Below are 501,175 nucleotides of genomic sequence, written 5' to 3'. Positions count from 1 at the left end.
GTGGTATACTCCCATGGCCCATCTACTCTGGACACAACAATGAGCTGCCACTCACAGGTTTCCTGTCTTCCTAACAGTATTGTCCCACCTCACTACCTGCTTGCTCTGATCAGCTGGGAATTAGTTAATGATGCTGGCAATTTAAAGAGAGCTATCCAGAGAGCTGAGTAGAAGCAGTTCAGATGTATCCCAAACTTACTGTTGCAGGCTGTCTGCAGACTCAGGCAGACGGCACTACATCAGTTATACTTGGGTCACAGATTGAAAGTTTCCTTCACAACCATGAACTTAATTTTATAATGAAAGTTGAAATTCTGGAGCCTGGGGCTAGACCACTGGAACAAGACTCAGACCTTGGTTCTAATCCTACCTCTGCACTGATCAGCTGGGTGACCTTGGTAAGTCATATTATCTTGGTCCCTCCCTCCCGTGGTGCCCCCCCCCCCAACTTTGTCATCATGTCTCTTTAGACCAGTGGTTCTCAACCTTTTATCATTGTGGGCTGCATATGCAGCTCTCTGTGTTATGTGGGCCATATCCATACATACTACCTATATGGCCGTGAAAGTCACATGGACCGCAGCTGTGTGCTGATTGGGCCATGGGTTGAGAACCAGAGCTTTAGACTGTGAGCTCTGTATGGCAGGGACTACGTCTCACTAAGTGTTTGTGTAGCACCCAGAACAAAGGGGCCTTGAGCATGACTGGGCCTTCTAGGTGCTACTGGAATACAAGTGACATTAATTAGATGGCCTCTGCCAAGGGAGAGGAATGGCTCCCAAGCCTGTCCACTCAGCACTGGTACAGTCTCCATCTCCAAGGTGATTGCCCTATTACTTTCTTAACCACTGGCCAGGCTGAATTTGACACTGATCCCAGGCGTACAGTGCAGGGAAGCTGCGGAGCCAGGGCGGGGGCTGGCACTTGCATCTGAAGTGAGGCTGCCAAGAGTGCAAGAATCCAAAGGAGGTTACTGCACCAGCTCCAGGGGTTGCCGAAAGGAAGCTTGTTCTAGCCGAGGTTGAAGGAGAGAACTGGTGTAAGAGGGAATGTGAGAAGTGAGGTGGTGGAGCGGGTGGTGGAATTTTGCTGGCTAATCAGAGGTGACCCCCTGAACCTGAAAACAACCACCCCTCATGTCTGGGCTGCTGCAAGTACCTGCAATGGAGGCCCCTGCCAGGGGCCTGGACTGCCAGAGTCAGCAGTGAAGGGGGTGACACCACAGCAGCACCAGGGCCCAAATCCCATTCTCAGTGGGGAGTGACAGGGAGAGGAACTTGAAAAATGTGCGCGCAGAGGGAGGGAACTGCTTGGTGCAGCTCCTAGCAAGGAAAGGCCAGTGCCGAGTGCATAAAGAAGGGTAGCTGAGTCAGGTCTTGAAGCTGAGGCTGAGCGCTCGGGTATGTCCCCAGTGAGGAAGTGTCCGTCCTCACCCACATCATGTGTAGCAATGGGGTGGGGAGACAAGGCAGGCCACAGCAGACATGTCACGTGGCTCCCCTGCTGCTGCTGGAGGAATGTGTAAGACTCTCGCTGCTTCGCTCCTCCAGGGGAAGTGATGGATTGCGGCTTGGTATGGAAGCTCCTCAGCTCCAAAATCCTCCTGTGAGGGAGTTCTGCTCATGCACTAGGTGGCTGCTAGAATGGGCAGGGACTCAAGTCATATGTGGCTTGGAGAGGGGAGTGTACCTCAATGCCCGGGGGGGACCCCAGGGGCCTGTACTCCTGGGCTCCTTTCCTCACTCAGCCATGACTTGGCTGTGAGGGGTTTACCAAGCACCAGTCTGTGCCTCAGTTTCCTTATCTCAGTTTTAACAGACTCCTGCCAGACCAGCCCCACATGGGACTGACTTATAAAAGAAGGAGCTCCCACTTGAGGGCCAGGCCCTTTGGAGGTCTTGGCTCCTAGTGCCTCTGTGGCTGGCTTGGAGATCCTCTGTGGGGGGAGTTGGGCAGCAGCGGGTGAACACTCCTTCCCAGGCTCAAGAACTTCATCCTGCTGCCTCCTTATTCAGCAGCCAGTGCCTGCTGCCAATCCCAAAGGGGAAGGAGTTGGGGGTGGGCTTATTGTGTAAAGCAGAGGGAGGGTGAGATGTGGAGCTGGAATGGAAATAGCTGGCAAGTGTCTGTAATGCACAAGGAGCCAATAGTTTAGGTTTTGGGGATTAGACTTTAATCCAGGAGGTTGAGGGTTAAAAAGATGGGGCAAAGTTGTGTGTTAAAATGCTGAAGTAGTTGTATGCAGGGAGGGGGAAGGCTGCGCTGTTCCATTTCTCTCCTCTCTGTGTCATTAGAGTGCAGGTTCTTGTCTGTCTGTCTCAGGGCTTTATATTACTACTCTGCATCACCGTAGTATCTGCGCACCTTCCTCCTAAAATCAATAGCAAAGCTCTTAATGAATTTCTTGGTGTTTCTGGCTCTTCTCCCTTTTGGGGGTCAAAACTCTTAAGTGTAGGGAATGGTTTGATTTTTTTTTTAAAGATTTTTTTTTTTTATTAATTTACTCTGTGTTTAGGCTAGTTTGTTTCAGGGTAACTCCTGCTTGGCTGGAGTTACTGTTGTCATTCTTATGATGGAAAGGCCTTCTCTTTGCAATGTTCCACCAAGGCAGTTAGTCTTAATTCACCTAATCTTCTCTGGAAGACTGCTCCCAAGCTGGATCCCTCGGGCAGAGAATGTTTTGTCCCAGCTCTCATGCTTCATTCTGTGCTGTGAGCTGCATTGTCCCAGAAGAGCACAGCTTTTGTGGTGGTTCGGAGATTGATGTTTGGTCATTAATGTGGCTGGGGCTGGATCCGTTGTTTTGAAGATTAAGCTCAATATCTTAAACTGCCCTAAAGTTCTTCAGCACAAGGCTCTCCCTTGTCTGAGCACTAACTAGCGTGGTTTGCATCCTTCTTTAAAAAACCCAGTTTATCTAGCGTGTGGTGGCATAATGGTGGCTTGTAAGGTGTTAGTAGATCTTCACTATAGTCAGGTAACGTTCTACTGATCACAAGCCACTTACCCAATGAGAGAAATGTCCTGTCTTCTTCCCTCCCTACCCCATGAGGGAGTTTCATGCGGTGGTCATCCATGAACAGTCTCCTACCATCAAGGTCACTTTCTGTATGGAAGAGTTCACCTAAAATTAATCTTCTGGTTCCAAACACACAGGATCAACATTTGAGAGGAAGGACAATCTTTGAGAAAGGCATCACCCATGAGATTAGTAGCTCTGAGTCTATCCAGGAGGGGGCACTGCACTACCTACAATCAAGCAGTTCAGTGCACTTTTATTTCAAAACCAAACCTCCTCCGAAATCACCCAGGGGTGGGAGGTGTACTTGATCTGAGAACCATTGTTCGTTGTAGTCATGTACATGTTCAGTATGAAAATACACACAGTCCACAACTACATGAAAAGAACATTTAAGTTAGAAACTCAGCCTCTTGAGAGGTTAGAAAAGGCCAGATTTGTTAGTGTTCATTCTGCCCTGCTGGGCCTCTAGGGTCCTTTAAAATAAAATTTATTTTATACAACTGTACCCCACCCCTGCTATTGCCTGCAGCATTTGACCCCTTAACCTTCAGCCCAGCCTGCTGTAAGACTAGCTATGTTAGCTGGATGCTGTGTTGCTGTTTGTCCCAGGATAGCGGAGACACAATCTTTTGAACTTACACAGAATGTACTTGAAGGAGAGCTCTGTGTAAGATTGAAAACTTCTGCCCCTCCCCCACCCCCAGAAGCTGGTCCAATAAAAGATATTCCCTCCCCCACCTTGTCTCTCAACAGTAGCTGGAAGCAGAAGTTGGTTGAGATCCCAGCCATGGAAGTGTTGCTGGGTCTGAGGGAATGGCTGTGGGGAGCCTGACTTGACCTTGATCTCCCCCCACCCGGAAGTAGGGGTAGCTCCAGCCCATACCCACCCCATGGTGTCCCTAGAGGTGGGATGGGTTGCTTGGGCCATGTGCTGGATCCAAGGGGGGTGGTAGTGAGGGGTTGGGTCAAGTTTGCTCCCTTGGGGAGGTAGAGTTGCTCCAGCCCTTATGATGATCTTGAGCCAGCCTTGCTCTCGTGGCCTCTTACTCCACTGCTCCAACCCGTACCGCAGCTCTGGCAGCTCCTGGATAGCCCCAGTATTGTGTAGGGGTGGTGGTGTGAGCCCACCTTTGGTGTGGTGGGGTATTTCGCTGCCTGTCCTCTCCTGAGGGGAAAAAAGAGAAGGGAAATGGTGCATCTTAACCTTTTCTATCAGAGCAGCCATAATGGCGTGGGACAGAGACAAAGCTCCTCTCGAGCCATAGTGCTTGCCCCCTGCTGAATATTAAAGGCCCACTTCAAACCTCTCAAAAGGAAAGGTCACAAGCTGTTATAAGGGAAAGGACTGGGCAACCTAAATATCGGTATGGTGATGCTTCCTGGGGGTACCCACCTACTACCTGCCCTTAGCGTGAGGAAGGCCCTGCTCTTGCTGCAGCTTACCAATAGGTACGTGCTACCCCTCAAACTCGGTGAGCAGCTCCCTCGAGGGTCCAGCTCTGGTTCACTGGAAAATTGTAGTATTCACAGATTCGCTGCTTCTAGAGAAACAGCTTGTGAGTTCCACCTCAGCTCCCTACTCTGCCTAATACGAAGCACTGAGATTGGTTTCTAGTGAAATCAAGGATAAGTTTATTTAACAAAGCCCAGAGATTCAAGTAATAGCACGTGAAGGTATTGGAAACAAATGGTTACATTCCAAATAAAATCATAACATGCCTTCTAGGGTCTAGACTTAATTAACAAGATACTCTTGTGCTCCTAAGGGTTTGTCTACACAGCAACTAGATGCCCGCTGCTGACCCATGCCAGCTGACTCAGGCTTGCAGGGCTATTTTATTGCTGTGTAGACTTCTGAGCTTGGGCTGCAGCCTGGGCCCTAGGATGCTGCAGGATAGGAGAGTACCAGAGCTCGGGTGCCAGCACAAGCCTGGAATTCTACACAGCAATGAAACAGCCCCCCACACCCTGTTGCCTGGCCCAGGCCAGCCGTGGGTCTTTCTTTGCTGTGCAGACATAACCTATGAGTCCCTCAATACCAACTGGCAGAGGGCCACTGTTCTGCAAACTCCTGCCACCTCTGACACACTCACTACACCTCACATGTTGCCATCATAGTATTTTCTGTAAAGTGTCAGGTGTAGAGTCAAATGAAAGCTGGTGCCACGCTGCTCATTAATAGCATGGTGTGGGATGCGTACTGATGGCATGTAAAGAGTTGTGTATGTGTGCTGGAAATATGTTCCTAAAATACTTTTTTTGGGGTAGACTTGATAAACACGGTTGTTCTAGACAAAGGAGATTTGTTTTGCCTGTTCACTGGAGTCTATAATGTAAATTGAGCGGAATGCTGGCAGAGACAGTGGGCAGTTTATTTGCATCTGAGGGAAACACCAGTTACCAGAACTTCAAAAGAATAGATCTCAATGGTTCACTGGACTGTAAGAAGAAGGGGAGAGAACTCCTTTGTTACCCAGCACTGAGGGAACAAAACGGGCAGTGCTCTTTGCACTCTATGAACAGTGGATGCCTGGCCATGTGGATTAGGGACGTGAAAAGTAGTTGTAGGTGAGAAAACTGCCTTAGACAAAGCTTGGCACCTGCTACAGTTATCTATATGCTCTAAGAAGTGTGCTATGCCTCTGTCTCATCAATCTGTGACATTCTGACAAGCTGCAAAGCTCTCCAAGTTTGCCCTCGCACCAACCTCCCCAGGCAGGGTTTACACCCAGCTGTGTTCATGAATGCTCTGGCCAGCCACTCATGAGCCAACAATAGAGAGGCTCCAGCCAAAATGCCTCCCAGTTCCTCAGCTTAGGACCCTGGAGTTGTACAGTCCTGTCCTGGTCAAAAACCTGACCATTAAAGATTATTACAATTATCCAGTCCACCCCTCCCTCGATTTGGAGAGGAATATGCACAAAACCTTTATTCACTGAGCTGAGGTTTTCCACACACTTCAAGCAAACCACACTGTTTTAGATTAAAAAATATACAACAGATTTATTAACTACAGAAAGATAGATTTTAAGTGATTATAAGTAATAGCAAACAGACCAAAGATGGTTACCTAAGAAATTAACAAAACTGCAGTCTTAAGTTTTATGCACTAGATAGGATTTGAATCAAGCAGTGTCTCACCCTGTTAGATAGTACAAACAGTCCATCAAGCTTCCATACACAGGCTAGAAATCCCTTTAGCCTGGGACCAGCACTTCCCCCAGTTCAGTCTTTGTTCCCCTGGCGTTTCCAGGTGTTCTCCTATGTGAGGAGTGGGGCCCTAGGGGGCTGTCACTTCTCCCTTTTATAATTTCTTCCATATGGCAGGAAGCCCTTTGTTCCAAGCCAATTTTCCAGCCCAGTTTGTGAAAAAGTACAGGTATCAAAAAGTTTAGTATCATGTGACCCAGTTACATTCCCTTGCATGCTTTGCTGAGTTGTAGCAGCCATTATCCACAGGCTGACTGAAGCATCTCCCGGACAGTTCATCAGGTGAAGATAAGCTTTCCCCATGCCCCACTGTCTTTGTTGATGGGTCATTCAAGTTGAATAGGCCATTCACAGTGTGCTAGCAAACTGTATGTAAAGCTTTGTGTGTGTTACCCAGGTGCAAGCACATTTGAAATACATAGTTAATATTCATAACTCCAGATACAAAAATGATACATTCATACAAATGGGATAATCATATTCAGAAAAACATAAATTTTCCATAGATACCTCACATTACATATCATGTACAAGATGCATAATACTTATATCATAAGCATATTACTATGGTGAATATGGGGTGTGTAATCTGTGATCGTGTAATTAAAGATGTATCATAATGCACACACACAGGCAGATTAGGTTGCAGGGGCAATGGTAACACTGGCCTTTCTTAACTCTAAAATGCTTGACTTTGCAACCTAAATAACATTATTTTAATAGGGTTTTTTTTGTAGGTAGTTTAATATTTACAAGATGGTAGCACCCAGTGGCCTGGACAGTGATTGAGGCCCCTTGGGCTGAGCACTATACAGAGGTAGACATAACCAGTGCCTTAAACCTGAGGGTTTTGAGAGCGACCATCATGCAAAGGTAATGTCTGTTTGGCAAATTGAAGACCTGCTTCCAGAGTTACACCTGCAGCAGGTGTTTGACTCAGCCCCATTCTTATGGGAGGAACTAGGGGGTGCTACCTCCCACAGTGCAGCTGCCCAGACACTCCTGCATGGTGCACTGCCATATTGCAGGGGAGGAAAGAGTGAGCGAGATATGAGTTTAACTGGCTCTGCCTGGGACTAGGGCAGGGGGTGCCTAGGAATGAATGGGGCACCCCCCATACTATCCCCAAGGCAGTGCAGGAGAGGAGCAGGCCAAGGAGAAGCTGAGACCCTGGATCAGTGATACTCAGCAGCCCTGCCAGTGTGCAGCATGGACCACTGCCACGTGGCCAATGGCAACACGTGGAGTCATGCGGTTTGGTGCCTTGCCTGAACCTACAGAAGGGCATGGAAAAGACTGGACCCCATTGCTTCGCTGTGTAAGGAAATGCAGGTGCTCTGCCCTCAGGCCCATCCCAGTGCTCTCAGCCATGAACTGACAGATACACTAGCCACAACCCTGCCCCCACCCTGCCCCCCTCGGTTCTGGGCTCGCAGAGTGTGGGGTCAGGAGGGAGCCAGCAGACTTGGCTAACACACCTTCCCACGAAGGGGGAGGCTCTTTCTGCACCCCATCCCCTCCTGTGGGAATGGTACGGGCCATGAGGCCGCTTCCCTCTCCCCATCTGATATCACCTGTCCTTTCCTGAGCTGAGTGGCAGAACCGTCCGGCCACAGTCGGCATCTCTGATTGGCTGCCCTTGCTGAGCAGGTGGGGAAGGGCAGCCAATCAGGCGGGGCTTTTTTGGCACGACCCCCCCCCCCTCCTTTCTCTGAGGGCAGAGCGCGGGCCGTGCGCCATGACGCCAAGCCCACCAAGCTGAACAGTGCGGAGCGCACGAGCACTGCACGCGACCATTGGGATCACCTAGACACGGCACAGCCCCACCCCTATTCTGGCTCCACCCACTGCAGCCAGCCCTGCCCCTCCTGGCTCTTTCCTCTGTGTATTCTGGTGGGCCGGCCCCCGTTTGGCTCCCCCTATCAAGGGCGTCCCCTGACCCGCCCCGCCCCGCCCCCGGCATGGCTCCTCCCCCTTGTCCGCAGGGCCAGGCCCCGCCCCCGCTCACGGCGCCGCTCTCTCCTCATAAAGCTGTCGTTGGCGTTTTCGCCCTGGTGGGCATCTGGGAGGCGGAAGTGGCCTCAGCGAACGCAGGGACATGGCGTCGGGCGGCGCCTGCAGCTCCAGCCCCTCCGCGGAGCGGTTGCCCCCGCCCTTCCCCGGGGCCGAAGGGGACGCGGACAGCGACACCGAGGGCGAGGACATCTTCACCGGCGCCGTGAGTCCGCCCGGGCCCCTGGGGCTCCCGAGCGTTGCTGCGCCGCTGCCGCCGTGTCGCGCCGGCCGGCCGGGGAGCGCTGGGCGCTGGAAAGCGGCGAGCTCCCGTCTGTCGGAGCCGCTGCCGAGCTCTGCCGTGAGGGGCTGGAGGAGCCCGGGGGGCCCAAGGGAGGCGCTCGGGACACCACTGGGCCCCGGTTCTCAGTGGCGCCGGCGGAAGCCGGGTCGGTCTCGCCTCTCGCGAGCTGGTGCGGGGGCTGGAGCTCCTGGCTGGGAACTGACTGGAGCTCTTGACTAGCCCTTGGTCGCAGGGCTGGGCTTTCGGGTGGCAGGGTCTCCAGTGACAGCCTCTCTTATCAGGAGCAGGCAGGGAGGGACGCTACCTAATTGCTAGAGTACGACTGAGTCACAGGGCTACCACTGACTTCATGTGTGCCCCAGGGCACACTCCTTAGCCTCTCTGTGCTCCTTTACTTGTAAAGTAGGGATAATAATTGCCCTCTTAAAGGGGTGTGAAGATTAGGTTGCAAAGAGATCTGAAAAGTCAAATCCAGTGACTTACTTATAATGTTGGCCTCCGCTGGAATATCTGTGGGTAGATATAAACTAAAATGTTACAAACAAGTCCCTTTGCTGATTTGCTGTCTTGATCTTAATTTACATTAGATCAGCTGCTTAGAAGTCCATTTAATACAAATGTATTACCATAGGAGCCCTAGTCATGGACTAGGAGCAATCTTTACTTTTTTGGTTATAATATCCTACATCACAAATAGCCCTAATTCTTAATACCTGTAGTCAGAGAAATCTAAACATCACTAGGGCTTGGTCTACACTGGGGGCGGGGGGGGAGATCAATTTAAGTTATGCAACTTCAGCTACGTGAATAACCTAGCTGAAGTTGACGTACTTAGATCGACTTAACTGTGGTGTTTTCACCACGGTGTCGACTGCTGCTGCTCCCCTGTCGACTCTGCCTGTGCCTCTCCCAGAGGTGAAGTACAGGAGTTGATGAGAGAGCGTTCAGGGGGTCAATTTCACGTGTCTAGACTAGATGTGATAAATCGACCCCCCCCCCCCGCTGGATCGATCGCTGCCTGCTGATCTGGTGGGTAATGTAGAAATACCCTAGGACACAGGGGAAAACATTGAAGGGAGTCATTCTGTAACTAGCTGCTTAAGAATTTTTGGCAAAACCACATGGCTTGGCATAGCTAACAATAGATAAATTAGTTTTCCAGTCTGGGTATGGTTACACTAAGGAAATGTATGTTGCTGGCATGTTTCATCAGGCTTTGTGATGTGGTGAGAGTTTTGTTGCACTTGTGATGAAAACAGTTCACTGCTGGTACAACTTGGTGGGGAGAGGGTGGCAGAGGGAATTTCCTAAGGAGGCTAGTGCTTGAGTGAAAAATGTCACTCTATTGTAAAGTAGGCTGCTTTTTAAAAAGGAGGAGGAGGGGGGGGAAAAAACCTGTCAGGGCTTTATGAACATTAGCTGCACGTTCACATCAGCACATCATTCTAGGGCTGTGTGAAAAGTGATAGAGGGAAACATGCGATATACCTGTGGATAGTCATCAATCTAATCTGCATTATAACGAGAGCTGACAGTGGCTACTACTCTGGCCCCCTGGGGCCAATTTCAGTTTTTATTTACTGTTCTAGTATGTACCACCCTTTTATCTTCTGGAAATGCTCTACTGGCTCAATATGTAAGGTATTACATTTACAGAAGCAAGGTTTAAATATACTAACTTAAAACTTGATTCCAAACTCTTATCAGGCATACAAGAAAAAAACTGCAGAGAAAACCATTAACTCTTACCAATCTTCTCCTGTGATTCTGTGCATATGCAGTCCCCTCTAGTGAACTGCTGGGGGAAAGCAAAGGAATTCTAGTGTTTCTTTCTCCTACTTGTGGATGCCCTTCCACACCTGGCCACCTCTGCTCTTGGCAGCATACCTTGCCTAGACCAGTGGTTTTCAACCAGGGGTTGGGGAGCTGGGAGCAGGTTTCAGGGAGTCTGCTAAGCAGGGCCAGCATTAGACTCACTGGGGCCCAGGGCAGAAAGCCGAAGCCCAAACAGTGTAGCTTTGCAGGGGCAGGCAGTTGTTCTGCTTGCTATCCCCCAATACCAGCCCTGGCTTTTATATGCAGAAAACCAGTAGTTGTGGCTCAGTTGGGCTGTGAAATCTTTATATCATGTGGGGGGGACTCAAAGAGAGATTGAGAGCCCCTGGCCTAGACTGTCCCAGAGAGTCCTGTCCCACATAAGGATGGGGAGATACTGCCACTTTAATTGCCCATCGAAGTCAGGAATCTCCTGGCCAGACTTAAGATGCCTGCATTTCCAGAATAGGGTGTGGGTGTAGGGTGAAGGGAGAGGGGTCTCTGAGTGCACGAAGGCCTTCTCGCTTTTGTGTGGAAGTGTTACCTTAATTTATTTTGATTCTTTGCGTTAACAGAAAATGTCACCTTTTTGAAGCTGATCGAACATGCAATAGTAGAGGATTTTAGGCTTGTGGTCTCTCTTTTTTTTTTTTGTCCTTTATACACTTAAGAAGCAAAAATTTCTGAAAACATCTTGTACTTGAAAATCTGGTCCCATCTAGCCTGGAACTAGTTTAATAACAGCATAATGGCCAAGAACGAAAGTTGAACAACCAAGAAAAAGGTTTTTAAATCACTATTTCAGCGTTCTTTTGCTAACAGGTCAAAGTTCAATGAACCAACACTTTGGAGAAATGGAGTCTTAAAATTTCTAGACTCCTATGCCCAGTCAAAGTGTGTGAGCTAACAACACATGTTCATGAAGAACCTCAGCAAGTTTTCCATCAGGGAAGGCCAAAGTTGATATTCCTAAGGAAAACCTAGCTTGCCTTTTTCCCCTCAAAGAAGCAAAGGGCACAAGACCAACTTCTAAAATCCTCTAGTTAACTACTCTTTGACTAGGAAAAACAACTATAAAAGCTGTATCTGTACCTGTAGCGAACAAGGGCTGCTAACAGGGAGTTTCGCAAGGGAGTTTGGAAGGGGGCAAGGGCCCCTTGCTGCTTTTTAAAACTATAAACTAAACTACATTCAAAACTTCTTGATTTAAGCGAAACCCTTTCATTAACTAGGAGACCATGCAGGCAGAAGCCCAGCAGCAGAGTGGGGGGCTATCTAGTTTATTGTGCTGAGTGCAACATGTATGATTACTTGCCCTGGCATATGTGTGCATTCGGTGCAAGGAGCTCCTGGCCCTCAGAGACCGCATACAGGCTTTGGAGGCCAGGGTGGCGGAACTGGAGGAGCTAAGGGAGACAGAGAGGTATGTTGATGAGGCTTTCTGGAACACTGTAGAATTGTCCCACCTCCAATCAGACAGCCCCTGCACTGTTGAAGAGGATGAAAGGCCCAGGGAAGCAGAGCAGTCAACGGGAGCAGAGGGAAACCTTCCCATAGTTGGGACCCTCCTTCCAGATGGTGTTAGGGTATCCTCTTGCACTAAGGTTACCTCTCGGGGAGGGAGTTCCAGTCACTAGGAAAAGGCAGGTGTTAGTAATGGGAGATTCGATCATTAGAAACATGGATAGCTGGGTGTGTGATGACCGGGAGAACCATATGGTGACTTGCCTGCCTGGTGCGAAGGTTGTGGATCTCTTGAGGCATCTGGATAGACTTGTGTAGTGCTGGGGAGGAGCTGGTGGTCATGGTACATGTAGGTACCAATGACATAGGGAAGGGTAGGAGAGAGGTCCTGGAGGCCAAATTTAGGCTGCTAGGGAAGAGACTGAAATCTAGGACCTCTATGGTGGTATTCTCAGAAATGCTCCCAGTTCCACATGCAGGGCTAGGTAGGCAGGCAGAGGTTCAGAGTCTCAATGCGTGGATGAGATGATGGTGTAGAGAGGAGGGGTTTAGATTCATTAGGAATTGGGGAAACTTTTGGGATAGGGGGAGCCTATGCAGGAAGGATGGGCTCCACCTAAACCAAAGTGGAACCAGACTGCTGGCACTTAACATTAAAAAGGTTGCAGAGCAGTTTTTAAACTAGGAGATTGGGGGGGCGGGGGAGCCAACTGCTGCAGAGGAGCATGTGGATTGGACAGAGACTTTTCTCTTAGGGGAGAGTCTATTGATAGAGATTCTCTAGGTTGTAGTCAGGAGCAGAGGATGGAAGAGGATAATGTAAGGGCCAGATCAGATGAGAAACATTCACCTAAAGAATCAGACACATCAGAAAAGGGCAGGCAAATAACTAGTGACAAGTTTTTTTTAAAGTGCTTGTACACAAATGCTAGAAGTCTAAATAATAAGATGGGTGAACTAGAGTGCCTCATGATAAAGGAGGATATTGATATAATAGGCATCACAGAAACCTGGTGGACTGAGGACAATCAATGGGACACAATCATTCCGGGGTACAAAATATATCAGAAGAACAGAACAGGTCATGTGTGGGGGAAGAAGGTGGCACTAAATGTGAAACAAAATGTAGAATCAAATGAAGTAAAAATCTTAGGTGAATCACGTGTTCCATAGAATCTCTATGGATAGTAATGTCATGCTCTAATAAGAATATAACATTAGGGATCTATTATTGACCACCTGACCAGGACAGTGATAGTGATGATGAAATGCTAAGGGAAATTAGAGAGGCTATCAAAATTAAGAACTCAATAGTAGTGAGGGATTTCAATTATCCCCATATTGACTGGGAACACGTCACCTCAAGATGAAATGCAGAGACAAAATTTCTTGATACTTTAAATGACTGCTTCTTGGAGCAGTCGGTACAGGAACCCACAAGGGGAGAGGCAACTCTAGATTTAGTCCTGAGTGGAGCGTAGAAGCTGGTCCAAGAGATAACTATAACAGGACCTCTTGGAAATAGTGACCATAATATAACAACATTTAACATCCCTGTGGTGGGAAGAACATCTCAACAGCCCAATGCTGTGGCATTTAATTTAAAAAAAAGGGAACTATGCAAAAATGGGGGGGGGGGTAGTTAAACAGAAATTAAACTATAGTGACTAAAGTGAAGTCCCTACAAGCTGCATGGATGCTTTTTTAAAGACACCATAATAGAGGCCCAACTTAAATGTATACCCCAAATTAAGAGAAACAGTAAAAACTAAAAAAGAGTCACCATGGCTTAACAACCATGTAAGAGAAGCAGTGAGAGATAAAGACTTCCTTTAAAAAGTGGGAGTCAGATCCTAGTGAGGTAAATAGAAAGGAGCATAAACACTGCCAAATGAAGTTTAAAAATGTAATAAGAAAAACCAAAGAGGAGTTTGAAGAATGGCTAGCCAAAAACTCAAAGTAATAACAATGTTTTTTAAATACATCAGAAGCAGGAAGCCTGCTAAACAACGAGTGAGGCCTCTGGATAATCGAGATACCCCTCTGATACGAGATACAAAAGATACAAAAGGAGCACTTAAAGATGATAAAGTCATTGTGGAGAAACTAAGTGGATTCTTTGTTTCAGTATTCCCGGCTGAGGATGTTAGGGAGATTCCCAAATCTGAGCTGGCTTTTATAGGTGACAAATCTGAGGAGCTGTCACAGATTGCAGTGTCACTAGAGGAGGTTTTGGAATTAATTGATAAACTTAACATTTACAAGTCACCAGGACTGGATGGCATTCACTCAAGAGTTCTGAAAGAACTCAAATGTGAAGTTGCGGAACTATTAACTGGGGTTTATAACCTGTCCTTTAAATCGGCCTCTGTACCCAATGACTGGAAGATAGCTAATGTAACGCCAATATTTAAAAAGGGCTCTAGAGATGATCCCAGCAATTACAGACTGGTAAGTCTAATGTCAGTACCGGGCAAATTAGTCGAAACAATAGTAAAGAATAAAATTGTCAGACACATAGAAAAACATATTGTTGGGCAAAAGTCAACATGGTTTCTGTAAAGGGAAATTGTCTTACTAATCTATTAGAGTTCTTTGAAGGGGTCAATAAACATGTGGACAAGGGGATCCAGTGGACATAGTGTACTTAGATTTCCAGAAAGCCTCTGACAAGGTTGCTTACCAAAGGCTCTTACGTAAATTAAGTTGTCATGGGATAAGAGGGAAGGTCCTTTCCTGGATTGAGAACTGGTTAAAAGACAGGGAACAAAGGATAGGAATTAATGGTAAATTCTCAGCATGGAGAGGGGTAACTAGTGGTGTTCCCCAAGGGTCAGTCCTAGGACCAATCCTATTCAACTTACTCATAAATGATCTGGAGAAAGGGGTAAACAGTGAGGTGACAAAGTTTGCAGATGATACTAAACTGCTCAAGATAGTTAAGACCAAAGCAGACTGTGAAGAGCTTCAAAAAGATCTCACAAAACTAAGTGATTGGCCAACAAAATGGCAAATGAAATTTCATGTGGATAAATGCAAAGTAATGCACATTGGAAAAAAATAACTCCAACTATATCCCCCATCATATTGTATGTAATTTAGCTACAACAAATCAGGAAAAATCTTGGAATCATCGTGGATCGTTCTCTGAAGATGTCCATGCAGTGTGCAGAGGTGGTCAAAAAAGCAAACAGGATGTTAAGCATCATGGGATAGAGAATAAGAAGGAGAATATATTATTGCCCTTATATAAATCAATGGTACGCCCACATCTTGAATTCTGTGTACAGATGTGGTCTCCTCACCTCAAAAAAGATATGCTGGCACTAGAAAAGGTTCAGAGAAGGGCAACTAAAATGATTAGGGGTTTGGAGAGGGTCCCATATGAGGAGAGATTAGAGGCTAGTACTTTTCAGCTTGGAAAAGAGGAGACTAAGGGGGGATATGAGAGGTATATAAAATCAGGAGTGATGTGGAGAAAGTGGATAAGGAAAAGTTATTTACTTATTCCCATAATACAAGAACTAGGGGTCACCAAATGAAATTAATAGGCAGCAGGCTTAAAACAAATAAAAGGAAGTTCTTCACACAGTGCACAGTCAACTTGTGGAACTCCTTACCTGAGGAGGTTGTGAAGGCTAAGACTATAACAGCGTTTAAAAGAGAACTGGATAAATTCATGGTGGTTAAGTCCATTAATGGCTATTAGCCAGGATGGGTAAGGAATGGTGTCCCCACCCTCTGTTTGTCAGAGGGTGGAGATGGATGGCAGGAGAGAGATCACTTGTTCATTACCTGTTAGGTTCACTCCCCCTGGGGCACCTGGTATTGGTCAGTAGACAGGATACTGGGCTAGATGGACCTTTGGGACCCAGTACGGCCGTTCTTGTGTATCCCTTAACATGTAACAGAAGGCTTGACATTGTCACCTCTTAGTCAAATATAACACTAATTGGTGACTATAGCAAAACATATCTTGTTACAGACAACATAGCTCTCAAAATCCAGCTTTGCAACCAGAGTAGTAAGTCCTCAGGGAGTAAATGTACAGTGTACATGGTTTTTCTCGGAGAAATTTTTTGAAAAGACACTCAAAGTAAAAAAGCTAACCTGTGAAATCTTAACCCTGGGAATCTCTTCACTATCTCTGTAATAAAAGAACTATTCGTAGCAAAACATCACTGGTGCTGTATTTGAAAATGAACACCTGAAATTAAGGGATGGTGGTGTTTGCTTCATGGGAAAGATTGCAGTTACACAAACCTACTAGTTACACAGGAAGGTTTAAAATAGAAACTGGACTGGGGCCAAGTACAATCTGTAGGTTGCAGGCATAAGAAAATGGCTTGGTCAGACATAGCTGACGTAACCCAGTGGTGAGTGGGAAGCTTTTCCTGGTGTGTATTGGTGCTGATCTGTCAACTTCTGCAGAAACAGGGTCTCTTAAAACCTGGAGATGCCAGCTTTATGGCTGTGAAGATGCTTCCAAATGTGACCGGATATTGCTAGTAGACCAGCGTCAGTGCCATGCTTCTGCTGCTCATAGCTTTGCCAAGCAGCAGTTTTAAAATCAACAAAACTGATCTCATTTGAGCTAATGGGGTAATCTGTGGGTCCCAGTAAGTAACTTCTTGCTTAACATTGTAGTATGTTCCTGAGAAATGTGACTTTAAGTGAAACGATGTTAAGCAAATCCAATTTCTCCATAAGAATTAATGTAAATGGGGGAGGGTATTGGGTTCCAGGGAAACTTTTTTTTTTTTCCCACCAGACAAGACTATTATATATATATATATATATATTTATACACACACACAGTATACGTGTTAAACAATTTAATACTAGTACACAACAATGATTGGTTGAGGTGGTGAAGTCAGAGGGTGGGATATTTCCCAGGGAATGCCTTACTGCTAAATGATGAATTGGCACTCAGCTGAGCCATCAAGGGTTAACCCATTGTTGTTAATGTAGCCTTACACTCTACAAGGCAGCAGGAATGGAGGGAGGGATGACAGCATGGCAGAGTCAGATGCACACTTTGTGTGCGTGAGAGAGATGCACATTACCCCTTTAAGTATGCTAGCTACACTTTAAGTACATTGCCTTTTTAAGTAGATCATCAAGTTGAGACAGCAGCTGCTGCCGGCAAACTCCCTCTGTCCTGAGCCCTGTTGTGTGGTTGCCCCCCTACCCCACTCTATGGAGATGAGGGGTGAGCAGGGGGGAGGAAGACACCCTGACATTAGCCCCACTTTCCCCTGCCCCCCACACAGCAGGCAGGAGGCACCAGGGAGCAGCTCCAAGGCAGAGGGCAGGAGCAGCACATGGCAGTGGGGGGAGGGACAGCTGAACTGCCTGCAATTGATAGCTTGCTGGGTGGCTGCCACACAGGGAACTTAAGGGAATGGGGAGCTGATAGGGGGGCTGCCAGTCCACCCTGGTTCCAAGCCCCCACCAGCTAGCTCCAACGCTTGCTCTTCCTGCAAGCAATGAACAAAGCAGGCAGCTGCCAAACTATGTTATAAGGGAGCATTGCGCAACTTTAAAGGAGCATGTTCTCTAATTGGTCAGCAACATAACAATGTTAACAGGGATGACTTTAAGTGAGGAGTTACTATACGAATGTTCTTATGCTACTACTTGGGGCAGAAGTTCTGAACAGCGGAGGTAGGTACTAGGATACTCTTTTTGGGGTAGAATAGCAGATCCTCTCCACCACAGCAGTAAGGTGGCTCTGGAGAGGGAGAAGAAAAACAGCTGCGTTTTTCCTTCAACAGCTAGAGGGGGTAGGTACATTAGATTTGATGCCAGTTAGCTGAAGACTGATGTGAAAGATGGAGCCATGCGAGGTGTCAGGAGGAGCTTCCCAAAGGCCTTGCACTTGGATCTCTTGTTTCTCGTGAGCAGCTGTAGGGCTGGTCTACACTGAAAATTTATTGGGCATAGCTGCCTATCTCAGGGGTGTGACACCCCTGAGACCACAGCTATGCCACGCTAAGCCTCTGTATAGACAGTGCTAGGTTGGTGAAAGAGTTCTTCTATCAGCCCAGCTACCACCGCTCAGAAGTGGATTAACTACAGCAACAGGAGAGCCCGTCTTGTCACTATAGAAAGCATCTATACTGAAGTGCTACAGCAGTACTGCTGTAGCATTTTAAGTGTCAATGTACCTTTTAGTCTTCACACTTGGGCCTTGTCTATCCTACATTTCCCATTGTTGCTAAACACTGGTCAGCATTAGCAGTGTTGAGCCCCAGCCTGGGGAGAGGATGAGAGAATGACGAACTTGTGACGGAAGTGAGTCATGTCACTGAGGCTAGGTCAACATTACCACTTCTGCAAATAAGCCACTCCCCTGAGCAACATAAGTTACACTGACCTAAGCATCAGTGTGGACAGCACTATGTTGGCAGGAGAGCGTCTCCTACCAACATAGCTACCGCCTCTCAGGGAAGTGGATTTATTTTGCCGACAGTTTTCTTGCCTGTCTGCGTAGAGTGTTTTCACCTGACTCACTACACTGGCACATAGTGCTTATAGTGTAGTATACTTCTGGAAGGTGCTTGTTACTGTGCTGGCAAGGGTGGTATAAGAACCTATTTCAAATAAAATGATGGGTTGCTGGCGTGGCTGCTTCTAGCACTGTATGAACCTGCGTAGAACATGTCTAATCAACTTGGTATCAAAAGCTGGTGGCAACCAGCCTGCATTGTTTCTAGTGTTGGTAATGCAGGCAGAAGCTGAACAAGTGTTGGCAACAGCTAAACATTTTTAGAAAGTAGAACTAGTGTAGACAAAGCCTGGATGTCTTTTGCTTTTTAAAAAAAAAAGTCCAGCTCTGCATTAAGGAAACTTTAGAATGGTAACCCCCAGCTTGCAGCAAAATCAATGTCCTAAATCCTAATTCATTTCTAAAGCTCATTCTCTGCTTGCTTTTTGGAGTTCTAGCTCTTCCTCTGCTAGGCATCATGATGGCTGGAAGGAACTATCTGGAACAAAACTCTCTGGCCCACTCTGCCATATTGAGCAAAGCTTTGAAGATTCATGCAGTGTCTGAAGTTTCTTCACTTGCCTGAAAGATGGCTGTCCTGTCCACATTAGCTAATGGAAACAAATTGGAGTTCTGTGTGTGCTTGGGGCAGCAGTCTCTGCAGATATACTGGGCAAACAAACAACTCAGTGTAGAGATGCTTCCCAAATGCTAGACAGTGGTGCTTCAGTTCCTGCTGTGCAGTTCATTGGGATCATTCTTGAATGACACTGGTCTGCGCTTTTTTTTTAACTAAAAGCTGCAGTATGAAGCTGCAGTATGAAACTGCAGTCTGCACCTCTTTGCTGTTAAATAGATGTGCACTTTAAGCCCTTCAGGTCAAAAATGAGTAGAAACTGCTAGGAGCTAAAAGAGATCCCTTGTTTAATTGATGTAATGACATGGAGAGAGGAGGGACCAGAAATGGCCTGGCCATTCATCAATTTAATCAGTGACTTGGTAATCTGGATAAACATGTTAATAGTCCTGGCTGGACACTGCCTTTCCTTGACCCCTTCTCCACCTTGTGTATCTGAATCCCTAGATAGGTAGAGGAAAGTCCTTGGTTTTTGTTTAACTCATGCCCTCTTCAGCTGATTAGATCTGTATCTGTTGCTCCTGCCCCTTCCTATTAAGTGGTGGGAATTCCAGCAGTGATAAGTAGCTCTTAGACTTGCTGTGTAGGCACATAAGCTGGAGTCCTATAGTAAAGAGACATTGGAATTGCCAGAACAATGATCCATATAGTTGGGTATCCTTTATCAACAGCAGCCATTGCCAGAAGCTTTGGAGGAGAGCTCAGCCAGCCTCCAAAATCTACATATATATATATATATATACAGTATTTTGGTGGTGGGAACTTCCTTTCTGGACTCACCTGAATACCACCTTGTACCTCAAAGTATATATGGGCTGACAAACCCCATGGTTTTCCTGTCTAGTGTAACTGCAGGTGAGATCCCCATTTAGAAAAATGGATGGTCCTCTTGGATCTTACTAAATTCTTGCATTGATATCCTGTGGCAGTTTCACAGGGATAATACTTCCTAGTATTCTAGCCGTTATAGGTCTTTGTCCTCCTGGCTCAGACATACATGTCAACAAGCAATGCTTGGGGAGGATCACAAAGCAGGACTCAAAAAAGCCACTTGCCAATAACAGTAGAAGACTTACCCTAGTGATTTGTGGGAGGGAAGGGTACAGAGGCCAAGCTAGCCAATCCTGGAGAACAATTTCTTAAGTCTGTCATTTGACTCTGAAGAGATTGCTTCACTTGTGATTATGACCAATGCATTGGTGACTTCTGAGCTGTCTGCAGACCAGGAGTTTCTACTGCTGTTGGTAGCTTTTCCCAGCAGCCTACTGAATCTGACAAGACAGACAAGAGCAAGAGGGAGCTAAGATTGTCACTAGGGTCTTGCCTTTTCCTCTTGCTTGTGGTCTGCTTAAATTTTCATATCAGCCTCTGTCTAGTAGGTATCTGGTCTTAAATATGTACCAGTATCTGAGATAAAAGGACAATAGAGAAACTGCTCTTGAGAAAGGAGATGTGAAACTCTGTAGCTGTTACTGACCCATACATCCTCTTCTGCCTTGGTCAAATGCTCCATGTGAGTGCTATTGTATTACTTTTGATTCAGTAAATGGTCCCAGAGAGTCGATATTAATGTGGCACTGTCACCATATAACACTTTAATATGTATGTAAAACACATGTAATTGAAGAAAATTCACTCAATTTTAGTGCTTTGTTGATTCTTTTCCTTGTGTATATCCCAATCACTAAGTTTCCAACCTTTTGGCATGAGTTTTCTCTAATGATTTGTCATGGTACTAAGCAAGCAGAGGCCTCTACTCCAAACACATCACCTTCTTTTAATATTTATTTAAGTCCCTCTTTCAGAGGACATGACCTTATTTTGTCAGTATTCCCTTTTTGTGATGGGGAAGAAAAGATTTGTTCTAGTCATTTGAGTCAAGAACGAGTCGTTTTCTTGCTTTTAACAAAACAGACCAACAGAGCAGAAGATAGGGTGGGGGTGGAGTACAGTTGATACATTTTAGGATACAGGGTGACTAATCAGTTATGGCTAGATGCTTTGGCCTGGCAGATTGGCCACAGCAGCTGTTGCTCTGGATCTGGCTCACCTCTTTCAGGGATGCTATCTGGCTTCTTGGTCAAGTCCCTTCCCTTCATGGGGTCCTTCTCAGGCTGGTCAGAGCTGGATGGGCCATAGCCTCTCATTATGCTGGTGCTGTGTAGTTAATCACAGGATCATATGAAAAGACCAGAGACAGGACAGGAGGAAGATAGTGGGAGATGGAAAGGGACACATGAGGTCAGAAAAGATGGAGCAGGATCTTGCATGGATCAGGCTGAGTGCCACCACTTCACCAGCAAGTACATCAGGCATACCCACTTGTATGCCAAGGTCTGGGTGTTAGGATGAAAGTCCCTTAGCAGCCGCTGCAGTCTCTTTAAGGGCCCCCAAAAGGAGATGATGGATGGGCTATTCCATCCTTACCTTATTTTGTTAATCAATTAGACCTAACTTCCAAAGTACCAGTTTTGGTCCATTGACTTCCAGTCCCATATTCCTCTTGTTTACTGGGCATGCTCTTAACTGAAGGACTGTTGTGTTAGTAGGCCTATTTGGATTAACCCAATCTGTCTCCCTTTCTATCTCTTCCCACCAACACTTAACTGTTGTAGGTGATAGGAACATCTTATAAACTTATCTGCTTCCGACTGTTGAACTCTCAATTTGCATAGATCTGGCAGGCCCCAATTATAGCAGTTAATGTTAAATGCTTGACAGAAATATAATTCCTGTCCTGCTGCTCGAGGCATATGTGAGGCAAATTAACACAGTTGGTACCTTTATGCTGGTTGCAGGCAGGCACTTCTTGCAGAATGAACTGAAATTCTTGCCTGCATGGATAGAACAAAAGACCATCTCCCTATTGTATCTTTCCCATAGTTGTATAATAGTCTCTTCCTTCCAGAAGGGGAAGAATAATTCTGGCTATACAGATCTAGATGGGTGGCCTAAACTTGTGACTGCTAATTCTACAGTGAGAATGGCATGCCTATCTAGGTGACCTTTAGCATCTGGCCTGTAATCTAGATATGTCCCCTTAATGTATTTACTGCCAAATCTGTTATGTAGGCTGCAACTTAGGCCTAGATCCACAGATGTAACTAGGCACCTAAGTCCCATTCTTAGGTGCCACTGCAATCCACAATTTTGTCTGCTGCCTAAAATCACATGATGCCTATATGGGGTATTTTTGTTGGGGTGGTAAGTTCCCTAGGCACCTGTATTTCTGCCATTGAGCATGTGTACTGTTGCCTCACTCTAGCTGTCCAGATATTTATCTCCCACCTAAGCACTGGAGCATTCATAAACCAGGGGAAGATACATGGAGGAGCATCTAGCTCATATGTACATAAGAACGGCCATACTGGGTCAGACCAAAGATCCATCTAGCCCAGTATCCTGTCTTCCAACAGTGGCAAATGCCAAGTGCCCCAGAGGGAATGAACAGAAGAGGTAATCATCAAGTGATCCATCCCCTGTCACCCATTCCGAGCTTCTGGCAAACAGAGGCTAGGGACGCCATCCTGGCTAATAGCCATTGATGGACCTTTCCTCCATGAATTCAAGTTCTTTTTTGAACCCTGTTATAGTCTTGGCCTTCACAATCTCCTCTGGCAAGGAGTTCCACAGGTTGACTGCACGTTGTGCGGGTGGGGGAAAAAAATATTTCCCTTTGTTTGTTAAACCTGCTGCCTATTAATTTCATTTAGTGATCCCTGGTTCTTGTGTTATGAGAAGGAGTAAATAACACTTCCTTATTTACTTTCTCCACACCAGTCATGATTTTATAGACCTCTATCATATCCCCCAACCACCCTTAGTTGGACTTTTCAGCTTGGAAAAAATAAGTTTTATTAATCTCTCCTTATATGGAATCTGTTCCATACTCCAATCATTTTTGTTACCCTTTTCTGAACCTTTTCCAGTTCCAATATATCTTTTTTGAGATTGGGCAACCACATCTGCTTGCAGTATTCTAGATGTGGGCATACCATGGATTTATATAGAGGTAATATTTTCTGTCTTTATTATCTATCCCTTAATGATTCTCAAATTCTGGTCGCTTTTTTGACTGCTGCTGCACACTGAGTGGATGTTTTCAGAGAACTATCCACAGTGACTTCAAGATCTTTCTTGAGTGGTAACAGCTAATTTAGACCAACATCTTATATGCATAGTTGGGATTATGTTTTCCAATATGCATTACTTTGCATTTATCAACACTGAATTTCATCTGCCCTTTTGTTGCCCAATCACCCAGTTTTGAGAGATACTTTTGTAGCTCTTCACGGTCTGCTTGGGACTGAACTATTTTGAGTAGTTTTGTATCATCTGCAAATTTTGCCACCTCACTATTTACCCATTTTTTTTAGATCACTTATGAATATTAAATAGGACTGGTTCCAATACAGACCTGGGGGACACACCACTACTTACTTCTCTCCAGTCTGAAAACTGACTATTATTCCTACCCTTTGTTTCTTATCTTTTTAACCAGTTGCTGATCCATGAGAGGACCTTCCCTCTTATCCCATGACAGCTTATTTTGCTTAAGAGCCTTTGAGGGACCTTGTTAAAGGCTTTCTGAAAACATAAGTACACTATAACCACTGGTTTTCCCCCCGTCCACATGCTTGTTGACCCCCCCCCCCCCCAAGAAATCTAGTAGACTAGTGAGGCATGATTTCCCTTTACAGAAAACATGTTGACTCTTCCCCCAACAAATTATGTTCATCTGTGTATTGTTTCCTCTAAGCTGTGTGGACGTGCAGCAGTTTATCAAGGGTCACACAGGTGCTCAAAGCTGCGGTGGGGAAAGGCATCTCTCCCCTGGCCCAGAGATGCAGCAGACAGGGAGAGGCGGCTGCTGTGGCCAGGGAGAGGGCTGTGGGGAGTTCTCTCCCAACTCCCCCCAGCCCTGGAGCAGCCTGCACACCAAACCCCTCATCCCCAGCCCCACCCTGAAGCCCACACCCCCAGCTGGAGCCATCACTCCTCTGCACTCCAACCCTGTGCCCCAGACATGAGCCCCTTCCTACATTCTAAACTCCTTGGCCCCATCCCCACAACACATCACCTCCATATTGGTGCACATATGCAAAATGAATTTTGTTATGCATGCAAAAAATTAGAGGAAACATTGTCAGTGTCTGACAATTTTGTCCTTTACTCTAGTTTTTAATCAGTTTGCCCAGTACTGAAACCAGGCTTACCTGCTATATCTTCCAGGATCACCTCTGGAGCCTTTTTTAAAAATTTGGCATCACATTAGCTATCCTCCAGTCATTTGGTACAGAAGCTGATTTAAATGATAGGTTACAAACTACAGTTAGTAGTTCTGTAATTTCACAGTTGAGTTCCTTCAGAACTCCTGGCTGAATGCCATCTGGTCCTGGTGACTTATTACTGTTTATCAGTTTGTTCCAAAACCACCTCTCACTCCTCAGTCTGGTGTAGGGCCTGATTAGTAGGTGTGCTCAGAGGCTGCTGACCTCCACACAACAGCTCGGGGTGGGGAAGGAGAGACAACCTCTTGCCCAGTAGCTACAGCGCTCACCTGGGTTGTAGGACACCACCAGTTCAAGTCCCCTCTCTGCCTGATGAGAATGGATTTGAACAGGGATCTGCCACCTCTCAGGTGAATGCCCTAACCTCAGGGCTATTGTCATTCACACTTTTCTGGCCTAATTACATGTTGAAGTTGTTTGTTTAAATTATTGGGACAGTGAATGAGTGACTATAGCCCAGTGTTTCAGGTATTCACCTGAGTGGTGATAACCTGAGTGCATGATAACATCTGGAAGGAGGACCCCAAGTATGGGATTGTGGAGCAAAGGGATTTTGCTCCAGCTTGATTTCCTTAAGACCTTCATCCTCAACAGCACAAAGGCTGTCCAGTGGGGGATGGGACCATGCTGTGTCTCTGGAAGTCTTATCAATGTACCTCTGTCCCTCCTAGCTCCTTCAATTCAGCCACTCTGCTCTAAGAGCTTGTGCTCCATCTGAGTGCCTTGAGCTTCTTGCATGTAGGTGCACATACACTATCTGCCCACAAAGCAGATAACCATATGCGCTGCATTCAGTGCAATAAAGTAGAGAATTCCCCACTCTGCTGTTGGACTTTTGCCTGCCTTCTTTTCACTCTTGCAGGGTTTTGGGGTTGTTTAGAGACCCAGATACACCTACAAACATTCTAAACTCCCTGGTTTGCTGTTTCTGGTAGCTTAGGTGCTAGCTTCCTAAATGCCTGTTCTCCCAAGTTAGCCCCACTCCCTTGTCAAGGGATCCAGCAGGCTAGAACCTCCTTAGTGAGCTCTCAGCCTAGCCAGGCAGGCCACTTGGCTCAGCACACTGACCCCACACCAGATCTCACTATAATCTTTAAGCAAGCAAGCACACAACAAACTGCCAAGCTTGCCCCCAAGGATCCTGTGACTGCCTCCTTCACCTGAACTCTGTTGCAAGTCTCCAGTCTCTTTTCTGCTCCTGTTGTCTAGCTCCTAGCTAAATGTGCTACAGCAGACCTCTGCTAAGCAAAGTATAGGAACCCTGCTATATTGCTGCAGGCCCGCATTGCTGGACTATGGCGTACTATAAAATCTGGTTCTGATCACTGCTAGGTACTTAAACAGGCTGACTCCCGTTGGCCTCAGTTGTCTCAGTCCTGCCTACTAAAACAGTAGTGGCTTTTGTTTTTTTTTAGCCACTCCAGTTTCACTGTTCTACATGAAACAACATGCATTCAGCTAGGACATATGCGCTTGGACTCTTAAAATTCCAGCAGCCAGTTTAATCGGCAAAGGCTCACTTGGCAGTGAGTCGGAACCGAGTGGTTTTCTTTGGACCAAGCATTATAAGCAGAACCAGAGCTGAAACTTGGCTGTTACACTGACATCCATAGTGAAGTACACCCAGGAGAGGACTACCTCCCTTGCAACTATCCATGTTTCTGTTTTTGTTCTGAGCTAAGCTCTCTGCCATGCCCTGTTACTCTTCCATGTTCCAGCAAATAAAACCAATCTCCTTCATGTGAGGAGCTAAACAAAGACTTCATCACAAGGTAGTGCTCACATCAGGGGTCTGGGTAGAGTCTGACTTGCCATACTTACAAATAGCACAAGCCCTTATCTTCCCAAGGGGAGTGTGCTGCTGCTGAGCATGTATTAAATCTAGCATCTCCAGTGAGTCAGCATAGGTTGTCCATCAAGGACTGTGATGGGAGAATAGTGAGACCTAAAGAAGTTTCCGAAGCTACAGCTTAGTCACTACTACAGTGTAGCCATGGACGCTACGAAGGAATAGGAGTTGGAGATTGTTATCAAACAGTACTATTGATTGCACTAACTAGATATAACCAAAATAGCTTGGCATCTTTTAACAGACCCGAGTTGGAACCTGGTTACTTAAAACCCCCACTGTGAGATGTTGAGACATTTAGCGTTCCCCTTCCATTTAAATAAGGGCAGGGCTACACTGGAAACTTCAAAGTGCTGCTGCTGGAACGCTCCCATGACAGCGCTTTGAAGTGTGAGTGTGGTTGTGCACAAGAACTCTCCCAGCACTCCTGGTAATCCACCTCCACAAGGGGATTAGCTCCGAGCACTGGGAGCCTGTCTACACTATGTATGTGCAGCCACCTCTTAGGGCTAGTCTACAGAGCACTGCATTAGAGGTTTGTTGTGCAGAGAAACCTTAGTCTCTTGCTACAATCCTGCCTATATGTCATCTGTGCCCCTTCTTCCCTAGTTCAAAGGTAAGATTATGTTGGGATCAAGGAGACGCGGAGTCAAGAGGTTTGTTAAGCAGGCGTCCCGAGCTCTCTTGAGCTGGGTTTTTATTAGTAATTAGATCAAAGAGCATGAGATCATAGTTACTTGTAACATATTGATTGGTTCCCCCACAGCCATCTCCCCTTGTGCAATATATCATGAATGGTGAAGAGACTACGTGAGCTATTAGAGAGGCTACGTGCGCTATTGCCTAGTCTATGCTTAATCAATAACCTGAGCATTGCTTTACCTTAAGCCAGGAGTAAATGTAATAAACACGTGTGTGGTTTGCCAGCACAGCATGTTTCACTACATCTCCCCCTTTTTGTTTTTAAGCAATTTGCAGGCATACTGAATGCTCTGTTTTGTATTAAGTTGTTGCCAAGGGCAGCCGTGGACAAATAGGCTAATAAGTGAAGGAATACACTGTAATATGCAGCAACAAAGTATTAATCCTGCAGCTATAACAATAACATATGCAAACATTTGCTTGTTCATCATATAAGTGTATGTTGAAGTCAGGGATGGGGTTGCTCAGTCCCTGATGCCACGCCATCCTTGTATGGTCGAACGTATCGTGCAGGTACCCAGAGCGGGCCGCTTGGTGTTGATACAGCTGCGTAACCGCGCCCCCAGGTGATTAGTGGCACAGGTCCGCTCCACTCCGGGCCAGGTAGCTGACGATAGGTTACCTTTGGAGCAGGAAGAACTTCGGTCGTCTGATAATGCCGTTGTGCCCTGGTGAAAAATTGAGAATTGAAAGGTAATAGATTTAAATGATTGAGTGTAAACAGTACTTGAGCCAGCCATTCTTCCTTTTCTGTCAGGCTGCCGGGGACAATTCCCCCTTTTTGTTTTTGCCGCAGGAGAGCAGTTTTTAATGTGCGATTAGCTTGTTCTACAATGGCTTGTCCTTGGGAATTGTATGGGATGCCAAAGGTATGCGTGATTCCCATCGCGTGCAGAACGCTGCCATCGCTGAAGAGCAATAGGCTGGGCCGTTGTCAGTTTTTAAAGCTGATGGCTTTCCCATCACTGCAAAGGAACGAATGAGGTGATTACAGACGTGTTTCGCCTTTTCCCCTTTTTGTAGCGTTGCCCATATATATCCAGAATAAGTGTCTATGACTACATGCAAATAGGACCAGGGAGCTAATGGTGGGAACCGAGTGACGTCCATTTGCCACAATTGGTTTGCACCTAGCCCCCGAGGATTTACCCCGATAGCGGGTCCTGCGAGGTTTCCAGTACACTCAGGGCACTGCTGAATAATCGCTTGTGCATCAGATAGTGGTATGGAAAATTGCTTGGCCAATGCCCTAGCATTTTGCTGATGTAAGGAGTGACTTTCCATAGGAGAGCAGGGGAAAGCCTTTAAGGTGTTATCAGCATAGGCATTGCCTTGCGAGATTTCTCCGGGGAAAGGCTGATGACTTCTAACATGTGCAATAAAAATAGATGTAAATCGGTGCCGTAATATCAGTTGTAGGGAAAGAAATAAACCAAGCAAATTATTATCCAAAGATGCAGTAACACAACTAGAAGCAATATTACTAACAACATGTGCAGCATACAAACTGTCTGTTATGAGGTTAACCGGTTGATCAGAAAATGTGTTAAAGGCAAGAATTAACGCAGCTAGCTCTGCACGCTGAGGAGAGCGTTGCGGTAAGGTAAATTGGGATTTCCACTGGTCATTTTTCTTCCAAGCGACCACCCCTCTGGAGGGGCCACCATCGGTGAAAATGGTAAGAGCTTCTTGTATGGGAACGGGAGATACCAAGTAAAATACTTTCAGTGGAATATGCTGAGCAACTTGGAGACGAGGATCCTTGGGAGTATGGTAAGTTACGGACCCAACATAATTGGCTAGGGCTATTTGCACCTCCTCCGAGTGCATACATGCAACTTCCCAGGTGGCGATGGGGATGGGGATAATAATGTTTACTAAATCCATGGCAAACAAGTTTAGTGCTCGATTGCGTCCTTTAGTGATTGATTGAGCAAACATTCCAGACAATGGGACGAGTGTGTTTTTGTGTGTGTGTGGTAAATACATCCACTCGAGGATAAATTCTCTCTCACTTGTATGTTGAAGTAATGCCCCCATGAATTGCTTAGTGTCCCCAAGAATGATTAAGGACGGGGGCACGTCAGGTACTGCTCTATCTACCCATCTGTCTGCCATGGCTTCGTTGACCTTATGCACTACCTCCTGTTGTTCGTTTGTTAGTGATATTATGTCTCCCGGTTGCTTTCCTAGTTTTAGGGCATTAAACAGTGGAGTTAGCATAGATGTGGGAATCTTGTAATACGGTCTTATCCAATTTATGGATCCCAGAATTTGCTGTAGTACTACATATGTTAATTTTTTTGGCAAGGTAAGTTTTGGAAGTATGGGCATGGAGTATGCTGCAAGCATTTTATGACCTAAATATTGAAAAGGTTCGGCTTCCTGTATTTTTTCCGGGGCTACTACCAGACCCGATTGACATAAGATATCAGTTAACTCACTTTTCCATGTGGTGGGTAGGGGCCTACCGGCTATTAAGATATCATCCATATAATGGTATACAAGTAGCTTTTTGAACTTATTTCTGAAAGGCTGAAGAGCAGTATTTACAAAATACTGACACATGGTAGGGCTATTTAACATGCCCTGGGGTAACACTTTCCAATGATAACGTGTTGTGGGTTGGGCGTTGTTCAGGACTGGCACTGTGAATGCAAAATACTTTCTATCCTTTTCCTGTAACGGTATTGTAAAGAAACAATCCTTTAAATCAATTATTGCTACCTGGTAGTCATAAGGGATTAAATTTGGATTGGGGAGGCCACACTGCAGGGGGCCCATTGGTTCTAGTATTTTATTAATTTCCCTCAAATCGTGAAGGAGCCTCCATTTTCCTGATTTTTTCTTAATTACAAAAACAGGAGTATTGTACGGGCTTGTAGTATGCTCAATGTGTCCATCTTTTAATTGTTGCTCAACTAATTGCTGCAAAGCTTCTAATTTGTCTTTAGGTAATGGCCATTGTTCTACCCAGACTGGTTTATCAGTTTTCCACTGTAACGGAAGAGCCTGAGGCTTACTCATCTTCCAAAACCAGTTTTGCCCCTATCTGTTCTAACAAATCTCTTCCCCAAATGTTAAACTGTAAAGGCAATATGCAGGGTTGAATATATGCTATTATGGGGCCTTGTTCCTGGGATTTTACCGGTAACCATTGAGAGCTCTTTTTAGATGCTTGGCTTCCTCCTACCCCGAATACCGCAGGGGCTATCTCAGAGGGCCATTTAGGTTCCCAATCCTTTTCAGCTATGACAGAAACATCTGCCCCTGTGTCCAACAAACCGGTCAGCCACTTACCTTGGAGGTTATACTTACGTTGAGGTTTGTGCAGGGATATTCGGTGTACCAACGCCGCCACCTGTGGGTGAAAGGAAGAGTCGCTGTCGCCTTCAGTACGGGTGGATCCAAAACCTCCTGTACGTGTTACCTGTGATTTTTCTCCAGGGAGCTCATATGGCAACAGTATCATTTGTGCCCAGGAGTCCCCTCGTCTTAAAGTAAAAGGCAGGTGACTCCAATACTGAACATATATTTTTCCCTGATAATCAGCATCAATCACTCCTGGAACTACCATAATTCCTTGTTTACTTGCTGATGACCGAGGGAGTATAATGCCCACCGTCCCTTCAGGAAGGGGCCCTTTTAGTTGAGTAGGCATTAAAAGAACTTCCCCCGGTAAGAATGAGGATTTTTCTTCTTGATTATACAAGTCTATTCCAGCACTGCCGGTCGTTGCCGGTTGCGCTCTAATCAATTCTTCCGCCCCCGTTGTTTTTCCGGGGCCCGGGGAGGGCCCGTTCACTGGTTTCCCTGCCCTAGTCCTGATCGACATTGATTTGCCCAATGATACCCCTTGTTGCATTTAGGACATTTTTTGGAGGGCCTACCCCCTTCCTGGGGCCTTCCTTTATGTGCTCCCCCTCCGGGTGCCCTACACTGGCTTTTAAAGTGTCACGGTTTTTTGCAATTAAAACAATTTCCTGCTGGTTTATTACTTTGTCTTATAGCCCCCGCCAAAAGAGCCATAGCATGGGTTTGACTACCGACATCCGCGCAAGCCTGAATCATGTCCGCTAAAGTGTACGAGGGGCGATGTATTATAGATTGCAGTACCTTCTTGCAATCAGCATTAGCCTGCTCATAGGCCAGTCGCTGTAAAAGCTCTGTCTGTGCCTCCTCGTTATCGACCTGCCGCTGTACTGCTTCCTTGAGCCTATCTATGAACTGCGGATACGGCTCTGTAGGCTGCTGCCGGGTGGCTGTGAAAGACCTAGTCGGTTTCCCACTTACGGGAACCCTTCTGAAAGCTCTCATAACACTAAGTTTAGTACGAATATATGCATCTGGGTCTAACTCCAACTGTCCCTCTATAGTGCTAAATTGGCCTGCTCCATAAATCTGGTCAGGCGTGGCAGCTGGGGTTGAGTATCCCACAGCAGCTAACCTAAACTCACTGTCCCACACCATATACTGGGCGGGGGTCAGCACCATACGAAATAAGTCTTTCCAATCTTGTGGAGCCATAATGTAGCCATTTCCAATTCCTTCTAAGATGCCTGCCACGAAATTAGACCTGATGCCTGTCTCCGTGATAGCTTTTCTCACCTCCCTCAGTACTGTATACGGTAGCGCCGTCCACTCTCTGGTGGCATTGCCCTGTGCATCGACTCCTGCCGCTATAGGCATTAACATGGGCAACTCCCCCTCCCACTGATGTTCTTCCTCCAAATTCAATTCCCCCGTCTCACGCGCCAACGCAACCGCCGCCCGGACGCAGCCCCCACGATTCCCCCGGAAATAAGGCTGATCCGTTCCTTTATCAACGGGGGGATCCGAGGGCCGCTGCCCCGTATCCGACACCGCAGGCGCTGGTGGTAGCACCCGTGGGTACGGAGGCGGTGTCGTCAGCGCGAGAAGCGGGGCAGCAGTGAGAGACGCCTGTGGCCCCAGTTTTCCCACTGCCTCAGTACAGCGCTGCCACATGAGCAGGTGCTGTACTGCTGCTCTCGGTTTCTCAAAGAGCTGTGTTCCTATCTTTTGCCAATCTTCTTGCTGCAGGGACCCCTCTTCGGGATACCAGGGGCATTGACATTCTATTTCCTTAACAAAATCCTCTACATGCCGCAGCGTAACCGCTGGGCAACCGCTCCCCTCAATGAGCTTAAATAATTCCTTAGCATGAGCCTTTTGTGGCACTGATAAATCGCTCCCCATACTCACGAGTGGCTGTTTCCAGCGGGTGCACCTAGACTATTCCAGTCGGATGAGCAGGGGTCCTCGGGATCCGGTGAATCACGTCGGGGTCACCAGATGTTGGGATCAAGGAGACGCGGAGTCAAGAGGTTTGTTAAGCAGGCGTCCCGAGCTCTCTTGAGCTGGGTTTTTATTAGTAATTAGATCAAAGAGCATGAGATCATAGTTACTTGTAACATATTGATTGGTTCCCCCACAGCCATCTCCCCTTGTGCAATATATCATGAATGGTGAAGAGACTACGTGAGCTATTAGAGAGGCTACGTGCGCTATTGCCTAGTCTATGCTTAATCAATAACCTGAGCATTGCTTTACCTTAAGCCAGGAGTAAATGTAATAAACACGTGTGTGGTTTGCCAGCACAGCATGTTTCACTACAAGATTAACTGCAGAAAAACAAGATCTGAATTGCAGCTGCTTCAACAGAAGTCAGTCGTCACAGCATTCATGAAGCGAGCAGGGCTGGGTTGAAGTGCTATAGGCCAATGCCTAGGGCTCTCCTGCCTGGCAGTACATGAGTGCTGCACATGTGAATCCCAGCTTTCATGTAAATTTCTAGGTCTCATGTTTGTAAAGCAAAGCTCAAATGTGAACAATGTAACAATGCATTGGAGATTGTCAGTCTTCAGACAGCTTGAAATAATAGCTCTGAGGAGACGAACTGCCCCATGCATCTCAATGAGGTGTTAATTCCAAGCCCCAGTGCTCTGGGGAACCTCACCAATGCACAGTATAATAGAGGACCCTGCATATAACCACCTGTGGGTTCTAGTGGGTCACAGATTGAATGAGCCAGCAGTCTGATACTAGCTGTTCGTGCAGCTGCACCATTTATTAACAAGAGGATCAGAAGACACAGGAGGTATGTGTCCTCTCTGCTTAACACTGGAGAGGCCTCAGCTGGAGTACTGTGTCCAGTTCTGGGCACCGTGCTTCAGGAAAGAGGTGGACAAATTAGAGAGTCCAGAGGAGAGCAATACAAATGAGAAGACTTGGAAAACCTGATGTATGAGGAAGGGTTTTTTAAAACAACCACCCCAAAAAACTGCATGGTTAGTCTTGAGAAAAGACTGAGAGTGGACCTGTGAAGTCTTCACCATCCTCTTTACAACAGCCCTTAATATATTTGATCAATTGTTCTGTGTCCTTTGCAGGTAGGACAAATGGTAATTGGCTTAATCTGCAGCAAGGAGATGTGGGTTATGTTAGGAAATCTTTTCCAGCTATAAAATAGTTAAGCACCAGAACAGGCTTCCAATGGAGATTGTGGCATCTCTGTCAGTGGAGGCTTTTAAGAACAGGTTGGTCGAACACACCTGCCAGGGATGCTCTAGGTTTACTTGGTCCTGCCTCAGCGCAGGGGACTGGACTTGATCTCGAGTTCCCTTTCAGCCTGACACTTCTGATTCTGAGTCCGACTGCAGCAGGTCCAGCCCACTCACACTATGGCTGTGGAAGTATCTGCTTGGGCAAGTTACTGGGGTTTCTCCTTGATGCCACCTGTGCATCTTGAGGTGAGAGGGGGACCCCTGCTGCTCTTGAAGGGGAGAAGAGAGTGTCCATGCTGCTTCTCTTGTCTTGTTAGAAGGGCAAGAGGGCCTCCTCCCTCACCTATACGCCAAGTGGGAGTGGCCCCATGATTCAAGGCTCGCCCCACAGGAGGGAGCCCATGTCATGGTGTAGCTAAAGGGCTGGATTGCCTTAATCCAGCCCTGGGATAGATAATCTCAGCAAGGGTGCTGTGTATTCTGTTGCTGTAGCACTTCTTTCCAGCAGGAGGCAGAGTGGAGCACAGAGCTAAAGTGGTCATTGCCACTCCATCTTTGCTTGGGCTGAAACTCTCCTCTCCAGTTTAAAGATCCCTGATTTCTGTTGATAAAACCTCATGTTAAGGTGGTTAGACACGACTGACATTGGTTATTTCCACTTTCAGTTAACTCTCTTTGGACAGCCTGTTCTCTGCTGCAAAATTGTGTGCTGCAGGTATACAGGCAGGTACCAGCAGAAATGCATTATACACAGTGCTGCAACTGCACCTCATGTCTCCAGAGCCTGCTCTTCTAACAAGATTTCCATACCTTCATGTAAATGGTTGGGAACAGCAAAGGAAGAAGTGTATAAATGCTATATGGGCATAACTGTCCAGATACCCCAGAAAACAAGTATCCAGAGGCTCAAGGGTCCTCTAGTTAGGCCAAGCTACACCTCTTTAGTGTCTGACTCCATCTCTGTTACTGGGACCACAGGTCACTGTAATGGCCTCTGACCCAGCCAGGATCTAAAACTAATTATCAGGTGCATTTTTTTCCCCCTTGTGAATCTCTAGAGAATAAAGTCTACGGATTAGAAAAGGAGTTTTGCTTTATCAGTGGGTGATGTACTAGTTTTGTCTCTGCTTGAGGCCTGGATTAAAAACAGATTGTTTCCCCTATGGGAGAAAGCTGGGGAACAGAGTTCAGTTTGCCTTTCTTTTATAGAAACGTAAGGGAACTTTGTGCTGGGAACAAACTAAGCCTGCAAAAATAAAGGGAGGGAGAGCTTGGATGCAGTACCTTAATGTGAGCTGGATAGGTAAGGTCCCCTCTGCCTGCTAGAGAAGAACAGGAGGGCTATAACTAATGCAAATTGCAGCACGCTCCCTAGACAAAGATACCTACCCCAGTGCTACACCTAGCTGACCAGCTAATTGCATTCCAGTCCTCTCCTGGCAACCAGTAAATGCCCTGTTGAGACCGGCCCTTCGTGTGGCAGGGGAGTGGAGAGTTCTCACCTTGCTGGATTGCACCGCTTGTGTTAGACTACTGTTACGCTATCCTCAAACTTCAGCTGTAAATCTTTGCCCTTTCTCTTCCCTTCCAATGCCTTCTCCTCCACCCTAAAACTCTAGAGATGAACCCATAGCTCCTACTGGCCCATAAGCCCATTGGGTTGGATGGAGATTTGTGTAGACAAAAGGTTTCATTATGGTGGAAGTACAGGACTATTTTTAATATGTAACTAGCTACTTGGCATACTGGTTTCCCTGGGCAGACTTTCATCATGTCTTAGACCACTCTGTGGCCATGGCTACACTTGCAGATTTGCAGCGCTGCAGCAGGGTGTGAAAAAACACCCCCTCCAGCGCTGCAAGTTGCGGCGCTGCAAAGCGCCAGTGTGATCAGAGCCCCAGCGCTGGGAGCACGACTCCCAGCGCTGTACGTTAATCCCCACAGGGAGGTGGAGTACAGACAGTGCTGGGAGAGCTCTCTCCCAGCGCTGGCGCTCCAACCACATTCACACTTCAAAGCGCTCCCGCGGGAGCGCTGTGCAGTGCTAAGTGTAGCCATAGCCTGTGTCGCTAAGTCACTATCTCTTGCCTATTGAGCAGCCTGCTCAAATGGCAGTATTCTGTGTGCTGTGGGTGGAGCAGCCGTGCAAACTCATTCTTGTCAGTCACAGGGTTGGATTGGCCCTGTTGACAGCTCAGTACTAACTGACACTGCAAAGTGCAGGTGGGGTTGGGGGGGGGGGGGGGGGAACGGGGACAACTTTCAGAAAGAACTAACTTCCTGGGTTTCAAAAGGAACATTATCCAGAGTGACGTATGTGCCTTGTTAGGGCTTGGTGTCCGCTTCATGGCTGTGCATTGCATGGCTTTGAAGTGAAATCTCTAAGCACTCAGGACAGAAATTCTGGACAGTGCAGCCTTCTCTGCCTTTGTAGAATTCTTCTATGAGAAGACCGGCTGCAACCTTATATAGAAGAAATTACTGGCTCACTGGTACAGATCTGGCTCCAAACCATGCCCTGGTGAGCAAGGCATGCAAATAGATCCACAGACCAACCCTTTTTCTCTTTCTTTGTGTAGCAGTCTGCAGTTGGTGTAATGGATAGAAACCCACTGATCTGAAAACATAATCCTGTTTGCTTCACACCTGGCCTCTCCTGCACTTCAGGAAATGACCCCCTAGCAGTAGTGGTACTTGAGATTGCTAATGTAGACAGTGCTCAAGTCACTGGTATCCTGACCACTAAAGAGGCCTGCTCTGAACATAGCTGACTGTATAGCAGTGAAAATATTAACGCTTCACCATTGCTACCAATGGATCTGCCGGGCATGGAATTATAGGCACTAACTTGCCCAGTGTATGCAGAGTCCAATGCTGAGCAGTGCATGGTGCATTTAAACTCTGATCCTGTCCACACGATCTTTGAAACCATACATAGTCATATTGTCAGGGACTCTAACCCCGACAGCGAAATTCGTTGTCTGTTCACAGAGAAACAGGCAACACCAGCAAGGTCCGATCAAAAGCCCTTTATTGATAAGTGCACGCATCAACAAAGGGCCGCTCGTCTCCAGTGAGAACCAGCAGGCACTTTACAGCTTAGTATTAGCCTATATAGACAGTTTTATTACATCATACATCACTCACTTGAGCAAAACCCACCCCCCTTTGTTTAACAACTTAAAACTAGACACTTTTAATATACACACATGCCTAGACTTTATGTCTACAACTTTAGATTAATTATATCTTAACAACACCCAAAAGTTTAAAATACAGGGGAGTTTTAAACAAACCTATAACTCAACCAAAAAGTTAGAATCTGAACCGTGGGATGCTAGAGTTCCTTATCAGCTCTTCAAACACTGTCCTTAGCACAGCTAATGGCATGCCAGCAATGCAATCCCTGGCTTATCTCACGTTTTCCAGGACTCTGTAAGACAATGCTGCTTTTCAGTACTTTTCCACTCTGGGATTACCCAGAAACCTCTGGTAGCCTGATTTCAATCAGGTTGGTATAACTGTTTTGCCTGCTATATTTTCATTCAGGCCTAACAATATCTATGTGTAAATAGCTGTCTGCACCATCTAGCATGAGCAGTGCCTTCTCGGGAATCTTATCAACGGTGCTACTGTTACAGCAGATGGTGTCTCGTAGTAGGGGGGTGGTCTCTGTACATGCCTATCCTTGCTGGTCATGAAAACCTTCTAGAATCTTACTTGCAGCAACCATTTTCAACACCTAATACCACTGCTGTTCCAGCTATATCGCAGATAGGGTCCAAGAACTCACTTGTGACAGGAATGCAGCAGCTCTGAGCAAATTTAATCTCCCTCTGCAACTCTTTCTAATAGAGCAAGAACAAAATCCAGTGACACAACTTCTAAATCGAATGCTCATAAGATAGAGGTGCAGGAAGTACTTGGAGTTGCTAAGCTTGGCTGTATTGATTGCCTGTGCTGTTCCTTGCACAGATCCTTTCCTCCATTATTTTGAGTTCTTGCTTCCCTTAAACTTTGGAATCCTTGCAGGTTTTAATGCACTTCTGCCATCCCATTTCTAAATTCGATTAGTAGTGACATGACCAAGCATGACTATGTAGCAGGAGCAGCAGAGCAACAGCTGTGTGAAATCAAACCACATCATCTGGACTGAATAGTGTGGTTGGGTTGGGGCTAGCCTTAGGGAAAATGGCACCCTGGGTGAACTTGTATTTTGGCGCTCTGGTCCCCACTGTCTCCCTGGGCTTTCCACCCCCATTGCACTGAGCTCCTTTCTGCAGCCTCACACTCCAGGCCTGCCCCATTCCTTGTCTCTTGACCATGGCACCGCCCCCCCACCACAGTGCCCAGGGCAATCACCCACACATAAGGCCAGCCCTGGTTGGGGGCGGGAGGGGAAGGTTTGGCTGGGAACTGGAACAGTCATCTTATTGGCAGGTATAAGTGATCTGTGCAACTCATGATGTCCATACTGATTGCCACTCTGCTTTCAGAGCAAGCCCCAGTCACCCAAGAGGGAATCTCCTCTCCCAGTGAATAGCAGCTTCAAAGAAAATGGGGTTCGTGTGGAACAAGATGATCAGGACCTATTTGCAGGTAAGTTTCCCTGCACTGTGTGTAAAACAACTCAAACTTTTTCCAGGTAGGGTGAGAGGCAACTGCAGCCACTAGATAAGAGCTAAACGCTTCAGGAGGCTTGTCATTACTTACTTGTGTTTAAGTACCCAGTGGAGGAGGGGATCTGTGGTAAGGGTGGCACCTGCACCTTCCATGCAGCTGCTTATGTTCCTTTGAAAATGGAAGCAGTAACAAGCTCTCCTGGCCTCTGGGAAAGCTGGGTAAACATTTCCTTAGCACTACCTTAAAGGGGCAGCTCTAAATTGCAGTGGAAAAACTACTTGCATGTGGCAACTGCCTGGAGAAGCCTAAACACCAAACTAAAGAATGTCAAGTATCAGAGGGGTAGCCGTGTTAGTCTGGTTCTGTAGAACTAAACTAAAGAATGTAAGCATTGTGATCTGCTGCAGTGGCCTTCTGGAGTGTGCAGGCAGAGCGGGTAGCATCGGGAGCTTAGAGTTCCCAACCAGCTGTGGAGTGAAAGTAATGCATGGATCAGCTTAAACTGTTGCTGTTCAGAATCCTGTGACCGTCAGTGAACTGGTCAGTACAGCTACTTGTAGACTTCCCAAGTAGTCACGATGGCACTAGAGCTGCTCACTGGGGAGGAGAAGCCAAAAGTGACAGAGGTCTTCAGCTCTTCGCAGCAGCCAGGAGGATGAAAAGATTGCATGAAGCACTTCCACTCTCCAGTGGCCAGCATAAGGGTTCCAGGCTTGACAGAAGAGTGCACCAAAGCAGTCTCCATGGAGAGCATCCTGGTAGGGATCTCAGAACTATTGCTCTATGAGTAGCAGGGAATGAACTCCTGCCAAGGAGGGTGCCAGGAGCAGGTGCCATTCAAAAATCTATTACACCATTCCAGCTGCTCTTGCTCTTCCTCTCCATGTACAGCCAAGCAGAGGGGAGTGTGGCGTAGCATAAGGTAAGAACTGGTGCCCTAGCCAGTACGAGCAGAAAAGAGCTGTTCACTGGGACGATGGCTTGGTCACGCTCTCTTAAAAAAAAAGTGTGTGAGGGGATTAAAAACTCCATAAGGTGATAGAACTACTGGAAGCCAAAGTCAAGCACTAGGCATATAGGAGTTCAGGGGAAACTTCCTCCAAGGTGAACACTGTCAAATACCTACATGCAGTGCCGGAAAGAGGGCAAAGTGAGTGAGGCACTTGCCTTGGGCTCGGAAAGCCGAGGGGAGCAGAAAAAGCCTTCCCTGCTGGAAGGAAAGCTGCAGCTCTCCCAGCTGCTGCTGCCTCTGTGGCAACAAGAGACGGTGGCTGGCAGAGGGCGGAGGGGAAGCAGCCGGCTGCTGCTGCACATCAGGAGGGGGAGGACAGACGGAGGCACACACGTGCTTCGCAGCCCTCCCCTCGCCAGCACTCCCCTGGAGGAGACACCAAGGGGGCTTCCGGTGGGAGACAGGATAATCGGCAGTGGGCCTCACTCACCTGAGCAGCTGCTTGGGCTTCTGGTGAGTGTTTGACCCTGTGATTTCCACCCCCCCAGCTACCACTCCTGCAAACTGGGCAAGGGGCAGCCCCATCCCCCACCCCCAGTGAGGTTATGGCAAGGGGCAGCAGGGGAGGAAGGAAGCCACATGTGATGGCAGTCCCCTCCCCCACCAGCATCCACCACCCTGTCTCTGGCCCCCAAACTCTATCCCAGAGCCTGTACCCAGCCCTCCGCACTCCCTCCCAGAGCTGCACCCCACCCCGTGGCGAAACTTCCCCACCTCCCCAAGCATCGCTTATTATAAATTTTCAAAAACGAATACTGTGTAATGTGGCATTGTTCATTAGAATGAATTCATGTTTGGCTTGAAAATTTATTAATTTCATTCTACATATTTAATGAAAATAAATGGTCAGCCAGTCCCACACCTTGTCAGGTTGGCTTCGGGCAGGGGGGTGTGGGGCTAGCTGCTGGCAGGGTAGGGTACAGCAGGGGCTGGCTGGAGACAGGGTGTGGGGCTGGTGGAGGCAGGGCAGGGGGGTGAGGCAGGGGCTGGCTGGAGACGGGGAGCGGGGGGGCTGGAGACAGGGGAGGGAGAAGGTGAAAGGAGGCGAGTGGTGGGTAGGGGACTGACTAGGAGGGACGCAGCAAGCCAGCAGAGGGCTAGGGGGTGAAGAGGGGTGTGATTGGTGGGGAAGGGGCGGGTCCTATTTTACTGCTGTGATCTGGTCACCCTATGCATGCTGTTTCTTCTCTCCCCCTCCCCCCCACCTTCCTTTTTGGCCCATAGCTGTTTTTTGGCGGGGGGTGCGGCACTGGGGAAGGAGGGTTTGTTTCCGTGGAGTGGGCGGTGCTGGGTGTGTGTGGTTTCAGGGGGGCTGGGTGGCATGGGGGGGCAGGGGGAGAGGCACAATTTTATATTCTTGCCTCAGGTGCAAAAATAGCTAGTTACAACTTTGCCTACATGTGTAAATTCTTGAGACTGGGCCGACTAGTACTGCCCAGAATAAGAGCTCTACTAGTATCTCTGGAACCAGGTGACTGTCAGATTAGAAAAGCTGCTGACTCTCCCTTGGTGGTGACCCTTGTGCCTTTGCAGATGCCACGGTGGAGCTGTCTCTGGACAGTACACAAAACAACCAGAAGAAGGAACCAGCCAGAGTGTCCAGCCCTGCCCCGCCTCTAGAAGTAGCAGCAAGTTCTTCCGAACACCAGCCAAAAAGCTATGAGGAGGTGAGAATTGCTACTTCCATATTGGTTGCCTTCTGTCCAGTTCACCTCTGCCAGTCTGGAACTGGCATCAGAAGGTGCAGTGGTCCACACGTGATCGAAGGGTAAAATGTTAGGGGCACCCCCACAAGACTGGTTAACTTCAAGGGGGCTCAGATTCCCTTGAACTTAATTATCCTCTCCCTGTGAGATGGCAACTCCTGCTAGCTGAGAGCAGGACACTGCTAAAAGCTTCTGCCAGGGTGGAATCTGGAGGCCACTTGAGGGACAAAGGTTAGCCCAAGTGAGTGACCAAGCTGTTGCCCATTGCGGACATGCCGTGCTGCTCTGAGATGACCACTTCCAATGCTGCAATACTGGCTGAATACGAAGTTGCTTGTAATGGTGTCACATAAATTTCACTACCCTCCTTTCATGGGGCACCTCCACAGGTGTCAGGCCTTAGGCCTTTACCTTTTCTGGGTGCAATTCTGCAATCTGTGTACTCTGCTAGGGACCTGGGTTACAGCCCCTGGTACCAACTGTGATTGATTCAGTTGGGATAGGACCTGCCTGAGTTCTTCTTTGCAAGCCTGCGTCCGCTTATATTTGCATACAGACCAAAACCACTTCTCAAAACAAAACATGACTTAATTTGCCAAAACGGTTATACAGTGCTTAGAGGTGGCTTTAAAGTAACAGACCTGCATGCATATTCCCAGGGCAGCCAGTATAATAGCTTGTTTCCACTAACTATTTGCCTTCCCATCCAGAAGAGTGAGCTGACTTTTTTTTGTAAAAGTCTCCCTGTAAGCCAGCGTTAACATAGTGTCTTATGTCTAGTGTGTAGGCTGGGCTCTCTGATGCGGTCTCAGCAACGAGGGTATGGTTATAAATAAATAAAGGCCAAATGAAGCAACTCTGCAGTGCTGTGTGGGAGAAGAGACTTGAATTTGGGCAGAGGACCCATCTTCCTCCAGAGGTGTTGCTTTGTGTTCAATGCCTCCTATTTTCCCCTGCACACACCTGGCCGGCCACAGACCTGCACTGATGGGTTCCAGCTGAGGACTGATCTCTCTGGCAGGATATGTGCAGTACCAGGGTCTCTAGTGGGAGAGCCCTTTAGCCAGGGGAAGGGGTTCTCTGAATCTCAAGTGCCATTTCAGTGTTACCCTCTTTACCTAAAGCAGTGCAGTATAGCTGGAGATGCTGCTCACTGAACCAATCAGTGGCCTCCTGTCACATTTTAGACTCAAGCGCACTGAGGACTAGTTTTGCAGCCTTGCTCCATCCAGCCACTTGTGTGCTGCTCCTGTGACATAAAGGTGTTATGGTGGTCTAAGCAGCTGCCTGAAGATTCCTGTGGGACAACCCACAGGTGGCAGAGGTGGTGTAGTCTGCTCTGTTCCATCCTCTGTCCCAGCCTGTGTGGTAGGGGATATGATGGAAGTGCAACTCCAGTCTAGTTATCCCAGGCTACCATACTGGTTCTTGGGGGGGGGGGGGGGAACCATACACAGCCAGGTGCAATGTAATACAGCTTTGAGGCTACTCTGTCATGCTTTCCCACAAGGTCAGAGGAATGAAATGGTGTCAAAACAGCTTTTGGTTCCTGGATCTCATGTTGGCACAATTTGGGTGGATCAGAGGAGTGAGATGAACTGTAATAAACTGCATTTGATGTGGCTTTGCATTTCTGGGAATAGTCTTGAGGTCCAGCACTATGCTTCTGTCTGTGCTGTGAGACACAACAGCTCAGCCCTGCCCTGAGGAGCTTGTAATCTAAACACCAGATAAGCATGTCTGAATATGTAATGATTTGGCATCATTTGAGGCAGGCTGAAACCTTGATCTTGGATTGTACAGACTTGCTGTATGTTCTCTCCTTTCCCTAAACAGCTGGAGGAAGAGGAACAGGAGGACAAGTTCGAGCTGACTGTGGGAGTGAGCGACCCAGAAAAAATTGGTGAGTCTGTGGTACAATGTACAGTGTGCATAGAGGTGAAGTGGAGTCTAGAAGTGGCACTTAGCAGGATGCAGTGTAGCCAGTCCACTATCTTTCCTCGTGAATATACAGCCAAGTCCTGCTCCTATCCATTCCCAAAATGTCAATCTCTTCAGTTTGCTTTCTTGCTGGTGGCTGGTTCTGGAGACTCCTCTGTACCTACCAACTCGAGCTTTTAGTAAATGCATTGCCCTCAATGGCTGATAGCCTGACCTAACACCAGTGTATCTTCTACCTTTATTGTAAAGAGGATGCATGCCTGCCTGCCTACCAAAAGATGGCTACTGAGAGATCTCTCCACTAGAGAGACTGAGAGTTCAGGGCATATAAGGACTAAACACCAAAGGTAGCAGTGGCAGAGTCTGTAGGGCCCATGCTGCACCAAAAGGATGGTTCTGAGAACCAGCATCAAGCCTGACAGCACCCTGATCTTGGCCAGCACAGTGGCCTCCTGCTTTGGTGTTTTGTTTTCTGTTGGAATCAGTTGCTCAGGTATCCCTGACCTAGCCAGTCTAGTGAGTCTGGACACAGATCTTGACCCATTCACCAATCAATGGCATCTCTAAAGCAATTTCTGCTATAAGAAGGAAGGGTATGGAAGCATTTCCCTGCAGCTGAAAAACATGGTAGATGACCCCTTAGTTTGCCTAGAAGAAAGGGAAGTGTCTGCTTTGTTTTAATAATCTGGCTATGATGGAGTCTATGAAAAGGCAATTCACATGTAGCTAAGGGGTAGGTTAGCATCTAGCTTCCTTCTAAATAGGTTGCCTCCTGTTCCGTACAGCCACTGAATTGTTCACCCTTAAACAGATGTGTGGAACTAGCCCAAATGCTGGCAGTGCGACAAATGATTAATTGTAAGTGTGTCCAGCTCACTTCTTTAGGAAGTACAAAGAGGGCTCTGCAGCATCAAGCAGCCAGATCTGTTAACTGGCAGGAATCCAGCAGCTGCTATAATGTGAGCTGAAGCATGCCTTGGGCACATACTGTCAGTGGGCAAACCGAGCCCATGAGCTGTCCAGAAGTTCTAAATGCAGCAAGTTGAAGCACTCCATCCCCTGCTTTAGAAAGGGGCTAGCATATATGCCAAGCATCAGTAGGAAATAAGTTGTAGATTGTCTGGAGAACTAATTTTTTGCTTTCTTGGCTTTTCTGTAGGGGATGGCATGAATGCATACGTAGCCTACAAAGTCTCAACACAGGTACATCTAATAAGGGAAGAAGCCCCTATCCTCCACTGGGATTTCAAACACTTTCTTCACTCTGTAATTGCTGAGATAGTGTAAGGTAGAATCTCGGACTATTTCCCTACAAAATGTGAAGTCTTCAGACAACTTCTGCTTTGCATGTTGTCCCCAAACAGCCATAGCTCCTTCTTTAACCTCTTAGTAGCCTGGCAAAACAATGATGTACTGAAGACCTAAATCCTAACTGGGTCAGTTTCTATGAGCTCTCTAGGGCTGACTCCTTATTCCCTTTTTGCACAATGAAGGATCAGTCTAGCTACTGTTTGTTCTCCTCTATGAAGCTACACAATGTCTCTCCAGTGAAATCTCTCCTGACATAAGATTGTCCAGCACCAGCTCCATGCAGAATAATAAGGGAGCTTTACTGTTACTTGGCAGGAAGCCAGTTCCAAGAGCCTGTTGGGAATGAGTTCTGGCCACAAACTCCGTCTAAATATTCTCTCCTTTAAAGAGGCTCTGAAACCCAAGCTAGGCATATTTAAAACCCCTCTTTTCCCCCAGCCCTGCCAGCAACCTCCATAAGCTAATAGGAGTTGCACCTGGCCTGTAAAGGGATAGGAGCTTTCATTCCTGGCAGCATTCTCTCCCCCCCCATGGTGTTTTGTGGCACAGTAGGTGGCTTTCCCTCAGTCAGCCCTGACCCAATGGCTCAATTTGTTATGAGGGAACCTTACAGGCTGGGGTTGCCACTTCCGGATGCTATACAAAACTCGGGCCCTGCTCACTTGACACTGAAGAGCCACTGCCCTTTCCCTGTTCCTGTAAAGGTGTGAAGACTACCAACAACTCCAGGTTAGTTAACTACACACACTACCAAAAATCTCTGGCTCCAGAACCTTAACTTCTTGGCCTTGCTGAAACAGCTGTGGGGCTGCTGCGTGCTTTGCAGAAATGAATGAGTCCCTGCCCCAAAGTTCACTACCTGATATCACTCATGAGAAGTGACTGTCCTAAACAAGTCCTCGGGGAATAGGGGAGCAGCAATGAATGTATTGGCTTGGACACCTGTCCCTGTTTCCCTTTTGTGGTTTTAAAAACTGGAAGAATGGCTTAAAACGAACAGGCTAGCTATGCACTGGTTGTATCAGTGGCTTCAGACAGGCTATTGCCCAAGCTTGCCATCCCAGCTGAATTGCTGTCACCTCTGTCAATGATTACCTTCTCCACATAGTTATCCTAGCCAAGTCTTAAGGCTTGTGCTATATATGATGACATCTGTGTGGGTTGTGTGTGTTGGGTTTTTTGTGTTTTTTGGAGGAATGGCATAACAGTCTTTCTGCAATTCTGTGGCAGAGATCTGTGACCATGGGCAGACTGCAGTCTCGTTACACTGAAATAACTGTCCCCTTGCTGGCTGACTGGGGGTGGGAGGAGAGATGATGACAACTTCCTGTCCTAAGTGCAGTGCCTCTTCCCAAACCAAACACGCCCACTTCTTGTCTTTATAGCCAAGGCTAGTGAAATACAGCACAAATTGTAGTGACACTGGTGACATTTGCATCATCCCTGTCTGTAAGGGGATTTTATGCTCTGGTAGCACTAGTAACTTGCTATTGCTCAGTTAACTACCTAAAAGCTGTTGTGTGGTACCTTCTCTTTAAAGAGCATGAGAAATAGTCTGGCAAAGTTCATTGAGAGTGAAGATGAGTATGGAGACCGTAATTGGTGAACAGTAATACTTGGTAGTGTCCAGAGATCCCATAATTCTAGATGCTCTACAGAGGTAGAGCCAGTCCCTGCTCCAAGGAGCTTTCAGTTGAAGACAAGCTGCATGTGTGATGGCAGCCATCTTGCATGGCACCAGAAGTCTCATGCTACAAACCTGAATCTCTACAGCTTGAGCTTCAGAGCCAGGCTTTCATACTGAGATGCTCATCTTCTGGATATGGCACAGAGGGGACACATGCATGGATCAGTGCGCACACATTGTGAGAATGAGACCAGAGATGTGTAAAAGCAGAGAGTCCTGTGACACCTTATAGACTACCAGAAGTTTTGGAGCATGAGCTTTCGTGAGTGAATACCCACTTCGTCGGATGCATGAAAGCTCATGCTCCAAAACTTCTGTTAGTCTATAAGGTGCCACAGGACTCTTAGTCTGGAGCTGTAAAAGCAGCAAACACGGCTACCCCTCTGATACTTGACACCATAGATGTGATTACTGTATGTTACTCTAACACCACTTGTGCTGCCTGTCCTGCATGCAGGGCCGTCCCTAGGAAGGTGCAGGGCCCAGGGCAGAAGTGACAGATTCATCTCTTCCGGGTTGACCAGGCCAGCCAATTGCACCGGCCCATGGGGCTCTCCCAAAGTGTGGGGTCTGAAGCAGTCACCCCAAGTCGCCCTACACAGCTCTGCTCACAGGCTTACAATTCCATCTTTCTCAGCTGCTGCTGTTTAACACTGAAATAGTAAAGAAGTTGGCAATCACTCTAACAAGGATTTGCTCAAAGCCATTCACCCTTCCTTGTACGTGACCGATTGAGGGATGACAGTAACATCATTCTCAAGCCCTCCATGTGTGCATCCCAACAGCTTGGTCTTACTGTTTCCATCTCCCTGTGTGTTACTTGTCAAGCTTTGTAAGCTCCCTGAAGAAATACGCAGCAAATAAATGACTCTAAAGGCTAACAGGAGCTCACTGGCAAAACTGTCGTGCCATGAAACTTAATACAGCTACAGAGCTATCCTGTCCTCAGATGGATCATCTAAATAGCAGTGTTAAGTGACTCTTCAGTAAGTTTCTTTTCAGTCTTGCTTGAGTAAAGAGGCTCAAGCTTGCCAAAATGAGCTAATGTAGATTGAGTTTAAGTCTTGGTGGATGGGGAATGGTGAAGGATAGAGGAGGCCACTCTTGGCTCTTGTAGAAGGAAAACTGTCTTTTCCTGGCTAAAATGCTCCAGGAGGGAGGGTGAAATGCTAGCTGAACATCCTGTAAAGGGGTTCTTGGCTAGATCAGCTGCACAGTATCTAGTCTGTTTGACTCTTGTCTTTCTCCTGCAGACCAGTTTGCCAATGTTCAGGAGCAAGCAGTTCTCTGTGAAAAGGAGATTCAGTGACTTCTTGGGTCTGTATGAGAAGCTATCAGAGAAGCACACTCAGAATGGATTTATAGTCCCACCACCTCCAGAAAAAAGCTTAATAGGTGAGGGTGATGTTCAGAAACTCTGCTGCCAGTCAATGCAATTAATTCTAATCCTGAGGTGAGCTGTTAGCTTTCCATGAATATGCGCTAGTGCGTTGGGTTTACTGGCAGGCATGTTCTCTCAAGCTGCAAAACTGAGATTAATATTCTGCAGGATTTGTAGGAAAACAAATCTTGAGTTTATAAGAGCATCTGCCACAGAATCCAGCTTCTGAGTAATGATCATACAACTTAAGGGGCAACCTTAGGGAGGAGGAATAGCTCAGTGGTTTGAGCATTGGCCTGCTAAACCCATGGTTGTGAGTTCAGTCCTTGAGGGGGGCCATTTAGGGATCTGGGGCAAAATCAGTACTTGGTTCTGCTAGTGAAGGCCGGGGACTGGACTCAATGACCTTCAAGGTCCCTTTCAGTTCTATGAGATAGGTATATCTCGATATGTTAATCAGAAAAGTCTCTGGTCAAGTGCTGCACCTGAAATGTAAACTCTTAATAATCTGTCAGTAGCATTGGAGAAGCTATTAATGAATAACTTCTGACAAACCTAAAATTTTTTCTTGGAGCAACTTGTGAACGGTGTAGCAAACACTGGAATAAATCACCTGATTATTCACATAGCTATAGTTTGTGTACACAGAGTTGGTAGTGTGTACCACACTACATACACTTGAACTTAGCACATCATCACTGACATGCTTTTCACTCCAGGATCCAGATCGCTTATTCCCCTCTCAAATCCTGCACAGGCTTTGTTCCAACTTATTCCATGCGTGTGGCTTCTCTCCTTTGTATCTGCTTATCTGGCAGCCCCCCCTTGTCCCTTCCCAGCCTGGCTGCTACTGGTACAGGATCCTCTTGCTGCCTCAGAGGATAGCTGTTTCCAATCAATCTGCCGTATTTGTTACCTTTACCTGATGTTACCAGATTTGCCCATTACTTTGGGGTATGCTCATTTATTCGGGTTACTTTTCTGGGGAGGGGGATTCTGTAATTCTATTAATGTATTGCTTGTGTTACTTGTATGGAGCTCTACTTCTCCCTTCTGCAAGTCCCCTCCCAGTGGAGCTATCCTGCAGGACCTAGGTTCCCCAGGGCTGGGTTTCTCCAGCCCAAAACCGGATGAACACCCACACATACATTAACAGAGCAAGTCGGAGCAGACCGGGTCAATCAGCACTGTCAAGCTGCCCCCTTATATGTCTCTGGACTCACTGGGCTGGATGAAGCAGCACTTTCAAGCTGACTTTCCTTATATGCCCCTGGGCTCCATGGACTGGGTCAAGCAGCACTTCTAAGCTGTCACCCTTATGTGTCCTAGATTCAGCATGTCCCTATCCCCACCTTCACAACACAATTGTACTGGCAGTAACCTACTTGAGGAGCAAACCCCACAGTATTCTGGGCTCTGCAGGGATCTTTAGCTTAGGTAAAAAGCGTTGCTGTAGAGTGAATGGGGGAAGCTAAAAACACAAGAGTAAAGTTCAGCAAGAGAGAGAGAAGCAACCAACTTAACCATATCAGTATTATTCAATAAATAACTTTTAACTACACAAGGAGGGCTAAAGCAGCATTATTAAAGGTTAATACCTAAGGTAGAAAGGAAAACAGATGGCGGGGGGGGGGGTCCTCACCCACTCCATGAGGCTTGAACTGGTCGGGGTTCCCAGGTGATGCTGGTAGCTCAGGGTCCTGAGGGCTGGAGACAGGCAGAGTACCCAGCACAATCAGCCAGGAGAAGATGGAGTTCCAGTGGAACTGATGCCTAGTTTGGATCTAAGCATCAGAACCCCGACTAGAGGGTGAGTAGGGATTTTTTGTAGAGAAAATACAATGGTTCAAATGAGAACAATAGACTTGTTTATAGGTAAGCTGATGACTCAGGGGTTTTCTTTAGACTAGACAATAGGAGCTGATCACTCTTGGCTATGGGTGGTGTGTTCTTCCAGGGAGCTCATAATGCAACTAGGCTGCTTCACTATTTGGATATCAATTAAAGATTCATTACTAGAATTGGTCTGACAATTGCTGAGCTGGGTGTGTGCAGACATAGGTTCATTAGCATCTGGAGCAGAGATTCCCATGATGCAGTGCTTCCCTGCTTTTTCTGGTCCCAGAATTCAGTGTGGTTCTCTGCTCTCCATTCTGTATGTAAATTGAGATGTCTTCCTGTCCTATCTTTCATGCAGATGAGGCTAAGGGAGTTGTCTCTGCTCTCCGTTCTGTATGCTAATGGAGATGTCTTAATCTTGTCACCCTTGTCAGGAGGGGTCTAGGTGTCTCCCATTCACCCTTCACTGCTCTCTGCAAGGGGTGTGTGTGTGGTTGGGTTTTGGTTTAAGCAGAGGTTGGGAGGTGGGCGTCTTTCATGAGTCAGGCTGGATACCGCACCCTGGTTCCCCAAGAACACAGAGGTGTCTGGTATCACTGAAGCCTCTGTCTGAAAGTCCCTAGTGCTATTCAAATGAAGTAGTGTCTCCTGTCTGCCATTCCAGGAATGACCAAAGTGAAAGTTGGGAAAGAAGACTCCTCCTCTGTGGAATTCCTAGAGAAGAGACGGGCTGCTCTAGAAAGGTATGGGCCATTGCGTCTGAGACACTGCCCTTGGGATAGCCTGCCTCTTTTCAGTGTAGCTACCCCAATACAAGCAAAGAGTCAGAGGGGAAGCCTTGAAGGAAGGGTCAGTGAGACATCTCCTGAGTATGGGCACAGGCTTGCAAAGCTCACTGACTTAAATGGGAATCAGCTCAAAGCTCTGCCTGGGTTTTTAAAAACCTTGTGAGATGACTACAGCAAGATATGACCCCCATCACTTCAGCAGACTGTTCACCTCAGTTACAGGAGATCCTGTATAGTACAGACAGGTTCTAGACATCAAAGGGCACTAGTTCCAATGTAGGTTACGAAGTTTGTTTAAAAACAGAAATGGCTCTGCTCTAAAACCAAACCTAAAGTAGTAAATGAATGCCCAGCAGGCTTATAAACCGAGCAGGATTGGGGTAGGGAACAATTCATTATGGAATTGTTCCATCTTCCTTGGTAGATGGCAGTGAACCTGGGGTGTTGGGCCTTGTCTGGATGGAGGGTTAGTGTGCAGATAGCTGGGCTGTAAATGTACAGTGTACTGCATGCTAACTGGCTGCATGACCCTGCTACTGTGCATTTAAAAACTCCCTAGTGCACTTTGAGCTACTCCCATTTGTAATCTTCCTTGAGGAGAGCATCATGTGCAGTAGCAAGGTCCGGGCAGCCAGCTAGTGCTCAGCCTGCTAGGCCACTATAGATGTATAGCTCTGTTTGCCATGCACAAACTCTGTCTAGACAAACCCTTAATCTTGCCAAAGGAGGCTTCTGATCTGTTAGTCACATGCAGACTGACTCCTAGAGTTCAGAACTATGGTGCGGCGCAATCTTCTGAAGCTTGGTAAGATCAGGAACACCTGCCTTCAGAAGGAACATGATGGATTCTTTTGAGTCCTTGAGTCAAGACTGGTCTCTCTAAATGTACTAGAGCTCTTCCACAATTTATGGGCTAGATGCAGGAATTATTTGGTGAAATTCTGTGGGCTGACACATGAGTCAAGACTAGATTGTAATGGTCCCTTCTATATATAATCTGTAAGGAACAGATCTCTGGGTGGGAACAGCTTGTTAGCCTACAGCTGGCTTGTTGGTCCTGTCTTGGTGGCTTAATTGCACTTTACCAGTTCTAACATGTTGTACTGATACTGTGCAGACTTCACTTCCTTGAAGCTTTTTATAACTGCTAGTAATGATAGAGCTAAAGGAGGAAAGTCTGCATAGAACAAATGACTTGCTTGTTAATGCATTTTTCACTCTATAGGTACCTTCAGAGAATAGTCAACCATCCAACCATGCTGCAGGACCCTGATGTAAGGGAGTTCTTGGAAAAAGAAGAGGTTAGTATAGAGTGCACATAAATACAGCTGCAGGTGTTCTGGAAGTGTAGGTAGACAACCTCAATACATGTCTTAAGAGGATTCAAATGAAACTACACACTTCAGGAATTAAAAAAAGTTAAGTAACTTTCAGTGTTAGGGTGTAACATTCTAAATCTTTCACTTGAGTGTCAAAGCTGTCAACACTTTTTTGCCTTTTCACCTACTCTGCACAGATTATAAGAGCTTTTCTCAACACACAGTAATTACACGAATCAAATTCCTGTAACTTCTACCAAAAAAAAATCTAGGATTTGGGAGACCAGACCCTTATGTCTGGCTGCCACTGACTGACCTTGAGCAAGTCATGCAGAGTCTCATTCAGAGGCTGATCTCTGAATGCACTGCAGAGACCTTAGGGTGGCTAGTTCTGAGTTGTTGGAAAAGGGATGCCTTCATAGGATGGTAGGGTAGTCCTTGCTCTTTGAAAACATGCAGGCATGAGAATCCAAACTGTCCAGGTGCTTGAGCTTCAGCTGGCTGCCCAGTGCTGGCCAAACTCAAGTCAACAGGCTCGCTAGTCTCAAATATGAAACGCTCAAGAAATCTGGGGTGGGTGGGTGACCGTGACTCACTCCGCTTTACTGTGTTCTCTTGGATCATAAGTCTTAGAGTTCTTTTCTAGTTAAAGTGATTCAGTGTTACTCTGGGGCTCCACATTTTATTCCTGTTGTGATGGGTTAGATCACAGAAATCCACTTGGGAGCTGCCAACTGATGTGCCAAGACTACTACTGCCCCTGCTTTCCTGCCCCATCAGCTTAGGACGTCAGTGCCCTGCCTGGTTTGAGCCAGACTCACTAGCCTGCTGCAAACCCAGACCCAGGTCTGAATCGTATCCCCTAACAGCTGCAGGTTTACCTGAAAGCAGCTTACAGAAGTGTTCTTGTCTTTAACACTCAGATGCCCAACTCCCAAATGGGGTCTAAAGCCAAATAAATCCATTTTTACCCTGTTTAAAGCTTATACTGAGTAAACTCATAAATTGTTCGCCTTCTGTAACACTGATAGATATGCACAGCTGTTTGCCCACCCAGGTATTAACACATACTGAGTTAATAAGTAAAAAGTGATTTTATTAAATACAGGAAATAGGATTTAAGTGGTTCCAGGTAGTAACAGACAAAACAAAGTAAGTCATCAAGCAAAATAAAATAAAACGCAAATCTGTCTAATCAAACTGAATACAGATAATCTCACCAGTTCCAGAATGCTTCCTTTTACAGACTAATCTCCTTTTAGTCTGGGTCCAGCAATCACTCACACCCTTTGCAGTCACTGCCCTTTGTTCCAGTTTCTTTCAAGTATCTTAGGGGGTGGAAAGGTTCGTTCTTTAGCCAGCTGAAGACACAATGGAAGGGTCTTCCCTGGGCTTAAATAGACTTTCTCTTGTGGGTGGAGACCCCCACCTCTCTCCTATGCAAAGTCCAGCTACAAAATGGAGTATTGGAGTCACCTGGGCAAGTCACACGTCCATGCATGACAGAGTGCCTTACCAGCCAAGCCACATTCCTGAGAAAGTCCAGATGTGGATTGGTGTCTCCAAGTTCATTGTTGGCTTAAGTGTTTCTTGATGGGGCACTTCCTGAGAAGACCATTTTCAGGAAGCTGACCAACTGCTTCACTACAGCCTACTTGGAATCAAACAAGTATGCAGCCAATATTCATAACTTTGAATACAAAAATGATACACGCATACAAACAGGATTAATAGATTCAGTAGATCATGACCTTTACAGAGATGTTACATGGCATATGTAGCATAAAACACATTCTAGTTGTTATATAAGCATATTTCCATAGTCTTATGGGTGGCACCGTCACACCTGTATCATGTGCTCAATTCACAGCTAAACCTCTGCACCATCCCAGCAAACTTGCCCTGGTATTTGAGTCAAGCTGTATTCTCTCCTTGTCACAACAAGTGACACTGCATACAGAAGGGTGCACAAGTGTAACCAACTGATATAGTAAACAATGCCTGAGCAATAAAATCCAGCTCAGTATTGGCTGTTTTGGCTCTGTAGGGACAATGGGAATAAACTTTTTTTTTAAATTAAACAATGATTCCACTCATAGAAGTTAGAACTGTTCATAGTAGAACCACCTTCTAAGCTGTACATGACTACGTGTATAGTCCCATTGGTAAGATGATCTATGCCAGACTTTGAGCTGGTTTCCCAGACCTGAAGGAGCTCTGTGTAGCTGAAAAGCTTCTCTTGCCAACAGAAGTTGGTCCAGTAAAAGATAATACCTCATCCACCTTGTGTCTCTGATATCCTGCAGCCAATACTGCATACAACATATGCCAGACTGAGTCATGAGCTCAGTTCTGAGGGTGGGATTGACAGAGGTAACTTGGCCAACAAGCATGCAGTTAGCTTAAATTTGATCTCCATTAAAATACTAAGTCTGAGTTTCAAATGAGTATGCCAGTCCTAGCAGGGTTTCCTAACGACACTCAGAACATAGGCTAAATCCCCTGGCATGTTGCAAAAATAGCAAAAGCTCTTGCTTCTGGCACTGTGTAGACCAAGGGTGGGCAAACCACGGCCCACGGGCCGGATCCGGCCCCTCAGGGCTTTGGATCCGGCCCGTGGGATTGTCCCCTGTGGTGCTGCAGGCCCCACACTGGTCTCAGAAGCGGCCGGCACCACTTCTCTGCAGCCCCCCAGGGGCGGGGGGGCAGAGGGCTCCATGTGTTGCCCTTGCCGCCAGGCACTGACTCCCGCAGCTCCCATTGGTTGGGAACGGGGAACCATGGCCAATGGGAGCTTTGGAGGAGGTACCTGGAGGCAAGGCAAGGGCAGCGCATGCGGAGCCCTCCACCCCCCTTCCCCCAGGGGCCACAGCGCTTTCCGGAACGGCGCAGCGTGGGGCCAGGGCAGGCGTGCAGGGAGCCTGCCCTGGCCCCGGTTCGCACCGCTGCCACCCCAGAGCCGCTTTAGGTAAGTGGCACAGGCTGGAGCCCGAACCCCTCCTGCACCCTGCTCCCCAACTCCCTGTCCTAAGCCCTCTGCCTGCACCTCCCACCCCGCCTGCACCCCTACCCCCTGCCCTGAGCCCCCTCTCGCACTTGGCACCCCTCCTGTACGCCAACCCCCTTCCGAGCTCCCTCATATGCCCTGCACCCCTCCTCTGCCCCCAATCCCTTGCCCTGAGCCCCTTCCTGCACACCACACCCCCTCCCACATCCCATACTCCCTCTTGCACCCCAACCCCCGCCCCGGCCCTGCATACAATTTCCCCACCCAGATGTGGCCCTCGGCCCAAAAAGTTTGCCCACCCCTGGTGTAGACAGTAAATCTTCAAACATTGCCCTGAGATACCAAGTATGCCTCTTGGTTCTTGGAGAGCCACTCCAGAGCATTTAAACTCTGAGGGTATGGCTACACTTATGGTTTGCAGCGCTGGTCATCCAGCTGTGCAGGGCCAGCGCTGGTGTGTGGCCACACTCACAGCTACCAGCGCTGGTGTGTGGCCACATTTGCAGCACTGTTGGGAGTGATGCATTATGGGCAGCTATCCCAGCATTCAAGTGGCCGCAACGTGCTTTTCAAAAGAGGGGGGTGGAGTGGTGTCTAGTGTGACAGGGAGCGGGGGGAGAGAGAGGGATTTTTGGAGCCAACACTGTGTGTTTAGATTCCTGCCTTTGAAAAATCACAACATGTTTCCGACCCCTTAGTCTTAACTCTCTTAATTGCAAACAGCCTGCAGCCAACACGACTCCCCACTGTTTCATTCGCTCCCTGCCTGCCTCTCATTTGATTGTTTACAGCCAGGTACAGATGATCACAGCAAACAGGAGCTCTGTTTGTTTTTTAGATAAGCAGCAGGGGCAACGGTTCATAACAAAACAGAGAGGCTGCATAACAAAACAAAGAGTAACTTATAAAAGCATTCTGGGATACATCCTTATACCCTGGAGGCCAATCACAGCGCTGGTGTGTGGCCACACTTGATGACCAGTGCTGCAGCACCAGCGCTGGAATCCTTATTCCCCATGCTGAGTGAGGTGTACGGCCAGTGCTGCAGCCAGGGAGTTGCAGCGCTGGAAGTGCCCTGCAGGTGTGGCCACTTACTAATTGCAGTGCTGGTGGAGGCTTTCCAGCGCTGCAACTCGCCAGTGTAGCCATACCCTGAGTGACTTAGGAAGCAGCTTGAACTACAGAGAGCTGTATAACCAGAAAACATAATAGCAAATGCCAATTCATACTTCCTAAACTACAGGCAACACGTGCCATTTAACTAGCCTTGGCCCTTTATCCAGCACTGGCCTCCTGAAAGGGAACTCAGTCAGTGCACATCTATCATCGCAATGATTATCATGGAGCTAGTCAATCTAACAGCACTCTTTTGCAGCATCTCTATTGTCCATGTGGTACTCTGATACACTAAAATCAAACTAACCAAGAATTCAGCCGCTATAGTGAACAACCAAAGGGTTTTTGATCTCTCTACAGCTGCCCCGAGCAGTAGGCACCCAAACACTGAGTGGAGCAGGTATACTAAAGATGTTCAGCAAAGCCACTGATGCTGTCAGCAAAATGACCATCAAGATGAATGAATCAGACATCGTAAGTATTCAGTGACATTTCTCCTTGGGCAGCCTCTGCTGTCCCCTTGACTTTGACACTCAGCCCCCACAGCCCAAGGGATAGCGTCAAAGAGGGAAAACGGGTTGGCTAAGACCCAAATGTAACCTTGCAACCCTTCATTCAGTCCTCATTCATGCCATGAGAATGTGTGAACTCGCCTTAGTTGTGGATTTGTCCATTTCAGTGGTTTGAGGAGAAACTTCAGGAGGTGGAGTGTGAGGAGCAGCGCCTACGGAAGCTACATGCTGCTGTAGAAACACTAGTCAACCACAGGAAAGGTAACTGGTTCTGTCTCTATAGAACTTGCAGCTTGAACTATAGACACTGCCGAGATTTGACCTTGTGTGGGGGTTGAGACCTGCTCACCACTAGCACCTGCTCTGCAGTATGGTGCTTCCCTCCTAGAGTTACCTTTTGCTAATGCCATGTCTGTAGTGGGTAGGAAAAACAGCTGAAAGGGGTGGGGGAATACATCAGGCCTGTAAAATCTCCTGGTCGGGAGGCATGATGTGCAGCAGAGAAGGGGCGGAATCAGTAAGGTTAAATAGTTTCCTGACCTGGATTCAGAGGCTGCTGCAGTAATTGAATAAACTTCAATTCCAGCTTCCCCTCTGACTCCTAAGAAGCTGTTCATTGTGCTGCTTTTCATTGTGAGCTCTCTGAAAGACAACTATATGCAGTGAGGCACAGCAATTTCACTAGCTCTTCACATAGAAATATATAAAACCACATAGTGGCTGCCTGGGATCTGCATCTCTAGTGTGCCTGGCCTCCTACTTTATTTCTCTGCCAATGTATCCACTCTTGCTACTAGCTACAGGCACCTAGCCCTTCCCCCTCAAAGTCCCAAGAGGCAGTTGATCCCTGCTGTGGGATAACTGGCTCTTTTCAGTTGACCACATGGGTGGTCAGAAGGCAGCTGTGTTGGTAACTACATTGGAGCTAAGAAGCAACCTTTAGCCTTCTCTCCCCCACTCCTCCCTATTCTGTGGGCTAATCTTTCTAATTGGGTTGTCACCTTATTGGCCAGGCTTTGCTTTGAGTGCTCTGCAGTCAGCTGTATTTACTCTTCTCATTCCATCCACTAGAGTTAGTACTGAACACAGCACAGTTTGCAAAGAGTTTGGCCATGCTAGGGAGTTCAGAAGACAACACAGCCCTGTCCCGGGCACTCTCCCAGCTGGCTGAGGTGGAAGAGAAGATAGAACAGCTGCACCAGGAACAGGCCAACAATGACTTCTTCCTCCTGGCTGAGCTCCTGAGTGATTACGTTCGCCTTCTCTCGGTTGTAAGGGTAAGCAATCCTCACATCCTGTCCATAGCAGGCAAACCTTTGGCATCTTGCCACAGGAATAGAGCAGGGCTGGTCAGAACATGGCCCTTGGAGTTGGCACAAGCCAGGAAGTGGCCACTTTCATTCTTAATGTGGAGGTGCAGGCCCAGACTAAGGTGCCAACAGCATGTAGGATCAAGATGCAGCACTGCATGCTGGGCCCTAGATGCACTGTCTGAGCCTTGATCTGGCTGCACTTCATACACGGACCTATAGTCTGTGCTGTTCCTCTGTAGTACAGCTGAGGAAACTGTTCTACCTGAGCTAATACAAACCACATGTAGCTCCCATAAAATAGTCACTATGGCCCTTGGCTGGGTAAGATGGGACAGGGCTGCTGTAAGCTTGTGCTGCATGAGCCTGATGCACTGACCTGGTAAATATTCTTCATGGGCCAAGCTTAGCTCTTCTAGAATTCTCCCCTCTGACCCATGCGGCCAGCCTCAGGATGCATTACAAATTGATACAAAGAACGAAGTCCCAGAGTAGCTGGGAGCCCAGGAAAGGGATTGGCTTCGTTAGCCATCAGTACAGAACATGGAGCCCAGGTGGTATCCGGGGCTCGGCTCATTTTAAAGATTTCCTTTTTTTGCTGCTGGTCTAGATTTCTCGCTTCCATTTATGTCATTTGTCCAATCTCTGCAAACTGTTGTAAATTGCTCCTTCCCGTCTCTCTCCTTGATGGTGTCATACACTGCATAGGAGTCCAGAGAGGAAGGCTGGCTTGGTGATTAGGGTGTGCGCCTGGAGCTTGGAAGACCGGGGTCCTAATCTGGGTTCTGTCACAGTATGAAACACCTGACGCAAGACCCTTAATGTGTCTGGGCCGCAGTTCCATCTGTCAAATGGGGCTACAGTGCATCCTTAGGAGGGAATTGTGGGGGATAAATACACACAAACTGAGCCAAGAATTCAGACACTACTGCCTGCATAAGTTCTTAAGATGTAGTCTGGGTTCTAACCGTGTTGTAGGGAAGATGTATTGACTTTCTGCTGGGGGAAATCCCCAGCAGGAGGATCAGGGTTTCTACACCTTTGTTTCCACCTAGGTTGTCTTTGTCCTTCAGTGTCTGAAATGCTCTTGTGCTTTTACCAAAGCCCAAGTAGTTTGTCTCCTGTGTTCTGAAATGGATGCTCACCCCCACTCCTGACCAAAGCTGGGGAGGGTTATCTGTTCCGGCAGCTCTTGCAGATCCCTGATACCAAACATGCTGCTAAAGCAGGGGTCCCCAACATGGTGCCCGCATCTAAATGCGCCTGCGTCCTGGCCAGCAGTCAAGCATCCGCTGAAACGAAAAGGTTGGAGACCACTGCGCTAAAGCCAACACTTTCTAACCCAGGTTACAGATCAGTACCTGAATGGCCAGAGTTTGAAATGCTGATTTTTTTTATTTCCCCCCCCCCCCCATAAATCCTCCTGAAAACAATACAAGCTGCAGGTACTTGGCACCTTTGAAAATTAAGCGTTTAACTCCAAGCACCTGGGTTTGAAAGTGCTGGCTGAGTCCTGGGACAGCTACTCTGAAGCCTGAAAGATACTGGGGCAAGGGGCCTGCAGGGAGGAATAGCCTGTCCCAGTCACTTACATGTGCCCTTGCTGCATGGGATTAGGATCTGCCTCTCATGATTGGCAGTGTCATTTGTGACTGGCAATGCTAATGGAAGAACCACATTCTGAAAGGAGCATGTGCCCCTAGTCTCTAGAGCTGTGCTAGGCACAGGTGCAGCTCCAGGCACCAGCATGCCAAGAGCGTGCCTGGGGTGGCAAGCCGCGGGGGGTGCTCTGCTGGTCGCCGCAAGGGCGGCAGGCAGGTTGCCTTTGGCGGCATGCCTGCGGAGGGTCCGCTGGTCCCACAGCTTCGGCAGACCTCCCACAGGCGTGCCACCGAATACGCGGGACCAGAAACCTCCCGAATGCAAGCCTCCGAAGGCAGCCTGCCAGCCATGCTTGGGGTGGCAAAATACCTAGAGCCGCCCCTGGCTAGGCATTCTGGGAACAAGGGCCACTACAAGGTCTCAAAGTAGAGACTTGCTCAGCACTTCACTTTCTCTGGGTAGCATTCGTAATTGCACAGGGGACATCTGTTGAGCAGGTAGCATCCAGTTACCTTGTTCTCGCAGCCTCCTTTTCCACTATACAAGACTTGTGCTGTGCAGCAGATTCCGGCTTGCTCAGTTTGCAAAGTGATTCTAATTTCCTAACTGGGGGTAATGGGGACTCCTGAAAAGCTTTCTTCATTGCACCACCATCCTGCAGATCCATGACCTGTCCTGGCCCATTCGTGTGTACTGGTCTCTCCCTACCTTAACAGACCAGCTGATGTGGCCTTGGGATTTTCCAATCCCAAAGGGGGCAAGCTTTGGGTTGCCTGGAGCACAAGGAGTCTCTGGCCTTACCACGCTGTATGCTGGCTCCTCCAGTCTGAAACTCCAAGTTACAGAACTCTGAAGGAGCAGGTTCCACTGTTGAAATTCTCCAATGTGTAGCCAGTCTTCAATTCAGAGACTCTTCAAAGGGAAGGTTTCCAGATCTTGTCAAGAGACAAAGGTGCTCTGCTACCTTGAAATGCACCCCAATAACTCCAGAGAGGAGACAATAAATTACCCAGCTGAGATGATTCTCTTGGGATTACTAGCTCAAAAGTAGCTTGGTGGGTGACCGTCACTGGAGCAGGAAGGAAGGCCATGTTATGAGACTCCTGGAAGTCAGTTAGTTACAGATAATGTAAATTGTGTGCATTGGCCCATCCCAGCACCAGGGGGCAGTGTCCTATGAGACACAGAGCAATGAAACACTCCTAGCAGAGGCTGGAGCAGGTCAGTGGAGGGGACTGGCATGATAGCTTGGTTTCACTGTCTAATACAGCCCCCCTTGACTGCATAACAAACGTCTGTGTAATGCTGTGACCGTCCCCTTACGCAGATGCACTGAACGCAGCTGTGAGGGCAAAGTGCTGGTCTAATGTTCTGTCTGCTCCGGCACTGGCAGGGTGCCTTTGACCAGCGCATGAAGACCTGGCAGCGTTGGCAGGATGCCCAGACCATGTTGCAGAAGAAGCGGGAGACTGAGGCCAGGCTGCTGTGGGCCAACAAACCTGACAAGCTACAGCAGGCCAAAGAGGAGATCTCTGAGGTGAGGAACTTTTGAGGGGATGGGAAGACAAGCTGCCTCAAACCAGGGCACCAGCTAAGCAGGCCTTGGTGTAATGTCTCATTGTGCTGTGCAGTTGCCTTGGTTTGCCTGCCAAACCAGTGCAGTGACCCTTCCCTTCTGCACGCCATCCCAACAAGCCTGGTTACCAAGTAGCACTGCTCAGGAACTATAAATAAAAGGTCAGAGCCACTTCTCTAGACCAGGCAATGGCTCTGCTTCCACCCCAGTGGTGAGTTGTGTGTCCTGAGCCTAGGACAGGGGTGGCCAAACTGTGGCTCACAAGCAACACATGGCTTTTACTGTTAAAGTGCATCTTGCAGAGCCCCACTTCCCTGTTTTCCACCTACCAGATGTGGGAGGGGGAGCTTGGGACCTCTCCCTGGCAGTGGGATGGTGGCTTCTGCCCAGCAGGAAGGTGGGGACGGTGTCTGTGTGCCCCAGTTTCGAACGTCTGAAGATTGTCGTATACGGCTCAGAGGGTCAGTAAGTTTGGTCATTCCTGGCCTAGGAGATAGGACTTCCTATTAGTGGAAGGGATGGGTTTCTGGCTAGTGACAAGAATTTTGGCCTGTCAGTGCAAGGCTCTATAGGGGGAGATCTTCTCTCTGTCCTCAGTGGGACCTTTCCAGTGCATGCGACCTAGCTCTGTCTTCCTCCAGCTTGATGGTGTAGCAGTAATCCAAGAGTTGAATGACATGGGGCTGGGGCTGCAGCTGGCTGTATAGTGGTAATGAGGGGACCTGATGGATGTGCAGCCTGGGGAGCTCTACTCTAATAGCCCACCAAGAGCGAGATTGTTCCCCACTGAGGGGAGACGTTGAAGTCAGCAGAGAATCTCCCTTGAGTTTATCTGCAGGGAGTTGTAGGTGGCACTAAGCAGCTCAGTGCAGTGGATGTATTGGAAGAGGAAGTGACTGTGTAATCCAGATGGAATCTGCCCTGCCCTGGGAGTTGAAGAAATAACATGACCTGTCAACTCTTTGCAGTGGGAGTCTCGTGTGACGCAGTATGAAAGGGATTTCGAGCGGATTTCTGCCGTGGTCCGCAAGGAAGTGATACGGTTTGAGGTACAGTGGATCCCAGTCCTTCCTGCAGCATGTGCATAATCAAACCTGGCAACTGGCTCCCATCTTGAATTCCCGTCTGCCTTCAGATGGGCACTACGCTCTGCCCTAGCACTGATACTGAGATGTCTAACGGTGGGGTGGGTAGGAGGGAATTCCCCCAAGCCCTTCCCTGCTCCTCCCAGATAATGTCCTCTGGATTCAGTGAGGACTATCAAACTGGACAATCCAGCCTGATTGGGCAAAAATAAACTTCTACTTCACTCATCTCTCCCTCCCTCACCTGGCTCCTCCAATGGGTAACATCCACAGAGCTCTGGTCTCTGCACTGCTCCAGTGTCCATGGACATAGGACACACAGGACAAATGGTGCACTCTAGTAGCAAGTATCCCAGCAACTTATTGCAGGCAACTTCAGGTAGCTCCTTCAGGCCACTGACAGGAGTGCTGACCTCTTCCCACTGCTTCTAATCCAATTAAAATAACCCACTTCCTTCCCTGACAAACTGAGGGACGCACCCTATCCATGTACTTATTCTCTTCACTAATATCAACTTGGACTCTTAATACATTCCATGGGTGGTGTACCCGAGCCCACTTATCCACTGATGCTTTAAAAACTCCCACACCCCAATCTGGATCTATGCTGGTTATGTGATATGTATGTACCTCATGAACCTTGTAACAGATACTTGCAATCCCCCATAACCCAAGCCTGACCCCAGATGTACAGTACCTTCCCTCTTAACTTGTGTAAACTTGATTTTAAACATTAACTTTAATAAAAATTTTAGATCAGTTTATATAGAATGTGCATGATATGACCACTAGGTGGTCAAATTAAGAATCCTAAATGAAAACTTTAAGCAAAATCCTCTTTGCAGATCTTCTTGAGTCTTGCCTGTTGCATCCTGAGATGAACCACGCTGTAGGTATGAGAGGCTGAATTAATGTCGTTCTCTTTCTTGCAGAAAGAGAAATCAAAGGACTTCAGAAACCATGTGACTAAATACCTTGAGACACTCTTAAACTCGCAGCAGCAGGTGAGAATCCCCAACCAGCATCTCATAAATCCCTCAACTTGCTTATTCCTGACTTCAAGTCCAGTCAAATGTAGGAGGATGTGTATTGGGTTACACCTGGCAAAGTAAAGCCTAGCTGTGAAAACCTACACTAAAGACTCCTGTATAGTACATGCAGAATGCAGCGTTGGCTGCCCTGGTAAGCCAGAGACCTACCCAGCCCCAGAGTGTCTGGAGAAGTGATGATGCTCCTGAGCAGAGATGAGTGGTGTCTGTTTTGAATAACCATGTCCCATCAGAGGCCAAGCTAAACCTGGAAACTTGTATCACATAGCGATGGTACAAGCAGCAGGAAAAGGAGTAGTTAAGCATGGCTACTTAATAACGAGCCAGGCCATCAATATAGCCAGAGGTCTGCCTGGGTCAGTCAAAATGAGCAAGGGTCGGTGTGCTTCCACTAGACCACTATGGTCAAATTCCTCTATAGACAGTATAGTTCCCATGTTGTAGAAAGAACAGGCCTTTTCCTTAAAGCACTAGACTTCAGTTGGAAACTTGTCTTGGCAGATGACTGACTGCTTGTCTCTTGTCTCCTTGTGGTCTCCGCAGCTGGTGAAGTACTGGGAGGCGTTCTTACCTGAAGCGAAGGCCATCTCATAACCAGACCAAGCAAACCAGAACACACCTGAACTTACTCTGCCTTTTTATACACTATACCTCTTGGCCTTTTACAGACAGACCCTAACTGAATGCATCCTGCAGAGCCGTTCGAGATTTAACCCCCAAATGAGCAGCGGCCCAGACAGTAACTCTTCTAATTGTATTTTTGATTTAGCTTCATATATATATTTTCTTAATGGAGAGACTAGTTTCCTGCTTTCAGCCAAGACCTAAAGTACATGGTGTGCGTGGGGAGGGGGTTAATGATATCATGTGTATATAAATAAAATGTATATTTTTCAGGCTGGGCTCTAGGGCCTGGGAATAATGGCTTTCTGTTACTCCTGCAGTGCCATGAAGATTATGTAATAAAATATTTAAAAATCAGGGCAAACCAGCTAATTCTTGTCTCTTCTGAGTAGGTGCCATGTGGCTGGGGGGGGGGTCTTGTCAAACAAAGCTAAAGTTTATCACAGGATGGTTTTTATTTTGAATATATTGTGGGAAGCTGGAAACCCATTTCTCAATTAAAACAAACACTGGAAGATCTGGCGTAGAAATTAGTTAGAATATCACTTCAAACCCTCCCTCCCTGGCCTAGCAACAGGTATTACCCTACTGAGCAGTTAAAAGTTTAACTGACTTTGTCTCGCCTTCTAACCCTCCAGACTCGTGCAGGGGGGAGAGTGGTCTGTGGGATGGGACTTCTAGAGGAAACCCTTAGTCACCACCTTTCTCCTCCCCACCCCACCCCAAATTTAGTGTGCCCTGTGCTGTCCATTGTGCAGTGCGCCTTTGTTCTCCTGTATCTTGCACCTGCAGAGCCTACTATCTGTCTGTCTTGCCATCCCAGAGCATTTAAAAATGAATTGGACCTCAGGACTAAAAACCAAACATGTTTCAACCTGCCTTCTTGCTGGAGCCTGTATGGCTCCCGAGTGCAGAACCAGAGCCTGAACACAGGAATCTCTACTCTCGCTTAGATGTGGAACTCAACTAGTTGTGTGACTTCACATGCTGACACTAAAACACCAAATATCACAGAACACTTGACAAAACCACAGGCTGAGAATGCCGCGCCTCACTCGTGAGCTGTGTTGTGGGGGAAAAAAAGCTTCCTCAAATGAGACTTTGCCTTGAGATCACAGGGAACTGCAGGACCCCCGTCTGTATCCAGGGGTTCTGGTATTACATTTCAACCACCTGCCACTGATAACCACCCTTGTCTTGCATACTAAGTTTTAATCAAAGTAGACTGTTGTGCAGAGAAAAGAACCTTAAATGCAAACAATCACCAGAAGGATCTGAACAGTGCCTGAAAAGGCCTTGGCCACAAGATTGAGTACACGTGTTCCTCCACCAGCTTTCACAGTGCTCCAACCTCAGCAGGGAATTAGGTTAAAACTGTTCCAGTAAACTCCTTTAATGCAGCTTAATTCTGCTAGATGCTGCTGTCATGGGCTTTTGGAATCTGTTACTGTGGCATGTGTACGCTCCTAGCAACAGTCAGTGCAGGAGAAATGGTTCGATCACAGATCCTCTCCCTTAAATAAGGCTGCCATCATGTTGGAGGCCTTAGCCCTATAGGCTAAAAGTTTTCAGCCACAGGCTAGCCCCTGCCCTTAGCTTAACAGGTTTGATTTTTAGCTGTTTTGGTACCCTGAGCAATAAGGGAAAGCACTAGCCAGATATTTACACTCAGCATTGCACCTTGAGGGCCAGTTTACTTAGAGCAGGGGTTGGCAACCTTTCAAAAGTGCTGTGCCGAGTCTTCATTTATTCACTCTAATTTAAGGTTTCACATGCCAGTAATACATTTTAATGTTTTTTAGAAGATCTTTCTATAAGCCTATAATATATAACTAAACTATTGTTGTATGTAAAGTAAATAAGGTTTTTAAAATGTTTAAGAAGCTTCATTTAAAACTAAATTAAAATGCAGAGCCCCCTGGCCTGGTGGCCGGGATGCAGGCAGTGTGAGTGCCACTGAAAATCAGCTCACGTGCCGCCTTTGGCACATCTGCCATAGGTTGCCTACCCTTGACTTAGAATTTGCTCAAATGGTGGTATTTTGGGGTTCTGTCAGACAACGCAGCCCTCTGCAGTCTTACACTTGATACCACTCCTCCCCTGAACAAAGCAGGCATGGAAAGCGAACAGCTGTTTCCTCAGCAGAGAACTAGCCACTCCTTCTGGGGGGGGGGCACGGGGGCAGGGGTAGTGTCCCTAAGAAGGGGTAGGGCCTATAACATGCCAGGCCCTGTCTGACTCTACAGCAGCCTTAGCTGCAGTACTGTATATACCCTTCTGCACTCCTTGGGGCGCCACCCTCACACAAGGCCTAGCACATGTTAGCTGTGCTCTAGGTCTAACTAGTTACGGCTGAGACAAAGGAGAAACCTGGCCTAGGCCATTCCTGATGTCACTGCTGTGACCGAGACAGATTCTCTACAGATTTGAAATGGTAAAGGAGACATGTAAAGCCCTAAATGCCCCCCTAGAGCAGCGGTTTTCAACCTGTGGACCCTGGGGAGGGTGGGGGCTGTATCTCCATTTGACTTTTTATTTATTTAAGGGTTCTGCAAATGTGGAGCGGGGAAGATTGAAAACCACTGAGGTTACCCCTGGCTTGTCTAGAGGGAGAGTGTGCTGTGGAGCACTGCAAGCCCCCTGCCCCTAGGTCTAGAATTGCCATGTTTTATCCCTCAACCCTGCAGAAAAATATGGGTCCCAGGCTCTGTATATTAAAGGGGTGGTGAAGGAACCACAAGGCATTTAAGGATGTCTGCAAATGAGCAGCTAGTCCATAGAATATGGTATCTTACAGCCAGAGAGATGCTAAAGTGATGATCTACTGCCCAGCATGTCACCCTTCCCTGAAAGGCAGCCACCTGTGGCAGGAGAATGAGCCCCATGGGGCTCATCAGGAAGATGTGCTCTAACATCTCTCAAGGCTCAATATCCCTCTCCCTTTGCCCAAGCCCAGCCAAGGTCCTACCTTCCCCCAGAAGCCAAGCACTGCATGATCCTGCCTTGCTGAGGGCTGCGATGAAGGTGTCCAGGTTGAGGATAAAGATGCAACAAATTAAACAGCCCTGTTTCCAGTCCTAGCAGCAAAGGGGAGCCTGGCATGCAACCTCCCCAGTGGTACTTTCCTTGAACCTAGTCATTTGCAAGGATAGTTGCAGAGCATAAATTTCATCCCTTCCTCTAGGCTCGCTGTGAGCTGCCTTTGAGGAAAGGCTTTTGGGGCTGAGCATTGGGATATCTCACGCTTACCTGTGCCCCGGAGGACCTTGACCTGAACAGTGAGTCAAAAGCCCTACCCTGGCCTTTTACAGAGACAAATAAAACATGAGCCTTTCCGCTAGTCTACAGTCTAATCCAGGGCTTCTCAACCTCTGGGTCATGACTGCAAATTACATTGTGAGAATGACAGAGTTGTGGGGGGCGGGGGGGAGGGTTGGGTCCTGCCCCTGGGGGTAGGGGGGATTGCAGAGTCTGCCCCTATACTTGTCCCACCACAGCTCCTGCAGCTGAGAGGCCTCATCTTGTGCCCAGGGTTGCAGTGCTGCTCAGGTTTGACCCAGCCCCCTGATATCATGATAATGGGGACACTGGCTGGGCCAGATGTGTGTAACACTGCAACCCCATGGGCTAGGTCACAACTCCTCTCATGCAAATTTGGCCTGGCAGGGGGGCTAGCCCCAAGCTGAGCAGTGCTGCTACCACAGAGGTTGCAATAAGAGGGGCCAAGCTTAGCCAGTCCTGCAGGCTGGAAGCCGCTGCTATGGTACGCAGTGTACTTGTTTAGTACTTACTGTGTTAATAGGGCTAGTGTATCTCATGGGTATTCAGTAAGCCAGATGTTTTTTGCACTGAAGCTATTTAGTGAGTCATGAGAGGCTCTTGAAGTTCACACCTGGGTCCTGAACCCCAGCAGCTTGAGAACCAGGCTCTAATCCACCCCGCTACTAGTGCGGGTCATAACAAAGGTGGGGAATGGGCGAGGAAGGCCAGGTTCCCAGGAAGATGGGGCAGTTGCTGTCTAAGGCAGGCTTTCTCACTCTGTAGGTTGGGACCCAGAACTGAGTCACCAGAATGTTTCAAAGGGGGGCGTGGCAGCTCCTGGGGCTCCTCTCCCACTGGGCTCGACTCCCTGCTCCAGGCACTGCAACCTTTGGGGTCCCAGCGCTTCATAAGAAAAAGACCCAAAAATCAGGACTGTCCCTATAAAATCGGGACAGCTGGTCACCCTAGTTGAAAGGTATTTACGTGCCAGATACACTAAACATTCATATGCCCCATTCTAGAGGACATGCTTCCATGCTGATGACACTTGCTAAAAAAAATTTAATTAAATTTGTGACTGAACTCCTTGGGGGGAAAGTGTCTGCCTCCTGCCCTGTTTTACCTGCATTCTGCCATATATTTCATGTTATAGCAGTCTCAGATGATGACCTAGCACATGTTGTTCATTTTAAGAACTCTCTCTCTCTGCAGATTTGACAAAACGCAAAGATACCAATGTGAGATTTCTAAAGATAGCTACAGCACTCGACCCAAGGTTTAAGAATCTGAAGTGCCTTCCAAAATCTGAGAGTGATGAGGTGTGGAGCATGTGTTCAGAAGTCTTAAAAGAGCACCACTCTGTTGCGGAAACTACAAAGAACCTGAACCACCAAAAAAGAAAAACAACCTTTTGCTGGTGCAGTCTGACTCAGATGATGAAAATGAACGTGTTGGTCTGCCCTGCTTTGGATCATTATTGAGCAGCACCTGTCAAAAGAATGGACACATGTCCTCTGAAATGGTGGCTGAAGCATGAAGGGACATCTAAATCTTTAGCGCCCCTGGCACGTAAATATCTTGTGACACCAGCTACAACAGTGCCATGTGAACACCTGTTCTCACTTTCAGGTGATGTAAACAAGAAGCAGGCAGCGTTATCTCCCACAAATGTAAACAAGCGGGTTTGTCTGAGCAATTGGCTGAACAAGAAGTAGGACTGAGTTGACTTGCAGGCTCTAAAATTTTACATTGTTTTATTTTTGAATCCAGTTTTTTTGGTACATAATTTTACATTTGTAAGTTCAATTTTCATTGTAAAGAGATTTCCCTACAGTACTTGTATTAGGTGACTTGAAAAATACTATTTTGTTTTTTTACATTGCAAATACTTGTAATCAAAAATAAATATCAAGTGAGCACTGTACACTTTGAATTCTGTGTTGTAATTGAAATCAATATATTTGAAAATGTAGAAAACATCCAAAAATATCTAACAGTGCGATGAATCGCAATTAATTTTTGTAATTGCTTGTCAGCCCTAGTATTTAGTAATTCCTGGTGGTAGGGGACACAGAGGCAATGAGTTTCTTCAGACACAGAACAAAGTTTGAGCGCTAATAGCCATTCAGTGGGGGAGAATCACAGCTCCCACCCAGGTTCCCATAACTGTGTGTAAGTCAAACCTCTCCTAAGACACAGCGGGAGGTGGAATTTATAGCTGGATAGGCTGTATCCCTGCACACTCCAGTGCTTTGTGGCCAGATGTTCCGACCACGGTGACACGTACCAAGCCGCAGACAAGCTCCTGGCTCGCTCATTGGCTAGAGCTCTTTCATGTCCTGAAAGCTGTGTCAGGGACTTGTTTCTGAAACTGCTGCAGGGAGAGGGGGAAGCCACGCAAAGGCCTGGACACAGCAGCAAGGTTTCTGTGCAGCAACTCTGGACACCCCAAAAATTAGCCAAGGAAAATTAACGCCATGCCTTGGGTGCAAAGCTGGTGAACAGCTGGCTAGAGTCAGGCTTGGGGGAGGAGATTCCCTGCCCCGTCCTGTTACAAACAAGTCAGGGTAGCGTGAGCTCTTTGAGGAAGTGCTGTGGGAGATGGGCCGGGGGTGCCACACATGGGGTGCCACCGTAAACAGAGGCTAGCACAGAAGCTGCTTCCCCTGTGGGAGTGCCAGGAACTGCATGGCTGCCCATTGGCTTGCAAGTGGCATTTAAGGTGTTTGGCTCTATAAAGCCCTAACTGGCCTTGGACCTGCCTATTTGTGATGCCTCCACCCAGGCCACAGAGACAGTCAGCAGCGGCACTTGAGCTGCATTCCTCTGGATTTAAAGGCGGGGGACTGCTAGCAGTAGGGTGCTCGCTGCGAGTGGCCTTCAGGTTTGGACCCAACCCCCCCGGGTCTGACGCAGCCCTGGGGTTGTGCTGCAAACCAGGCATTTACTGCGGCTTTTGGTAAGGGGGCTGGGGGTGAGGAGGCAGAGTTTGCTGCTAGTTTTAGAATTTGCGTCTGTAGCCTGTCAAAGGTGCTGGTTTTAATCCATTCTTGCTAGTAGGCTATAAATAATCCCCGGGGGATGCCAGCAGAGCTGCTTTCCCCTGGATTCGTGTCAGTCACCCGGCAGCCTTGGCAGCAGATTAAGGACTATGTGAGCCAATCACTAGATGACCCTCACCTGGGCCAAGGCCTAAAGAAATGGCCACACAAAAATACCGCGGGCAGACGTCACATCAAAGCTCATTCTTGCTCCTCGTGCCAAACGTCTCGTCCTGAGCCAGCCATTCGCTCGGCGCTAAGAGGTTCCTGTAAGGACAGTGCAGGCCCTGACCTGAAGTAAACTGTGCCGGGGAAAGAGTACGGAGCATGTTGGAAACAGCCTTAAAGGGTAAGTCTACCCTGAACTGAGAGGGGTTTCAAAGACAAGGACCCTGGGTTTTAGTGTCACAGCATCAGGTGCTGCTATAGTGCCCATTGCCATGCTGTGGAAGTGCTGGATCACTAGGTCATAAGCTGTTTTCTGTCAGCTTTGGGCTCTAGTGTCTTCTGCCTAGGGCCGGCTTTAGGAAGTGTGGGGCCCGATTCGAATAGTTTCGATGGGGCCCCGGCAGGGATGACTCACCTGGCGGTGCTCTGGGTCTTCCATGGCATTGAAGGACCTGCTGCCGAAGACCTGGAGCAAGTGAAGGACCCGCCGCCGAAGTGCCACCGAAGACCTGGAGCACTGCCAGGTGAGTAAAAATTAAAAAGGCGCCTAAGTTAGGCCCTCTTCTTTAGGGCACGGGGTCCTCTTAGGCATGGGGCCTGAATTGGGGGAATGGGCCTAAAGCCGGCCCTGCTTCCGCCAGCTGGGTTTGAAGGGCAGCCCCAGGAATCAATCCCTCCATTCTGTTATCCCTGCACAGAATCAGTGAGGGCAGCAGCACAGATAGGGAAAAGGGTCCTGGGTTAACTACAACGAACTGGGAAGGAAAAGCCCAAGTCGCTCTTGAGCCTGTCCAAGGCAGGGTCTGCCAGCCACGTGCATTGTGCCAGGGAGGCATGCTGTGGTGGGCGGCAGTGAGAAATCATGAGCAACGTAGCAGCCTTGGTGGGGGTGGGAAGGCAAAAATCTCCTGCTTGTCCTTCCCTGCTTTCCTCTGTCCCATCCTCTGGTGGGCTAGTGAGGAGCTCTTGGCAGTGCTGAGCCCCTGGGGGAGGTGGTGGCATGGGAAGTGCTGCTACTGGTGGGAGATGCTGCAGCCAGTTGAGAGCTCAGCCCAAAGAGACGGGAGGCTCAGCTGCTGAGGCAGGGAGCTTCTGGTTGATGAGAACCTGTAGCCACAAGTCCTCAGTCAGGGCCAGAATCTGCCCAGGTAGCTGAATAGAGACGCAAGTTTGTCTTGATGGGGCCCAGGAGCCACTTCTGTGGGGGGGCTCAGCTCAGGGGGTTCCAGCGGCACGGCCCCAGGCCCGGCTCACTGCCACAGGGGGTGGCTGTAACAAGGATTGGGAAGTCTGCATGGCTCACAGGAGCAGTGCTGGCAGGCACATCCCTTGCGATGGTGCAGCTGATTTCAGCACTGCCCAGGCCAGGCTCTGCCTTGTGTGACACAGAAGTTGCAGCAAAACCCCAGCAGGAAAACATGGCCCAGAAGCTGGGAGTTGAATCCCTTAATGTGGGACCAGTTTCCTCTCCCTTCGGGGTCCCGCTGTCAGCGAGGGCAGACGGGAACGGGCTCCACGCTGCACTTGGTAACAAAGGCTGGGCCAGAGGCTGGTTGGGGCAGGAGAGGTGAGGTGAGGGGCCATACTAGGCGCCAAAGGCAGGGCCTGGGAGGCGGGGGTATGAGGAGGCAGGGCCATACCCATACCTCCCGTCTCTTTGGTCTGAGCTCTCAACTGGGGCAGGAGAAGCAGGGCTGGGGTGGGGAGGTGGGGATGGAGCAGCAGAGGCAGGGACGGGGGGGGAGGAGGGAGGGACAGATGGGGCAGGAGAAACAGGGCTGGGGATGGAGCAGCAGAGGCAGGGCCTGGGGGCGGGGGTATGGGGAGGCAGGGCCAGGTGGGGCAGGAGAAGCAGGGCTGGGGTGGGGATGGAGCGGCAGAGGCAGGGCCTGAGGGGCGGGGGGAGGAAGCAGGGCCAGGTGGGTCAGGAGAAGCAGGGCTGGGGTGGGGGGTGGGAATTGTTAGTCCTGAATAAAAATGTAGCACAAAACTAGTTATGCCAACCTGACCGAAGTCAGGCTAACAAGGACTTCTGGGTAATCCTGAAGTAAAAAATATTAAGAAGCAGCATGTCTCACAAAGCACTGGGAAAAAGTAACATAAGTAAGGGGCTGGACTCCTGGCATAGTACCAGCTGTGCTGTGTTAGGAACAGTTCATTTAAAGAACTGATAAAAAAGCCCAGCCTCCCAGCGTCCTTACTCACTCCCTGGTTTGGTTTTTGGTTTGGTTTTAATTCCCCTACATTCCTAACTTTTGGTGCTTGTTAAAATATTATTAACAATCTAATGTTGTAGACATAAGGAATGAGGCATGCATGTATATTAAAAGTGTCTAGTTTCTAGTTGTTAAAAAAAGGGTGGTGGGTTGCTCAAGTAAATAATCTATAACGTAATAAAACTGTCTATATAGGCTAATACTAAGATGTGAAGAGCCAGTTGGTTCTCTCTGGAGCCGAGCTGCTCTCTATTGATGCGTGCACTTGTCAATAAAGAGCTTTTGATCGGACCTTGCTGGTGTTGCCTGTCTCTCTGCGGTCAGACAACGAACTTTGCTGTCGGGGTTCGAGTCCCTAACATCTTTGGCGACTCCGCCGGGTCTTTGTCTGACTCTCCGGCGGGGGATCAGACTCTGAGGCAATGCAGCGCGCATCCTCCGGTTTAAAGAAGCCTTGCCTGGTGATCTAATCTCCGCGTCGGCAATAAGGCAAGTTCTGTGAACCAGTTGAAGCTCGTAAAAAATCCAGCAACATCCACCTACCCGTTGAGTAGGGTCAAGGTTGCCTGGGTTAGAGTCCCAGTGCAGATTGTCGGGGTTCAAGTCCCTGACAGAATGGAGCGGCAGAGGCAGGGCCAGAGGGCCGTACTAAGCAGGCAGTGAGTGCTGCAGCAAGGGGAGTTTGCAACCTGCTGATCTCAGCTCTTGTTCTGCTGAGTGGCCAGCCAGCTCGAGCTCTTTGACCCAGTGTGATGGGGAAGGAGGGGGAGGAGCTCACTGAGTCCGGGAGCCAGCCCCTGAAGGGGAGCTAATGATGCCAGCCTGTGTCACATGCTGTGGCCAGCTGTGGGGGTGGGGGACAACCACAGCCTTCCTCTTCTGGAGCGGCTCCCAACCCAGCCCAAGGCTCCCATTGTGCCACCGCGAAAAGACCAGCGCTAGCAGCAACCCTGAGCCCAGCCCAGCCTGGGGTGAACGCCCTCTGCCCACTGCACCCAACTAGCAGGGCTGCTCAGACCTGGCTTTGCAGAGGGACAGCCCAGATGGACCCTGCTTGCCCAGCCACCCTCTCCTAAACTGCCGAGAGTGACGCGGGGGACTGATCTGGGAGGGAGGCTAATCCCTCCCTCTCTGCCACAGCCTCACGGGGCAGCGCCCCCCCAGGAAGAGCCAGCGATCTCTGCACAGCCAGCACCAGGCCCCAAGGCATGCCCATGCTCCAGACCAGGAGACTGGCAGGGGAGGCACTGGTGTCCACTCATGCTGCCATTAGTCTGTCGCTTGGCAGCAGTGAGGGGCATTTGTCTTCCCACCAAACTGGAGGCCTGAGCCCAGGAGACATGACACAGGCCTGGCTGAGCCTCCCGTCCCCTCCCAGAGCTCTGTGATAATCCACAGCAACCCAGGAAGCCTTTGGCCAAATGCCTTGTTCTGCAGGGCTGTGTAGAGCGTGCACTGAAGTGCACCCAGGGCATTCAGGGGCCAGCCCAGACTGACCCTGCTGGCATCACGGCCAGGCACCTCCCCCAGCTCAATGCATGCTGTGTTGTCTGGCCTGTCTGCCAGGTTCCAGCCCCCTATTCGCGTTCCAGCCCTTTACCACGTGTGAGCCGCTGGGTGCAGTGTCCGACATATCCCGTCACACGCTGTTTCAATTGCTGCAATTAAAACTCCTGGCCAGCCCCATCACTCACATGACATCCCCCTTGCTGTGCACCACACCTAGGTCAGGTATTGTTCCCACTTGGGAGCTGTTCCATTCTCCCAGGGAGAGACATCAGCCCAGGATCACTTTGCCTGGCCATTTTGAAGACTTAGCTCCACTCCCATCTCCTGGTGCTGACCAGTTCTCAGTGACTTTTGTCAGGGGGCAGCAAGGTCTGTCTTGGGAAAGGTGTCCCCTAATGTGGGGTGCCTACGTGCAACCCCCTGGGGTTCTGCAGCGCTCAGCACTCACAGTGCTGAAATCAACAGGCGCTTCAGAGGTTCAGAGAAGCAAACCGCAGCTGTCTCAAGTTGGACACCCAAACATAGGTCCACGTTCACTAGCCAATGCCCCCAGCCCCGAGGCTGACCGTGACTGAGACACAGTGAGTGATATGGGGCAAGTCACATTTTCCAGCTCACTCCTTATTTGATCTCCTCCTCGCACACGCTCACCTGGCACCTCCTGCTGTTCTGCAGCCAGCTGATAGGTGCTGCGTGCAGTGCCCTGACTGACCAGGAAGGAGTGCTGCTGAGCACGGCTCGTCCCCCACCCCGGAGCTGTGCATGCTGACTCCCTCCCTGCCACAGTGGGACAAGTGCAGTTGCAGAGAAGGAGCAGCCTTTTGTTGCTCTGCATTCTGTGCCTCTGTTCAAAGTTTGCATGGAAAACACCTGTCCTTATAGCCTACCCCGCCCTATGCATCAGCAGGGAAATGCACCACTGCCTGCAGCATGTGCTGCAGGGCACCTGGCCCACAGGGAAGAGACAGTGTATTTGCTTTAGGAGCCGCGTACTCTGAAAGCAGCTAGGTAAGAACAAAGGGTGGCTGAGTGCCAGGGGTGAGAGTCCAAGCACAGACCTTGGGTCAAATTCAGACGTGTAAGAGGGCACAGCTCCCACTGACTTCACTGGGCCTGGGCCTGCTCCTAACAGGGCTGGATGTGGCCCCCATTGGCGCTGAAGTGAAGGATAGGCCAGCACACTGCAAGCCGTGGATCTCAGTCTCATTCTCCCTGAGCCTGTCTGTCCTGTTCCAGCTGAGGGGCCAGGAACCACAGCCAAACTCACTTTCCTGAGCATGCTGGCTGGCTGCTGAAGTGTTGCTAGGCTGCTGCCTTGGCAGGGGCTCACATGCTGATGTCCCCAGCGCTACAGAGCCCTTGTTCTTTGGCTTAGCACCGTGCTGGCTGCCTGCTCCTAGGATGATGGAGTGGGACGTGGCTGCGGCTCTTGCTTGCGCAGGCTCCTGTTTGCCTTGCAGGCTATGCTGATTCCCACCCTGTGTTTTCCCTTTCCCAGGCGAGGCAAGGCCAGAACCCCCCCCCAGGGGGATTATAGCCCCAGCTTAGAGCTCGGCTCGTCACTGCCAAACAAACCCACATCTATAGCAGGCCAGATGAAAAGGAAGAGCCTGTGTCACTGATCCCAGGGAGGAGCACAGCACCAGCTAACCTTAACAGCACCCCTACCCCCCACACACATTAACCTCAGGCCCTGTAAGTGACCTCCAAGCGGACCCCACAAATCCACCCGCAGCCGTGAATATAAGTGATGCCAACCCAGCCTAAAAACAGGCCCAGGAAAAGTCCCTCTCCCTCCCCAACATTGCAGGACAGAGCCTTGTCTCAGGCTCCTAGCCTCAGCAGTGGTATCTCAACCTTCTGGATCCACCAAGTCCTCGTTGCCAAATGAACCTTAATCACCCCAACCCATCCTGGGATTCAGCCTGACGTGCGTCATATGGGGGTCTCTCACTAGCCCTGCTCTACTGGGTCTGGGCCTCCCAGCCCCTTCACTAATGCCCAAATCAGGTGTCAGCACTGGAGGTAAAGCCTGGAGCAATCAGGGATTAGCTAAATAGAGACACCATGGAGAGCCAGCGCAGGCACACCTGCTCCTTTGGCCTGGGGGGATTTAAGGGGAACTCAGCACTAGAATAGCAGGGGTTGCAGGCTGGGTTTGAGGGGCACTGGCAGAGCTGTGGGGGGAGGTGCCCTGGTCTGGAGTAACCGTGGGCTGTGGGAACTGAAGGTCATCAGCAAGTCTAGAGGCAGGGGGAGCTTGGCCAACTCCTGCCTGTGCTGTGGTTGTCTAGCTGGCACTATTAGCTCCCTAGGGTATCTCAAGTGCCGCCGCTCCCTCCTAGCCCCAGTGCCTCTCTCTGGGGCTGTGCGTGCAGGGATCCTTCCTCTTCCCTCTGGGGACTCTGCTGTTCTGCTCATTTCACTGCAGTGGGGGCCTTTAGCAGAAATAAGAAGTGAAAGCGAAATGAGGGGATTCTGCTTCGCCTTTTCCCTGTAGTCTGAGTGAAAACAGCAGCCGGCCGAGGTGTCACTTCCCTCTCCTGTGGGGAAGAGACCTGAGTTGTGGCGCCAGGCTCGGACACTCACACAGGATGAGTTTCCAACTAGCAATAATCACGCCTCGGATTAACCTCATTGGGATGGGAACCCCTTACATGGATGCAGAACAGCAGGGAAATCCATTCTGTTTGTAGGACCTGCAGTTATTCCTGGGGGAGGAGCAGCAACATGCTCCTTTGGCCTGAGCTCCTGATATAGGATTCCAAGTGTTCCACCACCAGCACTGACGGTGGGTGTTTACAGGTGTACCTGGGCTGGGGGGCTGTCCCTGAGCTATCTGTGCACTGGTTGTGGTTCCAGGCAGATGCAGAAGGTTGCAATGAATAGCCACTATCCCCCACCCCTTTCCTGGGGGAGACTTTATATCAGGGGGAAGGCAACCTATGGCACGTGTGCCGAAGGCGGCACTCAAGCTGATTTTCAGTGCACTCACACTGCCCGGGTCCTGGCCACCGGTCTGGGGGGCTCTGCATTTTAACTGAATTTTAAATGAAGCTTCTTAAACATTTTAAAACCTTATTTATTTTACATACAACAATAGTTTAGTTATATATTATAGACATAGAAAGAGACCTTCTAAAAACGTTAAAATGTATCACTGGCACGCGAAACCTTCAATCAGAGTGAATGAATGAAGACTCTGCACTCCGAAAGGTTGCCGACCCCTGCTTTATATTGTTCCTTACCCTGTGGCCCAGACTGGAAACCCTCATCTGCCACTTGTGAATGGGGGAAGTAACAAAGGCCTTTGGCAGGCAGGCACCGGGTACAGTGTAATTGGGGTCCAGGGAGACACACCTCTGCTAGCCCAGGGACCACTAGCAGGGAAGACCCAGACCCAGGGTCCGCACTCAGGCTGCCAGCCCTCGCTGGGGTCTGCGCCCCCAGGACCTCCCTGAGTCCCTTCCAGGGCTACGCTGCTGCCCGTATTAAAGCCGGTGACAGGGCAGAGGTGCCCGGCTCCAGCTGGGTGATGTGGTGTCCGGGTGCCAGGCTAACCGCGGGGCAGGGCGCCTGCTCCCCTATGGTGCAGCTTCTGGGTGCCAGGCCCCAGACTCGCTCAGGGGCTGGGCGCGGGGAGCGGCCGGGAGCGGGGGGGGGCACTCCGGGGGCCAGTCCCCAGCGGGGCTCGCCGCGTGCCCCGGGCAGGCGGGGGGGGGGCCCGGCCGGGAGCGGGGAGGGGCACTCCGGGGGCCAGTCCCCAGCGGGGATCGACGCGTGCTCCGGGCAGGCGGGGGCGGCCGGGAGCGGGGGAGGGCACTCCGGGGCCAGTCCCCAGCGGGGATCGACGCGTGCTCCGGGCAGGCGGGGGGGGGGCACTCCGGGGGCCAGTCCCCAGCGGGGCTCGACGCGTGCTCCGGGCAGGCGGGGGGGGGGCGGCCGGGCGCGGGGGGGGGCCTGCGGGGGCCAGTCCCCAGCGGGGCTCGACGCGTGCTCCGGGCTGGCGCCGGGGGCGGGGCGGGGCGGGGCCCGGGCGGCGATGAATGGAGCCGGCTGCCCAGCCCAGCCGGCGGCGCGATGATCGCGGTGTCTATCCCCGCGGTGGGACCGGGGGCCGAGGCCGAGCCGAGCCCGGAGAAGACGCACACGGTGAGGGGTCCGGTCCGATCCTGGGGGGTCCCCGGGCTGCCGCTGGCTCCTTCCCCCGCTTCCCAGCCGCTGCTCCCAGAGCTGGCCCGGGCTGGCGGAGGTGGCGCTGCATGTCCAGGGGCGCGTCGCTGCGGCCCGTGGTCCCCCCCGCAGGTGCGGAGTCCCGGGGCCGGGGCCTGGCGCAGCCCCGGTCTGCAGCCAGGTCACGTCGCGCCGGGGCCGGGGGAGCCGAGGGTGCCGCGCCGGGGGTGCACAAGGAGCCCGAGGTGGGGCCTGGAGACCCCAGCGCTTCTCCCTTCTAGTGCCCCGGCCCCATTAATGAGTAACAGAAATCCGGGGCCGCGACCAGCCCGCCCGCCCCTGGCCCAGGGCTCCCCTCGCTCCTGCCGCCGGGGGGGCTTGTGGCAACTTCTCCGGGCGCAGGAAATTCCTTATAACCCGCTTCAGGCTCTGCCCTGGGGGCGGAGGGGGAGGGGCCGCGGGCGCACTAGTGTCCCCCCCCCCCCGGAGAACAGGGGGCTGGAGCGGGGCGAGCCAGGTCAGTAGCTAGCGGCGGGGGCGGCTCTATGGGTTTTGCGCCCCAAGCAGGGCAGTCACCCACCGAAGCCTGCCGCCCCCACGGCCCGCGCGAGCTGCGCTGGTGCCTGGGGCCGCCCCTGGTTAGCGGCTCCCAGCCGGCAGCCCAGACCCGTCCGCAGGGAGAGGCTCAGACCAGTGGCTTTTCTCCGCCTCCCCCCGGGGGGCTCCGGGAGCCAGGGTCTGGCCCGCCCCCCGGCTGGCACTCGCAGCAGTCCCCAGGACCCCGCTGTCCCAGCTCCTTGGGCTGAGGCCCCTCCGGCCCAGCGGGGGGAGAGTTGTGTGTTTGCTGCTCTCCCAGGGTCGGGGTCTGGGGGCTCTGCAGGAGCCAGGTGCTGCTGGGACACTAACCCCCAGCGCTGCAGCTGGCGGTGGGCTCAGGAGCTGTGGCTTGTGGGTTGACCCCCCAGCTCAGCAGCGTGTAAAAGCTACAGGGCTTGGGGCTGGCGTGTGCCATAAGCACAAGTCCCTGTCTGGTTATAAACATGCCAGCCCTCTGTAAGGCAGGGAAAGGGTTAAACCCTTCCAGTAACTCCTCCCCAGCTCATCCCTCTGTACGGGAGGGCAATGGAGCAGGGTGAAGCAAGGCCCAGAGGCGGCCCCCCCACGCCCTTTTATGGCATCAGTCAGCAGCCGCCCATCATCTCCTCCCTGCTCCAACCACACTGATAAGGTGGGAGCCGGTAAAACTCCCTGGCCTGCCTGGCTGATTGGCAGCAGCGTGGCCTGGGCTGGGGACTTGAGTTCACTTTCTCTCTGTTCCTTCCTCCTAAGCCCGAGGGGTCTGTGCTGGCCTATGGGCTCCCTGCCTTCCCCAGACGAGCAGGCTGCAGAAGAAGCCCCATGTGGTGCCAGCCAACATACTCAACATTTTCCCAACCTGCTGATTCAACAGCCCCTCCCCAGCTCTGACCCCAGCCAGTGGCTGTCTATCTGCACAGGTGTTAAACATTCTCCCCTTCACTTCCTGCAGCTGGGGAAGGCAAGCGGCTCAAACTTCACTACTGCCTGCACTGTCTGGGCCTGCTTTGCTTTGCAGTCCTGTGTCCCGTCAGCAGGGCCGGTGCAAGGAAGTTTCACGCCCTTCCACCTTGTGGGCCCCCCCCAGCCCTGCAGCAGCTCCCCCCTGAGGCATCCCCCCTGTGGCAGCTCCCCCCTGCCCTGAGGCGCTCCCCCCCATGGCAGCTGCCCCCCCCCCCAGGAGCCGTGCAGCACCTCCCCACCCCAGCTCACCTCTGCTCCAGAAGCCCTGCTATTGTGCCCATCGCCAGGCTTGTGCCACGTGCGCTAAGCAGAGCTGCAGAGCTCTGCCCAGCCACCGGCGCCACCGCTGGCAATGAGAAGAATCGCATGGGATGGAGTGGCCGCTGCGCTGGGAGGGAGCGGGAGTCTGAGCCGCCGGCAGGAAGCCCAGGGGTTCCCCTGGGTCAGCGTGCTGCCGGCAGCCCGAACCCCTGGGCTGCCGGTGGCGCGCTGACCTGGGGAAGCCCTGGGCTGGCTGCCGGGGCGGCGCGCTGACCGAGGGGAACCTCTGGGCTGCCTGCTGGCGGCTCAGACTCCCTCTCCCTCCCAGCGCAGCGGCCGCTGAAATGCTTTAAAAAAAATTGGGGGCGCTGCTTTTTGGTGCCCCCCAAATCTTGGCACCCTAGGCAATTGCCTAGTTGGCCTAAATGGTAGCACCGGCCCTGCCCGTCGGCATCAGGCTGAGAGCAGAGGGCAGATGGATGCAGGATCCAGGAATGGTCTCCCTAGCGCTGTGTGCAGAGGCAACACCACTCCTCACTCCTGCTGTTCCCCTGCTTATAAATCCATGGAGCATGCTGGCTGTCCTAGCTACAGCGTCCTTCCCTGCCTGCCCAGGCCCTGTTATGCTGGGTCAGGCTCCCTTCATGTCCCGCTTCTGCTGGAGAGACTCAGCCCTGATGTGACTGGCAACAGGGTCTGCCTCACTGCGTGTGTGCTTGGCCAGCAGCCCAGCCCTGGGTGTCGACCTGAGGGACTTCCCCTGTCTTGCTCCCAGCATGGATACAAGCAGGTCACCGTGCCCCTGGCATGCACTAGCACATCTCATCTGGGCACCACCAGGAGGCTGGGGGGGGCGGGTCTGTGAGCTGGTCCCAGCTAGTTGTTTGTGAGATTGTTTTGGTTCCCTGATTGGATGAGGAAGGACTGAGGAGCCCCTGGGGCTTAGCCGGGGCGGGGAGAGCTGCGGACCCCTGTGGGAATTCTAGATGTTGAACACCCTCCTTTCTGGCTGCCCAGGCCTGGGTTGAAAGTCACTCGCAGGAGATGAGGCTGCTGTGAGCCATCTAGGCTGGGTGCTGGCTGGAATTTGACTTGTGTTGCTGTGCGGCACTGAGTAATTCTGTACTGTCATAGCTGGGGAGGCCATGGCCAGATCCCGCCTCGTTCATTTAATTGTCCTCTGTGCCAGGGCTCTGGTGAGGGGTTTTGGGGTCCTGTCCAGCTGTGTTGGGCAACTGTCCAGCCAGAGACCCAGTTCCAGCCCCTTGAGTGGGGGGAGCGTGTGCGACCTGCTGCCTGCCGTGTTCGTGTGAGCTGAGTCCAACACTAGGAGGAGCGGAACGAATGCATGAGGGGTGTAAGCATGGTGCAGGCAAACAGTGCTCGGCTCACGAGAACAGCTTTGCTGCATTAGCTTGGCTCTACCCACCACCGTGTGTCAGACAGACGCGTGCACGCACAATGTGCAATTGTGCAGCCGTTGTCAGATTTCATGTGCTAAGCGGGGTTAAACATGGTCAGTCCTCGGATGGGAGACCTCCACGCTGCCATGGTATCGGTGCTCACTTTGCTGCCCTGTGTGGAGCTGTGGGGTGCTGTGCTGCTGGAGAGGCCATATTCCAATGTGAAGCAGTGCTGACAGCTGATGATCGCTGGCACTCTTTGACAGGCGGGTGCCAAGCCTGGTGGTCAGGGCCAATTCCTAGCTATGTCCTGCCCACACCCAGCCTCCTTGCCGTGCCCGTTGGCTGCAATTCTTCATGTGCTACCCTAGCGTGACTCTGATGTAGCTGTGCACTGTTCAGGCAGAGCATGCTGCACCCTACATGTTATGGTGGCAGCATCTCCTCTATCTCTGCTGTGCAGGGTGCGGTAGAATGGGAGATGCGATGGATTCCTGAGCTCAGGGAGCTGAGCTGTGCTGGCCTGTCAGTTGCATGAGGCCTTTCAGCCAGTTTGCAGATGCTAAGGATGGCAGTGCTGTGCCCTGCAAGAGGGGAGTTTCTTTAGCTGCACTGCTCCCCTCCCAGCTACAGCCTGCTCTGAAAGAGCCTTTTGTGACTCTGTTTGCTTCAGCCTGACACTGGATTGTGCTTACACAGCTGCAGTGCATTCTGGGAGAGGGAACAAGACTGCTTTCATTGCTAAGCAAACACTGCAGTTTCTCAGCCCTGTAAGCAGCTGCCCCACCCAAGGGCTACAGGGAAGTAATGTCTCTTCTCCAGTCTGGGCAGCTGGGGAGAGGGGGCTGGGGGTACTGGGAATGAGATGCTCTTATTACGTATTTCTGCACTAAGACTGGGGCCTGTCAGGCCTGTTTCACATCTCTCCTGTGCCGTTGCAGGTGTTTACGGTGGAGGTGCTGTGCAATGGCCGGAAACATACCATTGAGAAGCGCTACAGCGAGTTCCATGCCCTGCATAAAAGGGTGAGTGCTGGCCAGGCAAGCAGCTGGAATGGGGAGTGGGGTTAACTCCACGTTACCATTGCCGCCTGCAGTGCTGCACAGCAAACCCCAGGGAACTGATCTTTCCACTGCCACAGGGCCCAACTGCTGCCTTTGAGGAATTCATCCCTGCAAACGTGCTGTCTGGCAGCATTTCCTCCACACGTGTGTTGCCAGATGTTAGTCTGTCTCCCTGTCCATGTTCTGCTCCTCCGGGGTATGCTAGCGGATTGGGCACGTGCCAATTACAAAGGAAGTTGTGTCCCTGCCCACAGCCGTGTGTGACTGGAACGGGGAGATGGGATAACATGGAGCTCTATGTAGTTCTCTTCCCCATGCTGCACTGTGCCTGGGGCCCATGGCCCTTCAGCCAGCACCAGATTAAGGCCTGGGCAGCATCAGCCTGAGCTGAGGCATTGTTTACTCACCTTCTGTGGTTTTTTTTTTTTTTTTTTTTTTTAAAAGGGCTTGAAAATATGACAGAGTGTAAGTGACATGGCAACACCTGCCTGAGCCTGGGCCTGCCCCTGTGAGAAGGGGACCTGCGTTATCTTACAGGGGTGTTCATGCAAAAACCCCTGGGGGCCTCACCAGCACCACCCTGATAGAGGATCCTGGCAGGAGGGGAGGAATGCTGGGGCCCACCCAAGCAGATGAACTAGTAGCTGGGGTGTAATGTTGGAGAGGTGGGGGCATGCTGCCACCCCTGTTGGTGCTGGGAGAAGAGACCTTTGCAGCTCCTGAGGGGGCTCAGTGCTGCTGTGTCAGAGAGGGGAGGGGCCCTCCTGCCATGGTGTGGTACATGGATCCCCAGAGCAGAGCCTCTAGCCCAGGGCCCCACAGGACCCTGGCGTCCTGTGGCTACAAGCAGCAGGTGAGCTGTGACTCCGTCTGATGGTAACACTACGTTCTGCCCTAGATAAAGAAGATGTGCAAGGTCCCAGATTTCCCCCCCAAGCGAGTCCCCAACTGGATGTCAAAGGTGCAGGAGCAGCGGCGGCAGGGCCTGGAGGTTTACATTCAGGTAGGATGTTTCCCCACAGTCCGCGACTGGGACTCCATCGCTGGGTTTGAGCCTGCTGGAGTGGATTTGGGCTTGCTTCCTTAAAAGGCCCAAGTGCTCTCTGCCGGGGTGTCCCCCCACCATGGGGCGAGGGGCTCCGGCAAGCTCTAACCTGACCACTCTGTGTTTGCTGCAGGGCGTCCTGTACTACAACAAGTCGCTGCCTAAGGAACTGCTGGACTTCCTGAAGCTCAGGCACTTTCAGCAGGATGCCAAGGCCAGCAGCCTGGAGTGAGTATCCTGAGGCCTGGGGCGCCCACTGGTGGAAGCCAAAGTCTCCAATGAATTTGGGACATCAGGGAGCTCAAGTGATTCCTTGGTGCCCTCCCTGGGCATGGGAGGGGCTGGCAGGGTTAGTGTTCATGTGAGGCAGCAATGCCTAGTGGCTGGAGCCACTAGGTTCTGATCCCAGCTCTGCCAGTGACTTGCTAGATGACCCTGGAAAGGTCCCTTCCTCTCTCTTGAATGCCATTTCCCCAGCTGTGAAATGGGGCTAACTGCTCATGCACCCTGGAAGGCAGGCTAAGGCTGCCTGACTAGGAGGGACAATGTGTTACAATGGGGATTTCTTCCTGTTTGCTCAGTCCCTTAGGCTGTGGCCTCTTACCTGTGCAGCAGAGCAGTTCCGTGCATCTCCAGCAGCCCTGCCCTGAGTGCACCAGCACAGGGCATCAGCTGCCGCTCTTAGCAGCTACTGAACTTGTGCTCCCCTCCCCAGGACAGCTTTAAATTGCCAGTGTGCAAACTCAGCCACAGATGAGATGCACCTGGTCCCTGATGTCTCCAAGGTTGTATGTCCCTCTCTCAGCTCTGGACACCTAGGGGAGGGCAGCATTTGTCCCCCCTCCAACCCGCAAGGGCCTGGGCCCATCACTCCCTTGGCTGTTTTCTTGCAGCTCCGTGTGACTTAGTCTGAGGAGAGAGGTGTCGCCCTTCTGCCTCCTCTCAGGCCCTGTGCTCCTCCCAGTGTGACAGTCGGGACCTTGCTCCAGCTGCAGGGGGCTGATGGCAGGGCTCCCAGTTGCTGGCTGACCTCCTCAAGCTCTGGATGGGGGTCCTAGCTCGTGGGCTCGCTGCCAGAGCCCCTACTGCCTGTGCTGGCCTTGTCTCTGCTAGCTGAGCTACCTGCAGGGCAAGGGCACCCCCTGGTGGCTGGCTGCTTCTAGAACAATTCTCCCAGCAGTGGGGGCTCAGCTCCCTTATTCAGTTGGAAGAAACAGCCCCACCTTCCAACACTTTGTCTAGATCCCTGCGGGTAAGGAAATCCCCTGCTGGCTGGGAGAGCTGATATGATGGGGGAAGATGGGCTGCACTAAGGAGCCCCCTTATAGAGCAAAAGGGAACCTGCCCTGGAGCTACAGTGCAGGCACCTGAGAGCCCCACTGGGCACTAGTGAACTGTGCCCCATGCCCACCCCCATCCAGATGGGCCAGGACCTGCCTTGCCAGGACCTAGGCACTGGAGAGGCTTGTGGGGGGAGCCTGTCAGGCTGCTCTCACTAGCCACTCATGTCACTGCCCCAGAACAGCCAGGTCCTCATCAGCCTCTCTTGTTGCAGCCACAGCTTCCTGCTCTCACACCGGCCAGTTATGATCTTCCACAAAGACCCATATGTGCTCCCCTCCTCCACAGGTAAGGCAGGGGCACTGGGGTCCTGGGGCAGGTGATGCAATGGAAATGCTGTGTGCTGGGCTGAGGGCATGGATTCCCCAGCATCTTCTGGGTGTTTGCTGCTCCCAAAGGGATGCTGGCATCCTGCAAGCTGGTTCCCTTTATTAAGGAGGGGTGTACTGTGAGGTGCTGCCCCTCTGCCCATCTTCTCTTCTCTCACATCTGCAGCAAAACTGCCTCTTGGCAGCATATTTGGCTAGTACATGAGGTTTAAACCCTACAACTGCTGCCTGTACAGCGGCCATTTGAGTGTTACCGGGAGCAGAGCAGGACCCACCTGCTTCCCCAAAAGGCACATTTCACAAAACCAAGAGGAACAAAGGTCTCCGTGGGGCCTGACTTCTTTTCCCTCTTGTGCAGTCCAGCCGCTGCAGCCTGGCATCTCGCCCACGCAGGCGTGCTGGGCAGGAACAGTCTTCAGGAGAAAAAATATTTTTCTAACCACCCCCTGCTCCATCCTTCCCTAAAAAGCCGGGAAGAGGGCAAAGGCTCTGGTGAGAAGATGTAAAAACTGCCCACAGCAGCACTGTCCAGAACAATGGCCTGGAGCAGTTGGGGTTTTAAGGGGAAGTTTTTTGCCAAATGTTGCAGTGGGGTCTATTCTGCTGTCTTAATTCCCCCTCCTGTTGTTTCAGAAGCAGACAATACTCTAGTTCCTGCCATGCAGTGCTGTAGGCTGCTGTTAGACATCACACACAAGTAGAGCAAGTGCTGTCCTGGGGTAACATGCAGCCTAGAACCTGGCTCAGCTTGTAAAGGGCTTCTTGGAACCCTTTAGACAAGCTGGGTCAGTGGGGAGCATGGGTGATGGCTGGAATAGGTTAGCTGCAGTTCCATTAATCCAGCTCCCCCTTCTGAGGGGATCTGATGCCCTGCAGCAGCCCTCTCTTGTCAGCAAAGGTGGAAACAGGAACTGGTGGCAGTTGCTGGGCTGTTACCTGGTTCTAAATCTTAATGTAAGAGAGGGTGGGGAGCTGAATCTGGTATCTGGTCCCCCTTTAACTCCTGCAGGCTAGAGTGCTGCAGTGGGACTGGAACCCCACAGGATCTGCTGCTGTAATAGCAGGAATAGGATTAAAAAATCTCCTGCAGGGCTCTGTTCCCAGAGTTTGGTCTAGTTCAGGGGTCTCAAGCTCAAATGACAAGGGCCACATGACGTCTTGTGAACTGGCCCAAGGGCTGCATCACTGACACCCTCACTTCCCTCAGCTCTGCCCCACTCCACCCCTTCCATGAGGCCCCACCCCTGCACCACCTCTTCCACTTTCCACCCCCTTCCCCAAAGTTCCCACCCCAATGCTGCCCCTTCCCTGTCACCACGGTGTGCAGGAGGCTCAGGGCAGGGAGTTGGTGTGTGGGGTGCAGCAGGGGGCTCGGGGCAGGGAGTTGGAGTGCAGGAGGGGTGTGGGGTGTGAACTCCAGCCTGGTGCTACTTACCTAGAGCGACTCCGGGGTGGCAGTGGTGTGCATCGGGGCCAGGGCAGGCTCCTCGCCCCATGCCACTCCGCTCCAGGAAGCAACCAGAACTACAGCCCCTGAGGGAGCGGGGGTGGGCACAGGGCTCCGCTGCTGCTCCTTTAGGTACCACCCACGAAGCTCCAATTCGCCGCGGTTCCCTGTTCCCGGCCAATGGGAGCTGCAGGGGGTGGTACCTTGAAGCAAGCCAACACAGGAGCCCTCTGCCTCCTTCCTCTGGCCTGAAGGGACGTGCTGCCAGCTGCTTAAGGGAGTGGCACGGGGCAATCCCGCAGGGTTGAATTTGGTCATGCAGGCTTGTTTGCCCACTCCTGGCCTGGAGGTAGGTAGCGGGGTGGGGTAGGTGGGTGCAAGGAGCTTGGTGGGCTGCATGTTTGAGACCCTGGTCTAGTTCCAGTCTTCCTGCTGTTGCCAAGAAACAGCTGTACTTTTAACCTCTTTCCTCTCCTGTTTTGCAGAGCTGCTGCCAGACATAGTTCTGAGTGGTGTGTTGCGAGGCTTCTACAGACCAGCAAGCTGCTGCTGGGAGAAGGCAGCCCCAAAGTGCTTGGCAGGGCTCCACATGCTTAGCCAGCAGGGCTCATGAGGGTATCCACGACCCAGCCATTGCTCAGGCTTCACCAGCACCACTACTGAAGTGGGAGCACTGCTCGGTTGTCCTATCTACAGACTGCTCCTGTATCTCAGTGGCTTTGCCTTCCCTTCCCCTGGGACTTGTTCCTGCCTTCCCCAGCATGGGGTGATGGACAAAAGGGGGAGATGCTGCTGAGCCTGGGGGCTGGTGCCTAACACACATGGAGATTGGGCTGGAAGCACTTGTAATGAACAGGGCAGCTGTGAGGCCAGACCCTAACTGCTCCAGCAGTGCCATCTCTGGCCACAGCACATGGAAATGCTGCAAGCTGCACTATGGCTGGGATGGCCAGGCTCCTTGCCAGTGCTTATGGCTACCCATAGCTCTGGCTGCAGCTCCTGCCAGGCTGGATAGAGCCTAGAGGGGGAGGGGGTGGTGTCCTAGACCCCTGCAGAGCCCTGTGGGGAGGGGTTGGTCTCCTGCAGGCTAAAGGGAGCTGTGCAGATGTGTATAGGCAATAAATCACTCAGGTCTGGTTTGGAGATTGCTGCTGCACTGTGTTTATCTGGGACTAGAACCTAGGGCCCATAAACTGTGCATGACATGCCCTGTTTGGCCTCTCAGCCACGGGATGAAAAAAGACAGAAGCCTAATTGCAACCACAGGATGTTCTCATGGACAAGGTACTGGGCAGAGCCCCATCCCTGGGTCCGTTGCCTGTGCCACACCTTAACCAAGGTGGGGGGGGGAGAGAGATGATGTACTCACAAGGGAGAATGAGTGGGTCCTAGGGACTGTGCTAACAGGAGCAGGAAGTGCAGCCCCTGCCAGAGGCACCACCCTGCAATAGAGGGGGAGGTGCAGACACCAGGCTGGCCTTGCCTGAGGTCCAAAGCAGGTCAGGTGCTTCCAAGCTCCCTGTTCAAATACGTTTGGCTTCTTTTATGCCTTACTACTGTGGCTAAGGCTGGTTGTTGCCCTGCTCAGGAAGAAGCTATTTCTGCAGGGGCTGTGAGCTGCGCCTTCTCAGAGGCCAGGGGACATTCAGGCCCTACAGGAAGCCCACTCCAGGCAGTGCTATAAAAAACACACTGATCACATTTATTAGTGCATGTGCTTCTTACAAAAGTGATGGACCCACACCCCCTCTGCTGGCCAGATGGAATGTGTTGGGTCACAGAGAACGGGAGGAGGCCAGGCAGGAGGTTGGTGGTAGGGTACAGCTCCTGCTCACCCAGAGGGTAGCTAGATCCAAGGGGCCCTGTGGAGCATCACAGCCCCCAGCCCTTCACACGCCAGCTCTGCCTGCATGGCCCTGCCCTGGTGCTGGGGCAGGATGGTTTACTCTTTGGCAATGGCAAATGGTTTCTCCACCTCGATAGTGCCACAGTCAGCAATGGTGACATCCTTCAAGGGCTTGTCCCGACTGTCCGTCTTGGTGTTCTCCACCTTCCGCACCACGTCCTAGGGGACACTCACAGTGAGGACGGGATGTGCCTACGCACAGGGTCCCCTGACAGCCAAAGCTGAGAGGGGTGTTTCCACCCTTCTCCAGCTGGCAAGCACCGAGTCTAACTCCCAGCTGTTCCCTTGTCTCACCCTCAGGCCTGCTCCAGAAAACATATATAAGGAGCCTCCTCTCCCAGGACAATACTAGACTCACCTCCTTCAGCCTTTGTTTCCAGGGACACAGCAGCTATGGGCTCTGTCTGGCCCTCTAGCAAAGTCTAACATGCAGCCCAGGCCCCATTCCATCTGGGGCACACAGAGCCACTATGGGTCGGCCATGCCAGGAAGGGTGCTTCCCCCGCCCCACATCCCCCCAGCATCTCCCTCCACAGGGTTGGGGCTTTCTCCTTACCATCCCTTCCAGGATTTTGCCAAACACAACATGCTTGCCATCCAGCCAGGGGGTCTTGACTGTGGTGATGAAGAACTGGGAGCCATTAGTGTCCTTGCCAGCGTTGGCCATGCTAACCCAGCCAGGTCCATAGTGCTTCAGCTTGAAGTTCTCATCAGGGAAGCGGTCACCATAGATACTCTTGCCTGGCAACGAGAGAAGAGGAGCAGCTTACAGTCATGGGTTCCATGCAGGTCAGCTCCCCCTGCTGGCACCAAAGGAGTATATTAGCACATCTAGAGAGGCAGTAACCTGCATCAGGGAGAAGAGACCCCACATCTACCCCCATCATGCAGGGCTCAGTTCCTCGGTGAGGCTGCTAGGAAGTCCTCCCTCCATCTACAGGAACCAATACACCCTCTGGGAGGGAGGGGAAGTGACACAGATATGGTCAGGGAGCCCCATGCTGGCAGGCGATGGGTGCACTGAGCTGTGGCTGAGAGCAGTGCTGTGGTGGACAGGAGCATGGGCACTTTCCAAACACACAAGGATGGGTCCCGTTCTATAGACAACTCCCAAGGCAGGAGCCAGAGGACACCCACCCTCTGCAAGTCACAACATAGATCTGCAGTAATGAGCTAGTATCTGCTTGAACAGCAGTGGCTCAGCTTTAGAAATGAACAAGAGGGAAGGGTCCCAGGCAGAAGCCCTCCTATTTCCTGTGTAAGGATCATTGGGCAGGGCTCCCCCAGGGAGACTGAACTGTTAAGGGCATCTAGTGCCCATCCTTTGCCATGTGCCCACCTGGCTGCTAGTGCAAGGGTCAGAGTAGGGAGCCAAGATACATTGCACCAAAGGGCTGCTGCTAGAACTAGCGAGCGGGAGTGACTAAGTGACCCTTGGTGGAGCTTCTTGTCTGTTCACTGTCTGTGTGCCTGACTGACTGAAGTTCATAGTGTGGTCGGTTTGTCTACAGGGGCTGAGTGCTGAGCCTAGGCACCTGCTAGGCCAGGCTGGGAGCTTCTTAACCAGGTTCTCACCTCCCAGCCTTTCATTCCTAATCCCATGAGTAGTCCTGCCCCTTTGTCAAGGGACCATAAAGGAGAACAGGGGGTTAAAAAGCCAGCTCCTAAGCAACCAGAGCGAACTGCAGAGTTTTGCAAGGGATTTCTGCCAATAAAACCTCCCTCTCCTCCCCCTCCTCCAAAAAAAAAAAGCTGCAAGAGTAAAAACAATGCAGGCAGAAGTCCATAGCAGAGTGAGGGCTACCCAGTTTGTGGTTTGAGCATTGGCCTGCTAAACCCAAGGTTGTGAGTTCAATCCTTGAGGGGGCCACTTTAGGATCTGGGGCAAAAATCAGTACTTGGTCCTGCTAGTGAAGGCAGGGGGCTGGACTCGATGACCTTTCAAGGTCCCTTCCAGTTCTAGGAGATAGGTATATCTCCTATTATTACTATATATATTATTATTACCTGCCTTGTGGGTAGGTGGCACGTGTGCATTTACTGCAAGCAGCTCACGACCCTTAGAGACAGATTATGGGCACTTGAGCCCAAAGTGACTGAACTGGAGGAGCTAAGGGAGACAGAGAGGTACCCAGAGGATACTTTCTGGGACCCAGGAGAGCAGCCCCATCATCCAGTCTGACAGCTTCTGTGCTGCTGAGGAGGATGAAAGTCCTGGGGAAGGAGAACATCAAAGTGGAGCAGAGGGAAACGATCTCATGGTTGGGACCCTCCTTCTAAATAATGTCATGTGCTCTCTTGCACTGAGGATGCCCCTCCAGGGGAGGGGACGCAGTTATTAGGAAGAGAGAGTAATAGTAATGGGGGATTCAATCATTAGAAACACGAACAGGTGGATTTGTGATAACCAGGAGAACCGCATGGTGAAGTGCCTGCTGGGTGCAAAGGTTGTAGATCTCTCAAGATATCTAGCTAGATGAATATGCAGCGCTGGGGAGGAGCTAGTGGTCGTGGTATATGTAGATACCAGTGACAGAGAGAAGGTAGGACAGAGGTTCTGGAGGCCAAATTTAGGCTGATAGGTACCTCCATGGTAGCATCCTCTGAAATGCTTCCAGTTCCATATGCAGGGCCAGTTAGCCAGGCATAATTGCAGTGTGTCAATGCAGGAATGAGACAATGGTGGAGGGAGGAGGGTTTTAAGTTTTATTAGGAACCGGGGAACCTTTTGGGAAAGGAGGCGGCTACACAGGAAGGATAGGCTCCACCTAGTCCAAAATGGAACAAGACTGTTGGCCAGTAAAATTAAAAAGGTTGTAGATGAGTTTAAGTTAAGGACCGGGGGAAAACCAACGGGCACAGAGGAGCACACGGTTCAGGCAAAGATTTCTCTTAGGGGAGGATCTATTAATGGAGATTCTCTATATCCTAAAAAAGAGGAGAGGATAGAAGTTGAGAGAATACAGGTGGGAGCTGAAGAGAAAGTCAAAGGAAAAGGAGTCCCATTCAGTTACATCACATGAAGGCAGACAACTAAATACTGACTTATTTTTAATAAGTGCTTGTACACAAGTGCTAGAAGTCTAAATACTAAGATGGGTGAACTTGAGTGCCTAGCATTAAATGAGGCTTTTGATAGTACAGGCATCACAGAAACTTGGTGGAATGATAATCAATGGGACACAGTAATACCAGGGTACAAAATATATAAAAATGACCAAGTAGGTCATGGTGGAGGAGTGGCACTATATGTAAAAGAAAACAGTCAAATATAGTAATCTTAAATGAATGAAATAGCACCATAGAATCTCTGTGGATAGAAAATCCATGCTTGAAGAACAATAACAATATAGTAGAGGGATATACTATTGACTGCCTGACCAGGATGGTGATAGGGAATGCGAAAGGCTCAGGGAGGTTAGAGGCTACAACAAAAGAAAACTCAACAACAACAGGAGATTTCAACTATCCCCAAGGTACACATCCCCTCAGGACAGGATGCAGAAGATAAAATGCTTCTTGGAGCAGCTAGTCCTGGAAGCCACAAGGGGTGAGGCAATTCTTGATTTAGTCCTAAGTGACACACAGGATCTGGTCCAAGAAGTGAACATAGCTGGACCACTTGATAATAGCAACCATAATGTAATGAAATTTAACATCCTTGCGGGGGGGGGGGGGGGGGGAAAATGAAAGAAGCCCACAAAAGTAGCATTTAACTTCAAAAAGGGAAAATACATAAATACAAGGAAGCTAGTTAAACAGAAATGAAAAGGAACAGTCACAAGAGTAAAATGCTAACAAGCTGCATGGAAACTTTTAAAATCATAATGAAGGCTCAAATTAAATGTATGCCCCAACTAAAAAACCCAAAAATAGTAAGAGGACCAACACACACCACTATGGCAAAGCAGAGTAAAAGAGGTGGTTGAGACAAAAGGGCATCCTTTAAAAACTGCAAGTCAAATCTGACTCTCGAAAATAGGAAGGAACATAAAATCTGGCAAGACAAGTATAATTAGGCAGGCCAAAAAAGAATTTGAAGAGCAACTAGCAAAGGTACAACAGAAGCTGGTAGCCTGGCAAACAATCAGTGGGGCCACTGAATGATCAAAGTGCTAAAGAAGCACTCGTGGAAGACAAGACTGTTTTAGAGAAGCTAAATTAATTCTTTGCATTGGCCTTCCCTGCAGAGGATGTGAGGGAGATTCCCAAGCCTGAGCCACTCTTGCCAGGTGACAAATCTAAGGGACTGTCCCAGAATGAGGTGTCAATAGAGGTGGTTTTGGAACAAACTGATAAACAGTTCTGAAGGAACACAAAATATAAAACTGCAGAACTACTAACTGTGGTATGTAATGTATCGCTTAAATCAGCTTCTGTACCAGATGACTGGAGGATAAATAATGTGACACCAATTTTTAAAAAAGGTTCCAGAGGCGAAGCCGGTAAGCCTAACTTCAGTACCAGGCAAATTGGCTGAAACTACAGTAAAGAGTCCTGTGGCACAGTAAAGAACAGAATTATCCGACACATAGATGAACACAATTTGTTGGGGAAGAGTCAACATGGCTTTTGAAAAGGGAAATCGTGCCTCACCAATCAATTAGAATTCTTTGAGGGGGTCAAATAAACATGTGGACAAGGGTGATCCAGTGGACATAGTGTACTCAGACTTTCAAAAAGCCTTTGACAAGGTCCCTCACCAAAGGCTTCTAAGCAAAGTAAGCTGTCATGGGATAAGGTCCTCTCATGGATCAGTAACTGGCTAAAAGACAGGAAACAAAGGGTAGGAATACATGGTCAGGTTTCACAACGGAGAGAGGTAAACAGTAGGGTCCCACAGAGATTTGTACTGGGACCAGTGCTGTTCAACATCTGGAAAAAGGGGTAAAACAGCGAGGTGGCAAAATTTGCAGACAATACAAAATTACTCAATTGACTGCAAAGAGTTACAAAGGGATCTCACAAAACTGGGTAACTGGGCAACAAAATGGCAGATGAAATTCAGTGTTGATAAATGCAAAGTAATGCACATTGAAAAACATAATCCCTACTAGACATACAAAATGACGGTGTCTAAATTAGCTGTTACCATTCAAGAAAGATCTTGTAGTCATTATGGATGGTTCTCTGAAAACATCTGTTCAATGTGCAGTGACAGTATTAAAAAAAATAAAGTTAGGAACCATTAGGAAAGGGATAGATAATAAAATCGTAAATATCACACTACCACTATATAAATCGATGGTAAACCCACACCTGGAATACTGCATGTAGTTCTGGTCACCCCATCTCAGAAAAGATATATTAGCAATGGAGGTGCAGAGAAGGGCAACAAAAATGATGAGGGGGATGGAACAGTTTCCATATGAGGAGAGAGAAAAAGACTGGGACTGTTCAGTTTGGAAAAGAAATGACTGGGCGGGGGAGGATATTATAGAGGTCAATAAAATCATGACTGGTGTGGAGAAAGTGAGTAAGGAAGTGTTATTTACCCCTTCACATAACACAAGAACCAGGGGTCACCTGATGAAATTAATAGGCAGCAGGTTTAAAACGAACAAAAGGAAGGTATTTCTTCACATAACGCAGAGTCACACTGTGGAACTCAATGCCAGGGGATGTTGTGAAAGGCCAAAAGTATAACTGGGTTCAAAAAGAACTAGGTAAGTTTATGCAGGAAAAGTCCATCAATGGCTATTAGCCAAGATCAAGAATACAGCTCCATGCTTGGGTTTCCCTAAGCCTCAGACTGCCAGATGCTGGGACTGGATGACTGGGGATGGATCTGTCAATAATTACTTTGTTCTGCGAGTGCCCATCCTAAGCTGGAGCTCTGCTCACACCAGCTGATGGGAGATGTTTCAGCTCAGGCCTGGCTGCTCACTGGGACACCCTTCTTCACAGAACAGCCAGGAGCCCCCTACCAAAGGTGATGCCTGGTAGGGCGGTGTCTGAGCAAGAGCCTGAGTGCTGGGGAATGGCAGGACTCAGCAGAACCCTTCCATAGGCGCTGACTTTCCCCTCTGCCCAGTGGGTGCCCAACCCCCATTCCATCCCTTCCCCAAAGTCCCCACTCCATCCTGCTGTTTCCCACCCCTACCCTGCCTCTTCTCCAGCTCCTCCCCTGAGCATGCCATGTCCCTGCCCCACCCCCAAACGTCTGTTAGGCAGTGGGGGGTGGGAAGCGCTGGGAGGGAGGGGGAGGAGCAGGGACACAGTGCATGGAGGGGGAGGAGGCAAGGAGGGGGCAGCTTGGCTGCCGGTGGGTGCAGAGCACCCATGGAGTCAGCACCTATGCCTCTAACTCCAGAGCAGCTCTGCAGAGCCCTGGGCAAGTGCAGCAGATTCACAGCCAGAGGGAGTCCATGAGTAAGGCTCATTGCCTGGAGCACAGGACAGTGGCAGGGTGGCACAAGCCCAGCATTACCTCCGGTGCCATCTCCGCGGGTGAAATCTCCTCCCTGGATCATGAAGTCCTTGATCACACGGTGGAACTTGCTGCCCTTGAACCCAAACCCTTTCTGGAACAGAGGAGAGTGAACGTGAGGCCAGGGGAGGAGCAAGTGCCTGGGCAATAGCTAAGGGATTGCTCCGCCCCCCCCCCAATCACTGCTTCATTGCCTGCCCATCTCCCCAAAGAGGCGCTCCCCCCAGACAGGGCAGGTTGAGCTGGTGGGGGAAGCCAGATCTTCCTCCTGGTTGCAGTCTCAGGCTGCAGTCTAGATTGTTCATTTATGTCCCTGGGCCTCATGGTTGGGAAGAAACCCTTTCAAACGTGACTGATACTGCAGCACTGCATGCCTGAACCTGAAGCCAGGGTTGAGGGGGAGTCCAGGAACAGCTCAATGGGAGCGGGCTGAGCAGTGATTACCAGGAGAGAAGCAAATTCAGTGCTAAGGTAGGCAATTGGGCAAGGACAGGAGCTGGTTGGGTGAAGGGGAAGAGATGGGAACCTGGGGCAATTTCGCATCTTCTCCAATGCATCCCAACTCAGCGTCCCAAGAGCTTTAGCCCCCAGCAAGCCCAGAGGGTAGTGGCACTTGTCTCCAGTCCCAGTGCAAGGCACAGCTGAGAAGAGTTTAGTACTGTTAGGGGCTGTGATTTTTAGAAGGGTCAAAAGGAGTTAGACACCCAACACCCACTGAAAGGCCCCAACCCAGTGCTCACCACGGTGAGTGAGTGAGTGATCGGAGCCAAGGGCTCTGCTGGAGAACACTTCCTGGCCCTCAGCAGCAGGGAGTGAACAAGAATCAGGGCTTCAAGTGCTGGGAGCCAGTGAGGGATCTGTTTTCTCCGCAGTGGGCAGCTGTGCACCGACCCTTCCACCTTACCCATGGAAGAAGGGGTGTAGCAAACAGCCTTCTGCATTGCACTCAGAAATCTCAGTCTTGGGCCCCAGGCTTCAGCCTTTTGATAGCCAGTTACATTTAAAAAAAAAGGGGACATGCCACACTGCCATTCCCTTGGGGTTTGGTTCACAGGCAGCCCAGCAGCAGGAGACTGGGAAGTATCTTGGTGCCTCCCCCAGGCTAGACCATGCTCCCGCACTCACTCCCCCTCCCCCCCCAGCAGAACTAGAAGGGGGTGGGTATCAAAAGTGGGGCTGAAGTGCCAGGATGCTGAACACTGCTGCTAGACCTTTTACAGGTCTTTGAGGCAACACCCCCCTCACATGTATTGAGGATAAACCTGAGCATAATTCTCAGGATCAGCCTGCAAAGGACAACTACCCTCTGAGCCAGCGTCTAGACAGTTGGCACCCCCCATCAAGGAGTAATGGAAGGTCTGCTCAACCAGTGACCATATCCAGCCTGTAATTAATATGGATGCTGACAACAACACACCGCCTGTGCTGCTGGAACAAGCCCCCTACTGCTCCCCAGCCCAGCACCTGACTTTCTCCCTGCTTCTGGAGGTGGTGGGTGAGAGTACACACACCAGAGCCAACACCAACTTATGCACACTGCAACTCCAGGTGATTTGGAAAACTGGAGTGAGGGGCATTGCCCAGGGGTCCATTCACCTCTCCTGTGGCCAAGGCAACAAAGTTCTCCACAGTCTTTGGGACTGTCTTCCCAAAAAGGCCAAACACGATCCGGCCAACATCTTCGTCCCCGATCCGCAGATCAAAATACACCTGTGGTACAAGGGAGGTAGCGTTAGCCAGGGATTCCTGTTTCTCCTGCCACGGCGTGGCACTTGGAATACCAAATGGAGCCAGTCAGATGACACCTCCTCACCTGCCAGGCCCAGGCACTGAGCCTATCTGGCTGGCTGGGTTACAGCAGCTCCTGCACATGGGATCCAGCTGCACGTCAGCCCCTGAGCTGTAAATCATCCCAACTCCGAGAAGCAGCATAAGGGGCAGAGAATTAAGCTCAACATCGGGAGGGGTTAGAAAGCTCAGAGCTCTATAGTGTTCATTTGGCTGCACCGTACAGACCTCTTTAAAAAAGCAGGCTATTAGCCCTTTCCATGTAGAGCACAAGTAACCCCATCAGACCACACTATCTGCCCTTTAGGGCAGGGCCTCTCTCCTTTACTCTAGGGCTATATTCAGAGGTACACACCTTCCTATTAGAGAGACTCATGCACCAGCTGGCTCCTAAGCCAAGCCTGGCAGGGGTTCCTGCCTAGGGAATCTTGGCTATCACGTTCCCCCACCCCAGGTCTGGCACTGAGTTAGTGAGATGGCAGCAGGCTGAATGGGCTCAGAGAGAATTGCCACCAGAGTTTTCGCCATCAGAGCCTTCACTTTTGGGGTTCCCACTCCCAGAACAGCGCTGGCCTCAGCTCACAGGCTGGCCTGCCCCTTCCCCGCAGCCCCACACCTGTCCACGGGGGAGTGCGGTAGATCCCAGACTCCAGCGGTTTAAAGGAACCCTGTCATCCCACCCCCTGCCCTCCGGCAGACCTCCCCGCTGATGCCATCTGTGCCTGGAGCGTGTCACTCCGCCCGGGTTGGGACAGGCGATCCCCTCCGCCGGGATTAACCGAGACACTAACAAAGGCCGGCGGCACCGCCATCTTCAGCTCCCCCACCCTTGGCGCCCGCCGCCCCTGCTGGCTCCCCAGGGGAGCCGCGACCGCGCGATCCCGGCTGGGAAGGACGGACCCCTCGGCTCAGGGGCACCCGTCTGAGCCTTCCCCAGGGAGCCAGCGGCCCTTCCCTGCTCCGACCCACCCCCGCACGGCTAGCCCCGGCCTCGGGACCCACGAACCCCCGGGAGCCGGCAGCGGGCATCGCGCGCCGCTCTAGGGGAGCCGAGTCCAGCCTGCCCCGGCTGGGGTGCGAAGCTCGGGGCCAGGAGGGGTAGGGTCCCGGGGGCGGGGGGGTCGGAGACCCGGGCGAGGAGGAAGATCTGGGCGGGGTAGGGCGGGCCCGGGGCCCTGGTGGGGGGAGAACAGGGTGGGGTAAGGGCGGGACCCGGGGGATGAGGAGATGCGGGCGGGGTAGGGGAGGCCCGGGTGGGGAAGGGATACGGGCAGGATAGGGGGGGGGGGGAGATGAGGAGGTCCGGCAGGGGGGATGAGGAGATCCGTGCGGGGAAGGGGAGGCCCAGGGGAGGGGCGATTCGGGCAGGGTAAGGGGGCGAGGGGATGAGGAGAGCCGGGGGCGGGAGATGAAGAGATCCGGGCGGGGTAGAGGAGACCCGGCGGGAGATACGAGCAGGGTAAGGGGGAGATGAGAAGATCCGGGCGGGGAAGGAGGGGAAGGGATACGGGCAGGATAAGGGGGAGATGAGGAGGTCCGGGCGGGATAGGGAGGCCCGGGGAGGGGCGATTCGGGCAGGGTAAGGGGGAAATGAGATGAGAAGATCCGTGCGGGGAAGGAGGCCTGGGGGAGGGGGCGATTCGGGCAGGGTAAGGGGAGATGAGAAGATCCGTGCGGGAAGGGAGGCCCGGGGGAGGGGGCGATTCGGGCAGGGTAAGGGGAGATGAGGAGAGCCGGGGAGATGAGGAGGTCCGTGCGGGGAAGGGAGGCCCGGGGGAGGGGGCGATTCGGGCAGGGTAAGGGGAGGGATGAGGAGAGCCGGGTGGGGAAGATGAGAAGATCCGCGCGGGAAGAGGAGGCCCGGCGGGGCGGGATAAGGAGAGCCGGGCGGGGAGGGGGAGGCCTGGCCGCGGGGGATGAAAAGATCCGGGCGGGGTAGAGGAGGCCGGCCGGGGGATACGGGTAGAGTAACGGGGGTGGGGGCAGCCCACCTTGGCGGTGACCTTGGGCCCCTTCTTGCGCTCCTCGGCCCGCGAGGCGGCCGGTAGCAGCAGCACCAGCAGCGACCCGCCCAACAGCGCCGCGGCCACCAGCAGCTTCATCCTCCTGCGCTCGCAGCCCGGCCACAGCGCCCGCCGCGCCGCCAGCATCCGGGACCCGCAAGCGCCGCACCACCAGCCCCGCCCTCCCGCAGCCCTGCACCGCCCGGCCCGAGGCGGATACGCCTCCGCTTCCCCGCCCTGGCAGTGGTACGGCCCGAATCGCTGCCCCGCCTATAGGCGCCGGGCGGAAGGAAGCGAGCGATCCCGAAGGGGAGGCGACGCTCCTCCCCCCCAGCGAGCCAGGATCGCGCGTTCCATCCCGGACAGAGGGGGGTCAGGAACCGGCCCCAGAGCCTGCCACGTTTCCAGTTTCTCATTGGGCCACATCTTAGCCAACGGGAAGCGGGCACGGAAGGACGGGGCGCAGCGGCGCGCGCCGATTGGGCCAAGTGTCAGCCACGAGGGATGCGTGGTGCGCTCAGTGCGGGGACTCCAGCTCCCGGGTTAGGCTGCGGGCAGCCGACCAATGACTGTGTGTCCCGTGTGACAGGAACGGCCCCTTCTCTAATCCCAGGCCCGGCCGGCCTCACGCCTTTGGCAGAAGTGGGGGACTTGTCCCATTTGTTCTTGCCAGCTAGGTCGGGGGCCAGGGCAAATGCCCACTTCTGTCAATAGTGCGGGGTGGAGGAACGGACGGGGTCGTGGGGAAGAGACAGGGCCAGTCTCACGCCGGGGGGTGGGGGTGGGAGGTAGGACCCTGGCAAGCAGCCTGGGGTAGAGAGGAGGACTTAGGCTGCTAGCCCCACATGGTGTCTTGTTTTCCCTTTGTGAAATATGGTCACCCTACAAACCAGATCCTGACCTATGGCGAGCAGGGGGCTCGCAGCCATCTGCCGAGGCTCCTCGGCTCTCTGCAAGGAGACAGATGAATATTCCCTCCCCACCCCCCAGTAAAACAGCCACCTTACAATAAAAAGCCCTTTTGAGCTGCTCGGGGCCCTAAACAGAAGGGCTCTACTGGGTCAGACCAAAGGTCCATCTAGCCCAGTATCCTGTCTTCCAACAGTGGCCAATGCCAGGTGCCTAGAGGGAATGAACAGAACAAGTAATCATCAAATGATCTGTCCCCCATTGGCAATTCCCAGCTTCTGGCAAACAGGCTAGGGCCACCATCCCTGCCCATCCTGGCCTATCCTCCATGGAATTATCTAGGTTTTTGTTTGAACCCTGTTAATTAGTTTGCTTATGCCTAGCACTGGCTCTGGCCTTGAGTGTCCAGGGCTGAGTTACTCCTACAGCACACAAGGGGAAGCAGGGGACAGTAACCCAGTGCAGGAACTACAGCTTAGCGGCATGTATTCACTCACCATAGTAGGGATGCATTCAGGACCCAGCTACAGCTAGTTAGAGCAGAGACAACGAGGAGCCTGGTGGCACCTTAAAGAGTAACCAATTTATTCGGGCATAAGCTTTCATGGGTAAAAAAACCCCATTTCTTCAGATGCATGGAGTGAAAATTACAGGTGCAGGCATAAATATACTGACACATGAAGAGAAGGGAGTTTCCTTACAAATGAAGTACCAGAGTTGACAAGGCCAATTCAAGCAGGGTGGATGTGATCCACTCCCAATAATTGAAGAGATGTCAATAACCACGAGAGGGAAAATTGCTTTTGCAGTGAGCTAGCCACTCCCAGTCCCCATTCAAGCCCAAATTAATGGTGTTAAGTTTGCAAATGAATTGTTGCTCCACAGTTTCTCTTTGAAGTCTGTTTTTAAAGTTTTGTTTGAAGGATGACTACTTTTAAATCTGTTATTGGATGTCCAGGGAGATTGACGACTCCTTGTTTTTGTGTATACAGACTAACACAGCTACCGCTCTGATATTTAGAGCAGAGAATCACTCCTGGAGCCCAGCACTCTAAACCCAGCCTTTCCCCTACTTGGGTGTACTACCACGCTCCAGAGGGGACACTGCCAGAGCTGCATAGGTGGGTGGAATCTCAGCTCAGCAGATACTTCCCCATATTCATAAAGGCCTTGTCTAAAGTAGGATTTAAGGTGTGATGGTCTCATATGTTAGCAGAAAAGACCTAAGCATTTTTGGAATCAAGCATCACATACTGTTTAGGCAATGGCTCCAGTCTCTCTATCACCTATAGTAAAACACTAGTACAGTAAGCATGCCTGGGCCTTCAGCTTTTCTTTTGGGTGCCTTCAGCTGTAAGTACAACTGGAATGCAGGAAGACATCACTGGAAGTAGCTTTATATGTATCTAGAGGAGAAAACCCAAAGCAACATGTTTAGTTTTCCCTGACAACATAGAATCCAAAAATGTTAAAAAATATAAAAGCCGGAAAGCACTTGTATACAGAGGTCCCTATGGCCCAGTTAGAAGGGGCTCAGAATAACTTGTGCCTTTGCAATGGAATAACCTCTAAACTACCGTAACCTCAGCAGCAGGAAGCCCAAGATCTGCCTCCGTCTTGAGGCACCAACAACAGACTATAACAGTGTTTAAAAGAGAACTGGATAAATTCATGGTGGTTAAGTCCATTAATGGTTATTAGCCAGGATGGGTAAGGAATGGTGTCCCTAGCCTCTGTTTGTCAGAGGATGGAGATGGATGGCAGGAGAGAGATCACTTGATCATTGCCTGTTAGGTTCACTCCCTCTGGGACACCTGGCACTGGCCATTGTCGGTAGACAGGATACTGGGCTAGATGGACCTTTGGTCTGACCCGGTACGGTGTTCTTATGTTCTTAACAGTTGAACCACTAGGCCAGCTGAGCAGCATGCTCAGATCCTGTCATCAGTCCATCTATCCCAAGTGTCCTGTGAGAGTGTGATGGTCTTTACGGGCCCTACGTAACTCTCATGAAGGAGGCAACAGTGATCAGGGAAAAGGAGAGTTTGCTATTCAGATAGCTTTGAACACGATGATGGGCTGCTAATGGTAATAGGGTGGTCTGCCAACTACTAGATATTTTTGCCTGGACTAAAAAGTTTTCATGCTATTTTGCAAAGCTGTGTATTACATTTAAATTTTTCAGATGAACACCTCCTCTGGAGAGGAGTGAGACTGGTAGGTTTTTGGTCCAATGGTATTTGTCTGTTTGGGGTAAGCATCCTCCCTTGTTGCTACTGCTCAACAGTGCATACAAGCTATGCACTACAGGAGCAGCTGCCTCTATTTGCCTGACATTTCAAATGGGCAGGTTGGCCCATATAAGATCCTGAATGCATAAATCAAACTTTATAAAAGACTAAGAAGTGGGAACAGACAGTAAAGGTAAGACATTTTATTTTACATACAAAAAGGGTGCAAATGCCAGCCCTGCCCCCCAAAAGGGGAAGGGGAGTAATTAAAGATCACATTTGTTGTGTTTCTCCTGATGCCCCAGTAATGGACAAATCAGAAAGAGAAACCAACAGTAAGCAGGACCCATTTTCTTGATGGAAAGGAGCTCCCCCTGGAGGGGTCTTCCCCATAGTATAAGCCCTTATCCTGGTTGAACCATTTCAAACACATTTGAAATTGACATTCATGTTAAAAAATACTACAAGTTCCATGTTCACAGCTGAGCTTTGAGACCAGTGCCTGAAATATGAATAAAACATTGCATTACATATTTAAAACAAAAGATAAAAAACTCAAGGCATTTTAAACAAGAATCAGACATCCACACAATATTTAAAAAATGATTTCCACAGCTGATTTTCATGTATTTTACAGTAAAAAAACGTTGCAATTAACATCCCCTCAAAAGTACAAAGGGCTAAATTAAAGAAATAGACAAAATAAATTATAGCTTGTAAAGTTTCCAGTGGGAATTAATCACTTGACAGTATTTTTTATTTGGGGGTTTGTGGTTTATAATGTATTTGGTATAATCTACATGTTCCCAGAGGATACTCTTCTCTCTGTCTGATAATTACAAATAAGACTTTATCAGTACCAGCTTGCTGTTCTAATTGGGAAGAGAGAACTTGTCACTTGTTTTCTTCCAAGAACACTTGGAAAAATCAAGGTTCTCAGAGTTGCTTGAACTGTGCAGCTAGAGCGATACAAATGGGGAACGAGCATCTACTGTGAAGATCATTTTCCTGAGACACTCCCAAAAGGATTAGACATATTTTTTAAAGCCTTTTCCTGCCTGTATTCCTCCTGGCTTGGCTTGCACCTGTGATTTGGGCAGGGCAAAGACAACACAGAGAACTGTCCCTGTTCTGGGTGGTTTCTCCCTATTCTGGGGGATCAGAACTTGGCCCTTGTTTCAATTGGTATGAATTCAGTGAGGCCCCAAGGCTCTGATCTCTTGCCCTGGAAATACTTGTGATGTACTAAAGAGCATGTTGGGACTGCCCCAGAAAGGTGGGGAGAGGAGTGAGAAAAGAAAAAAAAAATCTTAGAGAGTCTGAAGTTTCTTTAAAATATGAAGTTTGGTCAATCAAACTAGAAACCCACAGAGAAGTGTTCACTATTATTTCAGACTCTGAAGCCCAGCTTTACACACATCTTTACACAAATACTGGAGTGGGGTTCCTTTTGGATGTGGGGAATACATTTTTCATGTTCTCTATTCAGATAGATCTGAATCAGTATCTATCACCTATTATTGTACAACTATTAAGCTTGAGAAACAAATTCTGCTGCAGTCAGTTACCTGGAAATGTAACTGAAAACACCCAACACTTTAAAACCACATAGTCACTCAAGTACAGTAAGAGTCCTAGGGCATGGTACCGCCAAACACTGTGCAAATTGCAAGCACCCTGCAGAGGGGAATGCTCAGCTAGAAGTTGGTAACTGAAACTTCACTTACAAACCAACCCTTGACAAAGAGATGGAGCTGGCAGCTGTCACCCGCATTCAAGGCCTGCAAGCAGGTCAGAAAGACTTCCCCCTGGAACCTCAGTGGTATTGTAGAAAAGCAAAGTTTCCCCATTTATAGTGCCTTTAGCACTCTCTCTCTCACGCACTCATACATGCTGGTTTGCAGGGGAGCACAGGTTGGCAGCTATGGCTGTATGGACACCGTTCTTGGACATTCAGCTCCCCCTGGGGGTTTAAACAGCACTCCCTCCAAAACACAATCTGAAATAACAAGCACTACCAAGGGAGGGCTCAGCTCAGCTCAGCTAAGTCTCCAGCTTGCTCTCTATTTACAGATGCCATGCAACAAGCTCAGGGACCCAGGCATGTTACTCATGTCAGAATCCTGGGTCAAAATGGAATACTATGAAGTTACTGCTTGCTAATTGGTTACTGGAAACAATCAAACCACAAAAGAGGAGATGGCCTCATATAGATGTTTTAAAGGGCCAGGAGAAGGCCATTTTGAGGTTTCTTTTCCTTCTCAAAGAGCACGAGTGTTCCTGGGAGCAGTGGTTCTGGAAACTATCAGATACAGTTCATGCTAAAAGAGTGATTACTTTGAAGACTGTGATCAAGTAGGAGTGAGGTTTCCAGCTAAACAGCCCCTGGCATTAAGCAGTTACTAACGCTGAGAATCATCACGGACAGAATGCTATATGTGCTTTTTCTGTCTAAGTATATTGAAAGCTACTTTTAGAAGATGCTTCTTTTGGCTAATAAGGAGCAGCTGCTTGAATGCATTTTTTCCAACTGTGCTGAGAATAAATAAGCAATTGCTATTTGCATGCTGGAAACCTCTTGATCATGGCAGTTCAGCAGATTAGTTGATTCATTTCAACTACCCAAGCACTGCTTACTAGATATCTGGTTCACAAGCACCTGTCCTCCACTTTACACACAACAGAGCAGCTAAATTATGGACAATGAGGAAGACAATGCTCAACATGAGTGCAAGTCATTTCCACCATCCCTCGTGAGCTGGGGTTTCACAATGTTGCACACAGCCTGCTGATGTTATGTTCTGCTTAGATTCTGATGTGGACTGAGCATAACTCCACAGTTCAGCTAAAGCAAGAGCTGCTGCTGAATTTTCAGTTGATGTAGTGGCACAGCCTTTCTGTAGCGTACTGGCCAGGAGGCAGGAGTAGGTCATGCCCTTGCCATTTGGGGAAGACACATTTGATGTTTTGCCACACTGTAGTTGACATACAAAAGGACTACTGATTATGCTGCACATGGTTAGCACATTTCTGATTAGTTCACATCCATTTGTGTCCCAAAGTCACCAGTGATGGTGCCTGCTTTCTTTTATCAGGGAAATGGGACAGGGGGAAGTGTGCAGAGAAGAGGGTTAGTTCCAGCATTCCTTAACCAAGCTATATAAGGCTGGACTGTTCATGGCTTTAAAGAAAGAAAAAGCATTTCAAAAGCTCCCACACTGTACATGGTCCCCTCAAAGAGGGTTTCAGAGCTTCTTTAATACAGGATGGAAGGGTTACCAAGAGAGCTGAGACTGAAACAAAGAAAACATCCATAAGCAAGTGTTCTCAGGAAGGGGTAAGAATTACATCTATACATGGAGTTCAATACAGCAGTGCAATATTTTATTGAAAACCTCAGGAGACTGCAATGGAACATTGGTGGGTCCCTGCTGCAGGCGAGCCACGTCTGGAAATCCAGCTGCAGTATTAGGCCATGCTAAGGAAACATAGGACAGCCAGATGATGCTCTTGCTCAGCAGCTCTACTGGCCAGCTGTGATCTGAGATTTTCTCCTCTCATTTTCTTGGAAGAATGCAGGTATATACCAACTAATACATTAGCTTCCAGTGGGGAGGAGAGGCAGGGAATTAATGTAGGTGGGTTTAATGCTCTAATCCCTACTGTAAGATGGCCTGCTCGATCTGGTTTGTATCACCAGTCACTTCTTGAACCTCCTGGGTTGAATAGTCTCCTTAGAATAGGATTTACTGTTTACCCGCTTTTTACATCCTTTGCCCTTCTGAAGAGTCCAACGTATGACTATAGTGCAAGAGGGCTTGGTATACGTGAGCATTACCAGCATGCCTTGGGGAGAGACATTCCCTCCCCTACCATATACATTATCATAGGATTAAAAGAACACTAACTCCCCAGAGCAAAGCAGTAGTGGGGGCATGAAATGGCTTTCAAACTGACCCACTTAAAAACAAGGAAAAATTTCTACCAATCAAATACATTCACTTACTTAAAAATATTTAATAACAAAAAAAAATGCAGAAACGCTCCCCTTCCCACACATACTTTGCAAACTACAAGCTACTCCCTGATTGGAAAAAGTTAGGAATGACTGAACAATGTCAGGAAATGCAGAAGGAACTGAGTTTCTCCTCTGAGTTTTGGTGACAGGCACTTAATGGGGTTTAGGAGGGCAGCAATGCATGTGCCTCAGGGCCCAGTACAATCTGGAGAGCTGGGAGCATACAACGGCTTTCTCCCCACAAATTCCTGCGCCTCCCTCCCCCCAAGATGCCGAACCATGGTTTCCTATGGTGAGGGTATAAGGAAATGCTCATTTTAAACAGCCTGACTTCTTAGAAAGTCAACAGCAGTGGAAGAGTTCAGGAAGAGGCAGAGCGGCAAAACTAAGCGATTAAATGTCCCCTGCCCTCCTCTCCTTGGGAGAAAGAAAAGGGGTTAGGGAGTCCAAGCAGCCACACTCATGGGGAATGGAAAGTCCTTTCCTTGTGCACCCCACTTGTTACACTTAACGGAAAACATCTTGCAGAATTAAAACGGTGGGTTTACAAATCTCTTGGTGGGTTAGTGAATGAAGAGCAAGCCAGCCTGCAGCTTAACTTCACCCCAGTGGTGGAGAGAGGAAAGAGCAGCAAAACCCTTGGCTATATCTGCTTTCTTTCCATTTGAATAAGGCATTAAGATCCCAGCAGAAAATGGCTAGCAGCTGAGAAACACCCCAAAGGGATTATCCGAGAGAGCAGAATCCTCACTATAGAAAAAGGGGCTGAGTTTCACACTACAAATCCTAACCACTGAACTGCAGCAGATGGCTCGCCTGCCTTCCTGCTGCTCTGCCTGAAGGGGGAGGGAGCCTCTGCCCACGCTTGAAACATAAACACTCCTTCCCTGCTTCTTCCCAGCACTCCCATTGCTTCCCTTTCAGTGCACGCCACTACACGCACTCAGAGGCAGCTGGAAGAGATGGTATAGTAAAGCCTCTGTAGGGAATTCAAGCACTGGGGTGGGAGAGCCCTAGCTACATGACAACTACCGCCCCTGAAATGAGGGATCTAATCCCACGCTGATATGCAAACAGGCAAAGCATGAGGAACCAATTCCTAGCCTCCACAAAAAAAGCTTCTTTAGCTCTTGTAAACCTTTGCCACACCCACCCCACACAATTTCCCCCAGGAGTAACCGCAGCTGCCTACTCAGAGCTCAGCAATCCCAACACTGGGATATGAGAGTTCATGTGCAAAGTGCCCTAAGTCTTTGCTAAATAATGGTTTGGCTCAAGAATGGTGTGTTAAAAAGACCTTCGCTCCCACTTCAGGGAGAACCGCATGGTGTGTGCTCCAGGCCCCACAGACAGAGCTCTGTGCCTGCACTCAGGCCTAGGCAGCTTGCAGAGCGCACCTGAAGCCTACACAAGGTCTGATTTGAGTAGCCTATCTGGCCACCTGCAGATGCAGTCACTGTAAGACAGTTAAGTGTCCACTCCTTGCTGGGGTAGCTTTGCGCTCTCTAACACTTCCACTGTAGAGCATTCAGTAAATTGAAAGAAAAGGTGCTTACTCCATAATCAACTTCCCAGAAACCATCTGAGAAGTTTAGAAGGCCACCCTGCCATACAAAATATCTACAGTTTGGGAAACATCAGGTTTCCAGTTATGTAATCCATATCTATTTGTCTACCCAGAGAAAACTCCTCCAGCTCAGCAAGGCTGATGCCTCTCCCTGCTCCAACAGAAAACTATGCCTTCCAACTCCAGGCTGGTTATGTCAGGCACCAAGTAGGAAACCATGGTAGGGACATTCACTGGCAGCTACAAAGGGTGATTCAAAATTCAAGTAGGTTTCTCTCAGCGCATGACCAACAATGGGTGATAGGAACCCCAGACTAGCTTTAGGGTTTTCTGGATGTTGCAAGCAAACCCTCTGTTAAGGACATTCTTTGCACCCCTCCACATTCCAAGCTGAATGTCTGTCTGTGCCGGCATCACTTGTCCATGCAAAAATCTACAGACACAATATGCATCTGCAATGCTAAAAAATAATAAAAAGTGCAACAATGTCAGTTTCTTTAAAACAATCCGCATTGCTCTGTTACCAGTTGGAGAAGTGAGTGAACAAGGAAGCCAGAGAACCCAAGGGACTGGAACAGTAGATTGCAAGTCTCACGCTACAGTATAACTGTTCCCAAGGAACCCAGGAGGGAGCCTGTGTCCCACTGCTGTACCTGGCCAGGCTGGCAGTACAAGCTGACGCTGAAAGGGACTGCGGAGAGAAATTGCCTCATACCCGCCAGGCCTTCTCCCACATGTCTTTCCTGCCCAGACAACCACCTATCACCCTCCCCTTAGCCAAAGAAGCCTTCCAGGGGTATTTCCATTGGGGAGGGAGGAGGATGGATGGGCAGAGAGAGTGTGAGGGGGAGTAAAGTGAGCAGGAAACAAAGCATAGTTCTCAGGTTTGTGTGAATGATGCCTTCTGCCGTAAACAATGGGAAGGAGGGTCAGCCAGCCAGTCCACCTGGCAACCTGAGCCAGCTGCAGTCCTGATCCCAAAAAGAGCTTCAGGCTTGGAGCGAATGAGTAGACCACGGAGCAGATCCACCCCAGAGCGGTTTGTTTTGGAACGATTTTCTTTTCTCTTTTTGGTTTAAAATGTCACTTGTTTCTCTTCCTCCTATGTCACCTCCTCCCCCTAGAGAGAAGCTCCTTTCAGTAAGACATGGCAGGAGCTGCAGGTGGAGTTCCCACAAGTCTCCAGGAGGCACCGGTCATTTGTGACGCTGGGCAGTCTTCTTCCTTTTCCTCTTAAAGAAGCAGCAGCACCTGGAGCACAAAGAACACAACAAGTCAGTAGAGTGGACTAGACCCTCCAGCAGCCTCCCTGCCCCCCCGCCCCCCTGACTTCCATGAACTGCACAGGGTGGGCTTCTTCCCTTCCTTCAGAGTACATGCAATGGGATCTCAACATGTCCAGCACTAAGGACAAAACAGACCTACCAATACCTCCTCCAAGAGAAGGAAAGTCCACGAGGCCAGCAGCAGACCAGTCTAGCCCACAATAGAAGGGGCAGCAGTACTGTGCTCAGACAAGGGCCAATGGATCACCATAAAGGCAGGTAGCCAGGTGCTTTCACACACTGGGATTTGTTCTTATGGAAGAGGAAGTTCAACTGATCATTATTATTTATGTTTTGCTGATGCCTGAAGGCCATGCTCAGGATCAGAAACTGGCTGTGCCAGACGCTGTATGAAGCCAAGGTCCCTGCCTCAAGGAACTTAATTGGGAACAATGAAATAAGGCACAATAGCCAATAAGGGAGGCAGATGAAGTCTTGCAGCAGAACAGGGATCTCCAGTTGCTGGGAGTGAAGGAAACAGGTGAGATATATTAACAGGCTGTTTCCCTCTGCCCAAAACTACTAATCAACTGTACCCTAAAAGATGCTGGAATGGTTTGAACCAGGCCTGACTAAATATTTTCAATCACATGATGTGCTGTGTTTCTAAACTGCTCATGGTAAGCTGAAAAGGACTAGTTCTGAAAAGGTCTGATTGGGGGCCAGCTTCCTTTACTGAACCCTTGACTGATGGTAAGTAATCAGAGTTTCAGTTTAAAGACCAGTAGTTTAGTCTACAAATATACAACCCCTGCTTCTTCCCTGATCTGGGGCAGGGAAGGCTATCAGTGCACAGTGAACAGGGAGGCAAAAAGACAGCATAATGGAGATCGAGGTGGTGTGAAATAAACACCCTTCAAAGCTGATCCTTGAAAGATGCAGGTTTCGTTTGTGGGATATACTAAAATGAGTCACCCAGTCTGTCAGCTCCAGCTGGTTCCTCAGGAATTACATGGCATTTAAAGACAACTCTGTATTCAGGTTCTAGTGTCAGGAACATCTGCATGGAAAGATTTTTGTACTTTGCAAGTTCACCTGCTGCCGTGCTGCTTATCCTCTTCCCCATGACATCACAACTATTTCCTCAGTGACCAGTTGTGATATTAGGGTTATGGCCTTTGAGGAGGGAGGAGAAGAATAAGGAACAGGTGGAGAGGTATGTAAAAATCCTGTTTTCATGCAAGTACCTCTAACAAGTACACAGGAGCAAAGACATCGAGAAGCTATGCCACAGAATGGCAGCAGCACCTGCAGGCAGACTCATTTTCTGTTGGGTCAGTGGCGGCTCTAAACAAGCTTTTAATATGGGTATTTATCTGAGAGCTGAAATATACACTACTGCCCCTGAGGAGTGCATGCCCTCTCCTGTCTCAGCCCAATTACAGGTGATTGAAAATGAGGGATAACTGCTTAATTGCCTTAGTAAGCACACTTACTGGTAGTGAGAGGTGCTAGACTGACAGCCCAGGAGAGCGATACCTTCCAATAGCCATGAGCAGATACAGAAATGGCAACAAGAAGGCAAGTGTACATACACCACGCCTGCCTGTGCGTCTCAGCCCTAGCCAGCAGCAATTACCTCTAAGGGTGATGGGCAGTTCAGTCTCCATGGCTTACCCTTAGCTTCCCTTCAGAGATTTCCTACGGGCAGAGCCAGGGTTTTTGCTGCCCCAAGTGGTGGGGGAGTGGGGAGGGAGGAGAAGTGCACAATCGTGATCGGCGGCAGCTCCACCGCGCTGCTTTCTTCTTCGGCAGCAATTCGGTGGCAGGTCCTTCCCTCCGAGAGGGACCCGCCGCCGAAGAACCCGACGTGCCGCGCCTTCCCCTTGGCCACCCCAAGCACCTGTTTGCTGAGCTGGTGCCTGGAGCCGGCCCTGCCTACGGGAGGGTCAGTTATGGAGGTGGGGGTGGTGAACATGTGACATGAATATACTGTCACTAGCAAATGGATCATTTCACATAGGCCCTGGATAACCATCAGATGGTAATGATTTTGGTCACTACTACACTAAGCTGGTTTTGGATGAGAGACCTAGAGGTTCATAACTTGGAAGGCCAGAAGGGACATCTCATCTGATCTCCTGCATAACGCAGGCTAGAGAATTTCCACCAATGTCCTGAGCCACCCATATGCTCTCACTCATTTTAACCACCCAGTAGCACTGTTTTCCTCCCACAGTAACCACCTTCCTTCAGGACTCAGGCCAGTAAAAGGAGAAGGGAACTATCATGGGGAGAAACAGGACAGGAGTACATCTGAGGGATTACCAAACACACATATCTGATCAGGGAAGGAGAACCAGGCCAAGATTCACTCACTGCCCCAGATTTCAAGGTCCTGACTGATTTCTAGCTGCTCTTTTAAGCCATCTCTTTCCCTGGCAATTCCTTTGCTCTCTTTTGGCCCCCATTGTTCAGACAGAAGGCCCCGTTGCTCAGTTTGGAAGGGTTCAGGAAAGGAAGTCCTGAAAGTTGTTAACACAGGCAGAGGCAGAAACGACAAAATAAAAGAGTAAGACAGGCTGACAATTATACAGAATGTGACCTTTGTGCGTGCAGACAATGTCTAAGAACAGCCCCAGAGTACGACACACAGAGAAGCCAAAGAGATGCCAGAGATACTGGAGGCAGTGCCAGTGAAGAGGAGGGCAGAGAAGGACCAGTCTGCCACCATGCAGGGACATTCTTCACCACACATGGGGCCGTGAGGTTTAAACTCCCTACATTCTACTCCTGTCTCTGTAGCTGAACATGGGCTCCCTCAAAACCCACTGTGAGGCAAGATGAACGAGTGGACAGAGTCTGGAACTCCTGGATTTTATCCTTGGCTCTGCCACTGATCTTCAGTATTATCTAAGACAACTCACTTCACTTCTGCGCCTCAATTTCCCCATCTGCAAAACCAGGGGTTCATGTACTCCTCAAAGGGGTGTCCTGAGGATTACAGTTTAGCTAGTGCTTGGAAAGCACTCCATACTATAAAAGTGCTGAGTGTTACTATTTAGGGTCCCCACTGGAACTCAAGGATAATGGTGATAAAGGGGAAGAGCATAACACCAACAGCGGGCTCAGAAAGCAGCTACTCCAGCCTGTGTGCCCTCTTAGATGAAAACCCTGGTCTTTCTCCCCCAGTCCTTGAGCTGCAGAAACTTTCTTGAAGGCAACCACCTACTCCCCACTAACCTGGAGCAAATCAGGGGTTCTCAGCCTGTGGGCCATGATCACTCTGCCCTTCCCAGATTGCCAAATGAGAGGAAGGTCCCAGCTAAGAGGCAGGAGATTGCACTATGGAAGAGGTTGAGGACCATGGCTCTTGACCACCACATCTGGTGATGGGAACCCTGCCCTGCTCACTTTCATATAAGCAAGTCTTCCATGGAAGGAGCCACAAGCACACTGCTCCCAGGAGACTGGCATGGTGTACACAGCTTTCCATGCAGAACCATCTGTTGTGAGGAATTCCCTGAGAGATTTTTCAGCCTGGTCCGGACTCTGCCCAACTCCTTTAGACATTATCTGCTCATACTCTTGCATGTTTGGTGAATACATTAAGCTGAACAGATAAAGGATGAGAAATTTTTTTAGCTTTCAATGGATCAGTCCAAATATTAGTTCAATTGGTTGGCCTACTGCGGCCTCCTCTCACACACACACACGCCCATCCTGCATGTGTTCCCCACCCTTGTATTTGCAATAACTGCACTGGGTTGGATTTCTAACTTGTGCAGCTATTAGACAGTTTTGGTTGGTTTGATTTTGCCAATCCCAGTCTAGTCTGGTCCGCTCCCCCTTGCCCGGGGACTGGAGAGAGGGACTCACCACAAGTTGAGCATTTTCAGGCAGCTACAGAGAGTGTGTAGAGAGAAAAACACAGAAAGGAAGAAAGAGCAATTAGTTCACAGAGGTGGGATGAAAGCATGTCACTGCGAGCCATGCAAACATGCAGTGCAGATTGGCAGACACATATGCCTTGCCCACCCACCCTCTCTATTCCCTATTCCACCTGAGGCCCCACTGCTCATTGCAAGAGATACCCTGACAAGTCACTGCTGAGAAGTAGGATGTGTTTTCACTGTCCTGTGGCCTGGGACAAACATACCAGGACGTCAGAGTGTCAACAAGGAGTATGCCATCAGGGAAGTCTGTGGCTGGCCCACCAGGAAGGGGATCCAAACCACAGACAGTCAGACAACGGCTGTGTGCAGGTGGCTTATGGCATAGATGAGATGCCCTGCTGATCACAGCTGCTGGGGAGGAGGGGCCCCTTCATTCACTTACACCACCAGCACAAGCGGAGTCTGCAGCATTTGCCCTGGCTCTCCCTGCCTGCCCACAGATGCAGGTAGGTGAGACACAGCTCCACTTTTCCCAGTACACTACCTCAAAAACTGGCAGGAAGCCAGGCAATCCAGCTAGCCCTGGCCCTTCCTCTGAGTGGCCCACCTTACTAGAGAGCAGTAGCACCAGGCCAACTGGTTGCCTTGTCCACAAGACCTCCAGCCTCCTGACATACTCAGATAACTGAAGGGAGGACAAGTTTGGACTTGTGTGACAGAGACAACTTGCAAGGAAAGACGAGGGGACATCTCGTTTATTAACAGGAACCCAGTAGTCTACACAGGGTAATCATGACTAGATCAGCCAGTACAAGACAGTCCCCACTGGAATGCCACATGATCACCAAAAGGAGACTCAAACCACAAACCTAGGGACTGGAAAGGGGAAACTGACTCCTAACCATTGTCCCTCCTCACAGTAAAGCAAATAACTGCTGATGCCAAGACAGGCTAATATGATATATTGATTATTTGTACTGTGGTGGCACCGAGGAGCCCCAGTGATGGCCCAGGCCCCCACTGTGCTAGGCGCTGTACAGACACAGAACAAAAAGACAGTCCCTGCCCCAAAGGGACTCTTGCTGATCCTTTCTTACATCTGGCCATAAGATGGGGTGGGGCCCAGTAGCGTAGCTGCGGGGGTGGGGAGCGGCCACTACCCCACTGAGCACAAGTGGCACCTTGTCAATTTCTTGGCGCCTTTTACTCACCCGGGGGAGTGATTAAAAAAAAGGCATCACCTGCTGCAGTGTTTTAATTTTACTCACCCGGCGGCGCTCCAGGTCTTTGGCGGCGGGACCTTCACTCACTCCGGGTCTTTGGCGGCGGGACCTTCAGTGCCACTGAAGACACTCGGAGTGAGCGAAGGACCCGCCGCCGAAAACCCAGAGCGCCGCCGGGCAAGTAAAAGCGCTACAGCGGGTGGCGCCATTTTTTTTTTTATTGCTCCCCCTGTTCCCTCCACCTGGCTATGCCACTGGTGGGGCCCAAACTGTGCACAGCTGAGGGCTGTGTTGGCAAATCATCAGGAGGCTGAAGGCCACATCTATGGAATTTGCATAACTGGACTGCAGCCACTGTGCTCTACTAGAGGTGCAGCCCACAGAGTACACGTCCCAGCAAGCAATGCAGCATAGTCATTCCGATCAAGACAGCTAGGACCTGTAGTCCCTATTGACTGTACTGTCCATACTGGGCAGTGGCCAACACCGCAAGCTGCCCTTTTGTAGCTGCCCAGCTTACAGGAGGCACACAGCCCCTCAGCTCTTGCATCCCCTGGCTGGGAAGGGAACACAAAGATGTTACTAGGGCTCCTCACTACAAGATGATTATTGTAGCTCACTACCCACATGGGTCAATGGTGAGATAGGCACTGTGGAAGTGATTTCCAAGGGGCACAGGAATGGACGATGACAAAGAGCCACTCACTCTCAGGGATAGCAGGGGTGAGACTGGTGCTCACCGTTGAAGCCAGCTTGACAGACACTTTGCACCTCAAGCCTTTCTGACCCAGGGCTGGCAGTTTCTTATCCTCCTTCAATCCATTTCCAGCAAAAGACTCCCACCCTGAAAGGCCAAGAAACACAATGCCTGCCAAGCAATAAGAATTCCACTGAGCCACATTGTGGCCCAGATCAGAGATGACCTGTGCCCGCCAATAGTGGGAGGCAGAGTGAGGGCAGTGTTACTGAGCATTCTCAGTCCATGTAAGCATGCTAAGTACATGCCAAGCAGCAAATCTAGGGGACATTTGACCAGGGGTGAAAGTAACTTAAAGGATTTATAGGTACTCCGGAGTCTTAAGGAGGGGGCGGGGCCTCTACTGGAAGAGGCGGGGCCTTTAAACACCAGGTGCTTTAAATCAGGATTTAAAGGGCCCGGGTCTAGGGCTGTGGTAGCAGCAGCTGGGAGCCCCAGGCCCTTTAAATCACCCCTGAGCTACCAGCTGCAGAGGGGGCTGGGAGCCCCAGGGGTGATTTAAAGGGCCCGGGGCTTCAGCTGCTGCTATTGCAGTGGAGCCCCAGGCCCTTTAAATCACCATCAGAGGGGGCCTCAGCCTCTGGCAGAGCTTTAAAGGGCCCGGTGCTCCGCTGCAGTAGTGGCAGCCGGGAGTCCCTGGCCCTTTAAATCACCGCCAGAGCCCCGCCGCCGCCGCTACCTCAAGGCTCCAGCAGCGGGGCTTGGGTGGCGATTTAAAGGGCTCCGGAAGGTAGCGGCAGCGGTGCTCCGGTGGCTATTTTAAGGGCTGGGGCGGTAGCGGCTGCTGCAGCCCCAGGGCTCCAGGGATGATTTAAAGGGTCTGGGGCAGTAGCTGCGGCAGGCGCCCCGGGCCCTTTAAATCGCCGCCTGAGCCCCGCTGCCGCTGCTCCCGGGGCTCCGGCAGCAGGGCTCTGGCGGCAGTTTAAAGAGCCCAGGGCTTCAGGTGCTGCTGGGAGCCCCAGACCCTTTAAATTGCTGCCAGGGGAAGCCGATCTGTCTCGGTATGGCGCACCGGCTATTGCTGGTACACTGTGCTGGGGCGTACCAGCTTACTTTCACTTCTGCATGTGACCCTGCATGTTCCCCGTCACCTCTGGCCCAGATCATGGAGCAATTCCCGGCACATGAGCCAGTTCAAAGGCAGCCTTTGAGCCATTCAGCCCTATGTGGGGGAAGTCAGTTTTGTCATGCCACGACTGAGCCTTCAACCCCCTGCCAGTGACAGTGGGGTTCAAAGCCCTTCCTGGTTCAGAGGAGGGGGGTGGGAGCTTGGCTGCTGCTCATGTGGACAGCAGGCTCCACGTCCTAGCTCCTGTTTAACAAAGATCATGCGAAGTGCCACCCAGTGGTGCCGGAGGGCAGCACACATGCAAGAGAAGCACAATGGCCAAGTCAGCAATTCCCACCCACCCTGCCCCATTTCCTGAGAAGCTATGGACGAACATCCTGCTACCCCACGCTGGCATCCCGAAGGGAGATTTAGTAGCGTCACAGGCAGAAGGGCTATTTACAGTTTCAGCCTCTTTCAGCACCTACTGGACTGGATTAGGGAAGATTCGCGGCAAAAGCCTTGCAAGGGCTATTTTCAGACCACTCTGCCTACATGGCCCCTAGGTCTCCCAGGTAGGAATATAATGTTGCTAGATTGACAATTCCTTCACTAACCCGGGGCTGAGCTGTTTCTGTGCACACAGCAGGAGCAGAGGAGACACCTCCAGCTCAGGGAAGATGCACCAGGAGTCACACATTCGATTTTCCAATTATTGTTTACCATCATCTCGTTTGCAACACATGCTCTGGCCAAAAGTTACATTCTCCAGGCATCACAGAGAAAAGAGGCAGCAGCAACACAGAGGTACCATGCAAAAAGCAGCGATATTCAAAGAAAAGTTATGGATACAAGCATCAAATATTTAAACAGGTAAAAATCTCACTTCTTTTAAATACAGAGGATTTAAAACCACATCAGTGAAGAGCCTATTTGTAAAGCAAACATACTTAGCTTCCTCCACCACTTCCACCTCGGCCTGTGCTGTGATTGGTGCATTGGAGTGTGCCCCTGTTGGGTCGTCAACATTCAGTTCTCCATTGGTTGAACTGACCACCTGAAACACAAAACAAAAGCAGCTAGGAATGAAGTCTCTTGGCAGGGTTAGTCAGCAGCTCATAATTGAGTGATAGGCCTGTCCTGACAATGGATACTGTAGGAAGAACATGTAAAACCTACAGCATGAGTATAAGGCACTTTCTACTGTTGATGCCTTCCTCCTGGCCACGGTATACCCTCCTAGAAGTCTGTAGAATTCAATGAGACGTCCCACAGCAGTGATTGAGTGCCAAAGTAGGCCTGTTCTCTACAATACGTTCTCCACAGTGCTTGTTTTAATGGATCAAATGATGGGACTTCCACCACTTCCTTTGAGAGGCTGTGCCACAATCTGTCTCTTATATTCAAACTAATTTTTCTTTGTTTCATCCCATGACTCCTACTTCCGCCCTTGTAACATCTGGTTATATGGGACATTTCTGATGAACATTTCCCCCCAACACTTTTATAGCATATTTTTCTAAAGTCACCAACTTCTGAGTCCCAAGTTTTTGACTCCCAGCAGCTGGGAAACAGAGCTCAACACAAAATAGGTCTAAATGTTTTGACACTAGGTAGCAAGATATCTTGAGGAGGCAAAATGGATTTCTTAGCACTTGGATACAAACTGATAGAGGCACCACTTGAATATGGTCCACTAGTAGCCTGAGTGTCAGTAACTCCTCTGCCCTAGTCACTGCCACTGATGGCAGAGGAACTGATCTGGGAACATACTCTACCTCATTTTCCTCAGAGGAGTGAATTATTTTGCTTTAAAAAAATAATTTTCTTGTGGCAAGGTATGCACTTGAACTCTAATTTACATTTCCCTCAATATAATTCACATCATTGGCTGCTCAACCATTGTCACCATTGGTGGTTTTAAAACACCCAGTTCTCCAGCTCCTAAGAGTCCGAGATAGTGTAGCCAGGAGAACAAGGAGGAGGTTTTGAGAAACTCAGTCACCATACTACAGCAGCTGCAACTATGATGACAATGACTATGGAACAGGTTCACTGAAGACCAGACTGTAGCTACTCTGGTTGGCCCTCTACACTCATCTGGAAAGCACCAGGGACTCTTGAGTACTACTGAAAACCTTTACAACTGCAGATTCTTGAAGTGACCGCACATCCTGGCCAAGTGGTGAATGATGTATGGTTGCTCCCACTCCTATTACCCTGTCAGAAGGCAAAGACAAAGTACCATGCATACCACTTGCTATTATCCCACATTTAGGAAGAGTTAGAGATTGAGGTTGTAATGGTGATAACTAAGTCTGGGAAGCAGTATGGCCTACGCTGCTGTCAGATGTCAGGACTCACGGTGTTACCAGGTACCTGAGCTCCAGAGACACTGGAGGGGGGAGAGAGGGAAGCAAAGTTGTAGCAGTTCTTGAAGGTGGCTTGTTATTTATTTTATCCATATAGATACCCATTTCCCTGTAAGTTCTCCATGTTGTGTGTGCCCCAAGTGTCCTTTTTCTCTCTGGGAAACGTTTATAGGGTGGCTGGCCCCACCCAGCCTTTGCTCAAACACTTCCAAATTCAGTACCTTTCCCAAGTGTTGCTTCTCCTCAGATGCTGACCCTAGTGCTGTTTACACCTTCTCTAATGTTGCCTCTTCTGCTGCTACTCTTGAATGAGCTGATTTATGTAGGGCCTCAGCCACCCCCGTGCCCCAGAAGATTTTGCTAAGGTTTAGTAGTTAATTGAAGCCAACAGGGCCATCCCCTAGTTGTAATTTCTAGGGGCATGTCTACATTACAAACTTTTGCTGATGCAAGTGACATTGACATAAAGCCACCACAGTTAGCAAGTTAGCATATTGCTTGTGCAGGTGCATACTTGGCACCTTGCGTTGTCACAACGCGTATTCACCAGGAGTGAATGTGTCAAAGCACAGCGCAGTGTACCATGTAATGCAGCATCCCACTGTGCAACTCATCGCCTTCCAGTGCACTGCCTTTTTGAAGTTTTGGCAATGCATGGTGGGCCAGAAATGAGTTGCGCAGTGGTGACTGGGAGCAAGGGGTCAAGTTCCCATCATGCAACTTTCTCCACCCCAAAATGTCACCTCTATCCCTTAATTTTTGCATCTATTTTGAAAATCCCATGAACCCACGTGTGACTCATCACTGTCTGCCATCTGTGAGAGAAGCATGCAGTTTGCACAGCTCTGTACTCTTGCCATGAGTGCTGCAAGCACAGGACACACTGATCCTTCAGTATTTGCAGGTGCAAGAAGAGCCATGGGAAACATGATGATTTCCTGGAGGTCAGATTGCTATGGGACACAGTGAGAACCAATTCAAGATTGTTGGTGGTGCTCAAGGAGCAGCTGCAAACGGTGGAATACCGCTTCTGGGACCAAGAACTGGGCACTGGCTGGTAGAATCACATGTAATGTAGGCTTGGGATGATGGCTGCAGAACTCTCGGATGTGCAAGGATCTATGTGTCAAACCTGCCCCACCCCTCCAGCGCAGAGACACTGAAATGAGAGCTGCACTGAGAGTGGAGAAGTGAGTGATGATGGCACTGTGGAAACCTGCAATACTGGATTGCTACTGGTCAGTGGGAAATCATTTTGGAGTTGGAAAAGCCACTGTGGGGGCCATTTTCATGCAAATGTGCAAGCCCATTAATCATCTCCTGTTATCATAGAATCGTAGAACTGGAAGGGACATTGAAAGGTCATTGAGTCCAGTCCCCTGCCTTCACAGCAGGACCAAGTACCATCCCTGACAGATTATTTTGCCCCAGATCCCTAAATGGCCCCCTCAAGGATTGAACTCACAAGCCTGGGTTTAACAGGCCAATGCTCAAACCACTGAGCTATCCCTCTCCCCTGTGTCTCTCAGCAATGTGCAGGATATAGTGGATGGTGTTGCAGCAAAGGGGTTCCTGAACTGCAGTAGGGATGTGTATACAACTCTCTGTTTTGGCACCTGACCACCCTCCCACAGAGTACATCAACAGACAGGGCTGTTTTTCTATGGTTATGCAGGCGCTGGTGGATCCCTGGGGACCCTTTACCCTGCTGGCGAGTCAGGGAAAGTCAAGACACTTGCATCTTCAGGAACACAGGGCTGTTCAGAAAGCTACAAGTAGGGGCTTTCTTTTCTGACAAGCAGATTACCATTGGCAATGTTGAAATGCCAGCAGCGATCCTGGCAGGGCCGGCTCTAGGCACCAGCGTTCCAAGCATGTGCTTGGGGCAGCACTTTTCAAGGGGTGGCATTTTGCCTTTTTTTTTTTTTTTTTTTGGCACTTCTGCGGCATAAAACCTGGAGCTGGCCCTGGATCCTGGGGGATCCAACCTACCTCTTACTCCCCTGGCTCATGAAGCTGTACACTGGCCACTTGGACAGCACCAAGGAAAGATTCAACTATTGGCTCAGCAGGTTCCAAATGACAGTTGAATGCACTTTTGGTAGACTGAAAGGAGGATGGCATGGTTTACTCAAAAGACTGGATCTCTGAGAAAAATATCCCAATGGCTATAGCTGCCTGTTTTGTCCTGCACAATATCTGTGAGGCAAAAGGGAAAAGTTGCTGCTGGGGTGGAGGTGGAGCAGCTGTCTGCTGAGTTTGAACAGCCTAATGCAAGGGCTATCATAACAGCTCAGTGTGCAGCTACATGGCTCAGGGAGGCTTTGAAAGAGCACTTTAGCGGCAAGCCACAGTTGTGGTGGACTGTGCACTACCTAGGCCTGAAGTTTGGGGCCTCTTAGGAATTGTGTGGTGCTTGGTGCACACCTATAAACAGAACACTGACAAAGCACTGATTACTGCTGTGATGCTTGCTGTACATTTATGATTATTACACTGACCCTGAGTTGTGTCACAGTGTAAAAGTAAGTGGACACCTTTGATACCACCAGTTATTCTGCAACACATGTTAGGAACTAGTAAAGATGAATTATTTTCCAAACAATAGAGTTTTAGTGAGTAACAAACGCACTTCAAAACTTCTGTGTATGTTAAAACCAAATTAATAAATTTAGTAAGATTTTAATGTAACAGAATTTAACAAAAGGAAAGGAACATTTATGTCCATTTTGGTTACACACACACACACACACACACACACACACACACACACACACACACACACACACACACACACACACACACACACACACACACCCACCATCTGTGGCTCTCACAGGTCAGTGTATGTGAAGCTTCGTCATCTTTACTGTCCCCTGGTGTCCCATAGTAGGGGTAGGGATGCGGTCCCTGATGCCATGTGAAATATTGGGGGGGGGTAAAGGGAGATACTATACTGGAGTTCTCCATGGACTGCGAAGGGAGGCAAGCCTGGGACTGTTGAAACTGTAGATTCACAGGCACCTGGATTATCTTTGTTTGCAGCAGAAGCACCATTATAAACTGGTGCAGCTGCCTCTGACTCCCAGGCCTTTCTCCTGTCAGCTTTTTCCTTCTCCAGGCTGTCTGCAATATTCACCCTCCAGGTCCTCTGCTGACAGCCTGGTGCAGCACTGACTTGCAGAATCTTGCTGAACATGTCATCCGAGTCCTCTTCTTTCTCCTCCTTATCTGACTCAGGCATTCTGAGAGTGTGGAGGGGAGCCCCTGAAGGCTGCAATGGCAGCAGCTACAGATAAAACACAGAGGTTCCAAAAACAATGAGGAGTCCTTGTGGCACCTTAGAGTCTAAAGAATTTATTTGGGCATAAGCTTTCGTGGGCTAAAACCTACTTCATCAGATGCATGGAATGAAAAACACAGAAAGCAGTATAAATATTACAGCACATGAAAAGATGGGAGTTGCCTTACCAAGTGGGGGGTCAATGCTAACGAGGCTAATTCAGTTAAGGTGGAAGTGGTCTATTCTCAACAGTTGACAAGAAGGGGTGACTATCAAGGGAGGGAAAATTACTTTTGTAGTGCTAATGAGGCCAATGCAATCAAGGTGGATGTCACCTATTTCCAACAGTTCCAAAGTCACAACAAAAAGTGAAAGTTAAGATACAGAACTCCCTTCCTGTGCATGCCTGAAGTTTTAAACAAGACGCTTATTGACACCTCTGCTTCGGAGTGCTTGTGCACAGCGCCATGCACAGATTCTGCCATGGTGACTATGGCCTGCCGGGGGTAAGAAAAATGAGGAAGGAATTGCTCGGTTGCATGAAATGATGAGTAACAGGACACTGGCACTGAATACTGGCACCTTTTCCACAGGCAGTGGTGATTTTAGCTGATATCTCACTCCTAAGGGTAACAAAGGCACAGAGAACACAGCTGCTGATGGTGTCCTGAAGCTGCCCCGGCCTGTGTACTGCTAACCTGTGCATTGCAATGGTGTCTGCTGAAGTTATCGTTGACTGGTGTGGGAAACCGTCCTACCGTGGAGGAAGAAATAAGGCTGCCATCCCTAGAAAACTGCTGGAGAGGATTGCAGAGGACTCCATGAAAGTTTCATTGAAATCTCTTAGGAGGATTCAAGAGACATCCCTAGATACATAAACTGCACTGCATGGTCCCCTGCCTAACTGTACAAAGGAATGAAAAGCAGATAACGGTACTTGGCTTAATTGTTCTGTTGCCTCTTCTAATACCAGTAAATTAATGAAAAGTCGATAGCTGTGTCCTGTTAATTTGGGGGTTCCAGCAGAGTAATCGGAAATAAATTTACACACTTTTCCTTTCCCTTCATTGGGCTCGCCCCTGCTTGACTGCCAGGACTGGCTGGACCACAGTGGAGTCTGAAACAGGTCACAGCATAACTAGACGCCTCAGCCGCATGTCCCCCATCCTCCTCCTCCTTGTCCTCGCTGTTCACATCAGGGGCCTGTGACTCGGGCTCCTCAGAAGAATCTATGGTGGCGTGTGGGGTTTCTGTCAAGTATGGCGTTATGTTCTTTGTAAATGTGGCAGGTCTGTGGCTTGGCTCTGGATCAAAGGCTTCCCTGACCTTCTGGTATGCCTGCCGCTGCTCCTTTGCTTTCACATGGCACTGCTGCTGATCCCTGTTATATTCCTTCTCCTGCATTCCTCGTGCAATCTGCTCTGAGACATCCATGTTTCTACAGCTGGTCCCCAGCTGTGTTTGCATAGCCTCTCTCCCTACAGACCCAGGAGATCCAATATCTCCTCTCTACTTCAAGCCAGAGCATGTCTGGAGCACGTAGCCAGCATGGTCAGCTGCACACAACAGTGGAGAGCTGCTAGGTGTGCTCGCCAAGCTGGATAATCAGGAAAAGGCATTTTAAAAATTTGCAGGGCTTTAAAGGGTGGTGTGCGGGGGGGCTTCTGATCTCCGTGACTCCTGGGCAGTGAAGTTCACAATTGTGCCCAGAGCAGTCAGTGCCGGACATTGTGGAACAGCTGCTAGAGGACACTTAGGCTCGACACAGATAATGCAACATCTACATTCAAGCTATGTCAACCTCAATACGTCAACTATGGCTCAACACTGCTTAGAGAGGTGGTGTTACTATGTCGGCATAAAGGGAAGCCTACATTGGTGAGAGACAAATTTAAGTGTCAACTAGGTTGATGCAAGGTGGCTTATGTCAACCTAACTATATAGCACAGACCAGGCCTAGGGCAGTTAAACTTTCTACAGATGCTTTTCCATTAAACCTAACTTCTCAGAGGGCTTGGGTTTTCTCTTCATTTTTTACCCAGTAACAATTTACTATGTCACACATGGCAAATTCCTTCCAGGAAAAACAGCTACTGTTCAAAAACTGATCCCTAGAAGACCCAGATATAGCCAGGCATCAGCTGAGGAACTCTTTAGGTGGCCATGATACAGGAATAAGACTAGCTGCTTCCATAAATGATGCTTATGGGCACAGTGGAGCAGTTCTGATTTTCACTAACAGGTAATGTAGAATCACAGGGTTAGAAGGGATCGCTAGTCTAACTCCCAGAAAGATGCAGGATTTGTTGAGTTGAAATCATCCACGACACTTGGCTATCCAGCCTACCTTTGAAAACCTCCAGCAAAGGAGCTTCCACAATCTCCCAAGGCAGTCTGTTCCACTGTCCTACTGTTCTTACAATTAGGAAGTTTGTCCTGAGATTTAATCGAAATCAAGTAGAGATTTAAGGGTTTGCCACATGATGGAGGAAGTCTCTGCAGAGATTTAGAGGCTGCAGTGACTAAGGGGTTGCCTACACAGGGAAACTTACTGGCATAACTATATTGGTACAATATAGCTATGCTGGTATAATGCCTCCTGTGGACACACTTATTTCAGAATAAAAGTACCTTTTTTCAGTTTAGCTTATATCACTTTCAAACACACAAACTAAACTGGAAAACGGCACTTTTATTCTGAAGTAAGAGTGTCCATCCAGGGTATACCACCAGTATAGCTGTAGTGGTATAATGTGTCTCTAAATTTTCCTTGTTTAGACAAATGCTGAGTCAGTGTAGAACAGAGCCACAGATATCCTGCAGACACTAATTCCTCATCCCAGTTTTCAATGTCTCGGGTGCCCAGAGAATTCTCTAAGTGAAAAGGCCCATTAACATGCTGGACTATAAAAAACAAGAGTCCCTTGAATCTAGCCAAGTATCAGCAGCAAAGATTTATACCTCAGCAAGAACTGATATTAAAGTTGCAAGCAGTCTTTCCACACAGAAGTTCTTGGGAAGCTTGAAAGGGGGCTTGTAAGCATGCCATATAGTGTAAGAGTCACCTCATGGCCAGTCTGGCTAAGACCTGCACATGGAGAATAGTACCATCCCATCCAGGAGGAGACTCCTATAAGCAATGATTAATTTACTGGTGATGTTACTCTCTCAGTAGAGTCTGTAGTGTGCACTTTCAATTGGGATTCTACAGCGTTCTGAGAGCTCTATGAAGTGACTTCACCTCAATCATTCTTCAGCTGGTGAGAGACCTTATGTGCCATTTGGGTGGTGAGAAACAACACCTTTAAAGTACCTCCTGACGGAGGATGCAAAGGATTCCATATGGCATAATCATAACCGTGTGTGTAGAAGAACTGTATTTGGCTTTTGCCAAGTGTTTACTCTGTGGTGCACATAGTACCTACCCAGAAGGAAGGAGGGAGAAAAACAGTATGCAGATCCACAGACCAGCAGATCAATCCTTTATGACTGAATATTCAAATAGCACTTTTGTAAAACACCTCCCTATATCAGAGTGAAAGAACAAACTAGTTCACTGTGCAATGTGTATAATGCTTCTGAAGAATTTTCAAAAAGTAACAGGGCTCAATTCCGCAAAGGCTCAGACCTCTCTCACTCCCTCCAGTTCTGGCACACACCATGGAAGAAATCTCTTCACATTCACTTCTACACACCCAGTTCATATGGCCAAGCCACAGCTTGTGTCACAGAAACCAGAGCTGAGCAAGCCAAGCAGCTGTCACATGGCAAACCACCACGAAGGAATTCAGTTCATCGCTAAAATGAGCATTGATAGTACACAACTCTCCTTATGCTTTAATGGCTTGTGTTCCTTCATTTTAGGTATGGAGCCCAGGAGGAGGCGGCATTAAATGCATTTTGCATTTATTCCTCCCTGTTACTAGTGTAATAAAGCTAGGCTTAGCGAGGCTGGAAGGCAGTAAGAGAAAGCTGATTTATGAAAAAGAAAACTCTTTTCAGCTGATTTGGAAATAAGGAGTTGTGCATAATGTTAACCCTTATAGTGTTTATTACTGTTACTCATTCCACCTTCATTACCACTATTACGTCGCTTGTTACATCCTATCTCTAAAACAGCCAGGGCTCCTGCCCCACAGAGCTTACACTTTGCATTTGTACAACACTTAGCACAACTAGGCCCCAACCCTGACTGAAACCTTAGGCTTCTTCTCAAATACAAACAAACAATTATGAGGTAATACATTGGGGACCTGGAGAAATACAAAGTCAATATAACCTCAATGTAGCATCAATGTGCTTCTCTCATCAATCTGAGGGGAAAAGTAACTGTACATCTTCCTCCTACTAGCAATTCTACAGTGCATCACTACAGTCAACCCAGTGATGCCCCCCTGGATACATCTCGTAAGATGCATTCAACCATCTGCTCACACACAGTCTACATATAAAAACTGAACTAGAAGAGCAGTAACTTTTTCCTAGCACTTTTGTGCTTGTATGCAACAACCCACTTAGGTTTATGTCAATTGTCAGTAACACATCTAATTGTTTTATAGCTTAATTACATCATTTTGGAGGATTGTATAGTCGATACACAATCCTATTCCGTATTCTCTCCGCTAGTTACAAACAGGAATAGTATTTCTTCATATACTAAACTGTGGTTAACAGTTTATCTGACTATCAAGTTTTGGTAGATCGCTCCATATATCTTATTTTAAATAATTCCTGGTAAAAAGCTATTGCAGGGACTGTAGCAGTAAGCTGAGTTGACCAGTCATTGGTCCTCTTGGGTGTCATGAGACTACAGTTTAAGCATTAAGCTACTGCAGGACAGAGCTTGTCTGCTTTGTGAAGAGCACCCAAAAAGCACAGTTGCTTCTGAATACACACAGTTCTCCTGATCACAGGAATACTGTAGCTGAGATTAAATGAGACGTCAGGAATTTTAAACAGATTCTGATGGCAAAGCTGTGCAGGTCTGGAAGAGGTAATACCTGTACTGATCCCCCATGACGGTCTGCAGCCAAGTGAGATGTCAGGTACGAGGTATTTGTCTGCCGGCTTGGTTGGATCTCCCACTCTCCTCGGCGGTCTGATGATGCCGTCTGCTCAGGCATTCAGAAGCATGACAGCAAGAGATGGAAGGAAAGATAAAGGTGAACCAAGGCAAAGCACTGAGAATATAATAGTTAGTGGGGTTAGTTCACTGAAAAAAGCAAGGCATTTAAAAGAACATTTAGGTTGGTTAAAAGTTCATTTTACCAAACACATTGCACGTTTGAGAGCAGTAAGTGCTGGAGAGGATTCATTCAACCCAGCAAATGGAGAAATGCATTTTCAGAAAACATCTGAGCTACTTCAGTATGGGTTCTGTTTAGATATTTTGACAAAGGAATTTACAAACTAGTGAATGGAACTGTAATATATTTTTAACGAGGTCTGTCAAGACACAGATACTAGAGTTTATCTGCAGTGGGGTCAGACACACAAATCCAGCCTCCACTGGACATAGGGCTTTTGAGTCCAGGAGCCCAAACTGCAAGATGTCTGATGAGAACCATGTTTATTATACCAGGAACTGGTTTCAAAACACACCCAGTAATGCAAAAAGAAATGTGCTCAAAAGTTTTCACACCTACTTTGCAAAAGTGTGAGTTTTTCCTGAAAACAAGCCCGAGTAAATCAGAAGTTGTTATAATGTTCTCTTCTTCCAAATGGAGACAAGAGTACTAAACTAGTCAAACTAGTTGCTTTCAGCTACCATTACTTAGCAGGAAAGTTTTGCAGGCTATGGCTACACTATGAGGCTTTTAGCGACACGGTTGTGCCACTACAGTCATGCCGCTAAAAGGCACACAGTGTAGCTCTCCTGCCAACAGAAAACTTCCACCCCCCATGAGGGGCAGCGGGCGGCTTTGTCAGCAGGAGCACTCTCTTGCCGACAAAGTGCTGTTCACGCTGGCGCTTTTCATCTGTAAAATGTTTGTCGTTTGGAGGTGTGTGTTTTTTTAACTCCTCTGAACAACAAAAGTTTTGCCGACGAAGTGCCAGTATAGACAACTGGGAACCTTCCCCGCCCTGGCACATGCTGTTATCACCCCCTTTCTCCTGTGTTTTTCCTGTATATTCCATCCCCTGCCCACCCTCCCCCACCCCAACATGAGCCTGACATCCTTTTCTGTCTGTTCTCCACTCCTTTCCCTCCTCATCTTGTTTCTTGCTTATTCCTTTTCTCTCTGATGTGTATTTTGCTTCATGCTGCTGGTGATGACCTTCTCCATCTCCTCTCGTGGTTGCTCCCCCACCCTAGTTTTTATTTATATTGCAGGCGTGCCAGTTTGGGATAGAGGCTTCATTATCCTAGGCACTGTGCAAACCATGGAAAGACACTTCCTGCTGCAGAGAGCTTAAAATGGAATTACTACTAAGCATCATGCTGACCAGGGTGCAGATGTCTCTGGAAGAGGCAAGTTTGGCAGCTACCTAGTGCTAACAGAAACATGTCTGCAATTGGGACTGATGTGGCCAGTAGCATACTTATTTTTACTCTGAATTGGTTTAGCTTCAACGTCTAGCCACTGAATCACATTATGCCTTTGGCTGCTAGATGTTTTAAGGATAAAATCCATTAATGATTGTAAGGTGCTCCAACATTACACCGGACAGCCACAGAATCACTATGTAGATACTTAGAAATAAGTGTGTGCATTGAAGATGAAAAATGAATAGACCTAAAGGCAGCACACAGAGCAGTAACTCAAGCTGTAATTGCTGCTGCAGCAGGGGTTAAGATCTGATCCTGCTGCGATCAGCTAGAGCCTACATTAAGTTCCATACTCCAGACAAGCTTGGAGTTTTAACCCTCTTGGTGTCTAGTAACGGAAGGCAAAGAAGTCAAACAATGGCTATTGGAAGCTCTGATATTGCCTGGCACAAAATGACAGATATAGCTTAACAGGGTAGGTGGCTTTCTGAAGCTTTCATACTCCAAGGCCACAAGCTGCTCTCTTTAGGACAGATTGAGCGTGATCTGCTCAGTGTGCCTATAATCGTTTAGCTGCATAGGGTCTTGTGCTTCCAGGTGCCTTGGCCAGCCTACCTGCAAGTTTTTACTTTTCTAGGAAGAAAGGCCTGATGTAGAACCATAATCAGAGAGCTCAGCTTAGTTCTACACGACTGACAAAGGTTACAGGTTAGCACATACATTAAATGTTATAGCATTCTGAAATAGCCATATGACTCCCATCAACTCCTTCTGGGTTGGGTACCTGTATCTGAGGGCAGAACTCGCCCCAACAATTCATTTCTGTTTTAAATGGAGAGAAATCATGTTTAGTTGCTTCTGGGAACACAGAATAAATCACTGATACTTGAGAGTATAAATGCATGTTAAGTCAGTCAATTAACCCAAAGTTAAGCAAAGATCTTCACACTAATCTATGACTTGGCTAATAGTGGGCTAAAATGAATTACTCTTTAATTATGCTTTGTCAAAACATGCTCTGCTGCAGAAATACTTTTCCATGGTACAAAATGCTTTTGAGAAGGATAAATATTCTGAGGACCTGATCATTTTGAGGCTGATACAGACATCTTAGAGAACAGATTTCACTTAGGAAAGTACCTAGTAAAGTACAGTGAAGATGAATCCAAAGTCGTTTCTGATTCCACTCCATTCTCTGGTCTTTGTTTTGTATAATTTGTCCTTTTGAAACAGCACACAGGAGCAGCTTGTGTACAGGACTACAGACTCAGGCAGGAAGTCTATTGGCCCAAGCTGTTCTATGGCACTCAGCTAAACTGCAACATACCGTCTGTGACCTGGCCTCTTACAGCTACTAGTGAACATCTCAAATCCAAACAGCATGTAGCCGTCTGCCAAGAACGAAACAGGGAGGGGGTGCCACAAAAAAAGAGCAAAAGAGAATGGGGGAGGAGGAGTGACAAAACAGCAAAAACTCCCCAGAAAACAAGAGAGGGAAAAAGGAAGGAGAAAGAAAATGGACAGAAAACAATGGCTGTAATATTCACAAGGAGATGTGCCTGCAAACCAGTGGGGAACCTATTCCAAAGGTCAGATTTTGACATGGGATTTGTAGTTTAGGTTGACTTTCTAGGTATAGTTAGTTCTTTTAAAAGATGGGAAGGAGCAATGGAAAATGTTTCCAGAAGAAACTGGTTACACCACAGTGGAGAAGTCTGGTGATCAAGTGGACTTTGCACAGCTTGTCCAGTGTCACCATTTCATCATGGAGAATACCCACAAGGCACAAATCTCTCCTAGAACAGAAGGAAATTAACAGCAGTAGCTCACAGGGTTACCCTGGCCATACACATCCTCAATATGGCATAAACCCAGGCACAGAAGTATAGCAGGAGATTACATATTGAGACAACTTTACCAACAGGGGTACAAGAGAAACTTCCCCCCCAATCAAACAATGGAAGTAGAACAAAGTACTCTCTGACAATATAGGGAATGGTTTGAAGATCTGTGCTTTCAGCCAGTATCTTATGCCCCACACAAAAGTCTTGGATCAGGGTCCTTAGTGATGAATGGGCAGAGGCTTCTCATCCCTTCTGGGCAGGGGAGGGAATCTTGTGGTAAGTTCGTATAAGGCCATATGTAAACCTCCAGGAGATGGGATGATTTAGAGAGACTACCGTACCTCCTGCTAATTACTGGCTTTGGAGCCAGTGTTTTTTGTTGGGCTGGGTGGAGGTAGTTGAGGGAAGTGAGTTAGTCACCTGCACATGCATATCAGGTAATGTGGCTTGCATCTCATTCATTTATGGTGGAGGGGAAGGGCAAGGCTCTCATCCTCCTGATGAGCCTAGGATTGGTGCATGAAGTGATAAGATTTCCAGGTAAGAAACCCAGGCTGCAGAATGTGATCTCTGTTCATAGTGCTCCTATTTGATTTCTGCTTTGCTGCACCGCTCCTGGATTTGTTTGCACGTTGTTTGGAATGCATCCTTCCAGCTTTTTCTTTTGTTAATTTCTAATATGCCTCAGTGTTGGGATGTTTAACAACACTGTTTTGCCACCATATTTCTCCCTCATCTAAACCAATAGTTGAGGCCAGGGTGCAGCGTCACAAGTTGTGTAGGAGCACAACACAAACTGCTGCAAAGGGGTTGTAGTTCAGTACTGAGGTGCATCAGAGTACCACTCTGGACACAGATTGGCCAGCGAGGCCTTTTTGGACATTACTGGCATTATGGTAGTACCTAGAGACCCAATCAAGGATTACACTGTTACTTGTTTGTACAGCCCAGGCAAGGCAGGATGAAGTAACAAAATGATCAGAGTTTAACAAAACAGAAGTTTCAGTTCATTCCTTATCTAACCAAGGCCAGACTCATGCCCTTGTAGTCATCATGACAGAGGCAGGTTTGAAAGGATTACAGGGCTGGCACCTTTAGAAATTTTGACAGGGAATGTTTCCGAAACAGAGCAGCATGGGAAAAGGCACAGTGGTGTTTGGGCGAGAAGCGGACAGGCAGACCATAGAGATTGCTATCGCTGAGAGAAAGCAGCAGTTAACAGCTTGACAAGTGGTGATGTCACTAGATCTCTATGGTGCAAGGCTGAAACTCTCACAGTATGTAGATGAAACTGGAAGTCCCTGTGGTTCAGCTTCATCTGCCCATACTCACAGACCTTACTGTGTTAAAAGGATACATCATTTAAAAGCCATATTCTTGCTTTAATTAGCATCCTCTCCCCTTCAGGAACCCGAGGCAGCAATCTGCTGTGGAGTCCTTGCACTGTGAGACAGTCATTTTCCTGGCTCTGCTGCCCTTTGTGACAATAAGACTCCTTTAAGAGTCAGAATTGAAGAGCTATCCAGCAGTCCACACATCACAAGGTCAGTTTTTCACGAGGGCACTTCCCAGTTAGTGAGGCATCAACCAGGGTTTTCCATAGTCCAGGGGCTCTTGACGCCACACCTCATCACTGCCTCTTCCACCAAGGAAAAGAAGTGATTTTCAGATAATGAAAAGAAAGGTCCATAGAGTCCATCTGGAACATTCATCAATATGTCTACCACAAGACAGGCATTGGAACTCACAGAAAAGTTGATTTTAAAAATTACATATTAATGGTTGAAATGGTCTCTAGATTTTAAAAAATAGCTAGTGGAAATGAACCATGCCAGGGTGTGCATTGCTATACTGCTGCACTTCTCAGGGGTTGAAGGCACTTTACCTTCATCTAGATGCCTATTCTATTCTATCCAGGTTCTTACAGCAACCTCACCACCACAGTAACTGAGTGCCATCCAGCAGTTCATTAAATGGCATGACTAACATCTCTCGTTTGCTATCTCCCTCAACCTCTTCCCAGGCGAAGAAGTGTGTGTTTAGTGAAGCATTTTTAATGTACATGCTGCTCTGCATTTATACCAGAAGGCCGGTCTGCACCTTGTGCTTGGAGTGAAAGCTGGCGAGGTCTTTGACAGTCCTTTGTTCCTGTGAGTTCATTCCACATTTGTGACTCAACACATCCATTAATACCCTAGAAATGTGCACCTTGATGTGGCTAATTGCCAAAGTAGTCAATCAATGTGGGCAATAGTGTAAGTGGTCAATTTATCTACTCCAAGACTGAAGTAGCAGGGGGAGCTGCAGGACATGACAGATAGAGCTGTGCTGTTGGTCAGACCCAATACGCATGAGCAGAGCTGTCTCTTTCAAGAACTCTGAAGTTCATAATAGATATGTCACAATTTGCGATTATATTAACCAATTCAAAACTGTAGCAATGGACATCATCTAAATCTAAGCAAATGTGTCAAATTTAAACCAAACATTAATGAAAGCTGGAAACAGAAGAAGAGCATTTTTAGATTTTGATTAAGTTTTCACCCAGTTTGAGAGCAAGTATACTGAACAAAAGAAACTAAAAATGCAAATGTATCAAATTAGCAAGCTTTACTTTTGTGGGAAAATGAAGGACTGTAGGAGTTACTTCAAGTAAGTAGAAGATATGAGCAATGAGATTGAAATAGCTAATCAAAGATTGCAATCAGTTTCCTGCCTCCCCATCCTACTATGCTCCCTTGGAACATTACTCTCCTCAAGATGTGGAAGGCGAGCCCTATCCTGGCTAGAGGAAGAGCACAGCCACACAGGCTGAATGTCCTTGTTCAAACTGGGTGAGAGTCTGAATATTAGGCAGTTACACACAGGAAAAAAGGAGCCAAGTTATCTTTGAGCAAACTTGTCGGCCCTTCAACTAGTAAATCCTGAACCTTGCTGAGAACTAAACAGCAGAGTCTGCAAAAGGAAGCAGAATGGAGAGTTAATCAGGCTTCTCTTTTCAAAGCTACAGCACCTGCCTTTTAAAAACATTCAGCACAATTAGGTCTGTTCTGGCTTGTTTTAACTTCCACCTAGCAATAGTCGCTAACAACGGCACCTTCCTAGTCCAGAGGTTCAGCCTTCTCTCTCGTAGCAGTAGGAGATATATGCTCCTATTAGTTTCTTGATTTAGGATGACAGAGGAAGTGAATCTTATGCCATCATGTGCCAGCAAAGCCCCTCTGCCATGTACATTGGCCAAACTGGAAAGTCTCTACGCAAAAGAATAAGAGGACACAAGTCAGACATCAAGAATTGTAACATTCAAAAACCAGTAGGAGAACACTTCAATCTCCCTGGACACTAAATAACAGACTTAAAAGTGGCAATTCTTCAACAAAAAAACCTTCAAAAACAGACTCCAACGAGAAACTGCAGAACTGGAATTAATTTGCAAACTGGACAGCATCAAATTAGCCCTGAATAAAGACTGGGAGTGGATGGGTCACTACAAAATTACTTTTATAGTGCTAATGAGGCCAATGCAATCAAGGTGGATGTCGCCCATTTCCGACAGTTAACAAGAAGGTGTGAGTATCAGCAGAGGGAAAATTACGTTTTCCCTCCCTTGATGGTCAACTGTTGCAAATAGGCCACTTCCACCTTAACTGAACTGGCCTTGTTAGCAATGACCCCCCCCACTTGGTAAGGCAACTCCCATCTTTTCATGTGTTGTTATATATATTCTGCTTACTGTATATTTCACTCCATGCATCTGATAAAGGGGGTTTTAGCCCATGAAAGCTTACGCCCAAAGTGCCCCAAGGACTCCTCGTTTCTGAATCCTTTAGAACAGGGGTTCGTAACCTTTTTATTTCAGAACCCGCCCCGCCACATGATATAAAAACTCCACAGCCCACCTATGCCACAACTGGTTTTCTGCATATAAAAGCCAGGGCCAGCATTAGAGGGTAGCAAGCAGGGCCCCCACGAAGTTAAGTTGTTCAGGCTTTGGCTTCAGCCCCAGGTGGCAGGGCTCAGGGCCCTGGGCTTCAGACCCATGCAGGGCGGGGCTTCGGCTTTCTGCCATGGGCCCCAGCAAGTCTAACACTGGCCCCACTTGAGGACCCCCCAAAACCTGCTCACAGCCCCTCAGGGACCCCTGGACCCCTGGTTGAGAACCACTGCTTTAGAATACCAGGGCAAAGCACTGAGTGACACACACTGTACCTCCCTCAGATAATACAAAGTCAACAAATCCAGATGTTAAGTCTTATTTCTACCAGGACAGTCTTTTTAGGACCTCCCTTTGATTAAATCCCTTCCCCCAATTTCTCAGATCAGGCTTGACTCTCACTTGGTTCAGGAGTACCATCCCAATACACATGAAACTACTATAAATGCACTTTCCTTTAAATGTATTTCACGGCTATAAATCAAAGAAAAAGTTTGAAACAGTACTGTTAGAATCACGTAGGCCTCTAGATTCAAGAAGTGGATAGAAAATAGACATGCCAGAGAGCTGCTCCTTACAATAGAGTTATGTGGATCTAAACAGGTAGCTGAAATAGTAGCTTACAATGTTAACATTAAGGGAAACACACCCCTGCCTCAGAGCTTAGAATCTTACTTTCAATCTTTAGAAGAGGCCATTAGGACCAGATCACTGGGTTATGGCTATGCAGCACAGTGCACCTTGAACCTGTTTAGGAGTGGCCTTGAGTCTCACAGTGAGGTTGTTACATTGCAGAGATAACATAAGTGATCTCTCTCCTGTCATCCATCTCCACCCTCTGATAAACAGAGGCTGGGGACACCATTCCTTACCCATTCTGGCTAATAGCCATTAACGGACTTAACCTCCATGAATTTATCCAGTTCTCTTTTAAACGCTGTTATAGTCCTGGCCTTCACAACCTCCTCAGGCAAGGAGTTCCACAGGTTGACTGTGCGCTGAGTGAAGAAGAACGTCCTTTTGTTTGTTTTAAACGTGCTGCTCATTAATTTCATTTGGTGACCCCTAGTTCTTGTATTATGGGAATACGTAAATAACTTTTCCTTATCTACTTTCTCCACATCACTCATGATTTTATATACACCTCTATCATATCCCCCCTTAGTCTCCTCTTTTCCAAACTGAAAAGTTCTAGCCTCTTTAATCTCTCCTCATATGAGACCCATTCCAAACCCCTAATCATTTTAGTTGCCTTTCTCTGAACCTTTTCTAGTGCCAGTATATCTTTTTTGAGATGAGGAGACCACATCTGTATGCAGTATTCAAGATGTGGGCGTACCATCGATTTATATAAGGGCAATAATATATTCTGCTTCTTATTCTCTATCCCTTTTTTAATGATTCCTAACATCCTGTTTGCTTTTTTGATCGCCTCTGCACACTGCGTGGACGTCTTCAGAGAACTATCCACGATGACTCCAAGATCTTTTTCCTGATTTGTTGTAGCTAAATTATCCCCCATCATATTGTATGTATAGTTGGGGTTATTTTTTCCAATGTGCATTACTTTGCATTTATCCACATTAAATTTCATTTGCCATTTTGTTGCCCAGTCACTTAGCTTTGTGAGATCTTTTTGAAGTTCTTCACAGTCTGCTTTGGTCTTAATTATCTAGAGCAGTTTAGTATCATCTGCAAACTTTGCACCTCACTGTTTACCTCTTTCTCCAGATCATTTATGAATAAGTTGAATAGGATTGGTCCTAGGACTGACCCTTGGGGAACACCACTAGTTACCCCTCTCCATTCTGAGAATTTGCCATTTATTCCTACCCTTTGTTCCTTGTCTTTTAACCAGTTCTCAATCCATGAAAGGACCTTCCCTTTTATCCCATGACAACTTAATTTACATAAGAGCCTTTGGTGAGGGACCTTGTCAAAGGCTTTCTGGAAATCTAAGTATACTATGTCCACTGGATCCCCCTTGTCCACATGTTTGTTGACCCCTTCAAAGAACTCTAATACAGGGTTTCTCAAACAGGGGTCACCACTTGTGTAGGGAAAGTCCCGGTGGGCCAGTTTGTTTACCTGCCCCATCCACAGGTCTGGCTGATCGCGGCTCCCACTGGCCGCAGATCGCTGCTCCGGGCCAATGGGAGCTGCTGGAAGCGGCGTGGGACAAGGGACTTACTGGCCGCCGCTTCCAGCAGCTCCCATTGGCCCGGAGCAGCGATCCGCGACCGGTGGGAGCCGCGATCAGCCAGACCTGCAGACGGGGCAGATAAACACACCGGCCTGGCCTGCCAGGGGCTTTCCCTACACAAGTGGCAACCTCTGTTTGAGAAACCCTGCTCTAATAGATTAGTAAGACACCATTTCCCTTTACAGAAACCATGTTGACTTTTGCCCAACAATTTATGTTCTTCTATGTGTCTGACAATTTTATTCTTTACTATTGTTTCACCTAATTTGCCAGGTACTGACACTAGACTTACTGGTCTGTAATTGCTGGGATCACCTCTAGCGCCCTTTTTAAATACTGGCGTTACATTAGCTATCTTCCAGTGACTGGGTACAGAAGCCGTTTTAAAGGACAGGTTACGAATCCTAGTTAATAGTTCTGCAACTTCACATTTGAGTTCTTTCAGAACTCTTGGGTGAATGCCATCCGGTCCCGGTGACTTGTTAATGTTAAGTTTATCAATTAACTCCAAAACTTCCTCTAGTGACACTTCAATCAGTGACAGTTCCTCAGATTTGTCACCTACAGAAACCGGCTCAGGTTTGGGAATCTCCCTAACATCCTCAGCCGTGAAGACTGAAGCAAAGAATCCATTTAGTTTCACCACAATGACTTTATCATCTTTAAGTGCTCCTTTTGTATCCTGATCATCCAGAGGCCCCACTTGTTGTTTAGCAGGCTTCCTGCTTCTGATGTACTTAAAAAACATTTTGTTATTACCTTTTGAGTTTTTGACTAGCCGTTCTTCAAACTCTTCTTTGGCTTTTCTTATTACATTTTTACACTTCATTTGGCAGTGTTTATGCTCCTTTCTATTTACCTCACTAGGATTTGACTTCCTTTTTTTAAAAGATGCCTTTTTCTCTCTCACTGCTTCTTTTACATGGTTGTTAAGCCACGGTGGCTCTTTTTTAGTTCATTTACTGTTTCTCTTAATTTGGGGTATACATTTAAGTTGGGCCTCTATTATGGTGTCTTTAAAAAGCGGCCATGCAGCTTGCAGGGATTTCACTTTAGTCATTGTACTTTTTAATTTCTGTTTAACTAACCCCCTCATTTTTGCATAGTTCCCCTTTTTAAAATTAAATGCCACAGCGTCGGGCTGTTGAGATGTTCTTCCCACCACAGGGATGTTAAATGTTATTATATTATGGTCACTATTTCCAAGCAGTCCTGTTAGTTACCTCTTGGACTAGCTTCTGCGCTCCACTCAGGACTAAATCGAGAGTTGCCTCTCCCCTTGTAGGTTCCCGTACCGACTGCTCCAAGAAGCAGTCATTTCAAGTATTGAAAAATTTTGTCTCTGCATTTCATCCTGAGGTGACATGTTCCCAGTCAATATGGGGATAATTGAAATCCCCCACTATTATTGAGTTCTTAATTTTGATATCTCTCTAATTTCCCTTAGCATTTCATCATCACTATTACTGTCCTGGTCAGGTGATCGATAATAGATCCCTAATGTTATATTCTTACTAGAGCATGAAATTACTATCCACAGAAATTCTATGGAACATGTGGATTCACTGAAGATTTTTACTTAATTTGATTCTACATTTTCTTTCACCTATAGTGCCACTTCCACCCTCCCGCACCCTGTTCTGTCCTTCCGATATATTTTGTACCCCGGAATGATTGTGTCCCATTGATCAGCTAAACCCTAAGCATGTGGGCAAGACTCACCAGCCAGACACCCAGGAAAGAATTCTCTGTAGTAACTCACATCCCACCCCATCTAACATCCCATCACAAGCCATTGGCATATTTACCGCTAGTAGTCAAAGACAAATTAATTGCCAAAATTAGGCTATCCCATTATACCATCCCCTCCATAAACTTATCAAGCTTAGTCTTGAAGCCAGATATGTCTTTTGCCCCCATTACTTCCCTTGGAAGGCTGTTCCAGAACTTCACTCCTCTGATGGTTAGAAACCTTCCTCTAATTTCAAGTCTAAACTTCCTGATAGCCAGTTTATAGCCATTTGTTCTTGTGTCCACACTGGTACCGAGCTTAAATAATTCCTCTCCTTCCCTGGTATTTATTCCTCGGATATATTTATAGAGAGCAATCATATCTCCCCTCAGCCTTCTTTTGGCTAGGCTAAACAAACCAAACTCTTTGAGTCTCCTTTCATATGACAAGTTAGGCTCCCCTCATCCCAAAAGTTTCCCCAGTCCCTAATGAATCTAAACCCCTCCTCTCTACACCATCGTCTCATCCACGCATTGAGACTCGGAAGCTCTTCCTGCCTACCTGGCCCTGTGCATGGAACTGGGAGCATTTCTGAGAATGCCACCATAGAGGTCCTGGATTTCAGTCTCTTCCCTAGCAGCCTAAATTTGGCCTCCAGGACGTCTCTCCTACCCTTCTCTATGTCACTAGTACCTACATGTACCACGACCACGGGCTCCTCCCCAGCACTATTCAAGTCTATCCAGATGCCTCGAGAGATCTGCAACCTTTGCATCAGGCAGACAAGTCACCATATGGTTCTCCCGGTCAACACACACCCAGCTATTCATGTTTCTAATGATCGAATCTCCCATAACTAACACCTGCCTTTTCCTAGTGACTGGAGTTCCCTCCCCCGGAGAGGTAACCTCAGCGCAAGAGGATATCCTAACACCATCTGGAAGGAGGTCCCAACTATGGGAAGGTTTCCCTCTGCTCCCATAAACTGTTCTGCTTCCCTGGGCCTTTCATCCTCCTCAATAGTGCAGGGGCTGTCTGACTGGAGGTGCGACAACTCTACAGTGTCCCGGAAAGCTTCATCAACATACCTCTCTGCCTCACTTAGCTCCTCCAGTTCCGCCACCCTGGCCTCCAAAGCCCGTACGCGGTCTCTGAGGGCCAGGAGCTCTTTGCACTGACTGCACACATAACCACCCGCCCACAGGGCAGGTAATCATACATGCTGCACTCAGCGCAATAAACTGGATAGCCCCCCACTCTGCTGCTGGGCTTCTGCTGGCATTGTCTCCTGCAGCTACCTAGTTAATGAAAGGGTTTTGAATGTAGTTTAGTTTACAGGTTTTAAAGAACAGCAAGTGAACCTTGCCCCCTTCCCATTCCCCTTCCAAACTCCCTTGTGAAACTCCCTGTTAGCAGCCCCTGGTCGCAAAGCTCCCTGGTCGCTTGCGCCCTGATGCACATGGAATTGGAGGAAGAGTTCCTAACAACTCTGACCATCCTCTTGCCACCTACCAATTCACACAGTAGCCCAGCTTTGCTGGAGAATAAGTACATTGACTGTAGCTGTCTAAATGGAACAACTGCAGAGAGAATAGGACCTATGACACTGCGTGGTTTTGGTGCCAATGGTTGGTAAAAGACTCACTCACTTGTATGCAGGGGAGTAAAAATAAAACAATCACCCTTGGAGTTCAGAGGGAGGGATAGCTCAGTGGTTTGAGCATTGGCCTGCTAAACCCAGGGTTGTGAGTTCAATCCTTGAGGAGGCCACTTAGGGATCTGGGGCAAAAAAATTGGTCCTGCTAGTGAAGGCAGGGGGCTGGACTTGATGACCTTTCGAGGTCCCTTCCAGTTCTAGGAGATTGGCATATCTCCAATTATTACCTTTAGGAGGGTTCACTCTACCCAAACGCACATGCCTCAACTCCACTGCCCCTAGAAGTTTAAGTGACTTTTTGCAAATAAGTGGTTTGATCAGCATTTAAGAGGATCATCTCCTAAAGGAGGAACTGTTATGTTTGTAAAAAATGAATTCCAAAGCAAGGAGTTACCGCTTAACTATTTTCCAGTCAAATACTCGGATGACACCTCAACATCTTGAGAGATGGGCTGTTCATCCTCAGCATTATGCAGGAATTAGGGACACTGCTGTGCCATATACTAGCAGGGTTTATTTAGGGGGGAAACAAAAAGAACAAGGAATAAGTCATCTTTGAGTGTCATTATTAGGACATGAAAGATGTGCTATGGACTAGAAATAGGTGCACTAATATGCCTGTAAGCTAAGCCAGGAATGCCTTCCAGGCAGTGAAAAGTAAACGGGAGATATTTTGTGTATGCACACAGTGTCAAAGTCTGTTGGCAGGAGCTGGCAGTCAGAAGCTGCCACCCAGATTAACCCAGCATGAAGGGACTACAGTGTATTTATTAACTAACACATTTTAAAGCAGGTTACTATGGAACCTCTGTTACACAGCAATTTGCACTAATAATCATGCATAAAAATAAACCTTCACATGCAACTATTTTAAAAATCCAGCTGCCAAAAAGCAACACTTCTCAGGAGGGAAATACATTCCTGTTTTATGGTTAACCTACAGCTTTAGAAGAATTTCTGGTGTGAATTTGTTATTCTTCCACTCAGAGGATAGCTGCATAAACAAGAAAAGCTGAGCCTAGACAGGTTACTGCAATAAGCATTGTTAAATCCACTCCACCACCAAAACAGTTAACATGAAATAGTTGAGGACATAGTCTATGGGGTAGGGACTTTAACAAAAGAAGCATGCAGGTGGAGAGAAAGGCCAAGCGAGCCGAGAACCACTCACTGTGGGAGGTATGGAGTACCAACAACTCTAACAAGGAACTAGTAGTTCCAGTGGTCTGCTGAACTTCTGATATGTTCTGCATTAACATGGAAAATCCAAACTCTCAACAGCAATGAAATATGAAAAAGACATTAAGGAAAAAAAGGGAGAACGTCACAGACTGACTTTTTATCCTTAAATTTGGGAATAGAGCCCAGCAACCTTCTAGAGTAAAAAAATAATAAATTTTAAATACAAACTAGAAGAAAAATGATCCACTTGAAACTGTAGACCTTTAAATCCATATACCCAGGTCATGCACCTTCTCAATTCTATTGCGATAAACAGCATGTCAGCAATTTTTCCTCACAGAAAATAAAATTCAGTTCAAACTATAATCTTCCTAAATTAAGAGGAAATTTACTTGCTGGAAGTGAGGAAAGAGTCAACATCAATGGTCTCCGGACATCCCATAGGTGGATGGAGGGTGGAATAAAACACTGACCTACTTTTGAGAATGGGAGTGTTTTAAGCCTTCACTTTATGCATATTAAATTTCCTTAAGAAATTAACTTCACCAGAGGTTTTTACTCCTCTTTCCGTCCACACAAACAAGGGCTGGAGGAGGCATTATGGGAATATGCTAAAGCAAAGACAGTGGTAAGTAACGCACCGGATTTCGAAGAGCATGTTGCTGTGACGGTCGATCCCTATGTGCGTGGCTGTCTCTTGTTATTGCAGATGCCCCAGAATCTACAGGAATGGACCCCACTGGAGTAGGCTGCAAAATAAAGCACCCATTATACATTGAAACCAATGCCTTGGTTAGGCTCCATTCCCAGTCTACATGCATGCATAGGCTCTACTACTAGGCTAGCTCATATTCAGAGTGGAAGAACCAGGAAAATATAGGTTTAAAATAATTTGAACAGACAAAGAGAATCACAGCAGATGCTGTAAAATCTCTGTGGGATTCAAAGGCTTGCTGGACATTTACAGCCACTAACATCTCATGGTAAACTGAAACACAATACTGTTATTATATACATTTATAAAGGTACCCAACTTCATGGTATCTGAGCACACTTAGTGTAGGTTAAATTGAGTTAATTACAATTGCAAATAAGGATAGTTTTATGCATATTGTTTTCCTCCTCATCTCATGTCTTCCTACTTTTAGGAACAGGATGTGTTAATTAAGGCTTCATCTGCTCAGTTTCCAACTAAATCATAATCCCATCTTGTAACTTCATGATCTCCATAGCAACCAATGGTGAATTGTTAAAGGACTGATAGGAAACTTGCCTTAAAAAGGGCTTTTTGCCCATTGCCTCTGAAATTAAACATCAGTGAAGAGAAATGAGATTTACAAGGGGAATGACTTCCTTCTAAAAGATAATGTTACTGTTCAAAATAAGCAAACAGGAAATGTATATAATGACTGAGTATTGATGTAAAAACCACAAAAGCAGAGTGGCCCAAAAACATAGTAAGTGACTGGCTATGCACCTTGGACACAAACTGTCCTTTGCATGAGCAACCAGCAGAATGGATTCTACATAAATATGTTTTATGAGAGTTCTCCAAGAGGCATCAGTGGGCCTCTTGGCAAAGATTTTTCCGCATACAGATGGTCCCAAAATTTAAAAGCATGTTCTGTTTGGTGATGACAGACCAGGGCACTAATCTTGTGCTAGAAGCTGATGAACAAGGGAAAAATGACAGTACACTCAGAAAAGGAGAGTGTGGAAGTTAAGGAGTTAGACTCTAGAACGTGAGCGTTCTGCATTTACCCTTTCCCCTATGGCCCTCATCACGATTAGAAGACCAATCTGACAACGCACTGGTATTGGGATTTGCCCTTTTTTAGAATCCCCAGATTATTGTAATGGGAGAGGTTATTTCTCATGACAAAACTAAACTTGATGAAAGTGTCCACATGCAGGAGATTCTGCGTCTAAAAGCCATGACTTCTAATCCTTCTGTAACAGGGGCAGCAGTCTCCAGCCTGTTAAGTGTTGGAACACTACAGAAAGCCGCAGTTTAATTACTGATGACTCCTTCGGGCAGATGTGGCTCATTATGAGTCCACCCTGAACGTAACAGACTTGGGTGCTATGTTCTGAAACAGAAAGGTCCTGAGGGATGGAACCTTAGGAGCATCCAAGCCTGACTGAGAAGGGTAATACTTATTTTAAAAACAAATTTGCCAAACAATCCAGTAATGATTTTTGTGATCTTGTGTATGAAGCGTGAAGAAGTGTCGCTGCAGCAAAATACTCTGTAGCTAATGTTAATATGCACATGAATGTGTTTTAAAATTTGCCAGTGGTTCCACTGGTATGACCTGCAACTGCCATATGGGCCACTCAGGTTGGATTGCCTCATTATAGCACTCTCAGTGAGGGAGAAGGAGAACCTTGTGATCTATGCAGGCATTGCACAGCAGTGTGATGGGCTTTGAAGAGAACCGCCCTTGTTCTGAACCAGAAAGTGAGAGGGGGAGGAGTAAAACCAGAGGCAAATAGGGAAGGGTGTTTAAGGTTCCAACAGGGATGCAGAAGATCCCCTGTGCTAATTTCCATCAGGAGAAAGATAAACACATTCTCCTGATTGACAGGGAGAGTGAACCATTACGATTTCCGAAGGAAAGCCAATCCAGCACTCAGTTTTCCATTCCCCAACTGCAGCACATCATCACTTCAATAGAATATTTGTCCTAGCTGCTTGGGGAGTCACTGCCATTTTACAAAGCCACATCAGTGCAAAGCTGGTGAAGAGACCATCCTACCTAGAGGCTGCAATTGGTTTTCGGGGCTATTAAAGGAAATTCTTATATGTCCACCCAGCTGGAAAAGCAACCACGAGGGACTTGGAGACTTATTTCTGGAAGGAGGGTGCTTGTTTTGCAAACAAAACTTACCAGTGGCCTGCCAACCCAGTCGTAGGCATAATCAAAGGTGTAGCCTTTTTTTTCGAATAGTTCTGTAAAGATAGTTCGTAAGTAATCGTAGTCTGGTCTCTCAAAGAAGTCTAATCGCCTGACATAACGAAGATATGTGGCCATCTCCTCTGTTGGAAAAAGGCAAGGACAAAAGGAAAAAAAAGGAGCATCAACATCTCGGTCCAGACTAAAAGCCTAGAGCAACACACACAGTAAAGTCACCTGCTGCTCATGCCATATCTCTGTACAGATTACAAGTCCCTACAGCATGAGAGGAATACAACTGGTGGGATCTAGTCTTTGTGATAGCCTCCACCTGGCTTCTCAAGGTATTGGGCAAACTTGGCCTTCCAGTCTTTAGCGGTGATGAAAGTGATCTTGTAAGAGGAGGTGCATCTTTAAAAGCAGAGCTGATACTAGGAGGAGTTTGAATAGAAGTGGGTAAAGTATACATATTAAAAAATATGCACAAAAGCATCCTCTGCTGGAACAGGCAGATGAAGTCTCCCCCACACAATACATAAAAGCAGTGCTAGTTTGACAGTATCAAAGGCTATGGAAGCAAGAAAACCACATTTTCCTGGAAATCTTCCTCCTCGTGCCCCAATCCTGAAGCTTGGACAGTGTGTCACTTCCCCCAACTTTACGTGCCACATCACAGTCAGCATGCTTCTGGCTTACAGGGCGCCCTAGAGTCACTTGCCAGCACCGCTTCATTGGCTGGAGACATATGGTAGCTGTTGAATGACAGACCAGTCTTATCCCCCTTCCTCTGTAGGCCAGGCAAAGGAAGGGGGGGGGGCAGATATTCAGATGGTGTAAACCAGTGATTCTCAAACTTTTGTACTAGTGACCCCTTTTACATAGTAAGCCTCTGAGTGCAACTCCCCCTTATGAATTAAAAACGCTTTTTAATATATTTAACACCGTTATAAATGCTGAAGGCAAAGCGGGGTTTGGGGTGGAAGCTGACAGCTCGCGACCCCCCACATCATAACCTTATGACCCCTTGAGAGGTCCCGACGCCAAGTTTGAGAACCCCTGGTGTAAATGGTCACAACTCCACTGACTTCAGTTTGAGCTATGACAGCTCAAATTAAGGATCTGACCCTATGAATCAAACACAGGCCTCTTGCCAGGCAGTACACACTGCCCTCCTGAGCCAGCCCATCTGCCACCATGTTTGATTGCTGTTCATTCCCACACTAGCATCTCCAAGAAAGTCTTTCTCCAAAACCTAGCAATATTTTCCTTTTATTTTGATTCTTTTAATGTTTGAATGAGCTGAGTTTTTTTAATTTTAGAATCATTTGATCCTTTTCACAGCATCATGTGATGAAACAACTGCCTTGACTACCTTGTCCAGCGCTTACCTGCTTTCCTTTAAAAACAAGCTTTAATAAATAATTAATACTTTACATGCATTACAATTTTAAAACACTATTTAAAGGTGAAGTTTTCTGCCTGCTCCAGACACCTGCTGCCCTCCCCTGGATTGTAGATTTTTAATTCAAGTATGTAAGTTCTATTTTGCACATTAATTAATGCAACAATTATTAATAAAAATGTGTGTTTTTGTGATAAATGTAATTTTAAGTTTTAACAGCATAAACACAGTATTTGTTGTGGTAGCATACGGTGACTTCAAGTAGCCAGGTAAGGCATGAGAGCATCACAGGACAGTCACCATATTGCTCTTGTAGAGATGTTTGCACTGTAAGGCTATGTACAGTATGTGCGTGCAGTAACTTGGGGGTGGGTGGGGGGAATTTATTCCCTATTTATATTAGCTGAATTGCAGTAGCACATTGGGGTCCGGTCTGTGACTGGGGCTCCTTTCTGTTAGGTGTTGTACAAATACATAACAAAAAGACTGTCCCTGCCCAGAACTACACAGCTATGTTAATGCACCATGAATGATACGACAAAGGAAGAGTTGGGAAGCACTAAAGCAAAGGCATCAGGAATCCAAATGTCAGCATATTTTTCACTAAATCCATCCAATGTATATTATATGCAGAAAATTCAATTGTTATATTATGGATAAGTTGTTCATACAACAGTCATAATGAGTAACATTAACTTGCTCACCTTACACATACAATATTCTGATTACTAGTCTAGTTAATTGTTGACCTAAAGCTTTTTAGCACTTTATATGTGCTGAGGAGTTAGTTTCTGTGGGATCCATAACTTTTGAATTTACTGCCCTGTTCAAATTCACACTGTTAGTCCCTGCCCTGAGAAGTGCATGGTTTGTCTGTTCAGTGCAGAGCTGAGGCTTGGTCCTCTAGGTGCCACCAGAATACTACTGCTAATGTTGCATCAATATGGTTTTTGCATTTAGTCACTTTACAGACAGAAAAACAGAACTGCCCCTGCTTAGCAATATTAACTCTGAAATGGTGCAGATTGGCTTTGTAGTTCACACTCACTGAGGTGAAAGGACGGGGTGGGGGTGGGTGGGAGAGGGAATTCCCTCTCTTGTTGCTGCTATCAGGCCATATATGCTATGCGCTGATCTGAAGCCTGGAGGACAGCAAAGGTTCCAACCAGCAACGAGAAGCAGCAGCTCCACTTTGTGGAGGATGGAAGAGGGCAGAACAAGGGAGCAGCCACTCACAAAGGCATATCTCACCTTGGGACCCAGTGGATTTCTGACCAAAATTCTGCTGGGAAGTTAGTGCTACTTAAAACAACAACAATTACCTACTGTGCCTGCTATTCCGCTTTTTTTTGGGGTGGGGGTGGGGGTGGGGAAGTGGGAGGGTGGGGATGGAGTGGGGGCAGGAAGAGCCAGGGCGGGGAGGAGGCTTGGGGAAGGAGTGGGGTGGGGCCTGTGGTGGAGCAGGGGTGGGAAGAGGCGGGGAGGGAAGGGGGTTGGTGAGTGGTGGTGGTGGGGAGTTGAGCACCCGTACGGCCCGGAGGAAGCCAGTGCCAGTGGCCTGGTGAGTATCCAGCTGAGGGAACTTGCTCAAGGTTGACACCCAGGGTCTGCTAAATTGACCACCCAGTTCTTTCACTGCTTCAAAAATATCAGAGCTCTGCAGAGAATAAACTCCATATACCTGAGACAGTCACTTGAGAGAGGCAATTAACAAATATGACACACACTTTTTTGGAAGATGGCCAAGGGGAGGCTGCTGTCTGTATTCCTCTTCACAGAAGAAAGAGCAACAGCAGGCACTTGAGGCATTCTCCAACCACCTCAATACAAAGGACTGTGTTGGCAATTAACTGCAAGTAAGGACTGAAGGATTGGAGAAGAGTGAGGGAACAGAGAATACTACTGATTGACAGTGGCAGCTCCAGGTGTTTGCCATAGACAGTAGCAATGTAACAAACAGCATTCAAATATGTTCTGACAGAACAAATATGTTGGTCCTGCTTTGAGCAGGGGTTGGAGTAGATGTCCACCTGAGGTCTCTTCCAACCCTAATCTTCTATGATACAATAGGATGGGTTATGTCCAGTTCCTAATCGACACCTTACACAGACAGTACAATTGGTATAACAATTCCAACTGGGCCTTACCTGGAAAGTTCTCACAGAGAACTTCAACTGGAGTGTTTCTCTTCGTGTCCCCAATCTTCTGATATCTCTCTTTTAAGGTGTCAGCCTGTAAGGTACAAAGAGGAGGAGTAAGTATAGAGACAGAGAATCCAACAGCAGGGTAACTGACCTCACTATGAGGGTGAAAACAAAAGGTATTTTATACAGAATCTTGCACATATCAGGATATAAGAACTTTTTGTCCAAACTGCACTTTATGAGACACAAATATGAAGTAGCTACTGTACAATTCACTTGCTATGAGCAAAGACTACTTAGAGAGTTTCTGAAGGTATCGCTAAGATCTGAAAGGGAGAACATGTTTAAACTTACAGATACTAGCTGAACATCACGCCTTCATGAGAATGAGTTTTTAATATATTAAAAATCAACTCTTAAACAAGGCATTTTGGGCTCTCACCTTAGTGTGTGTAACAGAATGTCTAGCTGCTCAGCAAGTAACTACTCAGTTAACCTGGTGTGGCAAGGCACCTCCTCTGTCTCCACGGACTTAGCACATCCCCCTCTGGCGCTAGCGGGGTATGGGGTAAATCAGCCCCACTCTGGACAGTGTTTGCCTTCCCTCTCCGTATTTTCTTATCAGTATGTTCAAGGTAGGCCTCAGGGCAGGCCCAAGGAACGCTCCTCCATCAAACAAAAAGAAACCAATTTATAAACACAAAACAAAGGGGGAATCCCTTTCCCCACCCCCTCACTGGGGAGGTGTTTTCCTCTTGTTGGCCCCGGGGCGCAAATCCTTCCCCTAAACAGGCATTCAGCTTTGGTCACTCAGGTGTCCCTATTTAACCTGAGTTAACCCCTTATCAGCTTTTAGGAAAAAGGGCAGGGGCAACATTTCAGATTTTGGTGGGGGGAGGGGCAACTTTAACTGTGATTCCAGGGGCTACTTAGGGACCTGAAAACACTAGTTTTTTTGGCAAATAACTTAGCAATTAGCGGACAGGAACATTGTATCCAATTCTTATATAAAAGAAAAAATTAAATAAATATTAGACCCACTCAGGTCTAATACTAACGTGTTCTGACATCTTGTGGCAAATCATTTAAGAGACACTGGTTAGATTTAAAATGTATATTCTTACTTTGTTATTAACTCTGCAGAGAGAGACACCCCGTCAGAACTCCTGGGTTCTATCTCAGCTCTGGGAGAGGAGTGGGGTCTAGTGGGTTACAGCAGGGGGCAGATACATCCATCTAGACCAGTATCCTGTCTTCCAACAATGGCCAATGCCAGGCGCTTCAGAGGGAATGAACAGAACAGGTAATCAAATGATTCATCCCGTTGCGCACTCCCAGCTTCTGGCAAACAGAGGGTAGGGACATGCAGAACATGGTGTTGCATCCCTGCCCATCCTGGCTAATAGCCATTGATGGACCTATCCTCCATGAACGTATCTAGTTCTTATTGGAACCCTGTTATAATTTTGGCCTTCACAACATCCCCTGGCGAAGAGTTCCACAGAAATGCTGTGAAGTACTTTCTTTTGTTTTAAATCTGCTCCCTATTAATTTCATTGTGTGACCCTTAGTTCTTGGGTTATGTGAAGAAGTAAATAATATTTCCTTATTCAGTTTTTCATGATTTTCTAGACCTCTATCATATCCCCCCCTTAGTCATCTCTTTTCCAAGCTGAAAAGTTCTAGTCTCTTTAATATCTCCTAATAATTCTTGTTGCCCTTTTCTGTACCTTTTCCAATTCCAATATATATTTTTTGAGATGGGTGTCCAAATCTGCACGCAGTATTCAAGATGTGGGCATACCATGGATTTATATAGAGGCAATATCATAGAATCATAGAATCTCAGGGTTGGAAGGGACCTCAGGAGGTCATCTAGTCCAACCCCCTGCTCAAAGCAGGACCAAACCCAACTAAATCATCCCAGCCAGGGCTTTGTCAAGCCTGACCTTAAAAACCTCTAAGGAAGGAGATTCCACCACCTCCCTAGGTAACCCATTTCAGTTCTTCACCACTCTACTAGTGAAAAAGTTTTTCCTAATATCCAACCTAAACCTCCCCCTATATGATATTTTCTATCTTATTATCTATCCCTTTCTTAATGATTCCCAATACTGTCCACTTTTTTTGTTTGACACTGCACATTGAGCAGATGTTTTCAGAGAACTATCCACAATGACTTCAAGATCTCTTTCTTGACAGGTAACAGCTAATTTAGAGGTTTCAGAGTGGTAGCCGTGTTAGTCTGTATCAGCAAAAACAACGAAGAGTCCTTGTGGCACCTTAGAGACTAACAAATTTGTTAGTCTCTAAAGTGCCCCAAGGACTCCTCATTGTTTTAGCTAATTTAGACACCATCATTTTGATTGTATAGTTGGGATTATATTTTGCCATGTACATTACTTTGCATTTATCAACATTGAATTTCATCTGCCATTTTGTTGCCCAATCACCCAGCTTTGTGCAATCCCTTTTTAACTCTTTGCAGTCAGCTGTGGACTTAACTATCTTGAGTAATTTTATATCATCTGCAAATTTTGCCAGCTCAATGTTTATCCCCATTTACCTCTCTCTAGTCTGAAAACTAACCATTTATTCCTACCCTTTGTTTCCTATCTTTTAACTGGAGTGCCTGGCAATGCTTTTGGGATCATCTAACAATCCTTAATTAAATTAAATTTAATTTAATGACAAGCCTTTTGTTATCTTAATCACCCTGACTCTGGTTATAAACAAACTCCCTACCCCAAGAGCAGAAGCTGTGTTGCAGTTAAGAGCTTCCTCTGGGGATAGTACATGCGCTGAGAGCAGACCTCTGGTATGAAACTGGGGGGGGGCAGAAGGGGGGGGGGAAAGGGAGCCCGCCAGTCCCCCCCCCCAAATGGCACCCCTGAAAAAGGGCGTTTATCATTCTGGGGCTAATGTATCTGGCTTTCACCACTCTCTTGCAGCTCCCCAGCCTGACTTTGGCACATTGGTTAGCATCAGATTTTTACTTCTGCCAAAACCTGGCTACATTTGATTTATTATGTGATTAACTGTCCCTCACTACACACGTGTCTACTGTCTAGACTACATTAACTATATAGCTGGTTACCAGGAAAGAATATGAAGTAACACACTCAGTTATGATTTTCTGAGTGTGTTCATCCTGAAGCAGTGAACTCCACTTCAATCACTACCACAAGAACAAAGCTGCTCAGTCTGCATTTCAGTACCTCGTTCCAGAGAGTCCAGTTTCCAGTTTCTCAAGAGTTATTTAAAATATTCCTTTTATGAATGAAACATGTTAGAAGTATCAGTGTAAGCACTACAAAGGATTCTCCTCAACGTTTTAGTTTGGAAGGGGGAGAACAAAGCTCTATGGTGGGAGAATTCTGGAAGTGTGAAAATACAATAATCTGTCCGGCATGATTTTAGACCAAGTCAAAGAATGTGTGTGTGGCCTGCAGGTAAGGGAATATATGAGGCAGACCACACCGGGTAGAGACACACTCCTCCCCACTTCCTTGGAGAGATCAACTCTTTAATTTGAGGAAGTCTTTACATTCTCTCAGAGCCTGTCTACAAACTTTGGTAGTGCATTAAGCTAATTCAGGAAAAAGGCACTCATTTAGAAATAAGGGCATCCACACACACGTTTTCTATAATAGCTCTTCCACTTTAAAACCATACCCTATGTTATTCTGAAATAACTCATGTGTACACAAGGGGCAAGGCCATAGCATGTTATAGCAAGTCTCCTCCCAGAGAAGTGATTGGTGTATGTAACAGGGTGGTTTGCCTGTGGGCTGGAGACCCTGGAGCTAAGCCAGTCCTGATTACAAGATGAACCCCACCTGAGAGAAATCAGGTGATTCCAATATAAAAAGGCAGCAGAAAGCTCCAGGGAGGATGTGGCTGAGAGAGTAGCTTAGACTACCAGAGGTAGGAAGGGAAGCCTGACAGAAAGCTGGGGAAGCTCAGGAAACAGAAGACTGTGTGGAACTGGGACTGGTGGAAGGAGCAGCTAAAAGGAGCAAGTGTGGCTCCTGCAGAGCCCTGGCCAGATAAAAACTGTGAGTGAGAGTTAAAGAAGGGAAGATGAGCTGAAAAACTGTGTTTTTGGGACTTTTGAGATCTGCTTTTGACAGACTCTGTTCCTAACCTGAGGAGAACTGGTGATGAGTGAATTAAAGGCTTGAGCTTAAAAGGTCATTGGAGACCGTGAGTTCATGTGGGGAGGGGCGCAAATGAAGGGGAAACAGAGGCAGGATGGCTACAGAGGCAACTCTGGCCATGATGTAGTGCTTGGAAGGCAGTAAGCGGCCACAGTGTAATAGCTTGTAATTGATTAGGCTGGGGTGAAGCTATGTGATGTTTTAAGAACTTGTAACCCAAAACAACGTGCTTCAAGGAGGATACAACATCTGGAGGCAGATGTCAAGGTGACGACTGTGGAAATAATTGCTTCCTCAGCCTAATAAGTCCATCCACTCATCATTGATCTTAAACCACTGAAATGTTCAAATAATGGATCAGATCATAGATCTTTCAAAAAGTGCCATTCTTCAACCATACAGATATTGACTTGTGGCACTGTAGAGTGATCAACATTTTCCAAAACATTTAGATTCCTCACCCAAAGCAGCAGGCATCTATGATCATACATAACATTAAAATTGGCATGTAACTGTCAATTCCTTTCAGTTCAACTGCGACAGCCCAACATGCATTCCCACTCTAAGGGAAGGGCATCTGCAGGATTGGAAGGTGCCTGAGCAATTTACTGTGTCTAAATGATTTTTCCCACATCGATCTGCACTTGGAGACTCAAATACTAAGTGTGTCTGTTAAAACATTTGCATTTAGTAAGTAAGCTGAACATACAACAAACCATGTAATTGGGAGCCTAAGCAAACTAACCTACTTTAAAGTCTGTCTGGTTTTAAACATTCTGAGTGAGGCGGAAAAAAAAGTATCATTATACATAGTGATTTAATGAACACAGAGTCCAATGACAAAAGTTAGATACATCATAAAAGGGAAGGAGGAAGAGAGACTAATATGTGGAAACAAATATACCTATCAGAATTCATGAACAAAACATTGTAAAAGTAATTGCCACAAAGTCGAGGGGCAAGGAACCAAAGGCCAAAGAAACACTTTAAATGACAAGTATAGGAGAAGTGCAAAGAGAAACATTCTTGATATTTTTATTCCTTCATTATGATTTATAGAGTATCTAAAAGGTGTGTGTGTGTGTGTGTGTGTGTGTGTGTGTGTGTGTGTGTGTGTGTGTGTGTGTGTGTGTGTGTTTTAAAAACACATTCACGAATAGGGCTTTACCTCTCTTCATGGAGGTCCTACTGGAAAACCAGAGTGGGACAGGGAGATCACAACAGACTGAAACTTGAGCTACAGACTTTCCAACCCTCCATTAGAAGAGAGAGAACATTTAATCAGAACTATATAATATTTTTATCAAATGTAATCAGGGTTTCTATTTTATCCTAATCAGGTTCTCTCTCATACTGATCCCATCAATTAAAAAACACTATATATAACAAATACAAGAAAGTGGAAGGTGATAGTTACGAATATAAATCAGAAGGTAGGAATGATAGAAAATTGATAAGGGAAGCAAAGGGACCATAGAAGAAATGTATGGCCAGCAGATTTAAGGGCAATGAGAGTTTTAAAAGTATATTAGGAACAAAAAGAATTCTAACCATGGTATTTGTCCATTACTACATAGAAATGGTAGAATTATCAATAATGCAGACAAGGCAGAAGTGTTCAATAAATAGTTCTGTATTAAAAAAAAAAGGATAATGTAGTCATAGCAAATAACTTTTTCTATTATACTAGTCTCTCAGGATGATGTTAAACAGCAACTACTAAAATTAGACATTTTTAAATCAGTGGGGCCAAATAAGTTGCATCCAAGAGTTTTAAAGGACCTGCTGAAATACTGTGTCCATTTCTGTTGTCTACAGTTCAAGAAGGATATTGATAAATGGGAGAGGATGCAGAGGAGAGGATTACAGGATTACAAAACATGCTTTAGAATGATAGACTCATGGAGCTCAATCTAGTTATCTTAACTAAGAGAAGGTTATGGGGTGATTTAATTACAGTCTGTAAGTACCTCTATGGGGAACAGATATTTAATAATAGGCTATTCAATCTAGAAGAGATGGGTATATCCATGAGCCAATAGCTGGAAGCTGAGGCTAGACAAATTCAGAATGAAATAAGGCATATAATCTTTTTTTTAACAGTGAAAGTAATAAGCCATTGGAACAACTTATCAAGGGTCATTGTGAATTTTCCATCACTGACAATGTTTAAATCAAGACTAGATGTTTTTTGAAAAGATCTGCTCTAGGAATTATTTTGGGGAGTTCTATGGCCTGTTATACAGGAAGTCACACTAGATGATTATAGTGGACCCCCTTCTAGCCTTAGAATCTATGACTATGAAAAATACCTTAGCTGAGTACCTGAGTTTGTGTTACAGGTTTTAACAAATTTTAACCCAAAGAGTTTAACTAAGCATCCCCAAATGGCTGGGAAAGCAGTAGCTCAAGTTTAATCTCAGTAGTCTTTCCCACAAACCTCTATTCCGTCTTCCATTGAGTCCCCAGCAGAAGTAGGGAAGTTGAGAAGTGATATTCCTGATATTTCTCAGACAAGAAAACATTTGAGGCTCTTTAAATTACATCCTAAAAGAGCACTAAATTTTTCCCTTTTAATTTAAGAATTAAAATGTAAAAATTCTAACAAAATATTATTGATTCATGATTAAGACCACAGAAAGTCTGGCAATTAAAAACTTCATTTTCTGATAGCCTCATAAGTACTTATTGGTATTCTTGCTCAAATGAGTCACTTAAGATAGTGTGCTCTCTTGGTCCAATATTGGCAGTTAGCCAATATTCAGAGTCTTGCCAGGTTGTTTCAGTTAGGAAGAGACATTGATTATATGAATCAGCTATTTCTCTGAGGAAATCATGTTTACGAAGAATGTAACCAAAGTCCTGTTTTTCTGAACGAAGTAGGAACAAACAGAATTTCCTTGTCCATAATCCCCAAGCCTGCACTTTCAGCTAGTCCTGTTACCCAAGGAGCTCTGTTTCTGTTCCCTCTCAGGGCCATGCTCATGGTTTCTCCTGGTGTTTACTAGTTTTCTGTGTCCGACACACACTGTTGCAACAAATCAATCCCAAAGCCCCTGTATTTGCAAACAGTCCCCAGGGACACCCTATAGGCAACATGGCTTAGCTTCTGCTCTTGTCCTGACATGCTGGCCAGTGCCTTGGGTGGTAGCTTCATTTGTTTCAGCTATCACTACACAAAGAGGCATTTAGTTGCTTCTTCTTTTAGACTGATTGAAGGGTTCTTATTATACCCATTGACTTTAGTCAGGTCCATGATTGATGGCAGCCATTAACCCCTTCCAACATAACATTATTACTTTTTATTACATATTTAAGGAAAAGAAGAACACAATAGTATACAACAGGGATCGGCAACCTTTCAGAAGTGGTGTGGCGAGTCTTCATTTATTCACTCTAATTTAAGGTTTCACATGCCAGTAATACATTTTAACTTTTTTAGAAGGTCTTTCTATAAGTCTATAATATATAACTAAACTATTGTTGTATGTAAAGTAAATAAGGTTTTTAAAATGTTTAAGAAGCTTCATTTAAAATGAAATTAAAATGCAGAGCCCCCTGACTGGTGGCCAGGACCAGGGCAGTGTGAGTGCCACTGAAAATCAGTTCGCGTGCCGCCTTCGGCACGGGTGCCATAGGTTGCCTACCCCGGTATAGAAGTATGATGCAGCTGAGTTAACTTTGCTATTGTAGCAGTTCTCAACCTGAGTCCTGTCATCCCAGGGGGCTTAAGTCTCAGCTGCCCTGGAACTACACGGCCCCACAGGGGCTGAAGCCCCAGCTGCCCCAGAACCCTGCCACCCCACATAGGCTGAAGTCAAAGCCTGAGCAACTTAGTTTTGCAGGGCCCCCTGTGGCACAAAGCCTCAGGCAACTGCCCTGCTTGCTACCCCCTAATGTTGGCCCTGGCTTTTATATGCAGAAAAACAGTTGTTGTGGCACAGGTGACCTGCGGAGTTTAACATGTGGGGGGTTCAGAAAGAAAAATGTGGAGAACATCTGTGCTACTAGACATGTGCTGTAGAAATTCCATTGTGTGTTCCATTTTTGTGTCTCAGTGGATTTGCTACACAAATAGTCATCAAATTCTCAGTTTACAAGAGAATTTCCTAATTGCTAGCACTGCAAATTCAAACTAGAACCTAAGTGCAAAGAAAAAACGGTTACTCACCTTTCGTAACTGTTGTTCTTCGAGATGTGTTGTTCATGTCCATTCCAATCAGGTGTGTGCACGTGCACGTTGGCCGGAAGTTTTTTCCCTTTGCAGCATCCGTGTGGTTGGCATGGGAGCCTCCTGGAGTCGCGCCCTCAGGGCGCCTGCCACCCCTTCAGTTCCTTCTTGTCAACTACTCTGACAGAGGGGTAGGAGGGTGAGTATTGGAATGGACATGAACAACACATCTTGAACCACAGTTAAGAAAGGTGAGTAACCGTTTTTTCTTCGAGTGCTTGTTCATGTCAATTCCAATTGGGTGACTCCCAAGCCAAATCTAGGAGGTGGGGTTGGAGCTGTCCACTGATTGGAGTACTGCTCTACCAAAGGACACATTGTCTCTAGCCTGCCTAGTAATCGCATAGTGTGCAGCCAAAGTGTGTATTGATGACCACGTTGCTGCTCTGCAGATTTCCTGGGTGGGGACTTGAGCCAGGAACGCTGTTGATGAAGCTTGCACCCTTGTAGAGTGCGCCATTAATCGGGGGCGCTGGAATCCCTGCTAGATTGTAGCACTCAGTAATGTAGGCCACAATCCATGATGAAATGCGCTGGGTTGAAATCGGCTGTCTCTTCATCCTGTCCGCTACTGCGACAAAGAGCTGTACCAAACTTCCTGAACAATTTCATCCTCTCAATGTTAAAGGCCAATGTTCTGAGGATGTCTAGATTATGAGCCTCTTCTCCCTGCTACTCGAATGAGGTTTAGGGTAGAAAACTGGGAGGAAAATGTCCTGGTTGATGTGGAACTGCGACACAACCTTCAGGAGGAAGGCCAGATGGGGTCTGAGCTGAACTTTGTCCTTAAAAATACGGTGTACGGCAGCTTCGATGTTAGAGCCCTGAGCTCAGACACCCTCCGGGCTGAAGTTATCGCCACCAGGAACGCGACCTTGTAAGAAAGGTAGAGCAGGGAACATGTTGCTAAAGGCTCAAAGGGATGCCCCATGAGCCTAGAGAGGACCAAGTTGAGATCCCAAGCAGGAACCGGTTGGCAGACGTGTGGGTACAACCTGTCGAGGTCCTTCAGGAAGTGGCTGACCAGAGGGTTAGCAAAAATTGAAGGACCCTGTACCCCAAGATGGAAAGCCAAGATGGCAGCCAGGCGCACTCTTATAGAAGACAAGGAGAGACCCTCCTGCTTCAAGTGGCGAAGATAATCCAAAATGTGGGGCACTGAGGCTAGCATGGGGGGCAAGTTGCGCTGTGCTGACCAGACTGAAAATCTCTTCCACTTGGCCAGTTACATGGCCCTAGTAGAGGGTTTCCTACTGCTGAGAAAGACCTGTCTGACTTGTTCTGAACAAGAAAGCTCAAACTGATTCAGCCATGGAGCCTCCATGCTGTGAGATGGAACGATTGCAGGTTTGGGCATTGGAGACACCCGTGATCCTGAGTGAGAAGGTCCAGGAAGAGCGGCAGGGTAATCGGGGCTCCCACGGACATGTCTAGGAGAGACGTGTACCAATGCTGTCAGGGTCAGGCTGGTGCTATGAGAATGACCCGAGCCTGGTCTCTGCGGATCTTGAGCAGGACCTTGTGTACGAGTGGTATGGGAAGAAGGCATCTAGAAAAGCTCCTCTGCAATGGAGGAGGAACGAGTCCACTGTGGAACCCAGACTGTGATTCCAGAAGGAGCAGAACTGCTGACACTTCCTGTTGTGTCACGAAGAGGTTGATCAGGGGACAGCCCCACCTCTAGAAGACCGAACATGCGACATCCGGGTGAAGTGACCACTTGTGGCTGTGGAACGACCTGCTGAGGTGGTCTGCCAGCTTGTTCTGGATCCCGGGAAGGTACAACGCCTTTAGATTGACTGAGTGTTCTACACAAAAGTCCCATAGCCCGAGGGCTCCCTGGCACAGGGGAGAGGAGTGTGCACCCCCCTGTTTGTTGATATAGAACATCACAGTCGTATTGTCAGTCACAACCGATACACATCAACCTGTTAGATAAGGGCAGAATGACTGACACGCTAGGTGCACCACTCTGAGCTCCCTGACATTGATATGATGACGAAGATCTGTCTGCGACCAGAGGCCCTAAGTCCTGCAGTCCCCAAGATGAGCTCCCCGTCCCAAATCTGATGCGTCCATCACCAGCACTAAGGATAGCTGTGGGGCAGCGAAGGGAACTCCTGAGCACACCTGCTGAACGTCCGTCCACCACCAGAGCGAGTCAAGGATAGGGCGAGGCAGAGTCATGATCTTGTCCAAGCTGTCCCTGGCAGGTCTGTACACTGACGCAAGCCACAACTGAAGTGGCTGAAGCCTGAGTCTGGCGTGTCATACCACGTATGTACAGGCTGCCATGTGCCCGAGAAACTTCAGGCAGTTTCTCACGGTGGTGGTGGGGAACTGCATGAGTCCCTGGATAATGGTGTTGAGGGCCTGAAATCTTGCCTGCGGGAGGAATGCTATGGCTTGAGTTGAGTCCAGTATTCCCCTTATGAACTCTATCCTCTGGACTGGGGACAGAGTTGATTTGGCTTTGTTCAGTAGCAGGCCCAGATTCTCGAAGGTGGCTCTGATAAATGACACCTGAGCTTCCACCTGAGCCCTGATGCGGCCTTTGATCAGCCAGTCATTGAGGTACAGAAATACCTGTACCTGATGTTTCCACAGAAAGGCAGCGACGACTGCCATACTCTTGGTGAATACTCGAATTGCTGCTGACAGGCTGAATGGGAGACAGTAAATTGGTAATGGAACCATTTACCACAAACCTGAGGAACTTTCTGTGCTTGTGCGTGATTGTTATGTTAAAATATGCATCCTTCAAGTCGAGGGCGGCATACCAGTCTGCTGGATCCAGTGAAGGGATGATGGAGGCCAGGGAGACCATGCGGCACCTGAGTTTCCTCATGAACTTGTTGAGGTAGCGCAGGTCCAGGATAGGCCTGAGGCCGCCTTTGGCCTCTGGTATTAGGAAATAGAAACCCTTGCCCCTGTGTTCCAGTGGAACCTCCTCCATCGCCCCTAGTGCTAGGAGCAACTGCATCTCCTGAATGAGAAGTTGCTTGTGAGAAGGGTCCCTGAAGAGGGACGGGGAAGGCAGGAGGGCACAGAACTGGATGGAGTATCCCCTCTCTACTGTGCGGAGCACCCAGCGCTCCAATGTGATATGGGATCATGCACGGTAGAAAGGGGATAGTCGGGAGGAAAAGGTAAGGCAGGGTAGATCCAGTCTCTGGTCTGGAACACGGTCCTCGATAGCACCTTCAAAAGGCCAGCTTAGGGTCAGAGGGTGGTTTGGGCTACCCAAAGCCCTGATTAGCGGAAGGGTGTTGCCTCCTCCTGCCACTTTGGTTCCTCCTCTGAGAACTGTCCTGGCGGTTCTGCTGCTGGAACCTTTGAGGAGGTTGCGGGTGGAAGTGTCTCTGCTGTGTGGCAGGGGTATGCAAGCCCAAGGATCTGAGGGTGGCTCGGGAGTCTTTTAGGCTGTGGAGTTGTTTGTCTGCTTCTCTGAAAACAGAGTCTCACCCTCAAACGGGAGGTAGTGAATGGTTTGCTGGACCTCGTAGGGTAACCCTGAGACTTGCAGCCAGGCCCCCTGCCACATAGCCACCCCCGTTGCCATCACTCTAGTGGCAGCATCTGTAGTGTCTAAAGTTTCCTGCAAGGCGGCCCGGGAGACTAGTTTCCCTTCTTCCACCAAGGTGGTGAACTGCGACCGAGAATCCAAAGGGACGAACTCCACGAACTTTGCCATTGCTGCACAGGTGTTATAAGAGTATCCATTGTGAGGGAAGGACCTTGGAAACCTTGTCTCTTCCACTGGTTAGCTGCATCTACCACCAGTGAATCTGGAAGCGGGTGTGAGTACAGATACTCAAAGCCTCTGGAGGGCACGAAATACTGCTGCTCATTGCATTTGGCAGTGGGTGGCAAGGATGCCGGCATCTGCCACAGGGTTTTAGTGGTGTCCACAACCGTCTTTATGAGAGGCAAGGCTACCTGTGAAGGTCCCAAGGGTGCTAGGATGTCCACCATGGCACACGCCTCCTCTACCACCTCTTCAGCCTTGATGCCCAGACCCTGGGCAGCCCTGCAGAGCAACTGCTGCGGGACTCTGTTGTCCTCTAACACAGGAGCTATGGCCATCCCTGCCAACGCTTCGTCCGGCAACAAGGAGGAGGAAGCATGTGTCGGTAGTGGAAGCTCCCTACCATTTGCACCGGAGGGGGTCACATGACTCCCGGGGCAGTGTTGGAGGAAGTGGTGCTGATGACGGTGCTGGGGCCATGTAACAGGTAATGTAGGCAATGTAACAGGTGTCGGCATCAGTCTCACCAGAAGGAGCTGTGTTGGCATGCTCACAGGAGGTGCCGGAGTCGGGGGGGCCCGGTGCCAACATCGGTACCAGGGCCATAGGTGCATGCATTGAGGTAGACATCAACAATGGTGCAGGCGTGGGAGACAGGTGCATTGACGCCATGAAGGCCGGTGCCAAAGTTGGAGCCGAGCAGTGCCGGAAGCAAAGGCGTTGGGACCGTAGGTGCCGAGGGCAGACGGGCAGCGGAAGGCAGTATGAAAGTGGTGGAGGCCACTGAAGATGTTGCTGAACATGGGCCCTGGGTTCCTCCCTGGCCCTGGTGAAAAGCCCAGGGGGTCCAGAAGGGCCACTGAGGCGGGTTCTACCACTGCAGAGGCCACGCCTGATGCTCTTTTCTGTCTCTACCCGACCTTGCTCTATGACTTCTGCTCCTAGCCAAACGATAGGAGTCGGACTGACTCCGAGGTCTCAGACATTGAAGACCACGGAAGAGCCGATCCTCTATGCCTCGACCGTCGAGAGCTCAGGGAGCTGGTAGGCTCTCTGTAGGAACGTGTAGGCGCCCATGGACAAGGCAAAGGCATCTTGACATCATAGCTGGCTTCCCTTTAGAGTGTACCAGAGGACATGGCTCTGTCAGCACTGAGGGTTCCTCCCTGGCAGGTGAGAACGGTGCCGTCAGGTGGAGGAGGTCCTGAGCAGCCTGGTACGCTTCTGGTGTGGACGGGAGCTGCAGCTGCTGCGTAGGTGCTGGTGATCAAGATGGGGCCAGAGTCAACTGGCCCCAAAAGGAGATGCTGAGGAGTGGCCTGCCTGGGGTCAACATATCTCGTGGCTTAGCCAGAGGAGAATGGTCATCCGGGTTTTTCTTCTTTTGAGGCACCGGGGAGTGGGAGCGGTGCCTACTGTCAGATGGGCCCTGTGAGGAGCTGTGACAGTGCTGAGTGCCCTGGAAGAGTCCTTCCTCGGCACTGAACTTGCCGACAGGGCGCTCTGTGTAGAGGATGCCGCAGCTGGGGTTGGGTCTCTCGAGCCTGGGTTGCAGTGGGGGCGTAGGGCTGCCTCCATGAGGATCACCTTGAGCCGCTGTTCCCTTTCTTTAAGTGTTCTCACACGGAACTCGTGGCAGATCTTACAATCTTTCTGATGGGTCTCCCACAGGCACCATAGACACAACAAGTACGGGCCACTTTTCGGCATGTGCTTGGTGCAGGCCACGCAGTTTCTTGAAGCCCGGGGACTATGGCATACCATGGTGCCCGAGCCAGAGTGTATGTGGGGAACCCTCAACAAATACTATACTAAACTATTAACTCAAACACCACTAAGAACTAACTGTATACAATGAAATTGAGAAGAAACTTTCTGAGCAAGAGCCAATGGAAGTTCCAGCCACCATCACTGGTGGTAAGAAGGAATTGAAGGGGTGGCGGGTCGGTAGGGCTATATATTAGGCGCCGTGAGGGCCCCACTCCAGGGGGTGCCAAGGCTGACCCAACAGATGCTGCTAAGGGAAAAATCTTCTGGCCAACGTGAACATGCGCACACAAACACCTGATTGGAATCAACATGAACAAGCACTCAAAGAAGAATTCTTTCTGGCTCACACATCTCCACTCAAAAGCTTCTACAGTATGGCCCTCATTTACCATAAGTAACCCTGTCTGCAGCAGGATTTCAAAGGTGTAAATGAGAATAGATTTTTGCCCCTGTAATTGCAATTTAATTAACAATTGTGCTGTTCAGTACAGAATCCAGCTCACTCTCCCAAAGTAATATTGGCTCTGCAGTGCTAACAAGATAAAAAATAGTGTATTTCTTTTTATTACTTAAATCAGAATATACAAGGGTCGGAGTAAGATATTTTATGCAGCGACTTTTTGGAATAGGACTGTGTTTTAAAAGTAATCAGTAAATTTGAAATCTAATCTCTTTTTAAAAAAAGCTTTAAAAGTAGATTCAGATACCACACCTGCCTTTGAGTCCCCCTGTCAATTTTTGGTCATGTTTTCCTACCTTTAAAGTGTCTCTCTCTCTCCTGTTGCTCTCTGAAGACCTCTCAAACAATTGGAGAAAGTGACTGTATGCAAAATGCTGTTAAATTAACAAAGTAAACAAACTGAAAACAGAGGAAGAGAAGTCACTTGACAGTAACTGTGGTTCTTTGAGGGTGTCCTATGCACATTCACACTGTGCCCACCTTCCTCTTTTCCTTCATAAATGTGTCAAACTGAAGAGGCGTTTCTCAAGAACAGGAATAAACAGAAACATGCAGAGGGCACCCTGAAGAAACATTTCCCCCTCGAGTCTTTCAGTTGTAGTAGCCTTTTTTGTTTATAAAAGAAAAATAAGTTTGCAGCACTTAAAGGCTATGTCAACAATATTAATAAGGTCCTTGCTTAGGAACTAGTGTACTGGTGCAGCTTACGAGTGCTGATCATTTTAACAGTAGAGTCTGAGGCAAATCTACATTACAAACCTGTATCAGTGTAACTATGTTGCTCGGGGTATGAAAAATCAATCCCTGAGCAATGTACCTATATCGAACTAACCCCCCACATAGACAACGCTATGTTGACGGGAAAGCTTCTCCTGTCAATATAGTTATTGCCTCTCGGGGTGGTGGATTAATTATGTCGAAGGCAAAAGCTCTCCTATTGGTGTAGTAGGTTTTCACTAAAGCATTACAGTAGCGCAGCTGTGCCGGTACTGCTGCAGCACATGAAGACAAGCCCTAAGTTCCTTGAAGCAACTATTGCATACTTAGGACCAAACTCTGCATCGAGAAAGAACTTCAACTGAAGTCAATGGGAGTTTGTCTGAGAAAGTAGCGCAGGATGTGGCCCTTAACCATGTAAGTGTAGGCTTAATTTTTAGTGCCCATGTTCCATGAGCAGCTTTCAAACAAAGAGTCACATCTGTCAAATCATATTCCAAAGGTTTTACGCACGCACACAGAGCAGAAACACTAGTTCATAATGAGGTAATTACAGCTTTGCAAAGCTTCAATCTTTGGTCATTTTTACTATGCCCATGTGTGGTTAGGTTTTTTTTTTGGTTTTTTTTTAAATTTTAAAACACACACACACACAGCCGGAAGAGTCTTCCCATCCACTTCCTGGATCTCAAAGAAAATGAAGAGATTTTGCTCAAGTTTTCCTAAAAGATTCACCTTCTGGCAGAGAAGAAGAATGAAAAATGCGAGGCCAAGAAAGTAGATTTTGCTGTCTAAAATTCACCAAGTGATACATTTTAACATATACCTTGAGCCCTTGCCAGGGCAGACTGCCTCGAAGAAAATACATGAACATGTGGCCAAGGGCTTCCAAGTCATCTCGCCGACTTTGCTCTGAAAGGTACAAGAGACCACATGTTATTGCTTCAGCTACTGAAGTAAAACTAACTGGTTCAGCAACCAGATTTATTTCTGAAATAATGTATTACATGAAAAGTTTATTTACTTTTCTTTCCATATGCACAAAAATTATTATAGCTCAGACCATCCTCTTGTATAAGAATACCTAAAACTGGCCAAAGCAAATAAATGCCCCCCCCAAAATCAGCTAGTGGTAATTGGCCTACACAAATTGGCCATACTGTACAATAGAGAATGTTAAAATTCTTGTGTCACTCAGATCAAAATGGAGGATTAAAGTAGCAATAGTACAAGAGTAAAGCAGTCCCCAAGCTGTGGTCTCAAGAATGATGGTTGTCTGAAGCATTTGATGACCATCTTGTAGCGACTGGATAGGTCACATGTTGCTGGCTCTTTTCCAACTGTTTTTGTAGCTCATTACATCACAGCAATTAAAAATAAATATTTCCCTGTTTCTTTTCCTTACAAGTGTTTGCAGTGGTTGCCACAAAGATGTTATGTGATTGTGAATGGGAAAGAAGATGGTCCATATGATCACAGGTGGGAGGGGAGGTGTCCATAAGTGAATCCACTAAAATGCGGGCCTACATTATGAAAAAGTTTGAGAACCGATGCAATAGAGGACACCAATCCTAAGCATTTCATTTATTAGTTCAGATACAAATGGGGCTTTTTCCTTGTATAGTTCAACATGAGCTAAAATTCTTGATTTCAAGTTTTCAAAGCCATTCTTTGTGAACAGGCTGCTGTCCAGCAGAGTCAAGCTTCAGGCCAGCGAATGAGGATAAACACTATGTAGGTATTTTTAAAAACTAACTAAAGCTAGGAGACCCCAGCTTCAATGTTTGATTTCTAGTTTATTATGTTTTAGAAAAACTTCTAAACTCTGATCCATAAACTGCATCTTAAACAATCTGCTTTCCCCAGGAATTAAAAGACTGAAGTTAAGCTAGGTTACAGACCAGCCTGCCATTACTTCCACCTGCAGGCAGCTCACACATTCAGAGCCAGGAATGTGGAGCAAATCCAGTCATCCAACCCACATGTAGAAACACAATATGCTTAAAGAGCTGTCCCTGTGCCGTGTAATTTGCATGAAGAGGAGCAAGCAGTTCTTTGCACAGCATGACTTGTCTTGGAAACTACATAGCAAATATAGCTCTCAAAATAGTATGTAAAGAGGAGAGGCTAAAAAGGCAACTACTGCATGTCACTGATATAGCTGTAAATAGGAAGGATACAACTCTTAATTCAATGGGGAAAATAATTACAATATGGATAGTTATCAGCAAGAAAGTCAGGATCTTTGACACTGGAAAAGGACTGGAAAAACGCCATAGTCAGTTTGATTAGAATAACAATGCTCAGCATTAAATCATTACCCAGAAATTAGCAACACTGATCTAGAGAGGACTTTGATTATACACTCTCCCCACCTTTATGCAGGAGGAAACTTCATCTGGGTCAAATTCACTAGCACTCATACTGTGGCTTCCTGCAATGCCTCCAGCCTATTACAAGAGTCTCAATTGTTGTTACATCTTCCTGTAACAAGAAGCTCCTCTTAAGTAGTTATGATGATATATGCACTGTACGATGTTTTAACGTGTTGTCTACACTAGGTGGCATAACTCTCCACGTAAGACAATAAGAGCCCAACACCACCGTCCCAAAATTAAAAACATCTTAGAAACAACTATACTTTTCAGAAGCAAGGCCTTTAAAGTAAGCTACAAAAGCTCCAATGAAAATAAATCCATGAGATAATTAATAACTTAAACATAAAAACAAGTACTATTCTCCTTTTGGGACTTGAGTGACTTGGTGCAAAAATAGTTTTGAAGGCAAGAGTGAATCAACCAAACTTTTAAAAACATTTCCTTTCACATCCTGTATACTTACAAGTCTGTGTTCATCAACAATAAAAATCAAGGTTATTCACCAGTTAGTGGAGTTTGAGAACAACCTCTGCACATTCCCAACTGTAGGATCAAGGAATCTGTACCATCAGCTTTCTAACTTTTCTAATGAGCAGCATCCATTGGGACTATTCACACTCCCTATACCGCCTTGTGTACATTTCTGAGGCTATAAAATAGGAGAGTGAGGAGGGATTGGCCCAAACAGACACCACTCTCCAGAAGCTTCCAGAAGGAGTGTATTTGCCTTGATCTCATAAATGGGGACGTACAGAGGCCGCTAGCAAACTATTCCATTATCCTAGACATTTAAGTGAACATAAATATTTAGTAAAATGGAGTTGATTTGGAACTTCAAAAGCAATTATTTTCAAGTTTAGAACAGCAACATTTTAGTCACTAGGGCAAGGTAAGTTTCTTTTTCCTAAGATATTAAAATCAGGCAAAGCCAAGTGATGCTTTGTTAAATGTAGTGGAAACCAGAGCGAGGCGTTCTCCTACTTTAGCTGCTATTTGGAGGAGGCATGCGATGGGCCAGATAATCTAACAGTACCAACAAGCTGCCAGCTGCTCCAACTTTCTCTGAGACTGGCAAGTGTTTAGAGCAAGATTCTTACTTGTTTCTGAAAAAAAAACAGGAGTACTTGTGGCACCTTAAAGACTAAAGTACTCCTGTTTTTTTTGCGGATACAGACTAACACGGCTGCTACTCTGTTACTTGTTTCTGTGGCTGAAGGGACAACCCTCCTTTATTATGGAAGGCTGAAGCAGGGGGCGGAGAGAACGAGACACTGTAAAATGAGGTCGAGGAAATGTAAAATATTTAGGAAAATTAACAGGAGTACTTGTGGCACCTGAGAGACTAACAAATTTATTGGAGCATAAGCTTTCATGGGCTACAGCCCACTTCATCAGATGCATAGAATGGACCATATAGTAAGAAGATGCATCTGATGAAGTGGGCTGTAGCTCACGAAAGCTTAAGCTCCAATAAATTTGTTAGTCTCTCAGGTGCCACAAGTACTTCTGTTCTTTTTGCGGATACAGACTAACATGGCTGCTACTCTGAAACCTAGGAAAATTAAGAAAACTCAGTTGTTCCCTTCTATCAACAGTACACAAAGTGACAGACTGATTCAGCAACCACTGAAAATGGAAGGCTCTGGGCAACTGAATACACAGAACTGTGCAGCAGAAGAGAACTGCTGCTCTAAATGTTTATATAAAATAATTACTCAAACCTCCCCTTCCACCAATGCAGAACTGTTCCCTTCTGTATATTATCCTGCATTTTTCATTGCCTAGTTTTAAAAGAAGACACCATCATGATAAATGCATATAATATTTCATAGTTTAGAGATGGCTTGACTGATACTGGAACACCACGGGCCAATCTATAGTTGGAGCTCTAAAGGAGAATGGAATGCTCTTACTAAAGAGAGTACAAAGCATAGTAAGTTAGCATAAAGTGAACAGACCTTTGCCAAGATGTGTATTGATGGACATATATCTCGCTGTTCCAGTTAGGCTCTTGTGTTCCCTGTAAGGTATGTGTTTTTTGGTTTCAGGATCAATGTACTCCTTGGCCAATCCAAAGTCGATGATGTGAATGATGTGTTCTCTCTTATTGCCTTGCCGGCCAATAAGGAAATTCTCTGGCTTGACATCTCGGTAAATGAGGTTCTTTGAATGCACATATTCCATTCGAGATATCTGCAAAAGTATGAGAAAAACGTTATTCATATCCAGTACACTAATCACACTTTGCTGCTAATGGCCTATTAATACTTTGTATTAACAGAGCCATTCACATCCAGTGATCTCAAAGTGTTTTGCAAACATTAAAACTCATAATACACCATAAGAAATGGAATTTTATAAATAGGGAAACCGAAGCAGAGATTACATGACTTGCCCTAGGTCAGAGAGTCATATACAGAGCTGAGAACAGTACCCAGAATTCTTGACTCCCAGACCCCTGCTCTAAACACAACATTATACTCCATCTATTTTATATGAAGGAATGAAATATGTAAAAATCAGAGAGGATTTTTTTAAATGCACATAATCAACAGAGCATGACTCTTGGAATGATTCCATGCAGGACTAAAACAAATAGCCAGACATTTTTGTACTGATTTTTAAAAAACACTTCTAAATCCAGATTATTGAGAACTCTCTCTCTTTACTGCTTCTGCTCTCACCAATCTCCTCCCTCATCCCATATGCTGCCTCAGACCATGCCAAGTTCTTAAGGGGGAAAAAATCTCCCCTATGTAACAACACTAAGAATAATAGGTTTCAGAACTTGAATTAATATGCAAATTAGATACAATTAACTTAGGTTTGAAGAGAGACTGGGAATGGTTGGGCCATTACACTAATTGAATCTATTTTCCCATGTTAAGTATCCTCACACCTTCTATGGGTCATCTTGATTATCATTTCAAAAGTTTGTTTTTTTTCCTCCTGCTGATGATAGCTCATCTCATTTGATTGGCCTCTTACAGTTGGTATGGCTACTTCCATCTTTTCATGTTCTCTGTATGTATAAATATCTTCTTGCTGTATGTTCCAGTCTATGCATCCAATGAAGTGGGCTGTAGCCCACGAAAGCTTATGCTCAAATAAATTTGTTAGTCTCTAAGGTGCCACAAGTACTCCTGTTCTTTTTACTAAGAATAATAATGACTTAGTCATGTCAGCTGTCAATAATTAGAAATAGCAAGAAAACTTTCAGACAATCAATCAGTTAAAAGGTTATTACTGCCCAACCCTACTCTTGTGCTGGCACTACGCCTGAAAAAGGTTTAACACCCTTTACACTTCCACATTCCATATATGGCCCAACATTTCCAATGCTGCCATAAGCAACTGTTTTTCCTGAGGGCTTGTCTTCACTGCAGAGTTAGCTTGAGGCATAAAACTCTGATGTTGCCCACAACCCAACTCCCATCCACATACAAGTCTCAAGCTTGAGTAAATGTGTTTAAAACTCAAGCGAGCTAGCCCATTAGAGGAGTGTGGGTTTGAGCCTGAGTGCTGCTGATGCTTGAGCTAGTGATGCAGTGGGGATGCAGGTACTCTGTGCAGCTTGAGCATTTTGCAGTGCAACTGCTCTCAGCATGGTCTACACTACAAACGTAGGTTGACCTAAGTTGCCTTGTGTTGACCTGTTTCAGCATGTGTCTCCAGTCGACATAAGTGCCCTGATACAGCAATACAGTAAAACTACCTCCCTAAGTGGCGTGGAGGCATGGTCAGTCTATTGAGGTCAACACAGTCTGAGTGTTGATGTGTGAGCCACCACCTTTTAAAGCCCCATGAACATATTTTTGAAAGGCCTTTTCCTGATGCCCAGCGTGGCAAGCACACCTAGCAGATCTTCCTTGTGGTGTGCAACTTCAGAACTGACCAGGCCAGCTCCACACACTATACACTGCCTGGTGTAGACAGGAGGTATTTGATCTCCTGGGCCTGTGGGAGAAGAGGCTGTGCAAGCACAGCTACAGACCAGCCAAAGAAACATGGACATCCAGGAACAGATTGCACAGGGGATATAGGCAAAGGGTAGGCCAGGGATCAGCCACGCTGCTGCATGAAAACAAAGGAACTGCACCAGGCACATCACAAGGCCATGGAAGCCAACAACCTGTCTGGTGCCAAGCTGCAGACCCGCCGCTTTTACAAACTATATGCCATACTTGGCACAGACTGCACCAGCATCCTGCAAGCCACCGTGCATATCTCAGCCTAAATTCGTTCATGGCCAGTTGTAAAGAACTTTAATAGTGCTACATCCTCCCTGATCTTTACCCCCAATATATTTTTAGAGAGCAATCTTATCCTCTCAGCCTTTGTTTTGCAAGACTAAACAAGTCAAGCTCTTTAAGTCTCCTAGTCACTCCATTCCCCTGATCATCCCAGTAGCTCTTCTCTGCACCTCTTCCACTAGAAATTCATCTCTTTTGAACATGGATGACCAGAATTGTACACAGTATGCCAGAGGAGGTCTTACCAGTGCCTTGTAAAATTGCATTAATACTTAGGAACATAAAACCATAAGAACGGCCATACTGAATCAGACCAATGGTCCATATAGGCCAATACACTGTCCTCCAACAGTGGCCAATGCCAGGTGCTTCAGAGGGAATGAACTGAACAGGGCAATTATTGACTGATCCATCCCCAGTTGTTCAGTCCCCGCATCTGGCAGTCAGAGGCTTAGGAACACCCAAAGCATGGAGTTGCATCCCTGATCATGTTGGCTAATAGTCACTGATGGACTTATCCTGCATAAAAACATTTTTTTAACCTAATTATACTTCCTGAATCTGATGTACTTAAATTTTTGCTGTTAGTTTGAGAGTCTTTTGCTAGTTACTTTCCAAAAAATAAATAAATAAATAAATAAATAAATAAAAATTTTGGCCTGCCTAATTGATAGCATTCACAGGACCAGCCTATGGCGCATTCTGCAGGCATATGGAATTCCTTTCCATATAATCAATGTCATCAAAAGCTTCTATTTCAATTTTACAGGCAGTGTTGATCACAGTGAGCTCAGTTTTGAAGTCAAAACAGTACGTCGGGGTGTATAATGTCTACAATCCTCTTCAACATTGCCATCGACTGGGTAATTTGGCATATAACAGAAGACATGCCAAGAGGCATTAAATGGACACTCTTCTCATCTCTTGAAAACCTGGACTTCGCAGATGATGTCACTCTCCTATCCCATATACAACACCATATACAAGAAAAAACAACTCAACTCAATGCATTCAGCCAGCAAACTAGCCTGAAAATCAACTGCAATAAGACAGATATCATGACCTTTAATATTGCCTCACCATTACCAGTACGGATAGAGGATCATGTTCTCACCAACGTAGGAACATTCACATACTTGGGTAGCACCATCAGCCAGGACATCCGGAACAAAATCAATAAAGACAGGAACACCTTCAGGAGCTTAAATACACAGTCTGGAAATCATCAAAATGCAACACCAAAACCAAACAAGATTTATCAAAGCTGCATACTTTCAATACTACTTTATAGTGCAGAATGCTGGGGAATGAGAAAGTGTCCAAACTGTCTTCATTCTATACAACCTGCCTCAGAATAATCCTCCATATCTTTTGGCCCAGAACAATCTCAAACCAAGATCTATTGACACAGTGCAGCCAAGAGAATCTGAGCACCATCATTGTCAGGAGGAGTTGGAGACTGATTGGTCATGTGCTTCGGATGGAAACTGATTCAATCACCAGAGTAGCAATAAGAGAACACCTGAAGGCAAGCGAAAATGAGACTGCCCAAAAACAACAAGGCGAAGAGCTGCAGAAGCCAATCTGAAAAACCTTGGGCACAGTTGGGGAACCATTGAAAGAGTTGCCAGAAACAGACAGGAGTGGAGGAGCTTCATCACTGCCCTAAAATGCCAAAGGTGTAGTAGGAACATGATGATGATGAATTATTGTTTTACAATTGATTTGCCAGCACTTATGCTCCTTTTTACTTTCCTCAGTAGGCTCTGACTTCCAATTTTTACAGAATACCTTTTTGCCTCTGCTTCTTTTACCTTGTTGTTTAGCCATGGTGACACTTTTTTTGTCCTCTATGTTTTTTAATTTGGGGTATACATTTTATTTGAACCTCTATTATGGTATTTTTAAAAAGTTTCCATGCAGCTTCCAAGCATGCCACTTTTGTGACTGTACCTTTTGATTTACGTTAAACTAGCTTCCTCATTTTTGTGTGGTTCCCCTTTCTATAATTAAATGCTACTCTGGCAGTGTTCTTTGGTATCTCCCCCCCACAAGATGATGTTAAATTTTATTACATTATAGTCACTGTTACTGAGTGGTTCAGCTATATTCACCTCTTGGATCAGATCCTGTGCTCCACTTATGACTAAATCAAGAATTGCCTCTCCCCTTGTGGGTACCAGGACCAGCTACTCCAAGAAGCAGTAATTTATGGTGTCTAGAAACTTCTCTCCACCCTGTCCTGAGGTGACATATCCAGTCAATATGGAAATAGTTGAAATATTTCTTTATCTTTACTGGAAATGTCTCACCTGATACATCCTAGGATCGCATTTGCCTTTTTCGTAGCTCAGTCATCTTGTGATTAACCAACATACCTCAGCCTCTCACCTCCTGTGTTGCTTCCAACTGATGATACCCCAGTATATGGCACAAATTCTTATTAGACCTTCAGTGCATGACCTTGCATTTTAAATTCCATCCCATTTCTGTTACTCCAGTCTTCAAGGTCATCCAGTTCTTCCTATATAATATTCTGATGTTTCTCTGTATTGACAATGTCTCCCAACTTTGTAACATGAATAAGTTTCATTAACATACTCCTACTTTTGGTGCCAAGATTAGTAATAGAAATATTAAATAAGATCTGTCCCTAGACTGATCCTTGAGGAACTTCACTAGTAACCTCCCTTCAGTCTCACTGCTCACCTTTCAGAGCAACTGATTGCTTTTTCCTCTTTAACCAAATCCTTACCCACCTTACAATTCTTGACTAATCCCCATTTTCTCTAATTTTATAGTGTCAAATGCTTAACTGAAGTCCTAGTATATTACATCTGCTGCATTTCCCTTGCCTAAAAAAATATCACTTATCTTCTTAAAGAAGAAGATCATGTTAGTCTGGCATGATCTACCTTTGGTGAACGCATATGGATTACATCTGCTTTTCCAATTACCTCTGAATTTAATCTGTCCTTCAAAATTTGTTATAAAAGCCTGTAATGTGTGAAATTTCCCCTTCCAGTGTTGTGAGGATCTCCAGAATGGATCTGCTTGCTCATACTACTATGGTGTACACAAAATCAATAAGGAAAGCAGTTCACAAAGATCATGATGTTGGAACTGCAGTACTGGACTTTATCGACCTGAGTAGATCCAGGACTTATGGGGTGTAGAACCACTAGATTAGTGACAGTTGATCCTCACGCTGGCTGGATCCCAGCCAATGTGATCCCTTCTTGGCAACTGTGGTTAGCAGTTCTTCCTGTATGGCTGCCAAATTTGGATCCAAATGCTAACACTGGATCCATGTTTGACCGCTAGATCCAGCTGTAAGCTTGGTTTCTGCCTCTGAATCCAGATCCAAATGTGTCAACTATGGATCCAACTTAGCTAGGTTATCTGGATCTTGTGACCCTGACATCCATGCTCTGCTGCAGGATCTATATCCAGGTCCTGCAGCCTCAGGTCAACACTTGGCTGAAGGATCTGAGTTCTGAAGATCCAGATCCAATGTCCAGAGAGATGGTTTAGGCACATAACTAAGTCTCCTAGGTCACTTTGAACAGACCAGGGGACCTTGACTGTGACCAGATTCCTACACCAATCTCTATTTACAGACTGCCAGACTTAGCTGACCAGGCCCAGGGAGTCTCCTCCATCAGTAAGGGGGGCCTGAGGCAGCTCTCTCACTCCTAAGTGCAGACAAAGCCCGTACCTATCGGGCATCTCCTCTTCTTTACTTTTAAAAGAAAAATGTGACTGAAAAAATTAATAAGCTATAAACAAAATTTTCCCCAAAAGAGAAGAAATAGAAATAAGAAAAACTAATGAGGAAAGCACTGAGGACAGTGTGTGCAATCTAAACTCACTGAACCTTCAGAAGTTAGAAAGAACTGAAGGGTGGTTGGGCCGCTCCTCGTTTTATACTCTCGGAGCCATCCAGGATAAAAGGGGGAAGAATAGGCAAGTCGACCCAAAAGACACTGTTTTCCAGACGATTCTAGGAGCTCCCAGCATGAGTGCCTTGATCTCATAAATGGCAATATACAAACACCATGCAAAGAACTCATTTCTACATGCTGAAACTTTTTTCAGTTTTCTTTCAAAAAGTAATTTAATACACACAGAAAAAAATCTTTTAAATCAGGTTTTATAGTTAACAACCATTATAAAATAATTATGGCATGATGCATAACAACAGATGTTCCACATTTCAGCCATTTGTCACACATCTCAATTTTTTGTTTCACACACTGGTAGGTTTGAAGATCAAAAGGTATGTTTGTAATAAATTCAATCTGGAAAAGTGTCCCTTTAAAAGAGGCTGGAGGGCTGGCTAACACTCCATACAAAGTAAGATTTAAAATGCAGTATGAGTACTTTGCTTGATTTTGTCTTTACTATCAGGATAGGTCATTTATTGGGATGGTCAACTTAAAAAAAAAAAAGGATGCTCAAATGAAAACCAGCACTACCTTGTTTAATTTATTTTTTAAAAAGTACTTTCACAGCAAGATGAGTAGGTGGGGACAAAGTGGGAGTTTGGAAAGATCAAACATTTTTTAGATTATGTAGTCACTGAATTAATGCACTCTAGGAGCGTTGTAAAACACTGATCTGGCTTCTTTACATCCAGAGCCCATGAAATGCCAGGGAGGGAAGATATAAAAGAAATTCTACTGCTTTTTCTATTTCCAATTCTTTAGTTCTATAAACTGAAAGGCTCCATGTTCAGGTATCATCCACTCTCCACTTCTACACCATGCCAGGAGACAGTTACTGCAACAAAATTATCTAGTCCACATAAGCCAATGCAGATTTTCCAAATCACAGGTTTTTAATTAACACAGTAGTTGTCCTTTGTAGGATGTCCAGCATTCCACTACCACCTCACTAATAGTTGTGTAACCCTCCAGTCGAGAGTGTGTTGTCTCCCCCTGTACAGGCTGGTCCATACAGAGAAAACAGCATGTTTCCCCACACCTGTTACTTCTATATGTTCCAGGATACCGGACTATATGGACCTTGGGTCTAATCCAGTATGGCTATACCCACATATTTATAGCTGAAGCAGAAGAGACCTGTGAAGATATGAAGGTTCTGAATTCAATGTGCTGATGACTTCTGGACGCAAAAAACAAAAACAAAAGTAGTAGTATGTATGTGTAAGCATTAGTGCTAGCACCCAGGAGTAATTGTTGGAATCATTTTATATCACAAAGCATTATATTTAGAAGTGAATTTGGAAGTTGTGTTAAATCTGTTTTATTGTATGTTTAGCATTTGTATTTTGGTTAATAGGAACTGTCCCTTTAAGAACTGGATGGGGCTCTTTACTCTAGTGAGAGTGACAGCAACATGTGGGAGATTTTGCTCGTGTCCAGAGAATGTAAGACCGTGCCTGTGTAAGCGCCAAAAGATCACAGTTTGATTTAGTAAGCTTTACCTTCTAGAAAGTAATCCCCATTCTCAAAGGTGTATAATTAGTGTTTATGGGGGATGATATGCCTCAGGGCATTGCTAATGAAGTATAGAGTCTGATTTGTAGTTCACCTGTTTGAATCCAGATCAGCTCAACAGTTATTAAAAGCCGTTCCTATGTGTTGGATGATTGGTGACCCCTATATGAAATGGGTTCAGTGGCTACAGGTCATGTTTCCGCATCACAATCTCACCACTATGATTTGCATTAGATTGTAATCTCTGAGGCAGGGACTGTCTCCTCTTTGTCCAGTATGCTACACAATGGGGACCTGATCATGGTTGGCTTCTCTAGCAAGAATGTTTACAACAAAGACTAAAATCACAATTACTCATGATTAATTTGATAATTTGACAATGCTGTAGTCACATACCTTGGGGGAAGGCAGGGGAGTTAAAAATTCAGAATACAGACAAAAAGCATGATCTGATCATTTTAAATAATCGCAGTCTGTTGGGGTCTGACTCATGGTTTGTGAATTTTGAGACTGGCAATACTTAAGAAGCCATTTTAAACTTTAAAACTTTGCTTCACTTCAGGAATGTTGTTTCCTTGAAGTAAATTATCTTGGGATTCTGTTGCAGCTGTGCCCAGGAGAATGTTATGTCAGCTTGATATTAAGGGGACAATATAAAGCATTAAAGATGAATGAGTTATTCAGGATTAATATACCCATAAAATTCTCAATGGGGAAGAAAGAGAGAAAACTACTTCGACACACACATTTATTACACTACCTTTAATGTATGTGAAATACGGGTGTATTATAGTAAGAAAAAAAGCCCTTAAGATTCCATCTAATTGTATTTGAGTATAAATTGGAGATGGCAAAGACATTAAGACCCACCTAGTTCATCTTCCTGCCAAGGCAGGATTATTTCCTATCATGTAGTCTAATTTTAAATGTTCTAAACAAGAGGGTTTCATCTCTTCCCTAGAGATACTATACCACAATTTAATAGGTCTCATTGCCGGGAAGATTTTCCTGATATAGAGCTTAACACTTACTTTGTAATTTCTCCCACTACTCCTAATTACATTCCTTGAATAACTGATTCCTCTCCCTTTTGGTTGTTTACTCCCTTCACATAACTATAAATCTAAGGCCCCCCATTCTAGCCCCTAGCTGTTTCTTAGCCATGCATTTAGCTCTTCATATTTATTCATAGAACACATTTATTTTTAAATATGTGACAGGAAGTATGAAGTTGACCCCTTGGCATGAAAAACAAGATGCTGCAGCTTTCTGCCAGTTTGTAACTTGCAGCACATGCACTGAAGAGCCTGAGATGTGTTGGTCACAGTGATTAGTCCTGCTGATCTAGATGAGAGTGCAGGGTAAGGGGGGGCCATTACAGGAACCATCTGGGCTGATCTTGGACTCTCAGGCCAACCCTGCAGATCAAACTGCTGAGAACAGCAGGTGAAATTGGAAAAGGAAACATAGCTCAGGAGAAAAGGGACCAGACTCTCCTAAAGAAAATGGTGCTATCATTTGTAATGTAGATGGTGCTACGGCCAAACTGCTAGGTTCTCTTTCACAGCTGTAACCTATTTGTGCAATACAAACAAGAATGGATCTGATAAGTTCAGCCATGATTATAGTTACTATGGTAGTGCACTGGGCCCAAGTGATCTTTCATTCCTCCACTCCCTCTGATAGCTAATTTAAAGATCTGAACTGACAGTGCACTTCTCAGACACAATATATAGAACAGCTACATTATTATTTTTACTTATTGTTATTACAGTAGCATCAAGAGGGTCCAATTGAGATCTGGGCCCCATTGTGTGAGGCACTGTACAAACACATAGAAGGAAACAGTCCCCCCTGCCCTGAAGAGCTTACAATCTACATAGACAAGACACGGGGTGGGAAGGAAAACAGTCACAAACCGGCAAAGTGATGTTCCCATACAGCAAGTCAATGGCTGGGTCAGGATAAGAATTAAAATAGTGTTCTAATTTCAGATTCACTGTAAAGCATAATATAAGCAAGGAAATCAAAATTAGAACCTGTCACTGAACCTGTCTCACTTTGTCATGCCCAAGTATTGAAGTACACTGATCACCAGGGAGGTGGTGTGGTTGTTAGTTACCAACTGCCTGGATTCTGAACCCCACTATTTACATCACTTAGTGAGGACTAGTGTTACTTTAATACAGTGTATGTTTCCGTGCACTTGTTTCATGTCATCCTATAATGTTTCAAGGCACCATAGTTACAGTTAAATGCATGGAGTAATTCAGTGTTAATATGAACTTACTCCACAGCTAACAAGTGGTTTAATAGGATAGTTACAGCTTCTTGCTAAAGGAATCGTTCCTTCAAGTACATCCTGGAACCTTACAGAATTCCCCATTCTGATTTACTCTTGATGCTTGGGACAGCAACGACACACTCTGCTCAGCAGAGGGACTAGGCATTCAATGACCCTCTGACCAATTGTACTTAAGGAGTGGCAATATCCGTTCATATTCATGATCCAGAAAGTAATTAAAAACTAATCAGAGCTTAATACAGAGTGCGGAGAGCAGAGAACTAACCATCCCTCCCTCCTAAATAAGAATTTTATTCAAATTTGGAGGAAGTAGTAGTTTTCTCCCATATCTAGAGAGTCTGTACCCCATTCAGACTGTTATGTCTGAGTAATAAATCCTTCAAGAGAGTATTACAGCAAGGGCTGACAGGCCAATGGCTATTAATTTTACCCATCAATAGTTAAGATATTGTTGGCTATAACACAAATTGCGATAGTTCAAAAAAGGTGGCAGAGGCCCTGCCAGCAATGTCACTACTCACCAGCTGGATGGCTATCATTAATACCGTCTTCAAAGTGAAAGTTCTATCACAGAGGTCAAACAAATCTTCCAAGCTAGGACCAAGTAGTTCTAGTACCATGGCATTGTACTTTCCACATGGCCCAAAGTAATACACCTGGGGGAGGCCTTCAGCTGTAAGAACAGGGGGAAAAATTAAACAAGTGAGCAGGCGTGCACTAGTATTACTCCTATCAAGTCAGACCCTCTGTTGTCCCCAAGCTTTATTTTTATTGCTTAACTCATAGTCCCCATTACAGATCTTGCACAGCAAGCAGAAAAAAGTTTCCAAGTGTATTTATTGATATGGATGGAAAGAAGTGCAAACCAGTATATGTTCTTCTCAAAGTAAGCCTTTGTAAAGCATATGGATTTTAGGGCAACAAATACTATAAGCATACGAAATATCTAATTCTAGCATTGCAAAAGTTTGGGTCATAGAAGATATCATTTGTAAGAAGTTCCCTGCTTTACACTAAACATTTGGGGGCCACGAACCCCAAACAAGTCTAGGTTGTGACTAGTTCAAGCAGCTGGAAAGAGGTAAAACCTTTTTACTTTGTCAAGAAAGGGCTCCTTTGTAAACCAATGTATGTTTTCAGCATAGCTTTACATAATCTGTTTTATGTTAATATACATGCATTTTAATAAGACAGTTATAATTACACACAAAAGCACTATATAAGTAATCTCTCCTTTAAAAATGCAAAGATTTTTAATCTTTATATCTTATTTAACTGAGTGAAATAAGCTTAACTGATGTGATAAATTTCTTATCTGTAAAATTATTTTGCTAAATCATACACAAAACCCTTGGTAAGTGGTTGCTAACTGTAGTCAGTTCTCTCCGCCGACACTCCTACAAAAAAAGGCACAGGAATACATTTTTAACATGCCAATAAAACAAGATGTATATTCAACTCTGGATGATAAATGCAAATCCTTTTCCAAAGGGCACCAGAAAGTGGGAAACAATGGCTCAGTCAACACAAGGCTGATCTTGCAGATTCCTGTTGCACTGGTTTGTTTTGAACACTCACTGAACAAACCCAAAGCAGAGTTTCAGAGTGGTAGCAGTCATTACAAAACCTAATTTTACTATACTAATTTCCCCCTACTGTTACTCACACCTTCTTGTTAACTGTTTGAAATGGGCCACCTTCATTACCACTACAAAAGTTATTTTTTCCTCCCTTGGTAATCTACTGTTAAATGAATTGTCTCATTAGACTGACCCCCACACTTGGTAAGGCAACTCCCATCTTTTCATGTACTATGTATATATACACACCTGCTACGGTATTTTCCACTCCATGCATCTGATGAAGTGGGTTCTAGCCCATGAAAGCTTATGCCCAAATAAATTTGTTAGTCTCCAAGGTGCCACAAGGACTCCTCATTGTCACAGCAGAGTTGCACTTTTTGAATTTGCTGCCCTGTGAAAGAATTCCAATTGATCAGTATATAGAGTTGATTCAATGCTATGTGATTTTGGCCAACAGCTAGCACTCCAAGGTTTCTTCTAGTACAGGAACTCAGCCTCCTTACATCAGTCTGAGACAATGCAGAGGAAGCATTGTATTTTATTGTAGAATATGCTTTCAGCTTTTGCTTCATAAACAGTTTCAAAAGGTAACAGGGAGTGGGGATACTTATTTTGAAACACAACCTCAAAGAGTTGAGCCCAATGCCAAATTGACTTGTCCATTTTTAACATATGTGATGGGGCAAGGCCAGATGGCTACAGCAAAGTAGTGAGGAACAGGTATGTTAGCCCCAGGCTAAACAAATCCCTGGTACCATGGTAACCAAATGGCAGTTGCTCCAGGTTAATCAAGACACCTGGGGCCAATTAAGATCTTTCTAGAAGGCAGTGGAGATAGCTACATTGATTGGGACACCTGAAGCCAATCAAGGGCTGGCTGGAACTAGTTAAAAGCCTCCAAGTTAGTCAGTGAGGTGCGCGTGTGAGGAGCTGGGAGCAAGAGGTGCAAGGAGCTGAGAGGGAGAGCTGCTGGAGGACTGAGGAGTACAAGCATTATCAGACACCAGGAGGAAGGTCCTGTGGTGAGGATAAAGAAGGAGTTTGGAGGAGGCCATGGGGAAGTAGCCCAGGGAATTGCAGCTGTCATGCAGCTGTTATAAGAGGCACTATAGACAGCTACAATCCACAGGGCCCTGGGCTGGAACCCGAAGTAGAGGGTGGGCCCGGGTTCCCCCCAAACCTCCCAACTCCTGATCAGACACAGGAGGAGTTGACCAAGATTGTGGGTTCCACCAGAGGGTAAGATCACTGAGGTGAGCAAATCTGCCAATAAGTGCAGGACCCACCAAGGTAGAGGAGGAACTTTGTCACACATACAAAAGATAGATTACTGGCTGCTCAGATAACATTAATTACGCACATAGACAAGAATTAGATGTTTGTTTAAACAATTTGTTCTCAGACATTAGTGAAGCCAAAGAGTCCCAGAACAGTATATTACATGATGTTTAAGGGATCAAATATGTATATAGAACATATTCTGTTCCAGGCAAAAAGACTATATTGGAAGTTAAGTTGCAAGAATCATTTATTCAAAATGTAGGAAGTGCCACAATTAAGGTAGCCCATACATCTTAATTTTGCACACTTGTATGTTAGGGGGATTATTCCTTCACCCTCTCACTTCCCTGGTCCTTCTCGCATGAACAGAGAGCAACAATACCCGAAGTCCGAAGGTGCAAACAATTTGATGTTTATTGGGGTGAACTTCCAGCAAGCATGATTCCAGTTTCCTTCCTCAGTGGTCCCTTCCCAGCTCTGACACCACAGAGCCTTGCCTGTGTCCCTGTTCCCATTTCCCCACTCTTAGCGAAAGATGATTCCAATTCCCCCATCCTCATTCCCTGTTCCCATTCCCCCCCTTACTTCCTGATTGACTGCAAACTATATAGCAGGGATCGGTTACCTTTCAGAAGTGGTGTACCAAGTCTTCATTTATTCACTCTGATTTAAGGTTTTGCGTGCCAGTAATACATTTTAACGTTTTTAGAATGTCTCTTTCTATAAGTCTATAATATATAACTAAACTGTTGTTGTATGTAAAGTAAATAACATTTTTAAAATGTTTAAGAAGCTTCATTTTAAAATTAAATTGAAATGCAGAGCCCCCTGCACTGGTGGCCAGGACCTGGGCAGCGTGAGTGCCACTGAAAATCAGCTCACGTGCCGCCTTCAGCACGTGTGCCATAGGTTGCCTACTCCTGCTACATAGTAAAACTTGAGTTCTGCTTAGCTATACCGTAACCAATCATTTTACGGAAATTTAACTAACTAATCCTAACATATTGTAACACAGTTATTTAACCAATTATATCCCACCACCTTAACTGGTTTACTCCCAACAAAATTAATTATACAGCAGACAAACAATCAGAACCAGAGATTATACAGACAAACAATAGGGAAGTGGAGACTACAGTGTTAGAACAATACAGAAATGAGATTTCACATCCCAGCTATTGATAAGTGAGTTCTTGCCAGACAGGATGCTATCAAACTAAGTTTCCTTTTACATCTTCTAGGCTCCACCCTTTCTCTGGAGGTGATAGGAATATCAGCCCAGGATTGTATTCCTAACAGCCCAATAGCACCTTATTTCAGTGTGCCTAGTTTGGAATGTAAGGATGTGACCATACACTTCCCAGTTTATGGCTACCCCTGCTACTTAGCCGAAGGCCTTAGCCTAAGAACAGGACTCAGATTGTCACAGTAAGAGAAGGCCCTTACACAGACAGTGATTTTGATTCTTATACCTCTATAACTAGCTAAGTTATAAGAATACACCTAAATTCTTAAAAGTATAGGCCTTTGCAGACAGGCCTGAATATCTATATCCTAACATTGTACATTATACCATTTTTAGTTATTTGATCACAAACTATTTTCTTCCACACAAGGAAAGGTGGTGTGAAGGAGGACATGTAAAATTAGAGCAAACTCACAACTACAGTAACTTTTGCCTCTACTGTACCTTTGGAAAATCCAGCTAATCCACACAATGTATAATTCACAACATAAACAGCACTTCCCAGTTCTTAAAAATGCAATGAATGTTGTACAGAGGTTTCTTATTACTAAAACTTAATCCTAATGAACTGTTACTAGCATACTATGAAGTGTATCTAAAGCTTGTCCAGTATAACTAAAGCTTTGTTCACACAGGGTACTGTTTGTCAAAGATTATTCTCTATTTTTTAAAATTGTGTTGTTCACTTATGTCAATTCATTAATTTTTGGGATTTATACTGTAGTCTGCCAGTCACCAGAACAAATTAGTGAGGTACTTAAAGTACTTGCAGAAACTGCATGTCTAGCCCCCAGAATTTTTATGTTCTATGTTCAACAGCTACACAAACATTTACAGGATGACCTTTGTGGACTGAAACACTTAATGGATTTTTGGATTAGATCCAAACAATTGAGGCAAGACAATAAAAAGAATGGACCGTCTCTTTTAGTAAAGAGAAGTCCAGCTCAAGAGTATTCGCTTTCTTTGCTACAGAACCAATTCAAAGAGCAGACCATGAGTAGTACTAGCCCAAGTCAGCTCCGGCAGGGTTTTAAATATCCCATCTCAGAGACTTGCAACACCTCATTAGTAAGGATTGGGTCATCTCAATGTACACAGCTGGAATTAGCTGGTACGCTTTACCGGCACTGTTTATTGTCAGATCATATTGGCACTCATTCTTTCTAACTTCCCAGCAGGTGCCCCTAATCTCATACTGGGTTCCAATAACATAGAAGCATGTCACCAACGATGCTGGAGGGACAAAGAGGAGGCAGATTGGAGGCTCTGAGAATGGGCTATTGGGAAACCCATCCACCAGCATGGGCAACAAAAAGAAACCAAGCGACTGAAGAGGAGCAGCAGGAGGAAACTGAAGCAACAGTAGGAAGAGCTTGAAGAATGGCAAAGGATATTGGAAGCGGGGTTGGTAGACTCATGGTAACAAAAAAGGCAGAAGATAGATTCACAGATTCCAAGGGCAGAAGGAACCATCTAGTCTGACCTCCTGTATAACACAGGCCAGAAAAGGGTGGGGCGGGGGGAGAGCAGAACTAGGAAAAATGTGCGTTCCCAGATGAAGAAGAGGTCAAAGATAAGGATACAAGAGGAAATTGTTAAGCCCAAAGGATTAGAAAAAGAGAAAGTAAGGTAGCTTTAACAACTCCCCTGTGCTAAACATGAGGGCTCAGTGTGTATCCTCCTAAATACCACCATCCCTAACTCCCCAAATCTCCTTCTCTGTGTGGAGCTCTTTACAAGATCCATCTCCACTTGCAAATACAATGATCCTGAATATCAGTGACGGCAACAGTTAGGCAACCACAGCGTGACCCTGCATCTCCATTGTTGAGGTTCTCTCTCCCTTGATGCTTTGGGGAATGGGAGGGAAAAGGATCATGGATCCAATCCTAAAGCAGTCACCCTCTGCTTCTATCCTGTTCTGCCAACAGGGGTCCCTTGAGGGGGATGGATGTAATACATGTCACCTGAAGTGTTGGCATGTTAATGAAACAACTATGTGGTATAAACAATGAACATGCTTAGGCCTACCTGCTGAATCTTTGACTCTAGGATTTTGTTTCACTAAAACCAAGTGGACTTCCCCACACAGAAACCATTTTTTTATTCCCCATGCTGCCTTATTTCCTTCACGAAAATGGATAGAGCTTGCTTCCTGGCTGCAATCATGTAACGGGCAGTTGGTGAAACCAAAGGGTTTTTAAAAGAGAGATAGTATGTGTATGTATTTTTACAAGGCCAAAATTCATTTCATATTGCCCTTGTGATACTTTACACACCACAAGAGAACTTGTACACTCACTATTTTATAATATTTTTCTGAAAACCATGGGTGCAATGGTAAGAGGTGCAGACAACAGTTGGCAGAAGCATGGTCAGGTTGATTGACAACTGGAAAGATGGCAATGCTGGGAAGAAGGAGGGCACACAAAGATGCTCTTCCCCTTCTTGGTCAGGTGAACCCCCAACTCTTCCCAGCAGATGATCTTCCTGGAACAGCATTCCATGGTCAAGGAAGCCAAAGCCCTCCTGTTGACACCATATGCAAAGCCAGGAATTCTTCTCCAGGATGCACATGTCCCTGCTTGGGTCCTTATCCTCCACTGCTCTGCTACAAACTGCTCCAACAGAACCTGCTCCCCTGACCCTTTCACCCTGATTCCCAGAGCTCTGATCTGTTCAGGGTCAGACATGGCAGCATCATGAGTGCCTATATGGATGAGCAGCCTGGGGTAGTTATCAGGGGGCAAATGAGCCTCAGCAACCTTTCCATAATGTCTTGGACATGGCCTCTAAGGTGACAGCTCATTTCCTGGGATATCATGTCAGGTTGGCAGATGGATGCCTCCATTCCCCTTAGAAGGATGTTCCCAACCACAAGCACGCTGTCGTCTTCTCTCGGGTGCAGTAGCTGCAAACCTCCCAGCTTTGGGAACAAATGGTTTCTCCTCCTCAGTCATTGAGTTCTGCTCCTCACCACGTGTTGACAGTACAGTATACCGGTTCTTCAACTAGATGGACAGGGGCTTGGGAGGGGTGTGGGAAGCAGCACAGTCTATTGCCTGAGGTGGCCAACAGCTAGTCTCTTCTTTGCAATGCAGCCAGTTTCTCCTTCCTCCTCTTGTGCTGCTGTAGTCATCTGTAGTTGGCTAGCATCCTCCATCCCAGATGTCTCCATGTGCATCCTCTCAAAGTCCTCATGTTCCTGGATGCTATGCAGATGAGCCACCTTGTTCTGCAGCTGTCTTACCTGCTTCCTGAGGGACTTCACCAACAGACACCTCTCACACCTGGTGGTTTCCCCTGCCTGGCTTTTGGCAGCCAATGCTGGTTAAGGGAGTGATTTTTGGTGACATTTCTATACCAGCAAAAGCCCTAGTGTAGGAACAGCTGTACTGGTATACGAGTGCTTTTGCCAGTATAGCTTATTTCACTCACCAAACTAGTATAAACTATACCTGCAAGAGCACTTTTTTGCCAGTATAACCTATGTCTGCATTTGGAAGGTTTGGCAGTCCAGCTACACCAGGAAACCTTTTCCACGGGAGAGCCGATCCAGGATTCAAATTGGTGGGAAGACCAAAAAGCCACAAGTTTGTGATGTCAGACTCACACATACTCAGTTCAACATGTTAGATGGAAGATCACTTATATTTCTAAAGTTTGTCTGATCTTAGTTTTATCTTTGGAGGACTTTGTGTGGTGAAAATGCTATTTATTATTATGTCAGATGTTTCCAAAAAAGATCAATGGAAAGTTTCTTTGGTCTAATTCTCTCTAAATAGTTGAGAGGCAAGACTCAGGGCCAAACACATGCTTCACAACCTGCAAACACTTCCAGTTGTTAGCAAAGTGATACACTGGATGTGCTGGTATTCATCATGAATGCCTTTTAAAAATGGCCATTTGCCCTATGGTTTGCCTTTTCTTTTTTCTTTTTTTTTAAACTTGTGGTCTGTCCTGTACTTACCAAAATGGGGTTTTATCCAAAACATTTAAATGGTAATATTGGTAAATGCCAAGTTTTTAAGGGTTCCCACTGTTTTTAAGGGTTCCTGAAATCCTTTACTCACTTTACCAAGCCTAATTTACTTATGCTATAGGTAAATTGGCAGTCACCATTGCCTGACATTTGACACTATGCAGCATATGGATTCTCTTAATATCTTTCTATTCTCTGCTTGTTTAGCAGCTGTCCTGCCAAGCAAATTAGTTAATCCCACCAGACTTATTGCCTCAGTTTCAAAGTGCATTTTGCATTTTAGACATGCAAACAGGCTGCAAAGATGCACAACTGAAATCATTCTTCTCTAAGAATTTTACAAAACAGAAATACTTGTCAGTGCATGAATGTAAGCTTCCATGGTTAGTCTCCATTTCTCCCCACCCTCAAGCATTTCTACTATTAAAGTTAATAACTATACAATCTTCCATCAAAGGCTGCAGATGCTGGCTGGAGAGATTGCCATTGAGCATCTTGAGGCATTCCTCATGTAGACATTAACCTTGTCACCTCTATCGCATTTCCAATCCCTGTGCCCTGGACAGGAAGCTGAGTTCTTGTTTATCAAGATAACAGAGCACCACCACTAAAGCAGCTCAAAGTACCATGATTTAAATGAATAATTATTCAAATTCACTCTTTATTAAGTAATGTGCAAAGGGAGATATGACAATTGTATCCAATTAATACTCTGAGTGCATCCCATTTGCTACTTCAAAAAAAAAAAAAGCCCCCTCCCCCCCAAGTGCTCTCATCCCTGGAATTTCTCCCCCCACTTCTCCTAACTCCAGTGAGAATTTGGGAAAATCAAGATTTAGAATCTATTTAAGATTGCTCCTCAACCAGCTTTCCTTAGAGCAAAGAAGAGGCCAACTGTTCACCTGAATATGACTTTGACTGACGACGCTACTTAGTTGTATTGATTCTCTTGTACTATTATATTGTACAAAGGATATGATTTAGTTGAAGCAGAAAACATAAGCTGCCATACAAATCTTGATCATTAAGCCTTTCTTTTTATACAGTGCATTAAAAGCAGAGTCTAGCCCAGTGGGAGAGCAGCATGTATTGTATACTGATAGTATGCAAATCTGGTTTCATTGCTGAGACACGGAACCGGTCAAAAGCCAGAGGAACCTGAGGAAGAGCTATGTGTAGCTAGAAAGCTGGCCTCTCTCAAAAACAGAAGTTGGTCCAATAAATTATATTATCTCACCCATGTTGTCACAGGGAATTAACAGGTCATTCAAAGATGTCCCAAAATAACTGAACATAAATAACTCAGAAAATAAAGAACTGTATGAAGACATCCTGAAGAGACCCAGCAAGTGTATGCCTATACTATAACCAGTACTGTGACTTATTCCAGAACCATTCAAACAGGAATAAAACTGGCATAAGTGAGGCTCCTTGCATTGCATCTGGGTTCATGCTACTCAGTGAAGCTACTGTACCTGGTCTGGTTTGTGTGTTTTCAGGGACAGATGTAGCTAAGTTTCCAGGAGTCAGTCATGTACCTCAGATTGAAATATTTATTTTCAAAAATGTTCATTATCTAAAGCAGGTAACAGTAATTTGAGGGGGCAAACATTATTCTGGATGGTCAGTGGCATGGACTGACAGAGAGGGCTTTTACAACCTGGCTAGGCGACTCTGATTTGGAAGCCAAATATGATAGTTTCATTCTTTGACTGCCAGCTCTGGGTGAGAAGGTAAAACAACACTGCCTTATGCTGAGAATCTGGCAGAACAAGGACAGGGACTAGTCGCTGGAGTGTAAAAATGCATTTCATTTAATCAGATAAATTAAACCAGCAAAAATTTAATTCAAAATTGTATGAACACAGAATACTCAGAGGATGAAAGAAAGGCACAAGAATTCACCATCTCTTTCAAAACAGCCAAAAAGTTGAATCCTTTAAGAAATAAGATATCTTCAAAAAGGACAAAAATTGCAGTTGAAAGATCACCACCTCAGGTACTCAGAATTGACCATTATCACTTCTCTCCTCCCAGGATGTGGTTAAAGTAACAAAAAACTGATATATCATTATTTATTAAGTATTGCTGCTTTCAGAATTACCTCCACTTGGAGCTTATCATAAGCATGATGCTACGCATGCTTCTTTCTTATTGAACAAATTCCTTTATGGGATATTGTAGAATGTCTCAATATGGCAGATTGGGAGCAGTAAGTGTTGAGGACGGATCAGTTGTACAGACTGAACTGAATCACTTGGGTAGGTGGACTCATTTGAACGCAACCAAATGCAAAATCAACTAGGATGAAAAAGTGTATGTCACACTTACAAAATGGGGAACCATATCCTGAGAAGCAATGACAATGAAAAAGGATTTAGGGGTCATGACAGATTACCAGTTAAACATGAGCTCCTAGTGTGGTGCTGTAGTTAAGGGGTTTAATGTGGATTCTTGGATGTACAAGCTGGGGAATATCAAGTAAAGAGGTAAAATGACCTCTGTGTACACTGGAATAATTTACCTATGGACATGGAGTTATGTCCCTAGGTAAATTATTCCAGTGTACACAGAGGATACTCCATCCCTTAAAGTTTTTAAATAGAGACTGGATATATTTAAAAAAATATGTACTATAGCTCAAACAGAAGTTATAGGTTTAACCCAGAAATTGCTAGGTAAGGTTCACTGGCCTGTGCTATGCAATTGGTCCGATTAGTTGACCCTTTTGGCCTTACGATTTAGTTCTTCCCTACAAGCTGAACCAATGTAAGTAAAGAGTGGCTCTCAATGGAAAAATTTATATGGAACTCATGATTTAGTGACAGATACAAGAGCATTTCCATATCATTCAGGATTTTATATGTGGCGTTCAATTACTCTGCCAAACAAATTCTATGATGTAAATGCTACCTGCTTCCAACAGTTTATTCACACAGTACATGTCTCCAAGTTCAGAGATTCTTTTGTTGTGGTAATAAACGGTAATGTCGTGCTAAGTTGCTGTTTAAACACTGTGGGCTTGGCTACACTGGAGAGTTGCAGTGCTGGTGGTGGCTTTACAGCCCTGCAACTCAGTCACCGTCCACACTTGCAAGGCACATACAGCGCTGTATCTCCCTGGCTACAGCGCTGGCTGTACTCCACGTCTGCCGGGGGAATAACGACTGCAGCGCTGCTGCTGCAGCACTGGAATGCCAGTGTAAACAGTGATTAATCTTACTACGCTGTAACTGACCTCTGGAATTTTCCCATAATGCTTTTAACTAAATAACTCTCTTTGTTTTGTTATGATGCCTCTCTTTGTTTTGTTGTGAACTCGGGGCTCCCTGAGCTGCTTATCTAAAAAACAAACACAGCTACTATTTGCTGTGAATGAGGCAGGCAGGGGGATGAATATCCACAGCCTAGTGTTTGCTTGAGGAGAGAAACAGCACGGCAGGGGGGAGGGGGGAAGGGACTCTGTCAGAGCAGCTGCTTATCTGGTCTGCAGGCTATTTGCATAGTGAATGAGGGGTCGGGGAATTGGTCAGAATTTGCAAGGCAGGGAGCATGAACGAGGAGGTGAGAGGAGCCCAGGGTTGCACTGATATCGCCTTGGGCAAACTTAAAAGAAAGGAAGGGATCGGAACTTGCAAGGCAGGGAGCTGACACACAGTGTCAACTCCAAAAATCCACTCTCTCTCTCCCCCACGCTCCCTGTCACACTCCACCCCACCCCCCTCTTTTGAAAAGCACGTTGCAGCCACTTGAACGCTGGGATAGCTGCCCATAATGCACCACTCCCAACACCGCTGCAAATGCTGCAAATGTGGCCACACTGCAGCGCTGGTAGCTGTCAGTGTGGCCATACTCCAGAGCTTTCCCTATACAGCTGTACGAAGACAGCTGTAACTCTCAGCGCTGCACACCTGCAAGTGTAGTCAAACCCTCAGGATGAAACACCACACAGACAGTAAGTAAAGGGACTATGTGAGCTAAAGTACCCTTTGCCTGGGCAGTCAAAACTTTCCTGAGGTTCCTTTGTACTTCAAAGCAGCTGCACAAAATGAATACCCCGGTTCATCTTTTCAGGCCATGTGGTCCTACTTGGCTAACTTTTAGTTAAGGGTTTCCCAGGTGAAAAGCTCAGGTTCTGAGGGAGGGACATGTGGTGTCACCTACATGAAGATTTAAAGGGGTGATTTTAGCATATTAGCTAATACAACTTGACTAGTTTAACATGTGTTAAATGCAATGTGCCTTGTTAAGGCTAGATTTTTTAATACACATGGTAACTAATATGTGCTAATACCATACCTTAAAATCAGTGGTCACCAATTGGTTGATCGTGATGAACTGGTCAATCCTGGAGATTCTCCCAGTCGATTGCGATCTCCAGCAGTGCAGCAGGGCTGCTGCTAAGGCAGGCACCCTTCCTGCCCCAACCCCACACCACTCCCGGAAGCGGCGTGTGCGTGTGCGTGTCCGTCCACACACTGCTCCTGCTTGCAGAGGCGGTGCTTGCAGCTCCCATTGGCTGGGAACAGGGAACTGCAAAGAGGGGCAGCCTGCAGAGCCACATGCCTCCCCCAGGGGTTTCAGGGGCGTATCGGCCCCTTCTGGGACCGGCGTGAGGCTGGGGCAGGCAGGGAGCCTGCCTTAGCCTCACTGCGTCACCAGCCGGGAACCGCCTGAGGTAAGTGCCGTCCGGCAGGAGCCTGCATCCCAACCCCCTCCTGGAGCCAGCACCCCATACCCCCTCCTCCACCCCAAGCCCCTGCCCCAGCCCTGAGCCCCCTTCTGCACTCAAATTCCCTCCCAGAGCCCGCACCCCCCACCCCCTCCTGCACTCAAACCCCCTGACCCAGGCTCAGCCCGGAGCTCCCCTCCCACATGGAAAACCCCAGCCCAGAGCTTCACCCCCTCCTGAACCCCAACCTCCTGCCCAGTGAAAGTGAGTGAGGGTGGGGAAGAGCAAGTTTTGGAGACAAGGGGAGATGTAGTGAGTGGGGCAGGGCCTTGGGGAAGGGGCGGGGTAGATCCTGGCTTGCCCTTAAATTCAAAGTGATCTTGGGCATAAAAAGGCTGTCAGTGGGTGCTAAGCACCCTGAGGAACTAGGGGGAGAGGGAGGTGTTGAGAGAGGGGGGCTGCCGGTGGGTGCTCAGCACCCATCATTTTTTATGCTGCGTGCAGACCTAGTCACCCCATCTCAAGAAAGATTGGAATTGGAAAAGGTAAAGAAAACAAAAAAGAATAGGGATATGGAACAGTTTTCATATATAGACCGATTCATAAGACGGGGACTTTTCAGTTTGGAAAAGAGACGACTAAGGGGGGATACAATAGCAGTCTATAAAATCATGACTGGTGTGGAGAAATAGATAAGGAAGTGTTATTTACTCCTCCTCATAATACAAGAACTAGGAGGGGTCACCAAATGAAATTAAAAGGCAGCAGGTTTAAATCAAACAAGAAAGTATTTCTTCACACAACACACAGTTAACCTGTGGAACTCTTTGCCAGGAGATGTTGTGAAGGCCAAGACTAACTGGGTTCCAAAAAGAATTAGAGAAGTTGCTGGAGGATAGGTCCATCAATGGCTATTACAGGATGGGCAGGAATAGTGTAACTAGCCTCTATTTGCCAGAAGCTGGGAATGGGAGACATGGGATGGATCACTTGATGATTACCTGTTCTGTTTCTTCCTTCTGAAGCATCTGGCATTGGCCACAGTCAGAAGACAGGTTACTGGGCTAGATGGACCTTTGGTCTGACCCAGTATGGCCGTTCTTAATTTTTCCCACATAAAGGATAAGAACATATCTGACTCTAAATAAAATCATTTGATGCAAGGATATATCGTACCAGATTAGTCAGTGGAAATCTTGCAAAAAGCTTTCTACCTTAACTCATATGGAATATGCTACAGGCACTAATAAGCAGCGTAAGTATTATACAAACAAAATAAAACCTATTGTGAGATCTCAAACCAAAAGCAGTGAACATGACTTTTGACTTTGCAACCTGAAGTTCTCATTTAGAGCAAAAAGTTTATTTTTCAAGGAAGAGAACTCAAAATTATAGGATCTACAGAAACACAAGATGACAAATAGCAATTATGTAAAGTAGCCCTACATTGGGTCATAGTTCAAGCTGACAAACTTCAAATGGTAAATAGATTTTTTTTTTAAGTGAGCATATTAAGCCATGGGAACAGATTACACTATATGGAGAAGGATGTCTTAATTATAGTCTTTAAATCAGGGTGAAATCTGCCTCCACTGAAGTCAATAAGAGTTTGCGATTAATTGCAGTGTAAACATACCCACAGAGGTCAGACACTATGGCTGGCCCATGCCAGCTGACTGGGGTTCCTGAGGCTCAGACTAAGGAGCTGTTTAATTGATGTGCAGACATGGAGCTCTGGGACCCCAGTACTTCTCAGGGTCCTAAAGGCCAGGCTCCTACCCAAGCATCTACACTGCAATTAAATAGCCCCTTAGTTCAAGCCCATGAGCCCAAGTCATTTGGTATGGGCCAGCTAGAGGTGTCTAATTGCAGTATGGACATGCACTGGCCAGGATTTTACCCTCTACATAGTCTTTCTAAAAGATAAGCTCCAATTCAACCACAAGTTGAATTTCTGCATTTAAACCAACAATGGGTGAAATCTACTGCCTGTGTTATGCAGGTGGTCCTATTTAGATGGTCAGCATGTTCCCTTCTGACCTTACAATCCATGAATCTATGAAGCACTGACTATAAAAACAGGACAGCAAAAGCTTTATGAAAAATCAAGTTTTGTTAAAAGGAATACATTTTAAACAACTTTCTTAAGTGCTGCTTCCTTTAAACTTGATTTAACAGGCTATGAAATTTATTTTTTACATCTCAAAGTATGACTGAAAAACCCTTTATCACAGTTAACTCTCAGACTGCTTCAAAACTGAAGACATCATAAGGAAAGCCTTAGGCAAGCAGTAAAAAGAAGTGTGTGTCACCAGTTCTCTCCAATATATTGCATATTGTACATAGCGGAAGCAGTTTCTGGCAACAGCTGGATCAAATGAAGCAGAAGAAATGAGTAATGTCAGCTTTGTGTCACCATCCCAACAGTTAAGAGGCTCCTTATGCCATGACTACCTCCTAACCCTCCTGCCAAAATATGTATTACCTAAAATGTTTCTTCCTTTTTAGAGCACACAATTCTTTACAGAACAACTGCACGTAACCATTGTCATTCATTTTTCACCAAATTCAAATGGTAAAAACTGGGGTTTAAGAAATTGTATAGCCTATGACCAAATAAATTTGTTAGCCTCTAAGGTGCCACAACTACTCCTCGTTCTTTTATAATGACTGGGAGTGGATGGTCATTACACAAAGTAAAAACTATTTCCCCATGCTAATTTTTCCCCTACTGTTACGCACACCTTCTTGTCAACTGTTTGAAATGGGCCATCCTGATCATCACTACAAAAGTTCTATCCTGCTGATAATAGCCCACCTTAATTGATTAGTCTCGTGAGGGTCAGTATGGCAACACTAGTTTTTTCGTGTGTGTGCGCGTGTATTTTATATATTACACACATACACACACACACACACACACTCTCTCTTCCTACTGTATTTTCCACTGCATGCATCTGACGAAGTGGGTTTTAGCCCATGAAAGCTTATGCCCAAATAAATTTATTAGTCTCTAAGGTGTCACAAGTACTCCTCGTTCTTTTTGCTGATACAGACTAACATGGCTACCACTCTGAAACCTGTACAGCCTTTTAATACTAACTTTCACATTCAAGTTCCCACTACAGAGTCCCCTTTTAATAACCACTAGCAAAACATCTTCAGCTGTATAGTAAAAACATGAAGTAAATATTTTAAACATCTAAAACGTAAAGTAAGGCTTTTATTTTAATAATATTCCTCGTTGCTTTTGTTTGCCTTACCAGCAACAGGCTCACAGCAGTGTTGCGAAGGTGGAGTAGTTCTGGCCAGATAGGCCAAACTCTTATTAGACCAAAGACAAAGGGGAGAGAGAGGAGAAATAAGGCAAGGAAGGAAAATGACACATAAGGGGGGGACTACATCATGAATCCAAGACTCATGTCCCAATTTTAATTTGACCGCTTCTGGAGGGGGACATTAAACAAGCACAAATGAAAGGTTTGCTTCCCTTCCCTCCTTCCCCCATTTCTCCAGAAGCCTCTGGAGGGGATGCCCAGCAGCAAGGATGCAGCAGCCCCCCCTGGCAGCGGCTCCCCCTGGCAGCGGCACTCTGTGTCCCTGCACCCCAGGGAAGGAGGAAGCAGCAGGGCAGCTGGCTGCCCGTTGAGCACCTCCTTCCCCTGTCCTTACAGCTGCTGCTTTTCCTTCCCTGCTGGTGAAGCCCCAGTGCTGCTGCCTGCTTTGCGGAACCCCTGCTGAGGTGAGTCAGGTGGTGAATGCTGAGGCAACAGGTGGGATTCCAACAGTAGGGAAGGATATGAAGCAAGCTGCAGCTGTAGGGAGGAGAAGCTTAGCCAGCCGCTTTGCTGCTTCCTCCCTCCCCAGGCTGCAGGGACACACAGATTGGGGAGGGGGGGTGTGTACCCCTACTTGCCCCCCCCTTGTGCACACTGCTGGATGAAGCCAATGAAGGTAGCACTGTCATCTGGTTTCCTCTTTCAGCTCCAGTCAGGATGTCATTTTGATTCTGAAAGGCAAAGGCCCAATGGTATCAGGAGAGGGTAGGAGTAGCAGCCGCCATGATGGTAAAGCTTACTTCTTCCAGTCCATGTGTCCCCTTCTCCCCATTTAGTGACCATCAGATAGGATAATGTCCAAGAAGGGATGGCAACCACATTCCATTTGAATTAACCAATCAAAACATCTGATTTCTACCATAAACATCCTTCTCTCGTATCCAGAACTTTTCAGCTCATTGCCATGCCAACCTGTCACTAGCAGGAGACTAGAAGACCCCTTATCACCGTTCTTTTTATTTAAGCAATCCAGTTTGTATCTGTCAATTTGACTCCAACTTTTGCTGATAACAAACCATATATCAGCCTGTTATGTTGTTTATCTTGGACAACTTAGGTACAGGCCTCTGCACAACAAGCTTCTGGGATTAGCACAATATAAATATTATATCCATCATCCACCTCAAAAATTCAATGAGAAGTTCTCAAAAATTCAGGCCACTACCATAATAGCAAAAATGTTGCATAGATAAAAAGGGAATCTGCAGATAAAATTCCCTCTTCTACATACAACTTCTTTCTTCGGCGTACAGTAAATAATGACACTATGTGCACAAAATTTCAAAGCTATACTAATTGGATTATGTAGCCTTCTCTTTAGTTCTTTTTTCTTTCCAATATTAATATAACAGGCAGTAATAGTCCATATTGACTTTTCTAGAGAGAAAAGACAAAAGTGTCCCCAACTCTTCTGGTTATGTTCACAGAGTTGGATTCTATTCCTGTCTTTTGGAGTCCATGCCAAGCTTTAAACTGTGTACAAATGATTTCTCCTGAACTCCTGTTAGTGACTCATCTTTTTAGTGATTTCAGGTAGTTTAGACTTAAACTTCCTGTTTGGTAGGTGTTTTGAAAAACACCTAATAAATTAAGTGACTATATATATATATATATTTTAAAGACTGCAGGGACTTGTTTACATCTCAGAACTGCAGCATTATGCTAGTACATTATAAGCAGAAAGTTAAACTGACTTGTCCATGTGAAACAGTATAAATGGGAAATGTAAATTGGAAGTATTAAATTATATTTAAACAAACATTGGCAAAAAATATTTTAATATATAATTAACCTGAAGTACCTTTCTCTTTGCCCTTCTGGTTTATGAGCCTTTTATCCTCAGACTACTGTGGTATCCATGTGAGTGTACCCCTCACTCTAATTTCTCTAACCTCTCTTCTGAGACACTATCATTCTTATTACCTTATTGTCCCCATTCTTGCATATTGTCTCCGTAAATGGTGCTTGAAATTGCTCATCATATTCCAGATGGGGTCTCAAGCAATCCTTTTTACATTGCCATAATGATCTCTTCTGATTCATGCTCTCCCCTCTCCATCTCAGTGCTCCACTTGCTTTCTGAACTGAGCTCTCTTGTTGTTTGCCAACCCTCATTACAACATCTTCCTTCTCCTCTGATGAAGTATTGAATCATCTCCTTTGTAACAAATGCTAATGCTATAGCGTTACTGCACAGTCCGATTAGCTCCAGTAGCACACTCCACTTGGGTACAGCATGGAGCCTTCAGTAGGTGAGAATGGCTCTTGTGCTCTGGCTTTGAGTCCTGCAGAGCCAAGGCAGTGTGCTTCTAGCAGCAATTAACATACTTTTGGTGCCTATGACAACAACACTACCACTTTCTTGGCTCTGGTGGGTGCCTGCACCCCCTTGCCCCTTTCCCCACCCCGACTCCATCCCATCCCCACCCCCATTCCAATCCCATCCCCAAAGTCCCCGCCCTAACTCCGACCCTCCCTACCCCCTATTGAATCCCTTCCCCAAATACCTGCCCCTACCCCACCTCTTCCCCCAGCGCGCCGCGTTCTCCCTCGTCCCCCTCTCCCTCCCTGCCCCGCAAATCAGCTGGGGAGGGAGGGGGGAAAAGCAAGATGCAGCGGCATGCTCCTGGAGGAGCTGTTCCATTGCAGCCATGGTTACCGTCAGAAATGAAATATCAGCTACAATCACCACCACCTGTTGAAAACAGTTCTAGTATTCAGTACAATAGCACTCTGCGCTTGTACTGATAATCCAATGCTACCCCCACTTGTTATCCCATCTCGCCCCTTCCCCCCACCCAAGCCATGCTCACCGGCTGGGGCTGCCACCATGCTCTAAGACTACCAAGGGAAAGTGAGAAAGTTGTGCTTGTAACTTCTTTGGATCAAGGGGTGTAAGTGCACTGACACTGTTTCTTTACAAGTTGCAGATGTGGCCTTGAAGGTCTCTTCATGCACACCAGTGGAGTGGCTTGGCCAGATAAGGAGGAGAAAGAAGAGGACTGAAGAAGACATGTTTCAGGAGGTCCTGTAAGCCTCTGGTACTTCAGATTATGAGCAGAGAGCTTGGAGGGTAACAATCAATGAGAAAATGCAGAGAGATAGTGAGGACAGGAAAAATGGGCAGCAGGAGGTAACACTGCTCAGGGAGCAAACAAACATGCGGCAGTCTCTGATTGACCAGGATGAACACATCCATGCTAGTCTCCCACTAAAGCCCACAGAGAACTGCATTCCAGGCCTCCCTTTGCTCCCCCTCCTCCACTTTCCATATATCTTCCGGGGCCACAGCAGTACCCAAGTCACTCCACCCCACAGGAGATGAAACACATTAACAGCTGCACACACACCAGTGAGGCTTCACAGCTGGGTGTATGTGCTTGTGAATTCTCTGTTTCTTCCTCATAAAGGTACTTTTCCCTGTATGCATAAAGTTTACCTCAGCATTACATGGGTAATGTTTGCATGGGTGTGGAATAAAAATCTACTTATGGAAACTGAATCTACTATTCTCCAAAATATGGTGACTGATGCTAACAGACAATAGCAATAGGTGCCTTTGCATTGTTACAGTAGCAAACACTGTTATTACAAGGTTTGGCGGCAGCAGAGATCCTTCGGGATTTTTGTGTGTGACCAGGACAAGGCAATTTTCCTCAAAAGTGAGAGTTCCTTCTCTGACAAGTCTTCACCAACATGGTGCCAGAAAACAATGTCACACTGTTACATTACATCAAACACATTACTGTGGCTCATTGTTAAAATGCTCCTTCAAAGCCTTCCTGATCCAAATAGTTGCCCTCTGAGCCCCTCTTATAGCACTGGTATCTGGCTGACAGCCAATCCACCTCCATGTCCCACCCCTGAGGAAACTTCTCTCCCTTTGCTTCACATATATTATGAAGCACACAGCAGACAGCTATGATCATGGAGATATTGTCCTGAATGATGTCTAATCTCCTGGGGAGACAGAGTCAATGACCCTTTAAGAAACTAAAGGCAAATTTAACTATCATTCTGAACCTTCCGAGCCAGTTGTTGCAGGGCTCCTTGCTGCTGTCAAGGTATATGCCGGTGTATGGCTTCATGAGCCATGGGAGCAAGGGGTAGGCTGGGTGGCCCAGGAGCACTACTGGCATTTCCGCATCCCCAATGGTAATCCTCTGGTCTGGAAAGAAAGTCCCTGCTTGCAGCTTTCTGTAAAACTGATGAATCTCAACATTTGTTATCAATTCATTCCATTTACTACCTAGTATTTGTCTAAGGCACCAGCTTTAAAAGGCATTTAGACGTCTGTATCTTTGGTGGATTTCCAGCTTTCACATCCATATATCAAGATAGAACATTTCAGTTGAAAGTTCATTATTTGGTCTTTAAGTTGTAGATTTTCAATGACCAAATCTTGTTTACACAGCTGCAGCCTTGCCAATTTGTGACATTTCCTTCTGGACATCCCCATGGCTTGCATGTTACTGCCAAGATATGTGAATTGACTCACTTCTTGTATTCCTCTGCCTTCTTAAGAATTGCTTGAGTTGGTAGTTGCTGGGGTTTTCATTAAAATTGATTTTTCTTAACTATTAACCCCATTTTTGAGGGGGGGGGGTTGTGATGCTGGACAGTCTTTCAGTCTTTACTTGCATGTTGGCTGAGCTGTCACTTAGAGCAACATCATCTATAAGATGTAAATATTCTAATATGTTTAACCATTCGCTCAAGCCTGCATTTTCTTTACTGTGCATGTTGCACCTTGCTATAAACCCTTGATTATTATTGCTGGCATACCAATAACACTTCAGAATGTTCTAGAATGAATCACAATGGAGGCTATCAAATGTTTGTTTGAATTATGAAGTTTCTGATGAGTAGTTCTTGCTATTCAATGCTCTCTTTTATGATTATTCTTAGGATAAAAATCTGATTGACAAATGATCTTCTGCTCTTCCCTAACCTTTGTCTCAACCACTTCCTTTATTCTGCTTATGAGGATACTGCAGAAGACTTTACCTATCACTAAAAGGAGATGTTGCTATTGCTTAGGTCACTTTTATTTGGTATTTTGATTATAATGCCCTTCCCACTGTCAGGAGGCTTTTCCTGGTCCCATATTTGTTGAAAAGTTCAGCAATTTTATCAATAGGCTCCCAGCAAGCTTTCAGTGTTTCCCCCGTGACTTGGTCTTCACCTGCAGCTTTCCCAAGTTTTAATTTCATTGCCTCTTGCACTTTACAAAAATTGCTCTCACACGTCTGTGTTTATCTGATATTTCCACTGCAGCCCAAACGACATAAAGAAAAGTTAATTTAGAAGAATTAGGATCTATTTGAGACAACTAGGATGTCTCCTGTCAGGGCCGGCGCAACCCATTAGGCGACATTTGGGGGGCGGCGACCGCGGTGGCCGGACCTTCCGCCGCCTCTGTTGGGGGTGGCATTTCAGGGGCGGGACCTTCTGCCACCTAGGGCAGCAAAAAGGCTGGCGGCGCTCCTGTCTACTGTATGTTAGCAGGAAGTAACTGGTATACTGAATCCAGTATACTGAACAATGTGGGGAGCAGTTTGGGATTACATGTTGAAGATGTAGAGGAAAAGGAACAGAAAACAGGTGGGGAAGGGGATAGAAGGAAGAGCACTTTTGTTTTTGCCACTAGCAAAAACCCAAATGATCTAGATTTCCCGTCAAGCGGAGAGAAGAACCTAATCACCTAGTAATTTTGAAAATAATAAGTAGCAGTGGCATTTCTTATTTTCTTTGACTATTTGCACATGCTAATCTTCTGCCATTATAACTAGGCTCTGCTAAGTAATGCAGTTCACATTTTGCAAGTGAAAGCAGTTTGTTTTCATTATGAGAAATTACTGGGAAATGTTCACATTTTTATTCATAAAAATGAATTATGATTCTAGCCAAACACATTAAATGTTCTTTTCACATAGTAAATGACAATCCAAAGATGAGCAAAATGCTGCAAGTGCTTGTCTTTCAAAATGTATTAAGAAAGCAGAGAAAAGCTAATCTGTTAGAGGACCTAACTAAAGCTAAATGTTCTTGACAGCCCCTCGAGCTGATATGGCAGATACAATTTACACCGGGCTTTCTTTATTAGTTCTGCGTATGCTATTTCTCTGAGGTCTATTATAACCGTAGATGATCACACAGTAGGCTGGGGCACTTCATATAGTCAAAAGTGAGCATTGTTTAAGAATGTCAACATACAGGGAAATTCGGTAGCTCAAGGGACTGAGTGAGTTATGGAGAGACTCATTCCTATGTCACCTGTTTGAAATCCACCAAGGCTGGAACGGATTCAACACAGTTTCCAAAATCATAGCTACGTGATCAGTGGCCTACAGACTCAAGCAAGTCTGAGATATTATTTCAATTCAGTGAGAGGACAGAATGATCCCAAGAACACGATCACAATCAACACCCTTTTTGCACATTTCAGCAAATAAGACAAGGACTGACTAGATCCAGATACTGAACTATATAGGGCCAATTATTTCAATGGGCACTCCATAAAACGCAGTTGGGGTTTTCATGTTAAAATGTATTTAATCTGTCATTTTCTCATTTCTGGCAGACGACAGCTTGCATATAAAGCAACTGCTTAGAGGAAAGCCCAAAATATCAATACAATTTGAGGGTACTTACTGTTTGTGAGATCATATCACTGAGGAGTTTTAGCATAAGTTGATTACTGAGTTAATTATTCATCCTTTCCTTCATAGCTAGGAACAAGTACATGATTGGAAGGAAGGAAGGAATCAAATCAAATAATTAAATTTTGTATATAAATTCCATTACAACTTAGAATTTGAACAGACTTGCTTGCTTTGTTTTTTGGGCTTTCCCTCTTGTAGAACTTTCCTGCTTTAGCTAGAGGAAGTGAAAAGCTGAGGTGGTGTCCTTGTTGCTGGCAAAAAGTGTGAAAACTGAGTAGAGAAGTAGGATTACAGTAGCCTACCACATACAGCAGGATTTTCATGCTCACACACAGCTATATTGTGATTAACGATCAGCGATCATTCCAAAACACCAACAGCTAACTGGAGCATAATTATTTGAGGAAACTGGGAATGACTTCTTCCTCACTAATTGTATAGCTTCCCTGTACTTGGAATGGAAAGACCATGCCATTGCAATATAATAGCCAATAATTTAGATTTGATGCAGAGGTGACTGCCTCATTAGGGCAGCTGGATTTTTCTCAAAGTCAGAATCTCGTCTGGATGATTCTTTTGCTAAACTTCCTTGAGTCCTGAAGCAAATTTTAAACAGCTAAGGTATAAGCTCCTGCATAATAGTGCTTATAATGAATACAGCAACTCAACCAGAACTAAATGGTGTCATGAATGCAACGCAATTGCACATACAATTATAGTGTACTCCTAAAAATATGAAACATGTGCCTCTAGAATAATGGTCTCCAACCTTCTTATACACAAGATCACTTTTTGAATTTAAGTGCAACCCAGGATCTACCCCACCCATTCCCCAAGGCCCTGCCCCTTTCCCAAAGCCCCACCCTGATCACTCCATCCCCCTGCCATCCTCCCTCCGTCACTCACTCTCCCCCACCTTCACTCACTTTCACCAGGCTGGGGCAGGAGGTTGGGGCTGGGTCCAGGCTCCGGGCTGGGGCCGAGGGGTTCGGCGTGTGGGAGGGAGCTCTGGTCTGAGCCTGGAGAAGGGGGTTGGGGTGCAGGAGGGAGGGAGGGAGGGGTGCAAGCTCTTGGAGGGAGTTTAGGTGCAGGAGGGGGCTCCAGGCTTGGGCAGAGTGTTGGAGTGCAGGAGGGGGTGCGGGCTCTGGGCTAGGGCAGGGGTTCAGGGTGCAGGAGGGGGTTCAGGCTCCAGTAAGGGGCTCAAAGCTGGGGTGTGAGCTCCCACCGGGCGGCATTTATCTCGGGTGGCTCCCAGTCTGCAGCACAGCAGGACTAAGGCAGGCTCCCTGCCTGCCCGGCCCCATGCTGCTCCCAGAAGTGGCCAACAAACCCCTGTGGCCCCTGGGGCATGCTGGTCACTTCCAGGAGCAGCATGGGGCCAGGGCAGGCAGGGAACCTGCCTTAGCCCTGCTGTGCAACTGAACTTTTAGCAGCCGGAGATCACAATCGACTGGCAGAGGCTCCAGGATTGACCAGCCGACAGCGATCTACAGGTTGGTAACCACTGCTCTAGAACAAGTCATGGCCCTTTTGCACTATCAAAAAGCTCTATCAATTGCAGCACACACTTATGAACTTTTCCAGAGAAATATTTCTCCCTGTATTGGTTGTGAATATTAAAGCAAAATACACTTACCCCATTTAAATGCTCCTGATTTTCTTAAAACATTCAAGAACAATTTAAATTTGGGCTACAAGCAAGTATGTGAAATTTCACCTCAAACTAGTATAGAGAAGATTACAGAAAATGTGACTTTTGAATGAAATGGTTCTTTCATCCTTAGCTAGACGGTTACTACACAACACAATTTGGCAAATAGTATGTCACATGACACAATTTTACTGGATATTGTGATCCAATCCTTTAAAAACAAAACCTGCTGAAGTAGGACCACCTTATCTCCAAATTTAAAATCTAGTCCTTAACACTGAATTAATGTACAGTAACTCCTCACTTAACGTTGCAGTTATGTTCCTAAAAAATGCAACTTTAAGCAAAACGATGCTAAGCGAATGCAATTTCCCCATAAGATTTAATATAAATGAGGGGGTTAGGTTCCAGGGAAATTTTTTTCACCAGACAAAAGATCACACACACTGTGTGTACATACAAACAAATAAGTTTTAAACAATTTAATACTGGTACACAGTGATGATGATTGTGAAGCTTGGTTGAGGTGGAGGAGTCAGATGGTGGGATATTTTCCAGGGAATGCCTTACTGCTAAATGATGAACTAGCATTTGGCTGAGCCCTCAAGTGTTAACTTGTTAACGTAGCCTCCCTCTACAAAGCAGCAGGCACAGAGGGAGGGGAGAGTGCATAGCAGACAGAGAGACACACCATGTGTGTGAGAAAGATATGCACATTTCCCCTTTAAGTAGCTGACCCCTGTCTTAAGTACACTGCCTTGTTAATTAGATCATCTTGCTGAGACCACAGCTGCTGCCTGCAAGCTCCCTCCGTCCTGAATCCCCTCCCCCCTGCTATATGGAAATGGGGTAAGTGGGGTGCAGGAGCAGGGGGAGGGGGAGACCCTGACAGCCCCCTCACTCCCCCCCTCCTCCCGTACAGCAAGCAGGAGTCTCTGGGAGCAGCTCCAGGGCAAAGGGCAGGAGCAGCACATGGCAGTTGGGGGGAGGGACAGCTGAATGCCGGCAACTGCTAGCCTGCTGGGCAGCTGCAGCACAGGGAACTTAGGGGAGTGGGGAGCTTACAGGGGGGCTGCCAGTCTACCCTGATTCCAAGCCCCCACCAGCTAGCTCCAACGGGCTGCTCTTCCTGCAAGCAGTGGACAAAGCAGGGGCTGCCAAACGACTTTAGAAGGGAGCATTGCACAACTTTAAACGAGCATGTTCCCTAATTGATCAGCAATGTAACAACGAAACAACGTTAACCGGGATGACTTTAAGTGAGGAGTTACTGTATCTGCCATGATTTAAGGAGGAAACTTGAAGAGGGGTGTGTGTGTGTGTGTGGGGGGGGCTTTTCAGCTTCATGGAAGGCTGAACTTACTTGGCTGAGATCAGCTTTACACTAAGCCAGAGATCAACAAGCTTTCAGAAGTGCTGTGCCAAGTCTTCATTTATTCACTCTAATTTAAAGTTTCACGTGCCGGTAATACATTTTAATGTTTTTTAGGTTTCTCTCTATAAGTCTCTCTATATAATATAACATAACTAAACTACTGTTGTAGGTAAAGTAAACAAGGTTTTCAAAATGTTTAAGAAGCTTCATTTAAAATTAAATTAAAATGCTGATCTTAAGCCGCCAGCCTGCTCAGCTCGCTCCCAGCCTGGGATTCCGTTCACCTAGGCCGGCAGCGGGCTGAGCGGGGCCTGCAGCCGGAACCCCAGGTTGGCAGCGGGCTGAGCAGGGCTGGCAGCTGGGACCCCAGCTGGCAAAGTGCTGGCAGCCAGAACCTCAGACTGGCGGCAGACTGAGCGGGGCCGGCAGCCAGAACCCCAGACTGGCGGCAGGCTGAGCGGGGCCAGCACCCCAGACCAACAGTGGGCTGAGCTGCTCAGCCCGCTGCCGGTCTGGGGTTCTGTCCGCTAGCTCCTGCAAGCCAGGGTCCCGGCTGCCAGCCCCACTCAGCCCACTGCCAGTCTGGGGTTCTGGCTCACAGCCCCTTGCCAGTTTCGGTCCCAGCCGCCGGCCCCGCTCAGCCCACTGCCAGCCTGGGGTCCCGGCCCTGTCCACATAGAGTGGGTACCTACCTTCTCCCTGGTTCTGGCCCATTCTCTTCCTCTCTCTCTGCACTGAGCTGAGGGTGGGGGTGAAAGAGCAGGCTGGGGGTTGGGGTGCAGGGTCTGGCCAGGAGCTAGAATGAGGGAGGGGGCTCAGGGTTGGGGCAGGAGGTTTGGGTGTGGGACGCTAACCTGGGCAGCTCCCATTTGGTGCAAGGGGTGCATGTGGGAATGGGTGCAGGAGCTCCCATTTGGTGCTCAGGGTGGGGATGTGGGGGGTGCAAGAGTCAGGGCATGGGGCAGTTGGGTATGTGTGGGGAGTGCAGGAGTCAGGGATGGGGTCGTGAGGGGGATGCAGGGAGCTGGGGTGCAAGGAGGTGCAGGGGTCAGGGCAGAGGGCTGGGGGTGTGTGAGGAGGAGCACGAGACAGGGCATGTGGTATGATGGGGCTGGGTATGTGTGGACGGTGCAGGAATCAGGGATGGGGTCGTGGTGGGGATGCAGGGGGCTGGTGTGCAAGGTGGGTGCAGGGGTCAGGACAGAGGGCTGGGGGGATGGGCTGGGATCAGGGGGGTACTCCCAGCCCCCTGCCCTGAGCAGCTCACGGCAGGGGGCTGGAGGGATACGCCCCGCTCCAACCCCCCTTCCCCAAGGCCCCGCTCCTGCCTCCCTTCCCCGCCTCCTTACTGGTCTGAGCAGCGAGGGCGCTGGGGTTGCTCTTCTCCCCTCCCTTGCAAGGGCCATCGGTGGCAGGGAGGGAGAGGAGGTGGGGCTCGACGCAGCACACTGGGGGAAGAGGCGGGGGAAGGGGAAGCTTGGCTGCCGGCGGAGCCTGCCGTACAGCAGCAGCCGGCAGGACCAAGCTTGCTTCTGCCCCCTGCCCCCACCAGAGAGAGCGGTAGGCAGGGGGCAGTCAAGAGCAGGTTGGGTCGGGCAGCATTTTTAATGGCATGCTGCTGCTTGCCAGGGTTCGGCAGCGGGGTGATGGGGACCCCGACAGGCAGCAGCGTGCCATTAAAAATCGCTCGCATGCCGTCTTTGGCACGTGAGCCATAGGTTGCCGACCCCTGCACTAAGCCAATCTCTGAATTGCATAATGTGGAAGAAAAGCCACAGTTTACTGCAACAGCTCCCAAATCACAACCCAACTAATCACAAAAAGGTATGACATCCACAAGAACCACTTAAAATATGAAATCATGACACCATCAAATCAGAATGAAAAGAAACTGCCTTAACCACACCAAGCATTCAAATCCTAATGGCCTTGGTTTTAAATTGTTGTGCAGCCATTTGAGAATAACTTCCTTTGGTTAAATTGGGTTTTGTTAAAGCTTTTGATGTTAAGAAAATGCTGAACTGTGTATGCTCAGTAAGTCCTTTTGAACAATGGAACTGTCACATTAAAAGCTATATATTTTTAAGTAGGTAAAACATTAGTCCTTAGAGACTAACAACAGGCCAGCTTCAGGGTATTAAAACAAAGCTGGTTTTCAACTGAATACAAACAATGCCTCATTGTGTTTTGTTCTTGTAATTCAAATACACTTGAGCCAAGTTTCAAACTCTCCTCAAGCTTTGATTTGCTCAGTCCACCCCAATTTAACTTTTACAACATGAGCAAATAGGAAAAGCCTTGAAGTTCCTTAATGTCACTCTCCCCTAAAGAACATAAGTCAAGAAGACTGAAGAAACTGTTTTAATCAGGGGAAGCCAAATTATGTATTGCACTTCCAAAGAACTAGAGCATCAGCTATTGAAAATATTGTCATAGAATCATAGCAATGTAAGGCTGGAAGGGACCTCGAAGGGTCATCTAGTTCAGCCCCCGGTGCTAAAGCAGGACCAAGTATACCTAGACCATCTCTGAAAGATGTTTGCCCAAACTGTTCTTCAAAACCTTCAATGACAGGGATTCTACAGCCTCCCTTGGGAGCTTAACTATCCTTATATTGAGAAAGATTTCTCTAATATCTACCCGTAGATACACTGGCAAGTTTTTGCGCAGTAAAGCAGCTTTCTGCGCTGTAACTCCCAAGGCGCACACACTGCCAAGCCACTTAGTGTGCAGAAAATGTGCAGGGATAGCGCTCTAAAAACACCACCCCAACGAGAGGTGTAGAGCTTTCTGCTCTGGAGCTACAGCGCCGCGGTGTCAGTGTAGACACTGTGGTGATTACAGAGCTGTGATTGGCTCCTGGAGGTGTCCCACAATGCCTGTTCTCACCTCCCTGGTCATCAGTTTAAACTCTACTGCCATGCCCGCTGGTGACCAACCGTCAGCCCCACCCTGTACATTACTTTGCAGATTTGAAAGTCCCCTTCCTGTTTGCTCAGTGATGTGTGCAGTGGTCTCAGCGCATCTTTCCAGGTGGCCATGCACCAGGAGATCTTCCACTTGGAGCAATGCCGAGCTACTGGACCTGATCGGCATTTGGAGAGAGGAGGCTGTCCAGTCTCAGCTGTGCTCCAGCCGAAGGAATTAGGATACCTACGGACAGATTTCACAATGCATGATAGAAAGGGGCCATGACCGGGACACATTGCAATGTAGGGTAAAAGTGAAGGAGCTGCAGAATGCCTACAAGGCGCAGGAAGCAAACCACCGCTCCAGTGCTGCGCCCACAAGCTGCCTCTTCTCCAAAGAACTGGACATGATACTCAGTGGCGACCCCACCTCCACTGTGAAGGCCCCTGTGGATACTTCGTTGGCTTGCGTGCCAGTCGAGGGTGGACCGAGCCAGGAGGAGGAAATCTTGGACAAAGAGGGGGAGAGGGACCCAGAGGCAGAGGATGGCTCAAAGGCCAGAGAGACATGCAGTCAGGAGTTCTTTTCTATCCTGGAGGAGCCTAGCCAGTCACAGCCGTCGGATCTTGGCAAAGCACACACAGGACGAGGAGGCCCCTGGTAAGTGGATCTGATTTTGGGAATTGCTGAAGCGATTTGTTGGGGGCAGGAGGGTTCCAGAAAGCAGGCTTGTCTCCCACCACATGCCTAGTCTGAGTAGTGGAACAGGTTGTTGATAGACTCCCTATTTCATGAGAATCTCCCTCAGAGATCTCCAGGAAGCTCACATGGAGACACCGGGCAATCCGCTGCTGCAGGTTCCTAGGCAGAGTTGCTTTGTTTCTTGCCCCATTAACGGTATCTTTCTCGTGCCATTTTGCTGTCATGGAGGTGTGGGGGGACCATTGCTGCACACAGGCTCCAGGGTGGAAGCCACAGGCTTGGAGAAGACCCTCCCTTGATTCCCTGCTCACCCTCAGCAGCGAGATATCTTCCATAATGATCACATCCTGTGGAAAGTGTGGGGACAGGAATGATTATCCGGTCCCCGCCTACAGTGCTGGCTCTCCCCAAGAGCCACATGCCCAGTGTATAGCAGGGTCTATGAAAAGTGATTTACTCTGCCCCTACAGCTACTCACCATTTTGGGGGTCTTGTGGCTCATGTGTGCTTGCCTGGGGTCAGCCAGTTAGTGACAGGAGTGAGAGTACTGGCTGTGTTTTAAAGCACTGAATCAGTGTTCTCTGTGTTGCAAACACTCTCACAGATCTTGGGAGACAGACCTGTTCTCGCTTACAGACAACCCCCCAACCTGAAGCAAATACTCACCAGCAACTACACACCACTGAACAAAAACATTGACCCAGGAACCTATCCTTGCAACAAAGCCCGATGCCAACTCTGTCCACATAACTATTCAAGTGACATCATCATAGGACCTAATCACATCAGCCATGCCATCAGGAGTTCATTCACCTGCACATCTACCAATGTGATATGTGCCAGCAATGCCCCTCTGCCATATACATTGGCCAAACCAGACAGTCTCTATGCAAAAGAATAAATGGACACAAATCTGACATCAGGAATCATAACATTAAAAAACCAGCAGGAGAACACTTCAGTCTCCCTGGTCACTCAATAACAGACCTGAGGGTGAAAATTTTGCAACAGAAAAGCTTCAAATAGACTCCAACGAGAAACTGCTGAACCCAAATTGATATGCAAATTAGATACAATCAACTTAGGCTTGAATAGAGACTGGGAATGGCTGATCCATTACAAACATTGAATGTAAGTATTCTCACACTTCTTATCAAACTGCCTGTACTGGGCTATCTTGATTATCACTTCAAAAGTTTTCTCTCTTACTTAATTGGCCTCTCAGAGTTGGTAAGACAACTCCCACCTTTTCATGCTCTCTCTCTGTGTATATAGATCTCCTCAATATATGTTCCATTCCATGCATCAGAAGAAGTGGGCTGTAGCCCACGAATGCTTATGCTCAAATAAATTTGTTAGTCTCTAAGGTGCCACAAGTACTCCTGTTCTTTTTGCGAACAATACTGTTTCTGTAAAATTTTGCATTTAAACTTCACAGAGATGACCTTGGGAGCGCAGCCTCCTGCTTTGTCATCGGGGGCAGAACGGCTGTGCAGAATTAGAAAGCGGCCACGAAGAACTAAGGAGGGCTTTCTGCGTGAGGTTATTATGCACTCCACCACCGAGAAACAGGAATTGAAGGAGTGGCAGGACAGCGAGAGGAGGGACTGAAAGGCGAATGAGGCACACCAGAAAGAAGCCACGGAGCAGCTCTTTAACTTTATGGAGTGCCAAGTGGACACGCTCCAGGTGATACTAGCTCTTCAAACCGAGCAGCTCCATGCCCGCCCTCCCCTGCAGCTGCTGTTACAAAACAGTTTCCCATGCTCCCCCCAGACACCACCACTCCATCATCAACCTCCTGGCTCCACTCTACCCGCAGCATTCCACTCATCCCTCCTCACAGTCCAGCACTGTGGACTCCCACTATCCACTGCACTCAACACCCATTCCTCTGCAGTTTGGCCCTGCTGAAGTACAGCACCTGCTGCATTGTACTCCAAAGGAGAAGGCTGGGTATGATCCCTGGATATACACAAATCTGTAGCTGTCCTGGGATCCCTCCTCCTTTGGAGACCTTCCCTTCCCCCATCCCACTTCTCCCTCCCTGCTGATGTATTTTTTCGTTTGACTCTCTCCTCCGGTTGTTGTTAATAAAAGAATTGTGTTGGTTTGAAAGCAATTTTTATTCTATTAAGTGAAAGCAGAAAGAGCACTGTAAAGCAACATACAATTATGTTAAGCCCCCTTCTTGCATCATGTGCACCAATCACCTCCTAGCATTACAAGCACTGCAATCCCAAGCATAGCAACAAATATTAGTGGTTTTCAGCTTCAAATTGCTGCCCCAAGTCATCCCTGATCCGTGCAGTGCCCCTCTAACAGCCCTGGTTTCTGTCTGTTCAAACTCAGCCTCCAGGTGCTGAGCCTCTGCAGTCCAGCCCTGAGTGAAGCTTTCTCCCTTCCCTTCACAAACATTATCGAGAGTACAGCACGCGACTATAAGCATAGGAATATTGTCATTGGCCAGGTCCAGCTTCCCATACAGGCATCGCCAGTGGGCTTTAAAATGGCGAAATGCACACTCAGTCATCTGCACTTGCTCAGCCTGTTGCTGAATTACTCCTTGCTGCTGTCAAGTTGCGCTATGTATGGCTTCATAAGCCACGGCATTAAGGGGTAGACGGGATCTCCCAGGATCACAATGGCCATTTCGACTTCCCCTAGGGTGATCTGGTCTGGGAAGAAAGTCCCTGCTTGCAGCTTCTTCAACAGGCCAGTGTTCTGAAAGATGCATGCATCATGCACCTTTCCGGACCAGCCTGTGTTAACGTCTGTGAAATGCCCACAGTGGTTGACAAGCGCCTGGAGAACCATTGAGAAATACCCCTTGCAATTAATGTATTCTGTGGCTAGGTTGTCTCATGTCAGAATTGGAATGTGCGTGCCATCTATCACCCCTCCGCAGTTAGGGAAGCCCATCTGTGTAAAGCCATCCACGTCACGCACGTTGCCCAGAGTCATGGTCTGTGATTAATGGCCCTGCACACTTCCATCAACACGAGTCCAAACTGGTTAGTGACCAATCGGTAGCAGTCTGGAGTAGCCAGCTTCCACTGTGCAATTGCAACACACTTCTCCAATGGCAGGGCAGCTCTCATTCTTGTGTCCCTGCACCACAGGGCTGGGGCAAGCTCATCACACAGTCCCATGAATATGGCTTTCCTCATCTGAAAGTTCTGCAGCCACTGCTCATCATCCCAAATGTGGATGACAATGTGATCCCACCACTCAGTGCTTATTTCCCGAGCCTAAAAGCAGCATTCCACTGTGGTCAGCACCTCTGTGAGTGCCAGAAGCAATCTTGTGTTGTAGCAACTTCGTGTGGTGAGATCAAGGTTGCATTCCTCTTGCCTTGCAGTTTAAGGAATAACTCCACTGCCATTCGTGATGTGTTAGTCAGAGCGAGCAGCATACTGGTCAGCAGTTCGGGATCCATTCCTGCAGTCTGGAAAGAGGCGCGCAGTACACAAACCATTGAAAGATGGCGCCAAATGCAGACGGAAGCACAGGGACTGCTGGGATGTGAAGCAATGCATCACAGCGCATTGGGACTGGACCCAGGCTGCCCCGCGAACCCCTCTGCATTTCCACAAGTCTTAGAGCACCTCTCCCTTTTGCCACTATGGGATAGCTGCCCAGAGTGCACCGCTCCAAATAGTGCTGAAAGTGCCACAAGTGTGAACATGCTATTGCGCAGGCAGCTGTCAGTGTGAACACACAACAGTAGTTTTCCTTCTGTGCTCTCTGAGCAGCGCTGTAACTGCCAGGGCTGTAACTTTGCCAGTGTAGACGTGCCCTAAATCTCCATTGCTACAGATTAATCCCATGACTTCTTGTCCTTCCTTCAGTGGACATGGAGAACAACTAATCACCGTCCTCTTTATAACAGCCCTTAACACATCTGAAGACTTATCAGGTTCCCCTTCAGTCTTTTCACAAAACTAAACATGCCAAGTTTTTTTTTTTTTTTTTTTTTAATTAAACTTTTCTTCATAGGTCAGATTTTCTATCACTTACCTATGGACAGCAGGTATAATAGGCCAGGGGAGGCTCTGCCTCCCACAGCACTGTCGCAGCTGCCGGACCCCCAGTTGCGGGGTTTGACAGCTAAGTTTTGCTTTTATTATGCCCCATGCAGGTTCCAGGGTGGCTGAGAAGGTACATACCACCTCCTCAACCTCCCTGGAACCCACATGGGGCATACCAAAAGTGTCTTCTACAGATGCTTTTCCCCGGGGCGGTGGGTGGGTTGGGTCAGGGGTGGGGAGGAGGCATGGCATGGCTGTGGCCAGCCCCAGGCTCCTCCGGGGGGCTTCGGCCAGCCTGGCTGGGCTCCTCCACTTGGGGCTTTGGCCAACCCGGCCAGGGCTCCTCCGGGCGGCAGCGGCGGGTGCGTGCTCTGGGCTGCTGCTGGGCAGGCCCGGGGCTCCTCTGGGCAGGTGTGGGGAGTCCTCAGGGCTTCAGCCAGCCCGGGTGGGGACTTGTGGCTCTGTCTGGGGGCGGGGGAGGCAAGAGGTCTTGGGGCTCCAGCCGTGGAGAGGGTGTGGGCACAATGGGCAGAGCTCGGGGCTAGCCTCCCCAGAAGGGGGCTCCACCCATGAACTTACCATTTTTGTGGCTCTCCTCTGGACTTTCCAATTTGTCCATATATTTCTTAATGTATAGTACCCAGAACTGGACAATGGACTGGTCTGAGGCCTCACTAGCACTGAGTAGAGTGGGACAATTACCCCCAAAGTCTTATATACAACACTTATGTTAAAACCCCCCAGAATTATATAAACCCTTTTTGCAACTGCATCACACTGTTGACTCACATTTATTTGTGATCCACTATATCACCCAGATAGTTTTCAGCAGACTACCACTCGGCTAGTTATTTCCCATTTTGTAGCAGTCCATTTGATTTTTAATTCCTTAGTACTTTGCACTTGTCTTTATTGAATTTCAACTTGAATTCAGACCAATTCTCCAATTTGTCAAGGTCATTTTGAATTCTAATCCTGTCGTCCAAAGTGCTAGCAATCACTCACCACTTGAGGTCATCTGCAAACGTTATAAGCATACTCTCCACTCCATTATCCAAGTCATTTATGAAAATATAGAATAGTACTGGACCAGGATAGATCAATACAGAATCTCACTAGATATGTCCTCCTTGCCTTTCTGATATTGTGCAGTTCTTTTGTAGTCAGTCATCCTTAGCAATTTGCCCATGATTCCACCTTTTGTTGGATTCCTTTTTGATTTTCAGATTAAAGAGCGCCTGATGGAGCCATATTGGCTTCTTACTATTCTTCCTATTTTTCCTTTGCATTGGGATTAGATTTTCTTCCCACGGAACTGTATCTACTAATTTAGAAAAAAAAAATTTACTAGACCAAGTCCATTGTCATTCTGCTGCCCTCACTGCTTCCTTTCCTTAGGATATAAAATCTGTTTGATGATCACTTTCACCCAGATTGCCTTCAACCTTCAGATTTGCACCAATCCCTCCATTAGTCAGAATCAAGTCTAAAATGGCTGATCCCTTGGTTACTTCCTCCACCTTCTGAAACAAAAATTTGTCCTAATACTTTCTAAGAATTTAATGGACATTTTGCCTTTCACCGTATTATTTTCCAATAGATGTCTGGGTAGTTGAAGTCCCTCATTATTACCAGGTCATGTGTTTTGGATATTTGTGTTATTTGTTTTGGCAGTGCCTCATCCACCTCCTCCTGCTGAGGTGATCTATAGCAGACTCACCACCGCTGGCGCCTCCTGCTGGTTGCTCCAGGAATTAGCTCAGTCCAGCTCCAGAGCGCGGGTGGCGTCTTGCCCACTATCTGCTCTACTCCACTGTTTTGGACCTGCGTTGCTCTCCCAATTGGCGGTGTCCTCTTCAGGACACTGCCCTCCGGCAGTGCCCACTACTTCTTTCACCTTCCTTCTGGGGGTCACGGCAGTCCTTTGGCTTGCACCCGCTGCAGGGGCCAACCATAACCCAAAGTCTAGCCCCTCACTTCAGGGGCAAGTTGCAGTCTGTACTGGCAATGCTCCTCCACAGACAGATACAGTGCAAGGGGAAAGGGGGGGACTCAGGCCTGCCCACTACTCTGGATCCCAACCCAGGGACCCTCTAGCGGCAGCCTCTCTGCCCTCCTTCTCTTCCCTTGTCTGCCTATTATCCCTGGGCCACTTCCCCTTGGCCCTTGCACCTTCTTAGCCCTTTCTGGCAGGGGCCTGCAGCCTAGCAGGTAACAGGCCAGAGCTCACCCTCTGCTCCCTTGAGCATGCCCAGCACTGTTCTATCTCAGGTGCTCTCCCTGGGAGCCAGTCCTCCTCCCTTGCTTGTCAGGGAGAGACTCCCCTCTGCTCTGCTGGGCAGCTCCTTATATCCGGACTGCCCCAGCAGCTGCCTCCTGTCTGGCTCTTAACAAGCCTCGCCCTAATTAGCTGCGGGTTTCCACAGCCTCCCTGGCTGCTTCTGCCCTACCCCCTGCTGGAGTGGGCCACCTGCACCACTACAACCCCCTACCATAACATCACCCCTGTTTTTTTGTTTTTCCCTATTTTTATATTCACCCCGAGGCTGTCTGCCTTCCACCTCCTTCTGGACCTCAGGAAAAAAGTACATATTCATGATTTATAATGCAACACCTCCTCCCTTTTCCCCCTGCTTGTCCATTATCTATATATTTCCATTCTAAAGGCAGAAGTAGAAAAGTTTTGAGAATTATAAAAGTAATTCTAGCAACTTAAAATATTTTTTCAGATCTAATGCCTAGATGTTGGGGGTGGCAATATTTAAATGTGACTGGGAGATGTCCTTTTGGAGCAGCGGTGCTTTTCAATATCTAAGTGAAAGTTAGTTTTGAATTGCCTGACTTCTAGTTGGATTACTACAAGCATGTTCAGTAAATTGTTGAACAACATTTTAAAGGAAAGGTGCTGTATTGAATGTGGAATTTTGGAACATACTAAGATATTTGATGATCCCTTCCTCATATTGATATGGAGACGGTATTCTGCAGGAACCCTTGCCTTACCAACTTTACATCTTGTGCAGGACAGATTATTCTAGTGCTAACCAACAGAAAAAGATTACATTATTTGAATTTTTTTTTTAAATGAAAACCCATGAAATTCCAATGAGAGATTCCTCAGAGAGAGAGACTAAAGAAGCTCAGTCTTGTTAGTTCCTACAATAGAAGGCTATTAGTATTAGGTAACGTGATCAGTCTTCAAATACCTACACATGGGACAGATTTCTGCTAGTTGAGGAGCCTTTAATCTAGCAGATAAAGGCATAACAAGACCCAATGGCTAGAAACTGGACAAATTCAGACTAGAAAAAGGTGAAAACAATTTAATGAGGGTAATTAGCTATTGGAACAAATTACGTAGGGATGTGGAGGGTTTTCTATCACTTGAAAGTCTTCAAATTAAGACTAGTGCCTTTCTACAAAAAATAATATGCTCTAGCTCAGCCAAACTTATGGAGTTGATGCTGGAATTATTAGGTGAAGCTTTATGGCCTGTGTTATGCAGGAAGTCTGATTAGATGATAATGGTCCTTTCTGTCTTAAAATTTAAATTATGTCTTTAATTATATGATCAAATTTTTGAATACTGCAGAACATTTGCAACATTTGGTGCACTGCTGAATGGTGTTCAGAGAATGAGGGAAGGGTCCTGCAGACCAGTTCCTCACTCTGCATTTACATAATGTGATAGACCCAGGCCAGTTGGGAACAGCAGAGTAGTCGAAGGGAGATAAACTGGCCACTGGATAAGCAGTTTTCTGTTCCCTGAGTGACCAGAGCAGGGACTGCTCCAGGCTAATGAGAATACCTGACTCCAATTAACCTGCTAAGAGTCAGGTGAGGCTGTTAAGCACCTGACTCTAATTAAGGCCCCTCTAATGCTATAAAAGGGCTCACTCCCATCAGGCCAAAGAGAGCCAGGGAGCCAGAGGAGAGGAAGTGTGTGTGAGGAACTGGAAGCAAGAGGCATGCAAGAAGCTGAGAGTGAGCAGGCATAGTGCTGGAGGAACTGAGAAGTACAAGTGTTATCAGACATCAGGAGGAAGGTCCGGTGGTGAGGACAAAGAAGGTGTTGGGAGGAGGCCATGGGGAAGTAGCCCAGGGAGTTGTAGCTGTCATGCAACTGTACCAGGAGGCACTCTAGACAGCTGCAGTCCACAGGGCCCTGGGCTGGAACCCGGAGTAGAGGGTGGGCCCGGGTTCCCCCAAACCTCCCAACTCCTGATCAAACACAGGAGGAATTGACCTGGACTGTGGCTTCTACCAGAGGGGAAGGTCTCTGGGCTGTTTCCCAACCCACAGGGTAAATCTGTGAGGTGAGCAAATCCTCTAGTAAGCACAGGACCCACCAAGTTTGTCACAATAGTTGTACTTACAAGTCAATTTGTGCCAGAGTAAATCCAAAAAAGTCAACGGTGAGCAAATTAAGAGTCTGATGCACAAGGTGAACAGAATATTGTAAATAAGGCACTTGCTGAATGAAAATAAAATTTACAAAAAATATATGCATTCTGAAGATGCTTATTTAGTATACACTATAGACTAGCATACATCTACAAATATATTGGAAAATACACAGACCTACTAAATGACTTGCATGAACAGGATGACTGTTCTCTACATTATCCTATATTGTTCTCTTGGGTATCATTTCTGACAAAGATTCTGCTTCTCAAACAGCAAGTTGAGATTTTTTCCTCATTCAATATCATCACACAAAGAAAATCAGAAAGGGTCCCAACAGTAATGGAAAGACTTCAAATATTTCATTACAGAAAAAACTGGTATACAGACTGAAAATAAAACTTTAAAAACAGTGGAATCCTTAGATATACTGTATAAAATATAGAGACTATCCTGCACTCAATATACTGCTTTTTGTTTCTGAACAAAGTATAATTATTGTGGGCTCGTGTAGGTTGGGAAGAGGTATGGTTGAGAGCGCAACAAAGGGGGGAAAGGAAAGAGATGGAAGAGTAGAAGGGGGATAAGTACGGGGAAGCAAAGGAAGAAAAGGCTAGGATCCATTGGGCCAGAAGATGTGGAAGAGTGGCAGAAGGACAACAGGATGTGTCAACTTATGTAAAAAGAAATGAAGGCAGAATAATCTTGACTCAATTTTGCTGATGTCAGAAGGCTGCTGAGGCTGGGGAGACACTGGATGCAGCTGCAGAGCTGAAGGGTGGTGTGACTACCCAGTGGACTTGTTATCCTGGGATAACAGATTTGATCTTAGGGAAGGGAAGCAAGTAGGCCTAACCCTTTCCTCTGGTCCCTGGCTGCTGTTGACATATGCTATATGGCTGGTCAGGAACACTGTGATTAGCACTCAGCCATGGAGGCCTCATGGGATGTTGCTGCACTAAAGACAGATGAGGTTCTGACAGATTGAGAAATCCAGCAAACAGGGATAATAAATAATAATAATATATGGAGATATACCTATCTCATAGAACTGGAAGGGACCCCGAAAGGTCATCGAGTTCATCCCCCTGCCTTCACTAGCAGGACCAAGTACTGATTTTGCCCCAGATCCTTAAGTGGCCCCCTCAAGGATTGAATTCACAATCCTGGGTTTAGCAGGCCAATGCTCAAACCACTGAGCTATCCCTCCCCTTGGTATCAACATTCTCCCCAGTTGTCTGCAGGAACAATTTCAAACTTGGCAAGGTGGGGGTAGGAAGTAATAGCACTTGGTAGTCATGATATTTTATCTGTCCAGGCAAAATATGGCTCACAGAATGAGTGGCAGCACAGAAACTCCAGGTTTAAGCTAAATTAAGCTATTTTACTAAACAATGCAAGTATGCTGACACTAAACTCCTGGGAACCAAGTCTTTGCCAAGGCCCAATTTCTTTGAGTAAGTCAGATGTCAAGCAGATTAGTATAAAAATAGGTCTCTATTGAACAGAAATAAACTTGTTTTCACTGCACATGCATCAAGCAGAAACAGTCTGGCACTAGGTATATGTTTAAACACTATCTCAATGCATCAAACTGAAGCCTTTAAATGGCTGGCAATATATCTTACTGTTCAAGTTACATAAGTTTAGGTCAAAATGTTGAATAAGGGTTTAAGAATTAGAGACTGGGAAGAAGCCCAGGGTATTCTTGAACGTCTAATGGTTCCATTAGCTATTTTGCTGTAAGAAAATATTGAGATTGTTCCAACGGAGCAGAATTTGCACTCCTGTACAACTACTGGCCACCAATAGAAAGTCAACATTTGCTAACACAGACTCAAAAACAACAAAAGTATAAGTACAGGGTTAAAATATAGTTTTTTAGACAATGCTGTGAAAAAATGTTCCAAAATGGCAGCCACCATATCACCTCTTTAGAAGAATAGCAATAATAGGAATATGGTAAGTTTGCTGTCAGTATTCTAACCCTATCATGGTAATGAACATGTAGCATCCACAGACTGAGAACTTCAGAAAACCTTAACTCTTCACCACTAGTCTCTTAGCCAAAGGCAAGAAAACACCAAACATCCAAAATATTGCAACAGCTGCTTTTTAGTCCTTTTGTTTCTTCTTTAGAGGAAATGTTCTCTTCCCATTTGGTCTCAAAATATTAATATTGCACACAAGGCAGTGCGGTCTGGTGGTTAAGTCAGAGACCTAGTTACTATTCCACACACTGGTACTGTTACCGGCTATATAACCCTCAGCAAGCCGCTGCTTCTCCCTTAGTTCCCTCAAGCTGTTGAGTGGTATCATTCCCACTTTTGAAATACCCTTTGAGATCTTCAGATGAAAGGTGCTAGAAGTGCAGAAGTATTTATCATCTGTTCCAACATCCTGGCTGGCCATGGGCTTTTGAGTAAGAACACGAGTACTCAATGGGGGAGAATGAAGAGGCGCGATTAATAAAATCAGGGGTACACACAAATGGAGGGGCTGTGTCCCCTGATTCCCACGTTGGGGGCCAACTCAGGTTTGGGTAACCCAGAGTCAGGATGCAGTACTTTCATTCCACAGGTCTCCTAATTATAGCTTTTTAGGCACACATGCCCCAAAGTCAGAATTTGGTGCAATCTGTGGTACAAACTTTTCAATGCAACCCTATAGATAAGCAACTTTAGGTCATTACAGAGTTCAAACTACTACTAAAACTGCAAGGAGGTAAGGGTGGCAAATAAAGCTTTTGGTATAAATATGAGTCCTTTCTCATTGCCTAGGGGGGTTGTGGAATCTCCATCACTGGAGGTTTTTAAGAGTAGGTTAGACAAACACCTGTCAGGGATGGTCTGGATAATACTTAGTCCTGCCTTGAGTGCAGGGGACTCGACTAGAAGACCTCTTGAGGTTCCTCCAGTCCTACAATTTCTAGGGAATGGGGGTTCCCACTGATAGATTAATATTTCCTTTTTTAGTAGCTCTGCAGAAGGAATTATGTACCCAAATGAAAATATATTAATGGAATATGATAGATCACCTGACATTCAGCATAGATACATTTGCATTTTTTAAAGTACTCTGAAACATCCTTCTCTGGAGCTCATTCTGCTGGGACAGAAGGAGGACAATCAATTTATTTCTCTCACTCACATCTTCCCTACTCAGTGCTGTTCAGATGCTCTATACTAAGAGAATCTGCAAGTACAACTTTTCTTATCCTTCACATGGAGCTCTGTTCCCGTTCCATTCTCTGTGGAACCCAGTAGCAATGTAGAACTGTTTCCTAAGTACTGTCTCCTCAAAACTAAACTCAGTTTGGCAGGAATTTTATTGTGAACATCTAATCATTTTGGAAAGTCTTTATATTAGGGCCAGGACCGGCTCTACCATTTTTGCTGCCCCAAGCAAAAAAAAAAGCTGCTCGGACTGGGACTGCCGCCTGAACTGTCGAAGCTGGTGCCTGGAGCCGGCTCTGATTAGGGCTGTTGATTAATTGCAGTTAGCTCACATGATTAGCTCAAAAAATTAATCACGATTAAAAAAATTAATCTGCTAAACAATGGAATACCAATTGAAATGTCTTAAATATTTTGGATGGTTTTCTGTATTTTCAAATATATTGATTTCAATTACAACACAGAATACAAAGTAGACACTATATATCTTTTTTATTCCAAATATTTGCACTGTAATGTGATAAACAAAATAAATAGTATGAGGTGAATTGAAATACAGTACTGTAGTGCGATCTCTATTGTGAAAGCACAACTTACAAATGTAGATTTTTTGTTACATAACTGCACTCAAAACCAAAACAATGTAAAACTTAAGAGCCTACACGTCCACTCAGTCTTCATATCAGAAAGATATGAATCTTTAGCGCATGTAAATATCTTGCAGTACCAGCTTCAACAATACCATGTGAATGCCTGTTCTTACTTTCAGGTGACATAGTAAACAAGAAGTGGGCAGCATTATCTCCCATAAATGTAAACAAACTTGTTTGAATGATTGGCTGAACAAGAAGTAGGACTGAGTGGACTTGTAAGTGCTAAAGTTTTACAGTTTTATTTTTGAGCAAAGTTTTTTTTTGTACATAATTCTATATTTGTAAGTTCAACTTTCATGCAGTACTTGTATTAGGTGAATTGAAAAATACTATTTCTTTTATTTTTACAGTGCAAATATAATATAAAGTGAGCACCATACAATTTGTATTGGGTTGTAACTGAAATCGATATATTTGAAAACGTAGAAAACATCAAAAAAATCTTTAAATAAATTCTATTATTGTTTAATAGCATGATTAATCACAATTACTGTACCAGCACATCCCTCGGCCCACGCTGCTTCCTGCAGCCCCCATTGGCCTGGAGCGGCGAGCCGCGGCTGATGGGAACCATGATCGTCTGAACCTGCATACATAAACAAACTGGCCGGGCCGCCAGGGTGCTTACCCTGGCAAGTCGCATGCCAAAGGTTGCCGATCCCTGAGTTTAAAATCATCAAATTTTGGCGTAGACCCGTTTATAAGCCGACCCCCGCTCTGTGATGGATCACTTTTTTACCAAAAATATTCGGCATATGAATGAGTATATATGGTAATTTTTTAAATCGCGATTACTTTTTTTTAATCGCTGACAGCCCTACTTTATATTCATGATGTTCTCGACTATACTCTCTTAGTGCTCAGTTCTGCATTCTGCCCATAGCAGTTGCTTTACTACAGAGATGTTTTGTGATTTGTCCAGGTGATTAACTCCTAGATCTAAACAACTTACTCACAGCAATTAATTTAGTACATAGAGTCTATCTACCTTACTTCTACCAGACTCTGTATTTTCTGTTTCATTGTTTTCCAATAGCTTATGTAGCAACTGATATTGAAATTATCCTGTGAGAGTGGGGAGGGAAACCCTGCATGATCCAGTTCCTAGTGCGGAGCCCCACAGTCCACAGATCAGCACCTGTGTTCTCAAAACTGTCCCTTTCCCCAGAGAGCCCTGACTGGTTGGTGGGAGAAGGGAAGAGAAGATGAGGAAACAGGAGAGAGGCTGGCCTCTCTCCTTAGCTACAGAGCAGGTGATATCCAGGGCCTCACCTCACTTCCTGCTCTTCTCATATACTGGAGAAGGAACCACATGGTCTGTTGGAGAGCACATGTAGCAATGGCTGCTGCTGCAGGGATACACCAGGTTGAGAGTCTGAGCTCTGGGCTGGGGAACAAGCCCAGGGATGAACCTGCGGATATGGTCCCTGTGAGCTTGTAGCACATGTAAGAATCAGCAAGAGCCCAAAATCAAGGAGACCCCTCATCAGTGATTTAGGAACTGCGAGTGTCCAGTAGAAGAGGGGCTGGACACACTCAGATGTTGGAGTATACCTACTGCCAACCTGTACAGAAAGCAGGGTGTGCAAGGCCTAGAGGAGAATGCTTGTGTTGCCTAGGGAGACAAGACAGGCAGAAACTAGGCTTCCTCATGCTAATGGCGGGTGGTAGCAAGGTACTTCACAACCCTGGATGCCTGTGAGAAGTGTCACAATTACTCTGCCTGCCAGTACAGAAACAGAAGGGCTAGCCAATTATGTGACCAAAGCCTCACAGCAAGAAGGAAGTCCAGTAGTCAGGGAAAGGGCCAGGAGTGGCCAATCCATTGCTGGTAGAGTGGAGAAGCTGCCATTCTAAGAAGAGGGGTTCATGGAATGCAATGACCTTAAATGGAGCCCTCAGGGCATAGAACGAAGCCTCAAACTAATCATTTGGTCCTGTGCCTGACTGGAACTGGTCTAAGTTCATGGTGGAAGCATCCAAGTGCTCCCATCACCTTCAAAAGGAGTGTGGATGGATGCAGTACTGAACACTAGCTCCCAGGTGACTACCCTCCAGCAAGTAACATTGTTTCACCTCAATACTGTACATGGCTGGGAAGAGCCTCAGCATCCCTTACGTAAGATACACGCTCACAAGTGTTCATTTGGGCTCACACTACTGAGCTACAGGGAGAGACCATTTAAAAGGCTTTTTTCCTCTTTCAGACATAGTCATGTTGAGGCAGTTTTCTGATGGGCCACTCCTTATAAGATCAACGCTGAAGGAAAAGTAAATATGGTTAGTTTGCACAGAGGTTATTAAATACAAATTAGTCCAACTGCCTCTGGCAGCCACACCTTACACACTCTGCCCTTTATATAAAGGGAAGGAAAAGTAGCTCCTTTTCTAGGAGGCTATGTGAACTAACCAGGTGAGGTAAAATGGCAGAAAGAAAAACAAAAAGGTTGTAGGCCACTAGAGGTTTCACTCAACACAGACAAGAAAGCTGACGAAAGAAAGATACTTACCAGCTTGCAAGCAGAGAGCTGCGGCAAGCAGAAGCCAACTGCACAATGGCCACTTGGGCCGCACCTGTTTGGCAAATTTAAAGGGGCAGTCCCAGAAAGGCATGCTGGAGAAAATATTACTGTAAGACGGTGACCCTGACAGGGGAAACAGTAGAGAGCTAGCAGTGACCAAAGGAAGTGCTCCAGGAAAAGGGCTAGTTACTTACTGGTAACTGTTTTTTAAGAATTGTTTCTGTGCACTCACACTTGCGCTGATGCCTCTAGTGCTGAGCTGCAGAACTCTCTTGGAAAGCAATATCACTTAGGGGTATTCGGTATAATACACTGAAATACCAGCTCTGCTCTAGCTGAGGAGGGGAAGCCCCCCTTGTTCAAAAGACAACTCTGCTAAGTGCCCTAAAATCTGTAGATTTATACCAATTGTTTTGAAATTTTCTATGCCTCATGGGAGTACAGGGTAGGGACGTGATCCAAATGTGGGGTCATCTAAATACTAGTCTACACTAGAAGCGCTACAGAGATGGAGCTGCTGTAGCGAATCTGGTGAAGATGCCAATGGGATAGAGCTCTCCCATCAGCATAATAACTCCATCTCCGCAAGAGGCGGTATCTATTTCAGTGGGAGAAGCTCTCTCCCCAACATAGCATTGTCCACACGGGTACTTAGGTCGATGTAACTTACATTGCTCAGGGGTGTGGATTATAAGAAATCAATTAAATTTAGGCTGGGAAAGAAATCCTAACAGAAATGGAGCACCCACAGAAAAAAAAATAGTGGGTGCTTAGTACCCACCGGCAGCCAACTCCCTACCCTCCCCCACCAGCGCCTCCCACCTGCCAGCAGACCCGCTGATCAATTCCTTCCCCCTCCCTCCCAATGCCTCCCGGCCACCACGATCAGCTGTTCCATGGTATGCAGGAGGTGCTGGGGGAAGGATGGAATTGGGCGGGAAGAGGTGGGGCGGGGCCTGGGCCAGAGCTAGGGTTGAGCACCCCTGAAGCAAGAAGAAGCTGGCACTTGTGCAGACAGATAAATTAAAACTAGACTGGACAAAATTATCTTCTATAGAGAACAAACCTGCATCAGCAGAAAGACGGCCCAGATGTTTTAATGCGTCTCTTCTACCTCTAATTTCTATGCATATAGGAATTTAAACTACTTCATGCACAGCAATAGTAAAAAAAACATTAAAAAGACCAACCCAGCCACAACAGTCATTTTAAACAGCTGTATTTTGAAGCCCTCTTCAGGAAAAGTATATAAAAACTTTAATTTTGGTTTGTGTCTGCTGCTGCATCATAAATTAGTTCTTCCTTGAGGCTGCAGCAGCAGCCAAAAGTTACAATGGATAACCCCTGCCTCAATCCCCTGAATGAAAAGGGATGCAATAAAGTTGACACAGCTGCCACTTTGAAGCAACAGCATCTCTATTCTTTCATGCACACATTCTTCCAGCTGCTGGTGCTCTGACCTTCCTGACCATTTTAATATTTAGCTGCATTGAGGTAGGAATTTTGAAATAGCCATTCTTTTGCACTACAACACTGCTAGAAGAGTAATTTCTACCTCCCATTACTGCTTTCAGTAGTGTCTGATATGATTGGTGAACCTCTGTCAAAGGGTATGTCTACACTATGGGATTATTCGGATTTTACGGAAATCGATTTTTGGAAACAGATTGTATTAAGTCGAGTACACGCGGCCACACTAAGCACATTAATTCGGCGGTGTGCGTCCATGTACCGAGGCTAGCGTCGACTTCCGGAGCGTTGCACTATGGGTAGCTATCCCATAGTTTCCGCAGTCTCCCCCGCCCATTGGAATTCTGAGTTGAGATCACAATGACTGATGGGGTCAAAAATTTGTCACGGGTGGTTATAGGTAAATGTCATCAGTCAATTCTCCCTCCGTGAAAGCAATGGCAGACAATCATTTCGTGCCCTTTTCCCTGGATTGCCCAGGGAGACGCCATAGCACGGCAACCATGGTGCCCGTTCAGCCTTTTTTCACTGTCACCGTATGTCTACTGGATGCTGCTGACAGACGCGGTACTACAGTGCTACCCAGCAGCATCCTCTTGCCTTTGCAAGTTAGCAAAGATGGTTACCAGTCATACTGTACCGTCTGCTGCTGTCATGGGTGCTCCTGGCTGGCCTCAGTGAGGTTGGTCAGGGGAGCCTGGACAAAAATCGGAATGACTCCCCAGGTCATTCTCTTCTTTAAGTTTTGTCTAATGGAAGGTCAGTCCTGCCTCGAGTATCAGGCAAGCCTACTAAAGAATCAGAGAGGCAAACGGCCGCTCCGGGTCAGAGCCCCAGACATCCCGCAGAAATGATGAGCTGCATGCCATTCTAGGGGGTGCCCCTACAACAACCTCACCCGTTGCTTCCCTCCTCTCCCACCCCTCCTGGGCTACCGTGGCAGTTATCCCCCTATTTGTGTGATGAAGTAATAAAGAATGAATGAATTTGAAACAACACTGACTTTATTGCCTCTGCAAGCAGAGATCAAAGGGGAGAGGGAAGGACGGTTGGCTTACAGCGAAGCAGAGTGAACCACCATTCTGCACTTGCTCAGCCTCTAGCTGAAAATGGGAATCTGTGATAAGCACTAGGATAGAAGCAGTGGTGAGCTGCAGCCGGTTCGCACCGGATCACGTGAACCGGTTGTTAAATTTAGAAGCCCCCTTTAGAACTGGTTGTTCCTGGAGGGACAACTAGTTCCAAAAGGGCTTTTAAATTTAACTAAAACTCTAGCAGCTCTCTACCCTTCCCCCAGCCCCAGCTCACCTCACTCCGCCTCCTCATCTGAAGCTCCTCCAGCTTCTCCTCCCCATCCACAGCTTCCCGCGAATCAGCTGTTCGCGCGGGAAGCCTGGGAGGGCTGAGAAGAAGCAGCGCTTCCACCAGGTGAGCTGGGGCCGGGGGCAGGGGTGCCAGCGGGAGGAGGGCTCCAGGCGGCGCGCTTCTCAGTGAGGTCCTGGCGAGACTCTGGGGTCGGGCGGCGCGGCTCCTGCCCCCAGGCCGTCCGCAAAGGCAAGACAAGGGGATGCTGCTGTGTAGGGCTGCAGCACCGCGTCTGCCAGCAGCATCCAGTAGACATACGATGACATTGAAAAAAAAGGTGAGAAACAATTTTTTCCCCTTTGCTTTCATGGGGGGAGGTGGGGGGGCGCTGACGACATATACCCTGAACCACCTGCAACAATGTTTTTGACCCTTCAAGCATTGGGAGCTCAGCCCAGAATTCAAACGGTTTTCGGAGAGTGTGGGAACTGTGGGATAGCTACAGTCGTCAGTTGCCCCTCCATCCGTGAGCGTCCATTTGATTCTTTGGCTTTCTGGTACGCTTGTCTCAGCTCCTTAAGTTTTATGCAGCACTGTGTTGAGTCCCTGTGGCCTCTGTCCATCATGGCCTTGGAGATTTTTTCAAATGTTTTTGGCATTTCGTGTTTTGGAATGGAGTTCTGATAGAGTAGATTCATCTCCCCATACAGAGATCAGATTCAGTATCTCCCGTACGGTCCATGCTGGAGCTCTTTTTTTGATTCTGGAACTGCTTGGTCACCTGTGCTGATCAGTGCTCCATGCTGGGCAAACAGGAAATAAAATTCAAAAGTTCACAGGGCTTTTCCTGTCTACCTGGCCAGTGCATCTGAGTTCAGACTGCTGTCGAGAGCGGTCACAGTGGTGCATTGTGGGATAGCTCCCGAAGGCCAATACCGTCGAATTGCAGCCACACTAACCCTAATTCGAAATGGCAATGTCGATTTCAGCGCTACTCCCCTCGTCAGGGAGGAGTACAGAAATCGATTTTAAGAGCCCTTTATGTAGACAAAAATGGCTTCGTTGTGTGGACGGGTGCAGGGTTAATTCAATTTAACGCTGCTAAATTCGACCTATACTCGTAGTGTAGACCAGGCCAAAATGAATACAGCAATACAATCTTTTTGTCTTCTGGAAGAAATTAAAAGTGTGGCTGCTTTGCCTGCACATTTTAAACTAACACATACTGTGCTTGTCCAGTTTATGTTGTCAACAAACTCCAGAATACGCTTGTATAAAAAAAAATCTAAAAAGGTAATTCTTTGCCATCAGATTTGTATGCTGGAAGTTTAATTCTGTGGAATAGGTTTAGAGAATCCCCAACGGAAATACATGTGTTTTCACAATTCCTCAGTAACAGGGCTGAGGTGATAAGACTGGTTTATCAACAAAACAAAGATCTAGAAAGTCTTCACCCTGCCTCTCTACTGGATTTCTCACAACAGCCCACATTTCCAGTAATTCGGAAGCAGAGAAATTCATTTTTTAAAAGCTGGTCCTCCTTTTAATGTGCTGTTTCCTATTTAATGGTCTTTTTAACTTCTAGATGCTCTCAAATATTAGACGTGCTTATTACAAAGCTGATTGGACATGCAGCTTCAATATTTGCCCTGTTCCTAACACATACACCTGAATTCCAATTCCACAGCTGGCCTCAACCACAAATGCTACATATAAAAAAGAAAAACAAATTTATGCCATATCTAGGCTATACCTATAGCAGCAAATCCTTTTAGTGGGAAGACAACTTACACTTGTAACAGAGTTCTAATACCAGTTCCATGAATTAGATAAACTATACCAGCAAAAGCAATTTTTTGCTGGTATAACTGTCTGCACAGGGGCTTTTGCTGGCATAGCTAAGTCAGTTTGGAATATCATTTTTTCCCCACCTTCTAACTGCATAGCTACGCCAGCAAAACTTAAGTGTAGACCAAGCCTTAGCACAGAAAATGTCCGATTTATTTATTGTTGTACACGCCCTGTGACTGAAGTGTGCGCCCACCTCTTGGACACACATCTCACTTACCTTGGTGAGCCTTCCATCTAGAAGTCTGTTTTTTTAAACTTACAAAAGCAAACACTCCTGCTTATTGAAAGATGTCACAGAGTGACTGGCCCTTGCAAGAAAGGGAGCAGGGTGCAGTGCATCAGATCTGATTACCTGCTGCCCAGCTGGGTTTAAGGGAAGGCACATGAGCCTTATACAGGGGAGACAGCCAGTGATGGGTTGGTGGCAGATGTCTGCCAACACTTCAGGGAGTAAGGCGGCTCCTGCAGGGCCCTAAGATAGCAGGTAGAAGCTACCAGCACAGAAGGGCTGCAGAGAAGGCCGACCAATAGGGAACAGGTGCTGGGAGGGCAGAAGACAGACTCTCAGGCAGAAAGGGCTATGCCCAGCTTGTACTGGAACAGAAGAGTGTTTAAACTCTGAAGGGAAGACGGACCATTAAAAAGGACGGGCTGTGCCCAGATTGTGACTGGGGTGAAAAATGAACTCTTAGAGAAAGACTTTAAGGGAAGAGGGGCTGGGTGGAGCTGAAACTGGGATGAAGACTTTATAAAAGTTTTCTTTAGAAAGCCTTTGTGCAGGAGTTCATAAGTTGGACCCTAAAAGAGGAAATGTTTTGAATATGTGTATTGTGTGGAGTTTTTAAGAAAGCCTGAGTTAAAGGGAAATTTGAGGCACGCCTCAGAAGAGCCAGACTTGTCCAACAGGGGGCACCACAGGTCAGATGAGTCATTTGCTAGAAGCTAAAGGCAGTTTCCACTTCAGTCAATGAAGTAATCCAAGCAGTGATTAATTCTGTTTAAAATTTAATATAAAACCCTAAGTCAATGAACTATCATCAAAATTAGTCCTGAATATTTCTTGTACGTCAGAATCTATTTAGAAGTGGTGTATTCTTGTGAACATATTGCGTCTTCCTACCCTATTTCTCAGCACAGCACAGAGGCCTCAAGTTAGGGCTTGTCTACACAGCAAGCTACTGCATAGCAAACCAGGCTGTGAACCTACAGCACATCAGCTTGCCACGAAGTAATATCCCATGTGGGAAATGTTACAGAGCACTGAAAGTCCTGGAGTGTGCTTTGACATACTACAGTTCTTTGTACGTATGTATGTACAAAGTAAATTGGTTCTAGATTGTTTTTAGCTTAGGGAAGGTCCCCATGTATTATGAACACAATCATTGCCTATGTATTTATGACCCTCATCAAATTCTCCAAGCAAAGAGATTATCAGTGGTTGGATAGCCCAGATTACACAAGAAGAGGGTGTGGGTCACGTTACAAGGTTTTAACGTCACGGGATTTATTTATCATGTTAAATTACTATTCCAGTAAAATATCTTCTAAAAGATTGCTATTGGTAGGCCTGATTCATTTGCCCCATATAAAGTTTTCAAATGACAGTTATGTGCCACAAACATCAGTTTATTATTACAGTAACATTTGCTTTAAAACCAGGCATAAGCATTCAGTATGAGATGAGAGGAAAAACTCACTTACCTGCACTGCCGAGCTGTTTATAAAACCTGTACTCTAAATGAAGCTGTGGGGCACGGGATTTTATTGGTTCCTGCAACCAGAGAGTGAGGAAACAACGGTCAAATTTAAATAAAATCGGTTCTATGGAAATTTTTAAATTTTACGCCAACCCATTGCCACCCAGACAGTTAAACAACAGCATGTAATAATCCAACACAAGAACCGACTATTAGTTGTCATCTAAATGAATGGACAAAAAAACCCCAGAAGCTGCTATAAGAACATTATATCACTTACTATGAAGAACTTCTCTAATTTTAAACAATTCGCTTTTTTAAATATCTAAAGTGCCGAGGGGGGAGGGGGACTTCCTATTTAAAGATGTTCCTGGCTGTGAGCAGGAATTTTAAATAAGCACCACTCAACAAAGCTTTAATTAATTAAAAAACAACCATGGCCCCGTAACATTCTCTGGAAGAAATGACATCAGAGGTTTACCAGCCGCAACCAGTGGATCACTGATAGTCCACAGGGCCTTTTTTGTGATCACTAACAAGTTTTTGAAGCTTGTTCAAAACCACATTTATTTTGCTCTTTTAATTAGTACCTTAATTGTATAAACATATTACCTTGCCCTGAGCAAGTACAGTAAGCTGCATGTATCACGTAAAAACGCCTCATACTGGATCCTTCCACTTTGAATCATTTAAATATCCCAAAGTGAATAAATTAAAATATTCAACCATCTTTGATATTTAAAATTTAGTTATCTTGTTGGTTTACAAAAATATAAAATTAAGCATCCTATATGCTTCCAGTATGAACTGTACTTCAAATTAACAACTTCTTCACAGCCAATGTTTTCTCAGCTATCCCATCCGTGTGTTACACAAAGCTAGCTTTACTTGCAGAGTATAAAAAACCCACCACCAAGAAAGATTAACACCTATGTAACTACCAAGCTAGACATATTTTGTCAAGTGAGGAGGCATGAGAGACTTAGTCACCACTCATCTGAACAGGGTGGATAAAAATCAATGATTTAAGAAAAAATAGGATTTTTTTTATTTAAACCTGATTTTTTAATAAAATGATTTTTGAGAAAAAAACATATCTAAAGATAGTTTTAATTAAGAGACATTATAGCTCAAAGATATCTATAAGCAAAGTTTTGTAAGTGAGTTCCAATAGTTCATGGATTACGGACCCAATCTGATGGGGTTCCAAGGGCATCTGTATAGATTATTTAGGTTAATCTTTCTATCTACCTAATGGGACTCAGTGCTCAGTCTAGAAGATACCATCAGAGATGCTTAGTTTTGCAGTTCTCAAATAGTGGATTTGTGTCTCCAGAGATAACATGCTTGTTAACAGCAACAATGTTTTTAAATAAATAATATAGAGAGGTGAGAAATAACAGACCTCAACCCTACTGTACACACATTTTCAGAGGGACAGAGTCAATCCCTTACCTCTCTCTAGAAGTGCAAAGTTTCAAAGAGTTCAATGAATAGAAGATTGTTGGGGGAGGAATAGATCTGGACAAGGAGAAGAAGTCTGGAGATAAATGTGAGAAGGGAGGGACAGGCAGTAGAAACAAAAGTGAAACTGTTTGAGCAGCATATACCAGAGGTCATGAGGTCTCTCTGAGTGTCACCTTCATAGGATTTGAGATCTACCATACCATTCTCTCACTAGAAGGGAAAACCTATTATGGCAGCAGGCCGTAAAAGAGACCCAGTTTGGGAATATTTGAATGAAGTTCCTCTACCTGTGGGTAAGAGGCATGCGTGCAAAATGCAAACAGTGCAACAAAGAAATGCAAGGCCTGGTAGCCTGAATGAAACAACATCATGAAAAGTGTTCCTTCTCAGGAAGAAGCTGCATTGAAGATGATAAAAGGAACATGCCTGAACATGCAGGATCTTCAGGTTGGTAAACTTTATTATTTCATACTTCTTTCTTAAGGACTGCCTGTCTTCCTTCTGAACTATTCTTGAATTCTCATGTTTGAGCAAAAAATATAGTTGTTACTCTATGGTACTATCATTTAAATGCAGTTGTGATAAAAAATAAATAGCTGAAATGGGCAGATCTCCCTTTTACAATTTCACCTTTAAAGTAGTACTGAGTGTCAGTGAATGCAATGAGTAATACTAAATGAGCAGTATGGTAATAATAATAAAATAACTGCATTGACTTATTTTGTTTAGGAGAATCCATTCTCAACATAAAGGATTCTGAAGACTATCCATCTTCAAGATCACCATCATTTTCTATAGTTTCAGAGTTATCTGCCAATGATAGTGATTCAGTCACATCATGTATGTCACATAACCACAATATATCACCTGTACCAAAAAGAAAAAAAAAATCTCCATCATCCAGGAACAACTATAGATAAGTTTGTGATAAGAATCAGCAGATTACAAAAAGAGGTCATTGATGAAAAAATTGCCCTGTTTGTTTATGCAACAAACTCTCCTTTCCGTATGATTGAGAAGCCACACTTCATTAACATGGTTCAGTCATTAAGACCAGGCAGGATACAGTCCAACCAACAGAGCAGATGTCCCAGGCAAGTTGCTGGATAAAGTGTCTGAAAGAGAAATTGAGCAGTGTGCAAAAAGTCTAGCAGGGGAAATTGTTAACCTGAGTCTTGATGGGTGGAGCAATGTCCACAATGATCCTCTTGCATGTGCTTTGTGACAACAGAAGAAGGGAATGTCTTCCTTACAGATACAATTGATACGCCAGGAAATGCACTCACAGCGGAATACTTACAAGAAATAGCAGGAAAAGCTATAACAAACTGTGAAAAAAATTCAAATGTCTAGTACACAGCTTGGTCACAGACAATGCTGCAAATAAAACAGGAGTACTTGTGGCACCTTAAAGACTAACAAATTTAAGACTAACAAAATGCTGCAAATGTATCCAAGGCCTGGGCTACGCTAGCGAGTGGGTTCTAACTAAGATATGCAACTTCAGCTACGTGGTTTGCGTAGCTGAAGTCTAAGTATCTTAGTTCGACTTACCTGGCCGTCCTCACGGCAGCGAGTCGACCACTGTGGCTCCCGTTGACTCCGCTTACTCCTCCTCCCAAGGTGGAGTACACGCGTCGATGTGGGGATCGATTTATCACATCTAGATGAGACATGTTAAATCGATCCCCGATACATCGAACACTACCTGCCGATCTGGCAGTTAGTATAGATGTACCCAAAGATGAGAAGAAATTATTTAGAAGAGAGTCCCAAACTAACAACATATGCTTGCAGTGCTCATTTGATGCACCTCCTAGCCAAATATTTCAGTGTTCCAGAAATAAAGGCTAATACTGTTGAAATTGCAAAATACTTCTGTAACAACCACTTTGCAGCAGCTGCTCTGAAAAAAGTGGCAGGAACCAAGCTAACTCTCCCACAAGATGTGCGATGGAACTCAGTAGTGGACTGTTTTGAGCACTATATCAAGAACTGGCCAATATGATGATAGTTTGTGAACAAAATCATGAAAAAAATAGATGGAACTGTCACAGCCAAAGTTCTCAACATTGGGCTTAAGAGAAATGTTGAACACATGCTGAGTTCCCTGAAGCCTATTTCTTGAACAAAATGCAGGGAAATAGCTGTTTTATTGCCGACGCTGTTGAAATTTGGAAGGAACTGAGTGAGATCTTAAACAGAGAAATATGCAATGACAGAGTTAAATTACAAGCATAAAAACAAACAAACAAAAAAAAAACACCATGGGAGAAGCACTATCTCCAGCTCATTTTCTTGCAAATATTCTAAATACTCAGTACCAGGATCAAACTTTAACTGCTGAAGAAGAGGGGTTGGCTAGGACGTGGAGATCCAGCAATCATCCCTCCATAATACCAACTACAATAAACTTCAGAGCTAAGGGTGAACATTCAATAAATATATGTCTGATGATGTTTTAAAGAAAGTCACACCAGTGAACTGGTGGAAATCACTTAAGCACTTGGATTCAGAGACTGTTGAAGTGATAATTTCACTTTTAACAGCAGTAGCTGCTTCTGCCAGTGTAGAAAGAGTATTTTCTTCTTTTGGACTAATTCATTCCAAATTGAGAAATCGTTTGGGACCTGAAAAAGCAGGAAAGCTTGTTTTTCTTTTCCAGATTATGAACAAACAGGAAAGTGAAGGTGAAAACGACTGAGTTAGCTGCAGAAGCCAATATTTTAAGTTTCTCATGTTGACCTGGGTTGACATAGTTGATTTAATTTTTTTTTAAATATTTCATTTAGCTATTTTAATTAAACAATTTAAACAAAAACAAACTTATTTTAAAAAACTTGAATGTTTAACTAAATTAAAAAATTCATATGCTTGTTTTGTTAAAATATTATATGTTTGCTGTTGAAGAAAAAAATCCAGAACACTTTTTTTGTGTCAAATGAAACAATTTAAATGTCTGTCTGATGATGTTCTCCTGCTAATACAGCATGGCAAGAAAATCCTCCAAATATCAATGATTAACCTGTTGAATTGGAGATAGTTCACCTCCCAATGACTTCATAAATATGCGCTTCAATTACCTTTGGTAAATGAAATAACCAATCATTCATTTTCTGATATAGCTGTAAAACTAATCTGAAAAGTTTTCAAAATAAATCTCTTTAAAAAATGTATAGTGTGTACCTTCTAAAAATGAAACCTACATCTCTCTCTGAGTTGTGAAGAATATGTATTAAGGTTATAACAACCAACAAGAATGCACTTTTATGTAGAAATCCATGATTAAAATCGAGTCTTCCTAATTAGTGATTTAAATCATGATTTAAATCAAATTAATTTAAATCAAATCCACCCTGCATCTGAAAACCAATGACTGAATATGGTTCAGCTATTAGTGCATTAACCTATTGCTGATATCCAGTGTTGACACTGCAGTAGTAATGAAAGTGGAGAGGGATCTATGGCCATGGTAGGATTGTTAATGGGTCAAGGGCCTTCAAGAAAGAAGGTTAATACAGAACACAAAGAATCCCAGCAGGAATGGGGGAGATTGAAAGAGGTGGCATATATTTCTTACATATGGAAAAAAAGCTAGCATTTCCTACACTCAACTTTTTGAACCGGTTCATAACTTGACAAGGAATCCAATCAGACAAAGATCTACCTAGTCTGCTTCTGAAATTCAGTTTTAAAAGTATGGGAAAGGTAAATCAACCTAGACCTTAGCAGAACTTTAATACCTATCTCATAGAGCTGGAAGGGACCTTGACAGGTCATTGAGTTCAGCCCCCTGCCTTTAATAGCAGGACCAAGTACTGATTTTGCTCCAGATCTCTAAGTGGCCCCATCAAGGATTGAACTCACAACCCTGGGTTTAGCAGACCAATGTTCAAACCACTGAGCTATCACTCCCCCTGAAGTTTGCCTGTAAAGAAACCAGTTGCTATCTATAAGTGACTTTAATGTTGATTAAAAGATGCTAAACTGCAGCCCCAGTGAGTTAAGACTTCTAGGCATTCACAGAAGGTACTGAGTGCAGGCAATAGTTGTACAAGTTTCCCCCACACTGATGCAATATGCTGAGCTCTGACTGGAACGGCAGACCTGAGCAAATAATTCAGTCTCTAATCTCATTTTCAAACCATGTCCTGCCTTGCAAGTTTACTAGGCCCCAATGTCCATAGACTTCCACTGAGTAAGAACTACAGGTTAAGGCCTCCCCTCCAATTAGTAGAAAGACCTTGATTGGAATTTGAACTGCCTACAAGCTGTTCAAAACCCAATCAAGCCTCTTTGTTCCCTAGCAGAAAAGACCTGCCTTGGGCTGAAATCTCTATTGCTCAAATATCCAGAGATTAAACCATGATTAAATGTCTAGAAAGAGACAGCTGGAATACCATTATCAAGGCTATTCAGCCCATGCATGGAACAGAAATAGGCTACTACTTTGCTACATAAGCCCCTCATTTTCAAGTCGGAATCCGATTGTGTGACAGAACTGGAGGAGAAATCTACCCATCCAGTAGACCCACTAACCAGACTACCTCCTATAAGTGATGGAAGTAAATTTTGTAACAAAGTGTTTATGCAGAGAGGAATGGGGCAAGATGGTTTCAACTGGTAGAGAAAGATGCAAGAAAAAAAATCAGAAGATGCATGACAATATCTACAGAGATTCTTAGTTTTGTCAATCCAACACCCACAAAGGTAACTCTCTACAGATCAGATCAGGGAATGCTGGTTTTAATATATCAGAGATAATACCATGATTCCTAAACTTGCTTCCCACTTAGATTTAAGAGGAATTCTAAGATTCCCTTACAGGGGGCTTTGGAGGGATAAAAAAATACAGGCAGAACTGCAGCACTGACTCCCGGATTCTAGAGAGGATCCTAAGAACAGTTAGAGCAGTAGGAGAATTTTGCACAGAATTCTCTCCTTTGACTTGATCCCAATGATGCAGGCAAAAAGAAAAGACTGTTCCCCTAAGGCAAACTTCTTCAGAAGAATATGCTGATCACACAGCTATTTCATTTCCCTGTCAATCTTCAAGTTATTTTCAAGGACAGAAAAGTCTCTTAGGACTTTAGCTCAGCTGAATCATTGCCAAAGAAAATTTAAAAAAGAAAGCTTGTAGAAGCCTCTGCTAGTGAGTAAGACAGAACTACTTGTAATAATTATTAGTCTAAGAGTCCTTTGTATATTACTGGCTTCTTTCCATGAAGGGGATCATTTATATTATTGCTAAACAATCTTCATAAAACCTGCTTAGTATAGAAAACAAAGCAGAGAACAGCTGGATTTCTGTTTTTGCTAAAGCTGCAGGAGCCTATTTCATGTACACTCTTCAACTGAATGAGCTTACAAATTGGATCTTTATTGTACAGTATGATCTGAGGAGACCACAAGACCTAATCCTGGTTTTGACAGACTCCCTAAGTAGACTGGGCACACCACCCACACCAGCTTTCTAAAAGCTTCAGGTGCACTTAATTTCTATGTGCAGTGAATGGAGGTGTGTTAGCTGCATGTGCAAGTTAGATACACATTTGCACACTTCAAACATTTCAGAAAGTAGGCTCTGAACTTTCCTGTCTGATTCCATATCTGTGAAAATGGAAAGAAATGTTAATGTTTGTAAAGTGTTTTGAAGATTCTTGACATCCTGCTTCCTCTCTAATTAATGAATTTGACATTCAGCTCTAGATCAGCTCCCCAGTCATCACCTTAAGCATTCTCTTAACCGTGTCTTCACTAAGCATTGCTGTCCACTCTTGGCCCTATTTCTCCCTATTTCGTGCAGGTATCCTTTGTGCCAATATTTCAGTTGTACAACTATCTGAACAAGTTAGTGACTAAACATTTATGCACTCAAAGCTACTTCACAAATACAAGAAATCTGGTCCCTATTTCTGAGTTCCCTCCCTCTTTCCCTGATAACCGTCTATTCAAATTAGATGTATTTCAGGTTCTCAAATCCATCAGTTTTGTGAGTTGTAACTGGTCTCTCCAATAACATAAGGCATTAAAGCCACAGAAGGGTCACTTCAATCATCAGAAGAACTGAAATTCTTTGGCTGCTTGCGAGAAGCATTTTTTCCTTCAGAAGCTTTGCCATGGTTTTGTCAAAAGGTTCTGAGTAATTTTCTGCTCGGTATTTGGATGCCACAATTAATCTGACTAAAGAATCTACTCCCAATTCTCAGTATATACACACTTCCTTGGTATAGGGTAGAATGCCATACCTTCAACTGCACAGCATAAAAGGAGAAACATCCACTACAGGAGAAGTCTTGCGAGAAGTCTTTTGCAAAACAGTGAAAAAACTTACTGTACAAAGACAACCACATCTACGTTGAGAGCCCACATATTGGCTGGGAGCAACTAGAAGTATTCCTCCAAAATGGTCCCGCTGATGTTTTTACCCCAAAATGAAAAATAAAAGGAAGCTATGGGTTCCAAACTAGGTCAGTATCATAAGAGATGCAAGTGGAGGTAGAAACAGTGAGGGTTTACACAGCTCTACAAGAAAGTAGTGTCCTTGCCTCCCTTACGATGGACAGTCAACTAAGTACTGCAAAAGGACATTTCTCTTTACTGCTTACCTGGTCTTCAGAAAAAGACCAGATAGTTTCAACTTACTCCCAAGTTTGTCCAAGATTTACAGAGGCACAGGCTATATTCTCAACACCAGACACTACAACAATAGAGATGGGGCAGCCCAAGAAGCAAATGCACTGTATGCCTACCCAACATGCCCTGCAAACACTAGGTTCTCATGGGCAGGAACTGCCTTTCTTCCCTCCATAAAAAAGGAAGGATTGTCTTGTCAGTGGAATTCCTCTCAGCTGCTGCCTACGCACAGAAGTAGCATAGTTCTCCTTCAGAGAAGCTGGGCATGCAGTTCATATTCTGCCCTTTGTTCTAATGTCTGAACTAGATTGCTTGATGCTGCCTGTGGGAGAAGGGCATACACCTCTGAAGCTTCTTCAGTAGCTTGAAGACCTCTCAGGAATCAAGAGATAGTTTTAGATGTTACCTGAATTGAGAGTGAAATCTCTCTACTTCTCTCTTCCTGGCCTTGAGAACAGAGGGTTTGGAACCATGTAGTTGGTCAATCTCCTCCAAGCAACAGTTTGGAGCTTCCTAAGGAGGCAGACACACTGACCACATTTAACAAGTAGGCAATATCTACCAGCTGCACAGTAGTAGGAAAGCCCATGAAGGGACTGTCTGATATAAAATGCAAGACTAAAAATTCTAAATACCTGAATTAGGTTTATGTTTTTTTAAGTGTAACACAGATGGAAGTTGAAATTTATATATTCAAGCTTTGTTTAAATTTCTGTAGTTAAAGAATACCAAAAGCAGATTCTAAATGGTTGAGTTCCAGTTAAGTGTCTCTGTCACCTCTTTCCTGTTTAAGTGTTGTGAAACACCTCAGTTTGGTGTAGTACGTGTTCTTATTTTACAAGGCATAGAGGATAGGTGACTTGGCTCTGGCAGACTTTCTAGACCTTAAACAAGTTAGACAATTTCTCTGACTCCCACTCCCATGTTTTAACCACAATATGTCTATTTGTATTACAGAGGGGCAACTGATCAAAAGGAAAGTTGTATTCCAGCCATTAGCTATGCTTCTTTAAGCAAACTCTGCAATCACAATTCACTGCAGCTGTTGGGGGAAGGAAGAGAAGCAAGAACCCACAGCATGCGTGCTCTGTATTACAGGCATTGTACATGAACTGAGCACCATCTCCCCTGAGGCACATAATACTGGGCATGTGAAAACACTCAGGCACTCTTTACCCAGATTCCCAAAAATCAATTGCATGCCACTAAAAGGACAGAATCCAGCCATTTTTTCATATTTTTCATTGTAATAAATCCTCTATAGCTGCCCACCTGATTATGCATAAATAAGGTAGTCTGGATGAATGTATAAGTAATTCAGGGAGCACTGTGGTCCTCAATTTTGGGTACACCTCAGATTAAGCTGGAAGGAAACCGAGCTCTTGGAAGATGTGGCAGACAAGGCTATGTCTACCCTAGCAAACTCATGTCATTGTCATTTGATGAGTTTAAGGTATGACACCATAGTTTTGGAGTTGCACCATCCCCAAAAGAGACCTCTTTTCAGCTGAGATTTTCCCCTGCTTCCTCCATCACTCCTCACAAAGAATACGGAGCACTGCACAGCTTGGTCTCTACCTTTTAACTTGTTTTGCTGCAGCCTGACAACTTATCAGTAACTTGGGCTCTGCACACAAAATGGAAAGCTTCTTACAGGCCATGGATAAAAAGACGGTTACTCACCTTTGTAACTGTTGTTCTTCGAGATGTGTTGCTCATATCCATTCCAATTAGGTGTGCGCGCGCCGCGTGCACGTTCGTCGGAAGATTTTTACCCTAGCAACACTCGGTGGGTCGGCTGGGCGCCCCCTGGAGTGGCGCCGCTATGGCGCCGGATATATACCCCTGCCGACCCATCCGCCCCTCAGTTCCTTCTTGCCGGCTACTCCGACAGTGGGGAAGGAGGGTGGGTTTGGAATGGATATGAGCAACACATCTCGAAGAACAACAGTTACAAAGGTGAGTAACCGTCTTTTCTTCTTCGAGTGCTTGGTCATATTGATTCCAATTAGGTGATTCCCAAGCCTTAAGTAGGCGGTGGGGTCGGAGTGAGATGTTGCAGAATGCAAAACTGCTGAGCCAAAGGCTGCATCATCTCTGGACAGTTGGACCAGTGCATAATGTGAGGCAAAGGTGTGGACCGAGGACCAGGTAGCTGCGCGACCTATCTCCTGGAAGGGCACGTGAATCAGGAAGGCAGCAGAAGAAGCCCGGGCCCTGGTGGAACGTGCAGTGAGGTGGCTCGATGGAACAGCTTAACGGAAATAAATCAGGGGGCCCGGATAATCTTCATCCTAGAATATTAAGGGAATTGGCGAGTGATATTGCTAGCCCGTTAGCGATAATTTTTAATAAATCTCTAAATTCGGGGATTGTACCGTTTGACTGGAGATTAGCTAATGTAGTTCCTATATTCAAGAAGGGGAAAAAAAGTGACCCGGGTAACTACAGGCCTGTTAGTTTAACATCTGTAGTATGCAAAATCATGGAAAAAATCTTAAAAGAGAGTGGTTCCAGAGCATGAGGCCGATGGCAACTGGGATAGATTACAGCATGGATTTACGAAAGGTAGATCGTGCCAAACCAACCTGATCTCCTTCTTTGAGAAAGTAACAGATCTTTTAGACAAGGGAAATGCGGTGGATCTAATATATCTGGATTTCAGTAAGGCGTTTGATACGGTACCGCATGAAGAATTACTGGTTAAATTGGAAAAGATGGGGATCGAAATGAAAATCCAGAGGTGGATAAGGAGCTGGTTAAAGGGGAGACTGCAGAGGGTAGTATTGAAGGGGGAACTATCAGGTTGGAGGGGGGTTACCAGTGGAGTTCCTCAAGGTTCGGTTTTGGGTCCAATTTTATTCAATCTATTTATTACTGACCTGGGAACCAAGAGTAGGAGTGGGCTGATAAAGTTTGCGGATGACACCAAGTTGGGAGGTATTGCCAATTCGGAAAAGGATCGGGATATCCTCCAGGGAGATTTGGATGACCTTGTAAACTGGAGTATTAGTAACAGGATGAAATTCAATAGTGAGAAGTGTAAGGTTATGCATTTAGGGATGACTAACAAGAATTTTAGTTATAAGCTGGGGACGCACCAGTTGGAAGTAACGGAGGAGGAGAAGGACCTAGGAGTCCTGGTTGATCGTAGGATGACTATGAGTAGGCAATGTGATGTGGCGTTAAAAAGCTAATGCGGTCTTGGGATGCATTAGGCGAGGTATTTCTAGTAGGGATAAGGAGGTGCTAGTCCCGTGATATACGGCGTTGGTGAGACCTCATTTGGAGTATTGTGTGCAGTTTTGGTCTCCCATGTTTAAGAAGGATGAATTCAAACTGGAACGGGTACAAAGAAGGGCCACTAGAATGATCCGAGGAATGGAAGGCCTGTCGTATGAAAGGAGACTTGAGGAGCTCAGTTTGTTTTCCTTAACCAAAAGAAGGATAAGAGGAGATATGATTGCACTCTTTAAATATATCAGAGGGATAAATACCAGGGAAGGAGAGGAATTATTTCAGCTCAGTGCTAATGTGGACACGTGGACAAACGGATATAAATTGTCAGTCAGGAAATTTAGGCTTGAAATTAGACGAAGGTTTCTAACCATCAGGGGAGTGCAATACTGGAACAGCCTACTGAGGGAAACAGTGGGGGCGAAGGACCTCCATGACTTTAAGATTAAGCTAGATAAGTTTATGGAGGAGATGGTATGATAGGATAACGGGCTTAGTCAATAGGTCAATTAAGTGCCACACTGGTAAATAGTACAATGGGTCAATGATATGATATTCTTAACCTTTTTCCAGAGGGTATGGCTGGAGAGTCTTGCCTGCATGCTCGGGGTTCAGCTGACCGCCATATTTGGGGTCGGGAAGGAATTTTCCTCCAGGGAAGATTGGCAGTGGCCCTAGAGGTTTTTCGCCTTCCTCCGAAGCATGGGGCCCGCTTGCTAAAGGAGTGGGTGGATTGGCTTATGTGGCCTGCATCTTGCAGGAGGTCAGACTAGATTATCATAATGGTCCCTTCTGATCTTGAATTCTATGATTCTATGAACATGGGCCAAGTCACAGCAGGTGTGGATGCATGACGTCACCCAAGATGAAATCCTCTGGGAGGAGACAGGTAGGCTCTTCATTCGGTCTGCCAGTACGACGAAGAGTTGGGGCGTTTTACGAAAGGGCTTTGTCCGCTCGATATAAAATGCGATCGGCCTACGGATGTGTAGGGAGTGCAATTGTTGCTCCCTTCGCGATGAGTGTGGCTTCGGAAAGAAGACCGGAAGGAAAATATCCTGGTTCATATGAAAGGCCGACCCACCTTAGGGAGGAAGGCCGGATGTGGTGACAACTGCACTTTGTCCTTGTGAAACACCGTATACGGTGGGTCCACCGTGAGAGCCTGAAGCTCGGAGACTCGTCTGGCCGATGCAATGGCTACAAGGAAAACTGTCTTCCAGGACAGGTATAGCAGTGAGCAGGTTGCCAGTGGTTCGAATGGGGCAGTCATAAGTCTGGTTAGAACCAGGTTGAGGACCCAGGTTTGGGCGGGGCGGCAAACTTGGGGGTATAAGCGCTCCAAGCCCTTGAGGAACCTAGAAACCATAGGGTGTGAGAATACGGAGCGGCCACTCTCCCCTGGGTGGAAGGTAGAGATGGCTGCCAAGTGTACCCTCAATGATGACACCGTCAGGCCCTGCCGATTGAGAGACCAGAGGTAGTCCAAGATGGAATGGATTGGGACTTCGATGGGAGTAACATTGTGCGTTTCGCACCAGCAGGAGAAACGCTTCCACTTGGCCAGATATGTTAACCGAGTGGAAGGTTTCCTACCACTCAGGAGAACCTGTTGAACCAAGGCAGAGCAACGTAACTCGGATCGGTTTAGCCACGCAGCAGCCATGCTGTGAGGTGCAGGGATTGCAGGTCTGGGTGGTGAAGTCGACCGTGATCCTGCGTTATGAGGTCTGGGCAAAGCGGCAGGGGAATCGGGTTGGCTATCGACAAGTCTAGCAACATGGTGTACCAGTGCTGCCTGGGCCACACTGAAGCGATCATGATCGGGTGCGCTCTGTCCCTGGGGAGTTTTAGCAGGACCCTGTGAACCAGCGGGAACGGTGGAAAAGCATATAGCAGATAGCTCGTCCACGGTATCAGAAAAGCATCCAAGATCGAGCCCGGGGAGAGGCCTTGGACTGAACAGAACGTCTGGCACTTCCTGTTCTCGCGAGAAGCAGAGAGGTCTATGTGGGGAAAGCCCAACTTCCGGAAAACGGAATGGAAAACGTCCGGATGAATCCACCACTCGTGAGACAAGAAGGATCTGCTGAGGCGATCCGCCAGAGTGTTCCGGACCCCTGGGAGAAAGGACGCTACCAGGCCTATCGATTGGGCTATGCAGAAGTCTGAGACCTGGATAGCTTCCTGCAAAGAGGGGAGGACCGTGCGCCTCTCAGCTTGTTTATGTAATACATGGCCGCTGTGTTGTCTGTGAACACTGAGACACAACGGCCTTGTAGGTGCTGCTGAAACGCCTGATACGCAAGGCAGACTGCTCTCAGCTCTTGGACATTGCTGTGCAAGGCAGCTCTTGAGGTGACCAAAGGCTCTGAGTGCGAAACTGATGGAGGGCACCCCAGCTGAGAGATGAGGCGTCCGTCGTAAGGGACACCGAGGGGTGAGGTGGATGGAACGGCATCCCTGCACACACCAGGGAGGGCGTTGACCACCAGTCGAGGGAGCCTAGGATGCTCGGGGGGATCGAGACGATCATGTCTCTGCTGTCTCTGCCCGGGTGGTACAGCGAGGTAAGCCACGATTGGAGTGGACGGAGGCGAAGCCTGGCATGTTTGGTTACGAACATGCAGGTAGCCATGTGACCCGGAGACCTAGGCACGTACGAGCCGAAGATGTCGGGAAGTTCCGTAGACCTTGTATAATTATTACCATCGCCTGAAACCGAGGCTGAGGCAAGCAGGCTCTGGCAAGATTGAAGTCCAGGATGGCCCCAATGAATTCTATTCTCTGTGTGGGAATCAGAGTGGATTTCTCTATATTGATCATCAGGCCTAGATGCAGGAATAGGTCCTTGACGATGCCCACATGACTGGTAACTTGGGCCTCGGAGGTTCCTCGAATGAGCCAATCGTCTAGATACAGAAAAACGTGTATTCGACGGCGGTGGAAGGAGGCGGCGAGTACAGCCATGCACTTTGAATACTCTTGGGGCTGTGGAGAGGCCAAACGGAAGGACCGTAAACTGGAAATGATGACTGTTGGCCAGAAACCGGAGGAACCTTCTGTGTGGAGGATAAATGGCGACGTGAAAATACGCGCCCTTCATATCAAGGGCGGTGTACCAGTCTCCAGGATCCAAGGATGGGATGACGGTCCCCATGGATACCATGCGGAACTTCAGCTTTATCATGAAGTTGATGAGTTCCCGCAGGTCTAGGATAGGTCTGAGACCTCCCTTCGCCTTGGGAATTAGGCAATAGTGGGAGTAGAACCCCTTGCCCCTTTCGTCCTTTGGTCCCTCCTCTATAGCTCTGATGGTGAGGAGGGTCCACACCTCTTGGAAGAGGAATTGCTCGTGGGAGGTGGGGGACGAAATAAACTGGAGGCGGTCGTACAAGGGAGGGAACGGATCCTGGGTAATAACTGGTACGCCGTCCTCGGGTGTGCCTTCAAATGTCAGGGTTTTGCCCCATTGGTGGTTTAGAGGGACCCTGATTTTGGCCCCCTTGGGGTCCTGACTGACGCCTACGACCACCTCGGCCACGCCTGCTGGCAAAGTCCTGTCTTTGTATAGACGCAGGGTAAGGGCGGTGAGGCTGGGGACGGAATGGTCGGTGCTGAGTCACCGGCGTGTGCATGCCAGGAGAGCGCATAGTGACCCTGTTGTCCTTTAGGCTTTGCAGCCTAGGGTCAGTTTTTCTTCTCTCTCTCTCTCTCTTTTTTTTTTTTTGGAGAACAGGCCTTTGCAATCGAAGGGCAAGTCCTGTATAGCATGCAGCAGCTCCGGGGGAAGGCTCGACACCTGGAGCCATGAAATGCGCCTCATGGCAACACTCGAGCCCAGAGTCCTGGCAGCGGAGTCAGCTGCATCCAACGAGGCCTGGAGGGAAGTGCTCGCCACTTTCTTCCCTTCTGCGAGGAGGGCAGCAAACTCTTGACAGGTGTGCTGAGGAACCGACTCCGTAAATTTGCCCCCCCCGCCGTCCAGGTGTTGTAATTGTAGCGGCTAAGCAGGGCTTGCCGGTTTGCTACGCGGAGTTGCAGGGCCCCTTCCGAGTACACCTTACGGCCCAGTAAGACTATTCGCCTAGCCTCCTTCGATTTAGGGGCTGGTGCCTGCTGGCCATGGTGTTCCGTCTATTGACGGACTGGACGACAAGGGAGCAGGGGGGAGGATGTACATATAGGTACTCGTGCCCCCTGGAGGGTACGATGTACTTGCGTTCGACTCCCCTGCCCGCGGGCGGGATAGTGGCTGGAGACTGCCAGATGGTATCCGCATTGGCCTGGATCGTCCGAATGAACGGTAGGGCCACTCTAGTGGGGGCATCAGCTGACAGAATGGCTAAGACCGGATCCTCTATGTCCGAGATTTCCTCCACTTGGAGGTTCATATTGAGTGCCACCCGTCTTAGGAGGTCCTGATAGGCCCTCAAGTCGATTGGAGGAGGGCCCGAGGAGGGATGTCCCCACCACCGCCTCATCTGGAGAGGAGGAAAAAGAAAGGTCGGGGACAAGTGGGCCCTGTGTGGGCTCGTGCTCCTGGACGACCTCCTGTTCCGGTGCTAACTGTCGCCTGTGGCACCCAGTGGTCTGACGGAACAGAGCGAGATGGTATCACAGGTACGCCTTTGGCCTGGTGGTATGCCCAAGGTGTCCAGAATGACCACTGATAGGGCTCCTGGAAGACTCTGGTGGGCACATCCGAAACACAGTACTGTGCATATGAAGTGTCCGCGCGGGATGACACTTATGCATGTGTGGATGGCCATGGAGGAGCTGAAAAGCCCTTGGTAGAGTCACCCTCTCTAGCTGACGTCGCTCGATGCGGCACCGGGGACCGGTACCGGGCGGGAGCAAGAACGGGACCTGCCACCGGAGCGGTGCCGGGAGGTCGACCGAGATCTCGAGGTTCAATGTCGGGAGTGGCTACGGGAGTCCCGGTGCCCGGAGCGGTGCCGGGAGCTGAATCGGCGCCGAGTGTACCGGGCCGGCGAACGGGACGCTGACCGGTGCCGCGAGTACGACCGGTACGGAAGTGGAGAACGGTGCCGGGACTGCGAGCGGCGTCGGGACCTGGATTGGCGAAAGGACCGAGAACGTCTGCGGTACCGCGATCATGAACGGTGCCGCTCTGCGGTGCCGACGGAGGATGGTCTGATCAAGGCAGGCTTGCCGATCGACTATATAACCCGCACCGGCAGTGCCGGGGGTTGAGACAGTGCAGGCGCTGTCATTGCAATCAACTCCCTTGCCGTGGAAAATGTCTCAGGCGTGGAGGGAATAGTGAGCTCAACCACGGCTCGCACCAGGGAGCTTTCAGGCACTGGACTCGACGGCTCTTGTGTGGCCGGAATCGACGGTGCCGATATCGTTGGTGCCACCGCAGGTATCGGAGCCGGGCGGTCCGACTTAGTATAGCGCTCAGGCTACGGAGCAGGTGGCTCTGACGCAGCAGGAGTCTTGTGCCTCTTCACCCTCGGGGAGAGGGATCGGTGCCGAGCGGACGTTGGTGCCGGCGACAGCCAGTGCCTTGGCGGTACCGGTGATCCGGTGCCGAGGGAGTGCTTCTTGAAGACTGACCAGCGCTCGGTGCTGAAGGAGGAGGAGTAAGAGCTGCCTCTCTCAGGAGCTGCTTGAGACGAAAGTCCCGCTCTCCCTTTTGTTCTCGGCTTAAAGGCCTTACAAATGCAGCACTTATCTGTTAGGTGAGATTCCCCAAGGCACTTAAGACAGGAGTCGTGGGGATCTCTTGTCGGCATCGGCTTGTGGCAGGCCGAGCTTTGAAACTCGGTGAACTGGGCACAGGCCCCGGCACCGGGTGCAGGGAAGGGGATAATCCCCGAACCCCTGTGAACTATATACACTAACTATAGTACCAATGAATAAAGTTAACTACAACTATATAAATCTGAACTATATACACAAGAATAACGAGAGAACTACGAGTAGCTAGGGAAGTGGAGGTCAGCTAAGCCACGCTCCACTGTTCCAACAACTGACACGGGCGGTAAGAAGGAACTGAGAGGCGGATGGGTCAGCAGGGGTATATATCCGATGCCATAGCGGCGCCACTCCAGGGGGCGCCCAGCCGACCCACCGAGTGTTGCTAGGGTAAAAATCTTCTGACGAACATGCACACGGCGCACGCACACCTAATTGGAATCTATATGAGCAAGCACTCGAAGAACAACTCTGGCTTACTCAGACGTTGTTTAGGAATCAACTATAAAGACAGAGAACTAAAGAATTAGAATAGTTTAAATGTGTTTTCTTAAATAGGTTATTAAAAATAGAAATTACTTTTTTTTTTATTAATTTGCTTTGGGGAATGAGGACTTTTTGGTTCTCCTTTGTATTTTCAAGGTATACAACTTGGGTTTTTATGGAATCAGAAAAATGGCTGGTTGATTATGTGTTTCCGGCAGTGCTCAATGCAGTACAAAGGAAGGCACAGTACCTGCCACAACAGGCTTGCAATCTTTATAATTATATATATCTCGCCGGGGAAATGAAATAATGGACACAAACATAATTACATAAGAACATAAGAACGGCCGTACCGGGTCAGACCAAAGGTCCATCTAGCCCAGTATCTGTCTACCGACAGTGGCCAATGCCAGGTGCTCCAGAGAGAGTGAACCTAACAGGCAATGATCAAGTGATCTCTCTCCTGCCATCAATCTCCATCCTCTGACGAACAGAGGCTAGGGACACCATTCTTACCCATCCTGGCTAATAGCCATTTATGGACTTAGCCACCATGAATTTATCCAGTTCTCTTTTAAACATTGTTATAGTCCTAGCCTTCACAACCTCCTCAGGTAAGGAGTTCCACAAGTTGACTGTGCGCTGCGTGAAGAAGAACTTCCTTTTATTTGTTTTAAACCTGCGCCTATTAATTTCATTTGGTGACCCCTAGTTCTTGTATTATGGGAATAAGTAAATAACTTTTCCTTATCCACTTTCTCAACATCACTCATGATTTTATATACCTCTATCATATCCCCCCTTAGTCTTCTCTTTTCCAAGCTGAAGAGTCCTAGCCTCTTTAATCTTTCCTCGTATGAGACCCTCTCCAAACCCCTAATCATTTTAGTTGCCCTTTTCTGAACCTTTTCTAGTGCTAGAATATCTTTTTTGAGGTGAGGAGACCACATCTGTACACAGTATTCGAGATCTGGGCGTACCATGGATTTATATAAGGGCAATACTATATTCTCAGTCTTATTCTCTATCCCCTTTTTAATGATTCCTAACATTCTGTTTGCTTTTTTGACCGCCTCTGCACACTGCATGGACATCTTCAGAGAACTATCCATGATGACTCCAAGATCATTTTCCTGACTCATGGTAGCTAAATTAGCCCCCATCATATTGTATGTATAGTTGGGGTTATTTTTTCCAATGCGCATTACTTTACATTTATCCACATTAAATTTCATTTGCCATTTTGTTGCCCAATCACTTAGTTTTGTGAGATCTTTTTGAAGTTCTTCACAATCTGCTTTGATCTTAACTATCTTGAGCAGTTTAGTATCATCTGCAAACTTTGTCACCTCACTGTTTATCCCTTTCTCCAGATCATTTATGAATAAACTGAATAGGATTGGTCTGAGGACTGACCCAAATTTATACATTGGGAGTGAGAACAACAAGATAACAACAGATATAGCCAGAGGGGGACGGTTAGGTGTAAGGAAGAGGGGGGGGACGGATACTAGATCTACAAGTCATACTGGAAGTACTGTGTCCCTACCGAGTTGGGTGAAAAGAGTGAGAGGAGCCCAACAGGAAAAATTAGGATGTTTGTTCACCAATGCAAGAAGCTTAGGTAACAAAATGGAGGAACTGGAGCTCCTGGTCCGAGAATTGAAACCGGATATCGTAGGAATAACCGAAACATGGTGGAACGGTAGCCATGACTGGAGTACAGGTATGGAAGGGTATGTGCTGTTTAGGAAAGACTGATGCAAAGGTAAAGGTGGGGGAGTAGCATTGTATATCAATAATGAGGTGAAATGTAATGAGATAACTAGCAATGCAATGGATAATACAGAGTCTGTCTGGGCAATGGTCACATTGGGGAAAAAACTACCAGAGCCTCACCGGGATAGTGATTGGGGTGTGCTATAGACCGCCGGGATCTAGCTTGGAGACAGATAGAGAGCTCTTTAATGTTTTTAAGGAGGTAAATACTAATAGGAACTGCTTGATCATGGGGGACTTTAACTTCCCGGATATATATTGGGAAACAAATGCTAGTAATAATAATAGGGCTCAGCTTTTCCTAGACGTGATAGCTAATGAATTCCTTCATCAAGTGGTTGCTGAACCGACGAGGGGGGATGCCATTTTAGATTTGATTCTGGTGAGTAACGAGGACCTTGTTGAGGAAATTGTTGTAGGGGACAACCTTGGCTCGAGTGATCATGAGCTAATTCGTTTCAAAATAAATGGGAGGATAATCAATAGTGCATCTGAGACTAGGGTTTACGATTTCAAAAGGGCTAACTTTACTAAATTAAGGCGACTAGTTAGGGAAGTGGACTGGACTAACATATTTAGGGATCTAAAGGCAGATGCCGCCTGGGGTTACTTCAGGTTGAAGTTGCAGGAGTTGTCAGAGGCATGTATCCTGAGAAGGGGAAAACGGCTCGTAGGTAGCAGTTTTAGACCGAGCTGGATGAGCAAGCGTCTTAGAGGAGTCATTAAGAAAAAACAGAAAGCATACCAGGAGTGGAAAATGGGAGGGATCAGCAAAGAAACCTACCTTATTGAGGTCAGAGGGTGTAGGGAAGCAGTGAGAAAGGCAAAGCGACGGGTGGAGATGGACCTAGCGAAGGGGATTAAAACCAATAGCAAACGGTTTTTTTAGCCATATAAATAGGAAGAAAACCAAGAAAGAAGAAGTGGGACCGCTTAAAACTTTAAACGGAGTGGAGATTAGGGATAATCTTAGAATGGCACAATATCTGAACGAATGTTTTGCCTCGGTCTTTAATGAGGCTAATGAAGGGCTAAGGAATAGTGATAGAGGGACCGATGGGAATGAAGATATGGGGGTAGACATTACGGTATCTGAGGTAGAAGCCAAACTTGAACAACTTAACGGAAGTAAATCGGGGGGCCCGGATAATCTTCATCCTAGAATATTAAGGGAATTGGCGAGTGATATTGCTAGCCCGTTAGCGATAATTTTTAATAAGTCTCTAAATTCGGGGGTTGTACCGTTTGACTGGAGATTAGCTAATGTAGTTCCTATATTCAAGAAGGGGAAAAAAAGTGACCCGGGTAACTACAGGCCTGTTAGTTTAACATCTGTAGTATGCAAAGTCATGGAAAAAATCTTAAAAGAGAGAGTGGTTCCGGAGCATGAGGCCGATGGCAACTGGGATAGATTACAGCATGGATTTACGAAAGGTAGATCATGCCAAACCAACCTGATCTCCTTCTTTGAGAAAGTAACAGATTTTTTAGACAAGGGAAATGCGGTGGATCTAATATATCTGGATTTCAGTAAGGCGTTTGATACGGTACCGCATGAAGAATTACTGGTTAAATTGGAAAAGATGGGGATCGAAATGAAAATCCAGAGGTGGATAAGGAGCTGGTTAAAGACGAGACTTCAGAGGGTAGTATTGAAGGGGAACTGTCAGGTTGGAGGGTTACCAGTGGAGTTCCTCAAGGTTCGGTTTGGGTCCGATTTTATTTAATCTATTTATTGCTGACCTGGGAACCAAGAGTAGGAGTGGGCTGATAAAGTTTGCGGATGACACCAAGTTGGGAGGTATTGCCAATTCGGAAAAGGATCGGGATATCCTCCAGGGAGATTTGGATGACCTTGTAAACTGGAGTATTAGTAACAGGATGAAATTCAATAGTGAGAAGTGTAAGGTTATGCATTTAGGGATGACTAACAAGAATTTTAGTTATAAGCTGGGGACGCACCAGTTGGAAGTAACGGAGGAGGAGAAGGACCTAGGAGTCCTGGTTGATCGTAGGATGACTATGAGTAGGCAATGTGATGTGGCCGTTAAAAAGGTAATGCGGTCTTGGGATGCATTAGGCAAGGTATTTCTAGTAGGGATAAGGAGGTGCTAGTCCCGTTATATAAGGCATTGGTGAGACCTCATTTGGAGTATTGTGTGCAGTTTTGGTCTCCCATGTTTAAGAAGGATGAATTCAAACTGGAACAGGTACAAAGAAGGGCCACTAGAATGATCCGAGGAATGGAAGGCCTGTCGTATGAAAGGAGACTTGAGGAGCTCGGTTTGTTTTCCTTAACCAAAAGAAGGATAAGAGGAGATATGATTGCACTCTTTAAATATATCAGAGGGATAAATACCAGGGAAGGAGAGGAATTATTTCAGCTCAGTGCTAATGTGGACACAAGGACAAACGGATATAAATTGTCAGTCAGGAAATTCAGGCTTGAAATTAGACGAAGGTTTCTAACCATCAGGGGAGTGCAATACTGGAACAGCCTACTGAGGGAAACAGTGGGGGCGAAGGACCTCCATGACTTTAAGATTAAGCTAGATAAGTTTATGGAGGAGATGGTATGATAGGATAACGGGCTTAGTCAATAGGTCAATTAAGTGCCACACTGGTAAATAGTACAATGGGTCAATGATATGATATAACCTTTTTCCAGAGGGTATGGCTGGAGAGTCTTGCCCGCATGCTCGGGGTTCAGCTGACCGCCATATTTGGGGTCGGGAAGGAATTTTCCTCCAGGGAAGATTGGCAGTGGCCCTGGAGGTTTTTCGCCTTCCTCCGAAGCATGGGGCAGGGGTCGCTTGCTAAAGGAGTGGGTGGATCGGCTTATGTGGCCTGCTTCTAGCAGGAGGTCAGACTAGATGATCATAATGGTCCCTTCTGATCTTGAATTCTATGATTCTATGAACACCACTAGTTACCCCTCTCCATTCTGAGAATTTACCATTAATTCCTACCCTTTGTTCCCTGTTTTTTAACCAGTTATCAATCCATGAAAGGACCTTCCCTTTTATCCCATGACAGCTTAATTTACGTAAGAGCCTTTGGTGAGCGACCTTGTCAAAGGCTTTCTGGAAATCTAAGTACACTATGTCCACCGGGATTCCCCTTGTCCACATGTTTGTTGACCCCTTCAAAGAACTCTAATAGATTAGTAAGACACGATTTCCCTGTACAGAAACCATGTTGACTACTGCTCAACAGTAGTAAAAAATTAATTCTAAGGTGGCAACATTTGAATGTATAAGCAATAACCCAAACAGTTAGCACCATTCACTGGGATCTACATGATATCCCCTATGCCATCATTCCTGTTTAAGAAAGGTGCCACAGCTATGATTTTTAAATTCTCTAATAATCTATTCTAATTGAAATGTCTTGTTCTCATTCAATATATTACCCTAGCCTAGGATGATCTCACCTCTGCTCAGCCAGAGTTCAGTATAAAATAAGTGTAGGGTGAAAAAGCTGCCTTCTGTGCATGACATTTGCAACTGTCAAGATATTTTTAAGTAATACAACCATTAAATTAAGGTTCTACTTACCAGTTTGATCGCTACATATTCATTGGTATAGAGATTTTTGCCTGTGAAAAAGAGAAAGACTTTCAGCATCACATGTATGATAGACAATATTCCTAGCCTAAGGAGTCATGCATGATAAAGTCTCATTGTGCACTGTAAGTGCAAAGAGCAATTTAGACAATATAATGAACAGACCCAACATAAGTATAATTATTAATAATCCACAATAAGTATTATAGCTCACCAAGCTAGACTAGAAACAGCTTGCACTAATTCATGGCGGATAAAAATTGATTAAAAAAAATTATATCTGATTTTTACTTAAATCTGATTTATTTAAATTAAAGGCTTTTTAGAAAATAAACCAATTTAAAATTAAAATAGAAGATTATGACAACCTAAACGTATGATCATCTATTACAAATATTAACCAGTACACATCTGCTGCCGTTTTAAACAGAGTCAAACCGCTGAACTGGTAGAAGTCACTGGCTAAGCTTATCGAACCAGAGTTTATTGAAGTGCTAAACCAGCTTTTGAAAGTAGTAGCCTCTTCTGCAAGTGCAGAAAGAATATTTTCTTGATTTCAGTTTATTCAACTAGTTTAGTTCAATAGCTAGTTCATTCAAAGTTAAAAAACCAATGGGAGTTGAAAAGGCAGAAAAGATTGTCTTCCTCTTCCAATCTAAGAATCAAGTAGGTGTGAGAGGATGAGATATACTAATTCTAAAATCTTGAAGGAATGGTAACCAAAAACAAATTCAATTCACTAACTACAGATAATACTTCCATCGTTTAATACATTTTGATAACCTTTCTGAGAAGCATGCTGGATACATAAGACATTTTTTTAAATGGTTTTATTTAACTAATAAAAAAAACTTTCTAAACACTGTTTTTGTGCATTTAATTGAATTGGAATTTCCATCCAAACAGAGCTTGACACAAATTACAAGTAAAAAATTAATCAGTCATAGTTTTCTAAAATAAAAAAAACATATAACAACAATTAGGAATCTGAATAAATGTCAGTTAAGCTATTTAACTACCTTATATACTCGTTCATTAGTCCGTTTGTTTATAAGCCGCCCCCCTCCCCATCCCCAAGATGGATAGGTAACAATAGCAAAAACTGTATGACCCTTTCATAAGCCAACCCTATATTTCAGGGATTGGGAAACTTTGGCTCCTGGCCCGGCAGGGTAAGCCGCTAGCAGGCCTGGCCACGGTTAGCTATTCCCAGACAATGAGAGCTGCAGGAAGAGGCATGGGCTGAGGGACATGCTGGCCATCACTTCCTGCAGCTCCCATTGGCTGGGAACAGCAAACCGCACCCATGCCTGTGGATGCTCCAGGTAAATAAAATGACAATGTATTACACATTCAATTCAACAATTCCATAGATCTTAAAATCATCAAATTTTGGTGTAGCCCCCTTGATAAGCTGACCCGCGCTCTTTGATGCTTCACTTTTTTACCAAGAATATTCAGCTTATGAACGAGTATATACGGTAATTTGCCTAAACACATTTGCATAGACAGTGTTCTCCTGATTAGCAAAGAACAGCACAAAATTTAGTGTAAAGTCTATTTTGGCTACATTTACTCTGCACCGCAGTGCGGATTATGGTGATACGAATAACAAAGTTGAACTTTAACTGCCCTGTGTGGACGCTGCTGACGAAACTAAAAGGCACCTACTCCGTATTAACATAGAGGATTACATTAACATGAACTGGGCACCTTTTAGTTTGCGCCAGCAGTGTCCACAAAGGGCAGTTTGACTGCAACTTTTTGGCATGCTCTGCAATTCACAGCCCCGTAGTCTGCACTGTGTTGCAGTGCACACAAGCCTTAAATTGAAAATCAACATGTTTCAATAGTTACCAATCACTGAAAAATCAACCTCTCTTTAGAAAGATAGAGTACAAATACTAAGCCCAATTCAAGTCAATTATTTAAATAGATTTAAATCAGCAAGCAGAAAACCTCATTATTAAAGTTGGTGATTTAAATAAATCCACCCTTCACTAATTAGCAAGGTACCAAAGTTTTGCAGCTCTCTACATACACTGACTGATATATTGTCTGTGTAGCATTCATGTTCAATACATATATTCAGTGATGTTCCCTAAGCATTTTATGCTTTTTTATTTGTACCACACCCAAAAGATATGTGAGGCATCTTTCTACTGTTTGTTACAAATGTATTCACATCACAAGAAACCAAGAGAAGCTACTAAATCTTACTGCTTTCAGAATTAAGTTTCCTCTAGGAACATGAATCAGGCTAGAAATTACAGGCAGTCGCTTTACTGGTTTTCAATGCTGAGGCCTATGATGGAGGTACACCTACCTAATAACGTGACAGGCATACTGCTTTTACTTCTACTGCACTGCATTGGAAAACAATCCCAACAATACAATTGGCACAGCATTTGCATAGACGTATTTTCTATACGTTAACACAAAGACTATCCTTAGAATCTGGAAAGATCAATAGAACTCTGATGGTTGCAAAATGGAAATACTATTGAACTGCCCCAAACCTGAACTATTATTCACTGGCAGGTAATGAAGGAAAATAAGGGCATGTACTACTGCATAGAGGTAAAAATCAGTGTTCTCAGGATCTCAAAACCTGGGGAGCATATTAAAATTTGTCACCAATTCATGACATGCTTGGAGCCAGCTGAAAGTTGTGCATAGTGGGCCATCCAAATGTGCTATCATATCTGGAGGAATGCCAGCTACCCACACTCCATTTGAGAACGAGAACAATTCTATAACTAAAATGCTGCAGTCCAGCTGCCTAAGCTGACAGTGACAAAAGGTGCTAAAATGTACTACTAAGCTAAAGGTGCTGCCTCTCAGGGCTTCCACCTGGGATGCCTAACTGACAGATGCCGCACTGAGTAACGTGCATTGGTCAAACATTTTCCAGAAGCTGGATACAGCTGTAAGTCTCAATCCATATTGTTTAGTGCCACAGGAACCACAAAGTCCCAGAGCCTGGGCTCCAGCCTGAGCCTGAATATGTACATTGCAATTTTATAGCCCCTGAAGCCCAAGTCAGCTGATATGGACCAGCCGTGGATGTTTTATTGCAGTGCAGACATACACAAAGAGAAACCTCATGAAATATGGTGTATGGCAGGTCAGCCATGAGTGCTCCCAGTTCACTCATGCATCTGGCTAAAGTGATGGCGACTAAAAAGACAACCTTCATGTATAGATCCAACGTGGAAAATGGGCCATCAGTTCCAAGGGTAGTCCAGTAAGTACTGAGAGTATCAGGTTGAGGTCCTATTGCAGTGTGAGTTTCACCACTGGTACGAAGGTTCTAACAATGTGGATAAATGTAAAGTAATGCACATTGGAAAAAATAACCCCAACTATACATACAACATGATGGGGGCAAATTTAGCTACAACGAGTCAGAAAAAAGATCTTGGAGTTATCGTGGATAGTTCTCTGAAGATGTCCACGCAGTGTGCAGAGGCAGTCAAAAAAGCAAACAGGATGTTAGGAATCATTAAAAAGGGGATAGAGAATAAGACTGAGAATATATTATTGCCCTTATATAAATCCATGGTACGCCCACATCGCGAATACTGTGTACAGATGTGGTCTCCTCACCTCAAAAAAGATATTCTAGCACTAGAAAAGGTTCAGAAAAGAGCAACTAAAATGATTAGGGGTTTAGAGAGGGTCCCATATGAGGAAAGACTAAAGAGGCTAGGACTCTTCAGTTTGGAAAAGAGAAGACTAAGGGGGGACATGATAGAGGTATATAAAATCATGAGTGATGTTGAGAAAGTGGATAAGGAAAAGTTATTTACTTATTCCCATAATACAAGAACTAGGGGTCACCAAATGAAATTAATAGGCAGCAGGTTTAAAACAAATAAAAGGAAGTTCTTCTTCACGCAGCGCACAGTCAACTTGTGGAACTCCTTACCTGAGGAGGTTGTGAAGGCTAGGACTATAACAATGTTTAAAAGGGGACTGGATAAATTCATGGTGGCTAAATCCATAAATGGCTATTAGCCAGGATGGGTAAGAATGGTGTCCCTAGTCTCTGTTCGTCAGAGGATGGAGATGGATGGCAGGAGAGAGATCACTTGATCATTGCCTGTTAGGTTCACTCCCTCAGGGGCACCTGGCATTGGCCACTGTCAGTAGACAGATACTGGGCTAGATGGACCTTTGGTCTGACCCAGTACGGCCTTTCTTATGTTCTTAACAAGACTTTTTGGGAATCAAATTGTGGTAGAGTGAGTAAAGATAGAGGCTTCTGTTGGAGGAGGCAGACCCTGCAGCAAGCTGATGGAAAGTCCTGAGGTCCTGGTGATAGTCTAAAATAGCAAGGATATCTGCTGATTCTGGGGATAACCGATTTTGTTGCATCCAAATAAATAAGTGTCACACTTTAGCTAGACAGCATTTTCTAGTGGAGACTTTTCTGCTGTAATGGAGAATAGTTTGAATGGCTTCAAAACATGAAAGCTCTAGGTCTGACACCCATCTGAATACCAGGCCACAAGATGAAGAAGGTCTAGGTGGCATTCTCTTCTGACCCAAAAGAGGTTGGATAATGATGGGAGGATGGGTTGACATGCAGAGGAGGTCCAGAAAGAGGAACTGTCTGGGCCAGTTGGGTGCGATGAAAATGTTAGAAATTTCGTCCCTTTTGTGACAAACTTTTCATAGAACCTGAGGTAGCAGGGGGATGGGAGGAAAGGAGTGCCTCAGGTGGTCTGTCCAGGATAACAGAAGGGCATTGCCCTTGGAATCTTGGACCTAGTGCTGCTTTAGAGCAGTATTGGTTGAATTTCTTGTTCATCTGAAAAGCGAACAGGTCCCAAGATGGTGTTCCCCACTGGGCGAACAAGTCATTAAGGACGGAACTGCATATCTCCCGCTCATGCTCTGTGGAGAGGTGCCTGCTGAAATTGTCTGCCACAGAATTCTGTGTAGCTGGTAGGTATGGCACTGAGAGTGTGATGCAGTTGCTCATGCACCACTTCCATGACTTGACTGCCTCTATACAAAGAGAATGCGATTTTGCGCCACCTTGGTTTTATGTAAAATATGGTTGTCATGTTGTCTGACATTATAAGGATATGATGAAACCGTATAAGTGGAAGCAATGCACTGCACTCTAGGTGGACTGCCCTCAGCTCCAGGAGATTAATATGCATTCTGGCCTCCCAAGGAGACCATGTGTTTGTTCAGTGTGATTGTCCAGGTTGAGAAGCCGACATACAAGAGATGCGTCTGTAATAATGGTCATATCGGGTGGGGGTGGAAGGAAAGGGACTCTTGTGCACACATCCACCATACCAGGGACGCTGTGACCTTGAAAAGGACTATCATCTTGGTATTCATGTTGTCTCTGTCTGATGAGACTGGAGCCAGGCCTGCATGCAACAGAGATGAAGCCTGGTTCTGCTAAATATCTTCGTCAGTGATTTAGATAATGGCAAACGTATAAAGTTTGTGGATGATACCAAGCTGGTAGGGCTGGCAAGTACTTTCGAGGATAGGATCAAGTACTTTGGAGGCTAGGATTAAAATGTAAAATGATCTAGACAAACTGGAGAAATGGTCTGAAGAAAACAGGATGAAATTCAATAAGGACAAATGCAAAGTACTCCACTTAGGAAGGAACAATCAGTTGCGCACAGACAAAATGGGAAATTAATGCCTAGAAATGAGTACTGCAAAAAGGGATCTGGGGGTCATAGTGGATCACAAGCTAAATATGAGTCAACAGTGTAACACTGTTTCAAAAAAAGCAAACATCATTCTGAGATGTATTAGCAGGAGTGTTGTAAGCAAGACGCGAGAAGTAATTCTTCCACTCTACTCTGCACTGATCAGGCCTCAACTGGAGTACTGTGTCCAGTTCTGGGTTCCACATTTCAGGAAAGATGTGGACAAACTGGAGAAAGTCCTGAGAAGAGCAACACAAATGATTAAAAGGTCTAGAAAACATGACCTATCGGAGACAATTTTAAAAATGGGTCTGTTTATTCTGGAAAAGAGAAAATTGAGAGCGGTCATAACTGTTTTCAAGTACATAAAAAGATTTTTACAAGGAAGAAGGAGAAAAAATATTCTCCTTAACCTTTGAGGATAGAACAAGAAGCAATGTGCTTAAATTGCAGCAAGGGTGGTTTAGGCTGGACATTAGGAACAACTTCTTCACTGTCAGGGTCGTTTAGAACTGGAATAAATTGTCCAGGAACATCATGAAATCTCCATCACTGGAAGTTTTAAAGAGCAAGTTAGATAAACCTGTCAGGGATGGTATAGATAATACTGAGACCTGCCATGAGTGCAGGGGCCTGGACTTGATGACCTCTTGATGTCCTTGCCAGTCTTATGATTCTATTAATGGCATTACATAGGCACAGGCAGTCATGCAGCCTAATTAAGGAAAGACAGACCCTAACTATGGTCGATGGTAAGTTCTTTTATGTTCATGGCCCTCAGTCTAAGTATGTCTTCACTGATGTTGAGTCCAGGGTTGCTCCTATAAAGTCTATGCTTTCCATTGGAATCACATGGGACTTTTCACTATTTACACAGACATCCAACAATTCCAGAAGACAAAGCAAGAATGGTGTCACCAACTGGACCTCCTTGTTGGATCTGCTCATCAGCAGCCAGCCGTCCACATATGGACAGACGGTGTGGCTGTTTTGTCTCATCTGGGCAACCACTGAGGAGACCTTTGTGAAGTGACAATACAACATGTTTTTTAAAGGTTTTATAGGTTCAGACCATTATAATAGTCCATTTATGGTATAACATGCAAAGCAGAACAGGTATGCTCTACATTTCAGTCATCTTCCACACATTTCAAATCTTTGTAGTATGCAACTGAGGCAGACATTGGAGCTATTACATCTACTAGATAGTGTGCTTAGACTTTTAGAAAGCCTTTGACAAGGACCCTCACCAAAGGCTCTTAAGCAAAGTAAGCTGTCATGGGTAAGAGGGAAGGTTCTCTCATGGACTGGTAACTGGTTAAAAGATAGAAAACAAAAGGGAGGAATAAATGGATAGTTTTCAGAATGGAGAGGTAAATAGTGGTGTCCCCCAAGGGTCTGTACTGGGTCTAGTACCATTCAACATATACATACATGATCTGGAAAAAGGGGTAAACAGTGAGGTGGCAAAATCTGCAGATGATACAAAATTACTCAAGATAGTTAAATCTAAAGCAGACTGCAAAGAGCTACAAAGGGCTCTCACAAAACTGGCTGTCTGGGCAACAAAATGGCAGATGAAACTCAGTGTTGATAAATGCAAAGTAACGCACATTGGAAAACAATCCCAACAATACATACAAAATGATGGGGGTCTAAATTAGCTGCTACCACTCAAGAAAGATCTCAGGGTCATTGTGGATAGTTCTCTGAAAAAATCCGCTTAATGTGAAGCAGCAGTCAAAAAAGCTAACAGAGTGTTAGGAACTATTAGAAAAGGGTTAGATAATAAGACAGTAAATATTATAATGACACTATATAAATCCATAGTACACCCACATTTTGAATATTGTGTGCCTTCTGATCACCCCATCTCAAAAAAGATATATTGGAATTGGAAAAGGTTCAGAAAAGGACAACAAAAATGATTAGGAGTATAGAACAGCTTCCATATGAGGAAAGATTAAAAAGATTGGGACTTCTCAGCTTGGAAAAGAGACAACTAAGGGGGTATATGATAGAGGTCTATAAAATCATGAGTGGTGTGGAGAAAGTAAATAAGTACTATTTACTCCTTTTCATAGCACAAGAACTAGGGGGTCACCAAATGAAAATAATAGGCATCAGGTTTAAAACAAACAATAGGAAATATTGCTTCACAACACGCACAGTCAACCTGTGGAACTCTTTGCCAGAGGATGCTGAATGCCAAGACTATAACAGGGTTCAAAAAAGAACTAGATACGTTCTTGAAGGATGGGTCTGTGACAGGTTCAGTCACAAAGATCCTCTTGGGACTGTCGCCTGATGTGCTGAAATTACCTTTGAGCTCGTTTTCCCTCCCATCTTGGGACTCCAGAACCTTGCCTTGTTGAGCCAGACACACTAGCCTGCTATAACACAGACCAAGGGTCTGGGACAGGCCCCAAAGCTGCAGACTTTCACTGAGCAAATTACCTGCCTCCAGCATCCAGACACCCAGCTCCCAATGAGATCCAAACCCCAAACAAATCTGTTTTACTCTGTATAAAGCTTATACAGGGTTAATTCATTGTTTGCCTTCTATATCACTGATAGAGAGATATGCACAGCTGTCTGCTCTCCCAGGTATTAATCACTTACTCTGGGTTTAATAAAATGACTTTTTAAAATTAATAAGTATAAAAAGTAGGATTTAAGTGGTTTCAAGTAATAAAAGACAGAACAAAGTAAGTCACCAAGCAAAACAAAGCAAAAACACGCAAGAATAAGACTAATACATTAAGAAATTGATTACAGGTAACATCACACCCTCAGAGATGTTCCAATAAGCTTCTTTCACAGACTAGACTCCTTCCTAGTCTGGGCCCAATCTTTTCCACTGATACAGTCCTTGTTAGTTCCAGCAGACATTTCAGGTGGTAAAGCAGGGGTCTTCTCATGACTAGCAGCCCCTTTTGTCCTGCTCCACCCCCTTTTATAGCTTTGGCACAAGGTGGAAATCTTTTGTCTGTGTTTGCCCCACCCCCGCCTCATCAATGGAAAAGTACAAGGATTAAGATGGATTTCAGTATCATGTGATATGGTCACATCACTGTAAGACCCGTAGGCTCCATTCTTCCTGGGTTGGCCCACACGTAGACAGGGAGGCTTGCAGATAAATAAACCATTTACAACTAGCTGTCCTAGTCAATGGGAGCCATCAATATTCTAAACCACCATTAATGGCCCACACTTTGCATAATTACAATAGGACCTCAGAGTTATACTTCTTATTTCTAGCTGCAGATATAAGAATGATACATGCATACAAATAGTAGGAATATATTCAGTAGTTTATAACCTGTTATGATACAAGAGACCTTTTGCATAAAGCATATTCCAGTTACATCATATTCACACTCATAAGCATATTTCCATAAAATATATAGAGTGCAACATCACAGGGTCCATCAATGGCTGTCCCTCGCCTCTGCCAGAAGCTGGGAATGGGTGACAGAGGATGGATCACTTGATTACCTGTTCTGTTCATTCCCTCTGGGGCACCTGGCATTGGTCACTGTCAGAAGACAGAATACTGGGTTAGATGGCCCTTTGGCCATATTGGGGAGACCTTTCTTATGTTCTATTCATGGTGAATAAGAACACAAAGAAACAAGCTAGGCAATGGGTAGAATAGCAAACACACCCCACACACAAAGAAACCTGAGAAAAGGGTAGATAGTAGTAAAAAGCCATCCCTCACAACACCCAGGAAACAGAGGTGCAGAGCAGAAATGAATAGAAAGCACCATCTCATTCCAGCAAAGAGTTTTCAGATCTGACTTCTATCTGGCAGACGTTTATCTAAAAGCTTGAGGCTCTACAGCAATATCCTGGAACAGCATCCCTAGAGAAACTTCAGCACCCTGCTTTCCTGAGCATCTGGAAGTTAATGTGTAACATTAATAAATAAAGAATAATGAAGTTTTAGCTCCTGATACTGCAAACACTTATCCAAATGCTTAACATTTCAATGGATCCACCCAATGCGCTTAGTCAGTGGATGTCAAGGTTCCTCCCCCACTCTGAACTTTAGGGTACAGATGTGGGGACCTGCATAAACACTTCTAAGCTTAACTACCAGCTTAGATCTGGTTTCGCTGCCACCATTCAGATTCCTCAGTCTGGAACACCCCCTTTCCTCCCAAAACCTTCCTGTCCCTGAGTAGCCTTGAGAGACCTTTTCACCAAGTTCCTGGTGAACACCGATCCAACCCCTTGGATCTTAACACAAGGAGAATTTAACCATCCCCCCTCCTTTCCCCCACCAATTCCTGGTGAGTCCAGATCCAATCCCCTTGGATCTTAAAACAACAAAAAATCAATCAGGTTCTTAAAAAGAAAGCTTTTAATTAAAGAAAGAAAGGTAAAAATCATCTCTGTAAAATCAGGATGGAAAATACTTTACAGGGTAATCAGATTCATATAGCCCAGAGGAACCCCCTCTAGCCTTAGGTTCAAAGTTACAGCAAACAGAGGTAAAATCCTCTCAGCAAAAAGGAACATTTACAAGTTGAGAAAACAAAAATAAGACTAACACGCCTTGCCTGGCTGTTACTTACAAATTTGAAATATGAGAGACTGGTTCAGAAAGATTTGGAGAGCCTGGATTGATGTCTGGTCCCTCTTAGTCCCAAGAGCGAACAACCCCCAAAACAAAACAAAAGACTTCCCCCCACCAAGATTTGAAAGTATCTTGTCCCCTTATTGGTCCTTTGGGTCAGGTGTCAGCCAGGTTTCCTGAGCTTCTTAACCCTTTACAGGTAAAAGGATTTTGGTGTCTCTGGCCATGAGGGATTTTATAGTATTGTACACAGGAGGGCTGTTCCCTTCCCCTTATAGTTATGACAGTGGATCATGTGAATAAAGTTATATATCTGTTCAAGTGTTCATAGGATCATTGCTTTCATTTTCAATATTTTGGTTTATGCCTATAGCACTTTTGTAAAATTAATATACTCTCTCAATAGTGGCATTTAAAAATGATGTATACATTTTTAGTTATGTAGATTTTAAAGTTGCAGTAGCACAGATTTTTCAAATTAGTTTTTACAAATCCTCGACCTAATTTAAAACAATGATTACTTTTAAAAGTTAATTAAATAGTCTTTATTTAAATTGCTCCATTTTCATTTTCTCAGGGCTGGCAGGATAGTACTATTTCTTGTATTTGCAGTTAGTTGGTAGAAGGTCAGGAGATGCTAAAAACTAAGAAGAGAGACAAGTTTTCCTCTAAAGACTGACTGAATTGCTACCTAAATCAGATCATTTCAGGATGCAATTGAAGAGCTTGACAGGAAGGAACTGTTAGAATAAAGCCATTAGGCAAATCAGAGAGACTTGGACTGAAAACACCAGACTGAAAAATACAATTAGGATAATAGTTGTAGATGAATTGATTTCTTTACTTTTTGCAAAGTAGTAAGTTTTAATATTTAATAAAAATTAGTTATTGATGTCCACAGTCTGAACACTACAACTACTGTACAAATACATTGTGTGGCTAAGTGGGAAGTAAACGGCAACAACTGCAGCTCAGAATTTAAGAAGTTCGAGAGACAGATTTAGACTATAAACTCTTTGGGTAGAGACAGTGTCTTTACATGTTTGGATAGTACATTAAACTGTCGACCCTAACGTGAGTGGGCCCTCTGGGGTTAGAGCAATACAAATACTGAACACCAGTAGAACTATTTGAGGTCAGGGTGTAGGACTAACTTCTCCTAGCCTTCTCATTGTCTTAGAAATTATCAGAAAATTCTGAAGTCGCCATAAACTCCGACTGGAATGGGAAGAGAAAGCTAGAGAGTTATAGTGGGTAATCCCACTTGTAAAATGTCATGAGTTCCAGAGTTGTTTTGAAATGATGCATGATCAAGGTATAGCTCAAGTCTTTTTAAAGATGTGCAAAGAGTACACGTGGATGCCCTACAATTCTCATGGAGAGAAAGTAACCTGGAGTCAAATTTTTCATTGCAGATCTGTTAAACTAAGAGTCAGACAGATACTTAAATATTGTATTGGAATATAATATAAAAATGGCCACACCGGGTCAGACCAATGGTCCGTCTAGTCCCGTATCCTGTCTTCTGACAGTGACCAGTGTAAGATGCTTCAGAGGGAATGAACAGAACCAGAAAATTATCAAGTGATCCATCCCGTCATCTATTTCCTGATTCTGGCAGTCAGAAGTTTAGGGACACCCAGAGCATGGGGTTGCATTCCTGACCATATTGGCTAATTGATGGCATTATCTGCAATGAATTTATCAAATTCTTATTTGAACCCAGTTGGGGGGGGGGGGGGGAAGGATAGCTCAGTGGTTTGAGCATTGGCCTGCTAAACCCAGGGTTGTGAGCTCAATCCTTGAGGGGGGCCATTTGGGGAACTGGGGCAAAAAAATCTGTCTGGGGATTGGTCCTGCTTTGAGCAGGGGGTTGGACTAGATGACCTCCTGAGGTCCCTTCTAACCCTAATATTCTATGATACTTTTGGCCTTCACAACATCCCCTTGACTGGTAGCAGCTAATTTTCACCCCATCATTTTGTACATATAGTTAATTGTATGTTTTCCAATGTGCAATATTTTGAATTTCATCTGCCATTTTGTTCCCAGTCACCTAGTTTTTTCAGAACCCTTTGTAACTCTTTGCAGTCAGCGTTGGACTTAACTAGCTTGAATAATTTTGTATTATCTGCAAATTTTTCCAGAGGTCCCAAAGATCCTTGTGGGACCCTGATACTTACCCTTCTCTGCTGTGAAAACTGGCCATTTATTCCTACTCTTCATTTCCTAGTTTTTAAACAGTTATTGATCCATAAGAGGACTGTCCCTTCTATCCCATAACTGCTTACTTTGCTTACGAGTCTTTGATGAGGGACCTTGCCAAAGGCTTTCTGAAAATCCAAGTTAATTATGGCCACTGGATCACCCTTGTACACAAGCTTGTCTATCCCCACAAAGTTTAATAGTTCAACGAGGCATAATTTCCCTTTTCAAAAGCAGTATTGACTCTTCCAACCGATTGTGTTCATCTGTGTGTCTGATAATTCTATTCTTTATTACATTTCCAACCAATTTGCCTGGCACTGAAGTTAGGCTTACTGGCCTGTGTGAAAGTAGAATGAATTATATTGTAAAAATAAGAATGGATTAAAGAAATGTTGTATGTACCTTTAAGGAGAAATAAGAAATGTTGAAATACAGGTGCCAGGAAAAGAAACATTAGGCATAAACAATGGTGCTAATGGCAAAACATTAACAGAAGATGGGTGATAGTTAGTAAGGAAGTAAGATATGCATGCCTAGCCCAGGTAAACTTATCTGATTCTGCTTCCTTTGTTATCTTGTTAAGTTCTCGCCCTTTTATCTGTATAAATAAGATAGTTTGTGTCTTGCATGGTGCTCACATTATCTGGGTGTCATTAGCAGAGCGCTGTGCTAATAAAACAGAGTGGTCTGACAAACTGTGAGTCCTGAGTCTAACTTTGACAATTTGGAGGTTCCACCGAGATGGCAACCGTCTTCACTGGGGCTGTGTGATTCCTGACTGTTTTTGTAGGATGACTGTGGCAGCCGGCACCTGGGCATTTGGCCCGAGCGGTCCTCCACTATAACGAAAAGGTGCACGACCACAGTGAAGTCTACGCCATTGAACCTGTTGGTTCCCACTCTGTTCTGGTAGGGATCCCGGGATCTGACATCAGGAATCTGGTCAGGTAATTATTTCTGTGTTTTGTCCGGACTGAGGACTGTCCTGTCTCTGTGTCTATCCGTCTTCCTGTGGAGTGTTTGAGTCTGGGTGCCATCTCCGTCCGGGGATCGGCCGACCAAGGGGTTCCTGTCCCTGCGGTCTGAGTGAGTGGAATCTGCACAATTGCAGCCGCACCACACTTTGGGTAAAACCCTGGGTGTGAAAGCAAGGGCAATTGAGGCAGTAGCCTGTGGGCTCCTTTTGTGTGTTGCACTGGGCATTGCTCTGACTAACCCGAATTTCCTTCTTGTGCGATTGGTGTGTGAAGTCCTCCTGTATGGGTAACCAGACGTCTAAGTCGGGACAGTTCCCTAAAAGGAATGCCGGCTCATGTATTGTATTTAGGATGGGTAAGAAGGGTCTGGACTCCTGTAAATTTCTGGAAAAATGGTCTAGGCTAACTCAGGGGGATCCCAAAACTCAGTGGCCACTGTTAAAATCTTGGAACAAGACTGAGTGGACGTCTTAAAGGACAAACTCGGCCAACCTAAAACTAAATTGGCTAAAGAAGAGGTTAATTGTTTCATTCAGTGGTGGGAAGAGGCAAATCGTAGCTGGACAAAATAAAAAAAACTTGCCTCTCTCAAATATTCAAATAATAAGTTAAAAGCTTTATTAAAAGCCTCCTCTCCCACCACCAGACCGTGCGCTCCCCTTTACCCCGTTCTCAAAAACCCACCCTGGATAGATCCAACCCCCTTAATACTCCCATCTCATTGTAAAAAGGACAAAAAGCCCCTTGTTCTGTTCCCCTTTGTTGTCTGCCTCAAAAACTGATTCTTTAGTGTTCCACTACCAATTCAGCAAAGAAGGTGAGTTCCTCAACTAGCCCCCACCCTTCCTGGTCCCTTTCCTTAAACATTTATTTCAAAATTGTGAAGTGACCACAATATCACTCACAAACGGTTCATTGGAAAAAAGCAGGATCGGGCCCAGAAAAGCAGGCAAGCAACAGATAAAGAAACTGAAAAACAGGTTGGAAGCCCTAAGGGCATAGTGTCAGGAGTAAGAAAAGCAGTAAGTGCAGGCATGAACCCCTGGAACAATACTTAAAATGGTGAAATCTGAGGTGATAAAGGTGTTATTTTGGGAGATAAACGAGTGATTTAAGGAAAGAGAGTGAAAAGTTAACTCTACAAAGGCTGGAGAGAATTAAGCAGTTAAACTTTGTGAAAATGTTAAAAAGGACCATGTTAAAGAGAGAATTCTTGGTTTCTTTGCAGCCATTCTGAAGGGAAAATGGGCCCTTTTCCAAAAGAATGCCTGTAAATAATCCAAATATATATAGAGCTATGTAAAAACAAAGCAGTGTAAAGGAATAGAAAATGTGTATGTATCTATTTGTCTGTGAAAATATGTAAAGTTCTAAGAAGCTAAACCAGCACATCTGGTTTGTAAAACTCCTGTTCTGTAGGTGTAAGATAAATTAGTTTTGTTTTTGGTTTTAATGCCACTAAAAATTCATTTGACTCTTAATTCAAAGTTGCAAAACTGACAGACCTTTTTGCAAGACACAGGTAATTAGTGTTGTTTGGCTTTGGGATTTAGCATTTAACCCTTAAGGGGTAACTTAATTCTTTATAAAATTTAAAATGTTTTTTTTTTAATAAAAACCAAGTCATGGCTGCAATAGGGCAGTCAAAATCAGGAGAATAGGGAGAGATTCTGGAGTCTTGTTGGTTGTTGTTGGTTTTTTTTTTGTGTAACAATAGCAGATAAGAGCTGTAGTGAAAGAATACAAAAAAAAAAAATTAACAGTGTCCCTCTGAAGCAACAGCAGAGGTGAGGTGCATAAAACAAAAAAAAGCAATGTTAAAAATACTGAGCCTTAAAATGGCTCTGTGTAATCAGACTGTCACTTTTGATAAGGGTACATGAAAACTCTGTAAGAAAAAAAGAAACAGTTACATTGTATGTAAAAATTGATATGGCTAATGTTTAAAAAAAAAAAAGTTGTAGTATAGAAGGAATGTGCTTTTTCCCTAGGACATGTGCAGTGTATATTGTAAAAAGGGGTAAAAGAAATACAAATGAAATATGCTACTGAATTAAAATCCTATTAGGGCTCCAAAAGAGCCGCAATAGACTGTTTTCTTTTTCAGATCTGTGTGTGTTTTGTAAGCAGGAGTTGAAAGTGGAAAGAAATCAAAACTCTGGTGAAAGTTGATTGTGTCCCTTTTAAGACAGAGTCTCTGAGCTCTGCTGATGGCTTTGAATCCAAAAGCCAAGCCTGTGTTGAAGCAAATTACCTAACTGATAAAGGAAGGTGAAAACTGCCAGCACAAAAGAAATTGCCTAAATAAAAGACATGGTATAACAAGATCCCTTTAAGAAATTTGATGCTAAATGTTATTGTTAATATTAAACATTTAAATAAATTTAATGTTAGTAAGTACCCCTGTAACAACGTATAGTGTGTATGATTTTTGAAAAAATCCTTGAAGGTAATATGGTAATGATGCTTCTCAGCTATTACCTTGGCTATTACCAAGTTTGTAATGTTTTTCCTGCTGTGAATAAACTTAAAGCTTAACACAGCAGGAAAAACATTACAAACTTGGTCTGCTATATAAGAAGAAAAACTTGAGGTACACCATCTCATAAATTTAATAACTAAACAGTGGAATAATTTCACCATAACCCTTAAAAAGTAAAAGCCATTAAAACCTGGCCTGCCTATAAAAAAAACAAACAAAAAAACAAACAAAAAAAAAAACCACAGGAAAATATGGGTGTAATTCCTCTGTTTTGCCTGCAATCAGCAACGGTATTTGTAAAAGAAAGGAATCTTTTAAGCGACAATCAATGCCACCCTGAAAGGGGTAGAAAAATGTTTTTTGTCTTTCAGAAAATCAGAAAAAGCTAATACCGGCTACAGAACAACCTATTACAAAAACAAATGAAAGTTAAAAAAAAAAACAAAAAACCATACTTCAATAGCTATGAAATGTACTGAAATGCAGATATTTAGAACATAAAATGTTTTGGGTAATATAAAAAAAAAAAGATTTTGATACATCTGTTAAAGCAAAAAAAAAAAAAAAAGATAATTGTTTAATACCTATCAATATAACTGGATGCAGTATGTCTCCAGTACGGTAAGACAAAATTTGTTAAGTGAAGAAATTGTTGTTAAAATTGCACACCAACAGGCTCTGGAAGCAAAGATATGGAAAGTTAGCCCACTCCACAGATTGCACCTGGGATCCTTCTGGCTACCTCAGACCTCAAGCCAGTGGGCTGGGGAGGAAGGGAAACTATTGGACACTAGAGGTTGTACCAAGTGGACTCCTCAAAAGTGGGTATGCTTATCCATGCCTGTTGCTCCAAAGCCCTGTAGTAAAGGCATCTCACTAGGATCCTGTAAGTGGGATACAATTAATAATTAGGCCAAAGTATTGTATAACGGGCAATGTGTGTGTTAATTCTTGGAAAGAAGTGTTTTAAAAGGATAAAAGTGTTAGCAACCCACCAGTAGACAAATGTACATGTAATGTAAGTACTGTGTTTACCAATAATCACATTTACTATTTGCCACAACCAAAAAGTCTCAGCTTACTGTAAGCACTGATTTAGCTGAGTTCTCTATCAGTCTTAGCATTGAATGGCAAACAGTTACCAATTATCTGTTTAAAAAGGTAAAAAGGTAACATAGTTCCTAAAAACAAACAAAACAATGTGCAAAACAAAACCATTCATATTATCTGAATTAACTCCCACAACTACTGGCATACTAATGTTACTACCCCTAATTGTTTTTGGTTTTAAATTGTATGTGTTTAATTGAAATGTTTAAAATATGCTGGTGCATAAAACAAATGTATGCAAAGCTAGAGCCACAGGCCCAAATCACCTCCCAGTATTTTACTACATAAGAAGTGACACTGGCGATTCATAATCTTAGTGTCAAAAGGGGGATATGTAGGAGCTGGACTTCATAATGTATAATTTGATTTCATCCTACCAGCCACCCTTTTTGAATAGCAGAAAGAAATGACCCTCTGGGACTATAAGATTCTGTTTTCCCATATGCATTACAAATTGGGCCCTCTCTAACTCTTTGTTTTAAGATTTAGGTAGTAAGAGACAGGATTCTCTATTGTGTCTATGTTAAGTAAATTAGAGAAACATTGAAGGCCTGGGTCTCAATGTAAATTGTCTTGGTTAATTGTAAAACTTAGCAAGGTTTAATTTGCAATGCCTTTTGCTCAATATAAAATACTACTGTTTGTATTCTCAATCTGTTTGTGTGAATGAGGAATGAATGCATCAGGAAAAGATAAGATGTGAAGGCCATTGTTATAGCCAGAGTCAAGGAAAGAAGCAAAAAGACTTAGAGTATCGAAGAATCATCAGGCACTGCTTACTACCCAGAGGGCTGTTAAACTGTCTGGCATCCGCAGCATGAATACATGCTTTGCCGTGTAAGAATGCACCACCCCCAGCGAACCAATCATCACCTCAGGACCACGCAGAGTCAATTTTGACTCCAGAAGATGACGTAGAGGAACAGCCTGCAATACCTTACAATCTATGTTCTCGTAAGGGTTGCCAGAAGCAGACGACTACCTAAAGCAAGGCCCAAGAAAAAGCAGTAGTGAGCCTAGCGCCTGCTGCCTGGTGGACATAAAACTGTGACTACAGTTCCCTCAGTTGAGGTTGTCAGAACCAGAAGGGCCCTGCCTCCAACATGTGGTGCCTGTTCCTTGGCTGTTGGTGTCTGAAGGTCTGGGGAGTCCACAATGACAATTCTTTTATCCAGCAGCAAGTGTGGATAGCTCAGACCCTTAATATTTCTAAATGCTGGGTCTGCAGCCACATCCCAGCCCACTCTCAAACTGATGTTCCTGTCCTGGCTATCCTCAATTCCCCAGACCTCACTGGAGGACCTTGTCCGTTTAACACAATATGGAACAGTAATGACACCTGGGAAGAGACTATTGGCAGTTCCTTTAACCCACTTGGGGGAGTAATACACCAGGCAAAAAAGAAAAAGGCTCCTGAGGTTAAAAGAAGTAGTTAAAATAATGGCAAATAAAACTGGAGAAAGTTTAAGAGCCCTGGCCAAAGAAACAGGGGCAATCCGACAGGTGGCCTCCAAAACCGTCAGGCATTGTACATAGTGCTGGCGGCCAAAGGAGGGACCTGTGCTCTCATTGGAAAACAATGTTGTGTGTTTATACCTGACGATGCCAATGAGGTAATAGATCACGCTAGCCACTTAGAACAAAATCGCATATCTTCCCCATGAAGAGCCGAGTTCTTTATGGAAGTGGCTAAGTAACCTGTTCAATTTCTCTGGCATAGAAAACTGGTTGTTTCAGGGAGCCCTGACTATCCTGTTTGGAATCCTAATAATTTTTGTATGTTTTCAGTTAGTCTCCTGTTGTACCCAAAATTGTGTAAGGCATGCCACTCAGGTGACTGCCCCAGAACAGAGTGCTAATATAATAATTTTGAATATTGCTGATGAACAAAGAGATAAAGAACGGTTAATATGTGGAACCCAGTAAAATTTTGGTCATGGCGTAAGCTTGACCAAAAGGAGGGATTGTGAAAGTAGAATGAATTATATTGTAAAAATAAGAATGGATTAAAGAAATGTTGTATGTACCTTTAAGCAGAAATAAGAAATGTTGAAATACAGGTGCCAGGAAAAGAAACATTAGGCATAAACAATGGTGCTAATGGCAAAACATTAACAGAAGATGGGTGATAGTTAGTAAGGAAGTAAGATACGCATGCCTAGCCCAGGTAAACTTATCTGATTCTGCTTCCTTTGTTATCTTGTTAAGTTCTCACCCTTTTATCTGTATAAATAAGATAATGTGAGCACCATGCAAGACACAAACTATCTGGGTGTCATTAGCAGAGCGCTGTGCTAATAAAACAGAGTGGTCTGACAAACTGTGAGTCCTGAGTCTAACTTTGACTGTAATTGCCAAGATCACCTCTGGAGCCTTTTCTAAAAATCTGTTACATTAACTATCCTCCAGTCATCTAATAGAAAGGCTGATTTAAGCGATAGGTTAAAAAACACAGTTAGTAGTTCAGCAATTTCATGTTTGAGTTTCTTCAGAACTCTTGTGTGAATACCAGCTGGTCCTGGTGACTTCATACCATTTAATTTATCAGTTTGTTCCAAAACCTCTGCTATTGACACCTTAATCTGGGACAGTTCCTCAGATTTGTCAACTAAAGAATGGCTCACGTGTGGGACTCTCATTCACATTATCTGCAGTGAAGAAAATAACCAAAATTTTCTAACATGATGCCTGGTTGCTGTTTTGATGTTTATGTTTTACAACCCTACAGTTTATTTTTAAAACCTCTCTCAAGGGCATCCTTAGGCACGATTTAGCATTTAGCCAGAGATCCAAACACACATAAAACATAGGTTCTTAATGCTGTATTTAGGCACCCAAATAAAAAGGGATTTGATTTTCAAAAGTACTGTGCACACCTGTCACTCCCATTAACATCAGTGAAATTTGTGGGTGCTCATTTTTGTCAGGATAAATTACTTCCAGTAATTTGTTTAAGCTATACTGGCAAAAGAACTCTTTTGCCAGCATAAGTTGTGCCTTCACTAAGGAAGCTGCTGGTATAGCTCTACTGGCACACCTTACAAGAGGAGACAAGGCTGTTGGGACATGGCACTGCACCAGTTTATGCTTGATTCAGGTTTGGATTGTTGTCTTCACAAAATGAGCTATAAAATTTTAAAATGAAAACTGATTTCATTAATAAGCTAGCAGCATTAAGAAGCTTTTCCAAGTGAATAACTATGGATATGTGTACACTGCACACTCCTAACAGAGTACAGCCATACCTTTCTCCAGATATGAACCAATATTCTTCCTTCAAATCTTTAGCACTTAGTAGTTTGAATTTAGCATTGCCACATTTGCTGTCATTTCTAAAGCAGATGCACCTGCAAGTAGTGACCTCTAGTTTGGACCCTGCAGATGTTCCAGACTTTTGTCTATTTTTCTTTTTTATAGGAAGAACAGCCAGCTAGCTGACCTATCCCACTCCACATTTTCATGGTAGTTTAACCTCTTACAAGCTGCAATTTAATGTGACAGCAAGCTATGCAAGCTGGGAGTGCTGTTCATCCTGACATGTGACCCAACAATTAGTTTAAGATATTATACAAGAAACAGAAGCAGCCCTTATAATTTGGTTGCCATTATAAATGTTTCAAAAAGAGCTCTCATACCTCCATGGCTAGCAACATAAACTTAAAATTCGGTCAAAGAATGGTCCTGAGTTTCAGAACAGAGTCTTTTACAGCCCCATCAAAATTGGTTCAGATTTGAGCAAATTACGAGCTATTGAAAATCCAAAATTTCCCATCTGTTTTGTTTAGTATAGCTTGACCCGGGCTTAATTCCAAAATCCATCAGCCTTCCATTAACACTATATATGCATCACAATATCTCACTTCAGCATGCCACAGAACTAGTCCAGATGGGACAAAGACAAAATGGATATTCCTGAATCAAAATACTCTTCAGTCTAGGGAAAACTGCAGAGGATTGGGAACTGGAGTTCAAGACATGCCTAGTTTAGAGTTTCTGGTCCTGTTTTAACTGTTTAATTGCCAATTAAATGAGCTAAATCAACACATTGATAAATGCTAGTTAAGACATTCCACAAACATGTTCTAGAACAAAAAAAAGTTTGTTTAATCCTTGGGCTCAATTTAGAATCACACAAACGTAGCACTGGAAGGGGCCTTGAGAAGTCATCAAGTCCAGCCCTCTGTGCTGATGTAGGGCCAAGTAAACCTAGACCATCCCTGACTGGTGTTTGTTCAACTTGTTCTTGAAAACCTCCACTAATGGGGATTCTCAAGCCTATTCCAGAGAATAACTATCATTAAAGTTAAAAACTATATTTAATCTGGATTTCCCCTGCCACAGTTTAAGGCGTAAGCCCATTACTTTTTGTCCTAGTGCCAGCAGCCATAGAGAACAATTGATCACCATTTTCTTTATAACAGCCCTTAACATATTTGAAGACTTATAAAGAGTCTCTCCTCTCCTCCAGTCTTCTTTTCTCAAGAATATACATGCTCTGGTTTTTTTTGTTGTAGGGTTATAAACCTTTCCTCAGAGGTCATGTTTTCTAAATCTTTTATCATCTTTGTTGCTCTCTTCTGGACTCTAAAGTGTGGCTCCCAGAACTGGACAGAGTACTCCAGCTGAGGTCTCACCAATGCCGAGTAGAGCAGTGCAATTACCTCCTGTGTTTTACATATTGCACTCCTGTTAATACACTTGTGATGTTATTGATATAATCTGGGCCCATATAGAACACGGTTGCAACCGAGGTCCTGTAGTGGCACCAAATCTTATGTAAAGGGGGGTCATATAAGGTGTCTACGAACAGGTTATGGGTTGCTGGTTATGATTATGCTGTCTGTATGTATGTATCATTTTGTAGTTGAAGTTATGAGTATTGGCTCTATACTGTCTGTATTTCAAATTTGGGCTGTGCTTCGGGGTAACATCCCAGACAAGTTGGTGTTAGCTCTGCCTAGCCCGCTTGATGGCCCATTAAGGACCATCAGCTATACAACTGACCCATTGAGAGAAGGCAGTTACGCCTTGTAACTCAGGAAAGTATGCAGGAACTTGCCTATGTGACCCCAGACTCCATTTTGCTGTAATCTTCCACAGTAAGAAGTGTTCTTACACCTGGAAAAGACTATAAAAGGCTGATGCCTCATCTCCATCTTGTCTTCAATCCTGCTTCTTACCTCTGGAGGGACTTCGCTACAAACTGAAGCTCTGAACAAAGGACTGAATAACCCATCCCAGCGGGAGATGTACTCCAGAGTCTTGATTTGAACCTGCAGTTTACTCCATCACTGCTACAAGCCTGAACCAAAAAAACTTTGCCATTACTGTGTGTAATTGATTCCATTTAACCAATTCTAGCTCTCATCTCTATCTTTTTCCTTTTATGAATAAACCTTTAGATTTTAGATTCTAAAGGATTGGCAACAGCATGATTTGTGGGTAAGGTCTGATTTGTATATTGACCTGGGTCTGAGGCTTGATTCTTTGCGATTGAGAGAACCTTTTTCTTTTATTGGGGTGTTGGTTTTCATAACCATTCATCTCCAGGACGAGTGGCACTGGTGGTGATACTGGGAGACTGGAGTGTCTAAGGAAATTGCTTGTGTGACTTGTGGTTAAGCCAGTGGGGTGAGACCAAAGTCCTCTTTGGCTGGTTTGGTTTGCCTTAGAGGTGGAAAAACCCCAGCCTTGGGCTGTAACCGCCCTGTTTTAAGCAATTTGTTCTGAATTGGCACTCTCAGTTGGGTCCCGCCAGAACCGCATCGTTACAACACCCCAGAATGATATTAGCATTTTTCACAACTGTAGCACATTGTTGGCTTATATTCAAGTAGTGATTCACTATAACCCCTAGATCCTTTTCAGCAGCACTGCCACGGAGTCAGTTATTCCCCATTTGAAAGGTGTTGTGGAAGCCAGTAAATAATTAACAAGGATTTGAAGAGATCTTAATGAATGTTAGTTAGCAAGAGTCAGGCCATACTGTAACCCTAATGACGTGAGACTTGAAGGAGCAAAGATAGTGCGAGGCGACAGGACAGGAACTGTGTACAAAGTTATTACGACCTTGCAATCACTAACCAAAATGCAGGCTTGCTTTTCTTAGGACTGAGACAAATAAGATAAGCCTTTTTGCTATGTATAAACAAAATGTATTTGTTGCTTTTTACTGTCTGTATTATTGCTAGAAATTGTCTGTAACAAAGGTATAAAGGCTTGATGTAATTGTTTACCAGTTGAGAGACCTGTCCAGGACTGGGGCGACCCTGTGTCCTATGGCACTGGGGCGACCCTGTGTCCTGTGTCTCTCCCTCTATGATAATTACTGGAGAAATAATAAAGTATTTGATTTTGCTGCACCCAAACAAAAAGCGAGAACTAAGTTTTTCTTCGACAATTTGGGGGCTCGTCCGGGATGGCAACGCCCACGGACCCACGGACGGCTACTACGGATCATTCCCCTTCGAACCCCATGGCGCCACATGAGAGGTATGAGACCTTTTGAAATCTCTATTGGGGTATCGGAGGAGGACTTTCCGTGAGGATGTCTGTCTCTGTTGGGCTCACGCCATCTGAACTTATTGACTGTGCAGCAGGATCAGATGCAAAGTGGTATTGGGGAGAGGCCCCAATAAGGTTAGGTTATAGCAGTACTGGGAACTGCTGAGTTGGCCAAGGAAATGCATAAGGTAATGCATAGGTAAATGCATTAGAATGCACCGGTGCTGAGGGGTTTTTACCGCCTCAAGAGGGGTTGTCATACCGCCTCATGGTATTGGTCCGGACCAGGTAAAGATGCATCGTGGTTTAAAAAAAAAAAAAAAAAAGGTTAAAAAAGAGAAAAAGGAAGAAAAAGAGGCCTTGGTGTGTGTGTGTGTACACCAGTGTGAGTGGCTGTTACTGGGCTAGCCAGGTAACTAGTGGATCTTTAGGAGATCCGACCCACGGTGGGCTGACTCAGCCTGGCATAGTCCGGCGAGGAAGCTGCCTGGGTCTAGGGGTGTGTGAACCCATCTTCCCTCCCCTTTCCCTTCCGTGTGGGCTACTGACAGTCTGATCATCTCCTTAGTTTTTGAGCCGCTAGCACGGACAGGGCACCCTCTCTGTGTGTGTACGTGGAAAATGGGTAAGGGACAGTCTAAACATTCCACCTTACCCCCTAAGGGTACCCCAGCATATTACATGTACGTACATTATGGTCCTAAAACCTGCAGGTATTTAAATGATTGGAATCTGTACATGCGTGAAAAATCATTTAAACAATGCCCATCAGAAGGTACCTTCAATCTAGATAAGATCATACATCTCAGAGGAGCTTTTAATCACCAGAGAAAAGCCTCTGACACAGTGTGAGCAATTTGTCTAGGAACGGGTTAATTTGAAATTCGGCTTCACCCAGAGATAGGAGAAGTTGTTTTGTGTTCAAGGTCAAGAATCAGTGCGGACTATGCTAAGTGCAAAGAGAAACTGCTTTCAGCCCCAGCTGCTTGTGGAAAATAGAGACACGGGCAAACCAAAGACAGAACAAGTTGCAGAATTGGAATTATATTTACAAAGCTTAACTTTCCAGTGAGACATGTGTGAGTATTAAAGTGGCTTAAGGCTTGGAGCATTCATGTTTTTCCTGTGTGAGGTGGGAGCATTCCCAATACTCTCCATTGTTGTTTTATTATTTTTAATGAAGCTTTAAAATTTGATTATATGCTCTGTCGGTCTGATCACCTGACATGAGGGATAAATTAGTAACAGGAATTTGTCACAGTTTGGTGAGCACTTAATAATGGGGGCACTTAAAATCTATCTGTTTTACCCTTGTTATTTTATGTTTGCTTTTATTTGGTATTGTTGGTGTTATATGATAAGGATTGCATGATTATAGGTGAGCCCTAATGGAATAAGGAAACACTATTTAGTTTTGTTCTGTTTTGTTTAACCGGTTACTGTTGTTCTTCTGCTCTGTTCATTTGGACGTTAGGTGTGTGAGCGGAACTGAACTTCTCGTAATTCCTCAGGGTGGAAGCCATGTGTGCGATGAAGCTCTGAGGTTGTATTGAGATCTTTCTGTCCCGCCCCCTGTAACGGAAAATGTGATAGAAGTGGAAAATCTGGCTTAGATTGTAATTTTCTCTGCTCTCTGTGTAATTTTCTTTTCTGTTTCAGTGTCAGCAGACAAATGGGTGGGTCTCTGTGTAGACCCCCAAAGGGGTTTGGGATTATGTGTTAAGTAAATGGCCATGTATTTTTGCCCAGGTGGCAAGCCTTACTAGGGAGGACTCGGGTAGTCTTGTGAGTAGAAATGTTTTGGGGACAAGACCAGAAGGGTGAGGGCTAGTTGTGAAGCCCACCCTCCTAGCTAAGCTGGTAGTGCCTAGGATAGGGATTCAGCGAGAAAAAAGGATCGGGCCCAGGCAGGCAGGCAACAGACAGAGAGATTGGAAAACACGTTGGAAACTTTTGAGGGTGTAGTGGAAAGACGGAGTAAGTGAATATGAGCATGAGAATTTCAAATACTCAGAAGGATATTTGGAATGGTGATTTGAATTGGTAAAGTGGCTGTTGGAAGGGAGTTGCTGGAGGGAACAGCAGTTGAGCTTTGTAAAAATGCTAAAGAGAACAGTTTTTTTGGTGTCTTTGATATGTTTGTAAATAATTCAGGCAAATAAATTTATTAGATTGTAATAATTTGGCTGTGACCAATTTTGTTTAATCAGTTGAAGAATGTATACAGTGCTATGTAATGAAAATTTTATTAGGCTCTACAGGCACTATACGTGGTGATGTTTTCTTTCAGTGTTTAAAAGCAGGAGTTAAAAGTAAAAAAGCAAGCCAGAAAGCATCTGTGTTAATGCAAATTAACTAACTGATAAATTACAGTTTATCAGTAATGTAATAACTGTACATTACTGTATGTTTACAGTAATTACTCTTACATTTTCTTCAGTAAGAGAAAGAAACTACATTGGCCAAATCTTTTAATTGAGAATTGTTGTTAAAATTTGCATACTGACAGTCTTTGGAAGCAAGGACATGAAAAGTTAACCCACTCCCCATATTGTACGAGGGATCCTTCTGGCTACATCAGACTTTTAGCCAGAGGGCTGGGGATGGTGGATAGCTATTGGACTAGAGGTTATATTAAGTGAACTTCTTAAAGTGGGTGTGCTTGTCCTGGCTTGTTGTTCCAAAGTTCTGTAATAAGGTTATTTTAATGTAAGGGTATATGTGACATACATTGAATAATAAGACTAATGTACTATATAACGGTAATGTTTATGTGTTCATGGTATAAAAGGAGGTGTATAAGTAAAGAGTACAAGTTTCCTTTGTAGGTTAAAATAAAAAAAAAAAGTCAAGGACACCGCTTGGCTGCCTACCAAGGGAAGGGGGGGGAATGGTTGCTGCAGTTACACGAGATTGGTGTGCAGCGGCCAGCCCACTCTCCTCCTTGGGGACCTTTTGTAAATATTCAGCTTGATTTTATTTAAATGTCTAAATGTTGTGGTTATGAATATGTATTAGTTTTAGTTGATGTATTTACCACTTGGGTTGAAGCTTTTCCCTGCAGGACAGTAGATGTCTTTGCTTACAGATTTTGTACCACGTTTTGGCATCCCTGTGACTATCAACAGTGATCCTGGAACTCATTTTACTGGACAGATTGTAAAGGGGTTATGTGCAACTCACTGCCCTCACCACCCACAGTTGGGACAGTGGAACGCCAGAACGGGACTTACAAAAAATAAACTGGCCAAGATTTGTGCTGAGACACACTTGAAGTGGCCAGATGCCCTTCCTTTGGCACTGAGGTGTATGAGAGCCATTCCCAATCGAACGACTGGACTCAGCCCTCATGAAATTTGACAGGACACCCAATGCTGACTACCAACTGCACCCCCACTAACCCCAGCTCAGATGGACATTCATTTGCTGGATAATATAATGCTTAAATATTGTCAGGCACTAATGAAATGTGTTAAGTCTTTTTATACACAGGTGAAGGAAGCACTACCGAAGGATCCTGTGCAACCTTGCCACTCGTTGGGACCAGGAGCCTGGGTCTACATAAAGATCCATCAACGAAGGACTGCCTTGGCTCCACGCTGGAAAGGCCCTTTCCAAGTCCTGCTGACTACCAACACCGTTGTGCAGTGCCACAGACTGACTGCTTGGACCCAGGATTCTCACTGCAAAAAGACCCCTCCACATCAGAAGAATTTTCCTACTGATGATTAGCCTGTTTTTCTTCTAGCTCTACTGTGCTTCTGGGCAGCAGGGGAAAAGGACAAGGTGACATACCTGCAACCTCTCTCCCTTGTCCACTGACAGACCAACTGTGCCTTTAGACTTTTCTAGAAAAAGCAAAGCCATTACAGGGTGATATGTGCTGGCAACCTCTCCCCTGTAGGATGCTAAACCTCGATTGTTTTGGGAAAGAAGAAGACACACTCACTCCACTGACATTGCCAAAGTCCAGGAATTCCTGACTGAAAAGGACACTGAGAACTGACCCTGGTGAAGAAACAAAGAATTACATACTGTCAGGAAGAAATTTGTGGGACCCATGCTTGGGACTGTGGTATTAATTGGATTTTGGGGTTTATTCTACAGGCTGCGCCCTATGTTCTGGATAAATCCTTCAGTATGTATTGCCCTCCCTAATTGGATTTTAACTGACATTGCCCTTATCCAGTTTTCAAATCACTTCTACATACCCAGATTGCTCACAAGGGGCTGCCATTAGATTAGCACAACAAAAGGCCTGGGTTATTTCCTTTGGACAAAAAGGGAATTGACCAGATCCCTGTGGGCTAGGGCCAATATCTTAAAAGCAAGAACATGATAAGAAATTGGGCCAACTAGAAAAGGCTACTAGCCTTATTCTTGAAACTCAGCTATCTTAACTACAGGCTGGAGTTGGTGAGTTACATGTCATTTCCACCCTTAGTTCTATGACCCAGAAGTTACTGACAGAGATGGTATTGAATATCACTGAGGCTGGGAAGGCATTGCAGTGGGATCTGGACCAGACTTGGCCCACTGCCCTTACAGACACGTCAGGAGTACCATCTGATCTGTGGTCATGAAGACATACTTGGACACTTTCTGGATGGAAGTGTGGACATTCACAGTGCTCCTTCCAACCATATGGACCGGTTAGGGTGGGTGTGGGCTCCCACATACCGAATCCTGCCGGGTCCATGGGGAGGATGCATGTGGGATTGGGTGATTCACCGAGATATCTGGGAAGTGAGACTGCCTGATTCTCCTAATCGATTTTTAGTTAGTGCTCCTGGGATTACAGCTAATATTTGGATGGGGTTAGGAAATCTATGGACATTTTGGCCGTTAGAACCACCACAGCTTCAGTGTGTACAGACACTGAAGCCAGGGGAAGTTGTCACTGTTTATGACAATATTTGCTGGGAGGGTAGTGGTCAAGGAACTACCCTGACGGGACACCCATTTTTTCAAGCTAATGATAGCTGTGTGTACGTTAATACCACCACTTTACAAGATATACATATTAATCTTACCACTGCTGCAGGCAATTATATCATTTACTGGCCTGCAGATAGAATGCAGATAGAATGTTGCAAGTAGCTTTTAGATTTCAGGTATATTTTGATTGGACTAGAATAGTGCCTGATTGGTTTCAAAATTTGCTTTCATTGTTACCAAAGGTTCAAAGAATCTCTGAATTGCAAGGGCAAATTCACATGCTTTAGAATATATATCAAGCTGGAAGGAATGCCTTTCATACAGCTTACAGACAGTAAAAAGCAACACTTTTTCATGTTTACTTTATGTACTAAGTATGATATATTGTGCTTTGTGACCAAAATTGTACAACAGCCCCATTATATTATTCCTATGGGATTGTTATTGTTTGTAGTGTTGTTAGTTAATTTAGGATTATATTATTGTTGTTGTTGTTGTTGTAAAAAACGTAAGAATAGCACTACCTTTCATGTTCATGCTAATCATGCTTTGTCATTACATCCAATCAAAACCCCTAAGGTTGAAACATGTCTGCTGTAGAATCTGAAATCCATGGTTTAATGCAAATTGAGATTTGAAATATTTGTTGTACTAGAAGTACAAAAGGGGGGAGTGTGGAAGCCAGTAAATAATTAACAAGGATTTGAAGAGATCTTAATGAATGTTAGTTAGCAAGAGTCAGGCCATACTGTAACCCTAATGACGTGAGACTTGTAGGAGCAAAGATAGTGCGAGGCGACAGGACAGGAACTGTGTACAAAGTTATTACGACCTTGCAATCACTAACCAAAATGCAGGCTTGCTTTTCTTAGGACTGAGACAAATAAGATAAGCCTTTTTGCTAAGTATAAACAAAATGTATTTGTTGCTTTTTACTGTCTGTATTATTGCTAGAAATTGTCTGTAACAAAGGTATAAAGGCTTGATGTAATTGTTTACCAGTTGAGAGACCTGTCCAGGCCCGGGGCGACCCTGTGTCCTATGGCACTCTCTCCCTCCATGGTAATTACTGGAGAAATAATAAAGTATTTGATTTTGCTGCACCCAAACAAAAAGCGAGAACTAAGTTTTTCTTCGACAGTGTGCATTTGATTTTCCTTTCTAAGTGGAGTACTTTGCACTTTATTGAATTTCATCTTATTGACTGCCGATCAATTCTCCATTTTGTCGAGGTCATTCTGAATTCTAATTCTGTCCAACAAAATGCTTGTAATCACCCACAAATTTTATACGCGTACTCTCCAATTCAGTATCCAGTTTATGATACATTACATATATTTGTCCAGGAAGTAATATTTGTTGTGTATGAATTAGTTAATTAACAATGACAAAATATCTCCTTCTTGAATAAAAGTCAATGTGTACTAGAACACAGATGCACAGAGAAACAACTTGGAAGACTTTCTAAAAGATTTAGTCTTGCCAAGGTAAAAGGTCAGAGCCCTCCTGACATAGTGCGTAAAGCAGCATCTCTTCCTTACCAGTTGAGGTTTAGGGTAAAGACAGAAAGATGTAAGGGCTGTTTAATAAGCTCTAAAGATATTTTTGGAGTGCTGTTATAATCTGACTTTGTGTTTGAAAAATATTGTGAAGGCAGGGTGGGGGATGCCACGACGGCCTCTACTTCCTCAACTCATCAAGCAGACATGATGACCAGGAATGCTCTCTTCATTGATAAATGGAGGAGTGGGTAGGTAAGCCATTGGCTCAAAACAGTGGTTTTGTAAGGCATTTAAGAACCAAACTGAGGTCTCAAGTTGGGATAGACCACTTGACTTGTGGAAAGAAACTTCAAATTCCCTTGAGGAACCTCACTGCCATTGGGTGAGCAAATATGGAAAAACGCTGTATTGGGGAGTGGAAAGCCGTGATGGCTGCCAGATAGTCTCTAATGGAACTCAAAAGACAGTCCCGAGCTTTTCAACATTAGGATGTAGTCCAGTACATCTGACAGCAATGAGAATGTTGATGGAACGTGTCTAAGGTTACAGCAGTAGCTGAATCTTGTCCATTTGCAAGTAAGTGTAATGTGTAGACTGTCTTATGCTGTGAAGTAGTATTCTCTTTACTGTCTCTGAACAGGTTGATTCTAAACCTGCGAACCAATGGCCAGCCATTCTTTGAGGTGAAGAACTCAGATTTGGGTGAAGGATGTGCCTGTTTTCTTGGGAGAGAAGATAAGGGGCAGTCTGGAGAGTGATCGGTGAGCAGGTAGCCAACTGAATGATGTCAGGGGACCATGTCTGTCTGGAGCAGCTCAGGAATATTAGAATAACCTTGGCCTTGTCTTTCTTTATCTAGAACAGAACTTTGGATATTAGAGGAATTGGTGGGAATGAATACAGAAGACCCCATAACCAGTGAAGAAGAAAGCATCCCCATAAGGACTGGTGAACCAGCCTACCTCTGGAGCAGAACTGTGTACATTTCTTGTTCCTGGCTACAATGAACTTGTCTACCTGAGGGGTGCCCCATTGCTGAAATAGCAGTGACGTACAACCTGTCGGTTGATATAGAACAGGGGTGGCCAACCTGAGCCTGAAAAGGAGCCAGAATTTACCAATGTACATTGCCAAAGAGCCACAGTAATACTTCAGCAGCTCCCACAGCCCCTGCTCCCAGTGTCTCCCGCCCACCGGCAGCCCTGCCAATTGGCGCCTCCACATCCCTCCTTGCAACTACTAATCAGATGTTTTGTGGCATGCAGGAGGCTATGGGGGGGGCGGGAAGGGAAAGGAACGAGGGCATGGCAGCCTCAGAGGAGAGGGTGGGAAGGGATGGAGTGGGGGCAGGGCATGTGGCAGAGCTAGGGGTTGAGCAGTGAGCACCCCCCAGCACCAGGGCCGGCTTTATGAATGGCGGGGCCTGATTTGTATACCCAGCGGCAGTCCAGGGCTTCGGTGGCACTTCATCGGTGGGGGGGTCCGTGCCAGGTCTTCTGCGGCACCAAAGGACCCCCCACCGCCGAAATGCTGCCGAAGCCCCAGAGCAGACTCCCCCGCCGCTGAAATGCCGCCGAAGACCTGGAGCGGACACCACCACCACTACACCTCGCCACCGGGTGACGTTAAAAAAAAAATTTAAAAGACACCTAAGGCACAGGGCCTGATTCCAGGGAATCAGGGGAAATCGGCTTAAAGCCGGCCCTGCCCACCACATTGGAAAGTTGGCACCTGTAGCTCCAGTCCCAGAGTCGGTGCCTATACAAGGAGCCGCATATTAACTTCTGAAGAGCCGCATGTAGCTCCGGAGCCACAGGCTGGCCACCTCTGATATAAAACGTGCGTAACATGTTGTCTGTCATGATCTTTATGTATTTGCCTCAATCAATGACAGACATTGGACACAGGAATATCTCACTGCCCTGAGTTCCAGCAAGTTGATGTGCAGAATGGCCTCAAGAGGTGTCCACCTGCCTTTGGCTGTGTCTGTTTCTACACGTGCTGCCCAAGCTAATAGGGATGAATTTGCTATTATAAATATTGCTGGGGAAAGGTAAGCAAAAGGAATTCCTGCACAGACATTGTGAGGGTGTTGCCACCAATAGAGGGATTCTTTCATGAATGTGGGTATGGACAGTAGTTTGTTTAGACTGTCTGCTTGGTGAATTAACTGTCCTCAGCTACCTCTGAAGGCAACACATTCACAACCTTGCATGGCCTATGACAAAAGTACCATTTGCCATATGTCCCAGGAGCTGTAGAAAGCTCTTGACGGATGTTTGAGAGCTGAACTGGATTGGGCTGACTATATTGGATGGGGCCAAAAACTTGTGCATTGGGAGGTAGCTTACCTTGATTTGATAACAGTGAAAGTCTATGAATTCCAACTTTTGTACAGGAGTCACGGTGAATTTTTAATGTTCACTTGTAGACCCAGTTCAAGAAAGAGGTCTATGGCCTTGCGATTAGCCAGAGAAGCTTCTGCATGAGAGTGACCTTTCAGAAGCCAATCGTCGAGGTAAGGGACTACTAACATTACTTTGCTGTAGAGGTGCATCTCTACTACTGACAAATTTCAAAAAGATTCTTAAGGCAGATGAAAGGCTGAAAGGGAGCACCCTATATCGAAAGTGGTCCTGACTTACAGTGAAACATAAAACATTCTGTGGGAGAGGTGCATAGTTATATGGAGATATGCATCCTCAAGGTTGAGGACTGAGAGTCAATCCCCTTGGTCCAGTGAGAGAAGTGCTACCATTTTTAATTTTTGTGCCTTCACAAAGGTGTTGAGTAGCCTTAAATCTGGGATGGGTCTCCAACCACCGTTTTTGTTAGTTTGTTTTTTGGAACCAGGAAGTACATGGAATAAAACCCCTTCCCACTGAGTTGCACGAGAACACATTTTATAGACTCTCTCCTACTCTTGGGTGCTATTTGTTTTAGAAGGTGCTCATGAGAGGGTTTCCTGAAAAGAAGTGGGGAAGGAGAGTTGGAAGGCAGGAGGGAAGTGTAGTGGATGGAGGATCATGTGGAGATGATCGCTAAAACCTACTTGTCTGTAAAAATAAACTTCCAAGCTCATCAGTAGTTGTAAAGGTGGTCACCAAGGGGAGGAAGGCAAGATAATTCCATCAAAACTGGTGCTTAGAGGCTGAAGAGGAGACAGAGATAGAAAGTTTCTTCCTCTGGAACTTGTCTTTGGTGCAGGGGTTCACAGTCTCTGGGAGCCAGAGAATTGAGCAAGGTGAGATCTCCGAGTTGTCTGGGATGTACTTTATTTTCATTTATGAGTAGGTGTATACATTCCCAGAGAACACAGAGTGGCTCTGGAATCCTTTAACGTGTGCAATGATGCATCGAAAATTTAGGCTGCTAGGGAAGAGACTGAAATCCAGGACCTCTATGGTGGCATTTTCAGAAATGCTCCCAGTTCCACGCGCAGGGCCAGGTAGGCAGGCAGAGCTTCAGAGTCTCAATGCGTGGATGAGACGATGGTGTAGAGAGGAGGGGTTCACGTTCATTAGGAACTGGGGAAACTTCTGGGATGGGAGGGGCCTATACAGGAGAGATGGGCTCCACCTAAACCAAAGTGGAACCAGACTGCTGGCACTAAACATTAAAAAGGTTGTAGAGCAGTTTTTAAACTAGGAGATGGGGGAAAGCCGACTGCTGCAGAGGAGCATGTGGATCGGACACAGACTTCTCTTAGGGGAGAGTCTGATGATAGAGAATCTCCAGGTTATAGTCAGGAGCAGGGGAATGAGAAGTATAATGTAAGGGCCGGATCAGATGATAAACAGTCACATAAAAAAGAATCTGGCACATCAGAAAAAGGCAGGCTAAAAAACAGGGACAAGTTTTTAAAGTGCTTGTACACAAATGCCAGAAGTCTAAATAATAAGATGGGTGAACTAGAGTGCCTTGTGATAAAGGAGGATATAGATATAATAGGCATCACAGAAACCTGGTGGACTGAGAGCAATCAATGGGACACAATCATTCCGGGGTACAGAATATATCGGAAGGACAGGACAGGCCGTGCAGGGGGAGAAGTGGCACTATATGTGAAAGAAAATGTAGATTCAAATGAAGTAAAAATCTTAAGCGAATCCACAGGTTCCATAGAGTCTCTATGGATAGAAATTTCATGCTCTAGTAAAAATATAACAGTAGGGATCTATTATCGACCACCTGACCAGGACAGTAATAGTGATGATGAAATGCTAAGGGAAATTAGAGAGGCTATCAAAATTAAGAACCCAATAATAGTGGGGGATTTCAATTATCCCCATATTGACTGGGAACATTTCACTTCAGGACGAAATGCAGAGATAAAATTTCTCGATACTTTAAATGACTGCTTCATGGAGCAGCTGGTACGGGAACCCACAAGGGGAGAGGCGACTCTAGATTTAATCCTGAGTGGAGCGCAGGAGCTGGTCCAAGAGGTAACTATAGCAGGACCGCTTGGAAATAGTGACCATAATACAATAGCATTCAACATCCCTGTGGTGGGAAGAACATCTCAACTGCCCAACACTGTGGCCTTTAATTTCAAAAGGGGGAACTATACAAAAATGAGGGGGTTAGTTAGACAAAAGTTACAAGGTACAGTGACTAAAGTGAAATCCCTGCAAATTGCATGGGCCCTTTTTAAAGGCACCATAATAGAGGCCCAACTTCAATGTATACCCCAAATTAAGAAAAACAGTAAAAGAACTAAAAAAGAGCCACCATGGCTTAACAACCATGTAAAAGAAGCAGTGAGAGATAAAAAGACTTCCTTTAAAAAGTGGAAGTCAAATCCTAGTGAGGCAAATAGAAAGGAGCACAAACACTGCCAACTTAAGTGCAAGAGTGTAATAAGAAAAGCCAAAGAGCAGTTTGAAGAACGGCTAGCCAAAAACTCCAAAGGTAATAACAAAATGTTTTTTAAGTACATCAGAAGCAGGAAGCCTGCTAAACAACCAGTGGGGCCCCTTGATGACCAAAATACAAAAGGAGTGCTTAAAGACGATAAAGTCATTGCGGAGAAACTAAATGGATTCTTTGCTTCAGTCTTCACGGCTGAGGATGTTAGGGAGATTCCCAAACCTGAGCTGGCTTTTGTAGGTGACAAATCTGAGGAACTGTCACAGATTGAAGTGTCACTAGAGGAGGTTTTGGAATTAATTGATAAACTCAACATTAACAAGTCACCGGGACCAGATGGCATTCACCCAAGAGTTCTGAAAGAACTCAAATGTGAAGTTGCGGAACTATTAACTAAGGTTTGTAACCTGTCCTTTAAATCGGCTTCGGTACCCAATGACTGGAAGTTAGCTAATGTAACGCCAATATTTAAAAAGGGCTCTAGGGGTGATCCCGGCAATTACAGACCGGTAAGTCTAACGTCGGTACCGGGCAAATTAGTTGAAACAATAGTAAAGAATAAAATTGTCAGACACATAGAAAAACAAACTCTTGAGCAATAGTCAACATGGTTTCTGTAAAGGGAAATCGTGTCTTACTAATCTATTAGAGTTCTTTGAAGGGGTCAATAAACATGTGGACAAGGGGGATCCGGTGGACATAGTGTACTTAGATTTCCAGAAAGCCTTTGACAAGGTCTCTCACCAAAGGCTCTTACGTAAATTAAGCTGTCATGGGATAAAAGGCAAGGTCCTTTCATGGATTGAGAACTGGTTAAAGGACAGGGAACAAAGGGTAGGAATTAATGGTAAATTCTCAGAATGGAGAGGGGTAACTAGTGGTGTTCCCCAAGGGTCAGTCCTGGGACCAATCCTATTCAATTTATTCATAAATGATCTGGAGAAAGGGGTAAACAGTGAGGTGGCAAAGTTTGCAGATGATACTAAACTACTCAAGATAGTTAAGACCAAAGCAGATTGTGAAGAACTTCAAAAAGATCTCACAAAACTAAGTGATTGGGCAACAAAATGGCAAATGAAATTTAATGTGGATAAATGTAAAGTAATGCACATTGGAAAAAATAACCCCAACTATACATACAACATGATGGGGGCTAATTTAGCTACAACGAGTCAGGAAAAAGATCTTGGAGTTATCGTGGATAGTTCTCTAAAGATGTCCACGCAGTGTGCAGAGGCGGTCAAAAAAGCAAACAGGATGTTAGGAATCATTAAAAAGGGGATAGATAATAAGACTGAGAATATATTATTGCCCTTATATAAATCCATGGTACGCCCACATCTCGAATAATGTGTACAGATGTGGTCTCCTCACCTCAAAAAAGATATTCTAGCACTAGAAAAGGTTCAGAAAAGAGCAACTAAAATGATTAGGGGTTTAGAGAGGGTCCCATATGAGGAAAGATTAAAGAGGCTAGGACTCTTCAGTTTGGAAAAGAGAAGACTAAGGGGGGACATGATAGAGGTATATAAAATCATGAGTGATGTTGAGAAAGTGGATAAGGAAAAGTTATTTACTTATTCCCATAATACAAGAACTAGGGGTCACCAAATGAAATTAATAGGCAGCAGGTTTAAAACAAATAAAAGGAAGTTCTTCTTTACGCAGCGCACAGTCAACTTGTGGAACTCCTTACCTGAGGAGGTTGTGAAGGCTAGGACTATAACGATGTTTAAAAGGGGGCTGGATAAATTCATGGTGGCTAAGTCCATAAATGGCTATTAGCCAGGATGGGTAAGAATGGTGTCCCTAGCCTCTGTTCGTCAGAGGATGGAGATGGATGGCAGGAGAGAGATCACTTGATCATTGCCTGTTAGGTTCACTCCCTCAGGGGCACCTGGCATTGGCCACTGTCGGTAGACAGATACTGGGCTAGATGGACCTTTGGTCTGACCCGGTACGGCCTTTCTTATGTTCTTATGTTAGTATTTCTTATCCACTCTCTTGCAGGTGGGTGGAATTGTGGCTGGCATATGCCAGATTGCCTTTGCTGGGTCTAGAAGGGCTTTGATAACAGGAAAGGCAACCTATGCAGATAATGCTGTATGCAGGATGTCAAGCAGCTTTTGATGGGACTCTCTAATCTTCTCAAGTAGGATCTGTAAGGAGTCTGCTGTCCTCTTAACATCCTGAAACTACCTGAAGTAGTCAGCCAGGGATGGTGGGGGTGGAATAACAGCTTCATCTGGGGATGAAGAAGAGATGTTGGCTATGTGGAGAGACCTCTTATTCAGCTCTCACTTCCTGCTCCTCAAAGGTTCAGGTCTCCTGGAAAGGAAAGGTGATAGAGACTCTCTCTCTGTCATGTGGTACTTGAGGCCCTTGAAAAATGCTGATTGTAAGCCACCCATGGATTCCAGTATGGCTGACGGTGCATATGACCCATGGGTGTTCAAACCAGTAAAGTTTTGTCTGTAAATATTTCTCATACATATAATCAGCTTCTTCAAAGACCTATGGAAAAGTAGCCATCTAGAGATGTAGTGAACCTTTAACAGATATTTGAGAAACTGAGGCAAGATCTTAGTCAGAATCCTCCTCTTCCACATTACTCTAGGAGTAGCAGAAGACTGAAAGAAACAGGAGGTAAGTCCATTGGTATCAGACGTGTCTGGAGGCCTACAGGTCCTTGAAGGCTGAAGGGTATGCTTGTGTTCATTTTAAACAAATGTGTGTGATTTACAAATGCTGTTAGAAGCATGCTGTGGCTCACTACCCTAGGAACATTCTAGAGAAGGCCAGGGGGAGCTCAACATGTGGAGTGGAGAAGTATAAGCATGTGATGAACAAATCCATATATGGAAAGGTTAAATATGATTGGTTAGAGGTTTGTGTTATGTAACTTATGTAGTAACTGCCATGTACTATAAAATAACAATGGGAAGGGCTCCTTGCTGGAGGGACTCTGCCTGATATTTGGTACCAGGGGCTCCTCCCCCTTTGTGCACATTGAATAAAGCCTTGTCGAATTAAATCGAAGACCCTTGATTCTGCCCAGCATGTGACTCATTGGGAACCACAAAATCCCAACAGTACTGAGAACAGATCGGTACTAAACAATGGTGAGTCAGGAATCTTGGACACAGAGAGGTCAAGGACATCATAATTCCTTTACTACTGAAACAGTTGTTGGTACTGTGGCACAGGCCTGAGCAGAAATAATTATTGCTGAGGGAGTTGACAGTACCAAGTGCCTTTTATGTTCTAAGGGGAGTCCAGGGAGTGCTCGACCAGTCTTCCAGTACCAACCGAGAAGAGGCAGACCTCTTTTTACCACATCACTCCCCGAACAGTACCGATGATCTAGCAGAGTCCAACATTTTGGAGTCCTTAGGCTTAACAATTCTTTCAGTACCCGAAGAACTGCTTTGTGAGTATCTGGCTGGAGACCAATGGGTGCTGAAATGGCTAGTGTCATTGGCAACTGCAGTTTCTTCAATGCAAGTTCCCTATCAAGAAGGCTAGAGGTCTGTTCTTCAGAGACCTTATGAGAGGAATCTTGACTTTTCCTCTTAGCTGCTCCCAGGGAGTGCACTGCTGAGGCAGTAGAAGTATCTGATTTACTTGGAGACTCGTTAGTAAGTGGAGGGTGCAGGGGGGAGAGAGGAGGGGAATGTGTCTGGGCCTGGATCAGAGGCCAGGCGAAGTGCGCTCTCCATTGTGACAAGATGTACTTTGATCTCCCTGTTTTTTCTGGCATTAGATTTTATTGCCAGACAGGAGTTGCACTTTTGGGGTACATGAGATTTCCAGAGGCAACTGATTACTCCGGGACCATCTGTCACTCACTGGAATTACCTTCTGGCAGGATAGGCACCATTTAAAACAAAAAACTAGGAGAACTAGGCATGACCTCCCAGCAATGTAAAGCTCCAAGGAGGTGGTGCTGGTGGGGGGGAATGTAATGGACGATGGTCCTTAAAAACTAGGAGAAAAAAGTTTGAAAAGTTTTTATTTTAATTTCTTTAAAACTACTTTCCTGCCTAAAGCTAATTACAACTAGACTAAACTAAATTACTACAAAGACTATGGGGTCACCATTGAGGGAAGCTCAGCACAGACAGCTGCTAAGGCTCCAGCTCAGGCTGAGGCAGTTGAGAAGGAACCAGGATAAAAATCAATGTGTTTTTTAAAAAAAAAAAATTGGATTTATTTAAATCTGATTTTTTGATAAAATGCTGTTTGAGGAAAAAAATTTATCTAAAGATATATCTTAATTAAAACTATCTTTGAGCTATAATGTCTCATTATGGAATAGGGATTATAAATTCTAAATCTATAGTATGAGACAATATTTTCATGTAATGTTTAAGAAAAGTTTTGTAAATGAGTTCCAATAGTTCATTAATTAGGGACCCAATCTTACAGGGTTCCAGGGGCTTCCGTGTATATTTAGGTTAATCTTTCTATCTACCCAATGAGACTCAGTGCTCAGTCTAGAAGGTATCAGAGATCCTTAGTTTCGCAGTTGTCGAACAGTGGATTTGTGTCTCCAGAGATAACATGCTTGTTAACAGCAATGTTTTAAAATAAATAAATAAATACTGAGAGGTGAGAAATAGCAGACCTCAACCCTATTGTCCCTCTGAAAAATTGTGTACACGGAGTCTCTCTTACCTTTCTAGAAGTGCAAAGTTTCAAAAAGTTCAATGAACAGAAGATCGTTGGGGGCGGAATAGAGCTCAACAAGGAGAAGTAGTCTGGAGATAAATGTGAGAAGAGAGGGACAGGGAGTAGAAATAAAAGTGAAACTGTTTCAGCAGCATATTCCAGAAGTCTTGAGGGCTCTCTGAGTGTAGACTTCATTGTTTTGAGATCTCCCATACCATTCTCTCACTAGAAGGGAAAACCTATAATGGCAGTAGGCCATAAAAGAGGCCCAGTTTGGGAATATTTGAATGAAGTTCCTCTATCTGTGGGTAAGAGGCATGTGTGCAAAATGCAAATAGTGCAACAAAGAAATGCAAGGCCTGGTTGCCTCAATGAAACAACATCATGAAAAGTGTTCCTTCTCAGGAAGAAGCTGCATTGAAGATGATAAAAGGAACATGTCTGAACATGCAGGATCTTCTTGCTGGTAAACTTTTTTATTTCACACTGCTTTCTTAAGGACTGCCTGTCCTCCTTCTGGACTATTCTTGAATTATCACATTTGAGCAAAAAATACAGTTGTTACTCTATGGTACTATCATTTTAGATGTAGTTGTGATAAAAAATAAATAGCTGAAATGGGCAGATCTCCCTTTTACAATTTCACCTTTAAAGTAGTACTGAGTGTCAGTGAATGCAATGAGTAATACTAAATGAGCAGTATGGTAATAATAATTAAATAACTGCATTGACTTATTTTGTTTAGGAGAATCCATCCTAAACATACAGGATTCTGAAGACTATAGAAAATCTTGAAGGTGATCTTGAAGGTGGATAGTTTCAGAGTTACCTGACAATCATAGTTTCAGTCATATCATGTATGTCATATAGCCACAGTATATCGCCTGTAGCAAAAAGAAAAAAACGCAAGCTCCATCATCCAGAAAAAGCTACAGATAAGTTTGCGATTAGAACCAGCAGATTACAGAAGGAAGTAATTGATGAAAAAATTCCTGGCTTGCAGAGCCGGCCCACAACATTTTGGCACCTGAGGTGGGGAGCTCAAATGACGCCCCCATGCCCCCTCACTTTGGCCAAAACTTTGAAAGGTCTCAATTCTGCCTTCTTCCTGTTCTACTCCTCTCATGGTACTGCTCTGCCACCTACCCCAATAAAGGAGAACTAACAACTTAAAATGCCTTGTTCAAAAATTTTAAGTAACACTTGACTTTCAAACACCTGAATAGCAAATGTAACTTTTCTTGTCTGCATATTAAACACTGGCATTTTTATCTGTTTGAATAATCAAAGTGGTGCTTTTCCCTGCCTTATTGGTTGCAAAGATTTGAACTGCTTCCTGAAGAGCCACAGTCTGGGCCAGCTCATGCTCTACTGAGATGGTTGCAAGGCTGACCAGCCTCTCCTGTGTCATTGTGGAGCGTAGATGTGTTTTTATTAACTTCAGCTTGGACAAGCTGCATTCTCCACTGGCAACTGTATGTGCAGAGCAACAAAAGCATTTGGAAAGAGGGTGGTCATCTTATTTGTGCACATATATTCCAGAACAGCCTTTGGAGTTGATCCTGCTGAAATGTATCTTGAAAGGGCTTTCAGTTTATCACCTAAATCACACGCATCAATATTGCGCATGTCATCAAGTGTCAACACTGCCCTGCATTGCTGGTGTAGGTGGTCTTTAGGTATAGTGAGGAGTTTTGGAATATCATACAACATCCCAAATATACTGCTGTATTCCTTGAGATGCATGAAACGTTCAACTGACTGTACTGCACAGTCTAGCACCTGGTTAAAGAATTCAGCTTTGAACTGTTTGGGGTCCCTTATGGGATTATGCCATGCCTCATAATCAAAAAGACGGTTACTCACCGTTGTAACTGTTGTTCTTCGAGATGTGTTGCTCATATCCATTCCAGTTAGGTGTGTGCACGCCACGTGCATGCTCGTCGGAAGATTTTTACCCTAGCAACACTCGGTGGGTTGGCTGGGCGCCCCCTGGAGTGGCGCCGCTATAGCGCCAGATATATATCCCTGCCGACCCATCCGCTCCTCAGTTCCTTCTTGCCGGCTACTCCAACAGTGGGGAAGGAGGGCGGGTCTGGAATGGATATGAGCAACCCATCTCGAAGAACAACAGTTACAACGGTGAGTAACCGTCTTTTCTTCGAGTGATTGCTCATATGCATTCCAGTTAGGTGATTCCCAAGCCTTACCTAGGCGGTGGAGTCGGAGAGAGACGTGGCAGAGTGTAAGACTGCTGAGCCGAAGGCTGCATCGTCTCTGGATTGTTGTACCAATGCGTAGTGGGAAGCAAAGGTGTGAACCGAAGACCAGGTAGCCGCCCGACAGATTTCCTGGATGGGGACATGGGCCAGGAAGGCGGCAGAAGAGGCCTGTGCTCTTGTGGAGTGAGCAGTAAGGTGGCTAGCCGAACGTGAGCGAGCTCGTAGCATGTCTTGATACAGGATGTCACCCAAGGCGAGATCCGCTGGGACGAGTCTGGCATGCCCTTCATTCGGTCCGCCACTGTCCAAAGAGCTGGGGCGAACGTCGAAAGGGTTTTGTCCGCTCTATATAAAAGGCTAGAGCCCTACGGACGTCCAAAGTATGAAGGTGCTGTTCCCGGCGCGATGAGTGCGGTTTCGGGAAGAAAACCGGGAGGAAGATGTCCTGGTTTACATGAAAAGCAGACACCACCTTGGGGAGGAACCAGGCAGGGAGGAAATGGGAGAGACTGTTGGAAAAAGATGGGGAAGGATCCGGTAGGGAAACTGGTGGGCCGTCCTCGGGCGTCCCATCAAAAGTTCTGCTTCGACCCCGAAGATGGTTTTGGGGGCGGTTGGGCTTGGTTCCCCTGGTTGCCCGATTGTCTCCGCCGGTTCACCCTGCCACGACGCCTGGTGTCTTGTCGCGGCCTGGGTTGATTATAGGGGCGGTACGGCTGGGGCCGGAAGGACCTACGTTGGGTTACCAGAGTGTGCATGCCCAACGAGCGCATTGTAATGCGGTTGTCCTTGAGGCTCTGCAGTCTTGGGTCGGTTTTCTCTGAAAAGAGACCCTGACCGTCAAAGCGCAAATCCTGAATCGTTTGCTGCAATTCAGGTGGGAGAGTCAAAGCTTGGAGCCAGGATATGCACCTCATTGTTATGCCAGAGGCCAGGGTTCTGGCCGCCGTGTCCGCTGAATCCAGGGAGGCCTGGAGGGCAGTTCTGGCTACTTTTTTACCCTCTTCCAAAAGGGCCGTGAACTCTGGACAGGAGTCTTGTGGCAGAAGCTCAGTGAACTTGCCTACAGACACCCATGTATTAAAGCTGTAGCGGCTTAGAAGGGCCTGCTGATTGGCCACCCTAAGTTGAAGGCCGCCAGCCAAGTAGATCTTACGGCCTAGAAGGTCCATGCGCCTCGCCTCCTTCGCCTTAGGAGCCGGTGCTTGCTGGCCATGTCGTTCCCGTTCACTGACGGATTGAACTACCAGTGAGCAGGGAGGAGGGTGGGTGTACAGATATTCATAGCCCTTTGACGGGACCATGTATTTTCTTTCCACTCCCCGAGCCGTCGGTAGGATGGAGGCCGGGGACTGCCATATCGTATCGGCATTGTTTTGAATGGTACGTATGAACGGCAGGGCCACTCGGAGGGGGGCATCCGCCGTCAGTATGTCCACCACTGGGTCCTCTACTTCTGCTACCTCCTCAACCGGCAGGTTCATATTTTGAGCTACCCTCCTCAACAAGTCCTGATGCGGCCGAAGGTCAATAGGAGGACCACCCGAGGAGGATGTTCCTGCAACTGCCTCATCAGGTAAGGAGGAGGAGGAGAGGCCTGGTACCAAGGGGTCCTGTGGTGGGTTGGTGAGCGGCGGAGCAGCGTCTGCAGCGAGAGGCGCTTCAGGTTCCTCAGAAGCAAGTGTTGCCTCGTCCGTGGTCGTGGGGGAGGCCTGCGGCTTCTGGAGCTCGATGGTCAGAGGGGCCTGAGCGTTAAGCCACGAATGGGGCACCTTGCGCTTCGTGATACGCCCATGGGGTCCAGAAAGCCCATTGAGGAGTGCCTTAGTCTTGGCCTTGAGGCTTGGACTGCTGGTATGCAGCATTGCCGGCGTGGGACAAGACGGATGGTTGTCTCGAAGGCCATGGCGGTGCCGAGAAGCCCTGGACGGTGCCGCCGATTCAGCCGTTCGGTCCCGGGGCGGTACCGGGGAACGGTACCGGTCCTGTCAGTGCCGGGAGTGAGATCGGGACCATCTACTGTGCCGGTGCCGGGAGGTCGACCGGGATCTCAAGTCTCTATGGCGAGAACGGCTGTGGGACGTACGGTACCGAGAGCCGGATCGGTGCCGATAACGTCTGTCTGGCGACCGGGATCGTGATAGTCTCCGCGAGTACGACCGGTACCGCGATGGAGAGCGGTACCGGGACTGCGAGCGGTGCCAGGATCGGGACCGGCGTGAGCGGGAACGTCCCCGAGATCGGGATCTGGAGTGACGTTTCTCTTGGTGGTCAGGGGAAGGAGGCCTCATTATGGCCGGCTTGCCAACTGACTTGACAACCCGCACCGGCGGTACCGGGGGTTGAGGCTGTGTCGGCTCCGTCAGCGCAATTAGCTCTCTTGCCGTCGAGAAAGTCTTGGGAGTTGAAGGGAGAGCTAGCTCAACCGCAGTTTGGACCGGGGAGCAGTGTGGTACCGGACTCAACGGCCCTTGCGGTGCCGGCGTCGACGGTGCCGCGCTAGGAGGAGCTTGGAGTTGCGGTGCCGGAGTTGGTGGTGCTGGCGTAGGTACCGGGGTTCGGCCTACGGGCCTGGACGTATGGTCCTTTTTGGAGGATGAAGTCGGCGCAGCCTGATGTTCCCCCGAGGGGGAGAGGGAACGGTGCCGGGGAACCGGTGCCGGCTGTTGTCGGTGCCGGGTCTCGGTGCCAGAGTGAGTTGGAGCCGAAGGTGCGCTCCTCACCGATGCAGACTGCTGGGCGGTCGGTGCCGGCGCCGCAGAGCTAAGTTCCGACTCCATTAGGAGCTGCTTTAAGCGAAAGTCCCGCTCCTTCTTTGTTCTTGGCTTGAATGATTTGCAAATGCGACACTTATCAGGAAGTTGAGACTCTCCTAAGCACTTCAGGCAAGATTCATGAGGGTCTCCAACCGGCATCGGCTTCTGGCAGGCCGAGCACGGCTTAAACCCCGGTGCCTTGGGCATGAGCCCACACCGGGTCAGGGGAAAAACTACAACTAAACTAGTGAACTAGTAAACTAACTCTAACTACACTAAAATTGAACTATATACACGATAAAGTAGAAACAAGAGCGAGAAGCTAGGGTTGTGGAGGACAGCGATGCCGCACTCCACTGTTCCAACGACCATCACGGGCGGTAAGAAGGAACTGAGGAGCGGATGGGTCGGCAGGGATATATATCTGGCGCTATAGCGGCGCCACTCCAGGGGGCGCCCAGCCGACCCACCGAGTGTTGCTAGGGTAAAAATCTTCAGACGAGCGTGCACGCGGCACGCACACACCTAACTGGAATGCAATCACTCGAAGAAGAATGTTGTCTTCTTCGGTGACTCTTGTATTCTTGAATGGGTGGGAAAATAGCTTCAATGTGAAGTTCCTCTGCCAACTTCTTTCCAATTTTTCCACATCCTTCTTGTAGTGTGGGGCGCAAAACTGGACACAGCACTCCAGATGAGGCCTCACCAATGTCGAATAGAGGGGAATGATCACATCCCTCCATCTGCTGGCAATACCCCTACTTATACAACCCAAAATGCAGTTAGCTTTCTTGGCAACAAGGGCACTCTGACTCTCATCTAGCTTCTCGTCCACTGTAACCCCTAGGTCCTTTTCTGCAGAACTGCTGCCTAGTCACTCGGTCCCTAGTCTGTAGCAGTGCATAGGATCCTTCCATCCTAAGTGCAGGACTCTGCACTTGTCCTTGCTGAACCTCATCAGATTTCTTTTGGCCCAATCCTTTAATTTCTCTAGGTCCCTCTGTATCCTATCCCTACCCTCCAGCATATCTACCACTCTTTCAAGTTTATTGTCATGTGTAAACTTGCTGAGGGCACAGTCCACACCATCCTCCAGATCATTAATGAAGATATTGAACAAAACCAGCCCCAGGACCCTTGGGGCACATCGCTTGATACTGGCTGCCAACTAGACATGGAGCCATTGATCACTACCCGTTGAGCCCGACAATCTAGCAAGCTTTCTATCCACCTTATAGTCCATTCATCTAGCCCATACTTCTTTAACTTGCTGGCAAGAATATTGTGGGAGACCGTATCAAAAGCTTTGCTAAAGTCAAGGAATAACACATCCACTGCTTTCCCCTCATCCACAGACCCAGTTATCTCCTCACAGAAGGCAATTAGGTTAGTCAGGCATGACTTGCCCTTGGTGAACCCATGCCGACTGTTCCTGATCACTTTCCTCTCCTCTAAGTGCTTCAGAATTGATTCCTTGAGGACCTGCTCCATGATTTTTCCAAGGACTGAGGTGAGGCTGACTGGCCTGTAGGTCCCCGGATCCTCCTCCTTCCCTTTTTTAAAGATGGGCACTACATTAGCCTTTTTCCAGTCATCTGGGACCTCCCCAATCGACATGAGTTTTCAAAGATAATGGCCAATAGCTCTGCAATCACATCAGCCAACTCTTTTGGCACCCTCGGATGCAGTGCATCTGGCCCCATGGACTTGTGCTTGTCCAGCTTTTCTAAATAGTCCCGAACCACTTCTTTCTCCACAGAGGGCTGGTCACCTCCTCCCCAGGCTGTGCTGCCCAGTGCAGTAGTCTGGGAGTTAACCTTCTTTGTGAAGACAGAGGCAAAAAAAGCACTGAGTACATTAGCACATCCTCTGTCGCTAGGTTGCCTCCCTCATTCAGTAAGGGGCACACACTTTCCTTGACTTTCTTCTTGTTGCTAACATAGCTGAAGAAACCCTTCTTGTTACTCTTAACATCGCTTGCTAGCTGCAACTCCAAGTGTAATTTGGCCTTCCTGATTTCACTCCTGCATGCCTGAGCAATATTTTTATATTCCTAGCAATATTTTTATAATGGCAACTATGGCATCATCCATCTTCCCAATTTGGTGTTTGATAGGCTTTATCCCCTCCACTCGACTTTCCCATCGTGTGGCACTCAGTGGTTTCAGTGTCAGAGGATGTTCCCAGATGTTGCTTCAAAATTTGCCATCGAAGAGTTGATGCAGAGAAAAATACATAGATGCTTTGAATTACATTAAAAAATTCAGCAGCCTCACTAGAAGCTGATGCTGCATCACTGACCACCAAGTTAAATGAAGGAGAACTGCATGGGACAAAAAAACTGAAGAGTTTAACTGTTGGATCTGCGTCTGCACTCCTCTGTTCTTTCCTCTCATGTTGGCACCATTATCGTGGCCTTGACCTCTCATGTCAGCTATCACAATTTCTGTATCTTCCAGCTTTTTAAGAAGCACATTTGTCATACCAACTCCTGTAGTATCATCAACGTCAATAAAGTCTAGAAAATGCTTTCTGACAGTCACTGTTGCAGGGACATTTTCACTAGGTTCTGTTGTTACAAAACGCACCATTGAAGTCATTTGTTCCATATGGCTGATGTCAGGTGTGCAGTCCAGAATAACAGAGTACTATCTTGCTGACTTCAGAGCTGCCACAATCTTCTGTTTAACTTTTGTTGCCAGTAACTGTATGATCTCATTTTGAATTGTTTTTTCCAAGGTAGTGGTGTGTGCACATTTCTTGGGTGGTGACCCTTCTTAGATGCTCCTGGAGTACAGTATCAAACTCAGCCATCAGCTCCACAATTTTAAGGAAGTTTCCATTGTTTCGCACATACAGCTAATCTGAAGTGCCACGCAGTGCTAGGTTTTGGCTAGCAAGCATTCTCACAATGGCAATGAGCCTTTTCAGATCATTTTACTAATAAAGAGACTCTGATGCAATCTTCTCTCGATGCTGATCATCTATGGTGACCTTTAACCTTAGTCTCATTTCTAGCTCTTTCCACCTATTGAATGCTCTTTGGTGATTTGCTGCCTTCTCATGGCATGCCAGATTTTTCCAGTTCCTGTAGCTAGAACATTAGACTGGAAGAGTTTGCAACAACAACAAAAAAAACCCAGTAAGTAGCATTCTTGGTTTTTGAGTACATAAGCCATGGCATCTCCACTTTGTCACCATTGGGGATTTCATGCCAGTAATGTGTTGGATGGAAACTTCTATTTTCATTGTCTTTGGGAAACGAAGTTTTTCACTTGCTGTGGCACATGCAGTACAAGGAAGTCCCTCGGGCTACTGCTTAAGTGGGTCCACAATCCTGGATCATCTAGACTTAAGGAACTAAACTCAGCAGCAGCTGTTTCTTGCACCTCCACCACACTCTTCTCTGATCTACTCTTTTCTTCAGGAATGTGCATGGTTACATCCATTTAAGATGGAGATATGGATGCTGCAGTAGCTGCCAGGTCACCTGCACTCCGACTAACTGGAAGATCAGGCATCTCCTCACCACTCACATCCTCACTGGGGCCAGAAGGCTCACCGTGAACATTTGTGTCTATGTATCTCAGGAGAGCGCCTTCCTGCTTAGATAGAAAAGCTTCCTTTGCTTTTTCTTTTTCTGAATGCTGCCCCAGAGGGGCATTGTCTTCTTTCACTCATGACTGCTGTTCTGTGCCAGCTATAGTGGCTCTCAACACTCAACTGAAGGGAACAAATAAGCAGGCTGGTAGCAGGGCCTCAGTGAGGTAAGATATCAGCGTCTTAAGGGTCTAACTGGCTCCTACTACTTCAGTTGACTGCCTGTTCTCCTCAAGTGGGTTTAGGGAAGCAGCAGAAAACAAAAAGGTCCCTGAGAAGCTGGTGTTAATCAGTCCAGGCTCCTGCGGGTGCTAGAGAGGAACATAAGAGGCTCCTCCTCCTCTCTCTCCCTGCAGCTCCTGCTGCTTTCTGTTATTCCCTCTCACCTTTTCTCCTGCCTGCCTATTATGTCTCTTGTGCCCTCCTTCCGCCAGCACAGCACTCCACCATCTGTGCATCTAGAGCAGAGAGAATACATATGCAACGGCAGCAGACACAATTTTCTACACTCTGGGTTCTAGTGGCACCCCCACACAGTCTGGCACCTCACACAGCTGCCTCAATTCGCCTCATGGTAAGGCCAGCCCTGCTGGTTTGTTTATGCAACAAACTCTTTCCGTATGATTGAGAACCCAACTTAATGACTGAACCATGTTAATGAAGACCAGGCAGGATATAGTTCATCCAACAGAGAAGATGTTGCAGGCAAATTCCTGGATAAAGTGTATGAAAGAGAAATTGAGCAGTGTGCAAAAGGTCTGGAGAGGAAAATTGTTAACCTGAGTCTTGATGGGTGGTGCAATGTCCACAATTATCCTGTTGCATGTGCTTGTGTGACAACAGAAGGGAATGTCTTCCTTACAGAAACAATTGATACATGCACACACAGCGGAATACTTACAAGAAGTAGCAGGAAAAGCTATAACAAAATGAAAAAAAATTCAAATGTCTAGTATGCAGCTTGGTCACACACCATGCTGCAAATGTATGCAAGATGAGAAGAAATTATTTAGAAGAGAGTCCCAAGCTAACAACATATGCTTGCAGTGCTCATTTGATGCACCTCCTAGCCAAAGACTTCAATATTCCAGAAATAAAGGCTAATGTTGAAATTGCAAAATACTTTCGTAACAACCACTTTGCAGCAGCTGCTCTGAAAAAAGTGGGAGGAACCAAGCTAACTCTCCCACAAGATGGCCGATGGAATTCAGTAGTGGACTGCTTTGAGCACTAGATCAAGAACTGGCCATATCTGATGACAGTTTGTGAACAAAATCGTGAAAAAATATATGGCACTGTCACAGCCAAAGTTCTCAAAATTGGGCTTAAGAGAAATGTTGAACACGTACCGAGTACCCTGAAGCCTATTCTGTAGCCTTGAACAAAATGCAGGGAAATAGCTGTCTTATTGCTGAAGCTGTTGAAATTTGGAAGGAACTGAGTGAGATCTTAAAAAGAGAAATATGCAATGACAGAGTTAAATTACAAGCATTAAAAAAACAAAAATGTGAGAAGCAATATCGCCAGCTTGTTTTCTTGCAAATATTCTCAATACTCAGTACCAGGATCAAACCTTAATTGTTGAAGAAGAGGAGTTGGCTAGGATATGGACATCCAGCAATCATTCCTCCATAATGACAACTATAATAAACTTCAGAGCTAAGGGTGACCCATTCAAGAAATATGTTTGCTGATGTTTTAAAGAAAGTAACACCAGTGAACTGGTGGAAGTCACTTAAGCACTTGGATTCACAGACTGTTGAAGTGATAATTTCACTTTTAACAGCAGTAGCTGCTTCTGCCAGTATAGAAAGAATATTTTCTCCCTTTGGACTAATTCATTCCAAATTGAGGCCTGGTCTACACTACGCGTTTAAACCGAATTTAGCAGCATTAAACCGATTTAACCCTGCACCCATCCACACAATGAGGCCCTTTATATCGATATAAAGGGCTCTTTAAACCGATTTCTGTACTCCTCCCCGACAAGAGGAGTAGCGCTGAAATTGGTATTGCCATGTCGGATTAGGGTTAGTGTGGCCGCAAATCGACGGTATTGGCCTCTGGGCGGTATCCCACAGTGCACCATTGTGACCGCTCTGGAAAGCCATCTGAACTTGGATGCACTGGGTAGGTAGACAGGAAATTCCCCGCGAACTTTTGAATTTCATTTCCTGTTTGCCCAGCGTGGAGCTCTGATCAGCACGGGTGGCGATGCAGTCCCAAATCCAAAAAGAGCTCCAGCATGGACCATACGGGAGATACTGGAGCTGATCCCTGTATGGCGAGACAAATCTGTTCTATCAGAGCTCCGTTACAGAAGACAAAATGACAAAGCATTTGAAAAAATCTCCAGGCTATGATAGACAGAGGCTACAGCAGGGACTCAGCACAGTGCTGCATGAGAAGCGTAACGGAAAGCCAAAGAATCAAATGGACGCTCATGGAGGGAGGGAGGGGGTACTGAGGACTCCAGCTATCCCACAGTCCCCGCAGTCTCCGAAAAGCATTTGCATTCTTGGCTGAGCTCCAAATGCCTGAAGGGTCAAAAACATTTTCTCAGATGTTTTAGGGTTTATGTTGTCAATTTACACCCTTCCCCCCCCCCCCCGAAAGAAAAGGGAAAAAAATCGTTTCTCGCCTTTTTTCCCAATGTCACCCTATGTCTACTGCATGCTGCTGGTAGATGGGGTGCTGCAGTGCTGAACACCAGCATCCACTTCCTGGTGGCAGATGGTACAATATGACTGCTATCCATCGTCATCATCAGCCCGTGAATGCTCCTGGCTGGCCTCGGTGAGGTTGGCCAGGGGCGCCTGGGTAAAAATAGGAATGACTCCCGGTCATTCCCGGCAGATGGTACAGAAGGCTTGGTAACCATCCTTATCATAGCAACTGGAGGCTGAGCTCCATCAGCCCCCGCCCTTTCATGTCTAAAGAAAAGATCCTGTACTGCCTGGACTATCATAGAAGCGGGAGGCTGCCTCCCCCATCATTTTATCTCACTAAAAGTCAGTGTTTCTTATTCCTGCATTCTTTATTACTTCATCACACAAATGGGGGGGAGGGACACTGCCACGGTAGCCCAGGAGGGTTGGGGGAGGAGGGAAGCAACGGGTGGGGTTGTTGCAGGGGCACCCCCTAGAATGGCATGCTGCTCATCATTTCTGCGGGATATCTGGGGCTCTGACCCAGAGCGGCTGTGCTCTCTGGTTCTCTAGTACACTTGCCCCATATTCTAGGCAGGACTGACTTTATTTTTAGACAAAACATAAAGAAGGGAATGACCCAGGGAGTCATTCCCATTTTTGTCCATGTGCCCCCGGCCGACCTCAGTGAGGCCAGCCAGGAGCACCCATGACAGCAGCAGACGGTACAAAAGGATTGAGAACTGTCATCACCAATTTCCAAATGCAAACGGTGAAAAATGACTGATAACCATCATCTCATCACCAATTTACAATGGCAGACGGTGCCACAGGATTCTTTGCTGCTTTTTCTGAAGACAGACCACAAGCTTTCCTGGAATCCACACCACTACCTACTGATGCTGGATCACTGATCTACAGGCTCATCCTAGGTACAATCAGCTGCACAATCACATCCCTGAGCTTCCAAGAAGCAACAACAAATTTTGGTAGCTGCTGCTAGAACCCCATTGGTTGGCATCAAAGGTCTCTGTTCTAGCTAAACTGGGCCCTCTGGTGCCACATCTCCAATGCTTTAGTCCTGGTATCCATTCTACTGCAATGACAGGAAGACTCTGCACTTTCATCTTCCATTCATGGGTAACAGTAAATTTATTTTGCCTGCAGATATCAAAATTTTTTCATACTGTTTTAAATTTACCTAAACCTGAGCAATCAGGTAGCAACAATGATCAGTGGGAAAGCACTTGAGAATCCCAATTTACAATCTGAGTCCAAGAACACCAATTCCTTAGAATTACTGGTAAGCAGTGGAATTCCTCGACCACAATATTATTGCTGTTTATAAAGAGGACACTAACATTATACAACTTTTTTCATGGAATAAAATCCATCTATGCTTTATACCAGTCCAAAAGGCCACAAGTGCCCAGGACATTCTTTTTTAAATGCTGCTTCAAAAGAAATACAGATAGAAACCCTGATATCCTGACCTCATCTGACATTTCAGAGCATTCTTTTCTATATCTAGACTTTGGTCCACAGACCATAGGTTTCTTAACAGTGTAATTGGATAATAACTCTATCCAGGCAGTGCCTATGCCACCATAAAGCAGATTATAAAAGGAACCATCTCTTATTCATTCTACTTACAGTTGAGCAACGTATTTGAGGTCATTCAGAAGCAGAAAGTCCTCATTAGGGAATCCCTCTCACCTCCCTTACCATCTACAGTATACTTCCAGAATGATTGGGATGTTCACCTTTTTCTTTAGCCAGGGCTTATGGACTTCGTATGAGATTAAGCTTCCATATTATGACCCTAGAGTCAAAAGATATTTATCTAGTCTTCAAGACTTGTCCCTTTGATCAAGATCAAAGGCTCATCAATAGTTAGCTAAAAATCAACGTATCCAGGCTGGGTTTCCTCAGCGCTGGTAACACTATTGCACATTTGAAGTAGTAAGGAAAGATTCCTTCTGTGACTGAGGTATGGCTATTTCAGTCAGGAGTGGCACCAGTTCCTCATTACTTTCAAAAGCCAGGAAGAGTATGGGCCACATTTAGTTTCCTGGTCAACACTCCTTTAGGGCGTCCGGTACTAGTTCATGAGTGAATGTACTTAACTCCTGTAACACAGACAGGCTGTTTGCTGGCCCGCGTGGGGGAGCAGCTCCATGCTGTTTGAGAAGCTTTCCCAGAGGACCATGTTCTTTTCAGCAGAGTAGGATGATGGGTCTTCACAGCACTTGGTGCTCGACTCTGTTGTGAGCGGTAGGCACAGAGGACTGTTGAAGTAGTTTACCACTCTGGATAATTCCTTCGGGTGGGATCTGGCAGCTTCAATGAAGGCTGACAGAAAGGGTCTCTTGGCCTGTAATACATCTCAGTAAAGGCTTGTAGGAATCCTTTATTTCATCCTACCAACTGTAGGTTTTCATCATTGTTACTCAAATTTCAACCCCTCTTCCCATCTGGTTCAGGGTGGTCAGAAAACCAACGAGATGCATGTGCACAATGGGGAGGGAGGGGCTGTTTAGGGGGTCAGAGTGTCAAAGGCTAGAATGCAATGATGGTTCACCAGATCCTTGAGTCCTTGTCCTATACGTTCAGTGCTACTGCCCTTTAGCAGGCTTTGTAATCTGATGGTGTCCATTAGTCTTGGTAGTAGAATCAGGATCATGGGCCTTTCTTGTTGCCTGGGAGATTGTAGAGCTCTGCCTTAAATGAGATGATGCCCAAAGCAGTGACTGGGTTGTGATGCCCTCAATATTGATAACTAAACAAAACCAAGTCCAGGGTGTGACCAGCTGTGTGTGTTGGTCCAGAGAGAACCTGTGAGGGTCCTACGGAGGCAAGTGAAGAGCTGAGTTTTTGGACTTTTTCATCTGCAGCCCTGTCAACATAAATTAAATCTGCCAGGGCAACACCAAGTCAAAGGTATTATTTCATCACCAATGGCATCAGACATCTGTTTCCTTGAAGTAAGCTGTTTCTGTTGTCCTTGACAACTCTGTTGCTCTTACATGCTTTGGAGAAGAGGTAAAGGGGAGAACGCACTGACCATTTAGTAATATCTGAGTTACAATTGTAAGAGGCCTCCTGACCAGGAAACGGTGGCAAAGGCAGGAGGAGCAAGGGTGAGATTCAGGGTTCTTTCCCCATAAGAAATGGGCTGCCAGAGAGATCCCTTACCAGTGGTGGTTCCTGTGCAGTGCAGAGGGATTGGAACAGCAGTCTCTGCCTCTCTTCCAAATTTTAGAAAACGTCATTTTCTTCACTTCTCATTTCCAAATCTTCAAGAGTAAATGGCAGCCGCTGTCCTGCTTCCAGGAAAGACTGGGTGTATGCTGGGCCACCTGGAGGTGGTTCGCACCACTGCTGCTGCATTCCCATGGGGGTGAGAGAGGAGAAGTGACCTGACTCCTTTAAGTGGACCTGACTCCACTCTGTTTCCAATGACATTGGTGGAGTATAGGGCCAGTTGGAGCTGGTTTCCACTACTGTGTCCAGGACAAGTCAATGAGAAGCAAGAGTGAATAAACATGTTAATGGAACCATCAAGTTTTGCACACTGCTTACTGCATAGCCACTAGATCTTCTTGTTACTCTCTCTCTCTGCTTTTTCCTCTTCCCATTGCCCACTTTTTGCCTGTCCATGACCCTCATTTATTGAATCATGTCCCATTTATATTGTAAACACTGTGGAACAGGGATTGTTAGCCTAGCATGTTTTAAGGTGCTCATAAATAGTAACATGGTTTTCTAAATTCTAAATTTAGCTTCACAAGTTCTCTTCACTCTGGCAAAGGATTTGTCATCTGACAGATATGAAAAGCCCTGGGATTAGTCATGTCTGAACTAACTAGATGCCTACAGTACTTATCTACAGGTTCCATTCATTTCAAGGCTAGTAATTTTTTTTTCTGGTTTAAAAAAATATCTATGCATGAGATCAAGTTTACATAGCTCTTACAAACATCTCTTCAGAATCATCCTCCTGATACCAAAGCGCTGGTTAGTCCTTTCCCCATCACTTACCTCCAAATGGGAACCCAAGTTTAATTCTGATCCTAACTTTTTATTATTTTGCAGAAATTCCATGCATCACAGACTAGTTTACATTTCAACACTAACATTCTCAGATTCATGCCATTTAACAAGGAGTTATAAATGCACACTACTACATTCACACAGCCCACTTCTTGTGAGACAGTGCATTTCTTAATCTCAAGTAAAATTACGCCAGGCCACTGAAGGGAAAAATGTCCAAAATTTTAAGCCTGGAGATTCAAAAGGCATCAGCATTAAAAATAAATGAAAATTTATTATTTATCCAAAGCCACAAGTCACTGAGAAAAGCTAAAGAAGCAAGAATGAAAACTAATCTCTTTGGGAGAGGTGACTGATGCTAGCCACCTGAGAAATTAGCATATCACTTTGAGGTTCCCATCTGGAAAAAGAGGTCAGCCTTTAATATAGCCACATGTACCACTTGTCAGAGCTCACATCATAAGTGTCCTCAACATCTCAGAGAAGTTCCCACTGCACTTGAGTGGCGGTTCTGCAGGGCAGCACCAATAATGCACTACTAGACTAGAGTTTCATTATTTCAATGAGTCTATGAATCTTTGTAATCTATTGGTGATCAGACAGTATCATCTATAAGCACAATACATGGGGCTTCTGGTATCAAGCTGTAGCTCAGTCCTCCAATCCCAAACCTAGAAGAGTTGGGAAAACGCCATGGAGGACACTTATTCAGCTTCTTGAGACATACAGCACTGATGAACCACTCCTTCTAGTCCACACAAGAGACAACAACTAGTTCCAGGAAGAGCTACATTCAGGCCTTCTTGGCTAAAAACTGTCACCACACATGCTCTAGGGTAAGGAATGGATCCCTATGGCTCCAAAGAGGCTGGGAACATCTTAATATTAACATCTTAACGACATACGTAAATGTTTTGCTTTAAAACAGAGACACAAGGTGGGTGAGGTAATATCTTATTTGCCCAACTTCTATTGGTGAGAGAAATGCTTATAATACCCCTAATATCCTGGGACCGACAAGGCTAGAACAACATTGCTTTAAAACAAGTTTTAAGTGACCCCCAGAAGTCAGCACTCTTGGTCCAACTGCCTTCAAATTATACTCAATCCTGTGAGCAGAACAAGCTAGTTGATCCAGAAGAAAATGAGGCAGGCTGAGAGTGCTCCTTTCACAGAGGCCTGGTCTACACTAGGACTTTAATTCGAATTTAGCAGCGTTAATTCGAATTAACCGTGCACCCGTCCACACCAGGAAACCATTTAATTCGACATAGAGGGCTCTTTAGTTCAAATTCTGTACTCCTCCCCGACGAGGGGAGTGGCGCTAAATTCGACATGGCTATGTCGAATTAGGCTAGGTGTGGATGCAAATCGAACTTAGTAGCTCCGGGAGCTATCCCACAGTGCACCACTCTGACGCTCTGGACAGCAGTCCGAGCTTGGATGTTCTGACCAGCCACACAGGAAAAGCCCCGGGAAAATTTGAATTCCTTTTCCTGTCCGGACAGTTTGAATCTCATTTCGTGGTTGGACATCGGGGCGAGCTCAGCAGCACCGGCAGCAATGCAGAGCTCTCCAGCAGAGGAGTTCATGTAATCTCTGAATAGAAAGAGGGACCCAGCATAGACTAACCGGGAAGTCTTGGATCTGATCGGTGTGTGGGGCGAGGAGTCTGTGCTTTTGGAGCTGCGCTCCAAAAAACAGAATGCAAAGACCTACGAGAAGGTCTCCAAAGCCATGAGAGACAGAGGATACAGGCGGGATGCAACACAGCGCCGCGTGAAAATCAAGGACCCCAGACAAGGCTACCAAAAAATCAAAGCGGCAAACGGACGCTACGGAGCCTGCCACCACTGCCCCACCAGTGACCGTGGACTCTGACGATGGGACAGTGTCGACGGCCAGTTCCTCGGCGATGTTCGCGGACGGGGAAGATGAGGAAGGGTTTGTGGAGGACGAGGCAGGCGACAGCGCTTACAACGCTGGTTTCCCCGACAGCCAGGATCTCTTCATCACCCTCACGAAGATCCCCCACCAACACTCCCCGGCCGTTAACCTGGACCCTGAATCAGGGGAAGGAGCAGTCAGTAAGTGCTTTAAACATGTAAACTTTTATTCTTAATATTACAGGAATCTGAAGTATGTGAAAAGGAGGTCTCTCTATATATGGGGATAGAACAGAAATCATCCTGGGAGATCTCCACGAAGCTCTCCAGGAGGGAATCGAAAAGCCTCCACAGGAGGTTCCTGGGGAGAGCTGCCTTACTGGGTGCTCCATGGTAGCACACCTTTCCGCCCCAGGCTTTCATGAGGTACTCAGGGAGCATTGCCTCCCCGAGCATGGCTGCATAGGCCCCTGGTTTGTGCTGGCTTTCACGCAGCATGCGCTCTCTATCTCCTTCAGTGACCGTCCTCAGGGTGATCTCGCTCGGAGACTCCTGCATCTAATTAGGGGAATTACTGTAATGTTACGCCTGGTCCAAAGTATTTTTAAAAAATCTCCAGACAGACGGCGTAGCAGAGACTCAGCACGCTGCTGCGTGACAAGCGTAACGGAAAGCCAAAGAATTAAATGGACGCTCATGGAGGGAGGGGGGACTGAGGACGCAAGGTATCCCACAGTTTCTGCTGTCTCTGAAAAGCATTTGCATTCTTGGCTGAGCTCCAAATGCTTCTAGGGTCAAACACAGTGTCCGCGGTGGGTCAGGACATAGCTCGGCTATTTACGCACCCCGCCAGACCCCCAGAAATGAAAGGGAAAACAATCCTCTGTTGACTCTTTTACATGTCACCCTATCTTTACTGAATGCTGCAGAGAGATGCGATGCTGCAGCACTCAACACCAATATCCTTGCTCCCCCCGCCCGCCGTGGGTGGCTGACGGTACAATATGACTGATATCCATCGTCATCATCAGCCTATTGGCACATGGGGCAGTGCAAAAGGACTGGTAACCATGCCGACTAGCATCAGTGAGGTCGATCAAGGGCGCCTGCTCCTAATTTTTCCTGGTAGATGGTGCAGTATGGCTGGTAACCGTCCTCATCATAGCAACAGGGGGCTGAGCTCCATCAGCCCCCACCCTTCATGTGTAAAGAAAAGATTCAGTTGCCCCTGGACTAGCAGAGGGATGCTGGGCTCCTCTCCTCCACACTCCTTAATGTCCTGTCTGGACTATCATAGCAGCTGGAGGCTGCCTTCCACTCATTTCTCACTAACAAGTCACTGGGTCTTATTCCTGCATTCTTTATTACTTCATCACACAAGTGGGGGGACAATGCTATGGTAGCCCAGGAAGGCTGGGGGAAGAACGGAATGAACAGGTGGGGTTGTTGCAGGAGCACCCCCTGTGAATAGCATACAGCTCATAATTTCTGCAGGATCTGACACAGAGCAGCTGTGCTCTCTGGTTCTATGATACAGTGGTTCTCTAGTACACTTGCCCATATTCTAGGCAGGACTGATTCTATTTTTAGATACCAAAAAGGAGGGATTGACTCAGGGAGTCATTCCCAATTTTGGCTTTTGCGCCCCTGGCTGATCTCAGCCAGGGGCACTTATGACAGCAGCAAATGGTGCAGTGCAAAAGGACTGGTAACCATGATCATCTTATTACCAATTTATGGTATGGTAGATGGTACAGTATGGCTGGTAACCATCTCTGCTGTCATGCAAAAGCAAAAGCATGCTGCTGTGTAGCGCTGTTGGACCGCCTCTGTCAGCGGCATCTAGTACACATACGGTGACAGGCACAAAAGGCAAAACAGGCTCCATGGTTGCCACGCTGTGGCGTCTGCCAGGGCAATCCAGGGAAAGTGGGCTCGAAATGATTGTCTGCCGTTGCTTTCCCGGAGGAAGGGATGACTGACGACATTTACCCAGAACCACCCGCGAAAATGGTTTTTGCCCCATCAGGCACTGGGATCTCAACCCAGAATTCACAGAGACAGACTAGACTGTGTTCATTGTTCGTAAAAATGTATCTTTGCAAGGAATTCACTCCCTTTTTCCCATCACACAGCTTCGACTGTCTCCAGACCTGCCACAGCATCCCCCTCACAGAGGCTGGCAAAGATTAGGCGGCGAAAGAAAAAGACATGGGACGAGATGATCGCTGAAGTTATGGGGTGCTCCCGAGCCGAGGCGGACCAGCAGAGCCAGTGGAGGGAGACACTCTCTCTGTACCAGCGCTCACACAGCGAACGGGAGGAGAGGTGGCGTGAGGAAGACAAGCAGGCGACTCAAACGCTGCTTGGACTAATGAGGGAGCAAACGGACACGCTCCGGCGCCTTGTGGATGTTCTGCAGGACCACAGCCAGGAGGACAGAGCCCCCCCGCAGTGTATCTGCAACCGCCCTCCCCCGCCACAAAGTCCCATACCTCCCGTCACCCAAAGTAACCAGAAGGAGTGGCGCCAGGGGCCGTGAAAACTGTCACTGCACCCCAGCAGAGTGCTCAAGTACCCAAAAGCTCTCATACCCTAAGTTTTGAGAATTCCTTCCCTTCCTGACTCACCCAAGCCCCAATACCAGTTTCATCCCCTGACTGTCTGGTTAATTATTAAAAATACTTTGCTGTTAATTACTGTTTCCGTCATGCTTTTTTACACAACGCTGTGTTTGAAGGGGTGGGTGGGTGGGTGGGGAAGGGGGTAGGGTATTGCATAGGACAGTCACCTTTAGCAGGGTACAGAGACGGGGGCAGGATCAGCAGCAGGTCACACACACAGTGCAGTCAGTAGGCACCCTGGTCGGTATGGGACGTGGTTTGCAGGTTCTGTGTGGATGGGGGGGTACGTGACTTTGTAGCGGGGGAGGGGGGTTACAGATCTCATGCAATGGTCCCTGTCCTGGACCACAGAGCCACGCAGCAGAGGAATCTGTATCCGTCCTCCCCCGCCACAAGGCAACATAGCCCCCGCACACAGAGTCCCAAAAAGGAGGGATGGCAGGCTCCGTTGAAACAACCAGTCCGGCCCTGCAGAGTGCTCTGGGAGCAGGAGCCTGTCATTCCTTGAGTTTAGAGGCGGTCTTTACATCACCGCACACCCTACCCAGCACAGTCTGCGTCCCAGTTTCAACCCTTTAATGCAAAGTCATCAATAAAGAAACCTTTGTAAAGTTACAGTGGAACATGTATTTTATTTTTAAACGTGTGTTGGAAGTGGGGGAAGCGGGGTGGACAGGGTATGTAACTGCAGATGCTAGTCAACAGTAACTTGGTAAAGAAATGGGCAGGTTCAGCTTCTCTGTAAAGAAACTGAACAGTCACAGGTCACGCTGCTCGCTGGTACTTGAAGAGTTCCTTGTCGCTGTGCAAGGCGCCTGCATAGGGCTTCACGAGCCAGGGCATTAGCGGGTAGGCTGGGTCCCCGAGGATCATTATAGGCATCTGCACATCCCCAAGAGTTATTTTGTGGTCCGGGAAGAAACTACCTTCCTGCAGGCGTCTAAACAGACCAGAGTTCCTGAGAACACGCGCGTCATGAACTTTGCCTAGCCACCCGATGTTGATGCTGGTAAAACGTCCCCCATGGTCCACCAGTGCTCGCAGCACCATTGAAAAGTAGCCCTATTTCTCAGCAGCTGACTGTGGAAGAGGTGGACAATACGGTGCGAGGAGTTGACAATGGCCATAACTGCAGCGGGCTCCGTGCTCGCAGTGCTGTGGTGTCCGCGCTGTCACTGAGCAGAAAAGTGCACGAACAGATTGCCCGCAGGCGCTTTCGGGGAGGGAGGGAGGGCGTGATTGACAGTTCAATGATGACAGTTACCCAAAACCACCCTCGACACATTTTTCCCCCAGCATGCATTTGGGGGGAAATCCCAGAATTCCAATGGGCAGCAGGGAGTGCGGGAACTGTGGGATAGCTTCCCACAGTGCACCGCTTCCAAAGTCGACGCTTGCCCCGTTACTATGGACTCACACAGTCGAATTAGTGTATTTAGTGTGGATACACAAATTCGACTTCATAAGGTCGATTCCACAAATTCGACTTAAGTTGATTTGAAATAGTCTTGTAGTGTAGACATACCCAGAGTTAGTAAGAAAGCAGGAACAACAATTATGCAACTGTTTGGAAAATACTGCAACCTAACATACAGCTGATACAGGAAAGCAAAACAAAATAGAGATGCAACCCCTTTAACAGAAGCAAACACATAAGGGGTGAATAGAACAAAAAGCTAAGGACATTTTCCTTCTGACAGATGCAAGAATAATCTTCAATAAAGTTATGCTTTGGGGATCCAAGTAACAGAGAAACCATTTTGCGAGAGATGCAAAGATATTATCAAAAAACTTTCCTTCTTAACTACAACATCTTTTATTGAATGCGTCCTTTGCCTTCGATGAATTTTACTTGTAACAAGAGTAAGTATTCACCCACGAAAGCTCATGCTCCAAAACTTCTGTTAGTCTATAAAGTGCCACAGGACTCTGCTACTTTTAAGAGTAAGCATGTTAACAGTAAGTTTTTGTGTTGCAAAAAAGGGTCAATAAAAAACACTTTTCAGAACAGGCAAAATGGATTTTAAAAGGTTACAAGAGATTAACCTTCATATGCATTAAACACATCTTTGGGCATATACAGCTGCCACTTGCTGTGTATTTGTGCATGTGCAAGCACTCCAAAACTTGAACAAAGGTAGTCCATTACATACCTGAATAGTCACAGAAAAAGCAACTCTGTAGTTGCAAAGAAAATGTGGCATGTGACAATCACCCCTTTCTATCACTCAACCTGCATCAGCTTTTGTGGAATCATGTTGCTTTAACACCAGAATAAATTATTTAAATTTAAAAGCACTTAGAAAGTAATGGATATTTATCTTAAGATTTTAAACACCAATTATGACATATAAGCTCCTGTAATGCAAGCCACTAAGACAGCTATATTCTTACCTAGTCTGAGCTCTCCGAAGTTCCCACACCCTATCTTCTTGCCCACTCTGAAATTGGGTCCCACCATAAGAACACCAGAAGACGTAGCAGAACTCGGTCGAGAACCATGCCCACTCCTCCCTGGCATTCCTTTTGTTGTCCGCTGCCTTTCATCCTTCTCCCTGTTTGAATGGTCCATGATCTTACAACACAAAATCTCTGCCAGTAAACTGGCAGAATTGGGAGTACACACTCTTCTCCTTAGAACAGAAACGTATATCCAAAAGTATCACTGAGTCAGGTTACAATACAAGTCACAGAAACATGAAGTTCTTTTGGCTCCATCTCCAGCCTCCTAATATAGCTCCACAGTGGTTGGTTACCTCCTGGAGAACTCAGTAAAGGCAGATCTTTAGAATCTGAAAAGAAAGAAAGAAAGAAAGAAAGAAATATGAGATTGCGAGAATAAAATCAATTAATGTTTCATATTAAGAAAATACCTACTGCTAACCAAACCTGGACAATTTCCAAGATGGACTATTTAGATTTCATACAAACTAACAGCCTGTCACCTTCACTGGTTTCTAGTGGGGTCTCACAGGGATCAGTTATGGGTCAGGTTCTGTTTAATATCTTTATCAGTGATTTAAATAATGGCATAGAGAGTACACTTAAAGTTTGCGGACAATACCAAGGTGGGAGGGGTTGCAAGTGCTTTGGAGGATAGGATTAAAATTCAAAATGATCTGGACAAACTGGAGAAATGGTCTGAAGTAAATAGGATGAAATTCAATAAAGACAAATGCAAAGTACTCCACTTAGGAAGGAACAACCAGTTGCATACATATAAAATGGGAAATTACTGCCTAGGAAGGAATATTGGGAAAGGGATCTGGGAGCCACAGTGGACCACAAGCTAAATATGAGTCAACAGTGTAACACTGTTGTGCAAAAAAAAAAAAAAAAAACATTCTGGGATGTATTAGCCGGAGTGTCATAAACAAGACACGAGAAGTAATTCTTCCGCTCTACTTAGTGCTGATTAGGCCTCAACTTGAGTAGTGTCCAGTTCTGGATGCTACATTTCAGGAACGATGTGGACAAATTGGATAAAGTCCAGAGAAGAGCAACAAAAATGATTAAAGGTCTAGAAAACATGACCTATGAGGGAAGATTGAAAAAAAATTGGTTTGTTTAGTCTGGAGAAGAGAAGACGGGGGGGTGGGGGGGAAATAACAGTTTTCAAGTACATAAAAGGCTGTTACAAGGAGGAGGGAGAAACATTCTTAACTGCTGAGGATCGGACATGAAGCAAACGGGCTTAATTTGTAGTAAGGGAGGTTTAGTTTGGACATTAGGAAAACTTCTCAACTGTCAGGGTGGTTAAGCACTGGAAGAAATTACCTAGGGAGGTTGTGGAATCTCCATCATTGGAGATTTAAGAGCAGGTTAGAAGGGGGGAGGGATAGATCAGTAGTTTGACATTGGCCTGCTAAACCCAGGGTTGTGAGCTCAATCCTTGAGGGGGCCATTTAGGGATCTGGGGCAAAAATCTGTCTGGGGAGGGGTCCTGCTTTGAGCAGAGGGTTGGACTAGATGACCTCCTGAGGTCCCTTCCAACCCTGATATTTTATGATAACAGTAGGTATACAATACAACAATAAGTAATTACTATTTCCAATATCAAGAACCTTAAAAGAAGATTGATTATTCTGAAAAAAAAAAAAGTCAGTCTACAGGATAGCACATTTACATTTTTGCTGCTATGTGGGGTGAGACCCATTTTATGCATAAGTTCACATACTTTTAGAGTTTAAGGCCAGAGAGGATCATTAGATCATCTAGTCCAGCAGTTCTCAAGCTTCACTGCACTGTGACCCCTTCTGACAACAAAAATTACTATATGACCCCAGGAAGGGGAACCAAAGCCGGAACCTGCCCAAACCCCTGTCACCCTAGGTGGAGCGACAAAGCCATAGTTTGAGCTCCACCACCCCAGGCGGGTGGGGGGACCAAAGCCAAAGCCCCAGGGCTTGAGCCCCAGGCAAGGGGCCTGTAACTTGAGCCCCGCTGCCCAGGGTTGAAGCCTTCAGGCTTCAATGCTGGGCGGTGGGACTTGGGCTTTTGGCCTGGGCCCCAGCAAGTCTAACACCAGCCCTGGCGGCCCATTAAAATGGTGTCCTGCCCCACAGTTTGAGAACTCCAATCTAGTCTGATCTCATGTATATCACAGGTCATTAAATAAACAAACAGTATGACACAGTATAACACAGTAGTGTATGCAAGACAGGAGGCAACTGATCCCGCTCTGCTCTGAATCAGACCCCAGCTTGGGGACTGTGCACCACAATTTAGGAAGGATGTAAGCAAAATGGAAAGAGTACAGAGGAGAGCAACAAAAAATGATAAAAGGTTTAGAAAACCTGATTGTGACCTTATCGATATAATCTGGGACCATATAGAACATGGTTGCAACCAAGGTCCTGTAGTGGCACCAAATCTTATGTAAAGGGGGTCATATAAGGTGTCTAAGACCAGGTTACAGGTTGCTGGTTATGATTATGCTGGGGAGGGGTCCTGCCCCGTTACTGTCTGTATGCATGTGTCATTTTGTAGTTGAAGTTATGAATACTGGCTCTGTACTGTCTGTACTTCAAACTTATGCTATGCTTCTGGGAGACATCCCAGACAAGTTGGTGTTAGCTCTGCCTAGCCTGCTTGATGGCCCATTAAGGACCATCAGCTACACAATTGACCCATTGAGAGAAGGCAGATACGCCTTGTAACTCAGCAAAGTATGCAGGAACTGGCCCATGTGACTCCAGACTCCATTTTGCTGTAATTTTCCACAGTAAGAACAAAGAAGTGTTCTTACACCTGGGAAACGCCTATAAAAGGCTGATGCCTCATCTCCATCTTGTCTTCAATCCTGCTTCTTACCTCTGGAGGAACTTGCTACAAACTGAAGCTCTGAACAAAGGACTGAATAACCCATCCCAGCAGAGGATGTACTCCAGAGACTTGATTTGAACCTGCAGTTTATTCTATCACTGCTACAAGCCTGGATCAAGAACTTTGCCATTACTGTATGTAATTGATTCCATTTAACCAATTCTAGCTCTCATCTATACCCTTTTCCTTTTATGAATAAACCTTTAGATTTTAGATTCTAAAAGATTGGCAACAGCATGATTTGTGGATAAGATCTGATTTGTATATTGACCTGGGTCTGAGGCTTGATTCTTTGGGATTGAGAGAAACTTTTTCTTTTATTGAATGGTTATGAAAACCAACATCCCATCCCCAGGACGTGTAGCACTGGTGGTGATACTGGAAAACTGGAGTGTCTAAGGAAATCGCTTGTGTGGCTTGTAGTTAGCCAGTGGGGTGAAACCAACGTCCTCTGTCTGGCTGGTTTAGTTTGCCTTAGAGGTGGGAAAACCCCAGTCTTGGGCTGTAACTGCCCTGTTTAAGCGATTTGTCCTGAACTGGCACTCTCAGTTGGGTCCCGCCAGAACCGCATCGTCATACTGACCTATGAGGAAAGGTTGAAAAAACTAGTCATGTTTAATCTTGAGAAAAGACAACTATGGAGGACCTAATAATGGTCTTCCAATATGTTGAGGGCTGTTATAAAGATGACTGATAAATTGTTCTCCATATCCACTAGAGACAGGAGAGAAGTAATGGGCTTCATCTGCAGCAAGGGCTATTTAGGTAAAATATTAGGAAAAAACTTTCTAAATCTAAGGGTAGTTAAGCTCTGGAATAGGCTTCCAAGGGAGGTTGTGGAGTCTCCATCATCAGAAGCATTTAAAAACAAGTTGGAGAAACACCTTGGATGTTGGGGATGGTCTAGGTTTACTTGGTCCTACCACAGCACAGGGGCCTGAACTTGATGACTTCAAGGTCCCTTCCAGTCCTATGTTTCTATGATTAACTTTGACGCAATTACCCTGTATTGATCCCAATGGCTTTAATTAGGCTAAAGCATTTTAGTCCTCAGGAGACTGAAGAAGAGGTTACTTACCTTGTAAGCAACTGTGGTTCAAGATGTGTCCCCCTATGGGTGCTCCACTGTAGATGTATCCACGTCGCTGTGCCTCAGACCGATCTGAGGTGCAGAGACATGGATACACCTACAATGGAGCACCCATAGGGACACTATCAAAGAAGAACTATGTGCTGCATGGAAAGAACAGGAGAGACTTGAGGCATTAGCAGCAACGTGCAGGTTAGCAAGATTCTTCTGGAAAGACGAGCAGGACACTACTACAACAAGATAGGTACCGAAGGTATAACAAGACAGTACTTTTGCATGTAGAAATGTTGTTCAGGTTTAAGCTCAGTCTTTAGACTGGGAGTGTCTGGAAATCTTGGGATACAAATTTCATTCTGTAGAAAAAGTCAGTGTTTTTCTTAGGCTGTGGCTACACTCAAAACTTCAAAGCGCTGCCGCAGGAGCGCTCCCGCAGTAGCGCTTTGAAGTGTGAGTGTGGTCGCGGTGCCAGCACTGGGAGAGAGCTCTCCCAGCACTGCAGGTACACCACCTCTACGAGGGGATTAGTTTGCAGTGCGCACTATTTACACTGGCGCTTTACAGCGCTGTAACTTGCTGCAATCAGGGGGGTGTTTTTTCACACCCCTGAGTGAGAAAGTTGCAGCGCTGTAAAGCGCCAGTGTAGCCATAGCCTTAGAGACAAGGTGGGTGAGGTATCCACTATCTTTTATTGGACCAACTTCTGTTGGTGAGAGACAAGCTTTCAAGCTACACAGAGCTCTTACCTGTGGGAAACAGAGTGTCATGGCTAAATACAAAGTGGAACAGATTGTTTAGCAAAGTAGTTAACACATTTCAAGTGACTATTCAAGGTGAAGTGGCCCATTAACACCCCTCCACAGGGAAAGCAGCTGAAGCAGTTGGTGTGGGTTACAAATCTAAACTCCCAGGCTCATCTTTTGAAAGTGTTGTGCAGGTTTCCTGTGAGGATGAAGATACAGGTCAGATATGGACTGACTGCTTTGTGATATGGTGTTTTTCGTCTTATTTTCCTGTGTGAAAATAGCGTAGTGACTGTCTGGTTTCATCCACATAGTTGCTATTGGAGCATTTAGTGCACTGGATGAGGTACACCATATGTTCTGACAGGCATTTGTAAGCACGGCTGGCCTTAGGGGTGGGCAGGCTGGGCCGCCATCCAAGGTGCCTTATTCAGGGGTTACTGTGATGATACCTCCCACCACCTGACCTGCCAACTGCCAGTGGAGTTTAGAGGAAGCCTGGGCAGCGGCTGGAGAGAGAGAGAGAGAGAGAGAGAGAGAACAGATACAGCGCTCCTGTCAGCTAATTTCTAAATTATTATCTGTAAAAAACCTTAGAGTTTTCAGGTTAAAGTTGCACCCCCTCACCAAAATCTAAAATGGCTCCCCTAGTGAGCCAGGAGTGGCCAGAGGCTGCTCAGACTGTCTGCTCTTATCCAGGTAGGCATTGAGAAAGCTGGGACATAGTGTTATTGGTTTTCATAAAGGAGATTCAGAACTGGGAATCAGAAGCACACTGTTGGTACTTGCACTTGTGCTGGCTAACCAACCCTCCAAAGGCTTGACAAAAAGACGGTTACTCACTGTAGTAACTGTTGTTCTTCGAGATGTGTTGCTCCTATCCATTCCAGTCAGGTGTGCGCACCGCGCGTGCACGGCTCTCCGGAACATTTTTACCCTAGCAACTCCGGCGGGCCGGCTGGGCGCCCCCTGGAGTGGCGCCACTATGGCGCCGAATATATACCCCAGCCGGCCCGTCCGCTCCTCAGTTCCTTCTTGCCGGCTACTCCGACAGTGGGGATGGAGGGCGGGTCTGGAATGGATAGGAGCAACACATCTCGAAGAACAACAGTTACTACGGTGAGTAACCGTCTTTTCTTCTTCGAGTGATTGCTCCTATGCATTCCATGTAGGTGATTCCCAAGCCTTACCTAGGCGGTGGGGTTGGAGTGAGACATGGCAGAGTGCAAGACTGCTGAGCCGAAGGCTGCATCGTCTCTAGATTGTTGCACCAACGCGTAGTGGGAAGCGAAGGTGTGGACAGAAGACCAGGTGGCCGCTCTACAGATGTCCTGGATAGGGACATGGGCCAGGAAGGCGGCCGACGAGGCGTGAGCTCTGGTTGAGTGAGCGGTGAGGCGGCATGGTGGCACGCGAGCAAGCTCGTAGCATGTCCGTATGCATGACGTCACCCAGGAGGAAATCCGCTGGGAGGAGACCGGCTTGCCTTTCATGCAATCGGCCACCGCTACAAACAGCTGGGTCGAACGCCGGAAGGGCTTCGTCCGATCGATATAAAAAGCGAGGGCCCTGCGAACGTCCAGGGTGTGGAGCTGCTGCTCACGGGATGAGGCGTGCGGCTTCGGGAAGAAAACCGGAAGGAAGATCTCCTGGTTGAGATGGAAGGCCGACACCACTTTAGGGAGGAAGGCTGGGTGTGGCCGAAGCTGCACCTTGTCACCATGGAAGACGGTATACGGTGGAATGGCTGTCAGGGCGCGGAGCTCAGACACTCGTCTGGCCGATTTAATCACCACGAGGAAAGCTGTCTTCCAAGAGAGATAAAGCAGAGAGCACGTGGCCAGGGGCTCAAAGGGTGGTCTCATAAGCTGGGCCAGAACCAGATTCAGATCCCACGTTGGAGTAGGACGACGTATCGGCGGGTACAAACGACCGAGGCCCTTAAGGAATCGGGAAACCATCTGGTTGGAGAAGATGGACCGACCACCCATAAAAGGCCGAAATGCCGACACGGCTGCTAGGTGCACCTTCAAGGAGGAGATCGCTAGACCTTGGCCTTTAAGGTACCAGAGGTAGTCCAGGATGGTCGGGATGGGGACTAGAAATGGATTAAGGCCTCGTTGGTCACACCAGATCGCAAAACGTTTCCACTTCGCGAGGTAGGTAGAGCGCGTTGACGGCTTTCTGCTTTCGAGCACAACTCGCTGCACTGCCGCCGAACAGTCCCTCTCTGCGCGGGTCAACCACTCAGGAACCAAGCTGTAAGATGCAGGGACTGCAGGTTCGGGTGACAAAGCCTGCCGAGGTCCTGAGTGATGAGGTCCGGCCATAACGGGAGGAGAATGGGATCCCGAACCGAGAGCTCGAGCAGCAGAGTGTACCAGTGCTGTCTCGGCCAGGCCGGAGCGACGAGTATTACGTGGGCCCTGTCCCTCCGAAGCTTGAGTAGCACCCGGTGTATGAGCGGGATCGGAGGGAATGCGTAGAGGAGGTGATCCGTCCATGTGAAGAGGAACGCATCTGACAGGGATCCCGGAGCTCGACCCTGGTACGAGCAGAACCTGTGGCACTTCCTGTTCTCCCTGGAGGCGAACAGGTCTATCTGGGGAAAACCCCACCTCCGGAAAATTGTGTGGGCCACATCTGGACGTAGGGACCACTCGTGGGAGGTGAACGACTTGCTGAGCTGGTCGGCCAGCGTGTTCTGTACCCCTGGCAGAAAAGACGCTTCTAGGCGAATCGAGTGGGTCACGCAAAAGTCCCACAGGAGCATCGCTTCTTTGCAGAGTAGGGAGGACCGGGCTCCGCCCTGCTTGTTCACATAGAACATCGCTGTCATGTTGTCTGTGAACACCGCTACGCAGCGGTTCTGCAGGTGGGACCGAAAGGCGAGACATGCCAAGCGAATCGCTCTCAGCTCCCGGACGTTGATGTGGAGGGAGAGCTCCTGGGCCGACCAGAGACCTTGCATGTGCAGGTCGCACATGTGAGCACCCCATCCTAGTGCCGAGGCGTCTGTGGTCAGGGTGACCAACGGGCGAGGAGGGCAGAACGGGACGCCTGCGCAGACGACCTCCGGATCCAGCCACCAGTTGAGCGTCTGGAGAGTGGGCTTTGCTACCGTCACCACCATGTCTACAGGGTCGCGATGGGGGCGGTACACCGCTGCCAACCAAATCTGGAATGGGCGAAGGCGCAGCCTCGCGTGCGCGGTCACAAACGTGCACGCTGCCATGTGGCCCAGCAGGCGTAGGCAGGACCGCACCGTCGTTGTGGGGAAGGCATGCAGGTCCCGTATGATCGAGACTATTGTCTGGTGCCGAGGACGAGGAAGGCAGGCCCTGGCTAACTTGCAGTCGAGGACCGCTCCTATGAACTCCACTCTTTGTGTTGGAGTCAAGCAGGACTTCTCGGCATTGATAAGGAGGCCTAGTGACCGGAACAGAGACAGTATTTCGGCCACTTGAACCGCTACCAGTTCTTGGGATGGCCCGCGTATTAGCCAGTCGTCGAGATATGGGTAGACACGTATTCGACGCCGGCGGAGGGCTGCGGCAACCACCGCCATGCACTTGGTGAAAACCCTTGGTGCGGTGGATAGACCGAAGGGTAGTACCGCATATTGGTAGTGTTCGCCGTTGACCACGAAACGCAGGTAGCGTCTGTGGGGAGGGTAAATTGCCACATGAAAGTATGCATCCTTCATGTCGAGGGCGGCAAACCAGTCTCCTGGATCCAGGGAAGGAATGATGGTCCCCAGGGTGACCATACGGAACTTGAGCTTGCACAGGTGTCTGTTGAGCTCCCGGAGGTCTAAGATAGGACGAAGACCTCCTTTCGCCTTGGGGATGAGAAAATATCTGGAATAAAATCCCCTGCCCCGGCTGCTGTGCGGCACCTCCTCTATGGCACCCACGCTCAACAGAGTCTCGACCTCTTGTAAGAGGGCTTGCTCGTGAGAGGGGTCCCTGAAGAGGGACAGGGAAGGTGGGTGGGAGGGAGGGGGCGAAATAAACTGAAGGCGGTAACCGTGCTGGATGGTACTGAGGACTCAGCTGTCCGATGTTATGGAGCACCACGCCTGGAGGGAGTGGGAAAGACGGTCGGAAAATAACGGGGTAGGATCCTGGAGGGAGACTGATGGGCCGTCCCCGGGCGTCCCATCAAAAGGCCTGTTTGGGACCCTGGGGGGCCTTGGAAGGGCCCTGGGCCTGGTTACGCCTGCTCCCCGATGGCTTGCGGCGGTGTAAAGCCGTACGGCGACTGTTAAAAGGCCTTGACCTGGCCTGGGTAAAGGGCCGGTAGGGCTGCTGCCGGAATGACCTTCTCTGGGTAGCTGGCGTGTGCATGCCCAGAGTGCGAATGGCAATCCGGCCATCCTTCAGGGTCTGGATTCTGGAGTCAGTCTTGTCTGAGAAGAGACCCTGGGTGTCAAAGGGGAGGTCCTGGAGGGTGTACTGCACCTCAGGCGGCAAGGTGGAGGACTGTAGCCACGAAATGCGCCTCATAGTCACCCCGGAGGCCACGGTTCTGGCTCCCGAGTCAGCGGAGTCCAGGGCGGCCTGAATTAAGGACCGGGAGGCTTTCCTGCCCTCTTCCAAGAGCGCCGAGAACTCTTGGCGTGAGGCTGGCGGGGTCAGCTCCGAAAACTTCCCCAGGGACACCAAGATGTCAAAGGTGTACCGGGAAAGCAGTGCCATCTGGTTCGCGATTCGGAGCTGAAGACCACCCGCTGAATAGACCTTGCGCCCCAACAGGTCCATGCGCTGTGCCTCCTTAGATTTCGGCGCTGCCGCAGGTTGTCCATGCCTCTCCCGGTCGTTTACAGACTGGACCACCAGAGAGTCCGGAGTTGGGTGCATGTACAAATACTCGTACCCCTTGGGCGGGACCGAGTACTTCCTCTCCACCCCTGCTGACTGTGGCCTCTGGCTCCCGACGCTCCGCTCCCACTGCCTTGGGGGAAAGGGAAGCCCTCGAGGGTCATGGTAGTCCCAGGGAACCCAAAATCCCCATTGATGGGGTCCATGTTCCCGGCCTTGGGACCTGGCTCCAAAGTCTGCACCACTGCCCTCGGGAGAAGCGATCGAGGGCTGACAAGAGGGCCAAGGTGGAGTTGAGGCGACACCCGAGTGTGCCTCTGATGCCGGTGGCAGGTCTCTGAGCGGTGCCGAGGCTCGGTGCCGGTCATCGCGGTACCGGATTGGAGAGCGGGACCGGCGTGCGCTGCGGTGCCGGGAGCTCGACCGACGGTGCTGGGAGTTTGACCGCGACGGTTACCGACGGCGTCGGGAGCGGCTCCGGGAGTCTCGGTGCCGAGAATGGGCTCTGGAGCCGGACCTCCTGCGGTGCCGCCGACTGGGTGACCGTGATCGAGAGCGGTGCCGGCGACTCGGTGACCGGGAGCGTCGCCGGGAGTGCGACCGATACCGCGATGCTGAGCGGTACCGGGACTGCGACCGACTCCGAGACGGGGAGCGGCGCCGCGATGGTGATCGGCACCGGGATCGGGATCGGCGTGGCGGTGACCTCCTCCGAGATCGGGACCGGGTCCGAGATTTGGAGCGCCGTCCATCCCGTCTGTCGGGGGCCGTATCATTGCCGGCTTGCCCACCGACTGGACAGCCCGCACCGGCGGTGCCGGGGGCCGGAGGCTCGGTGCCTCTGTGAGCTCGATAAGCTCTCTCGCCGTGGCAAACGCCTGCAGCTCGACCTCGGCTGGTACCGGGGAGCAGGGTGGTGCTGGACTCGACGGCCTCTGGGGTGCCGGAGTCGACGGCCCCGTGCACGGTTTGTGCACCGCCACAGCTGGTACCGCCTGTGTCGCAGGTGGCTGAGCTAACGGCCTCGGAGGATGTTTTGAGGTCGTCTTCGGCGTCTTATGCTTCCTCGTTGGGGAGAGGGAGCAGTGCCGGGATGTCGGTGCCGGGTGTCGAGGGGCCTCGGTACCGGGGCGGCTCGGTGCCGCCAGTGCACTGCACGCCGAGGATGACTTCGGCACAGGAGGCTGGAGCGAAGCCTCCATGAGGAGCTGCTTCAAGCTTGAGTCCCGCTCCTTCCTCGTTCGGGGTTTGAAGGCTGCACAGATCGGGCACTTATCAGTTCTGCGAGACTCCCCGAGGCAGCGCAGGCAGGAGTCGTTCGGGTCACCCATGGGCATATGCCGCTGGCAAGCCGCACAGGGCTTGAATCCCGGTGCCCTGGGCATAAGCCCGCACCGGTTGAGGAAGAAGAGGGGTTAATCCCTCTAATTCCCTACTGATACTATAACTAACTAAACTTATTCAATAAATCTAACAACTAAACTAAGTTAACGAACTATGCTAAAGAACGGAGAAACGCTAGGGCTGTGGAGGTAAAGGAGCACTCCACTGTTCCAACTGGCCGTCACAGGCGGTAAGAAGGAACTGAGGAGCGGACGGGCCGGCTGGGGTATATATTTGGCGCCATAGCGGCGCCACTCCAGGGGCGCCCAGCCGGCCCGCCGGAGTTGCTAGGGTAAAAACGTTCCGGAGAGCCGTGCACGCACAGCGCGCACACCTACATGGAATGCATAGGAGCAATCACTCGAAGAAGAACATGTTTATAATAAGAGAGAAGATCAAGTTTTTGTTTTTGTTTTTTTTTCTTCCCCATTGAGGTGAAGATATATTTACCATTGAAATAAACTGACATTGGAGGCCAGGGCATAGGCAGTTGTGAGCCAGATCTAATGCTGCTGCAGCCAGCGTGAATGCTGGACACAAACCCCAGGAAAGGCACCGCATTAACAAGTCCAGGGCAGTTCTCCCTACTTCTCACGAGGCTTGGAACAGCCAAGCACCCATGTGGGGTGCAGGAGGTGCGAACCACAGCAGACACGCTAGGCCTGGAGGGAAGATCAAGTTGAGGGCTTTGGAGTTGCCACCCATTATGTTATTCTGGGTAGTCTGAAAGGAAGGACCTGAGCCATTTCAGTTTATTCCAGCAACTTGGGAAGAATATTTGGTGATCAAGTGCCACAGAAAGGTTCAATAGGAACATACAGTACAAATAAGAAGATGATCATCCATCAGAATAATAAGTGTTGTCTTTATACCATGATCCCTCTCTGAAGCCTGACTGAAGGATTCAGGATACTGACAGAAGCCCTGAGACTAGCAAGATTCTTGCCTAGCTTGCTTCATAAGGAAGATCAGATACTGCAAAGTAATTTAATGATTTCTGTTGTACGGACTAAAACATTCAGTATCCAGTATGGGTGGTGATGAGTGTCAGAGAGGTCCCAGTTTTTCTCTATTCTTACTCATGGAGGCAGATGTCAGTCATAGGTGGTGGGCCCGACTGCCATCAAATATATACATCCATGATGATTACTAGCAAGAGTGACTTAAATTCCTGAAAGAAATAGGTTTCTGCCCCTGCTCTCGGCTTGTCATTTGTGGTGGATGCAGGTCATCCTGGTTGCAGGCATCTCTTTCATGAAATAAAAATTCCTTCAGTGAGAAATGCTGTGTTCTGAGAGGAGATAGCCAGACTTTACAAAGCAATGTATGGTCCTGTGGGAGGCATGACTTTGCTATCTTTAAGGCACAGAAGAAGTAGATTGTTTGCTTCCTTATAGAAGAGGAATAGGTTTGTAGAAATTGCAGACTTTTCTGCCACTGTCTTGAGAGTTTCACACCATTTTTAGTATGACCCTAAATGGCTCTAACAAAAAAAATTAATTGAAACACCAAAAACATTTTTAGAACATGCTTTGGATTTCTGCCATTTAATCATTTCTGATCTACCTAAATAACGTGGCCTCTGTGTATGCAATCCACTGGATGCCCAAGCACACCAAACACAGCAAACCATGAACAAGTTTTCCAGCACTACATATGTTTTGATTAATTCCTTCAAAAGGAAGTTTCTGCCTTTGGAATCTGCTTAAACCCACTGCTCTCAAAAACAGTATGCGGAGATGGCTGTGTGCGCTTTATCACCTGTCATTAAGCCAAATGCTGCAAGTACTTTATTGAATTATTAAAGTCACACTACTCCCACTATTTGCAAGATTATGGTGGAGTAAAAACCTACTCATCAGCTCAGCACTGGCAAGTGAAATGCTTTTCCTAGCTAAGGTCCTCTCCCTCAAACTAAGCCATCAGTTTCTGCAGAAATCTAAGATGTAATTTTTTTGGACATTAGTTTTGTACATTTTATGGTGGAGGAACACACCTTCCAGATGTGACCAGCTGTACTGCTGACTTCCCAAGTATGCAGACCACAAACCGCTACAGTGCCTCCTCTGCTGAACGGGGAATGATTTGAGCAGAGGCACATACTGAACCTATTATTAGGTAAGGAAGACTCCAAAAGTAAAGGCTGAGAAAATAATAGACTCCGAGGACACCCCCTTGGTAACAGCAGCCAGGAGAATATTAATGGTGGCACAGACGTGTCCTGCCCAGAAGTGAGGATGCTCTTGAAGGCATTTTGGGGAACTGGGGGAGGGTGTAGGGCAGGGGTGGCCAACCTGAGCCTGGTAAATTCTGGCTCCTTCTCAATGTACATTGCCAAAGAGCCACAGTAATGTGTCAGCAGTCCCCCATCAGCTCCCAATTCCCTGCTCCCGGTGCCTCCCGCCCACTGGCAGCCCCACCCATCAGCGCCTCCCCCTCCCTCCGCGCACCTACTGATCAGCTGTTTTGTGACATGCAGGAGGCTCTGGGGGCAGGGAGGGGCAAGAACGAGGGCATGGCAGGCTCAGGGGAGGGGGTGGGAAGGGGTGGAGTGGGGGCAGGGCCTGTGGCAGAGCCAGGGGTTGAGCAGTGAGCACCCCCCAGAACATTGGAAAGTTGGCGCCTTTAGCTCCAGCCCTGGAGTTGGTGCCTATACGCAAGTTAACATGCGGCTCCTTGAAGAGTTGCATGTGGCTCCGGAGCAACGGGTTGGCCACCCCTGGTGTAGGAGAAGAAGAGGAAAAAGACAAGTTTTACTTCTAGCAGCCAGAGGAAGTGGTAAAGTGTTTCACAAATAAAATCAGATACCTACTCTATTAACAAAAGCTAATGTGAAAGATGAAGCCACTGAGTAAGATCCAGGGTTAGCAGTCTTGTAGAAATTCCAGCACCTCAGACTAAGGGTTGTGCATGGGGCAGTCTGAGGTTTTCTAGGTTAAAAAGAATGAATATTTTAGAGCAAGGGTTCTCAAGCTGTGGGTTGGAACCCCATTTTAATGGGGTCACTAGGGCTGGGGTTAGACTTGCTCGGGCCCAGGGCCAAAACTGAAGCGATCCCCACTGCCTGGGGACAAAGCTGAAGCTCGAGCCCCACCGCCTGGTTTTGGTCCCCACTTCTGGGGTTGTGTAATCATTTTTGTTGTCAGAAGGGGGTTGCAGTGCAATGAAGTTTGAGAACTGCTCAGGGCCGGCTCCAGGCACCAGCCGAGCAAGCTCGTGCTTGGGGCGGCAGATTCTAAGGGGTGACATTCCCTCGAATCTTTTTTTTTTTCCCCTTAACCTGCAGGGCGGCCGAAGCGGTGTTCTTCTTTGCTTTTTGGTTTGCCACTCCAGCCACCCTGCAGGGGGCAATGGCACGGAGGAGGGGAGCGCCCTGCTGGGAGCGGGCAGCGCCCTCCGTCTGCCCCAGCTGGTGCCACCTCTGTAGCAAGCCCAGTAGGGCAGCCCACATCCTTCCCTCCCCGTTGACCGGAGCGGCACGGAGCCCTCCCAGCAGGCGGCACGGTGGAAGCCCTGGCCGCCCCCCTTCTTTCTCTCCCGCCCCTCGGCCCGGGGCACATCTGCAGCGCCGGGAGACCCTCCGCACGGATTTTTTTGTTCTGCCGCTCCGGCCGCCCCGCAGGTTTGCTTTTTTTTTGGCTTGAGGCGGCAAAAAAGCCAGAGCTAGCCCTGGAACTGCTGTTTTAGAGACCCAAAGATTACTAAATTGAATCCTAGACCAGTGGTTCTCAAGCTTTTGCACTGGTGACCCCTTTCACACAGCAAAACTGAGTGTGACCCCCCTTATAAATAAAAAAAATTATATTTAACACTATTATAACTGTTGGAGGCGAAGTGTGGCTTGGGGGTGGAGGCTGATGGCCTGCAACCCCCCCATATCATAACCTCGTGACACCCTGAGGGGTCACAACTACCAGCTTGAGAACCCCTGTCCTAGACTAACCTGTTAACCTATAGGGAAGTGCTTTGTACTGCCATGAGAATGACCCAAATTTTACTTACACACACACACACCCTTATTAAGCCTGGTCTACACCTAAAATTTAGGTCAACCTAGCTAAAATCGCTCAGGGTTCTGAAAAAATTTCACACTCTGTGAGACACAGTTAGACTGATCTAATCCCCACTGTAGACGCAGCTAGGTCAACAGAAGAATTCTCCTATACAATCTAGCTATTACCTCTTGAGGGGGTGGATTTACTATAGGCACAGAAAAACCCTTCTGTCATCATAGTGTCTATAACTACAGCAGCATAGCTACAGCTGTGCCACTGTAGTGCTTATAGTGTAGACATACCCTTACTCTCAAGGCTGCGAGGATGAAGAGAGAGTGCTCACTCAGTGGATGAAAGGATGCATACCACACTGCTCAACAGCATGCCCTATGGACTAAAGCAAATCCTTTCGTCTCTTGACTAGTAGAAGGCTCACTACTACAAACTCAGAGGGCAGCAAGGAAGAGGAGTGACTTTAGGCAATGGTAAATTTAAAGACATGCATGCTTTTCTACATACACGCTTCACTGCTGCACACATCTTTAAAAAAATGCAGTAATTTCCAACCGGTACAAAAATAAATCTTTCCTATGCTCACAGGAAAATCTGTTCATCCAGCTTAGTCACCATGTATTAAGAATTCTAGTATCCATAAATGTTACACTGAAAGGTGGTTTTAGAATCTAATGAATAGCAAAGTTTAACTAAATGACTTAAATTAATAGAAATCACTGCTAAATAATCTGACAAAGGGTTTCTGACAATAGAATGATTAATGTCGACACCCACTAGTATCATTTCTAGAAGAGTGGCTGATGAAGCTGCATCAATTCACAAACTTTATTCTTACAGTTTAGAACAGAAGGTGAGGTTTAAATAAAATGGTATCCTTGAGTAATTTTCCATAGCATCTAACTGACTTATGTGCTTTGGAAAATTTTACCCCATCTTCTATTTAGGAACTTAGCACCATAGAATTTGAGTACATCTTGAGTGATTAAACCAGGCTCCCAGAAACACAAAGTGTGGACAGAAATTGGAAAGCTCAGATGTGCTCAACCTGTAGGTAATTTCAGGAATATGGCATCAGTGCACAAATCATATTGCCTAAATTGAGATCAGATAATGGAGTTAGTCTTCCTTATGAAAGCTGAAGTTGCTTTTGGCATGAAAACCTAAGTTTGTGTTGCAGCCTCCAACTTTGAGAACTGCACAAGGTCTTAACTTGAGCATTTTATTCTAATATAAAAACCTGACAAGAACAAGGACTGTATGGGCTTATCTCTTGCTGTTTGGGAAGAGTTCCACTGCTGACATAGGCGGCGAGTTCTATGGGCCCGTGGAGCCCAGGCCACACCAATAATCCTAAAGGTGGGCTCAGCTCCACCAATGTTTGGGCCCCAGGCCCTGTGCTTTGGGGGGGTCCCCGCGTTGCAATGCCGGGCGCTCTCACTGCAGCGGCAGCTCCCGGGAGAGGCTCCAGCAGCGACTGGGCTCACAGCCCATTGGCCGGGAACCCCAGCCAATGGGAGCTGCCAGGGGCGGTGCCGGAGCTGCCTGGCCACGCCTCCACAGCAGGGAGGGGGAGCGAGCCACCGGCAGCGTCTGAGCCCTGAGCAGAGCAGCAGCAGGGTCTGTCCCTATCAGACAGACTCAGCCGGTGAGCTCTGGGGGCAGCCAGACACATGGACACAGCCGGGGAGGGGGGTTTGGTGGGGACAAACAGACACAGCCAGGGGGTTGTGGGACAGACAGACACAGCCGGGGGGGGACAGACAGACACAGCCAGGGGTGGTGGGGGCAGCCAGCCAGACACAGCCAGGGGTTGTGGGACAGACACACACAGGGGGGGGGGGGCAGCCAGCCAGCCACAGCCGGGGGGTTGTGGGACAGACAGATGGAGCCGTAGGCGGGAAAGGAGCAGCAATGGGCGCCCCGGGGCTGGTATAAAATACACAGGATGGGGGAGCTTCCTGAGGGAACTATAGCAACACCCCCTGCAGAGCAGACCCAGGTTGCAGCTGGCTCCGCCCATCACAGCCCCCTGCCCCACAGAGACCCACACAACCCTCTGCCCCCTCGAGAGACTCCCAATGACCCCTGTCACTCCTCTCCAGAGAGCCCTCCCCTTTGTGCCAGCCCATTCCCCTCCCCCACTGCCTCCCCTCCTCCAAAGCTCCCTACAATCTCCCCCTTTGCCTTCCTCCCCCCAGCCCAGCCCATTCCATTGGCCGGGAGGCTCCCAGTCTAGTGGCTATCAGGGCCCACAGGAGCTGCACATGAGGCAGGGTGCCTGCCTGCAGATGCAGACCTGCCTGGCTGTGCCTCCACAGCACAGGGAGGGGGAGCCCGAGCCACAGGTGAGCAAGCCCTGGTCATCATCACAGGCCCAGTAATTCTCTGGATATTTAATTTCACTGAGGCAAAATGTGTGCAGTTTTATGGGTCGAATGATTGAATGACATAATACTCACCTGCCCTCATTGTCCATCACTAAGTCCAGTAATTTTGTCAAGTGTTTGTTGCACAACATGATGGTGCCTACCCCTACCTTGTGCTTCAGGGGTGATGGGGTCCAGGGCAGCCTGTTATAGCCTGTTATAGAACTACCTGATTAGTAATTGGATATGTTGGCTGGCATCTTTACGTGTTCACTCCCCCGATGTTAGAACCTGGCTACACCACTGGGGAGGGGAGCTTCCTAGACCTGTGCAGCTGGGGCTTAGGTGAATTTTGTGGTACTGTGCCCCTCCCCAGCTACCACCCTGCAGTCCCCACTCCTGCACCATGCTGGGCAAGGGGCAGCCCCATCCCCAGTGAGGCTATGGTGAAGGGTGGCAGCAGGGGAGGCCACACGTGATGGCAACCTCCCCCCTCGGTACCCACCATAGGGGAGGTGAGTGGGCTTTCTGGACCTGAGAGGGACCTAGGAGCATGTGCAGTGAACTGCGGGGGAGAGGAGGGGTCCCTCCCCTGGAGCTTGCTGCTGCCAGGGAGGGTGGAGGGGAGTCCTCTTTGGCCCTATCCCTGGGGAAGCCTGTCTGCACCCCAAGTTCCTTATCCCCAGCCCTGCCCCAGAGTCCTCACCTGATGGGAAAAACACGCAACTTAAATTTGGTGGTCAGTTTAGAGTATCATAGAATATCAGGGTTGGAAGGAGCCTCAGGAGGTCATCTAGTCCAACCTCATGCTCAAAGCAGGACCAATTCCCAACTAAATCATCCCAGCCAGGACTTTGTCAAGCCGGGCCTTAAAAACCTCTAAGGAAGGAGATTCCACCACCTCCCTAGGTAACCCATTCCAGTGTTTCACCACCCTCCTAGTGAAAAAGTTTTTCTTAATATCCAACCTAAACCTCCCCCACTGCAACTTGAGACCATTACTCCTTGTTCTGTCGTCTGCTACCACTGAGAACAGTCTAGATCCATCCTCTTTGAAACCCCCATCAGGTAGTTGAAAGCAGCTATCAAATCCTCCCTCATTCTTCTCTTCTGCAGACTAAACCATCCCAGTTCCCTCAGCCTCTCCTCAGAAGTCATGTGCTCCAGCCCCCTAATCATTTTTTGTTGCCCTCCACTGGATTTTCCAATTTTTCCACATCCTTCCTTCAATGTGGGGCCCAAAACTGCACGTAGTACTCTAGATGAGGCCTCACCAATGTTGAATAGAGGAGAATGATCATGTCCCTCGATCTGCTGGCAATGCCCCTACTTATACAGCCCAAAATGCTGTTAGCCTTCTTGACAAAGGCCAGAGGAGGGAGTGTTAGTGCCTGTGCGGACTTCTGGGAAGTGCATGGGGTGGAAGGGGATGCTGGGATGCTCTGGAACCACTCCTTCAAAGCCAGTCAGGACTCTGGGGGAGCCTCCTCTCTGAGCATACTGTCTCCAGGGCAAGAAGCTTACACCTTCCTGGGTCTGACCTCAGAGCATTCAGCATGCCCTTCCACACCATGCACTTTCCGCAGTGAGTCCGCCCAGGCGGGGTCCTGGGGCAGCCAGAGGTCCCTGCACCCCAACTCCGCAGTCAGATGTGACTCTCAGCCAGACTGTAAAACAGAAGGTTTATTAGATGACGGGAACACAGTTTAAACAGAGCTTATTGGTACAGAAAACAGAACCCCTCTGTCAGGTCCATCTTGCGGGGTGGGGAGCCCAGAACCAAGTTCTGGGTCTCTCCCCATTTCCCCAGCCAGCTCGAAACTGACACTCCCTCCTCTGGCCTCTGTCTCTCTTCCGGACAAGGAGGCCACCTGATCTCTTTGTCCCCAACACCTTCAGTTGGCATCTTGCAGGGGAAACTGAGGCACCCACACAGTATTCAGAGAAAATATTAAGAACATTCCCACTTCATCACAACAGCTGCAACAAAATATAACACTGTATATTGAAGTAGGCAATGCTGCTTCTGATTTTCCACTTTTAATTGACCCTTGTAATCTTGTGGCGCTGACGCGTTGTAGATTCATTTTATATCGGCTTACAGGGCGGGAGCGGGGGGGGGGCACCACCATTTTGGGCCCCACCAAAAATTATACAAACCTGCCGCCTATGACTGCTGACACTTTCAATACATACATCGTCCTGACCCCTCCCATCCCACCCCCAAGAAGAGGGACCCTCTGAATTATCACTACTTGGCTGTGGTCTTACTTCAATTAGTACAGTAAATACAACATAGGATCTTCAGATTTTGTTGCTCATTTCTTGATAAGAACAAAGGAAAGCAAAGCGTTCCACTATTAAACAGGTGTTCAATTTCTTGGGTGTTGCTGTGTCAAATCAGTAAGAAGCTCCATGAATCTTTCTTCAGGACTCTTTCCCTGTGCCAAAGCTCTGCTGACAGCTCTGTCAAGTGTCATGAGATGATTATGTAGAACCCATCATTCCTGGTAATCATTAGAAACATACTGTGGCAGAGACCCAGTTCTCAGTGCCCTCCAAGTTTGGAAGCAAGTAGATCAGTCAAGACTGTGGCACCTGAAAGGTGTCTCAGCCTGAAATGTCCCAGAACCACACACATTCCTCCAACCTATTCAGCATTAGATACCTTTCCTTCCTTGGATAAGATGTCTGCTATTTTTAATCACCATTTTTCAGGAGGCACACTGGTGCCTCAAAGGCTAAGATAATGATCAATGGCAGAATTCTGCCAAGTCCCTCAGTCATACACAGGAGAGCATCTATTCCCTGATAGCTGGTGGGTTAAGATTTTAATCTAGGGGGGGGAAAATGTACAGGCAACAAGTAGGCGCCTCACTTAAATAACACTCATAGTAAAGGTTTCATTTGTTAGAGAAATCACTGAGAATGGTGAGCAATCTCTGGTTATATACAAGATAGAACAATTTAAAGTTTATCTCCATCTGTCAGCTTGAAGGAAAGCATCTGGACTAATATATAATAGAGCAGCTCTGATACATTCTGGTCTTAAAATGTAACACCCTAAAGATTCTCAAAAACATTATTTGTACTGAATTAGTGCCCAAATCAGGACTGAGCTAGGTACTGTGTAATACACAATATGTCCAGTTTTGGGCCCCACACTACAAGAAGGATGTGGATAAATTGGAGAGAGTCCAGCGGAGGGCAACAAAAATGATTAGGGGGCTGGAGCACATGACTTATGAGGAGAGGCTGAGGGAACTGGGATTGTTTAGCCTGCAGAAGAGAAGAATGAGGGGGGATTTGATAGCTGTTTTCAACTACCTGAAAGGGGGTTCCAAAGAGGATGGATCTAGACTGTTCTCAGTGGTAGAAGATGACAGAACAAGGAGTAATGGTCTTAAGTTGCAGAGGGGGAAGTTTAGGTTGGACATTAGGAAAAACTTTTTCACTAGTAGGGTGGTGAAGAACTGGAATGGGTTACCTAGGGAAGTGGTGGAATCTCCTTCCTTAGAGGTTTTTAAGGTCAGGCTTGACAAAGCCCTGGCTGGGATGATTTAGTTGGGTTTGGTCCTGCTTTGAGCAGGGGGCTGGACTAGATGACCTCCTGAGGTCCCTTCCAACCCTGAGATTCTATGATTCTATGACATGGTCCCTATCCTAAAAGAGTTTAAAATCCAATTTAAGAAACTACTGTAAAGCTATAGTTATGGAATGGAGAGTTGGAGGACGATGACTGACAATATATTGTTACATAGGCTGGCTTGTTTGTAGACCTTGGCATGGAGACATTTAGTTTAATATCAGAAAGCCTCCACTGTCCCTCAGCCTACCTATTATCAGTTGCCAGTTTACTGCACGCAACACAAGTGGATCTTAACAAGGGATTTGAAGAAAGGACAGTGACTTTTTGGACAAATTGGAGGAGGCAGCTGTGTGTGAAGGGTAGCAGGGAAGATAAACATTTGCAGGAGAAGTGGACAAATTGCATGGCAGAGGCTGGCATGGTTGGTGGAGCAAAAATGGTGAGGAAACTTGGTCAGGTACAAAGGAGTTACATAGGAAAGAACCTTAAGGAGAGGACAATAAGCATGAATATGATGTGACCGACAAAGGGGAGAATGATGGAGAAGACATCAAGATGGATTAAAATAATTTAGAAGGCTTGAAGAAAGATGACAGATCTGAGGGAACACCACAATTCAGAGAAATTGATAGTTGACAAAAATAGCCATTTATCAATCCCAACCTCATGCTATGAAGCATTCTTAGCCTTGTTAACTGAAGATACCTACTCAATAAGTAAAAGTTACAAGAGTATTTTGCAGCAAAACCTTACGTCCAAAAGTAGATGTATTTAGTAATAAAAGTATTTGGCTAGTTGCTGCCAGAAGACTGCATCTTAGAATATAAAACTTTGCTGGCTGTGATAATACAATATAATTGAAATGTATTTATGACATCTTAGCTTCAGGAAGAGTGGGGTGATTCCAGGTTAGAGCACTTGTGTCAGAAGAGACTAATGATTTGATATAGGCTACACTGCCGCTAGCTCAAGGGAAAGATTAAAAGGATTCAAATTAGATCATTCCTCTAACAGAAGTCTCCTTTCCCAGTAGTTGGGTAGCACCTATGAAACTCAACTGAGGAAATACTTCAAGCTTGCGATTAAAACTGTTGTGTTAAATCAATGATACACCCGTTATGAACGCCAGTACAATATAATTGAACAGATCAGCAATTAATTGGATCACAAAATTTGTATTTCAGTTACAACAATGTCACTTTCTGGAAAACTTAGTATCTCACCCTTATTGTAAATCTTGCCTCAAGAATGATTCCTCGGGCTAGCTACAAAGAAAAGCACTGTTCAATTTTAAAAGGAGGAATGGGAAAGGGAAGAGACTAGATTGTAGTGAGGGCAGTCACATGGAGATACAACCAGTAGTCAGAACACTAGGGTTTTAGTTTCTTTTAGAAACTTCCTTTAGAAGTGATTTTCCCTCTTTTCTTTTTTCACTCACCACCCACTCAAAAGATAACTAGTGAAAAAATTACTCAAGTTTAAGCAAGTCAGCATCTAGAGGATGCTTGACTTATCATGACTCAGTGCAATTCACTAAACACATTAAGATAACATTCTTCACTTCAGCAACAGAGTGAGAAACTTTCAGGCAAAACCCAATCACAATATGGAAACAATCATCTAATAAAGGGACATAGTTTCATTTTTAGCTGAGCTTTAAGAGCTTTATTTTTAACCTAACACCTCCAATACCCTATATATTATTCCCAAAAACACAAGACTCTGAAAAAACTAAAACCATTCCCCTGTCGCAAATGGCAGCACCTCCATCCTAATGGCAATGTCAGACTCTGCTGCCACACCTATCCTGGACTAGACAACAAGTATGAAAGGCAACCAAGCCGAACTATGCACTCTGTACAGTCAGCAAAGACGTACTGCTGTAGTGACAGACATACGTCTACAGCATGATAAACAGCATAGAGTAAACCCTTGCAATGCACACCTGCACTGACACTTCCAAGACAGCCTGATGTCCAGTAAATACTGTCCACTGCTTCTCAATTTTTGGGGTGAAATCTGTGGGAACCTGGAAGATAACTGTCCTGAGAAGAACAGAGGCTATTCAGCAGTCCTCTGTGATCCACTGACAGAAGGAAGTGAAATAATTATCTCCCCTCCCCACTCTTCCTGCCCAGGGAAGAGGCTTGCTCACCTAGCATTTAAAAATTAACTAGACCATCTGATGGACTCAGTCAACTTCAGCCTGTTACTTTGTGGAATCTCCAGAATCTCATCTTGTACCAAGACTTGGGGGGGTATCTGTGAAGACCTGAGCAGTGCCAGTAAGGAACTGATGAAAACTTACCTTGCCCTGGAAAGGCGTTCTTAACCTGAAAGCCCTAAAGATCTTGATCCAAAACTTCCCCAAAAGCTTGACTCATTTTTAAAAGGAAAGTTATGAGCATCTGATTAGTCTGAAACTTCTGGCACCATCACTTTAACCAGAGACACCCCCCCTTCCTCCATGTCAGATTTAGAAAGGAGGTCCCAGTGACCACATCCATAGATAGAACATAAATGTAATCAGAAACCCAGAGCCTGGAGCCAAAATGTTAATGGTCAGAGAATAAGGCTGTGACTGAACTAGCCAAAATGGTCTGACCAGCTCATGAGTTCTCCTGAATCTCCTGACATTTCAGTAGGAAACTTCAAGATGAAGTATGGATCTATAAACAGGAGACTCCCTACATTTCATAGCATCTCAAGCATTTAGAAAAAAAAAGAGATGAGTGCATTGCTTTAGGTCAGCACAAGCATCTACCTTGTCTCAATAGTCTCCAAAGATGTCTAAGTGAAAAGGAAATGACAGGAATTTTCTAAACATGAACTTTTTATGGGCTTTTGGTCTTGGGAGTGGTTCCCAGACAAAATCCATTACTGCATAAAAATCCTTGGAAATGGTGCACGCCCTCCAAATCTTGCAGCAATCAGGAAAACCCAGTTGTGGGTTCTGAAGGACTAAAACCTACCAGAACCCTAGGTTGGAATTGGGGGTGACATCCAGTAAGCTTTTCAACACGTGTGCAGGTTCTTTTATTGTTTTAATGCTTTTTCTGTAATGCCTTTACCTTGTGAATAAATGTGCTTGTTTGAAAGAGCTGTGTGATAATTTAACTGCGAGCAATTCATTGCTTATATCCCTTGGAGAGACAGCAAAGCACAGGCACTGGCTTTTTAGGCACTTGGTTTGCTGGGGATATCACAGTATAAGGCAAGGAGCTGTGTGGCCTTAAAATACCCAGGCAGGGAGGAGTCAGATGCAAATCTAAGCCCAAGAGAGGTGTCAGTTGGGAGCCGGAAGCCTTAAGTGGATGCCTTTAGTGGATCAGAGAGGGAACAGAAGTAGTCACCTTGAAATTTGACACACTCATATCAGGGTGATCAGCAAAGCACCAGAAAACTGCACTAGAGCTGTTGCTCCTGGATTCTGGGCTTCCTCCACTGTTGTCTCTATGTCCTCCAGATAATGCCTACACATATCTGAGGAATGTTAGAGAGAAGAACTAAAAGGAAGCTAATGGATTCTTCCATCTCTTAAGGGGCATTACAAGTCAAGACAGAAGCCAAGCAATTATAATAGTGAATACCAGTGTGGTCAGCCTGGGGTAATGGAGGTGCAGAATCATTTACAGACAACAAAAAAAATCCAGATTTTTACATCCAACTTCATCTAAGCTGTTACACTCTGTCTAGCAATCCCTTCCAAGACATTCCTCTCAGCAGTGTCAAAAACAGAGCTGGTTGAAATCACCATCCCCCAATTCTCCAGAGAAATTTGGGGGGGGGGGGCAAAAATAGAACACCCAACAAGAACCAAAATAGCTTTTGCCAAAAACTGAAATATTTTTATTTGGAAATGCTACCACAATGCCTCATGGAGGGGAGGGAGTGGGCGATAAATGGAACATGAGGTACTCAAACGAAATCTCCCATGATGCAACATGATCTTTTTGGATGAGGAAGCAATGCATCCTGGGATATACAGTTCAGCCCAGAGGTTCTCAAACTGTGGTACGTGGACCATCAGTGACCTGCGAGCTCCATTCAGGTGGTCCACGGATAGTTCCCTCTAAGGTGCATGCCTGGGCCGCACACAAGAAAATGAAGGGCCACCCACCTAATTTGTGGAGCCACGCCTGCGCTGCTCCACTAAATAGGTGCGTGGACCCTGGAGAAGATGCACATGTAAGGTGAGGTGGCGTTGGTGGGAATAGAGGGTAAGCAGGAGGGGACAGTGGAGTGAGAAGAGGGGGTGGAGGGAATTTGGGATGTGCAGGGCTATGGCTGCCAGAGAAAGTGGCGACTTTCCGCAGCTCCAGGGCTGCGGCTGCTGGGGAGAGATGGCCCTCCTTCCCAGCCTCAGCTCTGCAGCTGATGCAGCAGAGGAGAGATGGAGAGACCCCCCTCCTTCCAAGCTCCAACTCAGGGGCTGCCGTGGCTGGGGAGAGAGGACACATCCATAGCAGCAAAAAGATAAGACTACTAATATTAAAATATGAGTTGTGCGCTTTTATTTGTAGAATAAAAAGTTAATTAAGGTATTTTTATCCAAAGCGCTTTACAACAGTTAGCTAACGGTACAAACAACATTTGGAAAGATCATTAAGTGGTCTGCTGAGACCCTCAGCAACTTTCAAGTGGTCCAAAAAAAAAAAAAAAAAAAGAAGTTTGAGAACCACTGGTATAGCCAAAAGGACTGGTTTGGACTACTTCATTTCCATTCCTGCTACTTTCAAAGATGCATTAAAAGAACTTTACTAGATCAGTCATTGCAGTGTTGGAATTCTGTTCTCAGTCTAGCAACAAACCATACAGGGCAAATACACAATTTTTTCCTCTGAGTTTTATTTCCTTCAACTTCCCTGGTTTCACCAGCAGAACAAGCTAGCTGGGGAGTGAACGGGTGGGGAGAAAGGTCTCTGAGTAAATTTCAACTCTCCTGGCTCTCCATCTAGACTCAGGTAGCAGCAGCTCTGGCTGCTGCTATTAGCAGGTTGGAATGTTACACTATGAAAAGGGCGGGGTGAGGGGGAAAGAGATCATAGGGAAGGTTTGCAGACCAAACTGGACGAAGAAGTATCTCAGACAGGTTTTTAAGAGAAAGCAGAAAGCCTAACAGAAATGGGAGTGATGGGAGGGAAGACGGGAGGGATCAGCAATGAAAGCTGGCTCTTAGAGGTCAGAAAATGTAGGGAGAAAGTGTGAACTGACAAAAGCCAAACAGAGGTGGACCTAGCACAAGAAATTAAAGCCAAGACTAAAAGGATCTTTAGCTGTATAAATAAAAAGAAAACAAAGAAAAAAGAAGTGGGACCGCTAAGCACTGAGGATGGGGTGGAGATTAAAGATAATCTAGGTATGGCCCAATACCTAAACAAATATTTTGCCTCAGTTTTTTAATAAGGATATTGAGAAACTTGGGGAGAGTGAGCAGGGTGGCTAAGGGAAATGAGGATATGGAAGTACCAATTACCCAAAGGTGGAAGTCAAACTCAAACAGCTTAATGGGACCAAGTCAGGGAGGCCTCGATAATTTCCATCCAAGAATATTAAAAACTAGGACATGAAATTGTAAGCCCAAAAGCAAGGATTTTTTAATGAATAGGTAAACTCGGGGGTCATATCCTGTGACTGGAGAATTGCTAATATAGTACTTATTTTTAACCAAGGAAAAAAGTGATCCGAGAAGCTACAGCCCATTAGTTTGACCTCAATTGTACGCAAGGTCTTAGAACAAAGTTTGAAAGAGAGTAATTAAAGGTAAAGGTTAATTGGTATAAAATACAATATGGTTTTACGAAAGATAGATCATGCCAGACGAACCTGATCTCTTTCTTTGAGAAGACAACTACTTTTTTAGTCAAAGGAAATGCAGAAGAACTAATCTACCTGGATTTCAGTAAAGCATTTGATACAGTTCCACATGGGAAATTATTAATTAAATTGGAGAAGATGGAGATTAATATGAAAATTGAAAGATAAACTGGTTACAGGGGAGACTATAACGGGTCATACTGACAGGTGAGCTGTCAGGTCCCTAGTGGAGTTCCTCAGTGATCAGCCTTGGGACCAATCTTATTTAATATTTTCAATAATGGCCTTGGTGCAAAAAGTGGGAGTGTGCTAATAAAGTTTTCAGATGACACAAAGTTGGGAGGTATGGCCAATACAGAGGAGAACCAGAATATCACACAAAAGGATCTGGATGACCTTGAAAACTGAAGTAATAGAAATGGGATGAAATGTAACAGTGCAAAACCATGCACTTAGGGACTAACAAGAGAGTTTTTGCTACAAGCTGGAGAGAGATCAGTTAGAAGCAACAAATGAGAAAGACCTGGGTATATAGGTTGATCACAGGATGACAGTCACGAAGAAGACTAATACAATCATAGGATTCATCTTGTGTGGTATTTCTAGTAGATATAGGGAAGTGTAGTTACCGTTATACAAGGCACTAGTGAGACCCTATCTGGAATAGTGGGTGCAATTCTAGTCTCCCATGTTTAAGAAAGATTAATTAAAACTGGAATTGGTACAGAGAAGGGCTACTAGAATGATCAGAGGAATGGAGAACCTGCCTTATAAGAGGAGACTTAAGGAGCTTGGCTTGTTCAGCCTAACCAAAGGAAAGTTGAGGGGAGAAATGATTGCTCTCTATAAATACATCAGAGGGATAAATACCAGCGAGGGAGAGAGTTGTTTAAATTAAGGGCCAACATTGGCACAAGAAAAGATGGATATAAACTAGCCAACAAGTTTAGGGTTGAAATTAGATGAAGGTTTCTAACCATCAGATAAGTTAGGTTCTGGAGCAGCCTCCCAAGAAGAGCAGTGGGGGAGTCAGAATCCTAATTGATTTAAAGATTGAGCTTGATAAATTTATGAAGGGGATGGTATGCTGAGACTGCATACAATAGCACGTGGCCCATCTGTGACTGCTAGCAGAAAATATCCCCAACAGCCAGAGATTTGGACACTAGATGGGGAGTGCTCCGAGTAATTACAGTGAATTCTTTTCAAGTTCTCTTGTTGGTGGGTTTCAGTGACATGCTCAGACTTTGACTGCCATATTTGGGGTTGGGAAAGAATCTTCCTCCAGGTCAGATTGGCAGAGACTCTGGGTTTGTTTGGGTTTTTTGCCCCTCTCTGTAGCATGGGGCATGGGTCACTTGCTGGTTTGAACTAGAACAAATTGTGGCATCTTTGTAACTTGAAGTGTTTAAATCATGATTTGAGGACTTCAGTAACTCAGCCAGAAGTTATGGATCTATTACAGGAGTGGATAGGCGAGGTTCTGTGGCCTGTGATGTGCAGGTCAGACTAGATGACCAAGATGATCTCTTCTAGCCTTGATGTCTGAGTCAATTATTCAATGGTAAAGAAATCTCACCTCCTAAAATCCCATCCTATCATTCTTAAACCCTGTTGGTTATAATTCACCAAATTACTGAGAATGTGTTAGTAGGAGACTCATTTTTTTCAATATTAGTTCAATTAATTTTCTTTAGTTTTTAATTTTGTTAAGTGAATTGCTATAAACGTTATGCTGATTTACATTGCTGATGTGGAATGGATCAGAGTTCACACTGCACTCCCCGTCAGTACCCAGCCCAGGCCAGGGAAGCTAATGATCCAAGCAGCAGACCAAATTCAGTGATGAATCCTGGTCACGTGCCACCTGAGGCACATTGTGCATATGCTAAAGAAGATTGCTGATGTGATACTTGGGCAATGGCGTTCACACTATAATGCAGTGTGGGCAAGGCTCAGGGGCAGAGTTTAGGCAGAACTGTTCTGCCAATGAACCCTTACCAGCAAACGGTACAGTTATGTTAGAATGAGGTTCTTTAAATAATTTGTATAACTTTCTTATAGACTATTTCTTAAATTTAGATGCTAGACTTCTTCCCCTTTTTGTCATCGTTATGAACAGAGCAGAAATCATGCTCTCCCTTGATATTTGTCTTTAAAAAGAAGAAATAGTCTAAGGCCTGGTCTACACTAGCCTGTTATTTCAGAATTAGCTGGGTTATTTAAAAAAAAAAAGATTCCGTCCACATGGCCAAATGTTTTTTTTCCCCCCAATTTAAAGGGCTCTTTAATTCGATTTCTGTACTCCACATTGGCAAGTGAAGTAGCACTTAAATCGAGATCACAATCCCAGGTTAAAGGTATTGTGGACGCAATTCGACATTATTAGCCTCCGGGAGCTATCCCAGGATGCTCCCTTGTTACCGCTCTGGTCAACACACTCAACTCCAATGCACTAGCCAGGTGGCAAGGAAAAGCCCCAGGAACTTTTGAATTTCATTTCCTGTTTGGTCACCAGCAACACAGCCAGGGGTGAAAGTAACTTACAGGATTTACCAGTACTGCCGGAGTCCTGACAGGGGCGTGGCCTCAAGATTTAAATGCCCTGGGGAACCAGCTGTGGCTGGGAGACCCAGAGCGTTTAAATCAACCAGGGGCTCCCAGTTGCAGAGGTGGCTGGGAGCCCCCCGGGGCTCAGGGGCAAATTAAAGGGCCCGGGGCTCTGGCCGCCAGGAGGAACCCCGAGCTTTGTGGGGCTGGGGAAGGGATTTAAAGGGCCCAGAGCTCCTTCCACTGAGGGAAGCCCAGAGCCCTTTAAATCCTGGCCCCAGCCTGGTCGCCAGAGCCGCAGCCAGGATTTAAAGGGCTCTGGGCTGCCCACAGCCGTGGGCAGTCCAGAGCCCTTTCAATCCCCGCCGTGGAAGTCGATGCAGTCCAGCACGGCGTACTGGCTCTTGCCGGTACGCCAGACTGGACTGCACTGGCTTACCTTCACCTCTGAGCACAGGTGACCATCAGCACAGTCCATCATCACAGGTGACCATGCAGAGTCCACCATCACAGGAGATCACGCAGTCCTGGATTCACAGACGAGCCCCAGCATGGTCCAAATGGGAGGTACTGGATACCATCGCATGCTGGGGAGATGAGTCTGTTATGGCAGAACTATGTTCCAAAAAAAAAAAAAGGAACGCAAATACCTACGCTAAGTCTCCAGGGCCATGACGGAAAGAAGCTACTCCAGGGACACAGAGCAGTGTCGTACAAAAATCAAGTTGCTCAGGCAAGCGTACCAAAAAGCCAGGGAGGCAAACGGGCCCTCTGGGTCACAGCTCCATACATTCCGCTTTTACCGTGAGCTCCATGCAATTATGGGGGAGGGTGTGATGCCACCATTACCCCACCACTGTCCATGGACACCTGCAAGGGGGGAGTTGCACGGAGTGAGGAGGAAGAGACATTGGAGGATGAAGAGGAGGAGGAGGACGACAGTGCACAGGCGGCAAGTGGGGAATCCATTCCCCGCCCTAGCCAGGAACTAATCTTAACACTGGATCCAATAGCCTCCCCTCACTCCCAAGGTGGGCTCCTGTTCCATGACCCTGGCAAAGGTACTTCTGGTGAGTAAGAGCCTGATCGGAGCCATGCAGTGTGTGTGGAGGGGGTTTTGTGCAGTGATCATCCCAGAGAGCCCGCAGGACCTCCTTTTATATGGCAAACCCATCAGGCATTGCTTGCTGTGGGAAAGGGAGCCCAGCAGTTTGAAAGCATTGCAATGAATGTAGAAGAAGCAGAACCCCCCGTGCCTCTAGGGGCTGCCTGCAAGATTAATTCTGTTGCCCAGCCACGTGTGATGACTTACTCATACCAAAGTGCCCCCTTTGTTCTCTGCAATGTATTTTTTAAAATACTACCCTCCCTTTTTCTCCTCCCATGGGAGCAAATGTTTCAACTCAGCCCCTATCTACTCCGCCCCAGAGGCTGGTCCAGATTAGAAGGCAGAAAAAACGAACTCTGGAGGACATGTTTGCCAAGCTCATGCAGTCCTCCCGCACTGATAGGGCCCAGCTGAATGCATGGAGGCAAACAGTTGCAGAGTCCCATAAAGCATTACAGGGACACGAAGAGAGGAGGGAGGTGCGCGATGAGAGCAGGCAGGACTCTATGGTCAAGCTCATGGGGGAGCAAACTGACATGCTCTGCCGCATAGTGGATCTAATGCAGGAAAGGCAGCAAGACCACAGACTTCCGCTGCAGCTCCTGTATAATCAAACTCCCTCCTCGCCAAGTTCCATAGCCTCCTCACCCAGACGCCCAAGAACATGAGGGGGGAGGCTATGGGGACCCACACACTCAACCCGAGGATCGTCCAAGCACCAGAACGCTGGCATATGAGAACTTTTTATTTGGTTTCTGGACTTGTCCTTCCCACCTCCTCCAAACCCCTAACCTAACCCCCCTCCATCCCCCAGTCTACCTTCTAATTTCTCTCAATGCATTGTGCATCAAATAATAAAGAACAGTTTTTAAACAATTTTGACTTTATTTCCTTTCATATATATAGGGTGTGGGTAACTTCGAGAAAAAAAACTATCACACCGTACCCTGGCCAGTCACGAAACTGGCTTTCAAAGCTTCTCTGCTGCGCTCTTCTAATCGCCCTGTTGTCTGGCTGTGCGAAATTGGCAGCCAGGCAAGTTGCCTCAACCTCCCACCCCGCCATAAAAGTCTCCCCCTTACTCTCACAGATATTGTGAAGCACACAACAAGCAGCAATTACGATTGGAATATTGGTTGTGCTGAGATCTAACCAAGTCAGCAAGCGCCCTTTCAAACGCCCAAAAGCACATTCCACCACCATTCTGCACTTGCTCAGCCTATAGTTGAACTGCTCCTTACTACTGTCCAGGGTGCCTTCATGAGCCATGGCATTAAGGGGTAGGCTCGGTCCCTGAGGATAACTATAGGCATTTCAACATCCCCAATAGTAATTTTCTGGTCTGGGAAGAAAGTCTCTTGCTGCAGCTTTTCAAACAGACCAGAGTTCCTGAAGATGCGAACGTCATGCACCTTTCCCGGCCATCCCACGTTGATGTCAGTGAAACGTCCCTTGAGATCCACTAGTGCTTGCAGCACCATGGAAAAGTACCCCTTGCGGTTTATGTACTGGCCGCCATGGTGTGCCGGGGCCGAGATGGGGATATGCGTTCCGTCTATCGCCCCGCCGCAGTTACGGAACCCTAGCGCATTAAAGCCATCCACAGTCGTCTGCACATTCCCCAAAGTCACTACCCTTGATAGCAGCTGCTCAATGATTGCATTGGCTACTTGCAGCACAGCAGCCCCTACAGTAGATTTGCCCACTCCAAACTGATTCCCGACTGACCTGTAGCTGTCGGGTGTTGCAAGCTTCCACAGTGCTATGGCCACTTGCTTCTCAACGGTGAGGACTGCTCTCATTTTCGTGTCTTTGCGCTTCAGAGCAGGGGACAGCAAGTCACAAAGTTCCATGAAAGTGGCCCTACGCATACGAAAGTTTTGCAGCCACTGGGAATCATCCCAGACCTGCAACACTATGCGATCCCACCAGTCTGTGCTTGTTTCCCAGGCCCGGCATGAACCTGACCCAATGCCACCATGATCTCCCAATCGCCACATGCCGTGCATCTAGGAACGTCTGTGTCCATGTCCTCATCAGTATAGTAATCGCACTGTCGTCGCTTGCTCACACAGTTTTGCAGGTACTGAACATACTGCTGGATAATGCACGAGGTGTTTACAATGGTCAAAACTGCAGCAGAGATCTGAGCAGGCTCCATGTTTGCCGCACAATGGCGCCTGTATGGGTAATCCTTGAAAAAGGGCATGAAATGAGCTGTTCGGTTTAAGATGGCCGATAAAAGGCAGTAAATGGTTGTCTTCTATAGCTTCCACGGGAGCCCAGGACAGCTTCTGCCGCTTTCTCCAGATTGTCTGTGCAGCTCTGTTCATGACGGCCGAGAAACAGCAGGGAATTGTTGCCTTCTGTAGCTTCAACGGGAGCCCAGGACTGACAACATGGAAAAAGCAGCGAGAGCAGAGTTTGCGGCAGAAGCTGTGCGGCTCTGTTCACGATGGCTGAGAAACAGCAGGGAATTGTTGCCCTCTGTAGCTTCCACAGGAGCCCAGCAGACAGATAGACAGACAGACAGTGTGCAGTAGCTGAACAGCAACTTAATTTAGGTCAACTTAATTTTGCAGTGTAGACTTGTCTTATCATCATTATTGTTACTGCGATGTGAAAAATGTCTCTCTGGAGTCTGGACCTTGACTATACCTTGACCAAGAAATATGGACCTTGACAAAAAGTAATTGACTATACCTGTCTTAAGGCTTGTCTAAGTTAGGAAATGCACTTGTCCCATCTACACTACAAATTGCAGCTGGCTCAGAGGAAAACCGTGGTTCAGTTGTATTTATAGTGCAGAGTACATTTAGCAGTGTAATTACCCGTTTCCTTTAAAGCAACTTTTCATGCATAAAGATGGAAACAATACTGGGAAGCTACCATAAATACAAAGATCCTGATCTTCAAAAAGGTAATCAAAGGGTGAAGTTTGTACATGCTATAAAGAAAGTGTTAAAGAGTAAACATATCAGATAAAGGTCACAATAGCTGCTCATACGGAGTAATTGGTTTAGAGCTACTACAGCAAAGTGACACAGCAAACTTACGACATTTCTTTTATGTAAGTTACATACCTATGCTTACTTGATATTCGGGGCATAAAACAAGCTCTCTTAAAACTCATCTTTATGGCTAAACATGACAGGATCAAGAGATAATTACAATATATAGACTATAAAACCAGAAGAAAGAATTTCAGTGTTTTAAATGTTGAAGCAGGCTGTTTGATTCACAGTTAATTCTTCCAGATATAAAAGCTCCTTAATGTTTTTCTTTCATTGGATTAAATCCTAGAGTTCTACAGTCTAGGGAAGCAGATAAAGCTTAGAAGTTATAAATGGCGTTATCTTGAACTTTACCAAGAGAATATTTTACATAATAGGAAATAGGTGCCTATTTCCTCCATTTATTTAACCTTTGTTGAGTAACAGGCTGCAGTTTTTATTGTTAACGACATTCTTGGTAAGATCTTGGTACAAATAATTTGAAGTCCTATTTTGCTACAAATCTGACACCTAAAGCCAAAAAACCTAAACTTTTGACCACAATGAAACCAACGTGCAAAAAGTTTGATTTAAGCAAACCAGAGTCAAGAATGGTGGGGAAAAAGCTTTTTTGAGGGGGTGAGGAGAGGGTTAATGGCTTGTCTATTGAGAATTAAATAGACTGTGCAGTAAGTTTAATTTAGCATCAAAACATTCACTAAACTTCTCCCAACAAATGTTTGATGGCATCTCTGACAAACCAGTCTCTGTCCATGCCTCCCCTGGCAGCCCACCCTGTGGAAGGTAGGTTGGGAACTCACTGGCCACCTGTGGAACCCCACGCTCCCCATGCCCTGCCTGGGCAGGAGAGGGAGAACTGCACACAGCCATCTCCACTGAGAAGAGCCACCTCTAGCGCTGCACACATTGGCCCCATGTGTCTCCAGAGGTACTGCCCAGAGCTTCCGAGGAAGCTGCGCAGTGCAGGGCACTGATCCCTGCAGTGCCAGCACAAACACCAAGGCAGCGCATCTCGCTGCCTTTGGTAACAGCTATTCAGGGGCAACAGCTGGACATTGCAGGGAGGGGCTGCTGCTCCCCCACCCCAACCTCCGCCCATGCTTTGGAGGCTGCTGCAAAAAAATCTGCTGGTGGCCACATATGACCACAGTGGCCACGTGAGAAAAGCTGAATGCCTGACTAGCAGACTCAGATCAGCACGCTTTTTAAACAAACTGATGTGAGCACGTTTGAATCTATATATGTTTGAGAATCAATTCTGCTTAAAGCAAAGATTTTCCTATTTGATTGCAGAAAGAAGTGAAGTTGACTGTACGAGGTCTTGTTTCAGTCCATTCCTCCCTATAAACAGAAATTACTGTAGATGGGTCTGCATTAGATACTTTTGCCATGTAGTATTCTCAGTTGGAGGAAGGTGCAACATTACTATATCAGAAAAAGCGGCAGTGTAGATGCATTATACCAGTATAAGGGTGGTTTTGCTGTTATAGCTTATTTTTCTATGGATAACTAGTATAAGCAATAAGTTTAGCTCTTAAGAAAGAGAAGAGTTTCAACTTTCACCCTGGGCAGATGCCCCGCAACTCCTTTTGAGTCCTACCCTACAAATTCGACTTGAACAAAACAGGTTATTCTAAAGTTGGAGGAGCCAAATGGCAGCTTTTAGAGTCTAAAATACTGCCATATCTTTAAGAGGTATTTCCCAGCATGCACTGTTTTCTTAATAAGAGCAGTCTTGCACACTTGCTATCAGTGTCAAAGTCCTGCTAAAATGATTCATGCCATCAGTGGGAAAGGCAGTTCTAGCTGATAAGCTCCTCCCTCCCTACGTTACCAATAAAGCTATATATTGCCTCCCTAAAGAGAAATCTCTCTGCTTGAGTTACAGAACATTAAAGTACTCCTGCTTCCTCAAATTCTAGGTTCAAATCTTTCTTGCACTGTGCTGCTGTAAGAAACTGTTCCTGATCCTTGTTGTCTGTCATGAATCAGAAATCCCTATTTCCCCAATTTTTTGTGCATGATTACATGGAGAACCATCTTTTGCACCGAATTCCAGTAATTTAGGCTCAGGCTTCCAGTTGTGCTTGTCCATCTGGATTGTTAATTTCCAAACTAAGGGCTTGAGACCATTGATCTAAATGGACAATATGAGTTAACTTAGAGCTGAATAGCTTCATTTGAGAAACAAAAGAAATCACATTTCAGTATGTAGATACAGGAGAAGAAGCTGAAGTGATTTCTCACACAACATTTCCACTTAGGAAGCTACACGATATTTTAGGGGGACAAGATTAATTTTTTCCTAGCTATCTGGGTAATTTCCCCACAGCTATGGTCTTCACAGTCCACAGTCAGTTTGTGCTATAAACTTGAGACACGCCTATTTAAAATGCACATTATGACAGTGCAAACAATAATAATAACAACAACAACCAGTAGAAAGAAAAGGAGAGTCATGAAGCATAAGAACTAGAAACATGACAAGCTTGTATGAACAAGGATTATAAAGCTATATAAAGAGCTTTACAGTCCTTACGCCAAGGAGCTTGAGCTAAGTTTTATCAGAGTTAAAAAAAAATCAGTGAGAAGTAATGCTGTAGAGTGCAGTTTTCCCCACAGTGAGCAGAAGGTGTAAATATATGCAAAGCAATAGATGTTTATAGTAATAACAGTTTAAATTTATAAGTTACTCTATGGTGGACTGTCAAAAAGAAGTGGACTTTAAGCAGAGATTTTAATTGAGAAATAGTTGACAGTATATAAAGGAAGACTGAGGCAGCATGAAAGTAGACTCAGAGGGGGATTAGGGGACATAACCGTATGAGAATTAAACAGATGCACTTCATGTAGAAAGATTACTTGAGGACATGGGTTAAGACTTCCCTAGGGAGGGATTCGGGGAGATGTTACTCTGCTAGCTCAACTTTTAAGAGGGCATGTGGGAAAAGGTACTTAGGACTGGTGTCTAATAACTGTACTAATTAAATTATTAAGCAACGAGGACAGGGTAGTCATACAGAGTGATCTGGGAGTGCTTGGTAAGCAATTAAGATTTATTTTAATACAGGAAAGGTCATACATCTAGAACCAAAGAATGCAGGCCATACTAACATAATGGGAGACTGTATCCTGAAAAGCAGTAACTTGAAAGGATTTAGAGGTCAAAGTGGTAAACAACCCAGGACGACACTGTAGTAAAAAGGGCTAATGAGACCCTTGGATAAATATACAGGGAAGAAGTAAGAGGGTGGATTTTATCCATATACACGAGACTGATGAGGCCAGTACTGGAATTCTGTGGATACTGGAACTGTATGCATTTGAAAAGGATGGTAAAAGAGCAGGAGAGGGTACACAAGAGACAAATGACTCAGGCTTGAAAAGATGCCTTGCAGTGAGAGAAACTAAAAATATATTGAGCTCTTTAAGTGTATCAAAAAGATTGAGAGGTGACTTGATTATAGTATCTAAGTATCTTCATAACAAGAAAATTCCAGGTACTAAAGGGCTTTAGCACAGTGGAGAAAGGAAGAAGAACCACCAGAACCAATGTCTGTAAAATAGCCAGACAACAATTTCTTATTTATAATTTGAATTCAACAGTGAGGGTGATTAACCATTGGCACAAACTGCCAACAGAAGGGGTGGATTCTCCATCTCTTGAAGTCTTCAAGTCCAAGAGTGCATGCTTTCTGGAAGATATGCTTTAGTCAAACAAAAGTTATTGGGTCTCAAAGGAAGAACTTCTACTGGAGGTTACACTAGCTCAGTGGTGGGCAACCTGCGGCCCATCAGGGTAATAGGATTGCTGGCTGTGAGACATTTTGCTGACATTGACTGTCTGCAGACACAGCCCCCCGCAGCTCACAGTGGCCACGGTTCTCCGTTCTCGGTCAATAGGAGCTGCGGGAAGCTGCGGCCAGCATGTCCCTGTGGCCCGCTGCTTCCCACACCTCCCTTTGGCTGGGAATGGCAAACTGTGGCCAATGGGACCTGCGGGGGGCCGTGTCTGCAGACAGTCAATGTCAGCAAAATGTCTCACAGCCAGCAATCTTATTACCCTGATGGGCTGCAGGTTGCCCACCACTGCACTAGATGATCGACTAGTCCTTTCTGACCTTAAATCTATTAATTAGTATTAACTCTTGCAATTTTAATCACAAGTCTGATCATATTTGGTGCTTAAACTCCAGCTTATACACTCATGAATGTCAGCTTTTATTAAACAAGGTTTCTAGTCACAGTTGCCAAGAAAAGCTTGAAAATGTGAACTCAATGCTTCAAAACCACAGGGCAAATAAATAGAACCGAATATAAACTGTCCTGATTTTTGGAGCCAGAGTTGGTTTTTGAATACTTGGGAGCTGGCAATGCTGAATATACAGGTAAAGAACAAAAGTTGTCCTATTCTCCTACACAAAGTCTAAAATTATTATTGGGAATGAATGATTATAGAAAACAAATGAAAGATGAGAGTTGCAAGACAGAACAGCTGTTTGCAGAACTCTACAGACAAAGACAAAGCATCTGCTGATAAAAATGACACCTACTTTGCAGTGCATGGTAAATGAATAGCAATTCCCTACATATTTCTTCACAAGATGCTCAGCTTTTCTGCCCATGAGTCAGACAAATCTGGAACTTGCTTTAATTGGAAGCGATATATTCTGTGATGAGATACCTGCTTTCCTGTCTACCAGTTCTACTCACCTTGACAAAGGATTTTTTTTTTTATTTTTAAAAAGATGCTTTAGAACTTCACATATTCAGCAGAAAACAAATTTGTTCAGGAGTTCAACTTTACTTTTCTGTAGAAAGTCTCAAAAGAACCAGCTGAATGGATATTCCTTGTGCAACTCTGCACTTGGATATAAGATATCCCCTGAAAGAGTGAAGGAAAAGTTTCCTGAATTTATTATAGGATAGGGATCCCAATGCTGGTAAGAGCTCTTATTCTTGGCCTTATCCTAGAACAGTGGTCCCCCAATGCGGTGTGCACCCGCCTAGTGCCCAGAAGGGTAGAGAAGCCATGGTCCCATGCCTGCTGGGCACAGAGAACTCCGGGGCTGCAGGCGCCGATGTTCTCTGTCCCCGGCAGGCATGGGGCCGTGGCTTCTCTCCACGCTGCCCAGAACTGCCAAAAAACACCACACCCACTCGGACTCTGCCGCCTCAAGAATGGACAGAATGCCGCCCCGTAGCACGCACTGCCCCAGGCACGTGCTTGCTCCGCTGGTGCCTGGAGCCGGCCCTGTACGTGAGTATTCTTCCACTGCACTGATACTGCTGTTTTCTTGTGCTTTGCGATTTATTTTTTTTAAACATTTTGGCCCAAAATGAGTGGTTCAAAATAAAAGACAACGTACGTATTATTTCAATGCAGAGTGGGACGAATCCTATTGTTGTATTGAAAATAAAGGGAAATGTGTTTGCTTACTGTGCGGCGGTACTGTTGCTGTGCCGAAAAAACAATGTTGAACGCCATTTCCAAACTAATCACGGCTCTTTTGACATTAGCCATCCACTTAAATCTGAGTTGAGCAAAGAAAAATCAATCAACTCAAATCAAACCTATCTGCCCAGCAATCTGTTTTCACTAGACAAGTGGTAAAGTCTAAAAGTGCTACTATTGCTTCCTTTAAAATTGCTCACCTGCTCGCAAAGAAAAAACCCTTTCAAGATGGTGAATTGTTGAAGAACATAAGTAAGCATTTTTGAATGGTGCTGATTGCCTTTTTCAAGGATTTTCTAACAAGTGTGAGATTTTGTCGGCAATACAAGACTTGCAGTTATCAGACAACAGTTACGAGGAGGATATATGCAATTTCAAGCGACGTGCAAACTCAGATAAGGATGACTTGGAAATGTGACTGGTTTTCACTGCAGTTCGATGAGTCGACATATCGGATACAGCGCAGTTGGTAGTTATGACGAGGATGGTATTTAGTGACTTCACCGTAAAAGAAGAGTTACTAAAAGTATTGCCTATGAAAGGGCGAACAAAGGGTGAGGACATCCATAATTTATTCAAATCATACACAATATCAATTAGTATGCCACTACACAAGCTGTCTGCCATCACCACTGATGGGGCACCAACAATGATGGGCAGTGCCAATGGATTCATTGCACTCTGCTAGAAGAATGAATCCTTTCTGAAATTTGTCTTATTGCATTATCCAAGAAGCTTTGTGCATCAAAGTTCTTTCTTTTCAACATGTCATGAATGTCGTTATTAAAATAATTAACTCTATTCGAGCGAAACCTTTGCAACACCGACTTTTTACTGCCCTGTTGGAAAATTTTGATGCTAAACAATCTGATCTTATCTTGCACACAGAAGTACGATGGCTGAGCAAAGAAAGTTCTTGAATGTTTTTTAAGCCTAATTGAAGAGATCAAAGAATGTCTGAAGTCCACAAATCAGAACTTCGAGCAACTAGAAGACTCCAGCTGGTTAATGGACTTGGCTTTTCTTGCCGACATCACTGACAAATTGAACATTTTAAATCTTGAGCTCCAGGGGAAAAAAAACATGTGGCTCAAATGATAGGTTCTGTAAAATCATTCAAAGCAAAACTGATCTTGTGGATGTCACATATGAAGATGTCACATATGAAGATGAAGTCTCTCGTACATTTCTTAAGTATGAAGAAAATGGCATGTGACAGTGATTTTAACCCATCACCATTTGTTATCCACATTCAAACACTTCTGGAACAATTTGAAAAGAGATTTTAACAGTTCACCATCACTGAGCCTGTAGTTGCCTTTCTTGTGAATCCTTTTACTTGCCAAATAGAGGTAACAGAAATGGCTACATCAATTGCGAGTCTCATTCAAGTAAGAACAGAAGACGTGGAACTGGAGATTTTGGACCTTCAAAAATGATATTGTTCTAAAATCCTGTGCAAAGGTGAAAACTTTTGGAATCTGGTTGACTGAAAAACGTTTCCTGTCTTAAAAAAAATGTAGCATACAAAATTTAAATCTTATTTTGGTTCCACTTATCTATGCGAAGTTCTGTTTTCAGCAATGAACATCATAAAATCAAAATACAGATCTCAGCTTACAGATGCCCATCTTGATGACTGCTTACGAACGGGAATATCATCCTACTCTCCCAACTACGAAAAACTGGCTGAAGAAACGCAGTGCCTGAAATCACACTGACTTTATTAGAAAAACCATGTGAATTAATGATAACTATTTTCCTTAAAGTGCTGATAAGCGCGTATGATTAACTTGTGTTTAACTTTTTTTCATATTTGTTTATTGAAATCCAGATACAAGTAACAATACAAAGAATATTTTTAAATTAACCATAACTGGCTATGTTAAAGTAAGAATAAATAAATATATTTGGACCAGTAGTTCAACAATGCTTTGCTTTTTAAAATAAATAAGATGAAAACTATTTGATATTAATTTGTAAAAACTCCTTAATTTTTCTTACAGGTAGATAAAAAAGAGCAAATTCACATGGTAAGGTGAAAGTAATTGCCGAATAATTTAATTAATACCTTTTACATGTAAAATTACCAGATATGATCAATGGTCCATCTAGTCTGAGGTCTCATGCTTTAGAGCAAGGTACTAGAACCCCAGCAATGGCTCTTATGAACAGAATCTCCTACCAGACAAACATACTAACAGAGCCACCTAAATCCACCAAACAGGTCTTGACAACAAGTAAATTCATGGACCTTATCCATGCTTAAAACTACAGATGGTGGCAGCTGTTGATCACTGACCAACTGAATAAGAGTTGAATGCAAGGGTGGTTTTAGGCATTGTCCTGTATTCTTAAGACTTCATACGAATTAAACAGGTAACACTCACTGTGCCTTGATCTTTCCTTCCTTCAGCCCCGCTTATACATTTTTATACTTAAGAGTTCTCTCTCTCTCTCTCTCTCTCTCTCACACACACACACACACACACACTTACTTCCTCTTCCCTTGGACTACTAAATCCCCAGTTAATTGTGTGTAATCTGTGACAAAACACTTAGTATGTTAGAGCATATTTTAATTTGGATCTTTACCCAAAAAATCAATTATTTGTAGTATAAAACATATAGATAAGCTTTTAAGGCTAAAGTTGGTGTATGAAAGCAGCATATAGCTGATCCCTGTTGTGACAGCCATCAAGCACGGACTCAAGCCCATATGGTATGTGGTATAGGTTTTAACACATTTTTTTCTGAATTTGTTTTTTTGTAGAAAAGCAGTTCATGAATTCAAGTGTGAAATTAACATTTTAGAATGAGTCTATGCTTCAATAAGATAAAACTTTACCATAGATCCATTAACTGACAGTATTGCTACACACAGCAAGTTCAGGTGTGACTCACCTGTATACTACTTTTTGGGTTTTGTAGTAATTTGATGACTGAAGGTAAGTTTAAAATTCAGCTTTTCCACTGCTTTTTCAGTTAAAGTGTAAGTCTTGGAGCACAGTAGAAAGGTAAAAGATTCAACAGGACAGTGAATGTTTCTAAATTAGAACTTACACACTTTCTAAAAAGTGAAAGATCGGGGGGAGGGATAGCTCAGTGGTTTGAGCATTGGCCTGCTAAACCCAGGGTTGTGAGTTCAATCCTTGAGGAGGCTACTTAGGGATCTGGGGCAAAAATTGGTCCTGCTAGTGAAGGCAGGGGGCTGGACTTGATGACCTTTCAAGGTCCCTTCCAGTTCTAGGAGATTGGTATATCTCCTATTATTATTACCTTATTACCTAACAAACCCATTAGCTATTTCCCATGACCTGGCAAAACTAGGGTAGAGCCTTCTCAGCCTTTAGGCAGGTATCAGCAGGATTTTTGCAGCCAGTCCTCCTCTTGTTCCGCCCCCTGGCTGTTTCCCAGATGAATTTCCAAAGCAGAAGGATCAGACATTAAATCATTTCACCTAGGTACCACACCATAAGGCATCCTAGGGATCTGAAGTGGTGCAGCCACATCACCAGACAAGTTAGAGAATTACACCCCAACACCAGGCTACTAAATACAAGCCCTAGGTCTGCCTAGCAATGTGTCTGCCAGGAATGGGAGCCAGACTGAAATAATGAGCATGGGCTTGAGATGAAGCAAAACAGAGTGACCCCAGGCCAAATCTGTTTCCCCAGAACCAGCATCCCTAGGTCTACTACAAATAATTACTCCAAGCCCATTCCACCTGGATCTACTGACTAGGCCTGCTTAAAAGACCATTGGGATAGAGAACTAGGTGGTAAGTCTATAGTGCACGTCCACAGATCTTTCTTGGTCTAGAACAGGGGTAGGCAACCTATGGCATGCGTGCCAAAGGCGGCACACAAGCTGATTTTCAGTGGCACTCACACTGTCTGGGTCCTGGCCACTGGTCCGGTGGGCTCTGCATTTTAATTTAATTTTAAATGAAGCTTCTTAAACATTTTAAAATTTTTATTTACTTTACATACAATAGTTTAGTTATATATTATAGACTTATAGAAAGAGACCTTCTAAAAAACGTTAAAATAAATTACTGGCACACGAAACCTTAAATTAGAGTGAATAAATGAAGACTCGGCACACCACTTCTGAAAGGTTGCCGACCCCTGGTCTAGAAGGTATATGATGGAGATCAGAGCTTGATGTGGCATGGGAAACCAGCCAAGGAGTATGCAAACTGGATGGAGCATATCTAGAAGCTTTTTCTCCTTTACTGGTCTCCTTTAAAGAGAATGAAAAGGACTTTATCATCACTATGAAAAATGTGCACCTTATTTACAGTCTGCATAGGTCTACCCTCCACTTCCAACCACTGGAAATTCTTAGACCTTTGTCTGCTATTGAAGAGCTCATTGTCAATTTTCTGTTTCCCATATGCGTACTCAAACTGTGATCAGGTCACCTTCTCTGTGTTAAGCAAGACTCAAAGAGCTTAATCTGTTTATTACTATCAGGCATATTTTCCAGTTCTTTAAGCATTCTTGCGGCTCTTCTCTGAACCCTTTCCAATTTACCAATATCCTTCTTGAATTATTGACATCAGAACTGGACACAATATGGCCAGAAAGCAGTGCCAAATTCATTGTCCCTTTCTCCCTTTTTTTTCCCCCCATCCTTTTCTCCTTGCTCTAGAGCAGAGGTTCTCCAAGCGTAAGGCATGACCCCTTGGGACAAGTGGAAGAAGCAAGATGAAGTTATCGGATGCATGAGGACCTGACAGAGCAGCGCTGAAGGGCCAAGGTCAAGAGGGGGCTCTGTCAGACAGGGGAAATGGACGGAGTTGTGTAGGTGGTCTTGGCTGCCAGGACCAGACTCCTTGCCTGTCTCACCCCCGCTGTGCCCCAGCTGCAGCAACCACTAACTGGCACATACCCTCCTCTGCTGAGAAGGGGGTGAGAACCCTGCGAGAGTGGAACTGAAGGCTCCACACCGAGTACTGACATCCTTGCTGCACACAGTCCCCTCTTGACCCTGCCCTTCAGTGTGGTGACAGGGCACAGAACCCCGTCTGCAGCCTATGCAGGGGAAGCAGACAGGGCCACATGCAGGAAAGGGGTCAGTACTCTGAGGGTGCAGCCTTCCAGTACCCAGCTGACCCTGGCCCCTCAGCACAGCCCTGTTTGCTGCCCCTACATGGGGGCAGGGGCAGCACAACAGGCAGAGAGCCAGGTCCCAGCAGCTGAGACTGTTTAACCCCTGCAGGGAGCAGAAGACATCTTCAACTACCACATGATCAGTACCCCATCTCAAAGGGAATCAGGCACCTTGGTCCTGCTCTGTTTCTTCATAAGAGATGGGAATATATGGGACATGAATCTCTGAAGTGGGTCTCAGCAAAAAGTTTGAAATCTCTGCTCCACAGAATAACTCAAGACTGATGGAGGGGGAAACTGGGGTGCCAGCTGCTGTTTCTGTGAGAGGCAGGAAACAATTAAGAGCACCTGCCTGTAGAAGAACAAAAGAGAACTGAACATTAAAGTCCTGGGTCTGCATAGGTGGACACCTGCCCAACTGACAATTAAGAACACACCCCAATGGCTGCACTGGCAAAAGTGACACCAGGATACTAAAAAAGAAAACTGCATTCAGGACACATTCACCAGGGTCTGATCCTGCAGTTTAATACTATTTGAGAATTCACTTAGATACAAGCCCAAGTAAATTCAATCCACACAGTAAGCCTTGATCTCTCCCGCCCCCGACCTCAAGATAATTTATTGGGGAAGTGGAAAAAAAGGAAGAGCAGGGGAGGTCTAATGTTGACAAAAAAGTCCTTGGCTATTTGATCATGAGGCTCAGAACAAGGTTTGCCACAGACTTCTTCGCATATTAATGGAAACCATGCTGACATACCACTTTATTCCACCCCCACATTCGCCTTCATACATTTCTTGTAGGTCAATTTAAAAGAATTAAGTCTTGTTCAGCTGTTGCTAGTGGAAACAAACTACGACAATCTGTGTGACTTGAACAACCAACAGCAATGAGTTATGTCAGAGCAGACTGAGGCTATGGCTACACTTGCACTTCAAAGCGCTGCCGCGGCAGCGCTTTGAAGCGCTAAGTGTAGTCAAAGCGCCAGCGCTGGGAGAGAGCTCTCCCAGCGCTGTCCGTACTCCACCTTCCTCTGGGGAATAACGTACAGCGCTGGGAGCCACGCTCCCAGCGCTGGGGCTTTGACCACACTGGCGCTTTGCAGCACCGCAATTTGCAGTGCTGGAGAGGGTGTGTTTTCACACCCTGCTGCAGCGCTGCAAATTTGCAAGTATAGCCATGGCCTGAGTAAGCAAGCGCAATTCACCAGTTTTTCCCTCATGATCCTAGACCAGAGGTGAAAGTAAGCCTGTACGGTCTGGTACGGCATACTGCAAGAGCTGGCAGAGGGGCAGCTTCCCCAGGCTGGCAATTTAAAAGGGCCCTGGGCTCCCAGCAGCGGCTGGAGCCCCTAGCCCTTTAAATCTCTGCCAGAACCCCAGGGCTCCCAGACGCCACTGCAGCTACCGCTACCATGGGGCTCTGGTGGTGATTTAAAGGGCCTGGATTTCCTGGCCACTGCTACCGCAGCTGGAACCCCGGGCCCTTTAAATCGTCAGTGCCCCAGAATAGCAGCGGTGATTTAAAGGGCCTGGCGATTTAGGGTGACCAGATGAGGTGAAATATCGGTATGCGGGGGGAGGGTTCCGGTGGAGCAACAAAGAGGGGGAAAAAAAAACAAAAACAAACAAGAGCACAGGGAAAATTGTGAGGGCAGAGCTCCATGCCCCGCCCCCCGCACCAGCTTGCCTTCGCTCTGCCTCCACCTCCCCTGAACTAGCTGCCGCATTCTGCTTCTCCCCCCTCCCTCCAGCGCATGTGCCACCATACAGCTGATTAGCGCAAGCCTGGGAGGGAAGGGTGAGGAGGAATGTGGCGTGCTTGGGGAAGAGGCGGGGCCAGGGCAGGGATCCAATGGGGGGGAGGGATCCAATGGGGGGAGGGACGGACGGAGTCGGGGCAGGGGCGGGGCTGGGGAAGGGGGGCATGAGCCCCCTCCGCCTGTGCACAGGAGGGCAAAATATCGGGACAATTCGCATCCCGACTACGCGGAACAAACAAGTCAATATCGGGACAGTCCCAATAAAATCGAGACGTCTGGTTACCCTACGGCGATTTAAAGGCTATGCCCCTTCTGCCTGAGGCCCCGCCCCTTCCGATTGAGTGCATCCCCCCTTGCTCAGGGCCCCAGCCCTGCGTACCAGTAAGTCCCTTAAGTTACTTTCACCCCTGTCCTAGACATGTGTTACATGAACTCGTGGGTTTTTATATTCTAAACCAGCAAATAAATGGTTAATTCAGTAAGTCATACAAGTTAATTACAATTCTAGGTACTTACTGTGTTATCTTAGAAATACATGAAAACAGACAAAATGATGTTCCATTGTAACTAGTGATTAAGCTAGCAGCTATTAAATTTCAAAGGTGTGCTAAGGGCAAAGGATGAACTGTACTGTTCTGCTCACGCCACTGCCCTCTTTTAGCTGAAGGTCTTTGCTTATGTTTTGGGACATAACCAACCAGGTCACCCAGAGGCTGAAACCATGCTGTCCTCAACTCAATTCCCCCCTTGAAGAAAAGAAAGGTTCAAGGCTGAGCTATAGCTCCAGTGATATCACCAGGTCTTCCAGGAAGAAGAGGGAAGTTAGAACCTAGTCATTTGTAATAAACATCAAGCAGAAAACTTTTGAGTGGGGTTCTTGGATGCTATCTATACATCACAAAGGTGAAGAAAAATCCAGACATTCTTCCTTTGATTTTCTTAACAATAACTGCAAAGAGGATGTTTTCTAATTTGTCAAAACACATTGTGCCAGCTTAGTATACCAAGGTACTTTGGATGCCATCAGCCTCTTCCAGTGACAATACAGGGACAATTGCATGCCTAATTTACACTACCATAGAACTCCAACTTCAATTTTTCCTTGTAGTAGTCTTTATTCAACACCTTGAAATACTACTGTTCACAGGTTTTGATTTATTACTTCAGAGCAGAGCCCTGCAGAACTGGGATCCCACAGGACCTGCTGCCATAATAGTGGGAGCGGGTAAAAATGTAGTTTGTTGTGGGTGGGATTAAAAATTTAACAAAAAAAACAAAACCAGACTGGTAATCTGCAGGAAAACAATCTCTGGTCAGTTTCTCAAATATAATTTCAGCGATGTAAAGCAAGTTTTTCTTTTTTTAAAAAAAAATAAAGGTTTTAATACATTAACTCCTCACTTAAAGTCATCCCGCTTAACGTTGTTTCATTGCTGATCAATTAGGGAGCATACTCACTTAAAGTTGTGCAATGCTCCACTCTTAACATTGTTTGGCTGCCTGCTTTCTCCACAGCTGGCCGCCTCCCTACAGCCCCATCCTCCCCCCACTTCCTGCCCGTGGCAATCAGCTGGCTTGCAGCGTTTTGGAGGCAGAAGGGAGGGGGGAGGAGCGAGGACTTGGCACACAGGCTCCCCCTCCCTCCCCGCCTCCAGAACGTGGCAAGCCAGCTGATTGCCCCAGGCAGAAAGGAGGGGGGAGGAGTGAGGACTCGGGACGCCTCCCCCACCCCCCACGCAGCAATCAGCTGGCTTGGCGTTTAGAAGGGAGGGGAGGAGCCAGGACGCAGCGAGCAAGTAAAGGAGGAGGAGGTGGGGGGGGAGAAGAGGCGGGTCAAGGGTGGGGCTTTGGGGGAAGGAGTGGAGTAGGTGGGCTGAAGGTTGAACCCCCCGCCTCTGGTGTTTGCAGAGTAGGGGAAGCTGCCCTGGAACCTAACACCCGCTATTTACATTAATTCTCATAGAGAAATTGGATTCACTTAACATTGTTTCACTTAAAGTCACATTTTTCAGGAACATAACGTTAAGTGAGGATGTCTATTATAACAGGAGTTAAAGTATTTGTAACATGGTTTAAGCAAGATTTGTTTTATTCTTTTAGTGATAAAAATTGCAGGGTGGATAAAAAAATCAATGTTTTTTGATAAAATGCTTTTTAAGGAAAAAACTTATCTAAAGATATATCTTAATTAAAACTCTTTGAGCTATAATGTATCTCATCATGGAATAGGGATTTTAAATTCTAATTCTATACTATGAGACAATATATTCATGTAATGTTTAAGAAAAGTTTTGTAAATGAGTTCCAATAGTTCATGGATTACGGACCCAATCTTATGGAGTTCCAGGGGCTTCTGTATAGATTATTTAGGTTAATCTTTCTATCTATCTAATGGGACTCAGTGCTCAGTCTAGAAGATACTATCGAAGATGGTTCGTTTTGCAGTTCTCAAACAGTGGATTTGTGTCTCCAGAGATAACAAGCATATTAACAGCAACAATGTTTTAAATAAATAAATATATAGAGGTGAGAAATAACAGACCTCAACCCTATTGTCCCTCTGAAAAATTGTGTACATGGAGTCAATTCCATACCTGTCTCTAGAACTGCAAAGTTTCAAAAAGTTCAATGAATAGAAGATCGTTGGGGGTGGAATAGAGCTGGACAAGGAGAAGTCAGGAGATAAATGTGAGAAGGGAGGGACAGGCAGTAGAAACAAAAGTGAAACTGTTTGAGCAGCATATTTCAGAAGTCTTGAGGTCTTTCTGAGTGTAAGCCTTCATTGATCTGAGATCTCCCATACCATTCTCTTACTAGAAGGGAAAACCTATAATGGCAGCAGGCCGTAAGAGAGACCCTGTTTGGAAATATTTTAATGAAGTTTCTCTACCTGTGGGTAAGAGAGGCATGTGTGCAAAATGCAAACAGTGCAACAAAGAAATGCAAGGCCTGGTTGCCCAAATGAAACATCATGAAAAGTGTTCCTTCTTAGGAGGAAGCTATATTGAAGATGATGAAAGGAACATGTCTGAACATGCAGGATCTTCAGGCTGGTAAATTTTTATTTCATACTTCTTCCTTAAGGACTGCCTTCCTTCTGGACTATTCTTGAATTCTCATGTTTGAGCAAAAAAACTACAGTTGTTACTCTAGATGCAGTTATGATAAAAAATAAATAGCTGAAATGGGCAGATCTCCCTTTTACAATTTCACCTTTAAATTAGTACTAAGTGTTAGTGAATGCAATGAGTAATACTAAATGAGCAGTATGGTAATAATTAAATAACTGCATTGACTTATTTTGTTTAGGAAAATCTATCCTCAACATACAGGATTCTGAAGACTATCCACCTTCAAGATCACCATCATTTTCTATAGTTTCAGAGTTCTGCCAATAATAGTGTTTCAGTCAGGTCATGTATGTCAGTGCTTCTCAAAGCCGGTCCGCTGCTTGTGCACTGATGTCACATAGCCACAGTATATCACCAGTAGCAAAAAGAAAAAAACACTCCATCATCCAGAAATAACCATAGGTAAGTTTGTGATAAGAACCAGCAGATTACAAAAAAGAGGTCATTGATGAAAAAATTACCGTTTGTTTATGCAACAAACTCTCCTTTCCGTACGATTGAGAAACCACACTTCATTAACATGGTTCAGTCATTAAGACCAGAATACAGTCCACCCAACAGAGCAGATGTCGCAGGCAAATTGCTGGATAAAATGTCTGAAAGAGAAATTGAACAGCATGCAAAAGGTCTAGATGGTGAAATTGTTAACCTGAGTCTTGATGGGTAGAGCAATGTCCACAATGATCCTGTTGTATGTGCTCGTGTGACAACAGAAGAAGGGAATCTTCCTTACAGGAAGAACTGATACAGCAGGAAATGCACACACAGAACAACACTTACAAGAAGTAGCAGTAAAAACTATAACAAACTGAAAAAAAATGCAAAAGTCTAGTACGCAGCTTGGTCACAGATCATGCTGCAAATGTATCCAAGATAAGAAATTTACGCTTGCAGTGCTCATTTGATGCACCTCCTAGCCAAAGACTTCAGTGTTCCAGAATTAAAGGCTAATGTTGTTGAAATTGAAAAATACTTCCGTAACAACCACTTTGCAGCAGCTGCTCTGAAAAAGGTGGGAGGAACCAAGCTACCTCTCCCACAAGACGTGTGACGGAATTAAGTAGTGGACTGTTTTGAGCACTATATCAAGAACAGGCCTAACTTGATGACTTTTTGTGAACAAAATAGTGAAAAAATATATGGCACTGTCACAGCCAAAGTTCTCAACATTGGGCTTAAGAGAAATGTTGAACACATGCTGAGTATCCTGAAGCCTATTTCTGTAGCCTTGAACAAAATGCATGGAAATAGCTGTCTTATTGCTGACGCTGTTGAAACTTGGAAGGAACTGAGTGAAATCTTAAAAAGAGAAATATGCAATGACAGAGTTAAATTACAAGCATTAAAAAAAACAAATGTGACAAGCAATATCACCAGCTCGTTTTCTTGCAAATATTCTCAATACCAGTACCAGGGTCAAACTTGAAAAAGAGGAACTGGCTATGACATGGACATCTAGCAATCATCCCTCCATAATGCCAACTATAATAAACTTCAGAGCTAAGGGTGAACCATTCAATAAATGTTTGCTGATGATGATTTAAAGAAAGTGACACCAGTGAACTGGTGGAAGTCACTTAAGCACTTGGATTCAGAGACTGTTGAAGTGATAATTTCACTTTCAACAGCAGTAGCTGCTTCTGCCAGTGTAGAAATAGTATTTTCTTCCTTTGGACTAATTCATTCCAAATTGAGAAATCGTTTGGGACCTGAAAAAGCAGGAAAGCTTGTTTTTCTTTTCCAGATTATGAACAAACAGGAAAATTAAGGTGACAATGACTGAGTTAGCTGCAGAAGCCAAAAAGTTTCTCATGTTGACCTGGCTGACAATCAATTTTTTTTTTTTTTTAATATTTCATTTAACTATTTTAGTGTAAAGTGAGGCATGAAACACTCTTGACTCAGTTTGGGAGGTGGGGGGGAGGGGGAGAGAATCATTAAAAACCAAATGGATCTATATCATAGCAGATGCTAGGAGCAACATGTCAAGAGCCAAAACATTACAAGCTCCGATGAGACTCTGAAGTCAAAACAGTTCCATTTCATACTGCTACTAATATATATGAATATAATACATATGTAGTTGTATTATTTTATACTATAGTATTTATGTTAATCTGAAACTTTAGCAGAGAAAGATCTTAAAATGGCCAGTAGACAAGGCCCTTGAATAAAAATGCTTGTTTGAATCTGCAAGTTTGCTCCTCCCCACAGAAACCCAGGCCTTCAGGATTTTAGAGGAAGGGAAATTTCTCTGAGCTTCACACAGCAGTTTCTAAGGCCTGGTCTACACTGCAATTTTAGGTCGAGTTTAGCAGCGCTCTCTCAATTTAAGCCTGGACCCATCCACACGATGAAGCCCTTTTTTCCCCCGACTTAAAGGGCTCTTTAAATCGATTTCTTTACTCCACCTCCGACGAGGGGATTAGTGCTGAAATCGGCCTTGCCGGGTCGAATTTGGGGTAGTGTGGATGCAATTCAACAGTATTGGCCTCCGGGAGCTATCCCAGAGTGCTCCATTGTGACCGCTCTGGACAAGCGCTCTTAACTCAGATGCACTGGCCAGGTAGACAGGAAAAGGCCCGCAAACTTTTGAATTTCATTTCCTGTTTGGCCAGCGTGGCAAGCTGATCAGCACAGTTGACCATGCAGAGCTCATCAGCATGATGTGCACATTGCCCGGCCCGTACTTTGTGAGAAGTCTATGTCCATGTCTATGTCCTCATCACTCTCGTCACCGCGCTACCGTTGCTTCCTCGCCTAGTTTTGCTTTTGCAGCTTCTGGTTCTGCGCTGAAAAAAGGAGCGAAACAATTGTCTGCCGTTCCTCTGACGGAGGGAGGGGCGACTGACAACATGGCTTACAGGGAATTAAAATCAACAAAAAGGGGTGGCTTTGCATCAAGGAGAAACACAAACAACTGTCACACAGAATGGCCCCCTCAAGGATTGAACTCAAAACCCTGGGTTTAGCAGGCTGCTGATTTCACAAAACAGATCGGGTTTCTTGTTTTGATCCACTCCATCTATCTTTTACATCTTAGGCTGGCAGCAGACTGTGTAGTTCAACTGCCAGCCATCATCATCTCCTGGCTGCTCGCCAGAAGACGATGCAGTACGACTGCTAGCCATCGTCATCTTCTGGGTGCTCGGAAGAAGATGGGAATGACCTGGCTGAGTCACTCCCATGTCTGCCCAGGCGCCCCTGACCACCTCACCGAGGCTGGCTGAAAGAGCACCCAGGAGTATGACGACAATGGCTACCAATTGTAATGCACTGTTTGTTGCCAAAAGGCAATGAACTGCTGCTGTGTAGCAATACAGTCCTACGTTTGCCAGCACCCAGGAGACTTATGGTGACGGTGAGCTGAGCAGGCTCCATGCTTGCCGTAGTATGGTGTCTGCTCAGGTAACCCAGGAAAAGAAGCGCAAAATGATTGTCTGCCGTTGCTTTCACAGAGAGAGGGAGGGAGAGAGAGAGAGAGAAAGTGTGAGGAGGGCCTGACGACATGTACCCAGAACCACCCGTGATACTGTTCTTGCCCCATCAGGCATTGGGATCTCAACCCAGAATTCCAATGGGCAGCGGAGACTGCAGGAACTGTGGGATAGCTACCCACAGCTCAACACTCCGGAAGTCGACGCTAGCCTCGGTACTGTGGACGCAGTCCGCGAACTTAATGCACTTAGAGCATTTTGTGTGGGGACACGCACAATCGACTGTATAAAAATGATTTCTAAAAATGACTTCTATAAATTTGACCTAATTTCGTAGTGTAGACATATCCTAAGTTGCTCGCTCTTGGTGTGTCTGTACGAGAGGAAGCATTAAAAAAAAAGAGGGAGCAGGGAGAGAAGTTCTAGCAGAGGATAAAGAACTTGGAGCAGGGTCTAGGAAGGGACCTAGATCTGTAAGTGATGAATGCAGTGGGATTGGGATTGAACCAGCAGGACCTTTCAGGATAGGGAGGGAAAGAAAAAGTGACAAACCACACAGAGAGGTGGACTCTTGAATGCATCCATATTCACCATTACAAGTACAAAAGGTAGCAGCCTCCACAAAGCCCCAGAGAAGTGTTCTCCACAAATTCTGAGCAATAAGTATTTAATAAGAGGGTATTTGCCAGGTAGCAAGTGGGACCTATGCTATGGATTGCTCTTTTTCTTGCGACCTGGCAGCATTATGCCCGGTGGTGGTCTTACTATATAATACAGGGCACCATGGTAACATCCAAATAGATATTCTAACTTTATACTTGGATGATCTTGTCACAGACAGCTTATGGGTGATCTCAACTTTGTCTTTGGCTGGACTGCCAGTGCCTCAATCTACAAAGCAATCAGAACCTTCACACTGTGGTCAAGCAGTCAAAGCCTGAGAAAGCAGAGATGACAATAGGAGGTAGGCAGGAGGCTGAAGGACATAAGTAGACAGATTGACAGGATACCGCAGAACATTAGGGAATTGAGAGAGATTTGGGAAGTCAAAGGGAGAGGAAAAAAAGTAAGACCGCAGACAAAATCGTAAAGGAGAAGGAAGGGGTCAAGGAATGAGAGAAAAGGGACCTCACACAGTGCAAGAAATGAGATACATAATCTATGGTAAGAAAGAACACAAAACAATGAAGTGAGGCCAAACCAGGAAGCAAAAGATACGAAAAGCACAAGTTACCTTCTAAGAGATTAGATAAATGGCTGATAGTAAACCAGCAAGCCAGGGTGAAAAAAAACTTGCAGCACCACTCTTCTGCAATTGGAAAGGATAACAGTTGTACTTAACTGGCAATGTTACTATCAGCCTGAATTGCTCTCAAATTGTACTTGCAGCATTCCTGCACACATCCTTAGTAGTTTAACATTTCAGTACAGAACTACACTTCACATTATGTACCTTTCTACAAATAGATACTGAAAGTCTTCCAGCACTTAGTCACCCACTAAGCTTCTAGATTTATTTTTTTAAAATACAGATATTCTTTTAGCATTGCACTTTTTTTTTTATTTAAAGTTACTACATACTCATCAGGCCCTTTTACAATCTGCTGCAGCACAACAGTATTAACAAGAGTGCCACGATAAGATGCAAGGGAATAGGTTTTCCTCTCCACTTTTAGGAGATGTCCATAGTCTAATGCACTAGTTCTCAAACTTTTGTACTGGTGATCCTTTTCACATCATTATAAATGCTGGATGCAAAGCAGGGTTTGGGGTGGAGGCTGACAGCTCACAACCCCCCATGTAATAACCTCGCGACCCCCGAGGGATCTCAACCCTCAGTTTGAGAACTCCTGGTCTAATGTAACAACAACATATCAAACAGGGAATGAAATCAAAAGTGTGCTGCGAACTAATTGTTCATGTAGACAAGCCCAAAAGGGGCCCCTACTGAAAGAGAAGAGGGAAAGGAGCAAGATAACAAGTTTGAGGGTGGGTGGTTATTCTGAAAGACATTTTGGAAAATGGTGTTTAGGTGCTTTTTATAAAGAGAGCATTCCACATCCTGGGACTCCTGCAAACCTTATGTATGGGGAGATCTCTAGATGGTGGGTAGCATATGAAAAGATGTTAATAACTACAGTAGTGCCATTTAAAGTATGGGAACAGATTTGACCCACCCCCCTGACCCTCTTCCCCTTTCAGGCAACCTGTCCCCAACCCTGGCCAATGAGCCCCTACTCCCATCACTCACACTCCCCTTGAGCCCTCCTATCCCAATTGCCCAACCTCCACACACCCTTGAGACCTCCACTCTCCCCCATCTCTAGGGACCATTCCAAGTAGGATGGTATTTGAACAAGCACCAAGGCAACTTATACTTGCTTAAAAGTCATCAGGCCACCGCCTCAATGGATGCCCGCTCCACAGCCTATGCACATCCTCAACAAGAAGAGGTTCTGAATGTAGCCAGAGCCTGCACTAATATGGATTTTAAAAACCCAGCAGTGCCAACTATATAGGCAATGTAAATAACTCAGTACATTCACAACCAATCAAATGCACAACCTACAGATTGTTCAGAATGTAACAGCAACGGTGCTCGCTGAGTCACTAATGCTTATTATTATTAGATAATTAAAGATGAAGCTTCTAACCTGCAACTACACAGCCACTTCTGACACAGGAGGCTTTCTATAGAAAAGCTGTAGTCAAAAGGAAAGGGATGATTCTCAGTCTCACACTCTGCCTCAAAATGAAATTCCTAACAGAGGCCTTGATGGCCCTCCAAAAACCTCCACCCAGCAGCAAGAATTTTGTTTTACCTGGGCTGAAAGTGAGGTTGCTTCAGTACAATCTGCTATTGTCCAACCAGTCCACCAGAACTGAGAGTGAATTTGCAGGGTCCATCCATGCAGTGACAATAACCATGTCACCAACACAATGAGTGAAGAAACAGGCAGTACTAGAGAACAGAGGAAGGAGAAAGACAGAACCAGAAACAAAAGGCAATACCTATTCTAAAAGAAAACCTCTTTATAACCAGAAAGATTTTTTAAAACAATTCTTGTCACTAACATGCTATCTTTGTTTCCTTGTTGACACAGACCAAGTTTAGCTGTGTAGAACATAGATTTGTAAGAAAGCCTATCTGCTAGGCATGGTCTACACCAGCCAGAGAAGTGGAGATGAAACTGTTAGCACCTTCTTGGGAAGAACTATACAGAAACAGCACTGGACAGCACTACCGCTCAATGTAGACTGGTCAGGAGAACGAATACCAGGAAACAAACAGTAGAATAAAAGGATAAAGAAGTCAGTGGATACACGAGAGGGAAAGAAAGAATTAAGAAAATGGAAAACAGGAAGGGAAAACAGATAAAAATCACTAATTAAAAAAGACTATGCAAGTGTTCTTGTATATACTTTACAGACATTTCCTACTCCCATCCGTAGATATGGCTGAAAGTTAACTATAGGAAAAAAGAACCAGAGTAGAAGGAGAAATGCAGTTTTATTTTTTTATTTTTTAAAAAATGAGTGAACTGTATAGTTATACATTAAGGCACCAAATATAGCAATGGTTTTGACCCTAACAGATTCTAACTTTACCTATTTATTTTAGGTCCCCTAAAGTCACAGCACAGCATATGCTAGTCCATCAAAGCAGAACAGGAGCCATAACTGTGGGAGTTCTAGAACCAAGAAAGATAGCAGACCATGACTTCAGAGAACCCAGGCCACCATACAATAAAATGTAGAAAAAAAAGTGAATTCCTCTTTGGCCTGTTTAAAGCACTCAGCACATAATTTTACCAGGGCTTTGGAACGGAGCCTGGAGCGCGGAGCAGCTCCAGAGCAGTAGAGCTGCAGGTTTTTGCCAGGGGCTGGAGCACAGCTCCAAAGCCCTAAATTTTACATTTCATGGAGGATCAGATGTCACTTCTAAATAGAAGAATGATGAAATATCCATTTATTTAGGTGGTGCGGGTTCAAGCCCTTAAAGAAAAAGTTGTAGGTCACCTTTAAATCCTCACAGTATTATTCTGTGTGTACTGTAAAGTTACAACTGAGCTAAATACAGAAGTTCTGTCCCACAGAAAGTGCCAATATTTCAACATTTGTTTCATTCTAAATCAGGACAAAGTTGAAAGATCAAAATTTTCTAAATATATTGATTTGGAAATGACAAAATTTTTGATTGCAATAAAACACTGATATCCCAAAATAGAAGTGTTCCCTTTTGATTTATTGAACTGCATTTCCCCATTGTGGTTTGGGGTGTCCCCCATTCTCCTCTATGGGTGGTTTTCTGGTTGGACTACATATCCCATGATGCACCAAACAGCTTGGTCAGAGGACAGTCTGCATTGAATTATGGGAGCTGTAGTCCTCCAGCCCATACGAGCAAACAGGGGCCTGAGCTATGGCTCCCATGAGGCAATGCACCACAGTCAGGAAATAGAGTTTAATGAGGCACTGTTTTGAAACAAAATGTTTCATATCAGTTTAACAAAATAAAAAAACTCCAATTCAGGCCAAACTGAGAAAATTGAAACAAAATATTTCATTTTGGATCGGGGGGGGGGGGGGATCAAATCTTTGGTAAAAGTGCAGTTTTCCCACGGAAAATTTTAATTTTTGTAAAAATTGCATTTTCCATCAGAATGCTATTCAAATAGAAAATTCAATTCCCAATAAGCTCTAGAAATGAAAGTTTCTGGGAAAGCTTAAGGATAAACCTGATTTGCTTTTTCAATAGGACATCTTTTTTAAATTGTGCAGGATTTTATTGTAAAATAATTTACTGTTTAATATCTGCAAATATTCCCTCATGTTAACAAATATTTATAGGTATTTATGTAGTTAGCCCAGAATAAAATCTTGTATACGCCCCTGATGTCACCCAACCATAACTCCTCCACCAATGATCCAGAAAGCAAAATTTAGAAACATTCCTAGGAAAATATGAGAAATTGTTTCTAATTTGTAGACAGACATTTGTTATAAAATTATTCACCATCAAATTTTGAATCTGACTGCTTGGTGCAGAAGACAGACGGCTTTATTTTTCTAAGGCTCTAGATTATATTTAAACAGCTATACTTTACATGACAAACCTGTTCTAGATAGATGAGTAGCAAAAAGTTGGGCAGTTGGATATATTTTGCCAAATGCTAGAGTTTTTTCAAACAGAATTTTAGGATAAATCTACATAGCCATTCTCATGTCTACTAAAACTAGGTTATTTAACCTGATGAAATGCAAAAGAGACCGAGGATCACCTCACTTATAACACACATTCTTTATAAGCCTATGATTATAAAGTTCCTGGAATACTTATAAAACTTTCGGTAGTATTTATAATCCTTCCTCCCCACCCCCAGTTCCCATGTGTGTACTAAATTTTTATGGAATAGAGATATTTGCTTTTGACAACATGGATCCTAATAGCGCTCCACGTCAAAAAAAGGAGTAACTGGAGGAGAATGAGAAGAAAAGAAGCCATTTACGGTATACACAAAGTATGAACAAATAATTAGGCTAGGCCATATTCAATATTAAAATGGGACAATACTGTGGGGAAGAGCTAGGAAACAAAGATTCTCTTATGCCTGATCTAAAAGAACACTTAATACAGACTTCTTCATACAGTCAAATTTTACTAAAGGGACATTTTTGGCAAACAAATTGCCTCAGTTCACTAAATATCTCTAATAGAAGTTGATATTTTCATACCTTACAGTGCAGGAAATAGAGGAAAGAATGCAAAATGCCCACAGTTTAGAGATTAATTTATAATTTGCTGAAAATTAAGTGAGACTGATCTATTGTATGTGATTTTTTTTATTATTTCAAGATATGTCTAATCATTTCTGTCAAGCGCTATTAGAATTAATGGGTTTTAGTCAGAACTTCTGTAAACTGCATTTATAGAATGCCTCAGGAATGGCTAATGAAAGATTAAAAACTGAAAGTGCAGCAAAGTAAAAGATTTCTCGAAACACTCCTCTTTACAAGCCCAGCAATGGCCCAGCCACCGCAGCATTCAGCTGAAATGAATGAATTATTGAAATGAAATGAGGCAAATGAATTATTTCAATAATTGAGATCTGTACTTCAGGCATAAAACAATTTCCAGTAACAGACCTTTCAACCTGACATATTGTAGGCAGCAAAAGTCCCCCAGCCCTCATGTACTTTGTTTTTTCACTTGGTAGCACAGTGTCCCAGTCTCATGGAAACCATGGGAAATACCGTACAGACACTAGAAACGATGGCCTCCACAACAGGAAAAGCAGTGACTGACAGGCTCTGAACAGGATGCCAGGTGCCATTACATTTCAAACCGGCTTTTATATGTATAAAAAGGAAGTACGCATCTTAATTTTACAGATGCAGAAATTGACTACAGAGAGTGAAGGGCGTTGCCCAAGACCACACATCAAGTCACTGGCAGAGCCAGGATTAGAATCCAGGAACACCTCACTCAATCCTGTCCATGGCAGAAAGTGGCAAAAATGCTTTCTCTGTTCTGGATGACAGCGACTGAGACTCTGAACAGGGGGCCAGCTCAGGGGCCACTAAATTTCAAACTGATTTCATAAGTACAAAATATATGAAGATTCGAGGAGGAAGGAATATAAATACACAAGCATCTGGAGCAGCCACAAGTTCAGCAAACACCTTTTGGGACAAGAGATTAAAGTCCTCCTTTGGTGATTCTTGCCTCACTTTGCTTGGTTATAAGGTCTACTTCTGACCTTCACTTTTTATGTTCACAATATCTCAAAATGGAAAGTTGCCATCTAAAAGCAGCTTTTTTGTTTAAGATTAATGGCTCGAGTATTCAAGTTGGTTCCTTTGGCTTTTTACCAACTAGTTTGATGGCATTGAAGAGGCTTTGTCAGCTGCTGGTAAAAAAAAAAAAGCAACACTGAAAATTTAATGTTTAGATTCTAACAGCAGTTCTGTTCTCATTACATTTTTTATATAGCATGAAGCTGAAAGGATAAGTCAGCTTTTGAGCATACGCCACACCGTTTTGATGGAGTGCAGAATCAATTAGAGTCCTGAAGGCAGTTCATGAAATGAAAGGTTTAGCTTATCACTATGCTATTAGGATCTAACCAGTTTCCACCTCACTTCTGAAAAAGAAGATTCATGCCGAAGAACTAAGAAATGGCCTTCCAGACTGTAATTCTTTATGTACAGCCAGTTCTGAGTTAACTGGATATGCCTTTTTTGGTCTCCAAGGGGACACAGCTTTTACTATTGCAAAGAAATAACTGAGAAATGGGAGTGTCTGAGGACACGACTAAGAAGTAGTGAACAGTTAGTTCAAATTCTTGTTTTCTTAAGATGCTGCATACAGAAAAGGTTAGGTTTTCAGTCTTTGTAATATCATGTGTCTTCCATGTGAGAACATGGATTTGTTAAACTTCTAAATTCATTAAGAATTCAGTGCTTTTTATTTTAAAATCTGTTATCTGTTAATGGCTTGATACTTTCCATTACTGATTTACTTATGAAAACTTCCTTGTAATTGAGCTTTAGAGGCCATTAGTGGTCTAATCCTTTTACCATTTGTGCCATACCTTGAACAGACCATCTCTTTAAGAGAAAGTGGTGCAATGATATCTAAGTATGAAGAATATTTTCTCTGGGTTGTCAGATAAAAGATTCACTAAGGATTTAACATTTTTGTATCAGAGGGGTAGCCGTGTTAGTCTGGATCTGTAAAAGCAGCAAAGAGTCCTGTGGCACCTTATAGACTAACAGACGTATTGGAGCATGAGCTTTCGTGGGTGAATTTGCTGCTTTAACATTTTTGTAGTGACCAGTCTTCTATGCTCCTCACAGTTATCTGCTAGTCAAACCTATGCCCTCTCTGGGCTTATTATGATAAATATAAAGGTGAATTAAAAGGTATTAGACATTTAACTGATTCAGACACTTATTCTTGGTTTTAAAACTACTATGCTTGTCTTGTTTGCACTATTCTTACAGAATAATATTGTCTAGATACTAATTTCTGCTCCAAATCCTTTACAACTGTGGTTTTCAACCTGTGGTCCACAGACCCCTGGGGGTCTGCAAACTCTCTCTAAAACTTCATAAGGGGTCTGCACCTCCATTTGAATTTTTTTAGGGGTTCGCAAATGAAAAATGTTGAAAACCACTGTTTTGCAACACTCAGCATTGCAAAAGTATTGGAATTCCCTTGGCACAGCCATCTCCTGTACCAACTGCTCCACCTCAGCATAGGGAGCATAACACTGCCCCCACCTTTGTGCCAGCAGCGTTCGAATATAGGAGACTCTGGTCCCAAGTCTACTATAAAAAAAGAGCCCATAATTTGGCAATGTTTAGAATTTTGACTAGGCTCCTCCAAAAACGGAAGGGTCAAAATTCTCAAAGATTTTCTAATTTATAGTTTACTAAACACTGCACTCCCAAATGTTTTGGATCAGGCAGTTTTGTACTGAAGATTGTATTTTTTTCAAGCTCTATAAATCGTTTACTAGTAATATGTGGGAAAAGCCTCTTTTCAGGGCCACTTAATACATCGTTTACAACAATAATCTGGCACAGTACCTGGAATGTGTCATTATTCCATATCCAATATAAGATCACAGTAAAGCCCTATCTAGACTAAGAAAATAGATTTTTTTTTAAGTTAATGTTTTTAAAAGCCACTAGCATAGAGAGTTTCATAACTTTTAAAACACCTTAGCTGATTATAGTCAACACTGGTGAGAGCATAAGGTTGACAAATTAACATGCTAAGCTATTAAACCTAGTGTTCACTAGTGGTTTTAAAAACATGCTAGCCATCGCAAAACAAATCAAATTTGCCAAGTCTACGATTATAAATCCTAGCCAAATCTATTAAAGCAAGATGAAGCAACACTTCGACAGTATAGGAGAGCATCAGGGACTTCTATGTGGGGGGTGGGGTGAGTGTTTGAGAGCCATTACAGGAGTCTGTTTCAAATTTAAGGTATCAAAGAATCCAATTCCCAACTCTCCTATAGTGCATCTCAATATAATTAGCACATTTACCGCTAAACAGTTTCAAAGGCAAGGACAGCAGTGAGACAGACATTTACTAAAGCAGAGTAACTTTCTTAGAGAATATTCTCTATCTAGATACTACAGTTTCCAATCACATGGTAACCCTGAAAGCAAAGACTGTAGTGTAGACATGGCTATAAACTGGTTGATGCATACAGCTGCCAAAAAAAAAGAGTCTGTACATCGTGCCTACTCGGATCAGTGCTGCACGTGCTTACCAGGAGAGCTTGTGTCAAAGCAAGGTGCTGTATCCCAGTATGCCATTTAACTGTGGTTATACAAGAGTTGGTGAATCACCACGGATGCTTTACCAATATCAGTGTTGGCTGGTCAGGAAAGTTTCATGACCCTCACATCTTTAAGAACAGCTGCAAGCATGGATATTCTCGTAGATTACCATCAGTGATACTGAAATACCAATAGTGTTTCTGTGGGACCCAACCAACCCTTGCTCTCCTGGCTCATGAAGAGGCCACCTCCCTAGCACCAAGGAAAAGCTCAACTACCAGCTCAAAAGATGCAGAATGATAGTTCAATGGGCTTTTGGTAAACTGAAGGGACGCTGGCAGTGTTTAATCACTAGATTGGGATATTTTTCTCATTGAGATCCAATGACTGCTGCTGCCTGATGGGTCCTACATAATACCTGTGAAGCAAAGGGGGAAAAGCTGCCGCCAGGGTGGAGGTGGAGCAGGAGCAGCTGTCTGCTTACCTTGAATAGCCAGACACAAAGGCCATTACAAGAGTCCCATGTAGAGCTAAGCAGTTGAGGGAGACTTTGAAACAAGCACATTAATGGGCAACCATGGCAGTGTTCTGTGCTGTACTGTTCTCTGGACACTTATGAATTGTGTAGTGCTTGCAACACATTTATAGATATGACTGGGTATTTTCTTGAATATATGAACTACGTTGTGCTTGCTGTACACTGACAAGTCCTGTTTGGTGAATACATAGTGGTACTCACACAATGTGCTGTGTACCAATAATTAAAGATAACTGGTTCTCCAAAAATAACTAGATTTTATTGAGTGGGAAAAACTGCAGAAAAACATTGTGCAAAACAGACCATAGGCAATGTAACACATTTTAACAAATTAACAGAATGGAACTTTAAAATTGGAAAGGGAGTAAACATTTGTCCATTTCAGTGCACAAATTTAGCGTGTTTTGGCTACACATAACAGCAACCATGGCTCTCACAGGTCAGCGCATGCCAAGTAGTGGTTTTCCTTGCTATCTTCTGGCACTGAATGATGGGTTAAAGATGCAAACTGTGATGCCACAACTATAACAAGGTTTAAAAACAAAAACACACACACACACACACACACACACCACACAAACAAACCTACATAAGTTCATGAAGGATAGGTCCATCAGTGGCTATTAACCAGGTTGGGAAGGGATGGTTTCCCTAGCCTCTGTTTGCCACAAGCTGGGAATGGGCAACGGGGGACAGATCACTTGATGATTACCTGTTCGGTTCATTCCCTCTGGGGCACCTGGCTTTGGCCGCTGTTAGAAGACAGGATACTGGGTTAGATGGACCTTTGGTCTGACCCAGTGGGCCATTCTTATGTGGTATGTTGGGGGGATGTAGGGAACAGCAATCATGCATTTTTCCAAGGACTGCAAAAGCTGGAGAATCTAGGATTTTTGGACCTGTAGGTCAATCAAGGTCTGCAACATTTGGGTTTGCTGCCTGAGAAGACCCATTAGGTCGTGGTGCATTTCCCGCTCCTTTTCCTGCTTCTCTCCTGTCTGCTTTTTTCTTCTCCATGCTGCCTGCCATATTGGCCCTCCAAGCCCTTTGTTCATAGTTCTGATGCGGCACTAGCTTGCAGGATCTTGCTGAACATGTCCTCCCTAATCCTCTTCCTCATCATCAGGGTCAGATGTTCTGCAGGTGCAGAGATCGAACCCCTCAAGGCTGCCACACCAGAAGCTGTTGATTAAAAAACAGATGAACCATTGGATTCACAGTCAAAACGGAAAGGGAAAGATAAGTTTCAAAACTGCCTTCCTCTTATTCCCATCAACACTTTTAGTAAGAAATGCTTGCTGATACAGCACCACTCCATAGCAAGTATGGCCCAGTCGTGATGAGTAAGGCCTCCCAAGAGTGAGGTGGAGAAGGCTTTCTGTTGAAAGAAAATTTCAGTCCCTATTCCATTGGTATGGTTATGAATATATAGGCAAGTGGCAGACACCACCAATTTGGTCAGCAATGAACTCTTTCTACACATATCATTTGAAAGCTTATGTCTACTTAGATGAAGTATGATATGGAGCTGTCAAGTGGTGCTATTACCATAGAAATAGGGATAAACAATGACACCGTCAAGACAGTAAAATGACCACTTCGAAACATTTGCATTAATGTTAGTTTAATGACTATGTATCACTTCAAGACATCAAATTGGATTTCTTGGTGACCGCAAAACATCACAGCAACAACCTAGAGCAGGAGTCGGCAACCTTTCAGAAGTGGTGTGCTGAGTCTTCATTTATTCACTCTAATTTAAGGTTTCGTGTGCCAGTAATACATGTTAACATTTTTAGAAGGTCTCTTTCTAGAAGTCTATAATATATAACTAAACTAAAGTAAATAAGGTATTTTAAATGTTTAAGAAACTTCATTTAAAATTAAATTAAAATGCAGAGCCCTCCGGACTGGTGGTCAGGACCCGGGCAGTGTGAGTGCCACTGAAAATCAGCTCATGTGCCGCCTTCGAGGCACATGCCATTGGTTGCCTACCCCTGATCTAGAGGGTAAAACAAAAATCTAATAATACATTTCAAGAATACCTGTACAAATGTAATAGCACTTGTGACATTTCTAGTCAACCCTCATCATCTTGTTCATCATGATCTCTGTCAAGAGAGTGTGGGGGTTACCATAGTCTTCATTGCCTTGACACAAAGTTTTGTGCAGGGAAGATTGTTCTGACTACAGATGATTGTGCAGCAACCCCTACTGCTACAGGCACAAAAAGTCTTGTAGAAGCTCAGATGTCAATAGTTAATCTTCCATATGGATCCATCATTGCAACATGGATGGATCAAATATCTGGTTTCCCTATGTATGAAGGCATCCAAATCTTTGTTTGCCAAGATGCTCTTTTGACATGCTCTTCATAACTGTCATCACATGGTGAGAATTTGGGCAGTGACTTGTCATTTTTGGATGGATAGAATTTTAGAAGTAATTCAGGTTTCTGTGACTCTCCTTTTCTCTCTCTGGAGATACAGCACTGCTATCAACTTCCTTGCTGCAGAAATTGCAAACTTTGTCCATCACTCTCTCCCAGTTTGACAAGATCTCTGAGGTGGTATGCTCCTGTTGTTTTGACATTAAAACAGATTTTTGCCCCCCCCCCCCCATATCAAATAGGAATGATGGAAATCACATCCTGTTAATGCATACACAATAAGAAGTAAGTTGCAGAAGTCAGGAGTGAGTGCATACTAATGGCGTGCACAGATATAAAGCAATACTTGTCAGTTATGCAGATAATGGTGCCTGTTTCAATCCACATGTTATCTATGTGTTCTCTTTTGGAAAGCAATGAACTGTATGGACCAAAACATCTGTATCAGGTCACCTAATTACTATGGGCCCTTTGTCACCAAAAGACTCAAAAGCCATATTGGCACATACAGCATGCAAAAGCATTCTTGTGTCCGCTTCTCCATGAGTACTGTACAAGTCTTGGGCTTCAACACCTCTACTGTTGATGGACTTGGCTACTTCATCATTGGAAATGCCTCCAGCAAGGAGTGTTTGTATTGCTCCTACACTCTTGTGCACTTTGAACCATATATTCACAAAGGAATTTTAAAAGTGACTGCTTGTTGGATGCCATGTTTAGAAACGTTTTCCATGGAGGCACATGGCATCCAATAATCACCTGGTCTTTCTTGCATCCAATTATAGATCCTGTCTGGCACTGTCTTTCTGCAGTTTTCACAGAGTTACTGTTATCACATCCAGCAAAGACTTTGATTACAGAATTAACTTTGTCAAATTCTTTTAGAACCAGTCTTAAGTATTGTGACCCAGTGGCTGGAATGGACCACACTGAGAATGCCACCTCAAGGCAGACTGCAAGAAACAGGCCAGACAATCCTCAAAAACTCACCAAACCAGTAGCAAAGAGCTTCTGTGGCGACACACTGGTTAACAAGAAGCCTAGCACAGTCCCCTTTAGGCATTCCAGTCCTTGGCACCCATCCAGACAAACAGATCTAATAGTGAGAGGTTACTGAAAACCCAGTTTACCATATGGGAGGTTCTACTAATCACAAACGATCAGACACTTACCCCCAGGCCAATATGTATCTCAGATCTCACCCAAATATCATGCTGCCAGCCAATCCTTAGTAAACTAACTAAATGTTTATTAATAAGAAAATAAGAGTTATAAATGGCTAATAGATCATATACAAACAAATGACTGCGAAGTCCTTATAAGGTTTGTAGCAGTAATGGAATAGCTTGTTGGCTTGCAAAAGTCTCTCCTGTAACTTCCTGAAGATTGGACAGTCCTCGGTCCATTGTTCAAAATACTCCTTTTAGTTGTAAATCCACAGCCCAGAGAACTGGAGCAGGAATGAGACAAAACAGAGGTGTCTCAGGAGCCCTTTATATCCTCTGCCACGAGCATTGACACTTACTATCCCAAACAAAGCCCATAGGCCCTCTGTATGGCAAGTTACTGACCCAAGATGGAGTCCACAGTAACATGCCTACAGTGACCATATTTCCCAAAAGGGAGAACAGGACACTGGCTGGGGCTAGCCTGAGGCCACGCATCTGCCCCCTCCCACGCGAGGCTGTTCCAAGCCCTGCCCCCCCGACATGGGGCTGTCCCGAGCCCTATGCCACCCTCCCACAGGCTGGCATTAGCTGCTGGCCCAAACCCCCCATGCAATGCCGGCCTGAGCCACTTGTCCCTCTGCCTGTGTGGGGCCAACCCATGCAACTCACCCCACACCATTGACTCCCCCCGCCCCTCCCCCTGGCCCACGTGAGGCCAGCCCAAGCCACTCGTCTGAGATGATCGCCCCTCACCACCTGTGCAGGGCTGGCATCGAGCCCTCCCTCCCCACACATTCCTCCATTCCCTACTAGGGGTCACACACCCCACTTTTTTGGGCTAAACAGCATTTGTCCCATTTACTCTTGCCAACTGATGCAAGAGCAAGTGGGACAAATGCCCAGTTTTGCCAAAAAAGTCAGAACGGCTGGGACAGGGCTTAAAAAAGGGACTGTCCGAGCCAAAACAAGACATATGGTCACCCTATACATGCCCACATCACATACTCTTACTTGTTTTGCTGAATCACAGGGCTGGCTATTAGCTCCTTGCTATCTGACATCCTCAGGAAGAGCTATCTGGGCAGGATGTGTTTCTTTAATGGCCCATTGTGAGAGTGGAGTGTCCTTAATGGGCCAACAACACATAGCTGTCTAGTCCCCATTTAAATTCTACCTGGGGGGTGTCACCCAGGAACAAAACATGTTTGAAATATAAATCATAGCCAATATTCATAACTTTAGATACAAAGATGATACATGGATTTAACCAGGATAATCATACTTCTTGTCAACTGTTGAGAATAGTCCACTTCCACCTTAATTGAATTGGCTCGTTAGCACTGTCCCAACACTTGGTAAGGCAGCTCCCATCTTTTCATGTACTGTGTATTTATACCTGCCCTCTGTATTTTCCACTCCATGCATCTGATGAAGTGTTTTTAGCCCACAAAAGCTTATGCCCAAATAAATGTGTTAGTCTCCAAGGTGACACAAGGACTCCTAGTTGTTTTTACTTGATACATTGTAACTTTTCCATTGAGAGGATTGCAGAGTATCTTCATGAAACTCTCATTAAGATCTTTCAGGAAAATAAGAGCCACAGGTACATAAAGAGCTCTGCATGCCATCTGCCCCTCCACCCCTCACCTAACCCAACAAAGCAATGAAAAGCAGATGTCAACTCTACCTCTGTTTGCTGTACCTCTACCTGTTCTTATATGAGAGAAACAATAAAAAGGCAACTCCTTTGTCTTGTTAACTTGGGTATGGGCCAGATGCCATGTTTACATTTAAATATTGTTAATAAAAATGCATGCACATATTTAACTGAGTTCCCTTCCCTTTCATCATGTTTATCTGTCTTTGCCTAACATGAACTCCACCATGGTCTAGCCTGGGGTGGCCAACCTGTGGCTCCAGAGCCACATGCGGCTCTTCAGAAGTTAATATGCAGCTCCATGTATAGACACCGACTCTGGGGCTGGAGCTACAGGCACCAACTTTCCAATGTGCTGGGGGGAGGGGGAGTGCTCACTGCTCAACCCCTGGCTTTGCCACAGTCCCTGCCCCCATTCCAGCCCTTCCCACCCCCTCCCCTGAGCCTGCCATGCCCTCGCTCCTCTCCCTCCTCCCAGAGCCTCCTGCACACCAGGGAACAGCTGAACGGGAGGTGTGGGGAGGGCTGATCAGGTGAGGGGAAGTGCTGGGGGAGCTAATGGGGGGCTGCTGATGTATTACTGTGGCTCTTTGGCAATGTACATTGGTAAATTCTGGCTCCTTCTCAGGCTCAGGTTGGCCGGTCCTGGGTTATGGCATAGCTGGAGACCCCTATTGCTTTTCCCTTCTCCTCAGCAGGGCATCACCAGATCAATTGTTGGTGTCCCTGACCTTGTAGTCTCCCAAGCAAGATTCCTGCACTTTTGTTCAGCAGGGCTGCAGATCCCTGTCATATCCCTTTGCCTGTATCCCCCATGCAAACTGCTTGTAGATGTCCAGGTTTCTACGGCTGTTCCATAGCTGTGCTTGCACAGCCTCTTCTCCCCACTGGCTCAGGAAATCCAGTCCTCCTCTCCACTCGAGGCAGGACCACATCTACAATGTGGAACTGGCATGGACACTAGGCAGTTACAAACAAGGGCGAGCTGCTACTTGTCCTTACCAAGGTGGACAATTATGAAACGGCATTTCAAAACTATGTGGGGAGTTTTAAAAGGGATGACGTGTGGTTTCCAGTCTGTGACCCCTGGGAAGTGGAGTTGACAATTGGGACCAGAGCGGTCACTATCATAGGGAATGAGTCATTGTGGGATAGCTGCTTGAGGGCTGTTAAGGTTGACACAGATGACGCAGTCTATACTTGTACTGCATCGACCTCAGTATGTTGACCTGGCTCCATACTGTTCATGGAGGTGGCTTTACTCCATCACTGTAACAGTGTGCTTACATCTGCCAGAAAGAAATGAGTGTAGATGTGCACAAACAGGTTGACATCAACCTTCTGTCAACCTGATTTTGTAGTGTGCACCAGGCCTAAGAAGTCTGAGATATGAGATTCCAGATGTATATCAGACTTAATTCACAATCTTTCAATTTGCCTTTGTTAATCCTTGTGAACATCCAAGTACACTATGTCCACTGGATCCCGTTTATCCACATGCTTATTGACATCCTCAAAGAATTATCATGGATTGGTGAGGCATGACTTCCCTTTACAAAAGGGAAAGTTCACTCTTCCCCAACAAATCATGTTCATCTATGCATATGATAATTCTGTTCTTTACTACAGTTTCTGCCAATTTGCCTGGTACTGACATTAAACTCACCAGCCTGTAATTGCCAGGATCACCTCTAGAGTCTTTTTTAAAAATCAGAGTTACATTAGCTAACTTCCATTCATCTGGTACAGAGGCTTGTTTCAGCAATAGTACAGTTGAGTTAGTAGTTGTGAAATTTCATATTTGAGTTCCTTCAGAACTCAAGTGAATACTGTCTGGTCCTTGTGACTTATTACTGCTTAATTTATCAGTTTACTCTAAAACTTCTTCTACTGACACATCAACATGGGACAGTACTTCAGACAGCTCCAAAAAGGATAGCTCTGATGTGGATATCTCCCCTACATCCTCTGCAGTGAAGACTGATGGAAAGAATTCATTTAGCTCTCTCTTCAATGGCCTTGTCTTCCTTGAGTGCTTATTTAACACCTTGGTCATCTAGTGGACTCGCTTTCTCTTTGACAGGCTTCCTGCTTCTGATAGTTTTTGAATCTTTAGCAAGTTGTTTCTCAAATTCTTTCTTGACCTACTTTACTATACTTACACACTTGACTTGTCAGAGTTCATGCACCTTCCTATTATCCTCACTAGGATCTAACTTCCAAATTTTAAAGGATGCCTTTTTACCTCTAACTGCCTCCATCACTTTGCTATGTAGCCATGGTGGTATTCTTTTGGTTCTGCTATTGTCTTTTCTGATTTGGCATACACATTTAATGTGAAGCTCTATTACTGTTTCATAGTTACTGTTAAATAGTTTCCATGCTGCTTTCAGACATTAGCCTTTGTGACCCCTTTAATTTATATCTAACAAACATACTGATTTTTCTGTAGTTCCCCTTCTAAAAGTTAAATGTTATCGTGCTAGGGTTTATGGGTATTAAAAATAACATCCTTCTAAGAGAATAATTACATTTCAGTCAGTATTACCAAGAAGTTCAGCTATAGTTACCTCTTGAACAAGATCCTGTGTGCCACTTAGGACTAAATTAAGAATTGCCTCGCCCCTTGTGGGCTCCAGAATAAGCTACTCCAAGAAGCAGCTTGAACAGTTAGGAACTTTTGTTACACAAAATTATGCCTTATGTACCACATTCTGAAAAGTTCATTACCTACTACAGTACAAAAAAATCTGTTTAGGTTATGTATTCACTGCATAGTTAACGCAGGCTCTCACTCAAGTATTAGCCAAACCTCTCCTATCGGTCACATAGGAAAAAAGCTCTCATCCAGGTTCACTTTAAGCCCAGACTAGTTTACCTAGGGGGATTTATCTTAAGCAAAGTCAGGGCTGTAATTTGGGATGGAACTTGTTCTCTTTGCAGTAAGGACACCAGCAAAAATAGCTAACAGTCCTTTAATAGCCTTCCCACAATTCCCTGCAAATTTCCAGTTGTCATAGGAATAAGTGAGGGACTCAGGTCTCCAGAATTAGGATCTAGGAAACAATGGATTGGTTTTAATGCTTGATGTAGAAGATATTCACTTTGCTGACAAAGGGGGAGGGGAGAGAGAGATCACTGGAGGAAGCTGTGTTTGGTTGTGTTACCAACTAAGCAGCACCATTTGCTGAGCACCATCAGGAATTAAAAATTTATGCATGACAAATTAAAATTATACAAAAACAATGACTTGTTGACAGTCCAATCTCTTAATGGTGACGTCTTGTGTAGACAAAGCCTTAGCATCCAGCACCAAGCCCCTTCGCATATTTTATATTTGCCTGCAAATGGGTGGGAAGTAGCACTGCCTAGACAAAAGGAGAATTCTATTTTCACCAAGAATTAAACTTAACCTTCCAAGTGCCATAAATGGGTATAATCCTGAAGATATTCCAGAGTTGTATTTTATGTGTAGGCTGCATGATCTATAGACTCCATTTGTACTACTCATCTTCTATTATCTTCAAGTCAGCTTTTGTTAAAAATAAAAAAAGTCATAAAAAGGCTGTTTCATCATCACCACCCATGTTACATGGGCAATGTTGTTAACCAGGAACCCCATTACATTTCTGAATTTAGATTAAGTTAGTATTAGGTCACCAACATTGCTGCTTGCAAAAGCCAGGCATTCCCACTTTGAAGTGTATCCAACAATCCCCTTAAATTGAATGCATAGTCCCATTTATTTCAATGGGACTATAAACACTGCAAGAAGGATTTGGCCTTTATCTTGCATTTGTAAATACTGACAGTAACAGCAAATAAAACCTTTACCATAACAGTTGTGTTCAATTAGATACCCTAGTACTATGAATCCTTATATGTAATTTACATAACATTTCTATGTGATCATTCAAATCTGCACTTCTATAACCACTGCAATATACAAACTAGGGAGTATACAGTTCATTCATCCTTAATCACTTCTGAAGTGATCAGAAACTGGACTACTGGTGTTTGTCTTAGACTTCCAGTACCCTTTCACTGCTTGGTCTTTAACTCTGGTCCAAACAGTGAAAGGGATTGTTACTATTCAAACAGCAACACAACCTTATCTCCACCCATCACCACCTGGACTAGGGCTAAAATGTTAACAAACAGTTATGAGAGTCAGTTCCAAGACTTGCTAAAGCCTGTTTGGCCTGCATCCATGCTAACCTAAACTGTGGTTAGTCTGAATTAATTTGAATCCTCAGTATACACAATTTAAAATCACTTGAAGTACCATTGTTTTAGCATTTAGTAAATGAGGCCAAAAAGCAGGTTTTAACTAGTGGGAGCCCACTTGCCTTTCTGCATAAACCTAAATACATTGGTGCAATCAAGGATTTTCATTTTATTTCCCACCATGTTATAAGGATAGAGACTCAGATGGTGAAACATGCCGCATTATAAAAATACAGGGTTAGAAGGGACCACAAAGGTCATCTAGTCTAACCCCTACCAAGATGCAGCATTTGTGATGTCCAAGCCATCCAAGACAGAGGCTGCCCAGCCTCTTTTTGAAAACCTCCAATTAAGGAGATTCCATGACTTGCCTAAATTTGTTCCATTGTCCTACTATTCTTACAGTTAGGAATTTTTCCCCAAGATTTAATTTAAATCTGCTATCATGTAGTTTGTGGCAAGAGACAATTTTTCTGCATCTTTTTTATAGCGGTCTTCAAATACTTGAAAGTCTGCCATCATGTCCCCCCTTAATCTCCAAACTAAACATACCCATTCCCTTCAGCCTTTGCTCATATGGTTTGCATTTCCTCCCATCCCTTTGATCATCTCTGGATACACTGGATATTTGAGAAGCAGCAAGCTATGATAAATTTGTCAGCTAGCGGGATAGGTTGATGATAGATCCATAGCAGAGAAAATATGTAATTGAACTTGTTCTCAAAAAACACTGGCCCATTTACAACAGGAAATACTAGAGGCAATATAGGAAACTCAAGCTACCCCTTAGGACTGATACATGCCCTTCTTTCACCAGCTAAGAACAAAGCATATGTAGGACCACTACTCTGAAAGTCTGTTTTGAGGAAGGATACCTACTAGCCACCCTAAAGCATGCAATGTCCAACCTGTATTTAAACCACTGCTTGACAGAGCCAGACATGCAGAATTTTTGAATGTTCATAAACCCTTCTGTTTCAGACAACATCTAAATAATCAGGGTTAGGACTAGGCTTGCTTTGTGGGCAAGTTATTCCTTAACTGCCTACCGCAAGTTTACCATACACCTTCCTCTGGACTAGCCACTGTCACAGACAGGATACTGGAGTGCAGGAGCACTGTTCTGATCTAGTAGGGCAATTCTTATGTTCCTTCTGGACCAGGTCTGAGTCTACCCCTGGAAAAGGGAGCCATGAGATAAGACACAAGAAGGCCCTGTTCAACCCACCATAGCAGCACTCCAATATTTGGTGCCCAGCCATCACTTCCCCTGCCTCACACACAATCCCCCTCACTGGGATAATGTCAGCAGACATTAGACATGCAGACCCTCTGACCCATGACATTAGACAGCTGCACCAGCACAGGAGCCAGCAACAGAGCTGTAAACAGGGGAGTTTGAGTGGGACTTCTGTTGGAGGTGAAGGTATTTGTAGCTATTTGTAGTTGTATTTGTATGTGTGGAGGCTGGTAGGGGCAGTGTGCTGGGAGAGAAGCTGAACCCTGATTGGGGCTGACTAGGAGTCCTATAAAGGTAGCCAGCCAGTCAGGCAGCAGCACAGAGAGCTGCAGCAGCACAGTAGCCAGCAAACAGAGCTGTAAATTGAGGCGTTTGAGTTTACAGGGGTAGTTTGGGGGAAGACTAAGAGAGGCAGGCAGAGGAACACACAGGCTACTGAAGGGAGTGTGCAGTGTTCTAGCAGTGTCTTGGTGCTTGATGGGGGGGTTGTTTTTGCTGTGGGTGATGGTGTTTTGGGTTGGTTTGTGTTTCCCGGATTTACGTGGGAAACCTATGACAGATACAGAGGCAGCAGTTGTAGTGACACGAGCAGTGGAAAACACAATGAAGATGACTGGATGTGGAAGCTCCGGCATGTACATGATCCTGGAGGGGGTACCTGAAAAGAGTTCTGTCTGCATGAAGTGCAGCCTGATAGAGCTGATGGAAGAAAAGATCCGAAGATTGGACATGCAGATGGAAACTCTGGTCGAGTTTAGAAGGGGGTTTGAGCGGATGATGGAGAAAAGACATGATGAGGCCGAAGGGAAAAAGCTTAGACTTGCAGATAGAACAGGACCAAAGAACTGGGTGAGGAAAGTGGATGGTGGAAGCATGTGACTAAACAAACCAGGCAGAGGAAAAGACGGGCCAGTGAAGGAGAAACAGAGCTCAGGAACAGGTTTGCGGAGTTGGAAAATGAAGAAGGGGCACAGCAAGTGGTTGCTGAAAGTGAGAGGGCAAGGAAGAAGAGAAGAGTCAATGGAAATGACACCAAACATGAGCCCCAGGAAGATACGGGATGGGTTGCAGAGGATTGCAAGGGTGAATAGGAATCGAGAGGACTTGCAGCCAGAGGTAACAGGGGATAGACCGGAGAATCGCACCGTCACCAGGAAAAGGCAGGCCTACGTGACTGGGAACTCCTTACTGAGAAGGATAGACAGGCCTGTAACCAGAGCTGATCCAGAGAACAGAAGGGTGTGCCGTCTGCTGAGTGCTAAGATACAGGATGTGGACCTGAGGCTGAAGAGGATCCTAACAGGAGTGGGAAAGAATCCGCTGATTGTCCTTCATATGGGAACAAATCTTCAAATGGGCTAGATTCTCGCTGGAAAGTATCAAGGGATACTATGCCAGGCTGGGGAAGACGCTTAAGGAAAATCAAGGCTCAGGTGATCGTCAGTGGGATTCTGCCTGTTCCTAGAGAAGGGAAACAAAGGTGTGACAAGATTATGGTGATCAACAGATGGCTCAGGCAGTGGTTCTATAAGGAAGGCTTTGAAATGTATGGCCACTGGGAGGCATTCATGGACAGAGGACTGTTCTCGGGATGGACTTCACCGGAGTAGGGAGGGAAATAGACTTCTAGGATGGAGGCTGGCACAACTGATTAGAGAGCTTTAAACTAGGAATTGGGGGGAGATGGTTGAGAGAGATCCAGGTAATCTCCACGCCAGATTTTAACATTGAGAGAGAAGAAAAAAAGCAAGAAAGGATACTGTCGTGGGTAGGAGAATGGACATACGGAGGAAAGGTACTGTAGATACAATTCTAATAGGTGATACTGGTGGTAGAATGTCTAGGCCTAATCAGGTAAAGAACGTGAGTGAAGCCAAACAACAAGAATTAAGGTGTTTGAATACCAATGCGAGGAGCCTAGGTAACAAAATGGAGGAACTAGAGTTACTGGTGCAGGAAGTGAAACCGGATATTACAGGGATAACAGAAACATGGTGGAATAGTAGTCATGACTAGAGTACAGGTATTGAAGGGTATGTGCTCTTTAGGAAAGACAGAAATAAAGGCAAAGGTGGTGGAGTAGAATTGTATATCAATGATGAGGTAGACTAAAGAAATAAGTGACGGAAAGGATAAGAGAGTCTGTCTGGGCAAAAACCACATTGGGGAAGAAAGCTACTAGAGACTCCCCGGAGACAGTGCTTGGGGTGTGCTATAGATCGCCGGAATCTGATTTGGATATGGATAGAGACCCTTTTTAATGTTTTTAATGACGTAAATACTAATGGGAATTGTGTGATCATGGGACACTTCAACTTCCCAGATATAGACTGGAGGTCAAGTGCTAGTAATAATAGGGCTCAGATTTTCCTAGATGCGATAACTGATGGATTCCTTCACCAAGTAGTTGCTGAACCGACAAGAGGGGATGCCATTTTAGATTTGATTTTGGAGAGTAGTGAGGACCTCATAGAAGAAATGGTTGTAGGGGACAACCTTGGTTCGAGCGATCATGAGCTAATTCAGTTTAAACTAAATGGAAGGATAAACAAAAATAGATCTGGGATGAGGGTTTTTTATTTCAAAAGGGCTAACTTTAAAGAATTAAGGAAATTAGCTAGGGAAGTGGATTGGACTGAAGAACTTGGGGGATCTACAGGTGGAGGAAGCCTGGAATTACTTCAAGCCAAAGTTGCAGAAACTATCAGAAGTCTGCATCCCAAGAAAGGGGGGGAAATTCATAGGCAGGAGTTGTAGACCAAGCCGGACGAGCAAGCATCTCAGAGAGGTGATTAAGAAAAAGCAGAAAGCCTACAAGGAGTGGAAGATGAGAGAGATCAGCAAGGAAAGCTACCTTATTGAGGTCAGAACATGTAAGGATGAAGTTAGAAAGGCCAAAAGCCATGTAGAGTTGGACCTTGTAAAGGGATTAAAACCAATAGGAAAAGATTCTATAGCCATATAAATAAGAAGAAAACAAAGAAAGAAGAAGTGGGACCTCTAAACACTGAGGATGGAGTGGACGTTAAAGGATAATCTAGGCATGGCCCAATATCTAAACAAATACTTTGCCTCAGTCTTTAATGAGGCTAACGAGGAGCTTAGGGATAATGGTAGGATGACAAATAGGAATGAGGATATGGAGGTAGATATTACCACATCCGAGGTAGAAGCCAAACTCGAACAGCTTAATGGGATGAAATCAGGGGGCCCAGATAATCTTCATCCAAGAATATTAAAGGAACTGGCACATGAAATTGCCAGCCCATTAGCAAGAATTTTTAATAAATCTGTAAACTCAGGGTTGTACCGTATGACTGGAGAATTGCTAACATAGTTCCTATCTTTAAGAAAGGGGGAAAAAGTGATCTGGGCAACTACAGGCCTGTTAGTTTGACATCTGTAGCATGCAAGGTCTTGGGAAAAATTTTGAAGGAGAAAGTAGTCAAGGACATTGAGGTCAATGGTAATTGGGACAAAATACAACATGGTTTTACAAAAGGTAGATCATGCCAAACCAACCTGATCTCCTTCTTTGAGACGGTAACAGATTTTTTTTTAGACAAAGGAAATGCAGTGGATCTAATTTACCTCGATTTCAGTAAGGCATTTGATACTGTTCCACATGGGGAATTATTAGCTAAATTGAAAAGGATGGGGATCAATATGAAAATTGAAAGGTCGATAAGGAACTGGTTAAAGGGGAGACAACAACGGGTCGTACTGAAAGGTGAATTATCAGGTTTAAGGGAGGTTACTAGTGGAGTTCCTCAGGGATTGGTTTTGGGACCAATCTTTTTATTACTGACCTTGGCACAAAAAGTGGGAATGTGCTAATAAAGTTTGCGGATGACACAAAACTGGGAGGTATTGCCAATACAGAGAAGGACCAGGATATCATACAGGAAGATCTGGATGACCTTGTAAACTGGAGTAATAGTAATAGGATGAAATTTAATAGTGAAAAGTGCAAGGTCATGCTTTTAGGGATTAACAATGAGAACTATTGTTATAAGATGGGGAGGCATCAGTTGGAAGTAACAGAGGAGAAGGACCTCGGAGTATTGGTTGATCACAGGACTACGAGCCGCCAATGTGATATGGCCATGAAAAAAGCTAATGCGGTCTTGGGATACATCAGGCGAGGTATATCCAGTAGAGATAAGGAGGTGTTAGTACTGTTATACAAGGCACTGGTGAGACCTCATCTGGAATAGTGTGTGCAGTTCTGGTCTCCCACGTTTAAGAAGGATGAATTCAAAATGAAACAGGTTCAGAGTAGGGCTACTAGGATGATCCAGGAAATGGAAAACCTGTCATATGAAAGGAGACTCAAAGAGCTTGGCTTGTTTAGCCTAACCAAAAGAAGGCTATGGGGAGATATGATGCTCTCTATCAGAGGAATAAATAACAGGGAGGGAGAGGAATTGTTTAAGCTCAGTACCAATGTGGACACAAGAACAAATGGCTATAAACTGGCTATCAGGAAGTTCAGACTTGAAATTAGACAAAGGTTTCTAACCATCAGAGGAGTGAAGTTCTGGAACAGCCATCCAAGGGGAGTAGTGGGGGCAAAAGACATACCCCTCTACCCCGATATAACATGACCCGATATAACACAAATTTGAATATAATGTGGTAAAGCAGTGCTCCAGGGGGGAGGGGGTGGGATGCACACTCTGCAGATCAAAGCAAGTTCGATATAACACTGTTTCACCTATAACACCGTAGAGATTTTTTGGCTCCTGAGGACAGCGTTATATCGGGGTAGAGGTGTATCTGGCTTCAAGACTAAGCTTGATACGTTTATGGAGGGGATGGTATAATGGGATAGCCTAATTTTGGCAATTAATTCGTCTTTGACTACTAGCAAATAAATACGCCCAATGGCTTGAGATAGGATGTTAGATGGGGTGGGATCTGAGTTACTACAGAGAATTCTTTCCTGGGTGTCTGGCTGGTGAGTCTTGCCCACATGCTCAGGGGTTAGCTGATGGCCGTATTTGGGGTGAGGAAGGAATTTTCCTCCAGGGCAGATTGGCAGAAGCCCTGGGGGTTTTTCACCTTCCTCTGCAGTGTGGGGCATGGGTCAGTTGCTGGAAGATTCTCTGCACCTTGAAGTCTTTAAACCATGATTTGAGGACTTCAGTGGCTCAGACACAGGTTTGATACAGGAGTAGATGGGTGAGATTCTGTGGCCTGCGTTGTGCAGGAGGTCGGACTAGATGATCATAATGGTCCCTTCTGACCTTAAAGTCTATGATTCTATGATGAATTAATTCAGACCCTGATCAAGAAAATGGCACCCCCTATTGTTCCCCATCTAGAGCTGGAACAGCAGTGTCCCCAGGACACCCTATTCCTAAGAGAAGTAGTTGTCATTCCCGTCATAACAGTGACATCACTGGAGGTGTCCAACTGCATAATCAGGAACGCATTGCTGCTTCAGTTTTCATTTGATTCACATTTGTGAAGTTCTCAGAATATAGAGAGAGACTAGAAACTTTTTTTTTCCCCAAAAAACATGAAACCTGAGACTCTGCAAGAGTTGGTTGCACTAATGCAGGAAAGATTCCTAACTCAAAGTTATTTATTTTTCAAAAAAGCAGGTGTTTAAAATTTCACTGGTTTATCTAGGTTATAGTGGTCAATAGGCAAAGAGATAAAACTGCTTGGTTAGAATTGTCTAAAACAGGTTCTATCATCTTCCAACTCCAGGTCTCTTCAAGTCTCTCTAGACTTCTCATACTGGTTTTGCATTCTAAAAGTCTGTTAGACAATGTTATATGCTGTTTAGTTTGTACTGTTCAAAGAGCCACGTAAAGAAAGCGTGTTTAGCTGGCCAGCAGTATTGCTCTCTGCTTGGGTGTCTGGGCCTGTCTAGGAACAAAGATCCAGTTCTACTTACAGTCAAGGTCTTCCCTTAAGAGGCTTGTAAAATGTGATCTTTGTCTCATATGAAAGAGGTATGTCACAAGGTAGTGTTCCCTTGTTCAAATTTCTTATTCCAAACTTGAACACATGTATGTTCCACAATCTCGTCTTCCATCTAGACCAAGGAATTTTGGTATCCAAGTTTCCAATGCTGAACATCTGAAATGGAGCTTTCTACAGCCACTTATAGGCTTTTAAGAGACAAGGTTGTACAGTTGCTTCAATATACCAAAAATATTATGCTAACGGCCTTCAAATAGGTAAGGAAGTGAACAAGACAGCCTCAAACCTTCATGCCAAATCAATGTAATATTTTTACCTGAGCTTCCTTTGAAATAGATACAGGATTCTAACTTGCTCTTTACAACAGGTATGTGCCCATCCTCTCACCCACACTTATACCAATACCCAAAATGCTATAACTCAGTGTCTTGACATCAGTACTGCAGCCAAGCCCTTCATAATCCAGGCCTCAAGTACTTGAATGATAGGCCTTTCACCTATGTATTGGGTCAGTCAGCCAGGGTAGATCTAATTCTTGATCCAGGGTCAAGACTTTCTTGATCAAAGATGATCTGCTGTGGAACTCTTCCCAAAAGGAGTTCATACATTGGTGCTTTTATGGAAGGATGCAAGTCCCATGTTTTATGACAAACTTACCCTTGATTTTTTTGTGCCCATCTCTGCACCAACATCCTTGCTCCTCTTCGTTCTCTCATTTTAGGTATTAGTAGAGCCCTGCAAATCTGTGAATATCCACAGACCATGTTTATGGATCGGATGCGGATACAAATTTTGTATCCGCACAGAGCTTTAGATATTAGCTCTCCCCTTCCTTCCTAAAACACACCAAAAATAGGGAACAGATCCTTTTCAGATAGTGGGGTGTTGACTGAAAGACTCATTTGCCCTTGCGACAGATCCTTTGATTCTGGATGTCTGTTTAAACTAGGTTTTCTTCATTTTATTTTCAATGTCCTGTTTTAATGTTTATTGTATGGTGCTTAGAACTCTGACTGGTCCCTCAGATCTTAAGTAAATAAACTCTTTCAGGAACAAATTTGAGTCAGTCTTTGCCGACAGGATATTGTTGGCAGCTGACAGGGAGAACTGTTAATCAAGAAAAAAAATACAGTCAAAGCAACCCAATGAACTTTAGAGCAACATAGCAGGATATTTGAATATCTAGCTACACTGAAGAGAAACTGACTGCCAGATTACTTCAGTTCCCCTTCCCCAGTAACATTTGCCAAAACTCCCTAGCATCTTGTGTTCATTTCAGATTGCTTGCGATGGAGAGGAAACAGAGAGCAAATAAAAAAAAAATTTTCAAGTCACACACCTCAGACTTTTGAATAATTGCACAGGTGATTAGCCCAGATCAGTTAGATTGCAGTAGTGGGTAATAGATGTAGGTAGGAACACACATTAGCCTGTTTCCATTATGAATTTCTGGGTTTATAATTTCAAAAAAATCAAAAATTCTAATCTGCAACTTCCTAAACATGTGGTCAGCAAGGAATTTTTTTTGTATTGGTTTCTGCTGCCTATAAAAAGAAAGTTTGAGATTTTGGTTTCTAGTAAATAGATTTTTTTTGCAGGCACTTACATTTTTAAGCTAAAGACAAATAGCAATCCAGTGTTACTCAGCTCTGATGTGAGCACTTGCAGAACCGGGGAAAGACACTTAAAGAAAGAGGCTCAGGTGATCTTCAGTGGGATTCTGACAGTGAAGGTGAGACAAGATTATAATGATCAACAGATGGCTCAGGCAATGGTGCTATAAAAGAAGGGCTTTGGGATGTTCGACCACTGGAAGGCATTTATGGACAGAGAACTGTTCTCGTGGGATGGACTCCACCTGAGTAGGGAAAGAAATAGACTTCCAGGATGTAGGTGGCACAACTGACTAAGAGCTTTAAGCATCTCCCCTGAATTCCTAGTTTATGTAGTCTCCATGCCTGATTCTAATACTGAGTTAGAGGGAAAAAGTAAGTAAAAGAAGCTCTAGCAATGGAGAAAACAGAGGGAAGGAGAATGGACAACAAGAGGAAAAGATAGTGCCAATATCACTAACAGTCAAGTAGACAACAGTGGCAGTAAAATAACTACCTAATCAGGGAAATAATCTGGGTGAAGCCAAGCAGAAATAGCTACGTCTGTGCACCAATGCAAGAAACCTGGGTAACAAATGGAGGAACTTGAACTACTGGTGCAGGAAGTAAAACCATATATTACAGGGATAATGGAAACAGTGCAACAGTAGTCAGCACTGGAATACAGGTATGGAAGGGTATGTGTTGTTCAGGAAAGACAAAGGTAAAGGTGGTGGGGTACCACTGTATATTAATGACAAGATCGACTGACCAGAATAAAACGGAAGCTGTTCAGAATCACTTTGGGGGAAGAAAAGTAAGAAAGTCTCCACTAGGATAGTGCTTGGGGTCTGCTACAGACACCCAGGATCCAATTTGGATATGGACAGAGACCTCAACATTTTTAAATGAAATACATATTACCAGGAATTATGTGATTATGAGAGACCGGTTTCCCAGATACAGATGGGAGGACAAATGCTAGTAATAAAAAGTTAGGGCCCAGATATTCCTGGTTGTGATAATCAACAAATTTCTTAACCAAACAGTTAATGAACCAACAAGACGTGATGCCATTTTAGATTTAGTACTGGTAAGTAGCAAGGGCCTCATAGAAGAGCTAGTTGTAGAGGATAGCCTTGGTTTGAGTGATCGTGAATTAACTGAGTTTAAACAAAATGGAAGGATAAATAAATAGGTGTGCAGCTAGGGTCCTTGATTTCTAAAGGGCAACATTTAAAAAATTAAGGGATTGGCACAAAAGGAACACCCAGAGTCTTAGCTGCCTATCCCTGCAGTATCTGGAACACACAAAAATCCAAACCCAGATTTAGGGGTGACAACTCAGTCAAAAGCAGAAGGATTAGGGGACTACAGAGTCAAGGATGTCAGGTTCTCAGCACCAGACCCAATTTAGTTAAGATCCAGGGGAATGTGAGGTAATTATTCTACACAGAGCCTCACACCATGCAATTCTCCTGAATCTTCAGTGCTAGATCCTCAGTACTGGACTGCTAAGCACAGAATACATGCTGCCAAGAAATCAGGGGTACTAGCCTTCAGCACCAGAGTCAACAGACCTTAACAAATGAGGACACCACGCTGACAGTATAAACACCTCTTCTGACACTTCAGAAAAAAATCAGTGGCAACACTCAACCCAGTTAACCTAAGAAAAACCAGGACCTCATGTAACAAAGTTGGAATTTTCTGTAGTATTTTATGACACCTATCTGTGCCTCAGTTTCCCCTATACATTGCATTGTTACCCACTTGGGTGGGGAAGGGGGGAGAGAGATTAAGTTTGCTGTCAGGGCAGACTAAGAGACATAGTTGTGTGTGTCACTTTCCTGTCTAAATGGATTGAAGAGTCATCAAGGAACAGTTGGAACAGATCCAGATCACCAAGGGGTTCAGAGACACAGTGCAAGTTCCAGTGACTTGCAAATTTTGCTACCTTTCAGCAGGGGAGCTGAAAAAAAAGATAATTCCTCTCACTCTTTTGTTCTCAAGCTGTGAGGCCCCTCTGCCTGTTGTCTTCTGGAGGAAGCTTGGAGCTTTCTCACCTGGGAACTGACTAAGGAGGTCACACAGAGAGGGAGACAGAGCTTGAAAATAGAGTTTCACTACAGTGTGGCTATGGGCTGACCAGACTGGACTATCCATTAACCTTCATTCCTCTATTCTGACCTAAAAATCTTTCAGATTATGTGTGCCAGGTGACTAATAATTCATCTGGTTTTGAAAAGGCTGCCTGTGTGGTTGTAAATACCCACTGGGAACACTGTGGCCTGAAGGGGTACTGCACAAGCCTCCTGCAGGAGCCTGGCCTGGCTGGATTCACTGGAAAGAGTCAGAGAGAAAAATAGGGATCGCTAGTGCCAAAGGCCCAGTCTTGGAGACCATAGGCCTGTCCCAACAGAACCGTGTGGGTCCTTGGGGCCCAGCCCACTAAAGGAGTCAATCCCAAGAGACTAGTTATAGGCTGGGCACAGCCAGACCTTGTGACTGCATGGCGCTGGGTATTGCTGATAGTGGGCATTCTGACAAGTGGGCTACTCAAGTTAGCAGCGCACAGTGTCCCAAGAGAAACCGTTCTTTACGATTCCACAACTCAAAAGGAAGGAGGAGTCAATCCCACAAGTAGGAATACACAAAGACTTTAAAATTTATTTAAGTGAGCTATACACATTTATAACCTTAACTCCATTTTAAGGCAGTGTATGGGAATCCTCTACAGAGCTTAGTCTGTGGAATGTCAAGTTTAGAAGACAAGGTGGGATACAGCTACAACTATGTTAAGTTCTCCTCACACCTTCTATGGGCCATCTTAATTATCAGTTCAAAAAGTTTTTTTCCCTCCTACTGATGATAGCTCATCTCAATTGATTAGACTCTTCCTGTTGGTATGCATACTTCCACCTTTTCATGTTCTCTGTATGTATAAATATCTCCTGTCTGTGTGTTCCATTCTATGCATCCGAAGAAGTGAGCTGCAGCTCACAAAAGCTCATGCTAAAATAAATTTGTTAGTCTTTAAGGTGCCACAAGTACTCCTGTTCTTTTTGCAGATACAGACTAACACGGCTGCTACTCTGAAAGCTACAACACTGTATATAAGTTTAGAAGAGGCAGTGACAAGGTATTTAGTTTCTAGGTTAACTAGGATAAAATAAACAGAATAAGAATTTAGTACATCCTGTCATATGATTTTATTTTTTAAATCGTCTCGCCATCAAGTCTTGACTTAACAGTATGCATCTCAAATTAGTCTGCACTTTCAGTATGCAGTCATTTCACCCCCCTTTCGATTGTATGAACAATGACATTTAAGTAGTATTTTATCATTTCCTGTGTTAAATGGTAGCATCCAAGTTTTCACTTTCATGAAGGCAACACTTTATTGCAATGCATAGAAGAGCAACTAATTGTTATAATCAGACAGCAAGACATTTTTCATTAGGCCACATCAATAGTATAGTGTACTGTACACCATAATTAAATGCTACCAGAAAGTTTCAGTTACAACCCACCATGTTCAGGTTTAGATACAAAACTGTTTTCATCCTAGTTTTCCCACAATAAGTACTTCCCAAATGCAAACACACAAACCTTTGATGACATTCAAGCATTTCACTCTGATCAGCTCAGAAGAAAGAAGATGATTAAAAAGCTACACAAAATGGAGTACTTGAGGGAGCTATGTGAAGGGAGAGAGAGAGAGAGAGAGATCATGTTTACATAACTTCTTAAGTTATACTTCTGAGTTGGAGTTTCCCATGCTTGGGCTTGGAATAAAGCTACTTTAAAAATATGCACACAGAACTGATACCTGAACTTTGAAAGATGGCATGTAAATAAGAAATATATAAGAGCAACTAATCTGTTATAATACGTCCACAGTCAAGTTTGAAAAATTTTGATCAGATAGTAAGGTTAGAAGCCATTGACAACCCCCTCCCCAAAAATCATTATTCATAGGCATCCTTAGTGGGCATCTAACGTTTACAAGACAGTCCACTAACTAATCCCTTCAGCATAAATAATATTCCTCTGACAGGCCCAAGAATGCTACTGGGACACCCTCCATGAGAAAAATTATAAGTCTTTGTTCTAAGCATAATTCTCCTTCTCCCAACAGTCAATGTTAGAGCAGAGAAAGTTGTAGATATGCAGAATGGTTACCACTCAGTTTCAGGATGTTCCTAAACGTTAGTGTGCTCTAACACTTACATTTATCTAAAAAGATTTAGTTTCTACCTTTTTACATTGCCACGATCCAGCTGTCACAGTTTAAACAAATGCACTGTTGGCCTGATATGTCTTTAAAATGGAAAATTAACAGTAAAAACTATATTAAGGCAACATTATATGCTTGTCCAGATAAGAACTAGGAAATAAACAATTTCTTCAAGATTTACACATTGCACAGCTATCTAATTTATGCTATACCTTTATATAAATTAAGGCACATTTTAAAGAAACAGGAATAGAAAACATTTCTGAGCATCTTGGCAAAGGTAGTGTTGCTGCAGAACTTTAACCTTGACTTGAACTTGAAATACAGACATTATGAAAAGGAGTTAAAAAGCCACTTCAGGCACTATGCCTACCCCTGTGGTTCCCCCTCAATTTCCAGGTTTCACAAATCACACTTTTATTTTAAGGAGCTCCTCATCCATACTTGCTTTGCAAAACACCCACATAAACAGGAAGAACAGAACATGAATCTATTAGAGTACTGTCAACAAGTACCAAGTAAACAAGCTGGAAAAAAATTTCCCCTCTACATTTTTCAGCTGTAGTCATCCTACACATTACAAGGCAGACTAGTAGTGAGAAAGTTTTCAAGCAGAAAGGCAATTATTAAGTTGCCAGTTTTCCTAAAGTAAAAGATTCAGGAAATACAAAGTTAAATGAGACTGCTACTGTCATAAACAGATAGTTAAGGGTTAAAGTCTCTTTTACCTGTAAAGGGTTAACAATCTCAGTACCCTGATGAACACCTGACCAGAGGACCAATCAAGGGACAAGATAATTTCAAATCTCTGTGGAGGGAAGGCTTTGTCTGTGTTCTTTGTTTGGATTGTCGTTCTCTCTTGGATTTAAGGGAGGCCAGACATATTCTTCAAGTTCTCCAAAGTTTCCTGAAGTATTTTCTTCTATTCAGTATAGTGAGTATTAGAAAGGCGAATTAGTCTTATTTAATTTCTGCATTTGCAATTGTGTGTTTGCTGGAGAAATATCTTTATTTCTGTTGCTGTTACTTTGATTATTCTGAGGAGGAGGGAGGGGAAGTCTCTCCAGTTTTTATAAGTTAGACCCTGTAATTTTTTCCATCCTGGTATTACAGAGATAATGTACTTTCTTTCTTTTAATAAAATCTTTTCTTTTTAGAACTTGATTGATTTCTTCCCTTGTTTGGATTTTCAGGGGAAGGGGAGGGGGAAAAGTGAATCCCTCTTTGTTTGATTCAAGGAATTTGAATCCAGGTATCTCTCCTAAGGACTTGGAGAGGGGAGGGGGGAATGGATTATTTCCCTTTGTGTTAAGATTCAAGGAGCTTGGATCTGTGTTCCCAGGGAAGGGTTGGGAGGAATGGAAAGTGTACCAAAACACTATATTTTTGGTTGGTGGCAGCTTTACCAGATCTAAACTAGGATTTTAGTTTAGAGGAGTCCATGCAGGTCCCCATCTTGTAAATGCTAAAGTTCAAAGTGGGGAATAAACCTATGACAGCTACCTAGCACAAAACTAAAGTCTTTTCCTTGGATGTTGACAGTTCAGAGAGAAAATCCTGTCCCTGCTTTGTCAGAGGACATGATAATTTGTGTGAGGCATCACTGTCTAGTGGACAGACCACAGGCCCGGGACTCAGGAGACCTGAGTTCTATTGCCAGCTCTGTCCACTAGCCTGCTGTGTGACCTTGGACAAGTCACTTTCCATCTTACAGAAGGGGAAACTGAGGCACAGAGGGGGGTAATGATACTAACCTCCTCTATAAAGTCTTTGAGAGCCTACTTATGAAAAGCAAATTTAACTGAACTAGCCCCAGTCAGACACCAGTACATCGCACACATTCTGCAAAGATGTTAAAGCTAAAGCACTTAAAGTATTTCACATGATGGCAAACCAATCTCTTGGAAGATGTCTGAAAAGCAAACTCACACAATACCTGAACATTAATGCCTATGTTTTAAAAAAGAGTTCCAGCAATGTTTTATCTAAACAATTTTATTTGAAGACAGGGCTCTTCACAGCTAAAAACTCTTTTTGACCTGGATTTCATGAGAGCAAGCAGTAAAACTTCTGGATTCACAGACTCCTTTTCTCACAATGAAGCTTGTATTTATTAGTCTTGTCCAACTATCATTCCAGTTAACTTTGCTAGCTCCTACTGTACAATAATGCACTCTTTCCCCAATGAAGATTTTAATCAGTAGAGTCTGATTTGTGACCTACAAGTGAACTCCACCAGTGAACAATGTTTACTTAATTTTTTTTACTGAACTAGATATCCTTGCTACTATAAGTGATAAAGATGTGGATTTGACAAAAGCAAGCAACTTAAATCCCCATAAGCAATCACTGTTACATGACAAATGTGGTTTTCTACACAAGCATGAAGTGAGCAAACTGATATTAAACCAGATACATCTTAACTATGTATAATTAATAGTATTAAAGGATAGCACTATGTAAAATGGACTACCATGGGGTTTCAATGCTTGTTTTTGCTACAGCCTGAATTGATTACCCTGGTCTCAGCTCTAGGCCAAAACTGTAGGTTTGTAAACTAGGATAAAGCAAGAGTTTTGTAGAAAGAATACTCTACAGCTTTCATAAAAGTCTCAGACAACAAGTGAATTTACATAATTACCGTATCAAGATTTACATAATACAGACAAGTTATTAAGAAGCATAAGGAACAGGACAGAAAATATAGAAATATTTTAATGCCATTTATTAAATAAGTGATGTGGCCTCATCTAGAATACCGAGTGCAGTACTGGGTCATCTCATCTCAAAAGAAATTACAGAATTAAAAAGGGTCAGAAAAGGGCAACATGAATTATCAGGGGCATGGAAAAACTCATATGAGGAAAGACTAAAGAGACAGTGATTGTTTACCTTAAAGGAAACAAGGAACATAAAAGGATATAAAATTATGAGTGGTGGTATAGCAAAGGTAAGTGGGAAACTTCTGCTCTCCCCCTCTCATAACACAAAAGGCAAGGGGACAGTCAATGAAATTAAAAGAGCAGATTCAAAGCCAATAAAATGAAATGAAACTATCTGCACATCATAAACTGTGGAACTAATTTTAACTAAAGTTGGATTACCCACACAATCCACAGTGATTCTATTAGGTTACAATCCAAAAGAAGTTACTGACTCAGGGAAGGACCAATTAATAACAATTAACACTAGCACGTATGTGTCACAGCTTACTTTCATAAAAGGACTGAGCTCCCAACCTTAGTGGCATTAAGAAATAAGGTATGGGGAAATGACTTCAATAGAAAAAGTGACAGATAACCACATATAGATAAAGTTACCACATTTGGAGACTAAACAAAATAAATATGCAAACAACATGAAGTTGAGGTCAATCAAACATAAATGTGTCTTTTAAGGGTGACACCAGGCAATAAGGAGAAGCAGAGTAATACAGATGATTCCCATACAAAAACACATTTAGAAGATGAATATTACTTACATTATTTGTAGAGGGAAAGTTTCAAGGAGGTCTAAAACAGATATAATCATAAGGTAGCTTCTTAAGGAGAAGGTGGAATAACTATTTAAATCCGGACAGCATGTGCTACAGACTATAGACTAAACCTTCCAAATTGAATTCATGCTATTTCTCTCTAGGGAAGAGAGGGCCACTTCCTAATTCTTTGCAGGTTACATAAAACTGAATTAGTAGACAACTTATATAAAACAATTGTCATAGTTATGGATGAGATTTATTGTACTCAGGACCGGTGCAAGGATGTTTCGCGCCCTAGGCGAAACAATCTTCCACCTTGCGCCCTCCTCCCCTCCGTGCCCCCACTCTGAGGCACCCCCCTTGTGGCATCTCCCCACACCCAACCCTGAGGCACCCCCCTGCTTCGCGCACAAGTACCCCAAGCACGCCATGGCTGCTTCACTTCTCCCGCCTCCCAGGCTTGTGGTGCCAATCAGCTTAGGCACCACAAGCCTGGTAGGCGGGAGAAGTGAAGCGGCCACGGCATGCTCGGGGAGGAGCTGGGGCGAGGAGTTCCCCTGTGTGCTGCCCGCCGCCCCCCCCCCGGCTGCAGGCGGCACTCCCCGCGCTCCCCTGCCCCAGCTCCCTCTGCCTAAATGCTGGCGGCAACCGAGGTAGCCGAAGATCTGGCCGCTGCAGTTGCTGCTGAAGAAAATGGCATCCCCCAAATGCCAGCGCCCTAGGTGACCGCCTAGGTCGCCTAAATGGTTGCACCGGCCCTGATTGTACTGGTGTGGAAATATGAATTAGGTTAATGTTAATAAGATAAGTGCAAATTTAAATGATTAATTTGCTCACTTCATATGCTTATAACAATAGCAAAAAGTTTAATAAAATAAGTTATGGAACTTACCACCACATGATATCATGGTGGCCAAAAATTAAGTAAAATTCAAAAAGTGACTGGATATTCTTGTTAGCTATATAAATGTCCAAAGCTATAAAATGTACTAGCATTAACTATTATAAAATGTAGTAATCCTAATGCTTCATGGTTTATGCCAATCTCTAACTATAGAAAATTAGGAGACCTAAAATGGGATAGAGGTTACTCCACATCTATGTGATCCCATATGGTAATTCCTATGTTCCTATAATGGTCAGATAAGTGAATGAAAGGAATTAAAGAAACATTCAGGCTTTCAGCTGCAACTGTGAGTCCTTCCATAAAAAAAAGAACAGTCCTGAATTATACTGTCTAAAGGCCATACTTCATCTTTGACTGCTGCAGCTGAAACAACTTTGATAGCTCTTTAACCCACACATTTTTAGAAGAATAATTTTGCCCATTCTTTAAAAAACACTTTGGTGTGAGAGGTACAGCATGGCACATATGCCATCTGAGACCTCTAATTCCACAGGGCTAACATTTTTCCTGGTTCAGACTTGAACACAGACTCTGGTATCATGTGGGATTCAATCTGTAAACCTTTCAATGATGGCACAGCAATTTCTTAAAGTACATGTAGCATGGTACTTCACACTGGATGGAAATCAGCTGATGAAACAGGTGTATATAGTTTACAGGAGCATGTAAGCTCTGTTAAAAAGCAACTCTTCTACTACGAAAGTGAGGGACACTTCCACAGAGATTTTATACTGGGGAATCTACAGCAAGTCAGCAACAGACTTGTGTGTGCATGCCAAATATGACAGTTTACATCCAGTAGATGAATAAGTCACCAGCCTGTCACAAAAATAAAACCAGAATCCAGAACCCCCTATTAGCTGAAGTTCGGAGAACAAGGTCAATAAATTTACATTTCTTCATCAAACTGTTTGCTAGAGATACAAGAATAGCCTTCTGACGTTCATATAACATCTTTCATCTTGAAGGATTCAATGATTTACTGATGTAGTTTCACCACAGGTAGAAACATTAGCAGTGCTGGCATACCCAAGGTTTCCATGCAGTATTTCTAACAGTGTCATTTAGACAAGTTCTGAGTGAAATCAGAGGTCATGTTAACTTCAGCAGCCACAGGAGACTTGTCCACACTAAACTAGCCACTGTTGCTAGCACCAGAGGAGCCACATTGTGTAAGAAGGACTGGACAATGTTTGACCAAGCAAAACCAAAAAAAACTGTAGTGTAGATACAGCCATTAGCTATATATAGCTATTTTCCAAGCTTAGCTTTCCAAGTTAGATTTTCAAGACTTTAATAAAACAGATAAAGAATTCTATTTTAAATTCAGTGTCCCCTGAATGGTATACAAGTTTAACTTAAATAAACAGTTTTACCTCTTCTGTGGCTATTTTTCCTACACAAGGACTTTTCACTAATATTTTCCCCTAGGAACCTTCAGTTCAACTCTGACACAGGCAGGGCTCCAAATGGCCAAGGATGTTTTAGATACACACCATTACTACCACCACCTGACCTGTCAGCATCAACACTTGAAATTTGTGCTAAGACTTCCAAGTATAGGCAAAGCTTTAGCTACTGATGCAACTAGCAAAAAGCAAAGTTTTCTCTATGGCTTTTGTTGGCTTACAACCCATAAAAAGTTGGCTTACCTTAAGAAACACAGAAGGAATCTTTTGGCTATGCTTCTGTGGGAAAGAGCTTCTAGCCTTTTATAATGGTTTCAGAATGAGTACATACAGTTTACTCTTTTCCTAAAATCATTAACTTCATCCTTTACTTTAGCTTGGCAAATATCTTGTCATCAATAATGTATTGAAAATATGACAACTAAACAGAAATAAATGCACAATGGTTAAATTCTGTTTCCTTGTGACTGAAAGGCATGATAAATATCTAATTTACCAAAGAGGAAGGGCAAATGTTGAAGGGGCTGTAGGAGTAAGGAAGACTGCACATGGGTTGATTACACACAGTGATTAAGACATACTGTGATAAAAATCAAGTCTGAGATCCAGGCTATGACAAACAGTAATTTACAAATAGACTCAAAGGGTTTTGCAAGGCCACTCTTATATGGTCTGAAGAGTGGGAAAGGTGGCAAATTTTACAAGCTGTTAATGTATGTTTAAAAACATTTCAGCCTATTGGTTCTTTATATTCAACTTTCTTAAATGAGACTCCCCTCTTCTAAGAGCTATGGAGCAAGTTCTCCTCAGATAAAAAAAGGTGGTCTGTATCTCTCCAGGACAGCATTATTTGGTTTTCATTTTAATCAATGTAATACATTTTAAATAAAGTCAAAATGCTAAAGGAAAATGTAATACCAGGACAACCCAAACTTTGACACTGCATCAAAATGTACAACTGCATGAATATAATTTTGCCTGTGAGTAATTAGAGATATGCAGTGATGTTGTAGCCATGTTGATCTTGCACATAGCTCTTCAGGGACCAAAAGCTTGTCTTTCTCACCAACAAAAGGTGGTCCAATAAAATATACTACCTCATGCACCCTGTCTCTCTAGTAATTAGAAATGCACTTGACACAAACACTTTACTATCTCTTGGACTAAAATATACTACAGTTAACTGGTTTCCGACATTACATTCTAATAAGAGGTTAGAAATAAAGTTGTGTTACTAAAGTGGAGGTAAATTTTAAGTCTATATTTGAATCAGAGTTAAGCTTTCAAATCAAGTGCTGTTTTTTCCTCATTCACACAAGTATTAATAGATTTTACTCTTCTAATCTTAAATATCCTTTTTTTCAGATCCATGATAAATCAACTAATATAATCTGATGTGCACATCACTATTTTTAACTGTATCTTTTGCAATAATTTCAGTCATTCCACTTCTATAGTGCCACATGCATCACACACACTTCTAGTATTAAAATCATAAGATCAACATATATCGAATATAAAACCCACCACATCATGTAAACTCATTTTAGTGAGATGGTAAATCTCCAACAGGTAAAGATGCCTTTTGACAAATCTTCTAACTCAGGAGACAGTGTGGTCTAGTGGACAGAGCAGTTGGACTGGGTGTCAAGAGGCCAGGTTCTACTCCTGATTCTCATCTGCTGTGTAACCTTGGGCAAATCATTGCACTTCTTGTTTTTTCTTTCTGCTCCCACCCTTTGTCATCTTTTCTATTTAGACTATAGGATCTTCAGTGCAGACTGTCTCTGCATCTGTACACAGTATAATACAATGGATCCCTAATTTAATTTGCAGCCTCTAGGTAAGTAATAAAGGATCACTGCAAATTATGCAGGATCGTTGGAAATTATGCACTCAACTATCCAGGATTAAAGAAGAAACAAACATAATCCATTGAGAAAGTCTGCAGGAGAATGGCTCAACTACCAAGAGAGTAACTTGTTTCCCAGTTCTGAAAACCCATTAGTGGGGAACCATTTGGACTCCTAAGCCTGTTTATGATGCTTCTTCAAAGAAGCCAGCTTACAGTTGAGTTTATGTTAAAGTAATTTAACCTGTAGTAGCCTAAAAATGAAGGCTGATAGCCCAGCTCTTTTAAGACCTACTCACAACAAACTGCCAAGACTGGCCAAATGAAGCATACCCAGGATCTGCCAGCCACCACAACTACATCAACATGGAACTTCTGAATATTTCCCACGGCTGGTGAAGCTAGCGATGGTATGACAACTCATGAAAGCTTGACACCATCATTTTTACAACTATCATCAAACAATGATCTACCAGATCTGGGCAGCCTGCTGCTGGTGTGTTTGCTACCAATCCTACACCAGTACTCCCACCCCATTGCTAGCCAAGGCACTTCAGAGCAATGTGGAAAATTGTCCAGAAGCAGCTGTGTCAACAAGGCTTACAAGAGACTTTGTCGCCTCCATGGTATAGGAAGCCCACATGCCTGCCCAACAAGATAGAGTTCCAGACCTCCAGGATACAAGCAGAGCCCCCCAGCTTCCCAACACGTCTGGCCCACGGAAAGTTGGGAGCCCCAGGGTACGAGCAGCTTAAGGATGCGGAGGAGGCTAGTCATATACGTGTTACAAGGCAGCCCATAGAAGCCTGCTGCTCCTGCAGCCCGCCCCCGAAGACAAATGGGCCCGATTAGCAGGGGCTCGGACGCACACGGTAGAAAGAGCCCCCCCAGCCACAACGCCGGGAAGTGCCACCCCGGGACCCCACCCGCGTGGGGCAGGGGCCCCCTCCGCTCGCCCCGGCGAAGACCACTGCCCGACAGACCGGGGAGCGCCCGACCGCCCCAAGGCCCTGGGAACAGCCTGCAGCCGAGCCGGCCCCACTGGCGGACAGATGGACAGACCCCGCGCCGCGAGCCACCAGCCCCGCTCCCCATCCACAACCCCCCGCTGAGGGGCCGGCCCCGCTGCGCCTGGAGTACCTAGCGCCGGCAGCTCCGCACCGCTCCGCTCCGCTCCGCTCCGCTCCGCTCCGCTCCTCCCCGGCCGGGCGGGCTGGGGCCCCGGGCGCCGCTCTCCCTGCGCCCCCGCCGGCGGCTCCGCCCTCAGCGCCCGGCCGCTTCCCCTTCGCTCTCACTGAAGGGAGGGGCTGAACGGGAAGCGACCCCTAGAGGACACGCCCCCGAGCGAGCGGCGCCCTATGGGAGAAACCCCAGCGCGGTGGCTTGGCCGCCACACAACCGCTTCCGGGGCACCGCGGCGCCGGACACTCCCTAACAACCGCGTTCCGTTACTATGCGGAAGTGCAGCCGCTCAACCGCCGTATTTCATTCGTGACCCTTGTCCAGAGTGAGGGGGAGACACCAGTACCCCGCGGGAAGGGGGAGGGGACACGGTACCCCGCGGGATGGTGGGGGAGGGTAAGACACTGTTGTTGCTGCGGAGACACCAATACCTTGCTGGGCAGGCGAGAACACCGCCATTATCGCAGGAAAGCACTGGTGCTATGATAGGAAACAATGCTGGCCCAGGGCGCCTGGGGCCTCGTCTGCGCTGCAGTCGCCCAGTCCCGCAAGGGGTGCAGCCGTTGGTGCGGTTCTGGCAAGCTTAAGAGTGGATAAGAAGGAGGTTCCAGTGGTGAAGGCATTAGTGTAGGTCCCAGGACACCTCCGTTCAACTTCCTGTTTTGTCACAAATTCACGTAGTGCCCTTGGGTGAGGGGCTTAGTGACTCTGCCTTCTCTGTAAAATGGGAATAATGGTACATCCCCCCCGCCCCCATGGGGATGTTGGGAGGATCAGTGCAATATAGAGTTCGAGGTACTCTGAGGCTACCCTAAAAATAGGTGTGTTTTCACAATGTGCACTAACATGTTGTAAAATCCTAGACTAGAAAAGAGTAAGACTAATTGTAGTTTTAGGTGGATGTAGCTACTCAAAGTGATCTTGCCCTGTCCACACTAGCATTTTACTGATGTACACTCTGCATTCCACTTTGGGTCCACAGCCCACCAGGGATAGCAGTTGGCAGCTCCTCCATGCACAAGTATGTCCCTCACACTGTTCACAGAATCCCCTGACACCTGTCCCTTCTGCTGCAAGAGGAAGACTCTGGCGCACGTCTGTGTAGAGCAGGGGTAGGCAACCTATGGCATGCGTGCCGAAGGTGGCACGCAAGCTGATTTTCAGTGGCACTCACGTTGCCTGGGTCCTGGCCGCCGGTCCTGGGGGCTCTGCATTTTAATTTAATTTTAAAGGAAGCTTCTTAAACATTTTAAAAACCTTATTTACTTTACATACAATAATAGCTTAGTTATATATTATAGACTTATAGAAAGAGACCTTCTAAAAACATTAAAATGTATTACTGGCACGCAAAACCTTAAATTAGAATGAATAAACAAAGACTCGGCACACCACTTCTGAAAGGTTGCCGACCCCTAGTGTACAGTGTATCAGGCTGCAGCCCCTCTTCCAGTTCCTTCAGAACCTCTTCTGGCTTCTCTTTTCCCTTCATTTGTTCATCCTGGCACATCTTATCCACAGCCCCATGTTGGGATGGTGCCATATTGGTGTGACCATACTGAATTAATGGTGTGACAACGTGGCTTGATATGACTGAATGGTGAAAGACGATTCTGGGAGCAGAATCTTTCTCTTAGCATCAGGTAGATGCCAGAGATGAAACTGACTGGCTCCATGCTGTGTGTATGAATAATACTGATCTTTGAGACAGCAAATATGTCCACTTGAAAGCAAACACGTATAGAACATCCTGAGTAGAGCATAGACTGACCAGGGCATTTTGACCCTGTTGAAGGACATCACGCAGGGGGTTGAAGTGAACGATTGATAAGGGAGTGAATATGGGGTAATTTTCAGTTGGCACCACTCAGTCTCCTCCTAAAGTATTAAGTAGGTAAAAATTAGTTACCACATGCCCACGGGACATGCTTTTAAGACATGTGACCTCTTTGAGGAAAAAGAGTATAAAAATCAAGCAAATTAAATTACTGTTGGGATTCCTTAATTAGCGCTTAAAGAAGCAACACTGCTAAACAGAGTGGCCAAAACTCTGCTTCGTGGGTTCGAGTAGGACTGTGAACCAGAGAGGTCTCAAGGCAACCACGGCCTTGCTTTGGGGGAATCTGAGACATACCGGAGGGCTGAGAAGAACAGACAAGGAGAGAAGAAGCCATCTATAAAACTGGTAACCATCTTCTCTGTTTGCCAAGCAGAAACTGCATGAGGCTAGTGCAGGATCTGTTTGTGTATGCTTGTGAAAGAAAGACTTGTTAAGGGGAATGTATAGCTCTTGACGTCTAACATAAGAATTATGTGCTTGATATAACCCTTTACCGCTCGTGTAATTCCTTCTCAATAAACTGCCCTGAATTGAAGATAACTACTGAGGATAGAAAACTGGCTAGATGGTCGGGCTCAACGGGTATTGATCAATGGTTTCATGTCTAGTTGGCAGCCGGTATCAAGTGGAGTGCCCCAAGGGTCGGTGCTGGGGCCGGTTTTATTCAATATCTTCATTAACGATCTGGAGGATGGTGTGGACTGCACCCTTAGCAAGTTTGCAGATGACACTAAACTGGGAGGAGTGGTTGATACGCTGGAGGGTAGGGATAGGATACAGAGGGACCTAGACAAATTAGAGGATTGGGCCAAAAGAAATATGATGAGGTTCAACAAGGACAAGTGCAGAGTCCTGCACTTAGGACGGAAGAATCCCATGCACTGCTACAGACTAGGGACCGAATGGCTGGGCAGCACTTCTGCAGAAAAGGACCTAGGGGTTACGGTGGACGAAAAGCTGAATATGAGTCAACAGTGTGCCCTTGTTGCCAAGAAGGCTAATGGCATTTTGGGTTGTATAAGTAGGGGCATTTCCAGCAGATCGAGGGATGTGATCATTCCCCTCTACTCAGCACTGGTGAGGCCTCATTTGGAGTACTGTGTCCAGTTTTGGGCCCCACACTACAAGAAGGATGTGGACAAATTGGAGAGAGTCCAGCGGAGGGCAACAAAAATGATTAGGGGGCTGGAGCACATGACTTATGAGGAGAGGCTGAGGGAACTGGGATTGTTTAGTCTGCAGAAGAGAAGAATGAGGGGGGATTTGATAGCTGCTTTCAACTACCTGAAAGGGGGTTCCAAAGAGGATGGATCTAGACTGTTCTCAGTGGTAGAAGATGACAGAACAAGGAGTAATGGTCTCAAGTTGCAGAGGGGGAGGTTTAGGTTGGACATTAGGAAAAACTTTTTCATTAGTAGGGTGGTGAAGAACTGGAATGGGTTACCTAGGGAGGTAGTGGAATCTCCTTCCTTAGAGGTTTTTAAGGTCAGGCTTGACAAAGCCCTGGCTGGGATGATTTAGTTGGGTTTGGTCCTGCTTTGACCAGGGGGTTGGACTAGATGACCTCCTGAGGTCCCTTCCAACCCTGAGATTCTGTGATTCTATGATTCTATGACCTTTTTCACTGGTATGACAATAATCTGCTCCACTGGGAGCCAGTAAAGATCCATTTCAAGGGTAGCAGCGCCCCCTGCTGTCAACATTTTATAGCAGAGGACAGTTTACTGTCGTGTCTAAACAAAAACAACGAGGAGTCCTTGTGGCACCTTAGAGGCTAACACATTTATTTGGGCATAAGCTTTTGTGAGCTAAAACCCACTTCATCAGATGCATGGAATGAAAAACACAGAAAGCAGTATAAATATTACAGCACATGAAAAGATGGGAGTTGCCTTACCAAGTGGGGGTCAGTGCTAACGAGGCCTATTCAATTGAGGTGGAAGTGGCCTATTCTCAACAGTTGACAAGAAGGTGTGAGTATCAGCAGAGGGAAAATTACTTTTTGTAGTGACCCATCCACTCCCAGTCTTTATTCAGATCTAATTTGACGGTGTCCGGTTTGCAAATTAATTCCAGTTCTGCAGTTTATCGTTTAAGTTTTTGAAGTTTTTTTGTTGAAGAATTGCCACTTTTAAGTCTGTTATTTTGTGTCCAGGGAGATTGAAGTGCTCTCTTATTGTTTTTTTAATGTTACAATTCTTGATGTCTGATTTGTGTCCATTTATTCTTTTGTGTGGAGACTGCCCGGTTTGGCCAATGTACATGGCAGAGAGGCATTGCTGGCACATGATGGCATATATCACATTGGTGGATGTGCAGGTGAACGAGCCCCTGATGGTGTGGCTGATGTTGTTAGGTCCTATGATGGTGTCCCTTGAATAGATATGCGTACAGAATTGGCAACAGGGTTTGTTGCCCGGATTGGTTCTTGGGTTAATGTTTTTGTTGTTTTGTGTGTAGTTGCTGGTGAGTATTTGCTTCATTTTGGGGGGCTGTCGGTAAGCAAGGGCTGGCCTGTCTCCCAAGGTCCATAGGAGTGAGGGATCATCCTTCAGGTTAGATTGTCGATCCTTGATGATGCGCTGGAGAGGTTTTAGTTGGGGGCTGTAGGTGACAGTTTACATTTGTTAGTCTCTAACGCGCTATAAAGACTCCTCGTTGTTTTTGCTGATACAGACTAACACAGGTACCACTCTGAAACCTGTCGTGTCTAAGTGAATAGGTCTTTAAACTGAATCAAACTGTTTCTGAACTGGTTGCCCATTAAGAGCTTGGTATCTTCAATCATTGGTGTTAATCTACTAATTTGAATATTGTTCTGAATCAGTTTTGACTTATATTGATTATAGCTCGGGGGGGAAGTATACCAGTGAGCAGGGTTGTATTATCCATTCTTGAAGTTGATGATGTTTCACAAAAGCAGACAGGGAAGGATTGTTGAACTGGAGGACGAGGGGAACACTCCGAAGCCTCCAGGTGTGGTTGATGAGTGTTTGTTAAGACAGGTGTTTAAAAGCTTGGGGTCTGATCCATGTCTGGCTGATGCAGTCCCCACACTGCATGAGAAAGTTTTGGACAACTTGCTATTGGGGTATTGAAAGGGTTATACTCCCATGAAAGCCTCAACACCAGGGATAGCTCAGTGGTTTGAGCATTGGCCTGCTAATAAACCCAGGGTTGTGAGCTCAATCCTTAAGGGGAGCCATTTAGGGAACTGGGGTAAAAAAAATATCTGTTTGGGGACTGGTCCTGTTTTGAACAGGGGGTTGGACTAGATGACCTCCTGAGGTCCCTTCCAACCCTGCTATTCTATGTCATATGTGCTCTGTATTGTTCTGTAGATAAGCTTGTAAAGGAGCAAGATGTTTTGGAATGTCAGCAAGATGTTGTGCAAGAAAGTTTGGCTAGGAATTGAAAAAACAAAAATTGCAGAATGAAAGCCTGAAATGAGACTTGCAAACTGCTATAGCATAAAATGTAACCAAGGCTCAGCAGATAACAGCTTTAACCCATACATGTATGGAAAGAATAAATATAAAGATGGAAGAGGAGCCCCTTCCAGGGTCTCCAGCAGCCCAGCCAGTAGTGATAGTAAAAATGCCTCCGCCTTCATGGCAAATACAAGAGGAAGTAAATCATGCTCTGACTGAAACTGAAAAACAGACACTGATTGAAACAAATGGTCTCTTTGATTAAGAGAATGTGTTTGTCTTGGCTGTTGGAATACATGGTTAGAAAACATTTAGATCTTGAAGATTTAAGAGAACTGATAATAATTTGTGCTGGCTCTATGGAAGGAACGGCTTCATTGGCAGAGTTAAACAGAGGTGACAGAGACAGTGTTATCCAGAGGGTCGCTCGATACTTTGACCCCCTCTGAATTGAGGAAGATAGCTTTGTTGATAGATCAGAAGGAAGGAGAATCTGTTATGGCTTATTGTACTAGGTTGTTGTTGGTATGCTCTCTGGCTGAAATCGAGGAAAAACAGCTGACAGATTTGATCAATGGTGGTTTAAGGAAACCTATTAAGGTGTTCATAGGATCCTGGATGGATTTAGATCAGGTTGAATTGATTAAAGCAGCTCAGGAGGCAGAAAGAGTAGTAAGTGGAGCAGGTAGTTCTTCTCAGAAAGTGATTAGCAGGCTATAATGGCTATAGCAGGCTATAATGGCTCTAACCACACTGATATGGGATGTGGTAGTTGCAGTGAAATAGGACAAGGACAGTATGGTAGGAGACGTGGAGTGTCTAGTGGGGAATCATTGTGAGCACAGGTATGGGCTCAACTTCAGGAAGGAGGGGCAGATATGGCTCGTTTGGATGGGCAACCTCTGGAGAGTTTGCTAGCTGCTTTAAGTGATTTGATGGCAGCCAACACTGCAATCAGGAGTTAAGGCTGTTGAGACCATGGGAACAAGTACAGATGATTTGTGGGTGAGTTCTTATGGCTTATTATCCCCGCATTAGCTCAGATGAAATTGGCAGCTCCCTGTCAGGGTGGCTCCACATTTCACTAAAAATGCCTTGCCCTTAGCAACCCCCGCCCCCAAAGGTAAATGTTAGTAGCCAAATTACAGCCCCACACAATTGGTAAATCTTACATGGAAAAGGGGACAGAAGGAAACATATAATGGTTGCTGGCATTAATTAATACAGGAGCAAAGGCAACTTCAGGTATTAAAACACCTGTCATGGGTAGTAGATCAAACTAAATTTTAAATAAATACAGTGGTTTGTAACAGCATAATTGAAAAAGCTATATTAAAAGTAGATATGATACAACAGGAAATGTGAATGATTCATTTGTCAGAAAAGATGATTGAGAAGAAAGAGACTGTAAATAACTGAGTCATTTCAGAAGGATTAAGAAAGTGAGCCTGTAAAGCTATGGCAGCTGTGGCACTGCCAGACAATAAGTGGATAAGGGAATTTCTCATGGTTTGGGCTAGAAAGAAAAGGCAGTGATAAAACAGTGGGGAAAAAAATGTGTAAAGCCTGCTCCTCAGCATTCCTATCCAGCAGAAGCTGTTCCCCCCATATAAAAAAAACTGTTGCAAGATCTAAAAGCACAAGGGGTAGTAGTGCAGGGGCTTTGACACTTTAACTCCCCAATCTGGCTTGTTCAGAAACCACATGGCAGATAACATCCCATGATTATACTATAAAAATATAATTGTAACTCTTACCCCTGTTATAGCCAACCTTCTAACTATAATGGCCAAAGCAGTGGTCAGGGCTAAATGGTTCTCTGTACTAAATTTGTTATCTGTTAATTGTTTCTTTGTTATGTTGTTAACCTCTTTGAATTAACAACAGGCTAAATTATAAGAACTCCTGAGTTCCTGTTAACACCAAAAAAACAAATGCCTGAGCAGATACAGAAGATGATCTGGGTAGCAAATTTAATGCAAACATTGGAAAACATTTGGACAGAAAAACCAACACAAACAAAAGGAAGAGCCAAAGGAATAATTAAAATATCAATAAAAAATAGAAAACACAGTAATGCTTAAGAATTGGTAAACAAAAGTAAAATAAACCCTATATAAAGGAAACCCTTTCCAGTTAATAGTTAAGTATATGGCCAGTCCCGTGGCAGTTTTAGTAACCACTCCAGATGAAGACATTCTGATCAAATCCAATTATACTTGCCAAGGGACTTGATATAACAATTTTCAGAAATAAATGCACACTATGTGCTAACCTATCAGGCCCAGTCAGAGGCCTTGTGTGTTTTGTTTTTGTTTTGTATGTTTATGTTTTTGCAGGTTAATCAAGAAATATGCTGTGAAATTTGCTATGGCTTGTTGGTGATGGAATTACTAGACCTGTCTGTGCCACAGGATTCCATGTGAAAAATAAGCCAGAAAATTGTTAAGTTACTCAAATTTCAATACAGTGAGCACCCTTCTTAGGGGCAAAAGCATAAAAACATCTGGGTCAAACTAAAGGTCCATCTAGCCCAGCGTCCTGTCTTTTAATAATGACCAATGCTAGGCAATGATCATTGCAGCCCATTCCCAGCTTCTGGCAAACAGAGGCCAGGGACACTACCCCCGCCCATCTTGGCTAATAGCCTCTATACATTTATCCCTTTCTTTTACAACAAAAAACACCTTGTTATAATCTTTGGCCTTTACTACATTTTCTTACAAGAAGTCCCACAGGTTAATTTTCCTGTGTTTATTTCTTTTTGTTAATTTTAATCCTGCTGCTTAGCAATCTTATTGGTAACCCTAGTTCTTGTGTTATAAAAAACAAGAAGTAAATAACACTTTCATATTTACTTTCTCAACAAAGTTATCTCTTCCAAGTTGGAAAGTCCCAGTCTTGTTAATCTTTTCTTATATAAAGTTGTTCCAGACCCCTGATTATTTTTGTTGCTTTATTTTCTGGGTTTTTTTGTTTGTTTTCAGTTATGGCTGTTCACATTAAGTGAATGTTTTTAGGGATCTATACACAATAATTCCTCTTTTGTTGTTGTTGTTTTGTTTTTGGGTGGCAGCAGCTAATTTAGACCCCATTATTTTATATGTGTAGTTGGAATTATGTTTTTCCAATGTGCATTACTTCGCATTTGTCAGCATTGAATTTCATCTGCCTAGTCACCCAGTTTGATTTTTACAACTCTTTAAAGTCTGTTTTGGACTTGACTATCTGAAAGTTTTGTATCATCTGCAAATTTTTGCCACTTCATTGTTTGATATATATATATCTATATATAATCATTTAACAGTACTGCCTTTTCCCAGTACAGACCCCTGGAAATGCTACTGTTTACCTCTCTCCATTCTAAAAACTAACCAGTTATTTTTGCCTTTTGTCTCTTATCTTTTAATCAGTTATTGAGCCATAAAGAACTTTCTCTCATCCTATAACAGCTCACCTTGCCGAAAAATTTTCAGTAAAGGTTCAAAGCCTTTCTGGAAATCTGAGTACACTATATTCACTAAAAGAACAGGAGTACTTTCAAAAGCTTATGCTCAAATAAATTTGTTAGTCTCTAAGTTGCCACAAGTATTCCTGTTCTTTTTGCGGATACAGACTAACACGGCTGCTACTCTGAAACCTGTCTATATTCACAAAATCACCTTGTCTAAATCACCTTGTTAATCCTCTCCAAAAAATCTAGTAAACTAATCTTTACTATAATTTCTTAACTGTAAAAATAAATGCAAATTTCTTTAGTTCTCCTATTTTGGCTTTATTCTTCTTGGGTTCCAAGGTGCTAAGAAAACATTAACGACCCAGAGCCCTCACTGGTTGTGTAGTAGGCTTCCTGCTTTTAATATACTATCAGTATAGAAAAATCTCAAAATATGAAAACAGCCTCCAGGCTTAATTCTCTAAGGAGGGGACAGTTTTAAAAGAGCTTTTGGAAAGTCTAAATTCCAGTATTGGGATAAGTAACGGTGCAAAATTAATCAAAGTCCTAGCCAGAGTAAACCTTACTGTGAGCAACAACTTGAAGCCAACCTCTGCAAAAAGTCCTATATAAAAGTCATGCTAGAGTTGTTTCCCTGATAATGTTTACTCTAGCAGCATTTATTTCACTAGGAACAAAGGGAGAAAAAAGGCTAAAAGAAAGCAAATTAAAAGGAAATAAAAAAAATTTCTCTCCAGGCAACTGATTTTCCAGTATAAAAACTCTCCACAACTCAATAAAGGAATATCAAGTTGCTAAACCCGGTAAAGGAGATAATAAAAAGGAAGAATGTGGAAGAGGGGAAAATCTGGCACCCTATGGTAACAAAATCTGTCATTCCATTTGACACCATAAAAGACACTCAGAAAATGTGGACATTTCATATACCAAATAAGACACGTATTTCTGTGTGGGTACAGGGATTAACATCCAAGATATTAACAAAAGGGTGGTTAGAAACTTAAAAAAAAATGCTTCAGTAGTTAAAAGGGAATATAATCCAACTAACAAAAGGTGTTTAGGGACCTCAAGTGTAACAAATGGTGCACATGCATGGGGGCCAACGTATCCCAAGCAATTAATACCAAAATTGGGGAATTGTGGGACCTACATACACCACATAAAGAACCCCCTCAGACACACCAACACCATTGAAAAAAGCACCCCAATAATATATAATTCAAGGGGCTTAGTTTTAAAATAAAACTAAAATTCCAGTCAAATATATAATCAACTGTAAAATTGTATAGCATCACTGAAAATATAAACATGTCAATAAAAATGTAATTGGTGCACACAGAACACATGTTTACTGGGGTATGGTAATAAATCTGTATTTAAAGTGTCCAAACAAAAGTACCCTAACATAAATGTGCTTTAAGATGCCATACCTCATATGGGGACAATATGTAATATATAGGAGGATAAACATGGATTAATGTAATCAAATCAATACAAGACCATCACAATGTTCCTAAACCTATAAAATGGTTAATTCCAGATTGTAATCAGTGTGTGTGTGTGTGTATACACACACACACGCATACATAAATACATACAACAAATCTAAATTTAAAATGTCTGTAATCTTAGTCCCCAAGAAGTGAATAATCAACAGTCTGTCACAGAGAGTCACCAGGCTAATACTCTAAAACTGCTCTCTAAAAAGCCAGTCAAAACCCTGGTGAGGCATGCCTCCCCTCACACTGTTACTGGGGGCGGGGGGAGCCTAAGTGGCCTTGGCCTTCCTGTGTCTGATCTTGGGGCATTTGGCATCCCTGCAGTGAGTCCACCTAGGGAAGCCAAAGGGCCCTGTGCTTCAACTACGTTGTCAGTTGTAACTCTCAAACAACATTGTAAAATGAGGCTTTATTTATTAACAGGTACACAATGTAAAATGGACTTGTTGGCACAGGAATCGGTAACTTTTAGTCAAGTCCATCTTAGACTCCCCGCCTCTCTCCCAACCACAGACTGCACAGCTTCTCGCAATCCAACCTCCAACATGCCCATTGCCCCTCCTCCTGGTCTTTGGCTCACTTCCCGAGCAAAGTATCACCTGGTCGCATCCCTGCGCCTAGGTTTTAGGTTATGAAGAACAGCATCTATACTTAGCTTACATACAGGCCACTGGAGTAGCCTTACCTGCCTCCAAGGGTCTTAGCAAGTCACACGCCCTTGTCCCTACCACCTAAGCATTGGTGCAAGACACAGGAAAACTAAGGCACTCACAGTATTTATGCAAAAGTCAAAATTCACATTGAATCTCTTACAACAAAATACTTAATATAATCAGCACATAGTGAAAAACAAAACAAAAAATCATGAATCAAAAAATGGGATGTTCTGTAATAAAATTAATTAAACTATTGAAAAAAGTGTTTTAAAAATTGTTAATTAAAAAAAATTCACTCAAAATTGTCCTTTAAAAAATTGTGTATAAAAGGCTGGGAAATCTTGGAAGAACAGTAAAAAAAAATATCTTGGAACGAAGTAAAAAAAAAAATTTGGCCCCATACACTTAACTGGGTAGTAAGTTATTATTCTTATATTAATCAGTCATTCCAAGATACCTGAAAAGTGCAAGTGCATACATATAATATACGCCAGTGCGCTCATTTCCTTTCTGGTATAGCTAATAAAAAAACCAAAAAGTGTACCAGGTAATATATGCCAGCACCTGAAAAATAAAACACAGTTCTATAAAATAGACTCTGTTTGTCAGAGGTTGGAGATGGATGGCAGGAGAGAGATCACTTGATCATTACCTGTTAGGTTCACTCCCTCTAGGGCACATGGCATTGGACACTTTTGGTAGACAGGATACTGGGCTGGATGAACCTTTGGTCTGACCCAGTATGGCCATTCTTATGTTCTTATGTTTTTATGCAGGAGGAGGGGTATGACAGGGACCAGCAACCATGCTACATGAAAGCCAAGGAGCTGTGGCAGGCACACTAGAAGGCCAGGGAGGCCAACAATCAATCCAGTGCTGAGCTGCAGACCTGCCACTTTTACAAAGAGCTGCATGCTATACTCAGCAGAGACCCTACCACCACCCCCAACAGCACTGAGGAAAACTCTGAGGACTCTGAGTCACAGGCCCCTACTGTGAACAGCGAGGAGGAAGAGGTGGTGGACGAGGAAGAGGAGAAAAAGTTTGGGGGACATCCAGCTGTGCAGTGGGCCAGGACTTGCTTTGACTCCACTGCAATCCAGCTAGTCCTGCCAGTTGAGCATGAGCAAGCCTGCTGCCTGATGCAGGGGAAAGAACGTTGGATAAATGTGTAGATAAATTTTCAATTACAGGGATGTCCATCCCAAAAATAGCAGGACATATCTTTTGAATTTTCATTAATTTAATTGTGCTAGAAGATGTTGTAATACAATCAAGAGAGGTAGAATCGCTAACTCTATTGTTAGTTGCAATTAGCAGGGGCCCATTCTGGTTAGCTTAATTGGTGCAAACCCTAGATTGGCCATGTCTACACTTAAGTCATGTCTACACTAAGAAAAATAGGAATGATTTTCCAATGTGTTAGCTACCAACATGCTGTAAAATCCTAGTGTTACTGCTGCTGCTGTGATAGGTGGGTCTCTCTTGACCAGAGTGGGCAAACTACGGGCCACATCTGGCCATCCAGATGATTTAATCCGGCCCTCGAGCTCCTGCTATGGAGCAGGGTCTGAGGCTTGCCCTGCTCCTGCTCCCCAGCCGGAGAACGGGGTCAGAGGCTGCTCTGCTTACACATGCCGAGGCTCCTGGAAGCAGCAGCATGTCCCGCCTCTGGTTCCTATGTTTAGGGGCAGCCAGGGGGATCCACGCGCTGCCCCCACCCCTGCAGCTCCCATTGGCCAGGACCTGCGGATGGGGCAGTGCGCAGAGCCGCCTGACTGCACTTCTTCATAGAAGCCGGAGGGGGAACATGCTGCTGCTTCTGGAAGCTGCTTGAGGTAAGTGCCACATGGAGTCTGCACTCCTGACCCCCTCCCATGCCCCTACCCCAGCCCAGAACCCCCTCCCGCACCCTGAACTCCTAATTTCTGGCCCCACCCCAGAGCCCGCACCCCCAGCCAGAGCCCTCACCCCCCATACCCCAACCCCTGGGGCAGCTCTGATCCCCCATCTGCCCTCCGAACCCCTTGGTCCCAACCTGGAGCACCCTCCTACACCCCAAATCTGTCATCCCCAACCCCACTCCAGAGCCTGCACCTCCAGACAGAGCCTTCCCCTCACCATCCCCTGCACCCCAATCCCCTGCCCCAGCCCAGAGGCCTCCTGCACCCTTAATCCCTGACTTCTGGCCCCACCCCAGAGCCCGCACCCCCAGCCAGAGCCCTCAACCCCTCCTGCACCCCAACCCCAATTTCGTGAGCATTCATGGCCCACCATACAATCTCCATACCTAGATGTGGCCCTTGGGCCCGGGGCGGCTCCAGGCACCAGCATGCCAAGCGCATGCCTGGGGCGGCAAGCCACGGGGGGGCGCCCTGCCAGTTGCCGCGAGGGTGGCAGGCAGGTTGCCTTCGGCAGCATGCCTGCGAAGGGTCCATTGGTGCCGCAGCTTCAGCAGACCTCCCACAGGCATGCCGCCAAATCCGCGGGACCAGGGACCTCCCACAGGCAAGCCGCTGAAGGCAGCCTGCCTGCTCTGCTTGGGGCGGCAAAATATCTAGAGCCGCCCCTGCTTGGGCCAAAAAGTTTGCCCACCCCTGCTCTAGACCCACCCACAGCTAAAGGCCAGCCCCCACACCTGTGGGGGAGGATCTAGGCCACAAGTGATTACTTGGGACAGCAACGGAGAAAAGAGGAATCAGAGTGAGGTTAAAGGTTAAAAATCAGGTAACCAGAAGGGGACATTGAGCAGAGAACTCCAAACAGTGCCCACTGCTCCTCAAAGCATCTAATGAGTCAGTGGACACTGTTCAGAGAAACTCTGCCTGGAGATATGATTTGACAAGGGACTGGAAGTAGGCCCCACATCACAGAGCACCCCCCATCCAGCATCCCCCTTTGGTGTGATGTATAGCTATCTTGGGGTACGTCTACACTACAGGATTATTCCGATTTTACATAAACCGTTTTTTAAAACAGATTGTATAAAGTCGAGTGCACGCGGCCACACCAAGCACATTAATTCGGCAGTGTGCGTCCATGTACCGAGGCTAGCGTCGATTTCCGGAGCGTTGCACTGTGGGTAGCTATCCCATAGCTATCCCATAGTTCCCGCAGTCTCCCCCGCCCATTGGAATTCTGGGTAGAGATCCCAGTGCCTGATGGGGCAAAAAACATTGTCACGGGTGCTTCTGGGTACAGCCTCACCCCTCCCTCCATGAAAGCAGCAGCAGCCAACCGTTTCGCGCCTTTTTTCCTGGGTGAACTGTGCAGACGCTATAGCACAGCAAACATGGACCCTGCTCAGCTCAAGACAGCAATCATGGACGTTTTAAAAACCTCGCGCATTCTCGTGCACTCAGTGCTGAACCGGGACCTGCAAAGCCAGGCGAGGAGGCGGCGTGTACAGCAGCGCGGCGACGAGAGTGATGAGGACATGGACACAGAATTCTGTCAAACTGTGGGCCCCTGTGCTTTGGAGATCCTGCTGGTAATGGGGCAGGTTCTAGCCATTGAATGCCAATTTTGGGCCCGGGAAACAAGCACAGACTGGTGGGACCGCATAGTTTTGCAGGTGTGGGACGATTCGCAGTGGCTGCGAAACATTTGCATGCGGAAGGGCACTTTCATGGAACTTTGTGACTTGCTTTCCCCTGCCCTGAAGTGCCGGAATACAAAGATGAGAGCAGCCCTCACAGTTGAGAAGCGAGTGGCAATAGCCCTCTGGAAGCTTGCAACGCCAGACAGCTACCGGTCAGTCGAGAATCAATTTGGAGTGGGCAAATCTACTGTGGGGGCTGCTGTGATGCAAGTAGCCAAAGCAATCACTAAGCTGCTGCTACAAAAGGTAGTGACTCTGGGAAATGTGCAGGTCATAGTGGATGGCTTTGCTGAAATGGGTTTCCCTAACTGTGGTGGGGCGATAGATGGAACCCATATCCCTATCTTGGCACCGGAGCACCAGGGCACCCACTACATAAATCACAAGGGGTACTTTTCAATGGTGCTGCAAGCACTGGTGGATCACAAGGGACGTTTCACCAACATCCACGTGGGATGGCCGGGAAGGGTTCATGACGCTCGCGTCTTCAGGAACACTACTCTGTTTAAACGGCTGCAGCAAGGGAATTACTTCCCAGACCAGAAAATAACAGTTGGGGATGTTGAAATGCCTGTTGTTAACCTGGGGGACCCAGCCTACCCCTTGTAGCTCATGAAGCCATACACAGGCAGCCTGGACAGTAGTCAGGAGCTGTTCAACTACAGGCTGAGCAAGTGCAGAATGGTGGTAGAATGTGCATTTGGCCGTTTAAAGGCGTGCTGGCACACATTACTGACTTGCTCAGACCTCAGCCAAACCAATGTCCCCATTGTTATTGCTGCTTGCTGTGTGCTCCACAATCTCTGTGAGAGTAAAGGGGAGACCTTTATGGCGGGGTGGGAGGCTGAGGCAAATCACCTGGCCGCTGATTACACACAGCCAGACACCAGGGCGATTAGAAGAGCACACCAGGAAGTGGTGCGCATTAGAGAAGCTTTGAAAACCAGTTTCATCACTGGCCAGGGTACAGTCTGACTGTTGTGTTTCTTTTTCGTTGATGAAACCCTCCCCCCCTTGATTGACTCATTCACTGTAAGCCACCCCCCCCACTTCGATCACAGCTTGCTTTCTAAGGAAATAAAGTCACTCTCGTTTAAAAATCATGTATTATTTATTACTTAATTATAAAAAGAGGGAGAGAACTGACAAGGTAGCCTGAGTGGGGTTTCGGAGGAGAATAGTAGGGAAGTAAAAGGCCACTATAAAAATTTCATAATTTCATAATAATGAGAGCCTTTTGGTTGGGCTGTCCACTGGGGTGGAGTGGGCGGGTGCACGGAGCCTACCCCCATGAGTTCTTACTTGTCTGGCGGGTGAGGAGGCTAAGGAACATGGTGAGGGGGAAGGGTGGTTATACAGGGGCTGCAGCGGCACTCTGTGATCCTGCTGCCGTTCCTGAAGCTCCACCATACGCCGGAGCATGTCACTTTGATCACGCAGCAGCCCCAGAGTTGCATCCCGCCACCATTGATCTTCCTGCCGCCACCTCTCATCTCGAGCGTCCCTCCTGTCCTCACGTTCGTCCCTCCTGTCCTCACGTTCGTCCCTCCTGTCCTCACGTTCGTCCCTCCTGTCCTCACGGTCACTGGCATCTTTCCTGTACTTTGCTACCACGTCCTTCCACTCATTCAGATGAGCTCTTTCATTGCGGGTCACTTCCATGATTTCCGAAAACATTTCTTCTCGTGTCTTTTTTTTCCACCGCCTTATCTGAGATAGCCTTCGGGACGGAGTAGGGATGCTTGAAAAATTTGCAGCTGCATGAGGGAGGGAAAAAAGGGAGAGAAGTATTTAAAAAGATACATTTTAGAGAACAATGGTCATACTCTTTCATGGTGAGCAACACTATTCACCTTACATAGCACATGTGTTTTCACTACAAGGTCGCATTTTGCTTCTTAATATTGAGTGCCTGCAGCTTTGGTGTTCCAGGTCATGGACGCAGGTCCGGGCATCAGAATTCTGCTTACATGCGGCCATGGTAAGCCATTGTCTTTCGTCTTCTGCAGCCTTCATCTATCCAGCGCCCTCCTTTCCCAAATAGCAAGCAAAGCCCATTGAGTGCTGCTTCTTTCCTGTTAACGTGCAGCAGCAGAAACCACCCCGTGGCTGGTATCATGGAAGATCACTGCTAAACACCCCCCTTTCCACCACCCCCCAACCGCGTGGCTGGTAGCAGGAAAGATCCCTGCTAGCCAAACGCGGAAAAGCTCAGCGCCAATTGCGCCTCCCCATTCCCCACACTTGGCTACCTGCAGGGAAGGATTTCTTTTAAGCAACAGGCAAACAGCCCAGTAGGAATGGCCATCTCTGTCCCCTTACTTAAATTCCTGAATTTCAACCAGGTTACCATGAACGATATCACTCTCCTGAGGATAACACAGCGAGATAAAGAACGGATGTTGCTTGAATGCCAGCAATCACCGGGACCATATGCAGCTAGGCTTTGTCATGCAATGATACCAGATTACTTGCTACATGCATGGCGTGGTCAAGTGTCCTACCATGGAGGACGGAATAAAGCAGCGCTGCCCAGAAACCTTCTGCAAAGGCTTTTGGAGTACCTCCAGGAGAGCTTCATGGAGATGTCCCTGGAGGACTTCCGCTCCATCCCCAGACATGTTAACAGACTTTTCCAGTAACTGTACTGGCCACGAATGCACCCCAAGTCCTCAGGCCAAATTAATCATTAAAAAACGCTTACTTTTAAACCATGTCTTATATTTACAAGGTACGCTAACCAGAGGTCCCTTCCATGGCTTCATTGTCTGGGATAGTTGCTTGGGAGGGCTGGGAGGGTAATTCCGTCAGGGTGAGAAAAAGCTCCTGGCCGTTGGGGAGAACGGAGTGCTGTGTGCTCTCTACAAGCTCGTCCTCCTCTTCCTCCTCATCTTCCCCATCCGCAGAATCCTCAGCCATGGCTGCGATTACCAGCCCCACCTCAGAATCCACGGACAGGGGTGGGGTAGTTGTGGCGGACCCCCCTAGAATTGCATGCAGCTCAGCATAGAAGCGGCATGTTTTCGGCCCTGCCCCGGACCTTCCGTTTGCTTCTTTGGTTTTCTGGTAGGCTTTTCTGAGCTCTTTAACTTTCACACGGCACTGTACTGAGTCCCTGGTGTGGCCTCTCTGCATCATGGCCTTGGAAATTTTTTCAAATGTTTTTTCATTTCGTCTTTTGGAACAGAGTTCTGTTAGCACGGAATCCTCTCCCCATACAGCGATCAGATCCAGTACCTCCCGTGCGGTCCATGCTGGAGCTCTTTTTCGATTCTCAGGAGACTGCGTTGTTACCTGTGCTGATGAGCTCTGCGTGGTCACCTGTGCTGATGAGCTCTCCACGCTGGCCAAACAGGAAATGAAATTCAAAAGTTCGCAGGGCTTTTCCTGTCTACCTGGCCAGTGCATCTGAGTTCAGATGGCTTTCCAGAGCGGTCACAATGGTGCACTGTGAGATAGCTCCCAGAGGCCAATACCGTCGATTTGCGGCCACACTAACCCTAATCCGACATGGCAATACCGATTTGAGCGCTACTCCCCTCGTCGGGGAGGAGTACAGATATCGGTATTAAGAGCCCTTTATAGCGATATAAAGGGCTTCGTTGTGTGGACGGGTGTAAAATCGGTTTAACACTGCTAAATTCGGTATAAACGCGTAGTGTAGACCAGGCCTTAGCTAGCGCCAGGAAGCGACTGATGAGATGGTCTCATGACTTTGTGGGGTGTTGACACCAGGGGGCGTTACTACTCCTGAAATGGATTTTTACTGGCTCCCGGTGGAACAGATTACTGTTATACCAGTGAAAAATTTCACAGTTCTTTAATACACAGCAGTTTATTGAGAAGGAATTACACAAATGGTAAAGGGTTATATTAAGTACATAACTCCTATGTTAGACATTAAGAGCTATACAGTCCCCTTAACGAGTCTTGTTTTACAAACATACACCAACAGGCCCCGTGCTAGCCTCATGAAGTTTCTGTTTGGCAAACAGAGAAGGTGGTTACCAATTTTATAGATGGCTTTTTTTCTCTTTCTCTGTTTTTTTAGCTCTCGGGTCTGTCTCGGATTCCCCCGAAGCAAGCCTTGGTTGCCTTGAGACCTCTCTGGTTCACAGTTCTACTCGAACCCACAGAGCAGAGTTTTGCCTACTCTGTTTAGCAGTGTTGCTTCTTTAAGCATTAATTAAGGAATCCCAACAGTAATTTAATTTGCTTGATTTTTATACTCTTTTTCCTCAAAGGAGTCACATGTCTTAAAAGCATGTCCCGTGGGCATGTGGTTACTAATTTTTACCTAATTAATACTTTAGGAGGAAATTGCAGAGTGGTGCCAACTGAAAATTACTCCACATTCGCTCCCTTATCATTCATTCACTTCAGCCCCCTGTGTGATGTCCTTCAACAGGGTCAAAATGCCCCTGTCAGCCCATGCTCCACTCAGGATGTTCTACACATGTTGTTTGCTTTCAAGTGGACATATTTGCTGACTCAAAGATCAGTATTGATCATACACGCAGCCTGAAGCCAGTCAGTTTCACCTCTGTTCCCAGAATCCTCTTTCACAGTTCAGTCATGTCAAGCCATGTTCTCACACCATTCATTCAGTATAGCCACACCAATTTGCCACCATCCCAACAGTCCCCCATTCGATATTCAATTACCAAAGATAATTGTAATATCACATCAATCAAACCCGCAATTTGTACGTTAACTATTAGAGCATGTGTCTTCTTTTTTGGTTTTTATAAAACTTAAAGCATTATCTTATGATTTTTAGTAGGATAATTTAACAACTCAATTTTATACGTTTTTTGCAAAGCTTGTTTTCTTTATATTGCTTACAGCAGGGGTCAGCAACCTATGGCACATGTGCCAAACACAGCACACAAGCCGATATTGAGTGGCACGCTGCTGCCTGCCACAGTCCCGGCCCCCAGCCTCTCTCAGTGCCTACCGCTCTCCCCTGCAGGGGCAGGAGGCAAAAGCTTGGTCCTGTGGCAGCCAAACTTCCCCCCTCCCCCGCTTCTTCCCCCAGCATGCTGTTTTCCTGCCCCTCCTCCTCTCCTTTTCTGCGCCAACCACTTGATGGCCCTTGTGAGGGGGAGGGGGAAGAGTGGCAACCTGCTTGCTGCTCTGTAGAGGAGGCAGAGAAGACGTAGGGACGGGGCCTTGGGGAAGGGGGTGGAACAGGGCATACCCCTTCCAGCCCCCTGCCATGAGCCGCTCAGGGCAGGGGGCTGGGAGCACACCCACGAGCCGAGCACCCCAGCCCTCTGCCCTGACCCCTGAACCCCCCACACCCCCCAGCCCTCTGCCCTGACCCCTGAACCCCCCCCCACACCCAGCCTTCAGTCCTACATCCCCTCACACCCCAGCCCTCTGCCCTGAACCCCCGCACACACCCAGCCTTCTGCCCTGCACCCCCACATCCCAGCCCTCTGCCCTGACCCCTGAACCCCCACACCCAGACTTCTGTCCTACAGCCCCTCACACCCCAGCCCTCTGCCCTGAACCCCCACACACCCAGCCTTCTGCCCTGCACCCCACATCCCAGCCCCTGCCCTGAACCCTGAACCCCACACCCAGCCTTCTGTCCTACAGCCCCACTGCCCTCTGCCCTGTCCCCTGAACCCCAAACACCCCCAGCCTTCTGCCCTGAACCCCCCACACACATACCCAGCTCTCTGCCTGACCCCTGAACCCCCTCACACATCCAGCCTTCTGCCCTGAACTCCCACCCCCCAGCCCTCTGCCCTGACCCCTGAATCCCCCCCCAGGTCTGGGGTCCCGGCTGCGGGCCCCTTGCCAGCCAGCACCTCTGCCGCAGGCCCCACTCAGCCCGCTGCCGGCCTAGGTAAACAGAACCCCAGGCCGGCAGCGAGCTGAGCAGGCTGGCGGCGTAAGATCAGCATTTTAATTTAATTTTAAATGAAGCTTCTTAAACATTTTGAAAACCTTGTTTACTTTACATACAACAATAGTTTAGTTATATAATATAGACTTATAGAAAGAGACCTTCTATAAACGTTAAAATGTATTACTGGCACTCGAAACCTTAAATTAGAGTGAATAAATGAAGACTCGGCATAGCACTTCTGAAAGGTTGCGAAGCCCTGGCTTACACACTTGATATTCAAAACAGAAACATACAAGGAATAATGCTGCAGTTCCAGACATTTAAAATAATGTTGCCCATTTAATTCCATTCCATTCTGCTACTTGACATACAACATTACGCCAAGTACACATTTGAGATTTTGTTTCACTGCTTTTTCAACAATTTTATATTTTTGAACAAGTGTGCCTTTTACAGATATTATTAGTCTAGTTGACCACTATATTTGGTTTAGTGTGCCTCGATTAGGATGTATACTTATATCCCAATTTGTATTATTCCACTCTATTTCCCTTAAATTTGGTGATGTTAATCTAGGGTGAGTTATAAAGGTTTTAGTTATTTGAGGGTGCCATTGATACTGTTTATATTGGAAATGAGTTACATTTTTACGAGTACATTATATTTCATGGTTTATAGGCCAAGTTATTTATTACTACAGTGCCCTTTTCCTTTTGATACCAACATACGTTTTGGTTTATTTTATATAATTCCCACCAACCCTTTTTTAATTGTAAATTTAGAGTGAGGTTATCCCCTTTTTAATTCAGATTTTTATTTTCTTTTGTGATTAAGGTGCCCTGTTTTTACTGGGCTCCTATTATTTGTTTTCATTTTCCTATGGGTATTTACCATAATCCATTATTTTGGTACTAATTTATATTACCATGTTTTATTTTTCAGGTGCTGGCATATATTACCTGGTACACTTCAGCTGGTTCAGAGCACAGCCTCTTCTCCCCACAGACCCAGGAGATCCAATATCTCCTGTCTCCTCCAGGCAGGAGCATGTCTGAAGCATGTAGCTCTCATGGTCAGCTGGGTAGTTGCACTCAACAATGGAGAGCTGCTAGGTGTGCTCGCCAAGCCAGGCAATCAGAAAAAGGAATTTCAAAAATCTGTAGGACTTTAAAGGGGAGGAGGATGCTTTCAGTTTCTGTGATCCCTGGGCAGTTGAGTTCACAGTGGTAGTCAGAGCAGTAGTCGGTGTTGGGAATTGTGGTACAGCTGCTGGAAGACAGTTAGGGTCAACATAAGTAATGCAGTGTCTACACTCACACTGCGTTAAGCTAACTACATCCACTGTGGCTTACGCCACTCATGGAGGTGGTGTTAAGTGTAGACACATGCACAACTAGGTTGACGTAAGCTGCCTTGCATCAATCTAACTTTGTAGTGTAGACCAGCCCGTACTGAGTAAGGTGCCTGGAGGGGGTAGATGGGAAGTATTATCATCCATAAGAGTGGTACAAGGCTGGAAAGTGCCAGAAGATTCTACTGTAAAGTTACAAGACAAAGATCACAATTCTGAACAAGAAGAATGCAAGGAAAAGGAAATGGATAATGAGGCTGCGTAAAGATGTGTGGTTAAACTATTGATATGAAAGCTAGCCAGTTAAAAGTGTTATTAATTATTTATGTTAGGATAGCACCCAAAGACTTAAAGTTTCAGGTAATATATTTGCACTGCATTCCCTCTGCCGCTGTTTGTGGTTTTACAACCACATTTTCCTATTTTTAAGATGTTTTTCTGCCCTTAGTTGCTGTGTGAAAAAACCCACAATACACAACAAGGGAAACTGATTCTACAAAGGAAACAATCTAAACACAAAACACTGTCAAATGCATAAAGTAAACACACAGAAAATATAGTGGTAAATATTTCATTTTCTCTAATATCAGTTATGGTACTCTTAAGGGATACTTGTAATGATAATAGATAAAACAATTTTTTGGAGAAAAAAGCAATTTTAAAGTCAATAATGTCCTTTAAAATAAAAAAGGACATCTTACAGACTATTGTCAAAGTCAGACTCAGGACTCACAATTTGTCAGACCACTCTGTTTTATTAGCAAAGCATTCTGCTAATACACCCAGATAATGTGAGCACCATGCAAGACACAAACTATCTTATTTATACAGATAAAAGGGTGCAAACGTAACAAGATAACAAAGGAAGCAGAATCTGATAAGTTTACCTGGGCTAGACATGCATATCTTATTTTCTTACTAACTATTACCGATCTCCTGTTAATGTCCCACCATTAGCCATTGTTTCGCACCTTAATGTTTCTCTTCCTGACAACTATATTTCAACATTCCTTATTTCTGCATACAGCATTTCTTTATCCATTCTTATTTTTACAATATAATTCATTCTACTTTCACACTACCAATAGGTACCAAGCGAAGGAGGTGGAATAGGAGCAGTGTGTAAACTGCTTGGGTGACCATAACTGTGTAAGATTAAATTTTCACTGTTTTTTTAAATGGAACCTTCACTTTAGATTTCTATGGTTTCCAAGTTTGGGGTTTTGTTTAAAAATTGCAAAATTCCTGTAAGGCAGGGCCACCCAGATGGGGGAGCAAGTGGGGCAATTTGCCCCGGGCCCCACAGGGGCCCCCACGAGAGTTTTTCGGGGCCCCTGAAGTGGGGTCCTTCACTCGCTCCGGGGGCCCCGGAAAACTCTCGCGGGGCCCGGACCCCCGGAGCTTCTTCCGCTCCGGGTCTTTGGCGGTGGGGGGTCCTTCTGCCCCGGGATGGAAGGACTCCCCCGCCGCCAAATTACCGACGAAGCAGGACCCGCCGCCAAAGTGCCGGTTCTTCGGCGGTAATTCAGCGGCTGGGGGCCCCCCGCCGCGGGTCTTCGGGGCACTTTGGTGGCGGGTCCCAGAGTGGAAGGACCCCACGCAGCTGAATTACCGCCGAAGAGGGGGCCCCTCGCCGCTGAAGACCCCAGGCCCCTTGAATCCTCTGGGTGGCCCTGCTTTAAGGCATTCTGCAAACAGTTTAATTCTATATTTGCATAACAACCGTACCATTGGCCATGTACATTAAACCTTTATCACCGAAGCATGGGTCCCTACCACTTAAGCTAATGAAATAACCTCATTAGTTGGTAGCAATAACTTTCTCTATATCTACTATGCTCTAGACATAGACACAATGCACTTTGACAGCATTTTACATCTGCCAAGAGTTAACTCCAGATTAATTTTGTCTGAAAAATTCACTTAAATTCAGAGTTTGTGATTTAGCAATCATGTTTTTCCTATCTGTGTAGCATTTTTAATCTGAATTTATTATATTTGTCTGTGATATTGTAATATATAAAGCATAATATAGTATTATTTTCATTATAAATTCTTTACAGTTTGAGGGTTTTTTACTCTTTTTCTTTTTGGTTTACTCTCCCCTTTGTTATAGATTCACAGTTTATTGAATTATTTATTATAATTTTTATGCCTTAAAACAATGAAATGCTAAATATAAAAGATATGATTATGTTAACTCAACTTTCTAAGTATATTTCCCCTCTCCATATTATCAGATTTAATATAGCCCATTAAAGTCTACTATATTGCATGGAGTTTATTTTTATTCTTTTAGGAGATTCAACCATCACATTTTGTATGTTATCTGTCTGTCAGTTTTATTGTATCATGTCTATGATACAGGTGCAGGATGTTGGGGACTACAAAGTATTTCAAACTAAAATTTACTATTTGATTTTTTTAAACTGAGGCTGGATAGATGCTAATTCATAGAAGCTGCTTGTGTGACTTTTCCAAAAGTCTGTGCCTCAGCAGGAGGCTCAAAGAGAGGGCTGTATTGATGTTCACCTTTTGAAATACAATACAGTTTATCCACGGCAAAAAATGTCACTCATCATCTGAACTTTCAGATTTCTGCTCTGAGCCATCCAGAACATCCCAAGGATTATCTTACTTCTGAAGCCTGCTGTTTATCATCAAGCCATTTATGTCTAAGTAGTTCTGCTAGTAAAATGGATTAAATATATAATTTCTTGTTGACCCTTTAGTAATCCATGAGAGATTTATCAGAATTTTATACACCCACTGCCCAAGGTGTCTTTATGTGTGTACATGGCTATTCACGTGTTGGGAAGAGATTGCAGCTGACAAATAAATTTTTGGTTGATTATGTGTGTCTGACTAAGAGTTTACTCAGAAAACTTGCAGATATCAGCTGTAACATCTCTCTAACTGTAACAGCCTCAGAATAGGGCCAGGACATCAGGGCACTACTGACTCATAGATATGGGAAGGCAACTTTGCTGAATATGGCATAAGAAATATTCCCAGCTGAGATGCTTTTCCATACACCCTTGGAGAACCATGTACTGTTATATTAAGAGAACAGAAAGAAAGAGCAAAAGTAAAATCTCCATATGAGAGAGCACAGGCTGTGTCTGAACACAAAACAACAGTTGCTTCTGCAGCAGGAGGGAAGCTTCTCTCCATGTAAAGGTGTAATTAGCCAAAAACCAAGTCCTAATAGATACATGTAACACACACCACAGCCCAGCATGGGCTGGCAATCATTTCTCTACCACAGTCCACACCTATTTTTGCCTTTCAAGATTTGTCAAAGTGATTTCCTAACCAAGCAGAGTCTGAGGGGACCTGAGACCTGAGCATCAGGAAACTTGGCAAAGAAAGAACAAATCCAGAAAAGAATGCACTGGGGTGTTTCAAGGTTCTGCCTCCAAAGGATATTTGGGAAAAGTCTGGCCTGCTTCCCTCCCCTCTCCTGAGAGAATTGTGGTAGCATGACAGTTGATGGCCCACTCTCCCCCATGCAAATACGTCCTACTCATCTACTTCTTCTTAGTAGAGACATCTGCCATCCACTATGAAACATCTGCCTCTCTGTGAATGCAGGCCTTATCCTGCCTTGCCTCATGCTGGAAGAGGGGAAGCTGGAGTGGGCAGCCTTTCCTTCCAGCTTGATCCACCCCATCTGAAGAGCAGAAGAGACCCTCTACAACCAATCCTTTCCCAGAGAAGTGCAATTTCAATCAATTCCCTCACTAAAGGAAGGTGGAGAGTGTGTGTCAGTAGAGTTCAGCAAAGCACCAGCACATTTTTTATATCTACCCCACACTCCTTATTAGAAAATAACCAACGCCAAACACTAGAATGTCTGGAAATGAAAAAGGAAGGGACCAAACTCAGTGCCTGCTACCATATCACCCTTCATCACTCACTCATGCTGCAATACCCAACCAAAGTTAACTTTGCCCTCTAAAACTGGAAAGCTAAAAATAAACTACTAGGAGGTTATAAAATCCTTTCCTTAGTCATTATGTTGACATTTGGGTGTATATCATTAAATTTTATGGGGTAAAATTATGTCTGGAATGGCAGAGCACGTCAGGTGGAGATAGAGAGGATTATAAGGCAGTGGGGAACACGGAGGATCTTTTAACCACTGATTTCCCCTAACACATGGGTTTCTGAAAGGAGTGCATGTTTTGTAAATTGTCAGATTGTTTCTGGAGTATTAGGGAGATTCCTCTGAACCACATTATCACTCCTTTTAAAAATAAAGACTCCCTGCTAGACCGCTCTTTCCATTTACGTTTGCCCTCACATCTCTTCTCCCTCACCCCACCAAGAAACACAGTCTCATTTCACCATGATTTCCCACCCTCTTATTGCCAACCTCTCTACATTCCTGCCTGCCTAAAATCAATAGCTGCTCAAGTTATTACTATGAGGGGAACTGTCAGCAACCCCTACATTTAGGTTGACTGACATTTTCCATTGTAAAGGATTTTTGCCCTCTATCTGTAGCTTGAATTGTACATCTTGATTTTGGGAGCATGCCAAAAGCCTCTGAACATTCTGAAGCCCTATGTATGTACCTCACTCCAGTGTCTCATCTCAGCACCCACTGCAATAGGACCCCATGGAGCAATGGGGAGGCTGAGCTGCAGCAGGCAAAATGGGTGGGCTTGTGGTTAAGGCAGTTAAATGCCCCTCAGGAAAAGCAGGTTCTAGCACCTCTGCAGACTTCCTATGTGATGCTGGGCAAATCACTTAAAGTAAAAATTTGTCTAGTGGGCCCTAATTGTGTCCTGATGTGAGTCCTGGTCCAATCTGAGATATCTGTGGCCTGTTATTAAGCAGAGCATCTGAGCCCTCAGCACTGCCTCTGAAGTCAATGGGAGGAATGGCTGTAGCATACTAGGTGCTGGAGAAATGAGCAAAGGGTGGGGAGCCAGACTGTCCTGAATTCTAATCTTGCACTGTCACTATATAGCTGGAGGGAAGTCTTGTCTCAGTTTGTAAAGTGGGGATAATAATAATCTCTCCAAAGGGCAGTTGTGAAGATAGCTTTATTAATGTCTGCGAAGCTCAGATACTACAGTGAAAAGCCCATGAGGAAATTAATACTTCTGTATTCGATGCAGGGTTTGGCCGGTGTGGAGTAAATAAGGCAGAGGCCACATGACAACAATAAAATGTGATACCGAACAGCTGCCTCATTCCCTGGGCACTCTCACTCTTGTGCCCTGAATGAGCCAGGAATCCTGTGGGGAAAAAAGAGTATGTGATCACATAATTAAGACTGTATCATAATGCGTATGCACAAGGTGGCTGAATTAGGGTTTCACAAGAACCTTAAATCTAACATTTCTGAACTTTCAAGTGCATGACTTTGCAACCTGATTAAGTTTCTTTTAACAGTGCCTTTTGGTATTAATGTATACACATTTGCAAACAATGTTAAGCCCTGCTCTGTACATGCCGCTCTGTACAAGCAAGACTGTGGAGCCACAGGTAACAAAAAAGGGAGACGCAAAATATTCATCCTGACACATCAGGTGCACATCCCACTCTGAAGACCATTTCTCCACCCCAGACAAATATACCATCTGAAATGGAGCTTTCTTTAGCCTGGTCTAAAGCCACCAACAGACCAACGTGCTGAATATACCAGTAATCAGGGGAAGGACCGACTGTCCCTAATTCACAATCTCTTTTAAGCAGTATATAGTTCATCAGTTTCCCAGTTCTTCTTTGTTTTTCAGCCCTAGGTATTGCTGAACAAGTATTTACACTTCAAGGCCCTCCCTCAGTATTCCATGGGCTCCTTTTTACATTACTATGTCAATGAATCCTTAATTAACTCTTTCCCTGTCCACCTTAGCGTGGAGTACAACAAACAGTTTTTACATTGTTACATAGATTTGTAACTTCCTCACCACCATCCTTCTCCCCCACAGTAATAAAAACACCTAAAAGACATTTAACCTCAGCAAGGCCAACAAAAGAAACCAATGCTGGAGTGTATAGGCTAAATCATCTTAGAGATATGATGAGCCAAACTTCCCTGAAAAATTCTATTCTAGAATCAGAGGGTCAGATTGAGGGCAAAAAAAAAAAAAAGGGTGGTGGTACTCTTCCAAGCTCCACCCACAAAATAAACTCCACCTACACAACACACTATTCACAGTATAGTGTGTAGATGTTCAAAATATGATTACACATGTTCTCTGGGTTTAGCTTCCCCTATTGCGGTCTGCATACATCCATGGGTTCTGGGGACTCCTCAGGCTTAGTTACCTCTTGGGGAGGCTTGAATGCCTTAATAGGCTTCTGGAATTGGCTCCCATTTAGCAGCTTCAGATGCCTCACTGGGCTCTTGCTAGGTTCCTTAGGCTCAGCATCTTTTTTGGCTGGGAGAGGTGGAAGTGGTGGTATCTCCATCATAGAGTTGTAGTGTAGACACTTACTACAGCAATGGAAGGGTTTTTTCTGGCTCTAGTAAATCAACCCCTCAAGAGGCAGTAGCTAGGTTGACAGAAGAATTTTTCCATTGACCAAGCTGTGTCTACAGAAGGGGTTATGTCGACCTAACTATGCTGCACAGGGTATGTCATTTTTCACAGCCCTGAGGGATGTAGCTAGGTCTACATAAGTTTTAGGGTTTTAGCCTGTTAACTTGTCATGCCAAAATGAGTTTTCATGCAGATCAGATTATGCAGAACTTCATATTATGATCCTTCCACTCCTTTCTACCATGCCTTGATGAGCAGTGAAATAGTTAATACTTTAAATATCAACATTGTTATCATTTGGCATATCAGCTGGCACGCATTCAGATGAATAGGACAGTTCACACCTTTTGGAGTTATTGTTTCAATTCTGGAAATGCAGGCAGATATCAATGCAACAGTTACACTAGGTTCATATTTGCAAGGCAATCTCAGCAACCGTAACACCTAGAGACCTACTTTTTTTCTACTTTAGCACATACCTACCGAATTCAAGCCCTATCAGGAAGATAAGTTTCTTTTGAGAAAAGCTGGGTATGTGAGTGTGTGAAAATAAGCCTTAAAATAGGAACCAACTCCATGGGAGCTCCAGAGCTCAAGCATCCATGGAAACAAATAGGGGGTGCTCAGCACCCACCAGCCACAGTGGATGGCCCGGGGCTGGCCGTTGATGAGCTGTGTCCTTCCTGGTCATCTGTGATGTTTATAGTAGGCTAAACTATTGCAATGCACTCTACAGAGTAGGCCAAATTCCCAGATAAGTTGATATTAATGAAACAGAAAGCATCTCTGGGGAAAAGTTGGTAAACATGTTTTCTTTCATAATTTCAATGTCCTGAATTGAAAATTATGTTTACCAAGCTGAATTTTGAACTTTAAGGCAAATAAAAAGAAAAGAGATAATGGCTACCATTAGTAACTTAAAAAAATCAATAGAAAGTAAAGGCAAGGTACTAAATATGTAATATCTTCCAAATCTGGAATACTGTGCTATCACAAAATGCAAGGCGCAATCTCTGTCGAAGATCATACTCTGTGATTCCTCTAGTCACATGATGATACACGCTTGAATTTTGTTGGTTTTGTAGTAAGGATAGCATTTAAAATGAAGTAAACTAACTGCTTGTCAGGTATTTTTATATGTGAAAAAGTTAAATGTGCATTACACAAATATCATACAACATAGTATGATTAGTTTTATTCTGTAAGTTCTACTATTTCAAATATATAAATTATTAGCTAACTATTAGCCCTAACCACTAACCTAACCTAAAGCTGATATTTGTTAACAGTGTAAGTGAGTTGAGTATTGATTTGGATAATTAAACAATTAATTGTGATTAATTTCATGATTAAAAAAATTAATTTGTTAAATAACAGAATACCATTGATTTAAATATTTGTGGATGTTTTCCACATTTTCAAATAGATTGATTTCAATTACAACACAGGATACAAAGTATACAGTGCTCACTTTATATTTATTTTTATTTTAAATATTTGTACCGTAAAAAACAAAATAAATTGTCTTTTCAATTTAACCAAATACAAGTACAGTAGTGCAATCTCTTTATCATGAAAGTTGAACTTACAATTGTAGAATTGTGTACAAAAAACCCTGCATTCAATAAAACAATGTAAAACTTTAGAGCCTACAAGTCCAATCAGACCTACTTCTTGTTCTGCCAATCGCTCAGACAAACAAGTCTGTTTATATTTGCAGGAGATAATGCTGCCCGCTTCTTGTTTACAGTGTCACTTGAAAGTGAGAACAGGAGTTGTCATGGAACTGTTGTAGTCGGCGTTGCAAGATATTTATGTGCCAGATTCATATGTCCTGTCATGATTCAACTACCATTCCAGAGGACATGCTTCCATGCTGATGACAGGTTCTCCTTGATAGCAATCCAAAGCAGTGCGGACTGACACATGTTCATTTTCATTATCCAAGTCAGATGCCACCAGCAGAAGGTTGATTTTCTTTTCTGGTAGTTTGGGTTCTGTAGTTTCCGCATCGGGTGTTGCTCTTTTAAGACTTCAGAAAGCATGCGCCACACCTCATCCCTTTCAGATTTTGGAAGGCACTTCAGATTCTTAAACCTTGGGTTGAGTGCTATAGTTATCTCTAGAAATCTCACATTGGTACTGTGACATTGCACTCCATATTTTTATAAAAAATATGTTTATAAGTAGATATGATGTAACTGGAATATGCTTTATGCAAAAGGTCTCATTAAAAAGCTTATAATCTACTCAGTGTGGTCATCCTATTTGTATGAATGTATCATTCTTGTATCTAAAACTAGGAATATGAAATATAACTCTGAGGTCCTATTGTAATTATGCCAAGTGTGCACCATTAATGGTGGTTTGAAATCTTAATGGCTCCCATTATCCAGGACAACTGGTTGTAAATGGCTCTGCTTACGTCTAAGACTTCCTGTATACATGGGTGCCAGCGCGTGGGTAATGTAGTCTCACAGGGTGTCACCTGAACTGGAATTCATCTTTAACCTGGTGTTTTTCCATTTAGATGGAGGGGTGGGAACCCAGAGAGACACAAAGGATCCTCCCCTTGTGCCAAAGCTATTAAAGGGGGTGGAACAGAACAAAGGGCTCCCATTCATGTGAAATCCCTGCTTTCACCTAAGATGTCTGCTGGAACTAACAAGGTCTGTACGAGGGGAAAGGATTGAGCCCAGACTAGGAAGGAGTCTAGTCTGTGAAAGAAGCTTATTAGAACATCTCTAAGGGTGAGATTTACCTGTATTCAACTTCTTAGGATATGTCTACACTATGGGATTATTCCGATTTTACAGAAACCGTTTTTTAAAAACAGATTGTATAAAGTCGAGTGCATGCGGCCACACTAAGCACATTAATTCGGTGGTGTGCATCCATGTACCGAGGCTAGCGTCGATTTCTGGAGCGTTGCACTGTGGGTAGCTATCCCATAGCTATCCCATAGTTCCCGCAGTCTCCCCCGCCCATTGGAATTCTGGGTTGAGATCACAATGCATGATGGAGCAAAAACAGTGTCGCGGGTGATTCTGGGTAAATGTCGTCATTCAATCCTTCCTCCGTGAAAGCAACGGCAGACAATCATTTCGCGCCCTTTTTCTCTGGATTGCCCTGGCAGATGCCATAGCAAGGTAGCCATGGAGCCCGTTTAGCCTTTTTTCACTGTCACCATATGTGTACTGGATGCTGCTGACAGACGCAGTACTGCAGTGCTACACAGCAGCATTTATTTGCCTTTGCAAGGTAGCAGAGACGGTTATCAGCCCTATTGCACGTCTGCTGCTTTGGAAATTGGCGATGATGGTTATCAGTCATATTGTACCGTCTGCTGCTGTCATGAGTGCTCCTGGCTGGCCTCGCTGAGGACGGCTGGGGGCGCATGGACAAAAATGGGAATGACTTCCCAGGTCATTCCCTTCTTCATGTTTTGTCTAAAAATAGAGTCAGTCCTGCCTAGAATATGGGGCAAGTCTACTAGAGAACCAGAGAGCACAGCCACTCTGGGTCAGAGCCCCAGAGATCCCGCAGAAATGATGAGCTGCATGCCATTCTAGGTGGTGCCCCTGCAACAACCCCACCCGTTGCTTCCCTCCTCTCCCACCCCTCCTGGGCTACTGTGGCAGTTATCCCCCCATTTGTGTGATGAAGTAATAAAGAATGCAGGAAAAGAAACACTGACTTTTTAGTGAGATAAAATGAGGGGGAGGCAGCCTCCAGCGGCTATAATATTCCAGGCAGGACATCTCCATTACTCATTAAAGGATGGGGGGGAGAGGAACACAGCCTCCCGCTGCTATGATAGTCCAGAATCTCCATTAGTCATGAAAGGTGGGTGGGGGAGGAGCTCAGCCTCCAGCTGCTATGATGAGGACGGTTACCAGCCCTATTGCACCATCTGCCAGGACTGAATCTCCAGGACACAAAGCTTAAAGAAGGGAATGACCGGGAGTCATTCCCATTTTTGCCCAGGCGCCCCTGGCCGACCTCACCGAGGCCAGCCAGAAGCACTCACAGGATGATGACGAGGATGGCTATCAGTCATATTGTACCATACCGTCTGCCACTGGGGAGGGGAGGGGAGAGGATGCTGCTGTTTAGCGCTGCAGCACCCCATCTACCAGCAGCATCCAGTAGGCATATGGTGACATTGAAAAGAGGCGAGAAACGATTTTTTCCCCTTTTCTTTGGGGGGGAAGGGAAAAGGGGATAAATTGACGACATATTCCCTGAACCATTAGCAACAATGTTTTTGACCCTTCAGGCATTGGGAGCTCAGCCAAAAATGCAAATGCTTTTCGGAGACTGCAGGAACTGTGGGATAGCTCGAGTCCTCAGTCCCCCCTCCCTCCCTCCATGAGCGTCCATTTGATTCTTTGGCTTTCCATTACGCTTGTCACACAGCACTGTGTTGAGTACCTGCTGTGGCCTCTGTCTATCATAGCCTGGAGATTTTTTCAAATGCTTTGGCATTTCGTCTTCTGGAACGGAGCTCTGGTAGAACAGATTTGTCTCCCCATACAGCGATCAGATCCAGTATCTCCCGTACGGTCCATGCTGGAGCTCTTTTTGGTTTTGGGACTGCATGGCCACCCGTGCTGATCAGCGCTCCATGCTGGGCAAACAGGAAATGAAATTCAAAAGTTCGCAGGGCTTTTCCTGTCTACCTGGCCAGTGCATCCGAGATCAGATCGCTTTCCAGAGCAGTCACAATGGTGCACTGTGGGATACTGCCCGGAGGCCAATACCATCGAATCTGACATGGCAATACCGATTTCAGCGCTACTCCCCTCGTCGGGGAGGAGTACAAAAATCGGTTTTAAGAGCCCTTTATATCGATATAAAGGGCTTCATTATGTGGACAGGTGCAGGGTTAATTCGGTTTAATGCTGCTAAATTCGGTATAAACGCGTAGTGTAGACCAGGCCTTAATGTATTAGCCTTAGACTTGTGTGTTTTGTTTTATTTTCCTTGGTAACTTACTTTGTTCTGTCTGTTATTACTTGAAACTACTTAAACCCTACTTTTTATACTTAATAAAATCACTTTTGTTTACAGATCAAAGCGAGCATATCTATCACACTGAGAAGATTTAAACTTCAAAACTCCTTATAAGAAATGAAAAGGGAGGTGGGTATTTTTTGCTGTTTTTAAAATTATATAGGCAGCTAGTATTGTTTTTAAAATTATTAGGAAGAACAAGTTTAAGCTTTGTTGTAACGTGCATTGTTTGCCTGGACTGCTCAAGACCTGAAGGCTTGTGTAGGAGGAACTCTTTGAGTTGGCTTCTTAACTACCTTCATCAAGGAGTATCAGATGTGAAACAACATGAAACATAGGAGCCTTGTCTTATAACAGGCTTATTCAAAGTGATACAAGCTACGAAAGTAAGATCTTGGAAGAGTGTTGCCATTTTCATAATGTAATAAAAATACTGTAATGATAAATAATAATTAATAATAAAGTGTGTAATAAACATGCCATAAAAACAAATTTTATATTTCCAAGATCACTGTTTTTATAATTTGGTAAAGGAGAAAATCCCTGGAAATATTCCTTTTGAGGAGTGGGTTTGCGAGACTTGACATTTTAGCGAAAAGGGTTCACAGGTTGTTAAAGTTTGGGAACCACTGATCTAGAATGAGAATACGGTATCTGCACCATCCGGGTCCAAAATGGGGTAAATGGGGTAAATGCACACAAGGCAGACTGTTAATAATGCTTGGACAATACAAAGCCATCTCCCTCCTCCATGCAAGTTCTGCTGGTTGGATGTGAAGATGCAAAGGTGGGGTTGCAGTCGTGGAGATGATGTTTTATAAACATGCTCCTGGAAGACCAATAAACTGCTTCTACTACACAGCCACTTCCTAGGGGAATCCAAAGGGACTAGGTTTCATTTGGGACACCTTCCAGAAAGCAGCTAAGGAGAGAGGCGCTACAGCTGCCTTGGGAACACGTACTTCCAACAGATTCTGTGCCACCCAACTGGGAAAAGTCTCCATGTGTGTCAAAGATGGGACAGCTTATGGGCCGAAACATCAAATTCCTGGAAGCTGAGAGTGAGAAGTTCACTCCTTGGTGAAACTACTCTGATTACCAGACAATGGCAGGATTAACTGCCTCAAGTACCATGTCACTAATCCAGCATGCCAGGGACATCACAGCGTGCAAAGGCAAACCTGGTGGTTTACGACAAGCTGTTTTGCTTGACCTAGATACAGAATTCTGGTTTTGCTTGGGAGGGGAAGGAACAACAGATTCTTAAAGCACTGCAGCTTTAAGCACCAGAGAGGCAAAGGGTTCCTCAGATTTTCAGCCTTCAGTAAGATGTGGCAGCCCTTACAGAGACAAGCAAGAAACTGCCTGGAGACACAGAATGGCTCCCCTGAAGTCACAAACCTTTGCTGACCTGTCACCACCTGCTGGCGAAGGAAGCTGCACACGCTGCAGTGCTCCTGGTCTGGCCACAAAAATGCGCTTGGCATCATCCCTGAGTCAAGACAGCACTCGCCAGATGTTCTGGCTCCCTTGAAAGTACTGCAAGGGCCCAGCTTTACAGACATGCATGTGGGGCAGTTTCCCAGGAAGGCAAATCTGAGGTGTTTTTTGGGGGGTGGGGGTGCAACAGCCTCCAAACTCAAAGAACGGGAGGAGATGGACGAATGACTCAGCTGAACTGAAGCCTGTGGGCTGCACTTCCGCACATGTATCTTTTTTATTTTTTTAAAGCTGCAGTTCCAAAGGAATGTTTTGGGGGAAGTTCTGGATTATACAGGCAGTCAGACAAAATTCTAAGGCCAGAAGGGATGGTTGTGCTCTATGACCCTTGCTTGCTGGCATCCCTACGTTCAGAGTCCAAAAGGGAAGAGTTCAAAGGGAGGCTAAAAGCACTATTGGAAACCAATCAGACAGGCTCTCCAGTAACTTAGAGCACCTTCAGACATTGCCACTATTTGCATCTCTCGGGTCCCCCATTCATTATTAATGGACTTACAATCTGTATTCAGTGCTCCTTAGCATGCGGCTTTGGATGCCCAATGACAGCTGGTTGAGCTTTTCTGGTAGTTCCACCTGTGTATTTATACAACCCAGTTACCTCATGGGGCTTCCTCACCCAACGGGAAGAGACAGAAAGCAGGGAAGAAAAACTATTAAACTGTTCCGCAAAATACTGAACCATATAAAGTGCAATGTTACCATTGAGGATAAAAAAATTCAACGTTCACATCAGGGTGGCTGGGTGTTTAGTGGCCTTAAACACCATGACTGTGTATGTGATAGACCTCAACCTCGAAGCACTGGATGTAGGCAAAGGGAGTGCTGAAGACAGCTCTAAATCAACAAAGAATCAGGCTAAAGACAACTGTTAATGTGTTAAGGATCCAAAAAGGATTGATTTGTTATTTAACAGCCCTGCTGCTAACAAGACGGAGGTGGGGATTTTTTTTGACATTTCCACTGGCTGGGAAATTGTATTACCCCATTTTCCAGTCTGATTCAAGACTGCCGATTTCCTGTAAAAACTGAAATTAAGAACTTAACTCAAGGGATGGGTCAACCCCTTCCCCCAGCAGCTTTAGTGGAACTGAAGTTTACAGGGCTGATGATAACTCCCTTTGGTAAACAGTGTAATAAATGTCTCCATAGGTCTGTTTGTAGGTACTATCTCTCAAGCCACCTGGTACTATGGTACTCAAGAAGCTGGTACAGTTATGCTAGCACATCAAGCATACTTCCTTTAATCAAAAAAAATTGACAATATGTACATTTATTTACAAAAAGGAAGGGGAACATGTTAAAATTGTGTTGTTTCTGCTGTGTGTGCATATGTGTGTGAAAAGCTGGTGCATGGCACTAGGAGAGACCAGTAAAGAAGCAGGTACAAAACAATCCCACTGGCACTAGAAAGGACAGACCAATCTGAACTGGTTGAATCAGGAGTTGACTCAGAAGTCCAGCAGGGTGAAGGAGGGAGGAGTCACGGGTCAGATCCAGGAGACGGTGTTCTCGACAGCCGGACTGCAGAGCTGGGTGACCCCGGGTGAGATCCTGGCAAACCTGCAGCAACCTAACAGAGGAGAATCCAGTTGTGATAGGCACCTCTGGGTTTCACGACATATCTGAGTATGTAACTTTAAATGCACCACTCTGGTCAGGATGTATGCAACATCCAGTTCTCTTCCCTTGAAGCTCAGGCCATTGAGGAGTCTCAAAACTGCTGGTGCGTACGAGTTAGCTGCATTTCCCTAAGATCACTCAGTTCTGAAAAGGTTCTGAAAACCTGTGTATTTATACAACCCAGTTACCTCATGGGGCTTCCTCACCCAACGGGAAGAGACAGAAAGCAGGGAAGAAAAACTATTAAACTGTTCCGCAAAATACTGAGCCATATAAAGTGTAATGTTACCACTGAGGCTAAAAAAATTCACCGTTCACATCAGGGTGGCTGGGTGTTTAGTGGCCTTAAACACCATGACTGTGCATGTGATAGACCTCAACCTCGAAGCACTGGATGTAGGCAAAGGGAGTGCTGAAGACAGCTCTAAATCAACAAAGAATCAGGCTAAAGAGAACTGTTAATTTGTTAAGGAACCAACAAATATTTACACCTAAAGTATATGTGACATTGTCCCACACTTTTACTCAGCTTGTTCCATAGATGATGTATGGTACACCTGTCATTCTTTTGAGTATAAAGGTAAACTACTCAGTTACTAGATCTTCAGTTTAATCAAGTCAGAAGACTGCAGCATCAGTTGGAACTTATCCTGGCAGCTTTTTGCTTCTGCTATAAGTTGGGGACTTATGAGTTGGAAGTGACAGAGGAGGAGAAAGACCTGGGTGTATTGGTTGATCACAGGATAACTATGAGCTGCCAATGTGATGCAGCTGTGAAAAAACATGTTTCTGTTGAAGATAATGTGTGACTTGTGCAAAACTGTTCATGACAGTGTTTAATGTGCTGTCACCTCCAAAGAGCTCCCTTTCAAGCCATGATGTGGAATCAGGCAAATTGCAACAACCCCACACTACCCTCCCCAGAGAAGACAGATTGGACCAACCACAGTGGAAAACTGGAACCCAAGCTATGGTCACTGGAGCCAATCCCCACAAGCTGTGCAGAAATTGTTACCTGTGTGGATATGTCAGAATTCCACATTGGCATATACTGGGGCCTGTAAATGCAAAGGGTGCATTGGCACATGTAGGAACCATTAAATTCTGCTTATCTAAGCAATGTCTACATAGAAACTGTTTCTAGTGGAATAAAAACCATAAAAATATACTAATTTGTCATATATTACTTAAATTTAGAACTCCAATTTAGCAGGTGAAAAATTCAAAATTCAGCTTTGGAAACATTTTTTTTCGGATTCAACTCATTCAAATTATGAAAGACAACTTGTTCACTGTCTTTTCCCAAAAAATGCCTCCTGCATCTTATTTTAGAGAAAATGTGCCTAGTCTGGGACTGAAAGGCCACCAAGAACATGCAGCTAGTGTAGAACATATCTGCCTGCCTGGTGTTTGGGGTGGGCCCGTGTCCGTATTTCCCTTTGTAAGACAATGACAGGCTCTAGGAGGAAGGATGATTTGGTGGCTAACATATTCAGCTGGAAATCATGAAATCCTGATTAAATTACCAGTTCCGTCACAGACTTCTTGCTTGAATTGGTCAAGTAACTTAGGGCCAGATCCATAAAGGGACCTAGTAGCTGCAACCCTCAGTGTAGCAGCACCTAACTTTTCGGCGCCTAGAAAATCACAGGAACGAGAATGCGATCCACAAAGCCTGTTAGGCACCCAGGCTCTCCAAGCAATGAATGGGGAGAGACAGGCCCCTTAGAATGTGATTCACAAAAACCAGAACACTAGGCAAGGAGCTGCCTAATCTAGCCAATGGGAGCTGTTAACAACAGGGGTGTATCCTAAACCCCTCCCCTCTCTCAGAGATAGATGGCTAAAGCTGGGCTGCAGGAAGGTGCCTATCTCTGTTAGTGATCCATGAATGGGAACCCCTCTCCTGGAAGTGGGCAGTTTAGGCATATAAGTAGTTTCTTGTGGGGATGAGTTAAATGCCTGCCTTGCTCCACATAAAATAACCAAAGGAGGTGTGGTGCCTCTGCCCATCTCCTCACCCACTTGTTAGTGCACCCACCTGAGAGGTGTAAGACCCAGATTCAATTCTCCCTTTCAGGCAGAGGAGGAGAAAGGATTTGGGGTCTTTTATCTCACAGCAGGTTGTACTAACCACTGAGCTATGGAATATTCTGATGTGAAACTTCCTCAATCGCTCCCGTTGATGTTGTTCCACTGTAGATAACTAATGAAAGAGTGATTGGAGCAGAGGGACTAGAAACTGGGTCCCCCACATGGGTGCCCTAGAGTCATTCTTGTTACCTGAAATTGGGCCAGCTAGTAAGCTTAGGGAGGACTAATGACCCACCAGAGTTTGGCAGAAAGCAGCACTTTTATTATACTGATAGCTAAGCTCAAAAGAAGGGGAGAGGGGAGGAGTAAGGTCCCATTCACACTTGCATACTCACGCTCCCAGGACAGGCATGGCACTGGAAATGTCAGGATTCTTCAAGGTAAATGTCCCACAGCGCAACGATGGACAGTGTGATGAAGGTAAGTCTTCCCAAGGCACGGTGGAATGCAACGCGGCGAACCACTGGCCAGGTGGTCCAGGCGAAGGGCCTTCACAGGAGGTACAATCTTGTGAGTGCACTGCTGAGTACATGGCCCCTTCCCCTTTTAAGAACCTGCTCCTCATGGACTGTGACTAGAGATGGTGGCATGTGACCAACCGCGTCTGATTGGTCACATGCCACCTTGGGCACTGTTCATGCATTGGGTGTGTGAGCACTGCCTAATTAGAGTCCCACTCTATAGAGACTCGATATATTTCACACAGGTCCCACTCACTCTTCCCCCATGGATGGACATGCACCTGTACTGTCTGGTTTTTGAAATTGTTAATAAGAGATGCAAACAAGCCTTGTTCAACCCAATTCACTGAGTGCACTGTGTCACATAATGAATGTGCCCTGAAGGACTAGAAGCAGCTCATAAACTATAGCATCTGAAACACTGACAGCTCTGCCATCTTCATCCAGTTATATCCCCGTTTAAACTTTACATGCTTAATAGCTGCAGCTGAACTCCGAGGACAATCGGCTCTTACCTCTGCCTCTACAGGGTCATCTGAATTCTCCCCTTCGGTGTCTAGCAACTCGATGGTTAATTGGTCCTGGCCCCTGCTCTGAATGAACATCAGCTACAAAGCAGAATGCGGAAGGGGACTTAGTAACAAATGATTCAGAAAAATAAATCCCTTTCCACCAGGTTAAAGAGGAGAATCCAATGAACTTCATGCAACTATCCAGCATAATCCTGTGCCTTCCACTTTGCTGGGAGCAATGGGGTGGTTTCTAGCCCCAGTTACACAATCTGAACACAGAAGGAGTTTTGACAATGAGTGGAAAGTTCTAGATCACTAAGGAGCTAATCTAACAGAGGGTAAAAGGATGAAGAAATTATTCTACTTATATGGGCAGAAGAGAATTCCTGGATAGAGAACCATGACATGCTTAAAGAGAGTTGGAAGAAAAAAGCATGAACTGCTGCAGTGAACAGTTAGTCTTTTATTAACGATCGGACAAAATCTCTCTGTTACCCACTAAGTTTGCCCAAAATTGGGATGTTTATAAAGGCAAAGCAAGGAGCTGGACCCCTTTTAGCAGCATGCTGTTTTCTGATCAATTTGTGCAGTTTCAATTCTTTGCTTCCCTGCTTATTTTGAGACTCTCAGTGGGAACACAGAGACACCCTATAAATGTCAAAGCCATTATCAATGAATTCCACTAGTTAAAAAGATGGGACCGGCCACTTCTGATTTTACAGTGACGGAAAGTATGAATTTGATTTGAACTGTGAGTCTGGTTTATTTAATGTATAGGTGACAAATATTAGTAAGAGACTGTTACAGTCTACAATGGATGAGATGGAGAAAAAGGTGGAAAGCTTCAGTGACCCACCCCGGGGCATGGAGGAGGAGAGAGAGAGATTAAAAGCCCAGTGACGGCAATCAAGCAATACAGTATTACTCTGGCTTTGGGACACTGAGAAACACAGGGAGAAATCCCAGCTTTATTTCAGGATATGAATTTTTCCATCTTCCTTGCAAATGTCCCATTTCCGAGGAGCTCTTTCTAGAAATATTTATCTGTTTTTTCTGTTCGTTCTACAGTTCCTGTCTGGATTTATGCCAGCCCCGCCAAGGGCTATATTCAGACCAACAGTCACAGAGCAGGTACTTGGCAGCTCCTCCAGGCTAGAATGGACAATCAGGTCGCCCTGTCAAGCTCTAGGACAGCTGGGGAGCACACAGGTGTCCAGAGGTCCTTGGCATATTTGGATAGTCACGTAAAATGAAAAGCTGAGCCCATTCTCCTTTCTCAACGAGCCTTCGTACTTCCCCTCCTCTCTCAACAAGCTCCTCCAGGAGTCCTCCTTCAAGCGTCAGTGCAGGCAGATATGGTTCTTACCTTGAAACAGTTCTCGTCTGACATGAGCTGCTCGGCTTTGCGCTGGTATGTGGCCTCCACAAGGGCCCAAGACAGCAGGCCTCCGGTAGCTCTGTTGCTATTCTCTGACAGGTGAAGGTCTGTCACCTGCACATAGATCTCACTATGTGCTGAAGCTGGGAGCAGGAAGGACACAGAGAAGACGACTTAGGGAAGAGGGTTTTAAATGCCTCTGGACTCAGTGCACTGTATACTGCAGTAGCATCCTTTCCCCAACCCAAGTGAGTCAGAGGGCTTTGCAGTAGTGTGAAGTATGGACAACCTGCCTTCTGCAGTCAGGCCGTAGACAAAACAGAACACTAAGAAAGTCTCCAAAATAAACTTCTCCATGTGGCATAAAGCAGAGTTTGACATTGATCAAAACAAGCATGGCTGAGCCTTCATCATTTGCCTGCACTTCTAGACTTGAATGTTTGCATGCAAACACTTATGTCAAAAGCTATAATTGATGAGAAGGAAACTATTTTATCTCCCCTGCATACATACACACTGTGGCAGAATTGGTCAGATTTCCAGTTCTTCTCCATTATGCACCATGCAAGTCTCAGAACCAGCTAAAGAATATGTACAGCAATGCAGATTAGAAATGAACATACCCTTAAAAATTGCTGCTTCAAACCCCTGTCTGGTCAAACCACAGCAAAAAAAATTCTAGCCATCTAAGTATTAAAACTAAAAACTAATTATTTAGGTTACGAACATGGTAGCCTCTTCTATTGTGAATTACTACTACACCTATTGAAAAACATCATGTCCTTTAAAATAAATAATGATGCTGGCAAAGTACAGTTACACATACCAAGTAACTATGGATTAATAACCGTTAAGTGAGCATTATGAAGGAAATGCCTGACAGCTGGCAAAGATTTAGACCATCGAGGTACATGGGAAGAGCTTGTTAGGCAGTTCTCTTGCCATGAAATCGCTACATTAAATCCAAAAGTTGATTAGCTGATTGTTTGTGGAGGGTAAATTAAAAATAATTAAATCCAATTCTAATGATTAATTATATTTCAAAATTTAAATAAAGAGCCGGTTGGCTGCCAATTCCCTATCAAAACTGAAACTAAGAACTTGTTTTTAGCCCTGTCTTCATACTCCAATGTGTGTTTAACAATTCTCCATAGAAATGGGATCATCAAGGTAGCCAGCATGTGAGAGTTGACACTTGGACTTACACAGTTCAAAGTGACAACTAGCAGCTGCTGCAAGAGGTAAGATACTGGAGTGGACTGACACAGAATGATTTTACACCTTGTGGTTGAATCTCTTTTTCTCATGACACATTATACAGACAGGGTTTGTGAGGAGGCCCCGGGGCTCCCTTGGATTAAAATTCCCAACAAAAGCCAAGAGCAATGCTCCCTTAATCCAGCCTGGGGGATGCAAACCCCAAGGGCCCTAGCCAGACAGCCCCAGCCCACCTTGCCTCTGTGATGTCAGCAGTGGCCCTGTGTCACAAAGGGGGTAGGCCCTATGTCACCAAGGGGGAGGCAGCCTGTGGCTCAGTGTGCTCTGGGAGCTGGAGGAGGGAGCACACGGCTGTCTGGGCTCTGCTTTTCAGACAGTTGGGAGCAATTTTTCGAGCGTTTCGCACCTGTTTATACAGAACTCACGGAGGAATCCACATCCTCATTGTCATCTGCAATTATATGTGAGACATCAACATTCTTCTGTGGCTCGACCATCCCAGCACAGAGGTGAGGGCAGTGGCCCTGTGTCACCAAGGGGGTAGGCAGCCTGTGGCAGGGATGGTTATAGTTAACTTCTCTTACCAACACATGTTGAAGTTTTGGGGAGGTTGCCTTGGGCTGGTTTCTTCCCGAGGCTTCTCTCTTCTGTCTGGGTCAGCTTGCTTGTAGCGAGGGAGAGGACGAGTTGAGTTTGAGCAGGGTCGCAGAGCGTGTGCAGGGTGCTCACTTAGAGTTTTTATACTCGCCTCTTCCCTATTTCCGTGTAATGTTAGAAAAACACACCTCTCTCGCCCTTTCCTTGGCTCCGTACATTCATGGAGCCTCTTCATTTTATGCGTAGGTAGTTTGTTAATGGGTATATGGGTTGGGGCTGTAAGTCTTTCTTGGCAGTTCTATTTCCTTTGTTTATGTGGGGGAGATTCTCGGAACAGCTTCAAATTTAGTCTTTTAACTCTTCTTATTCAGTTCATTTTCTGAGATATTTCTTCAGTTTCATTAGGGTTCAGCAGGAAATGAAATGCCGTTTTTAAAATGTCCAAACATGCCTGTTCTTTGTGTGAAGGTTTTTAGTTCTGGAAGCAGTCTTTTAAAATCAAATCATTCTTAGTAAGTCTTTAGCTTAAATAGTGATTGAAGAAGTTGTTGATTCTTTAGAACAATTGTTGGAGAGATGATGATTCTTATGTTTCTGAGTTGGGAGAAGGAGTGGCTGGAGCTCTGCTAGTAACTTAAATGTCTTCTTATATTGGTAATCAGCTGAGCAAGGTCATTTGATTTCATGTTAGTACATAATGCATTTTACCACACGTAGCAATGATATTAGAAAACCACATTAGATGCTTTTCATTCCGTTAAAATACTTTGCAAATATGCCCTCCAAAACAGTTTGCCATTTCAATATTTTAGAAATCAGCTAAGGTTTTCTACAAAACTTTTTCTCAACTACACACATTTTTCTCTAAAGTTTGAAGGACCCAAGCAGAGGGTTTTGTTGCAAAGAGGGGCTGGTAGAGTGCACTTTACAGCCTAGATTTATTGTTCTAATGTATATGGAGATACATTAGAACAATATACATTGTTCTAATGTATATGGAGATACAGATTAGCTAATGTAGTTCCTATATTCAAGAAGGGGAAAAAAAGTGACCCGGGGAATTATAGGCCTGTTAGTCTAACATCTGTAGTATGCAAAGTCATGGAAAAAATCTTAAAAGAGAGAGTGGTTCCGGAGCATGAGGCCGATGGCAACTGGGATAGATTACAGCATGGATTTACGAAAGGTAGATCGTGCCAAACCAACTTGATCTCCTTCTTTGAGAAAGTAACAGATTTTTTAGACAAGGGAAATGCGGTGGATCTAATATATCTGGATTTCAGTAAGGCGTTTGATATGGTACCGCATGAAGAATTACTGGTTAAATTGGAAAAGATGGGGATCGAAATGAAAATCCAGAGGTGGATAAGGAGCTGCTTAAAGGGAGACTGCAGAGGGTAGTATTGAAGGGGAACTGTCCGGTTGGAGGGGGTTACCAGTGGAGTTCCTCAAGGCTCGGTTTTGGGTCGATTTTATTCAATCTATTTATTGCTGACCTGGGAACCAAGAGTAGGAGTGGGCTGATAAAGTTTGCGGATGACACCAAGTTGGGTATTGCCAATTCGGAAGAGGATCGGGATATTCTCCAGGAGATTTAGATGACCTTGTAAACTGGAGTATTAGTAACAGGATGAAATTCAATAGTGAGAAGTGTAAGGTTATGCATTTAGGGATGTCTAACAAGAACTTTAGTTATAAGCTGGGGACACACCAGTTGGAAGTGGAGGAGGAGAAGGACCTAGGAGTCCTGGTTGATCGCAGGATGACTATGAGTAGGCAATGTGATGTGGCGTTAAAAAAGCTAATGCGGTCTTGGGTTGCATTAGGCGAGGTATTTCTAGTAGGGATAAGGAGGTGCTAGTCCCGTTATATAAGGCGTTAGTGAGACCTCATTTGGAGTATTGTGTGCAGTTTTGGTCTCCCATGTTTAAGAAGGATGAATTCAAACTAGAACGGGTACAAAGAAGGGCCACTAGAATGATCCGTGGAATGGAAGGCCTTTCGTATGAAAGGAGACTTGAGGAGCTCGGTTTGTTTTCCTTAACCAAAAGAAGGATAAGAGGAGATATGATTACACTCTTTAAATATATCAGAGGATAAATACCAGGAAGGAGAAGAATTATTTCAGCTCAGTGCTAATGTGGACACGAGGACAAGCGGATATAAACTGTCAGTCAGGAAATTCAGGCTTGAAATTAGACGAAGGTTTCTAACCATCAGGGAGTGCAATATTGGAACAGCCTACCGAGGAAACAGTGGGGCGAAGGACCTCCATGACTTTAAGATTAAGCTAGATAAGTTTATGGAGGATGGTATGATAGGATAACGGGCTTAGTCAATAGGTCAATTAAGTGCCACACTGGTAAATAGTACAATGGGTCAATGGTATGATATAACCTTTTCCAGAGGGTTTGGCTGGAGAGTCTTGCCCGCATGCTCGGGGTTCAGCTGACCGCCATATTTGGGGTCGGGAAGGAATTTTCCTCCAGGGAAGATTGGCAATGGCCCTGGAGGTTTTCGCCTTCCTCGAAGCATGGGGCAGGGTCGCTAAGGAGTGGGTGGATCGGCTTATGTGGCCTGCATCTTGCAGGAGGTCAGACTAGATGATCATAATGGTCCCTTCTGATCTTGAATTCTATGATTCTATACCTATCTCATAGAACTGGAACAGACCCTGAATGGTCATGGAGTCCAGCCCCTTGCTTTCACTAGCAGGACCAAGTCTTGATTTTTGCCCCAGATCCTTAAGTAGGACTCTCAAGGAATGACCTCACAACCCTGGGTTTAGCAGGCCAATAGCTCAAACCACTGAGCTATTCCTCCCCCACAACCCAGCTCTAAATTCCTTTTGAGAATATTCAACATAAATAACATCCTCACCTTCTACAGGGTCAGATCTTTCCTAAAACATTTTTCTTTCTAACATGTGTTTTACTGAGATAAAGGATTAGATCTATACTAAACTGGCAGTTTATAGAAGAGGGAGGTTTTCTAGTGTAGATAAAACATTCTTTTGGGTGCTTTGATTCTTGACCCAAGTTCCTTAGAGTTACAAGTGGTTTGTTATAGCAATTAAACTTCTATTCAATATTTTGTACAAAGCCCAAATGCCAATAATCAACACCTATTTTAAACAGAGCACAAAAAGAAAATAGTATAAAAGTTAAGGCAAATTAAAATGAGGACAGTTGCCTTTGAATGTTTGTACAGATACTTGTGCGGGACATAAACAGTTTTATGGTTAAGGAGATGTTATTTTCTGGACATTTGCTTGTTTCTGGATGACAAAAAGCTGAAGCCTCCTGCAATTTCTTTGATTAGTGTGAACATTTCATAACCTAGCTAACTAAAACTGGGCTACTCTTCTATTTTCAAGCATCCTGGTGATATTATACTTATAGGTACATTTGAATGTTCAGTAAAGGCACAAACATGTTTGTAATGACCTAACATTATAAACATACGTTATAATAATGCTATTCATAAAATGTTTACATCAATATTGAGGTCTCGCCACCTCATAGCGGTCTTGTCTCTCCAGCCAGGCAGGCAGCAAAAAAACTAAGTCTGGGTCTCCTTGGCCCATCTAGAAGCATGTGTGAGTATGGTGAGGTCTGTGTCATGGGAAGGAAGCCCCAGGGACTCATTCGTGTTGGTTCTTGTCTTAGGAACCAATATGGATCTTTATGGCTACCTCCGCCGACTGCTGGTCCCGTCTGGAGGTGAGTAGGAATTCTCCCCAGAAATGGACCCTCCTCTCCCCCCATTGCTGTCCTCTCCAGAGCTACCTGCAGGGGACTACTGGGAATCTGCATGGAATCTCCATGTGCTTGGGGAGTCAGGGACTCCTGATGGAGGAGGTTTGTTTTCTCCAAGGTTCCTTGGAGCATTTTAGCTTTATTTAAACCCCCAAACATTTCTAGCCCTTCTGGACTGGCAGGAAATTCTCTGATGGGACCCCAGTGCAGCACTGCCATCCCGGCCTTGTCTGCACTCTCCTTGTCTCCTGAGGGAGATCTCTTATTAACTAGAGTAGCGGGGACAAGCAGAGCTAGGGAAGTTCTGGCCTCTAATGGAATCCTGCTGGTTAGGAAAGAATTCTCCACAAATTTCCCCCGTCCCCTATTGCCCCTACCCATGTTATCTCAGCTCCCTACCTGTGGGGTGAGGTGTTTGTCAAATGCCTTGGAGATGGGTGTGCAATATAAATGCTCTGGGCTGTGACTGGTGGCAGTCCCTCTCCAGAGGTGCCCTGCAGTGTCATTAGTTCTCCACACAGCTGTATTGTCTACCTCATCCCCTGTGACCAGGAAAGGAGAAATGAACCCCTCCTCTTTGCACTTATCCACAGCCACAGACCAGGGGAATGAGGCTACGGCAGCCACTGGGTGTTGCAGCCCTTCCCTATCTGGGCCTGCTACTTCAGGTAAGTAGGAAACAGGGGTACAGACTTCTCAGATTCACCCCTTTCCCTGCGTAACCTTCTGTAACCTTGATGCTGAAATGTTTCCAATTCATAGTAAGTTGTTACACATATGGCTGCAACAAAACCCAGGTTCAAACATCTAGGTCGGTTACAGAAAATGTTTTTAGGTGATACTATGAATGATAAAACCAAACTTCATTCCAAAATAAAATGATTAGTTAAGCAAACAGGTGTGCAGTTATCACCTACACTGTCATCACTGAGTGTGTGTATAACTGTTGTATTGTGGATCAATGCGAGATCAGTGCACTGACAACAGCGTGAAGTAATGGGAATTGTGTGATCATGGGAGACTTTAACTTCCCAGCTATAGACTGGAGGACAAGTGCTAGTAATAATAATAGGGCTCAGATTTTTCTGGATGTGATAGCTGATGGATTTCTTCACCAAGTAGTTGAAGAACCAACAAGAGGGGAAGCCATTTTAGATTTCTTTTTGGTGAGTAGTGAGGACCTCATAGAAGAAATGGTTGTGGGGGACAACCTTGGTTCGAGTGATCATGAGCTAATTCAGTTCAAACTAGATGGAAGGATAAACAAAAATAGATCTGGGACTAGGGTTTTTGATTTCAAAAGGGCTAACTTTAAAGAATTAAGGAAATTAGCTAGGGAAGTGGATTGGACTGAAGAACTTGTGGATCTAAAGGCGGAGGAGGCCTGGAATTACTTCAAGTCAAAGTTGCAGAAACTATCAGAAGTCTGCATCCCAAGAAAGGGGGGGAAAATCATAGGCAGGAGTTGTAGACCAAGCTGGATGAGCAAGCATCTCAGAGAGGTGATTAAGAAAAAGCAGAAAGCCTACAAGGAGTGGAAGATGGGCGGGATTAGCAAGGAAAGCTACCTTATTGAGGTCAGAACATGTAGGGATAAAGTGAGAAAGGCCAAAAGCCATGTAGAGTTGGACCTTGCAAAGGGAATTAAAACCAGTAGTAAAAGGTTCTATAGCCATATAAATAAGAAGAAAACAAAGAAAGAAGTGGGACCGCTAAACACTGAGGATGGAATGGAGGTTAAGGATAATCTAGGCATGGCCCAATATCTAAACAAATACTTTATCTCAGTCTTTAATGAGGCTAACGAGGAGTTTAGGGAAATGGTAGGATGACAAATGGGAAAGAGGATATGGAGGTAGATATTACCACATCCGAGGTAGAAGCCAAACTTGAACAGCTTAATAGGACAAAATCGGAGGGCCCAGATAATCTTCATCCAAGAATATTAAAGGAACTGGCATATGAAATTGCAAGCCAATTAGCAAGAATTTTTAATGAATCAGTAAACTCAGGGGTAGTACCGTACGACTGGAGAATTGCTAACATAGTTCCTATTTTTAAGAAAGGAAAAAAAGGTGATCCGAGTAACTATAGGCCTGTTAGTTTGACATCTGTAGTATGTAAGGTCTTGGGAAAATTTTTGAAGGAGAAAGTAGTTAAGGACATTGAGGTCAATGGTAATTGGGACAAAATACAACATGGTTTTACAAAAGGTAGATTGTGCCAAACCAACCTGATCTCCTTCTTTGAGAAGGTAACAGATTTTTTAGACAAAGGAAACGCAATGGATCTAATTTACCTCGATTTCAGTAAGGCATTTGATACGGTTCCACATGGGGAATTATTAGTTAAATTGGAAAAGATGGGGATCAATATGAAAATTGAAAGGTGGATAAGGAACTGGTTAAAGGAGAGACTACAATGGGTCTTACTGAAAGGTGAACTGTCAGGCTGGAAGGAACTGTTACAAGTGGAGTTCCTCAGGGATCAGTTTTGGGACCAATCTTATTTTATCTTTTTATTACTGACCTTGGCACAAAAAGTGGGAATGTGCTAATAAAGTTTGCGGATGACACAAAGCTGGGAGGTATTGCTAACACAGAGAAGGACCGGGATATCCTACAGGAAGATCTGGATGACCTTGTAAACTGGAGTAATAGTAATAGGATGAAATTTAATAGTGAAAAGTGCAAGGTCATGCATTTAGGGATTAATCACAAGAATTTTAGTTATAAATTGGGGACACATCAGTTGGAAGTAACAGAGGAGGAGAAGGACCTCAGGTATTGGTTGATCACAGGATGACTATGAGCTGCCAATGTGATATGGCCATTTAAAAAGCTAATGCAGTTTTAGGATGCATCAAGCGAGGTATTGCCAGCAAAGATAAGGAGGCGTTAGTACCGTTATACAAGGCACTGGTGAGACCTCATCTGGACTACTGTGTGCAGTTCTGGTCTCCAATGTTTAAGAAGGATGAATTCAAACTGGAACAGGTTCAGAGACGGGCTACTAGGATGATCCGAGGAATGGAAAACCTGTCTTATGAAAGGAGACTCAAAGAGCTTGGCTTGTTTAGCCTAACCAAAAGAAGGTTGAGGGGGGATATGATTGCTCTTTATAAATATATCAGAGGGATAACTATCAGGGAGGGAGAGGAATTATTTAAGCTTAGTACCAATGTGGACACAAGAACAAATGGGTATAAACTGGACACTAGGAAGTTTAGACTTGAAATTAGATGAAGGTTTCTAATAATTAGAGGTGAAGTTCTGGAACCGCCTTCCAAGGGAAGAAGTGGGGGCAAAAGACATATCTGGCTTTAAGACTAAGCTTGATACGTTTATGGAGAGGATGGTATGATGGGCTAGCCTAATTTTGGCAATTAATTTGGCATTGATCTTTGATTATCAGCAGGTAAGTATGCCCAGTGGTCTGTGATGGGATGTTAGATGGGGTGGGATCTGAGTTACTACAGAGAATTCTTTCCTGGATGCTGGCTGGTGAGTCTTGCCCACATGCTCAGGGTTTAACTGATCGCCATATTTGGGGTCGGGAGGGAATTTTCCTCCAGGGCAGATTGGCAGAGGCCCTGGAGGTTTTGCCTTCCTCTGCAGCATGGGGCACGGGTCACTTGCTGGAGGATTCTCTGCAGCTTGAGGTCTTCAAACCACAATTTGAGGACTTCAATAACTCAGACATAGGTTAGGGGTTTGTTATAGAAGTGGATGGGTGAGATTCTGTGGCCTGCATTGTGCAGGAGGTCAGACTAGATGATCATAATGGTCCCTTCTGACCTTAAAGTCTATGAGTCTATGAGTCTATAAGTACAGCCTTAGAACCCTGGGACAGACCGGTACCTTGGGTTGTTAATTGGAGCTCACGAATTAACAAAACAACTCCCAGTAGAAGCCATTCTCAGACTATTGAATGTGCAACTGCCCCTTACATTACTTATATTTCCATCGCCTCCTTATTGACTCTTTATATTACATGTGGTTACATTAACATCTGTACCAATATCCTTCCCACGCTATTAGTATAGATAACGTTTTAATAAAACAGTCACAATTCTCAAAAAAACTCATTAAAAACCCTGCTTAAGCCAGTTATAACAAAACCTAACAGCAGCATAAACCCGGGCCATGTCCTTGCTAACTCTTACTTTCCCATAACAGGATCTCCAACTTATCCCTAACTTTCCTCACACTAACAACTTCGGTTTTCTAAACTCTTCTACACTTCAGCTAACTTGGGCCCCAAACCTATTTTCTACTTATTTCTTAACCTAAACCATCCCATAGGGAGGCCAAATTCACAGCCATGAAAAAGTCAGGGACCATGAAATCAGACCTTCCCCATGAAATCTAGCTATTGGAGGGGTGGGGAAGGGCAGGCTCCTACCATGGCCCTGGCTCCAGCTGCTAGTCCCCTCTGGGCTGGGGAGGGACGGAACTGGCACTTCCCCTGCATAGCCGCCCTCGTGGGGGAGATCAGACCCCCCTCCGGGTACATACCCCAGTTGCTCGAAAGGCAGTGCAGAAGTGAGGGTGGCAATCTCACAACCCCCTACAACAGTTTTGTGACTCCTCCACAACTCCCTTTTGGGGCAGAACCCCCACTACAACATTGTGACATTTCAGAGGTAAACATCTGAAAACCTGAAATTGATTTTCAAATCCTATGGCCATAAAATAGATCAGAATGGACCGTAAATTTGGTAGGGCGCTACCTATAGGCTATACCTGCCCTTTGCCAACTCCCTCCAGTGGGTCGGCCCCCTCCTTCCCATTACTGAGGTTCTTCTTGTGCCTGGCATTTGACTTTTCTGGAGGCCTTGTGGTCTGCACTGCCTGAATGAGGAGGGCTCCTGGAGTCTCCATCTCCCTGCAGTTCTCCCTCCCCAGGCACTGCACGTGCAAGATTTCTAAATCCTCCAAGCTGTGTTTGCTGCAAGCTAGTCCCCACCCCCTGCACTGCTGAGACCCCATCGTGCACTATGTGGGAGTCAGGGGCTGTGATTGTTGGCACCAACCTGTGACAGTGAAAAGGAGAACTGGGGTGGCTTTGCCTCTGGTTAGAGAATCGCTCCTTACTGGGTCACACAGGTGTTCTCTGTAACCGAGAAAGTTCTTTAGTGACCCAGGTGTGACTGTATTTGTTACTCAGTGAAATCAGGTTCATTGAAGTGTCACAAGAGGACTGGAACCTGCTGCTTTGGGTACCGAAAACTCCCCTCCCTTTAGCACTATCATTCACATCATTCCCCTGGGCGTTCAACCAGAGACCTTTAATGGAGAAATTTAACCCTTCTCTTCTATTGACAGACACAGCAGTACAAGAGACTACAGTGTCAGCCAGAGATGGCAACCCACCTGACACAGAGTCTTCTGGTCCAGGTAGGCAGAAAGCAGCGTGACACACAGCCAGAATTCCTTTCTGAGGCCAAAGTTGCTGTTCATCTGCAATGTCTTTTACAGAATCAACATAATGTTTAGTGTCAGGGGGTAGCCATGTTAGTCTGTATCCACAAAAACAACAAGGAGTCCTGTTAAAGATTAACAGATTTATTTAGGCATAAGCTTTCATGGGTAAAAAAAACACTTCTTCAGATGCATGGAGTGAAAATTACAGATGCAGGCATTATATAATGACACATAAACTAACATCATGTTTAGTTCTAGCTTGTGCAAACAGTATAATTCCCGTGGGATCCTTCTGGGTGAACAATGGTATATTAACACGGGGTGCTATAGTAGAGACTCACAACTGTTATTATGAGAGTAAATATCTCATTAGGCTCAGAATTCAGAAGGATGCCCACAACTGCTTATTAACTCGTGTGCACGGTTGCAGCAATTATCCAAGCAGTTGCAGTGACTGCTTGTGCAAACGATCATTGTGATCGGTAACTGGTTGACTGTGTGTCAAGTGACCACGGCTGTGGCTGGAACTGTGTGTGCTACTGAAACACACGCATTCCATTCCTGGAAACAGACGCCAGTGCATTTGTCATGACTGAGATGCCCACGTTTTTCATATGTATATTACAAATGGCTTTGTGAGTCATGATCAGATGCTGTCTCAAGCACTACTGGTTTGGTGGCTGTGCAGTGAGGTGGGCCACTTCTTGGTAACTTCTTGGTCAGAACACACCTCATAAGCTCAAATACCTCATGGAACCAAATGTTCTAGGTGACAGAGCCGCCTTGCTGAATCCCAAGGAAGAGGAGAGGTACCACAAAGGTTTTATCCCCAAGGAAGGGGGATCCCACATTTCAGTGCTGCAGCTCTGTGCATCTACCTCCATCCAAGCCTCGCAATGTCTCTGGCTCCTTGGGGTTCTCCAGCTCATGAGTTACATCCTTCTGGCTTAGGGGAACCCAGTGGAATCCCCTTCAAAGCCCCTAGTCAAGCAGAGAGCCTCCTCATGTCAATGGAGGTTCCCCCCACCTGGAGCAATTCCAGCCATCTTGGGAGCCGCAGACCAGCACAAAGAATTGAGCCTGGGTCTCATTCCACATGGCAATGCAGAGCACCGGGCACCAGAGCACTAGCTTGACCTCCCAAGAGTGAGGTGGGAATGTTAGGGTGACCAGATGTCCTGATTTTATAGGGACAGTCCCGATTTTGGGGTCTTTTTCTTGTATACAGGGGCGGCTCTAGACACCAGCGCGCCAAGCAGGCGCTTGGGGCGGCCGTTTCCCGGGGGGGCGGCATTTGGCTCCGGTTGAGCTCCCGCCGGCATGCCTGCGGCAGGTCCACCGGAGCCCGGGACGAGCGGACCTGCCGCAGGCATGACTGCGGCGGGTCCCGTCTTCCCGCGGCTCGGTTGAGCTCCGCGGCGCGGCTGCGGCAGGTCCGCTCGTCCGGGCTCCGGTGGACCTGCCGCCGCGCATGCCGGCAGGAGCTCAACGAGCCGCAGCGAGGACCCGCCGCGGGACCGGGGAAGGGCGGCGCAGCGCTCCGCGCTGCTTGGGGCAGCCTACTGTCTAGAGCCGCCCCTGCTTGTATAGGCTCCTATTACCCCCCCACCTCCTGTCCCGATTTTTCACATTTGCTGTCTGGTCACCCTAGTGAATGTTCTGAGGTCTGTGCAGTAGAAGAGAAATTCCTGTGATCTGTTTACATTGGTTCTTGTCTTAGGAGTGAATATGGGGCTTTTGGACCATCTATACCGAAGACTTACTCACACTATTGGTGAGTAGGAATTCTGCCTGGGAGCATCCCCCACGATACAGATTTACCCCAGTTCTCCTCTGATTCCTATTACCCTGACATTGAACCAGTCACATGACACCTCACCCCACCACTGCCCTTCTGAATTACAGGATGGACACCTTTCCAAACGGACAGGACAAATCTGGACTCCAGCCAGCCAGGCCCCACTGACTCTTCTGTCCCAGGTAGGAGTCAACAGCATTTCTCTGTGACAAATCACCACATTTCTATTGCTGTCCCATCAGGAAGTTCCATCCCAGTGCACACAGGATCATTCAGTGCCTCAGTTTTCCTAGCTTCATAATGGGGCTAACAAGACTCACAACCTCCACTGAGGTCTGGATGGTGTGGGTAATGTTTGTAAAGGAACTAGAAAGGGAAATGCCCGATCTCAGTGTTAAGTAACATGACACCGTCCGGGCAGTGATTGGTGGAAATCCCTCGCCAGGGGTTCCATAAGGTGCAGAAAGTTCCCACACAGCTGTATGTCCCTGTCGCCCCAGGGCATTCTATCAGTGACCATGATTGCGGGAAATTAACCCACCATCTGCCTGTATCCACAGACACAGAGGAGCAGAAGGTGGCCCAAAAACAAGACCCGGCGCCACAAACCCTGGCTGCAGGAGCGGGCAGCCACTCCAGCACTTTCTGTGCTGAGCCCGTGATCCAGGTAGGCCCATGCCCAGGATTGAGTGCCAGGAATAAAGGGGAGGAAAGCAGCCACAGTGACAGCAAAACCCCAGGGCTGAGAGGGCAAGAAGTGACTCCACCCAGGCTCTGTGCCCTGCTCTGCACATGCACATAAGCCACTGCCCTGTGCTCCACCTTACACGCCAGCCTCCGTGCCATCCCACGCTGGGCTAAAGCCCTGCTGCCATAGGGCAGCACTGGAATCACCAGCGGGCAGCCTGGGTGCCAGTAAAGGGGAAACTGACCCACCAGGCAGCTCCCTCTGCCAGCTCAGCTCCCCAGTGGCTCCTCATAAGAACATAAGAATGGCCATGCTGGGTCAGACCAATGGTCCATCTAGCCTGGTACCCTGTCTTCTGGCAGTGGCCAATGCCAGGTGCTTCAGAGGAATGACCAGAACAGAGCAATTATCAAGGGATCCATCCCCTGTCATCCAGTTCCAACTTCTGGCCATCAGAGGTTTAGGGACACCCAGAGCATGGGATTGCATCCCTGACCATCTTGGCCAATAGCCATTAATGGACCTATCCTCCTTGAATTGACCTAGTTCTTTTTAAACCCAATTATACTTTTGGCCTTCACAACATCCCCTGGCAATGAGTTCCACAGGTTGATTGTGAATTGTGTGAAGAAATACTTCCCTTTGTTTGTTTTAAACCCACTGCCTATTAATTTCATTGGCTGACCCCTGGTTCATGTGTTGTGTCAAGGGGTAAATAACACTTCCCTAGTCATTTTCTCCACACCATTCATGATTTTATAGACCTCTATCATGCCTCCCCTTAGTTGTCTCTTGTCTAAGATGAACAGTCCCAGTCTTTTGAATCTCCCCTCGTATGGAAGCTGCTCCATCCCGTTCATCATTTTTGTTGCCCTTCTCTGTATCTTTTCCATTTCTAATATATCTTTTCGGAGATAGGGTGACCATGGCTGCACATGGCATTCAAGATGTGGGTGTACCATGGATTTATATAGAGGCAATAGGATATCATCTGTCTTATTATCTATCCCTTTCCTAATGATTCCCAACATTCTGTTAGCTCTTTTGACTGCCGCTGCACATTGAGTGGATGTTTACGAAGAACTATCCACAATGACTCCAAGATCTCGTTCTTGGGTGGTAACAGCTAATTTAGACCCCATCATTTGCATGTGGGATTATGTTTTCCAATGTGCGTTACTTTGCACTCATCAACACTGAATTTCATCTGCCATTTTGTTGCCCAGTCACCCAGTTTAGTGAGATCTCTTTGGAACTCTTTGCAGTCTGCCTGGGACTTAACTATGGTGTGTAATTTTGGATCATCCACAGATTTTGCTACCTCACCATTTTACCCCTGAACAGCAAAGGCCCCAGTACAGATCTTTGGGGACTCCACGATTTACTTCATTGTGAAAATGAAAATATATTCTTACCCTTTGTTTCCTGTCTTCTAACCAGCTACAGTCCATGAGAGGACCTTCCCTCTAATCCCATGACTACTTACTTTGCTTAAGAGCAAACTTAGTTTCCTTCTGTTCATTTTAGGCACCAAGCGAAAGGCCTATTTGTCACCCAGGGGACAGCTCGCCCCAATCAGCAAGGCGGAGGAGGAGGAGGACAGGCCAAGGAAGACCAGAGTGAGTGAGAAGAGAGTGGTAAATCCACAGCACACTGGGAAAGTGCCCACCGCACAGACGGTACAAGGTTCCCTCCATCACCAACTCAGCCTGGACTCCCGCCCCCTACTGCCTTCCCCACAAACACTGACCCTCTAAGGCTCTGATCCCCTTTTCCCTGTCCGCTTGGTCCCAGATTCACTGCCATTCTCTGGCCCTAGAGAACATGCTCTGACCCTCCTTGCCAGGGCAGGTGTTGCAGACGGGAAGAGAGAGGCGACTCCATTCCTAGCACCTGGCTCTGCTTTCTTTCTTCTTTGCTGGCTGGTCAGCAATGGGCTGCATTAGGGAACCAGGGAGAGAAATAATAACCATCATCCTGAGTTTCACCTCTCCCCAGAGTGTCCCGCGCACTCACCTCTCCCTGGGCCCAGGGCAGGGTTAGCTGTTAGCCCAGCCTAGACCTGCGGAGAGCAAGGCTCCGGGAGGGGAAGTGGCTGGCCCAAGGCCAGAAAGCAGGAGTATCCATCCCTGGTACACTCTGGAGGTGACCATTGGAGGAGGTGAGCAGGCAGAGACAATGGGCCAGATCCTTGGTCAGCCCTTCAGGACACAGATTCTCTCTGTCTGCGTTGTGCTGCACCCAGTGCAACAGGGCCTGACCCTGACTGCAGCCTCTGGGCGCTGCCGTAACATCAGTAGTGATAAGTAATCAGGGCAGGCCCCGCTCTTCCAAACCGGGCCCCGCCATCCCTGCCCTCCTCTCAGCACACACCACCCCAGCTGGCGCCAGGGACAACTGTCCTGTTGACCCAACCATCAGTGATACTAGGCTAGTGCAAACAAAGGGGTCAAATGCCCCTCCCAGAGAAGGGAGAGTCCAGCACCAGCTGGGAGCTGCTCTCCACCAGGGCCATAACTTTATTCCTCCCAAGTCTGGGTTGTGGTTACCCAGCTGCTGATGGAGATTCTACACATTGGGGCTTGTCTGCCTGACACGTCATCGCCATGTCCTGCATCTCTTCTCTTGCACAGGGCCTTGCTTGCGTGAGGGACATGGATGAGGCTGCCCTGAGGAAGGACATTGGCACCCTCTTCCCAGCACTCCACTCCATGGTAAGAGATGCTGGCATCACTCAGGGAAAATGCCGGGGCCCGTTGGCTTAAACTGGGTAGGCTGTGGGAAGAGCTGTCCCTGCCTCATCCTGTTCCCATTGGGGGATGGATCCTGGAGAACTCTCCTTTGGTTTCTTTTCCTCCCACCCATCCCAACCCCTTTGACCGGGAACAACAGCATCCCACACCTTGTTCCAACGCTCCACATCTTCGGTTCCTGACCCGTCAAACTCTGCTTCTACATGAGCCTCAACGTCACTCATAGACTGATCCAGCTTGCTGGCCTGTTCTTTAGATGGGAATTAGAATCTGCCTCTCCACCCTCATCCCTTCACTCTGCCATCCGAGGGCTTGGCCTGAGAGACACTTGATCTAGTTTACCTTTGCTGGTGTTGCTTTCTTCCCTTAGGTGTGTCATCTCCCCAGAGAGCACCTGGAGGAGCGGAGAGAGGCCCTGGACTCTCTAGTCCATCTGGGTAAGAAACCCATTCACCTTTCCCAGAGAAGGAGATCCCAGCCTGTGGAATTTCAGAGCCCGGGCATAGAACTATATTCCCTTCCCCTTTACGATTCACCCCATTATGATTCACTCCTCTTCCTGCAGCTCGCTTGTTCCTGGTGGAGCTGCTTGTATTCCTGTTCAGGAGGCTGAACAGGGACGAGGAAGAGGAGACCTGTGCCAGTCTCTGCATTCTGGACCAGATAGTCCGATCCAACAGTAAGTGACCCATGGCGAGGCCTCGTCTTTTGATGTGTTATGGCCTCTTGTGCAGTGTAGCGCTTATCACTGGGCCTCATTGAGCTCATTTGTACCTGGCTGCAGTAGACAAGCCAAGTCCTGCAGCCCCTCAGCCGATGCTGCGGCAATGAGAGAGGACAATCACTGCTGGAACTGCAAGCATGGGCAAATGCAGCTGGTTACCCATGAGGGTAACCTGCCAGGAGGGTCATGTAGGGACACTGAGGTTGCTCTAAGGTTCCTGAAATCTCAGGTCCCTGCACACCCTGGTTTAACATCAGCCCTGCCAAGCCGGTGTCTGTGTCTCTTACAGTTTCGGAAATGACACAGCACACAGAGCAGCTGTTCATAGCCCTGGGGCCAATCCTGCAGTGCACAAGCATACGGGTGAGTCTGGAACCATGGCCAATGCGGCCAAAGCTAGTGAATGTCTGCCTGTCAGTGCAGAGCCTGCTGGGACCCTGTGCATCGAAACACATGACCCATCAGTGCTCCATAGTGTAGGGCAGAAGGTGGGGGGAAAGAATCCCAGCAGGGCTCCGCCTGCATTTCCATCTCTGGGCTGCCTAGCAGTATTTCACCAAACACCCTGCAGAGAAAGGATCCCAGCCTGGACCGGGAGGGGACAAGGTCCCTCCACACTGTGTGCAAATCATTTCTGTTTCTGTCTGGGTCTGGCAGGTCAGAGAAGCCCTTGCTTATTTGATACGCACAATGGGGGCGCATGGGCTCTTGGAGAAACCTGATTCAAGACCCTTAATTGACTTCTTGGTGTGTCAGTGCACCCTGCCCCTCGACAGCATGGTAAGAATCCGCAGAGACCTTAGTGCTGGGGGTCCGTGAACAGGGCAGAGCATGGGGTCAAGGGATAGGGAAGGAGGGGCAGCTGCAGATGGGGAGGGGCAGGCGATGGGCAGCAAATAGGGCTTGGGAAGCAGATGGAACTGGGGACGGCACTCTCCGTCTACTGATGGAAGATGATGACAACTAGAAGACAGTGTTTTTTCCTCCCAGCCCATTCTCTCTGATCCCTCTCCCAGCTGCCATCCGGGCTCTGTCCCTCGCACTGGGAGGGCAGGACCCCCGGCTTCCTCCTTTTCTCGCCCAACTGGGATCATCCACCCTATAGGAGACTACGCCATGGTGGCTCTGCTTTTCACCACGCAGAGGGGTGAAGCCTACAACTGGCTCCACACAGATCCTGGGCTGGTTATGCACCTTTTCCCTTCAAGCCCCATTTTCACCCCCTGCCATGCCCACTATAGGTACCGTGCCCCGGAGGTCTCCACTGAATCTAAATCTCCCTGGTGTCTCCCTTATTTCTCACCATCAGGAGGCAGCAGACGGGAGGCACACCATGGAGCTCGAGGTCCGCCAGCTCTGCTCCAGCACCCTGCAGTCCCTGGGTGATTCCCCCAGAATGGCCAATGTAAGTGACCCTGCCCCTCTCCATTGGACACAGGCCTCTCTGAGTCTGAGCTTTTCCATGAGACAGGCCCCAACCAGACTTATTTACCTGAGCCTCCCCACTCCAGAACATTATGGGGTTGGGTAAAATGGAACCAGATCTGATTCTTTGGAACAGGGAACACTCACCAGCTGAGTGCCCCTGCTTGCCAGGGTTTAGTGTCACAAGGGCTCTTCCGCTCTAGCATCTCCTGTGGTCAGTCATGCTGCTTCTGCAGCTTCCATAGCTCAGTCCCTCTTCATTGGTCCCTCTGTTAACTTTTTCCTGGCTGTTACAGGGTGGGGTCTATACAGACCATCACATTCTTCTTTTGCAAAAGCCAACCCTAGCCCAGGACTTCCTGCCTCTCACCCACACTACCTTGGTGCCTAAGGGAGAATCCACTGAGCTGGGAGACACTACATCCAAATCTCATCTCTGCTGACTACCGCTTAGGTTTCCACACACTGCACAGACCTGAGTACTGACCCAGGCCTCAGAACGCAAGCCTAAGCAGTCAAGTATTAGCCAGCCCCTCCCCACACTGAACAAATTAACAGCCACGTTGTGCAAGGTCACGTCAGGCAGAGCTGAGACTTGAAGCCACATTTCTAATAAGGCAGACCCAAGTATTGTGCCCTCAGCTACACTGTCGTTCAGACTGAGCCTGCCAAAGATACGTGCTTTAGTTACTACAGGTGGGGAGAGACCCCCGGGGGTTCCTGCTCTCCACTATTCTATACTGTCCAGCAAAGAGTTGTGTAACCCTCTGGCACAGTGTGTCCCCCTCTTGTCCACACAGCAGACAGCAATTGCATCTGTGGTTCAAGTGGCGCAGGCCTGTGTGGGGATGGGAAGGTCAGAGCTCAAACCTCCCTGAGCGCCTGTCATGGTTTCACTTGATGGTATTGGTTTTCCTAGTCTCCTCTTTATTGATCAAGCTGGTGTATTGCGTTCACGCCGTGAGAACACGGCCTTTCCAAGTAGGACTGGAGTTAGGAAATACGGTGCTGTCAATGATGATGCTCCACTCAACAAAAGGCGGGGCTCAGTCACGTGTCACTTGATTTGGTGCTGGAGGCAGACACTGACAGGTGTGAAGGGGGAGGGGGCGGGGATCGCTGCATGGTTCAGGCTGGGTAGAGAGATCTGGCTGGCGGTGGCGAGGCCAGGGGTCCCGTCTAGTGTAGGAAAGAGAGAGCTGGTGCAGGAAGAGGATATTTCCATACTGAGACGGCTTTTCTCTGCTCTGCAGGTTTTATGGCCTGGGCTGCTCCTTCAGCTGAGCCCAGCAGCCCATGGGCCAGCCCTGCCTCTCCTCCTGCAGACCTCGGTCGGGGTGGTAAAGAGGCTGCAGGAGGAAGGCAGTCTGCCCTTGGCCAGGTGCGGCAAGGCGAACAGAGGTGAGTCCTAGTATTTTATCCACCTGCTCTTAGTCCTTCTCTAGCGAGAGGCGTCTGCCCCCAGGTGGGGGTGGGGATCAGCTCTCGGCTCTGGTTCCGGCTCACTGCAAGGACACAGCCAGCCGTCAAGGCACAGGTAGAGCTCAGAGACGAATGCAAAAGATCCCTCCAGAGCCTGATGGGGTGTCTCCCCTTTCTGTTCACAGGGTGTCGGTTAAGCCCCAGGGCCACTCTACCCCAGGAGCTGCTGGCTCGGCTGCTGGTGAGTAACCTGCAGTCAGGAGGTTTCCTTATGCTCAGTGGGAAGGGGCCACTCTTGGAGCTGGCTTGCAATGCATAGTGGTGGTTCTTCTCCCCACAGCCCCCAGAGGAGCTGGCTTGTCACATTCCTCGCAGTCATTGCACATCGACCCAGCGCCTCTCGGCATTTAACAGAACCAGCCAGCTCTCTGAGCAGCCACCTTCCTGGCTGCCCTGATCCTGGTGCTGGACTAGGGCCCCCAGCACAAGTTAGTGCAGCCCTCGGACGGCTCCAATAGAAGCCAGCTGGAATGAGCCCTTAGGGACTGTTGTGCAGGCCCCCTCCTGCCCCTTGGCCTCCAGCATCCTCCCTTCCCAAGGGGCAACTGGGGATTCCCTTTATGGCCCAACTGCCTCTTTCGGGCTGCTTCAAGCTCCCCTTGTGCTGCTCTAACCTAGGCCCAGGATCTGACTCAGCAGCTGCCTGACGGCCTCTGGATAAGCCTGTCTCCTTTCAGCTGAGCTAGAGCCAGCCCAGCAGTGAGAGGATGGAAGGAGCCAAGAGCTGGTCCATGGAGTGTCCCCGATCAATTGAAATATCCATCTCAGTCCTGTCCCGGTTGTCAGCTCCACCTCCCTGCTGTCTCCTTCCCTCCACCACTGAGCTCTCCCCCTGTGCCTGTAGGGAGCTCCCTTCTCACACTGCCTTGCAAGGGAGGGCTACAGCCACCTCTGCCTCTTTGTCCGCCAGGTGCTCGGTGCGTCTTCATGCATGACGGTGCAGGTCAGAAGGGCAGCCATGTTCCTCCTCTTCCAGCTGATGAGCATGTTCCAGGCCGGCTCAGGCCGATTCTGGAATAACTACATGACCGAAATGCTCCTCTACGTGGAAGGTGAGGGGGGAGTGTCTCCCCTTGCAGGAGCGAAGGGCGGGGACACTGTGGTGCTGGGCTCAGAGAGGGAGAGGCCAGGGCCTCTCTCTGAATCCAGGAAAATATGATAATAGGATCTTGGCAAGCAGAACTCCTGGGTATTTCACATCAAGGGGTCTGGGTCTGAGGAGCATTGCTGTCCATCAGCAATTTGCAAAGAGCCATGGATCCCCTGGGGGCCCATGAGTCGGCAGCTCCTCCCCACCCCCCACCAAACAAGAGCCACATTGCAGGCTGCTCCCCAGTAGAAGGGTCTAAACACAAAGGAAACTGACCTGCCCATCTCTTCCAGATCACAAGACCTGCTTCTGCCAGAGGGAGTGGGAGCAGCAGCTGCTGCAGGTAAGGGTCAGAGAAATGGAGGGCTGGAAAGGAACTCAAGAGGTCATCTAGTCCAGCCCCGCCACGCTGAGGCAGGATTAAGAGGCCTCTCAGCACCACTGCATTGTGGGACAGAGGAAGCGGCTGAGTCCAGCAGATAAAATTGGAGAAGCACCAGGGGCAGCTCACAAGGATTCACAAGCGTTACGAGAGACATGGGGGGTGACAGTGCACACTCCCTCTTCCCCTCCCCTCCCAGCTGTGGTGGGTTCCTGGCTGGAGCTATTGATAGGACCAGTTTCTTGGCCCCTCTCGCTTCTAACTGGCTCTTCTTTCCCTGGCAGTTCCTGGAAGACCTTCTCTTCCTCATCTCAGACCATACCTGGCTGGGCTGTTTCATCACCAGTATCAGGCGCCAGCTGGCCCACAGCGATAAGCGGCCCAGTGACAAGGTCAGTGTCCTGGAAGGAATTGGGGTTCAGTGCCTAGTTCAGAACAGCAGTCACTACCCAGGGGCAGCTTGGGGCCAGTGAAGCCGACAGCTATACCCAGTGGGCTCTGTGCATGCCAGGCCATGCCCAATGCATCCAGCATGATGGTGTCTCTTTCGCAGAGCTTTCTCTACAAGTGCTGGGGCACCGGGCTGATGTTATCTCCAGCAGAGAGCATCAAGCCCCAGCTATGGCGCCTGCTGGAGCTGGTCAATTTCAGAGATGAAGAGGAAAGAGAGGTGAGGTCTTTGCTCCTCCGCTGTCAAGTGATCCCTCATTCCTTGTCAATCCCCTGGTGCTACATGGGTATGTTCTGCCTTGGACAAGGTCCAGTGGATTGAAAAGATCTTCCCTATACCCATGCCCATGGCAATGACTTTGAGAGCCCATCCTGGCCCCTTGGCTTGTTGCTCAGCATTTCCAACCTCCATCTTTCTGTGTCTCAGGGATTCGCCCGAGCGCTTGGGCTGTGTGCCAGGCAACACCTCTATGAGATTTTTGCCATCCTGGAGCACTGGGAAGAGGTCGTCAGCAGGGTGCAGCTCCAGCCTTCTGCTGCTGGCTCTCTGGAGGTACAGTCTCACCTAGCATCTCTGCTCTTTCATCCATCCCTTCACCAGTCTTTGCAGGTAAAGGGACCTGCCAGGGAGGACCCTGCTTCCCAGAAGCCTGTTCAGCAAAGAGCTGAATTTCCAAGCCGTGGCTCAGCCTCTGTGGAGGGAGCCCTTTCCTTACTCCTCCGTGGAGCTGCAATCACAGCACTATGGGGCGGATCCAGGGAGGAAGGTGGGTGCTGTTGTATAAACTCTCCAGGGTATCTCCTGGGGAGCTCAGACATGCTCCATGCAGCCCCATAAAGAAGGCTCAGAGAGGGCCCAAAAGACACTGCCATGCCATCAGCGCCAGCTGACACATTTCTCAGCAGAACAGACCCTTGGTCTTCCCCTGAACTGGGCTATTTCACAGACCGTCCTGGCAGACTCACCGGGGCTGGCATGTCTGACATTCCCCCTCCCCTCCCACACCACCACCACCACCTTCCCAGTAACTGTCTGGGCCAGCGCAGTCCACTGTAGTCCCAGTGACATCTCTGGAGCTAGGCTGAATTAAAGCAGCTGCTAGTGCGTCCCCTTCGGCTGCCGGGTCACCTCAACCACCCAATCCTGGGGAGCTGGGAAGGGCCTCGGAGTCCAGGCAATTCAGCTCAGCAGAGCCGCCTTTGGTTGCTAAGCCAGCTGGGTGAAAAATCCTCCCCTGGCCCCATTTGTGAGTTAGGAGCAGCTGGAGGCCATCCCTTCTTCTCACTCTTTCCTTTGCAATTCTCAGGAGCCAGCTTCCATCGAGCAGCTGAGAAGCCTCCTGCTCCTCACCTATGGGCACGTGGTCCACTCAGGCCTCACAGACGACATCCTAGAGACCATAGGATACAAGATCCTGTCTCCCATGCGGAAACACTATTTTCTGAGCCCACATGTAAGTCAGAGCCCTCCCCTGAGTGCCCATGCAGCACCTACCCGGGCTGTGCACAGCAACACAGAGCTGTGTCTTTGCATAAACTCAGCTCCGAGGGCTGGCCCTTTGCCCCAGGAGGGGCAGGAGACATGGGAACAGCACCATTCTCTGTGACTCCTCCATCTCGATTAGCTTCTTCTCTGATTCCAGGCCCTTGGAAGCTAATGGAAGGACTCCCATCTGGGCCTTGTTAGAGTGTAACTGAGCATCACTGGGTGCTGTTGTTCCAGAGACGACTGTACCCTGTTTGGTACCTCTAGGCTTGTGCTGCACTCAGGGATGAGAAGAGAAAGATTTAGGGCCTGTTTCCCCACACACTGTAGTCGATGGTGTAGCTGGGCACAAAAGGCGCACTGAGGGATTCAGGCCCCTAGCCCGGTTGACAGGTTCTGGTGCTGAAGGGGGATTTTTGAGATAACTCTAGGTTGCTTTCTTGCCATGGGAGGTTTGAGGCCGACGTTCAGTCCTACACCCAATGCCCATATGCGCGTCCCAGTGAAAAGGAGAGGGGATGCTAGTTTGGTTTAACTGAATGTTTTCCTTGGAGAATGGCTGCCTTGGTAGGGAGAGCCCAGCCAACTGCAGAGAGCAGCAGATTCCTGTCCCAGATCAGACAATTACGACCTGAATGTCAGGGGAGCTGAGCAGCCGCAGGGCCCATTGACAGGTCTGGGAACTGCAAGTGCTCAGCACCTCTGGAAATCAGCCCATTCCTTGCACCCATCTCCAGAGATGTTCCCCTAGGGACTGCAAAGATGTTCCACTCAGCAAGCCAGGTCCTTTCTCTTAGGCGTGAGGGCAATCCAGCCTAGCACAGCAGCTCCCTTGTAGAGACTTGCCCTGTAGCCTTGTGTCTCAGCTCTCTATTGTCTGTGGCTGTTTCCTCATTGTTCTCTCCCCCTCCTGCCTGCGAGCCCAGGACCCGCTGGTGAGATCTGCGTTTGTGAGAAGCCTCGTGCTGGTGGGTGAAGCTGTCACCCAAGTGAGCAGGATTCCCTTGGTTAGCCAGGACACATACACCGTGCTGTCCCCCGTGCTGGTGAGTGAGCACGCTGGGGCCCTGGGAGGAGACTCTGGGACATGATTCTGAGGAGTTAACAGGAGCAGCCCTCCCTTGGTTTGCAGGAAAATATTTCACCTCAGCTGTTCAGGACACTAATGCTCCCGTCACAAAATCACCTCCACCCAGATCCCCCTTCCCTGCTCCGTGGCAGATGCTGAAGTTTCCAGATGTGCCATCAGGAATGGCGAAATAGGCGCATTCTGGTGTAGTAATGAATCAAGCCAAGTCCGTCAGTCTATTCCAGTGGAGCGCCCCAAGCGGGGGTTTTCCACGTCTTTTATTATAATGGTTACATAAATCATTCTATTATGCGCATGTGCTAACATAATCCAACTACTTCTCCCCCTCCCCTGATTGGTGCTTTATGCACTGCGTATCCCAATGGTATGCACCTGGTCAGCGCTTTATCTGTGTGTCTCCTGATTGAGTGTGGGGGTGTGGGAACCACTTCAGCTTAAGAAGTGTAACATTCCTACATTCTGGCCACATGGCAGCTCCCAGGCCGTCTTCCCAGCTCCGTGCCCCAGTGCTCTGCACGCTGGGCTGAGGGTCGGTGGGGGCATCAAACAGCGTTTGGCGATTCCATGTCTTGCTGAGTAACCAGGCTCCCCCAAATTCTTTTGCCTTTGACCCTCTGCTTTGCGCTGCAGGAGATTCTCAGAGGCAAGGACCGGGCCCGGCTGCAGAGCCCCGACCACAAGTGTGCCCTGCTGGCCATCTCATACATAGGGTACGTCCATGGGGCCTGTCTGACCTGCGGAGCTCAGCAGCCGGGGAGGGGCAGATGGAGGGAGAGGAAGTGGGGGAGGGACGAGCTGCAATAAGAACCAGAGGATGCTTCTCCCTGGTGTCTCCCTAATGGGCTATATCCTCCTCAGCCTCCAGGTCACTTTATCCAGCCCCCATCTCTGAGTATTGCCTGGAAAGAGGGAGGCCCTCCCGTCAGCATGAAGTGCTGTGAATGGGTGCAGCCGCAGAGCAGGGCCCAGGATCATCCCGAGAGCAGCTTCCCCAGCAGAGCCCCTGCTGGGCCCAGAGGGCATAGGCATCTCCAGACAGGACCATTCCCTAGGTGGTGGCTCTGCTGGAGATGCCTCATGGAGCTCTGCTGCTTAGGGTGGGAGCTGTCCCTTCTGCCATCAAACTCAACCTGACTCATGCCGGGACCTGTCTCCATTCTAATGGCCCCGTCTGCTCCATTCCTTCCAATCAGGAAATTCCAGCCTCACCTGTCTAAGGAGCAGGTGGCTGAGACCATCAGCACTTGTGTCACCAGCGCCATGATTCAGCGTCCAACCCTGGCGAAGCTGAGAGGGACTGAGGTGGCAGAAAGCTCCGCTATCCGGGCAGAGGTTAGTGAGGCATAGACAAAGCTGCAACTTCCACCTGCATCCTTGGCTGGGAAACTCAGCTACCCCTCTGCTGAGTAGCTGGACCCTGGCCCGATGCAGAGAGCTGCGTGTCCAGCCGAATCCAGCCCCTCGGTTTATTTTCCAAAGGGCTGGTGCCAGGTGGCTATGCAGTTGGTTTGGCAGGGAGGACACCTGTAGAGGAGTGTCTGTGAGAATTACCCTGGCTTCTTGGCACAGGGAGCTAGAACCTACACTCAGCTGAGGTTCTGGCCCAGAGCGTTAAATAGCATTTGGTGCAGAGGGAGCAAAGCATGGATTTGGGACAGCCACACGGCCAGGCCATGACTCGCCCTGCCACAGAAACAGAGATTGGCTGGAGCAGGGATGAACAGCTCAGCCCTTGGCGAGCCAGTGGAGTGTTGGGGACAGCTGGGATCCCTCCAGAGGAGGAGGCCTTCCCTCCAGAGCCCAGCACAGTACATGTGTTGGTTGGGGAGCCCGGGTGGGAAGAAGGATTCTTTGGGAAAGGGCAGCCCATGGTCCAGGTGAGACCCATGTCTATGTGCAGGGGGATCAGTATCACCTGGGTAAAGGGATCCCAAATACCAACAGCACCTGGCTCCAGACAGGGGGGATCCATTCGTACCCCTGCCTCGTGCATCCCACCTCCCTTGCTATTTACTTCCCTGCTTCTCTCTGCTCCAGTCTCTCCAAGAACTGCCCTGGGAGGGCCTGGATCATGTGCTGCAGACATTCCTGGAACAGCACCTGACCCCCACCACGCTACTGCATCTGTTTCTGGTATGATAGGGAGGGGCAAGGGCGAGGGGCCCATTTGCACTGGTCATCTGGGGATGGGCCGGCTGCTCAGGTTCTACCCGAACCACAAGAGGGAAGGCTCCAATTGATCCCGGGGGGGCTGAGCAGGCCTCCCAGCTGCTGTGAACTAGCCAGTTCCCACGGGGCATACACCCGACCCTGGGATCAAGCAAGACAATCCTAGTCTTGCTCCAGGGAGTGTCACTTTGGCCTCCTAAATTTGGGTTGGCACCCCTGTGCCCCTGAAGGAAACAGCCCCGAGACCCCACAGGATCAATGGGGAGAATCCTGAAAGCACTGAGCCCAAGACCCTCAGACCTGTCCCAACGCCCCCCAGACAGGAGAGGAGCGCTGAGCTCCAGTGTCCGGAAGCGGAGGAGAAGGGGTTAAATGCTCCGTGTCCTCTCCCTGCTGGGGCGGGAAGCAGGTTCTGGGGGTCACCCCAGCACTGCTGCCGCTCACCCGGCTTTCTCCCTGCTCCCCAGCACTTGCAGCCATGGATCTGCTCCCCCCGGGCCCAGGAGAGGACCCGAGCTGTGAGAGCCAGCGCCCGGCTCTTCATGTTTTATCGATTCAAGGCCATCACCGAGGTGAGCAGCACAGACCCTGCTGCCCCCCACAGCATTCACGGGGGTGGGAAGTGTGATATAGACAGAGCTGGGCTCGCCCCAACCCATGCCCTGATTTTCTGTTCGGTGGCCCATTAGGACCTGAAACCCATGGCGGAGCAGGGCTACATGGCCGGGCTGCTGACAAGCCAGGCCTTCGATGCTGAGGAGACCACCCGATACTGGACATCTCAGGCTCTCTACTGGCTCTTCACGCCTTGCAAAGGTAAGATGGAGCACAAGCAGTCGCCACTTCTCAGCCTTCACAGCCCGGCCGTTACCTAGCGAGCAGGGCTGCAGAGAGAACATGGCGCCTTCATCGCAGCCCTGACCAGGGGGACACAGAGCAGAAGTGGGTTGGTATCTACTGGGCTGACCTGGTATCTGCCCTTCACCAGGTGCCCAGGACCATCTGGGCCCTCCCCTGATCCCACCCCAGCCCCAACACACCTTCTACATCAGGGTGATAGGTGGGCAGTTGGCCCAGGGGCCAGCTGAGAGCTCACCCCAGCTGCGCCCAGAGTCTGGCTCTTTGGCACCTCTGACCTGGCTCGACGGGAAGGGGGAAGAATCTGGCCTGAGAGCTCTGCCTGAGCGCTGCTGGTTTCTCGTGCAGCCGTCGTGTACAACAAGACAGGGGCGGTGGTGACCGTGCTGAGCAAGGCGCAGAAGGATGCCAGCTGCAGAGAGAGCCCTGCCTATGTTGCTATGGTGAGTAAAAGAGACTGTGGCTGGAGAGATAGACCTGCACATGGGAAAGGGGGGTTATTGTCTCCTTCCCTCGATGAGGAGCCGGCAGATGGAAATTCCTGGGTATGAGCATCCAATGCCCACTCACATAGCCCTGGGCACAGGCTGCCAGTGCCTCTGTCCCCGTTCCCTGAAGAGCAAACCCACCTCCCCGGGCCGGGGCTCGCTGCTCACATTCGGCCTGTGCCTTTCCCTGCAGCTCATCGCGGAACATCTGCAGTCCCGTGACCTCATGCCCTTCAGCTTCACCCTGCTGGTGGGCCTGCTGGAGAAGGGGGAGTGTGCTGAGCAGCTGGCGGGCGTCATGGAGGCGGTGCTGAGACAGCAAAAATCAGAGCTACAGGGCCAAGTAATGGCTGGGCATTGGACATCTCGGGCAGCTCCATCTTGCCCCGTGCCTAGAATTCCTGGGGCCTGAGGGAGGATGTGGAGGGGAGACGTCCGTTCTCACCACCACTGATCAATGGGACCCATCCATGCCCTGTCTGCCGGGCAGACGCTAGGCACGGCCTGTAATCCTTTGCAGGCTTCGATCCCAGGAGTCTGGCTTGCCCGGCTCACTCCCTGGAAAATGTGCCCTATTTCCAGACCCATCCCTCAGCTGGAGGAACAGAGCCTGCAGTGGGGTCCCCAGTGTCACTGACTCTTTGCCCAGTGGACACAGATTGACGTAAGGCATGGAAATGCATCCCAGACGCTTAGATCCCACTCTGGTGCTGAAGCAGCCCAGGTGTGCTGTCACAAGGGGAGGTACAGCCGGGATATCCGGGAGGTGGGGTGTCACTGGGCAGCAGGATTGGGACTGTAGCAATGTGGGTTCACCCCATGGCAACTCCTGCTGGTCATTGTCAGGAAGTAGCTCTCCAGCCATCAGAGCACCCTCTGCAGGCCAGTGATCTGCCTTACCGCTGGCCCTGTGTCCCTCCCAGGACCCCAGTGCCTCTTTAACTAGGGTGCTGCCCCCTGGCAGTACACCCCTCAGTCTCAGAGTCTCCCCTCCCCAGGGAACCCCCACCCTCACCCTAGTCATAGGCTACTGCCGGTCCCCAACTAGCCCCTGCACCCTAGGGCAGACTGCAGTGTGAGCCGTGCATCATAAGCAAGGCTGGGTCTGGACCTGCTGCCTCTCCCTGCAACCCAGTGCCTCTATGGGGCCTTACACAAGGCCCTGCACCCCAGCGAGTTGCCAACCTAGAGCTCCCCAGCCTTGCCTCTCTCTAGGTATCCTGAGCTTCCCAGCAGCCAGGCCTCTCTCTCTGAAGATAGAGGGAGACTGTACCAGCTCCTGGCTCAGTGGCCTTTTATAGGGCCAGCTGGATCCTGATTGGTGCATGGCCCCCAGCTGAGGCTGCTTCCCCCAATCAGCCCAGCAGCTGCTTTCTCCTGCCACAGCCCTTTCCTAGGGCTGTTTTAAGCCCCTCAGGGCAGGAGCTGGTGTCCATCCTGTTACAGGGACCCTTAGTGATATGGAGCTGGATCACAGGGGAGGGTTTCAAGGTACCAAATGCAGAACCTAATTGGCTCAGTCACTTGCTAGGAGAGTTTATCCATGGCCTCTGCCAGGCCATGTGACCGCTGACTTGTTTCTGAGCCTGCCCAGCTCCTCCTGGCCCTTGCCTGCCAGCCACCCACAGCGGGGTAAGGTCTCAGCCCCTGCTTTGCTTCCACAGGTGCAGGATCTCCAAGCCGCTCTTTCCTACACACTGAGCCCACCCCGGGGGGGGCGGCTGAGTGATGGGACAAGAGACATCCTCCACCTACTGGCCAGGCAGCACACCAAGACCGCGGTCAGCATCCTCCTGAAGATGCCCTGGCCTTACAAACAGTGAGTGCCGGCCCTGGGGAAAGGATAGAACACCCCCCTCCAGCCTCCGAGCCCCCCTTAATGGGGTCACTCCACAGCACCATGGTTACACACAGCACAGACCCTCCCCTTGCACACAGGCCTCCAGGGAACAGCCCTGCCCCGGCGTGCGGTCACCATTAGCCTCCCTGTCTCTTGGAGGGCTCCGTGTGCTCTGGGACCCCTGGCTCAGGGCTCCCCAAGCTGAGCTATTCCTAACACAGCTGTCACCTTCCCCCACTTGGTTCTGTGCACTGCTGACCAGTCCACCCCCTCCCGGTTCAGCTGTGCAATGGCTTGGCTGGCTGGAGGCCAGAACAGTTTTCCAGGGCCCCTCATCACAACACAGACCAGGAGAGACCCCATGTGAGCAGGGTCACCCCCTCTGTCAGCATGGCCCCCTGCTCCCGGCAGGGCATTCCTCCAGGCTGAGGCAGGAGAGGGGCCAGCCTAACTACATCGTTCCCCACAGACGCCCCTACACTGAGCATGTCCCCACAGGGGCACCCCCTCCCCCCAGCTGGGAAATGCCCTCGCCCCCCCAAGAATCCCAGCCCGGTCCTTTCCCCATCCCCTCACACTTTTAGACACCTCATCCCACCTCTAGAGGCTGGTCTTCCCCAATTCACCAGCCTGCCAGGTTCCCCAGGGCCAGCAGCGCCTTCCCTGCATCCTGCCCAGAGCCGACAAGCACGGAGCCCATTTACAGCCTTCTCCAAACCCCCCACCCCAGAGCCATGGCATGGCCAGAACTGGAGCCTTGTTCCTCCTGAACCCCCTGCCCCATGGGGAAGGAGCTCCTGCTCTCCTTTCCTGCAGCACCCACTCTCTGCCCCCTCAGCTCAGGAGATCCAGCCCAGCACCTAGCCCGAGCCCCCCACCCCCAAGGATGGGCACCTCCTCACACCAGCCCCCACCCCTGAGCCTGGAGTCACTGCTTTCCCTGCTGCTTCTGGCCCATCGCCCCTCAGAGGGCATCATCCCCAGTGTGTCCCAGCTGGGCTCGTCCTCTGTGTTAATTCCTTACCTGCCTGTCCCCCTGTCCGTCACAGCCACATCAAGGCCATCTGGAGGTTCCTGGGTGCAGACCCCATGCTGACCAGGGAGGTACTGCACATCCTGCTGGACGACAGCCCGGAGAAGGGCTGGGCTAACCCTGGACAGACCCAGGACAGGAGCTGCCCCCAGCCAGCCCGGCTGCCCCCGGCGGTAAGTTCCCATCGCTGGCATTCAGCCCCCTTTCCTGGCTCCATTCTGCGCACGGCCACGGTCTTCTGACTGTATCTTTTCCCTTCCAGACCACATACGGCCTGTGGGAGCTGATCGGGGCCTTGGGGCAAGGGGACACCCTGGAGGGACGCGAGGACGACCTGTTCGCCTCTTGCTTCCTCGCCATCGCCTGCCCCCCGGCACAACACCTCTTAGGAGTCCAGCAGGACCGGCCCAGTGACACCAGTCCACGCAGGTAATGTGTGGGGCTGATGGATCCCAGCACTCACGTAGTGTCTGTGCTAGCCCCTAGGAGGGGGAAGCTTCCTGCTTGGACCCTCGTTGTCCAGGGACCCCCAACGCCTTCAGGGGACTGAGGGTTCAGATCAGTCAGGTTTCTTGTGCTGAGGAGCAGGCAGAGCTGCCCCCGGATACTCAGGGAGCCAGAGAGCTCCTCAGAGTGGGCAGCTCAGCAGGGTGATGAGGGAGCTGAGCCAGGGGGCAGGGGGAGCAGAGCTGGGGAGCAGGGCAGAGCTGGCTGCTGTCTCTATTTACTGTCTGCTTTGAAGGCTTTGGACAGGCCGGACCTGTCACTGAGCCACTTCATCCCTTTTCTGCAGTGGGCCCTGGGGGGCAGGGCTCAGGACAGCAGGGGGCACTGCCTGTACTTTTCTCCCCAGGGTCAGTATCCTGGGGGGAGGGGCAATTTTCACATCTTTGGAGGAGAGCGAAGGTCACATCTACAGACACGCCCCTCTGCCCCCACAGTTTCGGGGGGAGAACCAAAGGCAGAAGTGGGGCAGCTTCTATTCTCACCCTGATCCCTTCAGTGCTGCAGCAAGGGAGTCCTGCCCCCCCACCCCACCCAGAGAGCAGGCATCCCCGCGTCACCATCTCCTGCCTCCTTCTCTTCCCAGCATGGCCGTGCAGGCCCTGGCGCGGGTGCTGCGCCTCAGGGGCAGTCAGCCAGCTGTGGAACTAATGGACCAGGAGCAAGGCTGGCAGCTGCTGGAGGAGGCTCAGCCCGAGGGGTTCACTCTCCTTAGCAGGTGAGGACAGAGGCTGGAGGAGTCACGTTCTCGCAGTGGGGCAGAGATGGGAGGGGGTGGCCAGGACCGGGCCAGATTCCGGCATGTGCAGGGCTGGCATGCACTCATCAACATGAGCTCTTGTTCTCTCCCAGAGCCATAGTGAGCCACCCAAACCTGGCCCTGAAGAGCATCCCACAGCTTCTCCTTCCCAGCCTCCAGGCCAGCCACGAAGGCGAACGCATGGCCTGCACCGCCCTGTTTGCAGAGGTGAGCCTGGAGGACCAGGGGGGAGGGCTAGCCAGGCCCAGAAGCTGATGGAACAGGCGGCCAATAGCTGGTTAGCCAATGAGAGATGGTCCTGGTGGTGTATTGCTTGTAAATTAATCCCTCTGCCGGGGGATCTGTGGTGCAGTTTGAGAGCACCCCACTGGAACCGGAGGGAGCGCTCTGCCCTGCACATATCACTTCCATTAAGCTCAGCTGAAGCCAGCCCCTCGTGAACAGCAGTCGGTACGGATCTAAGTCACCTCCTGGGCCCTGATCATACTCCCTTGCCCTTGCTCCTGCCACTGGCCTCGCCCAGCCCTCTCTGACAGCTCCTTTTCTTCCCTTTAGTTCCTCGGCAGCCCCCTGCTGATGGAGAATGAGCCCAAGGCCATGCGGAAGCAGGTGCTGAAGGCCATGCTGCAGCAGACAGAAGACGGCAACATCCACATTCGTGGCAGAGCGCTGCATGGCCTTAGAAATGTAGTGACCACGTTCCCGGACAAGGTGGGTCTGGAATGGCAGGATACTAGGCAGAGAGGGCTGGGTAGGAAGCTCCTGGTTCCCCTTCTCCTCAGCTTATGGCTCCTATGGAGAAGACTGGGCTGTAGGCTGACTTGACCGGACTGTGGTTACACTCAGGCTGACAGATCATTACTCACCGAGCGGCGTCCAACCCCTTGTCTGCAGGTTAGGAAGAAGAGAGACCAGATTCTGGCGAGCTTTGTCCACGGCGTATGCCAATCCTGCGACCCCTGCGCCATTCTGGACGCGACGGAAGGGCTCTGCTGGATGCTGCGGGATCCCAAGGCGCCTCTGAAGGCGCATGTTGCCGTTCCGCTGGCCATGCAGGCGAGAACATTCTTTGAGGATGTAAGTACCAAGCAGGGCAGGCCCCAGGGTGCTATAGGGCACCCCACAGGGGGAGATGCTCAGGACCTGCCCTCACACGGAGGAGGCTCAGTGTCCGAGGCAGGCACATTCCTGGATTTGTGGGGCAGCTCAGCTCCTCTGCCAGGGGAGGCAGGGATAGAACCATTCTTGGGCCCTGGGCCCACAATTGTTCGGCATCCTGGGGCCCAGCAGGAAGGAGAGGAGTTTGCAGAGAATTGTCCTGTCGTTTGAACTAGCTGAAACCTCTCCGGGCTCTGCAGCTGCCAGGCTGATTCCCAAAGCATGTGAGGGCCTGAGCCTGTCCCCCCTAACCACCCTGAACCCCCTGTCTGCAGGAGAACAGCAGCCTGAGGCGGGCCTCCATAGAGCTCTTTGGCCAGCTCACCAAATTTGTTTCCAAGAGGTCATCCCGCTTCGAGGCTGAGGTGGAGAAGAGCATGGGGACGCTGCTCATCCACCTACAAGACGGGGACCCCCAGGTTGCCCAGGTGAGTGCAGCTGAGGGCTCATAGGGGCAGGGGTGGCTGCTGGGGGCATTCTAACAACATGGCAAGGGTGGTGCAAACTCCCCCCTCCAAGCCCCAGATCTCTTCAGTGCTGCCCTGTGGCACCCAGGACCCCCCACTAATCCAGCCCTCCCCCACCCCCCACAGAGCTCTGCCAGCCCTCAGAGTGTAGCTGTGGGGTAGATCTGTGAGGTTTCCTGCTCCTCCTCCATTCCCCACAGGCGCCTCCAGCCTCCCTGCCCAGCCAGCCTCTCCGAGGCCGTGGCTCCATTTTACAGCCTGCCCTGTTTAGTGGCCAGGCCCAGGTCTATCTCTGGCCCCTAGCAAGTGACCTAACCCAAGCAGGGCCTCAGGGAAGGGCAGGTCGCTGAGGCCGACTGGGTCTCCATTGCTGCTGCCCTGCCCTCACCTGTGTGCTAGCTCCTGCCTGGGAATGACCAGCCTCCTGCAGCAATCTCCCCTCCGCCGAGTAGCAGCCCCCAGTAGTGCCTGGGATTGAGGGGAGGCCAAGTACGTTGGTCACCAGGCAGTGCTGTTAACCACCCAACAGGGACCCCCAGGGAATGGCCCCTTCCCTGCTCCAGGAGTGTCCCTCTCCGGCCCCAGCACTCGGGCCTGGCTCCTCTCAACCCAGCCAAGCTGGAGATGGGGGCTGTGGGGGCCTGGGGAACAACCGCCAGGTCAGAGGAGGTTCTGCAAAGAGCTGGCTCCTTGCTGCTCCGGCACAGTGGAGTCTCCCCAAGCCATGCAGAGCCTGCGAGTTGGCAGCCCGTTGTGCTCAGGGAAACTCACCCAGCTCCCTTCTCGCCCTCTCCGGCAGGCGTGCAGGGTGGCATTGCTGCACTGCGCACCCTTCCTGAGCTACCAGCCCCTGCGCACACTCGTGCGGAGCCAGCTGGCCGAGGGAGCGGCCCCCGACATCCCCACCTTCCTGAGCGAAGCCTGCAGGACCCTGGTGAGTGAGCTCTGGGGCGTGGGCCCTGCAGGACTGGGCGGTGGGAGGACCTAGGCACAGAGGATTTCCCTGCTCCAGGCAGGGCCGACTCTAACTTTTTTGCCGCCCCAAGCAAAAAAAAGAGGGCCGCCCCCCCGAAACACCCTCCCCCAAGCGCCACGCCCCCAAAACAAAAACAACAAAAAACCTCTCCCCTACTGAACCAAAAAAACCCCAAAAACCCGAGCGTTCCCTGCCCACCCCAAGAATGGCCACCCCTTACAAGGTGCTGCCCCCCATTGACTCAGCCCTCCCCCGCCCTTGCGGATGGCTCCCCTACAAGTCAGCTCTGTCCCATGGGAGGAGTCAAGGGGGAGAGGGCTCTGGCAGCCAGGGGTTCCTCACCTCCCTAGCAGGCAGCTCCCCTCAGCCTGGGGAGGATGTGTGGCTTGGGACTAACTGGGTTCTTGGCTTCCCAGCTCCAGGACTGCCCAGGGAGGCTGAGCAAGAAGGCTGCCCTGAGAGCAGCAGCTGCCCAACAGCTGATCGGTAAGAAAAGAGCTGGAGCTCTACTTCCTATTATCCCTCCCTGCCCCATGAGCCTGGGGCCCAGTGCCACATGCACACTGCCAACGGGGAGGGGCTGGCCGCCTCTGCCTGCACACACACACACCCGACTCCCCACACACCTTCCCACCTCCCTGGGACAAAGCGGGAACCAAGACTCCCTGCAGCCAGATGCGGGAGGGCTCTGCTGCCAGAGGGTCTCTCTGTCCTGGCCCTGGACAAGCCCAGCACCTGCAGCAGGAGCAGGCCCGAGGGAGAGATCCTCCCTCGCAAAGGTCTCACCCTGGTCCCCATCCCCCCACCCCCGAGGCACTGGCCCCTGCCAGGTCCCCCTGCAGCCTGTACAGGGAGGCCAGAGATTCACAGGAAGCCCCAGCCCTGCCCACCCCAGCTACCACCAGCCATGCAGGCAAAGAGCCAGGGCAGCAGCTCTGCCACACTGTGCTTCATGCCAACTCCCCGTGGGGCTTGTGTGCACAACACCTCTCTCCTGGCCTTTGTGGGGCACGAGGCCAAAGGCAAAATGATCCCAATAATCTTGGGGACTGACTCTCCACCCAGCTCCTTCCCCTCCTCTGCCTGGGTGGATTGGGGGCCGGGGACACCCTGAAGGACAGAAATACAAGTGGTGGCTGTCGCCCTGCATGCTGTTAAATAACCAGGCCCACCTGCTTCCCTTAGGATACATGATGGAGAATTGAAGCTAGAGAAGAGCAGCAGGCTTGGACCGCCCGCCCTGCTGTAAGTCCCAGCTGAGGGGTAGTGCTGTGCTGGGAGGAGGGGCGGGGGGGAATCAGGGAGGGGTTCTAGGGGCAGGGGGCAGCAGCCACATCGCACGGTGGCTGGGAGCCAGAACCCAGTTGGAGTGACCTGGAGAGTGTAGGAGCAGGGAGAAAACCCTCGGGGCTGGTTCTGGGGTATCCTCTCCCATAGTGTGAACCTCCCTGCCCCATGAGGTGTTGCCATCCTGGCCCGGGCAGGAGCCATGGCTGGTCAGCAGGGTCTGGGAGTCAGAAGTGAGTGGTTCCTGGCAGGCTGGGGGCAGTGGCAAGCAGAGAGGGGGTGGACTCCACAAGAGGGAGGGAAACAACCTCCCATGGGAGACCCGGCTGCTGGAGGAAACTTTCCCCCTACTCCCTCACGAGCTGCGGTGCCGCCGGCAGGGACTCTGAGCCGCCCCAGCCAAGGGCGAGGCTGGGGGTTGATCCGAGCCTTATTTGGTGCTAACTCTGCAGAACCCAGCCTGGCATATGCCAGGAAGTCACATTGCAGACCTAGCACTAACCATCTTTCCCAAGGATTGCTGCCAGCCCCCTGCAAGTGGCAGCTCCAAGAGCTCCTACACCCACAGAGCAGCTGACCCCGACCCCACCCCAGCCCCAGCTATGCTCATGGGCATTAGTTCTGTCAGAGGCTGACCCTGCCAGCTGCTCACTAGGCAGAACCCAGCCAGGTGCTGAGCAGGTATCCTAGGCCTGGTGCTTAAATACCTGTAGAGGCGGCAGTCAGCCCAAGAAGCCTCATTACGTCCCTGTCAGTAAACACCACATTGACACCATCACCACTGAAAAAAAGACAGATCAGAACAGATGCGTCTCATTTCGCTTCGGCAAGGTGATCGTCAAGCTGCATCTGCATCCGCAGAGAGAGCGAGGTTTCTAAAAAGCAAAACGCTATTCTGGCGATCTTAAAAAATTACGACCACCCCACCATCTACAGGAACTATTACAAAGCCCAGACTGGATACACCCTTCCTGGATATCACGGGGCTCCCATGATGTATGGGGCTGGTGTGGGTGGAATATTTCATAGTCTCTTTTGAAAGGCCGTACCGCTTTTGAGGAGGGGGCTAGAGATTATTAAACCCCACGTAAAAACCGCTGCTCAAAACATAGCTAAAGGTGTGGTTGGTAGGTCATGTCTGCCGCGCTGTTCTGGAGAAAGTGGGGAATACAGCCTCACAGGAAGGATCGGGGATGATGTACATTAAAAGGAGGAAGAGAAAGAGAAATGCCTCATACCCGTGACACACAGGTCCCCCAAAACCCTTTTAAAGAAGGGCTTTGACACGCAGGGCCGGCCATAAGCGAAAGTCCAAGAGGAAGCCTGGGCGAAAGAGGAGATGGTCTCTGCCTGGTAAAGAGAGAGATTTTAATCAACATGGCTTTTGTTCGCTGCGGGTCTGAAGAGTGCATCAAATCTGAACTAGACTTTTACCAAATAGCCCCTGCGCAGACCAGCATCGAGAAAAGCATCTACACTGAGGTGCCGCCTCTATTGGCCGTTTACAGAGTCTGCCCCCATTGACTTTTTTATAGCAGGGAATGGCATAGATGATATGGATTTAAACAACACACTGCTGTACCTGAGTTGCAAGATTGTAAAAGGAGACGGAACTGAACTCGCCAAGGGCGCGCGGTGGGCCTGGTGAATTACCCCGTGGCCTCTATTTTCAGTCAGTTGGATGTCACGCTGGGTGACTGCCTCATAAGCCAAAGCAACAACTGTTACCCTTACAGGGCCTTTCTAGAATCGGTGCTCAATTACAGCGATGACATTCTCGCCACGCAATTTTCCACCGGCCTGTTTTACAAAGACACAGACGGACAACACCAAGAAATGTACTTGGATGGAGGGAATCTAGGGCTGGATGAAGCAGCACTTTCAAGCTGCATCTCCTTCTATGCGCCTGGGCTCCATGGACTGGGTCAAGCAGCACTTTCAAACTGTTACCCTTGTGTCCCAGATTCAGCACATCCCTATCCCCACTCTCACATCACAATTGTCCTTGCAGTAAGCTACTTGATGAGCAAACCCCACAGGATTTTGAGCGCTGCAGGGGTCTTTAGCTTAGGTAAAAGACGTGTTCCTGTAGAGTGAATGGGGGAAGCTAATAACATAAAAGAAAGAGAGAGAAGCAACCAGCTTAACCATACAAGTTATTTATTGAATAATAGAGATCACTACACAGGGAGGGCTAAAGCAACAGAACATACATAATTAAAGGTTAATACGTAAGGTAGAGAGGAAAAGAGAGAGAGAGAACGAGAGAGAGAGAGAGAGAGAAGGGATCTCACCACTCCCTGAAGCTGGAACTGGTCGGGGTTCCCAGGTGATGGTGGTAGTTCAGGGTCCTGAGGGCAGGAGACAGGCAGAGCCCCCAGCACGATCAGTCAGGAGATGGAGTCCCAGCGGAACTGATGCAGAGCTTGGGGCTATGCATCAGAACACTTGCTGGAGGGTGAGTAGGGGTTTTTGTAGAGAAAATACAATGGTTCAAGGGAAAACACTAGATTTGTTTCTAGGTAAAGTGATGATTCAAGGGTTTTCTTTAGGCTAGACCAGGGGTAGGCAACCTATGGCACACGTGCCAAAGTCAGCACGTGAGCTGATTTTCAGTGGCACTCACACTGCCCAGGTCCTGACTACTGCTCTGGGGGGCTCTGCATTTTAATTTAATTTTAAATGAAGCTTCTTAAACATTTTAAAAACCTTATTTACTTTACATACAACAATAGTTTAGTTATATATTATAGATTTATAGAAAGAGACCTTCTAAAAACATTAAGATGTATTACTGGCAGACAAAACCTTAAATTAGAGTGAATAAATGAAGACTCAACACACCACTTCTGACAGGTTGCCGACCCCTGGGCTAGACAATAGGAGCTGATCACTCTTGGCTATGGGTGATGTTATCTTCCAGGGAACTCACAATGCAACTAGGCTGCTTCAGTATTTTGGACATCAGTCAAGGATTCCTTACTAGAATTGGTCTGATGACTGCTGAGCTGGGTGTGGGCAGGCATAGGTTCATTAACATCTGGAGCAGAGATTCCCATGATGCAGTGCGTCTCTGCTTTTTCTGGTCCCAGAGTTCAGTGCGGTTCTCTGTTCTCCATTCTGTATGCAAATTGAGATGTCTCCCTGTCCCATCTTTCATGCAGATGAGGCTAAGGGTCTTGTCTCTGCTAATGGCGATGTCTTAGTCTTGTCACCCGTGTCAGGAGGGGTCTAGGTGTGTCTCCTATACACCCTTCACTGCTCTCTGCAAGTTTTTTCCTCTGATGGGTTTTGGTTTAAGCAGAGGCCGGTGGAGGAGTGTGTGTGTGTGTCTTTCATGAGTCAGGCTGGATACTGCACCCTGGTTCCCCAAGAACACAGAGCTGACTGGTATCAAGTCCCCCTGTTGATGGGGTGCTTGTGCTGAGCGAGTATCCCCATCACAGCCTTATGCCATGGTACCGGCTCTGATCTTCCATCCATTGCAGCTGCCGCATCAGTCGTTGTATCCAATAAATCAGCAGAACCAGACCAATCGCTTGTATAATTTGGAAACCAGTGATCACCACAATGGGGTGAAGCATGAGATTCAAAAGACCTGTTGCACTGGGGCTCCACCCAAGCAAAGTCTCCCACCAGGAGTGATGGCCTGTGTTCTTACCTTCATGGCAATGAGACCCACTCCCAGTGAAATGGGGGAAACCTCCTTGTAGAGCTCAGGATCAGCATTTAAATGTTGTACAGTCCATATAGGCACAGTAAACTTAATATCACAGCTACCAACAGCAATTAATGTAAGGCACTGTGGGTTGGATCCAATGTTCATTAATCAACACAATATTACATCTTGTCCTTACACATACACAGGCTTTACCAACATAGACAATAACAGACCCCTCTTCCTGGATAACAGCGAGGAACAGCGAGACTTATCCCCAGGTTACCCATTCATCCCAACCCTTATGGCTAGTTCCAATCAAGGGAGCGCTTAGAGGTTCAATGTGAGAGATATTCATGCCCTCTAAGTGGATTTGAACCTCCTTCGGAGAAGTCTGAGGTTGAAGAACCAAATGTTCTTGTTGATCGAATTTCAACACACGGGGTCCTGAAACTGGGGCTCTTAAATGTCAGAGGGAAGCAAGGTTTGTAATCAGAGGGTCGAAATTTAAAACTGTTTTTTTGTTATTGGCCCAATTCCACTCTGTACAAACTGGGCTCATGAAATCCCCCAAAACAGCAATATGCCCATAGAATACCCGTATTGTTCCGAATATAGGCCGCTCCTGATTATAAGCCGCACCCTTAAAGTTTGGTGCTATTTTAAAAAAATTAAATTTTTAACTTTTTTTAACTTAAAGAAAATATACACATTAGTAGAACAGTAAAACAGTATTTTATTTAATGAATAGGAAGACATGTACCAGTATTTTTAACACTTTTAACACTTTTGGTAGTCCTGCTTTTGTGGCATATGTTATATACTCAGAAATATTGAAAACTATTTTGTAGTTATACTGTAAATAAAGAAGGGAAAAGGAATGGACAACAAGGAGACTGATGGGAACAGTTCTCACCCTCTCCCCTGCACAACAATCAACAACATTAGCAAATGTTCTTAAGTCATCCCTCTGAGAAATTTTAGTCACTTTCACTGCCTGTCTCTCCATCAATACCGGTATCTGCTCAGGTTTTCATCACTACTTCCAGTGCTTTCTACATCACTCCCACTGTTTTCTTCATCATTCTCCTGATCCACTTCTTTCTGATCTTCCCACAATACATCATCTTCACTACCATCCAATGCATTTGACAGGCAACATTTTTTGAATCCTTTGATGATTGATTCTGAAGATATCATTGCCCACGCTGAAATAGTCCACTGATGGTTTCTTAATTTTGCCGCTTGGTGTGAGGGCATGATCTCCAGCCACAAGCCATTCAGAATACTGCTGCCGTAGATGGTCTTTAAATGGCTTGTTGACAACAACATCAAGCACTTGGAGTTGGGATGTCAGACCCCCTGGTATTACTACCAGATCTGATTTCAAGGATGCAATCTTACTTTTTACATCAGGTGTTAAATGTCCTTTAAATGCATCCAATACCAGCATTGCTTTTTTTGCAAGAAGAGCACCAGGCCTACTCTTCCAAACAACTGATAGCCAATCATTCATCAGCTCCTTGCTCATCCATCCCTTTTCATGACATCTGACAATTAAGCCTCTTGGAAGACTTTCCTTCGGCATAGTTTTCCTTTTAAGTATCACATAAGGTGTCAGCTTATGACCATCAGCTGTAACAGCTAACATTGCTGTGATACGTAATTTTTCATTGCCTGTGGTTCTCATAAGAATGGATTTTGCTCCTTTTTGATCCACGGTTGTATTACTTGGCATATCAAAGAAAACGGGAGTTTCATCGGCATTTCCAATTTGGCTCAATGGATAGTTGTGCTTTTTCCTGAGCTCTATGACATACCGTTGGAATGCAAGCAGCTTTTCATTGAAGTCAACAGGTAGTCTTTGTGCAAGTGTTGTCCTGCGTCTTAGAGAGAGGCTATTTCTGAGCATAAATCTACGGCACCATCCAAGGCTTGCTTTAAATTCATGCCTGGGAATTTTTAATTCACTGGCAATTTCTAATGCCTTCAATTGTATGATTTTTCGGGTGACAGGCATTCCATTTTTTCTTTGCTCTTGAATGAAGGGAAGCACTGCTGCATCAACTTCACAATACCTGCCTTTCCTAGGCCCTCTGAACGATTTCCTCGTAGAAGCCGAGTTTTCTAGTTTCTTCTGCATCAGCTTCCATCTACGTACATTTTTCTCATCTACGTCGTATTTTCTGACAGCTTCCCTATTGCTTGTTTGTTCAGCGTATTTTAAGACATTTATCTTAAAGTTTTAATCGTAACTTCGCCTTTTCCCTTGGCTGGTTGAATTTCAAATCTCCACATGATCAGCCATATTGGTATTTTAAGTTAGCCCCTGTACAAAAAAACCCAACCTCATCCTCAACTCTCAGCCCCCTCACCCTCTAAGCCCCGTCTCCTTTACACGGCCCTTCCTTACCCTCTTAGCCACCTCCTTATTCTCTCAGCCTACCTCTCCCTCTCCCTCACACAGTGCCCACTACTCACCCTATTAACAACCTCCTCTCAGCCCCCTTCTTCATCACACAACCCCCTCCTCACCACTTATCTCACGTTGTGTCACAGCCGATAACCCGCTCTCAACTTAAGCCCCTCCCATTCCCTTTATTCACCCCCACAGTGAACTGCTCACAAGTATGGTAAATACCGGTACCGTAAATACAAGAATCATAAAAACCAAAGACTCATAGAATCATCTGATCTAATATCGACCGCTGGAAATACCGGTACCTGTATACCATATACCGTATCCTCCCGAGATAATACCAGTAAAAGTAAACAAACACCCTCGGCTCCCAAGTCAGCATGCAGAGCTATGGATACCTCACAGGGACGTAATGCTCCCAAGTCAGCATGGGGAGCTACGGATGCCTCACAGGGACGTAATGCTCCAAACTCAGCATGGGGAGCTACGGATGCCTCACAGGGATGTCATAGCGGTAACTTGTGGGCTTCTCCAGCCAGGGCAGGCTCCAGGCACCAGCTGAGCAAGCTGGTGCTTGGGGCGGCAGATTCTAGGGGGCGGCATTCCGCCCAATCCTAGGGTGGCACGGCCGCTTTTTTTTTGTTTTGTTTGCTGCTCTGGCCGCCCTGTAGGGTGCGGAGGAGGGGAGCGCCCTGCAGCAAACTCCACAGGGCAGCCCGCGTCCTTCCCTCCCTGCCGACCAGAGCAGCGCGGAGCCCTCCCGGAAGACAGCACGGCAATCGGGGCCGTGGGGTGAGCTCCCCGCTGAAGCGCTGGCCGCCCCCCTTCTCTCTCCCCCCCCCGCTCCCTCTCCCTCCCCCCCACTAGACGAGGCGTGCACTCTGTAGCACAGAGAGTCCCCCTGCACCCTGGGTCCGGCCGCCCTGTAGGGTTTTTTGTTTTGTTTTTCCCCTGCTTTGCCAGCCGCGCTGTTGTCCCCCTCGTCCCCCACCTTTGCCGCTCCAGCCGTGGGTTTTTTTTTCTCCCCCCTGCTTTACTGCTCCGGCTGTGCTGCAGGTTTATTTTCTCCCCTGCTTTGCCGTTCCAGCTGCACCGTTTTTTCCCCCCCGACCCTGCTTTGCTGCTCTGGCTATGCTATTTTTTTTTGTGTGTCCCCCCCCCCCCGCTTTACCGCTCCGGCTGTGCTGCCGCTTTGTTTTTTTTTCACCTGCTTTGCTGCTTCAGCTGCGCTGTTTTTGTTTTGTTCCCAGCGCCGCCGCTTTACTGCTCCAGCCGCACCGAGGTTTTTTTTTGTTGTTTTTTTCCCCCGCTTTGCAGTTTCAGCCGTGCTGTTTTTTGTCGTCCACCCTCCCCCCGCTCTAGCCGCGCTGTGTTTTTTATTTTTTTCCCTGCTTTGCCGCTCTGGCAACATCCCCCCTCCCGATTGTAGGCCGCACCCCTAGTTTAAAGACTTACATTAGGGGGAAAAAGTGCAGCCTATACTCGGGACAATACGGTATTTATTTTTTATTTAAAAGACATACAGCTCCTTGAAAACAAACTAAGATGCTTCATTAAAACTTTTAGCTCACTTAAGGGCCAGAGACCTTGTAACAGAAACACAGATAGTCAGAAAGTCCATTAACGGCGTATCCTCGGTCACTCCCACCTCCGCCTCAGAACTGTCACTGATGTAGCGCTTTCTCTGTGGATGGTCGAAGACTCTCAGGGCTAAAACAAAGTCCGAAGTTCTCAGAGGGGTGGTGAAGGAGTCCATGTTTCCACGATTTCTAAAACACACGTTCTTGGTAAAAGATGGCCTCTTCTGCCTGACATTGCGACTTATGGGGTGATGGTTCTGTGCTCTGATTGGCAGAGGGCACTGGGAGGAGTTCTTCGAGGAGTCACACCACCCTCTTCTGGGCAGTTCACCCAGTCCCAGAACCTGCCCTGTTTTGGTCAAAGCTGCTCTTGGGGTGGACCTATGTGTCCAAAACCTATCACAATTGATAGAGGGTGATGGGAGGAGTTCTTAGAGGGAATCACACGAACCACTTCCGGACGGATCACCCCACCCCGGACTTCTTCCTCGTTGGTCAAATCTCCTCTTGGGGGTGGTCCCCAAGAGCTGAAACCCGACCTGATTGGTAGAGGGTGGTGGGAGGAGTTCTTAGAGGGGTCACAAGAACCACTTCCAGATGGGTCACTCTGCCCTGAACTCCCCCTGATTGGTTAAATCTCCTCTCGGGTGGTCCTATGGGGTGAAATCCATCCTGATTGGTAGAAGGCAGTGGGAGGAGCTCTTAGAGGGGTCACATGGGGCAGGACTTCTGGTGATAGGTGGGCAGGGTTTAAGGGGTCAAAGGGTGGGGTTAGGCTTTGACTGACAGTAGCGCCTTTGTACTACTAAGAGCAGGATGAAGTCCAGCTCGAAGAAGTGGGAGCGGAGGTTACTTTGTAAATTATCAGCTTGGTCTGGGACCGCCTCTGCTGCTCTCTCAAGCCCCAATGGTACCTCTGTAAATAGAAGAGAACCGGTCTGGGACAGATCTTTGTCCAACATATTCTGTGATAAAGGCAGAAGATGAACACACAAAAATATTAGCTTCTCAGCAATGTCCTTGTCATCTTTAATTGCTCACAGGCTTCTGATCTCCATAAAGTGTTTTTAGTGATTGTCTATATCCCTTCAGTTACTTGCTCTTCACAAGCCATCTCAGCACTTCTACTTTCCCGCTTACATGCTACCTGCTGCAATTTAGGCTTCTGTTTACTCCCCACCCTGCCTCTTTTAAAGAATTTGTTCAGTTCAAATAAACTCTTGCCTCTTGCTATTAGACTGCTCTACAGGCAAAATGCTTCTGAAATAAGTGTAGTCAAACTTTACTAATTCTGGGTCACTGAGAACGAAAATGATGCTTCAAATTGTTGATTGGCTCTAGTTTTCAAGTTATGCTATTGGGTCAGTATATACGACCCTCGACTTGGGAATAGCGGAGGATAAGTGAGTTATAAAGGGAAGGGATCTCAATTTAAACCAGAAATGACTAAAATACATCTTTGACTGGATCTATGAATAAATCTATGACTGGGTTTGGACGGTACTTGCTTTTTAGGCAAAACAATGAATGATGCAATCTGAAGCTGGTATTGCGTCATACATGATATGAATTGCATCATGTTATTCCTAGAAGTCATGGATGATGCAATCATAACGAAGCTTACATCACTCTGCTGAACAAATTGCCCTATATCAGCTCTAGAAATCATACAGTGTCATGCTCTCTTATTTGTCAGTGTTTGATTTTGCAAAGGGACACATTTCTGTTTAGCCAAAGTGAGCAGAGATGCCTTGTTCTTGTGTGAACAGTGCAGATAACTTCTGCTATGTTTGTGGTGAAGTGACTTTTGCATCACAAAGCGCAGTATAACCACTATGGTTAAGAAAGCCTATCTCCTTTATTTTGGCTGCAAAATTGGAGATCAGGACAAGAGGTGGGCCCCACCCATATGCTGCAAGACTTGTGCAACAAATCTTCGCCAGTGGTTGAACAGGAAAAGGAAATCTATGCCTTTTGCAGTGCCAATGATTTGGAGAGAGCCAACAGATCATACCAGCAATTGTTACTTCTGCATGGTGTCTCCAGTTGGGAAAGGTGTGTCAAAGAAGAAAAAGTGGACTGTGCATTATCCAAACATTCCATCAGCTATACGCCCAGTACCCCACGGAGAAGGACTGCCGGTTCCTGATGCACCAGAATCATTCTCACTTGAGTCAGACGAGGAAGAGGATGAAACTTCTGGTCCTGAACCATCAATATCACAGGACCCACATTTTCTCCCATCTTCCTCCTCTGAACCACACCTCATAACACAAGGTGAACTGAATGACCTTGTCAGGGATTTGGAACTACCCAAGAGTAAGGCAGAGCTGTTGCGCTCCAGACTACAGCAGTGGAATCTCCTGGCAGGTGATGTTAGGGTTTCCAAGCTTAAGGGAAGCTAAGATAAAGGAAGGTGTCTTTGTTGGTCCTCAGATTCGTGAACTTCTTCGAGATGATGCATTTGACCATGCACTGCGTGGCAAGGAAAGACGGCATGGAAAGCCTTCCAGTTAGTGGCAATAAATTTTCTCGGAAACAACAAGGCAGACAACTACAGGTTGTTGGTGGAAAACCTCCTCAAGGCATACAAAAGCCTTGGTTGCAAAATGTCACTAAAGATACATTTTTTTGAACTCTCATCTAGATTTTTTTTCCACCGAACTGCGGAGCAGTGAGTGACAAGCACGGTGAGCGATTTCACCAGGACATTGCAACAATGGAGAAACGCTATCAGGGCAAATGGAGCCCATCAATGCTTGCAGACTATTGCTGGACAGTGACAAGAGATGCTCCATTTAATGAATACAAGAGACAAGCCAAGAAGCGCTGAGTAGACACTGAATAGGACTAAACTATGTACATAATAGTTTTTTGCCTTTTGTTTCATAATAAATTTTATTTATATAACCCTTTTGCTGATTTTTAAAGTGTTACATAAATAAGACAGGTGAAATATTATCATGTAAAGCAACCATAAACACATGAAAAGACCTAGGTTTACAATTTATGATTAAAACTCTACTATCTACACAATATACATAGACATCAAATGTAAAAACTTAAATAACTTAGAAACAGTAGCCAATCAGTTGTTTTAATTGTCATATTTGAATTCAGCACATCAAAATACATAATAAATAGCACATTTTATCTCTGAAGCAGACGACTTCTCAAAAATTGTAGACCAGTGTTATTAGTGACCTTGCTGGTTAGGAGCTCGCTTCACTACAGAGCCAATGTAAGGAGCTCAAACTCCCCCTCCCTAAGCAAGAGCTGACCCCCGCAGTTTGTCCTCGGCAGTGATGGGGGGAGGGGAGAATCAGTTTTTAAAGGGAGCTGGGGAGTTTTCTGACAGCCAAAGTCACATGTTGGGCGAGCCCAGGCCCTGCAGCCAGAGTGAAGGAAATTCTGGCTGCAGCCAGGGCCACCCAGAGGGGGGGGGCAAGAGGGGCAATTTGCCCCAGGTCCCGGGCCCCACAGGGGCCCCCAGGAGAGTTTTTCGGGGGCCCTGGAGTGGGGTCCTTCACTCGCTCCGGGGGGCCCGGAAAACTCTTGCGGGGCAAGGGCCCCCGGAGCTTCTTCGCTCCCGGTCTTCGCCGGCGGGGGGTCCATCCACTCCGGGGCGGAAGGACCCCCCGCCGGCGAATTACCGCTGAAGCGGGACCCGCCGCCGAAGTTCAGCTCGGTCTTCGGCGGTAATTCGGCGGCTGGGGGCCCTTCCGTTCCAGGACCCGCCGGCGAAGTGCCCCGAAGACTCGCGGCGGGGGCCCCCCGCCGCCGAATTACTGCCAAAGAATGGGCTGAACTTCGGCGGCGGGTCCCGCTTCAGCGGTAATTCGGCGGCGGGGGTGTTGCGTCGCAGTGCCTCTCAGGCGGGCACGGACAGAGCCCAACAATCAATGTGATTGGTAGCAAAGTCATTTATTACTCTCCAGCATGCTCTTATATACAATTATGGCAGGCAATCAAGCAATTGCTAATTGGTTAATAAGATACACACAGGCACAGCTACAACTTCATAGGGTAATTATCATCCTGTACAACTTTCTGATTTATTATCCTGTTTACTGCCTACTGGCAGATGAGAACCAGCCCAAGGCCAGCATCTCACTGCATAGTTCACAGCCTAATTAGCCCGTCCTTGAAGTCTAAACAACTCAGCTTCTCACATACCCAATCTGCCAAGTTCCCACATCTGCCCCCTCTATTCAAAATCAAAAGAAAAAAAAAGGCATTAGCAAAACATTCCCAACTCATAACATCATAACACTACAATCTATCACAAACCAAAATTAACTCTATAAAGCCTACCTATAACCATGCAGTCCTTAACATATAACACCAACAACATCAAACAAAATAAAACAAAATAAATGGTGTAAATTCTGCAGGGTTCCCCCCTTTTCTAGTGTACACCAACCTGTGACAAATTTCTATTACCAATCCATCCCTCATGTGTCAGGTGATCAAACTGACACTGGGGGGGGGGGTCCTAGCAGAAAAAACACAACATAAACCACATGAACATTTTAACAACACCACAACAATTCTGGCCAGAAAACAAACACCACAAGACAAAACATAGAACACAAAACATAAATTTTAACTCTATAGTAAATGCATGGTACATTAAATACGATACAGCTAACATCAATTTTCTTTAATAGCTAAAAAACAAAAACAAATATACCCTACTGGGCAATTAATCATTACTTAAAATACACAAATACCCTTATTAATTTCAGGCAAAACAGGGGAATTACTTCATCAATTAAATCATTTACAGTAATACAACTGCATCTTGGCTTGCTTCTGAATTCAAAGCTATTCACAGCTTAAAATTTCTTACTTTTAAATTCTGCTATTAAACACTGAAAAAAAACCCCATCACCACTTATATACCCTTAAGCCTAATACAATTTCAATTACATAGCACTATATACATTCTTAGCTAATGCAACAAAATTGTTCATAACCAAACAATTACAAACTAATCTCTTTGCCTAAATTTATTTACAAACATTTCAAAAACACCAAAAACTTTACTCTTTAGCATCTTTACAAAATTCAACTGCTGTTCCCTCTAGCAACCACAGAGTTAACTTTTTACTCTGCCTTAAATTACTCGCTTGTACTCCAACAACCACCTGTCTCAACTAAATCACCATTCTAAATATCCTCTTAAATATTTAAAATTCTCAAGCTTGTGCTTAATAACCTTTTCTCTCCACTACACCCTCAAAGGTTTCCAACCTGCTTTCTAATCTCTTTATTTATTGCCTGCCCGTCTGGGCCCGATCCTTTTTTCCTTTCCAAGTTCTCTGTCTATTGCCTGCCTGCCTGGGCCCGATCCGTATTTCCTCTTGCTAAACCGTTCCTTTCATGGACACTAACCTATCCCACTATCAATTTAGCTAGGAGGGTGTACTTCTTAACTAGCCCCTACCCTTCTGGTCTCTTCTGTGAACAATTATCTGTACTTTCCCACCGTGGGGGCTACATTCTCATGCATATAACTTTAATTACAACATCTGCTTTCAGCCTATCTATATAATATAAGCTACATCTAATATCAAACAATCTTACAACTGCCAATATCAGCACATAACACAAAATTCACAAAAATCTAATAAGGCTAACAAAAGCACTTTACAAAAGGTACTTTGGGCCACATAGGCCCAAAGCCATCCTCCTAAATTACCTAGATTTATGCCTAATAACACCATCAACTCCCCCCCTTTGAGAATACTCAACAAACCTTTTGGCTGAGTTTTCTCAAACTCTAAAAACAAAAAACAAGTAAGCTCTAGAAAATTGGGGTTAGTAATGGGGGGGGGGGTAATATCAGTTACAAACCAATTAGGGAGGGCAACACAGGCTAAAAATTTTATCCAAAACACAGGGCGCAGCCTGTAGAATAAACCCCAAAATCCAATCAATACCACATTTTTCAGCAGGAGTCCCAAATTTCTTCCTGCCAGTGTACAATTCTTCGTTTCTTCACCAGGGTCAGTTCTCAATGTCCTTTTAGTCAGGAATTTCTGGACTTTGGCAATGTCAATAATGTGAGCGTTTTTTCTTCTTTTCCACCACCGTCATGGTTCAGCTTCTACGGGGAAAATTACCAGAACATTATTCTGTAGTGGTTTTGCTTCTTGGAGTTGGTTTTGCTTCTTTCAAAAAAAAATCCAATAACACAATGGGGGCTGCAGCGGACAAGGGAGAGGTTAGCCAGCACGTCACCTTGTCCTTTTTTCCTGCTGTTTAGAAGCACAATGAAGCTAAATAAAAATAAAAAAAAATAGGCCAATCATCAGTAGTAGAATCCTCCTGATGTGAAGGGGTCTTTTTGCAGTAAGAATCATGGGTCCAAGCAGTCAGTCTCCTGGTTCCAAGACTCCTGGTTCCAGGGCTGCTAGGATCTTTGGGCAGCTCTTCCATACCTGTGAGAAGAGACAGCTAACACATTCCGTTAGTGCCTGGCAGGGTTTTGCAGCTCTCTTAGCTGTGCCGCGTCCTTGACTGGGGCCAGAAAAAAATGAGCTGTCTTCGGTTAACTCATTCTGTTCTTTTTTCCTTCCCTGCTTGGCTTCTTTTAATCTGTGAATCCTGTGTCAGAACACCCAGCTGTTGCTGCTCATACCGGAGAAGCATAACGGTTTTTCCGGCACTGTCCCAGGCTCAGACCAGCCAGCGTAGGACGCCTTCTCCAGGTTCCTGCCAAAACAACTTACTTGCTTGTAGGTCCAAACGACCTCCGGGGCCACGGCACGAACCTCTGCCTGCGCCGTGCACTCCAACGTCTTCCCGTCCAGGGCTCGCTTCCAGCGGAGCACCTCCTCGTCCTGTGCCCGAAGGGCGGTTAGGAGGAGCCTCTCCAGCTCCCCCTCTTTCCTTAATAAGTGAGGTAGTGCAGCAGGGGAGATTCTTTCCCCCTGTCGGTTCATAATGTGCAATAAAGGCTTCTGTGTTATCTTTTCTTCAGCTGATACAGCGGTACTCATAACTTAGCCACTCTGCCCTTCTCCGCCGCGACTTATAGCCGCCCTTCTCCTCCGCGGCTTATAGCCGCCGCTTTCCGCCACGACTTATAGCCGCCCTTCTCCTCCGCGGCTTATAGCCGCCGCTTTTCTCCGCGACTTATAGCCGCCTTTCTCCTCCGCGACTTATAGCCGCCGCTTTTCTCCGTGACTTATAGCCGCCCTTCTCTTCCGCGACTTATAGCCGCTCTCCTCAGGGCTCAGGTGCGCCTCTCTTTTCGGACGCCCAGGGGCTTCTCCAGCACTCCCCGCCGCAGCTCCTCCGCCTGGAACAGGCCACCGACACTATCATCATTCGATTCGAATCACGTCGGGGTCACCATTTGTTGCGTCGCAGTGCCTCTCAGGCGGGCACGGACAGAGCCCAACAATCAATGTGATTGGTAGCAAAGTCATTTATTACTCTCCAGCATGCTCTTATATACAATTATGGCAGGCAATCAAGCAATTGCTAATTGGTTAATAAGATACACACAGGCACAGCTACAACTTCATAGGGTAATTATCATCCTGTACAACTTTCTGATTTATTATCCTGTTTACTGCCTACTGGCAGATGAGAACCAGCCCAAGGCCAGCATCTCACTGCATAGTTCACAGCCTAATTAGCCCGTCCTTGAAGTCTAAACAACTCAGCTTCTCACATACCCAATCTGCCAAGTTCCCACAGCGGGGGCGCCCCCACCGCGGGTCTTCGGGGCACTTCGCTGGCAGGTCCCGGAACGGAAGGGCCCCCCGCTGCCGAAGACCCCAGGCCCCTGGAATCCTCTGGGCGGCCCTGGCTGCAGCAGCCTTAGTCCTCTCTTGCTCTGTGGATTGGTGCTGTGAGAAGTGACACTGGCTCTGCTTGTGGCCTGCAGTTCAGCCTGAGACTCTACGCCAACCCCCCTGCCCACCCTTCTTGGGCTGACTGCCGCCTCTACAGGTATTTAAGCACCAGGCCTGGGATACCTGCTCAGCACCTGGCTGGGTTCTGCCTAGTGAGCAGCTGGCAGGGTCAGCCTCTGACAGAACTAATGCCCGTGATGCGCGGGAGGGATTGGACTGCACACTCCAGCCCTGGGATGTGTTTCCTCAGCACCTGGCTCTGTTTCGTCAGCTCTGGCGCAGCCCTTTGGGGCATGATCAGCTGTTGAAGGCAGGGAGGCTCAGAGCTAGAATTTCGTATCCCCATGAGCATAGGTGGGGCTGAGACGGTGTGCGGGGTCAGCTGCTCTGTGCGTGCAGGAGCTCTCGGAGCTGCCACTTGCAGGGGGCTGGCAGCAATCCTTGGGAGAGATGGTTAGTGCTGGGTCTGCAAAATGACTTCCTGGCATATGCCAGGCTGGGTTCTGCAGAGTTAGCACCAAATAAGGCTCGGATCAACCCCCAGCCTCGCCCTTGGCTGGGGCGGCTCAGAGTCCCTGCCGGCGGCACCGCAGCTCATGAGGGAGTAGGGGGAAAGTCTCCTCCAGCAGCCGGGTCTCCCATGGGAGGTTGTTTCCCTCCCTCTTGTGGAGTCCACCCTCTCCCTGCTTGCCACTGCCCCCAGCCTGCCAGGAACCACTCACTTTTGACTCCCAGACCCTGCTGACCAGCCGTGGCTCCTGCCCGGGCCAGGATGGCAACACCTCATGGGGCAGGGAGGTTCACACTATGGGAGAGGATACCCCAGAACCAGCCCCAAGGGTTTTCTCCTTGCTCCTACACTCTCCAGGTCACTCCAACTGGGTTCTGGCTCCCAGCCACCGTGCGATGTGGCTGCTGCCCCCTGCCCCTAGGACCCCTCCCCGATTTCCCCCCGCCCCTTCTCCCAGCACAGCACTACCCCTCAGCTGGGACTTACAGCAGGGCGGGCGGTCCAAGCCTCCTGCTCTTCTCCGGCTTCAGTTGTCCATCATGTATCCCAGGGGAGGCAGGCAGGGCTGGTTATTTAACAGCATGCAGGGCACCAGCCACCATTTGTATTTCTGTCCTTCTAGGTGCTCCCCGCCCGCAATCCATCTGGGCAGAGGAGGGGAAGGAGCTGTGTGGAGAGTCAGTCCCCAAAATTACTGAGCCCAACAGCTGTGGGATGGGTGTTGGGTTCTCAGAGCCTCACTGCAGGGTCGTGGAGATGATATTTTATAAATATGCTCCTGGAAGACCAATAAACTGCTTCTACTACACAGCCACTTCCTAGGGGAATCCAAAGGGACTAGGTTTCATTTGGGACCCCTTCCAGAAAGCAGCTAAGGAGAGAGGTGCTACAGCTGCCTTGGGAACACGTACTTCCAACAGATTCTCTGCCACCCAACTGGGAAAAGTCTCCATGTGTGTCAAAGACAGGAGAGCTTACGGTCCGAAACATCAAATTCCTGGAAGCTGAGAGTGAGAAGTTTGAAAGCACCCCTTGGGGAACCTACTCTGATTACCAGACAATGGCAGGATTAACTGCCTCAAGTACCATGTCACTAATCCAGCATGCCAGGGACATCACAGCGTGCAAAGGCAAACCCGGTGGTTTATGAGCAGCTGTTTTGCTTGACATAGATACAGAATTCTAGTTTTGCCTGGGAGGGGAAGGAATACGAGATTCTTTGAAAGCGCTGCAGCTTTAAGCACCAGAGAGGCAAAAGGCACCTCAGATTTTCAGCCTTCAGTAAAATGTGGCAGCCCTTACAGAGACAAGCAAGAAACTGCCTGGAGACACAGAATGGCTCCCCTGAAGTTACAAACCTTTGCTGACCTGTCACCACCTGCTGGCGAAGGAAGCTGCACACCATTCACTGCTCCTGGTCTGGCCACACAAACACGCTTGGCAGCATCCCTGAGTCAAGACAGCACTCGCCAGATGTTCTGGCTCCCTTGAAAGTACTGCAAGGGCCCAGCTTTACAGACATGCATGTGGGGCAGTGACCCAGGACAGGCAAATCTGGGGTTCAACAGCCTCCAAACTCAAAGAACGGGAGGAGAAGGACGAATGACTCTGTCTGTATTCAGTGCTCCTTAGCATGTGGCTTTGGATGCCCAATGACAGCTGGTTGAGCTTTTCTGGTAGTTCCACCTGTGTATTTATACAACCCAGTTACCTCATGGGGCTTCCTCACCCAACGGGAAGAGACAGAAAGCAGGGAAGAAAAACTATTAAACTGTTCCGCAAAATACTGAACCATATAAAGTGCAATGTTACCATTGAGGATAAAAAAATTCAACGTTCACATCAGGGTGGCTGGGTGTTTAGTGGCCTTAAACACCATGACTGTGTATGTGATAGACCTCAACCTCGAAGCACTGGATGTAGGCAAAGGGAGTGCTGAAGACAGCTCTAAATCAACAAAGAATCAGGCTAAAGACAACTGTTAATGTGTTAAGGAACCAAAAAGGATTGATTTGTTATTTAACAGCCCTGCTGCTAACAAGACGGAGGTGGGGATTTTTTTTTGACATTTCCACTGGCTGGGAAATTGTATTATCCCATTTTCCAGTCTGATTCAAGACTGCCGATTTCCTGTAAAAACTGAAATTAAGAACTTAACTCAAGGGATGGGTCAACCCCTTCCCCCAGCAGCTTTAGTGGAACTGAAGTTTACAGGGCTGATGATAACTCCCTTTGGTAAACAGTGTAATAAATGTCTCCATAGGTCTGTTTGTAGGTACTATCTCTCAAGCCACCTGGTACTATGGTACTCAAGAAGCTGGTACAGTTATGCTAGCACATCAAGCATACTTCCTTTAATCAAAAAAAATTGACAATATGTACATTTATTTACAAAAAGGAAGGGGAACATGTTAAAATTGTGTTGTTTCTGCTGTGTGTGCATATGTGTGTGAAAAGCTGGTGCATGGCACTAGGAGAGACCAGTAAAGAAGCAGGTACAAAACAATCCCACTGGCACTAGAAAGGACAGACCAATCTGAACTGGTTGAATCAGGAGTTGACTCAGAAGTCCAGCAGGGTGAAGGAGGGAGGAGTCACGGGTCAGATCCAGGAGACGGTGTTCTCGACAGCCGGACTGCAGAGCTGGGTGACCCCGGGTGAGATCCTGGCAAACCTGCAGCAACCTAACAGAGGAGAATCCAGTTGTGATAGGCACCTCTGGGTTTCACGACATATCTGAGCATGTAACTTTAAATGCACCACTCTGGTTAGGATGTATGCAACATCCAGTTCTCTTCCCTTGAAGCTCAGGCCATTGAGGAGTCTCAAAACTGCTGGTGCGTACGAGTTAGCTGCATTTCCCTAAGATCACTCAGTTCTGAAAAGGTTCTGAAAACCTGTGTATTTATACAACCCAGTTACCTCATGGGGCTTCCTCACCCAACGGGAAGAGACAGAAAGCAGGGAAGAAAAACTATTAAACTGTTCCGCAAAATACTGAGCCATATAAAGTGTAATGTTACCACTGAGGCTAAAAAAATTCAACGTTCACATCAGGGTGGCTGGGTGTTTAGTGGCCTTAAACACCATGACTGTGTATGTGATAGACCTCAACCTCGAAGCACTGGATGTAGGCAAAGGGAGTGCTGAAGACAGCTCTAAATCAACAAAGAATCAGGCTAAAGAGAACTGTTAATTTGTTAAGGAACCAACAAATATTTACACCTAAAGTATATGTGACATTGTCCCACACTTTTACTCAGCTTGTTCCATAGATGATGTATGGTACACCTGTCATTCTTTTGAGTATAAAGGTAAACTACTCAGTTACTAGATCTTCAGTTTAATCAAGTCAGAAGACTGCAGCATCAGTTGGAACTTATCCTGGCAGCTTTTTGCTTCTGCTATAAGTTGGGGACTTATGAGTTGGAAGTGACAGAGGAGGAGAAAGACCTGGGTGTATTGGTTGATCACAGGATAACTATGAGCTGCCAATGTGATGCAGCTGTGAAAAAACATGTTTCTGTTGAAGATAATGTGTGACTTGTGCAAAACTGTTCATGACAGTGTTTAATGTGCTGTCACCTCCAAAGAGCTCCCTTTCAAGCCATGATGTGGAATCAGGCAAATTGCAACAACCCCACACTACCCTCCCCAGAGAAGATGGATTGGACCAACCACAGTGGAAAACTGGAACCCAAGCTATGGTCACTGGAGCCAATCCCCACAAGCTGTGCAGAAATTGTTACCTGTGTGGATATGTCAGAAATTCCACATTGGCATATACTGGGGCCTGTAAATGCAAAGGGTGCATTGGCACATGTAGGAACCATTAAATTCTGCTTATCTAAGCAATGTCTACATAGAAACTGTTTCTAGTGGAATAAAAACCATAAAAATATACTAATTTGTCATATATTACTTAAATTTAGAACTCCAATTTAGCAGGTGAAAAATTCAAAATTCAGCTTTGGAAACATTTTTTTTCGGATTCAACTCATTCAAATTATGAAAGACAACTTGTTCACTGTCTTTTCCCAAAAAATGCCTCCTGCATCTTATTTTAGAGAAAATGTGCCTAGTCTGGGACTGAAAGGCCACCAAGAACATGCAGCTAGTGTAGAACATATCTGCCTGCCTGGTGTTTGGGGTGGGCCCGTGTCCGTATTTCCCTTTGTAAGACAATGACAGGCTCTAGGAGGAAGGATGATTTGGTGGCTAACATATTCAGCTGGAAATCATGAAATCCTGATTAAATTACCAGTTCCGTCACAGACTTCTTGCTTGAATTGGTCAAGTTACTTAGGGCCAGATCCATAAAGGGACCTAGTAGCTGCAACCCTCAGTGTAGCAGCACCTAACTTTTCGGCGCCTAGAAAATCACAGGAACGAGAATGCGATCCACAAAGCCTGTTAGGCACCCAGGCTCTCCAAGCAATGAATGGGGAGAGACAGGCCCCTTAGAATGTGATTCACAAAAACCAGAACACTAGGCAAGGAGCTGCCTAATCTAGCCAATGGGAGCTGTTAACAACAGGGGTGTATCCTAAACCCCTCCCCTCTCTCAGAGATAGATGGCTAAAGCTGGGCTGCAGGAAGGTGCCTATCTCTGTTAGTGATCC

General features: G+C 46.2%; 5 protein-coding genes and 1 long non-coding RNA gene across 18 annotated transcripts; 3 read left to right on the top strand and 3 right to left on the bottom strand.

Annotated features, from left to right (window-relative positions):
- Nucleotides 1–8,277: 8,277 nt before the first annotated feature.
- Nucleotides 8,278–63,155, top strand: SNX1 (sorting nexin 1). The gene is made up of 15 exons (XM_039491374.1): nucleotides 8,278–8,450; nucleotides 37,800–37,902; nucleotides 40,472–40,605; nucleotides 42,481–42,547; nucleotides 43,745–43,788; nucleotides 46,837–46,978; nucleotides 49,468–49,546; nucleotides 50,817–50,892; nucleotides 55,394–55,507; nucleotides 55,713–55,806; nucleotides 56,617–56,822; nucleotides 59,851–59,994; nucleotides 61,002–61,082; nucleotides 62,051–62,122; nucleotides 62,711–63,155. Exons 1-15 carry the CDS (start codon nucleotides 8,331–8,333, stop codon nucleotides 62,759–62,761), a joined length of 1,527 nt encoding a protein of 508 aa, XP_039347308.1. The 5' UTR covers nucleotides 8,278–8,330; the 3' UTR covers nucleotides 62,762–63,155.
- On the bottom strand, nucleotides 27,027–32,196 carry LOC120373234. Its single transcript, XR_005585459.1, has 3 exons — nucleotides 32,003–32,196; nucleotides 30,098–30,140; nucleotides 27,027–27,447 (listed from the first exon to the last, which is right to left on the bottom strand). It is a non-coding gene; the product is annotated as an uncharacterized LOC120373234 (long non-coding RNA).
- A 13,878-nt stretch (nucleotides 63,156–77,033) lies between the features above and the next one.
- Nucleotides 77,034–86,891, top strand: SNX22 (sorting nexin 22). The gene is made up of 6 exons (XM_039492440.1): nucleotides 77,034–77,138; nucleotides 81,304–81,387; nucleotides 82,325–82,429; nucleotides 82,605–82,699; nucleotides 84,027–84,100; nucleotides 86,074–86,891. The coding sequence occupies exons 1-6, from the start codon at nucleotides 77,067–77,069 to the stop codon at nucleotides 86,199–86,201; spliced, it is 558 nt and encodes a 185-aa protein (XP_039348374.1). The 5' UTR covers nucleotides 77,034–77,066; the 3' UTR covers nucleotides 86,202–86,891.
- A 364-nt stretch (nucleotides 86,892–87,255) lies between these two features.
- On the bottom strand, nucleotides 87,256–97,901 carry PPIB (peptidylprolyl isomerase B). The gene is made up of 5 exons (XM_039492439.1): nucleotides 97,704–97,901; nucleotides 95,521–95,634; nucleotides 93,925–94,018; nucleotides 88,051–88,235; nucleotides 87,256–87,653 (listed from the first exon to the last, which is right to left on the bottom strand). Exons 1-5 carry the CDS (start codon nucleotides 97,860–97,862, stop codon nucleotides 87,531–87,533), a joined length of 675 nt encoding a protein of 224 aa, XP_039348373.1. The 5' UTR covers nucleotides 97,863–97,901; the 3' UTR covers nucleotides 87,256–87,530.
- Nucleotides 97,902–101,041: 3,140 nt separating this feature from the next.
- CSNK1G1 (casein kinase 1 gamma 1) lies at nucleotides 101,042–403,821 on the bottom strand. 3 transcript variants are annotated; one of them, XM_039491467.1, is made up of 15 exons: nucleotides 403,790–403,821; nucleotides 310,388–310,785; nucleotides 248,657–248,697; nucleotides 225,775–225,844; nucleotides 175,775–175,926; nucleotides 165,192–165,426; nucleotides 161,682–161,767; nucleotides 145,773–145,857; nucleotides 142,218–142,366; nucleotides 139,968–140,075; nucleotides 125,285–125,395; nucleotides 115,580–115,686; nucleotides 106,878–106,892; nucleotides 105,152–105,160; nucleotides 101,042–101,357 (listed from the first exon to the last, which is right to left on the bottom strand). In XM_039491467.1, exons 2-15 carry the CDS (start codon nucleotides 310,563–310,565, stop codon nucleotides 101,279–101,281), a joined length of 1,425 nt encoding a protein of 474 aa, XP_039347401.1. In that variant the 5' UTR covers nucleotides 310,566–310,785; nucleotides 403,790–403,821; the 3' UTR covers nucleotides 101,042–101,278. The 3 variants fall into 3 exon arrangements, with proteins under 3 accessions (XP_039347401.1, XP_039347399.1, XP_039347400.1); XM_039491465.1 differs by lacking the exon at nucleotides 101,042–101,357 and having other exon boundaries at nucleotides 104,857–107,691; XM_039491466.1 differs by lacking the exons at nucleotides 101,042–101,357; nucleotides 125,285–125,395 and having other exon boundaries at nucleotides 104,857–107,691.
- A 42,309-nt stretch (nucleotides 403,822–446,130) lies between these two features.
- Nucleotides 446,131–500,404, top strand: LOC120373222 (maestro heat-like repeat-containing protein family member 1). 11 transcript variants are annotated; one of them, XM_039491341.1, is made up of 41 exons: nucleotides 446,131–446,334; nucleotides 450,091–450,144; nucleotides 450,774–450,848; nucleotides 455,508–455,579; nucleotides 457,327–457,380; nucleotides 457,512–457,586; nucleotides 459,620–459,711; nucleotides 460,726–460,806; nucleotides 461,216–461,282; nucleotides 461,411–461,524; nucleotides 461,859–461,932; nucleotides 462,227–462,349; nucleotides 462,879–462,974; nucleotides 464,248–464,395; nucleotides 464,602–464,657; nucleotides 465,387–465,528; nucleotides 465,860–465,909; nucleotides 466,233–466,340; nucleotides 466,502–466,618; nucleotides 466,826–466,951; nucleotides 467,706–467,852; nucleotides 468,811–468,930; nucleotides 469,605–469,684; nucleotides 470,168–470,306; nucleotides 471,012–471,107; nucleotides 471,611–471,715; nucleotides 471,833–471,959; nucleotides 472,350–472,444; nucleotides 472,683–472,832; nucleotides 474,154–474,308; nucleotides 475,379–475,535; nucleotides 475,625–475,791; nucleotides 476,453–476,584; nucleotides 476,719–476,833; nucleotides 477,182–477,337; nucleotides 477,521–477,703; nucleotides 478,060–478,212; nucleotides 479,051–479,185; nucleotides 479,644–479,713; nucleotides 480,413–480,472; nucleotides 497,176–497,311. In XM_039491341.1, the coding sequence occupies exons 2-40, from the start codon at nucleotides 450,099–450,101 to the stop codon at nucleotides 480,430–480,432; spliced, it is 4,218 nt and encodes a 1,405-aa protein (XP_039347275.1). In that variant the 5' UTR covers nucleotides 446,131–446,334; nucleotides 450,091–450,098; the 3' UTR covers nucleotides 480,433–480,472; nucleotides 497,176–497,311. The 11 variants fall into 11 exon arrangements, with proteins under 11 accessions (XP_039347275.1, XP_039347276.1, XP_039347268.1 ...); XM_039491342.1 differs by lacking the exon at nucleotides 497,176–497,311 and adding an exon at nucleotides 490,608–490,625; XM_039491334.1 differs by lacking the exons at nucleotides 480,413–480,472; nucleotides 497,176–497,311 and adding an exon at nucleotides 497,474–500,404.
- The last annotated feature ends 771 nt before the right edge of the window (nucleotides 500,405–501,175 follow it).

The sequence above is a fragment of the Mauremys reevesii genome, linkage group 10 (genome assembly GCF_016161935.1).
Source record: "Mauremys reevesii isolate NIE-2019 linkage group 10, ASM1616193v1, whole genome shotgun sequence".
NCBI classification, from domain to species: Eukaryota; Metazoa; Chordata; order Testudines; family Geoemydidae; genus Mauremys; species Mauremys reevesii.
This window is presented reverse-complemented; position numbering and strand designations above follow the sequence as displayed.

Excerpts from the sequence above, each read along its gene's own strand:
- SNX1 (XM_039491374.1), top strand. The coding sequence starts at position 8,331 with ATGGCGTCGGGCGGCGCCTGCAGCTCCAGCCCCTCCGCGGAGCGGTTG. Across the intron at positions 46,979-49,467 it reads TCCAGAAAAAAGCTTAATAG|GAATGACCAAAGTGAAAGTT; the intron begins GTGAGGGTGATG and ends CTGCCATTCCAG. Across the intron at positions 55,508-55,712 it reads AGATGAATGAATCAGACATC|TGGTTTGAGGAGAAACTTCA; the intron begins GTAAGTATTCAG and ends TGTCCATTTCAG.
- SNX22 (XM_039492440.1), top strand. The coding sequence starts at position 77,067 with ATGATCGCGGTGTCTATCCCCGCGGTGGGACCGGGGGCCGAGGCCGAG. Across the intron at positions 81,388-82,324 it reads TCCATGCCCTGCATAAAAGG|ATAAAGAAGATGTGCAAGGT; the intron begins GTGAGTGCTGGC and ends GTTCTGCCCTAG. Across the intron at positions 82,430-82,604 it reads GCCTGGAGGTTTACATTCAG|GGCGTCCTGTACTACAACAA; the intron begins GTAGGATGTTTC and ends TGTTTGCTGCAG.
- PPIB (XM_039492439.1), bottom strand. The coding sequence starts at position 97,862 with ATGCTGGCGGCGCGGCGGGCGCTGTGGCCGGGCTGCGAGCGCAGGAGG. Across the intron at positions 95,635-97,703 it reads GGCCCAAGGTCACCGCCAAG|GTGTATTTTGATCTGCGGAT; the intron begins GTGGGCTGCCCC and ends CTTGTACCACAG. Across the intron at positions 94,019-95,520 it reads TTGCCTTGGCCACAGGAGAG|AAAGGGTTTGGGTTCAAGGG; the intron begins GTGAATGGACCC and ends CCTCTGTTCCAG.
- CSNK1G1 (XM_039491467.1), bottom strand. The coding sequence starts at position 310,565 with ATGGACCATTCAAACAGGGAGAAGGATGAAAGGCAGCGGACAACAAAA. Across the intron at positions 145,858-161,681 it reads TGCCCTGGCAAGGGCTCAAG|GCTGACACCTTAAAAGAGAG; the intron begins GTATATGTTAAA and ends TGTACCTTACAG. Across the intron at positions 115,687-125,284 it reads GTCATGGGGGATCAGTACAG|GTGGTCAGTTCAACCAATGG; the intron begins GTATTACCTCTT and ends TTTGTGTTTCAG.
- LOC120373222 (XM_039491334.1), top strand. The coding sequence starts at position 450,099 with ATGGATCTTTATGGCTACCTCCGCCGACTGCTGGTCCCGTCTGGAG. Across the intron at positions 464,396-464,601 it reads GTGCGGCAAGGCGAACAGAG|GGTGTCGGTTAAGCCCCAGG; the intron begins GTGAGTCCTAGT and ends TTCTGTTCACAG. Across the intron at positions 478,213-479,050 it reads GGGACCCCCAGGTTGCCCAG|GCGTGCAGGGTGGCATTGCT; the intron begins GTGAGTGCAGCT and ends CCTCTCCGGCAG.